Source organism: Rhinopithecus roxellana, chromosome 6 (genome assembly GCF_007565055.1).
Source record: "Rhinopithecus roxellana isolate Shanxi Qingling chromosome 6, ASM756505v1, whole genome shotgun sequence".
Classification (NCBI taxonomy): Eukaryota; Metazoa; Chordata; class Mammalia; order Primates; family Cercopithecidae; genus Rhinopithecus; species Rhinopithecus roxellana.
Genome location: NC_044554.1, coordinates 135,508,020 through 136,084,735, shown reverse-complemented (window position 1 = coordinate 136,084,735; position 576,716 = coordinate 135,508,020). Strand labels below are relative to the sequence as shown.

Genomic DNA, 576,716 nt, shown 5'->3' with positions numbered 1-576,716 from the left:
GGTATGCTGGCACCCAGGCTTAGGCCAAGAAACCAGGAGGGATTTCTGTCATTGTCTTCGGGAAAGTGAAGAATGCATTGTCCAGACTTGAGTCCACTTACCCCAGGGACTGTGTGGATGAGCCTCACCTGGCTGAAGGACCAGAAGAAGGTGAGGGGCCCAGGCCCAGCCTAGCCCAAGGCAGCTGGCCCATCTAATGCCTGCAAGTGCTCTACTGATATGGTTTGGCTGTGTGTCTCCATCCAAATCTCATCTTGAATTGTAATCCCTAGGTGTTGAGGGAGAGACCTGGTAGGAGGTGATTGGATGATGGGGGCAATTTCTCCCATGCTGCTCTCATGATCATGAGAGTTCTCACAAGATCTGATGGTTTTATAAGTATTTAGAAGTTCCTCCTTTGTTCAATCTTCTCCTTCCTGCTGCCATGTGAAGAAGGACATGTTTGCTTCCTCTTCCTCCATGATTGTAAGTTTCCTGAGGCCTCCTCAGTAAGTTTCCTGAGGCCTCCTCAGTTATATGGAACTGTGAGTCAATTCAACCTCTTTCCTTTATAAATTACACAGTTTCGGGCATTATCTTTAAACCAGTGTGAAAATGAACTAATACATCTACTGTAGCTGAAAACCTGTGAGCCTGAATATCCCAGGCCAGGCACCATGAAATTGATGGACAGGGCCAGGCAGGGCTGTTCTGCTGTAACCACTGGGCTGTATTTATCCCCCTGAAGAGTAGTCTCTTAGGAAGCACTTCTATCAACCTCACTTGAGTCTTTGGTTCTGGGGACAGTGACCAGCTATGGCTTATATTGACCATTCATGTTTTCTGTTCATACAGACTCAACAGTGCATGGAGATGCTCATTGCCCATGGTGGGCCTGCCCGTGTGGTGGCATTCTTACCCAAGCCCCTGTCTTCCCCCTCCCACAGGAGCTCCCATTGGCCTTCCTGCCTATTCTCTGCAGAATCAGAGCAATCTTTATTTTTAAAGTGATGAGTTCTCACTCTGTCACCCAGGCTAGAGTGCAGTGGTATGATCATGGCTCACTGAGCTTCAACTTCCTGGGCTCAAGTGATCCTCCCACCTCAGCCTCCCAAGTAGCTGAGATGGTAGGCATACATCACCACGCCTGGATAATTTTTAAAAATTATTTGTAGAGATGGAGCCTTGCCAGGCTGGTCTCAAACTCCCGGCCTCAAGCCATCCTCCCACCTTGGCCTTCCAAAGTGCTGGGATTACAGGTGTGAGCCACCTCACCCAGCCACTACCCTGTCCTTTGAGAACCAAAAGAAGAAACCAAATTTTTCTTAGCTCAACTAGGGCCATTTCCTCACTCCCTTCATCAGCAAGGAGCTGGTTATTGGGCTGTCCAGGCCTCTTAAGCAGCACAGAAATTAGATGAGGGCATTTTCCTGCTGCTCCACTCTGTGCAGAGTTGGATGATGTTTACTCTTTGCAGAGAGAGATACTCTGTAGGCACCTTAGGATGGAGGGGACCTGGTTCCAATGTCCTTTTGTTTTTTTATTTAGAAACAGGGTCTTGCTCTGTCATCCAGGGTGGCATAATCATTGCTCCTGAGTAGCTGGGACTACAGGTGCACGCCACCAAGCATGACACTTTTTTTTTTTTTTTTTGTAGAGACAGGGTCTTGAACTTCTGGCCTTAAGCAATCCTCCCACCTTGGCCTCCCAAAGTGCTGGGTTTACAGACAGAAGTCACAGTGCTGGGCTGCAGAGTGATCTTTTGAATGAGCAAAACAGATCACATCACTGTCTTGCTTAAAGTCCTCTCAGTGATAGATCATTCTATGTAGAATAAAATCTCAATGACTGTCGCATGGTCCAGCTGCTGCCTGCATCTCTGCCTTCCTTCTCTCTTGTCCCCACTGCCTAACCCCTGCCTCTCCAGCAGCCTAGGTCCTTCTTGCCTGAACATTTTTACATCTGATATTTCCTCTGAGGTGCTCCTGCCCCACCCCACAAATGTGGCTTTCCCATGGCATCCCAGCCTCAGCTCAATGTCCCTTCTGCACTCATTTGAAGTGACCCTCCGCAGACACACTCCAGACATTCCCTGCCATGCTGTTTTCCATCATAGCATTGATCACTATGGGGAATGATCATATCTGTTCACTTACTTCCAAGTTTTAGAGTTCTTCTCATAATCACATAGTAGCTCATATTTGACCAGCTCTTCTACAAATAATAACCATAAATTTTGGACAATATACAAAAGACAATGCTCAAGAGGCACTGGGAAGTGGCCCAAAGCAGGAAGAAACTGAAAGAGGGGTGAGAAAGGCACAGATTGATTTTTTGGATTTGATTTGATTTGATTTGATTTTAGACACAGTCTTGCTCTGTGGTCCAGGCTGGAGCACAGTGGCCTGATCTCAGCTCACTGCAGCCTCGACCTCCTGGGCTCAAGTGATCCTCCTGCCTCAGCCTCCTAAGCAGCTGGAACTACAGACACATGCCACCACGTCCAGCTAATTTTTGTATTTTTTGTAGAGATAAGGTATCACCATGTTGCCCAGACTGGTCTAAAACTCCAGGATTCAAGTAATCCACCCATGCTGGCTTCCCAAAGTGCTGAGATTACAGGTGTGAGCCGCCACGCCCGGCCCAAATTTTCAGTTTTTATTGCTTTCACCTGCAGACAGTCCCCAGTCAGCACTGCTGCTGGCATGAGGCCAGAAACCTGAAGTCTTACTATCAAAAAATCAGAAGAGACTTTTCAGGATGACACCAGCAGCTAGAAAGCTAGAAGGATGGCCAGGCATGGTGACTCATGCCTGTAATACCAGCACTTTGAGAGGCCAAGGCAGGCAGATTGCTTGAGTCCAGGAGTTCAAGACCAGCCTGGCCAACATGGCGAAATCCCATCTGTTTAAAAAAAAAAAAAGAAAAATGCTAGAGGGACCTATCAGAAAAGAAAGACTCACAGAAGGGGAACCCAAATTTTGAGAGTGGCTCTATCAAACCTCTGGTTGATCCCCGTAACTACACATACACACAAGACAGACTCCAAGAGGCCCAACTCAGCCTAAGAGAAGCAAATAGACATTCAGCTGCTGTCCAGCCAGGCTAACTTCCTATTAAAACAAAAACTGACAAATAAATCAATATTCTTCAGTTGTGCCCAACAGAACCCAGAGACTACTCAACAGATCATTCACAAAGTCCAGGGTAGAATGTAAAATTACTGGACATACCCATAAACTAGAAAATAGGCCGGGCGCGGTGGCTCAAGCCTGTAATCCCAGCACTTTGGGAGGCCGAGACAGGCGGATCATGAGGTCAGGGGATCAAGACCATCCTGGCTAACACGGTGAAACCCCGTCTCTACTAAAAAATACAAAAAACTAGCCAGGCGAGGTGGCGGGCGCCTGTAGTCCCAGCTACTCGGGAGGCTGAGGCAGGAGAATGGCGTAAACCCGGGAGGCGGAGCTTGCAGTGAGCTGAGATCCGGCCACTGCACTCCAGCCTGGGCCACAGAGCGAGACTCCATCTCAAAAGAAAAAAAAAAAAAGAAAGAAAAAGAAAATAGAATCCATCTTCAAGAGGAAAGTCAATCAATGGACACCAACCTCAAGTGGATTTGGATATTGACATTAGCTCGAGGTCCTAAAAGAAAATATTTGCTAAGTTTTCATTATTTGTGTTTCACCCCTAGACTATGAGTCCCGTCAGAGCAGGAACCTTATTGGTTTTGTTCCTTGCAATATCTCCAGCACCTAGAATAGCAAATGGCTTGTAGAAAATATCCCCCCAAAATGAATGTGGTGTAATGCGGGATTTTCCCCTCATTTTCTACCTTTTGGACTTGAGACCCCTCCTAGACTAATGGAATGCTGACAGAGAACAAAATCATCACCATTCTCTCTTTTCAACGGAGGTCATTCATGGTTTTATGGTCATGAATTACTAGTAGCTGTTGTAGACAAGTGGCTTTGATCTGAGATTAGTACCAAAAAGAAAGTATGTAGAATAGCTATTCTGAAACTCAATGTCATTAAAAAAAAAAAAAAATTCACATTCTTCATGATTTAACTCCCTTAGAATATTTCTATATATTACATAAATATATATAATTATTATATGAAATTATGTGTGTGTGTGTGTATACATATGAGATGGAGTCTCACTCCATCACCCAGGCTGGAGTGCAATGGCACGATCTCGGCTCACTTCAACCTCTGCCCCACCGGGTTCAAGTGATTCTCCTGCCTCTACCTCCCGAGTAGCTGGGATTACAGGCACCTGCCACCACGCCCAGTTAATTATTTGTCCTTTTAGTAGAGACGGGGTTTCACCTTGTTGGCCAGGCTGGTGTCAAACTCCTGATCTCAGGTGATCCGCCCACCTTGGTCTCCCAAAGTGCTGAGATTACAGGTGTGAGCCACCACCTGGCCTGTAATTACATATTTTAACAAATATATGTAATTATTACAGATTTATATATAATCAATATTTATAGATAATGTTATTTATACATAATCATATATTATAGATTATATATTTACATTAATATAAGTTTATAGATGGTATATATTTATCTATAATAATTACATTTGTACCTATAATTATACAATATTTTAACAGATATAATAATTTTATATATATAAATTCTAAGACCTAGGTATTTAATTTGTGGTCAATTTATAACAGAATACACCAGGAAATTATGATGTTTAAGGTTAAACATAAAATTTTACAGGGAGGTTGATTACTGAGGTGGCTTTTTAGGTCACCTGCTTTAAGTGTTTTCTGGATGAACGTTTTTCTGCCATGGTCAAAGTTTGGGATGTTGTTACACCCTTTGCCTGGACTTCACATGGGAACCTAAATATTCCCCTCAAGGGGCTTCTCAGCCTGCTCACACACAGGTGAATGTCAATATTTAACCGCCTGTAGGGCGCATGCACTGACCAATCAAAATGGAGGTGAGCTAAGGACCAACCAATCAGAAGCGACACCGGCTTTAATGAACCTGTTTGGCTGTAAATGCGCTCTGCACGGTGTCTTGTTCCGGAAGGTGTCCTGGTCACCTGTTCCCTGTTCCTAAGAGGATTTCAGTGCCACCTCCGGCTCTACCAACTGTTAAAGCATATGGGGTTGCACTCAACCAGCAGCCCAGGGCAACTGCCCTCCAAGTTTTTGTCAAGGAGAATTATCTCAAAATTCCTCGCCCAGTGCTCACAGTGTTGGGAAAATAACTACCCATGGGGTGAAGCCAGGCTTTTTTTTTTTTTTTTTTTTTTTTTTTTTGAGATGGAATCTCGGCTCACTGCAACCTCCACCTCCCAGATTCAAGCGATTCTCCCGCCTCAGTCTCTCGAGTAGCTGGGATTACAGGCCTGTGCCACCACACCCGGCTAATTTTTGTATTTTCAGTGAAGACGGAGTTTCACCATACTGGCCAGGCTGCTCTCGAACTCCTGACCTCAAATGATCTACCCGCCTCAGCCTCCCAAAGTGCTGGGATTACAGGCATAAGCCACTGAGCCGGAGCAACAATCTATTTTTCTTAAACACTAATAAAGCTATTATTAGTAGTGGGTGGCCCTTTTCTTCAGGTAAAATATTATGAGGAACTCCAACATGAAAATTACAAAAAACTGAGGGTTTGGGGGAAACAGAACCCTCCTGATCTCTGCACCCCCATCCTTTGCCATTCCCCCAGCACACACGCACACGTGAACACCCACATGCGCACATGCACACACAACTTAACACTGCAGCAGCCTCTGTCGCCACTCTGTGGAATCACTTGCCATAGAGAATGATTTGGAGGAAAGGCAGCCCACCATAGGTAATCTAAGCTCTAAATCAGATTAAGTCAGGTTCAGTGGCTCATGCCTATCCTATAACCCCAGCATTTTGGGAGGCCAAGGCTGGAAGATCGTTCGAGGCCAGGAGTTCGAGACCAGCCTGGGTAGCATAGTGAGAGAGACCTCATCTCTACAGAATATTTGAAAATTAACGAGTGTGGTCGTGCATGCCTGTAGTCCCAGCTACTTAGTAGGCTGAGGTCAGAGGATCTTTGGAGTCCAGGAGTTCAAGGCTGCAGGGAGCCATGATCATCCTATTACACTACTCCAGCCGGGGCATCTCCAAAAAAAAAAAAAAAAACTAAGTCAGACTATCAGAGAATGTTTTGGGACAGCTCTACCTCCCTAACCATCTCCCAATCTTGAGGAATATTACAAGAGGAGGCAGCCGTTCCTATTAAACTCCTTGTTATAATGAACTGTGAGACCGTTCAGGACACTATTATTACATTATACCATGTCTTCCCTTTGAGGATTGATATGGTTTGACTGTGTCCCCACCCAAATCTCATCTTGAATTGTAGCTCCCATAATCCTCATGCATCATGGGAGGGACCCAGTGGGAGGTAACTGAATCATGGGGGTGGGTTTTCCTGTGCTGTTCTGGTGATAATGAGTCTCATGAGACTTGATGGTTTTATAAAGGGCAGTTCCCCTGCCTACACTCTCTTGCCTGCCACTATGTAAGACGTGCCTTTGTTCCTCCTTCTTCTTCCACCATGGTTGTGAAGCCTTCCCAGCCAAGTGGAACCATGAGTCCATTAAACCTCTTTTTCTTTATAAATTGTCCAGCCTTGGGTACGTCTTTATTAGCAGCATGAGAACAGACTAATACAAGGACCCATGGACAATATTTCTGTCTGCCTCCAGGAACAGAAATAGTCGTGCCTCTCCTGAGCAGCTGGCTTGCTTTCATCACACAGATGCTGGGTCTGTAACAAGGGACTGTTTCCCTCTCTGTGGTGGCTGAAAGAAAGCTCAGGGCCACCCCAGACTTTTGCCTCCAGTAAATGCACAGGATCTGATGTCATGAATTTTGTGTCCTAACCTCATTCCTGGCTCCATCCTTGCCTTCCGGCCCGCTTTTCCCTTTCTCTTGTTTTCGTTGCCTATTTATTTTTTCATTTAATTATGTCCTGTAATTGGATACTCATCTTTGCAAATCGCCTTGCATCCTTTCTGGAACAAGGTGGAGAGTATTTAAATGGATCCTAAATGTTGGGTTTCTGCAGTGCACCAGGGCTCTCTGAAGTTGACTACTTTATGACATGCTTCAGCAAGCACCAGCTCTCACAGCAGCAATTTCACTGTCTTTTAAAACCAGGAAATCACTCTGCCTGGGCAAGGAGACGGTGCTGGTAAACTAACTAGATTTCGCTGCATTACATATTCATGTAATATTCACATCAAGGGGAGGCGGGAAAAGAAGAAGGCCATGGCTCTGTTTGAATCCAAACATTGGTTACTCTTTCTACACACCCCATGGACTATCTTTAGGCTCAAGGGCAAAAAAAAAGGGAAGATTCAGAGTGTTGGACAATCTCATTGGAGCTCAGGTGTCTTAAATTTCTGCTGGTATAATTCCATTTTCCTCTGAATCAGTGACTACAAGGGGGAAAGGAACCTACCCCTTGCAGCAGTCTTTGAGCTATTGATTGCCCTCCAGCAGCCCCCTGACCAGGTAGCAGCCTAAAGTATCCCAGGGACAGAAAAATAGATTAACTGCTCTCCAAACGAGAGAACACATCCACAAGACAGCAGGAATTCAACCAAGTGGTCTTCTCTGAACTGTTAGTACGCATCAGCTGTGCTATATAAACAGGAACAAAAAAGAAACTGGTTAGAAGAAATCTCTCCCACAGGGGACTAAAAAACCGAGACTTCTCCCATACTGGCCCTGAGTTTTTCAGTTCACCATGGATCCCACAGATTATGCCAAGGCTGGGAGCCGCCCCAGGATCAGGAAGCAATGCCCTGCTACCCCATCCTGGGTGCTTGAGGCTCCCAGAAAACCCCAAGAGAAATATCTGAGCACAGTGGCAGAGACTCGAGAAAACTCTCAGCTTTCTGCTTCCCTACTTCTTCTCAAGCAGAAGCGTCTCAGTCTTCAGGTGAATTTACAATGTAGCTGGGTCTCAGGATAGCAAGAAGGACCCAGGGCTAGTAAACCAATGCGGATGCTGCTATCAACTCAAAGGTAGGTCTTATGGGCTCTGATTCAAAATGTACATTGGAGGCGGGCCACAGTGGATCACGCCTGCAATCCCAGAGCTTTGGGAGGCCAGGGTCGCTTGAGGCCAGGAGCTCCAGACCAGCCTGGGCAACATAACAAGGCCCCATTTCTGCAAATAATAATAATAATAATTAGCCAGGCGTGGTGGTGGCACACACCTGTAGTCTCAGCTACTCGGGAAGCTGAGGCAGAGGATCACTTAAGCCCAGGAGTTCAAAGCTGCAGTGAGCTTTGATCATGCCACTGCCCTCCAGCCTGGGTGAAAAAGTGAGATCCTGTTCCTGAAAGAAAAAAAAAAAAAAAAAAACTGCATATTGGATTTGCACAAATCACTTCCTGCTTTCTAGTCCACTCTCTTCCAAGGAAGAGTGCTTAAAGTTAACAAATAGAAAAATAACATTTCAATTTTTTTAGGATAAAAATAATTGACAGGCCAGGTGCAGTGGCTCATCCCTGTAATTCCAGCACTTTGGGAGGCCGAGGCGAGTGGATCACCTGAGATCAGGAGTTTGAGACCAGCCTGATCAACGTGGTGAAATCCCGTCTCTACTAAAATACAAAAAAACAAAACAAAACAAAAAAAAATAGCTGGGCCTGCTGGCAGGCGCCTGTAACCCCAGCTACTCGGGAGGCTGAGGCAAGAGAATCACTTGAACCCAGGAGGCAGAGGTTGCAGTGAGCCGAGATCATGCCAATGCACTCCAGTCTGGTGACAGTGGGAGACTCCATCTAAATAATAATAATAATAATAATAATAATTTACAAAGAGTGGTAGAATTAGTTACTGGAAAGATCTTTGCAGGAGGAGAGGCAGCAAGGTGAGCTCTCTTAGCTATAAGACCATGGAGGGCTCCCTTCATCCTAAGGGCTAAGGACTAAAAGCATCTCTCTGTGTCTCTGAAAATGAGTAAACGTCATCTTCCAACTCCCCACAGAGCAGAACGGCAGGAAAAACTTCCTTGCTGCATTTCTGCACTTCATAGGAGGCCTGGACAGTCAATAACCAGTTACTTGCTGATGAAGCAATCTGGAAATGGCCCTAGTTGAGCTAAGGAAAATTTGGCTGCTTCTTTGGATTTTCAAAAGGCAGGGTAGGGGTCATACATGGTGGCTCACACCTGTAATCCCAGCACTTTGGGAGGCCCAGGTGGAAGGATTACTTGAGGCTGGGGGTGTGAGACCAGCCTGAGCAACATAGCAAGACCCTGTATCTACAAAAAAAAAAAAAAAAGTGTAAAAGAAAAAAGTAGCTGGATTTGGTGGCATGTGCCTGTAGTCCTAGCTATTCAGAAGGCTGAGGTGGGAGGATCACCTGAGCCTAGGAATTCGAGGCTGCAGTGAGCCGTGATTGCAGCATTGCACTTCAGCCTGGGCAACAGAGCCAGACCTAGTCTCTAAGGAAAAAAAAGAAGAAAAGAAAAGAAAGGAAAGGAAAAGAGAAAAGAAAAAAGAGAAGTAGGAAACAGGCCAGCAGAGAGAGTACACAAGAATGTGGTGGAAGCTTGTCTACAACAGCTTTCCTGGGCTCGAACATTCCGCCTAAAGACTAGAGAGGGTGAGTAACTGAGCCTTCTAAGTGTAAACACTGGAGAAACACAAGGCCGCATTCATCCACACCTCCCTCGGCCTGCCAGGGCCTCCTGGAAGTGGACAGATGGGTTTCCTTCCCCTGGGACCACAATTGCAGCCCTGGAAAGCCTCAGGCAGCACAGGAGAGAGGCAGCGGCCAACACGGAGAGGCCAGTAGTGCTCCGTGAATTTGTGAATGTGCTTTCCCATTTAGGGCTCTCTGGAGAATTCCAGGAACCAACCCTCAGCCTCCGTTTGACAGAGCCACTTTTCATCTTCCCTGGCTTCGGCACAAGTGAATGCACACAGGCGAAAATCAGTTAATAACTATGCGCATTTTCTAATAAATTTTAACAATTTAAGAGTGCAGTACAGCTTTATTATAGTTTTTATTTCACTACCACTAATTCAGCTCGTAATAACCTGCCAGAGACACAGAATTCACTTGACATACACTCTGAGTGCCAAGATAATGGAATAAGCTCAAGAGAAACCTTGAGTCTCACCCAACTGGGCGCTCCCTATTCCCTTGGGGAGTGGCAAAGGGGTGCTGGCCTCAGAGTGGCTGCAAGGGAAATGTGAGCTATGAGATGCCCCCCAGCCTGGGTCCAAATGGCCAGCTTCCCTGTGATTCCCTTTCCATGGAAGGCAGAAAGATGTAAAAGCACAGACTGTGCTGTATTTAATGACAGCCAGGTTCCTGGGATTAGTCGCAGGGCTCAGCCTGCTACACTGCTGACTGATAACGATTTGACTGTGTCCCCACCCAAGTCTCATCTTGAATTGTAGCTCCCATAATCCCCACATGTCGTGGGAGGGACCCCATGAAAGGTAGTTGAATCATGGAGGTGGTTTCCCCCATACTGTTCTCATGATAGTGACTAACTCTCACGAGGTCAGATGGTTTTTATAAGGGGGAATTTCCCTGCACAAATTCTCTCTTGTCTGCCGCCATGTAAGATATGCCTTGTGCCTTTCAGCTTCCATGATTGTGAGGCCTCCCCAGCCATGTGGAACTGTGAGTCCATTAAACGTCTTTTTCTTTATAAATTACACAGTCTCGGGTATGTCTTTGAGACATATACATACCTGTATATGTCTGTGAGAACAGACTAATACAACTGCATTCCTTAAGCCTCTTGGTGACTAGGAGGTGAAATGGTGTTGATCTTCTTGGGCCTGGCAGCTGGCCAACCACACCTCATTCAGGCCTGACCCAAGGGAAATGAGATCAGGTCAGAGAAGATGCTTGCTTCTAGGAACCCCTGTCTAGTTTTTCTCACTCCCTTCCTGCCTGCTCCGGGCACACCCCCTCTTAAATAATGTTCTGCAAGTGTGGGTCCAAACAAGCAGCCTCAGCGTCACCTGGGAAAGCTGTTGATGCTGCAAATTCTCACCTTCTTCGTGGCCGTACTGAATCAGAAATTCAGAAGGGGTGAGGCCCAAAAAAATCTGTCTTGACAAAACCTCTAGATGAGCCTGGGCGACATGCGAGGCCTCGTCTCTACAGAAAACAAAAAATTAGCCAAGCATGGTGGCACACGCCTGTAGTCCCAGCTGCTTGGGAGGCTAAGCAGGGAGGCTGGAGCTGCTTGAGCCAAGGAGGTCAAGTCTGCAGTGAGCTGTGACTGCATCAGTGCACTCCAGCCTGGTGATCGGATGAGACCCTGTCTCAAAAAAAAAAAAGAAACCCTCTAGATGATGATTTTGGTGCTTGCTGAAATTTTAGAAACACTCAAGTTTTAGAGATTCGGAGGGAGAGATTTGAAAATGCCTGGAAATAGGGAGTTCTGGAAATACAGTCATGTAGTCTGGCAATCTGGGGTTTAGCTCTGCTGTTCTCTCTACCTTGCCAGGAAATCATGGGCCTCAGTTTTTTCATTTGGAAAATAAGAAAACAGGCTGGACATTCACGAAGGCCCCTGGCAGTCCTGACATTCTGGGACTGATGGCTGAAATAAAGTTGACAGATTACAGACAGTGTCCCTTTCACTAGAGAGAAGACTGAGTGGGTCAATCCTAGGAGATCCTAAGGGGTTCGGTTGCTAAGGGCTGTTTTAGCTTCAAAACAAAGGAGAACAATGGCAAGGAGAAGGGTCCGTCACCAGGAAAAGTTAAAGAAGGTGAGAAACCCAGTTGTGGGGAGTGTGTGTGTGTGTGTGTGTGTGTGTGTGTGTATGTGTGTGTGTCTACAGCATGCAAATTTATCTAGGTTTTTGCTTGCTTTAACTATCTTTTCTCTCCATTTTATCTTTTGTCTTTTTTTCTTTCTTTTCTTTCTTTCCTTTTTTCTTTCCTTCCGCCCTCCCTCCCTCTCTGTCTTTCCTTCCTCCTTCCCACCCTTCCTTCCTTTCTTTCCTTCCTTCTTTCCTTCTTTCTTTCCTTCCTTTCTCCCTCCCTCTCTTCCTTCTTTCCTTCCTACCTTCCTTCCTTCCTTCCTCCCGCCCTCTCTTCCATTCTCCCTTCCTTCTTTCCTTCTTTTCTTCCTTCCTTCTTTCCTTCCTCCTTTCCTCCCTGCCTCCCTTCCTTCCTCTTCTCTCCCTCCCTCCCTCCGTTCCTTCCTTTTTTCCTTCCTTCCTTCCTTCTTTCCCCCTTCCCTTCTCTTCTCTTTCTTTCTTTTTGAGATAGAGTCTCACTCTGTTGTCCAGGTTGGAGTGCAGTGGTGCAATCATGGCTCATGGCAGCCTTGATGCCTAAGCTCCAATGATCCTCCCACCTCAGCCTCCCAAGCATCTGCTTCTATAGGCGTGCAACCACCACACCCAACTAATTTGTTTTTCTTTTTATTTTTTGTAGAGATGAGGTCTCGCTATAGTGCCAGGCTGTTCTAAACTCTTGACCTCAAGCAATCCTCCTACCTCAGCCTCCTGAGTAGCTGGTTCTCCAGGCATGCACCACTATCCCTGGCTAATTATTTTTATTTTTGTTTTTTGTAGAGATGGAGTCTCACTATGTTGTCCAGGCTGGCCTTGAACTCGTAGGCTCAAGCCATCCTCCCACCTCAGCCTCCCAGAGTGTTGAGATTACAGAAGTGAACCACGGCGCCCAGCCTTGCCTGTATTTCTTGACTACCTATTTCTCCAAAAACACGATTAAGTCTCTCTCATTCTATCGAGAAATAAACAAAATCCTTACTTATGTTTTGCAAGGTCTTCTACCTGCCATCTTTTCTCTCCTTCCCATGAGAATAGACCATCTTAAAATAGTAGCCGCCACGTAGAGACATCACAGCAAATTTCTTATTACTTCCTTGACCTCCTCCCTCAATCTGGCTTCTACCTCCATCACTCCAGGAACCTGGCTGGCTGCCTCCTACTTTCTAACTCCGAGGGACACTTCCGGGCCTTATGTTGCTTCATCTCACTGGCATTTAACACTCCATCCTCTCCAGATTCTACCTTCCGACTGCCCCTGGTGGGGCTTCAAGCGATGCCAAATAGCTGCCACTCTTCGCCTTAGTTTATAAGTTTATATTTTATGTTTCATTACACACACATAAATTTGCATGCTATCCAAAGTATGTTACGGAAACAGACAAGGTACAGGCCACCTAACTTTTCAGCATTCCTTAAATGGAAACTCAGAAGAAAATATAGTTGACCCTCGAACGCTGTGGGGGTTAGGGGTGCTGCTCCCCTTACCCCATGCAGTTGAAAATCCGCATACAACTCTTTCTTTTTTTCTGGAGACAGCGTATCACTCTGTTGCTAAGGCTGGAGCGCAGTGGCGCCATCATAGCTCACTGCAACCTCCTGGGCTCAAGTGATCCTCCTTCCTTAGCCTCCCAAGTAGCTGTAACTACAGGCACTTACCATCATAACTAGTTAATTTTTTAAATTATTTCTAGAAATCATTTAAATTATTTTACAAGCCCAGGCTGGTATCAAACTCCTGAGCTCACACAATCCTCCTACCTCAGCCTCCCAAAGTCTTGGGATTACAGGTGTGAGCTACTATGCCCAGTCATGTATGACTTTTGAATCTCCAAAATCTTGACTGCTAATAGCCTACTGTTGACCAGAAGGCTTACTGATAACGTAAACAGTTGATTAACACATATGTTGTGTGTTAGATATAATATATTCAGTATTCTTACAATAAAGTAAGCTAGAGAAGAGGAAATGTTATTAAAATATCACAAAGAAGAAAAAATATATTGACTATTCATTAAATGGAAGTGGATCATCATAAAGGTCTTTATCCTTGTCGTTTATTCTTTTTTTTTTTGAGATGGAGTCTCACTTTTTCGCCCAGGCTGGAGTGCAATGGCGCAATCTCGGCTCACTGCAACCTCCGCCTCCCGGGTTCAAGCAATTCTCTGCCTCAGCCTCCTGAGTAGCTGGGATTACAGGCGCCCAACACCATGCCTGGCTAATTTTTTTGTATTTGTAGTAGAGACGGGGTTTCACCATCTTGGCCAGGCTGGTCTTGAACTCCTGACCTCATGATCTACCCGCCTCGGCCTCCCAAAGTGCTGGGATTACATGTGTAAGCCACTGCGCCGGGCCTCTGCTTGTCTTTTTCACACTGAGGAGGCTTAGGAGGAGGAAGAAAAAGAGGGGTTGGTCTTGCTGTCTCAGGGGTGGTAGAGGCAGAAGGAGATCCGTGTATAAGTGGCCTCTTACAGTTCAAACCCAAATTGTTCAAGGATCAGCTGTATGATTTAGAATTAAATGCCAGAAAGTTTTGGTTTTCCTTAAGGAACCATATCATCTCACGGACAACAAAACTCAGAATGCAATTCCCAAAATGGTTTAAAACAGACAAATGGTTAATGTCAGTCCCTGGAGAGAACACCAACTGGAAATGATCACGGGGGTGGCGCTGGGGTGCAGACCATGTCCTGTTTCTTGGTCTGGGTCCTGATTAGGTAGTACCCAGAATACCCAAAACCCAAATATGTATTGACCCATACAATTATGATCTGAGAACACTGGTAAATTTTTTTAAGAAATTCCCATTTTCGGGCTGGGCACGGTGGCTCAAGCCTGTAATCCCAGCACTTGGGAGGCCAAGGCAGATGGATCACAAGGTCAGGAGTTCGAGACCAGCCTGGCCAATATGGTGAAACCCTATCTCTACTAAAAATATAAAAATTAGCCAGGAGTGGTGGCGGACGCCTGTAGACCCAACTACTCGGGAGGCTGAGACAGGAGAATTGCTTGAACCTGGGAGGCGGAGGTTGTAGTGAGCCGAGATCGGGCCACTGCACTCCAGCCTGGGAGATAGCAAGAATCCGTCTCAAAAAAAAAAAAAAAAAGAAATTCCCATTTTCTGTTTTCTGACCAGAAAGTTCTGATCAGATTAGCAGCAGCTCAATTATATTCTTATACAGTTTTATGACCAGTCAGGTGCAGGGGCTCATGCCTGTAATCTCAGTACTTTGGGAGGCCAAAGTGGGAGGATCACTCGAGGCCAGGAGTTTAAGACCAGCCTGGACAACACAGTGAGACTTTGTCTCTCAAAATTAAAATAAAGTAGAATCTGGCCAGGCACAGTGGCTCAAGCCTATAATCTCAGCACTTTGGAAGGCTGAGGCAGGTGGATCACTTGAGGCCAGGAGTTCAAGATCAGCCTGGTCAATATGAGGAAATCCCATCTCTACTAAAAATACAAAACTCAGCTGGGTGTGGTGGCTTATGCCTGTAATCCCAGCTACTCCAGAGGCTGAAACAGGAGAATTGCTTGAACCCGGGAGGCAGAGGTTGCAGTGAGCCGAGATCGCACCACTGCACTCCAGCCTCAGCAACAGAGCGAGATTCTGTCTCAAAAACAAACAATAATAATAAAAAAATAGAATCTTATGACCTTTATTTCTGCATTCTGTTTTTTGTCCTGATCTTGCTCCTCTGTTCTAAATCGTATTCTAGAATACAAATACAAAGTTTTTTGGTACAAAATGTTTTATGTTTAGTTTATGATCATATATTTTATATTTTATTATATATGTGTGTCAAAAATGCTATCCAAAATGCTTTATGGAGTAGACAAGGTGTAAATAAATATTCTTTCAAGTAGAGTAAAATCTGTCTTTTGTTTCCATATTCTTTACTCGTGGTATGCAGCAGTTGTTTGATTAATGCTTAAAGAAATAAAAGTTTGACCAGGTGCGGTGGCTCAAGCCTGTAATCCCAGCACTTTGGGAGGCCGAGACGGGCGGATCCCGAGGTCAGGAGACCGAGACCATCTTGGCTAACATGGTGAAACCCCGTCTCTACTAAAAAATACAAAAAACTAGCCGGGCGAGGTGGCGGGCGCCTGTAGTCCCAGCTACTCGGGAGGCTGAGGCAGGAGAATGGCATAAACCCGGGAGGCGGAGCTTGCGGTGAGCTGAGATCCGGCCACTGCACTCCAGCCTGGGCGACAGAGCAAGACTCCGCCTCAAAAAAAAAAGAAAGAAAAGTTTATCTGTGAAGAAAAAGAGAACAAGAGAGCAAAAGCTAAAGGAGTCAGTAGGAGCTAAGGGAAGATTTTTTCTAAGATGAGAAAGATCTGAGCAGACCTACACGGAGGTGGGAAGAAGCCAGGAGAAAGGAACAAGTTAAAAATTGGGAGAATGAGGGCCAGACATGGTGACTCATGCCTGTAATCCCAGCACTTTGAGTGGCTGAGACAGGAGGATCACCTGAGGGCAGGAGTTCGAGACCAGCCTGGCCAACAGGGTGAAACCCCATCTCTACTACAAATATAAAAATTAGTCGGGCACGGCAGCATACACCTGTAATCCCAGCTCCTTGGGAGGTTGAAGCAGGAGAATATCTTGAACCCGGGAGGTGGAGTTTGCAGTGGGCCAAGATTGCACCATTGCACTTCAGCCTGAGCAACAGAGTGAAACTCCATCTCAAAAAAACAAACAAAAAAAAAAAATTGGGAGAACGAGCTATGAGTCTTGGTCCCAGGAGAGACGAAGATGTAGAATGTACAAATGAGGAGAATCGTCTTGAACGAGAAAGAAGGAAGACACCTCCTTCTCAATCTCCGGGTTTGGTTTCTGGTCATCTTTTTAACCTGTAAATAGCCGTGATGCCTCAGAACTCATTTCTTCGTCTCTTCCATCTCCCGATGATCTCATCTGAGATGGCTTTAAATACCATCTGTACTCTGATTCCCAAGGCTGTCTCCAGCCCAAATCTCTCCCGTGAACCCAGGACTGCCCACTCAACATCTCCACCGGGAGCCTCAACAGACGTCTCCAATTTAACATGAGAAACACCCGACTCCTGCTCTCCTCCCAAACCTGCTCCACCCACAGCTGTCCCCGTCTCAGGCCAAGGAAGCTTGAGTCATCCTCGACTCATCTCACACAACTCTCCAACCCATCAACACATCCCATTGCCTCCATCCTGAAAAAAAAACAAGAAGTTCAGAATCCTAGCATTTGGCAGACCTCCACTGGTACCCCACTGGCCAGCCACCATCACCTCTCGCCTGGATTACATGTTCACCTCCTGGATGATCTTCCTGCTCCCGCCTTGCCCACCCACGATCTTTCCTCAACACAGCAGTGAGGAGGATCATTTAAAAATGTTTCTCCTCTGCTCAGAGCCCAGCGCTGGCTCCCACCTCACTCAAAGCAAAAGCCAAAGTTCTTACAACGCCTCCGGGAGTTTTCATTCTGCTGCCACCTTTATTTATTTAGGATTGCATTTTATTTAGGATTGCACTTTATGTAAGGTTGCAATTATTTAGGATTGCACTTTATGTAGGGTTGCAATTAATTAGGATTGCACTTTATGTAGGGTTGCACTTATTTAGAATTGTACTTTATTTAGGGTTGCACTTATTTAGGATTGCATTTTATTTAGGGTTGCACTTATTTAGGATTAAACTTTATTAAGGATTGCACTTACTTAGGATTGAGCATTATTAAAGGTTGCACACACACACACACATGCCTGTCTCGGGACCTTATCCTCCTCCTCAGCTGTATTTCTCTCCAAAGCGTGTGTCACCGTCTGATGTGCTCCGTACAATTTACCTTTCGTGGCTTATTTTTTTATTTTTATTTTTTTGTTGTTGTTGTATTCACTGCCTGCAAGTTCCGCAAGAGCAGGGGATTTCGTGTGCTGTGTTCACCGCCACATCCCCCGTGCATAGGACACAGCTTGGCAAAGGATCAATGCTCAGTGCATATTTGTTCAATTCAATTTCCCCAAGTAATTCCGCTGCTTAAAATCCTTCAGTGACTCCATCTCCTTCAAAATGAAGTCTCCGCCTTTCACGCACCCAGGGTCCTTTAGGATCTAACCCCTGTCTCCTCTCCAGCTTCTTCTTTTATCACATTGCCTCCCATAATGGTTAGACAGATTTGCTGCCACTCCCTCGACTGTTTCTTTCACCTCTGTTCTTTGCATGTGTAATTTCTTCAGCCTAGGATGATACTTCATAGCCACCTCTGTCGGGACTCAGTTTGGGAATCATCTACTCGAAAGAAGCTTTCCCAAGGCCAAGATCATCATCCTCCCACGATCCACTGGACTCGTGCCTCTTGTAGCCTATGACACACACTATTTACCCCCCATCCCTTTACTTGAGAATAGGGGGCAGCCAATCTCACGTGGGTTCTTCCAACCCCTAGCTAGAGAGACCCTCTGCGAATGTTAGGTGGTGTTGGTGGTATTCACTATGATGATGATGATGATCTTTGACCAATTTTTTTTGTTTTGAGACAGAGTTTCTCTCTTGTTGCCCAGGCTGGAGTACAGTGATGCGATCTCGGCTCACTACAACCTCCGGGAGGTGGAGGCTGCAGTGAGCAGAGATCATGCCATTGCACTCCAGCCTGGGTGACAGAGTGAGACTCCGTCTCAAAAACTAAATAATTAAATTTTTAAAAAATTGTTAAATCAGTGGCTCTCCCTGGTAGGTACTAAGTGTCTCCACACAAATCAACTTACTCTTTTTTAATGGATTGATATATTGATAGACTCGTTCTACACCCCAGAGTAGCAGTTGAAGCTCCTCTTTCCATTCACAGCAGTTCTCCCCTTTCAGAGTCTCTTCTCTTCTTCCAAGCATGAAAAAGAGGAAGTAGCACATGAAGAGGGAAGGCTGCTAGCAATCAGAATGGCTCCCGGGGCACTCCTGGAGTCTGCAGGCACCCGGTACAGCTTCCAGTGCAGGAGACAATTTTTTTTTTAGTACAGTTCAAGTTTCCCCACAAATGGATCTATCTTAATCCAAATTTATTACAGTTACAAGGCTCTTTGATCTAACTGGCTCAGCTGTATTTCTTAAGTAAACTGAGTGAGAATTGGTTTTGCTTAGTCATTAAAAACCACCTATGTTGAAGGTTACGTGTCCACAGACTGGCAGGTATTCATTCAATAAACTCAATAAACTTTTATGTTGTTTCCGCGCCATGCCAGTCCCTGTGCTAGCTTTTGGGAGGGATAGAGTGACAAGGAGGAGGCCATCCCTGCCCTCAGAAAAGGCACAGTCCAGAAATCACGGGGGTCACTGTAACTATTTAAACAGTCCAATGCTTTGTGTTAATGTTGATTTAATTCAAGGCAGATGCAATTGAAAGAAGAGATACTCCTTTGTACCAGCTACTTACACAGACTTTAGCTAAATGACTCCATTTAATCCTGACAATGCTACCATGTTACAGACAGAGAAACTGACGCGCAATGAGATTAACCAGCAGCCCAGGCTACCTGCTCTTGTGTGGTGAAGCTGAGACTCCAATGAAGGTCTGTCGGTCCCGAAAGGCCATGCCTTTCCCACCACCCTGTAAGCTAAGAGCCCCCCACGGCCATTAAAGAAATGTCAACAGACCACAGAACTACACAAAGTTGCCAGATCTAAGCAAACTCCCCTGGGACCTGTTTACAGCTTCTTGAAAGCCAGCAGCCATCAGTGAATTAAACACACACACACACACACACACACACACACACACAAACACCCCATTAAGTTGAAAAGAAAATTTGACGCAAAGGAACAGTCTACTTAATTAGTTATTATTAATAGGCCCCAGCTGATACAAAAACACAGTTAGTGACATCTATTTCAAGACTCTTTTGGCTTCCCTTAGAAAGTAAAAGAAGGGTGTTGACCTTTGGGCCCCCAGGCAACAGAGGAAGAGGTGCCTATAGCTGTGTGGATGAACCTTCTCCACTGAATAGTCTGTGACCTCAAGGAACTCACCTAGCTAACCATGGCCTCAGTCCGCTTCTATCCTCAGCTCCAGGAGAGAACCTGACCCTCACAGACCTGCTGACAGCATGACTTTTAAAAAGGACCTCAGCCGGGCGCGGTGGCTCACGCCTGTAATCCCAGCATTTTGGGAGGCTGAGACAGGCGGATCACAAGGTCAGGAGATCGAGACCATCCTGGCGAACACGGTGAAACCCCGTCTCTACTAAAAATACAAAAAAATTAGCCAGACGTGGTGGCGGGCACCTGTAGTCCCAGGCTACCTGGGGAGGCTGAGGCAGGAGAATGGCATGAACCCGGAGGTAGAGCTTGCCGTGAATTGAGATTATGCCACTGTACTCCAACCTGGGCGACAGAGAGACGCCGTCTCAAAAAAAAGAAAAACAAAAGGACCTCAAACCTCCAATACCACCCTCCCTGAAGCCTCCTCCCTTTAACCAGCGTGACCAAGGCCTCCATGCTGAGTTTCTGTTTGCAGGAAACATCTCTCTCAGGGTTACTTCTTCAGAATCTTTAAATCAACCACACAGATCCACCGATGGGCATGGGGATGAGAATTCTTTCCATCAAGAGCTTCACTCATAAGCTCTGAATGGTCTCTCCTAAACCAGAGAGTTTCTGCCAGAGCGGAGAGTTTGATGATTCTGATCTTACAAAATGCATTGCACCTCCAGTGTCTGGGAAGCAGACAGGCTGACTTCCGGGACATTCACCCAGAGAAAGTGCCCATCCTTGGCTGGGGGATTGCAAAGGGATTTAGCTGCAAACGCGGTAACTACCAGTTCATGGAAACGGTTCAGGACTCTGCAGGCAATCACTTTGGGGGAAAATCCCTACTCACGTGAGCTGTGTTTTGGCTCAGATCCCTCTCAAGACTTGAACGGGGATGTTAACCATTCAGCATGTTTTAAAGCCCCTGGAAAATTCAGTAAAAGCACTTTGCCTCCCAAGCTCCTCTCCCAGGTGGGGAATTGGAAGTCCTTAGAAGCACTGCTCCCAAGTCACACGAACCCATGCCCCTGGGACCCCCAGAGACGACTGTCACTCAGGCCAATGAAAATGCCTCCCTCCGCCCAAGTCTGACTTTCAGGGATGTCTGTGAAGTCGTGTCAAGCTGATGGAAAGGAAATCTTTCCTTTGGGTATGACTCGGGAAGAGCATTTCACCCAGAAAGCACCCCGTGAGGGTCAAAAACAAATCAATGAAAGATTTGCAGATAGATGTTCTCTGAGCCCATGTACGATTTACACAATGCAACGTACAAAGAAGATAAATCTACTCCTTCTCTCTGCCAGGCTAGAGCAGATTCCTGAATCAAAACAACTCTTTGCCACAGAACCTGAGACTCGGCTAGAAGTGAGTTTCCTCAAAAGGCACAAGGGACAGGGTCAGGAATTCCTGAAATCACACAGCAAGCATTTGAAAGGAGAGTAAAGAGGAGGGGAGAATGAGGGCAGGGCCGGGGAGGGGGGACAGGTGTCGGCAAGATGTTCCTCCGGGACGATTTACAGGGAGAAAGTTGTATGGAATGAGTTTTCCAATAACATAGGAGCGCAGCCACACAGCCATGTTCCAACCGAGTGGCAGGGCATGGATTTGATAGGCAAGTCAAGTCAGGGTTATGCCCTTTTCATTATCTCCAAGGGGAAGGGACCCGGCCAGGAGGAAATGGTTTTGCATGAGCCAGAGCTGAAAGAAGCGTGTCTCCCCACTCCTCCAAACCACTTTGACAGCTGGGTGAAGCCAGGGCCAAAACAAACACGCCAGGAGCCACCGCCACCTCCAGATCTCCCTACCCCTCCCCTTCCTCCGAAACCCATCAAAACTTGATTCTGTCTCAACTAAACACAAGCTGGGAAATTGGAGAGGAGGAAGAGGGGAAGAGGAAAAGCAGAAAGGGGAAAGCAGGCAGCATCCATGCAGTCAGTTATATCATTGATTTAGAGCTACACAAGCTTCAGAGTGTCATCGGCAAGGGTCATACCTCCTGCTGATCTCGGGGGAAACTCTCCAAGATCCATGGCTGGGAGTTAAGGAGAATCTCTAAGCCATCAGGAAGGAGCAGGGCACTGCAGCTCCTCAGAATGATGGACCGGGGCGAGCTTTAATTAACAGGGTCTGATGCCTCTTCTTTTTTGGTAACTGAGCAGATTTAAAGGGCTAGAGTCCCAATTTGAAGGGTGCCAGTGCTGCTGCCGTGGCTGCTGCCGTGTCTGCTCTGGCTGCTGCTCCGGCTGCTGGGAAAGCTTCCTGCAGCCCTCTCACTCCAGCAAGAAAACGGGGCTGAGAAGGTGGAAAAGTGCAGCCAGAACCACCAGAGTCTCTCGGGCTGCATGGTTTGAATCGGAACCACAGGGCTGTGGACCCAGGCACTGCCTACCCTAGGAAGAACCAAGGTCCTGCTCGCTGTCTTCCAGACTGAGGGAAAGAGCTGGGCTCCGTGGAGGCAAGGGGCATCAGTGACACCCTCTTCAGACAAAGGGCTGCACGGGACACTGCCTGGGGAAAGTGGGAAACCTGGTCTGTACTGTGTGCTCCCCTCCTGAGAGCACTGCCACTTATGTAAGCTGCATGCACACACGCCTGCCCATTATACATACATACCCACCCATGCATGCACACACACCTGCCCAGGTACACACACACCTGTCATGCACACACACATGCCTATTATACATACATACCTGCCCATGCATGCACACACCCCTGCCCATGCACAAACATGCCTGCCCATACATGTACACATACCTGCTCATGTACACACACATGCCTGCCCACTCATGCACACACCTGCCCATGTACACACATACACACACGCTTGCCCATGTACACACACACACGCTGCCTAGCTACACACATGCCTGCCCATGCACACACACATGCCTGCCCATGAACACACAAACATACACACACACTCCTAGGTACACACATGCCTGCTCATGCACACTCACATGCCTGCCATGCACACACACACACATGCCTGCCCATACCACACACACACACCTGCCCCGGTACACACGTCTGTCCATACACACATAGATGCCTGTTCATGCACACACACACACATCTGTCCATGCACACATACCTACTTGCCCACTTTCCAGACTTGTGCCTGCAGCCAGCTAGACACCCTGCCCCTAAGCCTGCATATTACAGGCAGATCACCAAGAGAAATAGTTGTGACACAGAGCATGGCCAGGAGAGGAACAGAGAAAGGTAGCCACAGGGATGAGGGGAAGAGCAAACCCGCGTTGGGAGTTCCCAGCATCTCCGGCTGCCTTTGATAGAGCACGAATCTGTGTCAAGGACAGTTCCTGTGTCAGGGATCGAAGTCCAGCCTCAGAGAGCCCCTTCCCATGCCGCCTCTTTTCGCTTGTCCCTGCTTGAGCAGCTACTGGTCCCTTTGTGAGCCTGTCTTGGCTAAGACCACGCCTCATCCTCACAATAGCTCATTGCACTTGGCATCCCATACTATGGAGTCGGTTTTTCGGTGATATTTCTTTAGTCAATATGGTGGCACTTGCATGATCTTTTTTTTTTTTTTTTGAGATGGAATCTCACTCTGTTGCCTGGGCTGCAGTGCTGTGGCGTGGTCTCGGCTCACTGCAACCTCCACCTCCCAAGTTCAAGCAGTTCTCCTGCCTCAGCCTCCCAAGGAGCTGGGACTACAGGTGCGTGCCACCACGCCCAGTTAATTTTTTGTATTTTTGGTAGAGACGGGGCTTCACCATGTTGGCCAGGCTGGTCTTGAACTCCTGACCTCATGATCTGCCCACCTTGGCCTCCGAAAGTGCTGGGATTACAGGCATGAGCCACCACGCCCAGCCGCATGATCTTTCTAATACCATTTCCCCCTCATAAGCACGCAAAATAAATCCAGCCAATTGGTGCTCAGAAGCCAGAGGTCTCCAGGGTACGTGCCTCGGAGTGAGTTTCAGGGGTGTCCAGGAGGGAGCTGGGCTGTGGTGTCAGAGTGAACCCCAGATCCCATCTCAGCTCTACTAAGAGCATGTATTTGACCCCCTTCCCCTTTTGAGCCTGGGTTTATAATTTAAAAATTAGACAGGGTTGAACTAAGCCAGTAATGCTCTTAACAGAAAGGGAAAGGAAGGAAAGGGATATATAGACTTTTAGAAAGCTCGTCAATTATCTCAGCCCCAAGGTTGACCAAATCTTCTTGGCAGATGGGGACGGCGCACTGCAGAGGACATGCCCTAAAAATCTTGAGAAAATCTGTGCAGGATCATCTGTAAGGACCTCAGTGTCAGCGAGGGATGCAGCAGGATGGCCACAATCTCCTAGATCCCAGTCATTCCTCTGAGAAATGGATCCTGCACTGGGCCAGCTCAGACTGGCAATGTCACAAAGAGTGGGCTTTCAGCAAAATCCCTGAGCCTCCCCAGCAAACCTCCCTCTGTGCCCACTTTATCCCTGCCTGGCTCACACCCTCAGATGCCCACAGCCCTCACCCCCACTAGCCGCAAAATCTTTGTCAGCAAAGAATCTGCTGTCAGGCCAGGAGTGGTGGCTCACACCTGTAATCCCAGCACTTTGGGAGGCCGAGGCCAGCGGATCATGAGGTCAGGAGATCGAGACCATCCTGGCTAACACAGTGAAACCCCGTATCTACTAAAAAAAAATACAAAAAATTAGCTGGGCGTGGTGGTGGGCACCTGTAGTCCCAGCTACTCAGGAGGCTGAGGCAGGAGAATGGCGTGAACCTCGGAGGTGGAGCTTCCAGTGAGCCGAGATCGCGCCACTGCACTCCAGCCTGGGTGACAGAGCAACACTCCGTCTCAAAAATCAATCAATCAATCAAAAGAATCTGCCGTCGGCAATTTAGGCTGGACACTGTGGCTCACAGCTGTAATCCCAACACTTTGGGAGGCTGAGGAGGGAGGATCACTTGGAGCCAGGAGTTTGAGGCCAGGTTGGGCAACGTAGCAAGATCCCATCTTTACAAAAAAGTTAAAAGCTAGCTGAACATGTTTGTGCAGGCCTGTAGTCTCAGCTACTTGGGAGGCTTAGGCAGGCTAATGACTTGATCCCAGGAGTTCAAGGTTACCATGAGCCATGATGGTGCCAGTGTACTCTAGCCTGGGCAACAGAGTAAGCTCTTGTCTTTAAAAATAAAAATAAAGAATCTGCCATCACTCATTCAGACATCAGTCACATGCAATTTCTTGTCCTCCATCTTCCGAGTAGGTTTGCATATTGCATCTTCTCTTCCCCTTAAAGAAAAGTGAGGGAAATGATGAGGTTGTAAGTGGGGGATGTACATCTGGCATAAACAGTGTCCACAGACTCACAATCCCAGAGCCCCCCAACCTCCAGCACCCAGTGGGGCATCTCCAAATAAAGTGGACTCAGGTCAACAGAGGATGGCACAGCACAGATGGCCAACAAGGACTACATGATGAGGAATTGTCTGGAAGGGGGTTCCAAACACTATTCCTACTATGTCCTCCTCAAATCTTTGGGTCTCTTTCTGCTTTTCCATTAACAAAACCAAGCCCCAGCAAGGCATGGTGGCTCACGCCTATAATCTCAGCACTTTGGGAGGCTGAGGTAAGCAGATCATTTGAGGCTAAGAGTTTGAGACCAGCCTGGGCAACATGGCAAAACTCCATCTCTACTAAAAATACAAAAATTAGCCAGACATGGTGGTGCATGCCTGTAATCCCAGCTACTTGGGAGGCTGAGGCAGAAATCACACCACTGCACTCCAGCCTGGGCTACAGAGTGAGACTCTGTTTCAAAATAAAAATGAAAATAAAAATAAAATATAGCTCAACAATTTCTTTTGAGATTGGATGATACTCACATGGGGCAGGAGCAGTGGCCTCAACTCTGCCGTTTCTCCAGTCTCTTAGAGTTCTCTCAATCATGTCCCCATGGTTGCCACCATGACAGCCTGGTGGAAGTTCTGTGCCCAAAGATGCTGCAGTTCACATATTCCCCCAGCTTTCCCCATAGTTCCTCAGAACAGAACTCAGACCACACAGAAGGAGGAGGAGGAGGAGAAGAAAGGAGAAGGAGAAGAAGAAAATAGAGAAGGAGAAGGAGGAGAAGGTGGAGGAGGAGGAGCAGGAGGAGGAGAAGAAGGAGGAGGAGGAGGAGGAGAGAAGAGAAGAAGAAGAAGAAGAAAGAGAAGAAAGAAGAAGAAGAAGAAGAAGAAGAAGAAGAAGAAGAAAGAAGAAGAAGAAGAAGAGGAGGAGGAGGACAAGAGGAGAGAAGAGGGAAAGGGGAAGGGGGAAGGGGGAAGAGAGAGAGAGAGAAAGAAAGAAAGAAAGAAAGAGAGAGAGAAAGGAAGGAAGGAAGGAGGAAGGAAGGAAGGAGAAGAAAGAGGAGGAGGAAGAAGGGAAAAAGAAGAAGAAAAGAAGAAAGAAGGAGGAGGAGGAGGAGTGGGGGAAGGGGGAGTAGGAGGAGGAGTTGGGGAAGGGGAGGAGGAGGAGGAGAAGAAGAAAAAACTGCAGCTGGTAACCTGCCCAAGACAAGAATTCAACTCTCCTGGGGCCCCTACAGTCCTGTGGGTTGGTAAGATGTCCACAGCATCCACCACCAGGGAGTACCCTCATGTCTACCCTGACCTCTCCACCGCCAAACAGGAGAAACCAAAACCCAGAGAGAAAGGCGGTCCCTCAGCTCCTGCCTACGGTTCACCATTGGCACTCCTTTGGCCCACAAGATGATCTGCCCTGTCCCCGGTGACTGACAAGTCATGGACAAATGAGAAACTCTACCTTGTTTATTTTTGGCACATCTTTGTGTTATGTATTTGTCATTTATTACACCAATTTAACCTATCAAGAAGAAAAAAATATTCCAAATCTAATTTTAGATGTGGTGAATTAAAAAAAAATGTCAGGGGCAACTAAGAAACTGTATTTTGGGGTGGGGCGCAGTGGCTCATGCCTGTAATCCCTCATCTCAGCACTTCGGGAGGCTGAGCTGGGAAGATCATTTGAGCCTAAGAGTTTAAGGCCAGCCTGGGCAACAAAGTGATACCCCCATCTCTATTTACAATACATTTTTTAAAGGAAAAGAAACTTCACTTTGGGAGAATTGAATGGAATGCCAGCACAGCAAAGGACTATGGATAATTTGCATATTACCATTCTGCTTGTTGTCTGGTTATGTTAGGTGTGTGAGGTAAATATTAATATGTTTTATGAATATTTTGGAACTTGGATGGGGGAGGTTATTAGAGAACTGGAGGGCTTTAATTCAGCTCTCAACCCACTCCTTGTGGGGTCTCTGCTCTGATCTGATTCCCATCTGCAGGAGTGGTACAGTTTGGATATTTGTCCCCTCCAAATCTCATGTTGAAATGTAACCCCCAGTGTTAGAGATGGGGCCTGGAGTAAGGTGTTTGGGTTATGAAGGTGGATCCCTCCTTAATGAGTGCAATAACGAGTGGATTCTCACTCTATTCGTTAACAAGAGATTTGATTGTTAAAAAAGAGCCTGGCACCTTCCTTCCTCCTCCTTCTCTCTCTCTTCCTCCCTTCACACCACTTGATGCCTGCTCCCCCTTCACGTTCTGCCATGAGTAGAAGCTTCCTGACACCTCACTAGAAGACGTTTGTGCCATGTTTCTTACACAGTCTGTGGAACTGTGAGCCAAATAAACCTCTTTTCTTTATAAATGACCCAGCCCCAGATACTCCTTTATAGCACTGCAAAACAGACCAATTCAAGGAGCTTAACTTTATTGAACCTCTAAGAGATAAGCTTATCAGAATAGAATCCAGGAAGCCTAATGTCTGTTTAAGGTGGGAGTGATTTTTGTGAAGCTTCAAAATTGGCCTGTATGCAAATCTGGTTTTGTGTTGATTACTTCCCATTGCCCCTTAGCTCCAGGATACCACAGAGACTCTGCAATAGGGGGGCCAGTTTCCCCAGACCACAATTACAAGTGCTCCTACCTGCTGGCTTCCTGTTAGATTCAGCCAAAGGAGGACTCACGAGATGGGAAGGCAAGGAGGAAGGAAAGCAGCAGAGAGTTTACTCAAGCCTCCAGCAAGCTTTGGTGCTGCTAATGCCACCCTCACTGCACCCTTCAGAGGTCCAGCCCTTCCTAAGCCAGGCAAACCACATCTTCCTTTTCTTTCCCCCAGCCCTAGTGGTAGTAGTAATGCAGGGCAAGTGAACCCCAGAATTGGGGCTTAGGCTGGGAAGTTTCTCAGCTTCACTCAGGAAAGAATTCAAGAGCAAGCTGATGGCAGAAGAAAACAGCTTTATTGAGGGGACAGTGGTATAGCTCCATGGCTGCTCCTGCAGAGCAGGGCTACCCCACAGACAGTGTGTGGAGAGTAGCAGCTCAGGGGCAATGCAGCAGTCATATTTATATACACTTTTAATTACATGCAAATTAAGGGGTAGGCTATTCAGAAGTTTCTAGAAAAAGGGTAGTAACTTCTGGGTCATTGCCCTGGAAAGGGGTGGTAACTTCTGGATGCTGCCATGGCAATGGTAAACGGTCAAGGTGCTGGTGGATATGTCTTATGGAAAAATGATTTAGGTGCCTCTTCCCTGTTTCAGTCAGTCTTCAATCTGGTCCACAGTCAAGTCCCACCTCCTATCTCATTAGCTACTCTTGCAATTACAAATCTCTGGGTTTTTTCAGCTTTCCAGTTCCTGTGCAACTAATCATCTGTATGAAATGCCATCTGTTTGAAACATCTCATGTGGATTTTGTTTTCCTGACCGGGTAAGAATTTTCCTTGGAGATCCCAGATCAGAGTGTTCTCATAGCCGTGGTGTAGCCCTAATCAGAACAGCTGGGCACAAACAATGCACGTTAGAGTATAAATGTCAACATGGAACCATGAAAGGAATTATAAGAGAGAGTGAAGTTTTAAGATCATTCCTTAAGTTGGAGCCCATTGGCACGTCCTTGTATTATATATTTGTCATTTATTAAACCACATTAGCATATCAAGAAGAAACAATATTCCAAGACTAATTTTAGATGTAGTGAATTCACAACCAAAAAAAAAATTCATGGACAACTAAGAAACTTTGCTTCGGGAGAATTAAATGGAATACCAGCACAGCTTATTACCTAACTGTGTTAGGTGTGTTAGTAAACGTCCGTACGTTTTACTAACATTTTTAGAACTTGGTTAGTGTAGGTTGTTAAGGAATTGGAAGGCCTTAATTCAGCTCTCAATTCATCGTCTGTGGGATCTCTGCTCTGAGAACCAGGCAAAGAATAGAGGAGCCCCAGGCAGTGCCTGGAGAAGCTGCCCTAGGCTAGGAGGCCTAAGAGATGACTCTGGTGTCTCCATTGTGAGGAGGGAGAGACCACCAGGGGTGATGAGACCTGGAGAGCAGGACTGATCAGACACCCACCAGACACAGAGAGAGAGGGCAGCTGAAAGAGGCCAGCTTCAGGTAATGAACGCCCTGTCCCAAGTGGGACAGTCCCACTGGGCTGTCTGCCAAAACACAGGAAGATCGACAAAATGACCGGCTGTGAATGGCAATGAACTTTCTGACCACAGACCACCAGACCTTGCCACTAATCCAGGTCCCAGTTCAGGTCAGGGATTCACAAGTTCTCCTCCTTATAGAAAGTGATTGGCAGAAAGGCAAAAGCCCAGAGAATGAAACAGAAGTATTCCTTCATTACAGGAAGGAGCAAAAATGTGGGGAGAGGAAGAAAAACGTCTTTGCAACACTTCAGATCATCGTCCTACCTCTCTGCACTCTTCCAGCACACCACATCAAATGTGATTTATTTGTGCTATCTTAGAAATCCGGTCCTCAGCTGTCTCCTCCTCTCCTTTCCCACTGCTGCTGGCTTCAGTTAAGCCCTATTGATCTCTTCTCTAGTCTCTCTCTCTTTTTTATTTTTTATTTTTTGAGATGGAGTTTCACTCTTATTGCCCAGGTTGGAGTGCAATGGCACAATATCGGCTCACCACACCCTCTACCTCCCGAGTTCAAGCGATTCTCCTGCCTCAGCCTCCGGAGTAGCTGGGATTACAGGCATGCGCCACCATGCCTGGCTAATTTTGTATTTTTGGTAGAGACGGCGTTTCTCCATGTTGGTCAGGCCAGTCTCAAACTCCCGACCTCAGGCGATTCACCCGCGTAGGCCTCCCAAAGTGCTGGGATTATAGGCGTGAGCCACCACCCGGCCTCTGCTCTCTTACAAGAAATATCTGGCTGGGCGTGATGGAGTGCACCTGTAGTCCCAGCCATTCTGAAGGCCAAGGCGGGAAGATCACTTGAGCCCAGGAGTTTGAAGCTGCAGTGAGCTATGATCTCACCACTGTGCTCCAGCCTGGGCAACAAGCAAGACCCTGTTTCTAAAAACAAAATATATATATGTATGTATGTGTGTGTGTGCATATATGTGTGTGTGTGTATATATGTATATATGTGTGTATATATAATACATAAACATATATTTTATATATATATATATATTTTTTTTTTCTCAATGAATCCCCTACCTCCATTCATTCACAAATCATACCCCACATCCTATGACTCAGTGACAAATGAGGGAGATAAAGCCCTCTTGGAGCTCTGGAGCTGGCAGGAAAGACAAACTTCAAACAATTGCAAAGGAGCATGAGTGTCTAAAGCAAGAAATGTACAGTACAGCCCCTGGTTCTCATCATGAGGACTGAGTTACTCCGGGGACGTGGAGGAGGCTCCTGAGATAGGTGTTGGTGACACTGGAACCTGGAAGACAATAGGTGTTGATGAGGTGATGGAGGAGAGAATGCTCCTGACCTACAGAATGGGCTCCAAGACTCCCAGGCTCCAAGCAAGGGGGAAAAGCCAACATCGATCAAGGGGAGAGACCAGTTAAGGTCAGGCAGGAGAACTAAGCAAGAGATAGTCATGAGGCTATGAACTTGACAGTGAGGGAGAGGGGAAGCCACTATAGGGTTAAGTCATCTTAACATGATGAGGTCATGCCTGTAATCCCAGCACTTTGGGAGGCCGAGGCGGGCAGATCATGAGGTCAAGAGATCGAGACCATCCTGGCCAACATGGTGAAACGCTGTCTCTACTAAAAATACAAAAATTATCTGGGCGTGGTGGCACGTGCCTGTAATCCCAGCTACTTGGGAGACTGAGGCAAGAGAGTCGCTTGAACTTGGGAGGCAGAGGTTGCAGTGAGCTGAGATCGCGCCACTGCACTCCAGTCTGGTGACAAAGCAACACTCAGTCTCAAAAAAAAAAGACATGTACCATTATAAAGGATCCTTCATGGCTGGGCTCGTTGACTTGCACCTATAATCCCAGCACTTTGGGGGGTCGAGGTGGGAGGATTACTTGAGGCCAGGAGTTCTAGACCAGCCTGGACAACATAGTAAGACCCTGTCTCTACAAAAATTAAAAAATAAATAAATAAATAAGCCAGGCATTGTGGTGCATGCCTGTCATCCCAGCTACTCAGAAGGCTGAGGCAAGAGGCTTGCTAGAGCCCAGAAGTTCAAGGCTGCAGTGAGCTATGATTGTATCACTGCACTCGAGCCTGTGAGACAGAATGAGACCCTATTTCTAAAATAATAATAAATATATAAAAGATCCCTCAGCCAGGCATGGTGGCTCATGCCTCCAGTCCCAGCACTTTGGAAGGTCGAGGCTGGCAGACTGCTTGAGCCCAAGAACTCAAGACCAGCCTGGGTAACATGACAAAACCCATCTCTACAATAAATTAGCCAGGAGTGGTGGCATGCACCTGTAGTCCCAGCTACTTGGGAGGTTGAGGCAGAAGGATCACCTGAGGCCAGGAAGTTGACATTGCAGTGAGTTGTGATTGTGCCACTGTACTCCAGCCTAGGAGAGTGGAGTGAGACCCTGTCTAAAAATTACTCAAGTAGGTAATAAGAGAAACTTGAACAAGGGTATACAATTGAAGCATAATCGGTTCAGCCTTTTTTTTTCTTTTTTTCTTTCTTTTTTTTTTTTTTTTTTTTGAGACAGAGTTTCCTTCTTGTTGCCCAGGCTAGAGTGCGGTGATGCAATCTCAGCTCACCGCAACCTCCGCTTCCTGGGTTCAAGCGATTCTCCTGTCTCAGCCTCCTGAGTAGCTGGGATTACAGGTGTGTGCCACCACGTCCAGCTAATTTTTTGTATTTTTAGTAGAGACATGGTTTCACCATATTGGCCAGGCTGGTCTCGAACTCCTGACCTCAGGTGATCCATGGCTTCATCTTTTTAACATGCAATACATTTGTTTCTCATAGTGTTTGGAATAAAAATCAAACTCCACAGTCTGCCTTAAACGCCCTTTCATAAGCTGCTGTCACCAAATGGCCATTCACCACTTTCATCTCCTTCCAGCTCCCATTGAAAGCACATGGTCTGCAGCTACATGAAACCATTCGCAACTCCCAGAAGAGGTCAGCTGTACACACCTTGGGGCCTTAGTGAGTGCTGTTCCTCCAGCCTGGAATGCCCTTCCTTGCTGCCCTAGTGAACACCTACATATCCATCAAGGCCCTACTCAGATGTCACATTCTCTGGGAGACCTTATCCCAAGGATCACCTTTCCCTCTTCCTCCTCCTTCTCCCAGGGAGAGAGGGGTACCTATTCCCCTGAAGCAGTCACCACACTGCATAGCCATTCATCCTCCCACAGGACTGTCCCCCACTCTTTAAAGGTGGTGTCCCTCCATAAGTGGCAAGTGGCCCTTACTACCTTCTTTTCTTTCTTTCTTTCTTTCTTTCTTTCTTTCTTTCTTTCTTTCTTTCTTTCTTTCTTTCTTTCTTTCTTTCTTTCTTTCTTTCTTTCTTTTTTTATTTGAGACAGGATCTCACTCTGTCCCCCAGGCTGCAGTGCAGTGGTGCAGTCATAGCTCACTGCAGCCTCGACCTCTCAGGCTCAAGTGATCCTCCCACCTCAGCCTCCTGAGTAGCTGAGACTACAGGTATGCACCACCACATCTGGATAATTTTTGTATTTTTGTAGAGATAGGGTTTTGTCATGTTGCCCGGGCTGGTCTCAAATTCCTGGGCTCAAGCAATCTTCCCCACCTTGGCCTCCCAAAATGCTGGGGTTACAGGCATGAGCCACTGCACCCAGCCACCTTCCTATTCTTAGTGCCTGGCCCAGAGTAGCCTCACAACAAATTCTTATTAAAATGAAAATTGGTTATATATATTTAATATATGCTATATTTTATTTAGTATATTATATAACACACAATATATTATATTTAATATATGATATAATATTCAATATATGATATATAATATATTTATATATAAGTATATGTTTGTTTTTTTTAGGTTTTTTTGTTTTTTGTTTTTTTGTTTTGTTTTGTTTTGAGATAGAGTCTTACTCAAATGACTGTTGCCCAGGCTGGAGTGCAGTGGCACAATCTCAGCTCACTGCAACCTCCGTTTCCTGGGTTCAAGCGATTCTCCTGCCTCAGCCTCCCGAGTAGCTGGAATTACAGGCACGTGCCACCACTCCTAGCCAAATTTTGTATTTTTAGTAGAGATGGGTTTTCACCATGTTGGCCAGGCTGGTCTCCAACTCCTGACCTCAGGTGATCTGCCTGCCTTGGCCTCCCAAAGTGCTGGGATTACAGGCATAAGCCGCTGTGCCTGGTCATATATTTCTATATCAACATGTGAAGTGAGCTTAACTCCCTGGTGTAAAATGCGTGATTTTTCAACTTCACACGTGTGAAATTCTAATAAAATGTCAACGACCTGTAGCCACTAAAGGCCTGTAATCCAGGGACAGTCTGTCCAATAAATAAATGGTTGTCTTATTTGTTAGAGTAATACACAAGTTACGATTTATTCATTTTTCTCATTTTCCTGACACTGCCAAAATTTTCTAGAGTTGTTTCACTGCATCTCTGCCTGCAGAAGCAAGCTAAGCTGGGCATGGTGGTGCAGGCCTTATAGTCCTAGGACTATATAGGTCAGGAGGCTGAGGCAGGAGGATCACTTGAGCCCATTGAGGCTGCAGTGAGCTATGATGGTGCCCCTGCATTCCAGCCTGGGCAATAGGGTGAAATGCTGTGTCAAAAAAAAAAGAAAAAAAAGGAAAAAAAAGGAGGGTAGACCAACCTAATGTGGAAATAAAATGCCTCAGATGCAACTAGCCCTCCACTCATGCTCAAGAGTTGCTACATCAAAGGAAATGTATATTTCCCAATTTAAAGAAATGACAACCCAACATGACACAACTTCCATGTGTATGGAATACAGGCGTGCAAGATACCAAGCCACCAGCTTCCGATAGCACCAAGGTCCAGTCTCCAACCTATAGCCTTCTCTCATTGTACGAGTTCATTTTGCATTGCTGTTAATATAAAGGCATACTTGGGGCTGGGTAATTTACAAAGAAAGGGAGTGTATTTGGTTCACGGTTCTGCAGGCTGTATAAGAAGCATGGAGCCAACATCTGCATCTGGGAAGGCCTCAGGAAGCTTCCATTCGTGGCGGAAGGAAAAGGGGAGCCGGCATCACATGGCAAGAGAGGGAGGCCCTTTAAACCAGACCCTTTAAACAACCATATCTCATATGAACTAACAGAGTGAAATCTCACTCATTACCATGGTGACGGCACCAAGCCATCCATAAGGGATCCACTCCCATGACCCACACACTTCCCACCAGGCCCCACCTCCAACACCGGCGATCACATTTTTCAGCATGAGATTTGGAGGGGACAAACATCCAAAGGATGTCCCTTATGAAGGTGGAAAGACATCCACTTCATTCTACAGGTAGTAAAATGGAGATGAAAATGAAGTCCTTGGCTGGGCATGGTGGCTCACACCTGTAATCCCAGCACTTTGGGAGGCTGAGGCGGGTGGATCACCTGAGGTCAGGAGTTTGAGACCAGTCTGGCCAACATGGCAAAACCCCGTCTCTACTAAAAATACAAAAATTGGCCAGGCGCGGTGACAGGCTCCTGTAGTCCCAGCTACTCAGGGGGCTGAGGCATAAGAATCGCTTGAACCCTGGAAGTGGAGGTTGCAGTGAGCCAAGATCACACGACTGCACTCCAGCCTGGGCAACAGAGTGAGACTCAGTCTCAAACAAAAGAAAATGAAGTCTTTATCACCCCATGAGATTTCTGCGAATGCATGGGATAAATTGTATGTATCTCGAGTGAAGTCTCCCCTTGAGCGCCAGGTCTAATTTCTATTGCTCAGTCCTTGTGTCCCATTCTCTGACCTATTGTGGTCAGCTCTGTGGCCACATTTACTCAGTGGACGTGGCTTTGGGAGGTGCCCCATAGAGGTTTTGCTTCCCCCATGGCAGGAGAGAGGGCTTTTCCTTCTTGAATCACCCTGAGTCTGGGTTCAGTTCCATGGCTCTGAAGTTCAAGGTTTCAAAGGATTTGCAAATAGCAGAAACAGCACGTTCCAACCATCCCTGATTCATTTCTCTCTCTCCAGCTTCCCCTCTCCTTCCTCCTTCCTTCTCTCCATCCCATTCCCTAGGCTGGAAGGTGGCACACCTATGCTGTAGAACGTCTCATGAGGGGGCATGACAGATTGGAAGCATGAACAGGACCCGTGAAGGATACAAAAGTCAAAAAGTAACACATCAGTGAGACTGTGGGGAAAAAGGAACAATTAGAAAAGGAAAAATTAACAATTAAATACTTTGCATTTGGTGGAAATGCAAAGTAGTTAAGCCCCTGTGGAAAACAGCATGGAGATTTCTCAAAGAACTAAAACAGAACTACCACCAAACCCAATCCCATTGCTGGCTGTCTACCCTGGAAAATAAATTGTTCTACTAAAAAGACACCTGTGTTTATACGTTCATCGCGCCACTATGCAGCATAGCAAAGACATGGAATCAACCCAGTTGCCCATGAGTGGTGAATTGGATAAAGAAAATGTGTTATATATACACCATGGAATACAACACAGCCATAAAAAAGAATGAAATCATGTCCTTTGCAGCCACATGGATGCAGCTGGAGGCCGTTATCCCAAGCAAATTAATGCAGAAACAGACAACCAAAAACCACATGTTCTCACTTGTAAGTGAGATCTAAACAGTGGGTACACGTGGACACAAAGATGGGCATAATGGACCCTGGGGACTAAAGAGGGGAGCAGTTTGCTGCTCTAGCAACAAACCTGCACATGTATCCCTGGATCTAAAATTAAAATTCATATGGGTTGGGCGTGGTGGCTCATGCCTGTAATCCCAGCACTTTGGGAGGCCAAGGTGGGTGGATCACCTGAAGCCAGGAGTTCAGCCTGGCCAGAATGGTGAAACCCATCTCTACTAAAAATACAAAAAATTATCCTGGCATGGTGGTGCGCACCTGTAGTCCCAGCTACTCGGGAGGCTGAGGCAGGAGAATCACTTGAACCTGGGAGGCGGAGGTTGTAGTGAGCTGAGATCATGCCACTGTACTCCAGCCTAGGTGACTGAGTAAAACTCCATCTCATAAAAACTAATAATAATAATAAATAAAAAACTTTTTTTCTTTCTTTCTTTCTTTCTTTTTCTTTCTTTCTTTCTTTCTTTTCTTTCTTTTTCTTTCTTTCTTTCTTTCTCTCTCTCTCTCTCTCTCTCTCTCTCTCTCTCTCTCTCTCTCTCTTCTTTCTTTCTTTCTTTCTTTCCCTCCTCTATCTCTCTCTCTCTCTCTTCTTTCTCTCAAGGTAGAGTTCCACTCTGTTGCCCAGGCTGGAGTACAGTGGCACGATCTCGGCTCACTGCAACCTCTGCCTCTCAGACTTAAGCAATTCTCCTGCCTCATCCTCCCAAGTAGCTAGGACTACAGGTGGCACAACCACGCCAGGATAATTTTTTGTATTTTTAGTAGAGATGGGTTTCACCATGTTGGCCAGGCTGGTCTCGAACTCCTGGCCTCAAGTGATCGGCCAAACTTGGCCTCCCGATGTGCTGGGATTACAGGCGTGAGCCACCGTGCCCGGCCTGTTTTTCATGTTTTTCATGTTTTAAAAACATCTCATTCATGAGATCTATTCCCAGAGCACAAAAACCTTGGGACTCAGAAGCCCCCTCTAAATCCAAACAGGGGTGTGGGCTGTGTAGACGCTGTGTAGACACTGCTCACCGTCTGACACAGCAGCGCAGGGAAGCCAAGAGGGATCCCCAGGTGAATTTCCCAGAGGTGATGAGCGGCTCACAAGCAGCTTGATGGATGGCCTTGCTCTAGCCACTTGACCTTGGGCCCTAGCACAGCTGGCTGCACCATCTCAGCCTCTCTGAGCAGAGCCAGGGTCCTCTGGAGACACATGTTGTAAGCAGCAACGTCATTTCCCTAAATCAGGCCACTGTCACTTGGCAAGGCCATTGACCAACACTTGAAGGCCCCACTTCCTCTCTTATCTCAAAGCCCAAGGAGATGCCAAACCCAACAATAGTGTCACTGACTTCTGAGAAAACAAATCAGTCAGACAAGCCTGTGGGTGCAAACACGAGCTGAGTCTTTTATGAGGTGAATTGAGGCCAGGTCCACAGCCTAGACATCCCAGGTACCCCAGCTTCATACACAGAAAAGCCCACTGTGAAGAGAGAGCTGTGATCAAGCTGGAAGGTTTGGAAAAATTTGAGTGTTGAGCAAAGTCAGGGTGTGAACAACCACCAGCCATCCCTGTAACCAGGCTCCTTCTGGTCAAGGGATGGGATCCTGCAGGGAGGCTTAAGCAGAGACCAGGGGTGGGGGCTGCACTCACGCCTGCCCCAATCCCCAATCTACAATGCCCCTTATGTAGTTCACACCAACTCAGCCACTTGTCGTAATCCACTCTGAGTTGGGACTCTATTTATTTTCCCCCGGTCATAGTCCTTGTTAACTTACATGCAACTTACATACAACTATGCATGCTCATCATAGAAAATTAGAAAACACGACGGGCAATCTTTTGAAACGCCACCATCCAGGGATTACTATTGTTAACATTTATTTCGATCAATTGCCAATAAGAGCCCAGCAAAAGCTTCATTTTACTCCCTGCTGCCTATTCCTTTACACAACCGTGATCATCACCGCCATTCTGGTGACTCTCTGAGCTCCGAGCCTCTCCCGCAGAGTCTAGGCTGGTGCACCCTGCCTGAAGAGCTAGCTGTGTGCTCAGCATCTCCTTGGAGGCTGAGATCAGTCCCCTTGTTTGCCTTTTCAGGCTTGAGAAGTCGCACATTTTTAGAAACTAAAGACCATTCAGAGCCAACTACAATTTATTCCAACCACTCAGTGATCTCCAAGAATCCAGCTTAAAGGGGAGTGAGGGAGGTCACTACAATGTTAAAGAGAACTAAAGGACAAAAAAAATGAAAGGGGCTGGGCGCGGTGGCTCACGCCTGTAATCCCAACACTTTGGGAGGCCAAGGTGGGCGGATCACCTGAGGTTGGGAGTTTGAGACCAGCCTGACCAACCTGGAGAAACCCCATCTCTAGGAAAAATACGAAAGTAGCCGGGCATGGTGGCGCATGCCTGTAATCCCAGATACTCGGGAGGCTGAGGCAGGAGAATCACTTGAACCCGGGAGATGAATCTTGTAGTGAGCCGAGATCACACCATTGCACTCTAGCCTGGGCAACAAGAGCGAAACTCTGCCTCAAATAAATAAATGGACCTGGGATTGCTGAATCTCAATTGACTGGGAATGGGACAGGTCTCATCTCTTACCAAGACCCTGCCTAGCTGTTAGTTGCAGCAAATTGTCCCTCAAACCTCCACTAGCCCAGAGTAGTTTGTGCAGAAAGAGTAAATCCTTATACGATCTGCTTCCACCCATCTGTTTTCTAATTTCCCATGATGACCACGCATAATTATATGTAAGTTGCATGTAAGTTAACAAGGACTATAACACAAGAGAGAGTTACCAGGACACTGAAAATGTGATGAGACCCAAAGTACAGAAAGACAGCAACATCAGAGCTCTAAGGCTCTTTGTGTAGCCATGAATAGGTACTCTTTATTGGGTACTTTATGACATTAGACGTAGGGACACAGCTAAAAGCCAGGGCAAAGCAGGACTAATATTATTTGCAAAATAATAAAAAGACCATTCTTATTTTGCATATTAGGTCATATTTCTTACCAAAGTTTTTCTGTAGCAGAGTAAACAATGATCACGTCACTGCACTCCAGCCTGAGTGACAGAGCAAGACCTTGTCTTTAAAAAATAATAAAGTTTTGCTGGGGACGGTGGCTCATCCCTGTAATCCCAGCACTTTGGGAGGCCGAGGTGAGTGGATCACCTGAGGTCGGGAGTTCGAGACCAGCTGGCCAACATGGTGAACCCCCGTCTCTACTAAAAATACAAAAATTAGCCAGGCATGGTGGTGGGCACCTGTACTCCTGGCTACTCGGGAGGCTGAGGCAGGAGAATCACTTGGACCCAGGAGGCAGAGGTTACAGTGAGCCAAGATGGTGCCATTGCACTCTAGCCCAGGTGACAAGAGTGAAACTCTGTCTCAAAAAAAATTAATAAATAAAAATTAAAAATTAAAAAATAATAAAGTGTTTCTGCAACATTCATAGTGGTGCTCCCTGAAGCTGTGCAACATGGCAGCTCTGAATATTTGAAGAAATAGCTTCCTTCATTAATGTGGAATTTAGAATACACTGTATCTGAGATACAGTATGGATCCTGAGATGTGTGTGTGTCTATGAACACACATTCATACTGAAGTACATTGGCCCCCACAAGATTAGGTAGTCACCTTCTACGTCAGCAGTCCCCAACCTTTTTGGCACCAGGGACCGGTTTCATGGAAGACAGTTTTTCCATGGATGGGGTGGAGGGAGGTTTCAGGATGATTCAGCACATTCCATTGATTGTATGCTTTGTTTCTATTATTATTACATTGTAATATATAATGAAATAATTATACAACTCACCACAATGTTGAATCATGGGAACCCTGAGCTTGTTTTCCTGCAGCTAGACGGTCCTATCTGGGGATCCTGGGAGACAGTGACAGATCATCAGGCATTAGATTCTCATAAGGAGCGGGCAACCTAGATCCCTCGCATGCACAGTTCACAGTAGGGTTCCCGCTCCTATGAGAATCTAATGCCGCTGCTGATCTGACAGGAAGTGGAGCTCAGGTGGGAATGCGAGTGTTGGGGAGTAGCTGTAAATACAGATGAAGCTTTGCTCACTCACTCGCTGCTCACCTCCTGCTATGTGTCCTGGTTCCTAACAGGCCATGGACCAGTACCAGTCCATGGTCTGACGGAGAAAACTCAAATTCAGCTCCTCAGGTAGATGTCAAAGATCTGGGACTTGGAGAGCAAAACTCCTTCCTGGGTTGTTCTGCTGGACTTTAAATGCCACAGCCTACCCCAGACTGTCCTATAGGAACTTTCACTGGTGCTATCCGGGTAGGGAATTCAGACTTTGGGAAGGTTTTGCTGAGGGAGGGACAAGGAGTTTGCAGGACAAGACTAGCCCCGAGGGTGGAGGATAGATTTTCCTTCCAAAGGGGTGGATATTGGCTTTTAGACAGCTGTGGAAGAAGGTAGTCTCCAGAGGAAGCTTGACCTTGAGTAATAGGGCAGCAATACACACAAAAAATGAGAGCAAGTCCATGGTGGGCCTCTGCAAGGCTTTAAACACTTTTTGTGATTTTGCCCTAGCACTTGGGTGACTGTCAGATGAAGCATATGGGGTTTTGGGGTTTTTTTGTGTTTTTAGTTTTTTTGAAATGGAGTCTCACTCTGTTGCCCAGGCTGGAGTGCAGTGGCACGATCTCAGCTCACTGCAACCTCCGCCTCCCAGATTCAAGCGATTCTCCTGCCTCAGCCTTCTGAGTGGCTGGCATTACAGGCATGCACCATCATGTCCGGATAACTTTTGTATTTTTAGTAGAGATGGGGTTGTGCCATGTTGGCCAGGCTGGTCTTGAACTCTTGACCTCAGGTGATCCACCCACTTGGCCTCCCAAAGTGCTAGGATTACAGGTGTGAGCCACCGTGCCCAGCCAAGCATATGGTTTTAAAGTGATCCGCTCTTGTGAGTGGAAAATTAACTCAAATTGTGTTTTTCCTCTGCTCTCACACCACAGCAACAATCAGCTTAGAAGACTCCCGTGACCAAATGGGTGGGGTTTGTTCCCCAGCAATAAGCCAGCAATCAGTCCTGCAACCTACGGCAGCTGACTGTCCTCTAGTTCAATTCCAACACTACCTGGGGATAGTATCAGATGCCGCAGGCTAAGGTCTCAGTTCCCAAGACTGCCCGGCTCATAGACACCAGTCACAAGTCCAGGCCTACGAAACTTCTGACCAACTGGCTTCAAGTTGGGGCGTCTGCAGTTCCCTCCTCAGGTGAGATTAATTTGCTGGAGTGGCTCACAGAGTGCAGGGAAATACTTTCTTACAGTTACCGGTTTATGATGAAGCATATTGCAAAGGATACAGACAAAGAGATGTGTAGGGTGAGGTTGCGGGGAAGGGGACGGAGCTTCCATGCCCTCCCTGGATACACCACCCTTCAGCAACCTCTCCATGTTCAGCTATCCGGAAGCCCTCTTAACCCTGTCCTCTTGGGGTTTTATGGAGGTTCCATTATGTAGCCATAACCGATTAAACCACTGGCCGCTAGTGATCAACTTGCTCTTCAGCCCCTCTCCCCTCTTTGGAGGTTGAGGGGTGGGGTTGAAAGTCCCAACCCTCTAATCCGTCCTCGATCTTGGAAGCTACCTAAAGGACATCAGTCAACTCATTAGTTTACAAAAAGACATTGCTTTAAGGCCAGGTTCGGTGGCTCACGCCTGTATTCCCAGCACTTTGGGAGGCTGAGGCTGGCAGATCACTTGAGGTCAGGAGTTCGAGACCAGCCTGGCCAACATAGCAAAGCCCCATCTCTACTAAAAATACAAAAATCAGCCCAGCGTGGTGGCACACGCCTGTAATCCCAGCTACTGGGGAGGCGGAGGCAGGAGAATTGCTTGAGCCCGGGAGGTGGAGGTTGCACTGAGCCAAGATTGCGCCACTGCACTCCAGCCTGGATGACAGAGTGAGACTTTGTCAAAGAAAGAAAAGAAAGAAAGAAAGAAAGAAAGAAAGAAAGAAAGAAAGAAGGAGAAGGAAGGAAGGAAGGAAGGAAGGAAGGAAGGAAGGAAGGAAGAAGAAGAAGGAATGAAGGAAGGGAAGGAAGAAGGAAGGAAAAGAAAGAAAGAAAGAAAGAAAGAAAGAAAGAAAGAAAGAAAGAAAGAAGAAAAAAAAAAGGCATCGCTTTGGAGTTTCTTAGGACTTTAGGAGTTGTATGCCAGGAAACAGGTCAAAGACCAAATATATGTTTCACTACATCATACCTTCACTGTGGTCCTTTTATTTAATTTAATTAATTTATTTATTTATTTGAGACAGAGTCTCGCTCTGTCACCCAGGCTGGAGTGCAATGGTGCAATTGTAGCTCACTGGAGCCTCAAACTCCTCGGCTGCTCAAGCTGTACCTCCTGCTTCAACCTCCTGAGTAGCTGGGACTACCGGTGTGCACCACCATCCCCAGCTTATTTCTCAATTTTTTTTGTAGAGCCAGCATATCACCATGTTGCCCAGGCTAGTGTCAAACTCCTGGGCTCCCACAATCTTCCCACCCCAACCTTCCAAACTGCTAGAATCACAGGCATGAGCCACCACAACCGGCTTATCCCTGTATCTTTAGTCAAGGCTAGTGTGTGGCGCCTGGTGGGAATGACTGATGAGGTCGAGCAGTAAGGAGAAAATCCCACAATATTGTCGAGGAGGTTGCAGTCCAAATGGGCTGGGGGGACGATGACCAGCAGTAAAAAGAGTGCAACTCACAGTAGGACTGGACAGCAGGGAGAAGCTTGCCCCACACATGTTCACCTGCCAGGTGGGAGAAGATGTGTTCCCCTTTTCCCCAGAATTCTAGAGAACAGTGTCTCTGGAAGAGGAGAGATTTACACATGGGTTACAACCCTGGGTTCAACCGTGATTGTGCTACTGCCTGCCCGAACTTGCTGGGAACATCCTTTCCTCTAGCCAGACCACACCGCCTCCACCAGAAAGTCGTCTTCTCCTCTCTCGACTGCCCAGATTCTACCATCCACGTAGTTCTGCTCAAGTCCCATGTCTTCCATCAATGAACATTACTCTAGCAACAATCGCATGTACTATTCAGCACCTGGTACATGCACTAGGTGAGGTGCATTTAATTCTCACCTCCATGCTGTGGGGTTAGGTACTATAATCTCCGTTTTTCAGGTGTGGAAACTGAGGCTCACAGAGCCAGAATTGTTTGCATATTTATTTATTTATTTATTTATTTATTTATTTATTTATTTACTGAGACAGGGTCTTGCTCTGTCGCCGAGGCTAGGGTGCAGTGGCATGATCTTGGCTTACTGCAACCTCCACCTCCAGGGTTCAAGTGATTCTCCTGCCTCATCCTCCCCAGTAGCTGGGATTGCAGGTGCCTGCCACCATGCCCAGCTAATTTTTGTATTTTCAGTACGTTTGTATTTTTAGTGAGGTTTCACCAGGTACTTTTAGTAGAGATGGGGTTTCACCAGGCTGGTCTCAAACTCCTGACCTCAAGTGATCCGCCCACCTTGGCCTCCCAAAGTGTTGGGATTATAAGTATCAGCCACTGCACCCTGCCTGGTTTGCATTTTGAAAATCTGCATTTTTCTGGGAGTTCAGGAAGCACCATCCACATAACACAGTGGTACTCCCCCCAACATTGGAGTTTTGCAATGTGGAGATCTGCCTACTTTATTTTATTTTATTTTTTTGAGTCAGTGTCTCACTGTGTCTCCCAGATTGGAGTGCAGCAATGCAATCACAGCCCACTGCAACTTCAAACTCCTGAGCTCAAGGAACCCTTCCACCTTAACTTCCCATGTGGCTGAGACCACAGGCAAGCACCACCACTGCTGGCAAATTTTTTAATCTTTTTTTTATAGATAGGGTCTTGCTCTGTTGCCCAGTCTGGTCTCAAACTCCTGGTCTCAAGCAATCCTCCCACCTCAGCTTCCCAAAGTGTGGAGATTACAAGCATGAGCCACCTTTCCTGGCCTGGCCCGGCTATTTAAAGGAATGGGTTTCTTAGAAGCAGGAGGATTACTGGAAGCCAGGAGTTCAAGATCAGCCTGAACAACAAAGTGAGAGAAGGAAGGAAGGAAGGAAGGAAGGAAGGAAGGAAGGAAGGAAGGAAGGAAGGAAGGAAGGAAGGAAGGAGGAGGAGGGAGGGAGGGAGGGAGGGAGGGAGGGAGGGAGGGAAGGAAGGAAGGAAGGAAGGAAGGAAGGAAGGAAGGAAGGAAGGAAGGAGGGAAGGAGGGAAGGAGGGAAGGAGGGAAGGAGGGAAGGAGAGAGGGAGGGAGGGAAAAAAGAGAGAGAAAGAAAAGAGAGAAAGAGAGAAAGAAAGAAAGAGGCAGAGAAAGAGAGAGAGAAAGAAGGAAAGAAAGAAAAGGAAGGAAGGAAGGAAGGAAGGAAGGAAGGAAGGAAGGAAGGAAGGAAGGAAGGAAGGAAGGAAGGAAGGAAGGAAGGAAGGGAAGGAAAGAAGAGACAGAGAGAGAAAGAAAGAGAGAAAGAGAGAGACATTTTAATTAACTGAGTATGGTGGCATGCACCTGTAGCCCCAGCTACTCAAGAGGCTGAGGCAGGAGGATTGCTTCAGCACAGGAGTTCAAGGCTGCAGTGAGCTATGGCGGTGCCACTGCACTCCAGCCTGGGTAACAAAGCAAAAACCCTGCCTCTTAAAAAGAAAAGGGGTTCTCCCTTCATGTGGAACTAGACCGCACTGTCTCTGAGTATCGATACTGACCTGACTTCAAAACCTGTGTTAATCTTTTCTTCGATGCCTCTGGATAATAAAAATTCGTATTCCAATGGTGCCCAAATGTCCATATTAGCCACCTGCATCCCAAGGGAACCCGCTGCTAGCTCCTCCCTTCATGCCAATCCCACACATTCCTCTTCTCCCTGTTCCGTGTGGTCAAGGTCTCACCAAGCCCTACAGTTAACCCTTTCTTAGAGTTGCTAAACCCACCTGAGATCATTCATTGAACCTGGAAGAGCAAAGCCCGTTGCAGACTCTAAAATTAACAGCTGCCCCAAGTAACAGTGACTGGAGCAACTCCAGCTTTGGGAAGTTAGTAAGGTTAGAGCAATATTCCCAACCATAGGAGGAACCAGCACTGAGAAGTTGGCTAATGGATATCACTTGAATCCTTCAGTTTTAGTCTTGGGGACAGATGCCATCCATAGCAAAGGTGTCAAAACCGGAAACCACCAGTGCCCTTTGTCCCGGAATGGGACCCGACCCAACCTAAGAATCTCCCAGAGAGAAATCAGAGGCAGTGCCACCTATGTCGACCCTCTTGGCACTCCAAGAACATCCATTTCCTCTTTATGTCTCCAACTGTACCCAGACCCAGCCTCGGGGTCCCAGAGGAACACCCTCTGGTATGCTCAGTCCAGCTCAAACTTCAGAGTCCAGGTCACCAAGCCCAAATGTCCTGGACACAGCAGAGGACGATATCTCAGCACAGGACCAGAGAGAGGCATCTCTGGTCTCTCCAGAACTTGAGAAAGAGGAAAGAATTCAGAGGTCAGGGTAGAGGTAGACACACTCCTGGATAACTAGTTGCTCTTCATGGCTCTGGGCAGACATCACCTCATCCGAGAAGTCTTCCTTCATGCCCAAGGTTAGCTCCCTGTGATCTCAAAGCATCATGCACCTCCCATACATATTTATCACTTCAGATTGTAAATTTCCAGTGCTCTGTCTGCTCCCAAATGCATGCTAGGTCGTGCGCTTTTGAGCTTCTGTGCTCTGTCTTCCTTGCCCCTATAGTAGGCTCTAGCAGTGACCTGCATCTGCCAATATCCTGGATACCCTCAACACCAAACTAGGGCTTTAAGACGTGACTTGTGTGTGTTTGTATCAGGGCTAACATCTTTCCACTCAAACCCACCCCTGTTTGCTGCAGCCAGGAGAAATGGGCAGTGGAAATTGACCACGGAGCTCTCCAAGGCCAGACCAATAGAAAAGAGTTTTATAATGTCACAGCCAAACTCGAGAAAGAGACAAGACACTCTTCCATCATAATAAAATCCCAACATTATGCTAGCAGGAAGACATGAATCGTATATATGGATCATTGAGGCCTGTGGGTAGGAGATTAACAATTGCAGTATAAAATGCCTGGTTTGTTGTTTAAAACAGTTTGGAATGATAAAGAGAAACAGAAAGGAAAATCAAGCTGCCACCCAGAGTGTGGAATCCCCACCCTTCTCTCCTCCGTCTTCCAGGCTCCAGGTCTCCCCTGACTCTGTGTGACAGTAAAATGAATGGGGACACCGATGCGGAAGAGGGTGTGGGATACCCCCACCACAAGATAATCTTGGACCTGGGAAAGGAGAAAAGCAAACCAGAGTAGAACAAAGATGAGAAACAGGATCCAAGGGGAAGATCTGGCCAGCCAAGAGAAAATATGCTTCTGCTGGTGGATACCCTAAAGCTCTGCAGAGAGAGGCCCATGCTTGGAAGGATGCAAGGGTTTGAGCTGTTTAGGTGGAGGTCACAATGTTCCATCTCCATTGCCCATTCCAGCTCCATTGCCCATTCCACCTCCATTACCCATTCCAGCTCCATTACCCATTCCACCTCCATTACCCATTCCAGCTCCATTACCCAGTCCACCTCCATTACCCATTCCACCTCCATTACCCACTCCACCTCCATTGCCCATTCCACCTCCATTACTCACTCCACCTCCATTGCCCATTCCACCTCCATTACCCATTCCAGCTCCATTGCCCATTCCAGCTCCATTACCCATTCCAGCTCCATTGCCCATTCCAGCTCCATTACCCATTCCACCTCCATTACCCATTCCACCTCCATTGCCCATTCCAGCCTCCATTACCCATTCCAGCTCCATTACCCGCTCCACCTCCATTGCCCATTCCACCTCCATTACCCATTCCACCTCCATTGCCCATTCCAGCTCCATTGCCCATTCCAGCTCCATTACCCATTCCACCTCCATTACCAATTCCAGCTCCATTGCCCATTCCAGCTCCATTGCCCATTCCACCTCCATTACCCATTCCAGCTCCATTGCCCATTCCAGCTCCATTGCCCATTCCACCTCCATTACCCATTCCAGCTCCGTTGCCCATTCCACCTCCATTACCCATTCCACCTCCATTGCCCATTCCAGCTCCATTGCCCATTCCACCTCCATTACCCATTCCACCTCCATTACCCATTCCACCTCCATTACCCATTCCAGCTCCATTGCCCATTCCACCTCCATTACCCATTCCACCTCCATTACCCATTCCACCTCCATTGCCCATTCCAGCTCCATTGCCCATTCCACCTCCATTACCCATTCCACCTCCATTACCCATTCCACCTCCATTACCCATTCCAGCTCCATTGCCCATTCCACCTCCATTACCCATTCCACCTCCATTACCCATTCCACCTCCATTACCCATTCCAGCTCCATTGCCCATTCCAGCTCCATTACCCATTCCAGCTCCATTACCCATTCCAGCTCCATTGCCCATTCCAGCTCCATTGCCCATTCCACCTCCATTACCCATTCCACCTCCATTACCCATTCCACCTCCATTGCCCATTCCAGCTCCATTGCCCATTCCAGCTCCATTGCCCATTCCACCTCCATTACCAATTCCAGCTCCATTGCCCATTCCAGCTCCATTGCCCATTCCACCTCCATTACCCATTCCACCTCCATTGCCCATTCCAGCTCCATTGCCCATTCCACCTCCATTACCCATTCCACCTCCATTACCCATTCCAGCTCCATTGCCCATTCCACCTCCATTACCCATTCCACCTCCATTACCCATTCCACCTCCATTACCCATTCCAGCTCCATTGCCCATTCCACCTCCATTACCCATTCCAGCTCCATTGCCCATTCCAGCTCCATTGCCCATTCCACCTCCATTACCCATTCCAGCTCCATTGCCCATTCCAGCTCCATTGCCCATTCCACCTCCATTACCCATTCCAGCTCCATTACCCATTCCAGCTCCATTACCCATTCCAGCTCCATTGCCCATTCCAGCTCCATTGCCCATTCCACCTCCATTACCCATTCCAGCTCCATTGCCCATTCCAGCTCCATTGCCCATTCCACCTCCATTACCCATTCCAGCTCCATTGCCCATTCCAGCTCCATTGCCCATTCCACCTCCATTACCCATTCCAGCTCCATTGCCCATTCCAGCTCCATTACCCATTCCAGCTCCATTACCCATTCCAGCTCCATTGCCCATTCCACCTCCATTACCCATTCCAGCTCCATTGCCCATTCCACCTCCATTACCCATTCCAGCTCCATTACCCATTCCAGCTCCATTGCCCATTCCAGCTCCATTGCCCATTCCAGCTCCATTACCCATTCCAGCTCCATTACCCATTCCACCTCCATTGCCCATTCCACCTCCATTACCCATTCCAGCTCTGTATAGTTTAGATTCTACAACAGGGACCTAAACAGGAGAACAGACCCAACAGAACTTCCTGGAGATGTGTATGGTGTGTGTGTGTGTGTGTGTGTGTGCGCGTGCACGTGTGGTGTGTGTGTGTGTTCACACAGGTGTGAATAGAAAATTACCTAGCAAAGAGAAGGAACTGGTCCTCCCTTCCCAGGTCACTAGCAGGCACCCAAGACAACTGTGGCAGTAAGTAGACCCCTGGAGAAAGACCCCCAGCTGCAGTCTAGCGTGACAGGGGAACCAAGAGATCATCAGGTATTTACAACACAGAGGAGTCGAAAATGCTTTGTAGGGTCACCAGGCGCAGCAGCTCACACCTATAATCCCAGCACTTTGGGAGGCTGAGGAGGGCTAATCACCTAAGTTCAGGAGTTCAAAACAGCCTGGCCAACATGGCGAAATGCCGTCTCTACTAAAAACACAAAAAGTAGCCAGCTGGTGGTGGGCACCTGTAATCCCAGCTACTCGGGAGGCTGAGGCAGGAGAATTGCTTGAATCCAGGAGGCGGAGGTTGCAGTGAGCTAAGTTCCCGCCACTGCACTCCAGCCTGGGCAACAGAGTGAGACTCGGGAAGGAAAAAAAGAGAGAAAGAGAGAAGGAAGGAAGGAAGGAAGGAAGGAAGGAAGGAAGGAAGGAAGGAAGGAAGGAAGGAAGGAAGGAAGGAAGGAAGGAAGGAAGGAAGGAAGGAAGGAAATGACATGTAGGAAGTGAATGATGTTTTGAGGGCAGAGGAAGGGCACTTAGGGCATAGGAGGGCTTCCTGGAGGAGGTGATGTCAGTGTTGAGCTCTGAGGATCAAAGAGAAGTTAATCAGAAGCCTGTTCCTGGACTAACACCCTCCATTACCCCCAGAGAACAGTGGCAGGCCCTGCTGCATGTCTAAGATACAAGGACACCAGCGCTGGGTCACGCATACCTCAGATGTGTCCAAGACAGCCTATGACCAATATGAGTCCCCAAAGCTCTCAGGCCCTCTCGTTTACCTGCGTTCCTGGGTAATTCCAAGCCCTTTCCCTGGAGCTGCCAAAGAGGTCCCCAGTCCTGCTGGTGGGGCTGAGAATGCGGTTTGCAGTGTCCACACGGCAGGGGGTCCCACGCCAGAGCAGCCCTGGCCCTGTCCTTGGAGCCCACTGAAGGCCTGCCAGACCCCATCTAGGCTGTCACTCAGGCTATACGAGGAAGAAGAGTATTGCGAGCTCCCTGGAGCTCGGCCAGGACTCCCGGTCCAGCCAGCCAGGTGGAGGAGGAGCCCGAGAGAGCCTTGTAAAACCTCCAAGATTGGATTAACTCCCAGGGAGCCGTGGAGGCAGCTGGCTGGTGGCAGTCTCTAGGTCTATGGCAGAGCCCCGCCCAGGCTGGTGGGGGTCCACCTCCCTCACTCTAGCCCTCTGGAATGCTCTGGTTAACTATGACTTGCTACTTCAATCAGAGCTGGCCGTCCATACGCCTGACCCAGCTCCCGCCCCAGCAACACACCCTAAGTAGAGTCCTCTACTATACAACTATTGTCTTGCTTGGATCTTTTTTAAAAATATATTTTTATGAAGCTAAAATTCACATGATGAAATTGACCATCTTAAAGTGAACAACTCAGTGCATTTAGTACATCCATCTCTACCTGGTTGCAAAACATTGCATCGCCACAAAACAAAACCCTCGACCCATAAGGCAGTTACTTCCCGTTCCCCTCTACCCCTAGCTCCAGCAACCACCAATTTGTATTATATCTCTATGGATTTATCTATATTCTGGATATCGCTATGGATTTACCTATATTCTGGATATTTCTTGTAAATTGAATCATATAGTATGTTTCTTTCACCTAGCATGTTTTCAAGGTCCATCCATGTTGTTGCATGTATCAGTACTTCATTCCTTTTTATGATCCCATAATAGTCCATTGCATGTAAATATCACAATTTGTTTATCCATTCTTCCATTGATGGACATTTGGGTTATGTCTACCTTTTAGCCATTGTGAATAGTACTGCTACGAATGTTTCTGTACATGTATTTATTTGAGTACTTGTTTTCAGTTCTCTGGGATGTATTCCTAAGAGGGGAATTGCTAGATCATATGGTAATTCTATGTTCAACTTTTTTTTTTTCTTTTTTGAGATGGGGTCTCACTCTGTCACACAGGCTGGAGTGCGGTGGTGTGATCTCAGCTCACTGCATCCTCCACCTCCTGGGCTCAAGCAATCCTCTCACATCAGCCTCCTGAGTAGGCGGGACTACAGGCATGTGCCAACACTCCCGGTTAACTTTTGTATTTTTTGTAGAGTTGGAGTTTTGCTATGTTGCCTGTGCTAGTCTCAAACTATCCCGAGCTCAAGTGATCCACCAGCCTCAGCCTCCCAAAGTGCTGGGATTACAGGCATGACCCACCCTGCCTGGCCTGTGTTCAACTTTTTGAAGCACAACCAAACTGTTTTCCACAGTGGTTGAACCATTTTCCACTTCCACCAGCAATGTACAATGGGTTCCAATTTCTCTACATTCTTGCCAACACTTAAAATTTTTTTTAAGAGCCATCATAGTGGCTATGAAGTCATATCTCATTGGGGTTTTCATTTGCATTTTGTTAGTGACTAATGACATTGAGCATCTGTTCATGTGCTTGTTGACAATTGTTATGTCTTCTTCGGGGAAATGCCAGTTCAAGTCCTTTGCCCATTTTTAAATTCAGTTGTCTTTTTGTTGTTGAGCTGTAAGAGCTTTTTTAAAATATATTCTGTATACTACACTCTTATCAGATGTATGATTTGCAATTTTTTTCCCATTTTGTGGTTACCTTTTCACTTCCTTGACAATGACCTTCAACGCCCAAAAGTTTTTAACTTTGATAAAGTTGAATGTTTCTATTTTTCTTGTGTTACATGTGCTTTTGGTGTCATATCTAAGGACCCACTGGTTCATGAAACCCTGGTCATTAATATTCACCCCTGTGTTTTCTTCTAAGGGTTTAATGAGGTTTAGCTCTTATGCTTAGGTCTTAAATCCATTTGGAGTTTTTCTGTTTGTTTATTTGTTTGTTTGTTTGTTTGTTTAACATAATACGGGGTAGGTATACAACTTCATTCTTTTTCATGTGAATATTCAGTTGTCCCAGCACCATTTGTTAAAAAGACTGTCCTTTCCCTATTTCATGGTCTTGGAACCCTTGTCAAAAATCAGTTGGCCATAGATGTATGGGTTTATTTTATTTTATTTTATTTTATTTTATTTTATTTTATTATTTTATTTTTGAGACAAGGTCTCACTCTGTTACCCAGGCTGGAGTGCAGTGGTGTGATCTCGGCTCACTGCACCTCCACCTCCTGAGTTCAAGCAATTTTCATGCCTCAGCCTCCCGAGTACCTGAGTACAGGCACACGCCACCATGCCCAGCTCATTGTTTTGTATTTGTAGTAGAGACAGAGTTTCACCATGTTGGCCAGGATGGTCTCGAACTCCTGATCTCAAATGATCCACCCATGTCAGCTTCACAAAGTGTTAATTATAGGCATGAGCCACCGCGCCCAGCCGGTTTATTTCTGAACTCTCAATTCTATCCCATTGATAAAACTATCCATCCTATGCCAATACCACACTGTTTCTTTTAGTATAGCTTTATAGTAAATTGTGAAATCATTTTTCTCACTCTTGCCTGAACCCAGTCAAGGATAGGTGACTCGAGTCAGTTCTCCTTTTCCTAACTGGATGCCACATAAGCAGCCTCCTAAATGTCAGCTGTCCCTCGAAATTGTGGCTTCACGTCTTGATTCTAAAGTCAACATAGAAGGGGAGATGGAGCAGTATAGAGCCTGCAGAGCCAGTGTAGAATTACTCCCTTCAGTTTCTCATAAAAGGAGGGGGCATAACACAGTGAAAAGAACATAGGCACGTGTGAGACACTAGACACGTGACTGAACCATTTTACATTCCCACCAGCCATGTACAATGCCCTGAACACGGCAGGCAATACTGAAGCCTACCAACTATATCATCTTGGGCAACTTATCCTCTCTGACCCCTCAGCTTTGTCATTTGCAAAACGGGTTATTGTAAGAATTACATATGTGCAATAATGTGCATAGAGCCCAGATGAAGTCAGGTGTTGTGGCTCATACCTGTAATCCCAGCTACTCAAGATGCTGAGGCAGGAAGATCACGTCAGTCCAGGAGTTCAAGACCAGCCTGGGCAAGATAGCAAGACCCCCGACTCTAAAAAAATTTTTAAAGCCTGGATGTATCCCAGGAATATACATCTGGCCAACAAATAGCATAAAATGGCATGGTGAGATGATCATGGAAATGTGTGATTATCTCAACTACTCCAAGATCAGAAATATAGCTCCCCTGGAAATGTGTGAAATAGGGATAGATTTCTTGTTTTTCATCAGTCACAGGCATATGCAGACCTAAGCCAGGCAGTTGAAGAGACAATTTGTCTTTTCCATGTCCTTACTTTCTTTGCAGTAAAATGAGTTCCTTGGTAAAATATAAAATTAAAATTAAACAATAAAATAAAATAATAAAATGTCATATGTTATGTCGGATACCATAAAGACCAACAAAGCTTTCTCTAAGTCCACAAATAGTGTTGTTGGCAGAACACGTGAGCAGGGGACGCAAACCCATATCAGGTATTAGCATATTTCAGTGACAGCCAGTCACTGTCTTCTCCCCGACAGAAGGGGAAAATTCTCCCGACATAGATTAGGTGGTCAGAGAAGCTAAGTGTTAACAAGTAAGACAGTTGTCCACCACGTAAGGCATTATAATGAGATCCTTTTTTTTTTATTTGGTTTTGTTTTGTTTTATTTATTTTTTTTAATTAATTAATTAATTTTTTTGAGGCAGAGTCTTGCTCTGTGGCCCAGGCTGGAGTGTAGTGGCATGATCTTGGCTCACTGCAGCCTTGAACTTCTGGGTCAAGCAATCCTCCCGCCTCAGCCTCCCAAGTAGCTAGAATTACAGGCAAGCACCACCACACTGGCTAATATTTTTATTATTTGCAGAGATGGGGTCTTGCTATCTTGCCCAGGCTAGTCTCAACATAATCAATCATCCAGCATTTCTATTAAAGGAACAGGCAAGTTGGAGCTTATAGGGTTTCCTAACTGGCCCCCAGAATTCCTTTTCATGAGGCATTTCTAGATGCTGAAGGATACCCCTAGTTTGAGACAGGTGTATTTCACTGGGATCTCCTTTGGGGAGAAGACACGTGAAGGGCCTGAAACCCATTGGTACTGCCTGGTGAATGGCCTGAACCAGGTGCTAAAGAGAGGCTACACAGCGTCAGTGGGTCCTCAGCCATGCACCTCCCCTGGGGGAACACACTCTCTCTGTCTCTGGGCACAGGCTGCTCTGTGCTGGTGCTGGAGGCAGGTTGTCTCTGTACCACCCTCATCTAAGTGGTGTCCACGGGGTTCTTGCCTCTGCGGGTCACTTGCTTCCAAACTGAAATATATGCAGGTCCATGGGACTGGGCCGAGCCCCGATCACATGCCTGCCTTCAGCTGGAAGGGTGATGGGGAGAGCTTATTCCTGAGCTTTATTTTGGGGAGGAGCTGGCCCATCAAATGGGAAATTCTCCCGACATAGGTTAGGTGATCAGAGGAGCTAAGTGTTAACAAGCAAGACAGTCGTCCACCACGTGGGACGTCACAATGGGGTCCTACTTTTTTTTTTTTTTTTTTTTTTGAGGCAGAGTCTTGCTCTGTGGCCCAGGTTGGGGTGTATTGGCATGATCTTGGCTCACTGCAGCCTTGAACTCCTGGGTCAAGCAATCCTCCTGCCTTAGGTCTCCCAAGTATCTGGAACTACAGGCAATCATCATGACACTGGCTAATATTTTTTTGTTTTGTAGAGATGGGATCTTGCTATGTTGCCCAGGCTGGTCTCAAACCCCTAGTCTCAAGAAATCCTCCTACCTCGGCCTCCCAAAGTGCTGGGATTATAGATGTGAGGCACTGTGCCCAGCCAGTGAGGTCCTATGAAGGCCTGGTAAACAGAATGCTGCTCCTCTGCTTCCAAATCCACCACAGTGAAGGCAGGAACATGGATATTCAAAAGGTAGAGTGCCAGTTTCTCAGCCATAGTCACCAGAACCTTCCCATCCGCAACATCCCCGTTCTTGAGCCTGGCATTTGCAAGGCAATATATCCTTGTTGAGCAAGTGGATGAAATCATGGTCAAAGGAGACAATGTAGACACACACCTTAGTCGCCCCCGGCACAATATCTGCCATGCCTGGGATCGAGCCCCATGACCCCAACACATTCCCAACACGTCCCAACACTTCTCATTCTCACCTGCCCCCACTCATTGGCCAGATCTGAAAGGTGGAGCTTTTGCTGTGTTTCCAGTTCTACAGTGAAAGGTATATCTCGAGGCCTGGCACAGTGACTCACACCTGTAATCCCAGCACTTTGAGAGGCCAAGGTGGGAGGATCTCCTGAGGTCAGGAGTTCGAGACCAGCCTGACCAACATGGCGAACCCCTGTCTCTACTACAAATACAAAATTAGTCGAGCGTGGTGGTGGATGCCTGTAGTCTCAGCTACCCGAAAGCCTGAGGCAGGAGAATTGCTTGAATCCGGGAGGCAGAGATTGCAGTGAGCCTAGATTGCACCACTATACTCCAGCCCGAGCAACAGAGGGAGAGACTCCACCAAAAAAGAAAAAAGAAAGGTGTGTCACTCAGCCCAAACACCTTGCTATCCCTCTCACGAGGGACAGAGCCTGCTCACTTTATCCCTTGGATATTGGCCAGGAGTTGGCTTAAGTTCTTCCTTCAACAGATTTACATCTAGAAATATAGGGCAAAGGGCGAGAGGCAGATATGCTTCTGCCGCTAGTCTAACCTTGAAATGACATGCTGCAGAGAAGCCCTCCTTCCTGCACCATCTACCGGGCCAGTGTCCACGCTGGCCCCAACCAAACTCCATGTGCCTGTGCTTAGCTGGGTCAGTTCCCCTGTTTTTGAGGCTGTGCAACCTGTTCTTTTGTTTTTTTTTAAAGAGACAGGGGTCTCACTATGTTGCCCAGGCTGGTCTCGAACTCCTGGATTCAAGTAATCCACCCACTTCAGCCTCCCAAAGTGCTGGGGTTATAAACAGGAGCCACCGTGCCCGGCCCAGCCTGTTCTTGCTACTCTTCACCCTCAACCAAAGCTGCCGAGGTCTCAGGGCGCCCATCTGAGCTGTGATACTCCCTTTAATCCTCATGACAATCTTCCATCTCATGTTCCCCTTATCCCCTCCCAGCTTTGCTTCCCAGGCCTGAGACTGAAATGAAAAAATCACTCCAGTCTTTCCAGTTCCATAACTCGCTCTTCAACAGAGATTTTTGGCTGATATCACCATCGAGGTATAATTTTCAGAAAGTTAATAGCATGGTTCTCATGTAAACATAAAATGAACACATGCCAAAGATTTATTTAACTTAGTAATTAAATAATTAAGAGAGTTGGGTAAAGCAGTTTCAAAAGTGAATAAGTAAAGCTGGTTCAAAAAACATTTGAGGGCTGGGCACGGTGGCTCACACCTGTAATCCCAGCACTTTGGGAGACCAAAGCAGGTGAATCACCTGAGGTCAGGAGTTCGAGACCAGCCTGGCCAACATGGTGAAACCCCATCTCTACTAAAAATACAAAAAATTAGCCAGGGATGGTGGCACACACCTGTAATCCCAGCTACTCGGGAGGCTAGGAGAATCACTTGAACCCAGAAGGCGGGGTTTGCAGTGTGCCGAGATCACACCACTGCCCTCCAGCCTGGGCAACAAAGCGAGACTCCATCTAAAAAAAAAAAAAAAAAAGTTAGTAAGTAAAGTTGATTCAAAAAGCATTTGAGGAACTGAGTATTTACAGGTTTTTGTTAAAACAAAGTTGTTAGGTTGGATACAAAACTAGTTAGTGTCCTTACAGGGCAAGAAGATCATAACATTTGGAAGTATCACTTCTATCAGACAGAAATCAATTGCATTTCCAGCAGGAAAACATCCATCAAGCTAACATGTAACTCCACAATGGCTAGGCTTGTAATCAATAGTGAATTAAACAAAGGTACACTCCTCTATATTTAAATAATCCAGGGGACCTTATTAAACAACACTCCAGTGCAGCATTGAAAGAAGACATTGTTCTTTCTCTGTCTTATTTCTTACTTTTTATTCACTCCTCGGACGGTAGTGAAACCAAGCTCTCAGGGAAATGTCACTGAGAGATGGACCTGCATGCAGTGTTTAAAATCCTGCAGGGAACAGGTGCAGAGGCTCACACCTGTCATCCCAGCACTTTGGGAGGCTGAGGTGGGAGGACTGCTTGAACCCAAGAGTCCAAGACCAGCCTGGGCAACATAGTCAAGCCCTGTCTCAACACGAAATACAAAAATTAACCAGGCATGATGGTAATCCCTGTGGTCCCAGCTACTCAGGAGGCTGAGACCAGAGGATCACTTGAGCTGGGAAGGTTGAGGATGCCGTGAGCCGTGACTGCACCACTGCACTCCAGTCTGGGTGACACAGCGAGACCCTGTCTCAAAACAACAACAACAACAAAAAAAAAACACCTGGCAGGGACCCTTCCTTGCTCCCTAAAACGATAAAATCCAACTCTTGGGCGGGACTTACAAAGCCCTGTATGAGTTGAGACCTTCTCCCTCCTGCCTCTTGTCACTTCCGCACATGTGCCCAGCACGTGGGTCTGTGTAGTCTAAACACACTGAAACACATTGGCCTCTTCCATCGTTGACTTTGCCCAGGCTTCATTATCCCCCTGAACCTGAAACACCCTCCCCACAATTGTTCTTCTGGATTACTTCTGTGCTTACTTCATGACACGTCCCAGGCAGTACTTTGTCTCCCCCAAGCCTGGGGAATCAAACCCTCCCAAGACAGTATCTAACATTAGCAATTATGGCACTCTTCCCAATGACTGGGTTCTTAACGTGCACCGGGCTTTGTCCTGAATCACGTATGGGTCTTATCCAATGAAAACCTTTCAGCAAAGACTGGACAAAGATAACGTTATCCCATTTTCCATATAAAGAAAGTGAAGTGACCGGGTGCTGTGGCTCAAGCCTGTAATCCTAGCACTTTGGGAGGCCAAGGCGGGCGGATCACAAGGTCAGGAGGTTGAGACCATCCTAGCTAACACGGTGAAACTCCGTCTGTACTCAAAATACAAAAAATTAGCCAGGAGTGGTGGCACACACATGTAGTCCCAGCTATTCAGGAGGCTGAGGCAGGAGAATCACTTGAACCTGGGAGGTTAAGGTTGCAATGAGCTGAGATCGTGTCACTGTACTCCAGCCTAGGCGACAGAGTGAGACTCTGTCTCAAAAAAAAGAAAAAGAAAAAAAGAAAGAAAGAGAGAAAGAGAGAAAGAGAGAAGGAAGGAAGGAAGGAAGGAAGGAAGGAAGGAAGGAAGGAAGGAAGGAAGGAAGGAGAGAGAAGAAAGAAAGAAAGAAGAAAGAAAGAAAGAAAGAAAGAAAGAAAGAAGAAAGAAGAAAGAAAGAAAGAAAGAAGAAAGAAAGAAAGAAGAAAGAAGAAAGAAAGAAAGAAAGAGAGAGAAAGAGAGAGAGAGAAAGAAAGAAAGTGACATTCAGAGAAATGCAGTTGCTTTCCAAAAATCACACAGCCAGAAAGTAGCCAAGGCAGAACTGCAACACAGATCTTTCTGATGCATACCTTTATTTGTTTCTCTACCCTAGAGTGATTTACTTTTCACACTGCTCTGTGCAGATTTTCATGAGCCCGCTGAGAAAATGAATTTCATAGCGTATGCCTTTTGCACAAATTGCACAAGATCATCTGAAAATTTAGACAAGCTCGGCTCCAACGGAGAAATATTAGGGATGTTGTAGAAGAGCATTGCCCAAACCTCATCTTTAATTATAGCTCCCATAATTGCCATGTGCCATGGGAGGAACCCGGGGGGAGGTAATTGAATCATAGGGGTGGGTCTTGTGCTGTTCTCGTGTTAGTGAATAAGTCTTACGAGATCTGGTGGTTTTATAAAAGGGAGTTCCTCTGCACACCCTCTCTCTCTCTCTCTCTTTTTTTTTTTTTTTTTTTTTTTTTTTGAGACTGAGTCTCACCCTGTCACCCAGGCTGGAGTGTAGTGGTGCAATCTCACCTCACTGCAACCTCTGCCTCCTGGGTTCAAATGATTCTCCTGCCTCAGCCTCCCAAGTAGCTGGGATTACAGGCATGCACCACCATACCCAGCGAATTTTTGTATTTTTAGTAGAGACGGGGATTCACCATTTTGGCCAAGCCGGTCTTGAACTCCTGACCTCGTGATCTGCCTGCCTCAGCCTCCCAAAGTGCTGGGATTACATGCCACCATGTAAGATGTGCCTTTGCTTCTCCTTTGCCTTCCTTTGCTTTCTGCCATGATTGTGAGGCCTCCCCAGCCATGCTAAACTGTGAGTCCATTAAACCTCTTTCCTTTATAAATTACCCAGTCTTGGGTTATGTCTTTATTAGCAGCATGAGAACAGACTAATACAAGCATTTAATGTGTAAATGGTTGATAACCCCTGGGAATTCTGGGGTGGCCTCCATTGGCAAAGCCTAGCCTACGAGCATAGTGCAGTGATGTGAGTCACTTCCTGACTGAGACCTCTCAGGTCCTCCAAAATAGTGGAATTCTACTGGACATGCCCACAGCATATCTCAGCCCAAGCCTGCTAGCATCCTGGGGCCTTTGCACAACCAACCCCCTCAGCCTTTAAATGCTATCAGCCTATACATTCAGGGGTGCTTTTTCAGCTTCTGTTCGAACTGTGCATTCATTCATGCATTCCACACAATGATACTGAACACCTACCATGTGCCAGGCACTGTACAAGGTGCTAGAGGGGGCAGAGGTTAGCAAATCAGACAGGAACAGAGTCCCCTGCTGGAGATTAGGCTCTACTGCAGGGAAAAAGCAACTGAGGAAACGCATGCATAAATGTGAAATCAGTGTTAGAGAAAGTTCTATAAAGAAAACGTGCATCGCGGTGGCTCACACCTGTAATCCCAGCACTTTGGAAGGCCAAGGCAGGTGGATCATTTGAGGTCAGGAGTTCCAGACCAGCCTGGCCCACATGGCGAAACACTGTGTCTACTAAAAGTACAAAAATTAGCTGGGTGTGGTGGTGCGCACCTGTAACTCCAGCTACTTGGCAGGTTGAGGCAGAAGAACTGCATGAACCCAGGTGGTGGAGGTTGCAGTGAGCTGAGATCGTGCCGCTTCACTCCAGCCTGGGTGATGGAGCAAGACTCTGTCTCAACAAGAAAGGGAAGGGAAGGGAAGAGAGGGGAAAGGGGAAAGGAAAGGAAAAAGGAAAGGAAAAAGGAAAGGAAAAAGGAAAGGAAAAGGAAAAAAGGAAAGGAAAAAGGAAAGGAAAAAGGAAAGGAAAAAGGAAAGGAAAGGAAAGGAAAAGGAAAGGAAAGGAAGGAAAGAAGAAAGGAAGGGAAAGAAAAGGAAAGGAAAAAGGAAAGGAAAGGAAAGGAAAGAAAGGAAAGGAAAGGAAAGGAAAAAGGAAAGGAAAGGAAAAGGGGGGAGATTGCATGTCCTGAGAACATGAAAGAGAAAGGAGCTACTGAGTTGAGATCTGATGAGTAGAATGGTATTAGGGGAGCAAAGAATGAGTTGAAGGTGAGGGACAGAGAGGAGGCATGTGAGGCCCCCAATACACAGGAGAGTTAAAGGAGATCTAACTGATATTGCTGGGGCTGCCACCTTCTCCTTACCCCTTTTTACATTTTTGTTGTTTTTTTGTTTTTGTTTTTGAGACTCTGTCACTCAGGCTGGAGTGCAGTGGCAGGATCATAGCTCACTACAGCCTCGAACTCCTGGGCTCAAGCAATTCTCCTACCTCAGGCTCATGAGTAGCTCGGGCTACAGAAGAGGAACATCACATTCAGCTAACTTTTTGTTGTTGTTGTTGTTGTAGAAACGGGGTCTTGCTTTGTCGCCCAGGCTGGTCTTGAACTCCTGGCTTCAAGCAATACTCCCACTTTGGCTTCCAAAGTGCTAAGTCTACAGGCACGTGCCACCATGCCTGGATAATTTTTTTCATTTTATTTTGCAGAGACGAGGTCTCACTATGTTCCCTAGGCTGGTCTCGAACTCCTAGCCTCAAGGGATCCTCCTGCCTCAGCCTCTCCTTCTCTTTTTATTGCCTTGCCTAGAGTCACCTTTGTGTCCATTGGTTTCTCCCAGGAATACTTGCCTTTATTCTCCAAAATCTCCTCTATCTAATCTCATTTGTTTCAGTTGCATTCATATCATGCTTTTCTGACATCCCTTACCCATTATTGACTAAGATCATTAAGACAGGAACCATGTGGTATTCATCTTCATATCTTTAGAGCCTAGCGCATTGCCTGGATCAGAATAAGTATGTAATAAATGAATGAATGAAAATGGATAATGATGCCAGGGCCATTGGCTCATGCCTGTAATTCCAATACTTTGGGAGGCTGAGTAGGGAGGATTACTTGAGGCTAGAAGTTCAGGACAAGTGGGCAACATAGCAAGACATATATATCTATATTTTGTTTGTTTGTTTGTTTGTTTTGTTTTGTTTGTTTGTTTTCTTCTTAATTAGATGGGTGTGGTGGCATGTTCCTGTTGTCCCAGCTACTCGGGAGGCTGAAGCAGGAGGACTCTGACCCCAGGAGGTCGAGGCTGCAGTAAGTTATGATTACACCACTGCAATCCAGCCTGGGTGACCAGGACATGCCACAAACATCCCAGTCTTCCTGGAATATTCATCCCAACGAGGCTACGAAGCCCAGAGAAAGCTCCTGAGATCTCAGGGCCTAGTGAGGGGTGTCAGTCTGTAAATGATTGCTTCCCTGGCTGCCTCCATGTCCTGACACCCTGATGTGCAGAAATGAACTGTGAGTGTATCATAAATAACCAGGTACCCAAAATAAAGTCAACATTTGAAAACAATGTGATTAAAATAATAAATTATAGGGCGCATATTATAGTTTTAATTTGCATGTCCCTAAAAACTAATGTATTGATTGTTTCTTCACAGGTTTATTTGCCAAGCATATGAACCACTTCTTCTTTTTTTGAGATGAAGTCTTGCTCTGTCGCCAAGGCCGGAGTGCATTGGCGAGATCTTGGCTCATTGCAACCTCCGCCTCCCAGGTTCAAGCGATTCTCCTGCCTCAGCCTCCCGAGTAGCTGGGACTTCGGGCGCCTGCAACCACACCCAGCTATTTTTTGTATTTTTAGTAGAGATGGGGTTTCACCGTATTAGCCAAGCTGGTCTCAATCTCCTGACCTCACGATTCGCCCACCCCAGCCTCCAAAAATGCTGGGATTACAGGCATGAGACACCTCGCCAGGCCCATGAACCGCTTCTTGGTTGAAGTGTGTGTACATATATTTTATCTATTTTAATGAGTTGTTTGTTTTTTTATTATCAGGTTTGGAAAATTCTTTATATATTCTGGATTCAAGACTTCTATAATATGATTTACGAGTTATTTCCCACAAATATATTTCTATGCCTTGTCTTTCCATTCCCTTAACAGTATCCTATAGACAGATGAATTTTTTTATTTTGATGAGCTCTAATTTGTCTATTTATAGTTTTTTTGTTTGTTTGTTTGTTTGTTTGTTTGTTTTTTATTTTTGAGACGCAGTCTGGCTCTGTAGCCCAGGCTGGAATGCAGTGGCGCCATCTCGGCTCACTGCAAGCTCCGCCTCCTGGGTTCACACATTCTCCTGCCTCAGCCTCCCAAGTAACTGGGACTACAGGTGCCCGCCACCACGCCTGGCTAATTTTTTGTATTTTTAGTAGAGACAGGGTTTCACTGTGTTAGCCACTGCGCCCAGCCTATTTGTAGTTTTTTTAATCACACTTTTTGTTTTTAAGAAATTTTGCTTAACATAAGGTCACAAAGGTTTTCTCTTACGTTTTCTTCTAGAAATGTTATAGTTTTAGGTTTTACATATGGATATTCAATTGTTATAGTACAATTTTTTTTTTTTTTTTTTTTTAGATGGAGTCTCACTCTGTCACCCAGGCTGGAGTGCAGTGGCGTGATCTTGGCTCACTGCAACCTCCATCTCCCAGTTCAAGTGATTCTCCTACCTCAGCCTCCCAAGTAGCTAGGACTACAGGCACACACCACCATGCCCAGTTAATTTTTTGTATTTTTGTAGAGACAGGGTTTCGTCATGTTGGCCAGGCTGGTCTGGAACTCCCGACCTCAGGTGATTCACCCACCTTGGCTTCCCAAAGTGCTGGAATAACAGGCATAAGCCACTGAGCTCAGCCTCCGGCACAATTTATTGAATAGACTAGCCTCTCTCCACTCAATTGATTATGTATCTTTGTTGAAAATTAATTGCCCATGTAAGTGTGGGTATATTTCTGAACTTTCTATTCCATTCCGTTGACACTTTTGTCTACTTTTATGCCAATAGTACCTTAGCTTAACTGCTGTAGCTTTATAGTAATTCTTGAAATCAGGTAGCATTAATTTTCCAATTTTATGTTTTTCCTTCCAGTATGGATGCCTTTCATTTCTTGCTCTTACTTTTTGGCACCGGCCGAGAATCTCCAGTGCAATATTAAATAGAATGGTGAGAGTGTTCCTTAAGGGGAAACAGATGTTCTTTATCAGACTGAGAACATTACCTTCTATTCCTAGTTTTCTGAGAGTACTTGTCAGGAATCGATGATGGATTTTGATAAATGTTTTACTGTGTCTATTGAGCGTGGATTACATTGACTGATTTTCAAATATTAAACTAACCCTTCATTCTTGGGATAAATGTTTTTAATGTTTCACCTTCTTTATATTTATATATTGTTAGATTTGATTTCCTGAAGATTTGTTTAGAATTTTTGCATCTATATCTATGCGGGATATTGGACTATTGCTTTTTTCTTCTTTTTCTTATCATGTCTTTGTCTTGTTTTGGTGTTAATGAGCAGGGAAATATTGTCTCCCTTTCCATTTTCTGGGAGAGTCTGTGTGGTATTGGTATTTTGTCTTCATTAATTCAGAATTCAGTAGAATTCAGAATTCATCATCTGAATCAGTAGAATTCAGAAAATTCTGGAATTTTCTTGCTGTGAATGTTTTAAACTACAAATTGAATTTCTTCACTAGACATAGGGCTTTTCAGATTATTGATTTCTTTTTAAGTGAACTTTGATAGCTTACGTCTTCCAAAGAATTTGCCTGTTTCACTTACATTGTCAAATTCATTGGCCAAAAAAAATTGTTCATCCTATTTTTTATAATTCACTTACTGTATATGGAATCTCTAATGACGTTACCTCTCTCATTCCTGATATTGGTAATGTGTATCCTGGTAAATCTGGCTAGATGTCTATCAGTTTTACTTATCTTTTTTTTTGTTGTTTTTTGGGAGTCTCACTCTGTTGCCCAGGCTGGAGTGCAGTGGCGTGATCTCGGCTCACTGCAACATCCGCTTCCCAGGTTCAAGCGATTCTTCTGCCTCAGCCTCCTGAGTAGCTGGAATTACAGGCGTGGGCCACCAGACACAGCCAATTTTTGTTTTTTTAGTAGAGATGGGTTTTGCCATGTTGTCCAGGCTGGTCTCAAACTCCTGACCACAAGTGATCTGCCCGCTTTGGCCTCCCAAAATGCTGGGATTACAGGCTGAAGCCACCACGCCAGGCCTAATTTTTGTATTTTTAGTAGAGACAGGGTTTCTTCATGTTGGTCAGGCTGGCCTGGAACTCCTGAACTCAAAGCAGAGGGCCTCCCAAGGTGCTGGGATTGCAAGTGTGAACCACCGTGCCCAGGTGACTTCACCAATCTTATTAAAGAACAAACTTTTGATTTTATTGATATTCTGTATTGTTTTTCTGTTTTCTATTTTGCTGATTTTTCATTCTGATCTTATTATTCCTATTTTTAAAAACTCATTTTGGGTTTATTTTGTTCCTCATTTTCTAGTGTCTCAGGGTGGAAGCTTAGGTAATTTAAGAACTTTCTTCTCTAATATACTTATTAGTGCTGTTAATGTTTCTCTAAATACTGCTTTCATGGCATGCACCACATTCTGATGTGTTGTATTTTGATTTTCATTCAAGTGCTTTCTAATTTCACTTTTGATTTCTTCTTTAACCCATGGATTTTTTAAAAGTGTGTTATTTGATTTCCACATATTTGGGAATTTTCAGGAAGCCTTTCTGTTATTGATTCAGAATTTAACTTGATGTCTAATTTAATTTCATTTTGGTCTTGGGACATTTTTTATTATTTGTATACTTTGACATTTGTGACTTGTATGTTCTATAAATATCATTTAGATCGACTTGGTTGATAGTGTTTTTCACATCTTTATTACCTTTATTGATTTTCTGTCTACTTGTTTTCTCAAATATTGACATAGAAGTATTAAAATATTCTATTATAATTGTGAATTTGTATATTTCTCCTTGCAGTTATATCAGTTTCTGCTTTCAGGTATTTTGAAGCTCTGTTATAAGGAACATAAACATTTAGAATTATTGATTAATCAACATCTTTATTATTGTGAAATCAACTTTTTTAATGTCTGGAAATATTCTTGATTCTGAAATCTACTTAGTCTGATATTAATAGAGTCATTCAACTTCATTTTCAGTAGTGTTAACATCATTTGCTTCTGACTTATTTAGATTTTTATATTTAAAGTGTGATTCTTATAGGCAATATGTAAAGGGTTCTTGCTTTTTTTATCCAAACTGAAATTCTTCGCCTTTTTATTGGAGTGTTTAGACCATTTCTGTTTAGTGTAGTTATGATATAATGAGGTCTAAGCCTATCATGATAGTATTTGTTTTCTATTTGTTCCATCTGTTCCTTGGTCACTTTTTCCTGTGTTTCTAGCTTCATTTGAATGAATTGAATTCTTTCTTTTATTCTATTTAATCCCCCTTTGTTGACTTTGTTTTGCTATTTTACTGGCTGATCGGGGTTTATAGAATATATCTTTATGACAGTCTACCTTCAAATGATATTATATCATTTGATATACAAGAACATTATGATAGTATTCTTCAATTTCTCCACTCCTAACCTTTGCACTATTGCTGTCAATACTTCACTTTTCCATATGTTATAAATCCAGTACTCCATTATTCATTTTTTTGCATAAAAAGTCAGTATCTTTTAAAGAGATTTAAATAATAAGAAAATATATATATATTTACTTATGTAGTTACCATTTCCAGTAGTCTTCATTCTTTTGTGTAAATCTGTATTTCCTTCTGGCCTCATTTTCTTTCTTCCTGAAAAAATTTCTTAAACACTTCATTTATTGCAGATATGCTTTTTGATTAATTCTTTCAATTTTCTGTCTCCAAAGAACTCTTTCTTTCACTTTCATTTTTGAAAGATATTCTTGCTGACATTGACTTCTAGTGAAAAGGATTTGTTTACTTGTTTAATATTTTAGAGATGTTCCATTGTCCTCTCACTTACTTTGTTCCTTACAAGAACGCCACTGTCATTCTTATCTTGTTTCTTTTATATTTAACATGTCTGCTTTTCCTCTGGCTGTTTTTAAGATTTTTTTTTCTTTATCACTGGTTTTGAGTAGTTTGATTATCATATGCTTTGGTGTCATTCTTATTTTCCCCTGATGTTTTTTGTGGGTTTTTTTGTTTGTTTGTTTTTGTTGTTTGTTGTTGCTTTTTGTTTCTTTTTTTTTTTTTTTTTTTTTTTTTTTTTTGAGACAAAGTCTTGCTCTGTCACCCAAGTTGGAGTGCAGTGGTGTGATCTCAGCTCACTGCAATCTCCGTCTCCCAGGTTCAAGTGATTCTCCTGTCTCAGCCTCCCAAGTAGCTGGGACTACAGGCACCCGCCACCATGCTCGGCTAATTTTTGTATTTTTAGTAGAGACGGAGTTTTGCCATGTTGTCCAGGCTGGTCTTGAACTCCTGACTTCAGGTGATCCGCCTGCCTTGGCCTCCCCAAGTGCTAGGATTACAGGCGTGAGCCACCACACCAGGCCCTCTCCTGATGCTTCTTGTGCCTTGGGTTTATTGAGATTCTTAGATCTGTGAATTTACAGTTTTCATCAAATTTCTAAATTTTCAGCCATTATTTTTTCAAACATTTTTCTGCAATCCCTTCTCTCCTTTGCAGACTCCAGTTACACATTTATTCAGTTACTTGAAGTTGTCTAAACAATTCACTGATACTCTGTTCCTTGTTTTCTCTCTTTTCTCTCGGTGGTTCATTTTGGATAATTATCTTCAAGTTCACTAATCTTTTATTCTGAAATGTTTAATTTGTTATTAACATTTTCCTGTCTATCGTCTCAGACATTGTGGGTTTCATTTCTGAAAGTCTGGTTTAAAATTTTTTTTTGAGACAGAGTCTCGCCCTGTTGCCCAGGCTGGCATGCAATGATGTAATCTTGGCTCACTGCAAATTTTTTATTACAGTCCCCATGTCTCTTCTTCACTTTTGAATATATGTAATACAATTGCAATACTTGTTTTAATGTCCTAGCTGTTCATTCTGACACCATCGTCAGTTCTGGGGTGGTTTTTACATTGATTTTCTTCTCATCATGAGTCATATTTTTCTGCATCTTTGCATGCCTGGTAATTTTAGGTTGGATGTGAGTTCACATTGTGAATTTTACCTTGTTGGATGCTGGCTATTTTTAAATTTTTATAAGTATTCTTGATTTTTTTTTTTTCTGGGACACAACTATTTAGAAATAGTTTATCCATTTGGGTCTTGATTTTAAGGTTTTTTTAGGTGAGGCAAGAGCTATGATTAATCTGGAGTTAATTATTCTCCTGTTGAGGAAAGACCTGTGAACTCTACCTTCTGTCCCATGAATTGTGAGGTTTTCTATTCTGGCTGGTGGGAACAAACACTATTCCCAATCCTGTGTGTATGTCAAGCATCATGACCGCTAATCCTTTCAGGTGGTTCTTTCTCCTGCCTTGAGTAGCTTCCTGACTTCCGCACACTAATCAATATCCAGCTGAATAGCTGAGGGTCGCCCTCTGGTAACTCAGGATTCCTCTGTGCAGCTTGCTTCTGTCTGGTGCTTAGTCCTTTGAATTCCAGCCACCTTCATCTCCCTGGAATGCCAGCTATCTCTTCTCAACTCAAGAAGGCTTCCTGGCTCTGCTTGGGTTTCCCATTCCCACAACACTGCCTGGATACTCTCAGGGGAGTAAGCCGAGCAACTGTAGGGCCTGCCTCATTTCTTTTTCATTTCATTTCATCTCTTAGGGATAATAGTTCCTTCTCCTCTGATATCCAGCATTTTGGAACTGTTTTTTATTGTTTTTTACATATTTTGTCTTTCTGTGTGTGTCCAAGCCTATCTGGGAAATCTGATCTCTGTTCTTTTACTTCGACCAAAAGTGAAAGCTCTACACTTTCTTGAATGGGAGGGAAATAGGTGGCCTTACACTTGTCTTGGCAGACAGACAAATAATGCACAACCTCTTTTTTTTTTTTTTTTTTTGGATGTACTATCAATAGTTGGAATTTTGGGCAACATAGTGAGGCCTCATCTCTCTAAAAAAATTTTTTTTAATTACCTAGGTATGGTAGTATGTTCCTGCAGTCCTAGCTTCTTGGGAGGTTGAAGAGGGAAGATGGGTTGAGCCCAGGAGATTAAGGCTGCCGTAGCTATGATTGCACCACTGTACCCCAGCCTGGGCAACAGAGCAAGACCCTAAGTATTAACTCAAGGACTAATACCATGCCGGGGATGGTGGCTCACACCTATAATCCCAACACTTTGGGAGGCCAAAGTAGGAGGATCACTTGAGCCCAAGTGTTTAAGATCAGCCTGGGCAACATAGCAAGACTCTGTCTCTACCAAAAAAAATTTTTAATCACATGATTTAGGAAGTTTTTGCATTTTAATTTAATCATGTTTTAAATCCAGTTATAAATTTCATTTTAAAGTAAGGAATTGAAGGAAGAAAGTTTAAGTGGTCTACATACACATTTGTGCATAAGCTAGATTGATCTGTGGCCATTCCGCTTAAGAGAAAGTTAACTGTGGCTGGGCATGGTGACTCACACCTGTAATCCCAGCACTTTGGGAGGCCTAGGCGGGTGGATCACCTGAGGTCAGGAGTTTGAAATCAGCCTGGCCAACATGGTGAAACTTCATCTCTATTAAAAATACAAAAATTAGGCCAGGCACGGTGGCTCAAGCCTGTAATCCCAGCACTTTGGGAGGCCGAGACTGGCGGATCACGAGGTCAGGAGATCGAGACCATCCTGGCTAACACGGTGAAACCCTGTCTCTACTAAAAAATACAAAAAACTAGCCGGGCGAGGTGGCAGGCGCCTGTAGTCCCAGGTACTCGGGAGGCCGAGGCAGGAGAATGGCGTAAACCCAGGAGGCGGAGCTTGCAGTGAGCTGAGATCCGGCCACTGCACTCCAGCCTGGGCGACAGAGCGAGACTCCATCTCAAAAAAAACAAAACAAAACAAAACAAAAATTAGCCGGACGTGGTGGCACGCACCTGTAATCCCAGCTACTCGGGAGGCTGAGGCAGGAGAATCACTTGAATCTGGGAGGTGGAGGCTGCAGCAAGTCGAGATCGCACCACTGCCCTCCAGCCAGTTTGCAACAAGAACTAAACTCTGTCTCAAGAAAAAAAAAAAGTTAACTGTTACTGGACTAAATGTGGATATATAGTCATGTGTTGCTTAACAATAAGCATATGTTCTTTTTTATTTTTATTTTTGGAGGCAGAGTCTCACTCTGTTGCCATTGTTAGGCTATTTCATCATTATATGAATATCACAGAACGTACTTACAGATACCTAGATGATGTAGCCTGCTACACACGTAGGCTAGATGATACAGCCTATTGCTCTAAGCTACAAACCTGCACAGCATATGACTGTACTGAATACTGCTGGCAAAGGTAAAACAATAAGTATTTATGTATCTAAACATATCTAAGCATAGAAAAGGTATAGTAAAAATACAATATTATACTCTTATGGGATCACCGTTGTATACGTAATTCATCATTGACAGAAAAGTCATTATGCAACATGTGACTTAATAAAATTCTCAATATAAGGGTTGTAGTAATAATATATATAAACCTGTAAATCGTCTATATTATACCCCTTTTTACAATACAATAACTTTTTTGTTTGTTTGATGGAGCCTTGTTCTGTCACCCAGGCTGGAGTACAGTGGCGCAATCTCGGCTCACTACAACTTCCATCTCCTGGGTTCAAGCGATTCTCCTGCCTCAGCCTCCCAAGTAGCTGGGATTACAGATGTGCACCACCATACCTGGCTAATTTTTTATATTTTTGGTAGAGACTGAGTTTCACCATGTTAGCCAGGCTGGTCTCGAACTCCTGACCTCAAGTGATCTGCCTGCCTTGGCCTCCCGAAGTGCTGGGATTATAGGAGTGAGCCACCACGCCCAGACACAATACAATAAGATTTAGTCATACTACCTCTTCACTTGTATGTAGGTCTAAAAAAAAAGTGTTTTTGAAAAATTTAAAGTTTTAAAATTTTCTATTAAAATCATTTATATTTTCTCCAATTTCTTCCTTCATTCATTCAACAAATATTCACTGATTACCTACTGTGTGATAGCTAGTAGATTTCCTTATAAAACGTCAAATTTAATTGTTTTCATCAGGTACTTTAGTCATAAAGTTACAGAATGCAACTGGAGCAACATTTATTTTACTTCCATACAAAATTTTAATGGACTCAGAATCTAGCCACATTCACGGGAGTATTCTCATTATGTATCATGTGTGTATCATGCTTTATAATCATCATCGATGTGGGTGTATCTCTCCTTCCTCTTCTTTCTTTCTGGAGATAGGGTCTTGTTCTGTTGCCCTGGCTGGAGTAGAGTGGTGTGATCACAGCTCACGGCAGCCTTGAACTCTTTGAGCTCAAGTGATCTCCTGCCTCAGTCTCCTGTCTCCTTCATCTTTGATATGGGTGAGGGATGAGCAAGGATCTATGGGTCTAGACAGTTGGGGAGAATGATGTGAAAATAGACAAGGTGAGTAGACCTCAGAAGAGGACCAAAATAGGGGGTTGTAAAAGTTTAACACATGTGAAAAAGACTGGGACAGGAAGCTGCTTGTGGGTGTTGAGACCGAGAAAGAAAACTCCCTAGCTGGGGAATGAGAAAATAGAGAGGTGACCGGGTGCAGTGGCTCATGCCTGTAATCCCATCACTTTGGGAGGCCGAGATGGGTGGGTCACCTGAGGTCAGGAGTTTGAGACCAGACTAGCCAACATGGTGAAACTCCGTCTCTACTGAAAAGACAAAATTAGCCAGGTGTGGTGGAGGTGCCTATGATCCCAGCTACTTGGGAGGTGAGGAGGAGAATCGCTTGAACCAGAGGCAGAGGTTGCCGTGCAGCAAGATCGCCCACTGCACTCCAGCCGGGCAACAAGATCAAGACTCTGTCTGAAAGAGAGAGAGAGAGAGAAAGAAAGAGAAGAGACAGAGAGAGAAGAGAAAAGAGAGGAAAGAAAGAAGAATGAGAGAAAAAGAAGAAAAAAAAAAGACAAAGAAAGAACAAAAGAGAGAGAAAGGAGGGGAAAGGAGAAAAGAAGAGAGAGAGAAGAGAAAGAAAAGAGAAAAGAAAGAAAAAGAGAGGGAGATAAGGAGAGAAAGAGAAAGAAAAGAAAAGGAAAGAAAGAGAAGAAAAAGAAAGAAAAGGAAAGAAAAAGGAAAGAAAAGAAAGAGAAGAAAGAAAACACGAGGAGCGAGGAGAAAGAAAGAAAGGAAGAAAGAAAGAAAAGAAAGAAGAAAGAAAGAAAGAAGAAAGAAAAGAAGGGAAAAAGAAGAAAAGACGAAAAAGAAAGAAAAGAAAGGAAGAAGAAGAAAAGAAGAAAGAGAGAGAAAAGAAAAGAAAGAAAAAAGAAGAAAAAGAAGGAACAGAAGGGGAAGGAAGGAAGGAAGAGAAGGAGGAAGGAAAGAAAGGAAAGAAGAAGGAAAGAAGGAAGGAAGGAAGAAGACAAGAAGGACGAAGATAGAGTAAAGAGAGTAAAGAAAGAAGGAGAGGGAAGAAAAAGGAAGGAAAAAGAAAGAACGAAGAGACATAAGAAAAGACGGAAGGAAGAACGACAAGAGAAAAGAAAAAGAACAAAAGAAGAGAGAAAACGAAAGAAGGATGGGACGGAAAGGAGAGGGAATGGCAAGAAAGGAAACAAAAAAAGGGAAAAAGAGGAAAAAAAAGGAGGATAAGCAGGAAGGAAGGAAAGAAAGGGAGGATAAAAAGAAGAACAAAGAGAGGAGAAAAGAGGACGGAAGGGGAGGAGGCAAAAAAGGGGGAAAAAGGATAGGATGGAAAGGAAGGAAGGAAGGGAAGGAAGGAATGAAGGAGAGGAAAGAAGGAAGGAAAGAAAGAAGGATAGAAGGAAGGAAGGAAAGAAGGAAGGAAGGAAGGAAGGAAGGAAGGAAGAAGGAAGGATAGAAAGAGGAAGGAAGGACGAAGCAGGAAGGAAGGAAGAAGGAATAGAAGGAAGAAGGAAGGAAGGAAGGAAAGAAGGAAGGAAAGGAAGGAAGGAAAGGAAGAAGGAAGGAAAGGAAGGAAGGAAAGAAGGAAGGAAGGAAAGAAGGAAGGAAGGAAGGAAGGAAGGAAGGAAGGAAGGAAGGAGGAAGAAAGAAGAAGAAAATAGAGAGGTGCCTCGAGAGCAGTTTTAACCTAAGCTCAAGGACAAATACCATACCCGGCATGGTGGCTCACACCTATGATCCCAACACTTTGGGAGGCCAAGGTGAATCACTTGAGCCCAGGTGTTAAAGACCAGCCTGGGAGGATAACGTGAGCCCAAGTGTTTAAGACCAGCCTGGACAACATAACAAGACCCTATCTCTACAAAAAAAAAAAATTTTTTTTTAATTAGCCAGGCATGGTAGCATGTGCCTGTAGTTTCAGCTACTTGGGAGGCTGAGGCAGGAGGATTGCTTGAGCCCAGGAAGTTGAGGCTGGAGTGAGCCATGATTGCACCACTGCACTCCAGCCTAGGCAATAGAGCAAGATCCTGTCTCAAAAGGATTTAAAAAAATAAGAATAATTTTTTAAAAGGACTAATACTTTGGGAATTGCTAGAGGTTTGGGAGCCTAAAGTTCACTCTCCCTTTCTTTCAAAATTCCAACTGATAAAAGAAACTACCATCAGAGTGAACAGGCAACCTACAGAATGGGAGAAAATTTTTGCAATCTACTCATCTGACAAAGGGCTAATATCCAGAACCTACAAGGAACTCAAACAAATTTACAAGAAAAAAACAAACAACCCCATCAAAAAGTGGGCAAGGGATATGAACAGACATTTCTCAAAAGAAGACATGCATACAGCCAACAGACACATGAAAAAATGCTCGTCATCACTGGTCATCAGAGAAATGCAAATCAAAACCACAATGAGATACCATCTCACACCAGTTAGAATGGCAATCATTAAAAAGTCAGGAAACGACAGGTGCTGGAGAGGATGTAGAGAAATAAGAACACTTTTACACTGTTGGTGGGACTGTAAACTAGTTCAACCATTATGGAAAACAGTATGATGATTCCTCAAGGATCTAGAACTAGAAGTACCATATGACCCAGCCATCCCATTATTGGGTATATACCCAAAGGATTATAAAGCATGCTGCTATAAAGACACATGCACACGTATGTTCACTGCGGCACTATTCACAATAGCAAAGACTTGGAATCAACCCAAATGTCCATCAGTGACAGACTGGATTAAGAAAATGTGGCACATATACACCATGGAATACTACTCAGCCATAAAAAAGGATGAGTTTGTGGCCTTTGTAGGGACATGGATGCAGCTGGAAACCATCATTCTCAGCAAACTATCGCAAGAACAGAAAACCAAACACTGCATGTTCTCACTCATAGGTGGGAACTGAACAATGAGATCACCTGGACTCGGGAAGGGGAACATCACACACCGGGGCCTCTTATGGGGAGGGAGGAGGGGGAAGGGGGGAGGGATTGCATTGGGAGTTATACCTGATGTAAAGGACGAGTTGATGGGTGCTGACGAGATGATGGGTGCAGCACACCAACATGGCACAAGTATACATATGTAACAAACCTCCACGTTATGCACATGTACCCTAGAACTTAAAGTATAATAATAAAAAAAGAAAGAAAAAAAATGAAAACAAAATTCCAGCTGATAAGAGAACACCCAGTGAGTGGCCAAATGGATACTAGAGAATCATTCTTACTAATGGGCCAGAGTACCTACTAACCCCAGAGAGTAGGGCTCTCTGCTAAACTATATCGGAACATGTGCCTTGGACCAGATACCTGATGTGTCTCCTGTTACCCTGCCAGCTTCAGGAAGAATCACAGGCCTGCCTCATGTACCCAGTCACTTTTTTTTTAGATATAGGATCTCACTCTGTTGCCCAGGCTGGGGTACTGTGGTACAATCATAACTCACAGCAACCTCTTTAATCTCCTGGGATCATCCCCCCTCTTCAGTCTCCCAAGAAGCTAGGACTATAGGTACATAACACCATGCCCAGGTAATCTTTTTATTTTTTGTAGAGATAGGGTCTCACTATGTTGCCCAGGCTTCCAGTTACTTCTTAAAAACCGATCCTTATTCTGACCCAGGTAAGCTTACTCATGGAAGCTGGAAACGTAGGAGAGCCTATGGACTCCTTATCGACCATGAGACAGTCAAGATAGATATGGTAGAATATTTTTTTTCTTCTAAACACAATCCCCAGTTATGCAATTCAAGGATTATTGGGCCTTGTGAGTCCATCAGCCAACCATGTAAACAAGTATTGAAACCATGGGAACAGAAGTGAAACTTTTCTCTCCAATACTCCTCCACCAGGCCACAGATTTAGAAGGCATCTCCTCTTTGGAAACATGCAGAACAAGGAAAAATCATTCTCCCTTGACCGAAAAGAATCACGATAGTTTTTCTGAATTCAATTCAACGTATACTTCCTGAGTACCTGTGATCTCAGCCCTCCTGGCACAGTCTTATCTGTAAATATCCTTAGCAGAAGTAAGAAAGCAGAATTGGAGCTTTTTTTTATCTTTTACTTACATTTTCTTGGTACGATTTTTCTGGTAGCTTAAGTCTGATGTCCTGTGAGTGTGAGGTATCAAGCCCAGGACAGTCTAATCTCGAGAAAGAGTGTCACTCTATTAAAATGACTGAATCCCATTGAGCTTGTTTACCAACTGGAACTGCAGAACTCAATGTTGCTTCTTGATTGTTTGCCTCAAGAGGAACCTCTTGAAAGAGCCTTTATTTGATGTTCCTAAAAGCTGGAAGCAGCAAAAAGAAAGGGGTGGGTATGAAGGTAGGCTATTGCACCCTCTAAAGCCAAGTCTTTGTATGAAGATAAGAAGGAAAGACACCATGGTGGAGGGGGTGGGTCCCGTGGTAGCCCCAACCTTCAGCCCCCTGTGACCAGGCAAGAGACAGTTGTTGCACTGTCTTCCTCATAGCAGAGTCTAGCTGCACTCAAAGCCTTCCTTATCACTCCCCAGTTCCAGGGACATGTACCCCAATGTCTTTCTCATACATTTCAGGTACCAGGAAGTCCACATATGGCTGGATCTTCATAGGAGGCCAAGTTTCCTGGCTCCTAGCCAGGGCTCTCTAGACAGCCTCGTGGAGACCATTCCAGACAAAGATTACTCTCTTTAGTGTCTTTGCTGTTTTAGGCAAAAGAATTGCAAGTAAAGCTTGAAGAGATTAAGGCTAAAGAAATAAGTGGAAAGAAATAGAGACCATGGCTTCTCCTTGACAAATAGAGGAAGACCTTCCACATCAATAGAGTTCAAAAGAGTCCTCCAGAAATGGTTCTCTATAGTGTGAATTTCTGTATCGGTCCAACCCCCAAGGGCTTAGGGATTCTGGCAAGTAGAAGACCTCTAGAAAATGCTTATACAAGGCCGGCGCGGTGGCTCAAGCCTGTAATCCCAGCACTTTGGGAGGCCGAGACGGGCGGATCACGAGGTCAGGAGATCGAGACCATCCTGGCTAACACGGTGAAACCCCGTCTCTACTAAAAATACAAAAAACTAGCCGGGCGAGGTGGCGGGCGCCTGTAGTCCCAGCTACTGGGGAGGCTGAGGCAGGAGAATGGTGTAAACCCAGGAGGCGGAGCTTGCAGTGAGCTGAGATCCGGCCACTGCACTCCAGCCTGGGGGACAGAGCAAGACTCTGTTTCAAAAAAAAAAAAAAAAAAAAAAAAAAAAAAAAAAAAAGAAAATGCTTATACAGTATGATCTCAATTATGCAATTATAAAACAAAACAAAATAAACAAACAAAAAAAAACTGCGTGGACAAAAAGACTGGCCGAAAATACTATAAAATGTTGAAAGAGGGTTACATAGAGCAGTGACTCTAGAGTCAGGCAGACACAGATTTTCATCTCAACTCTTCCATTTACCCACTGTGCTGCCGTGGCCATGTTGTCTAACTTCTCTGAACCTCAATTTCCTCCTTTACAGTAAGAATAATAGCACCTACCTCAAGTGTTTGATACGGTTTAGCTCTGTGTCCCTGTCAGGCCCCTGAGCCCAAGCCAAGCCATCACATCCCCTGTGACTTGCACATATATGCCCAGATGGCCTGAAGTAACTGAAGAATCACAAAAGAAGTGCAAATGCCCTGCCCCGCCTTAACTGATGACTTTCCACCACAAAAGAAGTGCAAATGCCCTGCCCCGCCTTAACTGATGACTTTCCACCACAAAAGAAGTGAAAATGGCCAGTCCTTGCCTTAAGCGATGACATTATCTTGTGAAATTCCTTTTCCTGGCTCATCCTGGCTCAAAAACCTCCCCCACTGAGCACCTTGTGACCCCAACTCCTGCCCGCCAGAGAACAACCCCCCTTGACCGTAATTTTCCTTTACCTACCCAAATCCTTTAAAATGGCCCCACCCTTATTTCCCTTCACTGACTCTCTTTTCGGACTCAGCCCGCCTGCACCCAGGTTATTAAAAAGCTTTATTGCTCACACAAAGCCTGTTTGGTGGTCTCTTCACACGGACGTGTATGACATTTTGGTGTCGTGACTCGGATCGGGGGACCTCCCTTGGGAGATCAGTCCCCTGTCCTCCTGTTCTTTGCTCCGTGAGAAAGATCCACCTATGACCTCTGGTCCTCAGACCAACCAGCCCAAGGAACATCTCATCAAATTTAAATCAGGTAAGCGGCCTCTTTTTACTCCCTTCTCCAACCTCTCTCACTATCCCACAACCTCTTTCTCCCTTCAATCTTGGTGCCACCTTTCAATCTCTCCCTTCTCTTAATTTCAATTCCTTTCTTTTCTGGTAGAGACAAAGGAGACACGTTTTATCCGTGGACCCAAAACGCCAGCGCCGGTCACAGGCTGGGGAAGGCAGCCTTCCCTTGGTGTTTAATCATTGCAGGGACGCCTCTCTGATTACTCATCCACGTTTCAGGGGTGTCTGACCACGCTGCAGGGACGCCTGCCTTGGTCCTTCACCCTAAGCAGCAAGTCCCGCTTTTCTGGGGGAGGGGCAAGCACCCCAACCCCTACCCTCCCTGTCTCTACCCCTTCTCTGCTTTTCTGGGGGAGGGGCAAGCACCCCGACCCCTTCTCTCTTTCTACCCCTTCTCTGCTTTTCTGGGGGATGGGCAAGTACCCCGACCTCTTATTTTTGCGCCCCAATCTCTTATTTTTGTGCCCCAATACCTTAGTTCCATGCCCCGACCCCTTTCCTGCTTTTCTGGAGGGCAAGAACCCCCAAACTTCTTCTCTCTGTATCTCTACTCTTTCTTTTCTCTGGGCTTGCCTCCTTCACTATGGGCAACTTTCCACCCTCCAATTCCTCCTTCTTCTCCCTTAGCCTGTGTTCTCAAGAACTTAAAACCTCTTCAACTCACACTGACCTAAAACCTAAATGCCTTATTTTCTTCTACAATGCCGCTTGACCCCAATACAAACTCGACAGTAGTTCCAAATAGCCAGAAAACCGCACTTTCGATTTTTCCATCCTACAAGATCTAAATAATTCTTGTCATAAAATGGGCAAATGGTCTGAGGTGCCTGACGTCCAGGCATTCTTTTACACATCGGTCCCTCCCTAGTCTCTGTTCCCAATGCAACTCGTCCCAAATCTTCCTTCTTTCCCTCCCGCCTGTCCCCAAGCGTCACTGAGTCTTTCTAATCTTCCTTTCTACAGATCCATCTGACCTCTCCCCTCCTCACCAGGCTAAGCTAGGGCCCAATTTTTCCTCAGTCTCTGTTCCCCCAACCCTATAATTCTTTATCACCTCCCCTGCTCACACCTGGTCTGGGTTACAGTTTCCTTCGGCGACTAGCCCTCCCCCACCTGTCCAGCAATTTCCTCTTTAAAAAATGGCTAGAGTTAAAGGCATACTCAAGGTTAACGTTCCTTTTTCTTTATCTGACCTCTCCCAAGTCAGTTAGCATTTAGGCTCTTTTTCATCAAATATGAAAAACCCAGCCCAGTCCATGGCCCATTTAGCAGCAACCCTGAGACGCTTTTCAGCCCTAGGCCCTGAAAGGTCAGAAGGCTGTCTTATTCTTAATATGCATTTTATTTTATTATCCAATCTGCTCCCAACATTAAATAAAGCTCCAAAAATTAAATTCCGGTCCTCAAACCCCACAACAGGACTTAATGAACCTCGCCTTTAAGGTGTACACTTATTTCTGAGTTGCAATTCCTTGCCTCTACTGTGAGAGAAACCCCAGCCACATCTCCGGCACACAACTCCAAACGCCTGAACCGCAGCTGCCAGGGGTTCCTCCAGAACCTCCTCCCCCAGGAGCTTGCTACAAGTGCCAGAAATTTGGCCACTGGGCCAAGGAATGCCCGCAGCCTGGGATTCCTCCTAAGCCATGTCCCATCTGTGCGGGACCCCACTGGAAATCGGACTGTCCAACTCACCCAGCAGCCACTCCCAGAGCCCCTGGAGCTCTGGCCCAGGGCTCTCTGACTCCTTTCCAGACCTTCTCGGCTTAGCAGCTGAAGATCGACGCTGCCACATCTCCTCGGAAGCCTCCTGGACCGTCACAGACACTTTGGGTAACTCTTAAGTGGAGGGTAAGTCCATCCCCTTCTTAATCAGTATGGAGGCTACACACTCCACATTACCTTCTTTTCAAGGGCCTGTTTCCCTTGCCTCCATAACTGTCATGGGTATTGACGGCCAGGCTTCTAAACCTCTTAAAACTCCCCACTCTGGTGCCAACTTGGACAACATTTTTTTATGCACTCTTTTTTAGTTATCCCCACCTGCCCAGCTCCCTTATTAGGTCAAGACATTTTAACTAAATTGTCTGTTTCCCTGACTATTCCTAGGCTACAGCCACACCTCATTGCTGCCTCTTCCCCCAGTTCAAAGCCTCCTTCACATCCTCCCCTCGTATCCCCCCACCTTAACCCACAAGTATAGGATACCTCTACTCCCTCCTTGGCGACCGATCATGCACCCCTTACCATCCCATTAAAACCTAATCACCCTTACCCCACTCAACACCAATATCCCATCCCGCAGCATGCTTTAAAAGGATTAAAGCCTGTAATCACTCGCCTGCTACAGCATGGCCTTTTAAAGCCTGCAAACGCCCCTTACAATTCCCCCATTTTACCTGTCCTAAAACCAGACAAGCCTTACAGGTGAGTTCAGGATCTGCACCTTATCAACCTAATTGTCTTGTCTATCCACCCCGTGGGGCCCAACCCATGTACTCTCCTATCCTCAATACCTCCCTCCACAACCCAGTATTCTGTTCTGGATCTTAAACATACTTTCTTCACTATTCCTTTACGCCCTTCATCCCAGCCTCTCTTCGCTTTCACTTGGACTGACCCTGACACCCATCAGGCTCAGCAAATTACCTAGGCTGTACTGCTGCAAGGCTTCACAGACAGCCCCCATTACTTCAGTCAAGCCCAAATTTCTTCCTCATCTGTTACCTATCTCTGCATAATTCTCATAAATACACACTTACTCTCCCTGCTGATCGTGTCCAGCTGATCTCCCAAACCCCAATCCCTTCTATAAAACAACTCCTTTCCTTCCTAGGCATGGTTAGTGCGGACAGAATTCTTACACAAGAGCCAGGACCATGTCCTGTAGCCTTTCTGTCCAAACAACTTGACCTTACTGTTTCAGCCTAGCCCTCATGTCTGCGTGCAGTGGCTGCCACTGCTTTAATACTGTTAGAGGCCCTAAAAATCACGAACTATGCTCAACTCTCTATAGTTCTCATAACTTCCAAAATCTATTTTCTTCCCCCAACCATCGCTCAAGACAACACTTATGCTGATAAAGTAACTAAAAAGCAACCATCAAAAGGCATCAGATCCCATCGCTCAGGACAATGCTTGTGCTGATAAGTTAGCTAAGAAAGCAGCTAGCGTTCCAACTTCTATCCTTCACGGCAGTTTTTCTCCTTCACATCGGTCGCTCCCTCCTACTCCCCCACTGAAACTTCCACCTATCAATCTCTTCCCACACAAGGCAAACAGTTCTTAGACCAAGGAAAATATCTCCTTCCAGCCTCACAGGCCCATTCTATTCTGTCGTCATTTCATAACCTCTTCCATGTAGGTTACAAGCCGCTAGCCCATCTCTTACAACCTCTCATTTCCTTTCCATCGTGGAAATCTGTCCTCAAAGAGATCACTTCTCAGTGCTCCATCTGCTATTCTACTACCCCTCAGGGATTGTGCAGGCCCCCTCCCTTTCCTACACATCAAGCTCGAGGATTTGCCCCTGCCCGGGACTGGCAAATTGACTTTACTCACATGCCCCGAGTCAGAAAACTAAAATTTCTCTTAGTCTGGGTAGATACTTTCACTGGATGGGTAGAGGCTTTTCCCACAGGGTCTGAGAAGGCCCACCGCGGTCATTTCTTCCCTTCTGTCAGATGTAATTCCTCGGTTTGGCCTTCCCACCTCTATACAGTCTGATAACAGACCAGCCTTTACTAGTCAAATCACCCAAGCAGTTTCTCAGTCTCTTGGTATTCAGTGAAACCTTTATATCCTTTACCAGCCTCAGTCTTCAGGAAAGGCAGAATAGACAAATGGTCTTTTAAAAACACACCTCACCAAGCTCAGTCACCAACTTAAAAAGGACTAGACAATACTCTTACCACTTTCCCTTCTCAGAATTCAGGCCTGTCCTCGGAATGTGACAGGTTCCAGCCCGTGTGAGCTCCTTGTTTTGTTTTTCTAAGACCACCAGAGCGGGTACAAAAGAACCAGCGACTAGGCAAGGGTAGGAGCAAAACTGCAAGTTTATTTTGGTCAGGACTCTCCTTTTTATTAGGTCCCATCTCATTCCAGACACCAGACCAACTTAGACTGCACCCCAAAAACTTTCATCCCTACTGTCTTCTGTCTAGTCATACTCCCATTCACCGTTCTCAGCTACTCATAAATTCCCTGCTCATGTTTACACTGCTGGTTTACACTGTTTCTCCAAGCCATCACAGCTAATATCTCCTGGTGCTATCCCAAACCGCCACTCTAAATTCCCTCTTAAAGTAAATAAATAATCTTTGCTGGCAAGGCTATGCTGAGCCTCCTTGGGCACTCTCTAATTAGATGTCCTAGGTCCTCCCAATTCTTAGTCCTTTAATACCTGTTTTCTCTCCTTTTCTTATTCAGACCTTGTGTCTTCCATTTAGTTTTTTTAATTCATACAAAACCGCATCCAGGCCATCACCAATCATTCAATACGACAAATGTTTCTTCTAACGACCCCACAATATCATCCCTTACCACAAGATCTCCCTTCAGCTTAATCTCTCCCACTCTAAGTTCCCACACCGCCCCTAATCCCGCTTGAAGCAGCCCTGAGAAACATCGCCCATTCTCTCTCCATACCACCCCCCAAAAATTTTCACTACCCCAACACTTCACACTATTTTGTTTTATTTTTCTTATTAATATAAGAAGGCAGGAATGTCAGGCCTCTGAGCCCAAGCCAAGCCATCGCATCCCCTGTGACTTACACGTATATGCCCAGAGGGCCTGAAGTAACTGAAGAATCACAAAAGAAGTGCAAATGCCCTGCCCCGCCTTAACTGATGACATTCCACCACAAAAGAAGTGCAAATGCCCTGCCTCTCCTTAACCCATGACATTCCACCACAAAAGAAGTGAAAATGGCCAGTCCTTGCCTTAAGCGATGACACTATGTTGTGAAATTCCTTTTCCTGACTCATCCTGGCTCAAAAAGCTCCCCCACTGAGCACCTTGTGACCCCCACTCCTGCCTGCCAGAGAACAACCCCCCTTTGACTGTAATTTTCCTTTACCTACCCAAATCCTATAAAACGGCCCCACCCTTGTCTCCCTTCGCTGACTCTCTTTTCGGACTCAGCCCGCCTGCACCCAGGTGATTAAAAAGCTTTATTGCTCACACAAGGCCTGTTTGGTGGTCTCTTCACACGGACGCGCATGACAGTCCCCACCGAAATCTCACGTTGAATTGTGATCTTCAGTGTTGGAGGAAGGGCCTGGTGGGAGGTGACTGGATCATGAGGGTGGATTTCCCCCTTGCTGTTCTCGCAATAGTGAGTGAGTTCTCACGAGATCTGGTTGTTTTAAAGTGTGTAGTACTTCACCTTTGCACTTTCTCTCCTGTCACCATGTGAAAACGTACTTGCTTCCCTTTCACCCTTCCACCATGATTGTAAGCTTCCTGCGGCCTCCCAGCCATGTTTCCTGTACAGCTTGTAAAACTGTAAGTCAATTAAAGCTCTTTTCTTCATAAATTACTCAGTCTCAGGTAGTTCTTTAGGCAGTGTGAGAATGGACTAATAGAGTGTTGTTGTGAAAATTGTATTATATAACATATGTAATGCCTAGTGCTTAAAACAATGCTCAAAAATTGGTGCTTGCCCAGGTGCAGTGGCTCATGTCTGTAATTCCAGCACTTTGGGAGACTGAGGCAGGAAGATCAGTTGAGGCCAGGCCTTCAAGACCAGCCTGGGCAACATAGCAAGACCTTGTTTCTGCAAAAAGTTTTAGAAAAATAGCCAGGTATGGTGGTGTGCCCCTCTAGTCCTAACTACTCAAGAAGCTGAGGCAGGAGAATCGCTTGAGCCCAGAGGCTGGGGATGTAGTGAGCTACGATTGCACCACAGCACCCCAGCCTGGGCAACATGGCAAGACCCTGTCTCAAAAAGAAAAAAAAAAAAAATGGCGTTCTGCAGCCTGACAAGAGTTCTTTTCTCTCAGGTTCATTCCATGAGGCGCTTCACAGGGGCCTTCAGGACTGCTGTGTGCAAATAAAGCCCATTTCTTCAGGACCAGCCTCTGCCCTGTAGAAATTAGCTGCAATGGGGAGGTAGTGGGGAAACGAAACTCCATGGAGTAGAGAGGAAGGCCACTGCTCACAGCTGCACTTTTATCCCCTCATTAAGGGACCAGAGGCCCTGAAAGAACACACCAACGGTCATCTTTTGCACGAGAAGCAAACACTGAGACACTGTTCCAAACAGCAAGGCAATTCAAGATGCCATAAGTTATGTCCTCTTGTTGCAAATATTACATAAAAGGTAGAATTTTCCCTTTAACTAAGATATGGGGCAAACTACGGAGGCCAAACGAGGGACTCTGGCTCTCAAAGGCAGCTTCTCCAGTGCCCTCATCATGCTCCTAATCTCATCTCTACCCCCGGGCTCAAAGGATTAGGCGCCTAGGCTGGACCACAGCTTTTCAAATTACGACTACTGCAAACAACAGGGGCAGCCGACAGGTAAGACACAAACAGAAATTGTCCCCTTGGCCTTCATTGGGTGAACTACATTTGTTCTCAAGAGTGTAGGCCAATAGCTCATGGAATTTAGAACTGAGAATGACCTCAAAGGTCTAAGCCTTGGTTTCCCATATAAGACTCAATCTATTAACATACCCAAGGTCAGATATTTAGTGGCGTGATCTTGGTCAATTCAACTAGCAAATCCAGGTGTAGAAGCCAAGCCTCCCAACTGCCAACCAAAGATGCTTCCTCTAAAGATGGATTTTGCTTTGTCCCACATTGCTGGGTTGATCGGTTCCACCCTTTGGGAGGTGCTTACTACAGGGGCTGTTGTGCGAGTTGGAGGAAGGCAGATCTTGGACGCAAGTTGAGTGAGAATTGGAAGCAAGGCCTTGCCACCTGTGTCATCCTGCGGCTGCTGTTTCTCACGGCCACAAGTGGTCACAGACCTCCAGCTAATGCCAGCAGGGCTGTGGGGGTACCATGCCAATCTCTGGGTCAGCCCTCATGGCTCTAATAGTTGGACCAGTGATTAGAATGAAACTACACACTCTTATCTGGACCTGGTCGTTATCTGTGAATGGGGACAACAGATGAGCCCCTGGCAGCTCCATGGCAACGATCAGAAAATCCACTGGCTGCCGAGCACCGGAACAGTAATGTTCCTACAGTGCATCCCTGCTGGCACATGCTATCCAGGACGGATGGACAATAGTATGTTCGATCCTCAGAAAATCGTCATCTCCATCACAGATGACTAACACAGTTGCAGAGACTAAATCACAAGGACAAAAATATAAATGTAAAACTGTAGCTGAACACGAGTATTCTTTTTTACAGCTTTGAGATAGAATTCACCCATTGAAAGTATGCAGTCCAGTGGTTTTTAGGATACTCACAAAATTTGGCACTATCACCACAACCTAATTTTAAAACATTTTCATCACCCCCAAAAGAAACTCCACACCCTTTAGCTGATATTCCCTAGTCTCCCGCCATCTCCCCAGGTCTCCCACCATCTCTAGGCAACCACTAATCTCTGTCTTTATAGATTATCTTATTCCAGACATTTCACAGAAATGGTATCATACAGTATGTGGTCTTTTATGACTGGCCTCTTTCATTTAGCATAATGTTTTCAAGGTTTGTCCATGTGATCAATTATTCTTTTTTTTATTGTTGTTCTTTTGAGACAAAGACTTACTCTGTCACCCAGGCTGGAGTGCAGTGGCACAATCTAGGCTCACTGCAGCCTCCACCTCCCAAGTTCAAGTGATTCTCCTGACTCAGCCTCCGGAGTAGCTGGGACTACAGACATGCACCACCACTCCCAGCTAATTTTTGTATTTTTAGTAGAGACGGGGCTTCCCCATGTTGGCCAGGCTAGTCTCGAACTTCCGACCTAAGGTGATCCACCCACCTGGGCCTCCCAAATTGCTGAGATTACAAGAATGAGCCACCACACCCGGCCGGATTAATTATTCTTATCATAATTCTTACAGCATATTTTCTAGATTTTTGAACTCCTTCTGAAATGTCCTCAAATATTTTGGTTACTATTGGAAATCAGAAGGAAAACAAATTCTATTTACCCAAGCTTTTAGTGTGCTAGTACAAGTGGCATTGTGTTATTGCTAAGATAAGGTCAATCAATTTATTTATCTGTATCAACAGCCACTAAATACTTGGCTTAAAAAAATACTTAGTTGTGCTTTGTGGATGTAGTTTTCTCATCATGTATAAGTCTAGGGCTTGTGGCAAGAAGCAATTATTCCCAAAATAACACACTTTGGAAGACTGATACAGGAGAATCGCTTGAGGCTGGGAGTTCCAGAATAGCCTGGGCAACATACAGAGACCCTGTCTCTACAGAAAAAAAAAAAAAGTAAAAATCGGCCGGGCGCGGTGGCTCAAGCCTGTAATCCCAGCACTTTGGGAGGCCGAGACGGGAGGATCACAAGGTCAGGAGATCGAGACCATCCTGGCTAACACTGTGAAACCCCGTCTCTACTAAAAAATACAAAAAACTAGCCGGGCGAGGTGGCGGGCGCCTGTAGTCCCAGCTACTCGGGAGGCTGAGGCAGGAGAATGGGGTAAACCCAGGAGGCGGAGCTTGCGGTGAGCTGAGATCCAGCCACTGCACTCCAGCCCGGGCGACAGAGCGAGACTCCGTCTCAAAATAAATAAATAAATAAATAAGCTGAGCATGGTGGTGCACGCCTGTAGGCTCAGCTACTCAGGAGGCTGAGGCAGGAGAATCGCTAAGCCCAGGGGTTCAAGGCTGTAGTGAGCCATGATTATGCCACTGAACTCCAGCCTGGGTAACAGAGGGAGACCTTGCCTCTAAAAATCAGAGCCCCGTGGAACTTTAAACAACTCCCTATTTCACCTGATGAATGTTCATGCATTCGGGGATGCACAACACTGCCCTCTGCTGGACAGTGTTCCAGGAAGACTAAAAAAGTCAGAAGAACGCAAAGTGGCACCAAAGGGCCAGAGGACCTGCTAGCAAGCTTACCTTTATTTGTTCACTAATCAAAGAACATTTAAAGGGCACCCACGCCGTGCCAGGCACTGTCCTGGTAGTAACCCAAAGACAAGCAGTGAGTCTTGTCCTCCAAGTGCTCCTTGGAGGAGACGTTCTTTTTGAGGCAAGCTGGGACACCTCCCCACCTGTGGGAATTCCCTGGACCTGAACATTGCCCAGAACACATGTCTCGGGTAGCACATCAAAGGCAACACAGGCCGGGTGCAGTGGTCCATGCCTCTAGTCCCAGCATCTTGGGAGGCCAAGGCTGATTGCTTGATGCCACTCTGGGCAATACAGTGAGACCCCATCTCTATTTAAAAAAAGATGGTTTTGGCCGGGCGCGGTGGCTCACGCTTGTAATCCCAGCACTTTGGGAGGCCGAGGCGGGCGGATCACAAGGTCAGGAGATCGAGACCACGGTGAAACCCCGTCTCTACTAAAAATACAAAAAATTAGCCGGGCGCTGTGGCGGGCACCTGTAGTCCCAGCTACTAGGGAGGCTGAGGCAGGAGAATGGTGTGAACCCAGGAGGCGGAGCTTGCAGTGAGCCGAGATCGCGCCACTGCACTCCAGCCTGGTGGACAGAGTGAGACTCCGTGTCAAAAAAAAAAAAAAAAAAAAAAAAAAAAAAAAGATGGTTTTAGTTACTCAGGTATAGCTGGGCACACCTATAGTCCCAGCTACTCAGGAGGCTGAGAAGGGAGGATCGCTGGAGCTGAGGAGTTTGAGGCTGCAGTGAGCTATGATTGTGCCACTGCACTGCAGCCTGGGGGACAGAGAAAGACCCTGTCTCAAAAATAGTAGTAATAATAAGATTGTTCCTCTCCATGTGGTCCTCCCCAAGGGCTGTGTGAGTGTACTTATGGCATGATGGCTGGCTTCCCCAAAATAACACCTGTAAGCTGCAATGCCTGTATGATCTGGTCTTGGAAATCACCCCCTATTAGTTCCACTGTATTCTGTGGGCCACACAGCCAGCTCAATTCAATGAGGGAGGGACCCACGCAAGAGCATGAATTCTAGGAGGCAAGAATCATTGGGGGCCATCTTGGAGTCTGACCACTGCATGATGATTCCATTTTTCTTCCATTTTCCATTTCCTTCTGAAGGTCAAAATCCAGATTCCTAACTGTTGTTTGAATCCGCCCTTTAAATTTCTGTCAGGTGTTCATCCAATCTCTGCCCAAATCCTCCCTGGGCAGGAGCCCAAGGTCCTCCAGCTCTGACTGGTCTGTCCTCAGATGACACTGACTCTTGGAGATCTCCTACGCAGACTGGGTCAGTTCCTCCCCATGTGAGTCCTTCACTTAGTTAAAAATAGCGACCACAGTCCTTCCATAAATGTTGATTGAGATCTACTCCGCACCCAACCCAGTGTGCTAGCTGCTAGGGACATTGCAGGGAACAAGACACAGTCTTTGTCCCAAGAGCTCATTTTGGTTTGGCATCCCTTGTTCCATTCAAGCAGGTCCATGCCACATCCCATGAGCAAAAGACCCCTAAGCCTGACCTCAAAGAAAACACCTCTCTGTTAATCAAGGCTCTTCTGGTAGCAAATAACAGAGAACAAAACTCAAACGGCCTCAAGAAAACAGAAGTGTGGACAAACGGTGGGCTGTAAAGTTGCTTGGAATCTGAGGCAAAAATTATTGCTTCTGAAATATAACTGAAAAGATGTGAAACTGATGCATAAAAAACCACAGAATGTTTAATATTGCTCTGCTATCTAGCATCCTTCCTGAACTTTTATTTTAATTAAAACTGCTTCTATAGATCATTTCAGATTTGTATATCATGGGCAAATAATTCCATTTCTGTTTATTCCATTCCAATTAGTTTTTGTTTGCATTATTTTTTTTGTTTTGTTCTGTTTTGTTTTTGATGGAGTCTTGCTCTGTTGCCCAGGCTAAGGTGCAGTGACACAATATTGGCTCACTGCAACCTGCACCTCCCAGGTTCAAGAGATTCACCTGCCTCAGTCTCCCAAGTAGCTGGGACTACAGGTATGCACCACCATGCCCAGCTAATTTTTTGTATTTTTATTAGAAACGGGGTTTCGCCATGTTGACCAGGCTGATCTCGAACCCCTGACCTCAGGTGATCCACCTGCCTAGGCCTCCCAAAGTGCTGGGATTACAGGCATGAGCCACTGCGCCCAGCCTCATTCCAATTCTTAAACCTTTTCCTTTTTGCTTATTTTTGCACTTGTTAAGACCTCGAGTATAATGGAGAATGGAAGTAATGATGGTGCACATCACTACTTTATTTTTAAATGCTTTTTACTTCTAGCTCTGATAATGGCAGGATAGTTTGTATCAGAAAAAAAAAACACCTGTTGATAACAACTGTAAACTATGTACAAAATATTAAAACAACCATATCATGTCCTTGGAGAGTAGCCAAAACCAGGCAGAAATTCCGGAACTATAAGCCTTGGAAAAAGAGAAGTACACGATGTGAGAGTCAAGTTTAACCAGCTTTTCTTCTGAAGTCACTCCTCAATTTGTTTGGGGCCTAGGGACTAGAATTCAATCAAAAAACAAACAGTTGGGTTGAGTGTGGTGGCTCATGCCTGTAATCCCAGCACTTTGGGACACTGAAGTGAAAGGACTGTTTAAGACCTGGGCAACAAAGCAAGACCCCATCTCTACAAAAAAATTTTAAAATTAGCCAGGTGTGGTGGTGTGCACCTGTAGTCCCAGCACTGGAGAGGCTGAGGTGGGAGGATTCCTTAAACCCAGGAAGTTGAGGCTGCAGTAAGCTGTGATCACACTACTGTATTTCAGCCTGGGCAACAGAGCAAGACTTATTAAGCTAAAGTTTTATTAGGGCTTATAGTCTTACTAGGCCAAAGAGTCATAGGTGAGAATTTGGAGCTGCCAGAGAACTGGAACTGAGAGACAAGGAATGTGGAAAATGAAGGAGCCACAAAATCCTTATATAAGTACGCTCTCAAATCCTTGGCTGAATTTTAACGTCTGTGCATGGAGGAAAGATTCCAATGAGCCCAGAGGAAAGGAATAGCTGAAAGGGAAAAAAAGCTGAGCAGAGATTTTAGCAGCTGCTCAGTGCTATTAATAGAATGACAGACTTGGCCAGGCATGGTGGCTCATGCCTGTAATCCTAGCACTTTGGGAGGCTGAGGCGGGTGGATCACCTGAGGTCAGGAGTTCAAGCCTAGACAACATGGCAAAACCTCGTCTCTACTAAAAATGTAAAAACTAGCCAGGTGTAGTGGCATGCACCTGTAATCCCACCTACTCGGGAGGCTGAGGTAGGAGAATCGCTTGAACCCAGGAGGCGGAGGTTGCAGTGAGCTGAGATCACACCACTGCACTCCAGCCTGGGTGACAGAGCAAGAACCCATCTCAAAAAAAGAAAAAAAAAAAAAAGGAATGACAAACTTTAGAGTTAAAATCTCACCAACTTAACGGGGATTAATAAATACTTCAAGATTTTTAATGACTCCTCAAAGGGCCATGCCCTGAAATTAGGAAGCACATGCTAAGGTTAAGAGCTACACCCCAGAAATGAGCAAAATCAAAATAGACCCATGAAACAAAGCTGTCAACTAAACCTGTGGGTGATCTGCCAGTGGGTATACTAGATCTGCTAGAAGAGAATTTAACACTCTTCAGAGGAAGATAACAGAATGCGGAGTCTCTACAATGTATCATCCACAAGGTTGTTACACAATTTAAAAATTACCAGACATGTGAAGAAATAACAAAATCTGATGACTAATAAATAGAGGGAAAAAAGCAGTTAATAAGTAGTATTCCCACAGCAACCCATGTGTTGGTATTAAGAGAAAGGACTTTAAGATCATTGATAACTATATGTTAAAGTTTTAAAGAAGAGAAATTGGATGTAATGGATAAAGAGGCAGAGAATCTCAGAAAAGATGTGGAAACTCAAAACGTACCAAGAAGAAATCTTAGAACTGAAAAAAACAATATGAGAAATTTTTAAATACCATTACACAAGATGTGTAGAAAATTGGATATGGAGGAAGGGGGAAGAAAAGTTATTGATTTAAAGACAGATAAATAGATAAATTATCCAAAATTAATCCAATGTATAAAAAAAGGTGAAAGCCTCAATATCAAGTAATACCAAATAGATCCATAATACTAAACCTCCTAATGTGTGTTTGCCATCTCAGGAGGAGGGAATAGAATTGAGAATTTTTGAAATTTCAAGAAATATTGGCCAAAATTTCTCCAAATTTGGTTATAAACATCAAATCCTATTTATAAGAGGTTTAACAGCCTCCAAAAAATTAATTAAAAAAAAAAAACTTATACCTAGCCACATCATGAATAAAAACCAAAAATAAATAGAAAATCTCAAAAGCAGTCAGGCAAAAAAGACACATTACATACAAGGAAACAATAATAACAATAACAGCTAACTTTGTACTCAATAAATGGAGCCTGGAAGACAAGGAAATTACATCTTTAAAGTATAAAAAGCAAAATCTGTCAACTTAGAAGTCTATGTCCAGTAAAACTATTCTTCAAAAATGAATGCAAAGAACACAAGACATTTTTAGATAAATTCAGTTGAGATCATTTTTTGCCAGCAGATCTTCATCACAAAAAGTGCTAAAAGAAATTTTTCAAGCTGGAGGGAAATAATATTATTTGGAAAAGGAATACTACAAATTATTAATTAATGATTGATTCATGAGTTTTGCTTTCATCACAAATGCAAAATATTATTGTGAACTCATTCCTCATTATGATAAATAAATAAAGCAATAATTTGCGTACTATTTTTTAATGTTTTAATATAAATGTTCTTATTAATTATTCATATACTTATTTTGCAAAATATCAATTTAAGATAAATTGACTCATACACAGACTCATATGCAAATAATTGTTCCTTGGAAAAAGGAACAATACTATTACAAAAAAGAATGCATAGTATTGGAGATGGTTAATATTTGGGCAAATATAAAAGAATAATTGTCTATAAGGAATAATTTTTTTTTTTTTTTGAGACAGAGTCTCACTCTGTCACCCAGACTGGAGTGCAATGGCTCAATCTCGGCTCACTGCAACCTCCACCTTCTGGGTTCAAATGATTCTCCTGCCTCAGCCTCCCTAGTAGCTGGATTACAGGAATCTGCCGCCACACCTAGCTAATTTTTGTAGAAAATTTTTGTATTTTTAGTAGAAACGAGGTTTCACCATGTTAGCCAGGCTGGTCTCAAACTCCTGACCTCAAGTGATCCACCCGCCTCGGCCTCCCAAAGTGCTGGAATTGCAGGCATGAGCGACCATACCTGGCCAGCTAAAAGAAATCTTTTAGGCTAAAGAGGAATAATATTATTTGGAAAAGGAACACTACAAATTATTAATTAATAATTGATTGATTCATGAGTTTTGTTTTCATCACAAATGCAAAATGTTATTGTGAACTAATTCCTCATTATGATAAATAAATAAGGCAATAATTTAGGTACTGTTCTTTTCAATGTTTTAGTATAAACATTCTATAAATTATTCATATCATTATTTTGCAAAAAATCAGTTTAAGATAAACTGACTCACATGCAGACTCATATGCAAATAATTGTTCCTTGGATAAAGGAACAATACTATTACAAAAAGGAATGAGTAGTATTGGAGATGGCTAATATTTGGGCAAATATAAAAGAATCTATAAAAAATTATTTTTTAAGAATTTGCCATTAATTACGATTTTTGCTGCATACTTCCAGCTAAAACTTTTCTTTCTTTCTTTCTTTTCTTTCTTTCTCTTTCTTTCTTTCTTTATCTTTTTTTTTTTTTTTTGAGATAGCATCTCACTCCGTTGCCCAGGCTGAAGTACAGTGGCACAATCTTGGCTCACTGCAACCTCTGCCTCCTAGGCTCAAGCAATTCTCCTGCCTCAGCCTCCCTAGTAGCTGGGATTACAGGCGTGCACCAACACGCTGGGCCAATTTTTGTATTTTTAGTAGAGAGGGGTTTCACCATGTTGGCCAGGCTTATCTTGAACTCCTGACTTCAGGCCATTCGCCTGCCCCAGCCTCCCAAAGTGCTGGGATTACAGCCATGAGCCACCATGCCCGGCCTCAGCTAAAACTTTCTACGTCTCTCTTTTGTGGGCCTCAAGAACTTCTGTTCTTTCCTTCTTTTCTTTTTTGAGACAGGGTCTCACTCTGTCACCCAGGCTGGAGTGCAGTGTCATGATCTCAGCTCACTACAACCTCTGCCTCCCAGGTTCAAGCAATTCTCCTGCCTCAACCTCCCGAGTAGGTGGGGCTGCAGGCATGCACCACCACACTGGGCTAATTTTTGTATTTTTAGTAGAGACAGGGTTTCACCATGTTGGCCAGGCTGGTCTCAAACTCCTGACCTCAAGTGATCTACCCGCCTCAACTTCCCAAAGTGCTGGGATTACAGACGTGAGCCACCGCGCCCGGCTTGCGCTTTCCTTCTTTATCATTCCCTCTCCACTGCTTATATAACCTGTCCAATTCCTGTGATTACTGATATTCATTTATTTTATTTAATAAGTAACATTTTGTTTCTTAAAACCTAAAAAAAGGCCTAAAACTAATATGAAAACACAGACTCATAATTCTGAGTGATGAGGCGTTGATGTTATTATCTTATTCTTTGTGCATTTCTATTTTTAATTTATTTTTGTTTACAATGTACAGTTACTTCCATTCCAGATTCACTGTGTATGAATCAATTTATCTTAAATTGATTTTTTGCAAAATAATTATATGAATAATGTATAAGAATGTTTATATAAAATCATTCAAAAGAACAATACCTAAATTGTTGAATTATTGATTTACCATAATAAGGAATTAGTTAATAATAAAATTTTGCATTTGTAATGAGAATAAAACTCATTCATTAATAAATTTTTCCAGGATTCTTCTCTTCTGTTGCCTGAAGACAATTCTGTCTTTCCTCTCTTCCCACATCTTCCAAGAAGAGCTTTAGTGATACAAAATCAGGAGAATGGGTAAAAAGACACCAGAATTGGCGATAAAATACTCAGATAAGTTGGGGTAACATGTGAATAATAATTTCAAAGATGAGTGGCTTCAGAGTAGCTAGACATGTAAGAAAACCACAGAGGAGTCTAGGTGTGGTGGTTCAAGCTTGTAATCCCAGCACTTTGAGAGGCCAAGATGGAAGGATCGCTTGAGACCAGGAGTTCAAAACCATCCTGGTCAACAGAGTGAGGCCATATCTCTATTTACAAAAAAAAAAGAGAGAGACGAAGAAGAAGAACAAGAAGAAAAAGAACAATATGAAGAAGAAAGGAAGAGGAAGAAGAAGAAAAAAAGAGGAAGGAGGAGGAGGAGGAGAAAATGAAGGAGGAGGAGGAAGAAGGAAGGAGGGAGGGAAGGAGGGAAGGAAGGAAGGGAGGAAGAGAGGAAGAGAGGAAGGGAGGAAGGGAGGGAGGGAGGAAGGGAGGGAGGAAGGGAGACAGGGAGGGAGGGAGAGAAGGAGGGAGGGAGAGAGGGAGAGAGGGAGGGAGGGAGGGAAGAAAACCACAAAGGAGAAGAAACAACATTCTAAGAACCATGGCTAGGAGTTATGAATTGAATGGATTATAATACTCTTGGCTGGGCGCAGTGATTCATGCCTGTAATCCCAGCGCTGTGGGAGGCCGAGGCGGGAGGATCACAAGGTCAGGAGTTAGAGACCAGCCTGACCAACATGGTGAAACCCCGTTTCTACTAAAAATATAAAAATTAGTTGGGCAAGGTGGTGGGCGCCTGTAGTCCCAGCTACTCCGGAGGCTGCGGCGGGAGAATTGCTTGAAATTGGGAGGTGGAGGTTGCAGTGAGCCGAGATCGCGCCACTGCACTCCAGCCTGGGCAACAGAGCGAGACTTCCTCTCAAAAATAATGGTAATAATATATACACACACACACACACATATATATTTATATATTCTTTAAGTGATCTAAGAACATTAGAATGACTTTTTAATTATTATTGTGTCTTTGCCAGTGCTAAGGGCCTCAAGATTTATTTGAGTTACATGTTCATAAGTGACTGAAATTTATTTTCCTGCTGCAGTATTAGAAGAAATCTTAAAACTTCAGGAAGGACGAGGTAAGAATATTACATTTTGCTGAATTGCTTGTGGGATGGGGAGGAATTATTTCATTTAAATACACTGACGGTAGAAAGGATTGGCTTTAAAATCTTGAGAATTTTTTAACTGAATTCTGAAAACGTAATTTCTTAAACATCTGGGCACTTCAACCTGTCTTTCAAACTGTGACATCTTCTCCACCTTCACTAAAATATATTTTATATATATATAAAATGTATATTATATATAAATATAATTCAGAAACCCTACCATGTCTCTATTAACTACCCTTACAGGCATTTGAAAATTTAAAATAGATTTCCCCATCTGCCATTCTCACAAAGTAATCACTTTCACCATATTTTAGCTTTGCAGGTACAAGTATTTACTTTCACATTGTAGAATTTTCTATTTATACTACTATTTCTTGATTTTTCAGTTTCAGGTATTAACTATTGACTTCCTAATATGGAAGATGAAGATTCGACTTTCTTATACCCCTTCCCTCATCCTCCCAATATAGTTATAATTTTTGGTTAAATCCATATTCAGTGCCTATGTAAATATTCATGGCTGAGTGGCACACTAGTAAAACAATTTCTCTCTTATGTGGCATTTTATTTTCCTTGGAGATCATAATTGTCTAATTTTTTTCCTTTGCTTGTTCTCTATTACTGTAAAAAAAAAAAAAACTGTAGGCTGGGTGTGGTGGCTCACATCTGTAATCCCAGCACTTTGGGAAGCCAAAGGAGGCAGATTGCTTGAGGTCAGGAGTTCGAGACCAGCCTCGCCAACGTGGCAAAACCCCGTCTCTACCAAAAATACAAAAATTAGCCAGGCATGGTGGCCTGCATCTATAATCCCAGTTATTCAGGAGGCTGAGGCAGGAGAATCGCTTGAACCTGGGAAGCGGTGGTTGCAGTGAGCCGAGATCGTGCCACTGCACTCCAGCCTAGGCGACAGAGTGAGACTCTGTCTCAAAAAAACAAAACAAATCAAAAAATGTATATAATTGTAAACCTCTGGCTATGAGTTGTTCTACGTGTCAAATGGGGACAGGGGCTGGGACACTGGCACTATTCAGGATGACCATTTTCACTTAATTCCCCTGTTTCCATTGCAGTGCCCTGACCCTCACCTGTGTCCAGTGTTCCTAAGTCAAACTCTGTGTAGGTTAAGCCCTTCAGAGAGGACTCCTTCAATGCTGTGCCATCAGGGGCAGTCACTGAGGTTGTGGGGCTCTCGGAGGGATTTGGGGATCCAATTGCTTCTCACAGGATTTCCACCAATCCTATTTTGCACTCAAGCTATCTCGCACTTTCAGAAATACCTGCAGCCTTCCGGGGTTCAGACATGCAGCTCAGCTTGCCTTTCGCTTTTCCCTTCTGCAAACTTGAGTTTCTCTTTTCTCCAATTTGCTATTCATCCCATGTCTATTTCCTTCTTATTTCCAGCTTCCCAAGTTTTGGTTTCTAGCCTAACTTTTCCTGAAAACTGAGGAAGCCAGTACCAGTAACCTTCTCTGAGTCTGTTTTCCTTATCTATTAGACGAAATAGCCATGTTCGCCTTTCCAGAACCTGGACTCGAATCCCAAAGCATCCTTGGTTTATATACATCCTTGCAGCCTCTGTTTGCTACAGAGATCTCCGAGGACGCTCTGGCCAGAGAGGAGGATGTGCAGGAAATGCTAATGCTTACCCTAGACTGTCAGTCAAAGCGAGAATGCCTCGGTTTTTTAACGGCTCCCAGGGAATTTCACAGAAACATAGTTTTTTCATCTTTTTTATGACTGCCCCTATTTTCAAGAGCTGTAGCAACAAATCACTCCGTAGAGGGGTGTGGGTTGCAGGAAGGGAGAGAGAGGAAAATAACCAAAAGAAAAGGGAACAAGACAAAACGGCTCTATCCCGACTTACATGCACATCCCCCTGTCCCGAAGTTGGGAGACTCACATCAGAGTGACCACAGTGGAGGCTCAGGCTAAGAATCCCGCTGCATGAAGGTTAAGATGACAAAGGCAAACGGATTGCTGTGCCCGGCTTCATAGGCAATAAATCCCATGTGTCTTTCATCCTTCCCACCCTCTCCCCGGTGAGTCTATTTCCATGATGAAATACCATTCCACAAGCCCAGCTGGCTGATGGATTATGAAACCTACAAGACCAGCTCCGGTGAGCCCTTTGAAGTGGATTGAAACACGGGCTTTGTAAAAATGGATGTCATCCCGGCTCCCTGTTTCAAGGTTGGCAGCATAATTTTCTTTCTTAAGTGTAGGTCTCTACTTGGTACTGCAGATGGCTTTACCTCAGTCTGAACATGAATTACCGGCTCCCTCCAGGGTAACTGACGGCTCTCTCATTTCCTCTGCCTCTTCCCACACGCACAGGGGTGAGGGGAGAGGCTGGCCCCATAGCCTGAAGTCATGGAAGGAAAGGGAGCACCAGGCTATTCACCCCAGGCCATCCCAACCTGGAAATTCAGGGAAAAGTCTCACAAAGCTTTTGAAAACAGAAAAGAATAATAAAGAGGTAGTAGTTGGGAGCTGAGAATGGGGATGAAGGCCAATGCCTTCCAGATCTGTGGTCTTCTGGGGCATTAGAAGTCAGTATTCTGGGCCAGGCGCAGTGGTTCACGCCTGTAATCCCGGCACTTTGGGAGGCCAAGGCGGGTGGATCACCTGAGGTCAAGAGTTTGAGACCAGCCTAACCAACATGGCAAAACCCTGTCTCTACTAAAAATACAAAATTAGCCGGGCGCAGTGGTGCATGCCTGTAATCACAGCTACTGGGGAGGCTGAAGCAGGAGAATCGCTTGAACCTGGGAGGTGGAGGTTGCAGTGAGCTGAGATTGCTCCATTGCACTCCAGCCTGGGCAACAAGAGTAAAACTCCATCTCAAAAAAAAAAAAAGTATTATGGCTGGGTGTGGTGGCTCACACCTGTAATTCCAGCACTTTGGGAGGCTGAGGCAAAAGGACTATTTGAGGTCAGGAGTTCAAGACCAGCCTGGATAACATACCAAGACCCCGTCTCTATTTTTTAAAAATGTTTTAATTAGTTGGTCGTGGTAGCTTGCATCTGTAGTCCCAGCTGCTCGGAAGGCTGAACCAGGAGGATGGCTTGAGCCTGAGAGTTGCAGGCTGCGGTGAGCTATGATCATGCTACTGCACTTCAACCTGGGCAACAGAGTGAGACCCTGTCTTACTAGTTACCAGTCTCTGCTGATGGCTGTGTAAGGCTCCTAGAGGCGTGGGGGTGGCCTCCCCTCAATCAGCCATTCTGGGGCTCCCTCCCTTCCCCGGGCTGCCCTCTAGAGGTCTCCCTGGGAGCCAGAGGTACCACAGGCAAAGCTAGAGAAACAGAAAGAGGCTGGCCTGAAGTTAACCTCAGTTCTGTCAAGCTCCCCCAGAATGAGTTCAACCTGTACCAAGCTAACAGTGTACTGACAGCCTCTGAGACACATCCTTTCCTTCTTCCCATAAACACATCCAGGATTCTTAGCACAAGACAGTGCCTCAGTACCACATTCCAAGAGATTCTGCCTTTCCCATGTGTCCACCAGGAAATGATTTAAAATTGCATTAAACTGGACAGACTTGGTGGCTTACGTCTGTAATCCCAGCAATTTGAGAGGCTCAGGCAGGAAGATTGCTTGAGTCCAGGAGTTCGAGACAGCATGGGAAGCATAGCAAGACACTGTCTCTACAAAAAAAATAAAAATAAAAGAATAAAACAAAAAAAAATGCATTAAACCATTGCTCAGAATCACCACAATTTTTGTTTGTTTGTTTAAAAAATCAAATTACAACTAATTGATGGGAGTGCAAAAAAAAAAGAGAAGACAAGCTTCATACTGTTAATCTAAGAAAAACTGCAAATATAGCCAGGCGCGGTGGCTCACGCCTGTAATCCCAGCACTTTGGGAGGCTGAGGCAGAAGGACTACTTGAGGTCAGGAGTTCAAGAACAACCTAGCCAACATGGCAAAACCCCGTCTCTACTAAAAATGCAAAACAAAATTAGCCAGTCTTTGTGGCTCACACCTGTAATCCCAGCTACTTGGGAGGCTGAGGCAGGAGACTTGCTTGAACCAGGGAGGCAGAGGTTGCAGTGAGCCGAGATCATGCCACTGAACTCCAGTCTGGGAGACAGAGTGAGATTCCATCTCAAAAAAAAAAAAAAAAAAAAAAAAAAAAAAAAAAAAAAAAAAAGCAAATATAGCCAATAGCCAGCTGCATGAACAGTGTATCCAGGTGCAGTTCTCCAAAACACAGCGTGTGCCAATGGCAATGGCAATCTCTCACTGATGGAGCTAAAGGCTAAACCTCAAAGTCATCAGGATTGAGGTGTGCCCTGGACACGTCTCACCTGTTTAATGGCATTGGATAAGTGGACAAAAAAATAAATACAGTATAGAAGAAATGAGAAGCATAATAATTGAAAGGACACAGGCCTCATGAATATGCATTGAACTTTATGCCTAATGACTGAGAACTGGTCTTCTCAAGCACCATGGGAAATTCACAGGAATTGATCATATTTTAGGTCACAAGGAAAATATCCATAAATGACAGTAAATTTCATGTGGCAAATAAGCATCTCAAAATTGCCAGGAACCCAGTACAAAACGAAAACTGTGAAGGGAACCTGGCTTGGGGCCTCATGCCTGTAATCTCATCACTTTGGAAGGCCGAAGCACGCAGATCGCTTGAGGCCAGGAGTTCAAGACCAGCCTGGGCAACACAAAAAGACCTCGTCTCTACAATAAAAAAAATTGCCACATGTGACGGCATGTGCCTGTAGTCCCAGCTACTCGAAAGGCTGAGGCAAGAGGATCCCTTGAGCACAGGAGTTTGAGGCTGGAGTGAGCTATGATTCTACTTGTAGCACTGCACTCCAACTTGGACAACAGAGGAAGACTGTCTCCCAACAAAAAACCCCTGAGAGACAACTAGTCCTATTAAATAATACTACAAAGCTTTGATAATTAAAATAGTGTGGTATTGGTACATGAACAGACAGGCAGGTCAGCGGAATAGAATAGAACATCCAGAAACAGATTCAAGTACATATGGGATTGTATTTTGTTTACTCTTTTTATTTTTTTTAAAGACTCTGTCACCTAGGCTGGAGTGCACTGGCATGATCTCAGCTCACCGCAACCTCCGTCTCCCGGGTTCAAATGAGAAGCTCATGCCTCAGCCTCCCAGTTAGCTGCATGCCACCACGCCTGGCTTATTTTTTTGTATTTTTAGTAGAGACAGGGTTTCGCCATGTTGACCAGGCTGGTCTCAAATTCCTGGCCTCAAGTGGTCTGCCCACCTCAGCCTCCAAGGTGCTAGGATTGCGGGCTTGAGCCACCACACCCAGCCAGGAATTTTAGTGTGTGATAAAGGTGACCTCTCAAATCACTGGGACAAAAATGAACTTTTAAAATTAATTGTGCTAGAACAAGTGGTTAGCTACTTTTAAAAAGATAGCATTAGATCCATACTTCACACCATTTACAAAAATAAATTTCCCATGGATCAGGGATTTAGTTTTAACCTGTCTAGCTCCATTTAAAAAGCTTGTGGATATTTTTTCATTGGGATTGCACTGAATTTACAAGTTTGTGAGTGCGTATACATATATATCCATGTTAAGAAACTGTTCAGGCTGGCCGGGCGCAGTGGCTCACGCCTGTAATCCCAGCACTTTGGGAGGCCGAGACGGGCGGATCACGAGGTCTGGAGATCAAGACCATCCTGGCTAACACGGTGAAATCCGTCTCTACTAAAAAAATACAAAAAATTAGCTGGATGCGGTGGCAGGCGCCTGTAGTCCCAGCTACACGGGAGGCTGAGGCAGGAGAATGGCGTGAACCCAGGAGGCGGAGCTTGCAGTGAGCCGAGGTTGTGCCACTGCACTCCAGCCTGGGCGACAGAGCAAGACTCTGTCTCAAAAAAAAAAAAAAAGGAAGTGTTCAGGCCAGGTACAGTGGCTCAAACCTATAATCCCAGCACTTTAGGAGGTCGAGGCAGGAGGATCCCTTGAGCCCAGGAGTTTGAGACCAACCTGGGCAACATAGTGAGACCCAGTCTCTATAAAAAACTTTTTAAAATTAGCTGGGCATGGTGGCACACACCTGTTGTCCCAGCTACTTGAAGGGCTGAGGTGGGAGGATCACTTGAGCCCAGGAGGTTGAGGCTGCACTGAGCCATAATTGTATTACTGCACTCTAGCCTGAGCAACAGAGCAAGACCCTGTCTCAAAAAAAAAAAAAAAAAAAAAAAAAAAGAAAGAAAGCATCCTTCAGCTTCTATTTTCTTGAGTGTATTGATTAGGAAAGCCTGTCAAATGTTGTTGAAATTCCAGCACCTATGAAGACAGTCATATGATATTTTCCCTTCTATTTCTCAATGTGAAGTATTTCGTGTGGATTTTAAATACCGAATTAGGATTCAGTTTTTGACTACAGATTCCTGGAATCTGTATTCAAATTTGCATTCCTGGAATAAATCATGCTTGGTCATGATGTATCATGTTCTTAATGTGGTATTGAATTCCATCAGCAAGTATTTTATGGAAAGTATTTAAACAAATATTCATAAGTGATACAGGTATATAATTTTCTTATTTGTACTGTCTTTAGCATGTTTTGGTGTCAATGTTATACTTGCTTCATAAGATTAATTAGAAAAGTGAAGGGTAAAAAAGACAAATGACAAATGTGTTACCTAAATGCATCTTTCTCTTTCTAGAATGCCTAATAGAAGGGTATTAACTTCCTGGATGGCCTCTTTAGATGTGAAATGCATCTCACGTTTTTAATTCTCTCATTCCTCCCTTTTCTTCGCAGACCGTTTTAGTTCTATGTTCTTATTACATCTCCTCTAGTTTCTCGGATGATATTAATTAGAATTATATAATTTCTCCTTGCACTCAATTATTTATTTCTTCTGGGTTTTCATGTTCTATTTATTCATTTTGATCCCTGTCTTTTACGCTACTGATTTTCTTCAAATATGTGGAGATTCTTAATAGTCATTAACATTTATAAGAAAGGATTGGGTTGCTTGAACGAGGAAGCTGATCTCACTTCTCCAGGCATTGGTTGCACCAATCTATAAGTAAAAAGAAGGCCTTGAGCAAAGAAGTGATATGGTTCCACTTACTTCCTAAAAAGTTCGCTGGGATTGCTCTGCAGAAAAGACCATTTCCAGGACAAAGATAAAAAATGAAAACCAGGTAGCGTTCTGACATACATGTTCTTTTCATGTTTTGTTTTGCTGTTTTGAGACGGACAGGTGCAGTGGCTCATGCCTGTAATCCCAGCACTTTAAGAGGCCGAGGCGGGAGGATCACGAGGTCAGGGGATCGAGACCATCCTGGCCAACATGGTGAAACCCGTCTCTACTAAAATACAAAAAAAAATTAGCTGGGTGTGGTGGCACGTGCCTGTAGTACCAACTACTCAGGAGGCTGAGGCAGGGGAATTGCCTGAACCCGGGAGATGGAGGTTGCAGTGACCTGAGATCGTGCCACCGCACTCCAGCCTGGCGACACCATCAGCTCTATCACCCAGCCTGGAGTGCAGTGGCACGATTTTGGCTCACTGCAACCTCTGCCTCCCAGATTCAAGCGATTCTCCTGCCTCAGCCTCCCGAATAGCTGGGATTACAGGCATTTGCCACCACACCTTGACGGTGGAGTTTCACCATGTTGGCCAGGCTGGTCTCGAACTCCTGACCTCAGGTAATCCTGCCCGCATCGGCCTCCCAAAGTGCTGCGATTACAGACGTGAACCACCGTGTCTGGCCTTATCCAGTCTATCATTCATGGTCATTTGTGTTGATTCCATGTCTTTGCTATTGTGAATACCCAGTAAGGGGATAGCTGGGTAATTTCACATTCTTGAAAAACCCTTTCCAAGTGTTTTGTGATCTGCTCTGCTCTGGACTGGTTTCCCTCCCACCCTGATGCACCGTTGTCAGTGTGGAACCTCCTGGAACCGTCTTCCACAGAGCCTCTTCTCCTCTGGGATCCTCTGTTTCCTGGGTCCCATAGCTTCCTGCTTCTTGATTTTCTCCCTTATTTTGTTGAAATGCATTCTCTGGTAGCCCTTAAAAGAGGGTGAATGAGCCTGTACTTTAAAAACGTTGTGGCCAGGTGCGGTGGCTCATGCCGGTAATCCCAGCACTTTGGGAGGCCGAGGTGGGAGGATCACGACGTCAGGAGATCGAGACCATCCTGGCCAACATGGTGAAACCCGTCTCTACTAAAATACAAAAAAAAAAAATTAGCTGGGCGTGGTGGCATGTGCCTGTAGTACCAGCTACTCAGGAGGCTGAGGCAGGGGAATTGCTTGAACCCGGGAGATGGAGGTTGCAGTGACCTGAGATCGTGCCACTGCACTCCAGCCTGGCGACAGAATGAGACTCCATCTCAAAAAGAAAAGAAAAGAAAAGAAAAGTTGCATGTCTGAAAATATATGTATTCTCTCTCACTTTAATTGGCTGCTTATGAAAAGCATGATCACCATTTTACAGTGTTGTGGAAGTTGTGACTCATGCAAAAAGGCTTGACACAGGCACGGTGGCTCACGCCTGTAATCCCAGCACTTTAGGAGGCCTGTGTGGAAGCTAAAATATTTGATCTCATAAAGTAAACAGTATAACAGGGGTTACTAGAGGCTAGAAAGGGTGGGAGGAAGGAGGGATGGTCAAAGGTTGGTTAATGCATATGAAAGTACAGCGAAATAGGAGGAATAAGTGTCCTACAGCCCTATGGGTGACTATAATTATATTATATTATATCATATTATATTTATTTATTTTATTTTATTTTATTTTATTTTATTTTATTTTATTTTTGAGACGGAGTCTGATTCTGTCACCCAGGCTGGAGTGCAGTGGTGCAATCTCGGCTCACTGCAGCCTTGACCTCCTGGGCTCAAGCGATCCTCCCGCCTCAGACTCCCAAGTAGCTGGGACCACAGGCACATGCCACCACACCCAGCTAATTGTTTGTATTTTTTTGTAGAGATGGGGTTGCCCAGGCTGGTCTCAAACTCCTGAGCTCAGGCAATCTGCCCACCTCAGCCTTCCAAAGTACTGGGATTACAGGCATGAGCCACATTGCCCAGCCAGGTGACTATAATTAAATTATTTATTGTATATTTTCCATAACACTATTTATTGTATATTTTCAAATAGCTTGAAGAGTGGATTTTGAATGCTCCCAACACCAAGAAACGATAACTCTTTGAGGCGACAGACATGCTAATTACCCTGATTTGAGCATTATACATTGTATGCACATATTGAAACGCCACCCAGTGCCCTGCAAATAAATGCAGTTATGTATCAATTTTTTTAATTTTGTTTAAAGTCCAAGTATGTCAAAATAAATCTTGCTACAAAATTCTGTTGGGAGTTATGGACTGAATTGTGTTCCCCCAAAATCCATATGTTGAAGCTCTAACTCCCAATGTGACATTATTTAGAGATAGAGCCTTTAAGGAGGTAATTAAGATTAAGTGAGGTTATATAAGAATGAAGCCTAATCTCACAGGGCTGGTGCCCTTATAAAAAGAGGAAGAGGGCTGGGCGCAGTGGCTCACACCTGTAATCCCAACACTTCGGGAGGCTGAGGCAGGCAGATCACAAGGTCAGGAGTTCAAGACCAGCCTGGCCAGCATGGTGAAACCCCGTCTCTACTAAAAATACAAAAAATTAGCTGAGCATAGTGGTGCATGCCTGTAGTCTCATCTACTCGGGAGGATGAGGCAGGAGAATTGCTTGAACCCAGCAGGCAGAGGTTGCAGCAAACCGAGATCACACCACTATACTATACTACAGCCTGAGCAACAGAGTGAGACTCCATCTCAAAAAAAGAATAAAAAAGAGGAAGAGGCCACGCATGGTGGCTCATGCCTGTAATCCCAGCACTTTGGGAGGCTGAGATGGGAGGATTGCTGGAGCCCAGAAGTTCCAGACCAGCCTGGGCAACATAGCAAGACCCCAACTCTACGAAAAAACAAATAGCTGGGCATGGTGGCACACCCCTGTGGTCACAGCTGCTCAGGAGGCTGAGGCGGGAGCATCACTTGAGCTCAGGAGTTGGAGGCTGCCGTGAGCTATGATCATGTCACTGCACTCCAGCCTGGGCAACAGGGCAAGATCCTGTCTCAAAAAAAAAAAAGGAGGAAGAGACACCAGATCTCTCTCTCTCTCTCTCTCTCTCTCTCTCCACTCACAGACAAAAGGCCATATGGAGACACAGTGAGAAAGTCACCTTTGCAAGTCAAGGAAAGAAGCCTGGGCAGAAACTAATCTAGTGGGCCTCTTGATCTTGGACTTCCAGCCTTCAGAACTTTGAGAAAACAAATGTCTATTGTTTAAGCCATCGAGTCTGTGGTATGTTATTATGGCAGCCCAAGCAAACTAATACAGGAAGAATTTTCACTTTTCAGTGGCCCCGTTCTATTTTCTCCCAGTAACCACTTTTACTATAGAAAAATCCACAGTCCGTTTTTTGTTTTTTTGTTTTTTTTTTTTTCCCTCTCTCTCTGAAAACCTCTAGGATCTTATTTTTACCTTCCCACATTACAAAATTTCACAGTGAAAGGGTGGCCTTCCCTACCCACCCATCTAAAATGGTCACTCCCTTCCTGCCATTTTTTAGCTCATTTTCCTGCTTAATTGTACTTTTTTGTTGTTGTTTTTGTCATTGTTGTTGTTTCTTGTTTTTGAAATAGAGTCTCACTCTGTGGCCCAGGCTGGAGTGCAGTGGCACGATCTCAACTCACTGCAACCTCCGCCTCCTGGGTTCAAGCGATTCTCCTGCCTCAGCCTCCTGAGTAGCTGGAATTAGAGGCACCCACCATCACGCCCAGTTAATTTTTGTATTTTTAGTAGAGATAGGGTTTCACCATATTGGCCAGGCTGGTCTCGAACTCCTGACCTCAAGTGATTTGCCCACTTCAGCCTCCGAAAGTGCTGGGATTAGAGGCGTGAGCCACCGCACCCGGCCTAATTTTATCTCGTTGAGTTTTGTCTCCTTGGCTAGTCTGAGTCTTCATGAGGGTGAGGACTTTGGTCGGCTTTTTGGCTGCTGTATTTCCGCAGCTGAACCAATGCCTGCTACAGAGCCAGGGCTCAGTGAACACCTGTAGCTAGAGGAATAGACGAAGGGTGATGGCGTGGGTCTATTTCCACTCGTATCTTCAGTTATGGAACATGTTCTAGAATTGTTTCTTTTATGATACACACCCTTATTTTTCTCTGTGTTTTATCTCTAGAACTTCCACTGTTTGCTTGTTTGCTTGTTTGTTTGTTTGGAGACTGAGTCTCACCCAGGCTGGAGTGCAGTGGCACAATCTTGGCTCACTGTGATCTCCATCTTCCAGGTTCAAGTGATTCTCCTGCCTCAGCCTCCCAAGTAGCTGGGACTACAGGCATGCGCCACCACACCCGGCTAATTTTTGTATTTTTAGTAGAGACGGGGTTTTACCATGACAGGCAGGTTGGTCTCGAACTCCCGACCTCAGATGATACACCCTCCCCGGCCTCCCAAAGTGCTGGGATTCAAGCAGGAGCCACCGCACCCGGCCCTAACTTCCATTGTTTGAATGCTGGCCCTCTTCAAGTCATTCTTGAATTTTCTTATCTTTTCTCTGTTATTTTCCATCTCTTTTTGCTGGACTTTATGGGAAATTTCTTCAATTTTGTCTTCCAAATATTCTATTGAGTTTTATATTTCTTCTATGAGGCTTTTAATTTATTTCTTCTATCACGCTTTCAATTTTCCAGGAGGTCCTTTCTGTTCTATGAGTGTGCTTGTTTTTATTTAAGAGCATCCTGTTTTGTTCTTTTTTATGAATGTATTATTCTCTCTTCTTTCTCTGAGATTATTAATGATTGTTTGTTTCAAAAAGTTGTATTTTCCCTGAGTTATCTCTGTTTCCTGCCAGGTGGGTTTTCTGTTTGTTCGCATCATAATTTTTCATGTTACAGCATTTTCTTACCCATCCGACTTCCCTTGATTTTCTAGTCATGTTTAGAAGTTAGGGGCTAAGAAGCCATCTGAAATCTATTAACCCGGCCTGGCGCAGTGGCTCACTGCTGTAATCCCAGCACTTTGGGAGGCTGAGGCAGGTGGATCACGAGGTCAGGAGTTCATAGACCAGCCTGGCCAAGATGATGAAACCCCATCTCTACTAAAAGTACAAAAATTAGCCAGGTGCCATGGTGGTGGGTGCCTATAATCCCAGCTACTCGGGAGGCTGAGGCAGGAGAATCACTTGAACCCGGGGGAAGGAGGTTGCGGTGAGCCGAGGTCGCACCACAGCACTTCAGCCTGGGCAAGAGAGTGAGACTCTGTCTCAAAAAAAAATAAAAAATAAAAAATCTATTAACCCAGGCCTTGAATGGAAGGTGGTCTGACTGGGTCATTTCACTGGAAATATCCTTTTGGAAACACCCTTAAGTCTTTTTCCTGGGCTGGTCGGGATCATTGGCAGAAGGTTGTCTGCAATAGTTTAGAAACAAAAGAAGACTGGGGTGGATCACTGCTCTTAGAACATAAATGTGAGGCCAGGCGCGGTGGCTCCTGCCTGTAATCCCAGCGCTTTGGGAAGCTGAGGCGGGCGGATCACCTGAGGTCAGGAGTTTGAGACCAGTCTAGCCAATATGGCGAAACCCCATCTCTACTAAAAATAAAAAAATTAGCTGGGCGAGGTGGTGGGCGCCTGTAATCCCAGCTACTTGGGAGGCTGAAGCAGAACTGCTTAAACCTGGGAGGTAGAGGTTGCAATGAACCAAGATCTCGCCACTGCACTCCAACCTGGGTGACAGAGTGAGACTCCATCTCAAAATAAATTAATTAATTAAAATTAAAAATAAAAGAACTTAAATGCTTGTTTTCTTTCTTTCTTTTCTTTTCTTTTTTTTTTTTTTTTTTTTTAGATAGAGTTTTGCTCTTTAGCTCAGCCTGGAGTGCAGTGGTGCCATCTCAGCTCACTGCAACCTCCACCTCCTGGGTTCAAGCGATTCTCCTGCCTCAGCATCCCGAGTAGCTGGAATTACAGGCACGCACCACACATGCCCAACTAATTTTTGTATTTTTAGTAGAGACAGGGTTTCTCCATGTTGGCCAGGCTGGTCTCGAACTCCTGACCTCGTGATTCACCCACCTCGGCCTCCCAAGGTGCTGGGATTACAGGTGTGAGCCACCACGCCCAGCCTGCTTGTTTTATTTCTATACAGCTCACCTGCCTTCAGATGGGCTAGTGTCCTCCACCCTCCACAACTTACACCCACTTTTCAGGTAATGCACCTCTAGCGTTCTGTGGGGTGGAGGAAGGAAGTTGTGAGATGTGCAGAGTGGGAGTCAGGAACTGAGTGTCTACTGACTTTATAATTTTTTTAATTGTCATTTTGACATAATTTTAAACTTCATATGGAAGTTGCTAAAGTACTGGATATTGACAAATTATAATTGCGATATGGTTTGGCAGTGCCCCCAGCCAAATCTCACCTTGAATTGCAGCTCCCATAATTCCCACATGTTGTGGGAGAAACCCAGTGGGAGATAATTTAATCATGGGGCAGTTTCCCCCATACAGTTCTCATGGTAGTAAGTCTCACAAGATCGCATGGTTTTATAAGGGGATTCCCCTTCCACTTGGCTCTCATTCTGTCTTATCTGCTGCCATGTAAGACATACATTTTGCCTTTCGCCATGATTGTGAGGCCTCCCCAGTCATGTGGAACTGTGAGTCCATTAAACCTCTTTTTCTTTATAAATTACCCAGGTTCTGGTATGTCTTTATCGGCAGCCTGAAAACGGACTAAGACAAATTGTTTATATTTATGGGGTACAAAATGAGACTGTGACAGTTGAATATCATATGGAATAATTAAATCAAGCTAATCAATATATCCATCACCTGAAATACTTATCATTTATTCCTCTTGTCTAAGACTTTGAAGCCTTTGACCATCCTCACCCTATTCTCCCCACTCCTATCTCTGGTAACCACCATTCTGTTCAATTGTTTTAGATTCCACATACAAGGGAGAACATACAGTATTTGTCTTTCTGTGCCTGGCTGATTTCATTTAGCATAATGTCCTCCAGTTTCATCCATGTTGTCACAAATAACAAGATCTCCTTCCTTTTCAAGGCTGAATGGTACTCCACCGTGAATATACATCACATTTCCTTTATTCATTCATCAGTTGATAGACACCTAGGTTGAGTCCATATTGTGGTGGCTGTGAATTGTGTAGCAATGAACATGGAGGTGCAGATATCTCTTCAACATATTGATTCCAATTCCTCTGGATATAGTCCCAGAAGTAGGATTGCTGGATCATACGGTAATTCTATTTTTAATTTTTTGAGAAACCTCTATACTGTTTTCCATAATGGTTACATTAATTTAAAGTCTCACCAACAATGTACTAGTGTTCCCTTTTCTCCACATCCTCACCAACACTTGTCAAATTTCATCTTTTGGTGTTTTTTTTTCTTTTTAAGATGGAGTTTTACTCTTGTCGCCCAAGCTGGAGTGCAATGGTGCAATCTTGGCTCACCGCAACCTCTGCCTTCTGGGTACAAGCGATTCTCCTGCCTCAGCCTCCTGAGTAGGTGGGATTACAGGTGTGTGCCAACACACCTGGCTAATTTTTTGTATTTTTTAGTATAAATGGGGTTTTGTCATGTTGGCCAGGCTGGTCTTAAACTCCCAACCTCAGGTGATCTGCCCATCTTGGCCTCCCAAAGTGCTAGGATTACAGGTGTGAGCCACCATGCCTGGCCAAATTTCATCTTTTATGTAATAGCCATTCTAATAAGTGTGAGGTGATACCTCATTGGGGTTTTAATGTGCATTTCCCTAGTGATTAGTGATGCTGAGCATTTTTTCATATCTTTTGGCCATTCACATGTCTTCTTTTGAGAAATGGCCTTTGCTCATTTTTTAAAGAAGTTATTTGTTTTCTTATGAGTTGTTTGAATTCTTTATATATTTTAGATAATAACCTCTTATCAAATATATGACTTGCAAATATGTTCTCCCATTTAGCAGGTTGTCTCTTTGCTCTGTCATTTCTTTTGCTGTGCAGAAGCCTTTTCATTTGTAAACTAAACTTTTTAGTTTGTAAGCTTTTTAGTTTATAATCCCATTTGTCTACTTTCGGTTTTGTAACCTGAACTTTTGAGGTCAAATCTAAAAACTCACTGCCCAGACCAATGTCATGGAGTTTTTCCCCTCTTGATGTGAAAGTTTAGATTATTGGTTTGAAATATTTCACCTTTTCTAGTATAACATTTCTTGCTATGAATTTCCTTCTACACTCTGCATGTATATTCACAAATGCTAATATATCATATTTTCATTATTCATTCAGTTCAAAATATTTTCCAATTTCTCTTTCCAATTTTCTTATTTGACCTGTGGATTATTTAGAAACATGTTAGTTTCCAGATATTTGGAATTTTCCATATATCTTTCTGTAATTTCTGATTTAATTCCAATTTAATCAGATGCTATACTTTTAATGACTTGCATCTTTTTTGAACGTATTGAATCTTCTGGCCCAGAATATGGTCTATCCTGAAAAGGACATGATTTTTCTGTTGTTAGATGGAATGCTAAATAAATATCAATTAAATCAAGTTGATTGATAATGTTGAGTTCTACATTCTTAACTGATTTTCTGTCTACTTGTTTTTTCAGTTAGGTTAGTGAAATATTTAACTATAATTGTGGTTATAGTCATTTCTGCTTGTGTTGCTGTTAGCATTTGCTTCATATATCTGGAAACTCTCTCTCTTTCTTTCTTTCCTTTTTTTTTTTTTTTTTTTTTTTTGAGATAGAGTCTCTCTCTGTTGCCCAGGCTGGAGTGCAGTGACACAATCTCTGCTCACTGCAATCTCCGCCTCCCAGGTTCAAGCAATTCTCCTGCCTCAACCTCCTGAGTAGCTGGGATTACATGTGCCATCATATCCAGCTAATTCTTGTATTTTTAGTACAGGCAGGGTTTCACAGGTTTGGCCAGGCTGGTCTTGAACTCCGGACCTCAAGCTATTCGCCCACCTCGGCCTCCCAAAGTGCTGAAATTACAGGTGTGAGCCACCACGCCCGGCCTAGAAGCTCTCTTTCTAGATGCATCAATATTTAAGATTGGTGTGTCCTCCTAAATAATTGAACTCTTTATCATTATGAAATGACCTTTTTCCTCTCTGGTAATATTTTTTGCTCTGAATCTAGTTTGTTTGATATAAACAGAGCTACCATGTTGGCCAGGCTGGTCTCAAACTCCTGACTTCAAGTGATCTGCCCACCTTGGCCTCCCAAAGTGCTGGGATTACAGGCATGAGCCACCATGCCTGGCCTATATGGACAAAACCTTCTAAGTATAAATAATGAAAGGAAGTAGAAGTAAAATATTAGAAGACAGATTTTTTTTTTGTTTTTAATAAAGTTCCTATTTTGGAATAATTTTAGATTTTCATAAAAGTTGCAGAGAGTTCCCCTATGCCCCTCACCCATTCCCCTCAATGTTATCATCTTACATTACCATGGTAACTTCGTCAAAACTGAGAAAAGTGAGAAATCAACATTAGTGTGTTACTATTAACTAAATTCCACACTTTATTCCAATTTCCCCAGATTTGTTGCTACTGCCCCTTTCTATTCAAGATCTAATGTATCCAACCCAAGACATATTGCATTTAGAAGAGTTATATTTCGACTGTATACAAATTATGTAATTACTTATTTGAAAATGCAAAAACAAAATAGGGGCTGGGCGCAGTGGCTCACGCCTGTAATCCCAGTACTTTGGGAGGCCGAGGCAGGCGGATCAACTGAGGTCAGGAGTTCGAGACCAGTCTGGCAAACATGGCAAAACCAAGTATCTACTAAAAATACAAAAATTAGCCGGGTGTGGTGGCGCATGCCTGTAACCCCAGCTAATTGGGAGGCTGAGACAGAAGAATCGCTTGAACCTGGGAGGCAGAGGTTACAGTGAGCCGAGATCGCACCACTGCACTCCAGCCTGGGCAACAGAGCAAGACTCTGTCACAAAAAAATAAATAAATAAAAATAAGAAACTAACAAACTGACAAAAAAAATTAATAATAATAATTCTAGGGAGTGTAAAGATCAACAGCCTAAATCAATTAGTTCTTAAAAATCAATATGTAAAATGCTAACCCACCCACAGAAAAATAGGCAAAGGACATGAATGGATAACTCAAAACATAAGAAATTGTATTAATGGACTAATGAACATAAAGAACTTTGGACCTTTACTAGTCATTAAAGATTTATTTAACCTATCACACCGGCAATGATTTTAAAAATAATACTAGTCAGATGTCATTAGACAGGTCCCCTCATACGCTGATGGGGAGAGTATGTTACACAACTGTTCTGAAAAGGCTTAAAAATGCAGCCTCTTGCACCCCTAATCCATGTCTAATGCATGTCAGATTTCTTGGCATGTTTTTGTTGTTGTTGTTGTTGTTGTTGTTTTCAAAACAGGGTCTCGCTCTGTTGCCCAGGCTGGAGTGCAGTGGTGCCATCTCAGCTCACTGCAACACCTGCCTTGCGGGTTCAAGCGATTCTCCTGCCTCAGCCTACTGAGTAGCTGGGATTATAGGTGCACACCACCCTACCCAGTTAATTTTTGTATTTTTAGTAGAGACAGGGTTTTACCATGTTGGCCAGGCTGGTCTTGAACTACTGACCTCAAGTGATCTGCCTGCTTCAGCCTCCCAAAGTGCTGGGATTACAGGCATGAGCCACTGTGCCTGGCCCTTGGCGTGTATTAAAATTCAGATTCCCAGGCTCCACCACCCAGAGATTCACCTTTGGTAGATGTGAGATGAGGCTCTGGAGTTTGGCCATATTCAGGAATTAATCAGAATGTTGAGCAAAAGTGGCTGAGCACATGGCCACCTATCATCCATGTGACACCCCAACTTTCTTGCCTGTTTCTACAGCCACTGGGGACATACCACTAGTGCCTCCATCTCCCTTATTGTTCTGCTTTCCCAGATTAAAAGAGAACACAGGAAGGAAAGAGAACATGAGAAGAAAAGAGAAAATGGGAAATTTACATTTAAAAGAGAAAAGTCAGAAATAATCTAGATATTCACCAACAGGCAGATGTTAGATATATTTTATATATATCTCATGCAGTCATCAAAAATAGGTTTTGAAAGAATGTCTGCTGGCATAAAAAATGTCATAATAAATTTAAGTGGAAAATATAGACTAAAAGTTATGATTCCAATCTTTTAACAGTTAAGAAGTATATGTTTGTGTAGGCATAGAAACTCTAAGCATAGTTATCTCAAGGTAATTGAATTTACTGCCGTTGTTGCGTTTTTCCGTATCGCCCAAACATTCTACAGAAATATGACTTTAAAAACACTGACTATTTCCTTTTAACAAGTTCTAATTTCTGCATAACTTCCATGTGGCTTTTGGGACTGGAAATATGTTTTTCTGGTTCAGTATCATGCTTTTGGTCCCGATGTTCCCGTCTTTGGGGAGCCTGCCTGCTGTGCAAATGATTAAGTACGTAGATTTTATTTTGAACCAAAAGGAAAATGTTTTTGAAAGTTCTTAGGAGATCAATCCAGAGGAACTGAACTAATTCTCCAAAGAAGAGACTTTAGGGACCATCTGTGTTCCGTGGGCTCTTTCTCTCTCTCTTTCTCCCATGTCTCAGTCTTGGAACTAAGCTCAAAGCCAAGCCTGGCAGAGTAACCAGTTGACTTGTTTGGTGGGGAAAAGAGTAAGAAGTGTCGCCGGGCGCGGTGGCTCACGCCTGTAATCCCAGCACTTTGGGAGGCCGAGGCAGGTGGATCACAAGGTCAGGAGATCGAGACCATGGTGAAACCCCGTCTCTACTAAAAATACAAAAAATTAGCCAGGCACGGTGGCGGGCGCCTATAGTCCCAGCTACTAGGGAGGCTGAGGCAGGAGAATGGCATGAACCCAGGAAGCAGAGCTTGCAGTGAGCCGAAATCGTGCCACTGTACTCCAGCCTGGTGGACAGAGTGAGACTCCGTCTCAAAAAAAAAAAAAAAAAAAAGAATAAGAAGTGTGAAGGACACCCAGGGAATGGCAGGGAGGAATTTTTCGGAGCAATGAACAAGAGGAAGCAGGAACATGACCTCAGCGGGCCATCTGAGGACAACGACTGTCCCAGGAATGCGGCTGGGCTGGACTCAATCTTTATGACAACCTGGAAAAGAGATTTTGCTGTATGTCACTTAAAGAGACATAAAGAGCCTTAAAGACACATAAAGAGCCTTTACAGGACAATGCAGGCAGTGACTGCAAAACCTACACTCCATATTTAAGGAAGCTTCTGTGTATATTTAGTAATAGCTGTTGGTTCTTTACATCAGTGTTTCTCAAGGTGGCCTCCTGCCGACCACTTTGAGAAATCAGCCAGGTGTAATGATGCGTGCCTGTAGTCCCAGCTACTCAGGAGACTGAAGCAGGAGAATCTCTTGAACCCAGGAGTTGGAGGTTGCAGTGAGCCAATCGTGCCACTGCACTCCAGCCTGGGGGAGAGAGAGACTCAGTCTTAAAAAAAAAAAAAAAAAAAAAAAGGAGGCCGGGCGTGGTGGCTCACGCCTATAATCCCAGCACGTTGGGAGGCCAAGGATCACGAGGTCAGGAGTTCGAGACCAGCCTAGCCAATAGGGTGAAACCCCATCTCTACTAAAAATACAAAAAATTTGCCAGGCATGGCAGCGGGTGCCTGAATCCTAGCTACGTGGGAGGCTGAGGCAGGAGAATCGCTTGAACCCGAGAGGCAGAGGTTACAGTGAGCTGAGATCGTGCCAGTGCGCTCCAGCCTGGGCAACAAGAATGAAACCCTGTGTCAAAAAAAAAAAAAAAAAAAAGGAAAAGAGAATCTTCTGGTGGGGCTTGTTCAAAATGCCAAACTCCAGAACCTCATCTCAGATCTACCAAAGGTGAATCTCCAGGTGGTGGAGCCTGGGAATCTGAATTTTAATACACACCAAGAAATCTGACATGCATTAGTCACCAAGAATCATTTCTCCATATTCTGCTATTATTCATCAATAGAGAAAAATAGGCAAAGCTAATCAGATATGTACAGAATTTTACTTTTTCATGCATCACTCAGTACAAATGTAGAGTCGCTACCATATGTCAGGCAATGAGTCTCGTTCTATTAGGTCACACGGTAGGAGAAAATTACATATCTGCTCATAGTTTGGAGCCATTAGCTTTGCTTGGAGAGGTTGTATTGGTGAAGATGTATTCAGCTGCAAGTTATGGAATATCCAACCAAAAGCAGCTTTAAATTACAGATATTTAATTGTCTATTAAATTAAAAAGTACAGCTGGAGAGAGTTCTGGATACAGTGAGCAGATCAACAGCAAGGCTCTAGCCTCTTCCTACCACCCTGCTTGCCATCCTCAGCAAGCTGCCAGAGAGGAGAAGATGTCACCTCCTTGGTCCTAGACATAGTATTTCTTTTAATTCAGCCTGAAGTCACACTGGCACTTTTTTCTTTTTTCTTTTTTGGCAGCCACATCAACTCCAACTCATTTGGAGTCAACTAGTACTCTTATTTTTTTTTCACATGTTGCCGCTGCTAAGCCACTTCCCACTGACGTGTATTTTGCACAGATTTTGCCTTATTTTGCTGTGTTGTTTTTGAGAACAATTTCCCTTGCATGGTAGCTTTGCAGAAAGGGAATCACTGTCCTGCAAAGGTGCACAAGCTACAATCCAGTACTTACGGCAATCCGTTCTGTTCAGCCACAGGCTTGGTTCTCAAGCACCCGATCATGCCACAAAGGAGGAAGTGCTTCTTCAGCTATGAGCTCTTACGCAGCAAATCCTGTAAATAATAATCCCAGCCTCCTGATTACACCAGGGCAAGGGCTGATTCCCATTCCCCCCAAACACACATCTCAAGCTGGTAGGATGGGGCTGAACCCAAGATTCTGTCATGTCACATGGTTATTTTACCTTCTGACTAATACAGTGCTTGTTGGGACCTAATGCTTTTCTTTTTTTTCTTTCCTTTTTTTTTTTTTTTTTTTTTTGAGACAGAGTCTCACTCTGTTCCCCAGGCTGGAGTGCAGTGACATGATCTCAGCTCACTGCAACCTCTGCCTGCCGGGTTCAAGCAATTCTCCTGCCTCAGCCTCCCAAGTAGCTGGGACTACAGGCGGCACCACCACACCAGGCTAATTTTTGTATTTTTAGTAGAGACAGGGTTTCGCTGTGTTGGCCGGGCTGGTCTCGAACTCCTGACCTCAGGTGATCCACGTGCCTCAGCCTCCCAGAGTGCTGGGATTACAGGCGTCAGCCACCACCCACAGCCCCTAATGTTTTTCTTATCATGCAGCTTCAAAGTCCCTCAGCTTGACGGTGTGGGGAGATGAAGGCAAACCAGCGTACAGGAAACGAGAGAGCTACACAGAGAGAACCCCAGAGAGCCTGATGTGGTTTGGCTGTGTCCCCACCCAAATCTCATCTTGAATTGTAGCTCCCATAATTCCCATGTTTGTGGGAGGGACCCCGTGGGAGGTAATTGAATCATGGGGGCGAGTCTTTCCCTGCGGTATTCTCGTGATAGTGAATAAGTCTCATGAGATCTGCTGGTTTTGTTCCCCTTTACAAGCTCTCTTGCCTGTCACCCCATAACACATGGCTTTGTTCCTCCTTCACCTTCTGCCATGATTGTGGAACTGCGAGTCAATTAAACCTCTTTCCTTTATAAATGACCCAACCTTGGGTATGTCTTTATCAGCAGCGTGAGAACAGACTAATACAGAACCAAAGAAAATTTCCCTGGAGAATTCACCAAATATTGATTAGTGCATCAGCGTGATGAAAAGTGCCTAAGGCCAGGGGAGAAAAGCTGTCTGAAAAAATTAGATTGAGCAGTGCCCAGCACTAACACAGGGCCTGGAAGGATGTCTGTTCCCACCAATCAGGATGGAAAAAATTCATAATGCTTGAGGCACTGGGTAGAGTATTAGGACCGGTCTTATCCTACACCACTCTGGCTCCACCTAAGAAATCTTTGTGTCTTTTTGGAAACAGAGTCTCACTCTGTCACCCAGGCTGAAGTGCAGTGGCACAATCTTGGACCACTGCAACCTCAGCCTCCCAGGTTCAAGCGATTCTCTTTCCTCAGCCTCCTGAGTAGCTGGGATTACAGACACCTGCCACCACACCTGGCTAATTTTTGGGTTTTTTTGTTTGTTTGTTTTTTGGTGGGTTTTTTTTTTTTGTTTTGTTTTGTTTTTATGTTTTGTTTTGCTTTGTTTGAGACAGAGTCTCACTCTGTTGCCAGGCTGAAGTGCAGCGGTGCGATCTCAGCTCACTGCAACCTCCTCCTCCCGGGTTCGAGCCATTCCCCTGCCTCAGCCTCCCGAGTAGCCGGGACTACAGGCGCACACCACCATGCTCAGCTAATTTTTGTATTTTCAGTAGAGACAGGGTTTCACCATGTTGGCCAGGATGGTCTCAATCTCTTGACTTCATGATCTGCCTGCCTCAGCCTCCCAAAGTGCTGGGATTACTGGCGTGGGCCACTGTGCCCAGCCCCACCTAACAAATCTTAAATGCAAGGATCAAAATGTTTCCAAGTTACTTAACTGTATTCCACAAGAAATGTCATGAATATAGGATTACAAAAAATTCGGCATTCTGGCCGGGCGCGGTGGCTCATGCCTGTAATCTCAGCACTTTGGGAGGCCAAGGTGGGCAGATCAGGAGGTCGGGAGATTAAGACCATCTTGGCTAACACGGTGAAACCCCGTCTCTACTAAAAATACAAAAAATTAGCCAGGCGTGGTGGTGGTCACCTGTAGTCCCAGCTACTCGGGAAGCCGAGGCCAGAGAATGGTGTGAACCCGGGAGACAGAGCTTACAGTGAGCCGAGATCGTGCCACTGCACTCCAGCCTGGGTGACAGAGTGAGACTCCGTCTCAAAAAAAAAAAAAAGAAAATCTGGCATTCAATAAGATAAAATGTACAATATCTTGCAGCCAATCAAAGAATAGAAACCTTGCAAAGAAGCAGGAAAGCAGAACCCATCGTGAGAAGAAAAGTCAATCAATTGAAAATGACCCCAAACTGACAAATATATTCAAATTAGCAGATGGGGACATTAAAATATTTATTATAATTATATTATTTGTTGTTGTTTTGTTGTTTCTGAGACAGAGTCTTGCTCTGTCTACCAGGCTGGAGTGCAGTGGCACGATCTCAGCTCACTGTAGCCTCCACCTCTCAGGTTCAAGCAATTCTCCCGGCTCAGCCTCCTAAGTAGCTGGGACTACAGGCGCCCCACCACACCCAGCTAATTTTTCTATTTTTAGTAGGGAAGGGGTTTTGTCATGTTGGCCAGGCTGGTCTCAAACTTCTGGTCCCAAGTGATCCACCTGCTTTGGCCTCCCAAAGTGCTGAGATTACAGGCAAGAACCACCATGCCTGACCTTTTTTCCTTTTTTTGAGACAGAGTCTCACTCTGTCACCCAGGCTAGAGGGCAGTGGCATGATCATGGCTCACTGCAACTTCCACCTCCCTGGGCTCAAGCAATCCTCCCACCTCAGCCCCACAAGTAGCTGAGACTACAGTGGAACTACAGGTACATGCCACCACGTCTGTTTTTTTTTTTTTTTTTTTTTTTTGTATTACTTTGTAGACACGGGGTCTCGCCCCATTACCCATGCTGGTTTTGAACTCCTGGTCTCAAGTGATCCCACCAGCCTCCCAAAGTGCTGGGATTACAGGCATGAGCCACCATGCCCAACCTATATTCTTTAAGTTCAAAATGATAAGTAGAGACCTGGGAGATATGTTTTTAAGACTCTAGAGATGAAAACTACAGTGTCTAAGATGAAAAATACAATGGATGAAATTAATGGCAGATTAAACATGGCAGAAGAAAAGAGCAGTACATACACTTGAAGATTTAGCAAGAGAAATTATCCAAATAAAACACACAGATTTAAAAAAAAAAAAAAAAAGAATTTTAAAAAGCTAAAAGAGGCCGGGTATGGTGGCTCACACCTGTAATCCCAGCACTTTGGGTGGCCGAGGCAGGTGGATCACCTGAGGTCAGGAGACTGAGACCAGCCTGGCCAACATGGAGAAACCCCGTCTCTACTAAAAATACAAAAATTATCCAGGCGTGTGGTGCACACCTGTAATCCCAGCTACCTGGGAGGCTGAGGCTGGAGAATCGCTTGAATCCAGGAGGCAGAGGTTGTAGTGAGCCGAGATCGCACCACTGCACTCCAGCCTGGGTGACAGAGCAAAACTCTGTCTCAAAAATACAAAAAACAAAAAAAACCTGAAAACAATGTATTGTGTTGTGAAGTTTATAGCATATGTAAAAGTAAAATATAGGGCAGCAGTAACATCAAAGTTGAGGGAGGAGAAATGAAAGTACACTATTGGAAGGTTTTTATCCTCCATGTAAAGTTGTATAATGTCACTTGATGTATTCAATAAACCCTGAAGCAACCACTAAAACTTTGTTAAAGTGTTAGAACTAATGAGTCAATGAAAGGGGCTAAAATAGGATTATTCAAAAATACTCATTAGGCCAAAAGAAGGCAGAAAAAATGGGGAAAAAAAAGGAACAAAGAGTGGATAAGACAAATAGACAACACATAGCAATAGGATAGATTTAAACTTGACTAAATTATCACATGAAATGTAAATTGCTCTAAGCCAGGTGTGGTGGTTCATGCCTGTAATTCCAGCATTTTGGGAGGCCAAGGCAGGCAGATCACTTGAGGTCAGGAGTCCAAGAGCAGCCTGGGAAACATGGTGAAACCCCGTCTCTACTAAAAATACAAACGTTAGCCGGGTGTGGTGGTGCATGCCTGTAATCCCAGCTACTCGGGAGGCTGAGGTGGGAGAGTAGCTTGAACCAGGAAGGCAGAGGTTGCAGTGAGCCAAGATTGCACCACTGCACTCCAACCTGGACCACAGAGCAAGACTACATCTCAAACAAACAAACAAAAAAAGTTAATTGCTCTAAATATCTCAACACGCAGAAGTAGATTGGTTAAAAAAAATCAAAACCTAGAAAAACAAATCAAGACTTAATGATATGCTGCTGTTAAACTATACTTATATATGAATAAATGAAGAGATACACATTTTTTAAATAAGCAATTTGAGGCCGGGCGCGGTGGCTCAAGCCTGTAATCCCAGCACTTTGGGAGGCCGAGATGGGCGGATCACAAGGTCAGGAGATTGAGACCATCCTGGCTAACACGGTGAAACCCCGTCTCTACTAAAAAATACAAAAAACTAGCCAGGCGAGGTGGCGGGCGCCTGTAGTCCTAGCTACTCGGGAGGCTGAGGCAGGAGAATAGCGTGAACCCGGGAGGCGGAGCTTGCAGTGAGCTGAGATCCGGCCACTGCACTCCAGCCTGGGCGATAGAGCGAGACTCCGTCTCAAACAAAAATAAATAAATAAAAAATAAATAAAATAAATAAATAAAAAAATGAGCAATTTGAAAATGTTGTATCATATAACAGTAGCAAAAAAATCTAAAATGGCTCTGTTAATATTGGCAAAGTAGATTTCAGAGCAAAGATTACCAATTAATATTGGCAAACTAAATTTCAGAGCGAAGATTACCAAGAAGGTCACATTATGATAAAAAGATCAATTCAGCAAGAGGACATAGCAAAAGTAATTGTGGTTTTTGCCTTTGAAAATAATAGCAAAACCTGCAACCTGCAATTATTTTTGCACCAACCTATAAGACTTTCAGGGCTATTAGGACGGAATGAATGTATCTTGTAAACCTGTTCCCTAATATGATATTGGGGCCTTTGGGAGACGATCACTTACTGACTCACCAGAGTAACTTCCAGTTCTGCAAGCTCCATTCATGGCAAGTGCCCTAGATGGGTGTACCATTTTTATCTTTTTTCCTTTCGTTCTTTTTTGAGACCAGGTCTCACTCTGTCACCCAAGCTGAGTACAGTGACATAATCCTGGCTCACTGCAGCCTCAACCTCCCAGGCTCAAGTGATCCTCCCGCCTCAGCCTCCTCAGTAGCTGGGACTACAGGTATGCACACACATGCCCAGCTAATTTTTTAATTTTTTGGTAAAGACAAGGTCTCACTGTGTTGCCTACACTGGTCTTAAACTCCTGAGTCTCCCAAAGTGCTGGGATTACAAGCGTGAGCCACCATGTCTGGCCCATTTTAATCTTTTATACCGTATTTTTACTGGACAGTTTCTGTTTTGTTTTTTTGTTTTTCTGTTCTGTTTTGTTTTTGTTTTTGTTTTGAGATGGAGTTTTGCTCTTGTTGCCCAGGCTGGAGTGCAGTGGCGCAATCTTGGCTCGCTGCAACCTCCGACTCCCCAGTCCAAGCAATTCTCCTGCCTCAGCCTCACGAGTAGCTGGTACTATAGGTGTGCGCCACCGTGCCTGCTTAGTTTTGTATTTTTAGTAGAGACGGGGTTTCACCATGCTGGTCAGGCTGCTCTCAAATTCCTGACCTCAAATGATCCACCCTCCTTGCCTCCCAAAATGCTGGGATTACGGGCATGAACCACTGTGCCCAGCCAACGTTTTCTATCTTTATATAGATTTAGATACACAAATACTTACCATTGTGTTACAACTGCCTCCAGTATTCAGTACAGTCACATGCTGTACAGGTTTGTAACCCAGGAGCGAGAGGCTGTACCATGCAGCCTGGGTGCGAAGTGTGCCATACATCCTATCTAGGTTTGTATAAGTGCACTCTATGATGTTTGCACAATGATGAAATCGCCTAATGACCCATTTCCCAGAAAATAATCCTGCTGTTAAGTGATGCATGACTCTATTCAATGTGCTGAATACCTGACTCCAAACCATTTCATAAAACTGGGATATAATCAACCCTCATCACACTGCCTTCCATTAGAAATCTGGGAAGTTCTTTTGGCAAAGATGTACCTGCCCCTCAACCAGGCCCAAGCACCTGCGGAGCCTACAACAGGAATTGCTACCCCGACCCCAGGCGAAAGTACAGCAGGACACTCTTTCCAAATTTATCATAGGAAATCAAGTAAACCACCATCCGATGCCCAACCCAGGCCTCTGTTCTACATGGAAGAGAGACAGGAATATTCACTCAGATTCATGAGAAAAGCATCCCGCACACCTCAGGATGGTCAAACCTCCATGATTGCTATGACTCTTGAATGACACCTCCTCCCGGGAAAACAGACAAGAGGAAATGGATTGAAATTGATCATAGGCCGGGCATGGTGGCTCACGCTTGTAATCCCAGTACTTTGGGAGGCCAAGGCGGGAGGATCACTTGAGGTCAGGAGTTCAAAACCACCCTGCCCAGCATTGGGAAATCTCATCTCTACTAAAATTACAAAAATTAGCTGGGCGTGATGGTGCATGCCTGTAATCCCAGCTACTCGGGAGGCTGAGGCAGGAGAACCAATTGAACCCAGAAGGCAGAGGTTGCAGTGAGCCCAGATGGCGCCATTGCACTCCAGCCTGGACGACAGAGTGAGACTATGTCTCCAAAAAAAAAAAAAAAAAGAAAGAAAGAAATAGAAAAGTTGATCATTAACAGGAACACAATTCTCTTGGTTTTCCTTTAGAAATAACTTGATGCCTTTCAATTAATTTATGGAGTCCATCTATTTATGACAAAATAGAGGAGGCTCTCTCTCAAGGGTGTGCTTTGGTTTCTGTGCGGAAAGGAGAGAGACCAAATCCCCGATTAATGTTTTCACATTTTGTTCTGTGGCAATGATGAGACGATGAGATTCAGAGGGCTGTCGGGACTCAAATCAGAAAAACATCAAATAATTCTAGGGCATGTTATTCCATCTAATTTCTATTTGTACCTGAATGGACATGGAACATTTTATCAGCCTTGGAGAATGGAACCATCAGAGGAAGTTTCCAGAATCAGAGAGAGAAGTGAGTGGCTGCTCAAGTCTAAGGGTGGCCGTGGAAGGGCACTCCTAGACTGGGGGCTTCTCCTCCAATGGTCCACAAGGACCTCATGACAGCTGGGGCAGCGAGCTGGCCAACCACCGGGGAGGCTGGCATAGGAATGCTGTACCAACAACTCTGTGCGTGGGCTTCTTGGGGGACCCCTAAGGCTCACGATCAAAGGACCCTCCCCTCGGCTCTGTCTAGCACGTCAGTTCAGTGAAAATCTGCCACGCAAGTTTGACTTGTTTGTGTTTTGAAGGTTTTTGTTTTTTGTTTCTTTTTGAGACAGAATCATGCTCTGTCACCCACACTGGAGTGCACCAGCATGATCATGGCTCACTGCAGCTTCAACCTCCCAAACAGAAATGATCCTCCCACTGCATCCTCCCAAGTAGTTTGTGATCCCAAGTAGCTTGGATCACAAACACGTGCCTGGCTTTTTTTTTCTCTCTCTTTTTTTTTTGGAGATGGGGTCTCACTGTGTTGCCCAGTCTGGTCTCAAATTCCTGGGCTCAAGTAATCCTCCCTCCTTGGCCTTCTACTGAGATTACAGATGTGAGCCACCACACCAGGCCGAGAATTCTGCCTTGCAGAAGAGTACTCCAGGCAGGTGCGATGGAAGTTCAGCCCTACCTGCTAGAATGGGACCTCCCCTGCCATTTTCTTTCCTTTTTTTTTTTTTTTTTTTTTCTGAGGCAGAGACTCGCTCTGCCGCCCAGGCTGGAGTGCAGGGGTGCGATCTTGGCTCACTGCAACCTCCACCTCCCAGGTTCAAGCAATTCCTCCTGCCTCAGCCTCCCAAGTAGCTGGGATTACAGGCACCTGCCACGACCACCAGCTAATTTTTGTATTCTTAGTAGAGACAGGGTTTCACCGAGTTTGCCAAGCTGGTCTCAAACTCTTGACCTCAGGTGATCTGCCCGCCTCAGCCTCCCAAAGTGCTGGGATTATAGGCGTGAGCCACCGTCCCCGGCCCTGGCACCCACTTTCTTTGGGGTTTGTTTTCCAACCCTCTCCTCCTGCTCCAGCTGCTGGTGACAGCCTGGCTGAAAATGCATGACCCTCAGTGCACAACCTCCAGGCCTCTGTCCTCTGAGGCTTCCGTCCTCAGTTGTGTGTGCCCTTTGCCTCGTGGGGCCTGCTTAGATGCTGGGGAGTGGCCCAGCTCCGGCATCGCCACACCTGCAGACTCCTGGGGTCCAGCCTTGGGTCTGCTTCTGGCTTCTCTCCCCAGCTGCATGCCCACGTCACAGAGCCCCTCCTGTGGTGCCTCAAGGCCAAGCTCACAAGAACAGGATGCGCGTGCAATGGCACAGGCGTAAGTTACCTCAACCATCAGAATCAGGTGCAAGTATGGAAAGTTATAGGCCATTGATTTCCACAGCCCAGGATTGAATGTTCCTTCTCATTTATTTATTTATTTATTTATTTATTTATTTATTTATTTATTTTTATGAGACGGAGTCTCGCTCTGTCGCCCAGACTGGAGTGCAGTGGCCGGATCTCAGCTCACTGCAAGCTCCGCCTCCCGGGTTCACACCATTCTCCTCCCTCAGTCTCCCGAGTAGCTGGGACTACAGGCGCCCGCCACCTCGCCCGGCTAGTTTTTTGTATTTTTTTAGTAGAGACGGGGTTTCACTGTGTTAGCCAGGATGGTCTCGATCTCCTGACCTCATGATCTGCCCGTCTCCGCCTCCCAAAGTGCTGGGATTACAGGCTTGAGCCACTGCGCCCAGCCTATTTATTTGTTTTTGAGAGGAAGTCTCACTCTGTTGCCCAGGCTGGAGTGCAGTGGCGCAATCTCAGCTCACAGCCACCTCCACCTCCCGGGTTCAAGTGATTCTCCTGCCTCAGCCTCCTGAGTAGCTGGGATTACAGGCACCCGCCACCATGCCCAGCTAATTTTTGTATTTTTAGTAGAGATGGCGTTTCACCATGTTGGCCAGGCTGCTCTCAAACTCCCGACCTCAGGTGATCCACCTGCCTCGGACTCCCAAAGTGCTGGGATTATAGACGAGAGCCACCACACCCAGCCTGAATCTTCTCTTTTAAAATATCCAGGTATATCTCTTTAGTGAAACAAAAGCCATAACCAAAACCAAGACTTCCATGTAGGAAGGGAAGAATGAGCGATGCCAGCCCCTGGCAGAGACATGGACTGTTTGCACTGGTTTCGATTCAACAACCTCAGAGCACACGCGATTCATCAGAATGCTGGGGGCTGGCCAGGTGCCGTGGCTGATGCCTGCAATCCCAACACTTTGGGAGGCCGAGGTGGGAGGATCATTTGAGGCCTGAGAGTTCAAGGCCAGCCTGGGTTAACAAAGTGAGACCCCGTGTCTACATAAAACATAAAATAAAACATAAATTAGCCAGGGGTAGTGGTGTGCACCTGTAGTCCCAGCCACCTGGAAGGCCGAGGCAGGAGGATTGCTTGAGCCCAGGAGTTGGAGGTTGCAGTTAACCATGATTGCACCACGGCACTCCAGCCTGGGTGACAGAGTGAGACCCTGTCTTTAAAAAATTTTTAAAAGCGGCCGGGTGCGGTGGCTCAAGCCTGTAATCCCAGCACTTTGGGAGGCCGAGATGGGCGGATCACGAGGTCAGGAGATCGAGACCATCCTGGCTAACACGGTGAAACCCCGTCTCTAGTAAAAAAATACAAAAATCTAGCCGGGCGAGGTGGCGGGCGCCTGTAGTCCCAGCTACTAGGAAGGCTGAGACGGAGAATGGCGTAAACCCGGGAGGCGGAGCTTGCAGTGAGCTGAGATCCGTCCACTGCACTTCAGCCTGGGCGACAGAGCCAGACTCTGTCTCAAACAAACAAAAAAAAAATTTTTTAAATAACTTTTGCTGGGTTGTGGTGTCTGTCATGTCTCCTCACATGCCATTGGCCACAGTAAGTCAAAAAGTCATCCCTTACACCAATGGGATGAGAAGAAATACACCACTGCCCTAGGGGAAGCAGCAGGGATGGCACAAGTTATTAGTCCAGAGAGGGGCAGTGAATATTTGGGAAAAATTGTCTACACTACTGAAGGCCAGGCACAGCGGCTCACGCCTGTAATCCCAGCCCTTTGGGAGGCTGAGGCAGGAGGCTCACCTGAGGTCAGGAGTTTGAGACCAGCCTGGCCAACATGGCAAAACCTCATCTCTACTAAAAATATAAAAATTAGCCAGGCGTGGTGGTGAGCGCCTGTAAACCCAGCTGCCCAGGAGGCTGAGGCAGGAGAATTGCTGGAACCTGGGAGGCAAAGGCTGCAATAAGCCAAGATCGCATCACTCCACTCCAGCTTGGGCAACACAGCGAGACTCCATCTCAAAAAAACAAATAAATAAATAGCCAGGTATGGTGGAGCACCCCTGTAATCCCAGCTACTCAGGAGACTGAGGCAAGAGAATCACTTGAATCCAGGAGGCAGAGGTTGCAGTGAGCTGAGATTGCACCACTGCACTCCAGCCTGGGTGACAGAGTGAGACCCCGTCTCAAAAAAATGAAATAAAATAAAAATAAGATACACTACTGCAGATCCCAGGGAGCCTTAGACGTTTGAAAGGGGGGCCCTGGTCTGCTGACATCACATCACAGACAAAAATATCACAGATACAAAAATATTTTGAATCTGCTGGAAGAAAGCTGTGATATAGATATTATGACTCATTCCTAAATGTTCTCGTGGCAGATTAGTATACCTTAAAAGGATAAATCAATCCTGCTGAAACTCAGAAAACCATTTAGGGCCTTTCAAAAGCAAAGAGGTGCCAAGGCATTTTGAAAGAGGCCATTAGTGAGAGATGTGGCAAGTTACCTCTGACTTATTAAAAAAGCAAATGATTTTATAAACGAGCCCATTACGAAGTATTCATGAGATATTAGAGCTCTGAGAACTGGCTGAATAGGAGGGAAAGGAGGATAATTAGGGCAGTTAGAAATCTGTTATTTTGGGAGTTTGCCAAAGGAAATAATTCCTACATTCGTTCTTGGGCAGATAGTTATGATGGCTTTGCAGAGGGCCTGAGTGCACAAATCTGGCACTGAAGAAAAAAAAAAAAGGTGGTGAGGACACCGTCCCTGACTCAGAGACTCACATCTGGGTCGAGGAGGGGAAGCAAATATTTACGCCAATAAACTGCAATACCACGTGCTATGATAATACTAGAAATATGGGTGGGGTGCAGTGGCTCATGCCTTTAATCCCAGCTCTTTGGGAGGCCAAGGTGGGAGGATCAGTTGAGGCCAGGAGTCCAGACCAGCCTGGGCAACATAGCAAGGCCCCTATCTCTACAAAAACCTAAAAAAATTAGCTGGGCATGATGGTGTTCACCTGCAGTCCCAGTTACTTGGGAGGCTGAGGTGGGAGGATCGCTCGAGCCCAGGAATTGGAGGCTGCAGTGAGCTGTGATCGCACCACTGCACTCCAACCTGGGTGACAGAGTGAGATCTTTTCTCCATTAAAAAAAAAAAAAAAAAGGCCAGGCGTGGTGACTCTTGCCTGTAATCCCAGCACTTTGGGAGGCCAAGACAGGTGGATCACGAGGTCAGGAGATCGAGACCATCCTGGCCAACATAGTGAAACCCTGTCTCTACTAAAAACACAAAAAAATTATCCGGGCACAGTGGTGCGTGCCTATAATCCCAGCTACTCGGGAGGCTGAGGCAGGAGAATCACTTGAACCCGGGAGGCGGAGGTTGTAGTGAACCGAGATCACCCCACTGCCCTCCAGCCTGAGCCACAGAGCGAGACTCTGTCTAAAGAAAAAAAAAACAAAGCGGGTCAGTCTGGCTGCAGGGAGGGTGTGGGAGGCTGTGGGAGGCCAAATATAATCCCCCCAAACACCTAGGTCCTAATCCTGGAATGCCGCCTTACATTGCTGCCTTACATTGCCAAAGGGGTTTTGCAGATGTGTGTACATCAGGGATCTTGAGATGGAGCGATCATCCTGGATTATCCGGCTGGGCCCAAAGTGTCCTTATGAGAGGGAGGCAGACAGAGATTCGATGACAGAAGAGGAAGAAGCTGACGTGACCGTGCACGCAGAGAGAGATTTGAGGACCGATCTGGCTGGTTGGCTGTGAGGACAGAGGACGGGGCCCAGTGTTAAGGAGCGCAGCTCTAGAAACCAGAAAGGCAAAGAAGTTGATTCTCCTCCAGAGCCTCCAGAAGCAGCATGGCCCTAAAATACCTTGGTTTGGGCCCCAGGAAACCACTTCCAACTTCTGACCTTCAGAAGGGTAAGAGGATAAATTTGTGGGGTTTTTGTGTGTGTGTGTTTGGGTTTTTTTTTTGTTTTTTTTTTTTTTGTTTTTGTTTTTTTGAGACAGTCTTACTCCGTCACCCAGGCTGGAGTGCAGTGGCGCGATCTCGGCTCACTGCAACCTCCGCCTCTCAGATTCAAGCGATTCTCCTGCCTCAGCCTCCCAAGTAGCTGGGATTACAGGCACGCACCACCACGCCCGGCTAATTTTTGTATTTTTAGTAGAGATGGGGTTTCACCATGTTGGCCAGGCTGGTCTCAAACTCCTGACCTCAGGTGATCCACCCACCTCAGCCTCCCAAAGTGCTGGAATTACAGGCATAAGACACGGAGCCTGGCCAAATGTTTGTTTTGTTTTGTGTTTGTTTGTTTTTGGTCTTTTGTTTGAGACGGAGTTTCGCTCGTCGCCCAGGCTTAGAGTGCAATGGCGAGATCTCGTATCACCGCAATCTCTGCCTCCCAGGTTCAAGCGATTCTCCTGCCTCAGCTTCCTGAGTAGCTGGGATTACAGGTGCCCATCACCATATCTAGCTAATTTTTGTATTTTTAGTAGAGATGGAGTTTCACTACGTTGGCCAGGCTGGCCTCCGACTCCTGGCCTCAGGCGATCTGCCCGCGTCAACCTCCCAAAGTGCTGGGATTATAGGCATGAGCCATCGCACCCAGCCAAAAACATGGATTTTTATCTACTTTGGATTGCATCCTTTTACATGTCTATTTTGGTGAATGTTTTAGCGTACACTAGTAAAAACTCGATGCATATGATGTGTAAATACACATATACGTCCTTGGGAATGCCTCCTAGAATTTGTTTGTTCTGTGATAGGGGTGCGTGATCAATAAACATGCAGAGGCAGGAAGAGCAGCAGCGAGGCCTGCCGAGACCCAGACAGAGGAGCTGAGGGCTTGACCTGAAGGCGTGGCGGCAGCTGTCACAGACAAGGTTACCCGATCAGATCTGCTGAGCGTGAGGAGCCCGTGGGCTTCTACACCAGCTGGATAAACAGGTTTGTGGTTCAGATGGGAAACTGGGGCTGGGAATATCCATTTGAGAGTGATCAGGGCTGGGTGCCGAGGCTCACACCAGTAATTCACAACACTTTGGGAGGCCGAGGAGGGCAGATCACTTGAGGTCAGGAATGACCACCCTGGCCAACATGGTGTAACCCCGTTTCTACTAAAATACAAATACTAAAATACAAACATGAGCCAGGTGTGGTGGTGCACACCTGTAATCCCAGCTACTCGGGAGGCTGAGGCCCGAGAATCACTCAAACCCAGGAGGTGGAGGCTGCAGTGAGCTGAGCTCACACCACTGCAGTCCAGCCTGGGTGACAGTGCAAGTCTTCCTCTCAAAAAAAAAAAAAAAGGGATAAACGCTACATCCATTATAAACACACCCTTTATTTTATTTGTAGGCATGTTTGTGTCTGTTTCTCCGTGTGTCTATATAGCATTTTCTTATTTTCCAGTAAAATTAAATGAAGACTTATTAGCTTTAGTAAAGAGAGCACAGATAAATGAGTGTGCAGAGCTGAGAGGCTGTTTTAATGAAAAAGGTTTTCGTCCTTCCCTTCGTCCCCCCTCTGCCCACTGCAGCCAGCACTGATTCTACCTCCCACGGTCATCTCTGTAATACGGTGAATGACATCAGTGCCCCTTCTTCCTGGAACAATAGGCTGTCTTGGAGGGGACGCAGGGAAGAGTGGGACAGGATGCAATGGCCAAAGAAATGGCCAGTTTGAGATTCTGAGTCATGAATTGTCATAATTAGAAGGCAGACAGAGTGTGTGACTGTTGCTGTATTTGCTGCCCGTTCTCTGTAAAAAGCTTCGGGAATTAAAATAATAAGCTTTTAAAAGAAGCACCACGCAGGGCTTTACTTAATGGCCTGCACACGCAGCATTCATCGCAGACAGACCCAGACAGACCCAGACAGACCAGTGGTCAGATTCAAATGTCAGCTCCGGCACTGGACCCCACCCCTCAACCAGGGCAAAGGAACAAGTAGGGAACCCTCATTATTCACTAGAACAGGCTAGAAAAGAGTCCCCGGGAATCTGCCTGCAAGGGTTAAGGAATTAGGGTGACCTATTGAAGAAGTACAGCTTTGCAATAACAAAGTAAATCACTTGGCCGGGCGCGGTGGCTCACACCTGGAATCCCAGCTCTTTGGGAGGCTGAGGCGGGCGGATCACTTGAGGTCAGGAGTTCGAGATCAGCCTGGCCAACACGGCAAAATCCCATCTCTACTAAAAATACAAAAATTAGCCTGGCGTGTTGGCGTGAGCCTGTAATCCCAGCTACTCAGGAGGCTAAGGTGGGAGGATCGCTTGAACCCAGGAGGCAGAGCAAGATCGCGCCACTGCAATCCAGCCTGGATGACAGAGCTAGATTCCATCTCAAAAAAAAAAAAAAAAAAAAAGGAGTCCCAGGGAATCTACAAAGTAAAAGTAAATTGCGTGGTCAATGCATTGGCTCATGCCTGTAATCCCAGTGCTTTGGGAGGCCAAGGTTAGAGGATCGACTGAGGCCAGGAGTTCAAGACCAGCCTGGGCAACACAGCAAGACCCCAGCTCTACCAAAAGAAAAAAAGTCAATTACTCAAGGGCAATTACAAAGTACTCAATCCTAACCATCCATCTGTGACAGCAGGGCCTGGCAAAGACAAGGCCTTGGCGGGAGGTGGGAAGCCTCAGGAAGGACAGAAACTGGCTGAGGGAAGGGAAATTTCCTATTCTGCAAATCAGACTTCTCCGTGACATCAGGAGGTCCCTGTGGGGTCAGCCACACTCAGCATTCTTCATCTGCAAGAGCCTGCCCTGGCTCAGCTTATCACAAGATCAGCATTTCATATTTGGATATCCTGAGAAAAGGAAGAAAAAGAAGGCAGGCTGGAGGGCGGGGGTGGGGGTAATGTCAAACCTTCCTGCCTCTCAGGCCCACATACAAATCCCCACTAAACAATCCAAGTCCTTTGGTGGGCCCTGAGGTTGATCTTGCCAACCCAGTTTTCTAAGGAGTCATGCTGGGTGACCCATCTCGGCCACCCAGGGGACTTCCCCCCAGGGCATTAAAAAGTGCAAGTGAGGCCGGGTGCAGTGGCTCATGCCTGTAATCCCAGCACTTTGGGAGGCCGAGGCGGGTGGATCACCTGAGGTCAGGAGTTCGAGACCAGCCTGGCCAATATAGTGAAACCCCATCTCTGCTAAAAATACAAAATTAGCCAGACGTGGTGGCGCATGCCCGTAATCCCAGCTACTCGGGAGGCTGTGGCAGGAGAATCGGCCGAACTCAGGAGGCGGAGGTTGCGGTGAGCCAAGATCGCACCATTGCACTCCAGCCTGGGCAACAAGAGCGAAACTCAAAACAAAACAAAAAAGAATCTCAAAGACAAAGAAAAAAAATTGCAAGTGAGCTCCACCTCTGAGCTGCCTCCCTGCCTTCCCACCAACTTTCCATACCTGTCACTTCTAGAATGTACCTTTGGAAGAAGAAAGAATAGAAGGGGCTGTCTTCTTGTTCTTCTCATTGGTCTAAAAACTCCTTGCCCACTGAAGCTGAGTCTCCCCCTCCTCCTGTCAACCGAAGCCTGATTCTGCTCAGACACCAGGTAGAGTTCCAAACAACTTCCAGGTGGAGGATTTCTTGAGCTCAGGAATTCAAGATCAGCCTGGGCGCCATAGTGAGACTCCATCTCTACAAAAAATAAAAACTGAGCCAGGCATGGCAGCACACACCCGTGGTCCCAGCTACTTGGGGGGCTGAAGTGGGAGGATCATTTGAGCTCAGGAAGTCAAGGCTGCAGTGAATGAGCTAGGATCACGCCACTGCACTCTAACTTGGGCAACAGAGTGAGATCCTGTCGGGGGATAGATAAATAAATAAATAAATAAATAAATAAATAAATAAATAAAAACAGAGCCTGCAGTGTTGCGGACTTCCTTCCTTCCTTCCGTCTTTCCTTCTTTCTCTCTCTTTCTTTTTCTTTCTTTCTTTCTCTCTCTCTCTCTCTCTCTGTCTCTCTCTCTCTCTCTCTCTCTTTCTTTCTTTCTAATGGAGTTTCACTCTTTTGCCCAGGCTGGAGTACAGTGGCACCATCTTGGCTCACTGCAACCTCTACCTTCCAGTTTCAAGCAATTCTCTTGTCTCAGCCTCCTGAGTAGCTGGGATTACAGGTGCCCACCACCACACCCAGCTAATTTTTGTATTTTTAGGAGAGACGGGGTTTCTCCATGTTGACCAGGCTGGTCTCGAACTCCTGACCTCATGATCTGCCCGCCTCAGCCTCCCAAAGCGCTGCGATTACAGGCATGACCCACCGCACCCGGCCTGTTGCTGACATTTCTAAACAGCAAAACAAATGCAGAACAACCACCTCAGACTGGTTACCATGTGAGAGGATTCAATGTCTTTTGCGCTTAAGCCACTGTTGACGTGGGGTTGTTACTTGTAGCCAAATGCAGATGCCAAGACCTTTGTGGTCTCCATCGGTGTCGACTCGTCAGTGAGGGATGCACTCACTGGGTCCCCAGCCTGACGGTTCCACCTGTGCCTCCTGGATCAACCCGATTCAAGAAGCAGGTGACAGCAGGTCTCAGCGTTGGAGAGCCCTGACATTTAGGTCCATGTACTGGGTTCACAGTAAGGCAGACATTGACACATCAGCGCTCAGGAGCAGAGAAAGATACATTCGATTTGGCCAAAGCAAGAGGGCAGGAGACCTGAACTCTCACATCCGACTGCCTTTGAACATAACTGGGGACTTTCATGAGTGAGGTGGACCTACGGGAGGTGACATCCCCAGCGATCAACACTGTCTGCACCCCTCGGTCAATCAAACTTCTGGATGCCATCAGGGAGGTCTGCATGACCTAAAGATCACTGTTCTTTTTTTTTTTTTTTTTTTTTTTGAGACAGAGTCTCGCTCTGTCGCCCAGGCTGGAGTGCAGTGGCCGGATCTCAGCTCACTGCAAGCTCCGCCTCCCGGGTTTACGCCATTCTCCTGCCTCAGCCTCCCAAGTAGCTGGGACTACAGGTGCCCGCCACCTCGCCCAGCTAGTTTTTTGTATTTTTTTAGTAGAGACGGGGTTTCGCCGTGTTAGCTAGGTTGGTCTCGATCTCCTGACCTCACGATCCACCCGTCTCGGCCTCCCAAAGTGCTGGGATTACAGGCTTGAGCCACCGCGCCCGGCCAAGATCACTGTTCTTTAAAAGAAAGACAAGTTCATTAATCACGCACGCAGCCCCTGGGGTCAGGATATAAAATTTTTCAAAGATTAGTGACTCCCCTCTACCGAAATGACTATGAAATGAACCATGTGTAAAGAAAGAAAAGGACAAAGAAAAAGGAAAATAAGTAAAACAACACCTTTTTTTTTTTTTTTTTTTTTTTGACATGGAGTTTTGCTCTTGTTGCCAGGCTAGAATGCAATGGTGTGATCTTGGCTCACTGCAACCTCCACCTCCTAGGTTCAAGCAATTCTCCTGCCTCAGCCTCCTGAGTAGCTGGGATTACAGGCACCCACCACCAGGCCCGGCTAATTTTTGTATTTTTAGTAGAGACGGGGTTTCACCATGTTGTTCAGGCTGGTCTCGAACTCCGGACCTCAGGTGATCAGCCTGCCTCAGCCTCCCAAAGTGCTGGGATTACCAGGTGTGAGCCACTGCGCCCAGCCACCTTATGATTTTTATAATACAGGCTCGGTTGCAACAGGACTCAGACTCTGGAATGGCGTTGGGAGGAACCAGACATCGTGGCAAGGCTGGCTGAGTCTGCAGGCAGGGATAGTACCCTAGGCCTTGGGGTTCCAAATAGAACATTAGTGAGAGGTTGCCAGGGTGCCCCGAAGACATCCTGGCCCGAAGTCTCGATTAGTTTCCTGAATCCCCATAGCAAGGTAGAAACATCGGCTGACCCAGGAAGTGGGGAGACTTAGGCCCTTTTCTATTTTTTTTTTTTCCTTTTGAGACAGAGTCTCGCTCTGTTGCCCAGGCTGGAGTGCAATGGCGCGATCTCGGCTCACTGTGACCTCTACCTCTCAGATTCAACTAATTCTCCTGCCTCAGCCTCCCGAGTAGCTGGGACTACAGGCGTACACCGCCATGCCTGGCTAATTTTTTGTAGAGACAGGGTTTCACTGTAACCAGGATAGTCTCGATCTCCTGACCTCGTGATCCGCCTGCCTTGGCCTCCCAAAGTGCTGGGATTACAGATGTCAGCCACCACTTCCGGCCGACTCAGGCCCTTTTCTATGGAGCTAGCCAGGGACCAATGGGACAGCCCCCAAGGCAGCCCCTAGCAGGTGTACAGGCAATAAGAATGTTGTGGAAACGGCAGCTGCCCCATGGATGGCATGGGGTCAGCCTCGGTATCTGAGGCACACACTGATGCATGTTGTGACTTGAAGTGTCTCAGGAGCCCACTCCACCCCTAAGAAGTGCCCCACATGGGTCAGTGCAGTGGCTCATGCCTGTAGTCCTAACACTCTGGGAGACTGAGGCAAGAGGATCACTGTAGGTCAGGAGATCAAGACCAGCCTGGACAGCATAGCAAGACTTCATTTCTATGAAAAATTTTTAAAATTAGCTTGGCATGGTAGCACACACGTGTAGTCTCAGCTACTCAGGAGGCCAAGGTGGGAGAATTGCTTGAGCTTTTCTCAAGTTTGAGGTCACAATAACTTAAAATCACACACACCACTGCACTCCAGTCTAGGAGACAGACCAAAACCCAGGGAGGGGAGGGAAGGGGGAAGGGGAAGGGAGGGAAGGGAAGGGGAGGGGAGGGAAGGGGAGGGAAGGGAAGGGGGAGGGGAGGGAAGGGAAGGGGAGGGGAGGGAAGGGAAGGGGAGGGGAGGGGAGGGGAGGGGAGGGAATGGGGAGGGAAGGGAAGGGAAGGGGAGGGAAGGGAAGGGAAGGGAAGGAGAGGGAAGGGAAGGGGGAGGGAAGGAGAGGGAAGGGAAGGGAAGGGAAAGGAAGGGAAGGAGGAGGGAAGGGAAGGGAAGGAGAGGGAAGGGAAGGGAAGGAGAGGGAAGGGAAGGGGGAGGGAAGGGGGAAAGAAGGAAGGAAGGAGGAGGGAAGGAAGGAAGGAAGGAAGGAAGGAAGGAAGGAAGGAAGGAAGGAAGGAAGGAAGGAAGGAAGGAAGGAAGGAAGCAGGGAGGGAGGGAGGGAGGGAGGAAGGAAGGAAAGAAGGAAAAAAAAAGGGGAGTCCCTAACCTGAAATTCCAGCACTAACAAATTATTTGATATTAGGCAGTGGTCTCTTTCTGTGTCCCCTTTAAACTCTAAGTCCCCACAAAGGAGCAGCACAATGAGCGTTCCTTTCCCTTGGAAGATCTGGGTGGAAAAGAAGTCACCAGAAAGCTAGAGGGAAAAGACAGGGCAAGGTCCCCAAACCTTTCTGGAAAGGACCACGTGGTCTCTGGCCCACTCTTCACTCTCTGCCATCACAGCATGAAAACAATCGCAGACCGTTCACAGATAAATGAATGTGGCAGGTTCTAATAAGTCTTTAGTTATAGACGCTGAAATCAATTTCATGTGATTTTTACATGTCAGGAAATATCATATTTCTAATTTTTTTCCAACCATGTAAACATGTAAAAGCAATCCTTAGCTCACAGTCTCAAGGAAATAGGTTGCAGGATGAATCTGAATCAGAGATGATAATTTACCAAATCCCTAGGATAGAAACACGCCTGTAATCCCAACACTTTGAAAGGCCGAGGTGGGAGGATCACTTGAGACCAGGAGTTTAAGACCAGCCATCGAGATCTCATCTGTAGAAAAAAAATTAACAATTAAAATTAGCTGGGCATGATGACCTGTGCCTGTGGTCCCAGCTACTTGGAAGGCTGAGGCAGGAGGACTGCTTGAGCCCAGGAGGTCAAAGCTTCAGTGAGCTATGATTGCGCCACTGCACTCCAGCCTGGCTAATGGAACAAGACACTGTCTCTATTAAAAAAAAAAAAAGAAGGGTCGGGCGCAGTGGCTCACACCTGTAATCCCAGCACTTTGGGAGGCCGAGGCGGGTGGATCACGAGGTCAGGAGATGGAGACCATCCTGGCTAACACTGTGAAACCCCGTCTCTACTAAAAATACAAAAAAATTAGTTGGGTGTGGTGGCAGGCGCCTGTACTCCCAGCTACTCAGGAGGCTGAGGCAGAAGAATGGCGTGAACCCGGGAGGCGGAGCTTGCAGTGAGCCGGAGATCGCACTCCAGCCTGGGCAACAGAGCGAGACTCCATCTCAAAAAAAAAAAAAAAAAAAGAAGAAGAAAGAGAGAGAGAGAGAGAGAGAGAGAAAGGAAGGAAGAAAGAAAAGGGAGGGAGGGAGGGAGGGAGGAAGAAAGGAAGGAGGGAGGGAGGGAGGGAAGGAAGGAAGGAAGGAAGGAAGGAAGGAAGGAAGGAAGGAAGGAAGGAAGGAAGGAAGGAAGGAAGGAAGGAAATGTGGAGTAGAATGATCATTTATCTAATACTAGGATAATTTTTTTTTTTTTTTTTTTTTTTTTTTTTTTTTTTTTTTTTTTTTTTGAGATGGAGTCTTGCTCTGTTGCCAGGCTGGAGTGCAGTGGCATGATCTTGGCTCACTGCAAGCTCCGCCTCCCGGGTTCAAGTGATTCCCCTGCCTCAGCCTCCCGAGTAGCTGGGACTACAGGCTCACGCCACCACGCCTGGCTAATTTTTTGTATTTTAGCAGAGATGAGGTTTCACCATGTTGGACAGGATGGTCTCGATCTCCTGACCTCATGATCCCCCCGCCTCGGCCTCCCAAAGTGCTGGGATTACAGGCATGAGTGATAATAGGATAATCTTATTATGGAGGCATAGACTCTTGGCTTCCTAAAGTTTCACTAAAAATCATTGACTTGAGGCAGTTTGATTAACAGGAGAAAAGACACACAGATTTACTTCATGTGTATACAGGAGAGCCTTCAAAAGGAAGACCCAACCTCCCAAAGAGTTACAGAAACTGAAATGCCATCCTCAGGCCACAGTAGAAAATGCAGACTCAGCCAGGCGTGGTGGCTCACACCTGTAATCCCAGCACTTTGGGAGGCCAAGGCAGGTGGATCACTGAGGTCCCGAGTTCAAGACCAGCCTGGCCAACATGGTGAAACCCCATCTCTACTAAAAATACAAAAATTAGCTGGGCGTGGTAATCTCCGTGGGTGCCTGTAATCCCAGCTACTCAGGAGGCTGAGGCAGGAGAATTGCTTGAACCCGAGAGGTGGAGGTTGCAGTGAGCCAAGATAGCACCATTGTATTCCAGCCTCGGCAACAGAGCAAGACTCCATCTCAAAAAAAAAAAAAAAAAAAAAATACACACACAAATTTTCCCCAAAAGACAGCTTTGCAAGGTCCCTACATCTCCCCCCACAACCTTTTTTAGAGATAGGGTCTTGCTGTGCTGCCCAGGCTGCAGTGCTGCGGCATGATCGTCACTCACTGCAGCCTTAAACTCCTGGGCTTGAGCGATCCTCCCACCTCAGCCTTCCAAGCAGCTGGGACCACAGGCACATGATACCACACCCAGCTAATTTTTGAATTTTCTTTTTTTTTTTTTTTGAGGTGGAGTCTCGCTTTGTTGCCCAGGCTGGAGTGCAGTGGTGCGATCTCAGCTCACTACAAGCTCCGCCTCCCTGGTTCACGCCTCCCTGGCCATTCTACTGCCTCAGCCTCCCTAGTAGCTGGGACTACAGGCGCCCGCCAACATGCCCAGCTAATTTTTCTTGTATTTTTAGTAGAGACAGGGTTTCACCATGTTAGCCAGGATGGTCTCAATCTCCTGACCTCATGATCCACCTGCCTCGGCCTCCCAAAGTGCTGGGATTACAGGCTTGAGCCACCGCGCCCGGCCTGAATTTTCTTTTTTAATAAAGATGGGATCTCACTTTTTGCCCAGGCTGGTGTTGAACTCCTGGCCTCAAATGATCCTCCCACCTTGGCCTCCCAAAGTGCTGGGATTACAAGTGACAGCCACTGCCCAGCCCAAGGCTACTTCTGTTTACTGGCCAAACAGCAACCATTTCAAAATATGCGAAAAATATATATTTTGGGGTAAAACATGTTCATTTCCTTCACTGTTAAAGGCTCTGAAAATCCCCAGCTGGGGTTGGCTGCCTGGGGAAGGAAACTCATGAATCCCACAGAGGTGGGAGAGGCGCTGACTGTGCCGGGCCTCGGTGCTCTGGCTCTGAGTCAGCTACTTAATGAGCTCCCTCGAGCTGACCCCGAGCACAGCAGGAAGGTGTGAACACTCCCTCCCAAGACAGTGAAAAGGTGGAGGGAGTTTTGTCACCTGCTGCAGTCTCCAGCTGCTCCCAGGGGTAATGGCCTAGGCGGTATTCACACCCCCACGTAGCTGTGGGCAGGAAACTCACAGCCAGGCTGCTGGGACCAGGCTTGAAGTGAAAGGAAGCCAGAGGGATGTCTTTGGAGAGATGAGAAGAGACACACTAAAGCAGAATTCGCAAGGAATTATTTTCTTCCTCCTTCCAGACTCAGCAGGATGGAGGGAAAGTCTCACTGCAGACAGGGACACAGTCAGATGACGTGGTAGCCAGGCACAGACAGCTTTTGCTGATGATGAGCTATTACATTAGTCAAGACTTTATTGTAGGTGATAAAACCCACTTCCAATAAACACAAGTGAAAGAGAAGGTGATTTGTGTTTCCCATAACTGGGGTGTACAGGGGCAAAGCTGTGCTCTGGAATGACTGAGACCTCACTGGATGTGGGCTCCATCTCCACATCAGCCTCCACACACAGTGTGGACAAAAACAGTCACATTGTAAAATATTTGAAGAGATTTATTCTGAACCAAATATGAGTGACCATGGCCCATGATACAGCCTCAGGAGATTCTGAGACAAGTGCTCAAGGTGTTAGGCAGCAGCTTGACTTTATACATGTTAGGGACACACAAGACATCAGTCAATACATGCAAAGTGTACATTGGTTCAACCTGGAAACGTGGGACAGCCTGAAGCAGGGGAAGCTAGGGAAGCAGGGGTGGGATTCGAGATCATAGGTGGATTCAAAGATTTTCTGATGGGCAATTGGTTGAAACTGTTAAGTTACTATCTAAAGACCAGGTATCAACAGACGGGAGATCTTTGATTTTTCCCAATACTGAACCCAGACAAGGAGTTGTAGAGACCAAGGATCTTACTATGTAGATGAAGCCTCCTAGTAGCAGGCCTCAGAGAGAACAGATTGTAAATGTTTCTTATCAGACATAAAAAGGTGCCAGAGGCCAAGTGCAGTGGCTCGTGTCTGTAATCCTAGCACTTTGGGAGGCCAAGGCAGGCAGATCACAAGGTCAAGAGATTGAGACCATCCTGGCCAACATGGTGAAAACTCATCTCTACTAAAAATACAAAAATGGGCTGGGCATGATGGCACATGCCTGTAGTCCCAGCTACTCGGGAGGCTGAGGCAGGAGAATGGCTTGAACCCGGGAGGTAGAGGTTGCAGTGAGCCAAGATTGTGCCACTGCACTCCAGCCTGGCAACAGAGAGAGAGACTCCATCTCAAAAAAAAAAAAAAAAAAAAAAAAAAAAGGTGCCAGACTCTTAGTGAATTCTCTCCTGGATCAGGGAAAAGACCCGGGAAGGGAAGAGGATTCTCTGCAGAATGTAGATTTCCCCACAAGAGACGGCTTCACAGGGCCGTTTCAAAATATGTCAAAGAAAAATGTTTTATGGTAAAATACTTCAATTTCTTTTGGGACCTGCTATCTGTCATGTGATGCTATACTAGAATCATGTTGGAATGTGATATCTTACTGCTCCAAAAAGTCTGTTTTGTCAGTCTTAAGATCTGTTTTAATGGTTAATGCAGGCCAGCTTTGTCGGAATTTCAAAGGGCTGAGAGTATAATGAGGTATGCCCACTTCTATCAAGACCTGAACTAGATTTTCATTTCATTACTTTGGAATGCGCTTTGCCAAGGGCTGGTGGGGGAGGGTGGTCCATCAGTCAGTTGGGGGGCTTAGAATTTTATTTTTGGTTTATACCAGGGATAAGGGAATAGGCAGTTCTGACCTTTCATCCTTACGTTGTGTGTTCAAAGAGGAAATAAAGCCCCTTTTTTCAGCGTGATTTGCAGAAATCCAGATAGGTCCTCCAGTTGGTGCAGCGTGGATCCTGCTCACATCCAGACCATCACCATATCCAGGGGACGGCTATAGCAGCTGACCCAAGTCACAGTGATGTGGCCAATCTCAGGGCCAGGACAGGGTAGGGAGGCTGAGTCCCCCAGCTTCAGGGAGTGAGTATATCCCACAAAAGGGGACGCCATTGTAGGCTGAACAAAACAAATGCCCCGCACAGCACCCCATCCCTCCCACTGCAGTTCTGAAGGACATGACTGCGCTTCAAATGAAGATTCCCCGAGTGGAATGAGCACAACATCTCCACTACTCTAAGAACGGCCAAAACAGGCAGTGAAGCTCAGCTTTCAGGAAGTGTTGCATTCATTCAGAGTGGGCATGCTGACGGAGATGGGAGAAAACTCAAAAGTGGGTGGCGGTTATTGTCAAAAACAAAAGGCATTTTTAAAACTCTGGATATGCTCTTTCTACCCCTAGGCCTTAAATGGCCTTTCCTGTCTTCTTCATCTGGGAATCTCCTATGCATCTGTTAAGACACTGCTCAAGGCCCAGTTCAGTGGCTCACACCTGTAATCCCAGCACTCTGGGAGGTCAAGGTGAGCAGATCACCTGAGGTCAGGAGTTCAAGACCAGCCTGGCCAACATGGCGGAGAATCACTTGAGCCTGGAATGCCAAGGCTGAAGTGAGACAAGATCACACCACTGCACTCCAGTGTGGGTGATAGAGCCAGACTCTGTCTCAAAAAAAAAAAAAAAAAAAAAAAGACATTGCCCAACTGTCACCTCCTCTGTGAAGCCTGCCTTGGTTCTCCAAGACAAAGTTGGTGTCTCATTGCTGCTCCAGATTCCAAGAGTAGTTTGCATTTACTTCACTGGTGTTTTTTGTTTGTTTGTTTGTTTGAGAGAGGGTCTCACTCTGTGAGTGAGGCTGGAGTGCAGTGGCACCATCTCAGCTCACTGCGACCTCCACCTCCTGGATTCAAGCAATCCTCATGCCTCAGTCTCCTGAGTAGCTGGGGTTACAGGCACACACCACCCACCCAGCTAATTTTTGTATTTTTAGTAGAGATGGAGTTTTACCATGTCGGCCAGGCTGGTCTCGATCTCCTGACCTCGTGATCCGCCCGTCTCGGCCTCCCAAAGTGCTGGGATTACAGGCTTGAGCCACCGCGCCCAGCCCAGGTGGATAACTTCTGATAAGGAGTTCAAGACCAGCCTGGCCAACGTGGTGAAACTTCGTCTGTACTAAAAAGACAAAAATTAGCCAGGCACAGTGGTGCGGTCTATAATCCCAGCTACTCAGGAGGTTGAGGTAGAAGAATTGCTTGAACCCAGGAGACGGAGATTGCAGTGAGCTGAGATCATGCCATTGCACTTGAGCCTGGGCAATAAAGTGAGCTATGATCATGTTTCAAAAAAAAATATATATATATATATGTAATATTAAAATTATGGGCCATGTGTTATGGCTCATACGTGTAATCCCAACGCTTTTGTAGGTTGAGGCAGGAAGATTGCTTGAGGCTAGGAGTTTGAGACCAGCCTGGGCAACACAAGACCCTGTCTCTACCAAAAAATATTTAATAATTTAAAAAATTAAAATTATGAAGGTATTGTCCTTGTTTTGTTTCCAACTATCAATTTATTTGAAGTTAAACACAAAGTGAATAATAATGTTCTGTGGCTTGAGCATAAACTCAAAGATCAGACCTCCTGGTTGGTCACCTGAGTACATGTCTAAGTCACCTATATTCAGTCTTTCCCCTCATGTTTTTGTTTTGTTTTGTTTTGTTTTTTGAGATGGGGTCTCACTCTGTTGCCCAGGTTGGAGTGCAGTGGCAGGATCTCAGCTCACTGCAACCTCCACCTCCCAGGTTCAAGCGATTCTCCTGTCTCAGCCTCCCGAGTAGCTGGGATTACAGGCACCTGCCACCACACCTAGCTAATTTTTGTATTTTTAGTACAGATGGGGTTTTGCCATGTTGGCCAGGCTGGTCTCGAACTCCTGAGCTCAAGCGATCCACCTGCCTCAGCTTCCCAAAGTGCTGGGATTACAGGCATGAGCCACATGACCTCCCCTCATGTTTGTGAGGCGTCACGCCCCTCCCCACCCTCGGACCCTGAAGATGGCACCATGAATAAGGATGCTGTACCACAAGGGTAATACTTCACTCAGTAATTTACTCAAAGGCTATGAATTATGTAAATATGCTGAAAAGCTATGTGTTGCATTGCCCTAGGTGAAAAAAAAAAAAAAAAAAATCAAGGCAAACATGTATTTTAACCATCAAGCCAATGCAATAATCCGAATGTTAATTGCAAATCACAACTCAAAAGTCTGAGTTCAGAAGCTGAGTAGGAGCTGGTCAGGTGGATGGAGGTAGGGATGGGTATTAGAGACTGAAACAGCGAGCGGTGGGGAAGAGCCAAATGTCCTCAAGCTGATAAACTGTTCCACAGGACTCAGGAGTGAAATATGTCAGAACAAGAGGTTGGAGCGTGTGAGGCCAGCCGACACACTGAGGAGTTTGCACTTGCCCATGGACTTGAAGGAGACATTGGAGGGTTTAGGTGGAAGAGACAAGGTCAAATACGCATTTTAAAAGCCAGGTGCAGTGGTGCACACCTTTAATACTAGCACTGTGGGAGGCCAAGGCAGGAGGACCACTTGAGGCAGGACTTCAAGACCAGCCTGGACAACAGAGAGAGATCCCATTTCTACAAAATTTTGGCTCACGCCTGTAATCCCAGCACTTTGGGTGGCCAAGGTGGGCAGATCACGATGTCAGGAGTTCAAGACCAACCTGACCAACATGGTGAAACCCCATTTCTACTAAAAATACAAAAATTAGCTGGGCACGGTGGTGCACACCTGTAATTCCAGCTACTCAGGAGGCTGAGGCAGGAGAATTGCTTGAACCTGGGAGGTGGAGCTTGCAATGAGCCAGTTGCCCCACTGCACTCCAGCCTGGGCGATACAGTGAGACTCTGTCTCAAAACAAACAAAAAAATTAGTTAAGCATGGTGGCATGTGCCTGTAGTCTATGTTACTCTGGAGGCTGAAGTGGGAGGATCGCTTGAGCTCAGGAGTTTGAGGCTACCATGAGCTATGATCACGCTTCTGAAATCCAGACTGGGTGGCAGACTCAGTTTCTAAAAAAAGAAAAACCAAAACCACACATTTGTGCATTCTAGAGCCATGACTCTGGAAGCTATCTGGTGGCCGGACAGAAAAGAGGGAGATGGTATTTGTGTTTAGTCAGAGTTATACTTTGTTTTGGGATTTTGTTGTTGTTGTTGTTGTTTGTTTTTTGAAACAGGATCTTGCTCTGTCACCCAGGCTGGAGTACAGTAACACAATCACAGCTCACTGTAGCCTCAAACTCCTGGGCTCAAGTGATCCTCCCACCTCCACCTCCTGAGTGTCTGGTACTACATGCATGTGCCACCATACCTTGCTAACTTTTTAACTTTTTGTAGAGACAGGGTTTTCCATGTTGCCCAGGCTGGTCTCAAACTCCTGGTCTCTAACAATCCTCCCGCCTTGGCCTCCCAAAGTGCTGGGACTACAGGCATGAGCCATTGCGCCTGGCTAAGTTATAGTTCTTACCAGTGTCTGCCATTTAAACCCTGAATCTAAAGGGTGTGGGTCATGCACAGTGCCCAACATATAGGAAGGAGGAAGGGCTCAGTAAATAGCCACTGTTATTATTTCTATGACTATGTGTCCACCACTACCTTCTGCAGAATGTTGACTAGATAAAACATATCAATGAGAGGAGTAACTCAGCTGATACTGCAACCTCCACCTCTTGGATTTAAGTGATTCTGCTGCCTCAGCCTCCTGAGTACCTGGGATTACAGGCAGCCGTCACGATGCCCAGTTTGTTTTTTGTATTTTTGTGGAGACAGGGTTTCACCACGTTGGCCAGGCTGGTCTCGAACGGCAAGTAATCCACCCACCTCAGCCTCCCAAAGTACTGGGATTACAGGCGTGAGCCACTGTGCCTGGCTGGCTGATACTGTTTCTGTCAGCAACACCTACCACCACCAACCCCAATGACATGCCACACACGCTTGCTAACAACCTGCTATGGCAGCCTTTCAACTGCGTCTTCATGTTCCATGTAGGCCCCCTGTCTTTCACCACTCCACATTCTACCTGATTCACTAGGGCCTCACTTTTCATACTGAACCCCAGCTCTCCTCACCCTAACACTGGGAGTCAGAAGCTGGCTGTGTTATAGAGGAGGTGCTGTCTTCTTGTCCCTTGGGTAGGGTCTAGGTCAGAGATAAGTCATAGGACCCCAAGTCCCTAGGAAGAAATGTTTCAGGGAATTACCATTTCCTGAATTACCATTCAATGTGTGGCAAACAAATGGTGACAGTGGACCATCCTGTGGCCCTGCAGACATCACAAATCGATCACTGCACTCTTTCCTGCTAAACCAGATGTGCCTGAATGTCCTCAACATAGTGCCCAGGCAATCATTATTAACAGGTCTAAGCGAGCACATGCTTTTTAGAGGCCTGTCTTAGTCTGTTTATGCTGCTGTCACAGGATACTTGAGACTGAGTGATTTATAATGAATAGAAATTTATTTTCTCGTTCTAGAGGCTGGGAAGCCCAAGATCAAGGTGCTGGCAACTTGCCAGGGCCTTCTTGCTGTGTTACCACATCCATGGCTGAAGGTAGAAGGGTCAAGAGAGGGTGAGAAGCTGGGTGCGATGGTTCATGTCTGTAATCCCAAAACTTTGGGAGGTCAAGGTGGGTGGACTACTTGGGCTCAGGAGTTCAAGACCAGCCTGGGCAATATGGTGAAACTCTGTCTCCACCAAAAATACAAAAAAAAAAAAAAAAAAATCAGCCAGGCATGGTGGCGTGCAACTGTAGTCCCAGCTACTCAGGAGGCTGAGGTGGGAGGATCACTTGAGCCTGGGAGGAGGAGGCTGCAGTGAGCCAAGACTGCACAAATGCACTCCAGCCTGGGTGACAGAGTGAGACCCCATCTCAAAAAAAAAAAAAAAATAGAGAAGGAGAGAGGGTGAGAGAGAGAAAGTAAAAAGGAGCTGAACTCGCCCTTTTATAACAAACCCACTGTAGTGATAACAACATCAATCCATTCACTCCACCTTCATGGCCGAATTGTCACAGGACAAACTCCAAAACTGGGGTTCATCTTGGAAGGCCACATGGATTTTTGGCTTTGTTCAGGAAGGAATTCAAGAGCGAGCCGATGGAGTGAAGTGAAAGCAAGTTTATTAAGAAAGTAAAGGAAGAAAAGGGTGGCTACTCCATAGGCAGAGCAGCCCTGAGGGCTTCGGGTTGCCCATTTTTACGGTTATTTCTTGATCATAGGCTGAACAAGGGGTGGATTATCCATGTTTTCCAGGAAAGAGGCAGGGAATTCCCAGAATGGAGAGTTCCTCTCACTTTCAGACCATATAGGATAACTTTTGGATGTTCCTATGGCATTTGTAAATTCTCATGGCGCTGGTGGGGGTTTCCTTTGGTATGCTAATATATTATAATTAGTGTATAAAGAGCAGCGAGGATGACCAGAAGTTGCTATCATCGCCATCTTGGTTTTGGTTGGCTTTTTTTTTTTTTTTCTCGAGACAAGATCTTGCTTGCTCTGTCACCCAGGCTGGAGTGTGGTGACGTAACTATAGATCACTACAGCCTAGACCACCTGGGCTCAAGCAATCCTCCTGCCTCGGCCTCCCAAGTAGCTGGGACTTCAGGCACATGCCACCACACCCGGTGAATTTTTTGAATTTTTAGTAGAGGTGAGGTTGCCCGGGCTGGTCTTGAACTTCTGAGCTCAAGCAGTCCTCCAAGTTTGGCCTCCCAAAGTGCTGGGATTACAGGCACGAGCCACCGTACCTGGTCTTGGCAAGCTTCTTTACTGCACCCTGTTTTATCAGCAGTCTTTGTGATCTGTGTCTTGTGAAACCAGTCCTGGTGAACTCCTATCTCATAATCACGTCTCATTAGGCCCACCTACCAATATTGTTGCATTGGGGATTAAGTTCCCGTCGCATGATCTTTGGGGGATACTTTTTTTTTTTTTCCAAGACGGAGTCTTGCTGTGACATCCAGGCTGGAGCGCAATGGCACAACCTCGAATCACTGCAAACTCTGCCTCCCATTTTCAAGTGATTCTCCTGCCTCAGCCTCCTGAATAGCTGGGACTACAGACATTCACCACCAAGCCCAGCTAATTTTTGTATTTTTAATAGAGACGGGGTTTCACCATGTTGGCCAGGCTGGTCTCGAACTCCTGAGCTCAGGTGATCTGCCTGCCTCGGCCTCCCACAGTGCTTGGATTCCAGGCATGAACTGCCGCGCCTGGCCTAGGGGATACTTTGAAACCATAGCAGGGCTCTTATCCCCTATGCTCATGTTTTCCTGCTCCACTGCTCTGGAGTGAGTTAGATTATGCTGACACTCCTGGGCCCTCCTCTCTATCCCCTGCTTAAGGGAGGAAGAGGTTTCATAGTGGTGAGACTGGCATTTCCGAATCCCCACCTGATACGGTTTGAATCTGTGTCCCCACCCACATCTCATGTTGAAATGTAATCCCTGATGCTGGAGGTGGGTCCTGGTGGGAGGTGATTGGATCACGGGGGTAGTTTCTCATGGTTTAGTACCATCCCCACTTGGTACTATATAGTAAGTTAGTTCTCACAAGATGTGATTGTTTAAAAGTGTGAGGCACCTCCCCTGTCTCTATTCCTCCTGCTCCTGCCATGTAAGACGTGCCTCTCCTTCCTCTTTGCCTTCTGCTACAATTATAAGTTTCCTGAGGCCTCCTCAGCCATGCTTCCTATACAGTCTGCAGAACCAGGAGTCAATTAAACCTCCTCCCTTTAAAAATTACCCAGTCTCAGGTATTTCTTTATAGCAACGTGAGAAGAGACTAATACACTACCTGAGCAAGGGTTAATGTGTTGGGAGACAGCCCAAGCCCTCTAACTTACTGAGTCACAGGCACAAAGGAACTGCAGGCTCCTCCCTGCAGGTGAGTAGAGGGACCCTCTCTCTTCCACCAGCACACACACAAATCTTGCAGGGAAAGGGAGGCCCCTAGTTGATTGAAAAAACTACTTAGACTTTTCAACAGTGCAAGCTATTTCATCCAACTTCTCCTAAGCCAATAATCAGAGTATAAATTTCTAGTAGTCCTTAGTAAGAGACAATTAATTAGCTACCCAATTAATTAGCTTCCTCAATAAGGGGGGAGGCAAAGACATTAACGGAGGCTTCAGTGTCTTTGATAAGTGTTTGCAAGTAGAGGAAGCCCAGAGAATTGCAGAACGTTTGCCTGCTGCGATTTTTTTTTTTTTTTAAACAAAAATGCACTGTCTTTGTTCCCCCAGAAATGGGCCATTTCCCTGGCAGTCAGATGCATCCCTGCCTGCCTTAAATGAAGGTCTGTGATCACTTCCTCTAACATCAAGGCCAGAGTTCCTGAAATCAATGAGAAATTCTAAACACACCAGGATGCCTTCCAAACAGGCAGGCTTTTTGTTCTCCAGAAAATGCAACGAATTTAAAACGTTGTACCAAACATCTTCAAAACCTAGTCATGAAAGTAACATGCTTTATTACATTAAATGAAATTAAATCAGTAGAGGAAAAATGCGCTAAGCAGGCTAATGGCCAACATGATTAGTCACTGCTAACTTGCATGAAATCAGTAGTAACCAAGAGGAGTTCATCAATTTATACGGGAATAAAAATTGAGAGAAGAACTCAGCATACTGGAAGAACAACGAAAAAGATTAAATAATCTTTTAGCTGAGAAAAATATGTTGCTTTGAATATTTTGAGTATATTTTAACTTCAACGATACACTGAATTCCAATTTCAGGATATTATTTAAGGAAAAGCTTAGAAGTGTATTCCACAAAGAATTAAGAAACACGTGTCCTCATAACTTTTATTATGTTCTTTTGATTAAAATAATACATATTCATTCCTATATGCTCCTTCATATGACAAATGATTTTTACATCATGAAGATGATGCTATTCTATGGTTTGTATTCTGTCTTTCAAACAGCATTATACTTCATAAACATCTTCTGTGACTAAAACTTCTCCAAACACTTTCACTGGCTCCTGGCGTTCCACTAAAAGTGTCATCAACGACCCCATCAAAGGATATTTGTCTGTCATCCTCCCAGAATTCACTTCTCATTGGCGTCTGGTCCTGTCAATTCATCTTTTTAATTATTTTTTATTTTTATTTTATTTATTTATTTTTTATTTTTTATTTTTTTGAGGTGGAGTCTCACTCTGTCGCCCGGACTGGAGTGCAGTGGCCGGATCTCAGCTCACTGCAAGCTCCGCCTCCCGGGTTTACGCCATTCTCCTGCCTCAGCCTCCCGAGTAGCTGGGACTACAGGTGCCCGCCACCTCGCCCGGCTAGTTTTTGTATTTTTAGTAGAGACGTGGTTTCACCGTGTTAGCCAGGATGGTCTCGACCTCCTGACCTCGTGATCCGCCCATCTTGGCCTCCCAAAGTGCTGGGATTACAGGCTTGAGCCACCGCGCCTGGCCTAATTTTTATTTTTTGAGATGGAGTCTCACTCTGTCACCCAAGCTGGAGTGCAGTGGTGTGATCTCACCTCACTGCAACCTCTGCCTCCCAGGCTCAAGCGATTCTCCTGCCTCAGTCTCCCAAGTAGCTGGGACTACAGGTGTGTGCCACCACCTCCAGCTAATTTTTTGTATTTTTAGCAGAGATAGGGTTTCACCATGTTAGCTAGGCCAGGCTCAAACTCCTGGCCTCAAGTGATCTGCCTGCCTCGGCCTCCTGAAGTGCTGGGATAACAGATATGAGCCACCGAGCCTGGCTGATTAGTCTTTTCTTGATCCACTCTTCCCAGTGGATTTCTATGACTCCACAGCCTGGTGTCTCTCCTAAAACTGCCTTTTCAAAAAAATTATAACAGTAAGAAAATTACGACAGTGAAAGATTGGATCTCACTAATCCCCATCTTGCCTTTAACATCCAAAGCGCCTTTAATCATATCTGGGCTTGGGCCAAGCAAACTTTGGGAGACATTTAATTTATAGTTTAAATGATTATATCCCTTCTCCAAAATTCAACCGCCTTCGTAAAACTAATGAGAGACCACTAGGCTAGGAGAATGAGAAGAGCCTGAATTCTGCTGAAATGTAGACATCAACGATTACCAGCCATTATTCCAGAGGTCACAAGATTTGCAACCCCCCAATAACTCCTGCAGATAACATCACTATTATAGAAACTAAGATTGGTCTTTTGAGATAAGGTTTCAGGTTTGTGCATTTCTGACAACCAATGGCTCCACTTGGACCTGCCAAACTCCCTCTGGCCCCATCCAGAAGTGGACTCAGCAGACAAGGACCATTTTTCACACCCCTAGGATTGCATCCCCAACCAATTAGCAGCACCCCTAGAAAACCAAACACCGCATGTTCTCACTCATGGGTGGGAACTGAATAATGAGATCACTTGGACTCGAGAAGGGGAACATCACACACTGGGGCCTATTATGGGGAGGGGGGGAGGGGGAGGGGGAGGGGGGAGGGATTGCATTGGGGAGTTATACATGATATAAATGATGAATTGATGGGTGCTGACGAGTTGATGGGTGCAGCACACCAACATGGCACAAGTATACATATGTAACAAACCTGCACGTTATGCACATGTACCTTAGAACTTGAACTATAATAAAAATAAAAAAATAAAAAAAAGATTTAATATTAAAATTAAAAAAAAAAAAATTAGCAGCACCCCTACCCTAGACCCCTGCCCACCAAATTATCATTACCTCTGAATTTTCAGGGAGACCACGTTGAGTAACAATAAAACTCCAGTCTCTCATTCAGCTGGCTGTATGTAAAGTAAGCTCTTTCTCTATTGCAATTACCCTGTCTTGGTAAGTCAGCTCTATCTGGACAGCCAGCAAAATGAATTCACTGCACACGGTTACACTCTCATCTCTACCCCCTGTAGACTCGCCTCCTCTGTTGGAGTTCATCAAGGCTGGGTCTCTCCTGTTATTTTATCCTCTCTCCTTAGGTGATCTCAGTACTCCTCCAGGCTTCGATTATAGCTTACAGGATTGTGATTCACACATTTCAGTTTCCACCCCAGGCCCCTCCAGACATGTCCATCTGCCTGCTATGTTGACTTTTCCCTTGGGAGTCTTGAGGCAGCTCCAAGCTTACTGAAAAGAAATGAACTCAAGCTCTCCCCCTAGCCTGGTCCTCTTCCAGGATGAGCCAGCCTGGAAGACGGCACTGTCATCCACCCTGTTCTCAGGCCTGCCACCCAGGAGTCATCCTTAGCCCCATCTAATTGTCGGAGGTATTTGAACCACAGCAACTCCATCTTGAGTAGGGGATGGGTAAAATGAGGCTGAGACCTGCTGGGCTGCATTCCCAGACAGCCAAGGCATTCTTAGCCACAGGATGAGACAGGAGGTCGGCACAAGATACAGGTCATAAAGACCTTGCTGATAAAACAGTTTGCAGTAAAGAAGCCGGCCAAAATCCACTAAAACCAAGAGGGCAACGAGGGTGACCTTTGGTCGTCTTCCCTGCTACACTCCCACCAGTGCCATGACAGTTTACAAATGCCATGGCAACATCAGGAAGTTACCCTATATGGTCTAAAAAGGGGGGGCATGAATAATCTACCCCTTGTTTAGCACATCATGAAGAAATAACCATAAAATGGGCACCCAGCAGCCCTCAGGGATGCTCTGTCTGTGGAGTGGCCGTTCTTTCGTTCTTTTACTCTCTTAATAAACTTGCTTTCACTTTATGCTATGGACTCACCCTTAATTCTTTCTTCTGCAAGATCCAAGAACCCTCTCTTGGGTTCTGGATCGGGACCCCTTTCCTGTAACATAACCCATTTGGTGCCAAATGCATGAAGTGTTATCTTCCAGGTCTCTCAAAGCCATCCACTGTTCTCCATGCAGGAGAGTGTCACCAGGGCTGGCACAGATGGTTGCAGCACTGCAGAAAGGCCACCACCCAAGCCATTACCTCTCACCTGTTCATGAAAATACCAACTCATCTCCTTCCCTTTTGGCCTCTCCAAGCCATTTTCCAACCCACAGCTAAAATGGTCTCATTAAAATGCAAATCTAATCATGTTGCTCCTTTGCATAATTGCTCTGAGGGCGCAAGGTCTGGCCTCCGTCTCCCTGAGTCATCACCCATTATGTGTCCCTGATGTCCCCGTGTGGCCTGGCTCTTTCCTTCATTTTCCACATCATCCTTCAGCTCCAGCCACTGTGGCCTTCCTGCAGCTGCCCAGGTGTGCCGTGCTCCAGTATTAGTCCATGTTCATGCTGCTGATAAAGACATACCCGAGACTGGGTCATTTATAAAGAAAAAGAAGTTTAATGGATTCACAGTTTCACGTGGCTGGGGAGGCCTCATAATCATAGTGGAAGGCAAAAGGTATGTCTTACATGGCAGCAGACAAGAGAGACAGTGAGAGCCAAGCAAAAGGGGAAACCCCTTTTAAAACCATTGGATCTCGTGAGACTTATTCACTACCATGAGGACAGTGTGGGAGAAACAGCCCCCATGATTCAATTGCCTCCCACCGGGTTCCTCCCTAAACTTGTGGGAATCACGGGAGAAGAGATTTGGGTGGGGACACAGCCAAACCATATCAGCTGGGTGTGGTGGCGGGCACCTGTAGTCCCAGGTACTTGGGAGGCTTAAGGCAGGAGAATTGCTTAAACCCGGGAGGCAGAGCTTGCAGTGAGCCGAGATCGCGCCATTGCACTCCAGCCTGGGCGACAGAGTGAGACTGTGACTCAAAAAAAAAAAAAAAAAAAATGGTTTGGTGAGCTAGGGATAAGGGTGGCCAGGCAATGGGTGCTTGCTGCCAATTGGTGGGGTGAGAGATGAAATCCTAGGGCGCTGAAGCTATCCTCTTGTGCTGGTCACTTCTGGGTGTGGCCACAGGAGCAGGAGGCAGGTCCACACAGAGCCAGGTGTCAAAGATATCTCAAAGGCCAATCTTAGGTTCTACAATAATGATGTTACCTGCAGGAGTAATTGGAGAAATTGCATATCTTATGACCTCCAGAACAATAGCTGGCAATTGTTTATATTTACAGATAGTAGAAATCAGGCTTCTCTGTCCTCCTTGCCTGATGGTCTCTCACTAGCTTTACGAAGGCAGTTGAGTTTGGGGAAGAGCTATTATCATTTAAACTATAAACTAAATGTCTCCCAAAGTTGGCCCAGTCTAATCCCAAGAATAATTAAGGCAGCTTGAAGGCTAAAGTCAAGCAGGGGGTCGGCTAGATCAGATCTCCCCTGCTGCCATAATTTTCTCACTGATATAATTTTTGCAAAGGTGGTTTCGATTTGATGAATAAAATATTCTTTTAATTTGCATTTCCTTGGGAAAAGTGAACATTTCATATTTTGTAGCCATCTGAATGTCCTCACTGGTAACATTTTATGTCCCATGTCCTTTGTTCGTTCAGCCAGTCAAGTCTTAACATTTTTAAAATTCAGCTATATGAGGTTTTTGAGGATTTGTCTATCACACTTCATACAAATTATTTCTCCCAGTCTTTGCCTTTTGAGTTTATGTGATGTTTGATATATCAGATGCTTAAACATATTCTACAGTCAAGGATTTTTTGACCTTTCCTTTATGAGTTCTTACATGATGGTTCTGAAAGTGTGGTCTCTGGGCTAGCAGCATTAGCAGCATCTAATGAAACCACCTTTGCAAAACTATGACTGAGACAGTGAAAGATCCAACTTAACCGACTCCATCTTGCTTCTCACCTCCAAGCTGTCCTTGTTCATTCCTGGGCATAGGCTGAACTAACTTTGGGAGAAACTTAGTTTATAGCTTAAACAAAGACGGTAATGGCCCTTTCCCAAAGGCAGAACTCTTCTTGCCTGGGGACTAGAATGCCTTTGTAGAACTAACATTAACCACAACATTAGATATTATGGTTTAGGAGCCATGCAGCTGGAGGCTACAAGATTCTGACCCTCCCTAAATTGCTCCTAAGGTCAGCGCTCCAGATATTTTGTAGACCCTGCATTTGATGGATCAGTTGGTCCCACCCAGATCAATAAACTGGCTCATCTGATCTTGTGGTCCCCACCCAGGAACTGAGAGCACAACAAGACAGCTCCGACTCCCTATGATTTCATCTCTGACCAGTCAGCATTCTTGGCTCACTGGCTTCTTCCCAACCCCACAAGTTGTCCTTAAAAACTCTGCTCCCCAAATGCTCTGGGAGACTGATTTAATAATAAAACTCCAGTCTCCCACACAGCCAGCTCTGTGTGACTTACTCTTTCTCTATTGCAATTCCCCTGTCTTGATTAATTGGCTCTGTCTAGGCAGTGGGCATGGTGAACTCCTTAGGTGGTTACACTAGGAGTCTTTTAGAAATGCAAATTCTACTCACTGAAGACCTATGATATCAGGATATCAGACACTCTGAGGCTGACCCCAGTCATCTGTATTAACAAGTGCTGCAGGAGATTCTGATGCCAAGGAAAGTTGTGGAAGCCACTAGTCAAGAAACAGCTTCCTTACGTAAGCCTTCTTCTGAGCATTTTGTTTCTCCTGATTTCGTTTTGGTATGTAATAGAACTAAATGATGCTTTTCTCCCAAACCCCCACTGATTTAGGGTGCTTCCTTTATCTTAAGTTTTATAAACATTCAGAGTTGCCTCTGTGCTTTCATTCTTTTTTAAAAGCTTGAGATAAAATTCACATACCATAAGATTCACGCATTTAAAGTATACAACATTTCGGGGAGCCGGGCATGGTGGCTCACGCCTGTGAATCCCAGCATTTTGGGAGGCTAAGGAGGGTGGAGCACTTGACGTCAGGAGTTCAAGACCAGCCTGGCCAACATGGTGAAACCCTGCCTCTACTAAAAATACAAAAATTAGCCAGGTGTGGTGGCACATGCCTATAGTCCCAGTTACTCAGGAGGCTGAGTCATGAGAATCATCTGAACTCGGGAGGCGGAGGTTGTAGTGAGCCAGATCGCGCCACTCCACTCCAGCTTCAGACAGAGCCATACGCCATCTCAAAAAAAAAAAAAGTGTACACAACAGTTTGGGGACTTTCAGTATATTCAGACTTGTGCCAACATCACAGTGCTCCCACATTCTAATTTTAGTCATTTGCATCTTTTCTTTTGTTCCTGGTGAGTCTAACTAGAGGGTTGCCAATTTTGTTGATCTTTTCAAAGAACGAACTTACTATAATTTCACAGATTTTTCTCTATTGTTTCCTTCTCTGTATTTATTTCCACTCTAATGTTTATTATTTTCTTCATTCTGTTTGCTTTGGGTTTCATTTGCTCTTCTTTCTCTAGTTTCTTAAGGTAGAATGTTAGGTTATTGATTTGAGATATATCTTCTTTTCAGTGTAAGCATTAACTAGAAATATCCCTCTAAGCACTGATTTAGTAGTATTCCATAAATTGTGGTGTTTTTATTTTCATCCATCTCAAAGTATTTCCTAATTTCCCTAGATGATCTGTTTTTTGACCCATTGATTATTTAGGATTTTTAAAAATGTTTACATATTTGTGAATTTCTTACATTTTTTTCTGTCATTGATTTCTAATTTCATCCCATTGGTTGCAGAACATAACCTGTATATTTTCAGTCCTTTTTAATTTACTGAAACTTATTTTATAGTCTAACATATAGTCTATCCTGGAATGTTCCATGTGCCCTTGAGAATAATGTATTGCTACATGGAGTGTTCTGTTGTGTCTATTAGGTGGAGTTAGTTTATAATGTTGACCAAATCTTCTATTTCTTGCTGGCCTTCTGACCAGTCCTCCTATCTATTATTGGAAGTGGGGTATGTAAGTCTGTATTATTGTGGCCTTTCTTGTATACATTCTATCAGATTTTGCTTTATATATTTTGGAGCTCTATTTTTACATGCATGTATGTTTATAATCATTATATCTTTCTAGTAAATTGGTCCTCTTATCATTTTAAAATGTCCTTTGTTTTTAGTAGCAATTTTATCTTAAAGTCTCTACATATTTTTTTCACGCCTGTAATCCCTGCACTTTGGGAGCCCAAGGCGGGTGGATAATGAGGTCAGGAGTTTGAGACCAGCCCGGCCAAGATGGTGAAACCTTGTCTCTACTAAAAATACAAAAATTGGCTGGGCGTGGTAGCGTGCATCTGTAATCCCAGCTACTTGGGAGGCTGAGGCAGGAGAACTGCTTGAACCTGGGAGGCGGCGGCTGCAGTGAACTGAGATCGTGCCACTGCACTCTAGCCTGGGTGACAGAATGAGACTCCATTTCAAAAAAAAAAAAAAAAAAAAGTCTCTACATATTTTTAATATTGCTATAGCCACTCCAGCTCTCTTTTGGTTACTGCTTTCATGGGATATCTTTTTCCCCTCCTTTAACTTTCCACCTATTTGCCTTTGAATCTGAAGTGTGTCTCTTATAGACAGCATATAGTTGGATTTTTAAACAATTTTATCATCTTTTTAAAATTTTAGATTCAGTGGGTACATGTGCAGGTTTGTTACAGGGGTATAGAGCATGATGCTCAGGTTTGAGGCATGATTAAACCCATCACCCAAGTAGTGAGCACAGTACTCAACAAGTTTGTTTTCAACCATTGCTCCCCTTCCTCCCTCCCCCATTTTGTAGTCTGCAAGGTCTATTGTCCCCATATTTATGTCCATGTGTACCAGTGAAAACAATGCAGTAATTGGTTTTCTGTCTCTGCATCAGCTCACTGAGTAATGGCCCCCAGCTTCATTCATGTTGCTGCAAAGGACATGATTCCATTCTGTTTTTATGGCTATGGGGTATTTCATGGTATATATGTACTACATTTGCTTTTTTTTCAGACGGAATCTTGCCCTGTTGCCCAGGTTGGAGTGCAGTGCTGCAATCTTGGTTCACTGCAAGCTCTGCCTCCCGAGTTCACGCCATTCTCCTGCCTCAGCCTTCCAAGTAGCTGGGACTACAGGCGTCCGCCACCACGCCCAGCTAATTTTTTGGACTTTTAGTAGAGACGGGGTTGCACCGTGTTAGCCAGGATGGTCTCGATCTCCTGACCTTGTGATCCACCCAACTCAGCCTCCCAAAGTGCTGGGATTACAGGCGTGAACCACCATGCCTGGCCTTTTTTATTTTTATTTTTTTTTGAGACGGATTTTTGCTCTTGTCGCCCAGGCTGGAGTGTAGTGGCATGATCTCAACCCACTGCAACCTCCCCCTCCCGGGTCCAAGCGATTTCCCGCCTCAGCCTCCTGAGTAGCTGGGATTACAGGCATCCACCATCATGCCTGGCAAATTTTTGTATATTTAGTAGAGACAGAGTTTCACCATGTTGGCCAGGTGGCCTTGAACTCCTGGCCTCAAGTGATCCACCTGCCTCAGCCTCCCAAAGTGCTGGGATTACAGACATGAGCCACCGTGCCTGGCCACCACATTTTCTTTATCCAACCCACTGTTAATGGGTATCTAGGTTAATTCCACGTGGTTTGTAATAGTGCCGCAATGAACACAGTTAATCCATTCTTTCATCTCTATCTTTTGATTGGGGTGTTTAATCCATCCACATGTACCTATAAGGTAGAATTAATGTCTGCAATTTTTACTATTTTTTTTTTTTGATGTCTTATGATTATGCTGTTCTATTCCTCCACTGCTGTCATCTTTTGTATTCAACAGATATTTTCCATTGTATCTTTTAAAATTGTTATTTCCTTTACCGTATATATTTTAAATGTATTCTCTTGGTGGTTAGCCTGGGAATTATAATCAGCATCTTAAAACAATCTCTTCTGGATTCATATCCACTTAATTTCAATAGTGGCAGTCAAGAGTCACTCCAATACACCTTTTATTCTCTCCTCACTCCCTTGTGCTATTATTATCATACAAATTACATCTCTATATATTATAAGCCCATCAACACAATTTATAATTATTGCTTTAGGCAGCTGTCCTTTAAAACAGAAAAGTTACAAATAAAATGGTTTATATTGTCTTTCATCCTACCTACATAGTTAGGCTTGCTTCTGCTCTTTATTTCTTCATCTGAATGCAAGCTAATGTCTGGTGTTCTGGCTGGGCACGGTGGCTCATGCCTGTAATCCCAGCACTTTGGGAAGCCGAGACAGGTGGATCACCTGAGGTCCGGAGTTTGAGACCAGCCTGGCCAACATGCTGAAACCCTGTCTCTACTAAAAATACAAAAACTAGCCAGGTGTGGTTGCACATGCCTGTAATCCCAGCTACTCGGGAGGCTGAGGCAGGAGAATTGCTTGAACCCAGTAGACGGCGGCTGCAGTGAGTCGAGATCAGACCACTGCACTCCAGCCTGGGTGACAGAGCGAGACTCTGTCTCAAAAAAAAAAACAACAGTCTGGTGTCCTTGGTGTCCTTTCATTAAAGCCTGAAAAAAATCCCTTTAGTACCCCTTTGGGGAAGGTCTGCTAATGACAAATTCTTTGTTTATCTGGCAATGTCTTCATTTCTCTATTAATTCTGAAAAAGGGTTTAACTAGATAGAAAATTTTTGGCTAACCATCTATTTCAGCCTATCTTCTGGCCTCCATGTTTCCTGCTGAGAAGCCAGCTGCTAATTTTACTGAAGTTCAGTGGTTTATTTTGATAGATCATTTTCAGTTTGTGGTGAAATTCCGGTTGATTGTCAGAATTCTAAAATTGGTTTATTTTAGTTGTATGGCGCATATTTTCATTGTTTTAGAGGGAGAGTTCACTGAGGTCCCCACTCTGCCATTTTGGAACCGATCTCGTTTCATTTTAATGATTTAGGCAGCACATTTTAACATCTTATAAACCAACTTTCACTTCATAGTTATTTTTTTCAAAAATTTCTTAACTATCGTCTGTTTGGCTAATTTTTCAGTGGAATGTTAGAATCATTTGCTTAAGCTCCAAGAAGAAATTCTGATAGAATTTGGGATGTTACTTTGCAAACAAATCACCTTTTTAGAACATTCAGGTTTCCCATTTGCTCCCTTTTTTTTTTTTTTTTTTTTTGAGACAGAGTCTTGCTCTGTCCCCTAGACTGGGGTGCAGTGGTGCGATCTCGATCTCCGCTCACTGCAAGCTCTGCCTCCCGGGTTCACGCCATTCTCCTGCCTCAGCCTCCCGAGTAGCTGGGACTACAGGCACCCGCCACCATGCCCGGCTAATTTTTTGTATTTTTAGTAGAGATGGGGTTTCACCGTGTTAATCAGGATGGTCTCGATCTCCTGACCTCGTGATCTGCCCGCCTCGGCCTCCCAAAGTGCTGGGATTACATGAGTGAGCCACCGCGCCTGGCCTCGCTCCCATTTTTATACTGTTCAGCAAACTTACTGAATGTTTTCACGTAGATTGCACTTATTTTCCTTAGACATTTCATATGTTCTGTTGTGACTGTGAACTGGGTTTAATGTGCTGTTACTATAAATATGAATCAATACATCAGTATTTCCTGGGATGAAAGAAAAACACTCATTTAGGTACCTAAAGTTAATGGAATCAGAGGCCGGGCACGGTGGCTCACGCCTGTAATCCCAGCACTTTGGGAGGCCGAGGCAGGCGGATCACAAGGTCAGGAGATCGAGACCATCCTGGCTAACATGGTGAAACCCTGTCTCTACTAAAAATACAAAAAATTAGCCAGGCGTGGTAGCGGACGCCTGTAGTCCCAGCTACTCGGGAGGCTGAGGCAGGAGAATCACTTCAACCTGGAGGCGGAGGTTGCAGTGAGCCGAGATTACACCACTGTACTCCAGCCTGGGCAACAGAGTGAAACCCCATCTCAAAAAAAATACCTGGTGACTTCAAGAAAGATAATACTTCTGTGCTACTTTGTCACTATCCCATCTCTTGACTTAATTTTATATATATATTTGGTATTTAGTCTCTGTCTCTGGTACCTGGCACAGAGCTTTTGAAAACAATTAGCATACACAAATAGCCTCTTCAATCTCCGGGTGAATTTAGGATGAACTATATATGACATGGTGCTGTAAATTCTTCTACTTGTGGACTATTTTGGTGACCATCTTTCTGTCTCTGCAGTCTCTTAAGCAGATTGACTATGATGTATGTCACATTCAAGTTTGGTTGTGTAATAAAACAGTTTGCTTTCTGTTCAAAAAAAAAAAAAAAAAAAGAAACCCTTGCAATCTCCTGACTGACAGGGATGCTGGGTGTACCTTTTATCCTCATATTTGCTTTTTGACCCAGCTCCTGCCATCGAGCTCTGAATCTCTTGGAATGTCCTGGGTTACAGGAGCATCTTTTGTTCTAATGAAGTGGGCTTGTTCTTGGCGGGCTCCTGGATGGAGGCTGGCCACCAGAAGGACCGACATGATTAGAAGATCGGAACTTTCAGTCCCACTCCCAATCTGCCGCGACGCCTACCTGATGAAGCTTCCGTAACAACCACTAACTATGGCACAAGGGAGCTTCCAGACCGGTAAATACGTCAACATGCTGGGAGGGTGGCACAACTCAACTCCCCAGGGACAGAAGCTTCTGTGCCCAGGATCTTCCCAGATCGCCCTCTGTATCTTTTCATCTGCCTGTTCATTTGTATCCTTTAACATATCCTAATAAGCTGGGCGCGGTGGCTCAAGCCTGTAATCCCAGCACTTTGGGAGGCTGAGGTAGGCGGATCACTTGAGGTCACAAGTTCAAGACCAGCCTGACCAACATGGTGAAATCCTGTCTGTACTAAAAATACAAAAATTAGCCAGGCGTGGTGGCTCATGCCTGTAATCCCAGCTACTTGGGAGGCTGAGGCACAGGAATCGCTTGAACCCAGGAGGCAGAGGTTGTAGTGAGCTGAGATTGTACCACTGCACTCCGGCGTGGGCAACGGAGCAAGACTGCCTTAAAAAAAAATCCTAATAAATCAGCAATAGTAAGTGAATTGTTTTCTTGGGTTGTGGGCTACTCCAGCAAATTACTGAACCTAAGAATGGGGTTCCTCTGACTTATAGAGGAAGAACCTCTGATTTATGCCCATGTCAGACAGAAGTTGTGGGTAACCTGGGGACCCCCCTACCTGCAACTGGTGTCTGAAGTGAGGGGCAGTCTTGTGGGACTGAACTTTTTTTTTTTTTTTTTTTTGAGATGGAGTCCTGCTCTGTCACCCAGGCTGGAGTGCAGTGGTGCAATCTCCGTTCACTGCAACCTCCGCCTCTCAAGTTCAAGCCATTCTCCTGCCTCAGCCTCCTGAGTAGCTGGGATTACAGGTGCACACCACTACATCCGGCTAATTTTGGTAATTTTAGTAGAGATGGGGTTTCACCATGTTGCTCAGGCTGGTCTCCAACTCCTGACCTCAGGTAATCCGCCTGCCTCGGCCTCCCAAAGTGCTGGGATTACAGGTGTGAGCCACTGTGCCCAGCCTTGGGACTGAGCTCTTAACTCATGGAGTCTTTGTTAATTCATTAGCATCAGAATTGAACTGAACAGCAGGATGCCTGGCTGGTGTCAGAGAATTGACTGGTGTAGGAAAAAGCCCCACAAATTTGGTGTCAGAAGTGAAGGACTGACTGGTGTGAGTATAGAGAGAAAAACGATTGGTTTTTCCTGTATTTACTGATCCATGTAACAATACAGAAAAGTATTTTGATTCTACCATTTAGAAATAAGTATGGTGGGCCTGGGCTCAGTGACTCACCGCTGTAATCCCAACACTCTGGGAGGTTGAGGTGGGCAGATCACAAGGTCAGGAGTTTGAGACTAGCCTGGCCAATATGGTGAAACCCCATCTCTACTAAAACTACAAAAATTAGCCAGGTGTGGTAGCAGGCGCCTGTAATCCCAGCTACTCAGGAGGCTGAGGCAGGAGAACCGCTTGAACCCAGGAAGCGGAGGTAGCAGTGAGCTGAGATCACATCATTGCACTCCGGCCTGGGTGACAGAGTGAGACTCCATCTCAAAAAAGAAAAAAAAAAGAGAGAGAGAGAGAAATAAGTATGGTGGCTGGGTGTGGTGGCTCATGCCCGTAATCCTAGCCACTATGGGAGGATGAGGCAGGAGGATCTCTCGAGCTTAGGAGTTCAAGACCAGCCTGGGCAACATGGTGAGATCCTGTGTCTACAAAAAACATTAAAAAATGTAGCTGAGGCCGGGCGCGGTGGCTCAAGTCTGTAATCCCAGCACTTTGGGAGGCCGAGATGGGCGGATCACGAGGTCAGGAGATCGAAACCATCCTGGCTAACACAGTGAAACCCCGTCTCTACTAAAAAATACAAAAAACTAGCTGGACGAGGTGGCGGGCGCCTGTAGTCCCAGCTACTCGGGAGGCTGAGGCAGGAGAATGGCGTGAACCCGGACGGCGGAGTTTGCAGTGAGCCGAGATCCGGCCACTGCACTCCAGCCTGGGTGACAGAGCGAGACTCCACCTCAAAAAAAAAAAAAAAAAAATGTAGCTGAGCTTGGTGTGCGCCTGCAGTCCCAGCTACCCAGGAGGCTAAGGTAGGAGGACTGCCTGGGCCCAGGAGATTGAGGCTGCAGTGAGCTGTGATTGTGCTACTGCACTCCAGCTTCAGCACAGAGCAAGACCCTGCTGCAAAAAAAAAAAAAAAAAAAAAAAAAAAAAAAAGGTGCCCAGTTTTCATCTGGTTAGATAGATTATATATCTATGAATTTTAATTCAGCATAGAGAATAGTTACAAAAGGTGGGTCTAACAGGGTTTAGAACTACAGGGCTGGCCGGGCGCGGTGGCTCATGCCTGTAATCCTAGCACTCTGGGAGGCTGAGACAGGAGGATCACCTGAGGTCAGGAGTTCAAGACCAGCCTGGCCAACATGGTGAAATCCCATCTCTACTAAAAATACAAAAATTAACCAGGTGTGGTGGTGCATGCCTATAATCACAGCGATTCGGGAGGCTCAGGTAGGAGAATCACTGGAACCCAGGCGGCAGAGGTGACAGCGAGCCAAGATTAAGCCACTGCACTCCAGCCTGGGTGACAGCGAGACTTGGTCTCAAAATAAATAAATAAATAAATAAATAAATAAATAAATAAATAAATAAAAGAACTAAAAGCGTATAATTGGATTGGTTTTCGAACAAAGGATAAATGCTTGCAGGGATGGAGACCCCGTTCTCCACGATGTGCTTATTACTCATTGCATGCTTGTATGAAAACATCTCATGTACCCCATAAATATATGCACCTACTATGTACCCACAAAAATTAGAATAAAAATTTAAAAAAAGAAAACTCATGCTGTAAGTCTTTACAAAAGATTATTTTACTAATTCGATTTTTTGCATAAAAGACTGTTAAAAGGCCTTGCTAACTTGAAAACAATTTTGAGTATTTATGATCCTTCCAACTTGAAAACGGCTGAACCTGAAAGAACAGATTGTGCAAAGCAGCGAGGGCCACAGGAGCGAAAGACGACGGAGACCCGCCATCTGGTCGTGATACGAGGCCCGGACAGTGACTTCCTAAACAAAAACAAATGATCCTCTTTAGTCCAAAGTGTGTTTGTGAGACTAATGACCCCCTGCCCTCACATGGCCACTCCTCTTACAGCAGACAGCTTCACTCCGCTGCAGCCCTGCGGTCTGCGGTAATTTACATGGGAATGAGTTGAGATCTAGCAGTTTCAGATCCGATGCAATTTTGTGAAGGGTTGGTAATAAGCCAAAACTCAAAACTATGCAGTATTTAAAAATAATTGAGAGTTGTGACAACTTCGATTCTTTTCAGGAGGCGTTGTCTTAAGATACAGGAAAGGGATCAAGCTCTTATCTTAGAAGGCGCAGACACGGTTAGCTCAGGGTAGTGCAATTCAATGCTAAGTGGCTGCTCCGTGAAATCCAAGGGCCCAGTAAGAGGAAGAAGCCCAGAGATTTCTACCTTGTCTGACACTCTCGGGACTGGCATTCTGGTAGGTCTTACAAGTTATAATACAAAACTATCAGTTAAATTCTAATAATGACTGTGTAGTTCCTCCCCCAAAATAATTTTCCTCTTAGAAGTAAAATCAGGAAAGGGGCTGAGTTCTGAAAAGAAACATCGGGGCTGTGGCCCAGGCCCCGAGTGTGGATGCTGTTCCCCGTGTCCCGGTGTTTACTGCCTTATCATCTCCTTTGTATGAAAGTATAATTTATGTAATTCGTCCTTGGAAGAATCACAGTGGTGTTCAAGAAACTTTTGAGGCCATCCAAGTTTTTGTCCTTCAGTACCTTGAAATCAGATAATCTCAACATCCAGAAATAGCCTTTGATTTGTTCTTTCTCTGATGTCTTGTGTCCTTGGGATCAAAGCCTCTTTCATTGGCACCAAATAATGCCCAGTGAGGAGTTCTGGCCATATAATCCTTTGCGCTGAACGTTTTTGATCCACCACTATCTTCATATTCCTGGATGAGCTCCTGGAAGCGGTTATAATCGATCCACGTCCACCATTCACCACCAATTTTAAACTGGAAAGAAAAAAATGTGTCAAGTCAAGTCAGAAGTAAAAACATCCCTAGGAAAAAAAAGAACGCTTTTAAAAATCATGAACAAGTCTGATCTTTTCTATCACATCAAAAACAACAAAAACAAACACAAAAAAACCTCTTTCATGGTCCAGACATGACTTCCTATCAAAGCAAGATGCGCTACAACCACAGGAGAGCTTCCTTTACCTTGGGCCTGCAGTCTTGCTGGGCCCTGAAGACAAGTCAAGTTTATCTCGAGCAGTCACGCTGACACAGGGTTAAATGTTTCGGTGTTACCACGTGGCTAATTCAAACTGGTTCTAATTCCTGCTGTTGCCCCTTATGATCGGTTACAAATTTTCAAGGCTGTGTTAACAGCACCTTGTGGAATCCTTTTTAGACTCAACTTGGCTTGAGTTATTAGTGAAGGTTTTATCAATAACTTCTAATTCAAAAATGCTAACTAAATGACTCAAACTAGCTTTTCTGGCCTAACGTGGATACGATATCTCATTAGTGGAAAGCCTGAAGAACTTCAGTTCAGTAAGAGGGGATAATCCAATTTGTACTCTTTTAAGAAAATTGCTTCTCAAAAGTCACGGTGAAATAATGACCTGGAATGAAGAAAACAAAGTTGAAGAGGCTCGTAAGGAATACTAATTGAACTGTGAAGGCTTTTAATTCAAAGCATTTGTTTGGCATTCATTTGTGTAAATGTATTAACTAATACGCTGACACCTGACTCAAAAACAGACAAGTACTTGTCATGCCACTGTCTTTTTAAAAACTCCGACTAACAGCCGGGCACGGTGGCTCACGCTTGTCATCCTAGCACTTTGAAAGGCCGAGGCGGGTGGATCACCTGAGGTCAGGAGTTCAAGACTAGCCTGGCCAACATGGTAAAATCCCATCTCTACTAAAGATACAAAACTTAGCCGGGCATCGTGGTGTGTGCCTATAATCCCAGCTACTTGGGAGGCTGAGGCAGGAGAATCGCTTGAACCCGGGAGGTGGAGGTTGCAGTGAGTCAAGACCATGCCACTGCACTCTAGCCTCAGTGACAAGAGTGAAACTTCGTCTCAAAAATAAAAATAAAAAAACTCCAACTAACTAAATGAACTAAGGAACAATTTCCTGTTCTAGCCACAAAAAAAGAAAAAAAAATTGAAAATATTAAAATTTAGAATATTAAAATATGCTGAATTTAAATGACATCTGATTTTTTACCCACTAGCTAAGAGCTTTCTAGGGGGAAAATGCTGAATACGTGGTAAAGTTTAATTACTCTAAGAATTAGAAGTTTTCTTGTAATAAGACCATTCTTGGAAATGATGCCTCAAGGGCTCTGTGAACTCTGCAACCCAAGATGTAAAATTTATATCTCACCATCATTTTCTCTCCCGAGACAGACTGTCCCTGAAGTGCTGTCTACTGTTGTGGAAGCAATCACTGTCATTCCCAGGCACTGAGCCTCAAAAATTGCAGAGTCAAAGGTGACCTTTTCCCTGGCCCCTCACACCTCCATCGATTCTCCCTGGGCAGCACTTCTGCTGCCAGTGGCGTGACTTGGTCACGCAGGCCCTTCCTCTGGGCCGCAGCCACCGTCTTCCAGCCGACTGACTTTCTGATTCCAGCTGTGGCTTCTCTCAACTTCCCACAGATGGCCTGAGACTGTGCCGACAGCAGAAATGATGCCCATGATCCTGAATGTAAAGTCTGAGTATCAAATCTCCATCTCTTCATGAGCTGTGGCCCTCTCAGGTGACACCCATGCTGTCCCCTCTAACTCACATGTCCTTCATCCTTTGCTCTGGGAAGTCTTCCTAAATCCTGTTCGTTCGGTTGCAGTGAGATAGTTTCCGTGTTAGACAGTTTCTGTCGGTTTTCCGGCCACAGGACCTCACTGTCCTGAATGTCCACAGACACTGTAATGGCCCCTGCAGTTTCCTCCTGCATTCCACCCCACCACGCCTGCTGGCTCTGTGAACATATGAACTTAACAACATACGCCGTCACCCAGGACATGCGAGGGCCCAGCCCTTCTTCCTCACCTCTTAACAAAGCTAGAAGAGCATAGAAAGAATCAAAATTCCACCCCTTCCACTGACATCTTGAGACATGATGGGATTTTGCTGCTATTGGCCCCGTAGAATGGAAGGGAATGCTTCACTGTGTATTCATGACAGAGGCAAGACACTCACCCTTGACCGAGCCTGGGGTGACTGACATGACATTAACATGTAATTCAACATATATGGCAGTCAAATGAGGCCAAAAATGATGATCCATCCATCAACATAGGCCAACTGGGCCAACTATGGACTTGGCCTAGTCACATACATTTCAAAAATAATTATAATACAACATAGCATGTATAGTGAGTGAGGTTATATACAAGGCACTTGGGGAATACAGGGACATGTGTGATAAATCACACAAGCTTGGCCCTGTAGAGGAGTCTTTTGGGGGATCCCAGTGTTGCTTGCTGAAAGAAAGAGATGACCATACTCTCTTCTTCCCTATTTGTGTCCCTTTGGTGTTTCAATTTCTAGGTCTGAAGTCTGACCCCTCTGGTTCATAATCCTGATGCTCCTTCACCCTCAAACTCTAACATGATCATTTGCCATGGGTGTTCTAAGAGAGAGTAAAGGATTAGTTTGCGCAATACAATAGACAATTTTTTTTTTAACCATACCTACAGTCAAAAATATACTTTATATCTCGATCTAGTACATGCAAATATACACACACAAGCTGGGAATACAACTTTCACAAAACTGCAGGCAATGCATTTCAAACTGCTGGCTGCAACTCACAAAACCAACCTCCTGACTTTCAAAATGCAGTTTGAAAACTTCTGCACTAAAAAATCTGGTTTCTTTTGACTCTAAAACTCTACTCTGGTTTAAAACGGAAGAAATCTCAGTTGCACAGGTAGGACAACTGTAAGCTAAAATCTAACAACTTACTGCCCTGATTCCCAAAGGCTAAAAAAACTAACTGGAAGACCAGGTAAATGCAGGACAAAGCAGGAGTATTAGCTCAGGCTGCTGTAACAAAATGCCATAGTGTGGGTGGCTGAAACAACAGAAAATTCTTTTCTCACAGTTCTGGAGGCTGGAATTCCAAGGTTCTGGCTAACTCAGTTTCTGGTGAGGGCTCTCTTCCTGTCTTTGCAGGCGGCTGCCTTCTTGCTCTGTCCCACATGGCCTTTCCTTGGTACATGTACATGGAAAGTGAGTGAGCAAGTGACTTGAGCCTTCTCATGTCTCTTCTTCTTCTTCCTTTTTTTTTTTTTTTTTTAAAGAAATAGGTTCTTACTCTAACACCTAGGCTGGAGCGCAGTGGTGCAACTATAGCACACTGCAGCCTCAATCGTGTGGGCTCAAGCCATCCTCCCACCTCAGCCTCCTGAGTAGCTGAGACTACAGGTACATGTCACCATGCCCAGCTAATTTTAAAATTTTCTGTAGAGAAAGGGTCTAACTATTTTGCCCAGGCTGCTCTTGAACTCCTGGCCTCAAGTGATCCTCCCACCTTGATTTCCCAAAATGCTAGGATTACAGGGGTGAGCCACGGCACCCAGCCATGATGTCTCTTCTTATAAAGACACTGATCCTATCAGATCAGGGCTTACCCTTATAACTTCATTTAATCCCAGTTGCTTCCTTTGAAACCCCATCTCCAAATACAGCCGCACTGGGAGATAGGACCTCAACCTATGAATCTGGGAGGGGAGGGGGGCACAAATATTCAGTCCTTAAGAGTAAGTTATTCTGAAATGAACGGAGCCACTAGACCCAAAAGACAAAACTGAACCACATGTGTCTCCTCTCAGGGGCAATCTGAGACGAATCATACTGAATAATCACAGCTCAGAAAAAAAGTGTTCCATGTAAAAGGCAGAAGCTGAAAAAGCAAAATTTGGTATGATTGACACACAAACAGTGCTGAGAGACAGCTGCATGAATAGAGGCATGAAACCTCAAACTGTAAAATCCAAGGTTAAGTATCCTGAGACACGAGGTCACCCTGCTAAAAGAATCTCTCAAATCCAACAGTAAGGGAAGAACGGAATCTATGCAGAATTACAAATAAACTCAAAAGGTCATAGATGATCTTAAAAACACACGAGCCCAATAAGGTACAGGCCTGACTTAATAAAGCCAGGCTGCTAAGGGTCTGTGGCCTTGCTGGCTAGATAAGGCACTGCAGGCTCGCACTCTCTGCGAGAACCAAACTGCTGTACAAAGGGCCTTGTTCTCCTTATGTTCTCATCTTTCACAAAGGGAGAATTTCACTAAGCAATAATAACAGCATAGGTTCTCTGTTAGTGTAAATGTTTAAAAAGATTCCATTAAAGATGGTAGATTAAATGCATGCATTTGCTATCACTTCCTCTTGAAATCCCACTAAAATGATAGTAAGAACATTTTAACAAGATATGTAATATAAAAATAAAGCTATTGGGAGAGGAGAAAACAGTATTGGACTTTTAGAAGCTAAAAAGATGATTGGTGAGCAAACTGGTTTAGCAGACCCAAGAGAGCTGAATCCTAAGCTAGCAAATAGAGAAATCCAAGATTCAGCCCAATTTATGCTTTAGAATTCCTCAAAGGCTCAGAAACTGGCTGCAACAGTCGCCCCAATAGGAAGCATGGATTGAGGAGGTACCAAATCCACTCCCCACCAAAAACCCAAAGGCAGGTTTATATTCGGTTTAAGACATGATTAGAATCTCAAGTTCCTGACCCCCTTGCACATATTCACAGCTGAGCACCTACCCACTCCATGCCCTGACAGATGCTCGGAGGTTTCTTCTCAGAAGACAATTCAGAAAGGATCTATGGTCTGTGGGACAGCAGGTATAGCTGAGGGCAGGGCTGCCATAATAAAACTATTCCCTTTCCTGTTTCTGGACCACCAGGGACCACTGCAAGCTGCAGAAAATGACAAGACCCTACTGACCAGCCCAAGAAGACAGATTGCAAGATACTGAGGTTGGGATTCCCTAAGGAAATGATCCGGTAGATCACTCCAAGATAGAGTCAAGCCCTATCTTAGGGTGCTCTTTATTTATTATTATTTTTATTTATTTATTTTTGAGATTGAGTCTCGGTCTGTTGCCCAGGCTGGAGTGCAATGGCGCAATCTCGGCTTCACTGCAACCTCCACCTCTCTGGTTCGAGCGATTCTCCTGCCTTAGCCTCCCGAGTAGCTGGGATTACAGGCATGCACCACCATGTCCGGCTAATTTTTGTATTTTTTGAAGAGATGGGGTTTCGCCATGTTGGCCAAGCTGGTCTTTAGTCTCCCACTCTCAAATACAAGCATATAACCAATGACCATCAGCCACCTCAGAAAAACTTCTAACATGATAGAGGGATAAAAAGAAAAAGAGGCCGAGCGCGGTGGCTCACGCCTGTTATCCCAGCACATTGGGAGGCCTAGGCGGGCAGATCACCTGAGGTCAGGAATTCGAGACCAGCCTGGCCAACACGATGAAACCCCGTCTCTACTAAAAATACAAAAATAAGCCAAGTGTGGTGGCAGGCGCCTGTAATCCCAGCTACTCGGGAGGCTGAGGCAGGAGAATCACCTGAACCCAGGAGGTGGAGGTTGCAGTGAGCCGAGATCTTGCGATTGCACTCTACCTTGGGTGACAGAGCAAGACTCTGTCTCAAAAACTAAATAAACAAACAAACAAAAAGAAAAACATAAACTGAGCCTACGCAGGGAGAAAATGACACAAACAAAAACTAACTAAACTGAAACAACTATTATTAATATCCTTAAAGAAATGAAAGAAAATACTGCATTCATTTTAAAACTATGCTATAAAAGGAACATTAAAATAATTTTTAAAAGACTTTAGATTATTAAAATAATTTTTAAAAGACTTTAGATTTTTAAAATATGGGAGCATAAATGAAGGACTCACAAGAAAGTTAAGAAACAAAATTAAGAACATTTTCTAGAGTGTAGAGCAAAAAAGACAGAAAGATAGAACATAGGAAAGAAAAGGTGTTCTAATTTAATTTTTATTTTTATTATGTTTTTTAAGATAGAGTCTCACTCTGTCACCCAGGCTGGAGTGTGATGGCGTGATCTCAGCTCACTGCAACCTCTGCATCCCAGGTACAAGAGATTCTCCTGCCTCAGCTTCCAGGGTAGCTGAGACTACAGGCATGTGCCACCACGCCTGGCTAATTTTTTGTATTTTTAGTGGAGACGGGGTTTCACCATGTTGGCCAGGGTGGTCTTGAACCCCCGACCTCAGGTGATTCACCTGCCTTGGCCTCCCAAAGTGCTGGGATTATAGGCGTGAGCCACTGCACCTGGTAGAAAAGATTTTTTTTTTTTTTAAATATTAAAGAACTAGTTCATAAGACCCAATTTAAAACTTTTCTTTTTAGTAGTTCTAGACAGAAAGGAGAAAAAAAAAACAGAAGAGAGGATATATTCATTGAAATAATTCTGGAAATGTTAAGAAGTGAAGGACATGAGTTTCCACATTAAAGGTGTCTACAATGGATAAAACCAGACACACTGTCTGAAGCACATTACAGTGAAATTTCAAAACAATGGAGACAAAGAGAAAAATCTAATGAGAAACACATGGTCATACACAGAGGATTAAGAATCTGAATGCCTTTTGAGTTCTCAATTACTGCAAGGAAAGCTGAAAGACAGTAGGTCCAACCTCAAAGGGGGAATAGTTTCCAGCCAAGAATTCTATATCCAAATCAAGTGTGTAGGGAGAATGAAAACACGTTTAGACATTTAAGGTCTGGAAAAGTTGTACTTTTTACATACCAGTTTCTTAGGAATCTCCTAGAAGTTGCACTTCCTGTAAATGAAGGAGTAACTTTAGGAAACATGGGATCCCAGAAACTTTTCACTCAAGACAGAGCTGGTGATCCCAGGAAAACAGCTGTGAACTAGGTGGTAGAAAGTGAACTGTCCAAGGTAGGTGGATAAGAAAGTGTCCCTGCAGAGACTTCTTCAAAAAGAGGAACCTGATAGCAAATCCAACAAATCTGAAAGTCTGAGAGGCAATATATTTGAGATGGCAGAGAGCTGTTAGCAAAAGAACACAGAAATCTAGATGAAGAAAATAATAAAAGTTAACCAAAGGTGGCGCTGGAAACAAATAGCAATTGCAGGAGATGGCATGGCTTGGCTGTGAACAGTGTTCACATGGTTATAATAAAGCAAAAACCAATCATCTAAATAAAAAACTGGTATGTGTATGACAGGAGGGTAGGAGAATGGGAAAGGATGTTCCAGGAGGACGTAGAAGCAAGCTCGAGCCTCATCTTCCATGGTACACAGTAAAGAGATAATAAGCGGCCAGGCATGGTGGCTCACACCTGTAATTGCAGCACTTTGGGAGGCTGAGGTGGGTGGATCATTTGAGGTCAGGAGTTCAAGAACAGCCTGGCCAACAAGGTGAAACACCGTCACTACTAAAAATATAAAAACTGGCCGGGTGTGGTGGTGGGCTCCTGTAGTCCCAGCTACTCAGGAGGCTGAAGCAGGAGAACTGGTTGAACCTAGGAGGCAGAGGTTGCAGTGAGCTGAGATCGCACCACTGTACTCCAGCCTGGGGGACAGAGCGAGACTCTGCCTCAAAAAAAAAAAAAAAAAAAAAAAAGATAATAAGCAAAATGGTGAATTGGGGGTGCAGGAGTGAGCAGCTATGTATGCTATTTAGAGATATGGAGATAAATACCAAATGAATCACCTAGAAAATCTGAAAGTGGTTGTTGCTTGAGAGGGGGAAATGGAGGTGTGTTTGTGTTTGAGGAGGGTACAAGGAACTGCTGTTTTTTGTTTTTGTTTTTAATAAACTTGGACTTTTAAACTGTCTACATAGAATTTTGACAAAACTAAAAATAAGGTTTAAAATAGTGGTGACTGTATCCATCCAAGAAAGGAAAAAGCACATCAACAACCTCAGCCAAAAAATGTAGGGCAGAGGAAAGGAGAGGACTAGCAGGCAAACAGTAGTGACGAATCCTTGTGAAGTGTCCTACTGGGTACTAGGTGCTATGTTTGGTTCTCTATCTTGTGTAATCCACATAACAAACATGTTGTAGTTACATTCCTATCTTTAGAATGAGAGCAAAAGTCCAAAAAAAGCTAAGTGATAGATGTGCTTAGGCCATATCCTCAGGAAGTAGAAGGGCCAAGATTCAAATTGGAGGGTGTTAAAGAGACATGGCCATTACATGATCCCATGCTACTGGTAGCCTTCAAACTGGAAAATGACAGAACTAATAGTCATGTCTTTCAAATATTTCTCAAGGAAACTGCAAAGAGAGGATTTTTGTTTTGTTTCGTTTTGTTTTGTTTTGTTTTAGAGACATGGTCTTCCTCTGTCGCCCAGACTGGAGTGCAGTGGTGCAACCATAGCTCACTACAGCCTCAACTTCTTGGGCTCAAGGATCCTCCCTCCTCAGTCTCTGGAACAGCTGGGACTACAGGTGCATGACACCATATCCAGCTAATTCGTTAATGTTTTGTAGAGAGACAGTCTTGTTATGCAGCCCAGGATGGTTTTGAACTCCAGGGCTCAAGCAATTCTCTTACTTCAGCCTCTTAAAGTGCTGGGAATACAGATGTGAGTCACCTCACCTGGCTGAGAGTTGGTTTTATTTTGTTTTACCCCTGGACTTATTTGTATGCAATATCTTTAAGTTAACTCCCTTTGTTTAACTTATCTAAAACTTACAGAAAACAGTGTATATTCCAAATTCTTTTTTTCTTTTTGGGGGGGTGAGGGGGACAGAGTCTCACTCTGTTGTCCAGGCTACAGTGCAGTGGCACAACCTCAGCTCACTGCAACCTCTTCCTCCCAGGTTCAAGAGATTCTCCTGTCTCAGCCTCTGGAGTAGCTGGGATTACAGGCACGCACCACTAAGCCCAGCTAATTTTTGCATTTTTAGTAGAGATGGGGTTTCGCCATGTTGGCTTGGCTGGTCTCGAACTCCTGACCTCAGGTGATCCGCCAACCTCGGCCTCCCAAAGTGCTAGGATTACAGGCATCAGCCACCATACCGAGCCTATATTCCAAATTCTTAAGGTACTTCAACTTCTCTTGCCATTCATTCTAAACAAAGAGCGCACTGAGAAGCGTACTGTCTGCTAATTATTTCTCTACTCAAGTACAGCACAAGAGAGGCCTTAGGCAAACAAGGGGGGCCAAAAGCTTTTTATGCAGACCTCTCATCAGTGTGCTCTGCCTTTGATCTGTTTGATTTTATTTACAAGCTTCCATCTCTTCTCAGAAAATAATAACTAAAAAAATAAAACTGCCACAGTGAAGGATATTCTCCTCCCATTACATGAATTAGTTCCTAACAGTTACAGGCAACAGGTTGCAGATGAAGAACCCATCAGTTTCCCTTGTAACTTCTCCATAGACTCATCTATATGGGAGATCCAGTCACCTCAAACTCAAAATGTCACAAACAAAAAATTTGTATCATTCGGCTGGCTCCCAGCCACTGTCTCAAACCAGGTTCTGCTGAAAGTTGTTCCAGCTTTTGTTATAAATACTGCAGAGTCACTGAAAAAGTTCTAATCATACAAAGGTCTCAGTTCTACACATTCAAGAGTTGAAATAAGAAGGAAATCCTATATCTGAGCTGAACAAAAGCACCCCACGAGCTATTTATTAGCATCAACATTGGAGGCAGTTTGTGTGACTATTCCTCCATGTAACACTATACCATTCTTTATTTAAAAGCAAATAGTCAGAACCTTTACGAAAAAGCCTTTACTAAGAAACTGCTTCATATGGTTTGGCTCTGTCCCCACCCAAATCTCATCTTGAATTGTAGTTCCCACCATTCCCATGTGTTGTAGGAGGGACCGGGTGGGAGGTAATTGAATCATGAGGGTGGGCCTTTCCTGTGCTATTCTCGAGACAGTGAATAAATCTCACAAGATCTGATGGTTTTATGAAGGGGAGTTTCCCTGCACAAGTTCTCTTCTCTTGTCTGCCGCCACGTGAGACGTGCCTTTCACCTTCCGCCATGAATGTGACGGCACCCCAGCCACGTGAACTGTGAGTCCATTCAACCTCTTTTTTCTTATAAATTACCCAGTCTGGGGTATGTCTTTATCAGCAGCGTGAGAACAGACTAATACACGGCTATAGGCAAGGCACAATTCTAGATGCTTTTTATACTTCACTTCATTTAGCCATCACAATCACTCCATAAAACAGAGCTACTCCCATACTGCAGTTAAGAATGAGAAATGGTGAAACAAGGATGGGAAAACACATACACCAGTGCAAAGTTCAGGGGCCCCCAAGACCACCTCCAGATTTAACGGTTAGCTAGTAGGACCCACAGAACTCTCTGAAAGCTGTTCATGTATGTTTTATTATAGCATAAGGACACACATTAATGCTAACCGAGGGAACAGGCACGTGGGACCGAGTCTAGGAGAATTCCATGCTTGGAACTTCCAGTTGTCCTACTGCAGAGGGGTTATAGACAGAGCTAACTTCTTCCAGCAGGGATGTGTGATGATATACATAGAGTGCTGCCAACCTTGGAAATGCACCTGAGTCTTGGTGTCCAAAGATTTTACTGTGGCTCAGTCACCTAGACACGGTTGATTGGCACATGTCTGACCTTAATTTCCAGCCCCTCCAGAGGATGAGCCAATAACTGCATGGCCCAAAGCCCCAACCATATGAAATCATTTGGTTGGCAGAGAATATCTGGTGTGGGGGCTGGGCATGGTGGCTCATGCCTGTAATCCCAGTACTTTGGGCAGCTGACGTGGGAAGATCACCTGAGGTCAGGAGTTTGAGACCAGCCTGGCCAACATGGTGAAACCCCGTCTCTACTACAAATACAAAAATTAGGTGGGTGTGGTGGTGCACACCTGTAATCCCAGCTACTTACGAGGCTGAGGCAGGAGAATCGCTTGAACCTGGGAGGCAGAGGTTGCTGTGAGCAGAGATCATGCCACTGCACTCCAGCATGGGCAACAGAGTGAGACGCCATCTCAAAAACAACAACAACAACAACAACAACAACAACAAAACAAAACACAAACAAACAAAAAAAAACAAAAAAAAAGGATCTGGTGTGGCCCAAGGCCTATAAATAAACAAAGGTACTCTTATCAGGCAGGACATTCCAAGGGCTTAGATATTACCTCCTAAAAGCTGTGGGCAAGGTCAGCCCTTTGTTTGGGTAAAATTCATCTATCTGCACAATCAGATTTCAAAGGCCATATATAATAGACAAAATGGAATAAAACAAAAATAAAAAAGAACACTAATGCAAAACGAATCATTCATATTATTTTCATTTCTACACTCAAGGGCTTTTATGTGATCTTAGTGTCAATTACTATTTTCTAGATGGGTCTTCCAAACATACAATCACACTTACAAGCCAAACAGCAGGGGAAGTACTGGTGAAAGGAAAGAAGAGCGGCTGCCGGACCTTCTCACAACTCAAAGTTAATGTTAACTGCATGGGAGCAGAGGAAGTCCAGGGGTAGTCTGAGGGAGAAGTGATTTTGGAATACTGAGGGGTGACTTTTAGACTACAAAAAAAGAGTGTTACTGTAACTGCCCAGTGGGTTCACCTTGCCCACTGCCTAGACAGAGCCAATTTATCAAGACAGGTTGCAATGGAGAAACAGTAATTCACAAAGAGCCAGCTATTCGGGAGGCTGGAGTTTTACGATTACTCAAATCGGTGTCCCTGAGCATTCAGGGAGCAGAGTTTTTAAGGACAACTTGGTGGGTGGGGGGAAGCCAGTGAGCCAGGAGTGCTGATTGGTCAGAGATGAAATCACAGGGAACTGATGATGTCCTCTTGAGCTGAGTCAGTTCCTGGGTGAGGGCCACAAGATCAGATGAGCCAGTTTATTGAGCAGGGTGGTGCTGGCTGATCCATCAGCAAGGTCTGCAAAATTTCTCAAGCGCTGATCTTAGGGGCAGTTTAGGGAGGGTCAGAATCTTGTAGCCTCCAGCTGCACGGCTCTTAAACACTAACTTCTAATCGTGTGGCTAATTTCTTAGTCTTACAGAGGCCATCTGGTCCCTAGGCAAGAAGGAGGTTTGTTTTAGGAAAGGGCTGTTATGTCTTTGTTTTAAATTATAAACTATAAATTATAAACTAAGTTCACAATTATAAACTATAAACTATAAATTGTAAACTAAGTTCCTCCCAAAGTTAGTTCAGTCTACGCCCAAGAACGAACAAGGACAGCTTGGAGGCTAGAAGCAAGATGGAGTTGGTTAGGTGAGATCTCTTTCATTGTCGCAGTCATAATTTTCAATGGTGGTTTCATTACAGTGGTATCTTTTGAACTTCCCAGATTTATTGAAATTTGTGCTTGCTGGTTGTAGCTACAACTGTATAGCTTCTTCTTTGGATAAGAAGAGGAAGAGATCACAAGGGCAGAGTTGAGATCGCCTGCAGTGATGGAATGCTGAGAGCTGTTGCCACCCTCTTCTGAGTTTACTGGTAATAAGTAGGATACACATGGTAACAGTTGCCTGTGGAACCGTTTTGAGAGACAAAACTATAACCATAAGATTACATTCTCGATATATCCAAGTGCAATTCTAAAAGTTTATCTGGAAACTCATTTTCTGAAGTTTCAAAATTAACCTCCAATTTTGTTGGAGTGGAACTAATCCTCTGAGCAGTGTTACCAAAATGCCAATTTCCTCTGATATTTCTCTAAAAGCAACTGCTGCTGGGAGCAATCAGGCCTCTGATGAGGGTGAGTTCCCCATGTACCACAGTCACTAGGTTTTGCTAAGACAACACTGCACAAAACCTAAATGGAGATACGCAAGTCCCTTCTTATTCCAAGATAGGAGGGTATGGGGGAGGTGATAGCTCTTCTTCCCCTGCCTTTACAGACTACAAGTTTTATATCTCCAAGAAGGAGGTCCCTGTGATCAGTGCCTAATTATCTACAGGGTCTGAATTATGGCCAGACTCTCAGAGCTAATGATCATGGAGATCAAGGAGACTGCTGTTGGCTATGCTGGGACAGGGACTCTGTCTCTTATTTCCAAAGGACATTTCACCTTCCCTACCTTGTCTGTACAATGTACTTGTTCAAAGTAGGCTTTGTATTTTGAAACACTTGGGAATTCTAGCTGTGTCCTATTTGCCCCTGGACAAGACTTGTACTTTTTTTTTTTTGAGACGGAGTCTTGCTCTGTCGCCCAGGCTGGAGTACAGTGGCGCAATTTTGGCTCACTGCAACCTCTGCCTCCTGGGTTCAAGTGATTCTCCTGCCTCAGCCTCCCAAGTAGCTAGGATTACAGGCACATGCCACCATGCCCACCTAATTTTTATATTTTTAGTAAAGATGGGGTTTTGCCATGTTGGCCAGGCTGGTCTTGAACCCCTGACCTGAGGTGATCCACCCGCCTCAGCCTCCCAAAGTGCTGGGATTACAGGCATGAGCCACTGCACCCGGCTAGACTTGTACTCTTTTAAGCCTCAGTTTCCTCCTCTGGAATATGAGAAAAATTAGTATGCATGATCCAACAGACTTTTGTAAGGATTAAATGAATTACGGCATGTGTAGTGCTTACTACAGTAACCTTAATAAATGTTACTGGTTGCTGAATTTATCAGCAGACTCCAAAACTAAGGAATGACACCAGACATTTTTTTCGTGGTGATGAAAGACACTAGAAGATAATGAAATAATTATGTAGGAAGGCAACAGAGGAATATCTTCAAAGTGCAAACAGGAAATACTTCGATTTAGAGTTTCTGCTCTGATGATCTATTATTCAAGAAAGTGCAATAAAGATGTTTTGGGGAGAAAAAAGGAGGCTAAGTTTACCACTGAGTTCAGTAAGAAGGAAACCGCACCAGCAGCAACAGCTGGGAGTGCCAGAAACAAAGGTGAACTGAGAAAGTGGTATTTACAAGGACACACCTAAACAAGTATCGGCTGGGCATGGTGGCTCATGCCTGTAATCTCAACATGTTGGGAGGCCAAGGTGGGTGGATCACTTGAGGTCAGGAGTTCAAGACCAGCCTGACCAACATAGTGAAACCCCATCTCTACTAAAAATACAAAATTAGCCAGGTGTGGTGGTGTATACCTGTAATCTTGGCTACTTGGAAGGCTGAGGCAGGAGAATTGCTTGAACCCAGGGGGCGGAAGTTGCAGTGAGCCAAGATCACACCACTGCACTCTAGCCTGGGCAACCAGAGTGAAACTCTGTCTCAAAAATAAATAAATAAACACACACACATGTATCAACTTGTTTAAAAGGAAACTTGTAGGAGGCCGGGCGCGGTGGCTCAAGCCTGTAATCCCAGCACTTTGGGAGGCCGAGACGGGCGGATCACAAGGTCAGGAGATCGAGACCATCCTGGCTAACCTGGTGAAACCCCGTCTCTACTAAAAAATACAAAAAACTAGCCGGGTGAGGTGGCAGGCGCCTGTAGTCCCAGCTACTCGGGAGGCTGAGGCAGGAGAATGGTGTAAACCTGGGAGGCGGAGCTTGCAGTGAGCTGAGATCTGCCCCTGCACTCCAGCCTGGGCGACAGAGTGAGACTCCGTCTCAAGAAAAAAAGGAAACTTGTAGGAAAAAGCACAGGAAAGTCCTTATGTTGTGCTGAAGGAGAATAGCAAAGTGAATTTACTTAAGAATTCAACTAAGTATAAATTTTAAAAATATCCAGGTAGAGGATTCTGGGAAGATGCTGGAGTAGAAAGCACTAGGAATACTTTACCCTACCCAGACAAAAATTACACTGGCAGAATTTGTCTGATGTAACTATTTTGGAACTCTGGAGTCTATCGAAGGCTTGTAACATTCAGGAGAAGGCTTGACAGTAAATTGCAGTTATTTTCAGTCAATCTCCGCTCTTAGCTCCAAAGCCACTACCAGTCCCCAGCGACTCAGCCCCACGGCAGGCAGCTGTGTACATGTTATGGGAGCAGCTTGCATGCAGCCTCTAAGAGCCAGGATAGGCAATAAGAACACTGTCTTCAAAATATTAAGGATCTGTGGTCTTGTCATGGAAGGGTGGAATAGAAGTAGCCAGTCATGGTGCCAAGCCCCTCCCCGTCTGGCTTAAGTGACTTCCTGGGGATTTCAAGGGCCAGTGCTTCCCCCATCCCTACTCTTTCACTTTTCTCTTTCCCCTCTTTGGGAGACATACACTAAAGACTAAGACATTAAAAAATAAACATATTTATAGGGAAATTATAGTCACCATGGATGCCCAGGGAAAGGTGCAGTCTTCAAAGAGACCTGAGAAGACCTTACTTAAGTTCATACCTCGGGCTGATCCTTGGCACAGAGGTAGCCTTTGATAATCAAACAAAACAAAACAAAACTCCAGAAAACACCGAGAGAGGCAAAGAATCTGATTCCCATGGTGGCCACATGATAAGATACAAATATCCAGTTTTCAGCAATAAAATCACAAGGCACACAACGAAACAGTAAAGTATGGCCCATTCAAAAGAAAATTACAAATCCAAAAGAAACTGACCCTGTAAAAGGGTAGATGGCAGATCCACTAGAAACAGACTGTAAAACAGCCATCTTAAAGATGCTCTAAAAACCACAGGAGTATGTGGGGAAAGTCAAGCAAAGGATATATAAACAAAATAGAAATATCAATAGGCGTCGAAAACCTAAAAAGAAACCGAAAAGAAATTCTGGAACTAAAAAGTATAAAAACTGAAATGAAAAAATTCATTAGAAGAATTCAAAGGCATATTTCTACAGGCAGAAGGATTAGTGAACTTGAAAACAGGACAATGGAAATGATCACGTCCGAATAACAGAGAAGAAAAAAAGAAGAAGAAAAGTGAACAGAGATTAAGGGACCGCGAACACTATCAAGTGAACTGACATCTGCACGTGGCAATCTCAGAAGGACAGAGACAGAAGACGACAGAGAGTATGCGTGAAGAAATAATGGTCAAAAATTTCCTTAAATTTAATGAAAAGCATAAATATAAACATTGAAGAAATTCAAGGAACTCCAAGGATAATGAACTAAAAAAGACACACACCAAGACACATTATAATCAAACTGTCAAAAGTCAAAGACAGAGAATCCTGAAAGCAGCAAGAGAGCACTGACTTGTCACACACACAGGGGATACTCAATAAGGTCATAGAAGATTTCTAATCAGTTATTTTGGAGTTCAGAAGGCTAATATGTTTAAAGTGCTAAATGAAAAAAAAAGTCAACCAGGAATCCTATGCTGGCAAAACATGCGGAAAGAAATAAAACATTTTCAAATAAACAAAAGCTGAGGGAGTTCATTACTCCACTAGACCTGCCCTATAAGAAATGCTAAATGGTGTCCTGCAGGTTGAAATGAAAGGACACTAGACAGTAATTTGAAGTTACATGAAGAAGTAAAGATGATAGTAAAGGTAAATATATGGGCAAATATAAAATTGATCGTTATAGCTTTGTTTTGTAACTCTATGTTTTTTCTTTTCTTTTCTTTTTATTTTTTTGAGATGGAGTCTCACTCTGTTGCCCAGACTGGAGTGTAGTGGTGCGATCTCAGCTCACTGCAACTTCCACCTCCCAGGTTCAAGCAATTCTCGTGTCTCAGCCTCCTGAGTAGCTGGGATTACAGGTGCCTGCCACAATGCCTAGACAATTTTTGTACTTTTAGTAGAGATGGGGTTTCGCCATTTAGCCAGGCTGGTCTCGAACTCCTGACCTCAGGTGATCTGCCCACCGTGGCCTCCCAAAGTGCTGGGATTAGATGTGAGCCACCACGCCCAGCCTCTATGTTTTGTTTTTTATGTTAACATGCTAACGTATTAAAAAAAAAAAAAAAAAAAAGGCAAGTATTAGTTTATGTTTTGGGGCACACAATATATCAAAAAGGTGTTATTTTGTGACATCAAAAACTGAAATGGGTGGGGACAGAGCTATAAAGGAACACAGCTTTTGTATGCTGTTGAAGTTAAGCTGGTATAAATTAAAATCAGAGTATTAAAGCTTTAGAATGTTAAATGCAATGTCCATTGTAAGCACAAGGAGAATAGCTACAGAGTCTACATGAAAGGAAATGAAAAGGTAATTTAAATGTTTCACTGCAAAGAATCAACTCAACACAAAAGAAGACAGTATTCAGAAAATGAGAGACAAAAAAGCTGTAAGGCATATGAGAAACAACAAAATGACAGAAATAAATCCCTCCATATCAGTCATTACTTTTGATGCATATTAATTAAACCCTCCCATCCAAAGACAGAGATTGGTAGAATAAACAAAAAGATATGATCCCACGCTATGCTATCTACAATAGACTTGCTTTGGACCCAAAGATACAAGTGGATTGAAAGGGAAAGGATGGAAAAAGGTATTCCATGCAAAGAGTAACCCAAAGACAGCAGGAATGGCTCTATAATATCAAAGAAAACAAGACTTTGAATCAAAAAGGTTATGAAACAAAGAAAAATATTACATATTGATAAAAGGTTCAACAGAGCAAGAACATATAACTATTATAAACATGTAAGCTCCTCATAACAGATAATCAACATATACAAAGCAGATATTGATATAATTGAAAGGATAAATGACAATTCTACAACAATACTTACAGACCTCAATACCTCATTCTCATTCATAGATACAACAACCAGAGAAAGATAAGCAAGAAAATAAAGCACTTGGCCGGGTGCGGTGGCTTACACCTGTAATCCCAGCACTTTGGGAGGCTGAGGCAGGTGGATCACTGAGGTCCCGAGTTCGAGACTAGCCTGACCAACATGACCAGCCTGACCAAACCCGTCTCTACTAAAAATACAAAATTAGCTCGGCATGGTGGCACATGCCTGTAATCCCAGCTACTTGGGAGACTGAGGCAGGAGAATCGCTTGAACCTGGGAGGTGGAGGTTGCGGTGAGCCGAGATCACGCCATTGCACTCCAGTCTGGGCAACAAGAGTGAAACTCTGTCAAAAAGGGAGGGAGGGAGGGAAGGGAGGGAAGGAGGGCACTTGAAGAGCACAATAAACCAACTAGATTTAACAGGCTCACAGAACACTGTATCTAACAACAGAATACACATCCTTCCCAAGTACACATGGGACATCTTCCAGGAAAGACCATAAGTTAGGCTACCAATTAGGCCTAGATTCAAAAACATAGATATCATACAAAGCATATTCTCCAAGAACAATGGGATGAGGTTAAAAATCAACAAATGAATGAAACTAAAAAAATTCACAAGTTTGTAGAGGTTAAGCAACACACCCCTAAATATTACCAATGGATCACAGAAGAAATCACAAGGAAAATTAAAAAATACAGACTAATGAAAATGAAACCACCACATATCAAAACGTATGGGACACAGTGAAAGCAATGCTAAGGTAAACGCTTATAGCTATAAACACTGAAGAAGACCTCAAATCAACAACCTAACTTCAAAACTTCAGGAACTAAAAACAGGACAAACTGAGCCAAAAGCTAGCAGAAGGAAATAATAGAGATTAGAGCAGAGATCAACAAAATAGAGAATAGGAAAAAAAAAAAAAAAAAAAAAAAAAAAAAAAAAAACCCCACAAAACCCAAAGCTGGTTCTTTTAAAAGATCAACAAAATTGACAAACCTTTAGCTGGACGAATTTTTAAAAAGAGATAAATAAGACTCGAATTACCAAAATCAGAAATGATTTTGCTACCAATTCTACATTAAAAAAAACTGTAAGACTGTACTATAAACAATGGTACGCCAACAAATGGATAATCTAGATGAAATAGACAAATTCCTAGAAACATGAAATCTACTAAGTTACAAAGAAATAGAAAATCTGATTAGACTCATAACTACTTACGGAGATTAAATCAGTAATTTAAGATCTCCCTACAAAGAACAGCCCTGGACCTGATGGATTCACTTGTGAATTCTACGAAACATTTAAAAGAGAACTAACACCAATGTTTCTCAAACTTTTCCAAAACACTTAAGAGGAGAGAATACTTTCAACTCATTCAGTGAGGTCAGCATTATCCTGATACCAAGCCAAACAAAGATTGTACTGGAAGAAAACTGCATATGAGTATCACTTTTGAATACTGACGCAAAAATCCTCCAAACACCAGCAAGCCAAATTCAGCAGCATATTAAAAGAATTTTACACCACGGACAGGTGGGATTTATCCCTGGAATGCAAGGATGGATCCATGTAATATACCACATTAACAGAATGAAGGGCAAAAACCACATGATCATCTCAATTAAAGCAGGAAAGGCATCTGACAAAACTCAACACCCTTTCGCGTTTTTCATGATAAAAACACTCAACAAAGAAGGAATAGCTGGAAACTACCTTAACATAATAAAAGCCACATATGAAAAAACCTACAGTGGATATCATAATAGTAAAACACTGAAAGCTTTTCCTCTAAAATAGAACAAGGCAAGGACGACCATCTTTACTACTTTCGTTCAAAATAATAATGGAAGTTCTCACCAGAACAATTAGGTAAGAAGAAGAAATACAAGGTATCCAAATTGGAGAGGAAAAAGTAAAATAATTTTTGTTTGTAAATGACATGATGTTATATGCAGAAAATTATAAAGATTCAACCAAAAAACTGTTTAAACTAATAAAGGAATTCAGCAAAGTAGCAGGATACAAAGTTAATATGCAAAAATCAGCTGCATTTCCACATACTAATAATGAACAATCTGAAAAGAAAACAAAAACAAAAACAGGTTCATATATAATAGCCACCATAGTGAGTGATGGCTCATGCCTGTAATCCCAACACTTTGGAAGGCTGAGGTGGGCAGATTGCTTTAGCTCGGGAGTTTGAGGCAAGTCTGGTCAACGTGGCAAAACCCTGTCTCTACAAAAAATTCAAAAATTAGCCAGGTGTGATGGCATGCACTTGTAGTCCCAGCTACTCAGGAGGCTGAGGTGGGAGGATCTCTTGAGTTTGAGAAGTGGAAGTAGCACCAAGCTGGGACCATGCCACTGCACTAGAGCCTGAGCAACAGATCGAGACTTCATCTCAAAAATTAAATAAATAAATAAAAATTAAAATTAAAAAAATACAATAGCATCAAAAATAATACAATACTTTAAATTTAACCAAAGAGATGAAAGACTTGTACAATGAAAAGTATAAAATATTGCTGAAAGAAAGTAAAGAACACATAAATAAATAGAAATACATCCCATGTTCATGGATTGAAAGATTTTATATTAAGATGTCAACACTGGCCGGGCATGGTAGCTCACACCTGTAATCCCAGCATTTTGGGAGGCCAAAGCGGGGAGATCACCTAAGGTCAGGAGTTTGAGACCAGATGGCCAACATGGTGAAATCCCATCTCTACTAAAAATACAAAAATTAGCCAGGCATGGTGGGCGGCACCTGTAATCCCAGCTACCTGGGAGGCTGAGGCAGGAGAATCACTTGAACCCAGGAGGTGGAGGTTGCAGTGAGCCAAGATTGCATCATTGCACTACAGCCTGGGCAACAAAAGGAAAAATCTCTGTCTCAAAAAACAAAATAAAACAGATGTCAACACTATGCAAAGTTATCTATATATTCAATACAATATCTATCAAAATAACAAAAACTTTTTTTTGTAGAAATAGAAATCTATCTTAAAATTCATATGGATTCTCATGGGACCCTTAACGGCCAAAACAATCTTGAAAAAGAACACAAAACTGGAGGACTCACACTCCCTGATTTCAAAACTTACAACAAAGCTATAATAATCAAAACAGTGTGATACCAGCATAAAGATAGACATGTAGAACAATGGAATAGAGAGCCCAGAAATAAACCCTAACAAATACAGTCAAATTATCTTTGACAAGGGTGCCAAGACCATTCAATGGGGAACAGACAGTGTCCATAACAAATGGTGTTGGAAAAACACTACATGCAAAGCAATGAAGCTGGACCCTTATCTAATACCATATGCAAAAATTAACTTAAAATGGATCAAAGACCTAAACATAAGACTTAAAACTATAAGACTCTTAGAAGGAAACGTATGGCAAAAGCTTCATGACACTGAATATAGCAATGATTTCTTGGGTATGGAGAACAGGCAAGAAAAGAAAGATTAGACAAATTGGACTTTATGAAAAATTTTAAAAGGTGTGCATCAAAAGGCAGTATCAACAGAGTAAAAAGGCAACTCAGAAAATGGGGAAAAATTTGCAAATGATGTATCTGGTAAGGGATAATACCCAAAATATATAAAGAATGCCTAAAACTCAACAACAACAACAACAACAAAAACCCAATTCTTTTCCAAAGAAGATATAGAAATGGACAAGAAGCATAGAAAAAAAGTGCTCAGCATCGCTTATTAGGCAAATGTAAGTCAAAACTACAATAAGAACACAAAGTAATGATAAAATTATCCACACCAAGCCACATAACCAGTCTCAAAAAATACTCCAGATAAATATAAAGCAGACCACGATATATGAATAAAATGCAATAAAATTCAAATCAAAATAATGAAAAATATTCATATGACAGATAAAAAACACTTCTAAATAATTCATGGATTCGATAAGAAATCATGATGGAAACTGTAACAAACTTAGATCTCAATGACAAGAAAACTGCTATAGGGCAAAATTTGTGGGCTGCAGCTAAAGTAGTACTTAAAAGGAAAGTTATGGCCCCAAATGCCCATGTTAGCTTAGAAAAAAAGATGTAGAGTAAAATATTATGAGCAAAGTAATCAATTCAAGATAGAAAAATAACAGAGTCATTTCAAAGAAAGTAGGAAGGAAAGACAAAAACAAAAAGCATTCTAGTGAAATAGCAAACAAGAGATACAAGCAAAAATTCCAAATGCTGGTTCTTTGTAAACACACTGAAATAGCCACACCTCATCTGTGGCAGTACCACCCTGAACGCATCTGATCTGGGCTGAACCAGACACACCTCTAGGCAAGACAACTGAGAAAAGATGAGATGAGACCAATAGTGACAATGATAGGATTACAGATTTGGTTGAAATTTTTTGTCATAGAGAAAATCGTAAGTAATTTTTGCCAGAATTTTGAGAACTTAGATGAAATGCACAATATTCTAGAAAAATACACATTACAAAAAAATGATGCAAGGAGAAAAACTTGCATCATGTTATAACCATTAGAGAAAAAAAAAATTACCTATAGAAGGCAGCAGCCCTAGATGGCTTCAAAGAACAAGCAGCTTCAGGGAAAAGAAACAAAACACTCCCTATCTCCTATTATGAAGTAAAGATTACTTTAAGTCCAAGGTAGACAAGGACAGTACAGAAAGGAAAAGGTACATATTAATATCACTTACAAGGACAGATTCAAACGTGACGGTTAATACTGAGTGTCAACTTTGGATTGAAGGACACAGAGTATTAATCCTGGGTGTGCCTGTGTGGGTGATGCCAAAAGAGATTAACATTTGAGTCAGTGGGCTAGGGAAGGCAGACCCACCCTTAATGTGGTGGGCACAATTTAATCAGTTTCCAGTGAATATAAAGCAGGCAGAAAAACATGAAAAGGAGAGACGGGCCTAGCCTCCCGGCCTACATCTCTCTCCCGTGTGGGATGCTTCCTGCCCTCGAACACTGGACTCCAAGTTCTTCAGGTTTGGGACTCAAACTGGCTCTCCTTGCTCCTCAGCTTGCAGACAGCTTATTGTGGGACCTTGTGATCGTGTAAGTTAATATTTAATAAACTCCCCTATTAGTTCTGTCCCTCTAAGAGAACCCTAACTAATACACATACCAACTAAAATATTACACAACAAAACCCAAAATACGTAGGAAAAGTTGTACAGAAAAGGAAGAGATGGCCAGGTGCGGTGGCTCATGCCTGTAATCCCAGCACTTTGGGAGGCTGAGGCGGGTGGATCAGGAGGTCAGGAGTTTGAGCAGCCTGACCAACATGGTGAAACCCCGTCTCTACTAAGAATACAAAAATCAGCCGGACGTTGTGGTGTGCGCCTGTAATCCCAGCTACTCGGGAGGCTGAGGCAGGAGAACTGCTTGAATCTGGGAGGTGGATGTTGCAGTGAGCCGAGATTGTGCCACTGCACTCCAGCTTGGGTGATAGAGCGAGGCTCTGTCTCAAAAAAAAAAAAAGAAAAAAAAAAAACGAAAACAGAGAGGTGACAAGAAGAGCAGAGGTGTCTTAAGGCCAGAGCTCTCAATGCGGCTGAAAAGCAGGTTTATGTAGAACTTTTAAAAAGTAAATGAACTGGAAGAAACATGAAGAAAAATTCATTTTGTCCAGTAATGGCTTTAGTAAGTTTAACAGCCTGAGGAGTTATTACAGGTAAGAGTGGGCTACTTAACTGGATCAAAGGGCTGTTAAGAGTTAAACTAGGTTAATTTTATCTTGAGAATTTGGCACTTGTGACTGATTCAAGTGGGGGTTGGTGCTTGAGCTAATCTGGGGCTATAGCAGGTGATCTGAAAAATTAAAATGCAAAAGAAGCCCAGAGAGGAAAGAGGAAGGGATAAAGAGGTGGAGGAAGACAGACACACAGGTGGAGGTGAGAAGTGGCCTGATAGCTTCCTGGTTCCTTGTTCTAGATGGGTTCATTGGTGAATCCTACCAAACACTGAAGAAAGGAGTAACACCCATTCTCTGCAATATCTTCCTGAAAATAGAAATAGAGGAAACACTTCCTAACCCATTCTATGAGACTGGCGTTACCCTGATACCAAAATGAGACAAAGATACTACAAGAAAGGAAAACCACAGAACGATAACTGTCATAAACACAGATGCAAAATCAATAAAATGTTAGCAAATCAAATCCAACAATGTATCCAAAGAATTATATGCCATGACCAAGTGGGACTTATTCCAGGTATGGAAGGCTGGTTCAACATTCAAAAATCAATTAATGTAATCCATCATATCAATAGGCTAAAGAAAAAAAAATCACATGATCTTATCAATAGTTGCAGAAAATCAATTTGACAAAATTGTAACTGATTTATGATTAAAAACCCTCAGCAAACTAGAAACAGAAGGGAACTTTCCCAACCTAATAAACAATATATACCGAAAAGCCTTCCGTTAACATCATACTTAATGGTGAGAAACTAGATATTCCACATTAAGATCTTAATAAGACAAGGATGTCCCCTCTCACCATTCCTATTCAAGATTATACTGGAAGTCCTAGCTAATACAATAGACAAGAAAAGGAAATAAAAGGTATACAGATTAGGAAGGAAGAAATAAAACTCTCTGTATACAGGTGACGTGATTATACATGTAGAAGATCCCAAAGAATCAATGAAAAACAAAGCCCTCTAGGAACTAACAAGTGATTATGGCAAGGTTGTAAGATACAAGTTAATATATATAAAATTAACTGCTTTCTTATATACAAGGAACAACTTACTATACAGCTACAGAAATCAAGACTGCATGGTATTGGGGAAAGAACAGACACATAGATCAAGGCAACGGAATAGAAAGGCCAGAAATAGATTCACACACACATTCAACTCATCTTTGACAAAGGAGCAAAGGTAATTTAATGAAGAAATGATAGCCTATTCAACAAATGGTACTTTAACAATTGGATGTCCACAGCAAGAAAGATAAATCTAGATACAGATGTCTTTCAAAATGGATCGTAGACTTAACCATAAAACATAAAACTTCTAGAAAATAGCATGGGGGGAAATCTAGGTGACCTTGAATGTGGTAATGAATTTTCAGATACACCACCAAAAGTGGGATCCATGACAAAAAATTAGTCAGCTGGACTTTATTAAAATTGAAAACGTTTGCTCTGAGAAGGGCATAATTAAGAGAATGAAGAGTCAAACCATAGACTAAGAGAAAATACTTTCAAAATACATATCTGCTAAACAATTTGCATCCAAAATATATAAAGAACTCTTGAACTCAGCCATAAGTAAATAACCAACTACCAGCCTAGACAACAAAATGAAACCCTGTCTCAACTAAAAATAAGCCAGGCACAGTGGCATGAACCTGTAGTCCCAGCTACTTAAGAGACTGAGGTGGGAGGATCCCCTGAGCCCAGGAATTCGAGACTGCAGTGAGCCATGACTGTGTCATGGCACTCCAGCCTGGGTGACAGAGTGAGACCTTGTTTCTTAAAAAAGAAAAAAGGGCCGGGCATGGTGGCTCACGCTGTAATCCCAGCACTTTGGGAGGCTGAGGCAGGCAGATCACCTGAGGTCAGGAGTTCGAGAACAGCCAGGCTAACATGGTGAAAAGCTGTTTCTACTAAAAATACAAAAAATTAGCCGGGTGTGGTGGCGGGCACCTGTAATCCCAGCTACTTGGGAGGCTGAGGCAGGAGAATCATTTGAACCCAGGGACAGAGGTTGCAGTGAGCTGAGATCACGCCATTGCACTCCAGCTTGGGCAACAAGAGTGAAACTCTGTCTCAAAAAATAAAATTAAATTAAATTTTAAAAAACCCAATCCAATTAAAAAATGGGCACAAGATCTGAGCAGACATATCATAATACAAGATACACAGATGGCAAATAAGCATATGAAAAGATGCTCATCATTATTTGTCATCAGGAAATTTCAAATTAAAGCAATAGCGATATACCACTACAAATATATTAGAATAGCTAAACCTCCAAAAAAAAAAAAAAAAAAAAAAAAACCTGATATCCACCAAATTCTGGCAAAGATGGACAGCAACAGGAACAGCCATTCATCAATGGTGGGAATGCAAAATGGCACAGCTACTTTGGAAGACACTTTTTTTAACAACACTTAACATAATCCTACCATATGATCTAGCAATTGCACTTAGATATTTACCCAACTAATTTGAAAACATATTCACACAAAAACCTATGCATTAATGTTTATAGCCGCTTTGTTCATAATTGCCCCAAACCGGAAGCAACCAAGATGTCCTTCAACAGGTGAACGAATAATGGTACACCCACGCAATGGAGTTTTCTCGCCAAAAAAAAAAAAGCTATTAAGCCAGGAAAAGGCATGAAAGAATTGCTTAAAAAAAAAAAAAGAAGTCAGTTTGATAAAACTACATAGTATTAATATATAATTCCCATTCTATGACCGTTGGAAAAGACACAACTGTAAGTACAGAACAATAATCAGTGGCTGCCAGGAGTTCCAAGTTTGGCAGGAGGGATCAAAAGAGGAAATGCGGGGGCGTTTTTTAGGGCAGAAAATTATTCTAAGTGATACTGTCATGGTAAATGTATGACATTATGCACTTGTCAAAATCTATAGAATTCTACAGCTGAAATACTGAATCTTAATGTATGCAAAATTTTTAAAATACAGAAGTTAGGAGATCCCAGGAAGGAGTGAAGACTGTGATAAGAGAATGGAATTCTATTACAAATGTATGAAATAATCTCACTGAAGGGCATAGAGGGGGAAAGACGCTGACCTAAGTCATTTTGGAAATGGGTGGAGTCTGCAAGACTAGAGGCAAAAGGAACTGCACATAGCGCTGTGCTCCAGGGTTAATAACTCCAATGCCGCTATATACACTGCAGTCGAATAGTGAAGTAAATGGATGGCTGGGGGTGGGAGCCAGGTCTCTCACTGTTGGGCTGGGAATTTACAGATGAGCAAGGGGAGGAGGCTAGAATGATCCAAGGGGAGATGGATTAGAGACATCAGTGTGTTCACTTGAATACAGGTATAGACAGAAATACAGTAATGTGGATACACACATGTATTTCTCTGCTCTGTCAGCTGAGAGGGCCTAAAAAGACAGCCCAACAATGAGCAGACCCTCCCCAGAGCTTGACTTCTAATACCATTCTCCAATAAACCATGGCTGAGGCAGGAAATACAGATGCTCCTCAACTTACAATGGGGTTATGTCCTGATAAACCCATAATAAGTCAAAAACACGTGACTGACTGAGAGCTGCGGCTCACTGCTGGCGCCCAGCATGGCAGCGTAAGTGCAGTTTCCACTGAATTTGTATTGCTTTCATGTTATCATAAAGTCAAAAGACTGTAAGTTGAACCACTGTAAGTTGGGACCATCTGTGTGTGAGATAATCCTGGAGAATCTTGTAGTGCCAGAAAGTAAAAAACTGCTCAACAAACACACACACACACACACACATGCATGTACGTTGATGGGGGTATGGCAAAGTAACACAGGAGCCAACTGAAACAGATCCAAATGGCCAAAGCTGGGGCAATTTGATCAACAAAAGAAATAAAGTAGTATTGGATTATAACCCCAGGTAAAAAATAAATATTCACGCATTCACACTGATATAGACAGACAGACAGACAGGCAGGCAGACACAGACAGATAGATGATGGATGGATGGATAGATGATACAAGGTGGATGGATGGATGGATGGATAGATGGATGAATAGACAGAGAGAGATTAGCTGGATAGATAGATGGATGGATGAATGGTATGGATGGATGGATGGACGGACAGATGGTAGGCAAACGATGATAGATGATTGATGGATGGACAGACAGACGATGGATGGATGGATGGATGGATGGATGGACATATACGCAGATGATGGATGGATGGACGGTAGACGAACAGATTATAGATGATTAACGGATGGACAGACAGATGATGGATGGGTGGATGGACGGACAGATAGATGAAGGATGGATGGATGGACGAATGGATGGATAGACAGATAACGGATGGATGGATGCACAGATGGATGGATAGACAGAGATGGTGATATAGATATATGACTGAACACGTTAATAAATGAGGGAGAAGGGACAAACCTTCGGTATGGAAGAATTCCAAATAACTTACATAGATACTCTGCCCTCAAGGACGGGAAGCCTAACACTGTGCCCCTGGATACAGACCACACACGGTGACTTCCTCCCAAAGAGCACAGTATGAAAAGCAGGAGTGGAGGGAGTAATTTGACAGTGGAGAAACCTGACAAATACTGCCTCAGTTGGTGGATCGAGGTCAGCATTGTTAGTCATAAGCCATGCTGACAGTAGCTGCGTGCCTTTGATATGTGATGAAAATGGCACTTCACCTCGGTGATCTTCCTCCTAAAAATTCATAACCCAAGTCTTATGAGAAAAACATCAGACAAATTTCAATAATAGGGCATTCCACAAAATCCGTCGAGTACTCCTCAAAGCTATCAAGGTCATCAAAAATAAGGAAAGTCTGAGAACTGCCATGGCCAAGAGGAGCCTAAAGAGAATTGACAACTAAATATAATGGGATCCTAGAACAGAAAAAGGACATTAGGTAAAACCTAAGGAAATCTAAATAAACTGTGGACTTCAGTTAACAATCATAAATCAACATTGGCTCACTAATTGTAACACACCAACGTAAGATGCTAATAGGGCGAATCTAGGGCATATGGGAACTCTCTATAATACAGTCTCAATTTTTCTGTCAATCAAAAACTTCTATAAAACATAAAGTCTATTGAAAATAATAATAATAACTGGCCGGGTGCAGTGCTTATGCCTGTGATCCCAGCAATTTGAGAGGCCAAGGCAGGTGCATCACTTCAGGTCAGGTGTTCAAGACCAGACTAGCCAACATGGTGAAACCCCGTCTCTACTAAAAATACAAAATTAGCCGGGCGTGGTGGCGTGCACTTGTAATCCCAGCTACTCAGGCGGCTGAGGCAGGAGAATCACTTGAACCCGGGAGATGGAGGTTGCAGCGAGCTGAGATCATGCCACTGCACTCCAACCTGCGTGACAGAGTGAGACTCTGTCTCAAAAAATAATTTTTAAAAAATTTACAAAAAGAATGAAGCTTTGAAACACTGCTATGTGGATTCCGCAAGTCATATATATCACTTATCACTTGGCTTCCACTGGCTATGACCCACTATACTAGGATATTGCCAATATGTGGAGGGAATTTCAATGTTTCTGCACTAACATTATCAAAGCTTATTGGATTCTCATGGTCTAATTAATTTCTAGACTGATAGGACCAAGGTTACATTTAAGCTGGCTAGGCTGAAAGCCCAGAAACAACTGAGTGCACCACTTTGTCCCAGCCACCCCCTCCAAAGCACAGAGGCCCACCCTCCCCTGTAGGCAACTGTGGTCATCTCCTTGTCCCTCTAACTCAACCCTGAAACTAAAACGTGCAGGCTCATTTACCTGAATGTGAGTGGGATCTGTCTTTCCACTGCTCAAAGCCAAGGTCATTGAGCTTTCTGCACCTATTATGTTGGTGCAAAAAGTAATTGCGGTCTTTGCCAATGAAAGTCATACTTACTATCCTAGCCACTAAGTAGCCTGCCTCTTATCAAATGCAGAAGCTCCGCTATCTAGACTCTGAACATCATATCTACATGACACAACTCAGAAGGATATTAAAATAAATCATCCATTTTCAAAAATATTTCACTACAATGAAGCAATGATTTGCATGTGGCATAGAATATGACAATGACAATATCACTGCACTGCAAACGATCACAAAGTATTACAGGTATGAATAGGGTAATAGAGATAATAAGACACTCTCCAGAGGCTATATCATGTTGTAAAAATCTTAAAAATTTAATGCAGGATCTTTAAAGGTCATGTAAATGTAAATACCCAACTGATGTCTGGGATCCCTCTAGAATGTTGTGGGTTTTTTAAAAGAATCACTTTACATTTTGGATTATATGGTATCATGAATCAGATGGAATGTTGTTGTATTTTATATTATTTAGAAAAGGTCTGGCTTTGTTGCCCAGGCTGGGGGCACAATCTCTGCTTACTGCAACCTCCACCTCCCAGGCTCAAGCGATCCTCCTGCCTCAGCCTCCCACGTAGTTGGGACTACGGGCACAGGCCACATCTGGCTAATTTTTGTTGAGATGGGGTTTCATTACATTGCCCAGGCTAGTCTCAAACTCTTGGCCTCAAGCGATCCTCCCACCTCCACCTCCCAAAGTGCTGGGATTACAGATGTGAGCCACCACACCAGCCAGAGGGTATTTTAAATGTGTGAAGTGGGTTGGGTGCGGTGGCTTACACCTATAATCCCAGCACTTTGTGAGGCCGAGGCAGGTGGATCATTTGAGGTCATGAGTTCAAGACCAGCCTGCCCAACATGGTAAAACCCCATCTCTACTAAAAATACAAAAAATAGCTGGGCGTGGTGGCGGGCACCTGTAGTCCTAGTTACTCGGGAGGCTGAGGCAGGAGAATCACTTGAACCTGGGAAGCAGAGGTTGCAGTGAGCTGAGATTATGCTATTGCACTCCAGCATGGGAGACAGAACAAGACTCCATCTCAAAAAAAAAAAAGCAAACAAAATTTGTTAAGTGTATAAAGAAATGTCACAACTGGGGAATTTTCAATGTTCTGCTTTGTAACAATATTCTTATTTCTGCTAGCCAACTTCACTATAATCAAAAAAGTATAGTACAGTAGATAGGGATGACTTTCACCAAGCATGGATGGCATCAGTTTCCTGCTGCAGAAAAAGGAAGGTATAGTGAATGAGAAAAGGTCGCTGGATTTAACAATTAGCAGGTCACTTATGACATATAAAATAGCAAACTCAGCCCAGTAAATATTTACTGAATAAATGAAGGAGTGAACGAATGATAAGGAGGAAGGTTGGTCGTTACCAAAACTAGCAAAGAAGATGGAACAAAGTTTCTGATTCCAGAAGGGAAGACAATAAGAAAGGAAAGCAGCTAAAGGAAAGGGGGCTATTGATCCACTAAGCACACCGAGAATCTGGTATGTACCAGGTACTCTAGAAAGTACTGGGAATGACAGTCCTGGTGTTCTAGTAACTCACAGCTTCCTAGAGGAGGCATCCTTGTTATATGTGCATATAGATCTGACAGAAGTAGTCTCAAAGGAAGAGAAGTTTGCTTTACAATTTTTGAAGAGCGGAACTACACAAGGTGAACTGGGGTGGGTAGGGAAAGGAGGGCATTTCTGGCCAAAGAAATACCTTGAGCAAATGCACAGAAGAAAGAAGGAATATGGCAGCACCGTTTAAGAGCCCAGAGAGGGGGCATGAAATGAAATGAAAAAGGACCCGATTGTGAAGGCCATTACAAATCCAATAAAATGATTAGGTGTTTCTCTTGCATGTTATGTGAGATGTCACATGTTCCAAAATGTAGAGAAACAATAAGCTTGGAATGAGCAGCATAAACAAGGAGGATGTTGAATAGCTGATATCTGCTCTTGGTTATGTATGGATTGTATGATGATTTTAGTGCATTCTTCTGGTCTTTAGGGTTTGTTTTGCTCCTTTTCTGCTTCTTTCCTTTGTCTTTTAGTTACATCTCTGCTTCATTTTATTTATTTATTTATTTATTTATTTATTTATTTATTCATTCATTTTTTGAGACAGAGTCTCACTCTGTCGCCCAGTGGCACGATCTTGGCTCACTGCAACCTCCGCCTCCCAGGTTCAAGCGATTCTTCTGCCTCAGCCTCCTGAGTAGTTGGGATTACAGGTGCCAGTCACCACATCCAGCTAAGTTTTTTATTTTTAGTGAAGCCAGGGTTTCACCATGTTGGCCAGGCTGGTCTCGAACTCCTGACCTTAGGTGATCCGCCTGCCTCGGCCTCCCAAAGTGCTGGGATTATAGGCGTTAGCCACCGTGCCTGGCTACATCTCTGCTTTTAAACACTAGTATCCGTAGAGTAAATTGCTAGCCTACTTATTAAATGGGATCTGATGAGATCTGATTAGGATTAGGAAAAGATGTTTTCATGTAAGTGTCAGGAAATTCTTTCGAGTAACACTGCAACAGCAGCCATACAACCTGAACTGGATGACACCTTTCCATCAAATAAAGAAAATGAGTTCACCTGGAAATAATCTATCAATATCAAAGAGTCCCATCTGGATTGGCATTACTGTCCACTAGCGAGATGCGAACCCCAACTCTACAGTGGTATAATGTCTGGTTCTGGACAAGATGGAGTAGACGTACCTCTCCCTATTCCGCCTGCTAAGTACAGCTAAATATAAAGAATATTATATATAAGGCAAGCAAAAAGATTCTCAAAGGTAGAGATAAGAAGGCACACTAGCTAGGGGCCTTGGGATCTGAGGAACAACATAGTGGTGAGTTTCTTGAGTTTTATTTTTGGCTCAGATATCCTGGACTGGGCTGCAAGCCAGAAACACCAATGGCTGTGGACAATTATTGGATTAAAAAAAAACCAAAGAGTTCCAAGTAAAGGCTGCTCTCTTAGGACAGCAGGAACAGGGCAGCCTAGTAAGACAGAAGACTTTTAGACAATAACTACCCTAGGCCATGAGAAAAACTGGCCTCATTCCCATCCAGTCAGCAAATGCTGAGTGAGGAACTCAGACTCCCACCTTCACCTGGCTGTAACGAGGTACCCCTCTTGACTCCTGGTACTAGGGAGGTATCAGAGAAGGTGAGTGGGAAATCCTGTCCTCCTCCTCTAATGTCATACAGACTACACAGGGAGCCTGGACTTTCACTCTACCTAGCAGTAACAAGGCACCTCTCCCCGACACATTCGAGTGGTGTCAGAAGAAGCTTAGCGGAGAACCAGGACTTCTACCACCAGCCAGCAGCAACAAGGTCCCCCCACCTCCATCCTATAACGTCAGTGGAGTCTGAGGGGGGAACAGTCACAAGATGGCTCTCCCTTCCTCATCAGAAGGGTATCACAGGAGGCTGACAGGAGCCAGAACTTCTGCCCTCACTTGGAAGTAACAAGGCACCCTTCCTACAGTAGGTCAATAGAAGCTGAGAGGGGAACTGGACTTTCACCTCTCCCTGAAGTAAGGAGGTAACACCCTCTCACGCCACCCCCATACTGCAGTGTCAAAGGAGGCCGGCTAAGGCAGAAGATTTATTAATAAAAAAGATCCAGAGTCTCCTAATATAACACCAAAAATGTCTGGCAAACAACTGAAAATCACTTATCATACCAAGAAACAGGAAAATCTCAATTTGAATGAGAAAAGACAATCAAAACATGCCAACATGGTATGTGTTGGAATTATCTGATTAAGATTTTAAAGTAGCCATCATAAATGTGCTTCAACGAGCAATTAAAGACAGACACAAGAAATAGAAAGTTGGCTGGGTGTGGTGGCTCATGCCTGTAATCCCAGGGGGGTCGAGGCGGGTGGATCACTGGAAGCCAGGAGTTCAAGACCAGTCTGGCCAACATGGTGAAACCCCATCTCTAATAAAAATAAAAAAATTAGCTGGGCATGGTGGTATGGCCTGTAATCCCAGCTACCCAGGAGGCTGAGGCAGGAAAATCACTTGAACTCGGGAGGCAGAGGTTGCAGTGAGCCGAGATTGTGCCATTGGATTCCAGCCTGGATGATAGAGTGAGATTCTGTTTCTCAAAAAAACAAAAAAAGAAGAAGAAATAAAACAAAAGAGAAAAGAAGAGAAGAGAGACGAGAGACGGAAGGAAGGAAGGAGAAATAGTTAAATAGAAATAGGAAAATAATCAAATGGAAATTTTAGAACTGAAAAATATAATAACTAAAATAATAAATGGTTCAACAGAATAGAAGAGTAAAAAGACAGAATGAATCAATCTAAAGTTAGAACAAGAGTCTAAAAAACAGAGAGACTAAAAGAGAAACAAAGCCTCAGATACCTGTGGGACCATAACAAAAAAAATCTAACATTTGTGTCATTAGAGATGTAAAAAGAGAAGAGAAATAAGATAAGGCTGAAAAAAGTATCTAGAGAACAACTAGAAACTTCCCCAATTTGTAAAGGGCATATACCTGCAGATTCAGGAAGCTGAGCATGCCTCCAAAACAACAGACCCAAAGAAATCCAGGCCAAGGCAACCTGTAATCAAACTTCTGAAAACTAAAGACCTGAATATTTTTAAAAATCTTGAAAACAGGGAGAGAGAAACATCTTACCTAAAGGAGAAAAACAACTAAATGACAAAGGATTTTTCATCAGATACCAGAGAAGCCAGAAGGAAAGAAAAGAACTGTCAATCCAGAATACTTTACCTACCAAAAATATCCTTCAGGAACGGAGAGGAAACCAAGACAGTGGCAGATGAAGGAAAACTAAGAGGACTGGTTGCTATCACACTGGCTCTAAGAGAATTGCTAAAGGAAGTTCTTCAAACAGATGGGGAAGATTCCAAAGGAAACTTGGACCATCTGGAAGAAAGAAAGAACAACAGAAGGAGTAAGAACATGAGTAAATACAATAAACTCTTCTTCTCTTGAGTTTTCTAAGTTATCTTTGATAGTTGAAGCAAAAATTGTAACAGGATGCCATGTGATTTTCACTGTAGGTGCAGGAAACATCTAAGATATTCTAAGTAAGGGAGGGAAAAGAGATTTAAGAAAGGTAAAGTTTCCACATTTCACTCAAACTGCTAACATGTTGACACTAGTAGACTGTGATATATTATATATGCATAATGTAATATGTAAATCAACCACTAAAAAGTCTATACGAAGAGACGCACTCAACAACAGTGCAGAGAAATAAAAATGGAATTCTAAAATAGATTGGCAGAGTAGACTAAAAAAGTATGACAACTGTATGTTGCCTATAAGAAACTCACTTCAAATATAATGATACAGGCAGGTTGAAAGGCAAAGGACAGAAAAACATATGCCATGCAAACATTGATCAAAAGAAAGCCGAAGTGGCTTTATTATTGTCAGATAGAGTAAACTTCTGTTTATATATCCTTCTTCCAATGAGAAAATTACAGAGATGGAGAGGAGATTAGTGGTCGCCAGAGGCTAGGGATAGTTGGTATTGGACTACAAAGGAAGTGTGAGAAAGATCTTTGTGGTGATAGAACAGTTTTCTATCTGGGTCATGGTGATGGCTACATAAATCTACACATAAAACAGCATAGAACTAAACACACACATGTGAGTGCATTTAAAATTGGTGAAATCTGAATAAGGTCTATTGGTTGTATTAATGTCTATTTCCTGATTTTGATAACATACTATGATCATGTAAGATGTTATCACTGGGAAAAACTACGTGAAGGGTACCTGAGACCTTTCTGTACCATTTTGCAGCTTCCTATGAATCTATAATTGTTTTAAAGTAAAGAGTTGGTATTCAGTTTTCTTTTGTGGCTCTCTTGGTATAACAATAGGAGAGTAGTCCTTCATTCAACATGAATGCAGCAGCTTGCACTCTTTCAGAAGTCCCGGGATTATTAGTAGAAATTGAGGCCGGGCACAGTGGCTCATGTCTGTAATCCCAGCACTTTGGGAGGCCGAGGTGGGAGGGTGCTTGAGCTCAGGAGTTTGACAGCAGCCTGGCCAATACGGTGGGAACCCACCTCAATAAAAAAATTTAAAAATTATCTGGGCATGGTGGCTCACGCCTATAGTCCCAGCTACTCCTCGAGAGGCTGAAGTAGGAGGACTGCTTGAGCCTGGGAGGTTGAGGTTGCAATGAGCCAGGTTCACGCCACTGCACTCCAGCCTGGGTGACAGAGTGAGATGAGACCCCATCTCCAAAATAAAAAAATAAATCGAGCAATCTTCTGAGAAAGCAGAGAATGATAAACAGGTATTTGATGATTCGGACCTCTCTGGTTTCAGATCACCTGACTCAGCTCAGGAGCTTAAAGAAAGGGCCAATGGACCAGGCCTGAGAAGTGACTATTTCCTAAGAAGTGGTACCATTTTTTCATCTTTCACTAGACACTGGTATAAGAATAGAGAGGCCATGGCTGAAAAATGACAAGATCTGCATACTCTGGTATCAGAAAAAGGAAAAGAAGCGCCAGAAAACACATAATTGCAAGGAATCTAAATGAGCCTTGTTTTACTTTTTGGATGGGTTTCTGTATTATTTCCTCATGGCCATGGTTCCCAAGCAGTGGGAGCACAGTACTCACTGGGACACTGCAAGGCATCTTGAATTTTAAAGAGGAACGCAGTGACACTGGACATCTGTTGGGCATTCCATCAACTACCAGCTTGAGAGAGTTCCTAGTTTCAACATTAGGCTATGTCACATTTCTTTCGATGATGTCATAACAAATAGAACTGCTAGGTATTTCTTTTGACCCACAGGTCTTGTGAAAAAGCTATTGAGGCACTAGAGAACTATGAACGTGCAAGTTGGAAACCTCCATGTTAGGGTATCCGTGGTGTTTAAGTAATTAATTTCAAAGCATTTTGGATAGTCACCTGGACCATCTGTCTCACTCTGGGCATTCTAAGGACAACTTCTCATAATCTGGACTCCATAATGTGATATCTATATCTTTGCTGGAATTTCTTCCTGACATCGCAGAGCCAACCCATTCACTCTCCATCTACATGAAAAATAAATATGCAAGTAACATCATCTCCATGGAAGACACCATCACAATCACCTGTTTCCCAGGTTAGAGGCCAGGGAGTCATGCCTGAACCTGCACACTCATCAATGGTCCTCATTTAATACTTTGCCAGGTCTACCACTCACCATTCTCACTCATCACAGCCTTTGTCTCAGACCCCCATTTCACCCTCAGATTGCTGGACCTGAGGGTGAAACAGTTGCTGAACCTGAGGGTTATAACAGGTTTGTTGTTGTTGTTGTTTTAGATATGGAGGAGGGTCTCACTATGTTGTCCAGGCTGAGCTAGAACTCCTGGACTCAAGTGAGTCTCCTGCCTCAGCCTCCTGAGTAGCCGAGACTACAGGCACATGACACCACAGCTGGCTATCACAACAGGGTTTTAACTGGTTTCTCTGTCTTACAGCTTTTCAATCCATCCCCTGTAATGCTGCCAGACAATTTTTTCTGAAACATAAATCTTGATTGTGGCACTTCCCTACCTAAAGCTCTCCAGTGCCTCCCCATGCCCTTTAGGGAAAATGACATTTAGGATGCCATTCAATGCTATCTGTGATCTTAACCCTGCCTAATAATCTCCTTCCCCTGCAACCCTTCTCTTGACCTTCAGCCATCCCAAACTACTTGTGGTTCTCAATGTGCCATGTCTCCGTGCTTCTCCTTGGACCTCTGCTTGTACTGTTTCGGCTTAAATGTTTTTCCTACCTCGCCATCATTTAAGATCCAGTTAAATGGTGTCTCCTTTGTGAAGCCTCTCCTGATGGGACCAAGTAGTCCTCAGAATGCACCCATTAGCTCCCTTCCATTCTTCCATCATAGCTCTGATTACATTTCTCAGCACTTTTTTTTTTTTTAAAGATATTTGTCTTTTTCTGTTAGACCATTCTTGAAGGCAGGAACTGATATGGTTTGACTGTGTCCCCACCCAAATCTCACCTTGAATGGTAGTTCCTGTAATTCCCACGTGTTGTGGGAAGGAGCTGGTGGGAGATCACTGAATCATGCGGTGGTTTCCCCCACACTATTCTTGTGGTAGTGAATAAGTCTCATGAGATCTGATGGTTTTATAAGGAGTTTCCTCTTTCGCTTGGTGCTCTTTTCTCTCTTGTCTGCCAACACCTAAGAGATGTGCCTTCCACCATGACTGTGAGGCCTCCCCAGCCATGTGGAACTGTGAGTCCATTAAATCTCTTTTCCTTTATAAATTACCCAGTCTCGGGTACGTCTTTACCAGCAGCGTGAAAACGGACAAATATAGGGACCACTGTTTACTCATCCTTGTAATCTTAGAGTACCCAGTCCTCTGTATTCTCAGAACACCCATGTGCCTGACACACATGGGTATTCAACAAACATTATAGAGAATAATGAGGGTCTATTCTCAGATTCTCTCCTCTGTCCTGGTGCCATGTCTGGTTGTGCACTGATCACACTGATTTTCAGTCGTTTTCCCCACTAAACCACGAGCTCCTTGTGGGTAGGGGAAGACCCATAAAAGCAGCAGTAACAACTATTTATTAACTGCCTATTTCACTTCAGGTTCCCTTCTAAGTTCTTTCTTTCTACTTTTTCCTTCCTTCTTTCCTTCCATCCTCCCTCCTGCTCTTCTCTTCTTCTCTTTCTCTCTCTCTCTCTTTCTTTCTTGATGGAGTCTCACTCTGTCGCCCAGGCTGGAATCCTTCCAGCTACTTTAAATATGTTACTTTTAATCTTGATAATGGCCTTGAAAGCAATACTATTAGTATCAATTTCGAATAAGGATATGAGGGATCTAATTAGAGAGAACAGAGAGACAGAGAGAGAGGAACAGGGAGTCTAGGAGAGTGGTTTAAAATCAGTACAGTTCCAGTAACCCACTGGAACAAAAAATAGAATTCCTGAGTCCATACTGATAAATAAATATATAAATGGGAGGTAAGGGAGGGCTTTTGTTTATAGTAGAATGCTGAAGGTAAATGTGGAAGGAGTGGTACAGTTACAAAAATCAATATTTTACAATCAATAAAACATTTTATCAGGCAGGAACCATCAATAAGTGCTAAATCTATGGGGAAATTTTGGTAAGAAGCGAGATACTGCATTGTCTTATGGTACCTTTTCATAGATAGCTTATTAGGTGCAAAGGAGAGAAACAGAAGAACTGGGTAAAAGTAGTTGGCTGAACAAAATCATCACCACTAATGAGAGAGACATGGACACTAGGTACCAAGTGTGACACTCTGAAAAGGACACATCGCCAACGCAGTATTCCATCTGAGGATGTACAACCTCAATCTAGCCACAAGGAAAAATCAGGCAAATATAAAACAAAAAACATTTCTTTTCCTTTTTTATTGAGATGGTCTCGCTGTGTTGCCCAGACTCAACTGCAATGGCATAATCACGGCTCACTGCAGCCTTGACCTCCTGGGCTCAGATGATCCTTCCACCTTAGCCCCCTAAGTAGCTGGGACTACAGGTTCGTGCCATCACGCCTAGGAAATTTTTCTATTTTTAAATAGTGATAGGGTCTCACTATGTTGCCCAGAGTGGTCTTGAACTCCTGGGGTCAAGGGATCCACCTGTCTCAGCCTCTCAAAGTTCTAGGATTACAGGTGTAAGCTACTGCACCTCACCAAGAAATATTTCTATTAAAAGAAAGGGAAGGGGGGAAACTGTATTCTTTTAAAATAGCAACATCATAAAAGACAAAGGAAGACTGTGGAAATGTTCCAAATTGAAGGTGACTACAGAGACATGAGAAGAAAATGTAGTATCTGCCTAGATTAGGGGTTGGGTAACTGTGGCTGGTAGGCCCAATCTGGCCACATTTAGCTCACAAACCTGTTTTAAGGACAGTCTTTGCATTTTTAAGAGATTGTAAAATGAGTAAACAAGCAAAGAATATCTGACAGAGACTATATGTGCCTTGCAAACCTCAAATATTTACTTTATATAAAAATTAAAATATTTACTTTATATCTTTTTTTTTTTTTTTTTTTTGAGATGGAGTCTCACCCTGTCACCCAGGCTGGAGTACACTCGCCCAGGCTCGACTCACTGCAACCTCCACCTCCCGGGTTCAAGCGATTCTCCTGTCTTAGCTTCCTGAGTAGCTGAGATTACAGGCCCCTGCCACCACACCCAGCTAATTTTAGTATTTTTATTAGAGATGGGGTTTCGCTATGTTGGCCAGGCTGGTCTCGAACTCCTGACCTCAAGTGATCTGCCCGCCTCAGCCTTCCTCCCAAAGTGCTGGGATTACAGGCATTAGCCACCGCACCCGGCCCATATTTTCTTTATAAACAAAGTTTGTGGACTCCTGCAGAGTAGATCCTGAACTGGAGGGGGAAATGCTATAAAGGACATTACAAGTTGAACTGACAAAATGTGAATATGGATGGTAGATTAAAGTCATGTATCAGTTTACAGTTTTGAAGTTGATAACTGTATTGTGGTTATAAGAGACAATATTCCTAGTCTTAAGAAATTCACACTGAAACATTTAGGGGAAAGGACCATGACCAATGCAACATTTCCTCAAATGGCTCAGAAAAGACAGATATGTGCATGTGTATGCTGGGGGGCGGGGAGCCGGGGGCGGGGGTGCGGAAGGGAGGGAGAGGAGAGAGAATAAGAGCACAAGAGAGCGAGCAAGAGAACAAGCAAATGGCAGAAAAATGGTAACAGGTGATTTGGCAAATCTGTGTCCTTTGTTCTATTTTTATCATTGTATTTTTTTGTAAATTTGAAATAATTTCCAAGTTTAAAACAAAAGACAAAGAAAGAAGGAAGGAAAGAAGGGAATACAGGCTCTGGAGTCAGATGTCAGGGCTTAAATCCCATTTCTCCTCCTTACTGGCTGTTTCATCTTGGGCAAGTTACTGAACCCCTTGATGTGTCAATTTCTCATCCATAAGACAGAGGTCAGGCTGGGCGTGGTGGCCCATGCCTGTAATCCCAGCACTTTGGGAGACTGAGACAGGCGTACCACTTGAGGTCAGGAGTTCAAGACCAGCCTGGCTAACATGGTGAAACACCATTTCTACTGAAAATACAAAAATTAGCTGGGTGTGGTGGCTCACGCATGTAGTCCCAGCTACTCAGGAGGCTAAGGCAGGAGAAACGCTTGAAGTGGGGAGGCAGAGGTTCCAGTGAGCTGAGGTTGCATCACTGCACTCCAGCCTGTGCAACAGAGCAAGATTCCATCTTAAAAAAAAAAAAAAAAAAAAAAAAGACAGAGGTCTCGATAGTACCTACCTTACAGGGATGCTGTGAGGATTTAAAAATACACTTGACAGTGTCTGTCACATATTAAGCATTTGCCAAATTAGGTGGTTTTATAAAAATAAAAATAACTGAAGCAGCAATAACTGAATCATGCTATGAGCTAGGTGCTGTGTTAAGTGTTTCATAGCAATGGCCTTGGCTAGCAATATGCCCATTTTCCAGATGAAAAGCTAAAAAGAGACAAGGGCCAAGATTAAAGCCCTCTAATCAATCTGACTCCACATATAATCTCTTCTCATTCATCACACTACAGAAAGATGAAAGAACTTGCACAAAGTCACCTAGTTAACAAGTGGTGGTGTAAGATTTGTGCCAAGTCTACTTTACAATTAACCCTGTGGCTTTCCATTCTTCATGTCTGAACACTGAATCCCTTGCTGCACAGCCTGGTGTCCAGAACTCAGCAGGCACTCAATAAACACTCGAAGAACTGAATTGGCTTGAATGAGACAGTTTGCTATCTATTTCCTCTATCCTCATGGAAAGAGAGAAGAAATCTTACAGACTGAAGTAAAGTATTAGACTAAAATTAAATTGTCCAGTTTTAAATGTTCCTTTGAATACTGCCAATGGTTTCAAAAGCTGCCCTGTAGTGTACAAAAGATCAATGGACTAGAGGGAGAGAAGGCTGTGATTCCAGTTTGACAGAGCCATTTAAGCCAGTCTCTTCACCGTTCAGACCTCAGTTTCCATAAGGAAAAAGTGAGAGGGTTAAATCACATATTTCAAACACCTCAGGAGAGATCTGATCCTAGGCTTGACTTCATTTCTAGAAATAATCTTCTAAATGCAACATACAGAACGCAATCACAGGTAACAAGGCACGGGAGAAGACAAGGCAACATGAATGAGAACCTGCAGAAATGACAGACAACAGACACACGGCCACAGAAACTTTAGACATTGGAATTATCAGATGCAAACCATAAAACAACTCACTTCCAGTACTCAAGAAGATAAAACCCAAGCTCGAAAACTTCAGCAGGGAAATAGAAATTATACAAAATAGCATTTTTGAAATAAACCAAGCAGAAATTACACAATTAAAAAACATGAAATCTAAAATTAAGAAATTAATGGCTGAATTTAATAGCATAGGAGACACAGCTGAAGCAAAACTTAGTGAACTGGAATATGAATCAATAGAAACTACCCAAAATGAAATATGGAGAGATGGAGAGACAAAAGCAAAAAAATACAAATGAGAAGGCAAGAGATACAAAAAAAAAATAGTGATGTCTAACATATGTTTAATTGGAGTCCCAGAGGAGAAAATATAATGAGAAAGAATATGTATTTAAAGAAATAAAGACTAAGAAATTTTCCAGAACTTCTCCAGAAAATTAACAAATTATTTCAGTGGCCCACCTCTATCAAGAACTGGATTTTTCCTTTGCTAGGAGTTATTTACTTAAGAAAGATACTAGATTCATGTACTTATTCTATCTAACAAAAGGACTAAAGGGGAAAAATGGAAATAGTGTTATAAACTAAAATCCCAAACAAAATTCTCCAGATGCCAAGATTCAAGCAATCTAAAATTTGATAGATACCTCAATATTGCTTCTGACAGCTAGAAACTCATATGGGGACTATTTACTATTTTAGCTTTTCCCTGTCATTCCAGGAAAGGACTAGAGGTTATTACAAGGACATTTTGCTTTGTTTTGTTAGCATGCACCTTCTAAAAACTGCAAACCAGAAAGTACTTCAAGACGTCGAGAGGAGGGCTAAACAAGAAGCAATTTCACACAGAAAAGAGTTTATGAGCCCAGCAGACAGAATTTAGTGCTTTCTTATTTTTGTTTTAGGAAAGGTAGTAAACAAGCAAATAATACCTATAACAATGTAAGAGGAAAATAAAGAGAGAAGAGAAGGAAAGAACAGCAGGGTCGGGGGACAGAAGAATCCATGTTTGAGTTATTCTTACCTTTTTGTGTGCTATCAGGAGGCAATTAGAGTGTTCGTGTTCACATGCAATTTCATAGTCAGGGATCAGATCCACCAACTCGCGGACAAACTGCACCACTTCCTCATGCCAGGGCACATGGGCCATGGTAAGACTGCTTGCTGAACTTTCTCCACAGTAGGTAACACCCTGTGGAAACAGTACAACCATCAGAGATGACTACAGACCTACCTGCATGTCATAGAAGAAGACTTTCAGAGCCAGAAAGCCTTCTTGAAGTCATCCAATGCAATCCAGTCCGCATTTTACAGTGAAGGAAGTGAACATAGAGATGATAAAATCTGCTTAGGAGACCATACAAGTAGCTACTGACAAAGACAGCAGGCTGATGCCCTCGCTACTCTATGACATTGCTGGGGCTTAAGTACCTGTCCTTCCTACCGTTGTCACAATCTATGCTGTCTGGTCACAATAATGTATTTGAATCAACAGCATGTCTTTTGATTCAGATTCATCTGTGCACTATAACTGAGGAATTCTGAAGGGGTTATCACCCCTTAGGATAATAATGGGGACATAGTGGACACTCATAAAAATTCACTGACCAAGTAATTGATTCACTGGGAAAATAAGCAGAGCTTCCATTTTCTAGTATAATTGAGATTGAAACTGGCAAACTTTTTCCTTAAAGTGCCAGGTAAGGATCCCTTTAAAATAATAATAATAATTATGATGATGATGATGATGATGATGATGATGATGATGATGATTTTGAGACAGAGTCTTGCTCTGTTGCCCAGGCTGGAGTGCAGTGGCGCGATCTCGGTTCACTACAACCTCCACCTCCTGGGTTCAAGAGAGTCTCGTGCCTCAGCCTTCCGAGTAGCTGGGATTACAGGCGCCTGCCACCACGCCTGGCTAATTTTTGTACTTTTAGTAGAGATGGGGTTTTGCCATGTTGACCAGGCTGGTCTTGAATTCCTGGCCCCAAGCAATCTACCTGCCCCAGCCTCCCGAAAGTGCTGGGATCACAGGTGTGAGCCACTACACCTGGCCTAAAATTATTCTTTAAGGAATTCATTTTGTAATGCACTTTGAATGTGGTTGTATAGACAATCATGCCAAAAGGGAAATATATTTGTGCATGCACCTATATACTTTTACACACAACTACATATACACATGTATTTCACCAACATAGAAATTCTTCTTAAGTACAACTGCAGAAAGATAAACTGTCTTAACTCTTTTGGACTCTCTAACAGCCCAGGCATACAAGAGCCCAAAATTTCATAACTAAGTTCTCTATTTGGTAAGTTACATAATGGTAAATGATTAATTTTCTAATAATAAAAGAGTTATCTTATTTCTTGAGATAAATCTTAACTCTGTGGGCTCTTCAAATATTCACAAATCAAACTTTTCTCAACAACTTGTTTGAATATCCCAGAAACGATTCTGCTAAGTGGGGAATAACTGGGGGGGACTGGGAGAAAGGCATGTGCACCCTTCTTATACATTCTGTCTCTCTCACACACACACAAACAGAAACACACACCAATACGTATAAAGACAGGACTCACACACACATACCACAGACAATTTGGAGAATGCAGAATGACACTGAATTTTTTTTATTTTCTATTTTATTTTATTTTGGAGACAAAAGTCTCATTCTTGTTGCCCAGGCTGGAGTGCAGTGGTGTGATCTTGGCTCACTGCAGCCTCCACCTCCTCAGTTGAAGCGATTCTCCTGACTTAGCCTCCCAAGTAGCTGGGAATACAGGCACGTGCCACCATGCCCAGCTAATTTTTGTATTTTTAGTAGAGAGAGGGTTTCGCCATGTTGGCCAGGGCTGGTCTTGAACTCCTGACCTCAAGTCATCTGCCCATCTCGGCCTCCCATGCGCTGGGATTATAGGCGTGAGCCACCACGCCTGGTCGACACTGAATTTTTAAAAACCAACAAATGAGCAGAGTGACCCAGACCCTGATGGCAGAGCTGGGACCTGGATGAAGATTCACATGAGCTTTGCCAAACACTCGACTCAAGACAGCTGTTCAGAAAGATTACTGGTGCACTAAACTGAGATGGCCTTTGCGGAATATAAACGACAGCCACCCCACTTAATTACAATAAACAAGAGAATCTTCTCAGCTTGCCCAGTGATTTAGAGGATTCATTAAACAGAATTGGAGCTGAAACCGTGCCCTTCTTTAGCTCTTTGTTAAAGAAACCAACGACTAACAGAAATTCTTGTGTTTGCAGGACGGCAGTATAAGAAAATAAACAACTTGCTAAAATGCTGAAACTCCCTCTGCTTATAAGATTTAGAAAAAACTGGCTGAAATTGGTTGGAACCAACATGGCCAATGGAGTCTGAGTAGAAACAGCTTGCTGATGTCACAGCCCAAATTTCCAACACATTTCATACTAACTCCGCCTGAATTTGCATATGTAATCCATGAGGAAGCATGATGAAATAGACAACTGCACCTGTCCGAGGACTTTTCAGATCTCCCCTTTCCTTCCAGTAAACACTTACTAATCCGAGAATCCATCCCCTGATAAAATCACTGCCTTAAAGCCTGCACAGGAAGACAAATTTGAGCTGGACTTAGTGTCTCTTTATTAGTCGACTTGCAATAACAAAGCTTTTTTTCCCCCCCTCAAAAACCCTATGTCAATTAGTATTGGCTTCCAGAGCATCAGGCAGTGAGCCCCTTTTGCTCAGTAACAGAACTTAAGGTGAAGAAAAAAGGCAAATAATGACATGGTTCAAGCAATCATTATGAAAGCATGGCTGAAACACTGCTAGCCTTACCCAAGTGCATAAAACACATGAAAATGATTTATTGATAAGCCAAATTAGTCATAAAAGTGTACTCTACCTCAATTTAAATACTGCTTATATGTGGATTACACAAACAACCATGTATGCAGTAGCTACTTCAAAGGACTTCCTTTTTAATATTTAAAAAGTTAGTTCACTGAATCACAGAGTTGTTAGATAAGATCTTGTCTTCATGAGAACAGCTTTTGAAAGTATTTTAATATTTTATTACACAGCAAAAACAGCCATGAAACACGGAGGGGAGATTTAGTTTGGGAATGGAATGAGAGAATGCCTGCTGTGGTTCATTATCATGACTCCACCATTTCTTACAACTCTATGATGCTTTATGGTATTTTCACATAAAATTTCTCATTTTAGCCAGATAAAACCCTTTGAGGAGGCTAGGCACGGTGGCTCATGCCTGTAATCCCAGCTCTTTGGGAGGTTGAGGCGGGCAGATCACTTGAGGTCAGGAATTCGAGACCAGCCTTGCCAGCATGGTGAAACTCCGTCTCTATTAAAAATACAAAAATTGCTGGGCGCGGTGGCTCAAGCCTGTAATCCCAGCACTTTGGGAGGCTGAGACGGGCGGATCACGAGGTCAGGAGATCGAGACCATCCTGGCTAACACGGTGAAACCCCGTCTCTACTAAAAAATACAAAAAACTAGCCAGGCGAGGTGGCGGGCGCCTGTAGTCCCAGCTACTCGGGAGGCTGAGGCAGGAGAATGGCGTAAACCCGGGAGGCGGAGCTTGCAGTGAGCTGAGATCCGGCCACTGCACTCCAGCCTGGGCGACAGAGCGAGACTCCGTCTCAAAAAAAAAAAAAATACAAAAATTGGCTGGGCGTGGTGGTGCCCGCCTGTAATCCCAGCTACTTGGGAGGCTGAGGCAGGACAATCGCTCGAACCTGGGAGGCAGAGATCGCAGTGAGCTGAGATCGCACCTCTGCACTCCAGCCTGGGCAACAGAGCGAGACTCTGTCGCAAAACAAAACAAAACAAAACAAAAACCAAACAACGACAACAACAAAACCCTCTGAGGGAAGCAGTCCTGGGTAACTTTCTGAGTCAACCACAGAGCCAGAGCCTGCACCGTGACAGAAATGCTCTGGGCAGAAAATGGTCTTGGTGACTTAGACTGGGGGTCACCTCAGGGACCCCACGCTCTCAGGCGCACAGTGGCTCTGTCTGGTGTTCTCTCTGCTGCGACTGCCCCACTTCATCCTACCCTCTAGTCTACTGATGGCTTGCCCTGACTTTATTCCTGAGCACAGAATTATCTAAAAAACTTTCCCTTCATATCACAGCTGTCTGCCACCTTCTCACCTACTCTCACCCTCACCCCCAACTCCATTTATCAGAAGCAGCAACTTCTTCGCCCAAAACTCTGAATAAAGAACAGTCTGAAGAAAACAGATGGGTACAATGTGGTGATGGAAAAGCCAAATCACTCACGCCAGAATCTGCAGGCTGAAGAGTGTCAAGCAGACCCCAAGAATGTTCGTGAAGAACAGGATCATTTATGCATCTTTGGAGTTTGCAGTGAAAAGCATAACCCACACTTTTACAACCTGGTGGCTTTCGGACCCACCCCACTGCCCTAGGAGATGGGGGCTGCTATACTGTGGATATCTGAGCCTTCAAACCTCATGCTGAAATGTGATCCCCAGTGTTAGGGGTGGAGCCCAATGGGAGGTGTTTGGGTCACAAGGGCAGTGTCCATCTGTCTGTCTCTCTGTCTGTCCATCTATCTCTTTCTCTGCCTTCTGCCATGATTGAAAGCGGCCTGTGGCCCTCACCACAAGCAGCTGCTGGCACCAGGCTTCTTGTAGAGCCTGCAGAACCATGAGCCAAATAAACCTCCTTTCTTTAGAAATTACACAGCCTCAGGTATTCCTTTATAGCGATGCAAACAGACTAAGACGGGGCCATAAAGTCTTCCTCACTGGCTGCTTGGAGAGTTTGCCTTGGGATTCATGGTCTGTGGGAAGAGCAGTATTGTGCTGGTTTGACTATTTGATATCCTAATTAAACCAACTGGGTGTCAAAAGACTCCTGATACTGTTTTTGTTCCCTATAGTTTGATGAGAAAAGAAATAATGACTTTATGATTTTTTTTCCCCACAATATACCCCAAATACTTCATTCCTTTATCCTAAAAATGCTTCAGTAACTCCCCTTTAAACCATCCCAAGCTTCTCACCACGGCACGACGCCTTCCTCACCTGCCTCCGTAGCTTGCGCTAACAATGGACCATCAGCCATTCAAGCCCCTGTCTTTTGGCCATATGCACAAGTAACTCTAGAGCTGGACTGCCCACTCAGCATCCTGTCTGCACCTGGCTAAAACGACCCATCAATTTCTTTACCCTCCATTCAGGAACCTCTACGCTATCTGACACTTATCACATCCTGTGCAGTTATCTGTTACCAGGTAACTGGTACAACGAAGCGTCAAAACTCTGAGCCCTTCGAGGGCAGGGACTGTGTCTTGTTCCTCTTGGTACCCCAAATCAATCTATGCTAAATGAATGAAAAATCGAGTCAGACATTCTCCTATGACATTAAACTCCACAACTCTTTTCTAATCTAATACAAAATTTCATTCACATTACTCAGGAGTTTTCTACTCCGTAACAGTTATGAGCCAGCTGATACACGCTAGTTAGGGACTGCTACCTACAAGAAAAAGTGACTGTATTCCTCATCTTTGTGGGAGAGAGTGAGGCTATGCTAAGACAATCATTTTGCAGGGTGCATTCTGTAAGGATTGAGCATTCCACACAGCTAGGGGACTAACAGTAAGTAGTTTTAAACCATTTGACAACAAATAATTACAGAGCACTTCCTAGTCTCAAGGTGTAATGCTAGGCAGAGAACACACAGACAGTATTTCATTTACAAATGGATTGTATTACAAAAGTTTTCAGCAAGACAGATGGTTGTAACAGGAAACCTTTTCACAAGCAAGCAAGTAAATAATGACAAGGAAGATTCTCAGGCTAGCAAATAAAGGCTTCTTTAGGCCTAATGAAGCTAAGATACATGCTAATTTACAAGGAATATAACAGAAAAATATTTTACAAGAGTGGTAAAGAAAGAAAAAAGGAAATCGATATGATAAAGAAATAGCCTCTATTGATTTCGTTTAAATAAATGTCCTTAATGGAAAGCGATCTAAAAACTTAACTGAATCTGGGCATACATTACCCCATTGAATTCTTAAAACAAACTTATTAAAGAGACATTCTTATTCTAATTTTAATATTGACAGAATTTAGGCTCAAAGAGGATGAATAACCTGTCCTAGGCTACAATGGCACATTTTAGGTAGGTATCAAAACTGGGCACTGCCTCTCGCCCCACGAGACTCCAGTAAGTGTAGACTATGGGAGACCCCAGATCTGACATGCACACACGCACACGCACAAACACAAAACACACATGCACACAAACACCACACACATGCACATACACACAACACACACGCACATGCACACACCACACACATGCACAAGCGCAACACACACACATATGCACACAACACACACAACACATGCACAAACATGCACACACACAAAACACACACACACACCACACACATATACACACCACACACACACACGCGCGCATCAGGGAGGAAAGATGCCAAGGGCATGCCTGGCCATGACACCACTCCTGCATTTACAATCGCCCTTCCTGACCCAAGGGTGTTCATGCTACCATTTCTATGACCAAAGTTAAGATGATTTTTCCTTTGACTCACAAATGAGAAACTGCACACAGGGTAGATAGAAAAAGGAAGGCAGAGTTTCCTAAATCCAATTAGGTTAGTGCTACAAGCAAAATGAGAAAAAGAAGTTGAATAGGGAGACATACACATGTCAGAAACCTTCCTCAAACTGGATTTAGGAATTTGTCAACAGTTCAGCACAGTACTCTGAATGCACACACGTACACATATGTGTGTGTTTCCATTTTAAAGTCAAAGAACTTAATAACAAAAAGGTAAGCAACTCAACTGAAATACAAAGGGTATGAACAGCATTGTGTCTGCGTCTGCAGGGAGCTCGAGGCATATCATGAATCCAGGGCCAATTTGTATTATTGATTTTACATCTTGGGAGCATTTATATGACCTTGAGGTACCATAATATTAAATTTGAATTCCAAGGCTGTTTGAGGGTAAGGCCCTGGAGAGAATTTTCCTTTTTACCAAGAGCATGGGTATGGAACAAACCTTCCAAGTGTTACCGTGTCTGTGGGTAAGTTTTTTCCCTAATTCATCCTTTCACTGAAGGTGAAAGTGCCTAGTCTTCTGTCCTTTAAACCCAAGTCCTGTCTACTGGGACCATGGAGTACTTCCAGAATGGTTTCTTTTCTTCTAGCTCCAAGAGTGTCTCCCTTACGGCCATGACAGATATGTGCCTTCCCAAACGTATGGTTTTCATAACAGATTCACTTCTAAGTGCTTATCTAGAGAGGTTTGAGGTTATAGCCTACCATATTGTTAGTTCTTATCAAATGTTTTATGGAGAGGCCTTATTATTATTGTTATTCATCTATTTATTTATTTTGAGACAGAATCTTGCTCTTTTGACCAGGAGGGAGTACAGTGGCACGATCTCAGCTCACTGCAGCGTCTGCCTCCTGAGTTCAAGTGATTGTCATGCCTCAACCTCCCGAATAGCTGGGATTATAGGCACCCGCCACCATGCCCAGCTAATTTTTGTATTTTTAGTACAGACAGGGTTTCACCATGTGGCCAGGCTGATCTCGAACTTCTGACCTCAAGTGATCCACCTGACTTGGCCTCCCAAAGTGCTGGGATTACAGGCATGAGCCACTAGGCCCAGCTAATAATTTTTAAAACTCCTCTATTTTAGAAATGTTTAACTTTAATTAATAAGACAACAACAAGAAAAACATGTCTTTGCAGACATTCTGTAGTTTAATCCTATTGAAGAGGAAAAGTACGCCTTCTCCATTTACTTATTTCATTTGTCTTTTGAATTACAAACCAATGCATGCTCATTGCAATAATCCACACAATATATAATTACAAAATGTAAAATGAATAAACCTTCCCCCTTCTCTCAAATAGATAACTGTTAACAATCTGACATATATCCTTCCATACTTTTCTTACATAAATACATCTGAATATACAACATTGAAAATGCAATCGAGGATTTAAAAGAAAAAAAGAAAATGGAATTGCATAATAAATATTATTCTAGAATTTGTTTTGCCTCTTAGTAGCAGTATGCTATATTCTGTAAACATCCCTTTGGCTACTACAGCATCAAAAGAAGACATCTCATTAACTTGCTAGACGAATGACAGGTAAGTTAACAAAGCATGAGACTAACCCTCTAGTGACCAGGCATTTGACATTCATTGCAGGACCTTTCTCCCCGGGATCTTCTATGAAAGATCTGACATGACTGAATGTGCCTCCCTCTGATGTAACATGAACTGTTATTCATTACATTATATAGTATCATCAAAAAATTAATTTTAAGCCAGGCACGGTGGCTCACGCTTGTAATCCCAGCACTCTGGGAGACTAAGGCAGGCGGATCATCTGAGCTCAGGAGTTCAAGACCAGCCTGGGCAACACGGCAAGATCCTGTCTCTACAAAAAGTACAAAAATTGGCCAAGCATGGTGGTGTACACCTGTAATCCCAGCTACTTGGGTGGTGGAGGCATGAGAATTGCTTGAACGTCGGAGGCGGAGGTTGCAGTGGACCGAGAATGTGCCACTGTGCTCCAGACTGGGAGACAGTGAGACCTTGTCTCAAACAAAAAAAAATTAATTTTGGTTATACATTTCTCCAAGAGTTTTCAATTATAAAATCTCTCAGAGTAGGTCATTTTACTTTTATAGGTTTTTGCCTATTTTCAATAAAACATTCATTTCCCAAATAGCACATTCATATACAATTTTTCATCTCCAGCACTTTAACAAGGCTTATCACATGCAGAGAACTCAAAAATATTGTTGAATGCAAGGACAAAATAATAAAATGGAAATTTTGAAAGAAAACTTTGTTGTTAATAGCATCTTAGCTAGGTTGGGTGCAGTGGCTCATGTCTGTAATCCCAGCACTTTGGGAGGCTAACGTAGGAGGACTGCTTGAGGCCAGGAGTTCAAGACCAGCCTGGGCAACACAGTGAGACCCCATTTCTATAAATACAAAAATGTTTTAAATTAGCCAGGCGTGGTGGTGTGCATCTGTCATCCAGCTACTTGGGAGGCTGAGGTGGGAGGATCACTTGAGCCCAGGAGCTGTAGGTTGCTGTGAGCCATGATTGCACCACTGCACTCCAGCCTGGGCAACTGAGCAAGACTGTCTCAGAAAAACGAAACAAAACACATCTCAGCTATAGACAGAAGGCTTTATCTATTTCCTAATGATGTTCATAGTTTGGTGAACCAAGTAATATCCGCCAGAGAATTATACTGTTTAAAGAAAGCTGTCTTTCTTTAAAAAATAATTCTTTAAAATTATACTGTTTAAAGAAAGTTGTCTTTCTTTAAACAGCTGATTTTTTTTCAGATTTAAAATACCTGTTCTTTACAGAAAAACGTGACTGCAAAAGGAAGAAAGGAGAGGGGAGAGGCAGGGCAGGAGGGAAGAAAGGAAGGAAATGAAAAAAGGGGAGATCCAGCCAAGCTGCCTTATTATAATAGAGGTTTTACTGCAACATAATTTGAGGCAACATTCTTTAATAGCTAAATCGTAAATTGAAACACCACTAATCTCTGATGTTGGCAAGGTTTGCTTAAGCTGACACATATTTTCAGGGGCAGTTTGTATCTTTGCATCATTAGAGCTCTTGCCAAGAGTAGCCTTTTGAAATTAAGAGCAATTTCAAGAGTGTCTTCAGCCTGACCAGAGATAAAATGTTACATACTCAGACAGGAGTATTTCCTCTGTTCCCACCTCCCCACCCCTCTAGAGCAACACCAAAAGCTAAACTCACCAGAAGACAGCTGTAAAACCTCTGATATGGGGGGCAGAGCAAGATGGCCGAATAGGAACAGCTCCAGTCTCCAACTCCCAGCGCGAGCGACACAGGAGACCGGTGATTTCTGCATTTTCAACTGAGGTACTGGGGTCATCTCACTAGGGAGTGCCGGACAATCGGTGCTGGTCAGCTGCTGCAGCCCGACCAGCGAGAGCTGAAGCAGGGTGAGGCACACCAGGAGAATATATCCCACACCTGGCCGGGAGGGTCCCACGCCCAAGGAGCCTCCCTCATTGCTAACACAGCAGTCTGCGATCTAACCGCAAGGCAGCAGCGAGGCTGGGGGAGGGGCGCCCGCCATTGCTGAGGCTTAAGTAGGTAAACAAAGCCGCTGGGAAGCTCAAACGGGGTGGAGCTCACAGCAGCTCAAGGAAACCTGCCTGTCTCTGTAGACTCCACCTCTGGGGACAGGGCACAGCTAAAAAACAACAACAAAAAAGCAGCAGAACCTCTGCAGACCCAAACAACTCTGTCTGACAGCTATGAAGACAGCAGTGGATCTCCCAACATGGAGGCTGAGAGCTGAGAAGGGACAGACGGCCTGCTCAAGTGGGTCCCTGACCCCTGAGTAGCCTAACTGGGAGACATCCCCCACTAGGGGCAGTCTGACACCTCACACCTCACAGGGTGGAGTACACCCCTGAGAGGAAGCTTCCAAAGTAAGAATCAGACAGGTACACTCGCTGTTCAGCAATATTCTATCTTCTGCAACTTCTGCTGCTGATACCCAGGCAAAAAGGGTCTGGAGTGGACCTCAAGCAATCTCCAACAGACCTACAGCCGAGGGTCCTGACTGTTAGAAGGAAACCTATCAAACAGGAAGGACACCTATACCAAAACCCCATCAGTATGTCACTATCATCAAGGACCAGAGGCAGATAAAACCACAAAGATGGGGAAAAAGCAGGGCAGAAAAGCTGGAAATTCAAAAAATAAGAGCGCATCTCCCCCTGCAAAGGAGCGCAGCCCATCGCCAGCAACGGATCAAAGCTGGTCAGAGAATGACTTTGACGAGATGAGAGAAGAAGGCTTCAGTCCATCAAACTTCTCAGAACTAAAGGAGGAATTACATACCCAGCGCAAAGAAACTAAAAATCTTGAAAAAAGAGTGGAAGAATTGACAGCTAGACTAATTAATGCAGAGAAGGTCATAAACGAAATGACAGAGATGAAAACCATGACACGAGAAATACGTGACAAATCCACAAGCTTCAGTAACCGACTCGATCAACTGGAAGAAAGAGTATCAGCGATTGAGGATCAAATGAATGAAATGAAGCGAGAAGAGAAACCAAAAGAAAAAAGAAGAAAAAGAAATGAACAAAGCCTGCAAGAAGTATGGGATTATGTAAAAAGACCAAATCTACGTCTGATTGGGTTGCCTGAAAGCGAGGGGGAAAATGGAACCAAGTTGGAAAACACTCTTCAGGATATCATCCAGGAGAACTTCCCCAACCTAGTAGGGCAGGCCAACATTCAAATTCAGGAAATACAGAGAACGCCACAAAGATGCTCCTCCAGAAGAGCAACTCCAAGACACATAATTGCCAGATTCACCAAAGTTGAAATGAAGGAAAAAATCTTAAGGGCAGCCAGAGAGAAAGGTCGGGTTACCCACAAAGGGAAGCCCATCAGACTAACAGCAGATCTCTCGGCAGAAACTCTACAAGCCAGAAGAGAGTGGGGGCCAATATTCAACATTCTTAAAGAAAAGAATTTTAAACCCAGAATTTCATATCCAGCCAAACTAAGTTTCATCAGTGAAGGAGAAATAAAATCCTATACAGATAAGCAAATGCTTAGAGATTTTGTCACTACCAGGCCTGCCTTACAAGAGACCCTGAAGGAAGCCCTAAACATGGAAAGGAACAACCGGTACCAGCCATTGCAAAAACATACCAAAATGTAAAGACCATCGAGGCTAGGAAGAAACTGCATCAAATAACGAGCAAAATAACCAGTTAATATCATAATGGCAGGATCAAGTTCACACATAACAATATTAACCTTAAATGTAAATGGACTAAATGCTCCAATTAAAAGACACAGACTGGCAAACTGGATAAAGAGTCAAGACCCATCAGTCTGCTGTATTCAGGAGACCCATCTCACAGGCAGAAACATACATAGGCTCAAAATAAAGGGATGGAGGAAGATCTACCAAGCAAATGGAGAACAAAAAAAAGCAGGGGTTGCAATCTTAGTCTCTGATAAAACAGACTTTAAACCATCAAAGATCAAAAGAGACAAAGAAGGCCATTACATAATGGTAAAGGGATCAATTCAACAGGAAGAGCTAACTATCCTAAATATATATGCACCCAATACAGGAGCAACCAGATTCATAAAGCAAGTCCTTAGAGACTTACAAAGAGACTTAGACTCCCATACAATAATAATGGGAGACTTCAACACTCCACTGTCAACATTAGACAGATCAACGAGACAGAAAGTTAACAAGGATATCCAGGAATTGAACTCATCTCTGCACCAAGCGGACCTCATAGACATCTATAGAACTCTCCACCCCAAATCAACAGAATATACATTCTTCTCAGCACCACATCGCACATATTCCAAAATTGACCACATAATTGGAAGTAAAGCCCTCCTCAGCAAATGTAAAAGAACAGAAATTATAACAAACTGTCTCTCAGACCACAGTGCAATCAAACTAGAACTCAGGACCAAGAAACTCAATCAAAACCGCTCAACTACATGGAAACTGAACAACCTGCTCCTGAATGACTACTGGGTACATAACGAAATGAAAGCAGAAATAAAGATGTTCTTTGAAACCAATGAGAACAAAGATACAACATACCAGAATCTCTGGGACACATTTAAAGCAATGTGTAGAGGGAAATTTATAGCACTAAATGCCCACAAGAGAAAGCAGGAAAGATCTAAAATTGACACTCTAACATCACAATTAAAAGAACTAGAGAGCTAGCAGAAGGCAAGAAATAACTAAGATCAGAGCAGAACTGAAGGAGATAGAGACACAAAAAACCCTTCAAAAAAATCAATGAATCCAGGAGTTGGTTTTTTGAAAAGATCAACAAAATTGACAGACCACTAGCAAGACTAATAAAGAAGAAAAGAGAGAGGAATCAAATAGACGCAATAAAAAATGATAAAGGGGATATCACCACCGACCCCACAGAAACACAAACTACCATCAGAGAATACTATAAACACCTCTATGCAAATCAACTAGAAAATCTAGAAGAAATGGATAATTTCCTGGACACTTACACTCTCCCAAGACTAAACCAGGAAGAAGTTGAATCCCTGAATAGACCAATAGCAGGCTCTGAAATTGAGGCAATAATTAATAGCCTACCAACCAAAAAAAGTCCAGGACCAGATGGATTCACAGCTGAATTCTACCAGAGGTACAAGGAGGAGCTGGTACCATTCCTGCTGAAACTATTCCAATCAATTGAAAAAAAGGGAATCCTCCCTAACTCATTTTATGAGGCCAACATCATCCTGATACCAAAGCATGGCAGAGACACAACAAAAAAAGAGAATTTTAGACCAATATCCCTGATGAACATCGATGCAAAAATCCTCAATATAATACTGGCAAACCAGATTCAGCAGCACATCAAAAAGCTTATCCACCATGATCAAGTGGGCTTCATCCCTGGGATGCAAGGCTGGTTCAACATTTGCAAATCAATAAACGTAATCCAGCATATAAACAGAACCAAAGACAAGAACCACATGATTATCTCAATAGATGCAGAAAAGGCTTTTGACAAAATTCAACAGCCCTTCATGCTAAAAACGCTCAATAAATTCGGTATTGATGGAACGTACCTCAAAATAATAAGAGCTATTTATGACAAACCCACAGCTAATATCATACTGAATGGGCAAAAACTGGAAAAATTCCCTTTGAAAACTGGCACAAGACAGGGATGCCATCTCTCACCACTCCTATTCAACAAGTGTTGGAAGTTCTGGCTAGGGCAATCAGGCAAGAGAAAGAAATCAAGGGTATTCAGTTAGGAAAAGAAGAAGTCAAATTGTCCCTGTTTGCAGATGACATGATTGTATATTTAGAAAACCCCATCGTCTCAGCCCAAAATCTCCTTAAGCTGATAAGCAACTTCAGCAAAGTCTCAGGATACAAAATTAATGTGCAAAAATCACAAGCATTCTTATACACCAGTAACAGACAAACAGAGAGCCAAATCAGGAATGAACTTCCATTCACAATTGCTTCAAAGAGAATAAAATACCTAGGAATCCAACTTACAAGGGATGTAAAGGACCTCTTCAAGGAGAACTACAAACCACTGCTCAGTGAAATCAAAGAAGACACAAACAAATGGAAGAACATACCATGCTCATGGATAGGAAGAATCAATATCGTGAAAATGGCCATACTGCCCAAGGTTATTTATAGATTCAATGCCATCCCCATCAAGCTACCAATGAGTTTCTTCACAGAATTGGAAAAAACTGCTTTAAAGTTCATATGGAACCAAAAAAGAGCCCGCATTGCCAAGACAATCCTAAGTCAAAAGGACAAAACTGGAGGCGTCACGCTACCTGACTTCAACTTATACTACAAGGCTACAGTCACCAAAACAGCATGGTACTGGTACCAAAACAGAGATATAGACCAATGGAACAGAACAGAGTCCTCAGAAATAATACCACACATCTACAGCCATCTGATCTTTGACAAACCTGAGAGAAACAAGAAATGGGGAAAGGATTCCCTATTTAATAAATGGTGCTGGGAAAATTGGCTAGCCATAAGTAGAAAGCTGAAACGGGATCCTTTCCTTACTCCTTATACGAAGATTAATTCAAGATGGATTAGAGACTTAAATGTTAGACCTAATACCATAAAAACCCTAGAAGAAAATCTAGGCAGTACCATTCAGGACATAGGCATGGGCAAGGACTTCATGTCTAAAACATCAAAAGCAACGGCAGCAAAAGCCAAAATCGACAAATGGGATCTAATTAAACTAAAGAGCTTCTGCACAGCAAAAGAAACTACCATCAGAGCGAACAGGCAACCTACAGAATGGGAGAAAATTTTTGCAATCTACTCATCTGACAAAGGGCTAATATCCAGAATCTACAAAGAACTCAAACAAATATACAAGAAAAAAACAAACAACCCCATCGAAAAGTGGGCAAAGGATATGAACAGACATTTCTCAAAAGAAGACATTCATACAGCCAACAGACACATGAAAAAATGCTCATCATCACTCACCATCAGAGAAATGCAAATCAAAACCACAATGAGATACCATCTCACACCAGTTAGAATGGCAATCATTAAAAAGTCAGGAAACAACAGTTGTTGGAGAGGATGTGCAGAAATAGGAACACTTTTACACTGTTGGTGGGATTGTAAACTAGTTCAACCATTATGGAAAACAGTATGGCAATTCCTCAAGGATCTAGAACTAGATGTACCATATGACCCAGCCATCCCACTACTGGGTATATACCCAAAGGATTATAAATTATTCTTCTACAAAGACACATGCACACGTATGTTTATTGTGGCACTATTCACAATAGCAAAGACCTGGAATCAACCCAAATGTCCATCTGTGACAGACTGGATTAAGAAAATGTGGCACATATACACCATGGAATATTATGCAGCCATAAAAAAGGATGAGTTTGCGTCCTTTGTGGGGACATGGATGCAGCTGGAAACCATCATTCTTAGCAAACTATCACAAGAACAGAAAACCAAACACCGCATGTTCTCACTCATAGGTGGGAACTGAACAATGAGATCACTTGGACTCGGGAAGGGGAACATCACACACTGGGGCCTATCATGGGGAGGGGGAAGGGAGAAGGGATTGCATTGGGAGTTATACATGATATAAATGATGAATTGATGGGTGCTGACGAGTTGATGGGTACAGCACACCAACATGGCACAAGTATACATATGTAACAAACCTGCACGTTATGCACATGTACCCTAGAACTTAAAGTATAATAAAAATAAATAAATAAATAAATAAATAAATAAATAAATAAATAAAACCTCTGATATGACACAGAGAGCGTTCAGTTTCAAAGCCATAAAAGGAAATGAGCAGAGCTGGCTTTCCCAGACAGGGTACATTTTCTCATCACTTCTCTTGTCTTGTGGACTCTTAGTTGTCCAAAAAAGCCATTACTTCCAATCATTATTTCTAGTCCTATCTTATCCCTGAAATTTTGAGCTTATAAAACCTAAGATCTATTTAAACTTTTACTCGGATATTTAACAGATACCTCAAATTTAACGTGGCCAACAGGGAGCTCAAAATTGCTCCTCAAATATGTCCCCTTTTCCCTCCTGGTTTCCTGTATCTCAGCAAACAGTTTCACCATCCACGCAATGGCTTAAGCCAAAAACCCAGGTGCTATTCTTGATTCTTTTTTGTTTCAGCTCATACCTATAATCTAGCAAAAAGTTTCATTTGTTCTGCTTCCAAAACGAATCCTAAATGCACCCACTGCTCTCCAGCCCTAGTCCCACTGACCTTTCCAAACCATCTCTTGCTTGGACTAACCATTAAGTTCGTGACTGTTCTGCCTACTCTACTGCCCTCTATAACCAAGCCATGCTGCAACGGTGGGGTGATCTTTTAAAATCACAAATCAGATTGCATCTCTCCCCAGCTTCACACCCTTTCCCAGTGCACCTATATTTAAAAAGCTTACCATCAAACTTAGTTTAAAAGCCAATCCCCTAACTTTGCTTGAAAGGCCTCCTAAAAGCTGCCCCGGCCCACTGCTCTGATTCATCCTGTGCCACTGCCAACCTTAGCTGCTCTACTAGGATAGCACAGGACCTCCGAGGACTACCACCACCTGCCCGGAATGCCCTTACCCCAGGCTTCTGCTGACCACTTACATATCAGTTTTTAAAATGCCATCTCAGGCCCAGTGCGGTAGCTCTAATCCCTGTAATCTCAGCACTAATCCCTGTAATCTCAGCACTTCGGGAGGTTGAGGTGGGTGGATAACTCAAGGTCAGGAATTCGAGACCAGCCTGGCCAACATGGTGAAACCCCGTCTCTACTAAAAATAGAAAACTTAGCCAGGTGTGGTAGTGGGCAGCTGTAGCACCACCTACTTGGGAGGCTGAGGGAGGAGAATCGCTTGAACCCAGGAGGCGGAGGTTGCAGTGAGCCAAGATTGTGCCACTGCACTCCAGCCTGGGTGACAGAGCAAGACTCCATCTCAAAAAACAATAAAATAAAATAAAATAAAATAAAATAAAATAAAATAAAATAAAATAAAATAAGTCATCTCAGAAAAGCTTCTCTAGAACAGTCAACCACCATATCTAGTAAAATAATATATGCATTTACCCTTTGACCCAGGATTACACTCATAGGAATCTACCCCAAAGAAACACTTACAAAAATACGAGAGGCAAGCAGACATTATATGACTCCTGATTGGAGTATACAAGACCACCAGTGAAATATTCCTGAAATATAAAACAAACCCACACACATGTACTCCTGAATGTAATCAATCTTCTCTTGATCTAACTATAGGCATCGATCCACAGGAAATACAGGAAGCACAGGAACATGCAATCAACAGAATCTAAAATATAAACATAGGGCATCAGCCAAGATGCATGATCCATTTTCTATAGCAAAGTGATTTCTAAGAGGATTAAAAAACCCATGGAAGAGGAAATTAAATATTTTAGTCGAAAATTTTTGGGTATGAGCCCAGCACTCTGAATAACTGTTTCAAAAGAATACACATCAGCCGGGCACAGTGGCTCACACCTATAATCCCAGCACTTTGAGAGGCCGAGGCAGGAGGGTCGCTTGAGGCCAGGAGTTTGAGACCAGACTGGGCAAAACAGTGAGACCTTCTCTTTACAAAAAAATAAAAAAAGAGCCAGGCACAGTGGTGTGCACCTCCAGTCCCAGCTACTCAGGAGGCTGAGGCAGGAGGATTGCTGGAGCCCAAGAGTTGGAGGCGCAGTGAGCTAGGATCACAGCACTGTACTCCAGTCTGGGTGACAGAGCAAGTCCCTGTCTCAAAATAACATAACATAACATAACATAACATAACATAACATAACATAACATAACACAACACAACACAACACATAACACAACACAACACATAACATAGCATAACTAAAATAAAATAAATAAAATAAAATAAAGTAAATAAAATAAGAGCAGGTATCTTTTAGGAATATATGCTGAAATAATTGTGGGTAAATGATTTAATTTTGGTAGTTTGCTTTAAAATAATCTGGGCTAAGAGCAGAGAAAATGGGTTTAGGTATAATTGAAACAACTCTGGATCCTGAGTTGATCATTTTTGAAGGTGAGTGATGGGTGGATGGGGGTTCATTAGACCAATCTCTCTACTTCCGTATATGTCTGAAATAAAAGTTTATGTAAAAGCCAACCAATTACTCACTACCACACTATTTTATTTCTCAGCATATTCATGTCACTACATGGTTTTTAATGACTCATTTTGTGTCGACTGTCCATCCTCCCACTAAAGCACTAGCTTTATAAGAGCAAGAGCTTGGTCTTCTTGACGGCTATTATCCCTAAGGCCTAGAACAATGCCAGGTTCTTGATGAATATAGACCATGAAATGAATACACCAATAAAATTCCTGGGACCTCTAGAGTTTTACAAGGTGTTAACTCCATCATGGCCAACAAAGCACCACGATTCTTTGTCACTCCACCACGGCCACCAGAGCGAGCAGGGGCTTACCTTCACTTCAATGAAGTCAGGATTCCCCAGAAACACGAGCTGCGCGTAGGCCTGGAGCTCGTCCACGTTCCATGCTTTCACAAGCGTCAGTCTGTAGACAGTTCGTTGTTGCTAAAACAAAGGAAAAGCCAACTTCGTTGTTATCTTGGCGGACATCATCTTTTAACCTAGAGGGTTTCTCAAGCTTCTTCAACCCAGGGAACCCAGGACGGGCAAAACTCATCATGAACTTTTGTAAACTGAAGCTGTATTTTGAGGAAAGATGAAACAAAAATAAACACTATGATTCTAACATGCCTTATGGAAGGCACAACTGATACTGACATATATATTCTCTCCCCCATAGCATTTAAGGCTATGCCAGGCACCCAAAGGTTTTTTGACACAGACACACTGAACTATATTTAGTAAGGAATGGTAAACCTGACCAAACAGTGTTGGGCTACAAAAAATTAATTCAAATATCCTCTAGGCCTTCAGGTAATAATCACCCAAGTTGTTAGTGACAAGAATTGTTAGTAAGTCCTGTCTTCTTTCCTACTCCCTCATTATTTAATGATCTCTTGGCATTTCTTACTGGCAGAAAAGGCACATGGATGGATTGTCAATGTTGCCATTTGTGTGCCATATAACCACAAGAGGGACTGGCTTTCTTTCTTTTCTTCTTTATTTTTTTAGAGACAGGGTCTCACTCTGTGCTCCAGGCTGGAGTACAGTGGTGCAATCTTAAGTCACCACAGCCTCAATCCCCTGGACTCAAGTGATCCTCCTGCCTCAGCTTCCCAAGTAGCTGGGACTACAGGCACACGTCATCATGCCTAGCTAAGCTTGAAAAATTTCTCAGAGATGGGGTTGTGCTATGTTATTCAGGCTGGTCTCGAACTCTTGGCCTTAAGTGGCGCTCACGCCTGAGGCTTCCAAAGGGCTGGGATTATAGGCGCACACCATTGTGCCAAGCTAGATTTCTGAAAATGTAATTAGACAACAGGCATTAAAGCCTTTAAAAAGCTTACACCCTGACTTTGTAGCTCCCTTTTAGAACCCAAAACAAATGATTAAAAATTCAAAGACATTAAAAAATCTCAGGACAATATTATTAATAATGGCTTAAGGCTGGGCATGGTGGCTCATGCCTGTAATCCCAGCACTTTGGGAGGTAAGGAGTTTGAAACCAGCCTGGCCAACATGGTGAAACCCCATCTCTACTAAAAATACAAAAATGAGCCAAACGTGGCAACGCACACCTGTAATCCCAGCTACTTGGGAGGCTGAGGCAGGAGAATCATTTGAGCCTGGGAGGTGGAGGCTGCAGTGAGCTGAGATCACGGCCACTGTACTGAGACACAGCAAGACTCTGTCTCAAAATAAATAAATAAATAAACAAATAAAAATAATAATAAGAATGGCTTAAAATGTAAAGTGAGACCTACCCCTTGGGTAGGTGCAGAACCTGTGACTTGCCTATAACCAACAGACTATGGCAAAGGTGATGGGATGTATGTGGTTCTATGTACATGATTACATGCATCTGTAGCAAATGCCCAGGTAATATCCAGGCTACCAACCCTCAAACCACACCTTAAGTAGCAATGCTCAAAATACTCAAGGAAAAAAAAAAAAAAAAAAGCAAAATGAAAGGGATGCACAAAATGATACCAATTTTGTTACTTTAGTCTATGTTTGAAAACTTCAAACATTTATAAAAAAAAGAAGAAACACTTGAAATCTTCATTGAAGAAAACTAAGAGATTGTTAATAAGGAATATTAGGCAGCCACACCAGAAATTCATGTTTTCCAAGCATATTTACTCATATATACTCAAAAGTTCCTTCTAAAATGCAGTATATCACGCAAGGAAAGACAGAAATCTTCCAGATTCCCTCTACATGCTTATAATTCTTCCAATGCCAAAAGCTAACAAAAATAGTAGAAAACTGCAGACCAATCTCACTCATACTTATATATGTAAAAATATTAGAGAAATTTTAGCAAGTAAAATTCAGCATTCTGTTAAAAATTCTGGGAATGCAAAAACAATTCAGTATTAGGCTATACAGTAATACAATTCATTATACTAGTAGTTCAACACAGAAAAACCACACAATCATCTTCATAGATACCCAAAGGTATTTGATATAGTTTAAAAGCCATCCCTGCTTTTAAAACAAAACAGAATGAGCAAATCAAATGCCATTTGGTAAATTCAGTAATTAAAAAAACACGTCCTTGGCCGGGCGCGGTGGCTCAAGCCTGTAATCCCAGCACTTTGGGAGGCCAAGACGGGCGGATCACGAGGTCAGGAGATCGAGACCATCCTGGCTAACACGGTGAAACCCCGTCTCTACTAAAAAAATACAAAAAACTAGCCGGGCGTGGTGGCGGACGCCTGTAGTCCCAGCTACTAGGGAGGCTGAGGCAGGAGAATGGCGTAAACCCGGGAGGCGGAGCTTGCAGTGAGCTGAGATCCGGCCACTGCACTCCAGCCTGGGTGACAGAGCGAGACTCCGTCTCAAAAAAAAAAAAAAAAAAAAAAAAAAAACACGTCCTTAACATCAAAAAAAAAAAAATCCACAACATTCTCCAGTCAATAGTCAACACTATTCTTAGTGGCTAAATAAATAGAGGGGCTGGGAGTGGTGGCCACGCCTGTAATCCCAGCACTTTGAGAGGCCAAGGTGGGTGGCTCACTTGAGGTCAGGAGTTCAAGGCCAGACTGGCCAACATGGTGAAACCCCATCTCTACTAAAAAATACAAAAATTAACTGGGCATGGTGGCAGGCACCCATAATCCCAGCTGCTTGGGAGGCTGAGGCAAGAGAATTGCTTGAACCCAGGAGATGGAGATTGCAATGAGCCAAGATTGTGCCACTACACTCTAGCCTGGGCAACACAGTGAGACTCTGTCTCAAATAAACAAATAAATAAATGCATTTCTATTTAGCTGGACAAACAGAAGAATTTCTAGTCTTTCTTAAAAAACACCTTTCTACAAGTTATGATCAAAGCAACAAGGCCAGGATAAGAATTACCGGAGGATATACAAAAAATAATTAACTGTAAATAATATAACTGGCTTCTTGGAAACCTAAGAGAATCAACTAAAACTGAGACTAGGCCAGTTACCAAATAAAAATATAAAAACCAACAGCTTTCCAAGCATACAGTAGTGAGTTAAATATGGACACTGGGGCCAGAATGAATCCCAACCCATGTACTAGATATCGCTACCTCTCTGTTCTTAGTTTCTGCCTGAATGTAGCATTTAGCATGTGGAACCAAGCTTGGCAGCAGTGTATCATACCAAGTATTAGCTATTATATGCCAGCAATCAGCAATTACAAAATTCAAGAGAAAGCATATTCTACTTATAATTATAAAATGCATCTATAAAATGGCTACTGATTCAGCTGGGTGCAGTGGCTCATGCCTGTAATCCCAGCACATTGGAAAGCCAAGATTGGAGGATTACTTGAGGCCAGGAATTCGAGACCAGCCTGGGCAACATAAAGAGACCCCATCACTACAAAAAAATACAATAGCCGGGGATAGCTGAAGCAGGAGGATTGCTTGAGCTTGGGAGGCAGAGGTTGCAGTGAGCCATGATCGCACCAACACACTCCAGCCTGGGTGACAGAGCAAGACTGTGTCTCCAAAAAAAAAAAAAAAAAAAAAAAAAAAAAAAATATATATATATATATATATATAAAAATGATTAAATTATGAAATAGCATGCAGGACAGTGAATAAAATAAACTTTTCTAAGAGACCTAAACAAAAACTCATCTACATGGAGAGCCATGATAGATTTATAAATATAATGTAATTCCAATGAGAGTTTACAATTCATCTGAACAAATAAACTGGCAACGGTAACCATAAAAATAATAGCAGGAGTTTGTAATTACTCAGCCCTTACTATGTGCCAGCTGTTGTTATAAAGTACTTTGTAGCTTGGCAAAGATTCCAATATTTGTCTAATCTTTACAACAAATCTCACAAAATAGATTGGATTATTATCCTCACTTTACAGATACGAAGGTGAGGCTGACAGCTGTTAAGTAAATTGCCTGAAGTTACACAGCTGGAGAGCAGCAAAGCTGGGGTGTGAACCCAAGCAGTAGTGAGGTGGGAGACTGGCAGGACTTGTTTTCTGGTTACAACCCTGCTGACCAAAACAGGTCCAGACAGGATGAAGTGAAGAAACCAGCAGGAACCAGCAGATGGCCACTAGGGTGATCCCAAGATAGCCTTCTTGTCCATTAGCATAAGACAAGGAGCTATACCTTTCAATAAAAGATTCCCATCTAATGCCACGGGCTTGCCCTTTAATTCTTTCCTGGATGAAGCCAAAAACCCTCCCATGCTAAGCCCCAGTTTTGGGGCTCACCTGTCATTGCAACAGTAGGAACCAGAACAGGCTCTCACTTTGCTAAATCTTTTAAAACTGAAATGAAACACACAAAGAGAAATGTACACAAAACACAAATGTATAACTCCAGGGATTATCACAAAATGCTCATCACCCAGACACCATTCTGCTCCTCCCAGTCACTATCCACTCCCTGTACCTGACTGATACCTAATATTCTGACTTTAATATGATAGTCTAGTTTTTGCCTGTGTTCGGAATTTATGTCAGTGGAATCATACATTATGTTGTGTCTGGCATCTATCACTCCACACTATAAACACATGAAAAAAAATTCACCCATGTTGCTGCATGTTTAGGTTTGCTCATTTTCATTATCTAGTATTGGGTTGCATGAATACACAACAAGGTATTCAATCATTCCCTAGACATTTGGATTATTTCCAGGTTTTAGCTATTGTAAAACAATGCAGCTATCTCTTTGAACGCCAGAGTTTAGTTTTGCCTGTTTAAGGAAATTATATAAAATGCTACTGTGACATATATTCTTTTGTGTCTGGCTTCTTTCACTGAATTCGATGTTTGCGAGATTCATTCATGCTGTTCTATGTCACTGGAGCTCCAGTGGCCCAGTAGAGTGCGTGGTACTTATGTGTAACCATAGATACATCTTTATGGCCACATTGTATGAATATACTACTAGTGAACAATTTTAACCCCCTACTTTGGGTTTCTTAAAAAATACTGCTGCCCTGAGCACTACAGTACTCATCTCTCTCTCCCCCACCTCCCTTTTTTTTTTTTTTTTTTTTTCCTGGGTTGAGATAGGGTCTCGCTCCATCACTCAGGCTGGAGTGCAGTGGCATAAGCACAGCTCACTGCAGCCTCAACCTTCCAGGCTCAAGGGATCCTCTTGCCTCAGCCTCCTGAGTAGCTGAGACTACAGGCACATGTTGCTGCCCCTAGCTTTTTTTTTTTTTTTTTTTTTTTTGTAGAGATAGGCTCTTACTTTGTTGCCCAGGCTGTTCTCAAACTCTTGGGCTCAAGCAATCCTCCCAAAGTGCTAGGATTACAGGCATGAGCCACCGTGCCTGGCTGTACCTGTCTCTTGATGCACAAGAACACACATTTTCTAGGATCTACCTAAATATGGAAATGCTGGGTCATGGGATATGAATACATTCAACCTTAGCAGATATTAGCAATCTGATTGCCAAAGTCTTTTTGCCACACTTTCATTCATATCGTACCAGAGTTTTGGTTGGTTATCTTCAACAACACTTAAGAGTTGCTAGTTTTCACCACTTTTGCATTGTTTTGCCTTGCATCGCCTGTGATGTAAGCAAGCTGAGTTCATATGTTTTCTGGCCATCTGTATCTCTGTTTTTGTGAAGTACTGGTTCAAATGTCTTGAATATTTCTCTACTGGAATATCTGTCTTTTTTCCAACTGATTTTCAATAAATTATTTGCATTTTCTGGAAAGAAAAGCTCTGTTACAAATGTATTAGAAATAATTTCATCCACTTTACGGCTTTCTTTTTTTCACAATGTCTTCTGATCAATAAGAATTCCTAACTGTCATACATTTCCACTTTCTTTTCTTATTAGCGTTTCTTTCATATTAGGGTTTCTTGTGTCTCTTTAAAGGATCATTCCATGCTATCAAGAGCATGAAGAAAAGCTCTTACATTTTTTTCTAGAAGTTGTATCATATTGCCACTCACATTTGTGTCAAAAATCCACTACAACTGACTTTTGCGTGTGGTGTTGCGAGGTTAAACTTATTTAACATATGGATAGTCCACTGCAATAAATATGATAGAATCATTGTCTATGCATGTGAGGGTCTGCTTCTGGTTTTTTCCATTCTGTTCCGCTGATCTGTTTCTCATTGTCTCGATATCTCACTTTTAATTACTGTTGCTTTATACTAAGACTTGATATCCAATAGAGATAGTTCTCAACCAGGAGCGATTCTGCACCGCAGGAGACAATTAGCAACACCTTGAGAAAATTTTTTGGTTTTCACAAATGGGGGCTGCTACTGACATCTAGTGGGTAAAGGCCAGGGCTGCTGCTGAATATCCTACAATGCATGGGACGGTCTTCCCAACCCTTTTCCTAAAAAGAACTATCCAGTCTAAAATGTCAATGGTGCCAACACTGAAAAACCCTACAGTGGGGCATGTTCTCTTATGTCATCCTTCTGAAAGAGTATCTTGGCTCTTCTTGGCCCTTTGCATATCCATGTACATTTTAGAATCAGCTTATTAATTTCCACAAACATATACAACCCTTTATGATTCTGCCTGATATGGCATTGAATCTATAAGCCAGTGTTGTTCAATAGGAATATAAGTTCACAGGTGAAATTATTTTTTTAATATATTTTAACTTAACATATCCCCAAAATTATCAACTCAAGAAGCAATCACTATTTAAATATTGGGATACCTGACATTCTTTTTACCAGACTAAGCCTTTGAATTCCATCGCTTCTCGGCCTTTTGGCTAAGATCAAGTGTAGTCTTTGAATTCCAATGCACAGCACGGCTCAATTCAGGGTAGCCACGTTTCAAGTACTCAATGGCCACATGTAGCTAGTGTCTACCATAACTAAATATAACCGACGTATGGAGAAATGATACTTTTACAACCCTGAGTCTGCCAAAATAATTACCTTTATTTAGGTCCTTTAAAATTTCTCTCAATAGTATTTTGTAGTTTTCAATATAAAGGTCAAAAACTTCTTTCCATAGATTTATTCCTACGTAATATACTTGTGATGCTTTGTTATGGTAGTATCTTTTCTATTTTTCCTCTTTTAACTAATATTTAACTGATATTTTAATAACTGGTATACAGAAATATAACTGATTTTTGTAAGCTGACTGTGTATATAGCAGTCTTGTAAAATACATTTATTAAAGTGAATAATTACAAATTTTGGAAGGGATTGTATATGCACATATTTATTTACTAAAAACGACATCTTCCTTTCCAATCCTCTTTTTCCCCTTTTTCTTGTCTTTTAGCACTAGCCAGGACTTTGATTCCATGTTAAATGGAAGTGGTGATAAAGACAGTGGGTATGCGTGTCTTATTCCGCACAGTAAGGTTTTAAACATTTGCTCATGAAGTATGACTTTTATGGGTAAACATCTTTATCAGATTATGAAGTTTCCTTCTAATCTTCATTTGCTCTAAGATTTTAACCATAAATAGATATTGATTTCTGTCAAATTCTTTTTATGCATCTATTAAGCTTATCCTACCATATTTCTTTTTATTATGACATTATAAATAGGTTGATTTTTATATATTAAACAAAACTTGCATTCTTAGAATAAAGCCAATTTTTCATGGTTTTATAGACTGCTGTCTTTAGTTTGTTGATCTTTTCTTTAAAATAGTTGCTTCTATGCTTCTGAGTAAAAATCACTTTTGTCTTATTCTTCTTAGAATTTAGTATAAAGATTATTCTGAACTGGCTAGATGCGGTGGCTTATGCCTGTAATCCCAGCACTTTGGGAGGCTGAGGCAGGCGGATCACCTGAGGTTGGGAGTTCGAGACCAGCCTGACCAACATGGAGAAATCCTGTCTCTACTAAAAATACAAAATTAGCCAGGCATGGTGGTGCACGCCTATAGTCCCAGCTACTTGGGAGGCTGAGGCACGAGAATCACTTGAGCCTGGGAAGCGGAGGTCATGGTGGGCCGAGATCACACCATTGCACTCCAGCCTGGGCAACAAGAGTGAAATTCATCTCAAAAAAAAAAAAAAAGGTTATTCTGAACTAATAAAATGAGATGGAGAGAGCTACTATTCCTCTCTGGAATAGCTATGTAGGGTTGGTGTTAGTTCTCCTGATGACTGGTATCATCAAGAACTGATATAATTCAATGGTGAAACCATCTGGGCCTGGAGTTTCCTTTGGATGAGGTTTTATAAAAAAGCAATTTACTTAACAAGTATAAATCCAAGTAGATCATTTCATCTAGTATTAATTTTCGTAAGTTTCATTTTCTAGGAATTTGTATGTTTCATCTAAATTCCCAAATTAATTGGCATAAAGTAATTCAAAATATCCTCCTATCTTTTTAATGTCTATAGGATCTATAGTGATGTTTCATTTTCATTTCTAACATTACTTATTTGTATCATCTCTCATTTTATTAATTAAACTTGCCAGGTAATCATCAGTTGTGTAAGATTTTTTGAATAACCAACTTTTGCTTTTTTATAATCCTATTTTATGAATGTTTTTTATTTCCTTAACTTCTGCTCTTTTTATTTCCTTCCTAGTACTTACTCTATGTTTAATTTACTGCTCTTTTCTTTTTTTAAAAAAACATTGTTGGTACCAATTAACTTAATATATGCATTTATCTTACTGATTTTTAACCTATTTCCTATACTAAATAGGCATTTTGTCTTCTTCAAAACATTTTTTTCTCCTTCACTCTGGAAAAATATTTTCATCGGGAACAGACTTCTAGATTGGCAGGTCTTGGCAAATTTCAGCCCTTTGAAGCTCCATGGTTTGTGCTTTCATTTCTGTTGTGCAATCAAGTACTGGCCTATTGTTGCTCTTTTGAAAGTAATCTCTCTTTATCTCTGCCTGCTTTTAAAAATTTCATAAAATGTTTTTATTTATCCTGTTTGGGTTTCTTATGTTTTCCTGTATTGCCCCAAATTTCTATAATAAATGAGTAAAAATTTTGTAATGGGGGAAAAAACGACATGCAGAAATGTTAATCTGATAAGCAGCATAATGGTAAGTTCAGAATATCCCAAGAACAGAGGGGAAGGGGGTCCTAATGTGACAAATGTCCCAAAGAGTCTAACTATAGACATCTTGCTTATCAAACAAAAGACAGGACCAGCACTACGCAATAGAGCTTCTCACAATTCTCCACTACAATACTCCTAGAAAACCCATTTGCCATTTGTACGTAAGCAAACAGAATGGGTTGTTTGTCTGCAACCCATCTGTAGGTAAGGCTGATTCAACATCTGAAAATCAGTTAATGTAATCCATCACATCAACAAGATTAGGAAGGAAAAATCACATGATTATATCAATAGATGCCAAAAAGCGTAAAACAACATTCACCACCCATTCATAATAAAAACTCTCAGCAAACTAGAAAGAGAGGAAAATTTTCTCAACTTAATAAGGTTATCTACAAAAAACCTACAGCTAACATCATACTTAATGGCAAGAACCTGGAAGCTTTCCCACCAATATCAGGAACAAAGCAAGGATGTCTTCTCTCACCACTGCTTTCCAACATGATACTAGAAGTCTTAATCAATGCAGTAAGACAAGACGGGAATACAAGGAAAACATATTTGGAAGAAAGAAATAAAACTGTCTATGTTTAGAGATAACATGATTATTTATGTAGAAAATCCACTAATCAATCTTAACAACCAGATGTTGTGTGCCACCTGACTGATGCATTAGGAAACAGTACAGCAACAATTATTAAGTATTCTTGCCAAAAACTGAATATATCATCAATCGAGCCTTTAAGTTGTAACTACCATTTTACAGGAATTACAAAGAAACACAGACTATATTAAAAGATACCAAAAGGACTCAATCAGCCAAATTCGGGATGTTGCAAATTCTAATGACAAATAACCCACCTTCTTCCACAAATAAGTGGCACACAAGAAAGGGAAACAGGATTGGAGCAATCACATTACAAGAAGTATAAACAAAGTACAATGTGAGAATCTTGTTTGGATATTACTCTGCGAAAAAAAGTTATAAAAACACATTCTTTTGGAAACTATCAGAGAAAATGAGCCACAATTGAATTTTCAGGAAATGCATTAAGATGCATTGTTAATTGTATTAGGAGTGATAATATTTTGTTTTTAATCTTTTTTACATTTTTTGTTCTTTGAGACAGGGTTTCACTCTGTCACTCAGGCTGGAGTGCACTGGTGCATCATCATCCCCAGTTAATTTTTTTTTACTTTGTGTAGAGATAGGGTCTCATTATGTTGCCCAGGCTGGTCTTGAACTCCTGGACTCAAGTGATTCTCCTACCTTGAACTCCCAAAGTGCTGGGATTATAGGTGTGAGCCACCACATCCAGCTTGTTGGTTTTTAAAAAATCCTTCAGCTGGAAGAAGAGACATAGGAAAGATTGAAGAGAAAATTTGTGGTTAAATCATGAATAATGACTGTAAGAAACAAGAATGGTAAGGTTTTAGCTGGGCACAGTGGCTCATGCCTATAACCCCAGCACTCTGGGAGGCCGAGGTGAGCGGATCACCTGAGATCAAGAGTTTAAGACCAGTCTGGCCAACATGGTGAAACCCAGTTTCTACTAAAAATACAAAAAAATTAGCCAGGCATGGTAGTGCGCACCTGTAATCCCAGCTACTTGGGAGGCTAAGGGAGGAGAATCACTTAAACTCAGGAGGCGAAGCTTGCAGTGAGCTAAGATTGGGCTGCTCCACTCAAGCCTGGGCAACACAGTGAGACTCCATCTCAAAAAAAAAAAAAAAAAAAAAAAAAAGAATGGTAAAGTCTTGAGGGGTTCAAAAATATGTAAAAGTAAAATGTACAACAAAAATAGCTTAAATGTTGGGAGGGAGTTAATGGAGTTAAGTAATCTAAGTATTATTACATATAAAATGATACAAATGCTAATTCACATTGACTTTAATAAGTCAAGGATGTCTGCTTCAATCACTAGAGCAACAACTAAAAGAATAATAGAAAAATAAATATTAAAAACCAACAGAATGGAAAACTTATAATAAAATTCCTTAGTTAAAAACAAAAGAAAGCAAAAAAAAAATGGAGAAAAAGCTAAAAAGAGAGAAAAATAATGCAAATAGATGCTAAATTTAAATTTAAATATGTCAATTATTATATTTCATGCAAACCGATAAACACTCAAAAAGATAAAGATTTTCCAAACGTTTAAAAAAAAAACCCAATTACATGTTATTAAAAAGTCCTTCAGATGGAAGCAGAGACATACAAAAGAATAGAGAGAAAACTTTTGGGTAAATCATGAATACTGACTGCATGAAACAAAAATGGTAATGTCTTGTGGAGATACAACTTAAATATAAAGATACAAAAAAGGTTGAAAATAAAAACAAAAAGAAAAAAGTTGTACTATGCAAACACTGACCATAAAAAATACTAGTGTTGCTTTACTACTATTAGACAAACAGACTTTAAGATGAGAAGGTGAGACGAGAAGGGCATTATAAAAGGGCCAATCCACCAAAAATATGTTAACAATTCTTAACTAGTATAACAATGTACTAGTACCTAACAATATAGCATCAATATGAAGTAACAATTGACATAACTAAAACAAGAAATGAACATAGCCGTAGTCACAATGGCACATCTGTAAACATCTCTCTCAGTAACCAATAATATAAGACAAAAGAACTTTCTCAGTAACTAACAATTGAAGACAAAGGAGTAACAGCACAGGACACATGAACGACATGATTAACTTAACTCTCCTCCAGGACCTAGCAAAAGAAGAGTAAATTAAACCAACAGTTAGGGTTAGGAAAGAAAAACAAAGGCTAGAAGAGAGGTGAAAGAAATAGAGAACAGAAAAACTACTGGAGAGAACAAAGAAACCACAGGTATGTTCTATGAAAAGATCAACTAAACGGACCTTTAGCTGGACTAAGAAAAAGAAGACAGAGATAACTAAAATCAGAAATGAAAGTGGAGATAAATACTACTAACCTCACACAAATAAAAGGAATTACGAGAAAATACTATGAACAACTATATACCAAAAAAAGTAGACAACCTAAATTAAATGGACAAATTCTTAGAAATATGTAAATTACCAAAAATGACTCAAGGAGAAATGGACAATCAGAACAGACCTACAAGTCAAGAGATTGAACAATCAAAAAAACTCCCAACAAATAAAAGCTTAAGAGCAGATGGTTTCACTGCCATACATTTCAAGAAGAATATTCTCAAATTCTTCCAAAAAAAATAGAAGAGGAAACACTTCACACCTCCTTCTCGGAGGCCAGCATTATCTTCATAACAAACCAGAAAAAGACATCACCAGAAAAGAAAACTATAATCCAATCCCTTATGATGTAGAAATTCTCAGCAGAATACTACCAAACCAAACCCAACATCATATTAAAATATTTTACATTATTACCAAGTGGGATTTATTCCAGGAATGAAAAAAAGTCACATACTACACAAATCCTAGATATATCCATAGAAACAGAAAACAGATTGGTGGTTATAAGGGACTTTAACCGTTTATGGAGGTATGGGGAGTAACTGCTTAATGGGTATAGGATTTTATGTTGGAGTAATAAAAATGTTTAGGAACTAGATAAAGGTGATAATCACACAAGACTGTAAATGTATGAAATGCCACTTAATTGTTCATGTTAAAACAGTTCATTTTATGTTACTTGAATGCTACCTCAATAAAAATTTTTACATCTCTGTTAAAATTCCAGCTGCCTGTTTTGCAGGCTTTAAAAGCTGATTCCCCAAATGCATATGGAAATGCATAGGAACCCAGAAAGCCAAAATAATTTCAAAAAGAAGAAAGTTAGAAGATTCAAACACTGTGATTTCAAAACGTACTCAAAGCTATGTTAATCAAGATTGTGTGGTACCACCATAAGGATAAAAGTGCAGATCAATGGAACAGAACTGGACAGTCCACAAATAAAACCCATACACTTAGGCCAGTTGATTTCGACAAGGGTACAAAGACAATTCAATGGGGAAAAAATAGTCTTTTCAACACATGGTACTGAGACAACTAGTTATTCACAGGCAAATGAACATCTCACATTGTCCACAAAAATTAACTCAAAACTGCCCAAAGAGCTAAAACAATAAAACTCTCGGAAGAAAACCTAAGGCAAATCTTTGTCACCTTGCATTAGGCAATTAAATATGACACCAAAAACATAAGCAACAGAAGGAGGTAAAAAAGATACACTGGACTTTTTCCTAGTTAAAACTTTTTGTGCTTCAAGTTGGCAGCTCCTGAAAAAGTTAAAGATAGAATTACTATATGACCCAGCAATTTTACTCATAAGTGTATACCTGAGAGAACTGAAACATACATTCACACTAAAACCTGTATGTGAATATTCCCAACAGTATTACTCGTAACAGCCAAAAGCTGGAAACAATGCCAACATCCATCAGCTGAAGAACGGATAAAGAAAATGTAGTATATATCCATCCAAGAGAATAGTATTCAGCAAAAAAGATGAAGTTCTAGGCTGGGCACAATGGCTCACGTCTGTAATCCCAGCACTTTGGGAGGCCGAGGCAGGTGGACCACAAGGTCAGGAGTTCGAGACCAGCCTGGCCAATATGATGAAACTCCATCTCTAATAAAAATACAAAAATTAGCTGGGTGTGGTGGAGGGTGCCTATAGTCCCAGCTACTCAGGAGGCAGGAGAATCACTTGAACCCGGGAGACAGAAGTTGCAGTGAGCCGAGATCACGCCACTGCACTCCAGACTGCTGGGGAACAGAGCGAGACTCCGTCTCAAAAAAAAAAAAAAAGATGAAGTTCTGATTCATGCTATAACATGCACTAACTTGGAAAACATTATACTAACTGTAAGAAGCAAGACACTATTGGAAGTTCTGAAATTAGATAATCCACATGGTCACACTGTTTTGTAAATAAACTAAAAGTCACTGAACTATATACTTTAAAAAGTAATTTTTACGCTATGTAAATTATTTCTTAATTTTAAAATGGAAAGGATGAATATCTATAATTTAATATGTGTAAGATGTTAAAAAGTAAACAATAATATAAGAAAAAAGGAAATAAAAGAACAGAAATTAATAGAAGAAATGCCATAAAATAAGGATGGCAAGTATTCCAAAAATTACTTACAGAAAAATTTAACAAGAGTGACAAATTAATGGAAAGAATAAGAAATAGGCCAGCCACAGTGTTCACACCTGTAATCCCAGCAGTTTGGGAGGCCGAGTTGGGCAGATCACCTAAGGTCAGGAGTTTGAGACCAGCCTGACCAACATTGTGAAACCTTGTCTTTACTAAAAATACAAAAATTAACCAGGCATGGTGTTGCACGCCTGTAGTCTCAGCTACTCGGGAGGCTGAGGCAAGAGAACCACTTGAACCTGGGAGGCCAAGGTGGCAGTGAGCCAAAATCGCAACATTGCACTCCAGCCTGAGCAACAGAGCCAGACTCCATCTTAAAAGAAAAAAAGAAAAAAAAAATAAGAAATAAAAATATGTATACTATTACTAGGAATGAAGAGGGGGACAACAGTACAGGTCCTACAGAAAGTACAGAGATGACAGAATATTATGGGCATTTACACAAAGTCATTTTGAAATTTTAAATGAAATGTACGAAGTCCTAAAGAAAATACAACTTAATAAAATTGATAAACAGAAAATCAAAATGGTCCTATAATTATTTATGGTGTTTGATCTGAAATATTAAACTCTTCCAGAGAAAAGAAAAAGAGGGCCTATTCCTCTTACTCATTTTATGAAGTCACCATAATACTGATATTAAAACTTAAAATCATTAGAAGAAAGAAAATGACAGTTCGCATCTCTCATGAACAGAAATGGAAACATCTTTTAAATAATAATATACAAAAGAATCCCATGATACATAAAAAAGATAATGCATAGTGACCAAGATGAGTTTATTGTGTGAATAGAATTTGGTTTGTTTTTGAAAATCAGTGCAATTCACCATATTAGCAGAATAAAGGAAATCGTATAATCTCAATAGATGCAAAAAAAGATATGATGAAAACCCAATAGCCATTGATAATAGTCACATAAAGCTAGCAATAAGAGGAAATCTCTTCAGTATGGTGGAGTATTTACAAAAAAAAAAAAAAAAAAAAACAGTAGGCAGGGGGCTGGGGCTCACACCTATAATCCCAACACTTTAGGAGGCTGAGGTGCATAGATCACGAGGTCAGGAGTTTGAGACCAGCCTGGCCAAGATGGTGAAACCCATCTCTACTAAAAACACAAAAATGAGCTAGGCATGGTGGTGAGCACCTGTAATCCCAGCTACTCGGGAGGCTGAGGCAGGAGAATCGCTTGAACCCAGGAGGCAGAGGTTGCAGTGAACTGAGATCGTGCTACTGCACTCAAGCCTGGGCGACAGAGTGAGACTCCATCTCAATCAATCAATAAATATAAATAAATTAAAAAAAAAAAAAAAAACAGGCCGGGCGCGGTGGCTCAAGCCTGTAATCCCAGCACTTTGGGAGGCCGAGACGGGCGGATCACAAGGTCAGGAGATCGAGACCATCCTGGCTAACACGGTGAAACCCCGTCTCTACTAAAAAATACAAAAAACTAGCCGGGCGAGGTGGCGGGCGCCTGTAGTCCCAGCTACTCGGGAGGCTGAGGCAGGAGAATGGCGTGAACCCGGGAGGCGGAGCTTGCAGTGAGCTGAGATCCGGCCACTGCACTCCAGCCCCGGCGACAGAGTGAGACTCCGTCTCAAAAAAAAAAAAAAAAAAAAAAAAAAAAAAAAAAAAAAAAACAGACCCAAACATGTAAGGATACTTAATTTATGACAAAACTGACACCATAGAACAGGGCAGGGAAGGATTGTTTTTTTAAAAAATAAATAGCATTGAGTCAAATGGATACCTATTGCAGGGGGAAAAAAAGTCCCCACTTTAATGACTTTAAAAAAATTATAGACTTTAAAATGCAAAAGTAAGGAAAAACAACACAATGTCTAGGAAATTACATAAGAAACTCTCTTCATGACTTTCTTAAACAGGATAAAATGCACGCACCAGATAAGGACACCTGATAAACGGACTACATTGAAATTGGCTACTTCTTATCAAAAGTCATGAGGCAATGGAGAGAGAAGACATAGAGCAAAAAGGGACATTTACTCCTATCTAGAAGACATTTAAAAATCCTATAAATCAATAAGAAAAAGACAATGCAAAAGAAACATTGACCAAAGCCTTGAATGTTCTTACATGGCCTTGAGATTGTCTGGCCCTATCCACTAATGATGACTGAATGCAGCACACCCAATGAGGCAGCACTTCCACTCCCAGATACATAGTGAACATCAGTTACTCCACGTGTGTATCAAAAACCATGTACAGAAAGGTTATTAGTGCAATTATTCACCACAGCCCTAAACAGGATGCAATGTGAATATCCTTCAATAGGGGAAGGAATAAATCGTGGCATACTCATATATTGACATAAAGCAATGAAAATGGATGAATTACAGCTGTACACATCATGGAGGAATCTAACAAACAGACCTAAAGAAAAAACACATATATCCACAAAAGAATTTAAACTGTGAGGATTCCACAACGTTCAAAACCAGGCAAAGCTACCTTATGGTGTCAGCAATCAAAATAGCAATTATTTTTAGAGAGCGGAGGGGCTAATGGCCAGGAGAGAACTCTGAAGGTGCTATTAACATTCTATTTCTTGAGCTATTTGCTGGCTGTGTTCATTTTGTAGTAATTCATCCAGCAGTTCACGTAAGATCTGTGCCCTTTTCTGTGTGTATGTTATACTTTAATTAAAAAGCCTATATAAAAATTATATACAGACTACAGGCGTGTGCCACTGCACCATGTATATATATTGTATATAATATATTATATATTATATTTATTATATTATATATAATATACATATTATATTATAATATATACATATATAACATAAATATATATATTTATTAAAAATAAATCATATATTATATATAAGGTATTGGGAGGAGGCATTCAAATTTTTTAGTCTTTTTGTTTGTTTTTTGTTGAGAGACAGGGTTACGATCTGTCACACAGGCTGGAGTGCAGTGGCACAATCACAGCTCACTGTACCTGGAAGTCAAACTCCTGGGATCCTCAAAAGATTCTACCTCAGCCTCCTGAGGAGCTGGGATTACAGGTGCACACCACCATGTCCAGCTTATTTTTTTATTTTTAATTGTTTTGAAGAGATGGGGTGTCACTATATTGCCAAGCTGCTCTCAAACTCCTGGCCTCAAGCGATCTGCCCACCTTGGCCTCCCAAAGTGTTGGGATTACAGGCATAAGCCACTGTGCCTGGCCTAAAAAGTCTTTATTTTATTTTATTTTATTTTTGAGACAGGGTCTCACTCTGTCACCCAGGCTGGAGTGCAGTGGCACGATCTTGGCTCACTGCAGCCTTCACCTCCCTGGCTCAAGTGATCCTCCTGCCTCAGCCCCCCAACTAGCTGGGACTACAGGTGTGTGCCACCACACCTGGTTAATTTTTATAATTTTTTTTGTAGAAATGAGGTTTTGCTATGTTGCCCAGGCTGGTCTCAAATACCTGAGCTAAAGTGATCTGCCTGCATCGGCCTCCCAGAGTGCTGGGATTACAGGTATGAGCCACCACACCTGGCCCTAAAAAGTCTTTATATGTTGTATACAGAAGTATTCATGGATAAAATGATATTATGTCTGTTATTAGATTTTAAATATTCCAATGCCTTCCCTACCACCCAAACTGGGAAGACAGACAAAGCCAGAACTTCAGAATGCTAATGGTTGTCAAAGCTAAGATGATGGTTACAAGGAATTGGTTATATTATTCTCTCTCCTCTTGAGTACTATAAAAATCCACAATAAAAAGTTTAAAAATATACAGTCATGAGTTAGAGTTCTGTTGCTTCTAATTAGGCAGCTTTCAGAGCTACATAGACTGGATGAGGTTATTATAACCCAGGACTACAGCTCTTAATTTCAATGATTTATCTTGACAGTTGCAATTCAAGACATACTCTAGTTGAGGCTCTGTCAAAACAAGATAAAATGGTCTCCTAAAATATGGTACTGACTTACTAGTAATCAAAGAAATGCAGTTGAAGCAGCAATGAGGTACTATTTGGGCTTATCAAACTGGCAAAGATTTTTTTTTTAAACAGCAATATTCAATGCTGCCTAGAGTTTCGCACGACAGGCATATTTGTTCATTGATGGTGGGAGTGTAATTCAGTACCAACGTTTAGAAAAGTAACATGGCAAGATGATTAAAGAATCTGAAAAATATTCAAATCTGTTGCCCTAGTAATTGCATTTCTAAAAATGTAGCTTATGGACATGACAAAAATTATGAAGGAAGACTGATGAGTAAGCATGCTTATTCTAGCTTTATAATAATGAGACATTACAAACTCCAGATGACGACAACAGGTTCAATCCCTAGGAATGGCTAGATGATTTATGATATCACCCTTTAGCTCACACTATTTCAGAACAATGGTCACGAACCCCAACATATGTGAGGAACATCCTCCTAACAATAGCAGGATTCAATCTAGATGTGACTCTCAGAAAGAGAGGGAAACTTTCTTTTTGTACCTCGTTCCCATTAAGAATACCTGTTTTAGAGGAGTATTTGTTAACAAGCAGTAACTTTTTTTTTTCTTTTTTTGAGACAGTTTTGCTCTGTTGCCCAGGCTGGAATGCCATGGTGTCATCACAGCTCACTGCAGCCTCGACTTCCCAGGCTAAGTCATCCTCTCACCTCAGCCTCCCGAGTAGCTGGAACTACAGGCACATGCGATCACATCCAGCTAATTTTTTTGTGTATTTTTAAAATAGCGATGTTTCGCTATGTTGCCCAGCCTGGTCTCGAACTCCTCACCTCAAGCGAACCACCCGCCTCAGCCTCCCAAAGTGCTGGGATTACAGGTGTGAGCCACCGCTCCTGGCTTTAAGGGGTAATTTTTATGTTACAATGATGAATTTTTTAAAAGCTGAAAACAAAATTATACATGCAATACAGCATTAATAATATATCTACACCAAAAAAAATAAGGCTTAGAAGGAAATACAACAAAAGTTTTGAGATCAGAAAACATGTATACACACACACTTTTTAATAGTATTGATTCTTAAGATGAGATTGGTTGGGTTTAACAATCTCTTGATATGCCTGATCTCCGCTATCCATTATAGTAGATACTTAAAACTCTCCTGCTCGACCAGGCATGGTGGCTTACACCTATAATCCCAGCACTTTGGGGGACCGAGGTGGGCGGATCAACTGAGGTCAGGAGTTCGAGACCAGCCTGGCCAACATGGTGAAACCTCATCTCTACTAAAAATACAAAAATTAGCTGGGCATGGTGGCACATGCCTATAATCCCAGCTACTCGGGAGGCTGAGGTATGAGAATCACTTGAATCCAGGAGGCGGAGGTTGCAGAGAGCTGAGATCGCACCACTGCACTCCGGCCTGAGCGACACAGTGAGACTCTGTCTCAGGAAAAACAAAACAAAACAGAACAAATTCTCCTGCTTAAAGATCAGAAATTTGGTAGAGAGTAGAAAAGACTTGCCTTGAGTTCAGTAGAACCTAAGAAGACAGTGACATCAACTGAAATGTAGGACACTGTGGCCAGAGTTTGAAGAGTCATGTACTCTACAGGTTACTTACAACAGGAAACAGAAAAACAGAGCTTGACATCCACCCAGCAACTTGGTTAGGAAGATATCACCTGTGAGAAGGAGTAAGCAGAGGGTGAAACCACAAGAAGATACGAGCGCAAGAAAGCAGAGAAGTGCAAGATGCACAAAGAAGAGGCTCAGAGCACTGGCAGCAGAATGTGAAAAAGAGGGAGTGTAAGCAAAGTAACCATGTAACGGCAGAAATAAAATTCCCACAAGAGGCTACAAACATTTAAAAAGAAGTAGTATTTACACTTTGGGAAAATCAAATGAGTAGTATGGAGCAGTGTTTCTTCATCCTTTGGAGGTTGGGAGAAATTAGAAGGGGGTGCTTATTGACATTTTGAACAGGACAGTCCATAGTATGAAAATGACCTGTGCCCTGAGAACCAGAACACGGAAATTTACAACATGGGAACTGTATGGAAAAGGACAAAGAAATGAGAATACTCAAAGAAAGAATGACTAGTAAGGAACACAAAATGAAAAGAGCTGAAGACAAAATAGCTGAAAGAGAATAAATAAGTGGTAAGGTTTCTATAGAAAGAAAGATGCAACTATAAAATCCTAAGGGCTACTCTATATACTTTACATCTGGGAGAAGAGCTTTCTGAAAAAATCTAAAACCACCCCCACAAGATGAACAAGAGAGGTGCCTTATCTACAGAAGAGTAAACAGAAGTCAGAAAAACAATGTCATAAAAATCAATCAGCAGAAGATCATGTTATTGCCTAAACCAGGATGTCATCGCAGACTTCCATGACTTCAAGCAACCTACTGACTTGGATGTCCGAGGATACTGACAAAAGTAAAATCTCTAGCAATGTTCCTGCACACAAAGTCTATCCATCACTCCTGCAGCAAATACAAATAGATAGAAACAACTGGACCCCATGTGTGCAGAAGACAGGGTATGAGAAGGATATTTAAGACAGCCAAATTATGCTTCACAAAACGACTGAGACAAAGTAAATTTTAAAGGAATATAGAGCAGCCCCAAACTATACATCTCTAAAATCAAAGCCCTAGAGCAGGTCTATTTCTCCAGAAATATTACTTGTACCAATCTACAAGTTCCCAAAGTCCCAAATATTATAGTAAATACTCCCTTCCTGGGGAATTAATCATTCAAATGTAAAAACTCTACAGTCCAGTCCAGGGATGTTCAGAATGGTCTTTTTTTTTTTGGAGACAGAGTCTTGCTCTGTTGCCCAGGCTGGAGTGCAGTGGCGCAATCTCAGCTCACTGTGAGCTCTGCCTGCCGTGTTCACGCCATCCTCCTGCCTCAGCCTCCTAAATAGCTGGGACTACAGGCGCCCACCACCATGCCCGGCTAATTTTTTTTTTTTTTGTACTAATAAAGACGGGGTTTCACTGTGTTAGCCAGGATGGTCTCAATCTCCTGACCTCCTGATCCGCCCATCTCGGCCTCCCAAAGTGCTGGGATTATAGGCGTGAGCCACCGCACCTGGCCCAGAATGTTTTTAACCCATCAGTTAACCTCCCTGTGCTGAAGTTTGGTCTTGCAAAACAACAAAAACAAAAACCAGACTCATTAGAAGGTGACTTAGTCCGTGAAGTAAGCCTATGAAGTTTCCTCCCTGGAAAGCTTATTAGTGACAAGATGTGCCTGGAGGTACAGCATTCTACTTTATGTCTGACACATAAGAAAGTGAATCTGGAATGACAGGAAGGTGAGCCCAGAAAGAAGAGTAGACCACACTTATTATACAAAAATAATGCCTTCCATCCAAAATCCTTCTTTATCTAATGTGCATTATTTATTAAATAACATATATACATAATGGATATATGGTCAAATAAGAGCTACAAATTCATCTCCTGAGCCATCCCCACTGCAACATAGATAAAAAATGAAAATCAAATAAAGCTAGTTAAAACATACAATGTAACAACCTCCTGGCCAGGAATTGGACCTAGCTGCCTGTTAGAGCACATATGCACGCAAAAATAACACCTACTCAAGATAAGCCTGCAAACCAGAATTCCAAAAGATACATGGTAATCTAACATTTCAGAAAGAGAGCCAACCTAATCTACAATTAGAACATAAGCTTTAGTGAAAGAAAATTAAAGTGACAGGACAGGCAACTTTAAAATAAACAGAAGACATGGCTTCATAAGATGGCAACTTTTCCAAATTAACCTACAAATTCAATGCATTCTAATCAATATCCCAAAGTTGTACGTGTGTGAAAACAAAAACTGATTCTAAAATAAATATGAAAATGTAATTAAAGGCTAAGAACAGGCAACACCATTTTGGAAAAAAAACAATTTTGAAGAACATAACATGTCTTTTATAGTAGAAAACAAGGCTTACTATACAGCTATGCTAACTTAGTGAGGTCATGTGACAAGAGAGAAAAACTAACCAATATAACACAGTAGAAAGCTCAGAAATAGATCCATGCACATATGGAAACTTAGTTATGAGAGGCAACCATTACAAATCATGGAGGTAGAAAATGAATTATCCAACAAACGATGCTGGTTCAATCATTTATCCATTTGGGGAAGGTGAAATATCCCTGTGTCTTATCACACCTTAAAAAAGAAATAGAGAGGCCGGATGCAGTGGTTCACACCTATAATCCCAACACTTTGGGAGGGCAAGGTGGGCGGACCACTTGAGGTCAGTAGTTCGAAACCAGCCCAGCCAACATGGTGAAACCCCATCTCTACTAAAAATACAAAAATTAGCTGGGCACGGTGGCGAGCACCTGTAATCCCAGCTACTCAGGAGGCTGAGGCAGGAGAATTGCTTGAACCCAGGAGGCAGAGGCGGCAGTGAGCCAAAATCATGTCACTGAACTCCAGCCTGGGCAACAGAGTGACACTCCAGCTCAAAAAAATTAAAAAATTAAAAAATATATAGATAAATGTGTGTATATATATGTATATGTATATGTCCTTAAGTCCTTAATAAAACATGTTTGCAAGTCATAAAAAATCACAAATATCTCAAAAAACTGGCAAAGAACCAAAACAGATACTTCAAAAAAAAATAGAAATGGTTAATAAAAATAACATAAATTATTTCAATATCACAAATAATTAAACACATATTAAAATAATAGACACATGTAATAAAAATATTCAGAGTTGTAATGTTCATAATAGACACAAATTAGAAACAATTTTAATTAATTATTTAAGAGATAGGGTCTTGCTCTGTGGCTCAGGCTGGAGTGCAGTGGTGCAATCACAGTTCACTGCAGCCTCAGCCTCCTGGGCTCAAGAGATTCTCCCATCTCAGCCTCCCCATAAGACTACAGGCACTAGCTACCACCTCTGGCTCAACTTAAAAATTTTTGTGACATTGTTACAATGGAATTCTTCAAAGCGATGAAAAAAATTAACTATTACTACATACAACCTGGCTAAATGACAGACAATGCTACTAAAGAAGCTACACAAAATAAAAGAGTATATTGAATGATTCAGAATAGTGGCTACCTTTGAAAGTGGGGGATGACAGGGAATGAACAGGAAAAATGCTTTTAGGGTGCTAGTTACCCAGTCAATTGACCTTATAGAAAGTCATCAAGCTGTATACTTTTTATATACCTTAGTGATACAGTATACCATAAAACATTAACATCAAAAATCAGACATATATATGTCACTGTTTATAAAGCTGATAATGATGAAATATTAACATCTGGAATTGTACTTCATCATGTAAGAATGTGCAAAAATGACAAGACCATGAGATATAATCTTACTAAAGGGCAAATTTGGAAATATCTCTTAAACCTTTTTAACTGTAGCTTCCTATCCCTGGAATTTCCCTTCCGGAATTTAATGATCAGCAATATGTGCAAAGGTGTATATAAATTTTTGCAGTGCTATTTAATAGTAGATGGGTTAAGAAAATCATGACAAAACCAATTAATAAATAACTATGCAGCAATTTAAACTTGAGGTAATATAATACTTAGACAAAGGATCATGATATATTACTAAGTGAAAAAAATCAGTAACTGAAGCCTTCATTTTAGGAAAGTAGAAAAAGAAGAGCAATTTAAGCTAAAGCAAGCAGAGGAAAAGAAATGATAAAAGTCATAGCAGAAATCAATAAAATCAGTAGGAGGAAACCAAAAGAGAATAATCAACAAAACAAAAATTTGGTTCTGGAAAAAATTAAATTAAATTAACAAAGTTCTAGCCAGACTAACCAAGAAAAATGGAGAGAAGACACAAACTACCAATGTCAAAAATGAAAAGAGGGATCATGACTACTGATCTCATGGACAATTAAATAAGGGGAATACTGCAGACACCACACCTGCAAATTTGATAACATACATGAAATGAACAGATTCCTTGAAGACAAATTACCAAAACACACACAAGAAAAAAATCTGAATAGGCCTATCTATATTAAAGAAAATGAATCGAGAATTAATAACCTTCCACAACAGCAAACACCAGGCCCAGATGGGTACATAGATGAATTCTACCAAACATTTAGGAAAGAAATGATACCAATACACCACAATCTCTTCCAGGAAATAAAAGCAGAGTGAACACTTCCCATTTCATTCTATGAGGTTAGGATTGCCCTAATACCAAAACCAGATAAAGGCATTTCTTCAAAAGGGAAATTAGAGAACAGTATCTCTCATGAACACAGACAGAAAAATCCTCAACAAAGTATTAGCAATTGAATCTAATAGTGTATAAAAATAATAATATACCTGCTGACCAGCTGGGATTTATTCCAGGTATGCAAGGCTGGTTCAACATTCAAAATTCACTCAATATCACCCATTGCCAGGTTAGTACAGAAAAATCATATGATCATATCAATTGACAATGAAAAGCATTTGACAAAAGCCAACATCTATTCATGATAAAATTCTCGGCAGGCCAGGTGCAGTGGCTCACGCCTGTAATTCCAGCACTCTGGGAGGCCAAGATGGGTGGATCACAAGGTCAGGAGTTTGAGACCAGCCTGACCAACATAACTGAACCCCATCTGTATTAAAAATACAAAAATTAGCCGGGCATGGTGGCACGCACCTGTAATCCCAGCTACTCAGGAGGCTGAGGCAGGAGAATCACTTGAACTCAGGAGGTGGAGGCTGCAGTGAGCCAAGAGCGTGCCACTGCACTCCAGCCTGGGTGACAGAGCGAGACTCCATCACAAATAAATAAATAAATAAAAAATAAAAGAAAATTCTCAGCAAACAAGGAAGTAAGGGTAACTTCCCCAACATAATAAAGAATATCTACAGAAAACCTACAGCTAATAGCAAACTTAATAGTGGGAAACTGCATACTTTCCCCCTAAAACATAACAGTCTTTACTAATCAAAATCACACAACTTTATAACACAAAGAATGAGCCTTAATGTATACAAATTTTATTACAGCTCTCTGGTCTTCCATCCCAAAACACATAAGCACAATTTAATCATAAGAAAAGTATCAGAAAAATCCTAATCAAGGGACATTCTACAAAATACCAGTCCTGCTCAAAACTGTCAAGGTATCAAAGACAAGGGAAGTCTGAGAAACTGTCCAGCCTAGAGAAGCCTAAGGAAATCAGTCCATTAAATATAAGGTGCTATGCTGAATGGGATCCTGCAATATAAAAGGGGCATCCCTTCGGCCAAACCTAAAGAAATCTAAATAAAAGTATGAATCTTATGTATTAATATTGGTCACAGGCTGGGTACAGTGGCTCATGCCTGTAATCCCAGTACTTTGGGAGATCGAGGGGGTGGATAACCTGCAGACAGGAGTTCAAGACCAGCCTGGCCAATACGGTGGAACCCTGTCTCTACTGAAATCAAACATTGCCAGGCGTGGTGGTTGATACCTGCAATCCCAGCTACCCGGGAGGCTGAGGCAGGAGAATTGCTTGAACCCAAAGGGCAGAGGTTGCAGTGGGCCGAGATGGTGCCATTGCACTCCAGCCTGGGCGACAAAGCGAGATTCCATCTCAAAACATAAACAACAAAAAATACTGGTTCATAAATTGTAACAAATGTACCATAGTAATGTAACATGTTAATAATAACAGAAACGGTGTGTGCTGGGAAAGGGGGTGTGCAAGGGAATTCTGTACTATCTTTGTAATTTTTCTGTAAATCTAAAACTGTCCCAGGAGATGTCATCAAGATGGTTGACTAGAGGCGCTTGGTACTCACCTCCTCCACAAAGAAGGACCAGAATAGCAAGTAGATAACCACACCTCGAAAAGAGCATCTAAGAGACAATATGGGATTTTTGGCAGGGAAGTGACTGGGAACATCTAAGGCACAGAAGGAGAGGGAAAAGGTAAGTAAGAGATCCCCACTGACCCACATCCCCACCACCGACAACTGCAACCCTACCCCTAGAAGAGTCCCTCAGCCCTCGTAAGTCCTAAGCCTGGTACAGGAGGCTTTCTGGAATCCACATGACTAACCGTTCCAGAGAGAGAATTCACACTGGGTCCCACTCACACCAGGAACCTCAAGCAACTACATCACAGCACCGTACTGAGCTCAACCCCCACCAGACTGCATCCTGCCCTGGAGCCCAATAGCCCCTGCACCTCGACATCCCTGGAGCCCTGCTGGCATCCCCCATGTTCTTCCAGAAGGCTGTAGCAGCACAATGCCAGTCGGACCCAGTGATGTGGCCAGGTCTCCAGCACTCTAGTCCACCCCATGTCCTACACCTTGGGAAACAGATGGCTAACACACAAGGATGACTACTCCCAGGACAAAAAGAGCCAAAACATGTGCTCTCCAAAGCCTGGGAGCTACCTGCCTAGGGCCACAGTCAGCAGTAGCAACCCCTCCCTGCCAGTGGCAGGGCTGCCAAAGTACCTGCACACACCTTCAGGTGCCCTGAAAACGTGGTTTCTCCGGGCATGAAGACATGTCTGCCTGTCCGCACACACTGTCCAGGAGCCTGGGGATCAGCCCACTCCACCTGTCACCACCCACTGTCACCACCTGCATGTCCCAGCAGCCTGAGGATTGGCCCACTGCCACTACTGATACAGCCAGCGCCATGGCACACTGTCTGGGGCCTAAGAATCCACACACCCAGCCCACAAATGCCACCACTACTGCACGAGCATGCCACCTGGAGGTCCAAAGACTGGCCTGACCACGACCCCACGGCCACCACTGGCATCTGTGTCCGCCACCCAGGGCCATGCTGCCACCACCACTGACTGGTGCCTTACAACTGATCAGGCTGGTATCCCCTTCCCAGCAAAGCCTTACCACAGCCTCCATTAACAACCACAGCCTAAGCCACCGAGAGGAACTCTCAGACACCACTGACATTGATTACAATAAAAAAAGTCATTAAAAGACTCCACTGCTGGGCGGGCACGGTGGCTCACGCCTGTAATCCCAGCACTTTGGGAGGCCAAGGCAGGTGGATCACGAGGTCAGGAGATCGAGACTATCCTGGCTAACACGGTGAAACCCCATCTCTACTAAAAACACAAAAAATTAGCCGAGCGTGGTGGAGCATGCCTGTAGTCCCAGCTACTCGGGAGGCTGAGGCAGGAGAAGGGTGTGAACCCACGAGGTGGAGCTTGCAGTGAGCCCGATCGCGCCACTGCACTCCAGCCTGGGCGACAGAGCGAGACACCGTCTCAAAAAAAAAAAAAAGACTCCACTGCTGCGCCCACCCAGAACCACTACCCAACCAACACTATAAATATATCGACAGGAAAAAGTCTTTCCGTATGAAAGCTAATCCATAAAATTGGAAGAAATGACCATTAAACCAGGTGTAAGATATCATGAGAACCATGAGGAAGCGAAAAAGCATGCTACCTCTTGTGGTAGTCCATTTGCACTACTATAAAAGAATACTCAGCCGGGCGCAGTGGCTCACACCTGTAATCCCAGCACTTTGGGAAGCTGAGGTGGGTGGATTGCTTGAGGTCAGGCATTCAAGACCAGCCTGGCCAATATGGTAAAAACCCATCTCTACTAAAAATACAAAAATTAGCCAGGCATGGTGGCACACAACTGCAATCCCAGCTACTCAGGAGGCTGAGGCATGGGAATCGCTTGAACCTGGGAGGCGGAGGCTGCAGTGAGCTGAGATCAAGATTGTGCCACTGCACTCCAGCCTGGGTGACAGAGCAACTCTGTCTCAAAAGAAAAAAGAATACCTAAAGATGGGTAATTTAAAAGGAAAGGGGCTTAATTAGTTCACAGTTCTGCAGGGTGTACAGGAAGCATGGTACTGCCACCTGCTTCTGGTGAGGCCTCAGAAAGCATACATTCATGGTGAAAGGTGAAGGGGGAGCAGGGGCACCACATGGTGAGAGTGGGAGCAAGAGCGAAGGAGGAGAAAGGTGCCACACACTTTTACACAACCAGGTCTTGCAAGAATTCACTATTAAAAGGACAGCACCAACTCATTCCTGAGGGATCCGTCTCCATGACCTAAACACCTTCTACTAGGCCCCACCTCCAACATTGGGGACAACATTTTAAAATGAGATTCGGAGGGGACAAATATCCAAACTATATCTCCTCCAAAGGAAAATCATAATTCTCCAGTAAAAGATCTCAAAGAAAAGGAAATTTATGAAATACCTGAAAAGAATACAATATAATGATTTTGGGGAAACTCAGTGGACTACAACACTGATAAACAATACAGAGAAACAGATATCCAAAAATAGAACCAAATCAGAAATCTTGGAACAGAAGAATTCAATGAATAGGCCGGGTGCGGTGGCTCAAGCCTGTAATCCCAGCACTTTGGGAGGCCGAGATGGGCGGATCACGAGGTCAGGAGATCAAGACCATCCTGGCTAACACTGTGAAACCCCGTCTCTACTAAAAAATACAAAAAACTAGCTGGGCGAGGTGGCGGGCGCCTGTAGTCCCAGCTACTTGGGAGGCTGAGGCAGGAGAATGGCGTGAACCCGGGAACCCGGGAGGCGGAGCTTGCAGTGAGCTGAGATCCGGCCACTGCACTCCAGCCTGGGCGACAGAGTGAGACTCCGTCTCAAAAAAAAAAAAAAAAAAAAAAAAAAAGAAGAATTCAATGAATAAAATAAAAAATAAAATCAAGAGCTTCAACAAGAGATTAGAGTGGAAGAAAGAACTTCTGAACTTGAAGACAAGTCTTTTGAAACAACTCAGATTTAAAAAAAAAGAGTTTAAAAGGATGTAGAAAGCCTATGTGACATACGGGACACCATAAAGCCAACATATATTTGAATTTCAGGAGTTCCGGAAAAACAGTAAATGGGCAAAGACATAAAAAACCGAGGTGGCGGGCGCCTGTAGTCCCAGCTACTCGGGAGGCTGAGGCAAGAGAATGGCATAAACCCGGGAGGCGGAGCTTGCAGTGAGCTGAGATCCGGCCACTGCACTCCAGCCTGGGTGACAGAGCGAGACTCCGTCTCAATAAAAAAAAAAAAAAAAAAAAAAAAAAAAAAAAAAAAAAACCTATTTAATAAAATAATAGTTGAAAATTTCTCCAAGTCTTAAGAGAGAGATATAGATAACCAGCTATAGCAGGTTCAAAGATCCCCATATATATTCAATCCAAAAAGGTCTTCTCTACGGCACACTATAGTCAAGCTGTCAAAAGTGAAAGAGAATTCTAAAAACAGCAAGATCATGCCACTGCACTCCAGCCTGGAAGACAGAGGGAGACTCTGTCTCAAAGAAAATGAAATAAATAAATAAATAAACATAAAAATAAAAATACTGGTGAATATGTGTAAGAGGCAAGGTGAGTTCAAAATATGGAAACAGAACCAAGGTGTGCAAACAGGGTGGCAGGATGAGGGAGGACACAATGATATGCTCAAGCAAGATTGTCAAAAGAGGAGGGGAAGACGCCAGCAAAGAAGAAAAAAAAATAAGAGCAAAATCTTCTAAAACCCCAAAGGAAAGAGTTTCAAGAGGACACTGATTCTGAGCAAGGTGAAATAACACTGCATTCAGGAGGATGAACTAGGAAGCCGTCACAGATATGGCAATTTACGAGTAAAGTCTTAGCCGAGCAGTTTCCGAGTATCCTAATGGTGAGAATAATCCAGGGGTCAGCTAACTTTTTCTATAAATAACATATCAACAGTAAATATTTTAGGCTTTGAGAACCAAACGGTCTCTGTGGCAGCTACCCCACTCTGCCAGTGTGGCAGGAAAGCACCACAGACAATATGTAAACCAGAACAATGGCAACCAGGCGTGGCAGCTCATGCCTACAATCCCAGCACTTTATGAGGCCAAGGTGAGAAGACAACCTGAGCTAGGAGTTCGAGACCTGCCTGCACAACATAGTGAGACCTCATCTCTACTAAAATTAAATTTTAAAAATTAGCCAGGTGTGATGGTGCATGCCTGTGGTCCCAGCTACTGAGGAGGCTGAGGTGGGAGGATCGCTTGAGCCCAGGAGGTCGAGGCTGCAGCGAGCTGTGATTGGGCCATTGCACTCTAGCCTGGTCAAAAGAGCATGGCTGTGTTCCAATAAAACTTTATTTACAAAAACAAGTCACACCAGATTTGGGCCCTGAGCTGCAGTTTCCCAACCCCTCACCAGTCTCTACCATTTCTGTTGAGAAATAACTACCTTCAGATTCTGCCATCAGACACAGTAATTCTTGTTTGAACACCAGTTTCCTGTTTGCAAAATCCTGCTACTTCTTGTAAATGTATTCCTCTATGTATTTTCCTTAACTGTAAAGATTTAAATGAAAATACATAAGAATTCTGATTGCCGGGCGTGGTGGCTCAAGCCTGTAATCCCAGCACTTTGGGAGGCTGAGATGGGCGGATCATGAGGTCAGGAGATCAAGACCATCTTGGCTAACACGGTGAAACCCCGTCTCTACTAAAAAATACAAAAAACTAGCCGGGCAAGGTGGCAGACGCCTGTAGTCCCAGCTACTCGGGAGGCTGAGGCAGCAGAATGGCGTAAACCCGGAAGGCGGAGCTTGCAGTGAGCTGAGATCCGGCCACTGCACTCCAGCCTGGGCGACAGAGCGAGACTCTGTTTAAAAAAAAAAAGAATTCTGAATCACTCCTAATGGAGACATTAGGAAAAAGAAAGACCTATGCATTGGTAAGAAAGAAAGGGATACAAAATAAAAGGTAGAGCAGTAGAAGGTTCTGGATTACAGTCACAAGTAAGAATTAAAAGACAAAACAAACCCAGACCTTAAACATGCACTTTAGAATTAGGTTCTAATGGGTGAGCCAGGAGCAGTGGCTCATGCCTGTAATCCCAGCACTTTGGGAGGCTGAGGTGGGTGGATCACCCGAGGTCAGGAGTTCGAGACCAGCCTGGCCAACATGAAACCCCCATCTCTACTAAAAATACAAAAAATTAGCCAGGCGCGGTGGCACGTGCCTGTAATCCCAGTTACTCAGGAGGCTGAGGCAGGAGAATTGCTTGAACCTGGGAGGCAGAGGTTGCAGCGAGCCAAGATCTTGCCACTGCACTCCAGCCTGAGCATCAGAGTAAGACTCTGTCTCAAAAAAAAAAAAAAAAAAAAGAAGAAGAATCTACTGGGAGGAAAAGAATCAGCTGAATTAGAGCAGCTCTGCTGAATTCTAGGGAGGTCTGGTGTAAAGTTACCATGGGTGCACTATAGGTATCTAATGTGTTAGAAAGTAAGTTTGAAATAGGATACATTAAATAGATTAAATAAAATTTACCCACAGGTTTTTAATTTCAAGCATGAAATTCTCTGGGTTTCTTGAGCCCAATGGACCCTGAAAGTCAACAACTCAGTCACGGGTCAGACAGTGGAGGGAAAAAAGGCAAGGCCTTTATTTACTATGCACAAACACAGGACAAAACAAATTTACAGAACAAAACAAATCTATAATTATCACGTGGTTACTGTAGGAGAATCTGAAATTTTAGTTGCAAGAAAGAAACAGAAAAGTAGAAATTCACTGAATAGTACCCATTACTAATTAAAGATGTATAAAATATATAAAGATGTATAAAATGTTACTAAATTCAACATTACTTCCTCGGTCCTTTTACTAAATGAACATAATATTTAGAAGGGTTTTCACCAATTTGCTACAATTCCCAACTTTGATCTAAATTTTGCTTTAAGGAGCTTAATTCTTCAAACTTGACTTCCCCTATCACACAGATGTTGTAGGATATAATCTTTGTGTTTGATAATGAAATGACTATATTCAAAATACATCTCCACTGAGATGGGCAGGTGGTAGTTTTTTTGTTTTGTGCTTTGTTTTGTTTTCCTGATCTGAGAATGACACCAAAGGTGATAGGTTTGTGTTTGTTTGTGGACTCTACTTCTCTACTTCCCTATTTCCCTTTCAGAGATTATGAGGAAGTTCTAGAAAACTAGGCAGTCTCTAGCTTTCCTCTAATTACTGTTCTCAGTCCTACCACACCCAGAAAATGGCAACCAGGAGTCCAAAAAGAATTACTGCCTTTACCCTAGGAGGAATGCTCATGTCATAATGGGTTATAAATAGACAAATGGACCTACAACCTGGGAATTCTCCAGTGTTTTTCGGGGTTTACCAGATATTTTCAAAGAACATAAAGGCAAAAGATGGTAATTTGCTTTCATGAGCCAGGAAAAGAAAAGAAGGGAAATGTGCTTTATGGTGATATAAATCTTTAAACAGTTAGCTTGGACCAGGTGGGGTCTCCCCACATCTTGTGATGTGGTTCACGTGTTAGGAGGAGAAGTGAATGATGATATATTCCTTCAGGTTTTTAATATAGATAGATAGATATTTTTTTCCTTTTTTGACAAGCTCCAAAGCTAGAAAAATATCACATCAGAAAGATTCTAAAACTGGTAGAGAAAAAGCTAACAAACTCTAAGAGCTGCTCAAATTTTATTTACATGATTTTTAACATTTCTAACAGACAAAACACATTTCCCCCCCCCCCCAGTATGTGGCTGGATGAAGGGAAGATGCAAATGGCCGAATATAAATGGTATTTATTTCAATCCAGTATCTCAGACTATGAATGAACTAATGGCATTTTTTTTTTATTCCTATGAAGTTGGCAAATGAGTTTTTGCCATGTATATGAGTTTCTTATGGATCCACATCAGAAGAGCAAGCCATTTTCACTGCCATAAATCAAATAGAACCCATATAGTTTCTATTATCTTCATTTCCCAAATGCACTAATAAAGGTTTTCAAATGTCAACTTGACAAAGTGCTTCCTTCTTTCTAGTTTCAATGAGCAAAAGAAATTAGCTTCTGATCATTCTTTTTAATTTCCCTTTCCTGTAAATTCTTTTTTCCATAAATCAAACACAATGATTCTCATAAAAAGGTTCAACTCTAATCTCCAAAATGGCAATAGCTAGGCTAAAAATTTTTAAACAAGCTGTGAGACGAGTGGCACTGAATGATTCTATTTTAGAGGAAATTAAGGAGGATGAAATCTAGTTGGTCGGGGGAGGGAAATGCCACTGGTCTCTTAGTTAAGGGGAGGGGGGCGAGGGGGAAGGGGCGCAATGACTTCTTTGCTATCTGTTTATGGCAATGGGTCACAATCATTTTAAATCCCAAACTATTTTTGATAAATGTGAAAATGTTCCTTCAATGCCATTTGAAATTTCAAAGTAAGTATCATTAAAAACAAATTGAAAGCAATGGTTATTTTTTTAAATGTCAGTTCAAACACCTGGGTGCTCTTGGAGTGCCCCCTCCCCCATTTCTCTGCCAGGTGAAAATCCATGATCTATGTGACCCAGAACAAAGAAAAATCACTTTCAAGTAAACCTTGTTAAGTGACCTTAGTTCCAACTCAGAGTCTCGGACTCACGTTAATTTTTTTTTTTGTAATCTTATGACAATCTGTTGAACAAGTACAAACCATTTACACATATATCACAATAATTCAAGAATCCTGAGAAACGGGTGAAACCATTATTCTAGAAATTAGAAATAAAACACATCTCTACTGAGATATATAAAGATCAACTCTATTACATCCTCTTCTCTACCTACGTGTCCATGTTCAAGTCTCCCCACTCCCCACAGACCAATAACCCTCCCCTCAATGCCCTTCCACAAACCCCAAAGCCTTCTGTGACCGTTCCTCCCAAGATGACCATCTGTTCTCTTTCTTGCCAAACATTGTGACAATCTGCCGTCCATCTCCACCAAACCATTGAGATTACTTTGGTAACAGGAATCAATAATCTCCAATTTGTCAAATACTTGGGTTTCCTTTTTTTTCCAAATTAATTTATTTTTCCTTTTATCTTGATTCTTTCCTTCTTCCTAATTTCCATAGGCTTATTTTGCTATTTCTTAGATTTAATGCTTAGCTTACTGGGCTAACTAGTCGATGACTAGTTAGTTGCCCACCAATCCCTATTCGCCCCTTTGTCCTTATAAGCAGAGTACCTTTCAGACATAAAAAAGAACAAGATCATGTCCTTTGCAGGCACATGGATGGAGCTGGAGGCCATTATCCTCAGCAAACTAACACAGGGACGAAAAACCAAATACCACATGCTCTCACTTATAAGTGGGAGCTAAATGATGAGAACACATGGACACACAGAGGGGAACCACACACACTTGGGCCTATCACAGAGTGGAGAGTGGGAGGAAGGAGAGGATCAGGAAAAAAACAAATGGTTACCAGGCTTAATACCTGGATGGTTAAATAATCTATACAACAAACTCCCATGACACAAGTTTATCTATGAAACCAATGTGCACGTATACCTTTGAACTTACAAGTTTAAAAAAAAAAAATGCAGAGCATGCTTGAGCTGTTTGGTCACAGCAATATATGATCTGTAGGGGATTGGTTCCAGGAACCTCACGGATACCAAAATCCATGGATGCTCCAGTTTCTTATATAAAATGATGCCATATTCGCATTTAACCTATGCATATTCTCCAATATACTTTAAGTAATCTCTAGATTACTTACAATAGCTAATACAATGTAAATGCTAGGTAGTCTTTACATTGTATTTTTTTATTGTTGTATTGTTATTTTTTCTGAATATTTTCAATGTGTGGTTGGTTGAATCTGCAAGGACACAACCTGTGGATACAGAGGGCCGACTCTGCTCTGCTAAAAGAACCTATTTCCCAGTCTTCCTCTAGCAAGTGGTGGCTAAGACACCTAGTTCTGGCTAACAAGATGTAAGTGGAAGAGTTATGCAAATCATTTTAAAAGAAAGAAGATGTGCCCTTCTTGTACCCATCTTTGTACTGTCTACTCAAAATGAAGGCTGGAATGCCAACATGATGGCTGGAGCTCTAGCACCCCATTATGAACCAGGAAGTAAACTGCAGAATGAAAGTCATCTGTTGTATGTCAAAGAAGACAGGAATCGGAGTCTCTGAAGCCACTGTATCAGCCTCTGGTTCACCTACATTAAGGCTTCTGTGACATTAGAAGAGAAGATATCTCTAACTTGATTAACCCACTCACTATTTGGGGATGTTATATGCAGCTGATCTGAATCCCAAGTGATACAACTCACGTTTGTGAATACTGTTATATAATATTCTTATTTTCACTATCTTACAAGTATCTATAATTATAGTTTTGATTCCTTTTCACTTAATGAAAATTAAAAGTGACTCTTCTGAATTACCAAGTGGTTGGGCTTTGTTTACACTTTTGTTGGTCTTGCTCCATTGTGTTCAGTGGCAGTAGCCTATGTTATATTTTTGTTTTTTTTTGTCTCTCCTATCAGAAAATAGGGGCCTTATCTGCCTATTCGCTTGTCCTCAGAAGTTAGAAGAATCTTTACCAGATATTAAGCACTCAATAAATATCTTTTGAGTGAATGAATACAGTTTGGACAGTTTGGATCTTTTTAACATTTGTTTATGGTATAGTATATTAAATGTTACGCAAACATAAGAAGGCATCATAAAAATGAAAACACAAGGGAAAATGGGTAAGTGCTGGAGGAAGGCAATCTATCATTATGAAGAAATAGAGCAAGATTCTATCACAGGATGGGAAACTACGTATGTTACAAAGGAGATAAAGTTATGCACATAGTATGATTATAACTATGAACCCCAAACTTAAACTAATATCTAAATAAGTACCATAAAATAATAAAAAAGAACAAAGGCCAGGCGTGGTGGTTCATGCCTATAATCCCAGTACTTTGGGAGGTAGAGGTGGGCAGATCACTTGAGCCCAGGAGTTCAAGACCAGCCTGGGCAACATGGCAAAACTCTTAACTCTAAAAAAAAATAAATAAATAAAATAAAAATTTAGCTGAGCATGGTGGCACGCACCTGTAGTCCCAGCTCTTTGGGAGGCTGAGGTGGGAAGATTGCTTAAGCCCAGGAGGCAGAGGTAGCAGTGAGCTGTGATTGTGCAACTGTACTCCAGCCTGGGCAACAGAGCAAAATCCTGTCTCAAGAAAACCCCAAACAAACAACATTAAAATGATCAGCTAAATACTATAAATTTGAAAAATGCTACTTGAAATACAGTGGGCAGCAGGAAGGCATTCAGAAAAAAATGACCATAGGAAATATATACCCAATACATTTAAAGAACCACCATATCACTGGCTGATCTAAGATGACAAAACAATAGTAACACAGGCATCTCCTAGTTGAGAGCACCAACCTGTTCCTAAAATCTATTATACATAAAAATGCTAAATTAAGCATATTTCACAATAGTTTAATTGGGAAAAATTAAAATGTATTACACATCAACTCAAAATCTCCAGTTTTTAAAAATGAAACTAAAACAGGGCAAAATGCCCATATATACAATAACCATTGTATGGGTCTGTAAAATACATAAAAGACTGCTGACAACTGAAAACAAAAACACAAGACTCACATCAACTGCTCGGGATGTGAAAGTGGCCTCTCTCAGTGCCAGTGCCAGGACTAGCAAGAAGCAAATTAGTAGGCCTTTCAAATCACCCACATCTGACTCTCATCATCGACTGACTGTATTTGGAGCTGGCATTCTGGATTTTTCCTACATATGGTTTCATTTAAAATGCTGTATTAGTTTTTGGAAATAAATATAAATGTTGCCTTTGTAAATATCAATTAAAAACGTTGTATTGAAAGACTGCTGTGCTGTAGGAAGTTTGGATACTAAAAACAAAGAGGAGGCCAGGCGCAGTGGCTCACGCCTGCAATCTCAGCACTTTGGGAGGCCAACCTGGGCAGATTGCCTCAGCTCAGAGTTCGAGACAAGGCTGGGCAAAATGGTGAAACCCCGTCTCTGTAAAACATACAAAAATAGCCAGGCGTGGTGACACACACCTGTAGTCCCAGCTACCTGGAAGGCTGAGGCAGGAGGATCACTTGAGCCGGAAGGTGGAGGCTGCAGTGAGCTGAGATCATGCCACTGCACTCCAGCCTGGGTGACGGACTCCAGCTCAAAAAAACAAAACCAAACAAAGAGATGTTGTACTGGAAAACCAGCAACCTACAAAGAGGTGACCCACAGGGTATGCCTGTATTTGGAGGAGATGTCTGTTCTTATGCTCTTCAGACAATCTGATGATATATGAACCAAGTCAAAGGGTAGAGAAAATTCTATTCCCTTATGGCTAGCCAGATCTTTAAAACCATTTTTCTTATTTTTTAGGTAGTGTGTGTCACGACTATTCAAGCCATAATTTACTCAAGGCTGACCTTAATACACAGCTGGCATCACATAAAAGATACTTTCTCAAATGAAAAAAGTCTTTAAGTCACCCTCCCATGACACACACTACTCATGCATTTGGTCGTCTAGGCCTCTGAGTCCTAGAAATGTCTACTGAATTAATGATCCACTGCTACATTAATGACCTATATAAAATTTCATCAAACTTTCAAAGCTAAAATACAAATTGTTTTTCTGTAATGTTATCATAGATTCTGTTTGTTTTCAGTGGAAACTGGAAAACATGAGAAAATGTCATCCATGACTCAATACTTAGACACTATTATAAATGTTTTTGTTCAACTGTTTTTTTTTTTGAGACAGAGTCTCGTTCTGTGGCCCGGGCTGGAGTGCAGTGGCCGGATCTCAGCTCACTGCAAGCTCCGCCTCCCGGGTTCATGCCATTCTCCTGGCTCAGCCTCCCGAGTAGCTGGGACTACAGGCGCCTGCCACCTCGCCCGGCTAGTTTTTTGTATTTTTTTTTTAGTAGAGACGGGGTTTCACCATGTTAGCCAGGATGGTCTCGATCTCCTGACCTCATGATCTGCCCATCTCGGCCTCCCAAAGTGCTGGGATTACAGGCTTGAGCCACCGCGCCCGGCCTGTTCAACTGTTTTTAAGTCAAAAAATTAGCTAATTAGCATATACATCAAAAAATGCTTTCTCAGCTTCTGTCAAATGATTATTTGAATGTTTTTAGAATCACAGAATTATTTTAACAGCCTTTTAAAAGCTCTCTCGGTGTGCTAGGCACTATTAGCTTGTGGACGGTTAGATCGTTAAGACCACTTCTCATTTTTGGAGTAGTGTAGATTTGTTTTTTAACATGAAGGCTGAGAAACTCCTTCTCAACACCCCAGCTGATCCATGGTCATTCCACTCCCCACCAGACCCCACGCTCTTGGATTCTGGTGGAACTGAACTGCTCCACAGGCCACGCGTGCTTTCCCAAATTGCCAAGCTCTGCCTCCTTCCGCAAATGGTAAGGCTCTTTAGTAATCAGTGGTGGCTCTTAAGGAACACAGAGCAGAGCGACTAGGGGTCAGAGTGGAGGGAAAGCTTGCTTCTAACTCCCTATCAGTCCGTGACATTTTAAGTTTATACCAGATGAATAAAGTATGCATTAAATAACACTGGGTTTTAAGTCTCAGTTCCGCTATCACTTCTTGCAGAATGCCTTTTCTGATGTCAGCATCTCTCCTCATGATCCGTGTAGCCCAGCACTTGTCACCAAGTCCTGAAAGTGTCTATTTGTCTTCCACACAAACAATTCTTCTATGGCAAAGACCACATCTTAGTTGTAACTATATCCCCCTGCCTAGCACAGAACTTGAAATATACTACGCTCAAAGCAAGAGTTGGAAATGATTATAGTATAAACAAAGTCTCCAAAATATTGACAGTCATTTATACACAAAAATTATTCGAAGACGCAAACAACTGCTATTTAATTCGAAACTTTTTTTTTTTTTTTTTTTTTTTTTTTTTTTGAGATGGAGTTTTGTTCTTGTTGCTCCAGGCTGGAGTGCAATGGCGCTATCTCGGCTCACTCCAACTTCCGCCTCCCCGGTTCAAGAGATTCTCCTGCCCCAGACTCCCAAGTAGCTAAGATTACAGATGCCTGCCACCACGTCCGGCTAATTTTTTGTGTTTTTAGTAGAGATGGGGTTTCACCATGTTGGCCAGGCTGGTCTTGAACTCCTGACCTCAGGTGATCCACCCACCTCAGCCTCCCAAAATGTTGGGATTACAGGCGTGAGCCACTGCCCGTGGCCTAATTCTGAACTTATTTTATTAATAATACCACTGGCTGGTCAGGCGCAGTGGCTCACGCCTATAATCCCAGCACTTTGGGAGGCCAAGGTGGGCAGATCACTTGAGGCCAAGAGTTCAAGACTAGCCTGGCCAACATGACGAAACCCTGCCTCTTAAAAAAAAAAATCAGCCAGGTATGGTGGCATGGTGGCTTGTGCCTGTAGTCTCAGCAACTTGGGAAGCCAAGGCAGGAGAATTTCTTGAACCCGGGAGGCAGAGGCTGCAGTGAGCTGAGATCATGCCACTGTACTCCAGCCTGGGTGACACAGCAAGGCTCTGTCTTGAAAATAATAGTAATAATAAATAAATAAAATAAAATAATAATAATAGCACTGGCTGGAAGTGGTGGCTCACATCTATAATCGCAGTGCCTTGGGAGGACAAGGTGGGAAAAGCACTTGAGGCCAGGAGCTGGAGACCAGCCTACGCAACACAGTGAGACCCCATTTCTACAAAAAAAAATAAATAAACAAAGATTAGCTGGGCATGGTGGCACATGCCTGTAGTCTCAGCAACTCGGGCAGCTGACGTGGGAGGACTGCTTGAGCCCAGGGGTTCAAGGCTGCTACGAACCATGATTGTGCCACTGCACTCCAGCCTGGGAGACAGAACGAATCCCTCTCTCTAAATAATAATAGCACTGACATTATTGAGCCCATGTACCAAGCAATGTATTCAGAGTTTTCATGTGTTCTCTTTTTTTTTTTTTAAGACTGAGTTTCACTCGTCGCCCAGGCTGGAGTGCAATGGCACAATCTTGGTTCACTGCAACCTCCACCTCCTGGGTTCAAGTGATTCTCCTGCCTCAGCCTCCCAAGTAGCTGGGATTACAGGCGCCTACCACCATGCCCAGCTAATTTTGTATTTTCAGTAGAGAGGGGGTTTCCCCATGTTGGTCAGGCTGGTCTCGAGCCCCTGAACTCAAGTGATACACCCGCCTTGGCCTCCCAAAGTGCTGTGATTAGAGGTGTGAGCTACCACGCCTGGCCTCATGTGTTACCATTTAATTCCAATTAGGAAGTATTCTTAACCCCACTTTACAGTGAGGAAGCAAAGACTTCACAAAGGTTCAGTGGTTTGGCCAAGGTTGCATAACTATTACAGTATGGTGCCCTGGGAGTCAAACACTCTGCTCGCTTTCTGAGGAGTAGAAAGACCCCCATGGGCTTCCAGTGAAATATTTTGACTAGACAAACACGAACTCTAAAAATGTCTGAACACTTCCAAAAGGTGGGGGAATAAATGGAACATGAAAGTAAACACTCAGTGCTTTTCAGTAGCCACTGTACCAAATGGTGCTCAAACAACATATTCAAGTTGAGCAATTACTAGTATAAGACTTGGAAAATTATTTTGCGTGTTGGTTAGAATATTTAGGGAAAAAAATTTACATGATGTACTTTTATCTTTATGATGGCCTCTTACGTTTGCATAAAGCTTAATATTCCAGTCTGTAAATAAATGTTAAAAAGAACTAAACTGCACAAACTGTATTGATTTATTGAGTGTTTAATATCTGGCAAAGATTCTTCTAGTTTCTGCAGACCAGTGACTAAGGGCGACAAGGGCCCTGTTCTCTACTCAGAGAGACAGAAAATAAATGAATAAACACTTATAGCTATTTTTCCCCAGAAAAATAACCTACAAAATAGAAAATACTAGCTTTCTAGGTTATTATTCCTTAGAAAAATGATCTTCTTAGGGTTAGCTTCTGACAGCTGTCCTTTTTAAAAATAAGTAACACTCAGAAAAGGTACAAGAAGAATACAGCCAAAGGTCTCCCTCCACCCCGAGACACTTGGGTCAAAACCGATTCAATGTGTGGTTGAACCATAACTTATTTAACTGGCTCCTGACTGATGGATAGTTTGCTTCTAATCTTCTGCTATTAAAAATAATATCACAATGAATAATCTTGTATATATTTTTCTTCACATGAATGTATGTCTCAGGGTAAATTACTAGATATGAACTGTTCACTCAAAGTGCATATTTTTTAATAGGTACCATAAAAGTGACCTTCAAAGATGAGGCTGAAGCAATTTATAGTCTCACCAGATGTGTATGAGAGTACTTACTTCCTCACTAATATTTTTATCTATATTTAAGAGCTGTGTGGATTTCATTAAAGGATTTGTTTCTTTTCCTTATTTTTCTATTTTCTTATTTTCTATTGGCTTATAGGTCTTTATTTAATGATTGGCAGTAGTATTTTCAGTATGTTTAGGACATTTTAGTACCAACTTTATTCACTTTATTAACTTTAATTTCTTTTAAAAATTGTATTTAAAAAGTCTTTTTTTGGCTTGGCATGGTGGCTCACATCTGTAATCCCAGCACTTTGGGAGGCCAAGGCAGGCAGATCATGAGGTCAGGAGATCGAGACCATCCTGGCTAACACAGTGAAACCCTGTCTCTACTAAAAATACAAAAAACAAAAAACAAACAAACAAACAAAAAAAACAAAACTGGCTGGGCGTGGTGGCATGTGCCTATAGTCCCAGCTACTCGGGAGGCTGAGGCAGAAGAATGGTGTTGACCCGGGACACAGAGCTTGCAGTGAGCCAAGACTGCACCACTGCACTCCAGCCTGGGTGGCAGAGCGAGACTCCATCTCAAAAAAAAATAAAAAAATAAAATAAATTTTTTAAAAAGCCCCCCCCCCCTTTTTTTAGAACTATTCCAATTTCAAAACACACCATTATGTAGGTGAGAAAAATTCAAGGGCAGAATAGCAGGCTAGATAAGTATTTTATAAAGTCTAAAGGCAAAGAACAAGGTGATACGGTTTGGCTGGGTCCCCACCCAAATCTCATCTTGAATTCCCACATGTTGTGGGCAGCAGGGAACCTGGTGGGAGGTAACTGAATCATGGGGCAAGTGTTTCCCATGCTGTTCTAGTGATAGTAAGTCTCACGAGAGCTGATGGTTTGAAAAAGTGGGGTTCCCCTGCACAAGTTCTCTCATTTTTTTGCCTGCCACCATCCATGTAAGAAGTGACTTGCTCCTCCTTGCCTTCCACCATTATTGTGAGGCTTCTCCAGCCATGTGGAACTGTAAGTCCAATTAAACCTCTTTGTTTTCTGAATTGCTCCGTCTCGGGTGTGTCTTCATCAGCAGCATGAAAATGGACTAATACCCAAGGGATTCTGTTCCTCTTACATTAACAGAGCATGAAGCAAAATGATGATTCACAAAAAAGATAATTTTAAGAGGGAAATGAAACCACTTTTTAAAATATGGTGATCATTACAGTTTGAGGACCTGAATTTATTTGGACAGACACACACACACACACACACACACACACACACACATAAAAACCTGTATACACAGGTATGTAATATGCAGTTAGCCTTCTGTATTTCTGGGTTCCTTCAGCATATGCAGATTCAACCAACTGCAAATAGAAAGGACAGTATTCGAGGGATGTGGGAACCTCGAACAGAGAGGGCCAACTTTTCATATCTCTGGGTTCTGCAGGGTGAACTGCAGGACAGTAACTGCTATAGATTCTGGTATCCACGGGGGTCCTGGAACAAATCCCCTGCAGATACTGAGAGACAACACTATATATGTACATATATACACATACGTGTGCATGCATATGTATGTGTGCATACACATGCGTGTACATTTTGTTTCAAGGATTACAAATACTTGCTCTATTTTAGAAACTCAAAATTTAAAAAGATCCACAAATAGGCTGGGCGTGATGGCTCACGCCTGTAATCGCAGCACTTTGGGAGACCAAGGCGGGTGGATCTCTTGAAGTCAGGAGTTGGAGACCAGTCTGGCCAACATAGTGAAACCCCATCTCTACTAAAAATACGAAAATTAGCCAGGTGTGGCGGTGAGCACCTGTAGTCCCAGTTACTTGGAGGCTGAGGCAGGAGAATTGCTTGAACCCAGGAGGTGGAGGCTGCAGTGAGCCAAGATCAGCCATTGCATTCCAGCCTGGGCGACACAGCAAGACTCCGTCTAAATAAAATAAAAAGATACACAAATAACTACAGGTTTTGAAGTAAGGTATTAGAAAAGTTTACTACATATATTTGTATCAAAACTCTTTTCAGATCAGTATAATGAACATGGAAGAGACAGTTTCACTCCCATGTTTATTGCAGCACTAGTCACAAAGGCCAAGATTTGGAAGCAACCTAAGTATCCAATGGCAGATGAGTGGATAAAGAAAATGTGGTATTTACATACAATGGAGTACTATTTACCCATAAAAAAGAATGAGGTCCTGTCATCTGCAATATGGATGGAACTGGAGGTCATTATGCTAAGTGATAACCCAGGCACAGAAAGGCAAACATCGCGTGTTCTCACTTAATTGCGGGATCGAAAAATCAAAATAATTGAACTCATGGAGACAGACAGTAGAAGGATGGTTACCAGAGGCTGGGAAGGGTAGTGGGGGTGTTGAGAAGAAGGTGGGATGGTTAATGAGTATAAAAAAATAGAAAAAATAAATAACACCTAGTATTTGATAGCACAACAGGTTGACTATATAGTCAAACATAATTTAATTGTACATTTAAAAGTTACTAAAGGAGTATAATTGGATTGTTTGTAACACAAAGGATAAATGCTTGAGGGGATAGATACCACATTTTCTATGACGATGTAATGATTACATATTATATGCCTGTATCAAAGCAGCTCAGGTACCTTATAAATATATACACCTACTGTGTGTCCACAAAACTTAAATTTAAAAACAAAACTCTTTTAGAACCTTCTTCCTGTATAGAGTTATTATTTTTCTTTTTTAAAAAAAAGGTAATTTCTGGTCTTGAGAATAAACATTCAAAGCAGAGAAACCAGGAGGGCTACCGGTTCAATACCCCCATTCTCTGTTGGGCATCATACAGATGGCTTGCTAGGACACTGCCTAGGTTTCATAGGGGATGGAACCCCTTGCTCCTCTCTGTGAAGTGTGGACTGTAGGCAAAGCAAGCCCTTAGCCTCAAGGAAGTAGCTGACCAGCCCATTCTCAGAGAGTCACTTCAAGCATTAACAAGAACACAAAAGGCCTAGTCCAGATCAGCAGCAACCTCCCAGGTTTCTTAGTCCAAAAGTCTTTTTCAGTACCCTGGGATCAAGAGGAAGAGGTGCATGGTGTGAGACTGTGGGCCTCTCTCTGCTACTAAGACAAGGTTGTTTTCGGCAGTGCCTGTGATGGCTTCTTAGAGACACACTCACTAAGCACCACAGAGATGAGGAAACCAGGCCCTTCGGACAGGATGTCTGATGCAGGGTGTCTTCATAGATTCCTCCTATAGATTCCACCTCAAAGTTTTTTTTTTAATTAGGTCTTAATCCACGTCTCCATACACACCAATCTTTCCACATAGCAAAGCTGTAATGCTCAGCCACGCAGACCAAGTCACCCAACCACGCCTCCCTGAGGCCTTGTTTAAACTGGCCACATAGTGTTGAATCATTTAACTCCAACTAAGGTTGATTCCTGTGCTTAAAAGCATTCCACCCAATGGAATTGTTTCCTGTTAGGTAGGCTATCAAACGTAATCTTTTAAAAGCACAGTTTCAAATTCTCCTTTTCCCTCTCTCTCTCTCTTTTTTTTTAAAGAGATGGGGTCTTGCCATGTTGCCCAGGCTAGTCTCAAACTCCTGGGCTCAAGAGTTCTTCGACCTCCCAAAGTGCTGGGATTACAAGTGTGAGCCACCATGCCTGGCTTAAAATTTTCTATATTTGTCTTTAGAAAGGGATTTCTAGCCTTAGAATAAAAAGAGCACCAAAAAATAAGGGATGACTTGCAAGTAAGTGGGAATTACAAGGACCTGCTTAGAATAATTTTTAGTTCTAGCATCTTTCTTTCTAGAAAGTGCTACAGGAAGGAGTTTGCTTGAAACAACCGATTCCCAACCAAAAATCCTGTAGGAAAGTAACAAAACAAAGGCCAGGTATGGTGGCTCACGCCTGTAATCCCAGCACTTTGGGAGGCCAGGGTGGGTGGATCACCTGAGGACAGGAGTTTTGAGACCAGCCTGGCCAACATGGTGAAACCCCGTCTCTACTAAAAATACAAAAATTAGCCAGGTGTGGTGGCTCATGCCTATAATCCCAGCTACTCAAGAGCCTGAGGCAGGAGAATTGCTTGAACCCAGGAAGCAAGAGGTTGCAGTGAGATTGTGCCACTGCACTCCACCCTGGGTGACAGAGCGAAATTCTGTCTCAAAAAAAGAAAACAGGAAAACTTGTTATTTTTTCCAATCACTAAGTCAACTGGAAAAGGACAACTACACATTATTAGTTTTGACAGTCAATGGTTTTAGGATTTTTATGTTGTCCTCACTAATACAGTGATATCAGTATATATACTCACACACACACACATGCACACACTCTCTAAACATATGGTATGTGGATCTATGCTTCATCAAATTACAAACACTACTCCACAGTCATCATAGTTCATCAGCTAGCACTTTAAATGTCACATTATTAATTACGATGATTAAATATAAAACAATTTTCTTCTCATGTGAAAAAAAGCCAATTTATAATAGAAGAGATTATTCAGATCAGATGAAATCTTCCTCTAGTACTAACAATATCTTGGCAATAGATCATTACAGAATTACATAATTGTAATAGTTTCATATATTAACCCATGAAAATCTTAACATCACACTACATAACATGGAAAGGTACTGTGTTGTTCTGGTTCAAAGAATAAATAAGAAAAGGAAAAATGATAACTTTAGGTAGCAGGACTAACTTCTATGTTCTGGAAACAGTTATGGTTAACAAACTGAAGCACTTTGAGGCTAAACAGAGGTTCAAATACCAGTTTGATTTTAGTGGCTGGTATTCAGGTTCCCAGACACGATCACCTTCACCTTGGGCTATGTAAAATAAACAAGTGCTAAAAGATAATAAAGTATACCATGAAGCCAAACAGCTCTGTGACCTTCAATTTCCTCATCTGTAAAGTAAGGTGAACAGTATCTATACCTCATATAAAAGGTATGAAGACAAAGTGATACATACTCAGGACTAGCAGTACCAGAATTTAGTAAGATGGTAAGTAACATTTCACAGATGTTAGCTATTAAAGCTATGATTATTAAATAAAAGAACTTATGATAAGAATGTTCTCTGCAGGACCAAATGTCTGCTGTACACTATATTTAGTTCAATAATGAAACACAACCAAGTCTCAACAGCAAACCCTGAGTGGTATAGTGACTGGCTTCCTGGGTTAGACATCAGGAACTGGTGAGGCTACCATACCTAGGCAGGGTGGATTTGCTGGCCAAGTACTGGAAGAGCAGCAGCCCTGGGAGTGGGCACATCCTTTATTTACAGAGAAACCCAGTTAGTTGGATGCTTCAGCATAAACCATAAAGGCTTAAAAAAAAAAACAACTTTTGGCTGCACATGGTGGCTCACGCCTATAATCTCAGCACTTTGGGAGGCCGAGTCAGTGGGCTGCTTGAGGCCAGGAGTTCAAGACCAGACTGGCCAACATGGGGAAACCCCTTCTCTACTAAAATACAAAAAAATAGACTGTGTGGTGGCATGTGCCTGTAATCTCAGATACTTGGGAAGTTGAGGTGGGAGGATCATTTGAACCCAGCAGGCGGAGGTTGCATTGAACTGAGATCATGCCACTGTACTCCAGCCTGGGTGAGAGAGCGAGACACTGTCTTAAAAAAGAAAAAAGAAAAAAAAAAACTGTTTTAACATATTTAAAAAGAAACTTGGTTGGGGTGATGAAAATGTTCTGGAATTAGGTAGTGATTTCACAAGCTTGTGAATATACTAAAAATCATACTTTAGAAGGGTGAACTTTCTCTCTCTCCCTCTGTATGTACATATGCATGTATTCATTCATTCATTCATTCATTTGAAACAGGGTATCACTCTGTCGCCTAGGCTGGAGGGCAGTGACACAGTCATAGCTCACTGCAGCCTCGGCCTCTTGAGCTCAACGGATCCTCCCACCTCCGCCTCCTAAGTAGCTAGGACTACAAGAATGCATTAGCACACCTGGTTGATTTTTTATTTTTAGGTAGAGAAAAGGTTTTGCTATGTTGCTGAGGCTGGTCTCAAACTCCTAGGTTGGAGCAGTCATCCCACCTTGGCCTCCCAAAGTGCTGGGATTACAGGCTTGAGCCACCACACACCCTGAACTTTATGATATGTAAATTATACCTCAATTATTTCAGAAAAAAAAAACATGGGCATGGAACATTTGTCTCCTGATTTCCAGGATTCTGAGTTTTTATACAGTTGAGGGAGGTTGGGAGTGCTTGGCAGTATGAAGAATGGCTACCTGTATCTTTGACAGATTCCTCTTCCTGGCCTAGCAGAAACCTTTTCTGCTTTTCCCTGGGTTCTCTGACAAGGTGAAGACACGTGCCCTGCTAAGGTTCACAGATTTGTTTGGATATATGGTATCCTTTTATTTATCTTTTTATTTTCTTTTTCTTTTTTGAGATGGAGTCTCACTTTGTAACCCAGGCTGGAGTGCAATAGTGTAGTGTGATCTTGGCTCACTGCAACCTCTGTCTCCCCAGTTCAAGCGATTCTCCTGCCTCAGCCTCCTGAGTAGCTGGGATTACAGGTGTCTGCTACCATGCCTGGCTAATTTTTGTACTTTTAGTAGAGACAGGGTTTCACCATGTTGGCCAGGCTAGTCTCAAACTCCTGACCTCAAGTGATCCACCCACCTCGGCCTTCAAAAGTGCTGGGATTACAGGCTTGAGCCACTGTGCCCAGCCCCTTTTACTTATCTTTTAGTACTTGTTTATTCCACCTAGCCCAAGGTGAAGATAATCATTTCTGGGAACGAATACTAGGGTGCATGAATTATTACATTAATTCTATTTTTATTAAAAGCATACTACAGGCAAAGCACTATCCAGGGCACTGGTGATACTGCAGGGAATGAGAAAATGTTCTGCTTTCACAGCTGAAAGAAAAAAAACCAACAACCATGCAAGTCTGGTGCTGATGCTGCTATGGAAAAAAACAAGCAGGGAAGAGGGATGGGCAGTGCTGCTGAGGAGGGATATTATTTTCCATAGGATGAGCAGGGGCAACTCTCTGATAAGACAATATTCAAGTGGAGTCCTGAAGGAAATGAGAAAACAAACCATATCAACATAGAGAAGCCATTACAGGCAGAAAGAATGAATTCTAAGAGTTTAGACAAAGACAAACAGTCAATGGAGAAATGGGCAAGGTATGGAAAGGCTATTAAAGACATGGCCAAAACACTACAAAACGCTCACGCACTCCAGGGAGGAATATAAAATAAAACCTCAAATCAGACTGACAAAACCTAAAACCCTGACAATGGCCAGGCACAGTGGCTCACACCTGTAATTCCAGCACTTTTTTCTTTTTTTTTTTGAGATGGAGACTCGCTTAGCCACCAAGTAGCTGGGACAACAGGCACGCACCACCACGCCCAGCTAATTTTTGTATTTTTAGTAGAGACAGGGTTTCACCATATTGGTCAGGATGGTCTCGATCTCTTGACTTCATGATCCAACTGCCTCGTCCTCCCAAAGTGCTGGGATTATAGGTGTGAGCCACCGCGCCCGGCCAATCCCAGCACTTTTGAAAGCCAAGGTGGGAGGATCACTTGAGGCCAGGAGTTTAAGATCAGCTGGGCAACATAGTGAGACTCCATCTGTATAAGTTAAAAAATCAAAAAAATTAGCCAGGCATGGTGGTGCACACCTGTAGTCCCAGCTGCTTGGGGGACTGAGGTGGGAAGATTGCTTGAGCCCAGGAGGTTGAGACTGCAATGAGCCATGATGGCACCACTGCACTCCAGTCTGCCAACAGAGCAAGATCCTGTCTCAAAAAATAAATAAAATAGAATCAACAACTAACAAGACCAAGTATTCGTGAGGATAGAAAATAGAAATTTAATGCAGTAGTCTCCTAAGTATAATCATGTAGGACAGGGTATGGCAACAAAAATCTAATCAAGTTCAAGTTTAAGATGTATATATTTTATGATCCAGCAACTTCCAACCACAGGTTAGTTCCAAAAGAAATTATTGCACATGTGCATAAAGAGACACTTTCAACAATGTTCACTGCAGAGTTAGAAACTGTGAAACAATCCAAATGCCCATCTGTAGGAGGATGAATTTCCCTACATGAGGGAATATTTGCAGGATAGAATGCTACATAGCAGTTACAAAGTCTCAAAGGCTAAATATAACAATATGAATACCTCACACGCATAATTTCAAACAAAAGAAAAACAGGTTGCAGGGAGGAAGAAATGAGGGAGGCTAGTATTTAATGGATAGGAAGTTTCATAGTTTGGGGGGAAGAATGGGGAGATGAAACAGTTCTGGAGATGCATGGTGGTAATAGTTGCACATAATATGAATGTACATGATACCACTGAAGTGTATATCTTAAAATGGTAAAAAGGTAATTTTTTATTTAAAAAAATGGTCAAAAATTAAATCAGGTTGCATAAGGATACATATAGGGTTACGTTATCATATAAAGTTTAAAAATATGGAAAACACTATGCTCTATTACTTATGGAGTTATACATAAGAGTGAGGTATAAATATGGGATGACAGGCTAGGAGCAGTGGCTCACATCTGTAATCCCAGCACTTTGGGAGGTCAAAGGAGGAGGATCACTTGACGCCAGGAGTTCAAGACCAACCTGGGCAACACAGTGAGACCACATCTTCACAAAATGCAAAAATCAGCCGGGCGCAATGATGCACACCTACTGTCTCTAGCTACTTGGGAGGCTGAGGTGGGAGGACTGCTCAAGTCCAGGAGTTCAAGGCTCGGTGAGCCATGGTCATACCACGGCACTCCAGCCTGGGCAACAGAGCAAGACCCTATGTGATAGTTAACATTGAGTGCCAACTTGACTGTAATAAAGGATGCAAAGTATTGTTCCTGGGTGTGTCTGTGAGGGTGTTGCCAAAGGAGATTAACATTTGAGTCAGTGGACTGGGAAAGGCAGACCCACCCTCAATCTGGGTGGGCACCCTCTAATTAGCTGCCAGTGCAGCCAGAATAAAAGCAGGCAGAAGAACGTGGAAAAACTAGACTAGCTGAGCCTTCTTGCCTTCATCTTTCTCCCGTGCTGGATGCTTCCTGCCCTCGAACATCAAATTCCAAGTTCTTCAGCTTTTGGACTGTTGGACTTATACCAGTGGTTTGCCAGGGGTTCTCAGGCCTTTTGGCCACAGACTGAAGGCTGCATTGTCAGCTTCCCTGCTTCTGAGGTTTTGGGACTTGGACTGGCTTCCTGGCACATCAGCTTGCAGACGGCCTATTGTGGGACCTCACCTTGTGACAGTGCGAGTCAATTCTCCTAATAAACTCCCCTTCATATATACATCTATCCTATTCGTTCTGTCCCTCTAGAGAACCCTCGCTAATACAATATGGAATGATAAACACCAATTACAGGATACTGATTCCCTCTGGAAGAAAAGGAAGGAAAAGAAGTATGATAGAAATGAGGTCCACAAAGCCCACAAATGAATTTGTAATATTTATTTCTTAAGCTAGACTACAGTTCTAGCGGTACTCACTATCTTATTCACTGTGTCTTTTCATATGTATAAAATATTTAATCATATACACAAAAATGATAATAGAGGGCATCATTTTGTAAAATTCAAACAAAATTACTTCCTATAATGTTTCTAGGTGTTTTTGTCTAGACCCTATAAGGTAGGCACTGTTATTTACCCCATTTCACAGGTGAGAAAAGTGAGTCTCTTGCCCAAAATGACACACACAATAGGTGGCAGAGCCAGTATCCAAACCTTGGTAGCCTTCTTTCAGGGACCCAAGCTTTCAATTACCAAACCAAGCAGGTTGTTGGGAAATAACAGAATACACACCAAGAGGAGAGCGGATAAATGCAATTTGCTCATTGACCAAATACTTATGTGGCAATCACGTGTCAGTCACCGTGTTAAGGGCTTTGAATACTACGGTGAACAAAAAGGCATAACACACATTGTGTCTTCCCTAGGGGACCTTTCAGTTCACAGGAAGGACAATTACATAAGCAGTCACACCACCCCTGCTGTCCTGGGTGGTAAAAGAAAGCACAAGTACCCTTCACCCAGAAGTGCCAAATGCTGACTGTGGGAGGGGAGGGAAGGAGTTAGGAAAGGCTGCCAAAGATAAGACTTGTGAGGCTATTTGTTAAAAATCCATACAAAAAAAATATTATCCAGACAGTAAGAACAGTGTTGGAGAGTTATATCTACTTCTTTTTTTTTTTTTTTTTTTTTTTGAGACAGAGTCTCACTCTGTCACCCAGGCTGGAGTGCAGCGGCACGATCCCTGCTCACTGCAAGCTCCGCCTCCCAGGTTCACGCCATTCTCCTGCCTCAGCCTCCCGAGTGGCTGGGACTACAGGCGCCCCCCACCGAGCCCAGCTAATTTTTTTGTATTTTTAGTAGAAACGGGGTTTCACTGTGTTAGCCAGGATGGTCTCGATCTCCTGACCTCGTGATCCGCCCACCTTGGTCTCCCAAAGTGCTGGGATTACAGATGTAAGCCAACGCACCCGGCTGTTTGTTTTTGGAGATGGAGTCTCTCTCTGTTTCCTAAGCTGAACTGCAGTGACGCAATCTCGGCTCACTGCAACCTACACCTCCCGGGTTCAGGTGATTCTCCTGCCTCAGCCTCCTGAGTAGCTGGGATTACAGGCACCTGCCACCACACCCGGCTGATTTTTGTATTTGTAGTAGAGATGAGGTTTCGCTGTGTTGGCCAGGCTGGTCTCGAACCCCTGACCTTAGGTGATCCACCTGTCTCAGCCTCCCAAAGTGCTGGGATTAGAGGCATGAGTCACCACGCACGGCCTATAATTACTTCTATAAAGAAATATGACAGTCTGTTAAGAAAAAAAAAAAAGTAGAAATCAACACACAGAGTATCTTCTGGGAATGGAACAACACATATATCAAGTTTCAATACATAGTAATGATAGCTTATCAAATCTGTACTTTAAAGATGGTTCATTCAATAAATGGTACTTGGGAACTACATAAAAATGAATGCTAAGTTATATCCCAACTGGATTAAAGAGTTGAGATTTAAACAGCTGGGCTAGGACAGAACCAGAAAATATACATAAATATTTGTATATCCTAAGGGTCTAAGCATGACACTAAAAGCAGAATTCACAAAGACAAAAATTACGAGGTCTTAAAGAAAAAAGCTGTGAGACTTATACTATCAGATGTTAAAACTTAAAATTAACCCCCATGAGCCTTCCAGTTTCCAATGCAGCAAGAAAGTTGCTTGGAAGTCATCACTGTGTCTTAACAACTAAAAAGCTGAACAAATTGAAAAATCAACAACTGTTCTTAGATCCATCAGAGAAGTGAGGTCACATGGCAAACCTGCTGTCCCCATAATTGGAGGGAAAAACCGGCACGCACAGAGAATCACAACTTACAGGAGCAGAAACCTCCACAGAGACCAGCACCAACAGGGAAACTGAACTGTAATTGACAAAGTGCTGGAGGCTCAGTGTGGACAAGCCTGACACAAAAGTCCCAGACAGACCCAGTCATTAGGGGCCCTATGCTTTTGTGAGTTTTACCTACTGGAGCTCTGCCAGATTCTCACAGTGAATATACGGGGGAAATCCCTTGTGCTTCCAGTAAGGGGAGGGAAACAGGAACCATTTGACATGTGCCAGAGCATTCTGTTGACAACAAAGTCGGCTCTCAGGAGAAACGATTTAACCAGAACCTAACTTGCTTGGTTTTGTCAGAGTCTAACTAACCAAGTGGAAGAGAAACACCCAACTCCAGCCAGCACTGGCCTTCCATGTAAGAAAAGGGAAATAGCCAGCTGCAGTACACTCTAGCCAACCTGTCCTGCCTAGGGGGAAAAAAACTGAGAAGTATTTGTGAAGTTCACTGACCAGGGGTACAGCCTCACTAAAAGACTGAGACCTAGGCTGGGCATGGTGGCTCACATCTGTAATCCCAGCACTTTGGGAGGCCGAGGCAGTGGATCATTTGAGGTTAGGAGTTCAAGACTAGCCTGGCCAACATGGTGAAACCCCGTCTCTACTAAAAATACAAAAATTAGTGGAGCATGGTGGCGGGTGCCTGAAATCCCAGCTACTTGGGAGGCTGAGGCAGGAGAATTGCTTGAACCTGGGAGGCAGAAGTTGCAGTGAGCCAAGATCGTGCCACTGCACTCCAGCCTGAGTAACAGAGCAAGATTCCGTCTCAAAAACAAAACAAAACAAACAAAAAACACTGAGACCTAATCATAAGACTATAGAATGCTTCCCCTCCCCATATACCATACCATTACGTTATTAAAGGTCTAGTGAGAACAGTTCCTTTTACCTAGGATATCATGTTCAGCTAACAAGAAAAAGTTACAAGGCATACTAAAAGGCAAAAAGCAAAGCTTAAAGAGACAGCACAAGCATCCAAACCAGGCTCTGACACGGCAGGGATGCTAGGATAACCAGACCAGATGCAAAGAGCTCCAGTGGATAAAGTACACAGCACACAAGAACAGATGGACAATGTAAACAGAGATGGAAATCCTAAGAAAGAACCAAACTAAAATACTGGAGCTCTAAAGAATGGCCTTGAGACTGGACATGGCTGAGGCAGGAATCTCCAAGTTTAAGGATTCTCAACAGAAACCTCTAAAACCAAAAAGCAAAATGAAAAAAGACTGAAATAAACCAGAATGGAATATCCAGGAGCTGTGGGATAACTACAAAGGGTGTAATATATGTGTAACAGGAATACCAGAAGGAAAAGAAAAAGAGAAAAGAACAAAAGTAATATTTGAAAGAATAATGACTCAGGATTTCCCCATGTTAATGTCAGGCCCCAAACCACAGTCAGGAGGCTCCCAGAACACGAAGTAGGATAAATGCCAGAAAAACTATAGATAAGCATCTAAGTTTCAAACCATAGAAAATCAAATATTTAACAAATTCCAGAAAGAAGACAGAGGGAAAAAAGCCTTACATATAGAAAAGGAAAGAATGATTTCACCTTCTACCCAGAAACCATGCGAGCAAGGAGACAGCAGGGTGAAATATTTAAAGTACTGAAAGAAAAAATCACCACCTAGAATGTGCACACTATGAAACTGTCCTTCAGAACGGAAGGAGAAACACTTTTTCAGACAACCAGAAACTGGGGGAATTTGTTGCCAGTAGATCTTCCTTGAAAGAAATGGTTTTTTTTTTGGTTGTTTTTTTTTTTGTGAGACGCAGTCTCACTGTCTCCCAGGCTGGAGTGCAGTGGCGCGATCTCAGCTCACTGCAAGGTCCCCTGCCGGGTTCACACCATTCTGCTGCCTCAGCCTCCCGAGTAGCTGGGACTACAGGCACCCGCCACCACGCCCGGCTAACTTTTTGTATTTTTAGTAGAGACGGGGTTTCATCATGTTAGCCGATATGGTCTCAATCTCCTGACCTCGTGATCTGCACGCTTTGGCCTCCCAAAGTGCTGGGATTACAGGCGTGAGCCACTGCACCCAGCCGAAAGAAATGTTGAAAAAAGTTCGTCAGAGAAAAGGAAAATGATATAGGTCAGAAACTCAAATCTAAGAAGAGAAAGGAAGAACATTAGAGAAGGAGTAAAATAAAAACGTTTATTTTTCTTATTCTTAATTCAACTAACAGATAGCAATTTGGCCAAAATAATAAAATAGCAACAATATATTGATTATGCATGCTTATGTATAAGTAAAATGAATGATGGCAATGATGTAAGGACAGGAGGGAAGAATCAGGATTATTTTGTTATTACAAGGAGGCCGGGCATGGTGGGTCAATCCTATAATCCCAGCACGTTGGGAGGCCAAGGCGGGTGGATCACTTGAGGTCACGAGTTCAAGACCAGCCTGGCCAACATGGTGAAACCCCGTCTCTACTAAAAATTTAAAAAATTAGCCAGGTGTAATGGCAGGCGCCTGTAATCCCTGCTACTTGGGAGGCTGACATAAGTGAATTGCTTGAACCCGGGAGGCAGAGGTTGCAGTGAGCTGAGATCGGGCCACTGAACTCCAGCCTGGGTGACAGAGTAAGACTTGGTCTCGAAGAAGAAGAAGAAAAAAAAGATTACTTTGTTATTATAAGGTACTTGCCCTACTCAGGAAGCAACATAGTGTTCTTTGAAAATGGACTTCAATTACTGGTAGACCTATATTACAAACGCTAGGGAAAACACTAAAAAAGTAACAAGTGAAGTATGATTAATATGCTAAGAAAGGAGAGAAAATGGAATCATATTTAACATACTCAAAACCACAAAAGAAAAAGTGTGGAATACAAAAATAGAAACAGAGAACAAGACCAACAAATAGAAAAGATTAACAAATATAGTAGATGTTGATATCAAATTCCCTGAAATGTATGTGATATTGTTGTGAGAACAGACAAATAAACCAAAGGAACAGAACAGAGCCCAGAAAAAGACTCACACAAATATAGTCAACTGATCTTTCGCAAAAGAGAAAAAAGTAATACAATGGGGAAAAGATAATTTTTTTCAACAAACAGTGCTGAAACTGGAAATTCACACGCAAAAAAAAAAAAAAAAAAAAGGAATCTAGACAAACACCTTATACCTCTCACAAAAATTAACTCTAAGTGTATTACAAAACTAAATGTGAAAGGCAAAACTTTAAGAGTTCTAGAAGATAACACAGGAGAAAGTCTAAATGACCTTGGATTTGATAATAACTCTTTAGATAGCAAACTAAAGGTGTGACCCGTGAGAGAAAACATTGGTAAGTATTAAACATTTCTGTTATTCAAAAGACACTGCCAAGACATGAAAAGACAAGCTACAGACTGACAGAAAATATTTGCAAAAGACATATTTGATAAAGGACTCCAAAATATACAAAGAACTCTTAAATCTCAACAATAAGAAAATGAACAACCCAATTAAAAACGGGCCAAAGACCATAATAGACATCTCATCAAAGACATACGAATGGCAAATAAGTGTATGAAAAAATGTTCCACATCACCTGTCATCAGGGAAATGCAAAACAAAACAACAATGACAGAAACTCTCATCCATTGCTGGTGGGAATACAAAATGGTACAGCCACTTTGGAAGACAGTTTGGCAGTTTCTTAAAAAACTAAGCAATACTCTTATGAAACTACCCAGCAACTACACTCTTTGGTATTTACTCCAAGGAGTTGAAAATTTACATCCAAACACAAACTTGCACACTGATGTTTATAGCAGCTATGTTCAAAATTGCCAAAACTTGCAAGCACCCAAGATGTCCTTCAGTAGGTGAATAAACTGTGGTGCAGCCAGACAATGGAATATTGTTCAGCTCTAAAAAGAGATGAGTTATCCATGTGAAAACACATGGAAGGAAACTTAAATGCATATTGCTAAGTGAAAGAAGCAAATCTGAAAAGGCTACAAATGGTATGATTCCAACTATATGACATTCTGGAAAAGGCAAAACTATGCAGACAGTAAAAAGATCCATGGTTGCCAGGGATGGGGGAGGGAGAGATAAACAGAGTACAGGAGATCATTAGGACAGTGAAATTACCCCATATGACACTGTAATGGTGGATACATGTCACTATACATTTGTCCACACCCACAGAATGTACAACCACAACAACGAACCCTAATGTAAAATACAGACTATGGCTGATAATGATGGATCCGTGTACGTTCATCAGTTTTAATAAATGTGCCACTCTTGTGGGTGATATTGATAAGGAGGTATGTATGTATGCATGGAATAGGGGGGATATGGAAAATCTCTGGACCTTCTGCTCAATTTTGTTTTGAGTCTAAAACCGCTCTAAAATATAAAGTCCATTAAAAAAAAAAAATCCAGATCCTCTACCTTATGCAATACCCTCAAATTAATTTCAGATGATTCACAGACCAAATTGAAAAATAATAATAACAACACTTCTGAAAGAGGAAAACATAAGAAACTATCTTCATGACCTTGGGGTGGGCAAAGATTTCACAAATAGGACAGGAAAAGCACTAAACATATACTTTTTTAAAAGTGATAAACTAGACTTTGTTAAAATGAAGAGCTCTGTTTATCAAGCAATATTAAGAGTTTAAACTGGCAAAGACAGGCCAGGCGCAGTGTTTCACACCTGTAATCCCAGCACTTTGGGAGGCTAAGGCGGGTGGATCACTTGAAGTCAGGAGTTAGAGACCAGCCTGACCAAACTGGTAAAACCCCATCTCTACTAAAAATACAGAATTAGCTGGGCATGGTGGTGTACACCTATAATCCCAGTTACTTGGGAGCTGAGGCAGGAGAATCGCTTGAACCCAGGAGGTGGAGGGTGCAGTGAGCAAAGATCACGCCATTGCACTCCAGCCTGGGCAACAAGAGCGAAACTCCACCTCAAAAAAATAACATAAAATAAAATAAAATAAATAAACTGGTAAAGACAGACTGGGAGAAGATATATGCAGTACCTGTATCTGGACTTGTATTCAGAACCACTATTACTTGCAAAATCATGGAGGAATCTCAGAACACAATGTTGAGTGTTATTATACTATTATAATTGAGTTATTATAATATTATAATGTTGAAAAATCAGACACAAAGGCATAAACAATCATTTCATTTATATAAAGTTCAAAAACAGGCAAAACAAAAATAAATTTAAAAGTTCAATAATAGGCAAAATTAATCTATTATGATAAAAGTTGGTATAGTTGTTCATAATATATAAACTATATAAAAACATAGTTGAAGGCCAGGCACAGTGGCTCATGCCTGTAATCCCAGTATTTTGGGAGGCCAAGGTAGGAGGATCAGTATTTTGGGAGGCCAAGGTAGGAGGATCACTTGAAACCAGGAATTCACGACCAGCCTAGGCAACAAACAAGACCTCATCTCTCAAAAAAAAATTTTAGCCAGGTGTGCTGGAGCACATCTGTATCCCAATTACTAGAGAGGCTGAGGCAGGAGGATTGCTTGAGCCCAGGAGTTCAAGACCAGCCTGGACAACAAAAGGAGACTACCATCTCTATAAAAATAATAATAATTAGTAACATATATATAGTTGCAAAAATATGTACAACATGATTTCAATTTTATAAGTGAAATATAGACACATATATATGAACATGCATAAAAACCACAAAAGATGTAATGCAATATAGTAACTGTTTACCTTTGAATTCTGGTAAAGTATGAGTCATTTTCTTCAATATTTATTTTCTAAATGTAAAGTTTTTAGTAGATACGCTATGCAATTCTGTAAGCTGATGAAAGGAAATGCTTCTGACTTCTTTATTATTAGTAGGTCAGTATTCACTACACTCAGATCGATTATTCACCCTCCCCATTTCCATCCTTCCCATTCGTCCCTCTATACAATGGCTTCGACACAAAACACTGCACCATACTTTCTTTTTGACATAGTAATTAAAGACCAACTGGTAAAGCTATTTTCCTTTTTGTCGTACCTTTATTTCGTAATCTTTCTGGAAACTCACTGTTTCCTTGAGTTGCAAGGAATTGAACCAATATCTTTATCAAATTCTTCCCAGACTCACTCTCTATGTGCTCTTTATGTTGAAAGCTTCAACACTTTTGTTCCCACAGGCTCCCTCTTTGCCTTCTTTAGGCACTTCCTGGGTCATCCCACCTGCTTCCTTGCCTTTAACTACAATCTGTTGCCAAAGAGATGACTTTCAGATCTACACCCGGTATTCCTTCCCCAGTGTTCTCCTGAGTCTCCAAACCCATAGAAACTATTATCCATTAGACGTTACCTGATGCCTCAACACGAACCTAAGATGCAATACACTTACATTTCCCTAAAACAATATTAGGTAAAAGTCAGGTCTGGGGGGGAACCAGTTTACTAAGGAGTTATCCCAGCTTGCAGACACTGGCTTTAGACAACACGTTTGCGCAAATCAAGCATAGCAGTCTTGTCTAATTTCAGAAATGGCTGAAAGCAGAGTAACATTTTAGCTAAGCAGAGCAGGGTAAAATGGCATTAAATCCAAGTTGAATGGAATCAGCCCTGGGGGATCTATGCCTGTGGATAGGGGTCCCATGTTTTACATGAAAGTTAAAGCCTTCAAAAAAGTGGTAACAAACAGATATCCAGATTAGCCAGATGGGTTAAGGCTCAAGAATAGACTTTGGTACTGATGATGAGAGGTGGAAATAAACAAAATAGGTCAATAAGAAAGGAAACTTGTCAGAACCATAGAAGGCAGACAAGCTCATCCTAAAGGCAAGGAAAGAAGAAGATATATTTCATTGACTACAAGAAACTCTAGGATAAAGGCCATGCCATGATTTAATGTACCATTATTTTATGCTTCCCCTTTGTGAAAGTCTCAGTGCCACCAATTAAATATAACTTGTCATCTCTGGCAGCATTCAATTTTAAAAATGTTCAAAAGTGACAAAATGTGCATGCTGTAACTCGGGAGTAGCTGAGACTTTGTCCTCAGTGTGCTAAGGACAGAAAATCTGACTGTCAGGCCTCTAGGATGGGAAAAAGGATGCCGGGACATCACACACTCCTCCTGCTCCCTACTACTGGCCAAGAAGCAGGAAACTGAGCAGGATGAATGACTACACTGTCTTTAATATGACAATCACAGAGAAGTGTTAATGACAAGGAAAAATACTTATGACATGATGTTAAACAAAAACAAAAGTAACATATAAGATGGAATTATTTGCAAGAAAGCATGCCCTCCCCCAGAGGATTAAGTAGAAGTACTTCAAATGTTAATTACTGTGTTAAGGTCCTGGAATTATAGGTAATTTCTTTCCTTGCTTCTTTATATTTCTCTTTACTTCCCCCAAATTTCCACAAGCAGCACATAATATTTTTATAACCTGATATAAGGTCAAATGTGAAATGTTTGTTTTTTAATTTGCAAATTGTGGGCCACATACATAAATTGGTTTATTTAAATATTAGATAGAGGGCTATCTCATTAATGTACAATAAGCCCTTCATACCAATGGAACAACCATTATTCAAATTATGATATCAGGTCAGAGTATCCTAACATCATCTGTAGAGAGAGAGCCAATGGTCACTGTAACACAAGAAATTATGTTGGTCATTTTTCTTTTTAAATATGAGGTTTCAAGAATGTCAATGCTATTACTTAAACAGAGAAAAGAATTAAACAGTTCAACTTACTACTGGATCTTGACCCTGACATAATCATAGTCCAGCAGAGACACATCTGGTCACATTGCTGATAAAAGTTTACTGCTAAAAGCTGGCGCAGTGTTTTCTTGTATAAGATATATTTCTCTTTTTAAAAAAAAAAAAAAAAAAAGACTGACAAGTAGCTATCACGGACGGAAATTGAAGCTAACACATTTTTTACTCTGGTACCTTGATGGAATTGGTTTTTAGCCCACATACTCAAGTACCAATATATTTCTCTCCTCATATTGAAAAGGAACAAAAAGGATAAAGATCTAGAAATGTAAACATTATACTTGCCAAGAGTTAAAAACAAAATATGCTACCTTCTACTTTGAGTAGTACTACATCAGAAATGGGCTGAAAATCTTGGGACAAATCAAAATTTTTTGTTTATAAAGTTTAAGAAATTCTTTTCAAATGACTTTCCTTGCTCAGGCATAGTAAAAGCCTAATCAAATAACAGAAGACAACAGTATGGATGTTCTAATTAAAATATCTGATATAACACTTTTATTTATAGTAATCTGATATCATTTGAGTTTTTATTTTTTATTGTAATATATTTATTTTGAGACAGAGTCTCACTCTTGTTGCCCAGGCTGGAGTACAATGGTGCGATCTTGGCTCACCACAATTCTCCACTTCCTGGGTTGAAGCAATTCTCCTGCCTCAGCCTCCCGAGTAGCTGGGATTACAGGTACCTGCCACCATGCCTGGCTGTTTTTTGTATTTTTAGTAGAGATGGGGTTTCACCATGTTGGCCCGGCTGGTCTTGAACTCCTGACCTCAAGTGATCTGCCCACCTCAGCCTCCCAAAGTGCTGGGATTACAGGCGTGAGCCACCGTGCTCAGCCAGCATTTGAGTTTTTATATGTTTGACCCTAGCTGATACATATAACTACAAAATAAATGTTTTAAGTGCCAAAATCTTTCTTAATAGCATCTACTATGTCTTATAAGATCAGCCATTCAGAAGGAAATAATAGCTAGAGTCAATTAAAAGAAAGATTTTTAAGAGCAGCATCCTGCCACGATCTTCTCTTACAAGGCAACAAAAACAATGCAAGAACAAGAAACAACAACTCTAATTGCTACAAAATGCTCAGAACGCAATTGCCCTAATGTGTGGGCAGTTTAAATTGCCCAAGGAAACATTCCAACAAGAATTACATAGAGACAATAATGACTTCTATTTAAGATGCTCCTGGGTTGAAATTATTTTCTAACTTTAAATTACTGCATTACTATCATGAGCCAACCCAGAGTAATTACAAGTGAATTCGCTACCCAAAGGCTAGTAACTTCAAGGTAAGAATTCAGTTTGTGGAACATTTTGACCAAAGAAAGGAAGTAAACTATTAAGCTATTGTATCAATGTTTCCTTGTCATCTTCCACACTCTAAGAACACAGCCTAGATAACAATCTCAGATGGGCCTGACTTAGCCAGCTCCTGCTGTTTACTCCCATTTAAATCCATTCTAATTTTTATGCTATGTAAATCCAAGACAGCTTAGAAACCAAAGTAAGGCCTTTTTGCATATCTTAAATAACATCAGTATTAATAACCAAAAAGGGCATGGATTTAACTTCTCAAGCATAAAACAGCAAAAGAAACCCACAAAGATTTAATCAGCTGGACAACTGGTAAGATACATATGGTACTTTACAAATCTCTGTTGGGTTTCCACCCATTCATTCTTTTAAGAAACAAGCTGGGCACAGTGGCTCACACCTGTAATCCCTGCACTTTGGGAGGCTGAGGCAGGCGGATCACTTGAGGTCAGGAGTTTGAGACCAGCCTGGCCAACATGGTGAAACCCCATCTCTGCTAAAAATACAAAAATTAGCCGGGCATGGTGGTACGCAGCTGTAATCCTAGCTACTGGGGAGGCTGAGGCACGAGAATTGCTTGAACCCGGGAGGCAGAGGTTGCAGTGAACCGAGATCGTGCCACTGCACTCCATGCTGGGCAACAGAATGAGACTCTGTCTCAAAAAAAAAAAAAAAAAAAAAAAAGAGAAGAAAGAAAAAAAGAAACATTTATCAGGCCTGGAGCAGTGGTTCATGCCTATAATCCCGACACTTCCAAGGCAGGAAGACTGCCTGATGCCAGGAGTTTGAAAGTCTCTACCAAAAAAAAAAAAAAAATCAAAAAATTAACTAGGCATGGCAGTATGTGCCTGTGGTCCCAGATACTTGGGAGGCTGAGGCAGGAGGATCATTTGGTCCCAGAAGTTGGAGGCTGCAGTGAGCTATGATGGTGCCACTGTGTTCCAGCTTTGGTGACCCAGTCTCCAAGAAAAAAAATGGAAGCATTTATCAAATACCTTAAAGTGTACTATGCTAGACATTGTGCAGAATTCAGACATAAATAAGGGATCCAGCTCAGGAGAGAGCAGCTAAGACAAAACAGAAGAAAAACAGTGTTTTTTAATAGATATAAAACTTAGGAAGGGAAAAGGGGGCAGCTAATTATAATCAGAAAAGACTCTGCATTAGAGGTAATAACAAAACTGGGTCTAGGAGGTGCACAGAATTTCTACAAGTCAAAGAAGGGAAAGAAAGAACATTCCTTCCAAAATCTGGGGAGACAGTAATCGAAGACTCAGAACGGAGAACGTGGTGGGCACATGTGCAGAAATGGCAAGGTAAGCAGGGAAGCATGGCCCTCCTGGGGAATATGGTGAAAAATGAGTCAGGAAATGTACATCAAGGCCAGACAGTGATGGGTTAGGAATGTCGAAGTAAGCGCTGGGCACAGGAGAGAAAGGCAAGGTTCTGGGACAGTGACTCCCATATCTGGCTGTATACCAAATGGCACCTGGGATGTCTAACAAGCAGATTCTCAGAGGCCATGAGGACCAGTCCTTTTTTTTAAGGTCCTAGGGTGATTATCATTATCAGTCAGATGTCAAGAGTGCACAAAGAATGCTTAGAAAAGTAACAGAATGAAAGCGAGGGAAGGAAGGAAGGAAGGAGGGAGGGAGGGAGGGAGGGAGGGAGGGAGGGAGGGAGGAAGGAAGGAAGGAAGGAAGGAAGGAAGGAAGGAAGGAAGGAAGGAAGGAAGGAAGGGCAGAACCGGAAGGTTACTTTAGGTGAAAAAGAAAAGGAAGGTAAGTATGCCATATGAAAACGCACAAGAAAGGCCAAATGTTTGCAGAAAATGACATTCAATGTGAACATTCTGAGGCTATTGATGGCTTAGGAAATTTGGTCCTAGAAATTCAGGAAAATTAACTTCATATTTAATTTAAACATATACTATTTGCAGAAACCTTTTTTTTTTTTTTTTTTAGATGGGGGTCTCACTGTCGCCCACGCTGGAGTGCAGTGGCACAATCTCGGCTCACTACAACCTCTGCCTCCCAGGCTCAAGCGATTCTCCCACCTTAGTCTCCTGAGTAGCTGGCACCACAGGTAATTTTTGTATTTTGTTTTTTGGTAGAGACGGGGTTTTGCCATGTTGCCCAGGCTGGTCTTGAACTCCTGACCTCAAGCGATCTGCGCACCTTGGCCTTCCAAAGTGCTAGGATTACAGGTGTGGGCTACCACACCTGGCCTGCAGACGCCTCTTTTAGGGTGGCTATGTACCGTCGGCCCTCCGTATCTGGGTTCCATTTCCACACATTCAACCAAACCATGGATGAAAAATATTTGGGAAAAGTAAAACAATTAAAAATCACACAAATATTTAAAATGCAGCATAACAACTACTTACATGGAGTTTACATTATACTACATATTATAAGTAATCTAGAGATGATTTAAAATATACAGGATGAGTGTAGGTTATGTGCAAATACTATGCCATTTTATTTTTATTGTTTTTTTTTTTTTTTTTTTTTTTTGAGACAGAGTCTCACTCTGTCACCCAGGCTGCAGTGCAGCAACATGATCTTGGCTTACTGTAGCCTCCACCTCCCAGGTTCAGGCAATTCTCCTGCCTCAGCATCCCAAATAGCTGGGATAACAGGTGCATGCCATCACAACTGGCTAATTTTTTGGTATTTCTAGTAGAGACGTGGCCTGACCATGTTGGCCAGGCTGGTCTTGAACTCCTGACCTCAAGCGATCTGCCTGCCTCGCCCTCCCAAAGTCATAGGTTTGCAGGCGTGAACCACCATGCTCGGCCTATGCCATTTTATATAAACTTGAGCATCTGTAGAGTTTGGTATCCATGAGGAGTCCTACAACCAATCTTCCATAGACTCTGGGTTGGGTATCTATGGGGAATTGGTTCCAAGACCAATTGTTATTAATTAACTTTGGGAGTATATATACCTCTCTCCTTAAATGAATGAAAAACAAATGATACATACAAAGCAATAGTGCTACAAACTTAAGAGGAACTCAACAATTATTTATCAAATAGTAAATGTTCAAAATTCCTTGAAGAAGGAAGTCTTTAAAAAGTTGAAAGTTATATTTCATCATTTTTTTATTTTAAAGAGAAAAGAGGAAAAAGTACCTCTGTTCTTTTCTTCCATCTTTCCTTCTTTCTTTCAACTTCAGTACACACCTGAGGGTTGTTTATTTGTTTTTAAGATGTCATAATTCTTACCTTGGCTGCCAAGGCTTTTAAACTGTCAAGGAATCTCTGCCAGAAATCCTTGAAGAGCGGGCGGTCGATTTTCTTCAGGCTCTCTTTGGTACTGGCATCCACACTGACATACAGCTGAGTAACTGGCTTGAGGTTCCTTAGTAATTAAAAAAAAAAGAAAGAAAGAAAAATGATTCCTCTATCAGGCTTTCCATGATATAAAACTTGCCATCTGTAATAGACGTGGGGATTAAACACTTCACTGGGTCTAGAGACTTCTACTTCCCCCAAAAGACTGAACTAATCATTTTAATCATGTGACAAAATCGGATGGCCTCTGGTTATTTTTTAAATGACTGGAAACCATCCCAAATACATTGAAAATATTGAATTACTTACAACTGGTCCTTCTTCAAATACTGAGTTTGAATGGAAAATAAACAAAATGTGATCTAACTTCAGGTCTGACAGCATCAGCCCAGCACAATTAGAGGGGCTCTCTGATCTAACTTCCCCACCCACACACTCTGCCAGCCACATGGGGTCCGTGCTGCTGGGCCACCTCCCTCCGTCAATTCACTGAGGAAGTCTTCTAAGGAACAAGAAACAATCCCAAAAGCTCAGGCCTTATTTGAAGGACACAGAGTCACACTTATGCTTCTGTAAGTGGGAATGGGCTTCATGTCAAGACTTGGGTGGGCAAACAATGACCTATTTGGGGAACTTTAAGTAGTGCAGACCTAGGACAGTAGCAACCTCATACTTACACAGGAGCACAGCCCAGAAGAAGAGAAGAAAAAAATTCATTCTTATTTTCTTTGCCTTTACAATCAGTTTCCATGAATACCACTCATTCTCCACTTCTCTCAAATTCACTGCCTCATTTCATAATTTCTTTCCTACCTACTAGATTTCTAGCAGGTCCTTCTTCTAGAAGGTCTTTTTCCCCTGGCCCAATCCCCAGACAGGGTCTCATTCTCATCCAGGCTGGAGCACAGTGGCACAATCACAGCTCACCGCAGTCTCAACCTCCCAGGCTCAAGTGACCCTCTTATCTCAGTGTCTCAAGTAGCTGGGACCACACGCATGTGCCACCACACCTGGCTAATTTTTTAAATTTTTTTTGTAGAGACAGGGGTCCCACTAGGTTACCCAGGGTAGTCTGGAACTCCTGGGCTCTAGCGATGCACCCACCTCAGCCTCCCAAAGTGTTAGAATTAGAGGTGTGAGCCACTGCACCCGACCCTACTAGATTTCTTTCAAGTTATACATTAAACCTAGACTATATTTTTTTTTCTTTTTTTTTTTTTTTTTTTTGAGATGGAATCTCGCTCTGTCATCCAGGCTAGAGTACAGTGGTGCAGTCTCAGCTCACTGCAACCTCTGTCTCCCGAGTTCAAGTGATTATCCTGCCTCAGCCTCCTAAATAGCTGGGATTACAGGTGCACATCCGGCTAATTTTTGTATTTTTAGTAGAGACGGGGTTTCACTATGTTGGCCAGGCTGGTCTTCAACTCTTGACCTCAGGTAATCCACCCACCTTGGCCTCCCAAAGTGCTGGGATTACAGGCGTGAGCTACTGTGCCCGGCCTAGACTGTACTTTTTCTAAAGCCTCTCCCCTTCTCTCTTCAAATGGGTCTCATAATTCATTCTCTTCAGTAAATTTAGAACTAGAAGAAGGAAATTCCCCCTTAATAATCTTCTGATCAAATTCTCCCAATATTCTTTTTCTATAAGGGTTCCACAATTTATTCCACATTTTTACCTAGAAGTTTTATGAATTTTTTGTTTCAAAGTCCATGCATTTTTAAAAAATGAAAATATCATTCACATGCCATACAATTCACCACTTTAAAATGGTTTATGTGCTTTATATACGTATCAGTAGCAGCCTTATCAATCTTTGAGTGTAAGACCTTGAAGAGCAAGAATCCTATTTTTCTTTTTATCCAGCCACACAGGCAGACATTAAAGCTACTTTTTAGGAGATATTGTTGATTTCAGCAGACAGAATTTTTACGGGAATATAGGCCAAACAGATGCTTACAATGATGTGGCTTAGTGACATACAGAAAAATCACAAGTGTCTAGACTTCTATTCGCTTCTGTTAAAAGCGGAGAGGCTCTGACCAAATGTAGGACAGAGGTGATTAAGATACTGGCAGGCTCTCATTGCTTTAATGCATCTGCAATAGCGACATACTAAGGGAATCCTTCAAAGTTCAGGTAATGTGTCACTACTGAGCAAAGCATATTAATTACTGAAAATGTAAAACAAAAGCATCAGTAATAACAGCATTCTGTCTCATCCCCCCTTTGCTGAGTGCCTCTTTAATAAAAGACAAGCTATGCTTCCTTAACTGGACTTATATTAAAAAAAAAAAAAAAAAAAAAAAAGGACTGTCTTAATGGCTACTACTGGCTATCATCACCTGATACTAACAGGACTTTGTCAAAAGCTTCCTGATGCAAAATGAGAACTGCCCTGACCTTTTCACTATGCTTCCATAACTACTTAAGCTTATAAACAGTACATTCCAAAGGCCATACTCCTTTTACAAACCTCTATCATTTACAAAATAGGAAGCCCTGGACACTGACACTACCAATAAGGAATTCTAGTCAGTACTAGATGTCTGAGATGCTACACTCAGGGAAGTCTCCAGATCTCTTGTCAAGGAGCAGAGGAAGAATGGAGAAGAGGAAAAGATCCCCAGGAATTATAGAGCTCATTTCTAAGGGGCTCAAAATTAGCAAAGAGGCCTTTGGAGATACATATTTTCTGAGCTTTAGGGATCTTGTTTCTGCCTAGTACTGGTCTCTATTCACCTAGAAGAGATAATGAGGCTCCCAGTAGGGTCACTTATCTGTCTCTATTCTATACAGAGATAACAAATGTTCCCAAAAAGCAAAAGAGTCTTACATCATCAAAATCATCATAATAATAATTCCTGCATCTGAGAATCTCACGGCACTGCTGGGAGTAATTAAAAAGGATATCCTCTGCTCTCCCAAAAAGAGACAATATCGAAGATAGACAACCTTAAGCCCAGTCCTCTGTAAAAATGCTCAAGGATTCGTGATGTGAGTATTATAAGGACCCTTTATCTTAATATTAAATCTCTGAGTGAAGAATTATCACATATAAAACTGTGTTGACGAACATAAAAATCTCCCTCCCATGTTGCCTTTCTGTAGAGATTATCAGGCCTCATTCTACCTTCCAAGGCTCAGAAGGTAGAATGAGGCCTGACAATATCTGCAGGAAAAAAAAAAAAAAAAAGGAGAGAGATTATGTTTGTAAGAAATCCAGGTAAACAGTGACTCTGAAGCTCCTCCTTGGGATAAAAAAACAACCCGAGTGACCCAAACATGCAATGATATTAAAACCTAAATCTCTAAGACAATCTGGGGCTGTCAGATCAAGCCAAATAGCTCAGGAGGAAGACAGGAGGAGGGTGAAGGAGAAGGAGAGAATGATTTAGCACTCACCAAGCTGGCACACTCTGCCATGTGCTTTATCCTTCTTGATCAGTTCACTGAATCCGCACAATAAAACGACCACGTAGTCACTACTTATGCCCATTTTAGAGACAATGAAGCTGAGGTTCAAGATGTTAAGTAATGTGTGCAAAAATCTATAAAGAATAAGCGTCAAGCCAGGCACGGTGGCTCATGCCTGTAATCCCAACACTTTGGGAGGCTGAGGCAGGAGGATCACCTGAGGTCAGGAGTTTGAGACCAGCCGGGCCAACATGGTAAAACCCCATCTCTACTAAAAAATACAAAAATTAGCCGGGCATGGTGGCGGGCGCCTGTAATCCCAGCTACTCAGGAGGCTGAGGCACAAGAATCACTTAAACCTAGGAGGCAGAGGTTGCAGTGAGCCGAGATCACGCCACTATACTCCAGCCTGGGCAACAGAGCAAGACTCCATCTCAAAAAAAAAAAAAAAGAAAGAAAGAAAGAAAAGAAAAACAGTAAGCATTAAGGAGATTCAAGTTCAAAGATGACTCCAGAGCCTTTCTCCTAACCCTGCCCATTATGGCAAAATCCACAGTGTGGTTCAGTGTTCAAGTCACAGCGGTTACATGTAACAAGCAGTATTCCGTAAATGAAAAGTCCAAGAGAATACGGATGATCTGTGAAACGCAGATTCTGACTGCAAAGTCCTAAGAGAAGCCAAAACAACAAGTCCTCGGGAAGAAATTCTGAACTTAATTCCTTTCAGGGGCCTATGCACTTCACTCAACATTTGTCTATGAACTGGACACTGAGGCCAAGAGGCTCAGCCCTCAATATTTACATTCTGGAGGGAACAGAAGATGGATGCAAGTCCCACCACGCAGCGCCATGACTAAGGTGGGGAAAATGCAGTGGGAATAAATGGAGGAGTGAGTTGATTTTGCTTGGCAAAATCATACAAAAGATGTAACAAGGTCAAAGTCAAAGCTGATCTCTGAAGGACACAGAGTTCATCAGGAAGAGAATGAGATCATTTCTAGGGATGTCCAAAGAAGAAATGCAAAGGCCTGCAGCTGTGAGTTGCCGCAGGATAAAGGAATCACAAACTATCCCCCGTGGCTCTAACATGGTAAATGGAATTGGGGGATGCCTGCAGCCACGTCTCATGTCCTGCCAGGGTTAGGTTTGCTTTACTGAAGTTTTAGGTAGCCAGTGACACAATCAGATCAGTGCTGATGAAAGTCACGTGGCTCCAGTGTGATGGATGGATTAAAAAGCCAGCACAGCGCACCGTTCTGCATCTGGCTTCTCCGGTGCCTCCCACTTATCACCAATCCAACAACTTCTTAACCACAATTTAAAACTCCGAAAAGCTCTAATAACCAAAAGGTTGCTTTTCTAAGTTTGGAGACAAACTTAGTTTGAAGTAAAATCTGACTTACAAGGCTGTTTGTATTCTTCATTTTTCTTTTCTTTTCTTTTCTTTTTTTAAAGACAGTCTTGCTCTGTCACCCAGGCTGGAGTGCAGAGGCACCATCTCGGCTCACCGCAATCTCCACCTCCTGGGTTCAAGCGATTCTCCTACCTCAGCCTCCCCAGTAGCTGGTTTTACAGGCACAGACCACCACACCTGCCTATTTTTTGTATTTTTAGTGGAGACGGGGTTGCGCCATGTTGGCCAGGCTGGTCTTAACCTCCTGGCCTCAGGTGATCTGCCTGCGTCGGCCTCCCAAAGTGCTGGGATTACAGGCATGAGCCATGGTGCCTGGCCTAATTTTTCCATTTCTGTGACTAAGCATACTTTATTGTAGAACTAATTACATGTGTGTGGCGCTAGGGTGCTGGAGATGTTCCATAAAATACAGTGGATATACTGTATTGTCTTTCTAAAATTCTGAAACACTTTTGGGCACAAGGGATAAAAGACTGTGAACCTGTAGAAATCATTCTATATCAATACATAGTTTTTGCACTTTTTTTTTTTTTGAGACAGAGTCTCACTCTGTCACCCAGAATGGAGTGCAATGGCACAATCTCGGCCCACTGCAACCTCTGCCTCTCAGGTTCAAGTGATTCTCCTGCCTTAGCCTCCAGAGTAGCTGGGAATATAGGCACCCACCACCACACCCAGCTAATTTTTTGTATTTTTAGCAGAGACAGCATTTCGCCATGTTAGCCAGGCTGGTCTTGAACTGACTTTAGGTTATCCGCCTGCCTTGGCCTCCCAAATCCCACGCTGGGATTACAGGCGTGAGCCACCACGCCCAGATTTTTCTTTGATTTTCTAACAACTACAGATAAAGAATGCACTTTGTGATTTCTCTTTGATATTCTGGTTATTTAACAGTGTGTTGTTTAATTTCCACATATTTGCGAATTTCCCAAATTCTAGTTTGGGAAGTCCTTGGTCATTATTTGTCCAAATATTCTTTCTTCTCACTTCTCTCTCTCCTGTCCTTGTGGAATTCCCTTTATAAATATGTTGGCATGCCTGAAAGCGCCCCATGGGTCTCTGAGAGACTTTAGTGATAGTCTATCTGATGAGTCATCATTTTCATACTTTTGTTTCTTTGAAAATGCTTTTCTGGCCAGGCGTGGTGGGTCACGCCTGTAATCCCACCACTTTGGGAGGCCGAGGGGGGCGGATCACTTGAGGTCAGGAGTTCAAGACCATCCTGGCCAACATGGTGAAACCCCATCTCTTCTAAAAATACAAAAATTAGCCAGGCATGGTGCCCCATGCCTGTAATACCAGCTACTCAGGAGGCTGAGACAGGAGAATTGCTTGAACCCAGGAAGCGGAGGTTGCAGTGAGCCAAGATTGCACCATTGCTCTCTAGCCTGGGTAACAGAGCAAGACTCCACCTCGAAAAAAAAAAAGAAAAAGAAAAAGAAAATGCTTTCCTGTAGTTCTTTGAACACATTTAAAATAGCCAATGTCAAATCTTTTTCTAATAAGTTCAACATCTAGGCTTCCTTGTAGATGGATTCTATTCTCTGTTTTCTTTCATGAGTATAGGCCACATTCTTGTTTCTTTGTATATCTTGTGGGTTTCTTTAAAGTAAACACTAGACATTTTCTTTTTATTTATTTTTTGAGACAAGGTCTCACTCTGTCCCCCAGGCTGGAGTGCAGTGGCACGATCATGGCTCACTGCAATCTTGAACTCCTGAACTCAAGCAACCCTCCTGACTCAGCATCCTCAGTAGCTGGGACTACAAGCATGCACCAAAACATTTGGCTAATGTTTTAACTTTTGGTAGAGACAGGGTCTCACTATGTTGCCCAGGCCAGCCTCAAACTCCTGGCTTCAAACAATCCTCCTGTCCCAGCCTCTCGAAGTGCTGGGATGATAGACATGAGCCACCGCACCTGGTCATTATTTTAAATAACATTAGTGGCAACTCTGGAAATCAGATACGTCTCAAGCCAGGTTTGTTTGGTTTGGTTGGTTACCCTGGTTTTGGGCATATTGTTTTGTTTGTTTCTTGGTTTTCTCTTTTGCTGTTTGTTGTTGCTGAAATAATTTGGCAAATTCAATATTCATTGCTGTGTTTGGCCACTGAAGTCTCTGTTTGGTTAGCTTAGTGGTCAGCTTATGAATGGACAGAAATATCCTTAAATGCTTCCAACTGGTAAGCCTCCTTGCCTTTGTCGAGGGGCTCTGTGATTTTGCCTTTATCACCCAGGCAGGCAGTTTGCAACTCTGCCTTGGTTTTCGCTGCCTGCTTACTCAGAAGAACCAAGGGCACAGGGCCTTCTCAATTCTTCTCTGGCATGCCCACAGCCCTGATCATGTGAGTGGTGTTGGAGATTCCCAGGAATATGATGGAGCTTTTCAAAGTCCCCTATGACATCTATGAGATGCCCAGCTTTTCCTTTTACATTTATTGGTGAGCTTCTTGTTTGCCCTAGCTGTTAATGCCACTTGAGGCAACTTTGTGAAGCTAAACAATCGTCCGTAATAGTTTAGGAGAAACATCCAGACAACGGCTTTTTGCACCAAACTTGAGTCACTTCAAATAAAGACAACCCCTGTGAGAGAAAGTTTCCAAGTTTGCCATACAAGTCATATATAATGACAATTTCCTAGGAATGACACTTTGAAGGAGTTCGCACTCTGTTTTGCCCCCTCCTACTGCGGCCAGGCTGCTGGTTTTTACTGTGGTTGTGAGCTACTTTTTTGTTTTCTTTTGAAACGGAGTCTTGCTCTGTCCCCTAGGCTGCAGTGCAATGGTGCGATCTCGGCTCACTGCAACTTCTGCCTCCTGAGTTCAAGCAATTCTCCTGCCTCAGCCTCCCGAGTAGCTGGGCTTACAGGTACCTGCCACCACACCCGGCTAAATTTTTGTATTTCAGTTGAAACAGCGTTTCACTATGTAGGTTAAGCTGGTCTTGAACTCTTGACCTCAAATGATCCGTCTGCCTCAGCCTTCCAAAGTGCTGGGATTACAGGCCTGAGCCACTGCACCTGGCCAAGCTACTGGTTTTCAAGGCTAGGGAAAGTGAGAATGGAATAGAACAAGTTAACATCACAGAGCTCATTTTTCTTACTGAGATGCAGCCATTTTTTCGTGAATATATGCTCCTTACATTGTTGCATGCCTTTGGTTAATTTCCACAGGTAAGAAAAAGTCACTTGTGACCATTTTTGCCAGTATTCTCATTGTTTTCATGGAGAAACAGGATTTTTAAGGTCTGTGCTTTGCTATTTCTGCTGACATCCGACCCACATATTTTGTTTTCTTATCTATCATCGTTCATCAATATATTTTCTATTTCCACTGTACCTTCTTTTTGACCCACAAGTAAATAAGAAGTATGTTGCTTAAATTCCAGAATATTCTAATTATCTCTTGGTATTGGTTTCTAGTTTAATTCCATTGTGTTCAGATATCACGCTCTATACAATTTCAACCCTGTTTTGAAATGTCTATAATGTTCAGCAAACGGCCATTTGGTAATTTTTCTGTGAACAAGTTCTGTGCTCTTGAAAAGGATCTGTATTCAGGCCAGACGTGGTGGCTCATGCCTGTAATTCCAGCACTTTGGGAGGCCAAGGCGGGCATATCAGCTGAGGTTAGGAGTTCGAGACCAGCCTGGCCAACATGGTGAAACCCCGTTTCCCTCAAAAAATAAAAAAATTAGCTGGTGTGGTGGCATGTGACAGTAGTCCCAGCTACTGGGGATCATGAGGTGGGAGACTCACTTGAACTCGAGAGGCAGAGGCTGCAGTGAGCTGAGATCGCACCACTGCACTCCAGGCTGGGTGACAGGGTGAGACTCTGTTTAAAAAAAAAAGAAAAAAAAAAAAAGGAAAAAATCTGTAGTTCCAAAGTTTCTGGTTGGAATGTTCTATTTCTGTGTTATAGCTTAAATTTGTTAATTCCATTGTTCAAATCTTCAATACTCCTACTAATTTTGATTTATCAGTTTGAGAGAAATCAGTTAAAAATCTATTATTTCTCCCCTTTGTAGTCTGTCAATGTTGAGACTATATTATTCAGTGTTAAAAATTTTGAGTTGTTATATGATTTTATGTTTCTGGTGGGTTTAACGTTTTATTATTAAGAAATGTCCATCTTGTCCAGGTGCAGTAGCTCATTCCTGTGATCCCAGCACTCTGGGAGGCCAAGGTAGGCAGGTCACTTGAAGTCAGGCATTTGAGACCAGCCTGGCCAACATGGTGAAACCATCTGTACTAAAAATACAAAAATTAGCTGGGCATGGTGGTGCATGCCTGTAATCCCGGATACTTGGGAGGCTGAGGCACGAGAATTGCTTGAACCTGGGAAGTGGAGGTTGCAGTGAGCCAAGATCGCACTACTGCACTCAGCATGGGAGACAGAACGAGACTCCATCTTAAAAAAAAAAAAAAAAAAAGTCCATCTTGGCCAGGCATGGTGGCTCCCACCTGTAATCCCAGCACTTTGGGAGGCCAGGGTGGGAGGATCACTTAAGCGCAGGAGTTCAAGACCAGCCTAGCCAATATAATGAGACCTTGTCTCTGAAGAAAAAAAAAAAAAAGTCAATCTTATCTCAAGTAATGAATGGGTTTTGCCTTAAAGTATATTTTGACCAACATTACTTAGCCTGCCTTTCCAGAAGAAACTTCTGTGTTTCATGTCTTATCTCACATACTCGCAATGCCACCATAAGGTAGTCATTATTATTATCGTTTTACAAATGAGGAAAGCGGGCACTGAAAAGTTATCCTCCAATGTCAGAAAGACACTAGGAGATCCAGTCAAGATTCAAACCTAGATCTTTTCCAGACCAGAGCCAAAGCTTTTTGCCACCTCTCTGCACTTTCTCTCTCTCTTTAGCCCATGCAGATAGGCATGTTTCAGAAAAGTATTCCACGAATTCAAAGACAGGAGAGAAAATTAGATTTTAAACTTCATATGTTTAGTGCAAACAAGATAGGCTGGGGGGCGGGGAACTTCTATTGAAAGAATCAGGCAGTATTTACTTCTATTGAAAGAAACTTCTATTGAAAGACTCAGGCAGTATTTACTTCTATTGAAAGAAACTTCTATTGAAAGAATCAGGCAGTATTCAATCTTCATTTCATTGTAGCTGTTTTCTGGAACCATTTTGAGCTAACACATACAAGAAAACTGCATGTTTATTAAACTTCACTCATCTCTTCAAACATATACTATGCACCAATATGCAAAGAGACATCCAGTTTATGAAGGTTCTCTAAAAGATGTGATGAATGCCTCAGCAAAAACTAAAGAAAACAAAACACAAAGCAAACAAAATAACAGAAACACAGAAGCAGCAGAGAAAAGAGAATAAAGTTCCTACAGTTTCAAGAAAAAGGTGTCCGAAAGTAAACGTACACAGGGACGAAATTTGGAAGCAGGAGGTGAGTCTGAGAAGTTAATCATGTCATAGTTAAATGCTGAACACAGCTCTGTCTTCTTATGATAAACCTGCCAGCAGCTATAAAGCTTTAGATTTACAGTACTCACCAAAAAAGAGCTATGAGATTCTAAATGTAAATTTTAAAATAATATGAAATAGATGATTATGATACAAAACAATTAACGTGGACTAAATATGAAGCGAAGAGTTCGTGAGTCTACAAATGACTACAGATTTGACTCTGAACTCTGGCACACTCATGAAGTGGGAGACGCTGTTACAGGATTCAAATGTCCACAAGGTAAGAAGAAACCAGTTCTCTGAGGTTCCTCAGAGGGAAGAAGCTGTTCAGTGTTGGGAAACATCCTCCTCAACAACTTCCTTGCCTTACAACATGATGCCATACAGAGATCTGCTTTTACCAAGGTGTCACCAGCATCACCACGTGGAGCGATGTATAAGAAATGACTCCATAGAGGAGTCTTCTATTGCAGCAGTAACATCAGCTATGATGAACCTCTCTGACTGCAAAGCTGAATGCACAGATGGTACAGTGCTCTGGAACAAAGTTCTAAACTCACATGTCTACAGGGACCAAGGAAATAATGTGAGTCGAGCAAGTCACTTGTAAGAGGGAAAAAAATTCTTTTGTGTATCAAAATGCAGATTGCATATGAAACACACATGAATATTCTCTCCTTACTCAAAAGTGCTTTGTGTACCAAAATGCAGACTGCATATGAAATACACAAGAATAGTCTCTCCAACCAGGTGCGGTGGCTCAAGCCTCTAATCCCAGCACTTTGGGAGGCCAAGGTGGGCAGATCACCTGAGGTCGGGTGTTTGAGACCAGCCTGACCAACATGGAGAAACCCCGTCTCTACAAAAATACAAAATTAGCCAGGCTTGGTGGCAAATGCCTGTAATCCCAGTTACTCAGGAGGCTGAGGCAGGAGAACCACTTGAACCTGGGAAGTGGAGGATGTGGTAAGCCGAGATTGCACCATTGTACTCCAGCCTGGGCAACAAGAGCAAAACTGTCTCCAAAAAAAAAAAAAAAAAAAAAGAATATTCTCTCCTCACTTAAAAGTTCTTTATGCATGAAAATGCAGATTGCATATGAAACACACAAGAATATTCTCTCCTTAAAGTGATATGCTTTCTTCCACTTTTCTGGGACTATGTGGTCTCTCAGTCTACCTTTCACTATTTCACTTTTTTAGAAATGGTGACAGGAATTTCTCTGCTGTAAGAAAATCAACCGTGCAATTCCTCTGACAAGTGGCAGATGACACTCAGCCTTAGGGCTGAAGAAACAGCAAGACGGGAAGAGTATGGGAAACTGAAAACCACGGGGCTTCCTGGAAAAGATAACTACTCCTTGGCTCTTGACAACTTTTGCCAGATCATCTTTTCAAAGTCAAAAGTCCAGATTTTATGTAAAACCTCTTGATTTTTCAATGTTGGCTCCAAAAAAAAAAAAAAAAAAAAAAAAAAAAGTGGTAAATAGGTGTAGGAAAAGCAAAACCTACTTCTTGTGAACTGAGGGTTTGAGACCTCTGGGCTTAAGGAGAAAATTGATTGTATATCATCTGGGCTATTCACATAATTATAATCATCAACTGAGTTCCTGAAGAATACTGAGCCCCAGTAAGTTCAAGGTTATACTCCTTGACAAGTGTGGTCTGTTGTGCTGTATGTAGACTGCAAATATGGCCATCGACTCCTCCTGTCCCAGTACCCAAGTGCCCCTGCCCTGTAGATCTGAGTGCCTTCTCATTGACTTGAAGCTCTGCCGTGTGACTTGCTTTGGTCCATGGGAAGTGAGCAAATGTGATACAAGCAAAGGCTTGAAAGATGCTCGTGCATTGGAGTTTGCCCCACTCGCTGCTCTTTGAAACCCGGCCACGCTGTGATAAAGTGTGGCACAGCTGCTGGGGGATGAGAGGCCACGTGAATAGTGGCCCCCGGGTCCCAGGCCAGTCTATCATCAATCAGCCAGCCCTGGCAGATCCACCCAGTGAACAACACTGAGACCAGCAAAAGACTTCCAGGTTGATCTGCAGAGTCATGAGCTAAATAAATGACTGTTAGTTAGTTTAAGGTGAGTGATTGCAGCAAAAGAGAACTGACACATGTTAAAATATATCAGTACTTTCCTATCAAGAAATGGCTTTTTTCTTGTCTAATCACCACCAGGCCTATTAACATGAAGCGTGTTACACATTCTTGTCACTTTTATTAACCTTTGACAAACAAAGCATAAAGCTACTCAGAGAGCAAAAGCTTTCTCATTTGCCTAACCTTGTTTGCTTCTATACAGCAACCACAACCAATATCTGGCTCTCCGAAAACTCCTGGAGGACCACTCACTGTGAAAACTACTCTCAGGGGCAGAACTGTTAGTAAAGAGTCTGATATAATTAGGCTCTGTCTGTCCCCACTCAAATCTCATGTTGAATTCGTAACCCTCAATATTGGAGGAGGGGCCTGGTGGGAGGTGGTTGGGTGATGGGACTTCCCACTTGCTGTTCTTGTGATAATGAGTGCGTTCTCACGAGATCTGGTTGTTTAAAAGTGTGTAACACTTCCCTTCCCCCTTCATTCTCTTCCTCCTGCTGTGTGAAGATGTGCCTGCTTTCCCCTTTGCCTTCCTCCATGATTGTAAGTTTCCTGAGGCCTCCCCTGCCATGCTTCCGGTACAACCCGCAGAACTGTGAGTCAATTAAACCTCTTTTCTTCACAAATTACCCAGTCTCAGTTAGTTCCTTATAGCAACGCCAGAACAGACTAATACACAGTCACATGCTTTGGAGCTGGAAGGAAGACTGAAACCCTTTTAGGGAAAGGTTTAGTACCCTGAAAAAGCCACTACCCTGAATACAATACAGAAAATTGACAAAGTCTAGATTCCCCTCAAAAGATACCAGAGTACAGGTGGTATTGCAGTTACTTAGCAAAAAAAAAAAAATTCTAATTAAAAAAATAAAAAATAAATAGGCCACCAAACCACCCAGAGAACAGTATTACTTCCTAGTGTGTGTGTAAGGTCAAAAGTCCCTCCCAGGTTTAATATAAACCTATCGACTGTCAAGCTGCCCTTCTTGTTTCTCTCCTCTTTCTTTAATTCTTACAGTGTGCTCAAAGATGAAATGGCTGCAAGAGGCTCAGCAAATAGCTGAACTGTATGAGCTGACTTGCTGTATAGAATCAGCATTATCGACATTAAAGGAAACTTCCAAAATACATGGCCTCTGTGTTCTATTAGTTAATCTACAGCCTTATTTTTCTGCAAGAAACTAAGACACCAGAGACAACTGGTATTCTGATTCCTCCTATTCACAGAAATAAGTAAGATTATCTCCTCTTAGAAAACTTTTTCTTTCTGTTTTCTCTTGGGATATGGGGGTTGGCAGGGAGCATCCTTAGTTTAATTCAGAGAGGCCTCAAGTCCTGAAAGTATTACTTTAAAAGTAAAGGCTGTCTGAAGACTATCTTGTTTCACTACTCTACAGTCCAGAGTGTTTGAAACTTGTGGTTTTATGACACATCATAGTATCTAGCATGGCAATTCTCATCATTCTGTTTTTGAAGTTTTTTCTAGATAATTCAAATCTTTCATTGGGAAAATGTGGGGGTAGGAGGGTCGTCTTATACTTAGGACCTCCTAACATTTGGACATACATTATTCCCCAGCCAGGAGGACTGCTCTGTTTCAGAAAAAGGTAAGCTGAAAGATTATGTCCTCAACCCATGTATACCTGACTCGCATTATCAGAAATTCTTCTCATATCCTAGCAGTAATCTGTAGACCTCAGACTTGCTTTTGTTCTTCTCTTTTGAGATGGGTATTTCAATGGATAACAAAGACATGCCCACTTTTTGAGATCTGAATCTAGAATGGCTACTTTCTGCATATTCCCTCTTATGTCAGGGAAGGACATACCCTAAAAGATGCAACACAGTTTGCATGCCTATTCCCTGAAGCACAGCACCCTTCGTAACAGGAGCTTCAAGGATGGTTTAAAAATCCAAAAGTGTAGGCCGGGCGCGGTGGCTCAAGCCTGTAATCCCAGCACTTTGGGAGGCCAAGGCGGGCGGATCACGAGATCAGGAGATCGAGACCATCCTGGCTAACCCGGTGAAACCCCGTCTCTACTAAAAAATACAAAAAAATAGCCGGGCGAGGTGGCGGGCGCCTGTAGTCCCAGCTACTCGGGAGGCTGAGGCAGGAGAATGGCGTGAACCCAGGAGGCGGAGCTTGCAGTGAGCTGAGATCCGGCCACTGCAGTCCAGTGTGGGCAACAGAGCAAGGCTCCGTCTCAAAAAAAAAAAAGGCCGGGCGCGGTGGCTCAAGCCTGTAATCCCAGCACTTTGGGAGGCCGAGACGGGCGGATCACGAGGTCAGGAGATCAAGACCATCCTGGCTAACACGGTGAAACCCCGTCTCTACTAAAAAATACAAAAAACTAGCCGGGTGAGGTGGCGGGCGCCTGTGGTCCCAGCTACTGGGAGGCTGAGGCAGGAGAATGGCGTGAACCCGGGAGGCGGAGCTTGCAGTGAGCTGAGAACCGGCCACTGCACTCCAGCCCGGGCCACAGAGCGAGACTCCGTCTCAAAAAAAAAAAAAAAAAAAAAAAAAAAAAAAAAAAAAAAAAAAAAAAAATCCAAAAGCGTGACTGGGCACAGTGGCTCACACCTGTAATTCCAGCACTTTGGGAGGCTGAGGCGGGCAGATCACGAGGTCAGGAGATTGAGACCATCCTGGCTAACACAGTGAAACCCCCGTCTCTACTAAAAATACAAAAAATTAGCTGGGCATGGTAGCGGGTGCCTGTAGTCCCAGCTAGTCGGGAGGCTGAGGCAAGAGAATCACTTGAACCCTGGAGGCGGAGCTTGCAGTGAGCCGAGATCGCGCCACCGCACCCTAACCTGGGCAACACAACGAGACTCCATCTCAAAAAAAAAAAAAAAAATCCAAAAGCGTAACCTCTATTTCCTAAGCATTCCTTCTTTCTTGATGATTCCTGATAGAGTAAAGCCATCCACTTTTTAAACTCTCATTTTCAGGATCGGAGAAGTTTGCTACTCTTCCTATTACCCCAATCCTGCCACCTCACTTATTCCTTTTTGTCTCCCTCCTCATTTACCAGTCAGGTTTAGTAAATGACGAAATATTTCTTTGGAATCATATGCCATCCTATCTCTTTTGCTTGTTGAAGATGGCAATCGAGGCTAGTATGAACATCTTGTGGCATTCCATGATCACTCTGCAGGCCTGAGAAGACTCACCAGCAAGAGAGGGAAAGAGAGACTCAATAACATCTACCAAATGTGCCCAGCATTTTGCTGGATGTTTTCGGGTAAATAGCTTATATCATACTCTATAATTTTCCTCAATCCATGATGGCATTCACAGACAATTCCATTCATGATCAAACAATGAATTTTCTCTGGTTATCATTTTGCAAAAAAGTACTACATCCTACAACTAACAGATTCCATTATTTTGGGGGGATGTATGCCTTTAATTTAAGACAGACTCCCTTTTTTCATGCATATACCCCAAACATCACTCTATCCCAATGTCCCCCGCATGAACCATGTGAAAATTCAGGGATTTAAAACCCAACTAAAGTTTAAAAACAGAAACAGCAACCCTATGTAAAATAGACACATTGACTTTTTAAAAACTTTTTAACTTCACCTTTTTATACAACTTCAAAAAGTAATAGCTTAGCTATCTTTATGATAACACACTGATTTTCATATTATTGCCTGGTAGCTAATAATTTTAATCAACTCTTCGATTTCCTATGACATTACATTTCAGGCTGGGTTTGGTGGTTCACACCTGTAATCCCAGCACTTTGGGAGGCTGAGGTGGGTGTATCACTTGAGGTCAGGAGTTTGAGACCAGCCTGACCAACATGGTGAAACCCCGTCTCTTAGCTGGTGTGGTGGCATGCGCGGGTAGTCCCAGCTACTGGGAAGACTGAGGCAGGAAAATCGCTTGAACCTGGGAGTCGGAGGTTGCAGTGAGCCAAGATTGTGCCTCTGCACTCCAGCCTGGGCGACAAAGCTAGACTTTGTCTCAAAAATAAATAAATAAATATTCCAAGCTGACTGTGTGTGTGAGTGTATGTGATCAATCTTTCTAGAAATAACCACGGTCTTCATTTTTTGCAAATATTTTCACCTTTTCTTCACATCTTTGACAGAGCAGGAGCACCGTCATGTCAGACAAACCCTCCCACTTTAAGTTCCAGCTCCCTTTCTAGCTTCAGGCATTTCAAGGAAATCACTTCCAACTACAAGCAGCCAGAAACAGCAGACAGTAAAACAGATAAGATCCCTGGGGCACAGAGGGAGGTGGTGGGAACGTCTCTTGGGTAACTGCCAAACTTCACCCTCATACACTGGGCCCCAGTAAAACAGTGGGCCTTAATAAGCACGTTCCTTTCCCTTCAGGTGCAGTAAGATAGGGAAGCTAAAAGCTGACTCGAGGGTATGCCTGCAACTGCAGAAAGAGGTATGGGAACAGACACACACCTCTCCCTCCCAGATAAGCACAACAAAGAGACACAGGAGCAGTCCAGGCCTCTGATAAACTCTCCCACCTTGAATCCTTAAAAACTCTTAGTCTGTAACAGAGTGTGGCTTCTGACCTAGCTCAGTGAGAAGTCCCTCCTAGGTTCAAGATAAACCTGTTAACTGTTAAGCCGCCCTTCGTGTTTCTCTCCTCTTTAATTCTTACAACCTTACTTTATTGGCCAGTGTTTAGGAAACAAACTTGAATTCAAAAAGATCTTTCTTTTTTCCTATTTCCCCAATATTTCACTACCCATGTACTGAGCACCTATAGTGTGCCAGGCAAAAAATGGTACCAAGATAAATAAGCAGAGGTCTTGACACCTCAAGGAGCTTGCAGTCTAATGGGGGAAAACACCAATAAATAACAGACGAGTAAAATTTAATACTTTTGGTGCTACAGCGTGTGCCTAGTCCCAGTATGCCACAAAAACAGGTCATTTCCCCAGAGGCCCCAGGAGATGCCTTTGATCATCCCTAATAGGAGAGCCCTCCCTTAAGTCATCCAACCCAACCTCATCATCCTACCACCTAAACCTGACCCTTCCTTACAAGAGCCCTCTGCTGTTGTGGGGCCCCATAATCCTAGCAATCAACACAGTTGGAACCTTCAGTGTAATTACCTAGTCCTCTTCTCCGCTAGCCTCTCAGAGCCATACAAGCAGTTTGCCAATCGTACCTAGCAATCCTTCAACAGCATCTTTTTTTTTTTTTTTCTTTTTTTTGAGTCAGAGTTTCGCTCTTGTTGCCCAGGCTGGAGTGCAATGGTGCAGTCTCGGCTCACTGAAACCTTTGCCTCCCAGGTTCAAGCAATTCTCCTGCCTCAGCCTCCCAAGTAGCTGGGATTACAGGTATGCGCCATCATGCCCAGCTAATTTTGTATTTTTTGGTAGAGATGGGGTTTCTCCATGTTGGTCAGGCTGGTCTTGAACTCTCAACCTCAGGTGATCCACCTGCCTCAGTCTCCCAAAGTGGGATTATAGGCATGAGTCACCACGCCCAGCTTAACAGCATCTTTTTTAAGACTCCCTCATTCCCACTGACTTGCTTCCACCCTTATAACTCTGACCTAAGCAAACATCATAATCTCCTATCTAGGTTCCTGCTGCTTCTTGTCTCCCCCATTGTATACCATGCCAGCAGACTGCTCTGCAAGAAGCAAGATCTTTCGAAAGGACCGCATTTGAAGTCCCAGACCATCTAATCCCAACCTTTCCAACTTGACTTCCACCTGCCACTCTCACACACTCTGTGGTCTAAATAAACTACACTTACATAATGGTTATCACAAATACCACAACTCCACATCTTTCTCAGGAAGTTCCTTTTTAACAACAATATAGTTTCCTACCTTCTCAAGAACTATTCCCAGACATAAAGATAAAAATTAGGCCAGGCGCAGTGGCTCACACCTCTAATCCCAGCACTCTGAGAGACTGAGGCAGGAGGATCACTTGAGGTCAGGAGTTCGAGAACAGTTTGGCCAACATGGTGAAAGCCCATCACTATTTAAAAAATAAATAAATAAAAAATAAAAAATTAGCTGGGCATGGTGCCAGACGCCTGTAGACCCAGCTACTCAGGAGGCTGAGACAGGAGAATCACTTGAACCTGGGAGGCGGAGGTGGCAGTGAGCCATGATCGTGCCACTGCACTCCAGCCTGGGAGACAGAGTGAGACTCCGACCCAAAAAAAAAAAATAAAATGACAGCTTCTCTGGAAAGTTTACCTCCCATTTGGAAAAAAAAAAAATTCATTCTCTTTTGAATTCCCCTAGCGATGTATCTGTGCCTCTACTCTTTTTACTAATGTTTGTCCCTAATAGAACACATTTTTGAAAAGCAGGACCATCTTCACCTTCCAAAGCCCGACATTTATATGTAGTAAGTAATCAATAAATCCTATTTGATTGCATTAATGCCTATTAGTTTTACTTTGCAGTGAAACAGATTCACGCAGCATCTCTCCATAGGCTGGAGAACTCACCTGATTTCCGCAGGAAATTGTGCATTTGTGACCAGGAAGCTGGAGATTTTACACTGGTGGAGTAGCTTCAAAAACCTGTTGATCTCTGGGTACATTATTGGTTCTCCCACGAGGGACAATGCACAGTGCTTTACCGTCATTCCTTCTTCAAAGCGCTCTGCTTTGACGCCTGGTACTCCTGCAGAATACAGTGAGAAGGACCCAGCTACATAGGGCACAGATAGAGGATGTCACTTACATTTTTCTTAATGATGCTTTGATTTTATAGAGCAAATTCATTTTTGATACCAAAGAATACAAAACAAAGGCCAAAGGACAGGGTGGGACTAGAATTACTAAATCAGAAAAATCAGTCAGTAACCTCATTCTTAGTTTTGGTACCAGTTAAACTACATCAACACAAGCAGGCAAAACTAGCTTTGTTAGCTAATTATTTGGGATGCAGAATAAGTCCCTCTGCATAATTTGCTTAGCTTTGTATTCTTTCATGTTGATCTAAGAAAATGAACTCAGTATATCTGCATAAGAATAAGCCTCTTCTAGACCAATCATTCCTCAAGCTGGGAAAGTAAATGTAGTTGGTCCAAAACTGTATAGGAGAGAAAAAGAAGAGACCTAATCGTTCTCATCTTTGGCTTCATACTAGAATATTTCATATTTCCTACTGGAATCACCTGAGGAGCTTCAAAAAATACTGCCACAGGCCAGGCGCGGTGGCTCACACTTGTAATCCCAGCACTTTGGGAGGCCAAGGCAGGAGAATTGCTTGAGCCCAGGAGTTCAAAACTAGCCTGGGCAATATAGTGAGACCTTGTCTCTACTAAAAAATTTTTTTAAAAAAGTAGCTGGGCGTGGTGGCACACACCTTTGGTCCCAACTACTTGTGAGGCTGAGGTGGGAGGATCCCTTGAATCTGGGAGGTTGAGGCTGCAGTGAACCACAATGGTGCCACTACACTCCAGCCTGGATGACAGAGCGAGGCCCTGTCTCAAAAAACAAAAATAGGCAGGGCGCGGTGGCTCACACCTGTAATGCCAACACTTTGGGAGGCCAAGGTAGGTGGATCACTTGAAGTCAGGAGTTCGAGACCAGCCTGGCAACATGGTGAAACCCCGTCACTACTAAAAATGCAAAAATTAGCTGGGCGTGGTGGCGGGCGCCTGTAATCCCAGCCATTCGAGAGGCTGAGACAGGAGAATCGCTTGAACCCAGGAGGCAGAGGCTGCAGTGAGAGGAGATGGTACCACTGCACTCCAGCCTGGGCAACAAAGTGTGACTCGTCTCAAAAAAAAAAAAAAAATACTGCCACCTAGGTCCACCTCCAAAGAGTCTGTTTCATCAGAGTGGGTACAAGCCCAGGCAATGAGTTTTGTTAAAGCTTCTCAGATGATTGTTACGTATAGCCAAGGCTAAAAGCCGCTGCATGAAACCAGAGGGCCCCAAACCTGTCTGCACGTTGGAACTCACCTTGGAATCTTAAAATTCCCACAATCCAGGCTACAGCTCAGATCAACTGAACGCCAGTCTCTGGCAGAGGGGTGTAGGCAATTCACAGTTTCCGAAGCCCCCCACGTTATTCCAATGTGCAGACAAGTTAGGTAGCCACTGGCATACACCACTCATTCTAGTTGGACACTGGATTTACTGAATCCTAGTTGGACACTGGAATTACCCAGAAAACGTTTAAGAATCCCAATGTCCAGGCGGTATCCCAAACACATTAAATCACAGTCTCCGGGGAGGGGCCTCGGGCATCAGGATTTCTAAAGGGCTCTCCGTGTGATTCCAGCATGCAGCTTGTTTTGACAGGCACTACTCTTGACTCAATGTAGAAGGCATTAAGAGATACACTGTCCTAAAAGTCCTTCTGTCTAACAGAGAACGTGAAAGACTTGTGTAAATAGGCAAAAATACATATCCTAAGAACACATGAACACATAGGGGGGAATGACACACACTGGGGCCTATCAGAGGATGGAGGGTGGGAGGAGGGAGAGGATCAGGAAAAATAACTAATGGGTACTAGGCTTAATACCTGGGTGATGAAATAATCTGTACAACAAACCCCCATGACACAAGTTTACCTACGTAACAAACCTGCACTTGTACCCCTGAACTTAAGAGTTGAAAAAAACGAAGAAAAAATATATATCTCCTTGACTCCTGATAGTTCTAAATCAATTATTTCTAGGTTCCTTTTGAAGAATATATTCTCTCTGCAGGATAGAGATTCTTCATGGAGCTTGGGCCTGGGGGAGAAGCGTGTTCATGTGTCTTCTCTGACTCTTATTGGCCATCTTTGAAACATAACTTCCTTAACTGCAAACAGTAAGTACCCTGAAGAATTTTTGTTGGGATTAAATGAGATAATGCACGTAAAGGCCTTAGCAGAGTGTCTGGCACACAAGAAACATTCATTAAGGATTTGCTATTACCACCTTTATCCTGGTTTATGAAACTGATTCGATCCTAGTCACTGTCACCTTAACAACAATAACACAAAGAACGTGGGCAAAATAAAGTTAAATTTCACTGCTCAGTTGTGCCTTAGTTTTCTGAAAGTGATTTTATTTTACCATTCCGCCAGACCCTGATTGACTTCAGTAGTGATAGCACCACCTGTGAGGGGCTGGCAAAGAGATTCAGAGCCAGTGAATGAGACATAGGGGCTGTTGTTGTTACTGTTGTTGAGATGGAGTCTCACACTGTTGCCCAGGCAGGAGTGTGATGGCTCAATCACGGCTCACTGCAACCTCTGCCTCCCAGGTTCAAGCGATTCTCCTGCCTCAGCATCCCCAGTAGCTGGGATTACAGGTGGACACGGCCACGCCTGGCTAATTTTTTTTTTTTTTCTTTTTTAGTAGAGATGAGGTTTCACTATGTTGGCCAGACTGGTCTCAAACTCTTGACCTCATGATCCGCCCACCTCAGTCTCCCAAAGTGCTGGGATTACAGGCGGGAGCCACCGCGCCCGGCCAAGACATAGGGTTTATTGAAGGGATTCACAAACAGGGCAGTCCAACGGCAGTGGGCTGGGCAGGAGAACCACAATTGCTTGTAAAAAGCATGCAGTTTGGCTGGGCATGGCAGCTCATGCCTGTAATCCCAGCACTTTGGGAGGCCGAGGCGGGTGGATCACTTGAGGTCAGGAGTTCAAGACCAGCTTGGCCAACATGGCAAAACCCCATCTCTACTAAAAATACAAAAATTAGCCAGGCATGATGATGCATGCCTGTAGTCCCAGCTACTCAGGACACTGAGGCAGAAGAATCGCTTGAACCCGGGAGGCAGAGGTTGCAGTGAGCCGAGATTGCGCCACTACACTCTAGCCTGGGCGACAGAGCAAGACCCTGTCTGGAAAAAAAAAGTACCCCCTGGCCCCACTAGCAATCCCCACCAGGCACCACTTTAACCCAAAACAAAGGGCTTTGATCCCCTGTACGACCTGCATTCCACAGGAAGGGCTAGGGGTTCAGATGTTCCTCATAGATAGAGAATCAGGTTCTCTCATTCTGTTGCCCAAATAAAACCTTCACAGAAAAAAAAACAAAGAGAATGAATCCCCAGGTTGGCCACTCCTGGATCTCCTAGTTCAGAGCTCAGAACACACATTCTTCTAAGAACATACAGTCATTCTCCAGGTATGTTTAAGTTAAGGTATTGGTGTCAGGTGTGCTTGACACAGACACACACACACACACACACTCTCTCTTTCTCCCACACCTAAGAAATAAGAAAGTGTAAGTAACGTGAAAAACACACTCAACATCACTAATAATCATTTGCAGAGAAATGCAAAATTAAAATTACAATGGGATATCATCTTATACTAGTCAGAATGGCTATTACTAAAAAGTAAAACAACAACAGATATTGGCATGGATGCAGAGAAAAGGGAACACTTACACACTGTTGGTGGGGATGTAAATTAGTTCAACCTCTTTGGAGAGATTTCTCAAAGAACTAAAAACAGAACTACCATTCAACCTGGCAATCCCATTACCAGGTATCTACCCAAAGGAAAAGCAATCATAATATTAAAAAAAACCTGTACCCACTCGTATGTTCATCACAGCACTATTCACAAAGTCATGAAACCAACCTAAGAGTCCATCAATGGTTGACTGGATAAAGAAAATACGGTACATATACACCATGGAATACTATACAGCCACAAAAACGAACAAAATCATGTCCTTTACAGGAACATGGATGAAGCTGGAGGCCATCATCCTAGGTGAACTAAACAACAGAACATCAAATATCACACGTTGTCACTTTTAAGTGGGAGCTAACCAATGGGTACACATGGACCTAAAAATGGAAATAATAGACACTAGAGACTCCAAAAGAGGATGGGACGGGGTAAGAGTTGAAAAATTGCCCAGCAGGTACAATGTTCACTATTTGAGTAATGGGTATGCGAGAAGCCCAATTCCCATGGTACACAATACACCGATGTAAAAAACATGCACATGTACCCCAATACAAAATAATAAATAAAACAGAAAGTGCAAGTAAATACCCAAGAGATCAAAGCAACAGACTACAGACCAAAATGAAAACAATCTAAGCATGACAGGTGATGCCTTCTTTTATGACTATCTAACTGCAACTGTAAGAATGTATTTCAGGTCAGTATTTTTGGATGGATGAATAATTTTGTAGGTTATTGAAATCTAAGATCTTAACTCAAGTAAAACAAAGTTTTTAAATAAAATTTGATCCTTAAGCTCATTCCATGTTGCCAAGACAACTCAGCATTAATAATGCATAACATTTGCTTTTGGAAAAAGCATATCATTAACTATAATCCCCCCTCCATGAGCAGATGAGTAGAAAGGCAGGTTGAACCTGAACTCCAAAACCAACCTAAAACTCAGAAAGTGAAAGGAGCATCGGTTAGGCCCTGGCCCCTGGGATTCAGATGCACTGGGTTCACACTCGAGCTCCACCGCTAAGCTAGTTTTATATCCTTGGTCAAACCTCTCTCACCCTCTCCAAGCCCATTCCCTAATCTTTAAAATGGAGATTTTACAGACACACATACAGCTGTTATAACAATTAAATGAAATAAGCTACATGAAATACTTAATGGGGTGCCAGGCCCAGCACATAATCATTCAAACCGTGCTAGCTGCAAATGTTTTCATTTTGTGAACTGAAAAATAAATTCAATTATTATTATTTTTCTTTGGACAGGGTCTCCCTCTGTCGCCCAGGCTGGAGTGCAGTGATGTTATCAAGCTGACTGCAGCCTCAATCTCCTGGGTTCAGGTGATCTTCCCACCTCTGCCTCCTCAGTTGCTGGGACCACAGGCATGTGCCACCACACTCGCTTCTTCTTTTTTTTTTAATTTTTGGTAAAGATGAAGTTTTGGGCCAGGCACCAGGCTCACGCCTGTAATCCCAGCACTTTGGGAGGCTGAGGTGGGCGGATCATGAGGTCAGCGGTTCAAGACCAGCCTGACCAACATGGTGAAACTCCGTCTCTACTAAAAATATAAAAAAATTAGCCGGGCGTGGTGGTAGGTGCCTGTAATCCCAGCTACTCGGGTGGCTGGGCCAGGAGAATCACTTGAACCCAGGAGGCGGAGGTTGCAGTGAGCCAAGATCTCACCATTGTACTCCAGCCGCCGGATTCCGTCTCAAAAAAAAAAAAAAAAAAAGGGGGGGGTGATAAAAGAAAAGAAAGAGCAGGGTAATGAAGATGTGGGGTGCCAAGAAGAAAAAGAGGCAGGCTGCCCTGTCAATCAGGCTGCTCAGTATAAGTCTTGCTGAAAAGGCGAGTGTAGTTGGAGGAGGTGAGGGAGTGGGCCAAGAGGGCAAAGAGGGAAGAGAGCATTATAGTCAGAGGAAAGACGCCAAGGTGGGAGCCTGCCTGATTATGTCTAGGGAACCTGAGTCACATGGGTAGCCAATGCAGGATTTTGAGAAGAGAGTGGCATAAACTAATTTTTGTTTTAAGTAGATCACATCAGGTTCTTCACTGAGAACAGAGGGGTAAGGAGTGAGGATAATCTGCCAACAGACTGTAATATAATACAAAAAGGAAATGGTGGCTTGGACCAAGGTGGTGACGGTAAAGGTGGCACGATAGTGGAGGTGGCAAAGTCGATCAGCTGACTCTACTTTGAAGGTATTGTCAAGAGGGATTTTCAAATGGATTGGATGTAGGGTATGAGAGAGTGAGAGGGCTCAATGATTTCTAGAAAATGTTTGGCCCGAGCAACACAGCTGCCATCAACTCAGACAAAGCAAGCCTTGGGGATAATAGAACAGGGAGGAGGGCCATGGACTACGACACTCACAGTTCTGGGGAGAGGAAGAGGGATCAACTAAGGGTACTACCACAGAGCAGCCAAGAAGGACAGGAGGAAACCTAGAAGCAGAGACACCAATGCCATCCTTTTCAGAAAACTACAAATAAAAATATCATAATCATATTCCCCCATTTAGACAATCACAAAAACAAACAAAATACAAGACAAAAAAATTATTGATGATAAACTTTTTAAAATAATGGATTCTTAGATGTTCAAGTTATCCTGATTCTCTCACAAGTAAGGGATGGAGAAGCATACGTAAAACCTTGGTTCTCTCCTTCATAAGAGCATGTTTCTATTTCTTGCTCTCTGCCAGAGGCTGTTATACTGGTCCTCCCAAAAACAAGGCCTCAAGGACTCCATTTCATGTCTTCTTGCGCTGTCTTCAAGGAAATATGACAGAAATTGAAACAGCCTCTAAATTCTTTTTTTTTTTAATTATACTTTAAGTTCTAGGGTACATGTGTACAACGTGCAGGTTTGTTACATAAGTATACATGTGCCATGTTGGTGTGCTGCACCCATTAACTTGTCATTTACATTAGGTATATCTCTTAATGCTGTCCCTCCCCCCTACCCCCACCCCACGACAGGCCCTGGTGTGTGATGTTCCCCACCCTGTGTCCAAGTGTTGTCATTGTTCAATTCCCACCTATGACTGAGAACATGAGGTGTTTGGTTTTCTGTTCTTGTGATAGTTTGCTCAGAATGACGGTTTCCAGCTTCATCCATGTCCCTACAAAGGACATGAATTCATCCTTTTTTTATGGCTGCATAGTATTCTGTGGTGTATATGTGCCACATTTTCTTAATCCAGTCTATCATTGATGGACATTTGGGTTGATTCCAAGTCTTTGCTATTGTGAATAGTGCCACAATAAACATACGTGTGCATGTGTCTTTATAGCAGCATGATTTATAATCCTTTGGGTATATACCCAGTAATGGGATGGCTGGATCAAATGGTATTTCTAGTTCTAGATCTTTGAGGAATTGCCACACTGTCTTCCACAATGGTTGAACTAGTTTACACTCTCACCAACAGTGTAAAAGTGTTCCTATTTCTCCACATCCTCTCCAGCACCTGTTGTTTACTGACTTTTTAATGATCGTCATTCTAACTGGTGTGAGATGGTATCACATTGTGGTTTTGATTTGCATTTCTCTGATAACAGCCGCTAAATTTCTAATGGAAAGGGTTCCTGGAGAAGAAAGAAACAGTCCACATGAGACACAGGACATTTCAACAGCAAATCTATAGTGCTGTTTCCCATTATCTCACACTCATACGCACAGCACACGCATGCACATGCACACACACACGATCTGTTCTCCTCATGGTGCCCAAATCTTAACCCTTTCACAACTAAACTCTGCTTTGTTATTCTAGTTCTTTGGTTTTTTTGGTTAAGCAAGTTTTCTGACATTTTTCTTTTTCTAAACAGCTTCCTGATCTTGGATAATCACAATTACAATCAGCAGATTAACTAACAAGTGTACTTCATCTCATTGAAAGATGACAAAGCCAGAACTTAAGATTCTAAAATTTTCATCCTAATGTCATAGCGATAAACCAAATAACACACAAATAAACACAATGTAATGCTCAGTATTTTCCTATTTCTTAAGTTTGGGCCGATCAGAAATAAAACATTCTCTTCTTTCTTCTCATAACAATGCAGTTCCTGGCCAAAAATCTTCCCAATGACCCATCCTGACTAAAAGTCATAAATAATACCTGTTTGATATAGATACTCCACTTGAGGTTTTTCATAAATAATTTTCAGAAAACAATTAACAGGTGTTGTTCCCTTCCCCACCTCCACATTTTCTTTATGATGTGTATGTTAGCATACCTAGTTTGTGAAAACCATCTGTTGGAGATCTGTCATTTCTTGCAGTACTTCGCTTCTAGCTTAAAGTATAGATAAAAACACCTAGCAATAAATGATGTCTTTTTCACCTTTGCAGCTTTAGTACCGAGGACATTCCTGACAAAGATGGTGTAATCACTTGGTGTTTGCTGAATGGGTGGAAAACTGCGCTAAAGAAACCTCTGTCCCATTTTCTGGGAACTATTTCTCCCTGCCATGGTAGTACTTAGAAGGGGGCAGGCAGCATTTTTGAATAGACACTGAGTAGCACTGAAATTCTGACCCACTTTTAATCAATATAAAGTTAATTTTGTATGTATATAAAAGGAAAGCTAATAACGGTCAGGAAAAGAGAGATATTTTTATAACTCAGTGAAATAACTGAAAAGACAATGACTACCCTCAGAATTAAGAACACAAAAGGGAAGCATCGAAAACATCAGGAATGATCTTCCAAAACTGCTCAGGACTGGCCACTTAGCTCCAGTTGGGGAACTCAGACAACAAGCAACAGTCCCCACAGCCAGTTCCACCTTACACACAATTGAACCAGACCCAGGACAAACAGCAGGTGTTCTTTGTCATAGGGTGGAAACTCACACTAGAAAGCAAAGGCCTCTCCAAGCCAGAGTGAGGGAAATAATTAATGAGCTAAGAGTGGACCTCCAAAAAGAGGCCAAAGTAGAGATACCGGGAATATCATGAACTACGAAGGAAATGCCTTCAAGCCTTTGAAAATAGCCTATAATTGCCAATTTATACAAGAATTCTGTTCTTAAGCATTTCTGTTTAAGCCTGAAATTTGTATTCCCACAGATACAGTATTATTAAAATGAAAATTAAGGCCGGGTGCAGTGGTTCACACCTATAATCCCAGCACTTTGGGAGGCTGAGGCTGAAGAATTGCTTGAGCCCAGGAGTTCGAGATCAGACTGGGCAACATAGTAAGACCCCCATATCTACAAAAATGTTTTTAAAAATATTAGCTGAGTTTGGTAGTATGTGCCTGTAATTCCAGCTATTTGAGAGGCTGAGACGGGAGGATTGCTTGAGCCCAGGAGGTCAAGCTGCAGTGAGCTATGATCATGCCATTGCATTCCAGCCTGGGCAACAGAACAAGACTCCCCTTCACAGTCTTTTTCAGTTGAAATTACTTGCTGCCAAGAGAACCGAAAATACAATCAATATTCTGAAGTACTAAATTTCTATAATGCTGTCAAAGTTATCATTTTAAAAGAAATCACATACCATTTTTTTCTTTGAAGTGTTACAGACTACCACTAGTTTTCCAGAAGGGCTCTGGATTCGTACAAATTATACACTTTACCCTTTACTAATTAGGGTTTTTTTTCTTTGCTATTATCATAATTTTACAGCAAGATTTACTACGACTATTATAGCATTAAGACAGATTTTCAAAAACAATGGCTTGTTTAACCTAACTTGGAACACAGAAAAAAGCATTAAACAAAACCAGGGCCCAAAAATTGCAAATTAAGTGATCTCTCATTCGTTGTGAAAATGTAAAACAAATGAGAGCCAGGCACGGTGGCTCATGCCTATAATCCCAGCACTTTGGGAGGGCCAGGCAGAAGGATTACTTGAGCCCAGGAGTTCAACACCAGCCTGGGCAATATTAGGTAGAACCATCTTTATTAAAAATTTTAAAATTAGCTGAAGCATGGTAGCATGCACCTGTAGTTCCAGCTACTTGAGGTGGGAGGACCACTTGAGCCCAAGAGGCAGAGGTTGCAGGGAGCCAAGATCGTGCCACTGCACTCCAGCTTGGGCAACAGAGTGAGATCCTGTCTCCAAGTAAATAAATAAAGTAAAATAAAATAAAAATAAAACAAATGAGGCTCCCTTATGCCTATGTGCTGACCTGTCTACACCCTCCGCACCTTCAAACATGCACCTGTTTTCTGCTAGCTTCAAGAAAAACTGCTTTGCTAACCTGAAGAGCATCAGTGCACAAAAATCAACCAGTTCCACTCTGAAAACCTTTCCAGCAAATTTGTTGCTGATTAAATACACCAATGTTTTGCTGACATGGTAACATGTTATCAAGTCAATCCATTCAGATATGAAAAAAAAAATCCTTTGTAGGAATTACCAGGGTAAAATAGATACTGTATAAATACCATTTGTAAGAGTGAAATTGGTGGCAGTTGTTGAATTTCTGGGGATCATTCCTTCTGTCTTATGCATTCTAATGCCTACTCAGGATTCACACATCCATAGACATGCTCTATTCTTTCTCTCTGCTATCCTGCATCCTATCATCCCTCAAAAGAATCTAAATTTTTTTTTTTTTTTTTGAGAAAGAGTCTCGCTCTGTTGCCCAGGCTGGAGTGCAATGGCGCGATCTTGGCTCACTGCAAGCTCTGCCTCCTGGGTTCGTGCCATTCTCCTGCCTCAGCCTCCAGAGTAGCTGGGACTACGGGCGCCTGCCACCACACCCGGCTAATTTTTTTGTATTTTTAGTAGAGATGGGGTTTCACCACGTTAGCCAGGATGGTCTCAATCTCCTGATCTCGGGATCTGCCCGCCTCAGCCTCCCAAAGTCCTGGGATTACAGGCGTGAGCCACCGAGCCCAGCCGAGAATCTAAATTTTAAAGCTCTTTTGTTTTCCTTGCATCATAAGAACCCATAGACAAACCATTTGAGATGCCTGCTGATTAACGTAAGTCTAAGGTCACTACTGGACACCCCTCTCTGCACAGGACAAGCCCCTCAATAGCCCCGGCAGACAATGAAAAATACGTGCTCACAGAACTCACCTAACACATTTTATTAACATCAACAAAGTCTACCTTACGGTTTATTCATTACATATTTCCATTTAAAGTGCATTTGCAAAAACGCTCCTGTCAGAAAAATTACTATCAAAACTCAGATCGTCATTCTGTATGACGGACATCTCAGTACACAGAAACGAAGGTGTCTACTCCTCAGGGCAGGGCTGATTCCTCCTCACACAAACTGCCCAAGACACAGTTCATTCAGGGAGACTCCAGGATGTCCAGGAAACACACATCCTCAGTCATCGTCCCATTAGCTCCTTAAGCACTAACTCAAAAATCAACTTCATATAAAAATAAAAGTACTGGCATTTCCTGCTTCTGATATTACTATCTGTGATGGTTAATTTTATGTGTCAACCTGTCTGGGTCACAGCGTCCAGATATTTGTTCAGCCATTATTCCGGATGTTTCTGTGGAGGTGTTTGTTGGAAGAGATTAACATTTAAAGTGCTAGGCTTTCAGTAAAGTAGATTGCCCGTCATAATGTGGATGGACCTCATCCAATCACTTGAAGGCTTTAATATAAAAAGATTGACCTGCTCCAAGCAAGAAGGAATTCTGCCAGGAGAATGCCTTTGAACTTGAACTCCCACTCTTCTCTGAGTCTCCAACCTGCCAGTCAACCCATGAGATGTTGAACTCACCAAGCCTGCACAAATTTGTGAGCCAACTCCTAAAAATGAACAAATGAATCTCAATCTGTCTCTGTTCCTGTCTCTCTCTCCCTTCACACACGCACACACATACACATACACATACACATACACATACACATACACATACACATACACACACACCCATTGGTTCTGTTTTGCTGGAGAACCCTAACACACTCTCCAAAGCAAAATAAGACTTTGCCTTGAAATTTATTAAAAAGACATATAGCTTACTTGAAGATCGACAACCAATTATTAACTAAACCAACAACGAGTTAGGAAAAGCCAGTCAAATTCCAGATGTGGGGCTTACTAGTTCTTTACCAATAGTTTCATTTAATTTTCCAAAACACTGGTAACAGACACTGCTTTATCCAATATGAGAATGTAATTTGTACCCCTACATCCCGCCATCAAAAAATGCTTGAAACTAAAAATCAAGATGAGAAATTAAAATAATCATTAGCATCTTTATAAATGTACAAAAAAAAAATCAGTCCACACACAAATATACACAAATATGTACAGGTCAACTTTCCCTAGAAAATTCATAAAGCATAAAATTACTGACTTTTTTTTTTTTTTTTTTTTTGAGACAGAGTCTGGCTTTGTCACTCAGGCTGCAGTCCAGTGATGTGTGAACTCAGCTCACTGCAACCTCTGCCTCCTGGGTTCAAGCGAGTCTCCTGCCTCAGCCTCTCAAGTAGCTGGGATTCAAAGGCACACACCATCATGCCTGGCTAATTTTTGTGTTTTTAGTAGAGATGAGGTTTTACCATGTTGGCCAGGCTGGTCTCAAACTCCTGACTTCAGGTGATCCACCTACCTCAGCCTCTCAAAGTCCTGGGATTACAGGCATGAGGCACTGCATCTGGCCTACTGACTAATCATCTTTTACAAATTACTACTGATCTTGAACCATTATTTACATGACTCTTCTCCATTTCTCATAAGAATGAGAAATAAGTATGAGCCCATTTTTCATACTGCTATAAAGAACTGCCCAAGATGGGGTAATTTATAAAGGAAAGAGGTTTAATTGACTCACAGTTCAGAATGGCTGGGGAGGTCTCAGGAAATTTACAATCACAGCAGAAGGCAAAGGGGAAGCAAGGCACCTTCTTCCCAAGGCAGCAGAAAAGAGAAGTGCAGCGCAAAGGGGGAAGAGCCCTTCATAAAACCATCAGATCTCGTGAGAACTCACTATCGTGAGAACACCATGGGGGAAATGGCCCTCATGTTTCAATTACCTCCACCTGGTCTCTCTCAACACAGAGGGATTATGGGGATTATGGACATTAGAATTCAAGATGAGATTTGGGTGAGGGGGACAAAGTCTAACCACATCAAGAGGTAAGGAGTATTATAATATTATGAATGAACAGACCAAATTTCCTTACATGAAAGAATCACCTGATCTTCAGAATGCTAATTACGGAGGTTTCTAAAGACTCCCATGTGTGCTATTAATATCATAAGAGCACCTATATTAAAATAGCCTTGGCTGGGACTATTTTTTAATGGTTGCATATGATAGGAAAGAATACAGGAGAGAAGGAATCACCAGTGGTAGGTAAAGACCAGAGCATACAGATTCAACAGGGAACCTAACAAATTCCAATTCATCACCTACAGCTGTAGATTTATGAAACCATCACATGTACAGTAGTGGTTCTCAAAGTGTGGTCCCCAGTTCAACAACATCAATGCCAACCAGAAACCTGTTAGAAATGCACATTCTCGGCCGGGCGCGGTGGCTCAAGCCTGTAATCCCAGCACTTTGGGAGGCCGAGACGGGCGGATCACGAGGTCAGGAGATCGAGACCATCCTGGCTAACCCAGTGAAACCCCGTCTCTACTAAAAAATACAAAAAACTAGCCGGGCGAGGTGGCGGGCGCCTGTAGTCCCAGCTACTCGGGAGGCTGAGGCAGGAGAATGGCGTAAACCCGGGAGGCGGAGCTTGCAGTGAGCTGAGATCCGGCCACTGCACTCCAGCCTGGGCGACAGAGCGAGACTCCGTCTCAAACAAAAAAAAAAAAAAAAAGAAATGCACATTCTCGGGTGGCTCACATCTGTAATCCCAGCACTCTGGGAGGCCAAAGTGGGCGGATGGCTTAAGTCCAGGAGTTCAAGACCAGCCTGAGCAACATGGCTAGACCCTATTTTTACAAAAAATTAGCCAGGCGTGGTGGCCTGCACCTGTAGCCCCAGCTATTCAGGAGGCGAGGCTGAGGTGGGAGGATCATCTGAGCCCGGGAAGTGAAGGTTGCAATGAGCCAAGATGGCACCACCACACTCCAGCCTGGACGACAGAGCGAGATCCTGTCCAAAAAATAAAAGAAAGAAAGAAAAAAAGCATACTCTTGGGCTTACTGACCCAATCTCTGGGAAAGGAAACCAACAATCTGTGTTTTAACAAGCTCTCCAGATGATTCTGATGCATGATAAAGTTTGAGAACCAGTGATCTCCAGTGAAGTCCAGTATTTGTTAATATGAGACAGAATTAAATTAGGAAATTCAAAAAACAGAGTGGTTGAATTTTTACCACATCACTATGGATTATATGGAAGAAATTGTTATTTATATTATCCCTCCTTTCTTTAATAAGGCATTCATTCAAAAATGTTTTCCCATCACTAACTAACATTATTGAAGATTTTCCACTAACCTAAAATTTCCAATCCATTCAAAAGGCTGCTCAGCTCAGCAAGACAGAACAATAGCAAAAGATTTCTAGGAAGGTTGATGGTACATTCCCAGGGAAAGCTTTCAAGCTGAATGCAGCATATTATAAGTTGCTAAACTTTATCTATGTATTTATTTACATATTTTTGAGATGGAGTCTTGCTGTTGTCACCCAGGTTGGAGTGCAGTGGGCTCACTGCAACATCTGCCTCCCGGGTTCAAGCAATTCTCCTGCCTCAGCCTCCCAAGTAGTTGGGATTGCAGGCACCCGCCATCATGCCCAGCTAATTTTTGTATTTTTAATAGAGATGGGGTTTCACCATGTTAGCCAGGCTGGTCTCGAACTCTTGACCTCAGGTGATCCGCCCACACGCCTTGGCCTCCCAAAGTGCTGGGATTACAGGCGTGAGCCATCACACCTGGCCAAGTTGCTACACTTTAAATTTTTAGTTCTTCCATCACATGGGATGTAAAAGCTAAAAAGGCAAAATATATGTATTTCCACAAAGTTTTCACTTCCTTATAGGAAAATTTGCCAGTGGGGACAAAATCCTACCAAACAGGCAATTCTTCTGCCAATCTGACTCAGACTATTAACAGGCATGCGTACTCCTCTGTAGAGGGAAGAAAAAAATACCTTTAAACTGCTTAATCATGTTCTGATGGTTTTCGACGGCTTCCTTCAAGATCATTTCAGGCTGGTCCATCTTCCACCGCCATTCAGTGCCCACGGGGTTGGTGTGGTGCCTAGGAACAAGATGCAAAGTTCTAAAGGACCCTTCTGTAATAAGATCTGGGCTAGTCATTTACAATGAAGTCATCCTATTTTTTAAAATTACAAAATCAGGACTGGTTTCCTCCTAAGAGTTCAACTGTGTACAGTAGTATTTTCCAATTTATTTTAAATCATGACACCTAACAGAGAGGGATGAATAGAGAAATCATTCAACTCTTCCCGGAGATGTTGGGCACCTAATTGACTCAACTCCGGTTATAGATTGACAGAACGCTCTCTGCTGTTTTAACCATGTTAACTATGGACATACGCAAACAAGGCAAACTGTCACCACCATGTTACTGTCACCTACGTCAACACTTCATAAAGTGAGTGAGGACAGCTGGAATGCTTGCTTGGAAATCACACTGACAGGGCTTGAGAATGAGTTTCTCTTGATGCAGGCCTGGGGAAAGGACAAGAACCTCCACCTGGGATCCAAGCAGCTAGAACGTGATGCCATTTTGAGACCAAAACCACTGCTAGAGTGTATCCTGCCCTGGGAACCAAAGCCCCTGTATCTCCATATTTTTGACGTCCCACCATCATCACTCCACAGCCATACAAAAGATGACAATGCCACAACCCAAGCTATACCTAGCGGTACAATCATACCCAAGCACCTGAGCCCACACAGAACCCTGTAATCCAAAAAAAAACAGGCAGGCCGGGCGCGGTGGCTCAAGCCTGTAATCCCAGCACTTTGGGAGGCCGAGACGGGCGGATCACGAGGTCAGGAGATCGAGACCATCCTGGCTAACACAGTGAAACCCCGTCTCTACTAAAAAATACAAAAAACTAGCCGGATGAGGTGGCGGGCGCCTGTAGTCCCAGCTACTCGGGAGGCTGAGGCAGGAGAATGGCATAAACCCGGGAGGCGGAGCTTGCAGTGAGCTGGGAACCGGCCACTGCACTCCAGCCTGGGCAACAGAGCGAGACTCCGTCTCAAAAAAAAAAAAAAACAGGCAGTAAAGCCCAGCAAGGAGACCACCACCAAGACAGACACAATGGCAGAGCCCAAGCACCAGCTCCTCAGTGTCCACCACTGCCAACCATCTCACCCTCCCGACAGGCAGAACCACTGTGGGCCTCACAGGCCCCTCAGGACCCAAGGACCATCCTGCCCAGAAACCAGCACCACTGAAGACACTACCCCCATAAGCAGCAGAGCTGCCAGAAATAGCACAAGCTCCCCTAGGGTCTAAGGACCAGCAAGACCAGCAATACTGCCCCTAGCAAAGCCATGCCACTGCCTCCACAAACACGCACAGTCCAGGCCAGTGAGGCACAGGCACCAATTATGGCCAAAGAAATCACATGGAGACTACACTACTGTTCCCGTCTAGAAGACAAGTCAAAGCACCCCACTCAACCAACACTATAAAATACTTCTCCAGGAGTCTTTCCCTGTGAAAACTACTCCATAAAAGTGGAAGAGGTGACTGTTATACCCCATATGCAGATATCAAGTAGGAAAAAACAAAAACATGAAATAGCAAGAAAACATGACACTTGATAATTCTCCAGTAACAGACCTGAAAGAAAGGAAAATCTAGGCCTGTAATATAATTTAAAATAATGATCTTAAAGAAACTCAGAGAGATACAAGAGAATACACATACACAATTCAATGAAATCAAGAAAGGAATTCATGATCTAAATGAGAAATTCAACAGATATAGATATCACACAAAAAAAGAGCCAAACAGAAACCTTGAAGCTGAAGAATTCGATGAATGAAATAAATACAACTGAGAGCTTCAACAACATACAAGACCAAGGAGAACAAAGAATGTCTGAACTTGAAGACAGGACTTTTGAAATGACCCAGTCAGAACAAAAAACAAAAAAAGAAAAAGAAGGAAGTAGAAGAAATAAAGAAGAAAAGGAGAAAGAAGAAAGAAGGAGGAGGAGAAGAGGAGGAGAAAAAGAAGAAAAGAAGAAGGGAGAAGGAAGAAAGGAGAGAGGAGAGAGGAGGAGGAGGAGCACCAGGAGGCGTAGGAAAAAAAGCCTACAGGAATGATGGGACACCATTACATGAACAAATGTTTGCATTTAGGAATTCCAGATGGAGAACAGGTGGGAAAAGACATGAAAAAGTAAATAGGTTTTAATGAAATAGCAGCTGAATACTGTTTGGACAAACGGAGGCAAGATGGCGCAGTTCCGGGTTCTTCACCGTCAACTTTCCCGCGCCCGGGAAAGACACGGGTCGACTGCACAGGCGCAACCCGACCTCCGACGGAGAAAAGCCGGAACCCGCCTAGCCATGCCTACCAACCCGCCCCTGACCCGCCTATGTCCCGCCCACTGCCCGCCCACTCCCGGGCCCAGGACATAAAAGCCGCTCCCGGCGGGCGTGCGGTGCGAACTTCCTTGGCCCCTCTTCGTACGCGGGACCCAGGAACCTCGTCCGAGAACGCCGGAGCGAACTTCCTCGGCCCCTCCTCGTACGCGGGACCCAGGAACCTCGTCCGAGAACGCCGAGCGAACTTCCTCGGGCCCTCCTCCTACGCGGGACCCAGGAACCTGGCCTGAGAACGCCGGAGCGACTTTGTCAGCCTCCACCGCCGGAGACCTCCCTCACATTGGTTTGTAAATAAAGTTTTTTTTGCCTTGCCTACTTGCCTTTTCTCTGGCATTTGCTCTGGGGGTCGCATTAAAGCAAATCAAAAACATCCCACATTTGGGGAGAGATATGGACATTCAGATCAAGCAAGCTAAAAATTCCTCAAATGGATTGAATGCCAAAAAAAAAAAAAGCCTCCTTGAGACACATTACAGTCAAACTGTCAAAAGACAACGACAAAGAGAATTCTAAAAACAGCAATTGAAAAGCATCATGTCACATGTAAGGAAACCTCCATAAGAATAACAGCAGATTTCTCAGCAGAAACCTCACAAGCCAGGGGAGAATGGAATGATATCTTCTAAGGGCTGGGAAAAAAAAGACCACCAAGCAAAGCTATCCTCTGGAAATGAAGGAGAAATAAAGCCTGTCCCAGACAAGTGAAAACTGAAGAAATTCATCACCACTAGACTGGCCTTACAAGAAAAGCTTAGGGAATCCTATATCAGGAAGTGAAAGTGATAATTACCGTCATGAAAACACACAACAGTATAAACTCACTGGTAGGGCGAATATACAAATGAGAAAAATAAACAAGGATTCAAATGTTACCACTATGGAAGACCACCAAACTGCAAAAATAGTAAGAGAGTAAAAAAGCAAAAACAACATACAAAACAACATGAGTAAGGCATCATCTACATGAATAACCTTGAATGTAAATGGATTAAAGTCCCCTGTTAAAAGATATAAACTGGCTGAATGAATTAAAAAAAAAAAAACACCCAACTATTTGTTGCCTATAAGAAACTCACTTCACTTGTAAACATATACACAGACTGAAAGTGAATGGGATGGAAAAATATATACCACACCAACCAAAAGCAGCCAGGTGCGGTGTCTCACGCCTATAATCCCAGCACTTTGGGAGGCCAAGGTGGGCGGATCACGAGGTCAGATGTTCGAGACCAGCCTTGCCAACATGGTGAAACCCCATCTCTACTAAAAATACAAAAATTAGCCGGTGTGGTGGTGGGTGCCTGTAATCCCAGCTACTCTGGAGGCTGAGGCAGGAGAATCGCTTGAGAACCTGGGAGGCGGCAGTTGCAGTGAGCCAAGATCACTCCACTGCACTCCAGCCTTGGCAACAGCGCAGGTCTCCATCTCAAAAAAAAAAAAAAAACAGCAAGAGTAGCTATCCTTATATAAGATAAAATAGACTTTAAGTCAGAAACTGTAAAATGAGACCAAGAAAAAGATCATTGTATAATGATAAAGGAATCACTGCAGCACTGAGATATAAAGCAAACATTATGAGATCTAATGGAAGATAGACTCTACTACCATAATAGTTGGGGGCATCAACATCATACTCTCGGCATTGGACAGATCACCTAGACAGAAAATCAATAAAGAAACACCAGATTTAAACCATAGGCCAAACTGTCCTAACAGACACTGACAAAATATTTCATACTACAGCTGCAGAATACACAATCTTCTTATCCATACATAAAATATTATCCAGGGTAGACCATATTTTAGGCCACAAAACTAGTCTCAAAAAATGTTAAAAAATCAAAATCCTATCAAATATCTTTTTGGACAATGGAATAAAACAAGAAATCAGTCATAAAAGGAACTTTGGAACCTATACAAAGTAATGGAAACCAAATAGCACACTCTTGAACAGCCAGTGAGTCAACGAAGAAAGCAAGAAGAAAATTTAAAAATGTATTCAAACAAATGAAAGCAGAAGCAAACATCAAAACTTAAGGGACAGAGCAAAAGCAGTACCAAGAGGGAAGTTTATAGTAATAAACAACTACATCAAAAATGTAGAATGATTTCAAATATCAATCTAACAGTGCACTTCAGGGAACTAGAAAAGCAAAAACAACACAAACCAAACCCAAAATTACTAGAACAGAAAAAAATAATAATCAGAGCAAAAATAAATGAAATTGAGACTAAAATAACACAAAACTCAACAAAACAGAAAGTCTGTTTAAAAGATAAACATCGACAAACCATTAGACTAACCGAGAAAAAAAGAGAAGATCCAAATAAATACAATCAGAAACAAAAAAAGAGACATTACTACTGATAGGAATACAAAGAATCGTTAAAGACTATGATAACCAACTGTACACAAACAAATTGGAAAACCTAGAGGAAATGTAGAAATTCCTGTACACACACAACCTACCAAGAAGAAACCAGGAAGAAAGAGAAAACCTGAACTGATCATTAACAAGAATACATCAATAATAAAGTCTTCCAACAAAGAAAAGTACATGGCCAGATGGCTTCCCTGATAAATTCCACCAAACACACACACACACACACACACACATACATACAACATACACACACACACACACCCCTAACACTAATATTTTTCAAAACTATTTCAAAAAATTAAGGGGGAAGAAATCCTTAGAAACTCATTATTACATGAGGCCAGTATGACTCTGAAAACAAAACAAGACAAAAACACAACAAAAAAGAAAACAGCATGCCATTATCCCTGATAAAGGTATAAAAATCCTCGGCCAGGTGAGGTGGCTCACGCCTGTAATCCCAGAATTTTGGGAGGCCGAGGTGGGCGGATCACGAGGTCAGGAGATCGAGACCATCCTGGATAACACAGTGAAACCCTGCCTCTACTAAAAATACAAAAAATTAGCCATGTGCGGTGGTGGGCACCTGTAGTCCCAGCTACTTGGGAGGCTGAGGCAGGAGAATGGCATGAACCCTGGAGGTGGAGCTTGCAGTGAGCTGAGATGCGCCACTGCACTCCAGCCTGGGCAACAGAGCGAGACTCCGTCTCCAAAAAAAAAAAAAAAAAAAAATCCTCAACAAAAATATTAGCAGGCCGGGCGCGGTGGCTCAAGCCTGTAATCCCAGCACTTTGGGAGGCCGAGGCGGGTGGATCACGAGGTCAGGAGATCGAGACCCTCCTGGCTAATACGGTGAAACCCCGTCTCTACTAAAAATACAAAAAACTAGCCGGGTGAGGTGGCGGGCGCCTGTAGTCCCAGCTACTCGGGAGGCTGAGGCGGGAGAATGGCGGGAACCCAGGAGGCGAAGCTTGCAGTGAGCCGAGATCACGCCACTGCACTCCAGCCTGGGCGACAGAGCGAGACTCCTCCTCCTCAAAAAAAAAAAAAAAAAAAAAATATTAGCAAACAGAATCCAACAGCACATTAAAAGGATGATACACCACAATCAAGTAGGATTGTCCCCAAAGATACAAGCATTGTATGCACAAATCAATAAATGTGATATATCACCTCAACAAAATCGACAAAAACCATATGATCATCTCAATGGATGCAAAAAAACAAAAGCCTTTGATAAAATTCAGCATCCCTTCATAATAAAAATTCTCAACAAATTAGGTATAGATGGAATGTACTTCAACACAATAAAGGCCATAGACAACAAACCCATAACTAACATTATACTGAAGAGGAAAAAAGTAGAAAGCTTTTCCACTAAGGACTGGCAGAAGACAAAGATACCCAGTGTCACTACTCTTATTCAACATAGCACTGGAAGTCTTACCCAGAGCAATAAGGCAAGAAAAGGAAATAATGGACATCCAAATTGGAAAAAAGGAAGTTAAATTGTCCTGGTTTGCAGAAGACACTGTCTATATAAGACTGTGTCTTGTAAAGACAAAACCTAGGTTTTCTTTTCTTATAAAGAAAACCCTAGAAACTACACCAAAAAACTCTTAGAACTGATGAATGTAGTAAAGTTGCAAGATACAAAACCAACACAAAAATCAGTAGCGTTTCCCTAAACCAATAATACACTATCTGAAAGGCAAATCAAGAAAGCAATTCCACTTAGAATAGCCACACACAAAAAAATACTTAGAATTGAATCTGGCCAAGAAGGCAAAAGATCTCTGCAATGAAAATTGCATATCAGGTCGGGTGTGATGGCTCACGCCTGTAATCCCAGCACTTTGGGAGGCCAAGGCGGGTGCGGGTGGATCATGAGGTCAGGAGATCGAGACCAACCTGGCTTATATGGTGAAACCCCGTTTCTACTAAAAAAATACAAAAAATTAGCCAGGCATGCTGGCAGGTGCTTGTAATCCCAGCTACTCAGGAGGCTGAGGCAGAGGAATTACTTGAACCCATGAGGCAGGGGTTGCAGTGAGCCGAGATCGTGCCACTGCACTCCAGCCTGGGTAACAGAGACTCCATCTCAAAAAAAAAAAAAAAAAGAAAGAAAAGAAAATTGCATATCACTGAGGAAAGAAATTGAAGAGAGCACACACAAAAAAATGGAAAGACATCCCATGTCCATGGGTTGGAAGAATAAATATAAAATATATTTTATATTTATATATTAATAAATATAAAGTTATACCACCCAAAGCAATTTACAGATTCGATGCAATCCCTATCAAAACACCAAAAGACATTTTTCACAGAAATAGAAAACAATTCTAAAAATCACATGGAACCACTAAAATCCCCAAATAGCCAAAGAAATCCTATGCAGAATGAACACAGCTCAAGGCATCACAGTACATGACTTCAAAATATACTATAGCCGGGCGCGGTGGCTCACGCCTGTAACCCCAGCACTTTGGGAGGCCGAGGTGGGCGGATCACAAAGTCAGGAGTTCAAGACCAGCCTGGTCAACATAGTGAAACCGAATCTCTACTAAAAATACAAAAAATTAGCCAGGAGTGGTGGCAGGCACCTGTAATCCCAGCTACTCAGGAGGCTGAGGCAGGAAAATCACTTGAACCAGGCAGGTGGAGGTTGCAGTGAGCTGAGATCACACCACTGCACTCTAGCCCAGGCAACAGTGCAAGACTCCATCTCAAAAAACAAACAAACAAAAAACTATAAACCTATTGTAACCAAAGCAGCATGGTATTGATATAAGAACAGACACATAGACTCACAGAACAAAATAGAGAATCCAGAAATAAATACAAATATTTACAGGAAATAAACTTTCGACAAAGGCGCCAAGGTCATACAATGGGGAAAGACAATATACAAAAATCAACTCAAAACAGATTACCTATATAAACCTGAAACTGTGAAATTACATACTGTGAAAACAGAGGAAACACTTTAGGACATTGGTCTGGACAATGATTTTACAAATAAAACTTCAAAATTACAGGCAACAAAAGTAAAAACAAATAGACAAACAGGATGATATCAAACTAAAAAGCTGCTGCCCTGCAAAGGAAACAATCAACAGGGTGAAGAGAGAACCTGCAGAAGGACAGAAAGTATTTCCAAACCATTCATCGAACAAGGGATTAATACCCAGAATTTACAAAACATTCCAACACCCAACAGCAAAAAAAAAAAAAAAAAAAAAAAAAAACCCACAAATAATCTGATTTTTAAAAGGGCAAATGATGTAAATAGACATTTCTCAGAAGAACGTATACAGGTGGCCAACAGATACATTTTTAAATGCTCACCATCTAATCATCAGAGAAATGCAAATCAAAAACACAATGAGATTCCATCTCACCCAAGTCAGAATGACTATTATCGAATAATAACAAATGCTGACAAGGATGTGGAGAAAGGGAACTCTTATACACTGTTGTTGGCAACGTGAACTACTACAGTCGTTATGGAAAGCGATATGGAGATTCCTCAAAAAACTAAAACTAGAACTTCCATATGATCCAGCAACCCCACTACTGAATATATATCCAAAGGAAAGGAAATCAGTATGTTGAACAGATATATGCACTCTCATGCTTATTGCAGCACTATTCACAATCACCAAGATATGGAACCAACCTAAGTGTCCATAAGCAGATAAATGGATAAAGGAAATGTAATATACATTCACAATGGGGTACTATTTAGCCCTATAAAAAAGAATGAAGCTGGGCATAGTGGCTCATGCCTGTAATCCCAGTACTTTGGGAGGCTGAGGCCAGTGGATCACTTGAGGTCAGGGGTTTGAGGCCAGCCTGGTCAACTTGGTGAAACCCCGTCTCTACTGAAAACATAAAAAATTAGCCATGTGTGGTAGCACAAGCCTGTAATCCCAGTTATTCAGGAGGCTGAGGCAGGAGAATCACTTGAACCTGGGAGATAGAGGTTGCAGTGGGCCAAAACTGTGTCACTGCACTCCAGCCTAGGCAACAGTGAAACTCTGCCCAAAAAAAAAAAAAAAAAGCCAAGCGCAGTGGCTCAAGCCTGTCATACCAGCACTTTGAAAGGCCAAGTGAGGTGGATCACCTGAGGTCAGGAGTTCAAGATCAGCCTGACCAACCAGGCAAAACCCCATCTCTACTAAAAATACAAAAATTATCCAGGTGTGGTGGTGTGTGCCTGTGATCCCAGCTACTTGGGAGGCTGAGGCACAAGAATCGCTCGAACCTGGGAGGCAGAGATTGCAGTGAGCTGAGATCATGCCACTGCACTCCAGCATGGGCAAAAGAGTGAGACTCTATCTTAAAAAAAAAAAATAACATACCATATAATTCTCCTATTTAAGGTTTATAAATCATTGACTTTTAGTATATTCAGAGTTGTGCGTTGTTAGAAACGCTTGTTCCCCAGTGCTGCAAAAAAATAGCAACTGAACATAAATTTAATCTTCTCAGCAAGGCCATCTTTTTACTTTCTGCAGAAAGGGTACACTTGCCAGCAGTTTTGCCACGAGAGTACACCAAACAAAGGAGACAGGGTCATTTATAACCTGACACGTCCATCCTACTGCTCTTACCAGTTTCCACTGGCTGGAACGGGACCTCAGATTCTGTGTTTGTCCCGATTGGCTAGAAACTTAGAACTTTTCAAAAGAGGCAAAGGCAGAGGAGAACAAAAGTAGGCGCAAGTAACTTGTGGAATGCTCAGAAAGGTAAAAACACCTCCAAATAAGGAAGAGGAATAGGCTATGACCTAATGCTTGCTTGGACCAGTATAAGCATGCCAGGGCAAATATTTAGGCTAAATTGTGGGAGCTAAGAACACAAAGTACACGGATTTATCACAGTTAGCAGATCTTTAAGCATGTTAGCACAGGTCTCTGAATAAATTTTGCTTCTAAGAGAAGTTACTATTTATTCTTAGACGGGAGGAAAAGTCTCTTTGAAGAGGAGCCTCTACTTCACTTTTTACATGCATCCATCACCAAAATCAATTTTAAACATTTTGTCATTCCCAAAAAGAAACCCTATCCCCTTGGGTATCACTCCTCAATCCCCATATTCCCTTCGGCTCTAGGCAACCACTAATCTACTTTCTGTCTCTACAGATTTGTCTATTCCAGGCAATGCACAGAAATGCAGTCTTACTATAGATGCAGTCTATTGTGATTGGCTTCTTTCTCTTAGTGTATGTTCAACATTAATCCATGCTGTAGCAAGTACCAGGACTTAATTTCTTTTTATTGCCAGATGACATTCCGTGGAATGGATACACCACATGTTGTTTCTCTGTTCATCAGTTAATGGACATCTGGAGCATTTCTACTTTTTGGATATTATGCATATCTTTTCATGTGTTTACTGGTCATCTGTACATCTTCTTTGGACAACTGTCTATCAAGACTTTTTGGGTTATTTCTTCAAGACAGATATAACTCTTTCCTCCACCCTGCCCCCACTTCACAAGTAACCCATGAGCAAGGAAAACAGACAAAACTCTTCATTCAAAATTTCAAAGAATAAAACTTTCAAATAAAATTTTAAAAACAGAAATAATAGATACACAACGGTGAATGTGTGATATCTATACATAGATAAAAATACCCAATATGTCCTTCTGAAAATTGGTGGAATAGTATTTTATCTATCCGTAATAGTCTACTTCACATATACTCAAAATGAAGTAAAAATTTCATTTTGAAAAAATCACATCTGCGTACATCATGTTGTAGTTCAAAAACATGGTCATCGGCCAGGCCTGGTAGCTCATGCCTGTAATCCCAGCTATTAAAAATACAAAAATCAGCCAGCGTGGTGGCACATGTCTGTAGTTCCAGCTACTTGGAAGGCTGAGGCAGGATAATCGCTTGAACCCAGGAGACAGAGGTTGCAGTGAGCCAAAATCATGCCACTGCGCTCCAGCCTGGGTGACAGAGCGAGACTGCATCTCAAAAGAATAAAAAAAACCCCACTGTCATATACAGAATCTCACTCAAGTAATTAAGCCTTACAGCAACCCTGTAAGGAAGGTACTGTTGCTTTATTTTACAGTTGAGAAACTGAGGCTCAGAAGTTATTTTAAGAATCTGCTAAAAGAAAAGGACAATAATAAAAGCATTTACGCAACATTTAAATCAATTTTTAAGGAGCCTTTTCTGACATTCTTGTTATATATTTCATTGAAACAGATAGCAAATTCTAATTTTTTTTTTTTTTTTTTTTTTTTTTGAGACGGAGTCTCGCTCTGTCGCCCAGGCTGGAGTGCAGTGGCCGGATCTCAGCTCACTGCAAGCTCCGCCTCCCGGGTTTACGCCATTCTCCTGCCTCAGCCTCCCGAGTAGCTGGGACTACAGGCGCCCGCCACCTCGCCCGGCTAGTTTTTTGTATTTTTTTTTTTAGTAGAGACGGGGTTTCACCGTGTTAGCCAGGATGGTCTCGATCTCCTGACCTCGTGATCCGCCCATCTCGGCCTCCCAAAGTGCTGGGATTACAGGCTTGAGCCACCGCGCCCGGCCGCAAATTCTAATTTTAAAATCTCGTATATTAGTCCTTCTTTACCAGAAGCCATGGTAAATGAAATATCTCCATTTACTTAGATCTTTCTAAAAATCTCATTAAGGAATGTGTTAATCATACTGTTTGCTTTCCAAAACTCTGGGTAAATGTACTGCTCAAGAAACTGAAAGACTGCATTGTTGGCTATGAACAGGAAATTAAGATTGAGGAGCACTACCCATTAGATCCTGTTATTTCTTTTGAATTTTGACCTAGGAAAAACCAACTATTTATGCCAACAATCTTAAGAGATTAGGTTTTATAGCTCGTGTAAACTGTGAAACAAGAAAAACTAGGACACAAAATACTTGATTATTTGTCCTATAACCTAAGTATAATGTGATCCCAATACTTCAGTCCACATAATCATATGGCTAACCTACCCTATAATATTTCAAACTCTGTAGACACATACTGTATTCCTAAAAAGTGGTGTTTTCGTCACATTTTATTTCTTTTCTTTTTTCTTTTTCTTTTTTTTTTTTTTTTTTGAGATGGAGTCTCGCACTGTTGCCCAAGCTGGAATGCAGTGATGCGATCTCTGCTCACTGCAACCTCTGCCTCCTGGGTTCAAGCAATTCTCCTGCCTCAGCCACCCAAGTGGCTGGGATAACAGGCACCTGCCACCACACCTGGCTAATTTTTTGTATTTTTTTTAGTAGAGTCAGGGTTTCCCTCTGTTGGCCAGGCTGGTCTTCAACTCCTGACCTCGTGATCCACCTGCCTCGGCCTCCCAAAGTGCCGGGATTACAGAAATGAGCCACTTTGCCCGGCCTGGTCACATTCTATTTCAGCGCTGCCATGTTCCAGCAATACTATTCACTGAAATAGTAACTGCAGACCATGGCACACAGGTTATTTCAACCTCAGCACAATTGGCATTTTGGACTAGATAATCCTTTGTTGTGGAGTGCTGTCCTATGCATTAGAGAATGTTTAGCAACATCCCTGGCCTCTACCCACCAGATACCAGTAGCACTCTCCTTAGTTCTAACAATAAAAAATATCTTAAGACATTGTCAAATGTTCCAAGTCTCTGTATGGGACAAGAAATAGCAATTTTGCCCCCAGTTGAGAACCACTGATTTAACAGAATGACCTAAGAGATACCTTTAGTGTTTCGGTTTTTGTTTGTTTGTTTTTACCACATCCCTAGATAACTAAAAGAGGAAATACATGTAGAAGAACCAGCTGGTATGGTAGCCCACACCTATAATCTCAGCACTTTGGGAGGCTAAGAGGGGAGGATTGCTTGAGGCCAAGAGTTCGAGACCAGCTTGAGAAACATAGCGAGACACTGTCTCTACCAAAAATAATAATAATAAATTGGATAGGCATTGTGGCACAAGCCTGTAGCTGGAGCTGCTCAAGTGGTTGAGGCAGGAGGCTCGCGTGAGCCCATGGGTTCAACGTTCCAGTGAGCTATGATTGCACCACTGTAGTCCAGCCTGGGTGACAGGGCTTAATATGGGATAATGGAATTGTGGCTATATTATTAACAGAACTTATTATTTACATTTTACATGATCTGTCAATTGAAGTATGTACAGATAAAACAATATGATGGCTAGGATTTGTATCAAAATAGGTAAATGAAATATGATTATCCATATGATGATAAATGTTCACAGAGGTTCAATATACTATTCTCTCTCTGCTTATGTTTAAAAAAACTCTATAATAAGAATTTTTTTTTAAGTGGGTAGAGAGGGGTCAGGCGTGGTGGCTCACTCCTGTAATCTCAGCACTTTGGGAGGCCAACGCGGGAAGATCACGAGGTCAGGAGTTCAAGACCAGCCTGGCCAACATGGTGAAACCCTGTCTCTAGTAAAAGATACAAAATATCAGCCGGGTGTGGTGGTGCGCACCTGTAATCCCAGCTACTCAGGAGGCTGCGGCAGGAGAATGACGTGAACCCAGGAGGCAGAGGTTGTGGTGAGCCAAGATTGTGTCATTGTACTCTAGGCTGGGCAACAGAGTGAGACTCCGTCTCAAAAAAAAAGGGGGGGGGTGCAGGGGTAGAGGGGCTAACACAGGTCTCAGTAGGTACATGAACAACTTGCTGTTAAGTCAAAAAATTATCGTTGAGGCAAACAATACACAACTGAATGTATGGGAAGAAAAGCTAGGCACCAAAGCTAATGTGGTGAATTGGAATACTGAAAAGCACCTGCATGCGCCTGGGATTTAGAAAGGCACGCTGGACAGGATACACGCTAAGAAGCAGCCTAGGAAGACTCTAAACTTTCACCTCTGCCTGATCTTTAGGCTCAGCACAAGCAGGAAGCAAAGGCTGAGGCAGAGTTGTAAATGGCCTGGCCAAACATTAAGAGTGTTCCAGGCCAGGTATGGTGGCTCAAGTCTGTAATCCCATCACTTTGGGAGGCCAAGGCTAGTGGATCACTTGAGGCTAGGAGTTCGAGACCATTCTGGCTAACACAGTGAAACCCCATCTCTACTAAAAATACAAAAAATTAGCCGGGCATGGTGGCAGGTGTCTGTAGTCCCAGCTACTTGGGAGGCTGAGGCAGGAGAATGGCGTGAACCCGGAAGGCGGAGCTTGCAGTGAGCCGAGATCGTGCCACTGCACTCCAGTATGGGCAACAGAACAAGACTCCGTCTCAAAAAAAAAAAAATTAGCCAGATGTGGTGGCGCACACCTGTAATCCTAGCTACTCAGGAGGCTGAGGCATGAGAATTGCTTGAACCCAGGAGGTGGAGGTTGCAGTGGGCTGAGATTCCACCATTGCACTACAGCCTGGGTGACAGGGCAAGACCCTGTCTCAAAAGGGAAAAAAAAAAAAGAGAGAGAGAAAGAATATTCCAAGACAGAGTCAATCTGCAAAGACTCAGAGAAACTTTTTTTCTTTTTTTTCCATTTTTTTCTTTGGCTCCATGAGCTCAAGGAAATATCTGTCAAATCATTAACTGACCCCTGAGCCTAAGACACAAACTTCAGAGATAATGTAAAACAAAGAATAAAGTCTTTAAAAATATAGTTTAGAAAACTCACTAAACAAACAAAACCCAGAGCAAGCAATAAAAAACAAACCCTGAAGAGTGAGAAAAATCTGACCTTCAGAGTTAACACATTCTAATAATCAAAATATGCAGTTTTCAACAAAACATTTCTTTCCATACAAACCATACAAAAAACAAGTGTGACCCATTCCCAGCAGCTATTAGCAAAAACTCTCCCTGAGTAAGCATAAACATCAGACCAACTCAAAAAAGACTTTAAACCAACTATCTTAAACATGCTCAAAGAGCCAATGGAAACCATGGACAAAGAGATGAAGGAAACCAAGAAAACAATGTCTAAACAAATCCAGAATATCAATGAAGAGATACAAATGATAAGAAGAAACCAAACAGAAGATGTGAAGGAATAATAACTGAAATGAAGACTTCCCTAGAGGGTTCAACAGAAGATTTGAACACGCAAAAGAAAAAATTCAGTAAAGTGGAAGACAAATCAATTGCAATTATCTTGTCTAAGGAGAAAAAAAAAGTGTGAAGAAAATTGAACAGAGCCTTAGGACACCATCAAATTGAAAAGAGCTGGAGGACACCATCAAGCATACCAACATAGGCATAATAAAAGTTCCAGAAGGAGAGAAAAAGGAACAGAAAGAACATGTGAAGAAATACTTATTGAAAAATTCCCAAATTTGGTAAAAGACATGAATTTACAGAACTAAGAAACTCAACAAACTCTAAGTAGTACAAACACAAAGAGATCCATACCAAGGTATGGTATAATCAGACTGTTGGAAGAATAAGACAAAGAAAGAAACTTGAAAGAAGCAAGAGAGAAGGCACTCATCCCATATCCTTACTAAAATTAACAGCCAATTTCTCAGCAGAATCCATGGAGGCCAGAAGGCAGTGGAAGAGCATATTTAAAATGTTACAAGAAAAAAACTATCAGTCTAGATTTCTATATCTAGCAAAACAATTCTTCAAAACTGAAGGAGACATTAAGACACTGACAATAAAGGCTGAGGGAGTGCACTGCTAACAGACCTGCCTTACCATAAATGCTAAAGGGAGTCCTTCAGACAGAAATGAAAGGATACCAAACAGACTCATATCATACAAATATACAAAGAACAACACAAAGACAAAATACATAGGTAAATACAAAAGTCACCATTGTTGTATTTTTGGATTTTTATTTGTGTTTGGTTTTCGTTTGTTTGTTTTGAGACAGGGTCTTGCTCTGCCACCCAGGCTGGAGTGCAGTGGCACAGTTAAGGCTCACTGCAACCTCCAGCTCCCAGACTTATGATCACCCCCACCTCATCCTTCTGGAGTAGCTGGGACCTCATACATGCACCACCATGCCCGGCTAATTTTTGCATGTTTTGTAGAGATGAGGTTTCGTCATGTTACCCAGACTGGTCTTGAACCCCTGGGCTCAAGTGCTCCACCCACCTTGGCATCCCAAGGTGCTAGGATTACAGGCATAAGCCACTGCACCGGCCAGTATTTTTGGATTGTAACTCCTCTAGTTTTTCTCTCGATGGTGTAAAAGACAAATGTATAAAACAGCAATTATAGGCCGGGCGTGGTGGCTCATGCCTGTAATCCCAGCACTTTGGGAGGACAAGGCGGGTGGATCACGAGGTCAGGAGATCGAGACCATCCTGGCTAACACGGTGAAACCCTGTCTCTACTAAAAATACAAAAAATTAGCCGGGCGTGGTGGCGGGCGCCTGCAGTCCCAGCTACTCGGGAGGCTGAGGCAGGAGAATGGCGTGAACCCAGGAGATGGAGCTTGCGGTGAGCCGAGATCGCGCCACTGCACTCCAGCCTGGGCGACAGAGCGAGACTCCCTCTCAAAAGAAAAAAAAAAAAAAACCAGCAATTATAAATCTATGTTAAGGGGCATATAGTAGATAAAGTTGCAATTTGTGACAATGACATACAGGAGGTGGGATGGAGCTGTCTATGAGCAAAGTTTTTGACCACTATTGAGTCAAATAATATCAACTCAAAATAGTGTCACCAATTCAAAATAGTCAATCCCATTAATCACTGATTTCATACATGTAACATTGTCTACTTGCTAAAATTTATTTGTAACCCCCAAATAATCATAACAAAATAACCCCCAAATCAAATTATTATAAGCGTTTATAATAATCAAAATAATATTTTTAAGAATAACTTTGGAAAAAAGAGAAGTATAACTCTTGTGTCAACATGGAGATAAATTAAGAGATGACACTGACTAGAAAGTATTAAATCATTTTGGTTCCTAAAGGGAGAAATAATGAGAATCTGAAACATAATCAATAGAATTAAATAAGCAAATGGATATAGTGAGTTTGAGAAAAAGAGAAGAAATGTCCAGCCTGGGCCATTAGATAGCTAATAGTGCCATTACCCAAAACAGAACAAGTTAACACAAGCCTAATAAATTCCATGATAAATATATTAAGCTTGAAATGACTGTGGATGATCCAAGTGAAGGTATGCAACAGGAAATTGGAAATGGAGAATGAAAACTCAGAAAAGAGACTGAGACTGGAGATAAAGTATTTAAAGGTGTCAAACTACAGGTAAATGAAGCCATGGAAATGGTTTATGTCTCCTACCATCATCACACAGAGTCATAAAAGACGGCTGAAGGACAGAAGCAGAAAGAAGAGCTAACAGAGGAAACTGAAAAGAAACTAACAAGGGTGGGTGGGGTACTAGAAGAGACTGGTGTCTCTGAATCCAACAGAAGGAGAGGCCCTTCCCCTTCTTTCCTAGCATGCTTCACTGGAGTTCAACTAAGATAAGAATTAAGTAGCTTCTATTAGATCTGATAGTAAGGAAATCATTAGTGACCACAACAAAATGAACTGCTATGGAGACATGAGTTGGCATAGAGAACTAGGAGTTGAAGAGTAAGCAGTTTTAAGTGAAGCAAAGAAATGCGTTAGTAGGCTAGGTGCGGTGGCTCATGCTTGTAATCGCAGCGTTTTGGGAGGCCGAGGCAGGCGGATCACCTGAGGTCAGGAGTTCAAGACCAGCCTGGCCAACATGGTGAAACTCCATCTCTACTAAAAATACAAAAATTAGCTGGGCATAGTGGTGTGCACCTGTAGTCCCAGCTACTTGGCAGGCTGAGGCAGGAGAATCACTTGAACCCGGGAGGCAGAGGTTGCAGTGAGCTGAGATAATGCCATTGCACTCCACCCTGGGCAACGAGCTAAACTTCATCTCAAAAAAAAAAAAAAAAAAAAGAAAATAAAAAGAAATGAGTTAGTAGCAAGCACCACCACCCCCCAAAAAAGAGAGACAGAATTGTGCAATTTAGCCATTTTCTTTCACTTACACTATTCCCAATTGCTGTAAAAGACTCAACTCTGCATACAATGGGCTGTAACCAGCTGAAACACAACATTCACTGCTTGTATTTCCAGCAAGATAAACTGAAAAGCCTCCAATAACAAGACACCCAAGCTGACACCTTAGCATAAAACTAGTCATAGATAGAAAAAAAAGAAAACAACGTAGGAGAGCAAGATAAACAGAAAGCACAAAAGGACTAGAATAAAAATAAACTTTTATCAATAATGTATCACTGTTTATCGATAATCACTATAAATAAGACAAACTAAACTCACCAGTTAAAAAAGACAAATTGTACGAATGGATGTTTACAAATCCAGCAATTCCTCAGTGTTTGTCCAAGAGAAATAAAAATATTTGTCTACAAAATTTTTAGACACTAACATTCACACTTAAAAAGAAGATTAATCACCAAGACAGCAGAGCTCTTAGGTGAGTCTGAGTGTGAGCTGGGCAGATTGATTACCACAGCTCATTACATATTCGATCACCATGACCATTCATTTTTACTTACCGCCAACAGAAGACACATTTATTAGCACATGCCAAGCTCGGAGTGGTTTCCATGCAGCGATGGCTCTCAATTCCATAGAAGGTGTGTTTGTAACAACCTCCTCTCCCTCGGAGCATTGACTATGACAAGTAAACAAATCACAACTTGAATAAAATCGTCAACGCACAGAAACAAACCACCAAGGCATCATTTTTAAGAGAAACCATGTGTTTCGTAACCATAAACACTCCTACTGGTATCTGCATGATGCAGGAAATTAGCATTGGAGCATTTTAGTGTTTTGGCAGTGCCTTGGGTTTTTACTAAAGTCCAATGAAATAAACTTATGATTCATTAACTCTGAAAACTCTTTAGGGAGAATCACTAATGCTTTCATTTTCAAATCCATCAGACTCCTTCAAATAATATTAGTACAATAATATATAATGCTAAGAAACAGATAAAACAGACTCCTAAAAAATGGGGGCTGTCTGCATATGCAAGCGTATCCCTGCTCTGAATAAAGAAGGACGGGTAAGGGAGAACAATCCTGGAGTATTGTTCTTTTGTTTGTTTTGTTTTGAGACAGGGTCTTGCTCTGTTCCTCAGGCTGGAGTGCAGTGATGCAATCATAGCTCCCTGCAACCTCCAACTCCTGGGTTCAAGCAATCCTCCCGCCCCAGACTCTCAAGTAGCTGGGACTATGGGTGTGAGCCACCATGCCCGGTTATTTTTTAATTTTTTGTAGAGATGAGGTCTCACTATGTTGCCCAGGCTGGTCTTGAACTCCTGGTCTCAAGCGATCCTCCCACCTCAGCCTCTCCAAATGCTAAGATTACAGTTGTGAGCAAGCCACTGTGCCCAGCCCTGGAGTATACATATTTGAGACATTGTGGGGGCAAGCAGCAGGTATGTAAGAAATAGATTATTATTCCCATTTCCAAAAAGATCACCATTTGATGCAAGGGATAAAAACATATATCACATGAGTCATATAAGTTGGTACATGTAGTAAGAAGGTAATCTAAAGAAATACCTAGATCAACTAGGGTTGGAATCAAGATAATATCAAGCTTTAAAAGATAAAATCAGATCTGTCCAGAGCTCTGTGTAAGACCAGCTTGATTTCAGTATAAGTGAAAGCAGTGAAGCCTGGGAGGAGGTTATGTGAGAGAGGTAATGATGACTTTCTCCTAAGATCAGTGGAACCGGTAGGGTACTGAAGAAGTGAAATCAATGTCATTCCCCACTGAGGGGCAAACCAGAGGAAGTCATTCCAAAATAACTGATTTTGAGGCCAAGTGACTGAAATAACATGGAATTAACAATACCAGCAACGAACAAGGAGAAGGAAAGTGGAGACATGAATAAGTAGCCTTTACACATGTATGGTGTGTGTGTGTGTGTGTGTGTGTGTGTCAGTGTACTACCTTTTTTTTGTTTGTTTGTTTTGAGACAAAGTCTCACTCTGTTGCCTAGGCTGGAGTGCAGTAGTGTGATCTGGACTCACTGCACCCCCCACCTCCCAATTCAAGTGGTTCTCCTGCCTCAGCCTCCTGAGTAGCTGGGATTACAGGCATGCGGCACCATGCCCAGTTAATACTGATATTTTTCGTAGATGCAGGGTTTTACCATATTGGTCAGGCAGGTCTTGAACTCCTGATCTCAAGTGATCCGCCCGCCTCAACCTCCCAAAGTACTGTTATTAATATAAGCCTGTCCACAATGAAAGAACATTACATAAAATTCTAGTAGCTTAATTACTGTCAGTTGCCCATGAACACTTTTAACTACTTTTTGTTCTGACTTAAAAAAAAAAAAAAAAAAAGAAAGTTTCCCTGTCCATCTCAGTACTGCATTTGAAAAAAAAGGAGTGAAGGGAAAATACTGTTCAAGATACCTGTGCCTACACACCTCTTACAAGTTCCTAATAAAATGTACAAGACAGCAAACAAAACATTCAAATCTTGCAAATAGCACTGAAAACCCAGTGTCCAACAAATGCCAGAGTCACAGATAATTTCCACAAAATCTCATGCCACTAGAGAAACAAAGCTGAATAACTGTACATTTCAATCACTTAATTAAGAAGTTAATACACTTTGTTCTGAACTACCCTGTGCTGCCCTCTCCCATTCAGATTGAAGTCCTAACCCTCAATGCAATGCAAAGGCATGTGGATATAGGCTCTTTAATGAGGTATTTAAAGTTAAGTGAGGTCATGTGAGTAGGACCCAAATCTGACAGAACTACCATCCTTATAAGAACAGGAAGAGAGACCAGAGATCTCTCTACCCGTGCACAGGGGACAGATCATGTAAGGACTAGAGCCCATAAGATGGAAGAGCAACCAAGGTAGCTTCACCAAAGGATCAGTGAGAGCTTCCCAGAGGTGTGCCGTCCAAATCCAATACTGAAGGACTAAAAGGATTTTTCAAAAGGACTCTGTAAGACACAGGCATAGAAGCACGTGAGAAGAGGATGGAATGTTTTTCGTTTTAAAAAATGATTTCTCCAAATGTTTAAGTCTGTGATCTATTTTGAATTAATTTTTATATAAGGTGTGAGGTTTAAGACACTGTTTTTTGGAATTTGTTGGGGGAGCAGTATTTGGGTCTTTTATTCTTTTCTGCTGGTGTTGGCCTATGGATATCTAATTGCTCCAGCAGCATTTGTTGAAAATTTCACCATGGAACTTGATATGGTTTGGCTGTGTCCCCAACCAAATCTCAACTTGAACTGTATCTCCCAGAATTCTCACATGTTGTGGGAGAGACCCGGGGAGGAAACTGAATCACAGGGGCCAGTCTTTCCTGTACTATTCTTGTGGTAGTGAATTAAGTCTCACAAGATCCGATGGGTGCCTTGTACATGGAGACAGGGTTTCACCATGTTGGCCAGGCTGGTCTTGAACTCCTGACCTCAGGTGATCCACCTGCCTCAGCCTCCTAAAGTGCTAGGACTACACGAGTGAGCCACGACACTCGGCACAGATTGGGTAAATTCTATTGTTCTGTCCTGTTCACCAATCATTCTACTGATCTGTTAAGGTCACTGATTCTATCTTGTCATCTCCACTTGACTACTGGGCCCATCAATCACAGTATTTCTCTTACTATACTTCTCAGCTTTAGAATTCCCTCTTGGTTCTTTTATAACTTCTATTTCTTTGCTGAGATTTCTTTTTCATTTGTTTCAAGACAATCTGTAACTGATGGCTGAAGCATTTTTATGACAGCTACTTTAAAATCCTTGTCAGTTAATTCCATCATTTGATTTATCTGGTGTTGCTGTCAGCTGATTATCCTTATTCAAGGTATGATTTTCTTGTTTCTTGTTATGGCAAGAGATGTTTTCGTTGTATCTGAGACATTCTGTCTATTATGTTGGAAATTCTAGACCCTGGTTCATTCATTCTTTTATTTTAGTACATTATTTCAATTTAGCATGCAGGTCCTGGCCTACTTCTGTGTGCTATGGTTCCAACTGGGCAGTTTAATTTTCAGAGCCTTTGCAGTATAATTTTTCTTAGATTCCCACTGGTCCCTGCTGGAGCTGTCTGAGGGAGAGGGAGGGACTCCTCCAGACTGTCCCACTGGGAGTCTCTCAGTGGAGAAGGAGAAAGGCCAGCCGACTTCCAAGGTCAGGCTGCTTTTGTGGCAGCTTGTCTGACCTATGCCCTCTGGCAGCCCCAGTATCTCTGGGTAGAGAGGGAAGTCTCAGACCCACAAGGACAAAGAGGGTCCCCCAGCTGGGCCACTTGTGGCAGTGGGGTCCCTCTTGCTGGTGCCACCCAGCCAACATCGTATCTCTTGGTGGGGGAAGAGAGTCTCAGGCCCAGCAGGGATCGACAGCATTTCACAGGCCAGGCCACTTGAGGGGGCTGCGGGCTGGGGAGAAGGATCATTAAATCTCTAATTAACATACAGTGACAGAAAGGAAATCAGTGGTTTCCAGGAAGTAAAGAGAAATTTGGATTATAAAGAAGAACAAGGACATTTTTGTATTTTGGAAATACAAACCATTTTGTATTAAGGAAATATTATCTTAACTATGGTGATAGCTTCACGGGCATATACATGTATAAAACTTTATCTGGCAGGCCGGGTGCGGTGGCTCAAGCCTGTAATCCCAGCACTTTGGGAGGCCGAGATGGGCGGATCATGAGGTCAGAAGATCAAGACCATCCTGGCTAACATGGTGAAACCCCGTCTCTACTAAAAACTACAAAAAACTAGCCGGGCGTGGTGGCGGGCGCCTGTAGTCCCAGCTACCCAGGAGGCTGAGGCGGGAGAATGGCGTGAACCCGGGAGGCGGAGCTTGCAGTGAGCTGAGATCCGGCCACAGCACTCCAGCCTGGGTGACAGAGCGAGACTCCATCTCAAAAAAAAAAAAAAAAACTTTATCTGGCAGAGCAGGGTGGCTCATGCCTGTAATCCCAACACTTTGGGAGCCCGAGGCAGGTGGATTACTTGAGGTGAAGAGTTCGAGACCACTCTGGCCAACATGGTGAAACCCTGTCTCTAATAAAAACACAAAAATTAGCTGGGCATGGGGGCAGGAGCATGTAATCTGTAATCCCAGCTACTTGGGAGACTGAGGCAGGAGAATCTCTTGAACCTAGGAGACAAAGGTAGCAGTGAGCCAAGATTGCACCACTGCACTCCAACCTGGGCGACAAAATGAGACTCCATCTCAAAAAAAAAAAAAAAAAAAAAAAAACTCATCAACTTGTACACTTTAAATATGTAGTTTCTCATATGTCAATTATACAGCAATAAAACTGAAAACATTTTAAAATTTAAAAATAAGACACAGGAGTCTGCTGAAAAATTTCCCACCAGCCAAAGTGTGAAAATTTGATGATCAAAACAGAAAATAACTATAATGGATGGAGTTGATGAAAATGCATCATTACATTCAAAAACAAGGGAAAAAGTCACCATTTGAAGTGGCAAGTAAAACAACTCCTACTTTGAAAATTGGTAGTTTAAGAGAAAACAAATCAGGTATTTACATGCCATATCAATAGGAAATGTATTTCAGAGTAACTAAATATTCTTGGTTGATTAAAAAAAAAGAAAGAAAAGCTCTCCTTTACAGAATAATGCCAGCTAGTAAATGCAGAATAAATGACACAATTAAAAAATGCTTTTACAAACTCTAATTAGATATTATTTCAGGGAAGTATTAGTATTATCAACTTGTGCAATTTTTTTTTAAGACAAATATTCGCTTAATTGTTGACAGAAAACTAGGTGTTATCTTAACGCCAAAATAATGTTCTAAAGACATAGAAGAAAGCATAAGTGAACAAAGGAAGCAGTAGAGTATCATTACCATGTTTCAACTGTCAATATTAGCATCACAAATAGTGGGCTGACCAGCAAAAAGACTATGACTCGCTGAAGGCTCAGATGATCATTAGCAATTTTTTTTTTTTTTTTTTTTGAGACAGAGTCTTGCTCTGTCGCCCAGCCTGGAGTGCAGTGGCGCAATCTTGGCTCAATGCAACCTCTGCCGCCCGGGTTCAAGTGATTCTCCTGCCTCAGCCTCCCGAGCAGCTGGGATGACAGGTGTGTGCCATCACGCCTGGCTAATTTTTGTATTTTTAGTAGAGACGAGGTTTCAGCATCTTGGCCAAGATTGTCTTGAACTCCTGACCTCATGATCCACCCGACTCAGCCTCCCAAAGTGCTGGGATTACAGGCGTGAGCCACTGCGCCCAGCCCAATCATTAGCAATTTTAGAAATAAAGTACATTTTAATTAGTTATGATTTTTTTTTTTTTTTTTTTTTGAGACGAGTCTCGCTCTGTCGCCCGGGCTGGAGTGCAGTGGCTGGATCTCAGCTCACTGCAAGCTCCGCCTCCCGGGTTTACGCCATTCTCCTGCCTCAGCCTCCGCAGTAGCTGGGACTACAGGCGCCCGCCACCTCACCCGGCTAGATTTTTGTATTTTTTTAGTAGAGACAGGGTTTCACCATGTTAGCCAGGATGGTCTCGATCTCCTGACCTTGTGATCCACCCATCTCAGCCTCCCAAAGTGCTGGGATTACAGGCTTGAGCCACCGCGCCCGGCCTAGTTATGATTTTTTAAAATTACATTTTGTTTTAGCTATGATGCTATTGCATACTTAACAGACTACGGTATAGTGTAAACATGACTTTTATAAGCAATGGGAAACCAAAACATTTGTGTGGCCTCGCTTTACTGTGATGTCTGCTTCATTGCAGTGGTCTGGAATGAAACCTGAAATATCTCCAAGGTAAGCCTGTCATTTGTTGGCATGCTAGCCCTACCTCAATAAGGGTTATTTCCCTCTCTTAATCACATATAAACAAGTCTGTCTTGAAAGTCTTGTAAAAAAATAATAATAATAATAATAACCGCTAGTCCCTTTACTTCTGTTGTTTGTTTTGGTTTTGGTTTTGGTTTTGGTTTTGGTTTTGGTTTTGGTTTTGAGACAGAGTCTGGCTCTGTTGCCCAGGCTGGAGTACAGTGGCGCAATCTCGGCTCACTGCAACCTCCGCCTCCCAGGTTCAAGCGATTCTTCTGCCTCAGCCTCCTGAGTGGCTGGGACTACAGGTGGCCATCACCATGCCCAGCTAATTTTTGTATTTTTAATAGAGAGAAGGTTTTACCATATTGGCCAGGCGGATCTCGAACTCCTGACTTCCGGATCTACTCACCTTGGCCTCCCAAAGTGCTGGGATTACAGGCGTGAGCCACTGCACCAGGCCTGTTTTTTTGTTTTTTTATTTTTGTTTGAGACAGTCTTGCTCTGTCGCCCAGGCTGAAGTACAATGACACAATTTTCAGCTCACTGCAACCTCCACCTCCCAGGTTCAAGCAATTTTCGTGCCTCAGCCCCCCAAGTAGCCGGGACTATAGGCACATGCCACCATGTCTGGCTGATTTTTATATTTTTTGAAGAGATGGGGTTTCATCATGTTGGCCAGGCTGGTCTCCAACTCCTGACCTCAGGCAATCCACTTGCCTCGGACTCCCCAAGTGCTGGAACTTCAGGTGTGAGCCACTGCAGTCAGCCATTTTACCTCTGTTAAAGCTAAACTTATTTATTATAAGAAGGTGCAAGTAGCTAACTGCTTCCTGGCACCGTCTAATGTAGTAGTGCCAGACTATGTTTGTACAGAAATATATAATATTTAATATAAAGGACTTCCCTTTTTCTCTCATTATCTTATAGTTTGGGCAAAACACATACTATATTATCCATAAATTTACTTTAACAATATTATAGAGTATGGTATAAACAAAAGGCACTGAGTCTGATATTACTGAAAATCACTGGATTGGAAAGAAGAAACTTGGGATATGAGAAGTATTAAAAATAAATAAAATAAAATAAAATGACAGGGTTTAGCATATTGTTATCAAGAGTAGATGGAATAACAGAAGTGTCATCTGGCTGGGCACAGTGGCTCACACCTGTAATCTCAGCACTTAGAGAGGTCAAGGCAGGTGGATCACTTGAGTGCAGGAGTTCAAGACCAGCCTGGGCAACATAAGGAGACCCTGTCTCTACAGAAAAATTTTAAAACTAGCCAAGCATCATGGTGCGCACCTATAGTCCCAGCTACTCAGGAGGCTGAGTTGGGAGGATCACTTGACCCAGGGAAGTAAAGGCTGCAATGACCCCTGACTGCATCACTGCACTCTAGCCTGGCCGGGCGTGGTGGTTCATGCCTGTAATCCCAGCACTTTGGGAGGCGAAGGTGGGCAGATCATGAGACTCCAGGAGTTCAAGACCAGCCTGGGAGACATGGTGAAACCCCATCTCCATAAAAAATACCAATGTTAGCCAGGCGTGGTGGTGCATACCTATAATCACAGCTACTCCAGATGGATCACTTAAGCCGGGGAAGCTGAGGCTGCAGTGAGCCGAGATCGTGCCACTGCACTCCAGCCTGGGCGACAGAAGGAGCCTGTCTCAAATTTAAAAAGAAGGGAAGTGTCGTCTATCAGAATATTCCTGCCCCTTAGGATAAAGCCAGAGGAAAAGGAGTGAAAAACAGGAAGAAGAGTTTCTCAAATATCCACAAATAATAGCAACAGGCCTGTGGAGCAGATTATACTAAAAAGATTCAACAGAGAAATCTGGAGAATGGAGCCGGGCGCGGTGGCTCAAGCCTGTAATCCCAGCACTTTGGGAGGCCGAGACGGGTGGATCACGAGGTCAGGAGATCGAGACCATCCTGGCTAACACGGTGAAACCCCGTCTCTACTAAAAAATACAAAAAAAACTAGCCGGGCGAGGTGGCGGGCGCCTGTAGTCCCAGCTACTCGGGAGGCTGAGGCAGGAGAATGGCGTAAACCCGGGAGGCGGAGCTTGCAGTGAGCCGAGATCCGGCCACTGCACTCCAGCCTGGGCGACAGAGCGAGACTCCGTCTCAAAAAAAAAAAAAAAAAAGAAATCTGGAGAATGTTATTCTGACAACAGCAGCGGCTAAGAATCAGGTTCTTTATTAGGAAGGACCACCAAGGTAAATGAAGTATCAAGCAAGATCAGGTGTGCATTGTGAAAACGGGCAGGAGCAGTCCCGGAGAAAAATGAAGACAAAGGGATGTTTCCTGCAAAGCCCAAGTGGGCACAATGGAAAAGGCCAGCACAGGGAGAGGCGGGGCTCACGTTGGAAGGGGCATGTAGAAATGGAGAGTGAAACATAGTCAGCAGAAGGGATCGTAGGCATGAACCCAGGATAGAAATGTTTAAGAACGGTAACAAAGAATGTAAAAAGTCAAGCATGGTTGGAGAAGAAAAGTTGGTTTAATTAGAACTACCAGTTTGTTATTATTTTATTTATTTATTTATTTATTTATGTATGTATTTATTTATTTATTTATTTATTTATTTATTTATTTGAGAAGGAGCCTGACTCTGTCGCCCAGGCTGGAGTGCAGTGGCACAATCTCAGCTCACTGCAACCTTCGCCTCCTGGGTTCAAGTGATTCTCCTGCCTCAGCCTCCCAAGTAGCTGGGATTACAGGCATGCGCCACCAACGCCCAGTTATTTTTTTTTTTAAGTAGTGACAGGATTTCACCATGTTGGTCAGGCTGGTCTCAAACTCCTGACCTCAGGTGATCCGCCTGCCTCGGCCTCTCAAAGTGTTGGGATTACAGGCATGAGCCACGACACCCAGCCTAGTACTGTCAGATTTGAGCTAACCAATAACAGTAAAGAGATTGAGTTTTGTATGGGGAATCTTTCTAGGGCAGAACAGGCTGAGAAAAGGTCTGGCAGACAGTACTGGAGGTGCTACATCACCAGGAACTAAGTTACTGGTGGCCTGTGGTCACTCAGCTCCTGGAGATACAGTACAAACAGTGGCAAGAGATGCAAATCAGGTACCCGATAAAGAGCCCTTATCCAGAATACATAAAGAACTTTTACAATCCAACAATAGACACATAATCCAATGTAAAAATGGGCCAAGGATTTGAAGAGATATTTCTCTAAGGAAGATATACAAACATCCAAATCGCAAATGAAAAGATGCTCAACATCACTGGTCGTTAGGAAGATGCACCTCTAAGAGATACCACCTGACACGCCCTAGGATGGCAATAATCAAAAAAATGAACAATAACAAATGCTGGCAAGGCTGAGGAGAAATCGGAACCCTCATACACACAGGTAGGAAATGAATGAAAACATCTCCATGCGAAAATGTGTACATATAATAATGTCGGCCAGGCACGGTGGGTCATGCCTATAATCCCAGCACTCTGGGAGCCTGAGGCGGGCGGATCACCTGAGGTCAGAGTTCGAGACCAGCCTTATCGACATGGTGAAACCCTGTCTCTACTAAAAATACAAAAATTAGGCGTGGTGGCTGGTGCCTGTCATCCCAGCTACTGAGGAGGCTGAGGCAGGAGAATCACTTGAACCTGGGAGGTGGAGGTTGCAGTGAGCCGAGATCGCACCACTGCACTCCAGCCTGGGTGACAGAGCGAGACTCCGTCTAGGGAAAAAAAAAAAAAAAAAAAGAAATGCAAAGAATTAAGAAGAGTGGAAGTGATCTTGGCTATTAAAAAAAACAGAATGGAGAACTTATACTACATAATTTCAGACTGACTACAAAAGCAAGACAATGTGGTACTGGCACAGGAAAGACAAATATATCAGTGGCACAGAATTTGGAGAGACCAGAAATAGGCCTGCCCATATGATGGACTGACTGTCTACAATGGCCTAGAAAGTAATTCAATGGAGAAAGGAAAGTACGAAGTTATCAGAACCAACATGGAATTACTTATGTTAAGAAAGCCCTGACAAACAGAGCTGGGGAAGGTCATGAAGAAAGGGCTCTCATGCTTGTATGCCTGATAGCAAAAAAGATTCTACAAAAGCCACAACCTTGAACAAAGGCCATCACAACCTTACACAGAAATACGTCTGTTAAGGACATCAGCCCGGCAACTGCCTGCCCAACCTTCGACAGCATCACTCTTGTTATTGATCTTTGTAGCCAAGAATAATGACTTCAAAACAATTCTGTAACACTCCTCATTTTTTCCTTTAAAGCTGGGTGTAGGCCGGGAGTGGTGGCTCATGCCAGCACTTTGGGCGGCCGAGGTGAGCGGATCAGCTGAGGTCAGGAGTTCGAGACCAGCCTGGCCAACATGGCGAAACCCCATCTCTACTAAAAATACAACAAAATTCACCAGTCGTGGTGGCGTGTGCCTGTAATCCCATCTACTAGGAAGGCTGAAGCAGGAGAATCCCTTAAACTCGGGAGGTGGAGGTTGCAGTGAGCCGAAATTGTGCCACTGCACTCCAGCCTGGGTGATAGAGCAAGACTCTCTAACAAAAACAAAACAAACAAACAAAAAAAAAAAGTGGGGTACAGTGGGTACAATAGTTCCAGCTATTTGAGGGGCCAAGGCAGGAGGATCACTTTAACTCAGGAGTTCAAGTGCAGCCGGGAGAAAGTAACAAGACCTGTCTCTTAAAAAAAAAAAAAAAAAAAAAACAACCACTGTCTTCCTGAAAATGGACCTAATTTATTACGTTCCCACTGCTATGTTCTATTCCCAAATAAACATTTTTTTTCTCTTAGAAAAAAGGCCTCTCTCTGTTTGTTATCTGGTTCACATAATTGGTGTCAGAAACAGGACCTGAAAAAGCACTGTAAGAACTGGTGATTCTTGGCACCACTGTAGCACTCACTTGACCCCTTGAGCTCGCCACCACCATGATTCTCCTTTCCTGGTATGTCTTCTCTCAGTCTGAGTCTCCTTCCTTTTAGTAGAGGCCTTTTCACTTTATTTGGAACGTGGTTTGGATAAGGCCACCTTAATAATGAATCACACATCCCTCTTGGGACGATTGACAGACTTTTTACCTTTTCTGGAAAGTATTTTCTAGTATAAAGAAAAGCGTCTTTCTGGATTAAGTACTCTTGGTTTCTACAAAATTGACATTCTTTCTGGGAGGCATGACTTCTCTGGTTTGTGTACCTCATTTAATATCTCATTTGATATGCATGCCTAGGTTAAAATGTTTTTGAACACTCTTATCTTGGATTCTTTTCATTTGATTTGACTCTTTTCCCAGGCTTGTTTCTGAAAACTTTCTGAGACCAAAATAAATGTTCTAGATAGTGGGCACAGAATGGCTAATTAAAAGCCACTAGGCGGCGAGGTGCGGTGGCTCATGCCTATAATCCCAGCACCATGCGAGGCCAAGGCAGGCAGATCACTTGAGCTCAGGAGTTCAAGACCAGCCTAAGCAACATGGCAAAACCTCGTATCTACCAAAAAATACAAACAATTAGGCAGGCGTGGTGGCACGTGCACCTGTAGTCCCAACTACTCGGGAGGCTCAGGTGGGAAGATCGCTTGAGCCCAGGAGGTGGAGGCTGCAGTGAGGTGAGATTGTACCACTGTAATTCATCCTGGGTGACAGAGTGAGACTCCATCTCAAAATTTAAAAAATGCTACTAGGGTGGTTGCCACCATCTAAAACACTAGTCTGAATTCCTCATGGGATTTATAGAATTTTATTTGCTCTTGAGAGATTAATAAGAAATGGAATAAGATTCTCAAACATTTAGGCATGCTAGGTTTTCTGGGACTATAGAAGACTATATATTATGGCCCATTCTTCTGCACATTTTTCAACTGATGGGCACATTACAAGGAAAATTCAGAGCACTAAGGGTCATTATTTAAAAAGACCTGCAACTATAGAGTTAACATGTTGAGTCTTCTAACTCACTATCTCTCTGTTTTTCTGCCTACTTTAAATCTGCTGACTTTTCTACTGGTGTTGAGATGAAACACACTGCTTATGGCATTCCAGCCAAGATATTTTTAAAAAGAGAGAGAGAGAAGTCTTTTAAAGGGCTTTCAAATTAATGACTTTATGAATTACAACAGCTCCATGGTAACCAACAACTTTGACACCTTTTAGAAATATAAATTTAGGTTTGCCTAACTAGCAACTGTGTATGGTGATGAAACACTTAATTGAAAAATCAATCTCGGCCGGGCGCGGTGGCTCAAGCCTGTAATCCCAGCACTTTGGGAGGCCGAGACGGGCGGATCACAAGGTCAGGAGATCGAGACCATCCTGGCTAATACGGTGAAACCCCGTCTCTACTAAAGAATACAAAAAACTAGCCGGGCGACGAGGCGGGCGCCTGTAGTCCCAGCTACTTGGGAGGCGGAGGCAGGAGAATGGCGTGAACCTGGGAGGCGGAGCTTGCAGTGAGCTGAGATCCGGCCACCGCACTCCAGCCTGGGCGACAGAGCCAGACTCCGTCTCAAAAAAAAAGAAAAAAAAAAAAAAGAAAAGAAAAATCAATCTCTAAAAGAAAAAGAACTAGATAAATGTTTATAATGCTAGCCACTCAAGTCAAACAGGTCAAAATCTTGAGCTTAGAGCAATAATAAAAGGTATGTCTGTCAGCATATACACACACACAAAAATCTTGCTTTTTCTGGCACACAGAGGCAAAAAGAAAAAGCCAAAACAAAAAACAAACCAAAAAAACCTGCTAAAGTTCTTCCCTGCCTACATTTGCTAATTAAGCAAACCAGACAGGCAAACAAAAGATAGATCTGTTACTAATTCAAGGCTACCTGGAGATTTTATTTTACTTATACAATTCAACCAGTCCTAGCTATTATGTAAACATTGAAATTTTAACCCTAAACTCATCTGAAACTACAAAAAAGTGGCAGGGGTTGGGGGATGGTTTCAAAGATACTTTAAAAATCAAAAGTGCCATGAAAACTGCTGTACCCAAAATTTTGGCCCATGGCCTTCATTATTAGATTAGCTATTGAAGCAAATAAAGTTTAGACATATGAACAGGTTCCAGTTTTGCCAGAAATATAATCTGGATCCGACTGTCTTATAAACCAGTGAGTTTGTATTACAATCTCATGATGAAAATTCAAAAATGAAAAGTATAAGATCTTTATTTGTGTGCATATTTATGTGTTTTTATGTATGTGCATGTATTGTATGTTGTGTCTACATTGTATAACTTGGCATAGTTAGTTGGCAAGAAGTCCCTCAAAGAGAAAGGAGTGCTCACATAAAATATATAGTAATTAACCCAAATGCCTTTCAGTTCACATGACTTATGTAAATCTTTAATCAATAAGTTGGTTTTAAAGTTACTGGTAAGATAAAAATTAAAATATCTTAAAATTTGTCAGCATGCATCTTTGCCTAGGTTTACTGCTCAGACAGTTTATATTTGTCTCTATTAGACATTTTAAGACATCACGGTTTCACAACAAGGTTATAAAACTATAAACCCAGCCTACAACAGAATGATCTTCGTTTGTGTAATGTTTTGATAAATAAGACTAATTTATCACTGTTGGTTGAAAAAAAAAACAGGTTTATATCCTGAGTTATTGGACACCTGATATTCACAAGCTATAAAAATTAACAGGGAAATAACTTGAAATGACAATTAGCTTTGTCTAATATGTCAATTCTCATGAGTAATCTAGGTAAATTGTTAATAAATAAATTACATCAATGTAAATGGGATAAATGCTTCCAAATGAATTTTTCAAGTAATTTGAAATCTTAAAGTTATGTTCAATCAAATAATAAATACTAATTAAATGTCTGGGTCATTTCCAACTAAGATTTTTAAAATTATGTTACAGGGAAAGAAACTTCTAAAAATTATAAAATGGTTCTCATCTATAAAACAGTTATAAGTGAAAAACAATTCAAGATCTTGCTTTCTAGGTTTTCACTAAAAGTAAAAGTTAAGAACAGTTAAAAATTCTAATGAATATGTATAATTCTATATATAAAATGTGCCTAAAACATATAAGGTATTTTTTAATAAGAAGAAAGTATAAGATGGGCATAAAAATCTGTTCCTTATTGAGAAAAGAATGATTTCGAGTCAGACACAGTAGCTCATACGAGGGAGACTGAGGCAGAAGGATCACTTGAGGCCAGGAGTTTGAGGCTGCAGCAAGCACTCTAGTCTGGCTGACAGAGTGAGACCTTGTCTCGAAAAAAAAAAAAAAAAAATTAACATTTTTTTATTTAAAAATTTTTTAAAGAATAATTTTATCTAACTTAGAGGTTATTTAAGGTTATTTCAAAATATGGATATGGAAAGAAATAGAATACTGAAAGAGAGAGAGAGATGTGAAAAAAGTTATGGATATGAAGATATATTTTTTAAGGAAGGTTACAAAGAAAAGAATAACTTTGTATGAGAAAGAATCTCATGTGATAAGTTTTTGTTCTAAACTAAAATGACTGCTTATTTAAGATAAGGAAGTGTAGGACAAAGCAGAAAGTCCAAGCACATCAACAATGATCCAAAAAAAGTCACAATCAGGTTCATGAAAAGACAATTTATAAAAGGAATTTTGCATGTGATTAAGTTGGCTATAATTAAAAGAGATTGTTTATGTTTAGTCTTTCTAAAAACTGATCTATGATGCTAAAAATACAAAAATTTTAACCCGTCTCTACTAAAAAAATACAAAAAAAAAACTAGCCGGGCGAGGTGGCGGGCGCTTGTAGTCCCAGCTACTAGGGAGGCTGAGGCAGGAGAATGGCATGAACCCGGGAGGCGGAGCTTGCAGTGAGCCGAGATCGCGCCACTGTACTCCAGCCTGGGCGACAGAGCGAGACTCCGTCTCAAAAAAAAAAAAAAAAAAAAAAAAAAAAAAAAAAAACTAGCCGGGCGAGGTGGCGGGCGCCTGTAGTCCCAGCTACTCGGGAGGCTGAGGCAGGAGAATGGCGTAAACCCGGGAGGCGGAGCTTGCAGTGAGCTGAGATCTGGCCACTGCACTCCAGCCTGGGGGACACAGCAAGACTCCGTCTCAAAAAAAAAAAAAAAAAAAAAAAAAAATTTTAAAATTTGGTTACCTATGTTAAAACAACATGGTTTACCTAAAGTATTTGTTTTTAATAACATTGCAAGAGGTTTTGATTTTTAATTCTGAAATCTGTTTAACACTCATCTCCTAAACTATTTCTATTTCTTCCTGAGATCTAATTAATTTTCCTACTCTCAGGTTGGAGATGTAATGTTTTTCATTTCACTTCTTCAGGAAAAGTTCTTTCTTTTTGAAATTTCTCAAATTTATATCAGAAGTTCAACCTTTGCTGTACCTCACTGCAAATGATTGGCAGGTCATACATCACTGCTTTCTGTTCTTTCTTCTCTTAAAAAAGTATACCTTTTTGCTTGGCTGGGGTGATAACTCTCTCCTTCAACCTTTTTGTCAACTCCTGTTAACTTTTTTTTTCCTAGTTCTAACTCTGCTGTTATGGCCTGACACTAACATGTTTATTTTAAAAGCCTAGAAAGCAATGTTTTCCTTCAGTATTATTTGATTCTGTACTCTTGGCTTTTCTTGATATGTCTGAATTATTCCCTGTAATGAGGAAACTTCCCATGCTGTTACTAAGAGCCATGCATTCCCCTACTCAAGGTACTAGGGTGTTTTTTGGTTTTTGTTTTTCTTTTTAGACAGCGTCTCACTCTTGTCACCCAGGCTAGAGTGCAGTGGCGTGATCCCGGCTCACTGTAACCTCTGCCTCCCTGGTTCAAGCAATTCTCCTGCCTCAGCCTCCTGAGTAGCTGGGACTACAGGCACACACCACCATGCCTGGCTAATTTTTTATTTTTAGTAGAGATAGCATTTCACCATGTCGGCCAGGCTGGTCTTGAACTCTTGACCTCATGTGATCCAACTGCCTCAGCCTCCCAAAGTGCTGAGATTACAGGCGTGAGCCACCACACCCAGTCATAAGGTATTAGTTTTCTTTTACATTCCTCTATAATATACACTCATGACCCTCAATATGCTCTTTCTATTTCTGATTAAATTCAAGTACACTTTTAATCAGGTTTGACTTCCAAGTTACCTAAATGGGTTTCCCACAAAGACAGGCAATCACAATACAAAAGGTTTTTCTTTGCATTTTTGGTAACTGGCCTTTTTAAAAAAAAAAAAAAAAAGGTTTTATGCTTTATCAAGATAATCTCCTATGCTGTCTTTATTAGATTTTCAATTACTTGGGAAAACTGAGCTTTACAGGGTTAAGGTTTTTCTGTTTTCTTTTTTCTTTTTTTTTTTTTTTTTTTTGAGATGGAGTCTTGCTCTTGTTGCCGAGGCTAGAGTGCAGTGACGCAGTCTTGGCTCACTGCAACCTCTGCCTCCTGGGTTCAAGCGATTCTCCTGCCTCAGCCTCCTGAGTAACTGGGATTACAGGCACCCACCACCACACCCAGCTAACTTTTTGTATTTTTAGTAGAGATGGGGGTTTCACCATGTTGGCCAGGCTGGTCTCAAACTCCTGACCTTGTGATCCACCTGCCTCGGCCTCCCAACATGCTGAGATTACAGGTGTGAGCCCACTGCAGGCCAGGTTAAGGTTTTTCTATCCATGTAAATTTCCATATTGCTTTTGAAGTCTTTTAATTATCACTCTGATTAAATGAGTAACTACTATTTATGAGTGACCTGTGATTCTGTTTTGATCAAGTGTTTTGAACCTTTTGGCACCTCTGGCAGGTCTCCACAGAATCAAAATCCAAAATTCTTTCTGACCTAAAATTAACTTTATGATTGTCCAGTTACGGCCCTGAAAAGCTTCAAAGAATGTATGTCACATCTTATAGAGATATTAAATGATTTGTCTTTTTTGAAACATTATACGGAATGCATGGACAAATAAGTAATATTAGCTCTTCTTTTAGTTATTTTTGTGGGTATGTTATTGATATAAATATTCTAAAAAGTATATAAATTCATTAAAACATAATATGTTATCAGTCATAATTGATTCTTTTTTAAAGTTGTATTTGTATGGATATGTTATTAATGTGAATATTCTAAAGATTATATGAAATGTATAGAAGAAGTCTGATGGCCCTATGATCCAGGTTGTTATCTTAAAACACTGCATGTAAGAAATAACTAAATTCCTTATCAATTGAGAAATTTCATCGGATCTTAACCATGGCTTTCCTAAGTTGTTGTTGTCAACCACTGTTACTGTTCTGAATTATTCTCTGAAAACATCTGCAATCAGCTACATTCCAAAACTGCTTTTTATGGAAATGACTTTAACAAGTACTCTTTTTTTTTTTTTTTTTTTGAGACAGAATCTCACTCCATTGCCCAGGCTGGAGGGCAGTGGCGCAATCTTGGCTCACTGCAACCTCACCTCCCGGGTTCAAGCGATTCTTCTGCCTCAGCCTCCCAAGTAGCTGGGACTACAGGAACACGCCACCACACCCAGCTAGTTTTTGTATTTTTAGTAGAGACGGGGTTTCACCAAATTGGCCAGGCTAGTCTCAAACTCCTAACCTCATGATCCGCCCGCCTCGGTCCCCCAAAGTGCTGGGATTACAGGGGTAAGCCACCGCACCCGGTCCAACAAGTATTCTTGAACACATTTCTGATAACTTTAAGATCAATGGACTAAATGACAACTTCCAGAACTCTAATATATTAAAAAAATTGATTGGTGCATAAAACTGTCAATGGCCAACCTCATAGTACAATGGTACTGCATCTGACTCCATAAAATTGCTAATCAAGATCAAGCAAAATAAAATTTAATGACTTCAAATTAAGTAATTAATGACGATAATGTGTTTGTGACTTTTCATTTTTGGTTCTTTACTTAAATATTTTGTCTAACAGATTTAAGACATTTTTCTTGCATAAGCTATCTATAATATATATAATATATATTATAGATATATGTAACATATATCTATTATATATATATTTTTATATATAATAGATTATATATATCTATATCTATATAGATATAGATATATATAGTATTTGGTAAAGTATACTTTTGTGAACAAAGATGGAACCATTTGCTTTTCCTCCCTATTGGATTCCTCCCAAAATTCACAAACCATTTGTATTCTTATTTTTATTTATACAAATTCAATAAAAATCTGCTCTCAAGCAGGATACAACTGGAAATATAAACACTGGTTATATACCAGTAAGGCTTTGACTGAAATGTCTTATTTGAAAATGTGCATTGAATGCCTGGCTTCCAGAGTTCCCAGACTTGCAATGAGTCAGTAAAAATTGTCACTTCCTGGAAGGCCCAAGATCCTTAAGATTGTATGTAAGATGCCCTGGTTTGGCTTCCTAGCTCAGTAGGTTTTTAAATCTGAGATTCCTGTGTGATCAATGTGGGAAGAAAAAGTTATGTCTCTATAGAAAAACTATAATATACCTATTCTTATTATAGATTGTAGCCCTGTGCATTGTTTTAAAGTTCTTGTTATCTACGTGTAGACTAGACTAGATCCTGAATTCTTCTAATTTCCTCCAATACTTGGTCACAATTCTCCAGCTGGCTTATAAAGCTTTATTAGCTGAAACTAGATAATTTTTTTTGAGATGGAGTCTCACTCTGTCGACCTGGATGGAGTGCAGTGGTGCAATCATGATTCACTGTGCCTCTACCTCCCGGGTTCAAGTGATTCTCCTGCCTCAGCCTCCTGAGTAGCTGGGACTACAGGCACACACCACCACACCCATCTAACTTTTGTATTTTTAGTAGAGACAGGGTTTCACAATGTTGGCCAGGCTGGTCTTGAACTCCTGACCTCAACTCCTGACTTGAAGCCTTGGCCTCCCAAAGTGCTGGGATTTCAGATGTGACCAACTGGCGCCCGGCTGAAACTAGATAAATTTTTTTTTTTTTTTTTTTGAGACAGAGTCTCGCTCTGCCGCCCAGGCTGGAGTGCAGTGACCGGATCTCAGCTCACTACAAGCTCCGCCTCCCGGGTTCACGCCATTCTCCTGCCTCAGCCTCCCGAGTAGCTGGGACTACAGGCGCCCGCCACCTCACCCGGCTAGTTTTTTGTATATTTTAGTAGAGACGGGGTTTCACCGTGTTAGCCAGGATGGTCTTGATCTCCTGACCTCGTGATCCGCCCGTCTCGGCCTCCCAAAGTGCTGGGCTTGAGCCACCGCGCCCGGCCGAAACTAGATAAATTTTAAGAAACACTTATGAACCACAAAAAAATGTTCACCCAACTGCCCAATGTCATGACCAAAGATATTAAAACTACAAACCAGAAGAAAAAGTTGCTATTTTCACAGTGTAAATAGCTTTCTCCAGGAGGTTGGAATAAGACTTCATATCATAATAAGACTTTTACCCCTCTTAATGCTACTCTGCTCACTTGGCAGACTAATAGTGTAATTGAAATTTTATAATCAATAGCCTCTGCTGGTAACTTAACAAAACCTAACTTAAAGAAATATTTTGTATCAATTCATTAAACAAGAAAATGTCTGTGCAATTTCTCATATTACAAGCTGTACCTGGATAAATTCCTCTGTGAAAGCTGAAACCCATATACATAAAACAATACAGGCCATAAGGTTACAGCAGGTCTCACCTAATTCCTATGGTGATTTGACTTATTCAATTGGTTTTCTTTAAGCCTAGATTCACAACTCAAAGCCATTATGCAAACTGACATTGTCATATTACTATTAAGTTTACCTTTTATTTTCCCTTTTTAAACTTTGAATCTGGGCCAGGCACGGTGGCTCACGCCTATAATCCCACCTTTGGGAGGCCGAAGCGGGTGGATTACTTGAGGTCAGGAGTCGAGACCAGCCTGGCCAAGATGGCAAAATCCTGTCTCTACTGAAAATACAAAAATCAGTTGGGAGTGGTGGCGGTTGCCTGTAATCCCAGCCACTCCAGAGGCTGAGGCAAGAGAATCACTTGAACACGGGAGGCAGAGGTTGCCGTGAGCCAAGATCACACCACGGTACTCCAGCCTGGGAGACAGAGTGAGATTCAGTCTCAAAAAAAAAGAAAAAAAAACTTAACTACAGGGCCGGGAGCGGTGGCTCACACCTGTAATCCCAGAACTTTGGGAGGCCAAGGCAGGTGGATCACTTGAGATCAGGAGTTTGAGACCAGCCTGGCCAACATGGTGAAACCCTGTCTCTACTAAAAATACAAAAATTACCCAGGCGTGGTGGTGCATGCCTGTAATCCCAGCTACTCAGGAGGCTGAAGCAGGAGAACTGCTTGAACCCAGGAGGCAGAGGTCGCAGGGAGCCAAGATCACACCACTGCACTCCAGCCCGGGTGACAAAGCAAGACTTTGTCTCAAAAGAATAAACAAATAAAAATAACTACAGGATGAATGATCAGTCATGCTTTCTGAGAAAGATCTTGATCAAAAGGAAGAAATGTAAAAGTTGTCAAAATCAAAATGGAGTCACCAATGTTAAGAAAAACAGAGGCAGGGAAGACCATGAGGAGAGTTATCTTGTATGCCTGGTAATGAAAAAGATTCTACAAAAACCACAACTTTGCTCAAAGGCTACCACAACCTTACACAGAAAAATGCTTATCTGCCAACGTCATCTGCCCAGCAACTGCCAGCCTACCCTCGGACTGCTGTCACCCTTGTTATTGATCTTTGCAGCCAAGGATAATTATTTCAAAACAATTACATAATCCTCCTCATTTTTTCCTTTAAAAATCTTCGTCTTTGGCCAGGCGCGGTGGCTCACACCTGTAATCCCAGCACTTTGGGAGACTAAGGCGGGTGGTCAGGAGATCGAGACCATCCTGGCTAACAAGGTGAAACCCAGTTTCTACTAAAAATACAAAAAAAAGTTAGCCAGGCGCCTGTAGTCCCAGCTACTTGGGAGGCTGAGGCAGGAGAATGGTGTGAACCTGGGAGGTGGAGCCTGCAGTGAGCTAAGATCACACCACTGCACTCCAGCCTGGTGACAGAGTGAGACCCCGTCTAAAAAACTAAAAAATAAAAAAAAACGGTGTCTTCATTAACTTATAATAACTCATAAAAAATTAAAAATTAAACTTTGTCTTCCTGTACCTCCCCAAAAACACAGTTTACTGTGGCTTGCATATTCCCATTGCAATGCTCTATTCCAAAATAACCATCATTTTCTTCTAGAGAGCCCCTCTCTGTTTGCTATTTAGGTTGACAAGTCTTCAACAAATGGTGCCAAAACAACTGGATATCCATATTGGCTGAGGTGGAACAAATCTTGACCTTTACCTCACACCATTCATAAAAATTAATTCAAGACGAATCACAGGCCCAAACATAAAAGTGAAAACTATACACAGGGCCAGGCGAGGTTGCTCATGCCTATAATCCCAGCACTTTCAGAGGCCAAGGCAAGCAGATCACTTAAGTCCAAGAGTTCAAAACTAGCATGGGCAACATGATGAAACCCTGTCTCTACAAAAAATACAAAAAAATTTTTTGCTGGGCATGGTAGCACACCACTTGGGAGGCTGAGGTGGGAGGATGGCTTCAGTCCAGGAGGTGGGAGGCTGCAGCAAACCAAGATTGCACTACTACACTGTAGCCTGGATGACAGAGCAAGATCCTACTTCAAAAAAATAAACAATTAAAAAAAAATTGGCTTCTTCTACACAGGTTGCTTAGGAGGAATCCGCCTAAGCAAATCTGTCTGCCCCCTCAGTCATTGAGCCCCTAATGAGCTCTTGCCACCACTCTAGGAATACAGACATTGAAGTTTGGGGACAATATATTTATCTAACTTCTGAATCAAAATTAAATACCTGCTATGGCAGTGAAAAAAGAAACTGAATTTATCATTTTCACCTAAAGAAAAACAACAGACAAAAATCAAACCTGTATGCCGGGCACGGTGGCTCACACCTGTAATCCCAGCATTTTGGGAGGCCAAGGCAGGAGGATCACGAGGTCAGGAGATCAAGATCATCCTGGCTAACACGGTGAAACTCCGTCTCTACTAAAAATACAAAACATTAGCCACGTGTGGTGGTGGACACCTGTAGTCCCAGCTACTCGGGAGACTGAGGCAGGAAAATGGTGTGAACCCATGAGGCGGAGCTTGCAGTGAGCCGAGATCGCACCACTGCACTCCAGCCTGGGCTACAGAGCGAGACTCCATCTCAAACAAAAAAAAAAGAAAAGAAAACAAAAAAAAAAAATCAAACGTGTGGTGCAGGACAGGATCCTGTGCCCTATATGATTTCTCTGATTCTTGTGGGTTTTTATACCATTAACACTTTTAATACTTCCTTACTTTACTATTTTTCTTCTCTACTTATTATTTTCTTACACATTTATAAGAGAAAGAACGTATTAAAAGAAGCCTACTCTCGTAATTTATGGGATGATGCAAGGAACACGGAGGCAACTCTGTGGGATGGGCATACAGCAGTTTGGCATGGTAAGCAAGGATGCTTTCATCTCTGTGTTGCCGTTCACATGTACTGCATTGGAACTGTGTTACCATGCCATTTCATTGACTGAGAAGATACTGAAAAATATAACAGAAGTGATATTTACTATTCCCTGTTATCTGTTTGCATGCATCGTGCATATGTATGTGTCTTCCTTAAAATGAGTTTCCCACAGAGATTAGTTTCCATTAAACAAAGAGCCATGCAGCACTGAAGACTGTAAGTTGACATGTGAAAATGTATATTTAACACATCTAAAAGAGTAAGAGACTAATTTATTAAAACTATAGAAAACTGCTTTAAAAAAATTAAAACTACATACAAAGCTTCTAGAAGAAAATCTAGAATATCTTTGTGACCTTATGGTTGGCAAAAATTTCTTAAAATACAAAAAACCCTAACCATAAAAGAAAAAAATATGATGTAGTGAACTGTATCCAAATTAAAATTTTCAAAAGATACCTTTATGGAAATAGAAAAGCCACGGTCTAGAGAAATATTCATAGTGCACATTTGACAAAAGATTCACATCCACAACATATAAAGAACTTTTAGAAATCAATAATATAGAGTCAAATAACCCAGTTTGAACAAAGATGTGAACAGACATTTCACAAGTATAAACAGCCAATACGCACAACACAAGATGTTCCTGGTTGGGCATGGTGGCTCATACCTGTAATCCCAGCACTTTGGGAGGCTGAGGCAGGTGGATCACTTGAGGTCAGGAGTTTGAGACCAGCCTGGCCAACATAGTGAAACCCCGTCTCTACTAAAAATACAAAAATACAAAAATTAGCTGGGCGTATTGGCACACCCTTGTAATCCCAGCTATTCAGGAGGCTGAGACATGAGAATCACTTGAACCCGGAAGGTACAGTGATCCAAGATCGCACCACTGCACTCCAGCCTGGGTGACAGAGCAAGACTCTATCTCAAAAAAAAAAAAAAAAAAAAAAAAACAAAGTTCCTAATTATCAACCATCGCCAGCAAAATGTAAATTAAAACCACAATGAGGGCCGGGTGTGGTGGCTCACCCCTGTAATCCCAGCACTTTGGGAGGCCAAGGTTGGCGGATCATGAGGTCAGGAGATCGAGACTATCCTGGCTAACATGGTGAAACCCCGTCTCTAATAAAAATACAAAAATTAGCTGGGCCGGTACTCGGGAGGCTGAGGCAGGAGAATCACCTGAACCCTGGAGATGGAGGGTACAGTGAGCCAAGATTGCACCACTGTACTCCAGGCTGGCGACAGAGCGAGACTCCATCTCAAAAAAAAAAAAGCAAAAAAAAAAAAAAAACCCACAATGAGGTACCATTTCACAACCATGAAAATGCCTAAAATTAAAAGACAATACCACAGGATGGTGAGAATGTGTAACAAATGGAACTTTAATAAATTGCTGAGCAAATATAAAGTAGTACAACCACACTGACAACAGTTTGGGAGTTTCTTCTAAAGTTAAACATATACCTACTTTGTGACTTAACAACTGCATTTCTAGGCATTTACCCAAGGAAAACTGAAATTCACATTCACCAAGTCTTGTGAAGAATGCTCATAGTACTTTTTTTCATAATAGCCAAAAACTAAAAACAGACCAAATGTCTACGGATTTTTAAAAACTGGTATATTCATATAATGGCATACTACTGAGCAATAAAAGTGAATGAACTACTGATACATGTTACATGATACGACACGGATGCATCTCAAAAATATGTTGAGTTTAAGAAGCCAGTTGCAAAAGACTCCACATTACATGATTCCACTCTTAGGAAATTTTTTCTTTTTTTTTTTGAGACGGAGTCTCACTCTTATCACCCAGGCTGGAGTGCAGTGGCGTGATCTGGGCTCACTGCAACCCCCACCTCCCAGGTTCAAGCGATTCTCCTGCCTCAGCCTCCCGAAAGCTGGGATTACAGACGGCCACCACCACATCTAATTTTGGTATTTTTAGTAGAAACACGGTTTCACCATTTTGGTCAGGCTGCTGTCGAACTCCTGACCTCAAATGATACGTCCACCTGGTTTCCCAAAGTGCTGGGATTATAGGCGTGAGCCACTGCACCTGGTCACTCTTATGAAATTCTAAAAAGGCAAAACTAAATAACAATAATAGCAATTAGAACAATAATTCCCTAGGGAAAGGGAGTTATTGACTAGAAATGGGCACAATAAATTCATTGGGGTGGGGATAACAGCTTATATCTTTTTTTTTTTTTTTGAGATGGAGTCTCGCTCTATCACCCAGGATGGGGTGCACTGGCCGGATCTCAGCTCACTGCAAGCTCCGCCTCCTGGGTTTACTGCCATTCTCCTGCCTCAGCCTCCCAAGTAGCTGGGACTACAGGCGCCTGCCACCTCACCCGGCTAGTTTTTTGTACTTTTTAGTAGAGACGGGGTTTCACCATGTTAGCCAGGATGGTCTCGATCTCCTGACCTCGTGATCCACCCATCTCGGCCTCCCAAAGTGCTGGGATTACAGGCTTGAGCCACCGCGCCCAGCAACAGCTTATATCTTAATTGGAGTTGGTGAATATAGGTTCTACCATCTATCAAAATTTGCTGAACTCATTTTAAAGAATCATTTAAAAATCTGTGCATATTAAATGTAAATTATACCTCTAAATAGTAAATTTATTGACAGTGTATAAAAATAGCTATTTAAAAGTTGCATATAATAGACATACTTAATAAAAACAAAAAAAATACCTTTGTCCACCTGCAAAGCTTCACCCCAGAGTGGCTCCCAATCAACTGATAACCTGAGTGGAAAAGCAGGGAACACAAAGTTGGACTGATCCAAAGTGTCATAACAAAAAGTGACATTAAAATTTAGCAATTTTTTTTTTTTTTTTTTTGCTAAATTATTGCAGTCAACCAACCCATGGCAGAAAACATGAAAGATTTAATTCAGCAAGATGAGAAAACAATTTAAAATGTATATGTATCTAATAACATAGACTTAAAATACATAAGGAAATTATCTTTTTTTTTTTAAAGACAGTCCCGCTCTGTCGCCCAGGCTGGAGTGCAGTGTTGCAATCTCAACTCACCACAACCTCTGCCTCCTGGGTTTAATCAATTCTCATGCCTCAGCCTCCTGCATAATTGGGACTACAGTCGTGCTTCACCCTGCCAGGCTAATTTGTTTGTATTTTCAGTAGAAATGGGGTTTCACCATGTTGGCAAGGCTAGTCTCAAACTCCTGTCCTCAAGTGATCCATCTATTTCCACCTCCCAAACTGCTGGAATTACAGGCATGAGCCACCGCACCCAATCAAGAAACAATAAATTAATCCAAAAATTATATGAGGAGATTTTAATCTCTCCGTATCTAACAGATCTCATAGGTAAAAACTCAGTAAAGCTCTAAAAGATGTAAGCAACACAACACATAAACTGGACCAAAAATACACAGAGCCCTGCACTCACCAACTACAGAATTTACATTCTTTTCATGGACCAGTGAAACATTTATAAAAATGAACGGCATGCTGGGCCATAAAACAAAAGTAATAATATATTTCAAATGAATGAATGGGGAGCTATCATCGGTAACCTTTGAAAGAAGATGAAGAACCAGGTGTCAATGGGAGATTAAAACAAAGTAATGTTGACCCAAAGAGAGAAAAATCAAATTCTAGGAACTACATCTGAAATGTGAATTCTCAGTAGCCGTACAACCTATCATTTCACATTTTTGAGCTACATAGGGCGTGAAAAGCATGGAAAAAGCCAGGCCAAAGTAATCTCATTTCCTTTTTAAACAAACTAGTAGTACAAACAAGTAGTACATTCTGATTTCAGAAAGCATTCAATACCGTTTCTCATGAGGCTTCAGGTAATAAGCCACAATTATCATGAGTCGCTCACACAAAAAGACTCTTGCAGGCAAATAAGGCAAATGGAGAAACACAGTCTGGATGATAGCGTAAGTGGATCAGTGGCTGGTTAAACATCCATATTCACACTGTGATGATTATTGGAGCAATGTCAATTTGGATTACAAGTCTCCAGTGGCAACATTTACAGGGCTTTGTCTTTTATCCTCGTCTACATTTATGTAAACACCTTGCATATAAATAAACAAAGGACTGCTTATGTACTCGAAGGCGGAACTGAGTCCAATTGAATAACTAATCTCTGATACCAAATATGCATTTAAAACATCCCCAGAAGAAATTCTAGTTCTTCTCTTGGAATTCCATATGATATTGTTAATACTATCATAGAAATCATCCTCTACTACATTAACTCTTTATACTTTTCTCTCCCAAGATACACAGGTTTCTATAAATTTTGCATTTAGGTAAAGAAAAAAACTGTACATTATAGGATAGAGAGATCTATAGTTGACCACAGTACAAATATAAGCCAACAGTGTATAACTGCTGAAAATCATTGTGTGGAATTCTGCCTCTAGCCAAGATGGAGTAACAGAGAGGATTTACAATCCTACCTGAAATACCAAAAAATGGACAAAATATATGAAACAACAGATTTCAGAACATGAGACATCAGGCAACAAAAGACGGTGATCCCATAGAGATAGGAAACAATTAAGGTGAGCCCTCCCATTACCTCGGCTTACTGTCTAGAAACCTTCCAGGCCATGTAGCAAAGAGAGACTACCCAAGCGAAGCCCAGTGGACTCTTGACATTGGAAAATGGAACAGATGACAAAGGTGACTACAGTTTGCAGGATTGAAAGCTAGAGAGATGAAACCTACAAAGAGACTCCAAAAGTCTACAGGGGATTTCTCTCAAGTATTTGCCCAAGTACTGTTTAGCACATTCACAAGAGAAACACTACTCAAGGATGGGAAACAACCATTTTTGGAAGACTAGACATTTAGAGAAGAAGCAATTACAGAACTTGAAGACACAGTGATAGAAACTATCCCAAATGGGATGGGTGTGGTGACTCACGCCTGTAATCCCAGCACTTTGGGAGGCCGAGGCAGGTGGATCATCTGAGGTCAGGAGTTCAAGAACAGCCTGACTAATATGGTGAAACCCTGTCTCTACTAAAAATCCAAAAATTAGCCAGGCATGGTGGCATATGCCTGTAATCCCAGCTACTAGGGAGAGGCTGAAGCAGGAGAATCGCTTGAACTCTGGAGGAGGAGGATGCGGTGAGACGAGATCATACCACTGCATTCCAGACTGGGCAACAAGAGCGAAACTCCGTCTCAAAAAAAAAAAAGAAACTATCCCAAATGAAAAGAGGGAGAGAGGAAGGGAAGGACTGGGGGTAATGCCTGATGCTTACAGCAGGCTGAGAATTGTACCTGTTTCTGCCAGTCAGACTATAAATCTAAAGATGCACAAGGCATTAGGTAGACTACATAGAAGCGTCTTGCCTTAATAGTGAGGAATAATTAGCCCTATACTGAGCTGGCTCTTGTCTTATCATCTAAGAAGCTATAAAAGTAAGATATAAAGCTCAAATTATTTCCAAGTAACTTAACCTCGTCCCAGGAAAAAAAAAAAAAACTGTTTATAAGAGTGTTTATATAAAAATATCCAAGCCAGGTGCGGTGGCTCAGGCCTGTAATCCCAACACTTTGGGAGGCCAAGGCGGGCAGATCAGGAGGTCAGAAGATCAAGACCATCCTGGCTAACAAGGTAAAATCCCATCTCTACTAAAAATACAAAAAATTAGCCAGGCATGGTGGTGGGCACTCAGTTACTCAGGAGGCTGAGGCAGGAGAATCACTTGAGGCAGGAGAAGCGCTTGAATCCGGGAGGCAGAGGTTGCAGTGAGCCAAGATCGTGCCACTGTACTCCGGTCTGGGCAACACAGCAAGACTCCGTCTCAAAATACATAAATAAATAATAAAAATAAAAATATCCAGTACCTAATAAGGTAAAATTAGGTCTGACATTCAATCAAAGATATAAAGCATGCAAACAGATAGGAAAACATGACCAATGAGGAAAAAAAATCCATCAACCAAAGCTGATCCAGAAATGACAAAGACATTAGCGGATTAGGACAATAAAACAGTTATAACTGTATTCTACAGGCTCAAAAAGGTAATAGATGTGGAAAATATAAAAAGTCCCAAACTGAACTTCTAGAAATGAAAACTACAATGTCTAAGTTGAAAAATATATTAAATAGGATTAATGGAAGATGAGACATTACAGAAGAAAAGATTACTGAACTTGAAAACATAGCAATAGAAACTATCCAAAATGAAAAGTGAGACAGCAGAAAGAATTTTTTAAAAATGAATAGAACATGAATGAGTTTTAGGTCAAATTCAAGCAGGCTATTACACATATAATTGTAGTCTTCTAGGAAGCAAGTGGGTGAAGGGGGGAATATTTGAAGAAATAATGGCCAAAATTTGTCCGAATTTCATGAAGACCATAAATCCACAAAACCAAGACACTCAACAAAACCCAAATAAAAGAAACATGAAGAAAACTACACTGAGGCACATTATAATGAAAATGCTCAAAATCAGCATTAAGAGAAAATCTTCCAAGTAGCAGGGAGTTGGGAGAAGGAGGATCCTATTTAAAGGACCAAACAAAAGGATGATTGATTGCTGAACTCTAATCAGAAGCAATGTGAGCAAGAGGACAGTGGAGTAACATCCGTAAAGTACTGAAAGAAAAAACTGCTGTCAACCTACAATTCTATATTCAGCAAAAAATTACTGAACTTGAAGATACAGTGATAGAAAATGAAGGCAAAGTAAAGCCATTTGCAGATATATGAAAGCTGAAAGAACTCATCACCAACAAATCTGCACTATAAGAGATGTTTAAAAAGTCGTTGGAGTTGCCACAGGTAAATTTAAATGAGAGAAAAGAAAAAAAACAAGTAGTCCTTCAGGCAGATGGAAAAGGATACTAGACGGAACACAGACCTACATGAATAGAACATGGTAACTACATGAGTACTGAAAATGGTAACTATATAAGTAAATATATGAGATTCTAAGATTGTAAGTATATAAATCTTTAGTATATAATAGATGCTTTGATTGAATTAAATATAAAAATAGATATTTTTGTTGAAGAAAAAATAATAATAAAGTGTAGGCTTTAGAGGATACGTAAAACACTCAGTGTGCTGGTTTACACCTGTAGTCTCAGCTGTGCAGGGGCTGAGGCAGGAGGATTCCTTGAGCCCAGGAGTTCAAGGATATAGTGAGCAATGATCATACCACTGCACTCCTAGCCTAGGCAAAAGAGCAAGACCCTACTTAACCAAAAAAACAAAAGTAAAAGTAAAATGTGTAATAAAAATTACATACAGGTTAAGAAAGAAATAATGGAAGTACAGTATTGTAAGGTTCTTCTACATATTAAGTGAGATAACATCACTCAAAGATATACTATGAAATGATAAAGTAAAGTGTAGGCCAGGTGCAGCGGTTCACACCTGTAATCCCAGCACTTTGGGAGGCTGAGGCAGCAGATCACTTGAGGCCAGGAGTTCAAGACCAGCATGGCCAACATGGCGAAAAAATGAGCTGGGCATGGTAGCATATGTCTCTAGTTCCAGCTGCTCAGGAAGCTGAGGCAGGAGAATCACTTGAACCTAGGAGGCAGAGGTTGCAGTGAGCCAAGATCTCATGCCACTTCACCCCAGACTGGGTGAAAGAGACTCTGTCTCCAAAAAAAAAAAAAAAGGAGGTATACTGTAAAACCTTGAGCAACTATTAGCAAAAATGTTATTGCTAGTAAGCAAACAAAAATATAAAATAGAGTCATTTTTAAAAATTGAATTAATTTGAAAGAACACAGAAAAACAGGAAAAGGGAAATCAAAAAGCAGATGAAATAGAAAATAGCAAGAAAAATTTAAATCTATAACGAAATCACATTAATATAATCTACCCTAATTAAAATATAGACATAGATATTAAAATACAAATATATATATATATATATTTCTCTAGTGCACCAGACTGACGGTTCCTTGAAGAAGATACAGTTTCCTGTGTTTCTCTGCATTGCCAGACTGTCACATAAAAGGTCTCTCATAAATACAGAGGGGAAGTGGGGAGGGGGAAGGAGGAAAGGAGGCAGGTCTACTGATTCCCATTTTACTACTCTTCCTTCCACAGGAAACTAGTATTATTACTCATTCATGCAACTATAACCTCCTTAATAAGGTAAGACCACAAAAATCCAGATATGACACCTCTACATAAAACACTTCTAATTAACCCAATCTCTTATCATATGAGCTTTTCTATGCATTTTTTTTTTTTTTTTTTTTTTGAGACGGAGTCTCGCTCTGTCGCCCGGGCTGGAGTGAAGTGGCCGGATCTCAGCTCATTGCAAGCTCCGCCTCCCGGGTTCACACCATTCTCCTGCCTCAGCCTCCCGAGTAGCTAGGACTACAGGCGCCCGCCACCTCGCCCAGCTAGTTTTTTTTGTGTGTTTTTTAGTAGAGACGGGGTTTCACCATGTTAGCCAGGATAGTCTCGATCTCCTGACCTCGTGATCCGCCCGTCTCAGCCTCCCAAAGTGCTGGGATTACAGGCTTGAGCCACCGCGCCTGGCCTCTATGCATTTTTAATAGCTTTCCCAATGACAGCACTTTTGATCTGTGAACTTGACCCGCACTAATAGTAATATCCCAATAAACCAAGCAAAAAGGTAACTCAACAGAAGCGATCCGCAGAAATAAGAAGGTGAATCTTTAGACTGCTATATCTGCCACTATGAACAGCTGCTGAGCTAACTAGAGAGAGACTTCATTCTAGGTATTACATTAGAATGCCTAAGACTATATAGTCATATAACAACAATTCCTGAAGATTTTCACCTTGTTTAGTAAGGGCTTCTCGGAGAGCAGCAGTTATCATAGCTCTTCTTTCACCATCTTCATTCCTCCCCATGTTCCTGAACAAACCAGACTTCTCTTCCTGCTGTTCCTTTTCTCTCTGCATTAAAATAAAAAAGAATGAAATCCAGAATTGGCAATGTGCAATGTAAATAACAGCACAATCATGAACACCTAGCATCAAAAAAAAGGTCCATTATGAGGCCGGGCACGGTGGCTCACGCCTGTAATCCCAGCATTTTGGGAGGCCAAAGCAGGTGAATCAGCTGAGGTCAGGAGATTGAGACCAGCCCGGTCAACATGGCGAAACCCCATCTCTACTAAAAATACAAAAATTAGCTGGGGATGGTGGCTCACACCTGTAATCCCAGCTACTCAGGAGGCTGAGGCAGGAGAATCACTTGAACCCAGAAGGTGAAAGTTGCAGTGAGCCGAGATCACACCACCACACTCCAGCCTGAGCAACAGAGAAAGACTCCATCTCAAAAAATAAATTATTATAATTTTTAAATTTTCTTTTAAAAAAGGGCTGTGATGAACCATGGCCCACAAAATCCGTCCTCTCCAAAGTGAACACACTCACAATGAGACAACAATCTAAAGACATGCCAGGATGCTCTTTTTTAAAGTAACTATATACTCAAACATACACACCCAAAAACCGTAAATCTACAATTCACTTATCTAAGTGTCAAACATTTTCAACAATCTGAGTACAGATAGCTGCCTAACTTCAGCAAGTTGCTTATTTTCTCTGAATTTCAATTTCCTCACCTGAAAAGGGAAAAAAATAACAATAGCAATAGAGAAGAAATATGTTGAAGGTTAAATGAAATAAAATCACAGCACAACCCCTGATGTATAATAGGTATTCAATAAATTATAGCTGCTGCTGATATTACATCTCTAAACCCCCAAAACAAGTGAAAAAAGTACTCGAAGCCACCCTGAGAGCCATCAGCTCAGAGACCAAGTCACCCCACTACCACCAACAGCCTTCCCAATGGCTCCTTCTCCTTTATTTTATTTTTTGAAACGGAGTCTCGCTTTGTCACCCAGGCCAGAGTGCAGGGGCACGATCTTGGCTCACTGCAAGGGTTCAAGCAATTCTCATGCCTCAGCCTCCCGAGTAGCTGGGACTACAGGCGCGCACCACCACGCCTGGCTAATTTTTTTGTATTTTTAGTAGAGACAGGGTTTCACCATGTTGGTCAGGCTGGTCTAAATCTCCTGGCCAATGTCCACTTCTAGATGATCCTATGCAGGATATTTTTCTTCAGTGATAGAAAAAGAAACACTTATGAAATCCGAAGGATAATATAAAACTGATTGTGTTTCATGTTGACTTTGACCACCAGGAAATTTCATCAGCACACCTTTGATTACTGTTACAAAACCTTGCACTATGCTGGTCTTCTATTCATTGTAATTGGCTTGATATGACAAGATGACCCTCATTCCCTCTTTCAATTGATTTCTTCCTCTCTTTTTAAACGTTTATTTGTGTATATTTTTAAATATATCGCCCTATCTTTTTGGGAATGGCAGAGTGCTAAGTAATAATTTCAGAGATGACACACAAGATCTGTGTTAGACTTTAGGGGAGATACTCATCAAATCTTACGGACAGCTGCAGAAATTCACAATAACTCATTTTGGCAGTGGTCCTACCACCGAGCCCCAGACCACCTCTGGTGCCTATTTTAAATGTCCAGCCATCCAGCCCCCAGGTGAATAAGTGAAAAGACTCACCGTAACACCCTTTCTACTTTAACATGAGAATATCTCACAGATGAGATCTCAGATCTGCTTCAAACTAAAACAGAAGGGGGTATACAAAGGGTACTTGGGGGAGGATGGCCCGTAAGTTGCTGGTTGATGAGGCCAGGCAATAGGTAATAAGAATTCACTGTATCACTCCGTGTACTTCTGAGAACATTCAATGTTCCCCATACATAGAACGTAAAACAAGATTAAAATTTTTAACACTTGGCCGGGCACATTGGTTCACGCCTGTAATCCCAGCACTATGGGAGGCTGAGGCAGGGGGATCACCTGAGGTCAGGAGTTCAAGACCAGCCTGGCCAACATGGTGAAACCCCATCCCTACTAAAAATACAAAAATAGCCAGGCATGGTGGCGGGCACCTATAATCCCAGCTACCAGGGAGGCTGACACAGGAGAATCGCTTGAACCCGGGAGGCGGAGGTTTCAATGAGCCAAGATTGCACCACTGCACTCCAGTCTGGGCGACAGAGAGAGACTCTGCCTCAAAAAAAAAAAAAAAAAAAAAAAAAAAAATTAACACTCACAGAAAGTAAATGAAATTTGGAGTCAATATCTCTACATTATCTGTTACTTCAGGGACATGCTCTGAAATAGGAAATCAGTGAAAAAAGTACTTTAGAGAATCAAATGTACCAAATGAGAAAAAAAAAAAAAAGCCACATTAAGTCCTATCTGTCCTAAAAGTCAGCATTCCAAATTACTAAATATAATCAAAATGCAAGGCAAATGAACATTTTTGCTTCCAGTAATAGAGTTCTTAATTACATACTACCGGATGGAGCTGAAAAAATTCATAAACAAACATCAATCATTTGTTCTTATAATAAATGTAATTAGTTTAATGCTAGGCCTTTTATACAAATAAAAAGGCTCCAGTTATTATTTTGTTAAGATAGTTTAAAATAGAAGGAATCCTTTGCCTTTTGTTTTCCGAGATGAGGCTTCCCTACGTTGCCCAGGCTGGTCTCAAACTCCTGGGCTCAAGTGATCCTCCCGCCTCAGCTACCCAAGTAGTTTGTTTTTTTAATCTAAAAGCAAAGGTGTGAGCTTGATAAAGAAGTCTTGTGATGAAGCAAAACGAACAAATCTCAACCTTGAAAGCATTTAAATTCTCTGAAGCAATTCTATAGCAAGTCTCTATAATTCCTCCACAAATCATGCAAAAAATTGATAAGAGATGGCAGTATTTGCCCTCAAAAGCCTCTGTCACCACAAAACATCACCAGCTTATTTGCTTAACCCAAAGGCCAGATAAATCCAAAACTGGACCCAGGCCCATGACACTGGCCTCTGACCACTGTGCCCAAAGCACCAGACACCCTCTTGGGGTTTTAAACAGAGACTTCTGGCCCCTACAAAATGAACAGACTCCAAAGGACGGCCATGGAATACTGTCCCTGTCCCTTCACTAGAGAAAGTATCTACTATAAAATGTGAGTGTTGCAACCCCAGAGTCAGTCATAAGAGCTATGATTAAACGTCTTGAGCCCTCAGGACAAACAAAATTCATCATTCCTTCCCTCTAAGGCAGCTCAATCCTATCTTCCATATGCAGTAGTAACTTCGTTTCTGAAAAGAAATGTAATGGTTTATAACACTCCGCAAGGGAGTTTAATGCACCATTCAAATTATAACTCTAATCTGCTAGGTGCAGAGACTGTTTACTCTCTGCCCAGAATATAACAATATAACAACCATGTAAGACCCATATAGTTTTGTGTATTTATTCATTTATAGTTCTTACGTGGCCTAAACAGAAATAAGTAAGATCCCAGAATCAGCCAACCTTGATTTCTTCCTCTCCTGTACCATCCCATTTAAAGATGAGTGGCCAAATTCTGTAACCACATAACCAGCCCAATCTGGTTCAATTATGTGTAGTAAACTTGTAAGCTGTATTTCAGCTGCCATGAACCCCCAGGTTGTAAGTTAGGTAACTCGAGCACAGATGAACCCAGTGTGCCCAATGTGTGACACCAGAGGCAATCAGAACTAAAAAGTCAACCACAGGCAGAACCAAAGGGCTCAGATCAGGGAAAAGAGAGAATTAAGAAGCAAGCCTCGGCATTACCTCAGGGCATGTGCCAATCAGATCATGTCTTGGCATCACCTCACGGCATGCTCCAATCAAATCACACCTCCTGGCATCACTTTGTTGCAAGATCCAATCAGATCACACTTCACTAATTATACTGCCTCATGGTAATCCCTCTGCCTATAAAACCTGCCCCAGCCTCTAGCTCAGGGAGACAGATTTGAGTGTTTCTTCCTATCTCCTTGCCAGTTGACTCCCAATAAAGACTTTCTTTTTTCCAAACCAGTGCCATGGTATTGGTTTCTATTTACATCCAGCAGTGAGCCCATTGCCCAGTAAAACAGTTCTAGGGTTTCATTTCCTAACATAACTGTTCTCTCCACCTACAATGCCACCGTTCTTGTCCACGGCCTTGATTTCTCCTAAGGGACGACAGCAAAAGCCAAATTAAATGGTCTCCCTGTTTCCAACCTCCACTTCCATTCCTCCCATCTCCCATACCCATCACACTTGCTTTGAAACAAAACTCATGTCCTAGCCAAGCTGCAGTGGCCTGACATGCAAACAGGAAAAGCAATTACGAGCCAACTTCCTAAGCACTTATGAAAATGGCAATGAAGGCCGGGCGCGGTGGCTCAAGCCTGTAATCCCAGCACTTTGGGAGGCCGAGACGGGCGGATCATGAGGTCAGGAATCGAGACCATCCTGGCTAACACGGTGAAACCCCGTCTCTACTAAAAAAATACAAAAACTAGCCGGGCGAGGTGGCGGGCGCCTGTAGTCCCAGCTACTCGGGAGGCTGAGACAGGAGAATGGCGTGAACTCGGGAGGCGGAGCTTGCAGTGAGCTGAGATCTGGCCACTGCACTCCAGCCTGGGCGACAGAGCGAGACTCTGTCTCAAAAAAAAAAAAAAAAAAGAAAATGGCAATGAATACACAAAACGTTCTTTATAAACCGACAGGACTACATGAATCTTATAGAATAATAGGAATAAAGCAGTGGTACTAATGTTTTTTGTTTGTTTGTTTTAAATATCATACAATACTGGTTGGGTGCAGTGGCTCATGCATGTAAACCCAGGACTTTGGGAGACCAAGGCAGGAAGATTTGGTTAAGCCAAGGAGTTGGAAACCAGCCTGGGCGACAGAGTGAGATCCCAGCTCTACAAAAAAAACAATTTTTTTTTTTTTTTTTTTTTTTTTTGGAGACAGTGTCTCACTCTGTCGCCCAGGCTGGAGTGCAACGGCGTGATCTCAGCTCACCACAAGCTCCGTCAGCTGGGTTCACATCATTCTCCTGCCTCAGCCTCCCGAGTAGTTGAGACTACAGGTGCCCGCCACCACACCCAGTTAATTTTTTTTGTATTTTTTTTTAGTAGAGACGGGGTTTCACCGTGTTAGCCAGGATGGTCTCGATCTCCTGACCTCGTGATTCACCCGCCTCGGCCTCCCAAAGAGCTGGGATTACAGGCGTGAGCCACTGCGGCTGGCAAATTTTTTTTAATTAGCCAGGTGTGGTGGCACGTGCCTGTCATCTGAGCTACCTGGGAGGCTGAGGTGGCAGAATCACTTGAGCCCAGGAGTTCAAGGCTGCGGTGAGCTATGATCATAGCACTGCACTCCAGCCTGGGTTACAAAGCAAGACCCAGTCTCTAAAAGTAAAAAAATAAAAAAATAAAAAATCATACAATACGATAAAACAAGGCAAAAAACTGATTTGCTAAAGACTTTAAAACGCTATATAGTTGGAAACTGACAAACAGGAGTTATACAAGAAACAAGCTTTTTTACTAAAACATACATTTCTCCCAGGAGAGAGTCTTTCTGATTGATCCTTTTTTTTACCATCATGTGATTCCTTTTCTTATCAATTCCTATAGAAAAGGTTGGCTAGGCTGGGAGTGGTGGCTCACATTTGCAATCCTAGCACTTTGGGAGGCGGAGGTGGGTGGATCACCTGAGGTCAGGAGTTTGAGATCAGCCTGGCCAACATGGTGAAACCCCATCTCTACTAAAAATACAAAAATTAGCTGGGTGTGGTGGCAAAGGCCTGTAATTTCAGCTACTGGGGAGGCTGAGGCATGAGAATCACTTGAACCCGGGAGGCAGAGGTTGCAACGAGCCGAGATGGTACCACTGTACTCCAGCCTGGGCAACAGACTCTGTCTCAAATAAAAGATTGGCTATAGAATGCCCAAATTCTCTAGAGGTCATTTTTCTAGACAGTCAACCTGGCTAGGCCTGGAGCCATGCCCGCACAAGGTGGGCATTCAGAAAATGTTGGTTGAATAAATGAAGAAATGCCTCCAAACTATCAGACAGCTATTTCTAGACCTGGAAATTTAGACCACACTTCTTTCAGTAACTAATTCTAAACCTGGTAACTTTCAATATTAAAAACTCAGGTTGGACGTGGTGGCTCATGCCTGTAATCCCAGCACTTTGGGAGGCTAAGGCGGGCAGATCACTTGGGACTCAGGAGTTCAAGACCAGCCTGTCCAACATGATGAAACCCCACCTCAACTAAAAATTAAAAAATCAGCCAGGTGTGGTGACATGCGCTTGTGGTCCCAGCTACTCGGAAGGCTGAGGCAGAAGAATCACTTGAATCTGGGAGGCGGAGGTTGCAGTGAGCTGAGATCACACCTGGGCAACAAAGCAAGACACCATCTCAAAAGAGAAAAAGAAAAAAAAAAAAAACTCTTCTTTATGTTTAATTATACATGAAGTAGAGTTTTAATATTAATCTAAACTAATAAAATTAATCACTGAAAAGGAGTCACAGTAAAAAAATAATAATAATTAATATTTAATAACTTTTGCTGTAATTTAACCCCACATTTAGAATCCTATTTCTTTAATAAATGAATCTCCAACATATCACTCACTGGTCATGGTTCAGTTTTAAAATGATCAATTTTCACCATTACTCAAAGATTTTGTATATACTGCATTCTAAAAATGCCTTTTGAACTTGTGGAAAAGCAGTGTGCCCAAGCGTGTCAAGAGCTTTACTCTGACACAGTAATTCTATTTTGGATAACCTACCTTAACAAGATAACGTGGGGACTCACTGTTAAGTGCTCCTAGCTACAGAGACCATGGTGAGTCAAGACAGCTTAAGGGCAGCATATTGGGCTTGAAAGGATATCACCTCCTGTTTCTAGGTGAAGTAAACACTCCAAAGCCTTAAAAATAATCTGAAACTAGCTTCCTGTTATTCCACTGCAATACCAATATAACTTTATAATCAGAACTGGACATACTGAGATCCTTCTGCAATTTAAATAGCTGGTAAATTGAAATGTTTCTCCAGTGAGTAACTGTCAGGCATTTGCCATTTATTTCCAAAATTAATGATGCTGATGTTAGTGTTTGTCTGCTTAGCCAGAACATTGCTGTGGGGAGTATTTAGCAACATTTATTTACTGCAGGAAAAAAAAAAAAAAAAAAAGTAGCAATAGGCTTTACAAATCACAACATAAGAGAAACAGAAAATAAATAATATAAAAATTACCAGGCTCCTCCTGACTCGTGGTTCTCTAAACACTACAACTTCTCTTCTGAGAACCACCCTTCCCTGGGGAGACAGCCAAGAGGAGTGACATAGACAGATGGAGTCCAGGCTTGAACCCGTCAATTTACCAGCCACCTGACGATGGACAAATGGCTTAACCTAAGCCTCAGTTGCTTATCTGTGAAATGCTAAATTGCAGATAATAATAGTATGATTATCTCAAGGTCACTGTGAGGATTGAGTGAAATAATCTAGTCTGTATTTTGATTTCTCCTTTTTTCCTTTATTTTTTGAGACAGGGTTGTCTCAGGCTATTGCCTAGACTAGAGTACAGAGGCACAATCTCGGCTCACTGAAACCTCCTTCTCTCAGGTTCAAGCGATTCTCCTGCCTCAGCCTCCCGAGTAGCTGGGATTACAGGCGTGTGCCACCACGTCCAGCTAACTTTTGTATTTTTAGTAGAAATGAGGTTTCGCCATGTTTGCCAGGCTGATCTTGAACTCCAGACCTCAGGTGATCCACCAGCCTCAGCCTCCCAAAGTGCTGGGATTACAGGCATAAACCACTGCACCCAGCCTCCTAGTATTTTAAACCTACACTGGAACTCTCCTCTCTCCCCACACCCCCTAACCCATTCTCCTATTCAATCAAATCACATTGCCTCCCACTGCCTTCAGGAGAAAGCTCAGCCCTCCACTGCAGGACTTGAGAAGCCTCTAGGATCCTACCCCGTCTTCCTTCTCTATGTCACAGCTCCACACATCCCTACCCCTACTCAACTCCAGGCACACCAAACTGTTTAGGGTTTCCCAAACATGCCACCCCTAACACCCCATTCCCCTGACATCTCCATCTGTCTCCCTAACATTCCAGTGTTTCAAAGTTTAGTGCTCTAGTTCTTAGAAACTACTCTCATCCTTCAAATTATCTTCAGTCCTAGAAGTCTTAGATATTACTACAAAGGGAAGGAAGCAGAATACCATGGTGGTGTTTTGGTAGGACCAAATCTATCCTATTTGAAGACATATTCTTATATAAGTTAATATTATATTCTAATTATTAACTATTATAGTTAATATATTCTAATTATATTGGAATAATAGTTAATATATTCTAATTTTAATTATATATATTATACTAATAACATATAATTATATTAGAATAATTAGTTAATATTATATTCTAATTCTAATTATATATAATATTATATGCTAATATATAATTATATTAGAATAATTAGTTAATATATTCTAATTCTAATTATATAATTATTATATAATTCTAATATGATTATATACTTGCTATATAATTAATTCTAATATGATTGTATAATGGTTATACAATTAATTCTAATATAATTATATAATTGTTATATAATTAATTCTAATATAATTATGTAATTGTTATACAATTCTAATATAATTATATAATTGTTATACAATTAATTCTAAAATGATTATATATTAATTCTAGTAGAATTAGAATATAATTAGAATTAGAATATAATATTATTATATAAAAAAAATTAACTACTATACAAGAAAATACAATGTGGCTGGATTAACTGTTTTAATCTACATAAGAACTTTACAAGGCAGATACTATTATCTCCCACATTACAAATGAGAAAATGGAAGCACAGAGGGGTAAAATAATTTGTCCACATACACAAACTGAGATATATGACTCCATGAAAGTTAGTATTACTCAAAAACCAGTCTTACAATGACAGTGCTTCAGCCCAACTCTTAAGCACTGGCACATATTACTTCCCCCAACAGTAACAACTAAGGCAATTTCATGCGGTGTGTCATGGATGATCATGTGGAAAGCACTCGGAGAATATGTGTGAACCAGCCCCAAAGAAAATGCCAGAAAAAGCCAGGCTCAGTGGCTCACACCTGTAATCCCAGCACTTTGGGAGGCTGAGGCAGGTGGATCACCTGAGGTCAGGAGTTCAAGACCAGCCTGGCCAACATGGCGAGGCGCTGTCTCTACTAAAAATACAAAAATTAGCCAGGCGTGGTGGCAGGCGCTTATAATCCCAGTTACTCATGAGGCTGAGGCAAGAGAATTGCATGAACCTGGGAGGCGGGGTTGCCGTGAGATGATATTTTGCCACTGCACTCCAGCCTGGGCGACACAGCGAGACTCTCAAAAAAAAAAAAAGAAAGAAAGAAAAGAAAAGAAAAAAGAAAATGCCAGAAAAAGAAAAGAAAAAGAAAAGCCAAGCAGTAAAACCTCCACTGCCAAGTTTAGTATCCCATATCCCATATAAATCGAAAACAAGATCTATTTGAACACTCTGCTGTAACCTAACAATCATGAAAAACGAAAACTGACAGCTTATTTTCGTGTCATACTAAAGTTGGAAAAAAAATAGGTACTTTTCCCAAAGATCTGATGATTTTATAAGAGATTTTTATGAGAAAGTTGAAATATCATAAACCAGCTGCTTAAAGCTCATAAAGCCCAAATTCATTACATTTCAAAAAATAATGTACATGGATGTCCAAAACCTTCATTAATGTTTTCTCCAGTGCCCTCTAATGGCCATAAGATGAAAAAGCAAAGAAAAATACATACCCATAAATTACCCCAAACTCTTCACCCACTATAAACAAAGTTTTTAATTTTTTTTTTTTTTTTTTTTTTTGAGATAGGATCTCGCTCTATCACCCAGGCTGGAGTGCAGTGGCATGATCTTGGCTCACTACAACCTCCACCTCCCAGGCTCAAGCGATCCTCCCACCTCAGCCTCCCAGTAGTTGGAATTACAGGCATGCACCATCACACACAGCTAATTCTTGTATTTTTTGTAAAGACGGGGTTTCGTCATGTTGCCCAGGCTGGTCTCAAACTCCAGAGCTCAAGCGATCCACCTACCTAGGCTTCCCAAAGTGCTGGGATTACAGGCATGAGCCACTGCGCCCAGCTAAACAAAGCTTTTAAATAAAGCTTAACCTGGCAGAAAATACAAAAATCTCTAAATTAGCTATCTCATGCATCATTTTAAGACAATTTCACCGATGAAAATTACTCAGATTTTTAATTAAGAGTCATAACATTACACATTCACTTTGACCCAGGATATCAATATGGGGAATGTGTAAATGTAGGAAAATATTCATACATCTTTCAAAAGTATGAAAGGTCTCAGACCAGTGTTAATTATAAGAGCAGAAAACTTGAAAGCACATCAAATGACCAACTCTAAGAAAATGTATAAGCAAATTTAAAACGTCTAAGCAAGGCCAGGCCCGGTGGCTCATGCCTGTCATCCTAGCACTTTGGGAGGCCGAGGCGGTGGATCACTTGAGGTCAGGAGTTCAAAATCACCCTGGCCAACATGGTGAAAACCCCATCTCTACAAAAAATACAAAAATTAGACAGGCATGGTGGCATATGCCTGTAATCCCAGCTACTCGGGAGGCTGGGATGGGAGAAATGCTTGAACCCAGGAGGTGGAGGTTGCAGTGAGCCGAGATCACACCACTGCACTCCAGCCTGGGCAACGCAGCGAGACTCCATTTCAAAAAAAAAAAAAATTGGCCAGGCGCGGTGGCTCACGCCTGTCATCCCAGCATTTTGGGAGGCCAAGGCAGGTGGATCACGAGGTCAAGGGATCGACACCATCCTGGCTAATACGGTGAAATCCCATCTCCACTAAAAAATACCAAAAAATTAGCCAGGTGTGGTGGCGGGCGCCTGTAATCCCAGCTACTCGGGAGACTGAGGCAGGAGAATGGCGTGAACCCCGGACGTGGAGCTTGCAGTGAGCTGAGATTGCACCACTGCACTCCAGCCTGGGTGACAGAGCAAGACTCCATCTCAAAACAAACAAACAAACAAACAAACAAAATTATACTGACCAGAGGACAATGGGAGCCTCGAACTTAAGAACAATAGAACCAGTCGGGCACAGTGGCTCACACCTGTAATCCCAGCACTTTGGGAGGCCGAGGAGGGCAGATCACAAGATCAGGAGATCAAGACCATCCTGGCTAACACGGTGAAACCCCATCTCTACTAAAAACACAAAAACTTAGGGGGTGTGTGGTGGCATGTACCTGTAGTCCCAGCTGCTTGGGAGGCTGAGGCAAGAGAATAGCTCAAATCTGGAAGGTGGAGGTTGCAGTGAGCAAGATAGCGCCACTGCACTCCAGTCTGGGCGACAGAGTGAAACTTCGTCTCAAAAAAAAAAGGCAAGATTCCATCTCAAAAAAAAAAAAAAAAAGAAAGAAAGAAATGTTTCACAGGAAAAGAAAAAAGGCAAATGAACAATAAACACAAAATGCACCCAATCTCACTCACAATTTTAAAAATGCAAATTAACACAAAGCTACTATTTTTCAGATTGGCAAGATCTGAAAGACTGATAACACCTCGGATGTACAAAAACAGGTACTCTCAATTCTCTTCTACAATGGAAGCAGAAGGGAAACTTTTTGCAACTTTTACAAGGCAATTTGGAAATATTAAAACTACAAATTCCCTTTGATGCCAGAATTTCAATTTTAGGAATTTACTCTTCAGATAAGTTTATATCAGTCACAAAAAAAACATAAGCAAGAGTATCCATTACAAAAATGAGAAAACACCTCAATGTTAATGAACAAGAGCCAAATAAATTGTGGGGCATCATAACAAACTACCTTAAAATGAACCTTACATTGAATTCATCTAATATGACTGACAGGACCAGAAAACTGTCATGTTAAAGGGAAAGAAAAGCAGTCTGCAGACCAGGAGTACAAAATGATCCCATTCGTGTAGCCAAAAAACAAAATTATAACAAAACATAAATGTGTTTATAAAAGGCAATAAAATACCTGGAAGAATATTGTCAAACTGAAAACTGTGGTTACTATGAAAAGCGGATCCAGGAAAAACAGGAACAGAGGACTGCTGTCTGTGAAATTTTTAAACACATGTAAACAGGGTTTTAAATTAAAGGAGGCCAGGCGCGGTGGCTCATGACTGTAATCCCAGCACTTTGGGAGGCCAAGGCAGGTGGATCACTTGAGGCCAGGAGTTTGACATCAGCCTGGCCAACATGGCAAAACCCCATCTGTACTAAAAAAAATACAAAAAATAGCCAGGTGTGGTGGCATACATCTGTAATTCCAGCTACTCGGGAGGTTGAGGCAGGAGAATCACTTGAACCCAGAAGGAGAAGGTTGCAGTGAGCTGAGATCACATCACTGCACTCCGGCCTGGGCAACAGAGCAAGATTCTATCTCAAAAAAAAAAAAAAAACAAAAAATAAAAAGTAATTAATTAATTAAATGAGACTACAAAGAGAAGATCAGATCAAGTTAAAATTTCTCAAAGAAATATCTGAGAAACAGTTTTACAACATTAAAAATGGCTCCCACGGCCGGGTGCAGTGGCTCACACCTGTAATCCCAGCATTTTGGGAGGCCAAGGCAGGCAGATCATGAGGTCAGGAGTTCTTCAAGACCAGCCTGGCCAAGACGGTGAAACCCTGTCTCTACTAAAAATACAAAAATTAGCTGGGCATGGTGGCAGGTGCCTGTAATCCCAGCTTATCAGGAGGCTGAGGCAGGGAACTGCTTGAACCCCGGAGGCGGAGGTTGCCCTGAGCCAAGATCATGCTACTACACTCTAGCCTTGGTGACAGAGCAAGGCTCTATCTCAAAAAAAAAAAAAAAAAAGGCTCCCCCAGATCACGGAGATGAAAGAGTAGAAAGAATGGAGGTAATGAGACAGGGTATTTGAAGATTTCTCTGGAGAATGTTGGTAAGGTACTTTAATTTCTCTCCACTCCCTCAAAAGGAGAGAGGCTGCAGGGAGCTGTCAGCCTCTTATCTCTAGCCCCACAAGAAAAGTGCCAATCCCAGCCTCTCAAAGAAGTTGCTCTGTATCCCCCGCCCTCAGAGGATTACAGATTGAGGTATGGCCGCCGCCCAGGAAATTTAGAAGCAAACAGATCAGCTACTTGCATTAGCAAGTGAGCACTACTGCTGGGTAGGAATTGGCCTGTCCCCTCCAAATAAAGAATTCAGGAGTGTTCCCCTGACAGCAGGATGGGAGTGAGGGAAATCTCAGATCCTGACCCATTGGTCAAGTAGAGCAGAGAGCAGGTGACAGACTTCAAAAGAGAAGCCAGAGAGACAGGGCACAGAGGAGGGACTAAGCAGCCATCAGTATACTTCTTGGCCAGGCATGGTGGCTCACACCTGGAATGCCAACACTTTGGGAGGCTCAGGCAGGCGGATCACCTGAGGTCAGGAGTTCAAGGCCAGCCTGGCCAACATGGTGAAACTCCGTCTCTACTAAAAATACAAAAATTAGCCAGGCGTGGTGGTACGCACCTGTAATAGCAGCTACTCAAGAGGCTTACACAGGAGAATCACTTGAACCTGGGAGGCAGAGGTTGCAGTGAGCTGAGATTGTGCCACTGCACCCCAGCCTGGATGAGACAGCAAGATTCTACCTCAAAAAAAAAAAAAACAAAGGTATACTTCTCTACTGCCGGGAAATGGGCTCAAAAAAGAAGGAAAAAGAAAAAGAAGTACACCTCTCAGCTTCTCAGAGTACATTTTGCTCAGGGCAAGGGACTTGCCAGGGATATGGTCATAGAAGGTATCTCCTAAGAAGCCATGAAAATATTCCCTGGAAAGAGAGTCAACTCAAAACACATGACTAGGAGACAGAGCACAAAGACATCTATGATAGCAGTAATCAAGTAAGAACTTTCCCACTTTTCTTTTTTTTTGAGACAGGGTCTTACTCCCGTCATCCAGACTGGAGGGCAGCGACACGATCTCAGCTCACTACAACCTCTGTCTCCCAGGCTCAAGTGATTCTCCTGCCTCAGCCTCCCGAGTAGCTGGGATTACAGGCGCCATCACACCTGGCTAATTTTTGCTGTTGTATTTTTGGTAGAGACAGGGTTTCGCCATGTTGCCCATGCTGGTCTCAAACTCCTGAGCTCAAGTGATCCATCCGTCTCAGCCTCCCAAAGTGCTGGGATTACATGCGTGATTCAGCACGCCCGGATTACTTCTCTTTATCTGTCCTGCCTCCCTGCAGCTGCTCCCAAACCCTATGGAGATCCAAAACAGCAGCTAACAAATAGGCTGGGTGACAGAGTGAGACCCTGTCTCCAAAAATAAAAAATAAAAATAAAACCAAAAAATCCACTGCAAATTTCCCAAAATGTCCAAACAATGGTCTTCTCTCTTTGATCCAAGACTAAAATTTACAAAATGCATTTGGGGTTTTTTTTTCATTGTCTCTTTTTTTTCTGAGACAGAGTCTCGCTCTGTCACCCAGGCTGGAGTGCAGTGGCGCAATCTCGGCTCACTGCAAGCTCCGCCTCCTGGGTTCATGCCATTCTCCTGCCTCAGTCTCCAGAGTAACTGGGACTACAGGCACCTGCCACCACGCCCAGCTAATTTTTTCAATTTTTAATAGAGATGGGGTTTCACGGTGTTAGCCAGGATGGTCTTAATCTCCTGACCTCGTGATCCACCTGCCTCGGCCTCCCAAACTGCTGGGATGACAGGCGTGAGCCACCGCGCCCGGCTCCATTGTCTCTTTTAATCCTAGAATGGTGATCGCCTCACCATGTTTTTTTGTTGTTATTGTTTATGACATTGACATTTACAGAATCTAAAAGGCTTGTGGCAAATACTGGATTTGTCTGATTGTTTCCCCATAATAAGATTCAAGCCAAACATTTTTTGACACGAAACTACATAGATGATGATGTGTGTGTGTCTTGCTATATACATCATATCAGGAGGAACATGGGTCCAATTTTATCAGAAATGATAATGCTAAATTTGGTTGCTTAGTATAGGTGGGAATCCCCTGATCTCTCCATTTGTAATCAGAGGGATTAGTTTCTAATCCCTCTGAAATTAGAAACTAATATGTGGGGGGTTTTCCCCACTCATTCCTCATTTCTAGTTGGTTTAGTTTGTGGGATGACATTTTGAGACACTGAATATCTATTCCCCAAAGACATTTCACACAATCCTTGCTTAAATCAATTTGTTTTGTTTTGTTTTGTTTTTGAGAAGGAATCTTGCTCTGTTGCCCAGGCTGGAGTGCAATGGTGCAATCTCAGCTCACTGCAACCTCCGCCTTCCAGGTTGGAGTGACTCTCCTGCCTCAGCCTCCCCAGTAGCTGGGACTACAGGTGTGTGCCACCACGCCAGGCTAATTTTTGTATTTTTAGTAGAGACGGGGGTTTCACTATGTTGGCCAGGCTGGTCTCGAACTCCTGACCACAGGTGATCTGCCCACCTCAGCCTCCCAAAGTACTGGGATTACAGGCGTGAGCCACCGTACCCGGCTGAATCCTTACTTAAATCAGTTATTACACTAGGAATTGCAAACAGCTGATTTTCTAATTCTCTCATGCCTTACATGGTTAGTATCTAGAAGCCTTCTCCTACACAACATGCCTCCTGTTTGAGCCGCACACAGACGGATTTTTTTTTTTTTTTTTTTTTTTGAGATGGAGTCTCACCCTGTCGCCTAGGCTGGAGTGCAATGGCACAATCTAGCTCCGCCTCCCGGGTTCAAGTGATTCTCCTATCTCAGCCTCCCGAGTAGCTGGGATTACAGGTATACGCCACCATGCCCAGCTAATTTTTGTATTTTTAGTAGAGACCGGGTTTCACCATGTTGGCCAGGCTGGTCTCGAACTCCTGACATCAGGTGATCCGCCTGCCTCAGCCTCCCAAAGTGCTGGGATTACAGGGATGAGCCACCACACCTGGCCACATATATCTGGTCTTTGACCTGGTTCTTGATACATAGCTTCAGAAAACCTTGGCATTTCCTAAGTAATAGATTCAGGATGAAGGCTGATCACCAGAAAGAAATCACATGATTAGAGGATTAGAATTTAGGGCCAGCCTGACCTTTGAGGAAAAGAAGTTCACTGGAGATCGAGCTTAATCAACTACCAAATGATTTAACCAATCGTGCTTGCATGATGGGACACCAACAAAAACCCTGGACACTGAAGCTCAGTGGGGCTTCCTGGTTGAGGAACAGACTGATGTGCCTGGATTCCCAGAGGAGGGGACACAGAAGCTCCGTGTCTCTTCCTCATGCCCACTCCCTGGACCTTGCCCGAGAGTATGTCTTCCATTTGACCGTTTCTGATCTGTGGCCTTTATAATAAAACTGCAACCTAAATCAGCCTGGGCAACATGGTGAGACCTTGTCCCTACAAAAAAATTAAAAATGTTCTTGGCATGTTGGTGCATGTCTGTAGTCCTAGCTACTCAGGAGGCCAAGATGGGAGGATCCCTTGAGCCCAGGATTTCAAGGTTGCAGTGAGCCATGATCACACCACTGTACTTCAGCCTGGATGAAGGAGTGAGACCCTGTCTCAAAAACATCAAAAAAACAAAAACAAAACCAGCAATCTTAAGTATAGAGCTTTCGGGAAGTTCTGTGAGTCATTCCGGCAGAAAAGTAGGTAGCTGTGAGACTTCCAGCTGGTATCTGAAGTCAGGGTAGTCTTCTAGAGGACTGTGCCCTAAACCTGTGCAGTCAGACACTAACTCTGGGTAAGACATATCAGAATTGAACTGAATTACAAGGTACCCATTTGGTGCCAGAGAATCGATGTCAGAACATGCTAAGTCCTTTCAGTGAACATAGCTAGAAAATACTATTTATATATATACACACACACACACACATATATATGCATATTTAAACTAAGTTTGCAAATGTAAGTGCACATTTTTAAAAATCTTAAGTCCATATCAGCCTCCAAATCAAATCCAACACTACTTGGAAATCACAGTAATGCATATCAATCCACCATAGTGTTATTCAGAGCCACACAACAACATTCTATTGTGTGGATATACCATGCTTTTTTCAACCAGTATTGGACACAGTTGTTTGCTATGTATGCTGCAATGCATAAGCCTGTGGAAATACTGTTTTGCATTAATGAAGCTGTATCTTGAAGGCAAATTCATACAACTGGGCCTGCTGGATAATGGATAAATGCCTATGTGACTTTGGTAAAAACTGCCAAAAGCCCTTCCATACAGGCTAGACCATCCTGGACTCCCACCTGCAAGGTATGAGTGCCTATTTACTCACAGCCTCGCCTAACTATGTCATCCAGCTTTTCAGTTTTGGTTATTACATTCTGAAAGGTGAGAAATGTTTATCAGTGTAGTTTTCATTTGTATTTCTCTTATTACAAGTAAAGTTAAGCATCTTTTCATGTTTAAATCTCTTTGTAGAGTCATTTCTGAGAAATTCTTATTCATGTGTTTTGCCAACCTTTTCTACTATATTTTTGGTCGGCTGGAATTATAGGCATGCGCCACCACACCCAGTTAATTTTGTATTTTCAGTAAAGACAGGTTTTCATCATGTTGGTCAGGCTGGTCTCGAACTCCTAACCTCAAGTGATCCACCTGCCTCAGCTTCTCAAAGTATTGGGATTACAGGTGTGAGCCACAGCAACTGGCCAGGTCTCCCTTTTTTTTTGAGATGGAGTCTCACTCTGTTGCCCAGGCTTGAGTGCAGTGGCATGATCTCAGCTCACTGCAACCTCTGCCGCCAGGGTTCAAGAGATTCTCATGCCTCAGCCTCCCAAGTAGCTGGGACTACAGGCACGCACCACTATGTCCGGCTAATTTTTTTTGTATTTTTTAGTAGAGATGGGGTTTCACCATGTTGGTCAGGCTGGTCTCGAGCTCCTGACCTCAAGTGATCCACCCGCGTCAGCCTCCCAAAGTGCTGGGATTACAAGCATGAGCCACCACACCCGACCAGGTCTGCCTTTTTTTTTTTTTGAGACAGATTCTTGCTCTGTCACCCAGGCCACAGTGCAGTGGCGCCATCTCTGCTCTCTACAAGCTCCACCTCCAGAATTCACACCAATCTCTTGCCTCAGCCTCCCGAGTAGCTGGGACTACAGGCACCCGCCACTGTGCCCAGCAATTTTTTTGTATTTTTAGTAGAGATGGTGTTTCACTGTATTAGCCAGGATGGTCTCAATCTCCTGACGTCATAATGTGCCTGCCTCGTCCACCCAAAGTGCTGGGATTACAGGCGTAAGCCACTGTGCCTGCAGGTCTGCCTGTTTTAAAAAGTTCATTGTATAGTAAAAAGATAAACACCTTGTCTGAGATATATGGGGCAAATAGTTCCTCCTGTTTTGCCTTTTGATTTTCCTTATGGCCAGGTAAAACACTTTAAAGTCATTCATAAATTTAATGTTTTTTATTGCTTCTAGATTTTGAATCATAAAAAAGTTTTCTCCAGGTTAGACAATAATCCATCTGATTCTACTATTTATATAATTTTTTCAACATTTAGCTCGCTCCTCCATTTGGAAATGATTCTGATGTATATACAAGCTAACAGATGTTTCACATCTTTTTTTTTTTTTGAAAGATCTCACAATGTCACGCAGGCCGGGGTGCAGTGACATGATCACAGCACACTGCAGCCTCAAACTCCCAGGTTCAAGCAATCCTCCCACCTCAGCCTCCCAAGTAGCTGGGACTACAGGCACATGCCACCACATCCAGCTAATTTTTTTTTTTTTTTTTGTAGAGATGGGGTTTCACTATGTTGCCGAGCCTGGTCCCAAACTCTTGGCCTCAAGAAATCCTCCCATCACCTCAGCCTCCCAAAGTGCTGGGATTACAGGGTGAGCCACCGCACTCAGCCAACATAATTTATTTTTAGAGTCCCTTTTAAACTCCAGGTCTTCAGAGTCCACCTTTAAGATATATGAAATTCCTACATATTCTTAGAATTTTATTCTGTTACAAGGGTCTCTGTCTCATCATGAGCCAGTACTACAGTTTTAATCAGAGATACCTTGTGGTATGTTTCAATATGTGGGAGGGTTAGTCCTTCTCATCACTACTTTCACCAGGGTTTTCGTAATTATTATTCCATGTTTATTTTTTCCACATGAATAGACCAATATAGATCTAGAAGGCTGGAGGACCTACTGGAAATTCTACTGGGATTCCATCAAACTTATATATTAAGAGAACTGACATCTTTACCATTCTGAGTCACTCTACCTAAAATAAGGAATGTCTTTCCATTTGCTCGAGTCCCCTTTGATATCATTCAGGAATGTTTTAAAGTTTTCCAACATAGGTTTAAGACATTTCTTTTTAAATTAATCTGTAGGTTGGCCAGGTGTGGTAACTCACGCATGTAATCCCAGCGCTGTGGGAGGCCAAGGTGGGCAGATTACCTGAGGTCAAGAGTTCGAGATCAGCCTGGCCAACATGGTAAAATCCCGTCTCTACTAAAAATACAAAAATTAGCTGGGCGTGGTGGTGTGCGCCTGTAGTCCCGGCTACTCGGGAGGCTGAGGCAGAAGAATCACGTGAACCCAGGAGGCAGAGGTTGCAGTAAGCCGAGATCACACCACTGCACTCCAGCCTGGGTGACAGAATGAGACTCCATCTCAAAAAATAAAAAATAAATAAATTGGTAGGTAATTATTTATCCTTTATGTAGCTAGTCTAAATGAGGTCTTCTCTTTTACTATAGCTTCTAACTGGTTATTGTTTGGAAATATAAAGTCTATTGACTTTCTACATTATGATATCCTGCTAACCTTACTGAGTTCATTTGAATTTGTGTAGGTTTTAGCTTTGATTTTCTTGGATTTTCTAGTAGCTTTCTTTCGTTTTTTTAAAGCTTATGGACTACATATAATTTTAATTTAGGGGATTCTCATTTTCCAAACTTCACAGTTAAATTGAGGCTGTTATTTTTATAGTATAGCATATACAATATTATTTCAATTTTTTTTTTTTTTTTGAGACGGAGTCTCGCTCTCGCCCGGGCTGGAGTGCAGTGGCCAGATCTCAGCTCACTGCAAGCTCTGCCTCCTGGGTTTACGCCATTCTCCTGCCTCAGCCTCCGGAGTAGCTGGGACTACAGGCGCCCGCCACCTCGCCCGGCTAGTTTTTTGTATTTTTCAGTAGAGACGGGGTTTCACCGTGTTAGCCAGGATGGTCTCGATCTCCTGACCTCATGATCCGCCCGTCTCGGCCTCCCAAAGTGCTGGGATTACAGGCTTGAGCCACCGCACCCGGCTATTATTTCAATTTTAGATCACTGGAATCTGCATGTAATCCTATTGCATCGTACATTCTCACATTCATCTAGTCACTGAAACAGTCACATCCCAGACTGATATTTCCTGGATTCCTAGGGGCCCCACTTACGCTGATCTCCACACCCACAGACCAGGCTGCCATCCTTAAGCCCCAACACCATTTAGTCTATACAGCAGAGAAGCAAATTAACACTGGAGCTTCACTTGGAATCTCAACCATAATAAATCCTATCATGTTGTTCATCTTCAAATAGCCCTGAATAAAATCTCTGACCATCTACACCAAGCTTGTCCAAACCACAGCCCACTGGCCCAACACAAATTTATAAACTTTTTAAAAACATTTTAAGATTTTTTTTTTGCCATTTTTTTTTAAGCTCATCAGCTATCATTAGTGTATTTTATGTGTTGCCCAAGACAATTTTTCTACCAATGTGGCCCAGGAAAGCCAAAAGATTGGACGCCCCTGATCTACACTGTCCTCAGTCCTTGTTCTCAAATCTCCTGCTTATCCTCTGATGAGCTGACTTTCACAGGGCTGAGAGGGGAGATGTTCACCATGCTCATGAAAAATGGCAAAAAAAAATTATAAAACCCTCAAGACAGAAGCTAGAGAAATGAAACTCTTCTTGTGAGCTCAGATGGACTACACAGCAATAAATACTACATGTTAACCAACTGTGGGAGCCAAGTGCAACATTTCCCAAAGTAATGGTACCTTTTCTTTCTTCACATGATCCATAATTTTGCCCAAATCTTCAACATCAACAATGGAATTGAGGCTCTGACGGTCCTCACCACCAAACTCTTCTTCACTGGAGCTCTCAAAGGGTTCTTCCTCCTGAAAGAGAAATGCTTCAGAAACACAGTGTTCAAAGGGGCAAAGACAAAGTTCTCTTACACCCCTCCCACACTGAGAATTCACTACGTCTCTAAATTCTTGCTTTTTTTTTTTTGAGACAGGGTCTCACTCTGTCACCCAGGCTGGAGTGCAGTGGCGTGATCTCGGCTTACTGCAACCTCCGCCTCTTGGGTGCAAGTGATTCTCCTGCCTCAGCCTCCCAAGTAGCTAGGATCACAGGTGCATACCACCACACCCGGCTAATTTTTGTATTTTTAGTAGAGACAGGGTTTCACCATGTTGGCCAGGCTGGTCTCAAACCCCGGACCTCAGGTAATCCACCCACCTCAGCCTCCCGAAGTGCTAAGATTACAGGCATGAGACACAGTGCCCGGCTGTCTATAAATTCTTTTTTTTTTTTTTTTTTGAGACGGAGTCTCGCTCTGTCGCCCAGGCTGGAGTGCAGTGACTGGATCTCAGCTCACTGCAATTTCTGCCTCCCAGGTTTACGCCATTCTCCTGCCTCAGCCTCCCAAGTAGCTTGGGACTACAGGGGCCCGCCACCTCGCCTGGCTAGTTTTTTGTATTTTTAGTAGAGACGGGGTTTCGCCGTGTTAGCCAGGATGGTCTCGATCTCCTGACCTCGTGATCCGCCTGTCTCGGCCTCCCAAAGTACTGGGATTACAGGCTTGAGCCACCGCGTCCAGCCTATAAATTCTTAATTTAAAAATAAAATCTAGGCTGGGTATAGTGGCTCATACCCACAATCCCAGCACTTTGTGAGGCTAAGAAGGGAGGTCTGCTTGAGGTCAGGAGTTTGAAACCAGCCTGGGCAACACAGCAAGACCACATTGCTACAAAAAATGTACACAATTAGCCAGATGTGGTAGCACATGCCTATAGTCCCAACTACTTAGGAGACTGATGCAGAAGCGTCACTTGAAGCCAGGAGTTCAAGACCAGCCTGGGCAACATAGTGAAACCCTCATCTCTACAAAACAACAACAACAACAATGAAGAAATAAATCTTAAGTCTTTAGCATCAGACTCATAACTGTGAAAGGGCATGATGGAGTGAGAACAACTAACACTTCACCTGCCCTCCCACGTCACAGTGACATGAGCTGGGCTCAGGGGAACGAGACACATGCCAAGCAGAAGTAGAGGAAATGTGACATCACTGGGAAGACACATTTGCGGAGTATCTACTACGTCCCCAGCACAATGTTTATATACCCATTCATTTCATCCTCAACTATTTATGATGTAGATAGGTTCAACATCATCTCATAGATGAGGAAATTAAAGCTAGAGAAGTTAAGAAATCACGGCTAATACGTGGCAGCCTTCATCCCTTTCTCCAATGGAGGATAAGGCAGAATCAAACAATAGAGAGATTTTGTTTGTTTTGTTGCTGTTGTTGTTTTGAGTCTCGCTCTGTCACCCAGGCTGGAGTGCAGTGGCATGATCTTGGCTCACTGCAACCTCTACCTCCTGGGTTCAAGCAATTGTCATGCCTCGGCCTCCAGAGTAGCTAGGACTACAGGCATGCACCATCACACCCGGCTAATTTTTATATTTTTAGTAGAGATGGGATTTCACCATGTTGGCCAGGCTGGTCTCAGACTCCTGACCTCAGGTGATCCGCCTGCCTCAGCCTCCCAAATTGCTGGGGTTACAAATGTGAGCCACCGTGCCCAGCTGATAAAGAGATTTTTAAGAGGTGAAGTAGTTGTTTGTTTTCAACAGCAGGTATTTTCTGAGTAACTCAAGGGTCACTTTAAAATTAAAAGAAACAGGCCAGGCACAGGGACTCACGCCTATAATCCCAGCACTTTGGGAGGCCAAGGCAGACGGATCACCTGAGGTTAAGAGTTCAAGACCTGCTGACCAACATGGTGAAACCCTGTCTCTACTAAAAATACAAAAATTAGCCAGGGTGTGGTGGCATGCACGTGTAGTCCCAGCTACTCCAGAGGCTGAGACAGGAGAATTGCTTTAATCCAGGAGGTGGAGGTTGCAGTGAGCCAAGATCGCAACACTGCACTCCAGCCTTGGCAACAGAGCAAAACTCCGTCTCAAAAAAAAGAAAAAAATTAAATTAAATTAAAAGAAACAAAATGTCAATAACCTTCATATGCTGGCCAATATGCCCCACAGCATAGCAGAGAGATATCATAATCAGATGCTGCTGATCAAGTGTTCAACACAAAATAAAACAGACCCCCTTAGACAAGGTCACTCCTTATCCTGCGCCAGATGATAGGATAACCATGGACGATCTTACCCTCTCCTACTTCAAACCAAGCCTGAGACTACAGAAGTGGCACTGTGGCTGGCTCCCTGGTATCTCTTTTGCTTTGTCAATAAATAAGTAGTCTTCTCTGCCTTGCTTCCAGATGACAAAATAAATTGTTCCCAGAAATAAGGGTATGGATGTGTTCTTTAATTTAGCCCAGCTTCAACAGAAAATCTCTGCCAGTTAACTCCACCCTGATATCCCAGCCTCATGACCAAGCTACCAAGGAGAGTCAAGTATACCACCTGAAACATACTTTCTAACAATTAGTCCATTTTTAGATCTTCTAGTCCAGTGTTTCCCAACCAGTTTGTCTAAATATATAAGAATACCTTCAGTATTAGGATCTCCTGATGTACTCATTTTCCTAGAATTGCAATAAGTTCCGTATTGCCCATGTGTGCTGTGCTCCTACCTCATCATTTCCAATACATTTCAGAATCTTAGACACAGAAGAGACATCACGAATCATCTGGTCCAATCTCCCCATGTTATCCTGGACAAGAAGTCAGTGTAACTTTTGCTGTAAAACACCAAATTGTAAGTATTTCTGACCTTGTGGGACATACAATCCTGTCTTAACTACGCAAATCTGCCCCCCTCTAACACTAAAGCAGCTATGACAATACATAAAAGAGCATGGCTATGCTCCCAAAACCCGTATTTTAAAAAATTAAAAAACGAGCTGGGTGCACTGGCTCACACTTGTAATCCCAACACTTTGGGAGGCCAAGGCAGGAGGATCCCTTGAGCTCAGGAGTTTGAGACCAGCCTGGGCAACACAGTGGGACCCCATCTCTACAAAAAATTTAAAAACTTGGTTGGGCATGGTGGTGCACGCCTGTAGGCCCAGCTACTCAGGAGGCTGAGATAGGAGGATCGCTTGAGCCCAGGAATTAAGAGGCTACAGTGAGCTGTGCACTAACTACTGCACTCCAGACTGAGGGACAGACTGGCCCCTGTCTCAAAAAACAACAGGCAATAGGCTGCATCTGGCCAGTGAGCCTGTTTGCTGATCCCTGTCCTAGACTCTCCTTGATAACTTCTCCTTAGACTCAAGTTTCTGATGGAAAGACTCATGTCGAGAATTTACTTTTTCCAAAAGGAACCTATTTCATCTTCACATAAAATCAAATCAAAACTGCTATTAACTTGGCTCTGTGACCTTGGGAAACTTCAAAAGTTCTCTTGAACACTGAATATACTCATGGTAGCCAGTAGCGCTAGAAAATTAATGCAACACATTCCCCTGGTCCCCACAAAGATTGCAATCCAGTAGGAGACATACAGATGCTACATTTAAAGGGGCAATGCTTGAATGAGAGGGTTTAGGAATACGAAAAAAGCCATGTAGCGGGCTCCAAATCCATGGGGAGCTGCCTGAATGAGACGATACCTGAGTCATATGTGAAGGGTAAGTAAACAGGCCTGGCCAGGGAAAGACATGTGGGAATGCTGTTGGAAGGGGATGGGCAAAGTCACTGAGGCAAGCACCACGAGGCATTCAGCTACTGTCCGCCACTCAGAAAGTACCAGCAGATGTAGAATAAAGCATACGACATGAGGAGAAAATGTAGCAGAGAAAGATGTGGGCCAGACTGCAAAGGATCTTGCCTGCCCTGGAAAGAGAGAATGAGGAGCGTCTAGCATGGTCTGAACAGAGAAATAACACAAACCTGCATTTCAATAGCTCACTCAACTGGAAGACAGAAGGTAATTTAAGGGAAACAAGACTACAGACAAGGATAAATCTGAACAACATACGACAATCCCCTCGGGAAGAAAAGATGTTGGCCTGAACTAAAGAGTAACAGGTGAGCAGAAGGCTGGATATTCAAACTTATTTGGCAAAAAAAAATTTTTTTTTTTTGGAGACTGGAGTCTCACTCTGTCACCCACGCTGGAGTGCAGGGGCACGATTTCGGCTCACCACAACCTCCGCCTCCCAGGTTCAAGCAATTCTCCTGCTTCAGCCTCCCGAGTAGCTGGGATTACAGGTGCCCGCCACCATGCCCAGCTGATTTTTGTATTTTTAATAGAGATAGGGTTTCACCATGTTGGTAAGGCTGGTCTCGAATTCCCGACCTTGTGATCCACCCGCCTCGGACTCCCAAAGTGCTGGGATTACAGGCATGAGCCATCATGCCCGGCCTTGACAAATATTTTTAGCACCAAGGAGACCACATGGCTAGAGGTTGGAGAGGAAGACAGAGAATAGTAGGATGACAATGGAGAACTTCAAGAGTCAGATTAGGTGCTAAGGTCACACTAACGAATGAAGTTTTTATGAAAGCAGCAATGAAAAATCACTTTTAAACAGGAGGGTAACGTGGTCTGATTTGTACTTTTAAGATTACTTGGCCAGGCGCCATGGCTCACGCCTGCAATCCCAGCATCTTTGGGAGGCCGAGGCGGGCGGATCGCAAGGTCAGGAGATTGAGACCATCCTGGCTAACACGGTGAAACCTGGTCTCTACTAAAAATACAAAAAATTAGCCGGGCGTAGTGGCAGGCACCTGTAGTCTCAGCTGCTCGGGAGGCTGAGGCAGGAGAATGGTGTGAACCCAGGAGGCGGAGCCTGCAGTGAGCCAAGATCGCACCACTGTACTCCAGCCTGGGCGACAAAGCGAGACTCTGCCTCAAAAAAAAAAAAAAAAAAAAAAAGATTACTCTGAGGCCGGGTGTGGCAGGTCACGAATGTAATCACTTTGGAAAGCCAAGGCAGGTAGATTGCTTAAGCCCAAGAGTTTTGAGATCAGCCTGGACAACATAGTGAAACCCTGTCTCTACAAAATATACAAAAATTAGCCGGGCACAGTCGTGTGCACTTGTAGTCCCAGCTACTCAGGAGGCTGACGCGGGAGGATGGCTTGAGCCCAGGAGGTTGCTGCAGTGAGCCAAGAGTGTGCCACTATACTCCAGCCTGGGAAAGACCCTGTTCCCCACCCCGCGCCCCCAAAAAAGTCTACTCTGAATGATAGATGGAGAAGAGATAGGAAGACAAAATATGTGGCTGCTACAGTAGTCTGGTCAAGCAATATGGCTTGAACTTGCACATTAGCAGTAGAGATGGAGGGAACTGGATGGATATGAAATATTTTAAGCCAGAGGTTTGCAAACTATAGCCAAATCCAGGCAGCCTCGGGCCAGATCTCAACATGACAATTCATTTACATGTCTCCTGTGGCCGTTTTCTTGACACAATGGCAGACTTTGGACAGTTTCAACAAAAACCATAGTGGCCCACAACACTGAAAATATTTACTAACCGGCCCTTCATAGAAAGTTTGCGGACCTCTGTTTTGGACAAAGAAGGAACCAGACTTACTGAGGAACTCAATACAGGAATGAGGCAAAGGAAAGAAGCAAGCACAGCTCTTAGGTTTCTTTTTAAGCCAGAGATGGTGGGAGTGTTTCCTGAGATGGGAAACACGTCCGTGGAACAGAACAGAAGGGTGGAGATAAAGAGCTCCATTTTGGATTTGTGAAGCATCAGATACACAAGAATAAATTTTTAAAAGGCATACATGAGAAGAGAATTCAGGGTTGACCCTGGATCTGGAAGTACAAATGTGGGAATAACTGGCACATGGACAATGTTTGAAGTTGTGAAACTGGATGAGATCACCCAGGAAGAGAGTGTCAACGCATAATCCAGCACCAAACCTGAATCACTCCAACATGCAGAGGCTGAATAAAGAAAAGGAAAAGACCCCAAATAAAAAAGGAGAAACTCTATGACAATGACGTCATGAAAGTCAGGAGGATAGATTCAAAGGAGGAATCAGCTATGACAAATGCTGCTGAGAAGTCAAGTAAATAAAGACAGAAATATCCATGAGACGTGTAGATCTAAAAGGTGAGACACAAAACATTTTTTTTTCTTTTTGAGATGCGGTTTTTGCTCTTATTACCCAGGCTATACTGCAGTACCACGATCTCGGCTCACTGCAACCTGCACCTCCCAGGTTCAAGCAATTCTCCTGCCTCAGCCTCCCGAGTAGCTGGGATTACAGGCGCCTGCCATCACACCCAGCTAAATTTTTTTTATATTTTCAGTAGAGACAGGGTTTCACCATGTTAGCCAGGCTGGTCTTGAACTCCTGATCTCAGGTGATCTGCCCGCCTCGGCCTCCCAAAGTGCTGGGATTACAGATGTGAGCCACTATACCCGGCCCCTTTTTTAAATTAAAGACAGTGTCTCACTATGTTGCCCAGGCTGGTCTCTAATTCCTGGCCTCAAGTAATCCTCCCACCTTGGCCTTGGAAAGCACTGGGATTGGGATTACAGGGGTGAGCCACTGCACCTAGCCAAAATATAGTTTAAAGGGTTTATTTGAGCTAAAACGAGGGCAGTTGCCTCAGGCACACTTTGCAGTTGAAGGGTCTGCTCCAGTAGCTTTTGTTACAACCACGTTTTTTGTTTTTTGTTTTTTTGAGACAGAGTCTCGCTCTGTTGCCCAGGCTGTAGTGCAGTGGCCGGATCTCGGCTCACTGCAAGCTCCGACTCCCGGGTTCACGCCATTCTCCTGCCTCAGCCTCCCGAGCAGCTGGGACTACAGGTGCCCTGCCACTTCGCCTGGCTAGTTTTTTTTGTTGTTGTATTTTTAATAGAGACGGGGTTTCACTGTGTTAGCCAGGATGGTCTCGATCTCCTGACCTCGTGATCCACCCGTCTCGGCCTTCCAAAGTGCTGGGATTACAGGCGTGAGCCACCGCACCAGGCCAACAAGCAGGTTTTTAAAAGCAAAGGGAACAAGGAGTGGTCAATACCAAGTTATTGGACAGAAATTCTCATTGCTTTACAGAGATAACATTGATTAGTGATTAGCTATGCACTGTTGAACTGATAGGATATGAGGTACGGTGTGAAATGCATATAGCATTTTATGTCTACCTGGAGGCAGTCAGTCTAAAGCCCACAGAGCAGATGGCTTCAAGAGACAATTATTTAGCTCAACAGGAAGTGATATGACAGATGTTTCATTCCAATTTCATTTCAGTCCAAGCTATGACTGAATTAAAATTGGAATGAAACATCAATTTCAATTCAGATTACGGGTCCCATAACTTAAAGAGCTTGCAGCCGGTGTGGAGGCTCATAATCCCAACACTTTGGGAGGCCAAGGTGCGAGGATCACTGGAGGCCAGGAGTTCAAGATCAGCCTGGGCAAAATAGTGAGATTCTGTCTCTCCAAAAACAAAAATTAAAAGTAGACAGGATGGTGGCGCAGGACTGTAAGTCCCTGCTACTCAGGAGGCTGAGGCAGGAGAATCACTCGAGCTCAGGAGTTCAAAGCTGTAGTGAGCTATGATCACTCCATGACACTCTGGCCTGGGCAACAAAGCAAGACCTGTATAAAATAACATAATAAAATAAAAAGCTTTCATCTCTTAAATAAAATCTAATTTTCCTTTTGTAAATCCCCTCAGGCTTGATGACATGAAGTCCCCTGGGTGTAGAAAAGAGCAGTTCAGGGGGAGAGAAGGCCAAACTGGAGTAGCTGAGAGTTGACAAGAGACTTCTGTTCCCAGCCATATGACAGACAGCACACTTTCAACAATTCTCCTGCAGAAAACAACAAAAACTAAATAAGGTAATTTTTTTTTTGGGGGGGGGGACAGAGTCTCACTCTATCGCCCAGGCTGGAGTACAGTGGTGCAATCTCGGCTCACTGCAACCTCCACCTCCCCAGTTTAAGGATTCTCCTGCGCATGCCACCACGCCCAGCTAATTTTGTACTTTTAGTGGAGAGAGGGTTTTACTATTTGGCCAGGTTGGTCTCGAACTCCTGACCTCAAGTGATCTGCCCACCTCGGCCTCCCAAAGTGCTGGGATTACAGGCGTGAGCCACCGCGCCCAGCCAAGGTAATAATTTTTAAAGCACAATTTTAAGTGCCTTACTGAGTTGGCAAAAATGTAAGGATTCCAGAGAGGGCAAATATAACCTGGGAGCTAAGCAAGAGACAGAGCTAAGAGGTATCTACTAAACTCTGGAGACGCCGCTCTATTTTTTCAGTTTTTGAGGTATTTTTTGTTTTTGTTTTTTTCTTTAAACAGAGTCTCACTCTGTCACTCAGGCTGAGGTGCAGTGGCACCATCTCGACTCACTGCAACCTTCACCTCCCAGGTTCAAGTGATTCTCCTGCCTCAGTCTCCTGAGTAGCTGGGATTACAGGTGTGAGCCACCACGCCTGGCTAATTTTTTTGTATTTTAGTAGAAAAAGGGTTTCACCACATTGGCCAGGCTGGTCTCAGACTCCTGACCTCAGGTGATCTGCCCGCCTTGGCCTCCCAAAGTGCTGGGATTACAGCCGTCAGCCACCGCACCCAACCTGTTTTTTGTTTTTTAAGTTTGTTTAAACACATATAATTCTGGGGTGTCTTTATAAATTTATGGGAACAATCTAGTAGAGAAAAGAAATGAATGATATAGGAGAAGAGAAGCAATCAATGAAGGAACCCAGTCCTTGATTCCGCAGCATGGACAGATGTAGTCTGGGACAGGAACCAGATAGTTGGTCTTCTGAGCCAGGAGAGGTAGTGAAGATCTGGAAATGGGCTGGGGAGACACTGAGAGAGCTCCCCTCTGAAGGCTTCAGATGGGAGCTGATGGAAGGGGTGGGGAGGAAATGAGTACGGAGCAGTCATCTTGGAGAGTAAGAAGGGGAATTTGCAAGGGAAGTTGTGAGACTGTAGGGCACTTCTGAGCCTACACTTGAGCCTGTGGTCATGAATCTGTAGTCAAATAATCAGCAGCAGAGATGGGGAAGGCTGATGTGAAGGGGATGGTTTCAGGCTGGGTTGGGGTTTGGCCAATCGGGTTAGAAGAGTGAGTGAGAGGTTAAGGCTTGCCACGGTGGCTCACGACTGTAATCTCAGTTCTTTGGGAGGCCAAGGTAGGCGGATCACCTGAGATCAGGAGTTTGAGACCAGTCTGGCCAACATAGCAAAACCCCGTCTCTACTAAAAATACAAAAATTAGCTGGGCATGGTGGCGCACACCTGTAATCCCAGTTACTCGGGAGGCTGAAGCAGGAGAATCCTTGAACCCAGGAGGCAGAGGTTGCAGTGAGCTGAGATTGCACCACTTTACTCCAGCCTGGGAGACAAAGTAAGACTCCATCTCAAACAAAACGAAAAAAAAATTGAAGAGGTTTATAACAGAGCGAGGATAAAACTCAAAATGGGGTTTAAGGAGGGAAATGAAGTAAGCAGTTTCTACTACTCAATAAAAATGTATAGGTTCAGATGGGATTCTTTTTTTTTTTTTTTTTTGAGATGGAGTCTTGCTCTGTCACCCAGTGCAGTGGTGTGATCTCGGCTCACTGCAAACTCCGTCTCTCAGGTTCAAGCGATTCTCCTGCCTCAGCCTCCCGAGTAGCTGGGATTACAGGTGCCCACCACCCACCCAGCTAATTTTTGTATTTTTAGTAGAGACAGGGTTTCACCATGTTGGCCAGGCTGGTCTTGACTTCCTGACCTCATGATCTACCCGCCTCATCCTCCCAAAGTGCTGGGATTACAGGCATGAGCCACCACACCTGGCCGGATCAAAAGAATTTTAAAGGCCAGGCACAGTTGCTCATGCCTATGATTCCAGTATTTTGGGAGGCCGGGCCAGGTGGATGGCTTGAGCCCAAGTATTCAAAAAACCAGCCTGGGCAACATGGTGAAACCCTATCTCTGCAAAAAAAAATAGACAAATTAGCTAGGCATGGTGGCACATGCCTATAATCCCAGCTATTTGGGAGGCTAAAGTGGGAGGATCACCACTGCCTGGGGAGGTCGAGGCTGCAGTGAGCCATGATCACTCTGTTGTACTCCAGACTAGGGGTGACACAGTGAGACCCTGTCTCAAAAAAAAAAAAGGAATGTTGTTAAAGTAGAGGCCACAGAATGAGGTCATAGTAAGCATGAGAGGAACTTGGATTTCAGATGTGCCAATGTAAGGGAGAGACCAGGGTCAGTGGAAAAATGGTTGCTGGAGGTGTGAAGGCCAGGAAACTGCAGGCCAGGGTGTTAAACAGATCATCCACAACGATGCCACAGCCTCAAAGAATAATGGTAGGAACAGGGGTGGAGAGAGAAACAATGAGTCAGAATGTAGAGTTGCTGCTGAATTACGCAACTGACCACGTGGCCTAAAGATAACAACTGTGAAGACGACAGGAGTGTTACAGCCTGAAGACAGGAGCTTCAAAGGAATTGGGGTATTTAAAGAAGGAAGCAAGAGAAACGCTCAGAATGTGAGGGAAAAAGAGCGGAATCTGGGATGACTTGCAGCCTTCAGTTTGAGTAACTAATGGAGTCATTGAAGTCAGGAGGTATGTGTGATCTGGGGATAATGAGACGTGAGCTCAGGCTGGGATAAATTTAACTTCTCTGTGGCTCCGTTTTGCAACTTGCAAAATGTGGTAAAAATCTACTTGACTCTAACAATGCAAGGATTAAAAAAGAGATTTTGGTCGTGTTTTTTTTTTTTTTTTTTTTTTTGACACTGAGTCTCACTCTGTCGCCCAGGCTGGAGTGTAGTCGCATGATCTCAGATCACTGCAACCTCCACCTCCCGGGTTCAAGTGATTCTTGTGCCTCAGCCTCCAAGTAGCTGGGATTACAGGTGCCCATCACCACGCCCAGCTAATTTTTGTCTCTTTAGTAGTGATAGGGTTTCGCCATGTTGGCCAGAATGGTCTCAAACTCCCGACTTCAAGTGATCCACCCACCTTGGCCTCCCAAAAGTGCTGGGATTACAAGTGTGAGCCACTGTGCCCAGCCTAAAGAAGAGACTCTGGAAAGCATCTAGCACGACATGGCTTAATTCCTAAGGCCTCACTCTCTCTCTGGAACACCACCACATGAGTTTCACACCCTCCACCTTTTTTTGTTATTGTTCCTTTGTTTTTGAGGTAGGGTCTCACTCTGTTGCCCAGGCTGGAGGGCAGTGGCATGATCACAGCTCACTGCAGCCTCCAATTCCTGGGCTCAGGCGATCCTCCCAACTCCACCTCCTACGTAGCTGAGACAACAGGCGTGCACCACCATACCTTGCTAAACGTAAAATTATTGTGGTAAAGACAGGGTCTTGCTATGTTGCCCAGGCTGGTCCTGAACTCCTGGACTCAAGCAATACTCCCACCTTGGCCTCCCGAAGTGCGGGGATTACAGGTGCGAGCCACTGCACCCAGCAGATCTTCCTTCTAACCAGAAGCCAACGAGGTAGTTTATTGAGGAAGAGGTCAAGCTTGAGATCTCCAAGCAGAGGGGGAAAGCATCAAGAGATGGACACACAGGCAGTATACCTCAGTGTCTCTGTGATGCAATTCATCCTGCTCGTGAGATCCTTCCTCCCTCTCCTCTGAGCCATGTTGGTGAGATTCACATTTGCCTTTCTTGCAGTGGCCGCCACAGTACTTCTTTCTCTCCCCTTTCTGAAGTGCCTGCAGCTGGGAGATGAACTTGGTCTTCCACGCTCTGAAGTCCGCCTCAATGCTGCCATGCTTGCTTTTAACCACGTCGCAGTCGCCCTCCCCTCGACTCATCACACGATGTGCACCAAGCATCCAGAGCCACTTGTCAACATTTTTGCCAACCTGCAAGGAAAAGATAGATAGGCTAAAAGCACCGTTCTCTAAATCAGGGTTTTCCAGACTGCTCTGCAAAAGCCCAAAGTCCTTCTGGGGCCCCTGGTCACGGGCTGCTGCTGAGGAAGAGGAAATTGCTTGGCACAATGACCTTCAAGCCTTCAAGTTCCAGCCTTGACCCAGAAGAGCTGCATTTTACGTATTCTACTTTTCTGCATTCGATTTTTTGTTAATCAAAAGGACAAACAAATCCCCCTTATCAAATGAAGGGTTAATGACTAAAACAAAAATTTGAAACCTACCATTCTATATCATATTAAGAACAGGAGGTAACAAAATAAATGAGTTCCAAAAATGTAACAAAGCCTATGGGGCCTAAGCCGATTCAGTTATAAAATGAAAATGTAATCAATTTGGCAAGATTTGTGATTTCCTAAACTCAATAATTTATTTCACTGTGATATGAAGCAATTAAGCTGAGGAACAGAGGTTATCAGAAGCACAGTTAAGAGCTCAAAAACTTAATCAGCTTCCTGAGTGGCAAGGCATTAAACAAAATATTTACATATCTAGGCCAGGTGCAGTGTCTCACGCCTGTAATCCCAGCACTTTGGGAGGCTGAGGCAGGCAGACTGCTTGAGGCCTTGAGGCCAGGAGTTCAAGACCAGCCTGGCCAACATGGTGAGACCCCCGTCTCTACTAAAAATACAAAAATTAGTGGGGCGTGGTGGCACACGCATGTAATTCAGGCTACTTGGAAGGCCGAGGCATGAGAATTTCTTGAACCCAGGAGGCAGAGATTGCAATGAGCCGAGACTGTGCCATTGCACTCCAGCTCGGGCAAGAGAAGTGACTCTGCCTCAACAAAAAAAAATTTACATATCTGAATTTGCCCATTCATAATCTAATTTCTTTGAAAATATGGGGAGAGGCCAGATGCAGTGGCTCACGCCTATAATTCCAGCACTTCGGGAGACTGGGGCGAGAAGCATGCTCAAGCCCGAGTTCAACACCAGTCTGGGCACCAAAGGAAAACCCGGCCTCTACAAAAAATACGAAAACTAGCTGGATGTGGTGGGCGCCTATGGTCCCAGCTACTCAGTAGGCTAAGGTGGGAGGATCACCTGAGCCCAGGGAGGTCGAGGCTGCAGCAAGCTAATGATCATGCCACTGAACTCCAACCTAGGCAGCACAGTGAGATCCTGTCTCAAAAAACACATAATCAAAAATGTTTTTAATGAAAATATGGGGCAAAATCTACATTGTGACACAATAGAATGAAAACAGCTTTTATTTTATTTTATTTTATTTTTTTTTTGAGACGGAGTTTCACTCATTACCCAGGCTGGAGTGCAATGGTACAACGTCAGCTCACTGCAACCTCCACCTCCCGGGTTCAAGTGATTCTCCTGCCTCAGCCTCCCAAGTAGCTGGGATTACAGGTATGCGCCACCATGCCCGGCTAATTTTGTATTTTTAGTAGAGACGGGGGTCTCTCCATGTTGGTCAGGCCGGGGTCGAACTCTCGACCTTAGGTGATCCGCCTGCCTCTGCCTCCCAAAGTGCTGGGATTACAGGTGTGAGCCACTGCGCCTGGCCGAAAACAGCTTTTAAAGAAAACTTCCCACCTCCACCGTCACTCACACTCCACCAGAGACAGACAGCCAGGCAGGGCCCATCCCTAGGAAGAGGTACACAATGCAAATGACCAAGAAACTGAGAGGCTCCATCGTTTCATTTTTTTCAAGTGTAGAGAACAGGATGCAAAAGGAGCCAATTTAATTTCATTTAGAAAAATAGCCCAGGAAAACTACCCCAAAAATTTAATGTTTTATTACATAAAGGGCAATGAATGTTTTTTCCTCCACTTCCCTTGAAAAATTCATGATTGTTTTAAACTGAGTTCAGGCTGGACATGCTCACGCCTGTAATCCCAGCAATTTGGGAGGCCAAGTTGGGTAGGACTGCTTGAGGCGGGAGTTTGAACCAAGCCTGGGCAACACGGTGAGACCCTAATCTCTACAAAAAATTAAAACATTAGCAAGGGGTGGTGGTACATGCTTATAGTTCCAGCTACTAGGGAAGCTGACTTGGGAGGATCCCTTGAGCCTAGGACTTCAAGATTCAGAGAATTCTGATCAGGTCACTGCATTCCAGCCTAGGTGACAAAGCAAGACCCTGTCTTAAAAAAAATAAAAATAGCCGGGCGTGGTGGCTCACGCCTGTAATCCCAGCACTTTAGGAGGCCGAAGTGGGCGGATCACGAGGTCAGGAGATCAAGACCATCCTGGCTAACACAGTGAAACCCCGTCTCTACCAAAAATACAAAAAAAAATTAGCCGAGCGTGGTGGTGGGCACCTGTAGTCCCAGCTACTCGGGAGGCTGAGAATGAGAATCACTTGAACCCAGGAGGCAGAGGTTGCCATGAACCAAGACCACACCACTGCACTCCAGCTGGGGGATAGAGCGAGACTCTGTCTCAAAAAAAAAAAAAAAAAAAAATACAATAATAGAAGAGGCTGGGTGCAGTGGCTCACGCCTGCCTGGCCAACATGGTGAAACCCCGTCTCTATTAAAAATACAAAAACAAGACAAGCGTGATGGCACATGACTGTAATCCCAGCTACTCAGGAGGCTGAGGCAAGAGAATCGCTTGAACTCGGGAGGTGGAAGTCGCAGTGAGCTGAGATGGCGTCACTGCACTCCAGCCTGGGCGACAGAGCAAAACTCTGTCTCAATCAATCAATAAATAAAATAACAGAAGAAACGTATTTATTTATAGCTACCAAAGTCTGTGGATTATTTCACATATGTGTGTGTGTACGTGTGTGTGAGGGTGTGTGTATCTACAGGGAGAATTTATTTCTATAACTCAATATAGACCTACCTTGTTGAAATGGCTGGAATAGGCAGAATTTCCCAGGCCAAACACCGCATATCTCATACCCTTCAGGTAACTTTTGCCAAATCGAAAATCACTGGACGCTTCCTCTAACCATTTGCAGAACCACTCTGCACTTTCGGTTGGTCGGCCATCAGTATATGTCGCAACCAGGAACACACAGACATTTTTACTAGTCACCTAACCAAGAAAGTAATTGTTTCAGTAGAATATTCGAGGCATAAATTATCTCAATGAAGAAAAATCCTTTGAAAAACTGCATACTCATCTCTAAGAACAAACGGCTTGCTGCCGTTTTGGTTTTTTTTTTTTTGAGACAGAGTCTCGCTTTGTCACACAGGCTAGAGTGCAGTGGCGTGATCTCAGCTCACTGCAACCTCCATCTCCCGAGTTTAAGCAATTCTCATGCCTCAGCCTCCCAAGTAGCTGGGACTACAGGCATGCACCACCACGGCTAATTTTTCTATTTTCAATAGAGATGAGGTTTCACCATGTTGCCCAGGCTGCCCTATATGCCTGAGCTCAAGCGATCCACCAGCCCTGACCTCTCAACTTGCTAGGATTATAGGCGAGAGCCACCATGCCTGGCCTCTATTTTTTTAAAGGAAGTTTTAGTGGAACACAGCCACGCTCATTCATTTACATATTATCTGTGGTTGTTTTGTGCCGCAGTGGCAAAACTGAGTAGCCGCCCAGCCCACAAAGGTGAAGATACTTACTACCTGGCCCTTTACGTGAAAGTTTGTCAACCCCAGCTCCATGTGCTTCTTGTTTTTTTTTTTTTTTTAGATGGAGATTTGCTTTTGTCACCCAGGTTGGAGGGCAATGGCACAATCTCGGCTCACTGCGACCTCCGCCTCCCAGGTTCAAGCAATTCTCCTGCCTCAGCCTCCCGAGTAGCTGGGATTACAGGCACCCACCACCATGCCCAACTAATTTTTGTATTTTTAGTAGAGATGTGATTTCACCATGTTAGCCAGGCTGGTCTCGAACTCTTGACCTCAGGTGATCTGCCCACCTCGGTCTCCCAAAGTGCTGGGATTACAGGCGTGAGCCACCACGCCCAGCCTCTAACTGCTTCTCTGACTCCACCTGCATCAGCGTCACCAGGAGCACTTAGGTTTAAGCTCCACAGTGCAGCTAGGCTAAGTCCTGAGATTCTGCATTTCTAACAAGTTCACAGGAGATGCTGATGCTGCTGGCTCAGGGGTCACACTTTGAGAACCACTGCTGTAGGGTGAAATCCCCTAACTGTGCATGACTGGAGAAAGGGGAAAAATATTTTTCAGATGAAGAAATTAAACCCTCATAGATATTAAGTAATAGGCCCGGGCACAGTAGCTGATGCCTGTAATCCCAGCACTACGGGAGGCCGAGGCAAATAAATCACCTGATATCAGGAGTTTGAGACCAGCCTGGCCAACATGGTGAAACCCCAATTTACTAAAAATACAAAAATTAGCCAGGAGTGGTGGTGGGCACCTGTAATCCCAGCTACTCAGGAGGTTGAGGCAGGAGAATCACTTGAACCCTGGAGATGGAGGTTGCAGTGAGCCAAGATCACACCATTGCACTCTAGCCTGGGCAACAAGAGCGAAACTCCATTAAAAACAAAAAGATATTAACTAATGCATTGAGGTCACACAGCTAATAAGAGACTTCTCTGATTCCAAAACCCATACTCTTTCTGCTCTTGACCTTTTGGTTGGATTGCCCGTGGTCTACAAGCATAACACACTGCCATCAATAACAACCCTTCCTTGATTAAGAGATTCAAAACAGGGGGGAGGGCTGGGCATATCTATAATCCTAGTACTTTGGGAGACTGAGGCCAGGAGTTTGAGACCTGCCTGGGCAACATAGTGAGACCATATCTCTATAAAAAATCTTTTAAAATTAGCTGGACATGGCAGCACATGCCTGTAGTCTCAGCTACTTTAGGAGGCTGAGGAAGGAGGATCACTTGAGCCTGGGAGGTTGAAATTGCACCACTGCACTCCAGAGCCTAGGTGAGAGAGAGCCCGTCTCAATAAAATTAAAAAAAAATAAAAATAGTAGGGGCCAGGCACAGTGGCTCACACCTGTAATCCCAGCACTTCAGGAGGCCAAGGCGTGTGGATCACTTGAGGCCAGGAGTTTGAGACCAGCCTGGCCAACATGGTGAAACCTTGTCTCCAGCAAAAAATAAAAATAAAAAAATAAATAAATAAAATTAGCTGGGCATGGTGGCACATGCCTGTAAATCCCAGCTACTTGAGAGGCTGACGCAGGAGAATCACTTGAACCTGGAGATGGACATTGCACTGAACTGAGGTTGCACCACTGCACTCCAGCCTGGGCGACATAGTGAGACTCCATCTCAAAAAAAAAAAAAAGAAAATTGTGGGAAGGAGTGAACTTCCAACCACCCAAGCTTTCTCACCTCTAGCCCTGCCCCAGGAGAATTTAACAAACCTGAAGGACAAGCCCCACACCAGGTGAGAATCAGTGAACCTCACCCCACATTCAACGCTCTGATTCACACTGGAATTCAACTAACTGAAATCCCTTAGCATGAAAATTAAATTTACTCTGAAGATTCCAGTTACCTAATTAAATTTATTCTGAAGACTGCAGGTCAGTTAAATTTGAGAGTTCTGATTGAAGAAAAAATAAGACAATTACCAACCTCTTCTATCAGATGATCATCCGGATCATATTCTTTTAGATTAATAATTGCCACAGGCAGATCCAGGGACGTAACTGCTTCAGCAAGAACTGTTGCAAATCCCTAATAGGACCAAAAAAAATCAAAAAAAGTCTTCAATGAGCCAAATACAGCCCTCATTTACCCCTGTTGGCAGTCCTCATGAAAAATGTCTTCAGTGACTGACATGTATCTTCATGAACACAAATTCTATCCTCACCCTTACTATTTTCTTGGGCACTATTACAGAGATCATTCGTGTTGTTCTCATCCGATCAAGGTTTACGTAGGACTGAATCTAATCTGGCTTTGGATGATCAATCTGCCTTGCCCTACTAGATTAAACTTATCAGCCAGGCAAGATGGCTTATGCCTGTAATCCCAGCACTTTGGGAGGCTGAGGTGGGAGGATCACTTGAGGCCAAGCCTGGGCAGCAAAGTGAGACCTCATCTCTGTAAAAAAATTTAAAAATTAGCCAGGTGTGATGGCACATACCTGTAGCCCCAGCTACTCAAGAGGCTGAGACGGGAAGATCCCCTGAGCCCAGAGGTTAGAGGATACAGTGAGCTATGATCACACCAATGCACTCTAGCCTGGGCCACTGACTGAGATCCTGTCTCATAAAGAAAATAATATATTAAAAAAGAATAAACACAGAGAAGTGCAAAAAGAAATAGTGAAGAATGGGCTGGACACAATGGCTCACACCCGTAATCCCAGTACATTGGGAGGCCAAGGCAGGCAGACCACTTGAGGTCAGGAATTCAAGACTAGCCTGAACATGGTAAAACCAGTCTCTACTAAAAATACAAAATTAGCCAGGCATGGTGGCACACACCTGCAATCTCAGCTACTCAGGAGGCTGAGGCAGGAGAATCACTTGAATCCAGGAGGCGGAGGCTACAGTGAGCCAAGATTGTACCATTGCACTCCAGCCTGGGCAACAAAACTCCATCTCCAAAAAAAATAAATAAATAAAATAAAAGAAATAGTGAAGAGTGAAAAGAATGGGAAACATGAAAAGAAGCTGGTTGACAGGAAAAAGCCCTAGGGAAGAGCTCACAGGGCTGCCAGAACCCCAGAGAAGCTCTGTGCTGCAAACAGCCACCTCAACAAAAGATGGCATGAATGTCTTTTGTATGCTAATGAGATGACTTATTGGGGTGAGGCCTCAGATAGCTTCAGGATGGAGGCTGGTTGCCAGAGAAACTGACGAGAGGTTAAACTCAGCACCTCCTACCCGGCCCCAACGGGGAACACTAGGGAGAGAAGAGGAACTGGAGATTGAGCTTAATCACCAAGGCCAATAATTTAATCAATCGTGCCCATGTAATGGAGCCTCCAAGAAAAACCCCTGAACAATGGGGATTGTGTTGGTGAACATACCATCCAGGGAGAAGACTCGGCCAGAGACGGCCTGGAAGCCCTGCTCAACCCCCACCTCCATAGCCGGCCCTGTGCAGCTCTTCCATTCGGCCGTTCCTGAGTTGCATCCTTTATAATAAACCAGTAAACATAAGTCAAGCAACTTCCTGAGGTCTGTGAGTCATCCTACAGAACCTGAGGAGGCAGTGGTGCGGAACCCTAAATTTAAAGCCGGGACCTGTGACTGGTGTCTGAAGTGGTGGCAGTCTTGTGGGCTAATGGTAACTCCCAATAGTAAGCATGAGAACTGGTATAGAAAAAGGACAGGTTGGCCGGGCGCAGTCACATGCCTGTAATCCCAGCACTTTGGGAAGCTGAGGTGGACAGATCACTTGAGACCAGCCTGACCAACACGGTGAAACCCCGTCTCTACTAAAAATACAAAAATTAGCTGGGCATGGTGGTGGGCACCTGTAATTCCAGCTACTCGGGAGGCTGAGGGAGGAGAATTGCTTGAACCCAGGAGGTGGAGGTTGTGGTGAGCCGAGATCATGCCACTGCACACCAGCCTGGACAACAGAGCGAAACTCTATCTCAAAAAAAAAAAAAGAAAAAAGAAAAAGAAAAAAGGTATTTGGGGGTCAGAAAACACTACTGCAGCAGGCCTCGAGAACTGATACGGTTTGGATATTCATCCCCTCCAAATATCATGAACATGTAATCTCCAGTGTTGGAGGTGAGCTCAAACAGGAGGTGTCTGGGTCATGGGGGTGGGTCCCTCATGAGTGGCTTTGTGACCAGTGGAGGGTCTTGACCAGGAGTTGTCCAGGTTCTTCGCATGTTGAACAAATAATTGAAAAAAATGCACAAGTAAAGCAACAAAAGAACAAAGCAACAAAAACACAGATTTATTGATAGGAAGGTACACTCTACAGAGAGAAAGCAGGCTTAAGCAAGTGGCTCAGGAGCTCCAGTTGTAATGTTCCTTGGGTTTTTATTAAGCTAGAAGAATTTGGTAATACCCCCAGGTACCCTTTGGAGGCTTCCAATTGGTTACACCCTATGTAAATGAAGAATTGGCTCGTGGCCAATCAGAGGTTGAAGTAGAGGTGTGGCCCATGGCCAATCAGAGGCTGAAGTGGAGTTACACCCTATGCAAATAAAGAATTGGTCCACAGCCAATCAGAGGCTAAAACTTTCCTTTCAGTTTAATTCAAGGAAGTCAGCCACAGGTTGGCCTTAGGCTCTCCCTCTCCAGACTCTACTCTCATACCTCAGCTTGCTGCCCTCCCCTTGGTGTGTTGAGTTCTTGCCCTATTAGTTCATAGCTGGCTGTTAAAAAAAAAAAAAAGCCTCACATCTCTCCCTACTCTTTTGCTCCCTCTCTCACCATGTGGTACCTGTTCCTCCATGGGTGGAAACTTCCTGAAGCTTTATCAGAAGCCAAGTGGATGTTGGCACCATGCTTGTACAGCCTGCAGAACCATGAACCAAATAAACCTCTTTTCTTTATAAATTACAGTATTAGTCCATTCTTGTATTGCTATAAAAAAAATACCTGGCTGGGCATGGCGGCTCATGTCTGTAATCCTAGCACTTTGGGAGGCCGAGGCCGGCAGATCACTTGAAGTCAGGAGTTCAAGACCAGCCTGGGCAACATGGTGGAACCCATCTCTACCAAAAATACAAAAAATTAGCTGGGCATGGTGGCAGGTACCTGTGGTCCAGCTACTTGGGAGGCTGAGGTGGAAGGACTGCTTGAGCCTGGGAGGCAGAGGTTGCAGTGAGCCGAGATCACACCACTGTACTCCAGCCTGGGCAACTGAACGAGACTCCATCACAAAAAAAAAAAAAAAAGAAAAGAAAAGAAAAAAGAAATACCTGAGACTGGGAAATTTATTTAAAAAAAAAAAAAAAAAAGAGGTTTAGGGCCAGGCGCAGCGTCTCACGCCTATAATCCCAGCACTTTGGGAGGCCAAGGTGTGTGGATCACGAGGTCAGGAGATCGAGACCATCCTGGCTAACCCGGTGAAATCCCGTCTCTACTAAAAACACAAAAAATTAGCCGGGCGTGGTGGCGGGTGCCTGTGATCCCAGCTACTCAGGAGGCTGAGGCAGGAGAATACCATGAACCCGGGAGGCGGAGCTTGCAGTGAGCTGAGATGGCACCACTGCACTCCAGCCTGGGTGACAGAGCGAGACTCCGTCTCAAAAAAAAAAAAAAAGAAGAGGTTTAATTGGCTCACAGTTCTGCAGACTGTACAGGAAGTGTAACGGCATCTGCTTCTAAGGAAGCCTCAGGGAGACTCCAATCTTTGTGGAAGGCAAAGGGGGAGCAGGCACATGACATGGCAGGAGCAAGAAAGAGAAGGAGGAGGTGCCACACGCTTTTAAACAGCCAGATCTCATGAGAACTCACTCACTGTCGCGAGGACGGTACACGGCAGATGGTGCTAAACCACTCATGCGAAATCCGCCCCCAAGATCCAAGCACCTGCCACCAGGCCCCACCTCCAACACTGGGAAGTACAATTCGACGTAAGATCTGGTGGGGACACAGACCCAAACCATATCAATTACCCAGTGCAGGTATTCCTTTAGGGCAATGCAAAACAGACTAACACAAGGATAAGGTGAGATTTGAGCCAAAGCTGAAGGAACTGGGAGAACTATGAGGTTATCCCAGGCGGCAGGAACAGTGAAGCGCAAAGGCCCGAAGGAGGTTACTAAGACTGAAGAAAAGGGGACCAAGGAGATGGGGTAAGAGAGGTAACAAAGAGCCACAAGCGTAGGATCTCTGGGCCACTGTGAGGGCTTTGGCATTGACTCTTGAACGAAGGGGTCAGTGCGGGGTTTTAAGCAGAGGGATGATGTGATTTCACCCAAGTTTTCAGTCACTGAGGTTGCTGAGTTGAGAGTATACTGGAGTCAGAAGAGGGCCGAATGGTACTGAATCAGAAAGACTCTCTTAGTCCATTTTGCTATAAAGGAGTACCTGAGACTGGGTAATCTATGTTTTTTTTCTTTTATTTTTTTTTTTGAGACAAGGTCTCACTCTGTCGCCCAGGCTGGAGTGCAGTGGCACAGTCACGGCTCACTGCAGTCTTGACCTCCTGGGCTCAAGCAATCCTCCCACCTCAGCCACCCAAGTAGCTAGGACTACAGGCACACGCCACCATGCCCGGCTAATTTTTGAATTTTTTGTAGAGATAGAGTTTTGCCATGTTGCACAGGTTGGTCTCAAACTCCTGGGCTCAAGTGATCCACCTGCCTTGGCCTCCCAAGGTGCTGGGATTATAGGTGTGAGGCACTGTGCCTAGCCCAATCTGTTTTAAAAAGGTTTATTTAATGCAGAGAATCCCAGTGAGATACTACATAAGATGATCATTGCCAAGACACATAATCATCAGATTCTCCAAGGTCAAAATGAAAGAAAAAATGTGAAAGGCAGCTAGAGAGAAGAGCCAGGTCAATTACATAGGGAATCCCATCAGGGTAACAGTGAACCTTTCAGCAGAAACCCTACAATCCAGAAGAGATGGGGGCCTATATTCAGCGTTCTTAAAGAAATTTCAGGCAGGGCATGGTGGCTCACATCTGTAATCCCAGCACTTTGGGGGGCCAATACGGGTGAATCACCTGAGGTCAGGAGTTAGAGATCAGCCTGACCAACGTGATGAAACCCCGTCTTTTCTAAAACTGCAAAAATTTAGCCAGATGTGGTGGCGCGCACCTGTAGCCTCAGCTACTCGGGAGGCTGAGGCAGGAGAATCACTTGAACCCGGGAGGCAAAGGTTGCAGTGAGCTGAGATCGCACCACTGTACTCCAGCATGGGTGACAGAGAAACACTCTGTCTCAAAAAAGAAAACAAGAAATTTCAACCAAGAATATCATATCCAGCCAAATTAAGCTTCATGAGCAAAGGAGAAACAAGACCCTTTTAGGCAAACAAATGCTACGGGAATTTATTATAACCAGACCTGCATCACAGGAGTCCTTAAGGAAGTGCTAAATATGTAAAGGAAAAACTGTTATGGGCCACCATAAAAAGGTTTATTTGTTTCAGAATTCTGATATCTGAAAAAGTTCAAGATTGGACATCTACAGGAGGGCTCCAGGCGGCTTCTACTCCTGGCAGAGTAGAAGTGAAAGGGAGCTGGCGAGCACAAAGATCACATAGCAAGAGAGGAAACAAGAGTGAAGGAGAGGTTCCAGGCTCTTCTTATCAACAAGCTCTCTTGGGAACTAAGCAAGCAAGAACATGGCTGGGCGCGGTGGCTCAAGCCTGTAATCCCAGCACTTTGGGAGGCCAAGATGGGCGGATCACAAGGTCAGGAGATCGACCATCCTGGCAAACATGGTGAAACCCTGTCTCTGCTGAAAAAATACAAAAAACTAGCCAGGCAAGGTGGCGGGCGCCTGTAGTCCCAGCTACTCGGGAAGCTGAGGCAGGAGAATGGCGTAAACCCGGAAGGCGGAGGTTGCAGTGAGCTGAGATCCGGCCCCTGCACTCCAGCCCGGGCGACGGAGCGAGACTCCATCTCAAAAAAGAAAAAAAAAAAAAGAAAGCAAGAACTCACTCACCCTCTCCCCCAGGGATTCATCTATTCAGGACGGATCTGCCCCCAGGACCCAAACACCTCCCATTTTAGGCCCCTCCCATTTTTAGGCCCATCACCAACACTAGGGATCAAATTTCAACATGAGTTTTGGGGGAACAAACAACAAATTATAGCAGAAATCAATGGTGAGATGACTGTCCTAATCCAGACAAAATATCATGGCAGTGTCAAAGCTGTCACAATCAACAACATGGAGTTACTTAGGTTAAAAAATCCCTCATAATAAGAGCTAGGGAAGACAAAGAATTCGCAAACTCAGATTGCCTTTTTTTTTTTTTTTTGAGTTTTTGAGACAAGGTTTCACTCTGTCCCCCAGACAGGAGTGCAGTGGCACAATCTTGGCTCACTGCAACCTTCTCCGCCTCCCGGGTTCAAGTGATTCTCCTGCCTTAGCCTCGAAAGCAGGAGAAAGAGCAGCAGCAAAAAAACTTAGCAAATATATCCGGAAGAGAAAAAGAAATTCAAGTAGCAACATTCTTAAATTTGGACAAGATACTACAAAAACTGAACAAAAAGCAAAAAAGTATTTTTGCAATTAAAAATATAATAGCTGAAATAAAACATTTAAAAGAAGGTTTAGAATGCAAATCCAAGCCCGGGGTCGGTGGCTCACGCCTATAATCCCAGCCCTTTGGGAGGCGGGCAGATCAGGTCAGGAGATCGAGATCATCCTGGCTAACACGGCGAAACCCCATCTCCGCTAAAAATACAAAAAATTAGTTGGGCATGGTGGCAGGTGCCTGTAGTCCCAACTACTCTGCAGGCTGAGGCAGGAGAATGGCGTGAACCCGGGAGGCGGAGGTTGCAGCGAGCCGAGATCGTTCCCCTGCACTCCAGCCTGAGTGACAGAGCAAGACTCCGTATCAAAAAAAAAAAAAAAGAATGGAAATCCAAGAACCTAGGATAAAAAAAACAAAGTTACGGCCAGGCACAGTGGCTAATGCCTATAATCACAGCACTTTCAGAGGCTGAGGTAGGTAAACGAACTGAGGTCAGGAGTTCGGGACCAGCCTGGCTAACATGATGAAACCCCCACTCTACTAAAAACACAAACAATGAGCCAGGAGTGGTGGCAGGTGCCTGTAATCCCAGCTACCTGGGAGGCTGAGGCAGGAGAATCACTTGAACCCAGGAGGCGGAGGTTGTAGTGAACTGAGATGGCGCCACTGCACTCCAGCCTGGGCAACAAGTGAGAAACTCTGTCTCAAAAAAAAAAGAACAAAGAATAAAAGGTTTGGCCGGGCACGGTGGCTCACACCTGTAATCCCAGCACTTTGGGAGGCCAAGGCGGGTGGACTAGGAGGTCAGGAGATTGAAACCATCCTGGCTAACACGGTGAAACCCTGTACCACTAAAAATACAAAAAATGAGCTGGGCGTCGTGGCAGGTGCCTGTAGTCCCAGCTACTCGGGAGGCTGAGGCAGGAGAATGGCGTGAACCCGGGAGGCGGAGCTTGCAGGAAGCCGAGATCACGCCACTGCACTCCAGCCTGGCAACAGAGCGAGACTCTATCTCAAAAAAAAAAAAAAAAAAATCAATAAAAAATAAATACACAAAATAAAAATACATTCAGATGGCGCAGCTTTAAGATGGAAGATGGCTATCTACCCCAAAATCAACTATGATATGGACGGCAACATCAAGCCACTGAAACTTGAGGGCTATTTGTATAAACTAATTAATATAAGGAGTCAATAACTTTTGTGTAATGTTGATTAGTCTAGAAACACAGCATAAGCCTCAGAGGAACTAAAAATAGAAATAGTTAAAAGGTTTCTGGAAAGTACGTTTCATTATGAACTTTCTGTACACCTGGATTTGTTACCATCTCCAAGTATTCATTTGATCTTTTTGATCTTTTTTTAAAAAAGGTAAAAACATGCATAAAGAAGCTCTGAATAAGGTTTTTTATGAGTAACATAAAAAGGACTCTGCTTTGGCTGCTCAGACACCTTTTTGCTTTTTTTCACATTTCCCACCTCCATTGCTTAAGGTTTAACTTAACAAGTGACCTTCGACTGTAAAATGAAGCAAAGTAGTGAAAACCTAAGTACTATTCTGCACAACTTCCACAAGAGGGCAGCAGAACCCTCTGAAGTAGTCTACAAAAATAACAGAATTTGATTTTTCCTTTAATTTATTTTCATGCTAGCCTTCCTTAAAATCTTTTCCTAGAAAGCACTAACTAGCTGTGACTTGGCTAGGCTTGGTGGCTCATGCCTATAATCTCAGCACTTTAAGGGCCAAGGTGGGTGAATATCTTGAAGCCAGGAATTCAAGACCAGCCTGAACAAGATTGCAAGATCTTGTCTCTACAAAATAAATAAATAAATTTTTTGGCTGGGAGCAGTGCCTCACGCCTGTAATCTCAGCACTTTAGGAGGCTGAGACGGGTAGATCACCTGAGGTCAGGAGTTCGAAAGCAGCCTGGCCAATATGGTGAAACCTTGTCTCTACTAAAAATACAAAAATTAACCAGGTGTGATGGCAGGCACCTGTAATCCCAGCTACTCAGGAGACTGAGGCAGAAGAATTGTTTGAACCCAGGAAGTAGAGGCTGTAGTGAGCCGAGATCACACCACTGCACTCCAAGCTGGAGGACAGAGTGAGACACCATCTCAAAAATAAAATAAAATAAAATGTTTTTTAAATAGCTGTGACATTGTAACACAGAAACAGGTAGCATCTAGATATAATTAGAGAATGGGAGCCGGGCGCGGTGGCTCAAGCCTGTAATCCCAGCACTTTGGGAGGCCAAGACGGGCGGATCACGAGGTCAGGAGATCGAGACCATCCTGGTGAACACGGTGAAACCCTGTCTCTACTAAAAAATACAAAAGAAAAACTAGCCGGGTGAGGTGGCGGGCGCCTGTAGTCCCAGCTACTCGGGAGGCTGAGGCAGGAGAATGGCGTGAACCTGGGAGGTGGAGCTTGCAGTGAGCTGAGATCCAGCCACTGCACTCCAGCCTGGGCGACAGAGCAAGACTCCGTCTCAAAAAAAAAAAAAAAGAGAGAATGGGGCCAGGCACGGTGCCTCATGACTGTAATCCCAACACTTTGGGAGGCCAAGGTGGGCAGACTACTTGAGGCCAAGAGTTTAAGACCAGCCTGGGAAACATGGCAAAACCCCATCTTTACAAAAAATACAAAAATTAGCTGGGTATGGTGGCATGCACCTATAGTCCCAGATACTCAGGAAGCTGAGGTGGGAGGATGCCTTGAGCCCAAGAGGCAGAGGTTGCAGTGAGCCAAGATGGCACAACTGCACTCCAGCCTGGGCAACAGAGCGAGACCCTGTCTCCAAAAAAAAAAAAAAAAAAGCAAAAAGGAGAAATCAAAGTACGTACCAGATAACCTCACTCAATCCTCATAGTGACCCTGAGATAACCATACTATTATCATCTGTAATTTACCATTTCACAGATAAGCAACTGAAGCTTAGATGGCAACACAGCCAGATCCTGTTTCCCCCCCAAAAAAGAGAGAGACTGGGAAGCATCTTTCAACTAGATATCAGCTATATCTACTTTAATGTCTACCTTTAACACTTTTAGCACTATTCGAAATCAAAACAAGTTTCATTACATAGATGTGTGATGTGAGGCCAGGTGCAGTGGCTCACGTCTATAATCCCAGCACTTTGGGAGGCCAAGGCAGGTGGATCAACTGAGCCCAGGAGTTTGAGACCAGCCTAACCAACATGGTGAAACCCCCATCTCTACTAAAAATACAAAAATTAGCCAGGCGTAGTAGCGGGCACCTATAATCCCAGCTACTCAGGAGGCTGAGGCAGGAAAATCGCTTGAGGTGGAGGTGGAGGTTGCAATGAGCCGAGATCGTGCCACTGCACTCCAGCCTGGGGGACAGAGATAGACTCTGTCTCAAAAAATAAACAAATAAATAAACATAGATGTGCGATGTGAAAGTCAGGACCATATTGGAACTATTGGTGCCATCCTTTTTTCCCTATTCCCTACTTCCATACCCATGGGCATCAATAATGGACTCACAACTTTCTCTATCCTGCTGAAGCAGAAGCAAGCTTCAGAACAAAGACCCTCAAGACAGTGACCACCAGACACCACCAATCAGCTCTAACTGGGCATAGGAGATGAAACCCACCTACCATTGCAGAAAGGAAAAACATTTGAGGGGAAAAGGTTGGGAGAAAGAATAAAGAGGGTTAGATGACCAATTCAGTTCACTGCTAAAGGACAGTTCACTGCTAAAGTGACTTTCTTAAAATGTCAGGAAACCAAAGGAAAAGCATCATATAAAGTTTTTACCTTTGCTGTACCAGTCTGAGAACCATAAAAAATCTTCACTCCAGACACAAAGATGTCTTTCTCTTGAAGGGAGACATAACCATTCGTCATCAAATTCTGAGGTGCTTTTGGAACAGATTTTTCCTGTAAGTTCCTGTCCTGAAAGACAAATAATTACACAAAATCCATCAAGTCTAAATCATTTCCCAACTTCAGCAGGGATGAAAATTAGCACAGATACTGACACACTTTATTTTTCTCTTAATCTGACACACTAAAATTTTCTCTTAATCTTTCTGGTTGTAGCCCCCTTGGTATAATAAGGTCCTTTAATAGGCAGGACCCACATTTTTAAGGCTCATGATTTCCATTCCCTCCAAGAAAAAACTTTACATACTCTTATCCTATAAAGATTTTAGTAGAATAGTAGTAGGAACTTATTTTCTGATCCTTAATGAATGGAAAGGCAAGAGACAACTAGTGACCCTTAAAGGTATAAAACCAATGTTTTTCATATAAAACGTTCATTTTTCATTACAAAAAGTCTTCCTGTATCTTAAAAATGAGACACAGAAAAAGTAAATAACTTAATCCAAGATAACCTAGTCTCCAAACACTTAGAGAAGAAATTTATTTTAGGCATTTCATTAAAATGTCTAAAGACCAAACCACAAAAGTAATTAAAGATTCCTTTTAGTGTTTAAATCCTCTATAAAATCTGATGCCTAAATACTCTATTAAAAAAAAAAATAACTCCACTTACCTGTGTCTTGCTGACAATCTGGAGACAAATCCAAAGGCTAATGCTAACAGCAAAGCCCAGATAAATGTAAAACCTGTTTATCCATAATGATATTAAAGGTGAGGAGAGGTCCCATGTATCCACAGAAAGATCTAAATTTAAAATGACACACACAGGTAATTTCATTTAAAGGTATATATACAAAGATATCCATTCCAATTTTAAGAAGAAAATAGGCGGGGCGCGGTGGCTCAAGCCTGTAATCCCAGCACTTTGGGAGGCCAAGACAGGCGGATCACGACGTCAGGAGATCGAGACCATCCTGGCGAACACGGTGAAACCCCGTCTCTACTAAAAAATACAAAAAAACTAGCTGGGCGAGGTGGTGGGCGCCTGTAGTCCCAGCTACTAGGGAGGCTGAGGCAGGAGAATGGCGTGAACCCGGGAGGCGGAGCTTGCAGTGAGGTGAGATCCAGCCACTGCACTCCAGCCTGGGCGACAGAGCGAGACTCCGTCTCAAAAAAAAAAAAAAAAGAAAAGAAAATAAAACCAACCTGACATTCAACAAGTCAGCTAAGAAATCTAATTCAAAAATCAACTGTTGGCCGGGCGCGGTGGCTCATGCCTGTAATCCTAGCACTTTGGGTGGCTGAGGCGGGCAGATCACCTAAGGTCAGGAGTTCCAGACCAGCCTGGCCAAGGCGAAACCCCAGCCTCTACTAAAAATACAAAAATTAGCCGGGTGTGGTGGCGCGCGCCTGTAATCCCAGCTACTCGGGAGGCTGAGGCAGGAGAATTGCTTGAACTCGTGAGGCAGAGGTTGCAGTGAGCCGAGATCGCGCCACCGCACTCCAGCCTGGGCGACAGACCAAGGCTCCATCTCGGGGGGAAAAAAAAATCAACTGTAATAAAAATAACACACTATGTAGTAACGTAATAAAATTATCATATTGTTAATACTAACTCAAAGAAAAAATATAAAATTGTATCTCCACTTCGAAATGAGCATTTAGAAGCAAGAGTAGGGAACATAAAGTAAAAATACTTCATGTGAAATTGAGTTAATTTTTTTTTGTTGTGCCTGCTCCATAAAAAAAGCTTAAGTAGTAAGAGTACTCTTTTTACTAATCGTACTTTCAAAGGCTCACGGTTAAACTTGTAAACAAGATTCTCAAGTAACTGACCTTACGCCTCACTTTTTTTTTTTTTTTTTTTTTTGAGTGAGATATGCAGGGACCTGGCCTCAAACGTTCAATCTGGGAGCAATTTCAAAAGTCGAAGCCTGAAATTTAGGCTTTACAGGTGCAAAAGTCCTAATACACGTGGGTAAAGTGGGAGGAGTACTTTTCTGTTTTCATTGAGGGTTGGAAACGTAGTTTTCTTCTAAACTACCCCCTAGCCTCAAAAGGCAAAAGCCAGGTCAAAAGCAGGGATCAGTCCTCCTTGCTCTCAGCGGCGGCTATCTGGTGCTGTCAAGTGCAACAGTCTCCGAAGGAAGGGCACCGAGGACGCCACTCTGCCCGGAGAGGGTCTCAGTAAAACGTTTACCTCTCCTGCCGCCCCAGGGTCCTTGCCCGCCGGGTGCCCTTACCCATCCTCCTCAGAGCCGACAGGAGACTAGGATCTCGGACCTGGATAACCCGATGGTTCGCATTGGTACCGCGAGACGCACCGAGCTACCTCGCAGCGTTAGCGGCGTACCGGGTGCCTGAGGAGCTGGGGGCAGCCATGACACTGGCGGGCCGGTCCTGATTGGCTCAGAGGGCGAAGAGGTGGGCCCACAGCAAAGCCCAGAGCTCTGGGAAAGGAAGCCAGTGCCCGGTGCGCTCTCGGACTTGCTCCGATTGGCTCAGAGGGGAAAGAGGACGTATCCAGAAATAAGCACCACCCAGAGTTCCGGGCAATGGTGCAGGAGCGCTTCCGCCTCCGTTTGGATTGGCTCAGACTGGGAAAAGGTGGGTCCAGAGAGAAATGATTGGCATGGGAAAATAAAGAGGGGAAAGGAGTGGGAAGCGGGGGAAATGCTGTGTGGACCTGTTTGGATTTCGGTTGGAATAAACCGACTGTAGAAAGGCATTATTTTTGGGAAACCCCAGGATGGACTCGCTATTAGATGATATTAAGGAATTGTAGTTAATCTCGTCGCATGTATCTGTTAAGGGCTATAGGCTGAAGTATTTAATGCTGAAACCATATGATGGTTTAAAGTACCCCCAGCCGGCCGGGCGCAGTGACTCAAAGCTGTAATCCCAGCACTCTGGGAGGCTGAAGCGGGAGTATCGCTTGAGCCCAGGAGTTCGAGACCAGCCTGAGCAACATAAGTGAGACCTCGTCTGTACAAATTTTTTTTTAATTATTTATTTAATTAAATCAGCTTGGCGTGGCCGCTCACACCTGTAGTCTCAGCTACTTGGGAAGCTAACGCTGGAAGATCGCTTGAGCCCAGGAGGTCGAAGCTGCAGTGGGGCCATAACCCTGCCACTGCACTCCAGCCTGGGTGACAGAGTGAGAGTGGCTTTTAAAAAAAAAAAAGTGTAAATAAAAAAGCAACAAAAAAATGAAAAAAGAAGAATAAAACAAGAATGCAATATGTTAATAATTTGTTGAAGCGGGGTGATGGGTCCATGGAAGGTTCATTTCACATTTTTGTCTACATTTTATGTTAAAATATTTCTATTATAAAAGGGTGAGTAAATAAAAATATTTATTATAAAATAATTGTATTATAAAAAATATTTTTATTATAAAGTGGGTCTGGCCCTTGAATTCCGCGGAACCAGGTGGTGCCAACGCTGTGTTTCAACCCGGCCGCTAAACATCTGCGAGCATCCTGTCAGAGCTCTCAGCTCATTCGCGAAAGTAAATTACGTCAAAGAAAAGCACCTCCCTTTTTGGGCGTGGAAAGATGGCGTAAAAAGCCACAATGCGCAGGCGTCGTCGCTCACTTTTCGCCTCCCGGCTTCAGCCCCGCCTGACGTCTGCGCAATAAGGCTGCCGGGCGCACTGTGGCGGCCGCCTGAAGCTGGTGAGTGGCGGCGCTGCGCACTTGCGGTTGGGTCAGTGCCGCGCGCCGCTGGTGGTCTTCAGGCTGGTCGGTGCGGGTCTGCCCCGGTTCGCCGGCTCCTAGGTCTTTGAACAGCCGCGATGTCGATCTTCACCCCCACCAACCAGATCCGCCTAACCAATGTGGCCGTGGTACGGATGAAGCGCGCCGGGAAGCGCTTCGAAATCGCCTGCTACAAAAACAAGGTGGTCGGCTGGCGGAGCGGCGTGTGAGTAGCCCCCTCCCTCGGGCCTGGGCTTGGGCCGTCACCTCCGAGGCGGCCTGTCTCTGCCCAAGTCTAGTGAATGGGCCAAGCTGAGGTCTTGGCCGGGGAGGAAATGGAACATTCCTGCTGTCAGCATGAGACGTCGCAGTACGAGCTTGGCTTCTAAGCCACGGGTTCCTTCTTTATTTGGTTGGTTCGGATTGGGTTGTTGGTTTGGGGTTTTGTTTTGTTGGTGTCATAATAGCTGCAGCTAAGAAATCTCATAATTGTGGTCCTTTTCCCAGAATAATGATAGCTGAGAACCTAGTCTTCCGAATACTGTCATAGTTGTGGATACATCTGGTGTCACAGATCTCAGTAGCCCTAGCAGTTTGAAGTGCGTAGTGTCTTCACTGCTGCCATCTAGGGTTTGGCATTCCGTGGCAGCAGCTGTCCGCACCCCACCCTTAATGTTTCTTACGTCCTCCCGTGACATTTTTCTCCAGTGAGCAAATGGTCAGGCAAATACGGTTCTGAGTTTTGAAAATGTTCCCTCAGGCCGATGCGGGCAGATCACTTGAGGCCAGGAGTTCGAGGCCAGCCTGGCCAACATGAAACCCCGTCTCTACTAAAAATACAAAATTAGCCGGTCTGGTGGCGCATGGCTGTAATCCCAGCTACTCGGGAGGCTGAGGCAGGAGAATCACTTGAACCCGGAGGCGGAGGTTGCAGTGAGCCGAGATCGCGCCATTGCACTCCAGCCTGGGTGAAAACAGCGAAATTCCGTCTCGGGGTGGGGATGGGCGAAGAAAAAGAAAACGTGCTCTGGACACTAAAGGTCATCAGGGGGATTTGTTGTGTGTTGCTGTTCATGTTGTTGCCATCTCGTATTTAAATGTAAATGCATGTCCAAGTTTGAAGTATATTCACATAGGACTTTCTCTCCTGCCCTCACAAGGGAAAAAGACCTTGACGAAGTTCTGCAGACCCATTCAGTGTTTGTAAATGTTTCTAAAGGTCAGGTTGCCAAGAAGGAAGATCTCATCAGTGCTTTTGGAACAGATGACCAAACTGAAATCTGTAAGCAGGTGGGTAACAGCTGCAGCATAGTTAACCCTAATAGCCGTTTATAACGTACTTGTAGGTATGTTAAGCATTGAAGGCCGTTTTTGGAGGAAAGACTAACACAGCAATAATGGGAGCTGCACAGCGTCGCTTCTAATGACAAAGGACTTGGTGGTTTTGTTTGTTCATTTGTTTTTTGGGTTTTTTTTTGCCACAACCTCCTGAAATCAAATTTTGTACTAAATTACTTCATTTTTCTATAAATTACCTCATTTATAGAATGTGGTATACCTGAAAACTGAATTTGTTTTCAAGTATTTCATCTTTCAGACCTTTTTTTTTTTGGAGACAAGAGTTTTGCTCTGTTGCCCAGGCTGGAGTGCAATGCACTCCACTGCACTCAGCTCACTGCAACCTCTGCCTCCTGGGTTCAAGCGATTCTCTTGCCTCAGCCTCCCGGGTAGCTGGGATTACAGGTGCCCACCACCATGCCCGGCTAATTTTTGGATTTTTAATAGAGATGGGGTTTCACCATGTTGACCAGTTTGGTCTCAAACTCCTGACCTCAGGTGATACGCCCGCCTTAGCCACCCAAAGTGCTGGGATCTCACTGCGCCCAGCCAAAAGATTCTTGCATCTTTTGGGCAAAGCCCAAACCATTACTTACATATTAATAGCTGGAGAGGATGAAATTTAATTTTCTCCCCAGCTACTCATTTTTTGTGGCTAGTTAACAAATAGTGTGTGATAGAGAAAGATAGTGATTTCTTAAATGTGTTGGCATTTTTTTAGATTTTGACTAAAGGAGAAGTTCAAGTATCAGATAAAGAAAGACACACACAACTGGAGCAGATGTTTAGGGACATTGCAACTATTGTGGCAGACAAATGTGTGAATCCTGAAACAAAGAGACCATACACCGTGATCCTTATTGAGAGAGCCATGAAGGACATCCACTATTCAGTGAAAACCAACAAGAGTACAAAACAGCAGGTGAGTGCTTTCTCATGTCATCAAAATACAGCCTTGGAAATCAGTTTTCTCTGAAGAAATCATTAAAATAATGGGTCTGGGGCCAGGCATGATGGTTCACGCCCGTAATCCTAGCACTTTGGGAGCCAAGATGGGAGGATTGCTTGAGGTCTGGAAACAGCCTGGGAAACATAGGGACGCATGCCCCATCTCTTTTTTCTTTTTTTGAGAGAGAGAGAGAGAGAGAGTCGCACTCTGTTGCCCAGGCTAGAGTGCAGTGGCACGATCTTGGCTCACTACAATCTCTGCCTCCTGGGTTCAAGCAAGTCTCCTGCCTTAGCCTCCCGAGTAGCTGGGATTATAGGCATGCGCCACCACACCTGGGTAATTTTGTATTTTTAGTAAAGACGAGGTTTCACCATGTTGGCCATACTGGTCTTGAATTCCTGACCTCAGGTGATCTGTCCACCTCGGCCTCCCAAAGTGCTGGGATTACAGGCGTCAGCTACCATACCCCTACCTGTAATTTTTTTAATATAAAAAATTAAATTTAAAAAATGGGTCTGCATGGAAGCAAGTGGGTAGAAGGTTTGAGGAAGAGATGGAGGAAAAGGACGGGGTTGTAAAGATAGGTAATTTTTTTTTTTCAAGTAAACACAAATATGTATGTAGGACTTTCTTCCTCCTATCCAAATCAAACTTTTAAAGACAAAACTTGAGTTTTTAAAGGGTCATTTTTAACACCTCTTTTTGAATTTTTAATTTATATATAATTCACATACCATAAATTTCACACTCGTAAAGTGTGTACATGTTAAGTGGTATATTAACAAAGTTTGGGGACCTTCCCTGCTACCTGGTTTGAGAACATTTTCATCACCACGAAAGGAAAGTCAGTATCCATTAGTAGCCATCCCCCATTTCCCCCCACAGGCCCCTCCCAACCACTAATCTCCTCTCCTTATGGGCTTGTCAATTCTGGACATTTCATGTAAATGGAATCATACGATATATGGCCTTTTCATGGTTCATACATGTTGTAACCTGGATCAGCATGTCATTTCTTTTTTATGCTGGAATAATAGCCCACTGTATGGAAAAAAACATTTTGTTCATTCATTTTTCAGTTGATAGATACTGGGTTGCTTTCAATTTTGAGCTATGATGAAGAATGCTGCTATGAAATTTGTTTCATGTTTTTGTGTAGACATACGTTTTAATTTCTGTATACCTGGGGACTACCAAACGTTTTTCCAAAACAGCCGCACCATGTTACATTACCGCCATCAGCGTTTACAAGTCCCAGTGTCTCCACATCCTCAGTAATGCTTGTCATTGTCTACCTGTTTGATGATAGCCATCCTGGTGGTATCTTGTTTTGGTTTTGATTTGCATTTCCTTAATAATGATTTGAGCGTATTTCCACATGCTTATTGATGCTTCATCTGTCTGCTTTTGGGAAATCTCTGTTCAGGTTCTTTGCCTTTTGTTTTTTTTTTTTTTTTTTTTGGAGATGGAGTCTCACTCTGTCACCCTGGCTAGAGTGCAGTGGCACGATCTTGGCTTATTGCAGACTCTGCCTCCTGGGTTCAAGCGACTCTTCTGCCTCAGCCTCTTGTGTAGCTGGGATTACAGGCATGGCGTGCGCTACCACACCTGGCTAATTTTTTTTTTTTTTTTTTTGTATTTTTAGTAGAGACAGGGTTTTACCATGTTGGCCAGGCTGGTCTCGAATTCCTGACCTCATGATGCACCCGCCTCGGCCTCCCAAAGTGCTGGGATTACAGGCATGAACCACTGCACTCAGCCTTCACCCTCTTGAAAGTTTTTTGAAACACAAAACCTTCTCCTCTTGATAAATCCAATTTTTCTATTTTTTTTTAATGGTCACTTATGTTCTTAATATTATACCTAAGAAACCATTACCTAATCCAACTACATGGAAACTACTTTGTTTTTGAAAGCCTTATTAAATAATGTAGTAGAAGAGATTACATTCTCGATTTTGTCTTGGTAGGCTTTGGAAGTGATAAAGCAGTTAAAAGAGAAAATGAAGATAGAACGTGCTCACATGAGGCTTCGCTTCATCCTTCCAGTGAATGAAGGCAAGAAGCTGAAAGAAAAGCTCAAGCCACTGATCAAGGTCATAGAAAGTGAAGATTATGGCCAACAGTTAGAAATCGTAAGAGTCAAGTATTTTCTTTGCTTCACGTTACCTAAATAGCGTATTCTCTAGTAATAAATTTGTAGCAAACATTTAGACGTTGTAAACAGTCAGATATTTTCATAAGACTAAAGGTTGGTCAACATTGTTTACTACAAAACATTTTATTTTTTTCCCAGCGTTTATTTTTCTCATACATTATGCGTAGTGTTTTAGATACATTATTTTAGCAAATTTAGCAACCATTTAAAATAAGCCACTTGAAAATCGCTATTTTTAGTGGAAGGTTAATAACTCCAATTACCTTAAAAATTTTGCAACAATTAGTACAAAGCACACTATGGAAATTTATGTTAAGTTTTCAGAGATAGCTCAATTGCGTGCTTTACTCTGGTGCTGATCATAATCCTAAAAGACATAATCCCAAATGCCACAATCCCAATGTTGAAATAACAAAAAAATCAAAATCCCTAACGTCCAAAGCCTGAACTTCTAAAATCTTGAAAATTATGGTTCCAAAAGATTGAATCCTGGCTGGGCGTGGTGGCTCATGCCTGTAATCTCAGCACTTTGGGAGGCTGAGGCAGGTGGATCACCTGAGGTCAGGAGTTTGAGACCAGCCTGACCAACATGGAGAAACCCTGTCTCTACTAAAAATACAGAATAATCAGGCGTGGTGGCACATGCCTGTAATCCCAGCCACTTGGGAGGCTGAGGCAGGAGAATCGCTTGAACCTGGGAGACAGAGGTTGCAGTGAGCCAAGATTGCGCCATTGCTCTCCAGCCTGGGCAACAAGAGCGAAACTCCATCTCAAAAAAAAAAAAAAAGATTGAATCCTGAATGATGAAATTCTGAAAGCTGAATTCTGGCAAAAGGATTAGCACTCTTTTCAGTTGTATGCAGGATAGTCGCATCTGCTTAATTGCATCATGTTAGGCAAAGCTAGGACCTTGTTATTGTCTTCATTTGGAAATTAACAATGGTTTAAGTAGATGTCTCTCAGTGCCAGGTTGATGAGGGGTGGAATTGTGGATATAATTTTAGGTGTCAACCTGGCTGGAAAGGAATCCCTAGAAGCCTGATAAAGCATTATTTGGGGTGTGTCTGTGAGGGTGTTTCCAGAGGATATTAGTGTGTGAACCTGATGACACTAAACACAGAACATTTTAAAGAAGCAGCGAAACCATTAGGTCCTTATGACCTCACCCCTTAGCTTCAAACACAGTGTAAATTCAGCTGTCTATAAATTCATGTTTTCAGGGCTTTTGCAGCTTTTCTATTTATTTATTTATTTATTTTTATTTTATTTTATTTTATTTTTTTGAGACAGTTTCACTCTTGTTGCCCAGGCTGGAGTGCAGTGGCGTGATCTCAGCTCACTGCAACCTCCTGCCTCCCGTGTTCAAGCGATTCTCCTGCCTCAGCCTCCTGAGCAGCTGGGATTACAGGCATGTGCCACCACGCCCAGCTAATTTTGTATTTTTAGTAGAGATGGGGTCTCTCCATGTTGGTCAGGCTGGTCTCGAACTCCCGACCTCAGGTGATCCGCCCACCTTGGCCTCCCAAAGTGCTGGGATTACAGGCGTGAGCCACCTCGCCCAGTCTGCAGCTTCTTTTTGAAAGTAAATTGAGTATGTGAGTATCCACTGTAGATGTGAATTAACCCATCTGACACTACTTGAAGTTCTAAAATCTTTGCAAAACTGTACGCATGGGCTGGGTGCAGTGGCTTATGCCTGTAATCCCAGCACTTTGGGAAGCCAAGGCGAGCATATAACCTGAGGCCAGGAGTTCAAGACCAGCCTGGCCAACATGGTGAAACCCCATCTCTACTAAAAATACAAAAAATTAGCCAGGTATGGTGGCAGGCACCTGTAATGCCAGCTTCTTGGGAGGCTGAGGCAGGAGAATCACTTGAACCCGGGAGGCAGAGGCTGCAGTGAGCTGAGATCACACCACTGCACTCCAGCCTGGGGGACAAGAGCAAAACTCTATCTCAAAAAAATGAATAAATAAATAAACGTGGCCGGGCGCGGTGGCTCAAGCCTGTAATCCCAGCGCTTTGGGAGGCCGAGACGGGCGGATCACGAGGTCAGAAGATCGAGACCATCCTGGCTAACATGGTGAAACCCCGTCTCTACTAAAAAATACAAAAAACTAGCCGGGTGAGGTGGCGGGCGCCTGTAGTCCCAGCTACTCGGGAGGCTGAGGCAGGAGAATGGCGTAAACCCGGGAGGCGGAGCTTGCAGTGAGCTGAGATCCGGCCACTGCACTCCAGCCCGGGCGACAGAGCGAGACTCCGTCTCAAAAAAAAAAAAAAAAAAAAAAAAAAAATAAACGTATACATGGTCTCTAAATAAGTCTTCACATTGCTTTTTCTCCTTCATACGTGGAGGTGACTTTATTGAGCTATAAAATATAATGCTAAATTTTAGTATCAGAATGAGAGTTTTCTAGTTTGTCCCTTCCATTTACAGCTGAAGAATCAGAATAAGTGTTTAAACATAGGGATTAATGCCTTGTCACAGGGGCCTACATGGCCACTTGAGGACAGGCTGAATTGGAACCGAGTGTGCTGCCGTACCCATTGTCTTACGTATTGCACCATAGAACTGTGGCATTGTTAGAGATCTCTGGAAAGCATTGTGTTTGCCTTAAAGGAAGTTAAAGCTGAGTTTCTTCTGTGTATTGCTCATCCTCATGTTTTAAACTGCTACGTTAAATGTTTCAGGTATGTCTGATTGACCCGGGCTGCTTCCGAGAAATTGATGAGCTAATAAAAAAGGAAACCAAAGGCAAAGGTTCTTTAGAAGTACTCAATTTGAAAGATGTGGAAGAAGGAGATGAGAAATTTGAATGACACCCATCAGTCTCTTCACCTCTAAAAACACTAAAGGGTTTTTGTTTCCGACAGCACTGTTTCATGTCTGTGATCTGTCAAATACTTGCTCAAACTATTTGACATTTTGTATCTTTGTGTTAAGAGTGGACACGGCAAGGCGTTCCTACATAAGTATAATAATGTGGGAATGATTAGGTTTTAATTATAAACTGGAGTCTAAATCTAAAGCAAAATTGAAACTCCAAGATGCAAAGTCAAGAGTGGCATTTTGCTACTCTGTTTCATGCTTTGACAACTTTCCAAAATGAAAGTTATTTGAGGCAACTCTTGTGGGTGAAAAGTTATTTGTACGGTAGAGTAAGATTATTAGGGACATGTCTATATGACAAAAGGGGGAGTCTTTCCTAAAAAAGAAAACATATGATGCTTCATTTCTACTTAATGGAACTTACGTTATGAGGGTCATTATGCTTGGATGATGTTCCTGATTAGCTGAGACAGATAGAGGAAAACTGTGCCGGACTTCAATAATTTTCATTGAACATGCTGCCATAACTTAGATTATTCTTGGTTAAAAAATAAAAGTCACTTATTTCTAATTCTTAAAATTTATAATATATATTAATATAGCTAAAATTGTGTGTAATCAATAAAACCACTCTTATTTTTATTAAACTATGGCTTTTGTTTCTAGACAAATTCCTAACTCTTTTCTCTGTCTGTGTCTGTGGTAGGGTTAGGGAGTTATTAAGAGAACTCAATAAGTCAATATGAAGAGTGCTTAGAACAGGGCCTGTTCTTGTAAATACCTGAAAAATTTTTGCTAACACTTGGGATGTAACTGAAGAATTATTGTAGTATTTAAACACGTAAATGGACAAGGTGCAAGCTTTTAAAAATCTACTTCAAGGCCAGGGGAGGTGACTCACACCTGTAATCCCAGTACTTTGGGAGGCTGAGGCAGGAGGATCACCTGAGGTCAGGAGTTCAAGACCAGCCTGGCCAACATGGTGAAACCCCATCTCTACTAAAAATACAAAAATTAGCCAGGCATGGTGGTGCACACCTGTAGTCCCAGCTACTCGGGAGGCTGAAGTAAGAGAATCGCTTGAACCCAGGAGACAGAGGTTGCAGTGAGCTGAGAACATGCCACTGCACTCCAGCCTGGGTGAGAGTGAAACTCGGTCTCCAAAAAAAAAAAAAAAAATCTATTTCAAAAGAGATACATTCTAGAAGATAAATTCACTCAAACATACAGATGTATTTCTGGACAGCAGTTTTAATTTTAACTGAAAACAGACTTCTCGACTTGAAAAGGTACTGATTGGTTTATAAGCACACAGAACTCCCTGCTAATACAAACTCTCAGAAATGTCCCTTTAGTTTAAAATAATTATAATTGAGATTATAAAGTCAAAACTTTTTATTACAGTATTAACAAAATATATTCTTGTTTGATAACATGAGAATGAGCCCTTTTTCTGTTAATGCTAAAGCTGGGCTGCTGTTTTGATACAGGTATTGTTCAATATATCAATAGCTCTATCTTAGTAGGAAAATAAAAACATTTATTATAACATTTCCTTAAGATTTTCTGGGGCCAGACGCAGTGGCTCACGCCGGTAATCCCAGCACTTTGGGAGGCCAACGCGGACCAATCACTTGAGCTCAGGAGTTCGAGACCAGCCTGGGCAACAGGGTAAAAGCCTGTCTCTACCAAAAATACAAAAAATCAGGCGTGGTGTGCACCTGGTCCTAGCTACTTGAGAGGCTGAGGTGGGAGGATCACTTGAGCCCAGGAGGCAGAGGTTGCAGTGAGCTAAAATCACCCCATGGCACTACAGCCTGGGCAACAGAGCCAGACCCCATCTCAAAGATTTTCTGATTCTGAATATTCATTTTTTTCTAAAAAGCTGTAACTTCAAGAAATGTCAAATGTAGATCACATCTGAGTCATCATTTAAACTTATTTTTTAAATTTTATACTAATTTCATTATCAAAGAACTTAACATTTTTGGTTCATGATCGTCTTCCCAGTACCACAGCCATTATGGATTATTTTAAGGATTGATTTATTTGACTTTTTCAGTGCAAGCTAATGGTGTGTGCATTTGGTCACAAAGACATTTCAGACTTAGGCCTCTTCTTTTAGCACAGTTCTTTTCCGTGAAGCTTGCCTTGTACCGCATACACAATTACTTGCTCCAGTTGCTGGAACCCAGTACTCTACTTAAATTCCCTCATAGGTCTGGATTTATTCAACCTTGTATTAGAGCTGCTTATCTGCCTTCATGCTAGACTGTGAACTCCTTAAGGGCAAGGGACTTAGCAATGTGTGTGTATCCCACCAGGCTTTGGACCTAGTAGATGTGGAGTAAATGTCTGAAATAAACGTATGTGGGACAGGCACAGTGGCTCACGCCTGTAATCCCAGCACTTTGGGAAGCCCAGGTGGGCAGATCACCTGAGGTCAGGAGTTCAAGACCAGCCTGGCCAAAATGGCGAAACCCAGTCTCTATTAAAAATACAAAAATTAGCTGGTTGTGGTGGCTCACACCTGTAATCCCAGGACTTTGGGAGGCTGAGGCAGGCAGATCACGAGGTCAAGAGATCGAAACCATCCTGGCCAATATGCTGAAACCCCCATCTCTAGTAAATACAAAAATTAGCTGGGCACAGTGACACATGCCTGTAGTCCCAGCTACTTGGGAGGCTGAGGGGCAGGAGAATCCCTTGAACCCAGGAGGCGGAGATTGCAGTGAGCCAGGATCATGCCACTGCACACCAGCCTGGCAGTTGAGCAAGACTCCGTCTAAAATAAATCAATAAATAAATAAATTTTAAAAAGCCATGCACGGTGGCACGTGCCTGTAATCAGGAGGCTGAGGCAGGAGGATCTCATGAACCCAGGAGGCAGAGGTTGCAGTGAGCTGAGACCCAGCCACTGCACTCCAGCCTGGGCAACAGAGTAAGACTCCATCTCTAAATAAATAAATAGCCACGTGTGGTGGCTCACGCCTGTAATCCCAACACTTTGGGAGGCTGAGGTGGGCAGATCACAAGGTCAGGAGTTTGAGACCAGCCTGATTAACATAGTGAAACCCCGTCTCTCCTAAAAATACAAGAATTAGCTGGGTGTGGTGGCACATGCTTGTAATCCCAGCTACACAGGAGGCTGAGGCAGGATAATCACTTGAACCCGGGAGGTGCAGATTGCAGTGAGCCAAGATTGCACCACTGCACTCCAGCCTAGGCGACAGAGACTTCATCTCAAAAAAATAAATACATAAATAAATAAATAGATTTAAAAATAAATAGGCCAGGCATGGTGGCTCACGCCTGTAATCCCAACACTTTGGGAAGACAAGGCGGGTGGATCACAAGGTCAGGAGTTCGAGACCAGTCCGACCACCATGGTGAAACCCCATCTCTACTAAAAATACAAAAATTAGCTGGGCGTGGTGGCACGTGCCTGTAATCCCAGCTACTCAGGAGGCCGAGGCAGGATAATCACTTGAATCTGGAAGGCAGAGGTTGCAGTGAACCGAGATCGTGCCACTGCACTCCAGCCTAGGCGACAGAGTGAGACTCTGTCTCAAAAAAAAAAAAAAAAAGTAAATAAAATAAATAAACATGCTATCTCAATGAGGGCGCAAGTCATCAGAAGGAGGATGAGTGATGAAGAATTTGTTCAGTGACCTTTGTTCAAAACCATCATGAAAGCTGGGATAGAGTTTTTGTCAGGTCAGCCAGAGCTTTCCACTTTTCATACTGTAAACAACCACACACATGAGTTTAACCTGCAGGCTACCCTCAAGCCCATGTCGTGAGATGCCCAATGATTCGGGTGGTAATTAGGTTCCTCATTACCAGTTTTGTTTATGATAACCCTTACATTACTGGCATTCGAGGTATTGACCATTTGAAAATGCTTTTCTCCTGTTGAACAAGGGAACTGGTTGTGGACACATAGTTTGCCACTAACGAGTTTAAAGAGCTAAGATGATGAAGGCCATTAACTTTTATGCTGATTTTCATCTCTGCATGTATTTACCCAAGACGATACCTTCAACATTAATATTCCAGGCCGGGTACTGTGACTCACACCTTTAATTCCAGCACTTTTGGAGGCTGAGGTGGGTGGATCACCTGAGGTCAGGAGTTCAAGACCAGCCTGGCCAACATGGTGAAACCCCGTCTCTACTAAAAATACAAAACTTAGCTGGGCGTGGTGGTGGGTGTCTGTAATCCCAGCTACTAGGGAGGTGGAGGCAGGAGAATTGCTTGAGCCCAGGAGGCGAAGGTTGCAGTGAGCCAAGATCACGCCACTGCATTACAGCCTGGGTGACAGAGTGACACTCCATCTCAAAAAAATAAAAAAATAGGACGGGCGCGGTGGCTCAAGCCTGTAATTCCAGCACTTTGGGAGGCAGAGGTAGGCGGATCACCTGAGGTCAGGAGTTCGAGACCAGCCTGGCCAACGTGGTGAAACCCCATCTCTACTGATAATACAAAAATTAGGCTGGGCACAGTGGCTCACTCCTATAATTCCATCATTCTGGGATGCCAAGGCTGGTGGATCGCTTGAGGTGATCCACTAAAATACAAAAAATTAGCTGGATGTGGTGGCGGGCACCTGTAATCCCAGGTACTCGGGAGGCTGAGGCAGGATAATGACGAATCCGGGAGGTGGAGGTTGCAGTGAGCCAAGATTACGCCATTGCACTCCAGCCTGGGCAACAAGAAGGAAACTAGCGAAATCTGTCTCCAAAAAACAAAAATAATAATATAAACATTAGCTGGGCATGGTGGTGGGCACTGTAATCCCAGCTACTCAGGAGGATGAGGCAGGAGAATTGCTTCAGCCTGAAAGTCAGAGGTTGCAGTGAGTCGAGATCGCACCACTGCACTCCAACCTGGGTGACAAGTGAGACTGTCTCCAAATAAATAAATAAATAAAGTTTTCAAAAGCATATGCAAATACTAATGTAATAAGCTTTTTGGAAAATGTAAAGTGAAATTGCATTTTTATTCTCATTTCAGCTTCCCTTTCAAAGATCTCTTCTGCCGTGCCCTTTAGAAATTGTGAGAGGCTTCCCTGGGTCTTGGAAGTTGAGATCTTGAACTTTTTCCCTAGCGTGACCAGTGCTGTTGCCAAAATGCCAGGGGTTTGGTGTAGGTCCTGCTGTTTGCTGCACAGAAAGCCAATCAGTAGTGCCAGGGTTTAAAAGCTTTAATTGGGTGCTCCAGCCAAGGAGATGGGAGAGCAGTTTCAAATTCGTCTCCCTGACCAACTAAAATTAGGGGTTTATATAGGAAGGAAGAAATGTAACTACATGCAGGAAAACAGGAATTAGGGAGGGGTAAGGAAGAGGAGTTGGTCAACAGGCAGCAGTGGTCCCTTAGGCCATTATGACGGAGGAGGGGTCTGGCATCTCATTGTCCAAATGCAGTTATCTGGTAAGTTTCAGTTCCTTGATACCATCTGGGAGCCTTGATGGTTGATTTCCTGAGAAAGGAACTCAGATAAGACAAATGTCACTTTCTCAAATTTCAAGACTGGAAAGATCAATTTGTTTTTGCTTTTGTTTTGTTTTGTTTTGTTTTGAGACAGGGTCTCACTATGTTGCCCAGGCTGAAGTGCAGTGGCTATTCACAGGCGCAATGCCACTACTCATCAGCACAGGAGTTTTGACCTGCTCAGTCTCCAACCTGAAATGGTCCCTCACTCCCAGGAAGTTGATGCTAAACTTAGTGCAGACACCTGATTGGCAGAGCACACTACAGCCCAGACCTCCTGGGCTCAAGTGATCCTCTCGCCTCAGCCTCCCAAGTAGCTGGGAATACAGGCACACTCCACCACACCAGGCTAGAAGGGTCAATTTCTATGTGTATTCAAAAGAAACCACACACATCTGCTCTGTGAAACAATTGAGTCAGTTTCAGTACCTCAGCAGGTGACACAGACTCTGTTGTAAGAACAGAAAGCCCAGGAAAGAATTGTAGATTACTTGTTTCAATACCTGTCTTATACCTATCTCAGGCACTAGGAGGCATTTGCCTTTAACAGCTATTTAGGAGAGTTTGTAAGGAAGTGATGAGGAGATTTAAAAGGAAAGGCAGAAGAGATGGAGAGTGGATGGAAAGCACCCAATAAAGAGAGGCTGGCTAGGCGCGGTGGCTTATGCCTATAATCCCAGCACTTTGGGAGGCTGAGGCAGGCGGATCACCCAAGATCAGGAGTTCAAGGCCAGCCTGGCCAAAATGGTGAAATACCTTCTCTACTAAAAATACAAAAAATTAGCTGAGAGTGGTGGTGGGTACCTGTAATTCCAGCTACTCGGGAGGCTGAGGCAGGAGAATCACATGAACCTGGGAGGCACAGGTTGCAGTGAGCCGAGATCGCACCACTGCACTCCAGTCTGAGCGACAGAGTGAGACTCTGTCGAGAAAGAGAGAGAGAGAGTGAAAGAGAGATAGAGAGAGAGAATAGGAGTGTTTTGAGCAGAGCAGTTACTTCTTACTGCGGTTCCTTTTCCCCAGAACAGTCAAAATGTGCTGGCCCTTACTTTTCTTCATGTCCCTCTCCTCCTAGGCTGGGTGGGATCCAGCAGCCCAAGGACTTGGTGCTACTAAAATAACTGCCCCATTTTTTTTTGTTCTTGAGTTTCATGGCATGGATCGCAGATTTCAGCTTTTTTTTTTTTTTTTTTTTTGAGACAGAGTCTCGCTCTGTTGCCCAGGCTGGAGTGCAGTGGCCAGATCTCAGCTCACTGCAAGCTCCGCCTCCCGGGTTTACCCCATTCTCCTGCCTCAGCCTCCCGAGTAGCTGGGACTACAGGCGCCCGCTACCTCGCCCGGCTAGTTTTTTGTATATTTTAGTAGAGAGGGGGTTTCACCGTGTTTGCCAGGATGGTCTCGATCTCCTGACCTCGTGATCCACCCGTCTCGGCCTCCCAAAGTGCTGGGATTACAGGCTTGAGCCACCGCGCCTGGCCAGCTTTGAATCTTTGAATGTTTTGAATGTTTCCGCTTTCAAATGTTTTGCTTTTCTCCAAATAGTCTAGGCTATAGTGAATCATAGAAGGGCAAATGAGCAAGCCATCATCCCCAAACATTTCTAAATCAATCCTTTTTCCATCATGACTCAGTACATGTGTACATCTATAACGGAGTGCAGCGGTGCAATCATAGCTCTCTGCAGCCTAGAACTCTTAGGTTCAATCACTCCTCCTGCCTCAGCCTCCAGAGTTGCTGGAACTACAGGCTTGTGCCACCACCCCGGCTATTTTAATTTTTTGTAGGGACAAGATCTTGCTATGTTGCCCAAACTTAATCTTCTATTTTGTTTGTTTGTTTGTTTGAGACACAGTCTCACTCTGTTGCCCAGGCTGGAATGCAGTGAGGCAATCTCTCCTCACTGCAAGCTCCGCCTCCCAGGTTCAAGCAATTCTCCTGCCTCAGCCTCCAGAGTAGCTGGGACTACAGGGGCCGCCACCATGCCTGACTAATATTTTTGTATTTTTAGTAGAGACGGGGTTTCACTGTGTTAGCCAGGACGGTCTCGATCTCCTGACCTCATGATCCGCCCGCCTCGGCCTCCCAAAGTGCTGGGATTACAAGCATGAGCCACCACACCTAGCCACGCTCGGCTAATTTTTTTTTGTATTTTTAGTAGAGACCGGGTTTCACCATGTTGGCCATGCTGGTCTGAAATCCATGAACCCAAGTGATCCACTCGCCTCAGCCTCCCAAAGTGCTAGGATTACAGGAGTGAGCTATGGCGCACGGCTTTAATCTACAATTTTTTTTTTTTTTTGTAGTAATAATTAGATGCTTAATTCTCTTTTTTTTTTTTTTTTTTTTTTGAGACGGAGTCTCGTTCTGTCGCCCAGGCTGGAGTGCAGTGGCCGGATCTCAGCTCACTGCAAGCTCCGCCTTCCGGGTTTACGCCATTCTCCTGCCTCAGCCTCCTGAGTAGCTGGGACTACAGACGCCCGCCACCTCGCCCGGCTAGTTTTTTGTATTTTTTAGTAGAGACGAGGTTTCACCATGTTAGCCAGGATGGTCTCGATCTCCTGACCTCGTGATCCGCCCATCTCGGCCTCCCAAAGTGCTGGGATTACAGGCTTGAGCCACCGCGCCCGGCCTAGATGCTTAATTCTCTAAGTAAAAATTAAGTCTGGCTGGGTGCAGTGGCTCACGCCTGTAATCCCAGCACTTTGGGAGGCCGAGGCGGGTGGATCATGAGGTCAGGAGATCGAGACCATCCTGGCTAACACGGTGAAACCCTTTCTCTACTAAAAATAGAAAAAATTAGCCGGGCGTGGTGGCAGGGCCTGTAGTCCCAGCTACTGGGGAGGCTGAGGCAGGAGAATGGCCTGAACCCAGGAGGCGGAGCTTGCAGTGAGCTGAGATCGGGCCACTGCACTCCAGCCTCCAATTCCAAGGTTTGCAAAGCATACTAAGTATACCCAAACATCTTCAGAGAAACTATTCTGAGCAATTTCTTTACCATATTTTGCCCAAACACAGTAATGAATATAGCTGAATATTCCCTGCATGTTTTGCTAATTTCCTACTTTACATCAGTATACAGAACATGGCAACTGTGTGTCTCAAGTGGTTTTCAGACATCATCTTATTTACCCTAACTGTCTGCAAAGTAGACCTGGTATTGGCCGGGCGCGGTGGCTCAAGCCTGTAATCCCAGCACTTTGGGAGGCCGAGACAGGTGGATCACGAGGTCAGGAGATCGAGACCATCCTGGCTAACATGGTGAAACCCTGTCTCTACTAAAAAAAAAAATACAAAAAACTAGCCGGGCGAGGTGGTGGCGCCTGTAGTCCCAGCTACTCGGGAGGCTGAGGCAGGAGAATGGCGTGAACCTGGGAGGCGGAGCTTGCAGTGAGCTGAGATCTGGCCACTGCACTCCAGCCTGGGTGACAGAGCGAGACTCCGTCTCAAAAAAAAAAAAAAAAAAAAAAAAGTAGACCTGGTATTATGCATCTTTCACAGATGGAGAATTTGAAGTTAAATAAGGGCCCAGGTGCACAATTACATTTCAGGGCCCAGAATTTAGATACAAATGTTGGCCTTAAGACAGTGCTGCTTTATTTTCAGAACACTAATTCAGTAAATAAAACAGCAGACATGGGCTTATGATTCATTCACCTTATTTGTAAAAAGAAGAACTTAATAACCTCAGCTTCTTTGTCAAGTGGTTTAGTAAGTCACCAAGAGAAAAGGAAAGTGCTGAGCGCGGTGGCTCATGCTTGTAATCCCAACACTTGGGAGGCTGAGGCAGGCATATTACTTGAGGTCAGGAGTTCAAGACCAGCCTGGCCAACATGGTGAAACACCGTCTCTACTAAAAATACAAACATTAGCCAGGTGTGGTGGCTGCGCCTGTAATCCCAGCTACTCCGGAGGCTGAGGCAGGAGAATCACTTGAACCTGAGAGGTGGATATTGCAGTGAGCCAAGATTGTGCCACTGCACTCCAGCCTCAGTAACAGAACAAGACTCGGTCTCAATTTTAAAAATTAATTAAAAAAAAAAAGGAAAGGAAGCAGGGAAAAAATTAAATGAGACTGTAAAAGTTACTAAAAAATAGCCCAAACATTTTAACAAAAGAAGCTTTGAGGCCAGGCGTGATGGCTCAGGCCTGTAATCCCAGCCCTTTGGGAGGTCAAGGCGGGCAGATCACCTGAGGTTGGGAATTTGAGACCAGCCTGACCAACATGGAGAAACCCTGTCTCTACTAAAAATAGAAAATTAACTGGGCATGGTGGCGCATGCCTGTAATTCCAGCTACTCGGGAGGCTAAGCCAGGAGAATTGCTTCAACCCGAGAGGCGGAGGTTGTGGTGAGCTGAGATCACACCATTGCACTCCAGCCTGGGCCACAAGAGCGAAACTCCATCTCAAAAAAAAAAAAAAAAAAAAAAAAAGCTTTGAAAGCAGGGGAGGGAGAGAAATATTTCACTACCATTTATTGCAGAGAAGCTCTCCACCAGGCTGCCACATGTGGTTGCACAGACTGAGCACTGCACAACTTCCACGGCTGCCACACACCATCTAATCCTGCAGTGCAGTGGCCCAGCTATATCAAGACAGCTTTTTATGGCAGGATCAGGCATTTTCTGTATTGAAATCATTTTTTTTTTTTTTTTTTTTTTTTTTTGAGACAGAGTCTCACTCAGTCACCCAGGCTGGAGTGCAGTGGTGCGATCTTGGCTCACTGCAAGCTCTGCCTCCTGGGTTCACACCAGTCTCCTGCCTCAGCCTCCGGAGTAGCTGGGACTACAGGCACCCGCCACTATGCCCAGCTAATTTTTTTGTATTTTTAGTAGAGACGGGATTTCACCATTTTAGCCAAAATAGTCTCGATCTCCTGACCTCGTGACCCGCCATCTCGACCTCCCAAAGTGCTGTGATTACAGGCATGAGCCACTGTGCCCGGTTATCGAAACCATTTTTTTAATAAAATGGGGTCTTGCAATGTTGCCCAGGTTATTCTCAACCTCCTGGGCTCAAGTGATCCTCCTGACTCGGCCTCCCAAAGTCTTGGGATTACAGGCGTGAGCCACCATACCCAACCGATTGAAACATTTTTTTTTTTTTAATTAAGCATTAAAGTACTTTGCATTAGAAAGAAAGAAGAGCGGTCGGGCGCAGTGGCTCAAGCCTGTAATCCCAGCATTTTGGGAGGCCGAGGCGGGCGGATCACGAGGTCAGGAAATCGAGACCATCCTGGCTAACACAGTGAAACCCCGTCTCTACTAAAAATACAAAAAAATTAGCCAGGCGTAGTGGCGAGCGCCTATTGTCCCAGCTACTTGGGAGGCTGAGGCAGGAGAATGGCGTGAACCCAGGAGGTGGAGCTTGCAGTGAGCTGAGATGGTGCCACTGCACTCCAGCCTAGGCAGCAGAGCGAGACTCCGAGAAAGAAAGGAAAGGAAGGAAAGAGCAAAAGAAAGAGCGAAAGAGTGAAAGGAAGGAAGGAAGGGGGGGGGAAGGAGGGAGGGAGGAAGGAAGGAAGGAAGGAAGGAAGGAAGGAAGGAAGGAAGGAAGGAAGGAAGGAAGGAAGGAAGGAAGGAAGGAAAAGAAAAGAAAGAGCTAAAATAAATCTTATTTATAAAGGCAAACATAGGGCCAGGTGTAGTGGCTCACGCCTGTAATCACAGCACTTTGGGAGGCCAAGGTGGGTGGATCACCTGAGGTCAGGAGTTCGAGACCAGCATGGCTAACATGGTGAAACCCCGTTTCTACTAAAAACACAAAAATTAGCTTGGCGTGGTGGAACATGCATGTAATCCCAGCTACTCAGGAGGCTGAGGCAGGAGAATCGCTTGAACCCGGGAGGCGGAGGCTGCAGTGAGCCAGGATCGCGCCACTGCACTCCAGACTGAGTGACAAAGAGAGACTCCGTCTCAAAAATAAATAAATACATAAATAATAAAGGCAAACAGAACTTTTTATTACAATTATTCCCCCCACCCACCTTAATTCTAAAATAGCATGTTTTGGACAAAGACTCCAATCTAAGTAATTAAATCGACATGAAGAAATATAGAAAAATTGGACTCTCTGCATTAGGAAGTTTATACAATAAGCATGTGTTGATCGCCTGCTAGGTGTGAGGCATTGCGTTAGAGGATGTATTCGTGACTTTGGCTTCTTCTAGTTCAGTGGTTCTCAAAGTGGGGATACACCATTAGGATCACTTGCCTCAGCCTCCCAAAGTGCTGGGATTACAGGCGTGAGCCACCGCGCCTGTAGCTGCACTAGACCGACCTGGTTCAACTTTTATGTAACAAAGTTGTTAGTTTATCAGTTGCCTGGGACCCCCAGATTATGTAACCTGAGCATGCCCTGACGAACCAAGCCTGCAACCACAGGTGGAACCTAAGTGCTAGGATGGGGGCATGGGGACTGAATTAAAAAGCAGACACAGCCCACCAGGATCCAGGATCCAATCAGATTGAGCCCTGGCATCACCCCCATTGCAGCGTCCAGTCAGATCACACCTCCTGGCATCACCTGACTACGAGATCCAATCATATCATGAATCATTACCCTAGGCTTATAAAAGCCAACCCAGCCCCATCCTCCAAGTGGCACTATTTTGGGAGCTGTCCCCAGAGTTTTTCTTGCAAGTAATAATAAAATCCTCTAGATAAATTCTCCTTCGTTGTGGTCATTGGGCCATCATCCACCAAGTGACTGAATTCATCCATTGCATAGGTAACAAGAACTTGTTAAAAATGCAAAATCTTGGCCGGGCGCGGTGGCTGACGCCTGTAATCCCAACACTTTGGGAGGCCGAGGCAGGAGGATAACCTGAGGTCAAGAGTTCGAGTCCAGCCTGGCTAACATGGCGGAACACCATCTCTACTATAAATACAAAAATTAGCCAGGCGTGGTGGCACACGCCAGTAATCACAGCTACTCATGAGGCTGAGGCAGGAGAATTCCTTGAACCCGGGAGGCTGGGGTTGCAGTGAGCCGAGATCGTGCCATTGCACTCCAGCCTGGGTGACAGAGCGGGACTCTGACTCAACAACAACAACAACAACAAAAAAGCAAAATCTTAAATAAACTCTCCAAGTGACTCTGATGCACGCTAAAATTCCAGATTCACTATTCTAGTTTGTAGATCACAGGTAAGAACAGACATTTAGACAGTTCAGAGCTGGGGGTGTAGGGAGGAACACAACAGAAACGCCGAGAGATAAACACACATAAGACTCAGCCCAGCAAGATCTGCCACAGATTTTCTCAAACCCTGGTGGTCCTTTTGGTGAGCTGAGGTGTTTCAGAGGGCTATGGCCATAGATGTGATGGCCCTCTTGAGAGGCTGACAGAGACTTAAAAAAAGTATCAGACAGATTTGTTTTACAGCATTATGGAAGTGGGAATAGCCCAGAGGTGTTTGTTCGTTTGTTTTTGAGACAGAGTTTCACTCTTGTTGCCCATGCTGGAGTGCAGCGGTGCCATCTTGGCTCACCACAACCTCTGACTCCTGGGTTCGAATGATTCTCCTGTCTCAGCCTCCTGAGTAGCTGAGATTACAAGCCCGCGCCACCACGCCTGGCTAATTTTGTATTTTCAGTAGAGACAGGGTTTCTCAATTTGGTCAGACTGGTCTCAAACTCCTGACCTCAGGTGATCCGCCCACCTCAGCCTCCCAAAGTGCTGGGATTATAGGCGTGAGTCACTGTGCCTGGCCTGCTTAGTGTTTTGTTTTTTTTTGGTTTTTTTTTCTGAGACAGAGTCTTGCCCTGTTGGCCAGGCTGGAGTAGTCTCGCTCTGTCACCCAGGCTGGAGTGCAGTGGTGTGATCTATGCTCACTGCAACCTCTGCCTCCCAGGTTCAAGTGATTCTCCCGCCTCAGCCTCCTGAGTAGCTGGGATTACAGGCGCCTGCCACCACACCCGGCTGATTTTTGTGTTTTTAGTAGAGACGGTGTTTCACCATGTTGCGCAGGCTGATCTCAAACTCCTGACCTAAAGTGATGTGCCCACCTCAGCCTTCCAAACTGCTGGGATTGCAGGTGTGAGCCACCGTGGCCGACCAGTCCAGAGTCTATTTGAAACAGATTTGGAAAGACAGGAATTTAAATCTTACTACTTGTGTAAAGTTGGTATGCAGCAGGCACATTTTAGGGTGTCTGCCCAGCCCACGATTCTTCCATTCCTTCTCTAGAACCTCTGTCTCTCAACACAAGGGGGAAGAGAGAGAGAGAGAGAGAGAGAGAGAGAGACTCTTATGCAACCACACAAAACGAATAACCTTTGCTAAGAAGATATGATTGTCTCTCTAAGAAGTTTAGAATTTTGTCTTTGTCTTTGCAAAAGATTCAGCTCAAGTTCGTTTAACTCATACCAGAAAGCCTTTGCTAAGACATGTGAGCAATTTATCTAATCTCACTAAACTTCAATGTATTTGTGGAAGGAGGCTGCTTATAGATACTTCATCCACTGGTGAAGAGCTAAGTGAGATAACGTGCATACATACTTAGGGCAATGTCCAGCACCATTAAAGTTACCATTTCAAGTCACAGGAGTGAGTTCTCTATTGCCCTGGGCTGTGGTAATCAACTGTGTGTTCCGGGTCAAAAGGCCTGGGGTGGCTCCCTGGAACATGGCCCAGTCTCCACTCGAGTCTGCTAACCTGAAGGCTGGGAAAACACAGATTACTTGCTCTGACTGAAAAGTTTGGCAAGAAAATGGTAACCAGATTGCCTTTCAGTGATTGCAATATTTGAAGATGGCTGGGTCCACTGGCTCACATCTATAATGCAAACACTTTGAGAGGCCAAGGCAGGAAGATCACTTGAGTCCGGGAGTTCAAGACCAGCCTGGGTAATAGAGTGAGACCGTGTCTCTTAGATAAATAAATAAATAAATAAATAAATAAATAAATAAATAAATAATCTGCAAGCGGGGCGCGGTGACTCACACCTGTAATCTTAGCACTTTGGGAGGCTGAGGCAGGCAGATCACGAGGTCAGGAGATCAAGACCATCCTGGCTAATACAGTGAAAACCCATCTCTACTAAAAATACAAAAAATTAGCTGGGTGTGGTGGCAGGCACCTGTAGTCCTGGTTACTTGGGAGGCTGAAGCAGGAGAATGGCGTGAACCTGGGAGGTGGAGCTTGCAGTGAGCCAAGATCATGCCACTGCACTCCAGACTAGATGACAGAGTGAGACTCCATCTCAAAAAAAAATAAAAAAGAAAAGAAAAAATCTGAATATAATGTGAAAACTTCTTTCCTAAGATTATTCTCCCTGGGTCTTTTAATTTTTTTTTTTTTTTTTTTTTTTTTTTTTTTTTTTTGGGAGACAGAGTCTCATTCTATCACCGGGGCTGGAGTGCAGTGGTGCAATCTCAGCTCACTGCCACCCATGCCCAGTGGTTTTAGGGGTATTTTTGTGTTGAGATGCTGATATGGTTTGCATTTGTGTCTCCGCCCAAATCTAACGTTGAATTGTAATCCCCAGTGTTGGAGAAGGGGCCTGGTGGTAGGTGATTAGATCATGGGGGCAGATTTCCCTCTTGCTGTTCCCATGATGGTGACTGAGTTCTCACGAGATCTCGTTAAAAGTGGGTGGCACCAGCCGGGCACAGTGGCTCACACCTGTAATCCCAGCACTTTGGGAGGCTAAAGCAGGTGGATCATCTGAGGTCAGGAGTTCAAGACCAGCCTGACCAACATGGTGAAACCCCGTCTCTACTAAAAATACAAAAATGGTCGGGTGTGGTGGCTCACGCCTGTAATCCCAGCACTTTGGGAGGCCGAGGCAAGTGGATCACGAGGTCAGGAGATCAAGACCATCCTGGCTAACATGGAGAAACTCTGTCTCTACTAAAAATACAAAAAAAAAAAAAAAAATTGCTGGGCGTGGTGGTGCATGCCTATAATCCCAGCTACTTGGGAGGCTGAGGCAGGAGAATCACTTGAACCTGGGAAGTGGAGGTTACAGTGGGCCGAGATCTTGCCACTGCACTCCAGCCTGGGCAATAGAGTGAGACTCCATCTCAAAACAAAACCAAAAAATGTATGTGGCACCTCTCCCTTCACTCTCTTCCTCCTGCTCCGGCCATGTAGACGTGCCTCCTTCCTCTTCGCCTTCCGCCATGATTGTAAGTTTCCTGAGGCCTCCCCAGCCATGTTTCCTGTGGAACCGTGAACCAATTTAGCTTCTTTTCTTTATAATTTACTCAGTCTCAGGTAGCTCTTTATAGCAATGCAAGAATGGACTGATACAGATGCCATGTTTGTACCCATGCCATTGTGCCAGCCCAAGACTGCCACAGGGGTGGCCAGTCCCAAACACCCTCCACAGCTGGCTCCAGCCAGGTTCCTGCAGCTTTGGGCTGGCCTTACAGGACCAGAACTCAATACATAACTAGCTGACTGCTCCCTGCAACCTCTGGCAGGGCTGGACAGCCACGACCTCACTCCCCCGCCCTAACTCCAAGGTACTGGTATTACCAATGGGGGCTCGAAACTGCAGCTGGGTGAGCTCCAAGCCCTCTGCATCCTTCAGCAGGAAAGTCATAAGAAGTGGAAAATGCAACATTTGGGCATGAAAGCAGAAGTGCCTGTTCTCACCTAGGTCCATGGGGATGCAGCCCTAGCAGGGACTCGCGTTTCTCTACCCAGCACCTGCCCTCCTCCAGTATCACAGGACTGAGGTAGGAAGGGCCTGAATAGGACAGGGGCAGGGCTTGTAAACACAGCTCTGTTCCTGCCTCTGTCAAACTGTTTTGCAGTTTTCACTTGCAAAAACTGTCCCACGCACACACCTGATTCCCTACATGGACTGAGTGTGAGGTAGGCAGGCTAACTCTAACCACCCTTCCCCCAATTACAGAAAACAATGACCATCTACAGGCTTCACATATCTTAATTCATTTAATCTTCACAAGAACACTAGGTAGTAAGTGCTATTATTATCCCTATTTTTACAGATGATGAAATGGAGGCAAACAGAGTACAAATGAAATTTGCAGCTGGGCATGGTGGCTCACTCCCGTAGTCCCAGCACTTTGGGAGGCCGAGGTGGTTGGATCACGTGAGGTCAAGAGACCGGCCTGGCCAATATGGTGAAACCCCGTCTCTACTAAAAGTACAAAAATTAGCCGGGCATGGTGGCAGGCGCCTGTAATCCTAGCCTCTTGGGAGGCTGAGGCAGGAGAATGCTTGAACCTGGAAGGCGGAGATTGTAGTGAGCTAAGACCATGCCATTGTACTCCAGCCTGGGCAACGAGCGAAACTCTGTCTCAAAAAAAAAGAAAAAAAAAGAAGAAGAAGAAAAGAAATTTGTGGTGGGGGGTTGTGGCTCACGCCTGTAATTCCACCATTTAGAGAGGTGGAGGTGGGAGGATCATTTGAACACAGGAGTTCGAGCCCAGCCTGGGTAACACAGTGAGGCCCCCAAATCTATTTTTTTAAAAAAGAAATGTGTCCAAAACTACCCAAAGAAGCGTCAGTGCCAGATTTTGAACCAAGGCAAGCCAGCTCCTAATCCTAAACCCAACCTGCTAAGCACAGGTTATCCTGCCTCCCAGTAAGCCACTCCCTGTCCATGACTCAGACATTAGTAAACCAGGAACTGGCTACCAAGGAGAAAAGCACCATCATTTGCTCTAAATAAGGTATGCATGTTTCAGGTTTATAGAACTGGGGCTTAAGATACACAAAGATGGGGTGGGCACAGTGGCTCACGCCTGTAATCCCAGCACTTTGGGAGGCTGAGGCAGGAGGATCACTTGAGCCCAGGACTTCAAGGCCAGCATGGGTGACATCATGAGACCCTATTTCTAAAAAAATAAAAAAAAAAAAGCCAGGTGTGGTGACACTCACCTGTAGTCCCAGTTACTTGGGAGGCTGAGGCAGGAGAATCACTTGAACCCGGGAGGCGGAGGTTGCAGTGAGCTGAGATCACGCCACTGCACTCCAGCCTGGGTGACAGAGTGAGGCTCTGTCTCAAAAAAAGAAAAGATACACGAAGATGGCCCAGGCATAGTGGCTCACACAATCCCAGTGGTCTGGGAGGCCAAGGCAGGAAGATTGCTTGGAACCAGGAGTCCAAGACCAACCTGGCTAACATAGCAAGACCCCATCTCTAAAATAAAAATTATAAAATCAAATAAATGGGACACATGAAAATGGGCTGGGTGGAGTGGCTCACAGCTATAATCCCTGTGTTTTGGGAGGCTAAGGCGAGAGGATCACTTGAGGCTAGGAGTTTGAGGCTGCAGTGGGCTATGATCACACCACTACACTCCAGCCTGGGTGACAGAGCAAGTCCCTGTCCCTAAAAAAAAGAAAAAGAAAAAAGAAAAAGAAAAATTACCCGAAGATGTACTCTGGAAGGTCCCAGCTAAGAAACACATACGCGTTCACATGCGCACACACACACACTCACACAGGCACATAAATACTTCATCCATTTGTTGCTGACACTCAGATCCTGGCCAGACCCACCTCCAGGATTTTCTTTGCCTGGCTTGCTTTGCTTAGACTTTTGACATCTCTCATTTTTCCAGAATCCAACCCAGGCCAAGATCTCTAATGTCGCTGTCACTAAAAGTTGCATATCCCACATCCTGTAGCTATCACACACTTCTGGCCAACCTCTTGGTTTCCCACTGTGTATTTTTGGCTTATTCTTTCCAATTCACGCCACTCGTGAATCATCCAACACAGGTCGCACATCTCATCCAATCCACGGCACGGCTGTGTTGTGCCACCAACTTTGTGGGTGGCATTTCTTATACCCCAGAGTATAGGCTGTCATTATGTATCTAAGTGTGACAGAAATGTACATGACAGTGGTTACAATCAGTTACTCCCTCTTCTAGTTCCCATGGCATTCTGTGATTTGCGTGTGTGTATGTGTATGTGTGTGTGTGGGGGGGTGTGTGCGTGGGGATGTGTATGTGTGGGTGTGTGTGTGGGGTGTGTGTGTATGTGTGGGGTGTGTGTGTGTGTGTATGTGTATGTGTGTGTGTGGGTGTGTGTGTGGGGGGGTTGTGTATGTGTGGGGGTGTGTGTGTGTATGTGTATGTGTGTGTGGGAGTGTGTGTGTGGGTGTGTGTGTGGGTGTGTGTGTGTGTGCGTGTGGTGGGGGGCAGGGATGCATGCAGTAAACAAGATGGAAATAAGAGAAGTATACCATTTGTCTCCCAGCATCAATGGCTGCCTGGGTGGAACCTGGGCTTCCTTTTTTTTTTTTTTTTTTTTTTTTTTGAGGCAGGGTCTTGCTCTGTGGCCCAGGCTGGAGTGCAGTGGCATGATCTCAGCTCACTGCAACCTCTGCCTACTGGACTCAAGCGATTCTCCTGCCTCAGCTTCCCAAGTAGCTGGGATTACAGGCATGTGCCATCACACCCGGCTAATTTTTGCATTTTTTGTAAATATGGGGTTTTCCCATGTTGGCCAGGCTGGTCTCGAACTCCTGGCCTCAAGTGATCCTCCTGCCTTGGCCTCCCAAAGTGCTAGGATTATAGGCGGAAGCCACCACGCCTGACCCTGGGCTTCTTGAGTGTCAAATGGACATCTTTGGGGCAGGTCCATCCTCTGGATTCATTCCCTCTTCCTCCAGGAGGGCTAGGAAGAGACCAGTCCCTCCTCAGCCGCCATCAGCATCTTGAGGTGCAGGGCAGTCAGGTCAATCCTGAGGAAGAGGCACAGCCCTCAGGCTGGTGGACCTGGCCCACGGGGGCAGGGAATGATAGCTGCCCTAAGTGCCCAGGGTGGGTCGAAAGTCAAAGCCTGAGGCAATGAGGAACCGCTCTGTCTTGGGCAGGATGCTAGAACGGTGGTGGGTGATGCCACCCCCTTGAGGTCACTTTGGAAATTTGGGAGTTTTCTGATCATCACAATAATATAATAGCAACCTGTGGCCAGGCGCAGTGTCTCACGCCTGTAATCCCAACACTTTGGGAGGCTGAGGGAGGTGGATTGCTTGAGCCCAGAAGTTCAGGACCAGCCTAGGCAACATAGCAACACACACACACACACACACACACACAAAGAAAACAAACTAGCTGGGCGTGGTTGTTCACGCCTGTGGTCCCAGCTACTCGGGAGGCTGGGGCAGGAGGATCACTTTAGCTGGGGAGATTGAGGCTGCAGTGAGCTATGATCATGCCACTGTACTCCAGCCTGGGCAACAGAGTGAGGCTCTATCTAAAAAATAATATTAATAATAGCAACCCACTCCTGGGTTACAGACACAGACTCTGCAAAGATCCATCTCAAGTTCCATGGGACTCCAGTGTCTTATTCGACATTCACACAGATGAAAAATGTTCATCCTCATTTGAGCCCTGAACCGAACTCTATTTTGCAGAAAGGATTTTTTGCACAGTCTTAACATACGTTGCATTTTCCAGCAATAAAACTAAATTGAAGCAAAGTGTACTTTGGGGCCGGGCGCAGAGGCTCACGCCTGTAATCCCAGCACTTTGGGAGGCTAAGGCAGGTGGATCACCTGAGGTCAGGAGTTCAAGACCATCCTGGCCAACATGATGAAACCCCGACTCTACTAAAAATACAAAAAAAATATATAGCCATGCGTGGTGGCAGGTGCTGTAATCCCAGCTACTCGGGAAGCTGAGGTGGAAGAATTGCCTGAACCGGGGAGACAGAGGTTTTAGTGAGCTGAGATTGTGCCACTGCACGCCAGCTTGGGAGACAAGAATGACCTCTGCCTCCTGGACTCAAGCAGTTCTCCTGCCTCAGCCTCCCGAGTAGCTGGGATTACAGGCATGCCCCACCACACCTGGCTATTTTTTGTATTTTTGGTAGAGACAGATTTTCACCATGTTGGCCAGGCTGGTCTCAAAAACCCGACCTCAGATGATCCACCAAACTCGGCCTCCCAAAGTGTTGGGTTTACAGGCATGAGCCACCGCACCCGGTCTTTTTTTCTTTTTGGGACAGGGTCTTGCTCTGTCACCCAGCCTTGGGTGCAGTGGGTTGATCATAGCTCAGTGGTCTCCAATGCCCAGGCTGCACAGCAGGAGGCGAGCAGCAGGTGAGGGAAGCTGCACCTGTATTTACAGCCACTCCCTATGGATCGCATTCCCACCTGAGCTCCACCCCGTCAGATCACTGGCAGCATTAGGTTCTCATAAGAGCACCTATTGTGAACTGCACATTGGAGGGATCTAGGTTGTGTGGTCCTTATGGGAATCTAATGCCTGATGATCTAGGTGGAACAGTTTCATCCCAAAACCATCCCCTACTACCCCTGATCCATGGAAAAAGTGTCTTCCACAAAACCAGTCCCTGGTGCCAAAAAGATAGCTCACTGTAGCCTCAAACTGCTGGACTCAAGCGATCCTCCCACTTCAGCCTCCAAGTAGCTGGGACTACAGGTGTATGCCACCACACTGGTTAATTTTTGTATTTTTTGTGGAGATAGGGTCTTGCTATGTTGCTCAAGCTGGGATGATATCTTTTGATTTTTTTTTTTTTTTTTGAGACAGAGTCTTGCTCTGTCGCCAGGCTGGAGTGCAGTGGCGTGATCTCGGCTCACTGCAATCTTCACCTCCCGGGCTCAAGTGATTCTCCTGCCTCAGCCTCCAGAGTAGCTGGGACTACAGGCGTGCACCATCACCCAGCTAATTTTTGTATTTTTAGTAGAGATGGGGTTTCACCATGTTGGCCAGGATGGTCTCAATCTCTTGACCTCGCAATCCACCTGCCTCAGCCTCTGAAAGTGCTGGGATTACAGGCATGAGCCACCACACCTGGCCCAAATTTTTTTTTTTTTTTTTTTTTTTTTTTTGAGATGGAGTCTCGCTCTGTCGCCCAGGCTAGAGTGCAGTGGCCGGATCTCAGCTCACTGCAAGCTCTGCCTCCTGGGCTCACGCCATTCTCCTGCCTCAGGCTCCTGAGTAGCTGGGACTACAGGCCCCACCACCCACTCCGGCTAGTTTTTTGTATTTTTAGTAGAGACGGGGTTTCACCGTGTTAGCCAGGATGGTCTCGATCTCCTGACCTCGTGATCCGCCCGTCTTGGCCTCCCAAAGTGCTGGGATTACAGGCTTGAGCCACCGTGCCCGGCCGGCCCAAATTTTTTTTAACTTTCAAGGTCAAAGGTACAGGTTTTTTAGAGACCCTGCCTCTAAAAAAAATTACAATAAAAAACTTAGCTATACATGGTGGTGCCTGGATGTAATCTCAGCTACTCGGAAGGCTGAGGCAGGAAGACTGCTTGAGGCTGGGAGGTCGAGGCTGCAGTGAGCTATGATCGTGCCGCTGGAGTGAGCTATGATCGTGCCACTGCACTCCAGCCTGGGCAACAGAATGAAACGCTATCTCTAAAAATAAGTAAATAAACATTCACTGTGTGCCACCCACTGTGTTAACGTGCTGAATCCCCACCACATTAAAGACAGTCCCACCATCCTTGTTTTACAGATGAGGGAACTGAGGCACAAGAGGCTCAGCCACGGCCAAACGCAGTGGCTCACGCCTGCAATCCCAGCACTTTGGGAGGCCGAGGCAGGTGGATCACCTGAGGTCAGGAGTTCGAGACCAGCTTGGCCATCACAGTGAAATCCTGTCTCTACTGAAAATATAAAAATTAGCCGGGCATGTGGCGGGCGCCTGTAATCTCAGCTACTTGGTGGGAGGCTGAGGCAGGAGAACTGCTGGAACCCGGGAGGAGGTCGCGGTGAGCCAAGATAGTGCCACTGCACTCCAGCCTAGGCAACAGAGCAAGACTAAACATCTCAAAAACAAAACAAAAGGCTCGGCCGGGCGCGGTGGCTCAAGCCTGTAATCCCAGCACTTTGGGAGGCCGAGACGGGTGGATCACGAGGTCAGGAGATCGAGACCATCCTGGCTAATACGGTGAAACCCCCGTCTCTACTAAAAAAAAAAAAAATACAAAAAACTAGCCGGGCGAGGTGGCGGGCGCCTGTAGTCCCAGCTACTCGGGAGGCTGAGGCAGGAGAATGGCGTAAACCCGGGAGGCGGAGCTTGCAGTGAGCTGAGATCTGGCCACTGCACTCCAGCCTGGGCGACAGAGCGAGACTCCATCTCAAACAAACAAACAAACAAACAAAAGGCTCAGCCACTTGGCAACAGTTACAGGCATGTAGGAGTCAGGGTCTAAGCTCACACCCACCATGCTGTGCTTCAGCTCTGGGAGTGCCCTTCTTGCACCGTCTCTGGAGGAGTGTCTCCCTGTGTGGCCTCTTGCTGACCACCCCTGGGGTCCCTCTGGCAGCAGCCTGGAGGAATCCTGTCCTCAGATGGGAGACACGTCCCTATAGGACTTCTAGTTTCCACTTAGTAATGAGCCAGGGCACGTGAGCATGGCTTCTGTGCACCAGGAGCACAGCCTGCCGCCTCCACATGGAGTCCCTGGGTCTAGAACTCCCCATGTTCGTCTACAAATGGCGCCTCTTTCAAGATGTCTTTTTTTTTTTTTTTTTTTCAGGCAAGGTCTGCTCTGTCACCCAGGCAGAGTACAGAGTACAGTGGTGCGATCTTGGCTCACCGCAACCTCCGCCTCCCGGGTTCAAGTGATTCCCCTGCCTCAGCCTCCGAAGTAGCTGGGATTACAGGCATGAGCCATCATGCCGAGCTAATTGTTGTATTTTTAGTAGAGACGGGGTTTCGCCATGTTGATCAGGCAGGTCTCGAACTCCTGACCTCAGGTGATCCTCCCGCCTCGGCCTCCCAAAATGCTGGGATGATAGGCGTGAACCACCATGCCCAGCCCCAAGACACCTTCTGTGAGCACCTCAGCTGAAGTGTCATGTCCATCCTCTCTATCCTGCTCCTCTCCATCACCCCACAATCGGCCATCAGATGTTGTATTTGTTTCCTTACGACTAGAAGCTAAGTGCCAAGAGGGCAAGCACTGTCTGGGAACTGTTGTATACCCAGCTCTTAGAACAGCAACCAGCAATAAGAGGATCCCGGGAAATGTTTGTTATTGAATAAGCAAAAAAGTTCAGAGGCACCAGATGTGGTGGTGAACACCTGTAATCCCAGCACTTTGGGGAGGCCGAGGTAGGAGAATCGCTTGAGCACAGGAGTTCAAGACCAGCCTGGGAAATATAGCAAGACCCTGTCTCTACAAAAAATATAAAAAATTATCCAGGTATGGTGATGTGCACCTGTGATCCCAGCTACTCGGGAGGCAGAGGCGGGAGGATTGCTTAAACCCAGCGGTTCAAGGTTACAGTGAGCCATGAATGAACCACTGCATTCCAGCCACCTGGGTGACACAGTGAGGCCCTGTCTCAAAAAAGGAAAGAAGAGGAGGGAGAGAGAGAGAGAGAGACAGAGAGAGAGAGAGAGAGAAAGGAAAGAAAGAAAAGAAAAAAGAATTTGGAGAAAAGAGGCTGAATGTCAACAGCAAAACTCAACCCCTGCTTCTTTCCCCTTGGATGTAGCGTGATTTACTGCCAAGTCTTCTAGCAAAATTTTTTTTTTTTTTTTTGAGACAGGGTCTCACCCTGTCACCCAGGAGGCTCGAGTACCGGAGTGTGATCATAATTCAGTGCAGCCTTGACTTCCCAGGTTCAAGTGGTCCTCCCACTTCAGCCTCCCAAGTAGCTGGGACTATAGTCACGTGCCACCACCATGCCTGGCTAATTTTTGTATTTTTCGCAGAGCCAGGGTTGCCCACGGTGGTCTCAAACTCCTTAGCTCAAGCGATCCTCCCGCCTTGGCCTCCCCAAGTGCTGGGACTCCAGGTGTGAGCACCATGGCCAGCCTCTTCTTGCAATTTTTCAAACCACCCTAGTTCCCCCATCATCAACAACTAGCGTGATATGTGAAGTGTGCGTGGTCTTCATAGGTGGAAAGAATGTGGCCTCTCAAATGGGTAGAGATACACTCATTTTACTTTTTTGAGACAAAGTCTTGCTCTGTTTCCCAGGCTGGGGTGCAGTGGCGCGATCTCAGCTCACTGCAACCTCTGCCTCCTGGGTTCAAGTGATTCTCCTGCCTCAGCCTCCCGAGTAGCTGGGACTACAGGCGCCTGCCACCATGCCCAGCTAATTTTTATATTTTCATCAGTAGAGATGGGGTTTCACTATGTTGGCCAATCTGGTCTCGAACTCCAGGCAAGGATATGTTTCTTTGAGACAGCAACTAAGTTCACAATAACCTTGAGTAGACTCTGGAGTGCTACAATCTGTGCGTTCATTCCACTTTTGGGAGAATCCTTGCACGTCTGAGTCTGAAGGAACTGGAAGCACAGGGGGCCCACCGGGAAAATGAAATGGTTTTAAAGCAAAACCACTGATCTGACTTGAGAACCTGGCACATATCAGGTTTTACCAGGCTAAGACAGCAGAGAGACGTGAGCTCTTCTTCTCCAAGGCATATTCTGTACTGAGATGGGAGGTGAATCACCACACACACATTGAATACATGAGTCCAAGGAGAGAGCACAGGCAATAACACCGTGCTCCAAGCAGTTTGCCTGTTACAGGCAGGAGGCAGGGAGAGGTGGAGGTGGAAGGAACAAAGAGCTCATTGAGTATCACCTTCCTCAACCAGGAGAATGACCTCGCGACCCCAGCACTTGCTGGGGAGGGAGGGGGAGGGGCATGGAGCCTCTGGCAGCTGGAAAGGGGAAGGATTTGCATTAGTGAACACTAATCTCCTTTTAGCTATGGAAACTGTGGAGGATGCACAGTCTTGCCAAAGGAGGTCTAGAGCAGGCCGGAGCTCTACAACAGACCACAGAGTGGGCGGGGCACCTGTGGTTGGGCATACAGGCTTAGTGCACACTGAGGGCTTATGTCACCAGGGTGTCCTGGAACTCCTATGTCTATTCAATGCTCCCTGCTGGTCTGTATTTATTATTTACTTCCTTGGGGCAGGATTAGGGTCAGGCCTGCAAGCACTTGTTGGTCTAGCAAGCTACAGGAGGTTTTGTACCCTCAGGGGGAAGACGCATGTGCTTGGTGAGGCTGCCTTCATCGGAACAATGACCACCCCTCATCCAAATGACAGGTGACATTTCAAAGGAGCAGCTTGCAAAAAACCCTCAGCTGCTGACCACACGTTCTTCCCTTAGAAAACACCCATCCGGGCTGGGCGCGGTGGCTCACGCCTGTAATCCCAGCACTTTGGGAGGCCGAGGCGGGCGGATCACAAGGTCAGGAGATCGAGCCCATCCTGGTTAACATGGTGAAACCCCGTCTCTACTAAAAATACAAAAAATTAGCCGGGCATGGTGGCGGGCACCTGTAGTCCTAGCTACTCGGGAGGCTGAGGGAGAAGAATGGCATGACCCGGGAGGTGGAGCTTGCAGTGAGCCGAGATTGCTCCACTGTACTCCAGCCTGGGCGACAGAGCAGACTCCGTCTCAAAAAACAAAAACAAAAACAAAAACAAAAACAAAAACAAAACAAAACACCATCCAGTTGGAGGAAGAAGACGCAGAGCAAATAAATTCAGATGTTTTATTCTGTAAAGCACATATGCACATACTTCAAACACGGAAAATTAATCTGGAAGTGAATGCCGTAACAGATCAGCTACTGACCATCATGCAGCAAGAGGTGAAATGGACCCGCTGGCCCTCAGGACCCCACAGTGCCTGCAGGAGGGGTGAAAACCCGGGAAGCTGAAGCCCTACACGTTGCCGAGGAAAACGCAACAGACACGGCAGGTGCCTCATGACAAGAAACACTTACAAATAGAATCAAAACTGATTCAAGTCATACAGTGAAAGGACAAAAGGAAAAAGGAAAGAGATCAATATGATCTGAAACAATCATTTTAAGAGTAAGTTGCTGACCTTCTGCTGGCCCTCCAGTCCGAGATGCCTGAGGGTGAGCTAGTGCTCCTGCATGGGGCCGCCCTGAACAGCAAGAGCACCCTGTCTGTCGCACACTTCAAATCCTGAGGTCCACCAGCAAACTCCGGCTGAGCATTGAGCCTGGGAAGTGCTCAGATGGTGACAGGTCCCCTGAGCTTCCTGAGACTCGCTGGATTCTCTTCAGGTCCTAGGCCTCTTCACCCAGGCCCCCAGGCCTCCTCTCTCCCTGCAGCCTTCCTTTATAAAACTGATTGACTCTGTGTTTCTGTAAGATCTTTGAGAAGTACTTGCTTAGGTGAATGCTGGGATTTTAAAGTGTGTGTCCTGGGCTCAGGACAAGCCATCTGTCCAGGCATTTTTGGCACTTCCTTTCCTCACATCTAACGGTGTCGCCCCTCCCCTGGCTACAGATTCCAGCCACACTGTCATTAAAACAAGGGTAACTAATATTAGCAATGAGCTGGACTGAACGAACCAGTGAAATTGGCTTTTTCACTGTCTTTCTCCTTTGATACCACTCTGCCAGCTATAAATCTATCCCTATAACTCTGCTTCATTGGGATTTTATTAATTCAATAGCAGCTTAATCTAAAATCTGATGGTCCTAATGATAACAGCGTTTCTAGAGCCAAACCACAGGGCTCTTTCTCAATCTTGTGTCCTAAGGGTCTCAAAGTCTCTAAGGAGAAAACTAAATTAATAAGCGAGCCATGCATCGTGTAAGCAACTCGTATCATACAAAGAAACTGGATAGACAAGTATGATTACTGCGCTTGAAACATACGAAAAGGAAAAACAGGAATACTAACATATCAAGTTACTATGGTGATTATTTTAACAATCTTCAATAAAAGCCCGCAACTGTTTTCCATTCAAAAATGCCTGGGATAAAATGTTCTAAGCCAATGTATTTCAGAATGCAGGAACTAATCCTAATTTAAAACAGACTACAAACCTAGAGTGAAGGAAAGGAAGTACTCATGGTCATGTCCAAGGTTTTCAGTACCCTTCTGTTATAACATGGCCTGGGAGAACACAGAAGTTATTAGTGACAATGAGCTATTAAGGCAAAAAGTTATTAAGAAAAACAGTAAGAATACAACATGAAAGGACTGAAAAAGAGAACGTACAATTTTGCTTAAATGAATAAGGATTAGAAGGAAAAAGAGACAGAAGAACTAGACAATCAAACAAAACGTTATAAGAGGGCCAAGTGTGGTAGCTGACACCCGGAATCCCAGGATTTGGGGAGGCCAAGGTGAGAGGATCATTTGAAGCTAGGAGTTCCAGACCAGCCTGGGCAACAGAGGGAGACCCCGTCTCTACAAAAAAATTTAAAAACTAGCCAGGCGTGGTGGCACACGCCTGTAGTCCCAGCTACTCAGGAGGCTAAAGTGGGAGGATTGCTTGAGCCCAGGAGCTGGAGGCTGCACTGAGCTATGCTCCAGCCTGAGGGACAGAGCAAGACCCTGTCTCAAAAAAAAAAAAAAAAGAAAAAAGAAAAGAAAAAAGTTACAAGAAAAATGCTTTTGGTATTTTTCTGATAAATGGCAAATTAGAATTGCATTCCTTCAAACTTCACAGGCACTGTTTTCATAATCTTCCTGATGTATTAGTTGCCATTTTCCTTCTGAAGATATGTTAGTCACATAAAAAGCAAAAAAAAGGCCGGGCGCGGTGGCTCAAGCCTGTAATCCCAGCACTTTGGGAGGCCGAGACGGGCGGATCACGAGGTCAGGAGATCGAGACCATCCTGGCTAACACGGTGAAACCCCGTCTCTACTAAAAAATACAAAAAACTAGCCGGGCGAGGTGGCGGCGCCTGTAGTCCCAGCTACTCGGGAGGCTGAGGCAGGAGAATGGCGTGAACCCGGGAGGCGGAGCTTGCAGTGAGCTGAGATCCGGCCACAGCACTCCAGCCTGGGTGACAGAGCGAGACTCCGTCTCAAAAAAAAAAAAAAAAAAAAAAAAAAAAAAAAAAAAAAAAAAAAAAAAAAAAAAAAAAAAAAAAGCAAAAAAAAGGAGAAATCCACCCACTCTTGAAAGAAAGAAAGAAAGAAAGAAAGAAAGAAAGAAAGAAAGAAAGAAAGAAAGAAAGAAAGAAATCCTTTCCTATTAGACCAAATCATTATTCTTTCTTTCCATACTGTCATCTGCATTCCAGAAAGCAGAACAGCAAATGGTCACTAACTCTAGAGCCACTTACATTTTGAAGCCCTTTTGAGTGAAGAGGCTGCTTTAACTTTGACAACAGAAGGGAGGGACAAGAGCGGCCGAGAAGACAGTAGAACCTTCTGTGCCAACTCCAACGAGACCAGGTTCCTGGTCATCCATGTGGAAAATGAAACTTAGATTTTTATCATGTACGTGACTTAAATGTTTAACATTTTACTCAGGATAAAAGCACAAGTCTGTCCTAACTAGAGTAGTATTAAAATGAGACTATTTTATTTTTTCTTTATAAAGGAAAAAAACAAAAAAACAAAAAACAAACAAAAAAAACTTAGGTATGTTTCCTGCAAGCAAAATGGAGAAAAAGGTATTATTGTTGTTACTACGATTAAGCCACAGACACATAAAATCCACAAAATGGATTGGTGGCTTTGGAAATGCAATACTGTATCAAAGGTGCAGACTGTTTCAAACGTTCTCTACATACTGGGCCGAAACAAGAACCAAACCAAACTTCAGCCCCACCAGTGACGCAACGCGCCCGTGACCTTAGTGAAAACATCGTCATGACCAGCTCCAACGCAGCTAGATCCAGGAAATCCTTCTCTAGAGACATGTGGAAACATCCCATCAGGTAGGTCCTCAAGTCCAAGGTGGGACTGAAGGGCTCTGGCTGCACCCAGGGCAAAGCACGTGCATTATTGGACCAATTTCTGAATAGATTTTTATAAATATGTACAAATCAGTTACAGGCACTTGAAATGTCTTTGGCTGGAATAACCCAACATCGCAAGATAATGTATTCACAGAGCGTCCAGGCCCAGGCTGGGTTCAGCAGGCAAGGATTATGGTTCTCTCAGTCTCTCTCAGAAAACAAGGAGCTGTGGAATTAGGCTTCAGCCAAAGCCACCTGGAAGACACCAAGCCAGGGAAATCAGTCAAAAAGGGAAGCCCAGGTTAACTCAGCCTCTACCCAAAGACCAGGACGCCACACTGATTGCACATATCAACCAGGCAGTGAAGTTACTAAATCCCTAAGAAGAAAATCTCACCTAGGAAGAAATTACTAGAAATCTCAAAGTCTCCTGCAAGATGCAGCCCATCTGGAACCACTGTGCGGAGACAGAATTAACTGGTTTTTGTTTTTTTGAGACACAGTCTTGCTCTGTTGTCCAGGCTGGAGTGCAGTGGTACACTCATAGGTTACTACAGTTTCCAACTCCTAGGCTCAAGCAACCCTCCTACCTCAACCTCCCCAGTAGCTTGGAATACAGGCATGCACCATTACATGTGGCTAATTTTTTAACTTTTAGTAGAGATGGGATCTCACCATGTTGCCCAAGCTGGTCTTGAACTCCCAGGCTCAAGTGATCCTCCTGCCTCAGTCTCCCAAAAGTCCTGGGATTACAGGTGCACCCAGCTGAGGTAACTATCTTTAAACCTTGATAAGCATTCTGTTAGAAGACTTCTTATGCTGATGGAACTACAGAGGAGGCAGCTACACAGGGTCAGTAGTGCTCCAGTGGAGACTTGAGAACAACTGCCAAGTCACTCCCTATAATGGTGATGGAGGTTTGGGTATATGATTAAAAATCCAACACCATAATTTAGGTTGAGGGTAAAGACTTCTAATGAAGACAGAAACTACAGTTGGCCTTCTGTAATTGTGGGTTTCATATCCACAGATTCAACCAAAAATACACAAAAGAGGGCTGGGCATGGTGGCTCACACCTGTAATCACCTGTAATCTTTGAGAGGTCAAGGTGGGTGGATCACTTGAGCTCAGGAATTCAAGACCAGTCTGGGCAACGTGGCGAAACTCCATCTTTTCAAAAAATACAAAAATTAAGCAGGTGTGGTGATGCATGCCTGTGGTCCCAGCTACTCAGGAGGCTGAGGATCACCTGAGCCTGGGAGTTCAAGGCTGCAGTGAGCTATGATTGTGTTATGAGCTATGATCGCACCACACCACTCCAGCCTGGGTGACAAAGCGAGACCCTGCCTCAAAAAAAATAAATAAATAAATAAAAACAGCAAAAATACTCAAAAGAAAAAAACCAATACATATGAATACAACAATAAAAATAATACAAGTTTTTAAAATACACTGTAATAACTATTTACATAGTATTTACATTGTATTAGGTATTATAAGTAACAAAGAAGCTGGGCACAGTGGCTCACGCCTGTGATCCCAGCACTGTGGGATGCCAAGGCAGGTGGATCACTTGACATCAGCAGTTCGAGACTACCTAGGCCAACATGGTGAAACCTTGTCTCTACTAAAAATACAAAAATTAGCTGAGTGTGGTGGCGTATGCCTGTAATCCCAGCTACTCTCAAGGCTGAGGCAGGAGAATCACTTGAGCCCAGGAGGCAGAGGTTGCAGTAAACCGAGATCATGCCACTGCACTCCAGCCTTGGTGACAGAGCAAAACTGTCTCAAAAAAAAAAAAGTAATCTAGAGATTAAAGTTACAGAGGATGAGCCGGGCCCAGTGGCTCACACCTATAATTCTAGCACTTTGGGAGGCCAAGGCGGGTGGATCACTTGAGGTCAGGAATTTGAGACCAACCTGGCCAACATGGTGAGACCCTGTCTCTACTAAAAATGCAAAAAATTAGTGGGGCGTGGTGGCATGCGACTGTAATCCCAGCTACTCAGGAGGCTGGGGTAGGAGAACTGCTTGAGCCCGGGAGGCGGAGGCTGCAGTGAGCCGAGATAGTGCCATTGCACTCCAGCCTGGGCGACAGAGCGAGACTCCATCTTCAAAAAAAAAAAAAAAAGTTACAGAGAATGTGCAGAGGTCATATGCAAATATTGTACCATTTTACAGAAGGGATTTGGACATTCATGAATTTTGGTATCCACCAGGGTCCTGGAACCAATCCTCCTCGGATATTGAGGGATAACTGTCATTTCTTTGGATGAAAGGTGCCACCCACAATAAATGGAGTAAGGATAACTGGGACTTTCTGTATACAGAGACCTCTGGCAAAATGCTGGCCTGGACCCCATCCACAGCTCACCTTCTCGGGACAAAATTCAGGATTGCTCTGACGCAATTTGCTGGGTCTGCCCTTGATAACAGCATAGCAAAACATCGTTATCACCATCACAAAGAGGAAGTAACTGGTGTGCATGAGATGCAAATTTATTAATGAACGGTCATCCTAAATAAAGAAGAGAAAAAAATCAGAAACATCTGCTCTGAGTGACTGAAAGGTTTTAATGCTGGGTTTTGAGAGACAGGACTGACAACCTCCAGACTTGCCACAACTTTTCTTCTTAAGCTGCAACAGGAGGTTTCTCATTTTGTCTCCTAAGTGACCAAAGCTGGATCTCATTAAGTGAAGACATGGTGCTCCCGAGCCTCTGTTGGAGAGCACCCACACTTTCCTAGCCCTAGGGCTGTCCTCTGACCTGTCTTCTGCACCCCCACACTGCCTGAACCCTGCCCCTCCAGCAGGCTTCTCCCCTGCAAAGGCTGCAGACACTCTGTCTTTAAGCCCCACTCCTTTCTGGACACATCCTTGTCATGGGACTGCCCTCAGGTTGCATGGCTGACAGCTGAGGCTGCATTCCTCACTACTGGCTATGCCACCACCAGGAAGGCCTCGGCCCCTCACCTCTCCCCAGGGTCGCCTCCCTCCTCCTGCTTTTCTCTACGTCCCTGGATGAAAATGCTGAGTTCATCCTTGATTCACTGCCCTTTGACCTCCTACATGCAGTCAATCCCCAGGCCCTGCAAGTTACTAGAGGGACCCCAGACATGCTTCCATTCCTTTACCCTCTAGTATCTCCAGGCCTCAGGTCAGCCCTGGACTCCCCGCAGGTCACTTACAACATAGCGGGGCAGCTCAGTCTTCTCAACACATTGCCTTACCAACCCCCAAGCCCCAAACACAGGCAGGGAGTGCCCTTGGTCAGGCATGAAGGGCCTCAGCCCACCATCCAGCCTGACCTCCACAGCTGGCTCCTACAGGATCCTGGCCTACAAATGAGCCCCTGAAAAGGGCAAAGGCTGGGCGCAATGGCTCATGCCTATAATCCCAGCACTTTGGGAGGCTGAGGTGGGAGGATCACCTGAGGTCAGGAGTTCAACACCAACCTGGCCAACATGGCAAAACCCCATCTGTACTAAAAATACAAAAATTAGCCAGGCGTGGTGGCAGATGCCTGTAATCCCAGCTACTTTGGAGGCTGAGGCAGGAGAATTGCTTCAACCCAGGAGGCAGAGGTTGCAGTGAACTGAGATTGTGCCACTGCACTCCAGCCTGGACGACAGAGTGTGACTCCATCTCAAATAAATAAATAAATAAATAAATAAATAAATAAATAAAAAGAAAAAAAGAAAAGGACAAAGGGCCAGGCCAAAAGAAGAGAGATCCAGCTAATACACACTGCCAGAAAGGAACACATTTACAAAATATCAAAGCAATGTTAAAAAGTGGGCTCGGGCCGGGTGCGGCGGCTCATACCTGTCATCCCAGCAATTTCGGAGGTCAAGGCAGGAGGATCGCTTGAGGCCAGGGGTTCAAGACCAGCCTGGGCAATATAGTAAGACCCCATCTCTACAAGAAGTTTAAAAATTATCCCAGCATGGGACATGCATCTGTAGTCCCAGCCACTCACGAAGCTTCAGACCAAGAGTCGGAAGCTGCAGTGAGCCATGATTGTGCCACTAGAGCCCAATCTGGGTGACACAGCAAGATCCTGTCTCTAAAAAAATAAGTGGGCTCAAGTCTAAGTAGGAAGCTGAGCTAGCACACAGCTGCTAGACGAGATAGATAAGTATTTTCTTCTCCTTGTCTCTTGGTTTAGTTAAATCCTATTCAGGCCTCACTCTAGTCGAAGATTCATCTCCATCTACTACTTACTTCTACCTTTCAGAACTCTAAGCAGTACCATTTTTTGTTCACATGGACACTAGATAGTCTTCTATGAATGTCTGTGAACATCCTCTAAGACAATATTCATATAAGGATCCCTTGTAACCCCCCCAGGGATTAGGCAGTTGCTCAAGAAATAACTGCTGCTGAATAACAGAGAAAATGAACAGAAGAACCAGATTTTTCTTAACCAATGGGTGGCATGTTTTTCCAAGCATCCACCACTCCGCCTAGTGTCCCAACTTACCTGGAAATCTAAAGTGGCAGAGGAGACGCTTACTCAGGGAAGTCAGCAGGGCCTATACCAATGGTTGCAGCACATGCACACACACGTGCATATGCACGCACGCACGCGCGTACACACATACACACGATTTTTCTCACTTACATCTGGAACAATCACTGTAAGCTTGGGATTTAAAGCATGATAGACTTTTCCAATGGCCCCCTTATAACACCAGAAAGGATTGTAATCTTGCGCGTATTTTGTGTTGGCATCTCTGGCAGTTGTGAAGATCTTGTACCAGAGCGTGGCGTTGCTGTATGTGTCAGGAACACAGTGCGGTGGCTGTCTGCAGGGGAAGAGGAGGAGGAAAGACACGTGCTCAGTGGCCTGAGTCATTCACTTGTGTCACCCCCACAGCAGCTGGGAAAACACCAAACACGGCAACACACGTGGAAAGGAAAAATGTAACTTACATGTTCATGCTTCTTTGACATAAATATCATTATATTTTAGTTTGAGGGTCTTTTTAAAAAAATAAAAATATAACAGAAAAATAAATAGGTGCCTGACATTTAGGAGTTTGGGTGTTGGATTTCTGCCTTCAGAATTCAACCTACAGTCCTCTCACATGCGATGCAAAGGACATAAACTCCTTGTAAGCCTATCTTCTCAAATTAGCTAAACTCTTAGTGTATTAGTCCATTCTCACACTGCTAATAAAGACATATCCGGGACTGGGTAATTTATAAAGGCAAGAGGCTTAATTGACTCACAGTTCAGCATGGTTGGGGAAGCCTCAGGAAACTTACAATCACGGCAGAAGGGGAAGCAAACACATCCTTCTTCACATGGTGGCAGCAAAGAAAAGTGCCGAGTAAAAGGTGGAAAATCCCTTATAAAACCATGTCTCATGGGAACTCACTTACTATCATGAGAACAGCAGCATGGGGGTAACCACCTCCATGATTCAATTACCTCCCACTGGGTCCCTCCCATGACACAAGGGGATTATGGGAACTACAATTCAAAACAAGATTTGGGTGGGGAGACAGCCAAACCATATCATCTTTTCTTTTTTTTGAGACAGAGTCTCGCTCTGTTGCCCAGGCTGGTGTGACCTTGGCTCACTGAAATCTCCACCTCCCAAGTTGAACTGATTCTCCTGCCTCAGCCTCTCAAGTAGTTGGGATTACAGGCGTGAGCCATTGCACCCAGCCCAAAGCATATCACTTAGTTACAACTGGAAACTTTACCTACAAAATTCTCTATCAGTTACTGTAACACAAAGTAATGTTTAACTTAATCTGATCTTGTCCTACAAACTTCCAAATGTCTAAAATAGACAAATCCCAGGATAATTCTTATTTAAAAAGAATTCACCACAGAATTCTTTTAAATAGGCTATATCTTATGTATTTCACCTATTTATTTATAGATAATTATCTCCTTTACAGACAGGAGAGACCAAAAAAAAACAAAAAAACAACAACAAAAAAACACCTAAGAGGCCAAACAGTAACACTGAATGCCGCTCAAAAACACTGAAGGAAAAGCTTCAAAAACCTTAATTGTTTAATGGAAAATAAAGTTCAATTTATATTTGATTTTAAAACTAACTTTCAAATTCGTAGGTAAAATTAAAATTAGTAATTATTTAATGGGAAATGATTTAAAATGTTACATTTTAAAATTAGTAACTTTAACGGAAAATAAGTTTTGATTTATACTTGATTTAAAACTAAAATTGGCCGGGCGCGGTGGCTCAAGCCTGTAATCCCAGCACTTTGGGAGGCCGAGACGGGCGGATCACGAGGTCAGGAGATCGAGACCATCCTGACTAACACGGTGAAACCCTGTCTCTACTAAAAATACAAATACTAGCTGGGCGAGGTGGCAGGCGCCTGTAGTCCCAGCTACTCGGGAGGCTGAGGCAGGAGAATGGCGGGAACCCGGGAGGCGGAGCTTGCAGTGAGCCGAGATTGCGCCACTGCACTCCAGTCTGGGCAACAGAGCGAGACTGCCTCAAAAAAAAAAAAAAAAAAAAACTAAAATCAAGATAAACTAAAATCAACGATTTTAAACTATCTTTCTGGATAATGGAGATGAACAAAACTTTATCTTTGTTTTATTTTATTTATTTACTTTTTTGAGACAGAGTCTTGCTGTCACCCAGGCTGCAGTGCAGTGGCACGATCTCGGCTCACTGCAACCTCTGCCTCCCAGGTTCAAGCGATTCTCCTGCCTTAGCCTCCGAGTGGCTGGGATTACAGACATGTGCCACCAGGCCTGGTTAAGTTTTGTATTTTTAGTAGAGATAGGGTTTCACCATGTTGGCCAGGCTGGTCTTGAACTGTTGACCTCAGGTGATCTGCCTACCTTGGCCTCCCAAAGTGCTCAGATTATAGGCATGAGACGCCACACCTGGTTGAAAACCTTTATCTTTAGAGAGTCTCCTTTCTCTTTTCTTTTTTTTAAACAGAGACAGGGTCTCCCTATATGTTGTCCAGGCTGGTCTTCAACTCCGGGGCTCAAGGGATCCTCCCACCTCAGCCTCCCACAGTGCTGGGATCACAGGCCTCAGCCACTGCACCCGGCCACAGTGAGCCTCTTTTCTGTAACTTGCTGCTTCTACTCCTGCAGGAAAAGACAGACTATGAATGTCCAGCAATATCCAGGTGCTTTTACTGCCTCGAGGGGACACTAACTTTTGATTTTATTCGTGGAAGTTCTATTTTTAGAATTCCAAATTAAAGAATCCTTTAGACAAATTAAATAATCCTTTAGATAGGTCTGAGTAGAGGTAATTCTATAAAGAAATGTGAAGCAAGCCATCCTGAGAATTTAAGGCCGAAGCAGCCCAGCTGTACTCAGGCAAGTGGGGCTTGTTACGCGTGTTCACCGGGCGCCGGGTACACTTACACAGTGACGGGGAACACCCCGGGACTGGCCGTGAGGGTCATGCAGGCTGTGAACACCACCTGCTCACAGTGACCGTGGAGGGCGCAGTCGTCTGAGCTCCATGCTGTAGGCAGGGTGAAGGTGATGTTTATCTCCTCGTGGGCTTCCCTGCCTATGAAAGAGAAATTGTTTTTTTATAAAGAACCACGTATTTGTTATTCTCCGGCATACAAATAAACCCTGAAATCAAACCCACACAGGAATCATCTATCAGCCCAGGAACCTACCTTTGTGGGATCTGAGGAACAAGAGCAGTCCTGACCCTGACCATGAGGCCTGCTCAACTCAGAGCCACGAAGCAGCGAAGGAAGTGGCCGCTTTCTAGTCATGGCCTGGAGATGCCAAACCAGACCTTGGGCAGATCAGAGGTGAAAAACTTGGGCTGGGTGAATTATCCTCACCATTTCTGCACACCCGTCTAGCCATTTTCAAACATTTTTTACACATATTATTTCACTTAAGATTTACTCTTCTCCCATGAACATGACCAAGAAATGCAATTGTCCCCCTTTTACATATGAACAAACAGAGGTCAGAGGGTTTCAGAGTTAAGAAAGGCAAGTGATGAAGCTTAAATTAAAACCAACGTATTGCCAGGCACAGTGGTTCACATCTATAGTCCCAGCACTTTGACTTTAGAAGGCTGAGGCAGGAGGATTACTTGAGGCCGGGAATTCACGACCAGCCTGAACGTGATAGCAAGACTGTCTCTACAAAAAACTTTAAAAAATCGGCCAGGTATACTGGTGCACACCTGTGGTCCCAGGTACTAGGGGAGGATTGCTTGAGCCCAGGAGTTTGAGGCTGCAGTGAGCTATGATCACACTACTGTACTCTAGCTGGCGACAGATCAAGACTGTCTCAAAAAGTACATTTTAAAAATTAAAATGAAAGAATAGCCAGGCATGGTGGCTCATGCCTGTAATCCCAGCACTTTGGGAGGCTGAGGTGGGCGGATCATTTGAAGTCAGAAGTTCAAGACCAGCCTGGCAAACATGGTAAAATCCTGTCTCCACTAAAAATATAAAATTAGCTGGGCATGGTGGCGTGAGCCTGTAATCCCAGCTACTCGGGAGTCTGAAGCAGAACAGTCGCCTGAACCCAGGAGACAGAGGTTGCAGTGAGCCAAGACTGTGCCACTGGACTCCAACCTGGGTGACAGAGTGAGACTCCATCTGAAAATAACAATAATTTTTAAAAAGTAAAAAAAAAAACCCAAAGATGTCCTTATGCCATGCCATAAGAAACAGGTCCACTTGCTACATGGGAAACCCAGAAGTCACCCATACCTTGATTATTATGGGAACATTCTCACCTCTAACCGCCAATAGGAGGCTGGTGGGCACTTAAATTCCTTCAAGGACTTTTTATTTGTTTCTTGTTTGTTTTTGTTTTTTTTTGAGACAGGGTCTCACTCTATTGACCAGGCTGGAGTGCAGTGGTACAATCTTAGCTCACTGTAGCCTCGACCTCCCAGGTTCAAGCAATCCTCCCACCTCAGCCTCACAAGTAGCTGGGACTAGAGGTGCACGCCACGACACCTGGCTAATTTTTTATATTCTTCATAAAGACAGGTTGTTTGCTATGTGCCCAGGTTGGTCTTCAACACCTGAGCTCATTCAATCCTCCTGCCTCAGGCTCTCAATGTGCTGGGATTACAGGCATGACCCACTGCACCCAGCCTAAGAACTTTTTTAAAAGCCTTTTGGTAACCAAAGAACAAAAGGTTATTCTTCCAAGGCCCAGGTGTCCCATATGAAGCCTTTCCCAATTATTCCAGCTTCCACTGCCTTCTAGCCCTTCTCTTGCGTCACTTACAGTCTGTCATGGGTTTAGTACTGGTCACAGGGCAGTGCTCCACGTTTTATAAGCATGTATTTTTCATATCCCTTATCAAGCACTTACATAGCATTTCCTTTGTGGCAGGAACTATTATAAGTGCTTGATAAACATTAACTCACGTTTATCTTTGTCTCTTCCATAACCCCAAAATTCAAAAAGAAGAGACCACATCTTAGGTTTTTTTTTTTTTTTTTTGAGGTGAAGTCTCGCCTTGTTGCCTAGACTGGAGTGCAGTGGTGTGATCTTGGCTCACTGAAGCCTCCACATCCAGGGTTCAAGTGATTCTCCCACCTCAGTCTCCAGAGTAGCTGGGATCACAGGCGCCCGCCACCATGTCCAGCTAATTTTTTTTGTATTTAGTAGAGATAGGGTTTCCCCATGTTGGCCAGACAAGTCTTGAACTCCTGACCTCAAGTGATCCACCCACCTCGGCCTCCCAAAGTGCTGGGATTACAGGCGTGAGCCACTGTGCCCGGGCCCATCTTAGGCATTTTCTTTTCTTTTATTTTTTTGAGATGGAGTCTCGCTCTGTCGCGCAGGCTGGAGTACAGTGCAGTGGTGTGATCTCAGCTCACTGCAACCTCCACCTCTCGGGTTCAAACAATTCTCCTGCCTTAGCCTCCTGAGTAGCTGGGACTACAAGTGCAGTGCACCACCATGCCCGCATGCCCGGCTTTTTTTTTTTTTGGAGACAGAGTCTCTCTCTGTCGCCCAGGCTGGAGTGCAGTGGTGTGATTCTTAGCTCACTGCAACCTCTGCCTCCCGGGTTCAAGCTATTCTCCTGCCTCAGCCTCCCAAGTAGCTGGGACTACAGGTGCCCGCCACCATGCCTGCCTAATTTTTGTATTTTTAGTAGAGATGGGGTTTTGCCATATTGGCCGGGCTGGTCTCGAACTCCTGACCTTGTGATCTGCCCACCTTGGCCTCCCAAAGTGCTGGTATTACAGGTGTGAGCCACTGCGCCTGGCCAATTTTTTGTATTTTAGTAGTAATGGGGTTTCACCACGTTGCCGAGGCTGGTCTCAAACTCCTGAGCTGAGGCAATCCACCCACCTTGGCCTCCCAAAGTGTTGGGATTACATGCACGAGCCACTGCGCCCAGTCATCTTAGTCATTTTCTAGTTCTTCCCAGCGGCTTAGCACAGTGTTGGACTAACAATGGCCATTCAAAAATCTATAAACTAATAGCAATAGAAGATGTGTAGTAAATAATGAAAACTCCAACAGGGTAAGCCTAAATAAAAATTACATGTTTGTAAATATTAGACAGGCCTTATAGTTTTTTCAGTTTCTTGTTCCCACAGGCTTTTGAGAAACTACTTCAAGCCAGGTACTTTACCATGTAATGATGGTGTAGAAATGGTTCATGTAGTTCAAACTCAACAAAAAAAGACACACGTGCAAGACTACAATTTAGTACAATATAGTCAGTAAAAACACACACGGTGCATCCTCTTTTTGTAACAGTGGTTGCTTGAGAAGCCTGAATGGAGAGTGGCTACTGCATACCTGAAAGTCCAATCTGATGCCCTAAGATGGTTGAGTACAGATGGGTGACGTTGCGGGAATACCCTCCGAAGGGTTTCAGTGGGTCCAGGGTTAGGGTGATTGTGACTGAGATATTCACAGGGCCCGAGTCCTCCAGGGCCTGGGGGGACTGGGTGGAAGCTCGGGCCTGCCCGCTGGTCATTGTGCTTTCCGGAGTGGTGGTGTCGTTTGTGAGATGCTTTAACGTTTCATTCTCTGATACACACAAGTCCAAATCATTGAACCGTAGCAGAAAAGTATTCCAATCCTTTGGGGAAATGAAAGAAAAAGAAATGAGTGTGAACAGCGCCTGCCTCCCGCTGCGGGAACACAGATAAGACCCCGGTGTGGCACCGCAGCACATCAGCAAACTACAATTCAGAGCTGGTCATTTAAGATCATGACAACACGGCCACCACCCTCCTCACAGGCAGCACAATGTGGCTTTCCTAATCACTTTTATATTCATAACCTAAAATATGAACTCTTCACTGGCACAAGATACTCAATAAACTGTGAAATCAAATCAATTTATTCAAGAAAATCTTCTTTTAAAAAAATCCAGCATATTACACATAGAGAAAATGATCTAGCCTCAGAACCAAACTGGAAAAGAAAGCTTGAATAAAAGCATTAATGCAAACTCATTTTGCAATTACAACTCTTTTTTTTTTTTTTTTTAAATAAAGTCGCCTTAAAATAATGTCCCAAAAGATCAGTTCCATATATCTTGCTCTCTTTCTCCAGAACACAAAACAGCAGTGAATACTAATACTCATTAGGGACATTGCCCCCCTTCTTATGGACTTTTGATGACACCTTAGAGCAGCAACAATTTCAAAAAGGAAGGGGTCAGGTGCAGTGGCTTGCACCTGTAATCCCAGCACTTTGGGAGGCCAAGGCGGGTGGATCATTTGAGGTCAGGAGTTCAAGACCAGCCTGAGCAACATGGTGAAACCACGTTTCTACTAAAAATACAATAATCAGCCAGGTGTGGTGGTATGTGCCTGTAGTCCCACCTACTTGGGAGGCTGCAGGAGAATCGCTTGAACCTGGGAGGCGGAGGTTGCAGTGAGAGGAGATCGTGCCACTGCACTCCAGCCTGGGCAACAGAGCGAGACTCTGTCTCAAAAATAAAAAAAAATTAAAAAATGCCACTTGAGGCCAGGTATAGCTCATGCCTGTAATCCCAGCACTTTGGGAGGTCAAGCAGGGTGGATCACTTGAGGCCAGGAGTTCGAGACCAGCATAGGCAACATGGTGAAATCATGTCTCTACTAAAATAAAAATATCAGCTGGGCATGGTGGCGCATTCCTGTAATCCCAGCTACTTGGAAGGCTGAGGCACGAAAATCATTTGAAGTGGGGCAGAGGCTACAGTAAGCCAAGATCGCGCCACTGAACTCCAGCCTCAGCCTGGGTGTCAGAGTGACACTCCATCTCAAAAAAACAAAAAAAAGTCATCTGAGCAACCCTTAACCAGCCCAGTAAGTCTACCCTTACAGCATCAGTTTAACTGTATGTGACATTTAGTAAGACTGCAACTGGATCTATTAAATTACATTTCCCTAGCACCTACAAACTCAACTGACCATTCTAGTACATTAGGGCTGAAAATGAACATTCTAGTTTCAGTCCTTCATAGTCCTAGACATGAAGAAACTGAGGCCCAGGGCAAATTAGGGACTCTCCAATTCTAATTCAAGGTAGAATCGGCATTAAGTTCTGATTCACAGCCCCAAATGTTTCCCATACACCACTGCCTTTCCTACAACTTAAGATCCTCATTTGAAAATAAAAATCACGAAACTAATCATAACCAAAGTTCTGCAGCATCTCAACAACGCGTTGCTACAGAGCTGGAGTCCACGTTGAACAGCCAGCTAAAGCCAATGCCAGGCCTAATTTGGATTATTAAGGGCTAATTATCCAGGCTTCATTGTAACCATTGGCCTTGCCCAAGTGCTCAACATGGACTCAAGATGTGCAGGAAAGAAATGGCAGGAGGCTGCAAAGCTTTAGTTTTGAGTAGAATATTCATTTTCAGCCCTGATGTGGGGGCAGCCTGTTTTCACAACCTTTTAAGATTGAGGCAGGGTCAGCAAAGAGGGAGAATTAAGCCAGCCAGTATGTCTCTTAGTAAGGAACTCTTTGAAAGGGTTACAAGGTAGAAATAGCTAAAACTCGTTACTTGAACTGTGCTAGAAAGAGTTCACATGTGTAGGCGGTTCCTTTTGCCAAGATCACTTAAGATCTAGAATGCCCTAGAGCACAAGAGAAAGCTATGATCTCAATTACATGGAACAGAACTCTCCTCTCCATTGCAAGGCACACTCAATGTGGCAACCACGCACTCCCAGCCCCACCCCCACCCCCACCTCCACCCAACAACAAACCCAAGAAGGAAAAAGAGTAAGAGAAGGCACCCAAGGAATCTATTAAAAGACAGGAATTAGGCTGGGTGTGGTGGCTCACGCCGGTAATCTCAGCACTTGGGAAGGCTGAGATTGGTGGATCACCTGAGGTCAGGAGTTCAAGACCAGCCTAGCCAACACGGCAAAACCCCATCTCTACTAAAAAGACAATTAGCCAGACATGGTGGTGGGCACCCGTAATCCCAGCTACTCAGGAGGCTGAGGCAGGAAAATCACTTGACCCCGGGAGGTGGGGGTTGCAGTGAGCTGAGATGCCACTGCACTCCAGACTGCGTAACAGAACGAGACTCCATCTCAAAAAACAAAAATATTTGGTAATTAGATCCTGTTTTTGAATTTCTTTAAGATCCCTTATCTCATGGAAAAAACGATTAGTACAGCTGATAAAACTCCATGATGATATGTGGTTTTTAAATACCAAATGTTCAGTTTTCTAAAACAGCAATGAACCCATTTGAGATGGAATATTGAGGTGAGTTCTCCAGCTTTTTGACACAGATCATTTTACAAATGTACTCTCCAAAATGCATCTGTTTCACTGCTGAAATAGTCTACCTGAAACTGGTAGCATATTTAAATTGAACAATACCTATCTAGGTATTTCCTAACAAAGCTGAGTCCTGGGGAGATGGAAAACAGAAAATTCTGAATAAATACTGACCTTTCTCACTAGGAGAGAAAGGCCAAAACCCAAGAAAGCTATATGACAAGCCACAGAGTGTTGCCCCACTCCATAAGGGCCAGCCAGCCCAGGAGAAGTCAGAACATACTGTACCTCTGCCATTTCTGGTGATTTAATCTCCTTGATTTTAAAGAAGTAGCCCAGGGTCAGAAAAGCTATGGCCATGGCGCTCACGCTGATCATGAAGACCACCAGGGGAGGCCGACTGCTGATGTACACCTTCAGGTTCTCCAGGGGGTTGATGCTGAACATTATTCTGATCAGCTCCACCTGAAAGAAATTAATCAGAAGGCTTAAGGACTGACTTGCCAACAGGAAAGCTATGATTCTTTTGTTTTCTTTTGAGGTCTTGAGGGGGTGAGCTCGGCGGGATGGGCACTCATTACTGAATTTGAGATATGTCTCATCATAACTTCTTTCAAAAGACTAGAAGGAAAAAACGCTAAATGTTAACTGCCATTACCTCAAAGTGGCAGGATCCTGAATACATATTCTCTTTCAGTTTGAATCTTCTAAATATTGTGTGTGTGTGTGTGTGTGTGTGTGTGTGTGTGTGTGTGTGTGTGTTTTAAAAAACAGGGTCTCTCGCTCTGTCACCCAGGCTGGAGTGCAGTGGTGCGATCATAGCTCACTGCAGCCTTGAACTCCTAGGCTCGAGCTATCCTCCCACCTCAGCCTCCTGAGTAGCTAGGACTGAAGGTGTGTATCACTATGTCCGACTAATTTTTCCTTTTTTTTTTTTTTTGAGACAGAGTCTCACTCTGTCACCCAGGCTGGAGCAATGGTGTAGTCTTGGCTCGCTGCAATCTCTACCTCCTGGGTTCAAGCGATTCTCCCACCTCAGCCTCCCAAGTAGCTGGGACTACAGGTGTGTGCCGCCACACCCAGCTAATTTTTGTATTTTTAGTAGAGACGGGATTTCACCATATTGGCCAGGCTACTCTCGAACTCCTGACCTCATAATCTGCCCGCTTTGGCCCCCAAAAGTGCTGGGATTACAGGCGTGAGCCACCATACCCAGCTAATTTATCACTTTTTAAGAGATGGGGTCTCACGGACGGGCGCGGTGGCTCACCCTGTAATCCCAGCACTTTGGGAGGCCAAGGTGGGCGGATCACGAGGTCAGGAGATTGAGACCATCCTGGCTAACATGGTGAAACCCCATCTCTACTAAAAATACAAAAAATTAGCCGGGCATGGTGGCAGGCGCCTGTAGTCCCAGCTACTAGGGAGGCTAAGGGAGGAGAATGGCGTGAAACCGGAAGGCAGAGTTTGCAGTGAGTCGAGGTCATGCCACTGCACTCCAGCCTGGGCCACAGAGGAAGACTCCGCCTCAAAAAAAAAAAAAAAAAGAGATGCGGTCTCGCTATGTTGCCCAGGCTGGTCTTGAACTCCTGGCCTCAAGCAATCCTCCTGCCTCAGCCTCCCAAAGTTCTGGGATTACAAGTGTGAGTCACCATACCCAGCCTCGATCTTCTAAATATTCTATAATAAATACTGTTACTTCCGTATCACCTAAGAAAAGGTTTAGGTGGGTCAGTAATATGACACAAATACACAACAACATGTACAGAAAGAAACTAAGGATGCTCTCATTTCCTGCCACTGAAAAGCTGAATTCTATTTATTCAACATTCTGTCCTGTTCATTGCCATATCGCTCATAGCCATCCCAGCCCTGCTTAAAAGCTCCCAAGGCTTCCACCAGACCTAGAAGAAGTCGGTGATAGCTCCCTGCCATGGCCCACAGGGTTTTCAGGACTCAGAAGCCCTGCCAATCTCCCTGACTGCATCGCCATCCACTTCCCCTTCTCCCTCCTGGGCTTTGGCCACGCTGGACTTGCTATTCTTCAGGATCGTCTTGTCAATTTCTGCAAGGAAATCGGCTGGGACACTGACAGGGATTGCACTGAATCTGTGATGGGTTTGGTGAGTACTGCTCTCTTAACAATGTTGTCTGCTAGTCCGAGAGCCTCGGATGCCTTTCCGTCTATTTGGCTTCTTTATTTCAACAATGTTTTCTGTTTTCACAGTGTTAAGTTTGCACTTCTTTTATTAAGTTTATTCCTAAGTATTTAATGCTTCTTGCCATTTTTGACCATGATCTAGCTGAAGACTTTTGCATCTGCCTGGATGCTTTTCCCAAACATTTTCACATTTGCTCTTCTTAAAACGCATGTCTATGGCTGGGCGCAGGGGTTCACACTTGCAATCCCAGCACTTTGGGAGGCTGAGGCGAGTGGATTACTTGAGGTCAGGAGTTCAAGACCAGCCTGGCCAACACAGCAAAATCCCACCTCTATTAAAAATTCAAAAATTAGCCAGATGTAGTGGTGCACACCTGTAATCCCAGCTACTCGGGAGGCTAAGGCAGGAGAATTGCTTGAACCTGGGAGGCAGAGGTTGCAGTGAGCCAAGATCACACCACTGCACTCCAGCCTGAGCGACAGAGTGAGACTCTGTCTCAATTAATAAAAAAAAAAAAAATGCAAGTCTCTGTTTAACAGTCAGCTCCTCAGACCACGCCTTCCCTGGTCACCCTCAGCCCCTGCTTTATTTCCTTCATATTGTTTAGCATCAACCAAGAGCACAATTATTTTCCTACTTGTTTACTGTCTGTCATCCCTCATTTATGAGCCCAATGAGAGCAGACATTTTGCCTGTCTTGTTCACGGCTACAGCCCTGGCCCCTGACTCCTAGAACAGTAGCTGGCACACGATGAGCACTTATAAATATGAGCAGACTGCAACAACATGAGCAAGAAGCAATTTTTTAAAAAGTCTGTATCAGCGTTTACATTTTAGAGACAAAGGGATGCATCAACAGCCCCTAAAAATCAACAGTAACACATTTTCCATGCCATTGTCACTCAGCATTCTGTTTTCCTGACATCTCTGTTGATCTAGTTCACTGAATTTCACTCATGTATATATGTAAAAATTGTTCTGTGGTTGAGTTATCCCAGTCTGAGGGGCCCAGCTGGGTTCCTGTTACTGTTTCATCCACAAAGGGCATTGCAGCAGGTACAAGAGTGGCTGTAGCACAACAAGGTCACAGGGTAGGGCCTGTCTTCAACCTGATATTGTCAGACCACTCTCCAAGGAGATCAACCAGTTTACACTTCCCCAGCAATGAAGGAGCCTGCTCCATTCCATGAGATTTGTGCTGACACTTGATTTCCTAAGGCATATTAATTTGGTCCAAAAAGACAGATGTGAAATGATATCTCTATTATTTTAAATTGTATCTTTGTGAAACAGAGCATCTTTCCATTTTTTAACCAGCCATTTAGGCCCATTCTTAAGTGAACTGCCTGAATCCTCTGGTAATTTACTAATAGGGTGTTAGTCTATTTCTTATTGATGTTTAGAAATTCCTTTTGTGTTTTGGGTACTAAGCCTTTAACAGTTTTATATGTTACATATAATTAATCCAAGTCTGGGTTTTCTTTAATATGGTTTATGGTATCTTTTGACATATGAAAGGTTCTTCAGAAGCCGGGCACAGTGGCTCATGCCTGTAATCCCAGCACTTTGGGAGGCTGAGGCAGGCGGATCACGAGGTCAGGAGTTCAAGACCAGCCTGGCCAATATGGTGAAACCCCGTCTCTACTAAAAATACAAAAAGTAGCTGGGCATGGTGGCGTGTGCCTGTAGTCCCAGCTACTCAGGAGGCTGAGGCAGGAGAATCACTTGAAGCCAGAAGGCGGAGTTTGCAGCGAGCTGAGATCACACCACTGCACTTTAGCCTCGGTGACAGAGCAACACTCTGTCTCCAAAAAAAAAAAAAAAAAGAAAGAAAGAAAAAGAAAAAGAAAAACAAAGGTTCTTGATATTTTTAATGGTATTATTAATAAATAATTCACATACCATACAATTCACCCATTTAAAATATACAATTCAATGATTTTTGGTATATTCACTGAATTGAACAACAATCTCCACAATCAATTTTCAAATGTTTTCATTGCCCTATAAAGAAAGTCCAACATAGATACATAAAAAATAAAAAGAAATTAAAACATACCACCAGAGAAAAATCACCTTCACTAAAATGAAGACAGGAAGGAAGGAAAGAAAGAAGAAAAGATCACAAAACAGCCAAAAACAAATAACAAAATGGCAGGAGTAAATCCTTACTTATCAGTAACAACACTGAATATAAATGGACTAAACTCTCCAGTCAAAAGACACAGTGGCTGAATAAATAAAAAAGCCAGACCCAACGATGTGTTGCCTACAAGAAACACACCTCACCTATAAAGACACACATCAAATGAAAATAAAGAAATAGCTGGGCATGGTGGCTCACACCTGTAATCTCAGCATTTTGGGAGGCTGAGGTGGGTGGATCACCTGAGGTCAGGCATTCCAGACCAGCCTCACCAACATGGAGAAACCCCGACTCTACTAAAAATACAAAAAAATTAGCCAGGTGTGGTGGCGCATGCCTGTCTGTAATCCCAGTTACTTGGGAGGCTGAGGCAGGAGGATCACTTGAACGTGGGAGGCAGAGGTTTTGGTGAGCCGAGGTCATGCCATTGCACTCCAGCCTGGGCAACAAGAGCAAAACTCTGTCTCAAAAAAAGAAAATAAAGAAATAGAAAAAGATATTCCATGCAAATGGAAACCAAAAAAGAGCAGAGCAGAAGCAGCTATACTTAATCAGACTAAACAGATTTCAAGACAAGAACTATAAAAAGAGACAAAGAAGGTCAAAGGGTCTTATTCAGCAAGATGATGTAACAATTATAAATATATATGTACCCAACACTGGAGCACCGAGATACATAAAGCAAATATTAGAACTAAAGGGAAAAACAGACCCCAATACAATCATAGCTGGAGACTTCAACACTCTACTTTCAGCATTGGACACATCATCCAGACAGAAAACCAACAAAGAAATGATTTAATCTGCACTATAGACCAAATGGACCTAACAGATCACATGAATCACTCCCAAAAACACACCATATGTTAGGCCACAGAACAAGTCTTAAAACATTCAAAAAATATGAAATTATATCAAGTATCTTCTCTGACCACAATGGAATAAAACTAGAAATCAATTACAAGATAAATTCTGGAAACTATACAAACACATGGAAATTAAATACTATGCTCCCGGATGGCCAGTAGGTCAATGAAGAAATTAAGAAGGAAATTCGAAAGTATCTTGAAACAAATGAAAATGAAAACACAAAATACCAAAACCTATGTGATCCAGTGAAAGCAGTATTAAGAGGAAAGTTTATAGCTATAAGCACCTACAAAAAAAAAGTAGAAAAACATCAAACAAGCAACCTAACAACACATCTTAAGGAATTAGAAAAGCAAGAGCAAACCAAACACAAAATTAGTAGAAAAATAATAAAGCTCACAGCAGAAATAAACGAATTTGAAACAAAAAAATACAAAAGATCAATGAAACAAAGAGTTGGTGTTTTGAACCAGATGAACTCAGAAAAAAGAGAGACAAGATTCAAATAAATAGTATCAGATATGAAAAAGGAGACACTAAACCAACATTACAGGAATTCAAAGGATCATTCCAGGCTACTACGAGCAACTTCATACCGCCTAGAAAACCTAGAAGAAATGGATGAATTCCTATACACACAACCTACCAAGACCTGATGGCTTCACTGCTGAATTCTACCAAACGCTACAAGAAGTACTAATACCAATCCTACGCAAACTATCTCAAAAAGCAGAAGAAAAGGGAGTAAGTACTTCCAAACTCATTATAGGAGGCCAGTATCACCCTGATATCAAAACCAAAGATATATCAAAAAAAGGGGAAAACTACAGGCAGATATCCCTGATGAAGATTGTTGTAAATCTCCAAAATATACTGGCAAACCAAATTCAACAAAACATTAAAAAGATCATTCGTCATGACCAAGTGGGATTTATCCCTTGGAAGCAAGGATGGTTCAACATATGCAAATAAATCAAAGAGATACATCATATCAGCAGAATAAAGGACAAAAACCACATGATGAATTCAACTGATGCTGAAAAAGCATTTGATAAAATTAAACATCTCTTCACAATACTAAACCCTCAAAAAACTGGGCTTAGAAGGAACATACCTCACACAATAAAAGCCATATACAACAGGACCACAACTAGTATCATACTGAATGGGGAAAAACTGAAAATGTTTCCTCTAAGATCTGGAACACGAAAAGGATGCCCACTTTCACCACTGTAATTCAACAGAGTACCAGAAGTCCTAGCTAGAGCAATCAGACAAGAAATAAAGGGCATCCAAACTGGAAAGGAAGGAGGTAAATTATCCTTGTTTGCAGACGGTATGATCTTATATTTGGAAAAACCTAAATACTCCATCAAAAAACTAGAACTGATAGACCAATTTTCAGTAAAGCTGCAGAATACAAAACTAACCTATAAAAATCAGTAGCATTTCTATGTGCCAATAGAGAGCAATCCAAAAAAGAAATCAAGAGGTCAGCCATGATGGCTCATGCCTGTAATCCCAGTACTTTGGAAGGCTGAGGCAGGTGGATCGTTTGAGGCCAGGAGTTTGAGAACAGCCTGGCCAACATGGTGAAATCCCATCTCTACAAAAAAATAAAAATAAAAATTAGCTGGGCATGATGGTGTGCATCTATAATCCCAGTTACTCGTGAGGCTGAGGCATGAGAATCCCTTGAATCTGGGAAGTGGAGGTTGCGGTGAGCCAACATCGTGCCACTGTACTCCAGCCTGGACAACAGAGTAAGACTCCATTTCAAAAAAAAGTATAAAAAGTACTTACATAGTACTTGTATTACATTAAGTACTGTAAGTAATCTAGAGATGATTTAAAGTAAATGGGGGCCAGACGTGGTGGCTCACGCCTGTAATCCCAACACTTTGGGAGGCCAAGGTGGGTGGATTACCTGAGGTCAGGAGTTCGAGGCTAGCCTGGCCAACATGGTGAAACCTCATCTCTACTAAAAACACAAACGTCAGCCAGGTGTGGTGGCATGCACCTGTAATCCCAGCTACTTGGGAGGCTGAGGCAGGAGAGCTGCTGGAACCCGGGAGGCGGAGGTTGCAGTGAGTTGAGATCACGCCACTGCACTCCAGCCTGGGTGACAGAGCAAGACTCCATCTCAAAAATAATAATAACAATAATAATATAGAAACAAGACTAGTTAGGTTTAGATTAATAGGATTCATAAATGAAAATGTCAACAGTAAATCAGAGTTCAATTTATTGAGCTAGAACAAAAACTTAATTTTTTTTGTTTTGTTTTTTTGGACACAAGAGTCTCACTCTGTTGCCCAGGCTAGAGTGCAGGGGCACAATCTCAGCTCACTGCAACCTCCGCCTCCTGGGTTCAAGTGATTCTCCTGCCTCAGCCTCCTGAGTAGCTGAGATTACAGGCGCATGCCACCACGCCTGGCTAATTTATTTATTTTTTTTAGTAGAGACAGGGTTTCACCATGTTGACCAGACTGGTCTTGAACTCCTGTCCTCAAGAGATATGCCCGCCTTGGCCTCCCAAAGAGTTGGGATTGCAGGTGTGAACCACTACACCTGGCCCAAAACCTTAACGTCATATAAAAATGAATAGGAACCATTTACCTCTTGGAACTACAATTATGAAACATTCAGAAAAACAGTAGAAAAATCTGAATCAGAATTCACTTCAAGGAAAACTAATAGTCATTAAAAGCACATTACACCAGAATTTAAACAGTTATATCAACACAAATACCCAAAAAACGGCAAATATTGTCAACATAAGCCAATTTAATTTAGGGAAACTTCCAGCACAAGCAATTATAGTGACAATTACAGTCACTAAAAAAGCAAATGAATGAGTCAGGCACAGTGGCCCATGCCTGTAATCCCAACACTTTGGAAGGCCAAAGTGGGTGCATCACCTGAGGTCAGGAGTTCGAGACCAGCCTGACCAACATGGTGAAACCCCGTTTCTACTAAAAATACAAAAATTAGCTGGGCATGGTGGTGTGCGCCTCTAATCCCAGCTACTCAGGAGTCTGAGACAGCAGAATCACTTGAACCCAGGAGGCAGAGGTTGCAGTGAGCTGACTTTGTGCCACTGCACTCCAGCCTGGGCAACAAGAGCAAAACTCCACCTCAAAATAATAATAATAATAATAATAATAATAATAATAATAATAATAGAAGAATGTTTGAATTAAACTATTAAGATTCCAAACATTTTACAAACATAAAATTCCTTTCTACCATTCACAAGTGTTTTCAAATAGGAAATCAATGAAGACTAAATAAATGTATTCCTTCTGCAAAGAGTTACAAGAAAGTTTCTGTGAGCGTCACAGTGGCAAATGTTAGTTTTAATTAATGAATAAATTAAGTTCTGTTTAGGAAAAAAAACAGAGATAAAAGAAAGCACACTATCTGACCCCTCCCCCTAAATTCATTCCAACTCCAATTAGGGCGTCCTGGTATTGACCAAGATAAAGAAAGAAATGACCACCACTGGGAAGCTGCCTCACTGAAAAGCCCAGGGATTTAGGGTACACAGAACACAGCCAAAAGGCAATTTCACAAGCACGTGAGAACATGTGATGAAAATCTATCAGCACAGTACCTTAGATCTCTGAGACTAACTCAATGAAGACACTAAACATCAGATGGCACTTTAAGCAAGCAAAATGCAATACCAAGACTATCCCACAGGTATCTCTAGCAATCCACAAGTTACAAGGAACACAAGTTCCTTAAAAAGGGGCGCGGAAAGGGCTGTGTTATAAACTTTCTGGAGACCAACTTAACCATACATATCAACAGTGTTAAAATCTGGCATATTTTATCTCCAACATTCTACTTCTAAGAATTAAAACTAAGGAAACACCCATTGCTCCAAAGATTTAACTACTCAGTTATTTTTGGAGTGTTTGCAATTGTTAAAAAATGGAAAACTACATATCCAACAATAGCAGGGCACAACTGAATAAAGTAGGATTTCTCCCCAGTATTGTACCTATCAAAAACACAAGATCTGGGCGTGGTGGCACACGTCCATAGTCCCAGCTACGTGGGGGGCTGAGGCAGGAGGATGGCTTGAATCTGGGAGTCTGAGGCTGCAATGAGCTATGATTACGCCACTGCACTCTAGCCTGAGCAACAGAGTGAGATCCTATCCCCCCAACCACCAAAACAAAGCGGGGGCTAGGCACAGTGGCTCACGCCTATAATCGCAGCACTTTGGGAGGTTGAGGCAAGCAGATCACCTGAGGTCAGGAGTTTGAGACCAGCCAGGGCAACTTCGTGAAACCTTGTCTTTACTAAAAACACAAAAAATTAGCCGGGTGTGATGGCACGTGGTTGTAGTCCCAGCTACTCAGGAGGCTGAGCCACGAATTGCTTGAACCTGGGAGTGAACCTTGCAGTGAGCTGAGATCGTGCCACTACACTCCAGCCTGGGTGACAGAGTAAGACTCTGTCTCAAAACAAACAAACAAACACCCACAGGATCTAAAATATCACATACAGCTGCCATAAAAAAGAAAAAAATTGGCCAGGCGCGGTGGCTCATGCCTGTAATGCTAGGACTTTGGGAGGCCGAGGCGGGTGGATTGCCTGAGCTCAGGAGTTCAAGACCAGTCTGGGCAACACAGTGAATTCCTGTCTCTACTAAAACTACAAAAAATGACCTGGGAGTGGTGGCATGCACCTGTAATCCCAGCTATAGGGAGGCTGAGACAGGAGAACTGCTTGAACCCAGAAGGCGGAGGTTGCAGTGAGTCATGATTGCGTCACTGCACTCCAGCCTGGGTGTCAGAGCAAGACCCCATCTCAAAAACAAAAAGTTCTCAGGGAAAACTGTGTTCTGCACAATCCTCCATCTGGCGAGATGAGGAGATAAGAACAGGGATGGAGAAACTGAGGCAACAGGTAAGCAACAGATGGTGCTTTACATAAGCAAAAGGCAATACCAAGGTTACCCTAACATCGCAGTCAACACACAGTTTGCAAAAGAACACAGTTCCTTACAGGTAGCCAGGAGAAGGCTGTGTTAAAAACTTTCAAAATACTACTGGTTCAGGTGAAAGGGACAGAGGTGGAGGAGGAGATGCTGACTTTTTATTACATGAGTTAACAAAAACACAGTTAATTGGGTCGGTGCAAAAGGAACTGCGGTTTTCGCCAATATGTAATGGCAAAAACCACAACTACTTTTGTACCAACGTAATATAAGGGGAGGAAAGGAGCTAGTGAAGGAGGAAGGCTGGCCGGGCGCGGTGGCTCACACCTGCAATCCCAGCACTTTGGGAGGCCGAGGCGGGCGGTCACGAGGTCAGGAGATCGAGACCATCCTGGCTAACACGGTGAAACCCCATCTCTATTAAAAATACAAAAAATTAGCTGGGCGTGGTGGCGGGCGCCTGTAGTCCCAGCTACTTGGGAGGCTGAGGCAGGAGAATGGCGTGAACCCAGGAGGTGGAGCTTGCAGTGAGCCAAGATAGCACCACTGCACTCCAGCCTGGGTGACAGAGCGAGACTCCGTCTCAAAAAATAAAAAAAAAGTAAAATAAAAAGGAGGAAGGCCTCCTGGTTGGGCACAATAACTCACACTTGTAATCCCAGCACTGTGGGAGGCTGAGGTGGAAGGATTATTTGAGGCCAGGAGTTCGAGACCAGCCTGGCCAACACAACAAGACCTTGTCTCTACAAAAAATAATTTTTTAATAAATTAGCTAGGCATGGTGGCGTACACCAATGGCCCAGCTACTTGGGAGTCTGAGGTGGGAGGACTGCCTCAGCCCAGGAGGTCAAAGCTATAGTGAGCTATGATCATGCCACTGCACTCCAACCTGGCTAACACAGTGATTAAAAAAAAAAAAATGTAATTTTGCAACTTAATAACATTTTATCAGAAAAAAAGTAAGTTAATATTCATTATGCCACAGACACAGGAAACCTTTCAGTCTCTCCCTCTCCAAAGCCCGCGTATGTATGCCACATGGCTACTTGTCCAAGTTTTAAACTAGCTTTATTATAGTTTCAAAAACGTTCTTTTTTTTTTTTTTTTTTGAGATGTCTCGCGTTGTCACCCAGGCTGGCATGCAGCAGTGTGATCTCTGCTCAACCTCTGCCTCCCGGGTTCAAGTGATTCTTCTACCTCAGCCTCCCAAATAGCTGAGACTACAGGTGCATGTCACCACGTCTGACTAATTCTGATATTTTTAGTAGAGACGGGGTTTCACCATGTTGGCCAGGCTGGTCTCAAACTCCTGACTTCAAGTGATCTACCCGCCTCAGCCTCCCAAAGTGCTAGGATTCTAAGCGCAAGCCACCACACCAGGCCCACCATTCATCTTAAATGAGATTTTCTACCTTAGGTTAAATGGGAAGTTTCTGAAAGGTGAGGAAGAGAGATGGGCAAGCCCACTCTCTATGCTGACCAAAGGAAATACACTGGACTTGTGCTAAGAGAGAATGACAGAAACTCACCTTCACGTAGCAGAAAGTAGCATTTCTCAAATATCCTGTGATGTCTGAGACCCTCGAAGAGCTTTAAGGCTGGGGTTACAAACCCTGAGCCTAGTAAGCAACAGTTAGCGACACGATGCCAGATTATCCAACACTTAGAGCTAAAGACACTTATTGGTATCAAAGACACCCTGTGCAAGTCCAGCACCCAATTGCCCTGAGCACTGTGCAGAAACCACCTTCCTGCCCCACCGCAAAGCAGTGCAGGCAGAATGAACCTTCAGAGAGACAAGTGAGAAGCAATGAAGACACAGGAGAACTTCAAGGTCTCCAGTAATCTCTGGGCTGCCAAGTCCAAAGCCGGAGCTACAGTCCCTAACTCATGTTGCTGCAGCATCTGACACAGAAGTGGGGTGGATCCTCTCCCAGCTTCCACTCCTGGTTTTCCTAACATTCATCTGGCCACCCCTTCCTTTTCAGGCTCCTTCAAAAGCTGGTGTTCCCAAGTTCCAGCTGGGGCCTCTGCTCAAGGGGGACACACTCATTCATGCCTTAACCCCATTTTATGTATCTACTCACCTCAAGATCCAAACACTCACCAACCAGAGCTCTCTCCTTAGATGACCCAAAGGCCAACGAGGCCAAAACTTATCCCAAGGCAACAAATTGGCTCCTCCCCATAAGGAAAAACACGGTGATTTACCTAGTAATCCCTGCCAGCCATTCTTTCTTTTTGAGATAGGGTCCTGCCATTCTTTTTTTTTTTTTTTTTTTTTTTTTGAGACAGGGTCTGGCTCTGGTGCCCAGGCCGGAGTGCAGTGGTATGAGCATGGCAGCCACCTTGACTTCCCAGGCACAAGCGATCCTCCCACCTCGGCCTCCCAAGTAGCTCGGACTACAAGCACATGCTACCACTCTCGGCTAATTTTTGTATTTTTTGTAGAGAGAGGATTTTGCCACAGTGCCCAGGCTGGTCTCAAACTCCTGGGCTCAAGCGATCCTCCTGCATCAGCCTCCCAAATGCTGGGATTACAGACGTGAGCCACTGCGCCCAGCTCCTGCCAGTCATCCTTGATACTCTGGCTCTCCTACAACCAGTTACCAAGTCCTATCATTTCCACATTTTAAGTGTCTTCTCAAAGGCAGCGCTCACTCCATCCCCACTGACACTGCCTCCCTCAGCCAAGTTAAACTGTAGTCTGAGCTGGGTGCTCGCAGCTGTAATTCCAGCACTTTGGGAGGCCAAGGCAGGTGGATCACCTGAGGACAGGAGTTAGAGAGCATCCTGGCCAACATGGTGAAACCCCGTCTCTACTAAAAGTACAAAAATTTAGCTGGGCGTGGTGGTGTACGCCTATGATCCCAGCTACTCAGGAGGCTGAGACAGGAGAATCGCTTGAACCCGGGAGGCGGAGGTTGCAGTGAGCCAAGATTGAGCCACTGAACTCCAGCCTGGGCACCAGAGCGAGACTCTGTTTCAAAAAATAAATAAATACATAAATAAAAATTTGTCTCTCATTTCCATGATATTGTTTCTGCATTCCTCCTACCTTGGACAGTGCCTGACACCGGGAAGGTGCTTAACAATAATAACGTCTACCATCATTGCCTACTTTTTGAGAGAGGCACCACTCTAAGAGTTTTGCACCTATTATGTATGATCCCTAAAACATCTCTGATCCCTAAAACATTTTACATATGGGGAAATTAAGGCATATAGAAGTCAGCTAATGTGTCCATGATCACACGGGAAGTGAACCTGGATTCAAATCCAGTTGGCCTTCAGAGCCCATGCATTAACCATTAAGTTCTACTTCGGTCCAATAAATGATACAGGTTTGCAAAAAGAAGTCAATCTGGCAGGGCACAATGGCTCACGCCTGTAATTCTAGCACTCTGGGAGGCTGAGGCCAGCCGATCACTTGAGCCCAGGAGTTCAAGACCAGCCTGGGAAACACAAGAAGATCCCGGGTCTACAAAGAATACAACATTTGGCCAGGCGTGGTGGCTCAAGCCTGTAATCCCAGCACTTTGGGAGGCCGAGACGGGTGGATCACAAGTCAGGAGATCGAGACCATCCTGGCTAATACGGTGAAACCCCGTTTCTACTAAAAAATACAAAAAACTAGCCGGGCGAGGTGGCGGGTGCCTGTAGTCCCAGCTACTTGGGAGGCTGAGGCAGGAGAATGGCGTAAACCCGGGAGGCGGAGCTTGCAGTGAGCTGAGATCCGGCCACTGCACTCCAGCCTGGGCGACAGAGTGAGACTCCATCTCAAAAAAAAAAAAAGAATACAAAATTTAGCTGGGTGGGGTGGTGCACACCTGTAGTCCCAGCTACTTGGGAGGCTGATGTGGAGGGATCACCTGAACCCAGAAGTTTGAGGCTGCAGTGAACTGTGACGGCACCACTGCACTCTAGCCTGGGAGACAGAGTTAAACCCTATCTCAAAAAAAGAAAATAAAAAGGAAAAAAAAATTTCTTTTTGAAGAGTCAATCCCATCAAATGAGATAAAGGCAGAAAAGCATCCATATAATTTTGCAATCAAGACATCAATAGTGATGTAAGCAAAACCCCTTTCACTAGGGTGATAGAGGTAAAAACCAGGTAACAAGGATGAAGGAGTGAGAAGAGAGCATTCCTAACAGCTACCACTTAGAACATGCCATCCCCAAGCACGTGTACAGTGCTTCACATAACATATTTTTTAATCTTTGCAACACTGCTAGGTAGATACTACTATTCCCACTTTACAGATGAGAAAACTGAAGCAAATGAGCTTCAGTAATTTGTACTAGGTCACACTGCAAATAAATGGCAGAAATGGATTCTGACTTAATTCATCTGACCCCAAAAGCCATGCCATCAATCACAATGCCAAGGTTGATAAGACAGTTTCAAGTCAAATACCAAAGTAAGGGAAAAAAACCCCAATCTCACATACCATAGATATACTAAGTGTATTTTAGTCATTGACTTTAACAAAGGCACAATTAAGAGATCAACATTTTTGAAGTTTAAAATGTTTAACTCTTTTTTTTTTTGAAGACTGAGTTTCAATCTCATCACCCAGGCTAGAGTGCAATGGCGCAATCTCAGCTTACTGCAACCTCTGCTTCCTGGGTTCCAGTGATTCTCCTGCTTCAACCTCCTGAGTAGCTGGGATTACAGGCACCTGCCACCACGCCCAGCTAATTTTTTATTTTTAGAAACAGGGTTTCACCATGTTGGCCAGGCTGGTCTTGAACTCCTGACCTCAGATGATCTGCCTGCCTCGGCTTCCCAAAGTGCTGGGATTACAGGCGTGAGCTACCGTGCTCGGCCTAGTTTCCATTTCTTCAGCAGGGTAACTCCCATCTCAGCACTCATTCATCAGTTAAAAGTATGAAGCAAAGACTAGCACAGTCTTCTACCAATAGTGTCTCGTTTCTTAATGTGATACAGTTCAGAGTACAGAACAGACTTTCACAATAACTCACGTTTAAAAGGAACCAAAGAGAGATGCTCGCGATGGTTCACGCCTGTAATCCCAACACTTTGCGAGGCCAAGGTCGGAGGATAGCTTGAGCACAGGAGTTCGAGACCAGCCTGGACAACACAGTGAGACCCCGTCCCTTAAAAAAAAACCCAAATTAAAAAAAAATTAGCTGGGCATGGTTTCACCTATAGTCCCAGCTAATTGGGAGGGCAAGGCAGGATGATCAGTTGAGTCCAAGAGTTCAAGGCTACTGTGAGCCATGGTCACACCACTGCACTCCAGCCTCAGTAACAGGGAGAGACCCTGTTTCAAAAAAAAAAAAAAGATCAAATGAAAAATTACAAGCGAAAGCATAGTTTTAGTTGCTAAACATGTAGTTTAGGCAACATCAGTAGTCTCATAAAGACAAAAGGAAAAGAACGTAGGCTGATATAATTACATGTCTGGAACCAGACTTACTTCCAAAACTCAAACTTCCCATGTATTTCTCCTGACTTACAGTTAATGAATGCATCGTTCCATTTTCAAAATCATGATATAAAACCATGGTAACATTCGACATTTCCCCTGCTTCTTAAAAAAATTCACTACAGTCTCAAGATGGAAAATAATTTACTTTCTTCTTTAGTTTTTTAAATAATTGCCAACCATCTTAAACACCAAAATTAAAAGTACTCCCATATTAAAATTTAATAATCTGGGGCTTAATTGATTTTTAAGAAAACAAGTCATGAGGGATGCCAAGATCAAATAAAAGCTAAAGGTTCAATATGAAACCTTACTGTAACGAAACTCAGTGTGTAAGACTGGGACACATTTGAAAAACAGCACTTGTAACCAAACAGCACAAAAGTCCAAATGGCAGTGCTTCGAAGGCTATGTCAGGTACTCCCCAGGATCACACTGAGGTATGTAATCGTACTCAGAAAACACACTGCAGACCTCTTGTCAAATGTATTTGATATGTACATGAGAAAGGTAACTTAAGGATTTCCACGTCCAAAATCAATCTAAATGAAAAGTGAGTATGCTAAAACCTCTATCTTTCCTCCTTTCCAATTTTTCTTTTTAAAGAAAAGCCAAGGTTCTTTGTCCACTTTTCCTTCTTTTCTTTTTTTTTTGTTTCAGATGGAGTCTTGCTCTGTTGCCCAGACTGGAGTGCAGTGGTACAATCCTGGCTCACCACAACCTCCGCATCCCAGGTTCAAGTGATTCTCCTGCTTCAGCCTCCTGAGTAACTGGGATTACAAGCATGCGCCACCATGCCCAGCTAATTTTTGTACTCTTAGTAGAGACGGGGTTGCACCATGTTGGCCAGGTTAGTCTCGAACTCTTGACCTCAAGCAATCCACTGGCCTTGGCCTCCCCAAGTGCTAGAATTACAGGCGTGAGCCACCATGCCTGGCTGCCCATTTTTCAACTGGATTTTTTGTTTTCTTGCTACTGAGTTGTTTGAGCTTTGTATACATTTTGGATATTAACCCCTTTTCAGGTGTATAGTTTGCAAGTATCTTCTCCAAATCCCTAGGAATTAAAAAATGGGCAAAGGACATGAACAGATGTTTCTCAAAAGACTGACAAATGGCCAACAGATATAGCTGGCCAACATATTCACAATCACTAGAGAAATGCAAATTAAAACCACAATGATATATCATCTCACACCTGTCAAAATGACTGTTATCAAAGAAAGACAAATGCTTGTGAGAATGTGGAGCTAAAGGAGCCGTTATGCACTGTGGGAATGTAAATTAGTACAGCCATGATGGAAAACAGTACAGAAATTCCTTTAAAAACTAAAAGTAGGCTGGGCATGGTGACTCATGTCTGTAATCCTATCACTTTGGGAGGCTGAGGCAGGTGGATCACGAGGTCAGGAGTTCAAGACCAGCCTGACCAACATGGTGAAACCCTGTCTCTACTAAAAATACAAAAAATTAGCCAGGTGTAGTGGTGTGCACCTGTAATTCAGCTACTCGGGAGGCTGAGGCAGGAGATCACTTGAACCTGTGCGACAGAGCGAGACTGTCTCCAAAAAAAAAAAAAAAAAAAAAGAAAGAAAAAACTAGAAATAGAATAACTTTATGATCCAACGATCCCACTACTGAATATAACACCCCCAAATTGAAATCAGGTTGTCAAAGAGATGTCTGTACCCCCATGTTCACTGCAGCACTATTTGCAACAACATGGACAGAAGCAACGAACATTATACTAAGAGAAATAAGCCAGGCACAGAAGCACAACACAGGATTCCACTTTTATATGGAATCTAAAAGACAATGGAACTCACTGCAGCAGAGAGCAGAACTATGGTTACAGAAGCGGGGGTTGGGGAACAAGGAGATGATGGTCAAAGGGTACAAAGTCCATTAGAGAAAAAGGAACATATTTTTTCTGAGTTATACTGCACAGTGTGGTAAACATAGTTAATACAGTTATTTTGGGGTGGCTCACACCTTTAATCCCAGCACTCTAGGAGGCCGAGACAGGAGGATCACTTGAGCCCAGGAGTGCGAGACCAGCCTGAGCAACAAAGTGAGACCCTGCCTCTACAAAAAATCAAAAAATTAGCCAGGTGTGGTGGTGCACATCTGTGCTCCCAGCCACTCAGGAGACTGAGGCAGGAGTATCTCTTGAGCCCAGGAGGAGGAGGGTGCAGTGAGCCATGATCACCCATAGCACTCCAGCCAGGACAACAGAGCAAGACTCTGTCCCGTAATAATTATTTTTTTAATTAAAAAATAAGGCTGGAGCCGGTGGCTCATGCCTGTAATCCCAGCACTTTGAGAAGCCGAGGCAGGTGGATCACGAGGTCAGGAGTTCAAGACCAGCCTGACAACATGGCGAAACCCAGTCTCTACTAAAATACAAAAAAATTAGCCGGGTGTGGTGGTATGTGCCTGTAGTCCCAGCTACTCGGGAGGCTGAGGCAGGAGAATCGTTTGAACCTGGAGGCAAAAGTTGCAGTGAGCCGAGATCAAGCCACTGCACTCCAGCTTGGACAATAGGGCGAGACTCCATCTCAAAAAAATAAATAAATAAAAATAAGGCCAGGTGTGGTGGCTCATGCCTGTAATCCCAGCACTTTGGGAGGCCGAGGCAGGTGGATCACCTGAGGTCGGGAGTTTGAGAGCAGCCTGACCAACATGGTGAAACCCTGTCTCTACTAAAAATACAAAAATTAGCCAGGCGTATTGGCGGGTGCCTGTAATCCCAACTATTCAAGAGGCTGAGGCAAGAGAATCGCTTGAACCCGGAAGGTGGAGGCTGCAGTGAGCTGAGATCACGCCACTGCATTCCAGCCTGGATGACAGAGCAAGACTCCGTCTCAAAAAATAATAAAAATAAAATAAAATAAAATAAAGTCTAAGGCTGAGGCCAGTGAGGTCCTGAGATTAGTCATAAAATCCAGAGCAATTACATGGCATCCTGTTTGAATGGCTTCAAAGGTTCTTCAGGACTGGGCAAGAGAAACACACCATCTCTGTGACGTGGACCAGACGTCATTAAAAACCCTCTGGAGAGGACTGAAGGGCTTGCCATTTATCCTTTGGCTATAGCCAGAGCAGAGACCAGACTAGAGTTGTGCTCCTACAAACTAAACACAGGCACTGAAACAATTCACAGACGTCAAATTTAATTTCCTGATTGTCAATACCAGATAGGAATGACAATCAGCATCTTTTTCATTGTCCTTAATAAGTTAAGCATTGTTTTATGCCACCGGCCTCTTACAGAACAAGACAAACCCATCATATGAAAACAGTTATTTAGAAACCAAAGGCCAGGCCTGGCGGCTCACACCTGTAATCCCAGCACTTTGGGACGCTGAGGCGGGTGGATGACTTGAGGTCAAGAGTTTGAGACCAGCCTAGCCAACATGGTGAAACCCTGTCTCCATTAAAAATACAAAAATTAGCTGGGTGTGGCAGCATGCACCTGTAGTCCCAGCTACTTAGGAGGCTGAGGAATCGCTTGAACCCAGAAGGTGGAGGTTGCCTCACTGCACTCCAGCCTGGGCAACACAGCAAGACTCCATCTCAAAAAAAAAAACAAAAACAAACAAAACAAACAAACAAAAACCCAGAAATCTACCAGAAGCCGGACTGGATAGCTTATGCTTATCTTTCTTAGAAAAGCATTTAACCCTTAACTAGCTGCCTCTGCCAATATTTCTAGGCACTGACTGCCCACCTACCCAGCCTGGGTGCTTGTCCACCAACTGGCCCTAGTTTTTTCATTTCCCAGCTAATTCTGAATGGCCCAAATCCTCCCGATCTTTCTAGGTCCACCTCAAAAGTTACTTCATGAGTTTCGGGCCAAGCGAGGTGGCTCACGCCTATAATCCCAGCACTTTGGGAGGCCAAGGCAGTCGAATCACCTGAGGTCAAGAGTTCAAGACCAGCCTGGCCAACACAGTGAAACCTTGTCTCTACCAAAAATACAAAAAATTAGCTGGGCGTGGTGGCGGGCATCTATAATCCCAGCTACTCAGGTGGCTGAGGCAGAAGAATCACTTGAATCTGAGGGGCAGAGGTTGCAGTGAGCTAACTTTACGTCACTGAACTTCAGCCTGGGCAACAGAGGAAGACTCGACCTCAAGAAAAAAAAAAGTTTCTGATCCTAACCATAACAAAATCCCTAACACTTGGTATACCACTATAGCAATTCAGTCCTGCCACATTTTCTAGCCCATTACTTCCTCTAAGTACATTCCTTGCAGGCAGAAACTATTAATATATTTGCACTTAGGCTGGGTGCAGTGGTTCAAGCCTGTAATCCCAGTACTTTGGGAGGCAGAGGTGGATGGATCACCTGAGGTCAGGAGTTCAACACTAGCCTTTAGTAGAGACATGGTGAAACCCTGTCTCTACTAAAAATACAAAAACTAGCTGGGCATGGTGGCAGGCGCCTGTAATCCCAGCTACTAGGGAGGCTGAGGCAGGAGAATTGCTTGGACCTGGGAGGCGGAGGTTGCAGTGAGCAGAGATTGCACCACTGCACTCCAGCCTGGGCGACAAAAGCAAGACTCTGTCTCAATATATATATACATATTTGCACTTAGCTCCACCTTTCCTCCTTGCAACAGATGCATCTAGAGCCTAAACGGAGAAGGTGCCTGTCAACCAGCGTTTGGTGATTCCAGTCCACCTGATTCAGGCCACAGGAATTCTCCCAGAATCTTCACTACAAGTTGAAACTCCGCATCCTTACTCTTAGAGAGTAAATGCTCTTGGAGTCAATGTACACGTAAGTATAACTTAGGTGCGCGACAAGTCTACTTCCTGTCAGAACCCCTAGATGAAAAGAGGAAGTAGGTGGACCCCCTTATAGGTCAAGCGCTGATGGAACATTCATCTACAAATGAGATCCACATGCTCAGACCCTAAGCTGACCCAAGGTGACGGTGCTATGGAGACAAACCACTTTATCACATATTCACCAGCCTCGGAGTTTTTCTTCCCACTCTCTCCCATAGCGGCTCACCTTTGAGGCAAGAAAGGAGCAGTTCAGGGGGAAGCCACAATCCTCACAAAGCAGGCTTCAAAGAAGCTCACCATTCATCAGCCAGTGAGGGCTAGTCCTCTGCTAGTTGAGAACCAAACTCAGACATTAGATTCTTCCACAAAGGCCTCCTCACCAGCTGTCCAATGGGTACGGCGTTCAGACGACTCAAAACAGCACCACAGGCCTGGTTTTATTACTGATGGTCCCCATCACGGGAACTGAAACTACATGCCTCTAGATTACCTTGCGATCACTCCTCATTTTATTAAAAATATGAATAAAGAATCCACCCCATTCTGGATATTTACCGATCTTGACATAGGGAACACCACTATGCCATTTAACTTTGTGCACATACGTGAGTCTCTCCCTCCCACCTTTCTGAGATGTGTTTCACTGGCAAACGGAGAAGAAATACAAACACTCCCCAAAGTCGAAAAATAGCAAAAGACCAACATGTTTCCCGTGCCAAATTCGAATTATCCAGGCCTCGGCTCCCGACGTGGGAAGTCCCGCCATCTCCAAGGCCGGCAGGGAACCGTGGCTCGGGGGACGTAGCTGGGCCAACCCCAGTGTGGGGGTACCGGGCCGAGGTCGGCCGATGCTGGGCGACCCCCGCCAGCAGCTGCGTCGGGGGACGCATTCCGAGAAGCGGGGAAAGAAGCTGGCGGAGAAGCCGCTCCCGACCAGTACGACCCCCGCTCCCAGCCCGGCGGGCAGCCCCGACTGGGCCCGACCCCAGCCCGCCCTCCAGCCCCGGCTCACCCTGCCCGGCGGGCAGCTGCGCGCCCCGGGCCCAGCCGGGCCAGCTGCTCGGCGGACGCCCGCGGCCGCGCTGGGCTCACTCGTGGCGGCGCGTGGCGAGCCCGGGGCCGCTCGGCACCATCTTCTCCGCCGCGCCGGGGACAGCGTCCGGCTCCGCGGGGCCGACGCGAGGACCAGACGCCAACCGGGCTCCCGCCACCGCCTCAGCTCGGGCTCCGACAGCTGCGGTTTCCGGGTGAAAAAAAAAAAACATACACGCCACCTCCAACGCCGCCGTGACCTCCGACCCCGGGCGTCCGACGGCGGCGCGGCCGGGACAAGCTTCGTCAGAAGCAGGCGGCGGAGACCAAGCTTCTAGAATGGGTCGTGTGCATGCGGACGTGCGTGGAGTGCGTGATGGACGTTTATGGGTCTGTGTGCGGGTCTGGTGTGCGCGTGCGTGTGTACGTAGTGCGTATATGTAGTGTGCATCGTGTACAACGGTGTGTGCGGTGCATGTGCGTCTGTGTGCGTGTGTGTGGTGTGTGATGGGTGTGAGTGTGGGTGTGTGCATGCGTAGATGTGTAGGGAGTGCTCACACGTTAGTGTGTGCATGCTCATGTGTGTGCTGTGCGTGTGTCTGTTGATGTGCTTGTATATTAATCACTGCTGATAAACATATAATTTTGGACCAGGAGCGGTGGCTCACGCCTGTAATCCCAGCACTTTGGGAGGCCAAGGCAGGAGGATCGCTTGAGTCCTGGAGTTCCGGACCAGCCTGGGTAACATAGGGAGACTCTGTCTCTATTTATAAATAAAATAAAATGAAAATGAAAATTTTAAAACTATAATTTTGTGCAATCACTTTGCAAAATAATTTGGTATTACGCAGTACACTTAAAGATATACACATCCTCTCTTGAGAATGTATTACCCTGGGGAAACAGTTGCACCTATGCACAAGTAGACAAAATAATGCTCATAGCAGCAGTATGGCTCACTAAAAATTGGATACAAAAAGCAGATGTCCATACAGTTAAATGTAAAAATCAACTTTGACATATTCATGGTTTGGTTTGTTTTTGTAGAGACAGGGTCTCCCTATGTTACTCAAGCTGGTCTCAAACTACTCTGCCCAAGTGATCCTCCTGCCTCGGCCTCCCAAAGTTCTGGGATTACAGGTGTGAGCCGCCATGCCTGGCCCATCTTCATGTTTAATTAGATACAAAAGACCAGTGAAAATTATTTAATACAACTCACACAATTATGGTAGTCAATTTCAGAATATATTGGCAGGGAACAAATCACAAAATGGTACACTGCTACATGTTTCCATTATATAAAATTAAAAACAGGCAAGTTAATCAACATATTGTTTAGAGATGCATACATAATTGGTTGAACTGACATGAAGCATGAGAAAAAGATGCATAAACTTCATGTTAAGTGTTAGGGGAATGGGATGGGGGAGGAGCACAGGGCACTTTAAAGGTAAACAAAGTTTTGTTGTTGTTACTTTTGAGACAAGGTCTTGCTCTGTCACCCAAGCTGGAGTGCAGTAGCGTGATCATGGCTCAGTCCAGCCTTGGCCTCCCAAGCTGAACTGATCCTCCTGTCTCAGCCTCCTGAGTAGCTGGGACCACAGATGTGCACCACCGTGCCCAACTAATTTTTGTGTTTTTCATAGAAATGGGGTTTCTCCCAAATTGCCCAGGCTGGTCTCAAACTCCTGGGCACAAGTGATCTGCTCACTCCCACCTCCCAAAGTGCTGGGATTACAGGCATGAGCCACCACACCCAGCCATCTTTAACAAAAGTTTATCAGGTAAAGCCTGTAATGATCAACACAATGGCTCAGTTCCTTCACTGAATACCCTCTTATTTCCATGATTCTTGCCCTCTTTTGTTATCTTGCACCATTTGAATTATCTTCCTTGTTGTAATGGGTGTCACATTATCTGCAAGTGCAGGCAGTATTGAATTCCGTACATAACGATGGAACCAAACTGCCTAAGAAGATGTCCCTTACCAGGCTATGACTGAATGTAATTAAAGGAGCCCCACCACCAATGGCACCGTTATATGGCTTAGTGATTGAGACCGTAGGAGAATGTTAAAAAGCAACCTCAGATCTTTTATCCTAGCTGCCTTGTATGGGATTTCAAAAAATTTTTTGTTTTTGTTTTGAGATGGAGTCTCGCTCTGTCACCCAGGCTGGAGTGCAGTGGCGCGATCTCGGCTCACTGCAACCTCTGCCTCCCGGGTTCAAGGGATTCTCCTGCCTCAGCCTCCCGAGTAGCTGGGATTACAGGCGCATGCCACCACATGCCCGCTAATTTTTGTATTTTTAGTACAGAAGGTGTTTTGCCACATTGGTCAGGCTGGTCATGAACTCTTGGCCTCAAGTGATCCACCCACCTTGGCCTCCCAAACTGTTGGGATTACAGGTGTGAGCCCAAGTCCAGTAAAAAAAAAATAAAAAAATAAAAAAAGCTTTTTTAATACAGACAAGGTCTCACTGTGTTGCCCAGGCTGGTTTTGAGCTTCTGGCCTCAAGCAATCCTCCTTACTCAGTTTCCCAAAGTGCTGGGATTATAGGTGTGAGCTACCGTGTCCAGCTGGATTGTAAAATTCTTTTTTTTAAGAAAAAGATTACATGGTGCAGCCACTTTTAAACAACAATCTGGCAATTTCTCAAAAAGTTAAACATAGAGTTACCATTTGAAGCCAGGCATGGTGGCTTGCACCTGTAATCCCAACACTTTGGGAGGCTGAGGCAGGAGGATCGCTTGAGCCCAGGAGTTCAAGACCAGCCCGGCCAACATGATAAAATCCTGTCTCTACTAAAAAATAAAAATACAAAAATTAGCTGGGCATGGTGGTGGGCACCTGTAATCTTAGGTACTTGGGAAGCTGAGGCAGGAGAATCACTTGAACCTGGGAGGCAGAGGTTGCAGTGAGCTGAGACTGTGCCACTGCACACCAGCCTGGGCAACAGAGTGAGACTCCGTCTCAAAAAAAAAAAAACCAGCCTGGAAAACATAGCAAACCCCATCTCCAATAAACAAACAAACAAACAAGTTCTAAGAGATACAGCTTTATTTAAAAAAAAAAAAAAAAGTTACTGGCCACGTGTGGTGGCTCATGCCTGTAATCCCAGCATTTTGGGAGCCCAAGGTGGGTGGATCACTTGAGGTCACGAGTTTGAGGTCAGGAGTTTGAGACCAGCCTTGCCAACATAGTGAAACCCCGTCTCTACTAAAAATAAAAAAAATTAGCCGATGTGGTGGTGGGTGCCTGTAATCCCAGCAACTTGGGAGGCTGAGATGGGAGAGTGGCTTGAGCCCAGGAAGCAGAGGTTGCAGTGAGCCAAGATCACACCACTTTCAGCCTGGGTGACAGAGCCAGACCTTGTCGCAAAAAAAAAAAAAAAAAAGGTTACCACTTGACCTCACAATTCCACCCCTGGAGAGCCAAGAGAATTGCAAACAAAAATTCCAAACAAAAAGTTGTACGGGAGTGTTCATAGCAGCATCATAATACCCAAAAAGTGGAAACAACTCAAATGTTCAACTGATTAATGGATAAACAAAATGTGGCAAATTCACACAGCAGAATGGTATTCAGCCATGAAAAGGAATGAAGAGATAATGCATACTACAGCATAGATGAATGTTGAACATATTATGCCAAGTGAAAGAAGACAGTCACAAAAGGCCCTGTATTGGATGACTGCATGTCTATGAATGTCCAGAATAGACACATCTATGGAACAGAAAGATTAGTGGTTGGGTTGCCTAGGGTGGGTGAGAGGCAATTGGGAAGTGGTGAAAATATTCAAAAATAGGCCGGGCGCCATGGCTCACGCCTATAATCCCACCACTTTGTGATTACACTTGAGGTCAGGAGTTTGACACCAGCTTGGCCAACATGGTAAAACTCCATCTGTATTAAAAATACAAAAATTAGCCGGGCATGGTGGTGCATGCCTGTAATCCCAGTTACTCGAGAGGCTGAGGCATGAGAATCGCTTGAACCCGGGAGCCAGAGGTTGCAGTAAGCCAAGTTCATGCCATTGCACTCCAGCCTCAGCGACAGAGCAAGACTCTGTTTCAAGAAAAAAAAAAATTGTGATGATGGTTGCCCAATTCTGTGATTAAACTAAAAACCACTGAAGTGTACACTTTTAATTGAGTTAATTTTATGTAGGTTAATTAGATCTAAACAAAACTTTTTTTTTAAGGTTAAGGCTTTACAAAAGAAACAAAACCAAAACAAAAAAAGGGATAAAAATATGGGCTCTAATCGTGGAAATCTTTAGACAGTTAATTTTTTAATGGCATGAAAAAGAAGGAAATTGACAAAGAGCCAACAAAATCTTGAGATAATTTTCTAGGAATCTGGGGTTCCCACCGTGATGTCTCCTCAAACTCCTTAGCATATACAGTTCCGAGGCTTTGAGAAATTTCAGAAAATTCTTCCGATGAACCTACAGCACTGAATGCCAAAATACCCACATTTGTTTGTTTGTTCATTTTGAGACAGGGTCTTGTTCTCTTGCCCAGGCTGGAGTGCAGTGGCACAATCATAGCTCAGTGAAGCCTCAACCTCTCAGGTTCAAGCAATCCTCCTGTCTCAGCCTCCCAAGTAGCTAGAACTACAGATGCGTACCACCACTTCCAGCTAATGTCTTTATTTTATGCTTTGTAGAAACAGTCTCCATTGCCCAGGCTGGTCTCAAACTCCCAGGCTTAAGCAATCCTCCCACCTCAGCCTCCCAAAATGCTGGGATTACAGGTGTGAGCCATCACATCAGGCCCCCACTTTTAATATTAAGTCAGTAGTCCCTTGTCCCATACTTGCAAATTTTTCTTTAACATTGAGATGGTTTTGGCCGGGCGAGGTGGCTCAAGCCTGTAATCCCAGCACTTTGGGAGGCCGAGACGGGCGGATCACAAGGTCAGGAGATCGAGACCATCCTGGCTAACACAGTGAAACCCCGTCTCTACTAAAAATACAAAAACTAGCCGGGCGAGGTGGCGGGCGCCTGTAGTCCCAGCTACTCGGGAGGCTGAGGCGGGAGAATGGCGCAAACCCGGGAGGCGGAGCTTGCAGTGAGCTGAGATCCGGCCACTGCACTCCAGCCTGGGCGACAGAGCGAGACTCTGCCTCAAAAAAAAAAAAAAAAAACATTGAGATGGTTTCAAAATTAAAAAATAAAGCAGAGCATGGTGGCTCATGCCTGTAATCTCAGCACTGAAGGAAGCTGAGGCCAGAGGATCACTTGAGGTCAAGAGTTCAAGACCAGTCTGGCCAACATGGTGAAACCCTGTCTCTACTACAAATTAAAAAATGAGCCAGACATGGTGGCAGGTGCCTGTAATCCCAGCTACTCGGGAGGTTAAGGCAGGAGAATCGCTTGAACCCGGGAGGGGGAGGTTGCAGTGAGCCGAGATCGGGCCACTGCACTCCAGCATCAATGATAGAGTGAAACTCCATCTAAAATAATAATAATAATAATAATAATAAATTAAGTGACATTCCTTATCAAAAAAAAGAATCAAGGTGGTAATAGAGAAAGATCGACAAGAAGGACAGAATCTCTTGAGCCAGCTCCCAGTGGGGTTCCTGAGACCTTTCATAAACGTGTGTGGGAAATGGTCAAGATTGAGAAGGAACTCTTTCAAGTTTACCGTGACAGGAACACAGTGGAGAGTATTGCCTAGGCTTACTAATGAGCTCCTTAAGGGCAGCAGAATTGATTCAGGGCCATATGGGGATGCCACTGTGAAAGGGATCAAAGGTAAAGTCTGGTTCAAAGTTGGAATGTGTGATTTTAAAAAATGTATAATGTGGCCGGGCGCGGTGGCTCAAGCCTGTAATCCCAGCACTTTGGGAGGCCGAGACGGGTGGATCGCGAGGTCAGATCGAGACCAACCTAGCTAACACGCGAAACCCCGTCTCTACTAAAAAATACAAAAAAAAAAACTAGCCGGGCGAGTTGGCGGGCGCCTGTAGTCCCAGCTACTTGGGAGGCTGAGGCAGGAGAATGGCGTAAACCCGGGAGGCGGAGCTTGCAGTGAGCTGAGATCCGGCCACTGCACTCCAGCCTGGGTGACAGAGCGAGACTCCGTCTCAAAAAAAAAAAAAAAAAAAAAATGTATAATGTATATTGTGACAGTGTCTCCCTTACCTGAATGCTAATAAGGGTATGGATAATAACGTCTGAATGGAAATTTCTTTCCCTGCTGAGTAAAATGAAATAAGAAATGACATGTACATCTTTCCCCAGTTGGACATGCAAAAATGAGAGCCTTTACCATTACCCAAGCCAATTCACAAAGTACGTCTGAAGCCGTATCAGAGACCTGGGCCAGGCACAGTGGTTCACGCCTGTCATCCCAGTGCTTTGGGAGGCCGAGGCGGGAGGGTCACTTGAGGCCAGGAGTTCAAGATCAGCCTGGGTAACATGGCAAAACCCCATCTCTACAAAAAATACAAAATTAGCTAGGTGTGGTGGCGGGCGCCTATAATCCCAGCTACTTGAAGAGCTGAAATGAGGCTGGGCGCGGTGGCTCACACCTGTAATCCCAGCACTTTGGGAGGCCGAGGCAGGCAGATCACAAGGTCAGAAGTCCGAGACCAGCCTGACCAACATGGTGAAACCCCGTCTCTACTAAAATACAAAACTTAGCCAGGTGTGGTGGTGCACGCCTGTAATCCCAGCTACTCAGGAGGTTGAGGCAGCAGAATTGCTTGAACCTGGGAGATGGAGGTTGCAGTGAGCCGAGATTGTGCCACTGCACTCCAGCCGGGATGACAGAGGGAGACTCTGTCTCAAAAACAAAAAGAACTCAACGGGAGGACTGCTTGAGCCCAGGAAGGTCGAGACTGCAGTGAACCGTGACTGCACCACTGCACTCCAGCCTGAGTGACAGAGCAGGACCCTGTCTCTTAAAAAAAAAAAAGAAAAAGAAAAGATACCTGAAGAGCAACAAGAAATTATTTTCCTAATTAAGGAAATTTTTTTTGGCAATTTTATAACTTTATATGATGTATTTGACAATCAGTGATTAGTTCTCATCCACATTGTCTATAGATTTTTCAAAGTAGTAGCAGGTACATAGGTAGCCAAAGTATAGAGCTTATTTGGTGAATCTTCAGCCTCATTCCGTTTTCTGGACAACCGCACACAGATACGGTATGGGATATTCCTTTGGCCCAGACAGCTTTGTTCAGCCTGGTATCAATGTGCACATCTGGAGTTCCCATCTCCTTCATGGCATATTTCAGAATTTCTTTGAGCGCCCGAGGAGCACGCTTCTTGAAGCCCACTTCATGGATGTGCTTGTGAGTGTTGATGGTGTATTCTTGGGTCACCACCTCAATGATGGAAGAATGGCCCTTTTTCTTCTCGCCACCCTTCTTTGCGGAAGCCATTCTGCCGGGTCTCGTTAACGAAATTTTTTTTTTTTTTGAGACGGAGTCTCACTCTGTCGCCCAGGCTGGAGTGCAGTGGCGCGATCTCCACTCACTACAAGCTCCGCCTCCCTGGTTCACGCCATTCTCCTGCCTCAGCCTCCCAAGCAGCTGGGACTACAGGCGCCCGCCACCACGCGTGGCTAATTTTTGTATTTTTAGTACAGATGGGGTTTCACCGTGTTAGCCAGGATGGTCTCGATCTCTTGACCTTGTGATCCGCCCGTCTCGGCCTCCCAAAGTGCTGGGATTACAGGCGTGAGCCACTGCGCCTGGCCTCAACGAAATATTAATGCAAGTATATTACGAATAGAATGTATATACAAATAGTATGCACAAACTCACTGTATGACACCCTGGTGTGGCCAGTGGGAGAGGCTGACAGATCATAGAGACTCAAGGTAGACTACAGGGGAGTCAACCAAACAGCATCCCCAAGTAGCCTCAGAAGCCCTATACAACTTACACAGCAAACTGAAAGTGACTGGTATTTCACAGCTGATCTGGCTAGTCAATTTTGCTCCATGTCAGTTGCTAGAGAGCCAATAATAATTTGCATTTATGTGCGATAGTCTACAATATACATGTACTGTATCTCTTGAAAGATATTTGAACTCTCGCATACTGTCACGAGCTGATAAGGTAAGACGTAGAGCTAATATAACTGGACGTTATTTTAGTATGCTATATTGATGATATGATTATCTGGGAGATTATGGGTTAAGATAAAAGCAATCATATTTATTTATTTATTTATTTAGAGATGGAGTCTCACTATGTTGCCCAGGCTGGTGTCAAACTCCTGGGCTCAAGCGATCTTCACACCTCAGCCTCCCAAAGTGCTGGGATTATAGGCGTGAGTCACCTCACTCAACCTAAAACAAACTTATTAAGCTCATAGTCAAATTAGGGATGGTTAATGAATTGCAAAAATCCAAGACCCACACAGACTGCAATTCGTGAGGAATTACATGGCTTTCAATGACCTATGACCTACCACATCCAGACAACTTGGAATACATTGTCACTCCCCACTCCTCAGAGTAAACAAGAAGCTAAATGCCTAGTGGGCCTATGTGGCTTTTGGAGACTCATATTCCTTACTCGGCCTCAGTATATAAAATCATCCAGAAAAGGGATCATCTTTGATTGGCTGGAACAATAACACACCTTCTTAGGTCTGCAGAAAACTGTAGCCAAAAGTATTCTATTAGAATGTGATCCCACCACTAAAATAACATGAGAAGTGTTGGCCGCCCACACTCATGGCAGCTGATTCTCTAGCAAAAGCCTATAGCTGCCTGCTGGGCACAATGATTCATGCCTGTAATCCCAACAATTTGGGAGGCTGAGATGAGAGGATTGTTTGAGGCTAGGAGTTTGAGACAAGCTTGGGCAACAGAGCCAGACCCCAATCTTTAAGAAAATAAGAAAATTAAGGAAATAAAAAAACTTAGCCAGGCATGGTGGCACATGTCTGTGGTCCTAGCTACTCAGGAGGCTGAGGCAGGAGGATCCCACTTGAGGCAACCAGGAGGTGGGAAATAAATAAACATTGGCCAGTTGCACTGGCTCACGCCTGTAATCCCAGCACTTTGGGAGGCTGCGGCTGGCAGATAACTTGAGGTCAGGAGTTCGAAACCAGCCTGGCCAACATGGTGAAACCCTGTCTCTACTAAAAATACAAAAACTTAGCCAGGTACGGTGGCATGAACCTGTAATCTCAGCTACTTGAGAGGCTGAGGCAAGAGAATCGCTTGAACTCAGGAGATGACGGTTGCAGTGAGCCGAGATCATGCCACTGCACTCCAACCTGGCTGACAGATTAGGTCTCAAATAAATGGATAAACAAACAAACATTGGCCAGGTGTTGTGGCTCATGCCTGTAATCTCAGCATTTTGGGAGGCTAAGGCGGGAAGATCACTTGAGGTCACGAGTTTGAGACCAGCCTGGCCAACATGGTAGAACCCCATCTCTAACAAAATACAGAAGTTAGGTGGGCATGGTGGCGCACATCTGTAATCCCAGCTACTCAGAAGACCGAGGCATGAGAATTGCTTGAACCCAGGAAGCAGAGGCTGCAGTGAGCCAAGATCATACCACTGCACTCCAGCTGAGGCCACAGAGTGAGTTTACTCTGTCTCAAAAAAAAAAAGTAAAAATATTTTTAAAAATTAAATATACTCAGGAACGAGTAGCCTCTCCTCCTAGGACTTACTCTAGAGATGTCCAGGGACCTGCTTGCTACTATTGCCATATGTACCCCTCTATTCAACCAATTGCCAGAGGATTCCATGCAACTGGTTGGCCCACAGATGACAGTTCCAGAATCATAGGCCATAGATCAACACGGAGAGCTGCTACCTGAGTCCAGGAGATTGGCAAACACAAGCTGACCCAGGGGCTATATTCAGCGCAGTAATTGATGAACTGGACACAGATAAAGGACGCATTGGTTGGCTGTAGACTGACTTTTGTCAATGGACTTGCAATGTGGCTTAAATGGGTTCTAACATTACTGGAGAATACAGTGTATCCCCGTGTGGACTACTGCTCTTGGGAAACCTCCAAGGGAATTTAAAAGGTAAGCGAGACCAGGTGCAGTGACTCATGCCTATAGTCCCAGCATTTGGAGAGGCCAAGGTGGGAGGATTGCTTGAGGCCAGGAGTTGGAGACAAGCCTGGGCAACATAGCAGGACCCCATCTCTACAAAATAAAAAAAAAAAAATTAGCTAGGTACAATGGCACACGCCTGTGGTCCCAGCTACTTGGGGAGCTGAGGGAGGAGAATCGCTTGAGTCCAGGAGGTTGAGGCTGCAGTGAGCTATGATTGCACCACTGCACTCCAGCCTGGGAAACAGAACAAAACCCTGTCTCTGAAAATATATATAAAATAAATGAAATAAAAGGCAAATCAAAGCAGGGCATGTCAACGCTCACCAAAATAAGTCTCATGCCAGGGTCTGAAGGTGGCCAGAATTAACAAGCGAATACCTAGTTGGAGTGCAGTGGAGCGATCTTGGCTCACTGCAACCTCCGCCTCTTGGGTTCAAGTGATTCTCCTGGTTCAGCCTCCTGAATAGTTGGGACTGCAGGTGTGCACCACCACATCCCTCTAATTTTTGTATTTTAGTAGAGACAAGGTTTCATCATGTTGGCCAGGCTGGTCTCAAACTCCTTACCTCAAGTGACCCACACCTGCCTCGGCCTCCCAAAGTACTGGGATTACAGGCATAAGCCACTGCACCTGGCCCCTTAGTTCATTTTATTTATTTATTTATTTATTTATTTATTTATTTATTTATTTATTTATTTTTGAGACAGGGTCTTGCTCTGTTGCCCAAGCTGGAGTACAGTAGAACCATCATAGCTCACTGCAGCTTCGGCTCCTCCCATCTCAGGCTCTCAAGTAGCTGGGACCACAGGAATGTGCCACCACACCCAGCTAATTTTTGGGGTTTTTTTTGGTAAAAAGAGGTCTCGTTATGTTGCCCAGGCTGGTCTCAAACTCTTTGCCTCAAGCAATTCTACTGCCTTTCAGCTTCCCAAAGTACTGAGATTACAGGCTTGAGCCACTACACCTGCCCTACTTCAATCTCATAAAGTAGCAGTGTGGGTCCATAATAAAATGAGTGGACCTGGGGCACTCATGCCATGAAGTGAGGGACTGAGCACTATGTAGTACTTTCCCTGCAGAAGTTCAAATGGTTACTAAACATTGCTCTGTTTACCAACAGAAAAGATTATGTTTGCAGTTAGCTCTGAGAGTATTTCCTGGGGAGGAAGTCCAGCCCACAGCTGGCAAGTAGATGATATTGGCCCTTTACCCATTTTTCCAAGAAAAATTAAATGGATATTGACAGGTCTGCATGCATACTCTGAGTGTGGCTTTGTTTTTATTTTTTATTTTTATTTTTTTTTTAGTTTTTACAGGCAGGGTGTCACCTGTTGCCCAGGCTGGAGTACAGAGGTGCAATCACAGCTTACTGCAGCCTCAACTTGAGAGGCTCAGGTGATCCTCCCACTTCAGCCTCCTGAGTAGCTGGCACTACAGGTGCATGCCACCAAGTCTGGCTAAGTTTTTAAATTTTTTTGTAGAAATGGGATCTCACTATGTTGCCCAGGCTGGTCTCAAATTCCTGGGCTCAAGTGATCTTCCTGCCTCAGCTTCCCAAAGTGCTGGGATTACAGGCATGAGTGATCATACCTGGTCTGTTTGGCTTTGAACAGCCATATTGGTTTGTTTGGCACTCTCAGTGACATTTTCTCAGATCAAGACACTCACTCCACAGCCCATGCCGAACAATAACGAGCAAAGAACCAGCACATTCAATGGATTTATCACATTCTTTATCACTCGTGAAGTCTCAGGTTAACAGAAAATTAAAATGGGCAAATAAAACACTGTCATGTCTGTAATCTCAGCACTTTGGGAGGCCAAGGTCAGGAGATCGAGACCATCCTGGCCAACATGGTGAAACCCCGTCTCTACTAAAAATACGAAAATTAGCTGGGCATGGTGGTGCGCGCTTGTAATCCCAGCTACTTGGGAGGCAGAGGCAGGAGAATCGCTTGAACCAGGCTGTGGCAGGCAGATCGCTTAAGGCCAGGAGTTCCACATGAGCCTGAGCAATCTAGTGAGACCCCATATCTATAAATAATTTAAAAATGAGCCAAAAGTCGTTCATAGTGGTTAAGTAGCTGTAGTCCCAGCTACTCAGGAGGCTGAAGTGGGAGGATCATTTGAACCCAGGATTGAAGGCTAGAGTGAGCTAGGATTGTGTCACTGCACTCCAGCCTGGGCAACAGAGGGAAACCTTGTCTCGAAAATAAAAAAACAAATGAGGAGACGTGACAAAGGAGTGACACTCAGCCTACAACCACCCGGCATTTTGTTTAGAGAGGGACTAAGTGTAGGACTCTTTGGACAAATTATTATGCTTTTGTGGTGGGAACTGGGGAAGGGAGGAGGGGTGTGATGGTTAATAGTGTCAACTTGATTGAAGGATGCAAAGTATTGTTCTTGGGTGTGTCTGTGAGGGTGCTGCCAAAGGAGATTAACATTTGAGTCAGTGGACTGGGAGAGGCAGACCCACTCTCAATCCAGCTGGGCACCATCTAATCAGCTGCCAGCGAGGCCAGAACAACAAGCAGGCAGAAGAACATGAAGAGATTAGACTGGCTTAGCCTCCAAGCCTACATCTTTCTCCTGTGCTGGATGGTTCCTGCCTTCAAACATCAGACTCTTTTGGAACTCAAACTGGCTTTCTTGCTCCTCAGCTTGCAGATGGCATATGATGGGACCTTGAGATTGTGTGAGTTAATACTCCTTAATAAACTCATACATACATACACACACACACACACACACACACACACACACACACACACACACATATATTCTGTTAATTCTTTCACTTTAGAGGACCCTAATACAGATTTTGGTACCAGAAGTGGGGTCCAGAACAGGAGAAGGCTTTGCAACGGGTCCAGGCTGCTGTGCAAGCTGCTCTGACACTTAGGCCATATGACCCAGCGGATCCAATGGTGCTTGAGGTGTCAGTGGCAGATAGGGATGGTGTTATAGTCCTCTAGGATTTTAAAGGAACACCCTGCCATCTTCTGCAGATAACCACTCTCCTTTTGAGAGAGAGCTTTTCGCCTGTTACTGGGCTTTGGTGGAAACTGAACATTTGACTATGGGTCATCAAGTCACCATGCGATCTTAACTATCTGTCATGAACTGGGTGTTTTCTGACCCACCTAGCCATAAAGTGGGTCGTGCACAGCAGCATTCCATTATCAAATGGAAGTGGTATATATGTGATCGGGCTCCAGCACGTCCTGAAGGCATAAGTAAGTTACATGAGGAAGTGGCTCAAATGCTCATGGTCTCCACTCCTGCCACCCTGCCTTCTCTTCCCCAGCCTGCACCAATGGCCTCATGGGGAGTTCCCTATGATCAGTGGACAGAGGAAGAGAAGACTAGGGGCTGGTTCACAGGTGGTTCTGCATGATATGCAGGCACCACCCAAAAGTGGACAGCTGCAGCACTACAGCCCCTTTCTGGAACACCCCTTATGGACAGCAGTGAAGAAAAACCTTTCCAGTCGGCAGAACTCCAAGCAGTGCACCTGGCTGTGCACTTTGCATGGAAGGAGAAATGGCCAGGTGTGTGATTATTTACTGATTCATGGGCTGTAGCCAATCATTTGGCTCGATGGCCAGGGACTTGGAAGAAGCATGATTGGACAACTGGTGACAAAGAAATTTGGGTAAGTATGTGGATGGACCTCGCTGAGTGGTCAAAAACTGTGAAGATACTTACTGTGAAGATATCTGTATCTCATGTGAGTGCTCACCAAAGGGTGACCTCAGCAGAGGAGGATTTTAATAATCAAGTGGATAGGGTGACTCATTCTGTAGACACCACTCAGCCTCTTTCCCCAGCCACCTCTGCCACTGCCCAATGGGCCCATAAACGAAGTGGCCATGGTGGCAGGGATGGACTTTCTCAGCAACATGGACTTTCACTCACCAAGGCAGACCAGGCTACAGCCACTGCTGAGTGCCCAATTTGCCAGCAGCAGTGCCCAACCCTAAGCCCTTGATATGGCATCATTCCTTGGGTGATCACCCATCTACTTGGTGGCAGGTTGATTATACTGGACCTCTTCCATCATAGAAAGGGCAGAGGTTTGTCCTCCCTGGAATAAACACTCCAGATTTGAGTTTGTCTATTCTACAGACAATGCTTCTGCTAAGACTACCATCTGTGGATTCACGAAATGCCTTATCCACCGTCATGGTATTCCACACAGCACTGCCTCTGACCAAGGCACTCACTTTACGGCTAAAGAAGTGCGACTGTGGGCTTATGCTCTTGGAATTCACTGATCCTACCATGCTCCCCATCATCCTGAAGCAGTTGGATAGAAAGGTGGAATGGCCTTTTGAAGTTACAATTACAATGCCAACTAGGTGATAATACTCTGCAGGGCTGGGGCAAAATTCTCCAGAAGGCCATGTCTGCTCGGAATCAGCATCCAATACATGGTACTGTGTATCCCATAGCCAGGATTCACGGGTCCAGGAATCAAAGGGTGGAAGTGGAAGTGGCATCACTCACCATCACCCCTAGTGATCCACTAGAAAATTTTGGCTTCCTGTTCCCACAACATTACATTCTGCTGGCTTAGAGGTCTTAGTTCCAGAGGGAAGAATGCTGCCACCACTTTGGAGTCCTGCCACCTTTAAGTCAACAGGCTAAGAAGGGAGTTACAACCTTCTGAGATGATTCACCTGGACTATCAAGATGAAATCAGTCTACTACTCCACAATGGAGGTAAGGAAGAGAATGTGTGGAACACAGGAGATCCTTTAGGGTGTCTCTTAGTATTACCATGCCCTATGATTAAGGTCAATGGGAAACTGTAACAGCCCAACCCAGGCAGGACTACAAATGGCCCAGACCCTTCAGGAATGAAGGCTTGGGTCACTCCAGGAAAAAACCTGCTGAGATGCTTGCTGAAGGCAAAAAGAATACAGAATGGGTAGTAGAAGAAGGTAGTCATCAATAACAGCTATGACCATGTGACCAGTTGCAGAAACAAGTACTGTAATTGTCATGAGTATTTCCTCCTTCTTTTGTTAAAAACATGTTTGTGCACATATACGATTGTACTAAGAATATATCTTCATTTTATTTCCTTTCTCCTTTATCGTATGAATAAAATTTATTGACTTCATATAAGCATTTAAGTGTTAGCTTTATATAATAGCATTTGAGTTGAGGATTGGTGCGTTTCCAGTTGTATGAAGGATACTTGTATTATGGTAGGCATAATTATGACATCATTATTGTCTTTATTTGAAGATTATGTATAATCTCAGAAGATGTGTATGGGTTAAAGTTGACAAGGGGTGAACTTGTGATGGTTGATATTGTCAACGTGATTGAAGGATGCAAAGTATTGTTCCTGGGTGTGTGTGTGAGGCTGTTGCCAGAGATTAACCTTTGAGTCAGGGGACTGGAAAAGGCAGACCCACCCTTAAACTAGGTGGGCACAATCTAATCAGCTGCCAGTGTGGCAAAAATAAAAATGAGGCAGAGGAACATAAAGAGGTCAGACTGGCTTAGCCTCCAAGCCTACATCTTTCTCCCACGCTGGATGCTTCCTGCCCTAGAACATCAGACTCCAAGTTCTTCAGCTTTGGGACTCAGAATGGCTTCCTTGCTCCTCAGCTTGCAGACAGCCTATTGTGGAACCTTGTGATCCTGTGAGTTAATACTCCTTAAGAAACTCCCTTGTATATATACATCCATCCTAATAGTTCTGCTTCTTTAGAGAACTGTTACTAATACAAGGAGTGACAATAGAGGAAATTACACGTTAGACTTTTATACCGTACCTCAATTTTCATTACTTTTTGCAGAAAAAAGATTTCACATAAAAATCACATAATAATAATTTATTCCAATTTATTAAGGCAGGAGCTGGGCCTAAAGAGGGCGCTGAGAGGCTGGAGATGGGCTTGGGAGAGGTCAACTGAAGGAAAATTGGGGCCTAAGGAGACTGCCAGGAGGCAAGAGCTGGGCAAAAACAGGTTGTTGTGAGGCAGGAGTTGGGTCTTTATAAAAGGGCCAATGTAAGGCAGAAGCAGGGCCTGCAGAGTCCATTAGCAGGCAGGACCAGGGCATGGGGAGGCCGCCATGAGGCAGGAGTTGGTTCTTGAAAGGAGGCAAGAGCTGGGCCTGTAGTGGTTGCTAAAAGGCAGGAACTTGGTCTGGAAGGACGTGGTAAGGCAAGAGCTGGGCCAAAAGAGGCCACTGGGAAGCAGGAGCTGGGCCTCAGGGGGCCACCGTAAAACAGGAGCTGGGACTTGGAAGCAAAAGCTGGCCCTTGGAAGGCAGACGTGAAGCAAAAGCTGGGCCTGGTGAGGTCGACTTGAGAAAGTCTGGGGCCTGGAGAGATCCCTGGGAGGCAGGAGCTAAACCTGTAGAGGCTGCTGGAAGGCAGGAGCTGGGCCTGGTGAGGTCAACATGAAGAAGTTCTAGGCCTGGAAAGACCACTGGGAGAAAGGAGCTGGGGGTAAAGAGGCTGTTGTAAGGCTTAAGCTAGGCCTGCAGAGGCTGCCAGGAGGCAAGAGCTGGGCCTGGAGATGCCAAATTGAGGAAGTTTTAGGCCTGCAGAAGCTGTAAAGAGAAAAGAGCTAAGCCTGGAGAGACTGGTGAAAGGCAGGAGGTAGGGCTAAAGAGGCCATTGGCAGGCAAAAGCTGGGCCTCTGAAGGCTGCAAGGAGGCAGGAGCTGGGCCTGGTAAGGTTGACTTAAGGACGTTTTGGTCCTGGAGAGGCCAATGGGAGGAAGGAACTGGGCCTAAAGAGGCCATTGAAAGGATGAAGCCAGGCCTATAGAGGCCACCAGAAGGCAGGAGCTGGGCCTGAGAAGGACAAATTAAGAAACTTTTAGGCCTGTAAGGGCCCCGAAGAGGCAGGAGCTAGGCATGCATGGAGAGGCAGCTGTGAGGCAGAAGCTGGGCCACTAGAGGTTGCCAAGAGGCAGGAGCACGGCTTGAAGAGGTCCCAGTAAGGATGAGCTGAGTCTAAAGAGGTCACTGTTAGGCAGAAGCTGAGATCCTAGAGGACACTCAGAGGCACAAGCTGGGCCTGGAGAGCTTGACTGGAAAAAACTATGGGCTTAAAAAGGGCACCAAGGAAGAAGCTGGGCCTGGAGTGGCCAGAGGAAGACAGAAGGTGGGACATGGTAGGCTGCCGTTAAATAGGAGCTGAGTATTGGAAGGCGGCCGTGAGGCAAAAGCAGAGCCATTTTAAAGGCCTACCAGACACAAGAGCTAGGCCTGGTGAGACTGACATAAGAAAGTTCTTGGTCTGGAGAGACAACTGAAAGGCAAGAGCAGGGCCTAAATAGCACATTGGAAAAATGGAGTTGGGCCTCTAGAAACTGATAAAAAGCATGAACAGGGCTTAGAGATGCTGTAAAGAGGAAGGCACAAAAATGGCCTGGGAAGGCCAATGTGAGGCAAGAGCTGGGCCCGGGGGGGTCCACTGGGAGAGGCAGAGGCCATACCTCCAGGGGCCCACAACAGGCAGGAGCTGGGCGTGGCGAGGCCGACTTCAGGACGCTTTGGGCCTGCACAGGCCATTGGCGGGAGGCAGGAGCTGGGCCTGGAGGGGCTGACTTGAGAAAGCCTTGGGCCGGGAGACGCCATAATGGGCGGGAGCTGGGCCTGGAGAGGCCAGTGTGAGGCAGGATACAAGCTTGTTGAGGCTGCCAGGAGGCCGGCAGGAACGTGGCCGGGGAAGGCCGCCGTGAGGCAAGAGTTGGGGCTGGGAAGGCTGCTGTGAGGCAAGAGCTGGGCCTGGAGGAGGTTTCGGGCCTACGAAGGCTGCCAGGAGCTGGGCAGGAGCCGGGTCAAAAGAGGCTGTTTGGAGACAGGGACTGGGCCTGCGAGGGAGAGTTGGGCCTGGAGAGGAGGCCGAGAGGCAGCCACTGGGCCGCGGGAGGCCAACTTGGGCCTGCAGAGGCCGCCACAGGGGAAAAGCTGGGCGTAAAGAGACCGTTGCGAGGGACAAGCTGGGCCTTAAGAGGCCATCGGGACGCAGGAGCCGAGCCTGCGGAGGCTGCTGAAGGGCAGAAGCCTGGCCTGCGGAAGGCCACGGTGAGGCACAAGTTGAGCCTAAAGAGGCCATCAGGAGGCAAGAGCTGGGCCTGTCAAGGCTGCTGCCAGGCAGGCAGAAACGTGGCCAGGGGAGGCCGACACGAGGCAAGAGCTTGGCCTGGAGAGGCTGTTGTCAAGCCAGGCCACTGGGGAGCTGAAGATGGGGACTGGAAGGCCTGACTTAGAGGAGCCTGGGGCCTACAAAGGTTGCCAGGAGCTGGGCCGAATATGGTTGTTGTGAGGCAGGAGGTGGGCCGGCAGACGCAGCCAGGAGGGAGAGCTGGGCCCGGAGAGGGTGGCTGAAAACAGTTCTGGGCCTGGACAGGATGCCGAGAGGCAAGAGCTGGGCCCGTAGAGGCTGCCAAGAGGCAGGAGCTTGGCCTGAGGTGGTCACACTGAGACAAGAGCTGAGCCTGGGGGACATCCACTGGGAAGAGGCAGAGGCCATGCCTCCAGGGGCCAACGACAGGCAGGAGCTGGGCCTGATGAGGCCAACTTCAGGACACTTTGGGCCTGCACAGGCCATCGGTGGGAGGCAGGAGCTGGGCCTGCAGGGGCTGACTTGAGAAAGTCTTGGGCTGGGAGACGCCATCGGGGTGGGTGCGAGCTGGGCCTGGAGAAGTCACCGTGAGGCATGAGCTGGGCCTAGAGAGGCCAGTGTAAGGCAGGAGCCGGGCTTGTTGAGGTTGCTGGGAGGCCGGCAGGAACGTGGCCAGGGAAGGCCGCTGTGAGGCAAGATCTGGGCCTGGGAAGGCCACTGCAAGGCAAGAGCTGGGCCTGGAGATTGGGACCGGAGAAGGTTTCGGGCCTACCAAGGCTACCAGGAGCTGGACAGGAGCCGAGTCAAAAGAGGCTGTTTGGAGACAGAGGCTGGGCCTGTAGGCACAGCCGCGAGAGAGAGCTGGGCCTCTAGAGGAGGCTGGGAGGCAGCCACTGGGCCGCAGGAGGCTGACTTGGGCCTGGGGAGGCCGCCACAGGGGAAAAGTTGGGCCTAAAGAGACCGTTGTGAGGGACGAGCTGGGCCTTAAGAGGCCATCGGAATGCAGGAGCCGGGCCTGCGGAGGCCGCCAAAGGGCAGGAGCCTGGCTTGCAGAAGCCCGCGGTGAGTCATGAGATGAACCTAAGGAGGCCATTGGGAGGCAGGAGCCGGGCCTGTGGAGGCTGCTGAAGGGCAGGAGCCTGGCCTGTGCAAGGCCGCAGTGAGGCACGAGATGAGCCGAAAGAGGCCATCGGGAGGCAGGAGCTGGGCTTGTCGAGGCTGCCACCAGGCAGGGGGAAACATGGCCTGGGGAGGCCGACGCGAGGCAAGAGCTAGGCATGGAGAGGCTGTTGTCAGGCAGGAGCTGGGCCTCTCCAGGCCACCAGGGAGCCAAAGGTGGGGCCTGGAAGGCCTGACTTAGAGGCGCCTGGGGCCTACAAAGACTGCCAGGAGCTGGGCAGGAGCTGGGCTGAGCATGGTTGTTGTGAGGCAGGAGCTGGGCCAGCAAACGCCGCCGGGAGGGAGAGCTGGGCTGGGAGAGGCTGGCTGGAAACCGTTCTGGGCCTGGAGAGGATGCCGACAGGCAAGAGCTGGGCCCGTGGAGGCTGCCAAAAGGCAGTTGCTTGGCCTGAGGTGGCCACGCTGAGGCAAGAGCTGGGGCTGGTGGGTCCACTGGGAGGAGTCAAAGGCCGTGCCTCCAGGGGCCAACGACAGGCAAGAGCTGGGCCTTGTGGGGCTGGTTTGAGAAAGCCTTGGGCCGGGAGACGCCATCGGGGTGGGCAGAAGCTGGGCCTGGAGAGGCCAGTGTGAGGCAGACGCCGGGCTTGTTGAGGTTACCAGGAGGCCGGCAGGAACGTGGCCAGGGAAGGCCGCCATGAGGCAAGAGCTGGGCCTGGGGGTGGTCCACTGGGAGGAGGCAGAGGCCGTGGCTCCAGGGGCCTACTACGACAGGCAGGAGCTGCGCCTGGCGAGGCCGACTTCAGGACACTTTGGGCCTGCGCAGGCCATTGGCGGGAGGCGTTGGGCCAGGAGACGCCATCAGGGTGGGCGGGAGCTGGGCCTGAGAGGCCACCGTGAGGCATGAGCTGGGCCTAGAGAGGCCAGTGTGAGGCAGGAGAAGGGCTTGTTGAGGCTGCTGGGAGGCCAGCAGGAACGTGGTGGCCAAAGAAGGCCACCGTGATGCAAGAGCTGTGCCTGGGAAGGCTGCTGCGAGGCAAGCGCTGGGCCTGGAGATCTGCACCAGAGGACGTTTCGGGCCTACGAAGGCTGCCAGGAGCTGGGCAGGAGCCGAGTCAAAAGAGGCTGAAGACAGAAGCTGGGCCTGTAGGCGCAGCCACAAGAGAGAGCTGGGCCTGGAGAGGAGGCCGGGAGGCAGCCACTGGGCCGCGGGAGGCCGATTTGGGCCTGGAGAGGCCGCCACAGGGGAAAAGCTGGGCCTAAAGAGACCATTGCGAGGGACAAGCTGGGCCTAAAGAGGCCATCGGGACGCAGGACCCGGGCTTGCAGAGGCCCCTGAAGAGCAGGAGCCTGGCCTGCAGGAGGCCACGGTGAGGCATGAGATGAGCCTAAAGAGGCCATCGGGAGGCAGGAGCTGGGTGTGTCGAGGCTGCCACCAGGCAGGCAGAAACATGGCCAGGGGAGGCCGACACGAAGCAAGAGCTTGGCCTGGAGAGGCCGTTGTCAGGCAGGAGCTGGGCCTCTCCAGGCCGCTGGGGAGCCGAAGGTGAGGCCTGGAAGGCCTGACTTAGAGGAACCTGGGGCCTACAAAGACTGCCAGAAGCTGGGAAGTAGCTGGGCTGAACGTGGTTATTGTGAGGCAGGAGCTGGGCCGGCAGAACGCAGCCAGGAGGGAGAGCTGGGCTCGGAGAGGCCGGCTGAAAACAGTTCTGGGCCTGGAGGGGATGCCAAGAGACAAGAGCTGGGCCCGTGGAGGCTGCCAAGAGGCAGGAGCTTGGCCTGAGGTAGCCACGCTGAGGCAAGAGCTGGGCCTGCGGGGTCCACTGGGAGAGGCAGAGGCCGTGCCTCCAGGGGCCGACGACAGGCAGGAGCTGGGCCTGGCGATGCCAACTTCAGGATGCTTTGGGCCTGCACAGGCCATCGGCGGGAGGCAGGAGCTGGGCCTGGAGGGGCCGACTTGAGAAAGCCTTGGTCCAGGAGACGCTGTTGGGGTGGGCAGGAGTTGGGCCTGGAGAGGCCACTGTGAGGTAGGAGCCAGGCCTAGAGAGGCCAGTGTGAGGCAGGAGCTGGGCTTGTTGAGGCTGCCGGGAACCCAGCAAGAACTTGGCTGGGGAAGGTGGCCATGAGGCAAGAGCTGGGCCTGGGAAGGCCGCTGCGAAGCAAGAGCTAGGCCTGGAGATCTGGACAGGAGGAGGTTTCGGGCCTACCAAGGCTGCCAGGAGCTGGGCAGGAGTCGAGTCAAAAGAGGCTGTTTGGAGGCAGGGGCTGGGCCTGCAGGCACAACCACGAGAGAGAGCTGGGCCTGGAAAGGAGGCCGGGAGGCTGTAGCTGGGCTGCGGGAGGCCGACTGGACCTGAAGAGGTCACCAAAAGGGAAAAGCTGGGCCTAAAGAGGCCATTGTGAGAAATGAGCTGGGTCTAAAGAGGCCATCAGGACGCAGAGCTGGGTCTCTGCTGCAGAGGTTGGCGAAAGGCAGGAGCCTGGCTTGGTGAGGTCGTGGTGAGGCATGAGATGAGCCTAAAGAGGTCACTGAAAGGTCGGATCTGGACCTGTCAGGACATGGCGCTCAAGTGGTTATGTGAGCCATGGGGAGGGGCTGTAAACACAAATGAAGTTTCCCCTCACTTGTCCGCTGCTCCTCTCCAGCTCTGTGGCCCTGTGGTGGAGACCCCTGCTCAGGTGCATTCGAAAGGATCCGTCCCATGCCATTCTTTAGAGTCATCTTACTGCCGCAGTGGTGAAGCATAACATCTGTTAGCTTGCATGGAACATGCCTCGGCTGGCATTTCATCACAATCAAAAGTAAGTGGTAGCTTGAGTCACTGTGAGGTTAATTCCTGGAAATCACCAGCATCCCATGTCCCATTGGCAAGAAGCTTAGCACTGCTCCTTGGATAACCAAACCTATGCTCAAATCCCATCTGTGTGGGTCTATTTCCTGGTACCCTTCCTAGCATCAATTGTGTATTTCTAGGAGCCCAATCAGAAAATATAAACCACTCAAAAGTTTAAACTGAATGGGTACGGTGGCTCACACCTGTAATCCCAGCACTTTGGGAGGCCAAGGCGAGTGGATCGCTTTGAGCTCAGGAGTTGAGACCAGCCTGGGAAACATGGTGAAACCCTGTCTCTACAAAAAGCACAAAAATTAGCCAGGCGTGGTGGCACATACCTGTAATCCCAGTTACTTGGGAGGCTGAGGACGGAGAATTGCTTGAGCCTTGGAAGTGGAAGTCGCAGTGAGCAGAGATTGTGCCTCTGCACTCCAGCCTCGGTGACAGACTGAGACCCAGTACCAAAAAAAAAAAAAAAAGTAAATTTAAAATAAAAAGTATTAATTATAACACAGGATCAGCATAATGAGCGACACACTAGCACAAACTACAGACAACTCTGGAGAATACAAAACTAGCAGAGGCCAGGCATGGTGGCTCATGCCTGTAATCCCAGCAATTTGGGAAGCCTAGGTAGGAGGACTGCTTGAGGCCAGGAGTTGGAGACCAGGCTGGGTAACTTAGTGAGACCCTGTGTCTACAAAAAAAAAAAAAAAAAAAAAAATTAGCCAGGTGTGGTGGTGGTGCACACCTATAGTTCCAGCTACCTGGGAGTCTAGGGTGGGAGGATCCCTTGAACCTGGGAAGTCTAGGTGGCAGTGAACCAAAATCATGCCACTACACACTAGCCTGGGTGACAGAGTGAGAACCTGTCTTACGGGAGGGGAGTGGAGGGGAAGTGAAGGGAAGGGAGGGGAGGGGAGGGGAGGGGAGAATGCTAATCCCGCTATGAGACTCTCCTCTTGTCCTGCCCTCTCTGGAACCTCACTTGTCAGTTCTTCCTCCCACCTCCCTGTACCTTTAACCTATCCCCTGCTTTTAGCTCCTTCCCACCAGCATTTAGATTACTCAAATTTCTCCTATTTTAAAAAACTCTCCCTAAACTCAGTGTGTCCCCTGCTTTAGGTCTCCAGCACACCCACTGAGCCATCTGCTCCCCCTGGTGCCTTCTCCATACAGCAGCCTGAGCCATGTCTCTAATACATGAATCTCATCACGTTACTCCCCTGTGTACATCACTCTTTGGGATTAAGTCCAAACTCCTTAACAGCCCCTGCTCTGGCCTGCCTTGCAAGGCAGCCTCACTGCTTACCCCTCTCCATTTTACCTGCCATGGAGTCCAGCTGAGCCTCATCTGCCCCCTGAATGCCCACTCTCACTCCTCTGGGAGCCTCTGAAGTGGGTGATGCCCTCTGCTTAGAATATGCTTCCCCTTAAACCTCTACTCTCTTCCTGGCTAGCTTTGGCTCCTCTGTCACTTGTCTGCTTTAGCACCACCTCCTCCTGGAAGCCTTCCTTGACTCCCCTGATTCTCAGGAGCACGGGAAGCGAGGTGCTCCTCCCATAAATGAATGGAGATGAGGGAGTGTGTGTTATTCATGTTCAATTCACCAGTGCTTAGTTCAGTACCTGGCACAAAATAGTCACTGTGGTGGCCAAAGTAATGACCCACCCCCCATCAACTGCTCATGTCCTATGTTACACTGCCCAATTACATAGGAATGGGAAATTAAGAGTGCAGATGAAATTAATGTTGCTAATCAGCCGACCTTAAAACAAGATTATCCAGCAGTATCTGGATGAGCCCATGTAATTACAAGGGTTCTTTAAATGTGGAAGAGGGAGGCAGAAGGTTAAGAACCAGAGACGGTGGGCACAATGGCTCATGCCTGTATTACCAATACTTTGGGAGGCCAAGGCAGGAAAATCCCTTGAGTGCAGGAGTTCAAGGCCAGCCTTGGCAACATAGCGAGGCCCCATCTCTACAAAAAAAAAAAAAATTAAAATTCACCGAGTGTCATGGTGCTAACCTGTAGTCCCAGCTACTGGGAAGGATGAGGTGGGAGGAGGCTCCCACTTGAGCCTGGGAGTTTGAGGCTACAATGAGCCATGATTGGACCACTGAACTCCATCCTGGGTGACAGAGCCAGGTCCTGCTTCTAAAGAAAAAAACAAAAGGACATTGGAATCAGGGTCCCTTCCATCCTAAGATGCCTACAAGGCATCTCTCTCTGCAAACGAGTAAACATCATCCTCCAACTCCTCACAGAGTGGAGCAGCAGGAAAACTCCCTCACCTCATTTCTGTGCTGCTTGGGAGGCCTGGACAGCTCAATAACCAGCTCCTTGCTGATGAACCAATCGGGAAATGGCTCGAGTTGAGCTAAGGAGAATTTGGTTCCTTCTTTTGGTTCTCAATAGGCAGGGTAGGGCCAGGCATGGTAACTCATACCTGTAATCCTTGCACTTCGGGAGTCCAATGTGAGTGGACTGCTTGGGGCCAGGAGCTCAAAACCAGCCTGGGCAACACAGCAGGACCCAGGTGGCACACACCTGTGGTCCCTACTACTTGGTAGGATGAGGTGGGAGGACTGATCACTTGATCCCAGGAGTTTCAGTCTGCATTGAGCCATGATCATACCAGGCACTCCAGCCTGGCTGACAGAGCCAGACCATGTCTCAAAACGTAAAGGAGACTATAGGCAGGCAACAACACATCTGGTTAATTTTTAAATATTCTGTAGAGATTAGGTCTTGCTAGGTTGGTCTAAAACTCCTGGCATCAGGCCGGACATAGTGGCTCATGCCTCTAATCCCAGCACTTTGGACAGCTGAGGCGGGGGGATCACCTGAAGTCAGAAGTTTGAGACCAGGCTGACCAACAAAGCAAAACTCTGTCTCTACTAAAAATACAAAAATTAGTCGGGCAGTAGTGGCGTGTACCTGTAATCCCAGCTACTCAAGAGGCTGAGGCAGGAGAATCGCTTGAACCTAGGAGGTGAAGGCTGCAGTCTGCTGAGATTGCACCACTGCACTCCACCCTGGGCAACACAGTGAGATTCTGTTTCAAAAACAAATGAACAAAACCTCCTGGCATCAAGAGATCTTCCTGTCTCAGCATCCAAATGCCCTGGGATTATATTTTTTGTTTACTATAATTGAAAACACTTGCTCTTATACTACTTTAAGGTACAAAGCAAAAAAAAAACAGATAATAACAAATGTTGGTGAAGACCAGGAACAGTGGCTCAGCCTGTAATTCCAGAAGTTTGGGAGGCTGAGGTGGGCAGATCACTTGAGGCCAGGAGTAAGAGACTAGCCTGGGCAACATGGTAAAACCCCATCACTGCAAAAAAATATAAAAATTAGCCAGGCATGATGGCATGTACCTATAATTCCCAGCTACTCAGGAGGTTGAGATGCAAGGATCATTTGTGCCTGGGAGGTCAAGGCTTCAGTGAACTGTGATGGCGTCACTGTGCTGCAGCCTGAGAGACAGAGCAAGCCCCTGTGTGGAAAAAAAAAATAATGTCACTAAAGATGTGGAGGAATTGGAACCCACATACATTACTGGTGGGAACATAAAATCGTGTAACCACTTTGTTTGGGTATTTTTCTTGTCTATTTTAATTGGATTTTTTTTTTTTTTTTTTTTTTTAAATCAAGACAGGGTCTCACTGTCTTGCCAAGGCTGGTCTTGAACTTGTGGACTCAAGCCATAGTCTCAACTGAGCCTCCTGAGTAGTGGGGATTATAGGTGTGAGCCATTGCACCCAACTGGTGTAGTCACTTTAGAAAACAGTCTGGCAGTTTCTCAAAAGGCTAAATGTAAAATATAATGTAACAGTTTCACTCCTAGGCATATATCCCAGAGAAATCAAAATACATATCCACACAAAAACTTGTACAGCAATCTTCACAGCAGCATAATGGCCAATACGTGGAAACAACCCAAATGTCCACCAACTGATAAATGGATCATCAAAATGCAGTGTGTCTCCACCATGGAATATTATTCAGCCATAGAAAAAATGAAATACTGATTCACCCTATGACATAAAGGAACTTTGAAAACATTGTGCTAAGAGGGAAAAAAGCCACAAAAGAACACCTATTGTACAATTCTATTTGTCCAGATCAGGTAAACCTATAGTGACAGAAAATGAATCCATGGTTGCCTAAGGCTGGGGGCAAAGGCAGGTTGGGGGAGTAGGAGGTAATGGCTAAGGGGTGCAGATTTCTCTATAGAGTAATGAACGGTTCTAAACGTGACTGTGGTGATCAATGCACAGCTCTGTGAATATTCTAAAACATTCTGAATTACAGATTTTGATAAATAAATTGAATGGTATGTGAATCATATTTTAATAAAGTTATTATTTAAAAACATAATAATAAGGGGCTGGGCACAGGTGGTCATGCCTGCCTGTAATCCCAGCACTTTGGAAGGCTGAGGCAGGAGGATCACTCGAGGTCAGGAATTTGAGACCAGCCTGAGCAACCTACCAAGATCCCATCTCCACGAAAAAAAAAAAAAAAAAAACCATAAAAAATTAGCTGGGCGTGGCGGCACACGTCTGTAGTCTCAGCTACTTGGGAGACTGAGGTGGGAGGATTGCTTGAGCCCAGGAATTTGCGGCTGTAGTGAACCATGATCATGTCACTGTACTGCAGCCTGGGACACAGAGCAAGACCTTGTCTCTAAAAAGGAAAGAAAAGAAATGCAAGTTTTTGTCACTTTGTGAGTATAGCCAAGTTTGAGGAGAAGTAGACAAGAATAAAAGAGGACTGAATAATGAGAGTTTAAGTGGCTGGTTAGGCTCAGTTGCTAGCAAAGTGGCTTCTGAAAAATTCATTAGTAAAGCTATAGCTCTAGGGACAGTCATGCAGTCAAACAATGAATGCTAAATTCATTACAAATGCCCATGGTCTTTCTTTACATGCCTTCTAGTGAAAAATTCCTAAGTGCCTGAATAGCAAATCTGCAATGATAGTAGCTGTTTATTAAACACTACAAAAAAGAATGACAAAGTGATTCATGATAAAGAAGCTCTAATTTTGCATTTGTTCAAGTACTGATTAGGTTTAACCAATATGAAACCAATCTTGGATAAAGTGCAAACAACATAATTTCATTTTCTCATTCACAATTTCATTTTCTCACTATCAAAACTGATTAGGTAGTCTAATGTCAATTCTGATCTTATTAAAAACTCATCAGATAAAAAATTATGGAATGATGAAACCATTAAGATGTTACAACCTGTTCCAAGGAGAATTCCAAAACCCACACATATCTGAGACCATCAAGTATGAGGAAATATATTTGATTACTATAATTAAAATAAACTGATTATATAGCCAACAATAATTGGGCAGGGGTATCCTCATCCACAGCCACACAAACCCAATCAACGTGGCTATGCAGTTGCAAGGCCTCCATAGCCTAGAAGGGACTGGTCTGACTTGAAATTTCATTTTATTTGTATTTGTATTTTGAGACAGGGTCCCACTCTGTCACCCAGGCTGCAGTGCAGTGGTAAAATCATAGCTCACTGCAGCCTTGTTTAACTGAACTCAAGAGATCATCCTGCCTCAGCTTACCTCTACCTGGGAATAAAAGCAAGTGCCACCATGCTAGGCTATTTTTTTTTTTTAATTTTTCTAAAGAGAGAAGTCTTGCTATGTTGCCCAAGCTGGCTTCAAACTCCTAGCCTCAAGAGATCTGCCCACCTCAGCCTCCTGAGTAACTGGGGCGACAGGTACACAGCACCATGCTCAGCTGTATTTATTTTACTTTATTCAATTTCTTTATTTTTGTAGAGAGGAGGTCTTGCTATGTTGCCCAGGCTGCTCTCAAACTCCTGGGCCTTAAAACACACACTCCCATCTCTGCCTCTCAAACTGTTGGAACTATAGGTGTGAGCCACTGCACCTGGTCTGACTTGAGATTTCTTTCATCTAGCATCCTTTACTTGGTAGGATTGGGAAAGGAAGCAGTGTTTTTAAAAATTACTTAATAATTCAATTAGAATCAAGCTCAACCTTGACTCCTGCCTTATCTCACAGCCCACATCCAGTCTCTCAGGAAATCCTATTGGCTGACTTCAACATCTATCCAGGTTCTGACCATCTCTCACCACAGCCATGACCCTGGTCAGGACCACTACCATCTCCTACCTGGATGCTGCCACAGTTTGGCCCCCATGCTTCTACCCAAATCTTCCCACAGTCTTTCTCAACTCAGCAGCCAGGGGTTGCTTTTAAATCAGGAGACAGATCATGTCGCTTCTCTACTCAGAACGCTCCTGCAGCTCCCATTTCAGTCAGAGTAAAAGTCCAAGCCTCAGCAATAGCCTCCCACGGCTTACACAATCTATACTGATCACTGCCCAGCAACTCTGGCCTCCTCCCTTACTTCTCTCCCTCTCTCTCTCTGCTGCACTGGCCTCCTTCCAGAGCCTCGGACTCACCAGGGAGTTTCCTAATGCCTTTATCCTGTTGATTCAGCCTACAGTGCTCTTCCCTCAGCACCTTGGCCAGCTCCATCATCTGCTTCAAGCTTTTGCTCAATTTTCACTTACGAGGTCAACCCTCATCACTCTATTTTTCCTTCCTTCCTCCCTCCCTCCCTCCCTCCTTCCCTTCTTCCTTCCCTCCCTCTTTTTTTCTTTCTCTCTTTTCTCTTTCTTTCTTTCTTGAAAGAGGGTCTTGTTCTATTGCCCAGGCTGGAGTATAGTGGCTCAATCACAGCTCACAGTAACCTCAACCTCCCAGACTTAAAACAATCCTCCCACCTCAGCCTCCCTAGGAGCTGAGACTACAAGTGCATGCCACAACATCTGGCTACTGTTTTTTTTTTTTTTTTCAATAAGAAGTCTCACTACGTTGCCCAGGCTTGTCTTAAATTCCTGGGCTCAAGCGATGCTCCCATCTCAGCCTCCCAAAGTGCTGAGATTACAGGTGTGAGCAACTGCCCCTGGCTCATGTTCATTTCTTCTTGCTGCTGCAACAAACTACCCTACATTTAGTGCCTTAAAACACCACAAATCTACCCTATTATAGTTCTGGGAACCAGAAGCCCAAACTAGGCCTATTAAGGCTAAAGTCAAGGTGTAAGAGGGGCTGCATTGCTTCTGGAGGCTCTAGAGAGAATGTGCTCCCTTGCCTTTTCCAGCTTCTAGAAGCCACCCCATTCCTTGACTCACCTTGAAGATGGCCCCGACTCCATCTTGAAGGCCAGAACTGCAACATCTTCAAATCTCCCTCTCTGACCTCTTCTTCCATCATCACATCTTCTTCTCTATTTCTGAGAACTAACGAAATATTATGCTTGATGTTACTGTGATCACCACACCTATTCCAAACTATTTGACAAGGACAGTGATGCATGATAACATCAAAAGATTAGAAACTGTAATGAGATCTCTTGGGCAAAATGCCATACAAGCAAATTACTGTCTCTCCAAAGCATTTCCCCCACACTTAATTCACCATTCCCTGAACAAAATGTGCCATCTTCATTGTGCAGGTCTTTACAGTGCTGGTTTCCCTGCCTGAGCAGCTCACTCCATCCCATCCCTCCACCTCCCCCTTCCCTCCCCACTCTCATACAAGTCTTGCTCATCTTTCAGGACCCGGCTTCAATGTCACCTTAACTGGAAGCTTCTCTCACCCTCCAGAAGTGCTTTCCATGCATTTGATGCATGCACTCTTATTTGATCATTTTTTAGTTATAGTCCAAGTCTTTTTGTACCTGAATAGAATGTTGCTCAGTCAGTCGCTTCCTGGACTCTGAAGTCTTTCATGGTAGATTCAGCTGGAAGTGACAAAAAGACCTTCTTTAAAAAAAAAAAAAAAAAAAAAGGAGGAATGAAACAGAAAGACATTAGTACTTAAAAGTTTTAAATGGTATGTAAAAAGAAAACAAAATTCAAGGGCTTCTAGGAAAAACGTAGGCGGGATGGTGTTAGTGGGAAATATGATAAAGGATTAATTTTTTTTTTTTTTTTTTTTTTTTTTTGAGACGGAGTCTCGCTCTGTCGCCCAGGCTGGAGTGCAGTGGCTGGGTCTCAGCTCACTGCAAGCTCCGCCTCCCAGGTTTACACCATTCTCCTGCCTCAGCCTCCTGAGTAGCTGGGACAACAGGCACCCGCCACCTCGCCTAGCTAGTTTTTTGTATTTTTTTTAGTAGAGACGGGGTTTCACCATGTTAGCCAGGATGGTCTCGATCTTCTGACCTCATGATTCGCCTGTCTTGGCCTCCCAAAGTGCTGGGATTACAGGCTTGAGCCACCGCGCCCCACCAAGGGTTAATTTTTATCTTATTTTATTTTATTCTTTGAAAAAGGGTTTTGCTGGATTGCGTGGGCTGGACTGCAGTGGTATAATCACAGCTCACTGCAGCCTCTACCTCCAGGACTAGAGCAATCTTCCCACCTAATTTTTATTTTATTTAAGAAACACAGTCTTACTCTGTTACCAAAGCTGGAGTGAAGTGGTGTGATCATAGCTGACTGCAGCCTCAACCTCCTAGGCTCAAGTGATCCTCCAGTCTCAGCCTCCCATGTAGCTGGGACTACAGGGGTGCACTGCAATGTCCAGCTCATTTTTAAAAAAATTTTAATAGAAACAAAGTGTCACTATGTTGACCAGGCTGGTGATGATCTCCTAACCTCAAGCTGTTCTGCCACCTCAGCTGTCCAAAGTGTTGGGGTTACAGGTATGAGCTGCCACACCTGGCTGAAGGGGTTAATTTTTAATTATATAAAGAGCTCAAAGCAAATATTAGAAGGAGCCTCAATGCCTACAGTGGCTGACTGGTAAATTGTGATACATCTATATAATAAAATATGCAACCATGAAAAGGACTAAGATAGATCAATAGGTATTGGCATAGATGTCCACGAAATATGAAAATGTGAAGTGATGTCCAATTAGCCTGTATGTATCTTGAAGAATATGGCCCATTTTTGCAACAGCAATTATTTCCTGAGATAAAATTGTGGGTCTAAAGAGTGAAGGAACATTTTCACTTCTTTATTTAAAAGTATTTACTATTTTAAAAAATAATCAAACTAGTAAAAGACATATTAACTCTATAAATAAAGGGAAAAGACACAGACAGCCCAAGCATGGTGGCTCATGCTTAAAATACCAGCACTTTGGGAGGGGGCGGTGGAAGGATCGCTTGAAGCCAGGAATTCCACAACAGCCTGGGAAACATAGGAAGAACTCGTCTCTACTAAAAATCAAAAAAATTAGCCAGGTATGGGTGCACGTGCCTATAGTCTCAGCAACTGAGGTGGAAGGATCACCTGAGCCCAGGAGGTCAAGGCTGCAGTGAGTCAAGACTGTGCCACTACACTCGAGTCTTGGCGATAGGTTGAGACTTGGTCTCAAAAATAAAAAAAGGACAATGAAGAAATAAAGCTGATAAGCTAACATAGGAAAGATATTAAAATATGACAAATAAAAATAAAGTAATATTAGGTCTTTTATTTACTAAAAATAGTCAAACAAAAAAATAACTTGTTAAATTATAATACCCTGTGCTGGCAAAGGTGCAATGAAATGTGCATTTTCTTTTTTTTTGAGATGGAATCTCACTCTATCTCCAGGCTGGAGTGCAGTGGCGCGATCTCGGCTCACTGCAACTTCCACCTCCTGGGTTCAAGCGATGCTCCTGCCTCAGCCTCCCAAGTACCTGGGACTACAGGCGCAGGCCACCACACTCAGCCAATTTTTGTATTTTTAGTAGAGACGAGGTTTCACCATGTTGACCAGGATGGTCTTGATCTCTTTACCTCGTGATCCACCCACCTCAGCCTACCAAAGTGCTGGGATTACAGGCATGAGCCACTGCGCCTGGCCTGAAATGGACAATTTTTTTTTATACTATTAGTGGTGTTTAAATTGTATATAAGCCTTCCAGAATAAAGCTTGGCAGACAATGATAATATAGACAATGACTCCCTATACTGCTTCCTCTAACTCCTGGCCTCAAGCAATCCTCCCCCCACCTCAGCCTCCCAAAGTGTTGAAATTATAGGCAGACAGCCGCCATGCCTGAAAGCTCGACAATTTACATTAAGTGTAATAAGAATGCTCATGCCCTTCACAGTAATTTCACTTCTGGAAATATCATCTTTGGATATAATTCAACATAAACAAAAGTTCATATGTACCCAGTGAAAATCTGGGAGTAATTTTTTTCTCTTTTTTAAAAAAATATGGAATGCTTCAAAAATTTGCATGTCTTTCTTGCACAGAGGCCATGCCAATCTGTCTATTGTTCCAACTTTAGTATATGTGCTACCAAAGCAAGCATGAGTAATTTAAGATAGAGTGGTTACGTGGAATAAGGAAGAGTTATGGGGAACTTAAAAATCTGTTGTATTTACAGGCACCTAGTAACAGCTCAGTAAATATTAGCTGCTACTTTTATTATTTTTATGGTAATTCCACTCAATTAAAAACTCTTATTAAAAATTACCATTGTCATAGAACATAATGTATCCTACAGTATAATTGTAAAAACAGATATAATTTGTCCCTTGGTATATGGGGGGATTAGTTCCAGCTCCCCCATTTCTGTGTACACCATAATCCACCCATACTCAAGTTTTCCAAGTCAGTCCTGTGGAATCTACATACAGGAAAAATGGGAAATTAGTGAGGTGTGGTGACAAGCACCTGTAGTGCCAGCTACTTGTGAAGCTGAGACAGGAGGATTGCTTGAGCCCAGGAAGTTGTGGCTGCAGAGAGCCTTAACTACACCACTGCACTCCAGTCTGGGCAACAGAGTGAGATAGAAGGTTGATTTTTTAATAGAATTTTTCTGTTCACTTGAAGATTTGGCCAGGACTGTGCCACATGAAAATTCTTCATAAAATAATTATCTCATCCAATTAATGCTGGAATTGGGAACAGAAAATGTTTTGGTGACTATTTATTCCTTCACTTGCTGTTATATAAAATATTGCCAGTGGGCATTTAACAACCAAAAGTGTCATCTCTGAGCTACTCACAGTGAAAGGTGATGTCTGGGGCCCAGGTGTATTGAGGTCCCCATGTCTGGGCTATGGGTGCTGAGTGGGACTTACTTGTCCATCCGTTTTCTATATTCCAGCACTGGGAAACTTGGGTTTATCCATCTTGATAAAAGGTCACTTAAATTCCACTTGGCAAGAACCACAAATGGAAGAAAGGCCATGAAACCACAGGCTTGCCCTTGTTCTCAAGGGAATCTTCAGCTTAGGTGGTTCTGTAAAAGAGGAATCACATTGTTGAAAACTCACCGCAGGTCAGGTGAGGTGGCTCATACCTATAACCCCAGCCCATCGGGAGACTAAGGCAGGAGGATCCCGTGAGGCAACACAGTGAAACCGCATCTCTACGAAAAATTAGAAAATGAGCTGGTGTGGTGGCAACATTCCTATAGTCCCAGCTACTTTGGAGGTTGAAGTGGGAGGATGGAAGTAGAAGCTGCAGAAGTGGAAGCTGCAGTCAGCTCTCTCTCTCTCTCTCCCTCTCTCGTCCCAGTCTGTCCAGCCTTGACTAGTGAAAAGTCTTCTGGTTACACAGAGGTATGCTCTTTTTTAGGACAGGGAGGGATCAGCAAGCTTGTTCATAGCCTTTCCTCATCCTCTGCTTAGTTTTCCAAGAACATTTATGTGGAAAGGGAGTCCCTAGGGAAAAGACCTAAATCATCAGGTTACCTAAATCATCAGGTTACCAAAGGAGAAATATGCCTCCTTTGTCAATTAATAAATGGAATGCCTGCCTTAAAAACCAGGGAGTTCTGCTAGGATGATTGATTCACTCCCTATGACCCTGACCTATGCAGGGAATGTAAAAACCTGGAGTTTGGGGACCTATAATATTGAAGGCCACATTGCAGATATGGAGACCTTGCCAAAATACAGCCTTTCCACAAGGCACTACCAAACACCAGCTGGATGTCTCCATGGGGCACCACTGTATCTCTGGCTCTTGTGTCCCCCGGAGATGCTCTATTCTAGCCTTCTCTTACATTCTGTATCCCGCACAGTTCCTGGCATAAGGACTCACAACATAGCAGGCTGCTGAGTTAATGATGACCTACTGCAGATCCAATTTGAGATTCCAGCAGGGTGCTTTGTGTTTGAGAAATCAAAGGGGAGAGAATGGACTCAGCCTGGCACTGGCCAGCTTAGCAGTGTGAAGATATAAACTGCTCAAACTGACTACAGTGCCTCTGATTTTCTGAGTCTGCCCTTGCTCCTAGGGCTCTTTGGATGAAATTAATTTCTCCTCGTTGAAGAAATGGCTTGCTAGACTATAAAAAATTTAAAGAAGAAAAAATATTAAAATAAAATTTTCTCCTAAAGAGCACTCAAAAGCACACTCCTACTAATGCTGGATCTATTTCTCTCTCTCGCCTTTTTTTTTTTTTTTTTTTCTGAGATACGGTCTCACTCTGTCACTCAGACTGGAGTGCAGTGGCAAGATCACCGCTTACTGCAGTTTTGAACTCCTGGGCTCGAGCTATCCTCCCACTTCACTCTCCCGAGTAGCTGGGATTACAGGTACATGCCACCATGCCTGGCTAATTTTTAAATTATTTTAGAGAGGGGTTCTCACTATGTGGCCCAGACTGGACTTGAACTCCTGGGTCAAACCAATCCTTCCGCCTTGGCCTTCCAAAGTGCTGGGATTATAGGCTTTAGTCACTGCGCCCAGTCTATTTACCTTTCTATAACTCATATATTAAATCTTCCTCCTTAAATCACCTCCTACCCACCCATCTACAGGAATAGCAAACACAGATCTCAGCGGGTCAGGCAACCTACATGAAGGAAGGAGGCTGGAGTTAACGTGGGAGACTGGGGGAAACTGTAGCAAACTGCAAGGTACTCACTTCAACAGTTCTTCAACACTGTGATGGTCAAACCAAACACAGAAACAGGAAGTCCAGTTCAGTCACCAGCAGGCAACATGGGATATTTCATCTACATGCTACAGGGCAAACTGCTTAGGATGAATGACCTGGTCTCCACCAACCTGCTCTTCAAGTCCAGCCACTCCTGCCCAAGTCCCCACACTCTACTGACAGGACCCACATTCACAGTACTCTCCTGACACTCTGCTTGTTCATTCATTCTTTTTTATTTTCCCCAACAAATATTTCTTTTTTCTTTTTCTCTTTTCTTTTCTTTCTTTTTTTGTTTTTTTTTACTTTTTTTGAGACAGAGTCACACAGGCTGAGGTACAGTGAGGTGATTATGGCTCACCGCAGCTTCCATCACCTGGGCTCAAGTGATCCTCCCACCTCAGCCTCCCAAGTAGTTGAGATTACAGCCATGTAACACCACACCTAGCTAAGTTTATTAATTTTTCTTTTTTTTTTTTTTCCAGACAGAGTCTTGCTCTGTCGCCCAGGCTAGATGGAGTGCAGCGGCATGATCTCGGCTCACTGCAACCTCTGCCTCCTGGGTTTAAATGATTCCCTTTCCTCAGCCTCCCGAGTAGCTGGGATTACAGGTGTGTGTCACCATGCCTGACTAATTCTTATATTTTCAGTAGAGACGGGGTTTCACCATGTTCGCCAGGCTGGTCTTGAACTCCTGACCTCAGGTGATCTGCATACCTCAGCCTACCAAAGTGCTGGGATTACACACGTGAGCCACCACGCCCAGCCAGTTTATTATTTTTTTCTAGAGACAGGGTCTCACTATGTTTCCCAGGCTGGCCTTGAATTCCTAGGCACAAGCAATCCTCTGGCCCACACCTCCCAAAGTGCTGGGATTACAGGCTTAAGCTAACACATCAGGCCCTAATAAATACTTCTTGAGCTCCTACTACATACCAGGCACTATAATAGGTGCCCAAGAAACAGCAGTGAACAAGGTATAAGAGTTTCTGCCCTTGGCCAGGAGCAGTGGCTCATGCCTGTAATCCCAGCACTTTGGAAGGCCGAAGCAGGTGAATCACTTGAGGTCAGCAGTTCGTGACCAGCCTTACTAACACGGTGAAACCCCGTCTCTGTACTAAAAGTACAGAAATTAGCAGGCCATGGTTGTGCATGCCTGCAATCCCAGTTACTCAGGAGGCTGAGCCAGGAGAATCGCTTGAACCTGGGAGGCGGAGGTTGCAGTGAGCTGAGGTCGCGGCACTGCACTCCAGCCTGGGCAACAAGAGTGAAACTCCTGTCTCAGAAAAAATAAAAAAAAAGAAAAGAAAAAGAGTTTCTGCCCTCACAGAGCTTATAGAGTAGCAGGAAATTGATAGAGTTTGAATGTTTGTCTCCTCCAAATCTCATACTGAAATTAAATCCCTAATGTTGGAGGTAGTGCCTGGTGGGAGTCTGTGGGTCATGGGGGCAGATCCCTCATGAATGGCTTGGTGCCCTCCCCATGGTAATGAGTGAGTTCTCCCTCTACTAGTTCATGTGACAGCCGATTGTTTAAAGAGACTGGCAACTCCTCCCCTCTCCCTTGCTCCTTCTTCTCAACAAGTGACATGCCGGCTCCTCCTTCACCTTCCGCCATGAGAGGAAGCCTCCTGAGGTCCTCACCAGTGGATGCTGGTACTATGCTTTTTTTTTTCTGAGACAGGGTCTCACTCTGACACTCAGGCTAGAGAGCAGTGGTGTAATTATGGCTCACTGCAACCCTGACCTCCTGGGCTAAAGAGATCTTTTTACCTTCGACTCCCAAGTAGCTGAAACCACAGGCATGCATCAGTGCACTATCATGCCTGGCTATTTTTTTTTTTTTTTTTTTTCATTTTTACTAAAGACAAGATCTCACCATGTTTCCCAGGCTGGTTTCAAACTTCTGGGCTCAAGCAATTCTCCTGTCTCAGTATCCCAAAGTGCCGGGATTACAGGTGTGGGCCACTGTGCCCGGCCTGGCACCATGCTACTTGTATAGTCTGCAGGACTGTGAGCCAAATAAATCTTTTTTCTTTATAAACTACCCAGCCTGAGGTATTTCCTTATAGCAATGCAAAATGGACTAATCTAGGAATCATAAGCCAACACTTACCAGACTGTGATGAGCACAATGACAGAAGTTCAGAGTGGGACTGCAATGCTCCCAAGAGGCTTCTTGTTGCATCACAAAGAGTGGGGTGAGACATCTCAGCTGAGGCTAAAGATGAGCAACGATGAGAGTGAAAGAGTGATGATGGGGGTAGGGAGAGGGTTTCCTGAAGGACCAGTAAAGTCCCCCAAGGAAACTGACATTCTGTGTGGCTAGAGGGTAGGCATATGGGGAGGGTGGTGCACGATAAAACTGGGAAGGTGAGCAGAGACCAGCTCTTACCAGGTCCTGTGGCCATATTAGTTTGGACTCTGTCTTAAAGGCAATGGGCAGTCACCAGCAGGTTTTAATCAAGGACTATTTTGACCCAAATTTGCCTTTTAGGAGAATTCCTCTGGCTTCTGTGAACAGGATGAAGTGAGCAAGCCTAGAAGTCAGGAAGACAACTGGAGGCCTTCACAATAAACCAGTGTAAAAGAGAACAGGGCCAGGCACAGTGGCTCCTGCCTGTAATCTCAAAACTTGGGAAGTCCAAGGTGGGCAGATGGCTTGAGCCCAGGAGTTTGAGACCAGCCTGAGCAATGTGGTGAAAACACATTTCTACAAAAAACACAAAAATTAGCTAGGCATGATGGCTTATACCTGTGGTCCCAGCTACCCTGGAGGCTGAGACGGGAGGATAGCTCGAGCCCAGGAGGTTGAGACTGCAGTGAGCCGAGATCACCCCACTGTGCTCCAACCTGGGCAACACAGGGAGACTGCCTCAAACAAAAAACAAACAAACAAACAAAAAAACCCATTCTTCACTTATTAGTGCCCTAACATTTTCTTGAGAACCTTGGTGACACAGTGCATTCAACTGATTCAACTGTCATTGTAATTCAGCAACCCACACATTTAAGTCTGTGTTTGATTTCCAATAATATCAGCCCTGTGGATACAAGAAATAAGGATTTGTATTTGGTCTATCATGGAAGCTCTCTGGATCTTAGACCGTGACTTATGCTGAAAGGTAAAGACTTGAGCTTTTTGTTTTTCTGTAAGTGCTCAAGTGCAGCAGCCCTCAGTTTTTGAGGGACGAGGGACCAGTTTTGTGGAAGACAGTTTCTCCACAGACTGGGGGCAGCGAAGGTCAGTTTTGGGATATATCAAGCACATTACATTTATTGTGCACTTTATTTCTATTATTATTACATTGTAGCATATAATGAAATAATTATATAACTCACCATAATGTAGAATCAGTGGGAGTCCTGAGCTTGTTTTCCTGCAACTAGATGGTCCCATCTGGGGGTGATGGGAGATAGTGATAGATTATCAGGCATTAGATTATCATAAGGACAGAGCAAGGTAGATCCCTCGCATGCACAGTTCACAACAGGGCTTGTGTTCACATGATAATCTAATGTTGCCGCTGATCTGACAGGAGACAGAGATCAGGTGGTAATGTGGGGAGCGGCTGTAAATACAGATGAAGCTGCACTCGCCCACCCACTGCTCACCTCCTGCTGTGTGGCCCAATACAGGCCTGTGATTAGGCCAGGGATTAGGGGCCCCTGCTCAAGTGCATCCAAAAGGACCCTTCCCACACCAGTCTTCACAGCGGTCATGTGCAGCAGCCACTTAGCTCCCAAGGCGTGTGCTTCAGCTGGCATTTCATCACAATCAATAGTAGGTGGTAGCCTGAGTCATTGTGAGGTCACTTCCTGGAAATCACCAGCATCCCATTTCCCATTGGCAAGGAGCTCAGCACTGTCCCTTGGGTAACCAAACCTATGCCCAAATGCCATCTGTGTGGGTCTGTCTCCTGGGACCCTTCCTAGCATCAATTCTATATTTGTCAGAGTCCAAATAGGAGACATAAACCACTCAAAAGTATAAAGTGTTAATTTAAAATAAAAAAATATTAATTATAACAGGGCAACAGCATAGAGATTGGCTACCAAAAAAAGAACTCTAAGAATATAGGACTAGCAGAGGCCAGGCATGGTGACACATGTTTTACATAGTGTCATTGTTCACCTTGTTCAAATCTTTATAGGTCGAGGCTCAGGTCTCTTTGGTCGCGCAGTGTGTCTTTTTACCAAAAGGAACACCTCATACACTCTACCAGGAGCTCCCTCAGGAAAGGAGGGCACCTTGTGTAGGGGACAGATCTCTGATCCTCTGATCTTTTCCAAAAGGAGAAAAGTAAAGGTTTGAATGTATTTTTAACTCTTGGCACTTCTGAACAGAAATAATCTGGTATGAAGTTGCTAAAAGATGCCTACAAGTATTCATAGGAGAAACATCTAATTCATAACCAAGAGTTTATGTTATAAAATAAGCTTTCCTTTAACAGGATCAATGAATGAAGAGTTTAAATACTTGTTCTAGTCCCCATTTAGTCATCTGGTATCCTCTCTGTGAGGTATACTCTCAGTCATCTGGTATCCTCTCTCTGAGTATGCCAGATGATTAAATGGAAATTACTGCACCACTAAACACCAGTACTGCAAACTCTTATTTAAAAAATTGGGCCGGGCGCGGTGTCTCAAGCCTGTAATCCCAGCACTTTGGGAGGCCGAGACGGGCGGATCACAAGGTCAGGCGATCGAGACCATCCTGGCGAACACGGTGAAACCCCATCTCTACTAAAAAATACAAAAAAACTAGCCGGGGGAGGTGGCGGGCGCCTGTAGTCCCAGCTACTCGGGAGGCTGAGGCAGGAGAATGGTGTGAACCCGGGAGGCGGAGCTTGCAGTGAGCTGAGATCCGGCCAGTGCACTCCAGCCTGGGCAACAGAGCGAGACTCCATCTCAAAAAAAAAAAAATACAAAAAACTAGCTGGGCGAGGTGGTAGGTGCCTGTAGTCCCAGCTACTCAGGAGGCTGAGGCAGGAGAATGGTGTAAACCCGGGAGGCAGAGCTTGCAGTGAGCTGAGATCCGGCCACTGCACTCCAGCCTGGGCAACAGAGCGAGACTCCGTCACAAAAAAAAAAAAAAAGAAACTTAAATTAGATCATTTAATTCAGGGGTCAGTAAACTTTTTCTACACAAACCAGATAGTAAATATTTTAGGCTTCTGGGCCATATGTGCTCTGTTGAAACTACTCAACTCTGCTCTTGTAACATTAAAACAGCCATGGACAATATATAAATCCATGGGTGACACTGTGTTCCAATATGGTTTAATCATAAAAATAGGCACCAGGCCAGATTTGACCCATGGGCTGCAGTTTGCCGACCCCTGATTTAATTGCAGTGCTTCCTACTCCATTGGAATTAATCCAGAATCCTTTCCATGGCCTAGAAGGTGCTCCATCCTCATCTGAGTATTACTTGCTCCTTCAGGCTCCACTATGCTCCAGCCACCCTGACCATCTTTGTGGTGCTTAAACACTGTGCCAAGTCTGTTCACATGTCAGGTCCCTGCAGTTGACATTCTACCCATCAGGACCACTCTTGCCCAGATCTTCTTTGAGCTGCCTCAGTTCCAATGTCACCTCCTCAGAGAGGTCTTCACTGCCCACCCCAATAGGTCAGTGCCCATCCTAATGCCCAAACTTTCTAACTCCCAAAGCTCCATTTATTTTCTTCAAATTACTTATCACCATCTGAAAACATATCATTTGTGGCATGTATATAGTCTGCTTTCCCACCAGCACACCACCACGAGAACGGAAGCTCCCCAAGAACAGAGACTGTCTTACTCATTCTCCCCTAAGTTCCCAGCACCTAGATCTGTGCCTGGCACCTGGCAGGGGCTCAAAAAATATCTGTTCTCTAAACTGTTATTGCCTCTAGTCTCACTCCCTCCAACTCACTGGTATCCTCACTACCACTAGTGATCTTTCAAAAACACAAATGGGGCCAAACATGGTGTCTCATGCCTGTAATCGCAGCATCTTGGGAGACTGAAGTGAGAGGATCCCGTGAACCCAGGAGGGTCAGGCTGCAGTGAGCCATGATCATGCCACTGCATTCCAGCCTGGGATACAGAGGGAGACCCTGTCTCAAAAAAAAAAAAAAAAAAAAAAATTAGCACTGTATGGTGGTGCACACCTGTAGTCGCTACTACTTGAGTGGCTAAGACAAGAGGATCACTGGGCCCAGGAGTCTGAGGTTACAGTGAGCTATGATTGTGCCACTGCATTCAAGCCTGGGCAACAGAACAAGACTGTCTCAAAAAAAAAAAAAAAGAAAGAAAAAGTGGGCTGGTAACAGGGACTCATGCCTGTAATCCCAGAGTTTAGTACCTCTTCTTAGCCTTTTAATTTCTGAAAAGCAGGAGGGCAGAAAAGATCAATCAAATTAAACACAACAGCAGGGAGGCCACAATGAGGAGTACTCCAGGGGTCTTTTAGCAAACTTCCTAAAACATGTCTCAGCTGTGTGGAAATAAGATTTTATAGTTGCAGTGGTGTGGCCCGTAATCCTAGCATTTCGGGAGCAGAAGCGGGGCAGATCACTTTGAACAAAGGGAAACATAGAGGAAACCCCCGTTCCCTCCCCCACCCCCCAGTCCCACCCCGGTCTCTACCAAAAACACAAAACTTAGCCAGTCCTGGTGGCAGGCGCCTGTAGTCCCAGCTACTCAGGAGGATAAAGCAGGAGAATTGCTTGAACCCAGGAGGCAGATGTTGCAGTGGGCTGAGACCGCACCACTACCAGCCTGGATAACAGAACAAGACTCTGTCTCAAAAAAGAAAAAAAACAAACAAAAACAAAACACAAGGTTAAAAGGGACCTCAAACCTTACAGATACAAGTTTAACAGGTACCCCAAAGCTAAAAATCCCAACCTTTTTTCTCCCAATTATTGAAACACCAGGAGGGTATAATAGTTTTGCAGCCTAGCTGTAGCAGGCTGATGCCTACAAGATGCCCATATCCTAATTCCGGGAACCGGTGAACATGACCTTACACAGCAAAAGGGGCTTTGCAAGTATAATGAAGTTAAGGGTCTTTGGCCAGCTTGTCCCCGCAGGGTTTATGTACTCACCTGGATCCTTATAAGAGCAGAGCAGGTGATGGAGAGCGGAGGGAGGTGTAGTGATGAAAGCAGGAAACTTGCGTCATTCCAGAAAGGCAGCACAAGCTGAGAGCCTCCACGGCCAGGAAACGGATTCTCCCACAGAGCCTGGGAAGGCAGCAACCCTGCTCCCAACTTGACTCCCTAGGACTGACTTTAGAATTCTGGCCTTCAGAACTGTAAGGGAATACCTCGTAAGGGAATACCTCTGTGCTGTTTTAAGCCACTAAGTGTGTGGTAATTTGTTGCTGCAGCAACAGAGAACTAGTATTGTAGTGAAGCCTCAAAACCCACCTAAAGGGGCCGGGCACAGTGGCTCACGCCTGTAATCCCAGCACTTTGGGAGGCTGAGGTGGGCGGATCACTTGAGGTCAGGAATTCCAGACCAGCCTGGCCAACATGGTGAAACCCCGTCTCTACAAAAAATACAAAAATTAGCCAGGTGTGGTGGTGCATGCCTGTAATCTCAGCCACTCAGGTGGCTGAGACATGGGAATTGCTTGAACCCGGGTGGTGGAGGCGAAGGTTGCAGTGAGCCGAGATTGCGCCACTGCACTCCAGCCCGGGTGACAGAGTGAGACACTGTCTCAAAAAAAAAAAAAACCCCACCTGAAGGTTTCCAGTTCTGCCAGCAGTCCCCTGTGCAACACCCAGAGGCAGACATTCCTTTGCTGTGGGCCACGGACAGGCAGAAGGCAGTGCCTCCTCATGGCAGAGGCCTACCCAGGAGAAACCCAAGGGAAGGCACTGCCAGGCCAGCCCCCCTGCCAAGGCCATTTTCTTTTCCTTTTTTGTTTTGTTTTTTTTTTTGAGACACAGTTTCACTCTGTCTCCCAGATTGGAGTGCAGTGGCACGATCTCGGCTCACTTCAACCTCTACCTCCCCAGTTCAAACGGTTCTCCTGCATCAGCCTCCCGAGTAGCTGGGATTACAGGAGCGTAGCATACCTAGCTAATTTTTGTATTTTAGTAGAGATACAGTTTTGTCATGTTGCCCAGGCTGGACTCGAACTCCTGGCCTCAAGTGATCCACCTGTCTCAGCCTCCCAAAGTGCTGGGATTACACCCAGCACTCATCAAGGTCTTTGATGGCAGGTTTTTCTAGGTGATCAGTCCTTGTCTGGTCTAGCTGTGTCCCACTCTCCCTCTCACCAAGTTGGAACCCCTAGCCAGTTACCAGAGGAGGAGAGTGTGTACCCCAATCCCAGCTTGGTATTAAGGAAGGAGACCACTACTACTCCTGCTGCCCTCCTCCCCACGCCTTGCCTAGTTCACAAGACAGGAGGAAAGAGAGAAAGAAACAAAAGTAAGATAAACAGCCAGACAACCTTGGCACCCCCACCCGGCCCTGGGAGTTAAAAAAAAATAGTAATAATAACATCAACCCCCGATCTAAACTATTTGTGTTATCTGTAAATTCCAGATACTGTATGAAAAAAGCATTGTAAAACTTTCTGTTCTGTTAGCTGATGCATGTAGGCCCCAGTCACATTTCCCACGCTTGCTCAATTTATCACGACCCTTTCATGTGGACCCCTTAAAGTTGTAAGCCTTTAAAAAGGCCAAGAATTTCTTTATCAGGGAGCTCGGCTCTTAAGACACGAGTCTGCCAACGCTCCCGACCTAATAAAAAACCTCTTCCTTCTTTAATCCCGTGTCTGAGGAGTTTCGTCTGCGGCTAGACCTCCTACAGTATGGTTCAGATCTGCATTTAACTCATGAAGCCTGGTTGCTCCCCATACCCTGGAGGAAAAAAGGAACTCACTGCAGTTATGATACAGGACGGGCCTGTCCCCAGAACCCTGTGAGAGGGAAGCCCAATGTCCCACCAGGTTGGCAGGGCTGGGGGAGAGTTATGGTAGCCCCAAGACTAAAAAGAGGCAGCAGAGGGAGCAGGACAGCGCTCCCATGGAACTCATGCCGCTGCCTGAGTGGGATGAGGGAGGAGTGCACCCAGTGACGTGAGGGGGCAGAGAGCCGCCGTCCCAGCGAGGCTTTTCCCCTTCCTCCCTGCCATGTTACTCTGATCCCCTCCAGGTGAGCCTGCCCACTTTGGGCCCAGGGTTGCCGCTGGGGCCTGTACCCAAATGCAGTCCCCCATGGCCATGGCACCATGAGTGGGGCAGAGCAGGGAGGAGTCCTGGACAGAGGAGACGCAGGGACAGGTAGGAATGGGCCTCAAACTCCAGGAAGGGGCCCTTCTCACGGGTCCTGCTTATTGGCCTCTCCTCCCTTACCCCTGGGCTGATCACCCTGGGAAGAACTGAGCCAAGTTTTCTCACCCTCAGGTCCGAGAGGTTCAATTACCGGGCCCTTAGGGAGGTGCGAGCCCCTGAAACGATGGAAGGTGCCCGGCCTAATCTTTATATTATTAGTAGAGATGGGGTTTCACCATGTTGGCCAGGCCGGTCTCGAGTTCCCGACTTCAAGTGATCCGCCTGCTTCGGGCACCCAAAATGTTGGAATTACAGGCGTGAGCCAACGCGCCCAGCGAGCCCTATTTATTTAAGCCTATACATTTTGCACTTGTTAAAGTATTTGAACATTCAATTATCATGTTTTCTTTCAGCAGTCCCTCCCGGTTGCACACTTGGATAGTGTTTTCATTTTTTTAGACAAGGTTAACCTCAGTCTGGCAGGATGCAGTGCTGTGATGGGCTCATAGCTCATTGCAGCCTTGAACCTTGGGGTTCAAGTATCTGGGAAGCTGAGGTGGGGCTTCACAGATGGGGTCGCGCCATGTTAACCAGGCTTCTCTTTAACTCCTGGCCTGAAGGGTTCCTTCCGCCTCCGCAGCGCCCGGACATAGTTTTCTAGTTTTGACCCACAGAAACACTGTGCTGGGTCAGAGTTTGTCAACTAACCTTCTCCAGCCAGCAACACTCAGAACATGGTGGAGAAGTCGCGGTTACCAGGCTCCACCCTGAGAAGAAATCACCCAGCTCCAAACACTGTAGCGTCACCGTGACGTCGCCGAAGGCTTCGCGGTATTATGTCGCCAAAGGCCCGCGCCTGTGACGTCAGCGGGGTCACGCGCCTGTGACGTCCCGAAGGCGCGCTCCTGTGACGTCACAGAGGCCCGACCCTCACGTGGAGCCAATCGAAACTCGAGGCGTGGCCGCTGGGTTTTTCAGGAGCGCGCATGCGCAGACGCGTGGCCACAGACGGCCGGTGAATGTCCGCAGGCTGCCGGTTAGTATCCGCAGGCTCCCACCCGGCCCCCGCCACCGATAAGCTACAAGGAGGAACTTTACCACTGGCTGTACTACTACTACTTGCGCGACTTCTCAGCCTGCGGCATAGGGCGCAGCAAGGGCCTGACGCTGAAAGAGCAGAGCAGGCGCTGCGCACCAAGCGGCTGTCGCCTGGCGGGCACAAGGTCGGGCAGAAGCTCCTCAGTGGCCACCGCAAGCCCGCTAGCTCCGGCTGCAGCCCTTGCTGCACACTCGCCTCACCTGAGCCTGGGTGCTTCGCTCCCCAACACCTCCCCCAGCCAGGTCCCGGGGACCCCGGCTGCGTCCCCGCCGCCGCTCATCCTGGGCAGGGTCGGCCCCCTCTGAGGCTGCCCCGCATTAGGGAGCTGCACCCCCGGCTTGACCTCTGATGGCCGTTGCAACAACATCACACGTTGGAACTTTGTAGGGGGATACAAGGGGCTAGGAAACGAAGAAAACATCTTTTTAAAAATATAAGCGATCGGGCCGGGCGCAGTGGCTCATGCCTGTAATCTCAGCACTTTGGGAGGCCAAGGCGGTGGATCTTAGGGTCAGGAATTCAAGACCATCCTGGCCAGCATAGTGAAACCCCGTCTCTACTAAAAATACAAAAATTAGCCGGGCGTGTTGGCGGCCACCTGTAATACCAGCTACTCGGGAGACTGAGGCAGAGGCGGAGCCAGAGAATTGCTTGAACCCAGGAGGCGGAGGCTGCAGTGAGCCGAGATCGCGCCACTGCACTCCAGCCTGGGCTTAGGCTGAAGAAAGTAATTGGGCCGGCCGGGTGCCTCACGCCCTTAATCCCAGCACTTTGGGAGGCCGAGGTGGGCGAATCCCTTGAGCTCAGGAGTTCCAGACTAGCTTGGGCAACTTGGTGAAATTCTGTCTCTACAAAAATACAACAAATTAGCTAGGCATGGTGGCGCGCGCTTGTAGTCCCGCTACTTGCGGGCTGAGGCTGGAGGATTGCTTGAGCCCAGGAGGTGGAGGCTGCAGTGAGCGTGATCTCGCCACTGCACTCCAGCCTGGTCGACAGAGTGGGACACTGTCAAAAAAAGAAAAAGAAAGTAACTGATCTGTGTTTTTGTCTGATTTCCTACAGGATACCGAAGGACCTGTTCAAAGTATTTTCTGTAACTCCAACTGTAACTTGGTTCTAGGAAGAGAGAATCCATATTTGGTCAACAGACCTTTTCGCCCTCACTTAAGTTTACTGCTTCGATATCTTTTCCTTACTAATTGATTGTTAATTAAGTAGTGTCCAAGTGAGTTAGCCTTTTTAGGGTTTATTAATTAATTAAAAGACAGCAGCAAGAGTGACAGTTTAACTTCCAGGTTTTTTTTTTTTCAGTTACTATGGTAACTCTTTTCAAGTCCACAAATGATTTTGTTCTTTACTGTAAAGAAGAGGTTAGAAATGTAAGTGGGGAGAGAACACAGTTAGGAATACGTGTAAGATTTCTACCTAAATGTCAGCTGGGCGTGGTAGCTTAGGCCTGTAATCCCAGCACTTTGGGAGACCAAGGTGGTCGATCACCTGAAGTCAGGAGTTCGAGACCAGCCTGGCAAACATGGCAAAACCCCATCTCTACTAAAAATACAAAAATTAAATGGGAGTGGTGGTGGGCGCCTTTAGTCCCAGCTACTTGGGTAGCTGAGACAGGAGAATTGCTTGAACCTGGGAGGCCGAGGTTGCAGTGAACCGACATCATGCCTCTGCACTACATCCTGGGCGACAGAGCAAGATTCCATCTAAAAAAAAAAAAAAGAAAGAAAGATTTCTACCTAAATGTCACAGACTGCTCTGAAGGTTAATATTTGGTATTCTGATGTATATTGCACAGTGTGTCAACCTCAAATAATCAAAAGGGTCAGAATCTAAAGGGAGTTTATTCATGCAGAGAGTTTAAGGAGGGTCACCTGGGAAGCACAGATACCCAAGAGTGGAAGACAGTATTCCAAGGCTTAGAAGTTTGGGATCACTTGCATAGACAAAATTTAGGGAAGCTTAGCAGAATTTCAGCATCTCTCCGTGTAAGGCTTAATACATACTTAAAACAGTCTGATTGGTCCAGGTGGTCTTTCTTTCACTCTGTCACCCAGGCGGGAGTGCAGTGGTGCAGTCGCCACTCATTACAGCCTCAGCCTCCCTGGCTCAAGCGATCCTCCCACCTCGGCATCCCTAGTAGCTGGGACTACAGGCATGCACCAATACACCTGACTAATTTTTGTATTTTCTGTAGAGACAGGGTGTCACCACGTTGCCCAGGCCAGTCTGAAATTCCTGGGCTTAAGTGGTCGGCTCACCTCGGCCTCCCAAAGTACTGGGATTGAATGCATGAACAGCTGCACCCAGACGAGGTGGTCTTTTTTTAGGGAAAGGTGTATTTAACCTTCTACACTGAAGATGTAAGTCATGGGGTCTTTTGTGCCATCTGGTGTGAGTTTGGTACAGAACAATAAAGGAGGCAGTTAATCTGTAACAAAGATGAGTGATTGGAAGGAGAGGAGGACTAGTCTCTGGTCTCTCATAGTCATTTACCGGCTGAAAATAATAAGGAAGGAATAAATTATAATTTAAGAAGCAGAAGTTACAAACATGCTATGTGACTCTGTCAGGGTGTAACTTCCCTCTTGGCATAGTAAATCTTATGGGGGGGTCCTGAAACTTTTTTTTTATTTTTTAGTTACTAGGATCTCTGCACTGTTGATCCCACAACAATTCTTCGAGGTAGATGCTGCTATCCACTTTTTTGTTGTTTGTTTTTGAGACACAGTCTTGCTCTGTCGTCCACACTGGAGTGCAGTGGCGTGATCTCGGCTCACTGCAACCTCTGCCTCCTGGTTTCAAGCAATTCTCCAACCTCAGCCCCGCCAGTAGCTGGGATTGCAGGTGCCCACTACCACACCCAGCTAATTTTTGTGTTTTCAATAGAGACCAGGTTTCACCTTGTTCACCAGGCTGGTCTCGAACTCCTGACCTCAGATGATCCACCCGCCTCAGCCTCCCAAAGTGCTGGGACTACAAGCATAAGCCACCACACCCTGTCCGGGAGGGAGAGGTTACAGTGAGCCAAGATCACACTACCACACTCCAGCCTGGGTGACAGAGTGAGACTCTGTCTCAAAAATAAATAAATGAATAAATAAATAAAATACTTAGGATCTCCATTTCTGTGGGTCAGGAATTCAGGAGTAGGAGAGCTGGGTTATTTGGGCTCAGAGTGTCTCATAACATTGCAGTCAAGTTGTCCACTGAGACTGCAGTCACCTAAAGCCTGTTTCCAAGATGGCTCGCTCATGTGACTGCTGACCAGAGGCCTCAGTTCCTGTCACATGAGCCTCTCTACAGGCTGCTTAGGTGTCATGGTGTGACAGCTGGCTTTCCCAAGTGAGTAATCAAAGAGTGACGAAGGAGGAAGCCACAGAACCTTTTATGATGTAGTTTGCAAAGTTGCAAGCCATCACTTGGGCTTTTTCCTGTCTGTCAGCAGGGAATCATGTAACCCAGCCCACACTCAAGGGGATAGGAACTGGGCTCCGCCTTTTGAAGAGAGTATCAGAGAATTTGTGGATGTATTTTAAATGACCATACTATGTTTAATTATTGCAAGTACGGTCACTGCAGAAAAATGGAAAATAGGGACAAGCAAAAAAACAAATCACTTGTGATTCCATGACTCAATGGATAGCATTACTAGTTGGGTGTATATAATTCCAATATTCAAAATATATATTTTCTCAAAATATAAACACCTTGTATATACTGTGGTGTAATCTGCTGTTTCACTTAATGTATGTATTATAAAAAATACCTGTCATGTCAAATATTCTTTCCTTTTTTTTTTTTTTGTTGAGATGGAGTTTCATTCTTGTCACCCAGGCTAGAGTGCAATGGTGCAATCTCCGCTCACTGCAACCTCTGCCTCATGGGTTCAAGTGATTCTCCTGCCTCAGCCTCCCAAGTAACTGGGATTACAAGCATAAGCCACCACGTCGAGCTAATTTTTTTGTATTTTTAGTAGAGACAGGGTTTCACCATGTTGGCTAGGCTAGTCTCAGACTCTTGACCTCAAGTGATCACCCACCTCGGCCTCCCAAAGTGCTGGGATTACAGGCATGAGCCACCGCACTTAGCCCCTCATAACATTTTTTAATGGCTGCATACATTTCATCATATGTATGTATCATAACTGATTTAATGAATTCTGTTATAGGACACTTAGTTTGTTTACAGGGTTTCCCTGTTTTACACATTTTGTTAAATGAACATGCCTACAGCACATTTATTTGTGCAATCATGACTATTTCTTAAATCCCTAGAAGTGAAATTTTTGCAACACAGTTTGCATAATTTTAAAACTTCAAATGCCTGTTACCTAATTTGAGCAGAATTTTTACTGCAATAATCAAGAGTCCATTTGGCCAAATGTCTTATCTATGACAACATGTGCAAAAGTTCAAATACTGATAACTATAAGTGAATTTGTTGAGAGTGACCTAAATCACTCTCGATTTCGAACTGGAATGAGAAGTTGCTGGAAAAAATTTTACTAAAGAGTGAACTGGCTGGGCGCAGGGGCTCACGCCTGTAATCCTAGCACTTTGGGAGGCCAAGGTGAGCAGATTGCCTGAGCTCGGGAGTTTGAGACCGTCCTGGACAACACAGTGAAATCCCATCTGTGCTAAAAATACAAAATTAGCCAGGCGTCGTGGTGGGCACCTTTAATCCCAGCTACTCAGGAGGCTGAGGCAGGAGAATCACTTGAGCCCAGGAAGCGGAGGTTGCAGTGAGCCGAGATCACACCACTACACTCCAGCCTGGGCGACAGAGTGAGACTCTGTCTCAAAAAGATAAAATAGGGAAATCTGAGTGTGTTAGCACCAGCACCAACACACTACCAAACAGTTTTCCAAAGTGGGGGCCCCAGTGTAAACTCCCATTAGAGCTGTATGGATTCCTCTTACAGCACATCCTCTAAATCTTCGGCATTGTTAGTGTTTTCAGCTTTAGGATTTTTGGTGACTCTGTAGAGGGATCTCATGGTGGGTATTTTGTTTTTCATTTTTGTTTTTGGGTTTTGGGGTCTTTTTTTTTTAACAAAATATGTTCCAATTTAAAACAGTTCATTTCAGGAGAAAGATATGAAAAGTCAACTTCCATTGGTGTCTGGATTAAGGGTCAGGGCCAGTGGCCACGGGAGGTGACACTGAGCCGCTCCTCAGCCCCTCCTCCCATCCCCCAATGCACATGACACATGCATTTCAAACGGTAAAAGCTTTGAAAACAGCATTGTATAGAATATTCTTTTTAAAATAAGGTTGAAATTGTCTGAAATCAGGACAGTGTAATATACAAGTATCAGTGGGTCCCATCTGCCAGGCCAGCCGCAGGATCTGCTGCCACCACTGGGGGACATTGGCAAGGGAATGCCCCTCGAGGGGAGCCAGGGGACCAGGACGTGGGTCTTGCGGTGGCCAGGGGCTGCTGCTGCCTGGGCGTGACATGGTCAGAGAAGGTGGTCGGCACTCACGAGAAAGCATTGGCAGGTGAGATTCACCAAGGTGAAAACGCACACCCCACACGTGGTCCCACACATGACACGGGTGGGAGTCGGCTGCCCCTTCCCTGACCTGTGTCACTGGCATGAGAACCACTGCCTGGGACTCTACTGGGGCAGGCACCCCTACCCCAGGCCTGTAACACCAACCTCTGCTTTTTTGAGGGATCGGGGGATCAGGCACTCGGACCCAGAGGACCCAGGCCAAGACGGTTTGGTGGCCTCAGCCTGGCTCTGGGATGCTTGGCACAGCCCCCTCCCCTGGAAGGGCTAATACTTAGCGCCCCAGTCTGCACGCTGGGCAATTCCACCCTTGTGCCAGGTTCAGGTCCCCTTGTGCGATCTGGGCCCTCGGAGATGCTACAAGTCCAGGCCCCCTAGAGGGGTCCGCTGCTGGCAGTGGATACACTGGCCCTGCCAGGGGTGGCACCATCTGCTCCCCCAGGGCCCGGCCAGGCCCCAGCACTCACCATGGGGGCTTCTGGCGCCAACCCTCTTAAGTAGACACTTGGCACAAAAAAAGTACGCTTTTTGTTTTGTCTCCGGGAGAGACAAAAGCGGAAAAGTGGCGAGGGGAGCGGGGGCGCTGCCCGGTTTCCTGATCACCAGAAATGTACCTGCCCCCTCCACTGGACTCCGCCTCTTCTCCCGCCAGAAGCCAGCAGACAGCCCTGCGCAGAAGGAGGCCAGGGCAGGCCTGACAGTGGCAGGTGGGAACTGCTGGTCGGGGTGGTCTTACTTGGGGGCTGTTTCTTTTATAATCTGCCAAGGCCAGAAGCAGCCGTCCAGGGTGCAGGCGAGGGCAGCACAGGCGATTCATCCCTGGGACAGCTGTGCAAAGTCCGGACCCACAGAGCGCCATAGTGTTCAGTCAGCAGCAGACGAAAGAGCCACCTCCCCAAAAACAGTCCTCTGGTTCCCCACCTTCCGAGTCTCTGGGGGAGAACCAGTCTGGGTGCCTCAGTGTGTGGGGAAAAGAGAGGTCAGCTTGTTACTGTGTTTATATAGAAAGAAGTAAATTTAAGAGACTCCATTTGGCTCTGTATTTGAGATGCTGTTAATCTGTGACTCTACCCCCAATCCTGTCCTTGCTAGAGACATCGCTGTGATAATTAAGGTTGAAAAGATTTTGGGCTGTAAGGAATGTGCTTTGTTAGGCAAATGCTTAAAGCCTGCTTGTGGTTGAAGGTCAGTACCATTCTCTTAAATCTCAGTAAAAGAAAAACATCTGTCTCCTGCCTGTCCCTGGATAAATGGAACATCTCCGTGTATCTGTATGTCTTACTGCTGATTTACTCCCTTATCTTTTGAGCAATAAATACTGAGGGAACTCAGGGGCTGGTGCCGGTGTGGGTCCTCTGTAAGCACAGCACCGGTCCCCTAGGCCCCACTTTTCTTTCTCTATACTTTGTCTCTGTGTATTATTCTTTTTCTCAAGTCTCTCGTTCCACCTAACGAGAAGCACCCACAGGTGTGGAGGGGCAGGCCACCCCTTCATCAGTGCCTACAAGGGCCCCGGGAGGCGGTCCCCCGGGCTGTGGCTCAGTGCGCAGCCGTGGCCTGGCGGGCTCCCCCTCAGACCGTGGCTGTGGCCAGTCAGGCCTGGAAGCTGCCAGGGCCGGCGCCTGCCTCCACCTTCCACGAGGCCCTGGCCAAAGTGCACGTGCTGGCTTCCCGCTCCTCGGGGGCGGACACAAGTGCTTGGGACAAGGCCACGCATGGAGATGCCGGCCACGTCCCTCTCTCTACATCTCGGGTACACACCTGGGAATATTCTGTAAAAGTCCCCACTCCACCCTCACTGTTTCCAAATTGGGGACAACACAAAGCAGAACAAAACGAAAAGAAATGCCCCCATCCAAGTGGCCTTTGGGTGTTACCGGGGACATCCCTCCAGCCACCAAGCCCACATGGGCTCCAGTGGGGTGCACTCCAGCTGGAGCAGGGTGGCCGTGTAGCCCTCTGGAGCCCCTGGGCAGCCCCAAGCAGCCAATGTCGCCCCTGGAGGCACAGCCCGGAGGAGCCCTGAGCCCCCATGACTCCAGCCCAGGGACCCTTCCCAGCCTCTGCAGAGGGATGGGGTACCTGGCCGTAATAGAGGACCCTGGGCATTTCTTCAACCTGTGAGGTCAGGCGGTTCTTTGTACAAAAAAAAAAAAGTTTAGGCACTTCCCAGGGTGGGCGACTGAGGGAGTCCCCCAACCCCTCTTCAGGAGACCAGTGGGCAAAACACAGCATTGAGTCGTGAAGAGGCCAGGCGCACTGGGCGTCAATAACTTAAAAAAGGGGGAAAATGTCAGTCCCCGAGTCTCCACGCCTTTCGTGCTGAAGAAGAAAAGAAGCGGGAAAGAGAAAGAAAAAGCACGTGGGGTTGGAAGGACAGCTGAGGGAGGCTGCTGGAGTGGGGACCCCCATGCTGGCTGGCAAGGGGCTCCGTGAGGCCCGGAGTCGTTGGGGACACGGGGCATTCGTGTGTTTTATGTTTCATTGGGTTTTTTTCCTTTTTTTTTTTTTTTTTTTTTTAAGAAAAAAGCAAGTGATAAGTCAAGGCCTGAAAAAGGCTGCCTTTGCCCCTTGACAAAAGGTGAGAAGGCGCGCGAAGTGTTCGGAGAGATATACATCCCCTGATAACTGTGAAATAAAAACCATTTGTCAAAAATATTAAAAAACAAACAACAAGAAAAAACAACTCCTCCGCAGGCAGAGGCCCCGGCCCGGGCTCAGCAGCGCCACCCGGCGGCAGCCGCGGGCTCCGTGTGAAGGAAGGTTTGTCCGGGCCAGTGTCTGCGTCCGGTCTCCCTGGGCCTGGGAGCTTTCAGACTGGGTTGTGCTCATTGAGATTGAGCTGCAGGGTGGTGCCCTTCACGGCCGGAACACGAAGCGGATGTTCTTCGTGTAGATGATCTTGTCGCCCTCGGGGTTCATGTCCACGAACATCTTCAGGATGAACTCCCACGCCGCCTGGGCGTCCCGCTGGGGCCCGTCGAACTCGGGGACGGAGCCCACCAGGTGCGGGTACAGGATACTGTCCTCCAGCAGGTCCTTCTTGTTGAGGAAGAGGATGACGGAGTTCTGGAACCAGGGATAGTTGACGCTGGTCCAGAACAGCGCTTTGCTCTCCTCCATCGGGTTCGCCTTGTCCGACTCCACCAGGACTTGGTCGTATTCACTGAGGGCGACGAGAAACAGGATGGACGTCAGGTTCCCAAAGCAGTGGATCCGCTTCCTGGAGCCGACCGCTGTCCCCCCACATCCACCATCCTGAAGATGATGCTCTCCAGGTCGAAAGATGCGGGTGGTGGGCACGCGGCCCCGCAGCGCGTCCTGCGGGGTGGGCAGGTGGCCCGAGGTGGCCATGTGGGCAGCGTCTGTCAGGTGGTACTTGGCCGGGTCCGAGAGCTGCCACTGGCGCCTGCGGTCGCAGCACTCCTGGATGCCGGGGTCGTCCCACAGGGTCCTGATGGACGCTGACGTACCAGTGCTCGAAGGTGGTCGCCTTCTCCACGTCCATCTCTCGGATCAGGAGCCACTGGCCTTGTTCTGCTCCTCCTTGTGGAGGATCTTCAGCGTCTCCTTGGCCCGGATCGTGGCCTGGATGGCGGTGAAGATGTTGTGGTAGACGAGCTTGGCAAAGCCGCGCTTGGCCTCCTCCGAGTAGCCGGGGCCCTGGACGATGCGCGTCTGGTTGATGAAGATGCTCTTCCCGCTCTCGCCCCTGCGGAGCAGCAGCAGCTTGAGCTGGCGCCGGGCGTGGCGCTTGTCTCCTGCAGCTGCTTCTGGATCTCGGCGTTGATCCGCTCCTTCACCTCATCGCTCAGGCAACACGCCATCACGGACTCCAGAGTCATCGTCCCGGCCCGGCCGCCGCCCACCGGCCCCCGCCCGCCCTGCCCCGCCTCGGCCGTTGCCTGCGAGCCGCCGGGTCCCCGCTGGGGCAGCGCCAACCGCGGACTCCCGCGCTGCCGCTTAGCCTGCACTACCGCCGCAGCCACCGCCAACCGCAGCCTCTGCAACCGAGCGACAGCGCCCGAGTTGGGTTTTTTTTTTTGAGACGGAGTCTCACTCACTCTGTTGCCCAGGCTGGAGTGCAGTGGCGCGATCTCGGCTCACTTGTACCTCTGCCTTCTGGGTTCCAGCGATTCTCTTGCCTCAGCCTCCCAAGTAACTGGGATTACAGACGCCCGCCACCACACCTGGCTAATTTTTTTGTGTGTTTAGGAGAGACAGCGTTTCATCGTATTAGCCAGGATGGTCTCGATCTCCTGACCTCGTGATCCACCCGCCTTGGCCTCCCAAAGTGCTGGGGTTACAGGCACCTGGCCTAATTTTAGCATTTTTATTAGAAACTGTGTTTCACCACGTTGGCCAGGCTGGTCTCGAAGTCCTGACTTCAAGTGATCTGCCAGCCTCAGCCTCCCAAAATGCTGTGATTACAGGCATGAGCCACCATGCCCTGCTAAAAGTTGCAATTTTTTCCCCCCGGGAGATGGAGTCTCACTCTGTCTTCTAGGCTGGAGTGCAGTGGTGTGATCTCGACTCACTGCAACCTCTCCCTCCCAGGCTCAAGCTATTCTTCTGTCTCAGTCTCTGGAGTAGCTGGGATTACAGGCACATGCCACCATGCCAGGCTAATTTTTTTCTATTTTTAGTAGAGATGGGGTTTCACCATGTTGGCCAGGCTGGTCTTGAACTCTTGACCTCAGGTGATCTACCCGCCTCAGCCTCCCAAAGTGCTAGGATTACAGATATGAGCTACCACACCCAACCCTTTTTCTATTTTTTTAAGAGAGGGAGTCTCACTATGTTGCCCAGGCTGGATTCAAACTCTCAGGCTCAAGCCATCCTCCTGTGTCAGCCCCCTCAGGAGCTGCGATGACATGCACATGCCACTGTGCTTGGCAGCTTTTCATGTTTTTCCATTTCCACTGGATTGTAAATAACTGAAGGCAAGGTCCAGAACCTGTGTGTGCTTGCAGGCCCGCCAGCACTACAGATATGTAGCCTGAGCTGGACATAGATTTAGGGAATAGAACTTTATTTTCATTTTATTTTTTGTAGAGGTAGGATCTCACTATGTTGCCCAGGCTGGTCTCAAACTCCTGGGCTTCCAGCAATCCTTCTTCCTCAGCCTCCTGAAGTGCTGGGATTACAGGTGTGAGCCACTGTGCCTGGCCTTAGGGCACAGAATTAATGCAGTGTGAAAGGAAGTGCATCTAGCCCAGCCCCCCATTGATGGATTCATCTACATTCACACAGACAAGGTAGGGAGTTCAGGATGAGTTGCTATTACTTACAAAGTGATAACGTTTCCGCTTGAAATCATGGTCCTGTGCATTCATTCACCCCTCTAACTTTTCAAATCAGGAGACAGTGACTAGAGGCCCTGCCCACCATCCCCACAGCAAATGTCATGAGAATTTCAGGTCCATCCTGACAACCATCCCCTCTCAGTGCCTGGGTGAGTTTCCTCGCTATTTAAGAATGCTTATCAGTCTTCTGACTTCCACCCCAAATCCAAGAAGTAGATTTCTTTCAGCTTCATTGACTTTTTATTAAGGGAGCAAGCAATTTTCTCTGGCAGTGAAAGCATTCTGCAGATGTGCAGTTCTGTAGAGGAAACGTAAACCAGACACCTACCCTGCAGACAACTCACTTTTTTTTTTTTTTTTTTTTTTTTGAGATGGAGTCTCGCTCTGTCACCCAGACTGCAGTGCAGTGGTGTGATCTCGGCTCACTGCAACCTCCACCTCTCGGATTTCAGTGATTCTCCTGCCTCGGCCTCCCGAGTAGCTGGGATGACAGGCACATGCCACCATGCCTGCCTAATTTTTTTGCATTTTTAGTAGAGATGGGGTTTCACCGTGTTAGCCAGGATAGTCTCAATCTCCTGACCTTGTGATCCACCTGCCTCAGCCTCCCAAAGTTCTAGAATTATAGGCGTGAGCCACCGCATCAGGCTTAACTCATTATTCTAGTAAAGATGGACAAGTCTCAGAACCTGTCAAGAGGGGGTGATTCTACCCCTATAGCAAATTTAGAGAACATTAAAAAGGAAAATTAAAAGCACCTCTATCCCTCAAACCAATGGTAACTACTGCTAAGATTTTGCTGTCTTTTTTTCCCATTTTCTCTTTTCTTTCCTTCCTCCCTCCCTCCCTCCCTCGCTACCTTCCTATTTCTTTCCTTTTCTCTCCTTCCTACCTTCTTTGCTTCCTTTCTTTCATTTTTCTTTCTTTTTCCTTCCTTTCTTCTTTTTCTTTCTTCCCTTCCTTCCTCTCTCCCTCCCTATCTTCCTTCCTTCCTTCCTTCCTTCCTTCCTTCCTTCCTCTTTCTCTCTTTTCTTTCCTTCCTTCCTTTCCTTCCTTCTTTCTTCCTTTCTTCCTTTTTCTTCTTTTCATTGTTCCTTTCTTTCTTTCCCCCATCCTTCCTTCCCACCTGCCTGCCTTCTGTTTGCTTTGCATCAGGTTTTGAAACACATTTGGAACCATGCTTAACATTATGCTAGGACAGTTTTCTACATAGTTATACTTCAAATTTTTTGAAAATAAATAACACAAATGGGTGTACCATAATTTAAACATTCACCTGTACAATGTAAACAATGAAATTTTTTATTCCTATAGTCAATATTTGTATGTGCATTTTTTATATGTTTTTTGATTATTATCTTAGGATAGATGTCTAGAAATGGAGTTAGTGTGCCAAAAAGTAAAATTTTTTTTCTTTTTCTTTTCTTTTTCTTTTTTTTTTTTTTTTGAGGCAGAGTCACTCTGTCACTCAGACTGGATTGCAGTGCTGTGACCACAGCTCACTGTAGCTTCAACCTTCTGGGCTGTGCAAGCAATCCTCCATCCTCAGCCTCCTGAGTAGCTAGAACTACAGGCGTGTACCACCAAGCCCAAATGATAATTTTTAAAATTTTTTGTAGAGATGAGGTCTCACTATATTGCCCAGGCTGGTCTTAAACTCCTGAACTCAAGTGGTCCTCCTGCCTCAGACTCCCAAAGTGCTGGGATTACAGGTATGAGCCACCACCACTCCCAGCCTAAAAAGATTTTTAAGGCTCACCTCTGGAAATGTTACAATTTTTGCTTATCAGGGAGGTACATTTTTCTGTACGATCTACCTTGGGAGGCGGAGTTTGCAGTTGAGATCGCGCCACTGCACTCCAGCCAGGTCAACAGAGTGAAACTCTATCTCAGAAACAAACAAACAAACAAACAAACAAAAATAGGCAACAAGGAAGGATGCTTAGGATGTAACACTAAGCAAAAGAAAAAAATTTGATTGTGCTTTGCTTACAACTGTGTTTCAAATGTAATCACTGGGGAAAAACAAGGGTATAGCAAAACAGTAGCAGTGCTAGGCAAACTGATTTGCGTTTTTTATTTTCTAAATCAGTTATGATGCACTTCTAATACTTTGGTAATGAAGAAAAAAAAATATGCTTTGTCCAGCACAAACTGGGCATGACTAGACTTGACAGCAGTCTGTGGTGTAGCTATCCAGAGAGTTTGGTTGACGCCAAGCTTAGGCTGAGATGACAGCATGGCGTGGCGGCTAAGGAATTGACATGGCACCCAGCTGGGTTTTGCAGTGGCATTAGAAAACCCCGTGGAAGCCTCCATGCAGCACTCACAGCCAGAGGCTGGGTGGCACTGCAGGGGCTGGGGACCTTGGATGAGCACAGCATCATTGCTGTTTGTTTCACAGAGCAGAACACAGGCTCAGTCAGACTCAGCCACCTCCCCACACAGGTCACACAGCCTTGGGCTGGAACACGTTTCCCATGCAGGGCTCCTTCCCAGGCACCCCAGTCAAACTCGACGAATTAAGAAAATTATGGCTGGGCGTGGTAGCTCACGCCTATAACCCCAGCACTTTGGGAGGCCAAGACAGGTGGATTACTTGACGTCAGGAGTTCGAGACCAGCCTGGCCAACATGGTGAAACCCTGTCTCCACTAAAAATATAAAATTAGCCGGGCATCGTGGCATGCACCTCTAATCCCTGCTATTTGGGAGGCTGAGGCAGGAGAATCACTTGAACCCAGGAGGCGGAGGTTACAGTGAGCCAAGATCGCACCACTGTACTCCAGCCTGGGTGACAAGAGCGAAACTCCGTCTAGAAAAAAGAAAAAGAAAATTCTGATGGTGGTGCATGCCTGTAATCCCAGCTACTAGGGAGGCTGAGGCAGAAGAATCACTTGAACCCAGGAGGCGCAGGTAGCAGTGAGCTGAGACTGCACCACTGCACTCCAGCCTGGGTGACAGAGCAAGACTCTGTCTCAAAAAGAACAAAACAACAACAAAAAAAAGAAAATTCTGAGATGTCCAGGACCACCATGGATTAGAGGATTTTGCATGTGTGTGCTTTTTTCTGTTTACACATGTATGATATGAAACAGTTAAATGATACAGAACTGTGTAATACATTGAGCAGGTACAGTGGCTCATGTCTGTAATCCTAGCACTTTGGGAGGCCAACGTTGGAGGATCACTGGAGCCCAGGAGTTCGAGACCAGCTTGGGCAACATGGTGAAACCCTTTCTCTGCAAAAAATTTTTAAAAGTAGCCAGCCGTTGGGCCGGGCGCAGTGGCTCAAGCCTATAATCCCAGCACTTTGGGAGGCCGAGACGGGCGGATCACGAGGTCAGGAGATCAAGACCATCCGGGCTAACACGGTGAAACCCCGTCTCTACTAAAAATACAAAAAACTAGCTGGGCGATGTGGCGGGCGTCTGTAGTCCCAGCTACTCGGGAGGCTGAGGCAGGAGAATGGCGTAAACCCGGGAGGCGGAGCTTGCAGTGAGCTGAGATCCGGCCACTGTACTCCAGCCGGGGTGACAGAGCAAGACTCCGTCTCAAAAAAAAAAAAAAAAAAAAGGCTGGGCGCGGTGGCTCAAGCCTGTAATCCCAGCACTTTGGGAGGCCGAGGCGGGCGGATCACAAGGTCAGGAGATCGAGACCATCCCGGCTAACACGGTGAAACCCCGTCTCTACTAAAAAATACAAAAAACTAGCCGGGCGAGGTGGCGGGCGCCTGTAGTCCCAGCTACTCGGGAGGCTGAGGCAGGAGAATGGGGTGAACCCAGGAGGCGGAGCTTGCAGTGAGCTGAGATCTGGCCAGTGCACTCCAGCTTGGGTGACAGAGCGAGACTCCATCTCAAAAAAAAAAAAAAAAAAAAAAAAAAAAAGGTAGCCAGCCGTGGTGACGCACGCCTCTAGTTCCAGCTACTGAGGAGACTGAGGCAGGTGGATCACTTGATCCCAGGAGTTTACAACCAGCCTGGGCAGCATAGCAAGACCCCATCTCTACAAAAAAAAAAAAAAAACAATTAACTGGATGTGGTGGTACATACCTGTAGTCCCAACTATTCGGGAGGCTAAGGTGGGAGATTTGCTTGAGCCCAAGAGGTTGAGGCTGCAGTGGGCTGTGATTGCACCACTGCACTCCAGCCTGGGCAACACAGCAAGACCCTGTCTCTTAAAACAAAGCAAAACAAAGCAAAAAATATGTAACACATGAAGGAAAAAGCTCTGGTCACATCCTCCTCAGGCAACCACTAGTATTCCTAGTATCTACCCTTTTGTATGTTTTTTTTTCTATGTGCTAACTCATGTGATGACAATTTTAAACAAATTGTCCCGTGTTCTCACCTGGACTTTTTATTTTTTTAGACGGAACCTCCCAGGTTCAGGTGATTCTCCTGTCTCAGCCTCCCGAGTAGCTGGGATTATAGGTGCCTACCACCAGGCCCGGCCAATTTTTGTGTTTTTAGTAGACACGGTGTTTCCCGATGTTGGCCAGGCTAGTCTCGATCTCCTGGCCTCCCACTTCGGCCTCCTAAAGTGCTGGGATGACAAGCATGAGCCACCATGCCTGGCCAAAGACTTTGTCTTGTTCCCACGTGTCCTCGGTGTCTAAAACAGACTAGCTTGGGAGGTGCATGCAAAATGTTCTCAGCCTGCTTCTGTGTGAAGGCCAGGGTGGGCACCTGTATGGAATCCGGGTCCCTGAGCCCATTGGAGTGGGTGCCATGCTTCAGAGTTGGAGCCCCCTGACCTGCCATTCCCCAGCTATCTGGTCTGACGTCAGCAGTGTATGGCTTAGGAGATGATGAACGTGGCTTCCAGGCATCCTCTGTTCTCTTTTAGACAAAGGTCCAAGTGAGGACTCTTAGCCCGAGGAGTGGCCCGTGGAGGGTTACCCCCACCCCATCTCTTCTCCCCTGCCCTTCACCTCCCCTTGGCCTCGGGATCTCTTCCTTCTCTCCATCCCATCTCTCTCCAGCACCCTGGTTTGGGGATGGGAGTCCTGTGGGCTGCCTGAGGTGGGAGGAGATTTAAAGACCTGTCTTCTAGAAGGTCTTTAGGAGGTACCTGGTCAGAGCTGCGAGTGGTTCTCACTGCTAAGGGAAATTACAAAGCTTTGTTTTTATTACACACCCTGCTGCCTTCTGCAAAGGTTTTAAGACTGGGAACTGAGCCTCCTCTATCTGAACAAGTAGAATAGAGGCTTGAAAGCACAAAATTGGCTGTGTCCAGCAGACACGCCCATTCTCAGGAACATGAGAATTCCCACCCTGCTGAGAATGGAAGTAGGACAGAGAGAGAGGGAGGCCACGGTGAGGGTGGGTCTGTTTCACCTCTGGAATGGAATGAGTGAGTGTCAAAGGAGAGAACTGTCACGTCCCCAAACCCAGCCTGGCAGGAGGAACCAGGAAGTCTTAACACAGTTCCACTGCCACCTGGTGGCGGCGTGCTCAATTCGCAGGCTTAGTGTGTACCCACTAGTTCTCAGTCACATACTATACTCACATACTCAGTCACATACCTAGACAGACCCATGGTCACTGCTAGTCCACAGAACCTTCCAAATCTTCATTTAGGCCGGACGGTGCCCTAGATTTGATTTCACAAACAAGATTGTGAGCCCAGGAATTGTGGATCTATCTGTGTGACATTTCTGAGGAAATAAGTTGCCCACCGCCACCGCCCCAGCTTTCCCCCATTCCAAGATCCCACCACAGGGCCAATCCTGGTACCAGCAGAGCAGGAACATCAGCCAAGAAGCTGCCACTAAAGAGCCTCAACAGACTGTCTTTTGCCTTCCAGACAGCCACAGTGACGTGATCCAGCCCCTGTGGAAGCAGGCGGAGCTGCTCGTCAACACACATTACAGTGAGCAACAAGTGGGACGGGGTCTGGGGGCATCCCGGCCCCCTCCAGCTGCCCTGTTTGCAGAAGGACTTTGGACCCATCCCCTTGCCCGCTCCCATCCGAGCTGCTCTCTGGGCAGGGACAAGGGAGGGAGAGAAGGGAGGAGCTGGGACCCTCCTTAAAAAGAAAAGAATAAGATAAGATAACCTCTGTGGTGTGCCGGGCATGAGGCTAGGTGCTTCCCCATGTTTTTTTGTTCTGTTTTGTTTTTTTGTTTTGAGACAGAGTCTCACTCTGTCATCCAGGCTGTAGTGCAGTGGCACAATGTCAGCTCACTGAAACCTCTGCCTCCCAGGTTCAAGCGATTCTCCTGCCTCACTCTCCCGAGTAGCTGGGATTATAGGTGCCCGCCACCACGCCCGGCTAATTTTTGTATTTTTGATAGAGACAGGACTTCACCATGTTGGCCAGGCTGGTCTTGAATGCCTGACCTCAAGCAATCCGCCCGCCTCTGCCTCCCAAAGTGCAGGGATGATAGGCATGAGCCACCGTGCCCAGCCCCCAATGTTGTTGTATCCCATCTCACAAAATCCCCATGTCTTAAGACCCACTTTACAGATGAAGAGAACTGAGGCCTGGTAAAGAGGTGTGGCTCATCCAAGGCCCCACACTACTCAGTGGCAGAGATCAGGCTCATTCCAAGGCGTGGTGTTGGGCCACACCAGCGTGTGGGGTTGCTTATGGTGGCAGGAGGGACACTCGAGGGGCCTTACTGGAAGGGTGAGGTCAAGTGGACTTAGGGGGAGGCAATGCCGAATCTCAGCAGCCATTTGTGGTGACTTCTGTGCTGCCTGGGCATGAGGGCATGGACCCAGCGTGGGCCTTGGGGTAACCATGGGTTGAGTTCTTATCCCCTGGCTCTGCTGTTCAGTGGCTCTGTGACCTCAGACAAGTCACGTCCCCTGTGAGCTTCAGGGTCCTTTCCTGCAAGCTGGGGGGCCACTCTTTCTACCTCCCAGGAAGGCTGGCAGGCCTTCAAAAGGGTTCTGGCAGCTTTGCCCCCTCCATAGGCACAGGACACAGGGGTTGAGGCTCCTGGCCCCATGGCACCGGGTGGCCTTACAGCAGCCATTCTCTGCAGCCAAGGCCATTGGCATCTCAGAGCCCGTCAAGGTGCCATACTCCAAGTTTCTGATGCACCCGGAGGAGCTGTTGGTGGTGGAGCTGCGTGAAGGCATCTCCCTCCGCAGGTCCAACTGCTTCAGGATCGCTAAGTTCCAGAAGGTTCTGAAGGCCAGCAACAGCATCCAGTTTGTCATCAAGAGGTAAGGCCCGACCAGGTCCACAGGAGACAGCGCCAGGCCTGCTCAGCACCCAGGGGCAGGAGCAGCACCAAACTGCCATCAAGTGATTCTTGTGCCTCACCCACACGAATAGCTGGGACCACAGGTGTGTCACCATGCCCAGCTAATTATTTATTTATTTATTTATTTATTTATTTATTTATTTATTTATTTATTTAATTTTTTTAGAGAGAGGGTCTGGCCACATTGCCCAGACTGTTCTCAAACTCCTGGACTCAAGCCATCTCCTGCCTGGTCCTCCCAAAGTGATTACAGGCGTGAGCCACCATGCCTAGCCACTATTTCTTTTCTTTTTTTTTTTCTTTAGACAGAGTCTCACCTCTGTCTCCCAGGGTGGAGTGCAGTGGTGCGATCTTGGCTCACTGCAACCACAGCCTCCTGGGTTCAAATGATTCTCGACTCAGCCTCTCGAGTAGCTGAGACTACAGGTGCCAGCCACCACGCCTGGCTAATTTTTGTATTTTTAGCAGAGATGGGGGTTTCACCATGTTGGCCAGGCTGGTCTTGAACTACTGACCTCAAGTGATCCAGCCACCTCAGCCTCCCAAAGTGCTGGGATTACAGGCATGAGCCACCACACTAGGCCTCTTTTCTTTTTGCCTTTTTTTTTTTTTTTTTTTTTTTGACAGCAAGGTGTTAGATGGGGTTTGGCTGCTGTTGGCAGACATGAGGCTCCCCAGGCCTGCCAGACCCAAAGCCACCGAGCTGACCCCTTTCGCAGTCTCAGGAGAGCAGTGTTCAGTTTGTCCAGATGCAGAATGGGAATGTCCCATCAGCTCACGGGTTCTCCAGGCCGGCATGTTGGTGTCCTGGGCCAGGGGCTGGGGGCAATGTCCCATCGTCCTAGGATGGGAAAGTCTGGCAGTGGCTTCTCCAGGCTCTTTCTGTTTCCTTGAGCTTGTTGTGTTTTTGCCAGTGAGGGCCCGGGGCAGCATCCGTGGATACACCCTGTGTGCCCAGCCAGGATAAAAAGTCCCTTTGGAAAGGTGGCGGCAGTTATTGAGTAAAAACGTGGTTGGGGGATTTCAGGAACAGTGGCTCGTGCCTATAATCCCAGCACTTTGGGAAGCTGAGGTGGGAGGATTGCTTGAGTCCAGGAGTTCAAGACCAGCCTGGGCAACATAGCAAGACTGTGTCACTACAAATTTTGTTGTTTTTAAGCTCCGATGTGGCAGCACATGCCTGTAGTCTCAGCTACTCAGGAGGCTGAAGCAGAAGGATCACTTGAGGCCAAGAGTTCAAGACTAGCATGGGCAACATAATGAGACCCCATCTCTAAAAAAAATTTAAATCAGCTGGGCATGGTGGTGCGCACCTGTTACACCTGTAATCGCAGCTACTCAGGAGGCTGAGGTGGGAGGATCACTTAAGCCCAGGAGGGGTTTGAAAGCTCCAGTGAGCTATGATTGCACCATTGCACTCCAGCCTGGGTAGCAGAGCAAGACCCCTCCTCAAAAAAATGAAACAACAAAACAGGGAATGGGAGGATCATATTTCCATTCTGTGTTAATTCTGTGTTACTGCAATAGCATACATTTAGGCTTGGTTTACGGCTGGGCACGATGCCTCACGCCTGTAATCCCAGAACTTCGGGAGGCCAAGGCGGGCACTTGAGGTCAGGAGCTCAAGACCAGCCTGGCCAACATGGTGAGAGCCCATCTCTACTAAAAATATACAAATTAGCCAGGCGTGGTGGCTCACACCTGCAATCCCAGCTGTAATCTCCCTGTCGTCAGGAGACTGAGGCACAAGAATCACTAGAACCCAGGAGGCGGAGGTTGCATTGAGCTGAGATCACACCACTACACTCCAGCCTGAGCAACAGAGTAAGACCCTGTCTCAAAAAAAAAAAAAAAAAAGAAAAAAAGAAAAATTACGCTTGGTTTGCTTGAAAGTGGCAAGAAAGAAGAGACTCTTAAGGGTTTGTTCCTCCAGGGGAATAGATGGTTCTCAAACTGGGAGACTCACAGTGTCATGTTAGCATACAGTGGCGAGGACACCCGCTGGGACAGGGAGCTCTTCTGCAGGGCCTGCTCTCTGCCAGGAGGGAGGCTGCTGCTCCAGGACACACACAGAGCAGATAGCGAAAAGCTATGCAACAGGGCTGGAGAGCAAGAGTTGTGATTTGTGCAATAGAATCAAAGGCTTCAGCAGGCCAGGATGAAATGCAGCCACATACCTGGTGTGTCTGGGCATATTAAAAGGAAGATTGAGCTGAGCATGGTGGCTCATGCCTGTAATCCCAGCACTTTGGGAGGCTAAGGTGGGCAGATAATTTGAGATCAGGACTACTAAAAATACAAAAATTAAGGCCAGGTGTGGTGGCTCACACCTGTAATCCCAGCACTTTGAAAGGCCAAGGTAGATGGATCACCTGAGGTCAGGAGTTCGAAACCAGCCTGACCAATATGGAGAAACCCCATCTCTACTAAAAACTACAAAATTAGGCCAGGCGTGGTGGCTCACGCCTGCAATCCCAGCACTTTGGGAGGCTGAGGTGGGCAGATCACAAGGTCAAGAGACTGGGACCATCCTGGCTAATGGTGAAACCCCGCCTCTGTTAAAAATACAAAAAAGTAGCCAGGTGTGGTGGTAGGCACCTGTAGTCCCAGCTATTTGGGAGGCTGAGGCAGGAGAATGGCGAGAACCTGGGAGGTGGGGCTTGCAGTGAGCCAAGATTGTGCCACTGCACTCCAGCCTGGGCAATAGAGTGAGACTCCGTCTCAAAAACAAAAACAAAAACAAAAACAAAAAATAAAATTAGCCGGGTGTGGTGGTGGGTGCCTGTAATCCCAGCTACTCGAGAGGCTGAGGCAGAAGAATTGCTTGAACCCAGGAGGCAGAAGTTGCAGTGAGCCGAGATTGTGCCACTGCACTCCAGCCTGGGCAACAAGAGCAAAACTCCATCTCAAAAAAAAAAAAAAAAAAAAAAAAAAAATTAGCCAGGCATAGTGGCATGGACCTGTAATCCCAGCTACTCAAGAGGCGAAGACAGAAGAATCGCTTGAACTCGAGAAGCGGAGGTTACAGTGAGCTGAGATCGCACTCCCGCATTTCAGCCTGGGGGACAGAGTGACACTCTTGTCTCAAAAAATAATAAATAAATAAATAAAAAGGGAAGATTGCATTTCAGGCGGTTTAAGGATAAACTCGTGACAGACATATAGCCCATCAGATGTATGAAAATATAGGGAAATAAAGATTCACAAGAGAATATGTGTAATTATAGCACAGTAATTGGCTCTACTGTATACATGTATAGTACTGTACTGGTTAAAGGAGAGTTTCCCTCAACAAATTCCCAGCATGAGCAGTGTGGTGAAACCCCATCTCTAGGGAAAAAAAAAAAAAAAAATTAGCTAGGCTTGGTGGCATGCACCTGTAGTCCCAGCTACTCAGGAGGCTGAGGTGGAAGGATCACTTGAGCCAGGAGGTTGAGGCTGCAGTGAGCCATGATCGCACCACTGCACTCCAGTCTGGGTGACAGAGTAAGACCCTGTCTCAAAAAAAAAAAAAAAAAAAAAAAAAAAGAGTAATTACATTCTGGCCGGGCATGATGGCTCACGCCTGTATTCCCAACACCTTGGGAGGCCCAGACAGGAGGATCGCTTGAGCCCAGGAGTTTGAGACCAGCTTGGGCACTGTATCGAGACCCCATCTCCACAAAAAAATTAAAAAATTCTCACACCTGTAATCCCAGCACTTTGGGAGGACAAAACGGGAGGGTCGCTTGAGGCCAGGAGCCTGACCAAGACCAGCCTGGTCAACATAGTGACCCCCGTCTCTATTTGATTTTTAAAATTAAAAAAATTAGCCAGGTGCAGTGGTATATGCCTGTAGTCCCAGATACTTGGGAGGCTGAGGCGGAAGGCGGAAGAATCGCTTAAGCACAGAAGGTCCAGGCTGCTATGTGAAGGTCCAGTGAGCTCTGATGGCATCACTGCACTCCGGCCTGGTGACAGAGCAAGACCTCATCCCTTTAAAAATACAAAGAGAGGCCGGGCGTGCTGGCTCACACCTGTAATCCCAGCACTTTGGGAGGCCAAGGCCGATGGATCACTTGAGGTCGAGAGTTCGAAACCAGCCTGGCCAACATGGTGAAACCCCATCTCTACTAAAAATACCAAAAATTAGCTGGGGGTGGTGGTGCTCACCTGCAGTCCCAGCTCCTCGGGAGGCTGAGGCTCAACAATCACTTGAATCTGGGAGGTGGAGCTCGCAGTGAGCTGAGATCACATTACTGCACTTCAGCCTGGGCGACAAAGCAAGACTCGTTCTCAAAATAAATAAATATATATATAAATAAATAAAATGCAAAGAGACAAACAAACTAAAAAACCATCCTGGGCGCCTGCCGGGTCCCAGGCTTGCAGCCCAGTGGTAAATGCCACCAAGTCCTGCTCTGGAGTTGCTGATGTCACCCAGACAAAATCACAGTATCATGTCAGGTAGAGATAACTGCTGTGACAGGATATAACTCAGAGTGAGGGGGAGAGAGGGAAAGGAGGAACCTGGATAAGGAGGTGACACTGGAGCAGTGACCCAGTGAAGGGAGAGGGCCAGCCAGGTGCATAAAGAGTATGGGAGCAGGCCAGGCACAGTGGCTCACACCTGTAATCCCAGCACGTTGGGAAGCCGAGGCAGGCAGATCATGAGGTCAGGAGTTTGAGACCAGCCTGACCAACATGGTGAAACCCCGTCTCTACTAAAAATACAAAAATTAGCCTGGCGTGGTTATGTGTGCCTGTAATCCCATCTACTCAGGAGGCTGAGGCGGGAGAATCGCTTGAACCCAGGAGGTGGAGGTTGCAGTGAGCCGAGATCATGCCATTGCACTCCAGCCTGGGTGACAGAGGGAGACTCTGTCTCAAAAAAAAAAAAAAAAAAAAAAAAAAAAGACTGTGGGGACAAAGAAAAAGTCAGGCAAAGTCCCTAAGGAAAGAACATGCTTGTGTGTTTGAAGGCTCGCAAGGTGCCCTTGTAGCTGGTGCAGGCTGAGTGAGGGAAGGATGGTGAAATTGAGGCCAAAGAGGTAGCAAGGGACCAGGCACAGTGGTCCACACCTCTAATCCTATTACTTTGGGAGGCTGAGGTGGGAGGATTGCTTGAGCTCAGGAGTTAGAGACCAGCCTAGGCAACATAGTGAGACCTTATCTCTATAAAAAAGAAAAGCAGGTCAGGAGTAGTGGCTTAGGCCTGTAATTCCAGCACTTTGGGAGTTCGAGGAAGGTGGGTTACCTGAGGTCCGAAGTCCGAGACCAGCCTGGCCAACATGGTGCAACCCCGTCTCTAAAAATACAAAAATTAGCCAGGCATGGGGGGTGAGGGGGGCCTGTAATCTGTAATCCCAGCTACTCGGTAGACTGAGGCAGGAGAATTGCTTGAACCTGAGAGACAGAGGTTGCAGAGAGCTGAGATTGTGCCACTGCACTCCAGCCTGGGTGACAAGAGCAAAAAAAAACTTTGTCTCATAAATAAATAGATAAAAGAAAAATAAAAAGGTGGGCAGGGGCCAGATCACATGGGTTTGGGGCCAGCTTAAAGAGTTTGAATGTTATTTTATTTTTTAAAAATTCTTAGAGACAGGCTGTCATTCTGGTTTTTGTTTTGGTTTTTGCTTTCAACGCCCACTCCCTCAAACCATAAACCAGGGGCACCCGGGCAGCTTGAGGTTAGGTGCCAATTCAACAGCAAGTCCTCATGAGTGACATTTTCTGTGGTTCTGTGCAGAGACACCTTGTGCTCATGAGCATTGGTTTTTTGTTTTTGTGGTTTTTTTCTAGTTTTTGAGGGTTTTTTTCTAGTTTTTGAGACAGAGTCTCACTCACTCTGTTGCCCAGGCTGGAGTACAGTGGCGTGATCTCGGCTCACTGCAACATCCGCCTCCTGAGTTCAAGCGATTCCCCTGCCTCAGCCTCCTGAGTAGCTGGGACTACAGGTGCATGTCACTACGCCTGGCTAAATTTTGTATTTTTAGTAGAGACAGGGTTTCACCACGTTGGCCAGGCTGGCCTCAAGTGATCTGTCCACCTTGGCCTCCCAAAGTGCTGGGATTAGAGGCATGAACCACCATGCCGGGCCTTTTGTGGATTTTTTTGAGACAGAGTATCACTCTGTCATCCAGGCTGGAGTACAGTGGTGCCATCTCGGCTCACTGCAGCCTCCACCTTCCAGGTTTAAGAAACTCTCCTGCCTCAGCGTCCCGAGTAGCTGGGATTACAGGTGTGAGCCACCATGCCTGGCCATGAGCATTTGTTTTAAGAGACAGGTCTTTCTGTAGCCCAGGCTGGAGTGTCATAGTCATAATTCACTGCAGCCTTAAACTCCTGGGCTCAAGCAACCCTGCCTCAGCCTCCTGAGTAGCTGGGACGGCAGGCAGGAGCACACCACCAAACCTGGCTAAGTTTTACATTTTTTGTAGAGAAGGAGTCTCACTATGTTGCCCAAGCTGGTCTCAAACTCCTGGGCTCAAAGCGATCCCCTTGCTTCAGCCTCCTCACTTGGCAACGATGCCATCTTGGGTCCCAGGAACTGCCTCCTCACTTGGCTTCTCTCCCCCTGCCCTGCCCCCAGAGAGGGATTCCGGGGACCCTCTGGTGGACGAGAACCTGAAGAGACAGGGCTTTCAAGGTAAGGTTGAGCTCAGGGGGAGGTCTGTTGTCCCAGCACCGTGACCTTGACCTGGTTTGGGTTTGGAGGGCCAGGCTGGAAGTGGGGAGGAGCTGGCCCCCAACCTCAGAGCCTAAGGAACCAGCAAGCCAGGTTGGCAGCCCAGGCCCGGCTGTACCCTGCCAGCTCTGTGTTAGAGACTCCAGGGGAGAGGGGGTGCCTACAGGTGGATGGTGGGGGGAACTGGGTGGTGGGAGGGTACAGGGCCCAGGAGCCTGTCTGCTCCCCCCCTACCCCCACTAAGGTAGCTGACACTCCCACTCCTTATTCAGCAATCAGCTGTGGTCTTAGTGCTTTGAAATCAGAATAGGAGCCAGGCACGGCACCTCACGCCTGTAATCTCAGCACTTGGAGAGGTCAAGGAGGGAGGATGGCTTGAGGCCAAGAGTTCAAGACCAGCCTGGGCAACATAGAACCCGTCTCTATGTCTATATTTTTAAATTATTATACTTTAAGTGTAATAATTAGGGTACATGTGCACAACATGCAGGTTCTAGGGTACATGTGCACAACGTGCAGGTTTGTTACATGTTCCATGTTGGTGTGGTGCACCCATTAACTCGTCATTTACATTAGGTGTATCTCCTAATGCTACCCCTCCCCCTCTATGTCTATTTTTAAGAAAAGAAATCGGAGGCCGAGTGCAGTGGCTCACGCCTGTAATCCCAGCACTTTGGGAGGCCGAGACAGATGGATCACTTGAGGCCAGGAGTTCAAGACCAGTCTGGCCAACATGGCAAAACCCAGTGTCTACCAAAAAAATACAAGAATTAGTTGGGCGAGGTGGCACGCACCTGTGATCCCGGCTACTCGGGAGGCTGAGGCAGGTGAATTGCTTGAACCTGTGAGGCAGAGGTTGCATTGAGCTGAGATCGTGCCACTGCACTCCAGCCTGGGCGACAGAGCAAGACCCTGTCTCAAAAAAAAAAAAAAACAGAGAGAGATGGTGGTCTGGGATCCTCTGGCACATGCTAGCACTTGTCTTTTTTGTTTGTTTGTTGAGAAGGAGTTTTATTCTTGTTGTCCATGCTGGAATACAATGGCACGATCTCGGCCTACTGCAACCTCCACCTCCTGGGTTCAAGCGATTCTCCTGCCTCAGCCTCCTGAGTACCTAGGACTACAGGCTCCCACCACCACACCTGGCTAATTTTTGTACTTTTAGTAAAGACAGGGTTTTGTCATGTTGGCCAGGCTGGTCTGGAACTCCTGACCTCAGGTGATCCGCCCGCCTCAGCCTCCCAAAGTGCTAGGGTTACAGGTGTGAGGTACTGCGCCTGGCCTTTTTTTATTGTTTGTTTTTTGTGTTTTTTTTTGGCAGAGTCTCACTCTGTCTCCCAGACTGGAGTGCAGTGGCACGATCTCGACTCATTGCAACCTCTGCCTCCTGGGTTCAAGTGATTCTCCTGCCTTAGCCTCCTGAGTAGCTGGGATTACAGGCGCCCAACACCCTGCCTGGCTAATTTTTGTATTTTCAGTAGAGATGAGGTTCAGCTATGTTGGTTAGGCTGGTCATGAACTCTTGACCTCAGGTGATCCGCCTACCTTGGCCTCCCAAGGTGGTGGGATTACAGGTGGGAGCCACTGCCCTCAAATGGTGAGTGATTTTTTTATTGTATCTTGAAAGTTTGGGGTGTTATATTAGGAGGCTCTCAATCTGATTTAAATATTCTTTAGCCAACATCACACTGGTGGGAAAAGGGAGTTGCAACCTCATTACCACGGGTGGAGGTAGAAATCCAGGCTCCCCTCTCAGCCCCGACCAATACCACAGAGAGGGTGGAGAGGACAGGAACAAACACTTTCATTCTCACCAGGCAGGGCTGGAAGTTCAGTCTCCACCCAACCTCTACTGACACCGTGGAGAAAGGGAAGCACCCTACATTTCCAAGAGCGGGAAAGGAGGAATTTCAGGTTCCCCATTCAACATTTTTTAACACACAGAGGAACCTGGGGGAAAAAACTAAGTATAAATTTCTTTTTTTTTTTTTTTTTTGAGGCGGAGTCTTGCTCTGTCGCCCAGGCTGGAGTGCAGTGGCCGGATCTCAGCTCACTGCAAGCTCCGCCTCCCGGGTTCCCGCCATTCTCCTGCCTCAGCCTCCCAAGTAGCTGGGACTACAGGCGTCCGCCACCTCACCCGGCTAGGTTTTTTTTTTTTTTGTATTTTTAGTAGAGACGGGGTTTCACTGTGTTCGCCAGGATGGTCTCGATCTCCTGACCTTGTGATCCGCCCGTCTCGGCCTCCCAAAGTGCTGGGATTACAGGCTTGAGCCACCGCGCCCGGCCCTAAATTTCTTTTTTTGGCGGGGCGGGGCATGGAGGCTCATGCCTGTAATCCCAGCACATCAGGAAGCCAAGGTGGGAGGACTGCTTGAGCCCAAGAGTTTAAGACCAGCCTGGACCGCCAGGCGTGGTGGCTCACACCTTGTAATCCCAGCACTTCAGGAGGCCAAGGCAGGTGGATCACGAGTTCAGGAGATCAAGACCATCCTGGCTAACATGGTGAAACCCCATCTCTACTAAAAATACAAAAAATTAACTGGGCGTGGTGACACACACCTGTACTCCCAGCTACTTGGGAGGCTGAGGCAGGAAAATCACTTGAACCCAGGAGGCGAAGGTTGCAGTGAGCTGAGATTGCACCACTGCACTATAGCCTGGGTGACAGAGCGAGACTCCATCTCAAAAAAAACAACAAACAAACAAAAAAACCCAGCCAGGACAACATAGTGAGAGTCTGTCTCTATAAAAAATTTAAAAATTAGCTGGGTGCAGTGGCGCACATGTGTAGTCTCAGCTACTCAGGTGGCTGAGATGGGAGGCTAGCTTGCGCCCAGGCGGTCCAGGCTGCAGCGAGTTATGTTTGCACCACTGCACTCCACAGCCTGGGTGACAGAGCCAGACCCTATTCCCTCCCCACAAAAAACAAAAACAAAAACAAAAAAATTTCACGATGGCAGCTATCAAAGCCCTAAAGTTCAAGCACAGGACCCTATGTAGCCACACCTTTGTGGTTCTCACTCAATTTTCTGTTTTTCATATTGATCCTGAAAGCTCTTGTTCTCCGTAGATGATTTATATGTTTCTATTGCAAATTGATTTTTTCTCCATAATGTTTGCTAAGTGGTTAGTAATGGTATATAGGAAAGTCATTTTGTACAGTTAGCTTTTATGGCTATTTTAGAATTTCATCGGCCGGGCGCGGTGGCTCAAGCCTGTAATCCCAGCACTTTGGGAGGCCGAGACGGGCGGATCACGAGGTCAGGAGATCGAGACCATCCTGGCTAAGACGGTGAAACCCCGTCTCTACTAAAAATACAAAAACTAGCCGGGCGAGGTGGCGGGCGCCTGTAGTCCCAGCTACTCGGGAGGCTGAGGCAGGAGAATGGCGTGAACCCGGGAGGCGGAGCTTGCAGTGAGCTGAGATCTGGCCACTGCACTCCAGTCCCGGCGACAGAGCGAGACTCCGTCACAAAAAAAAAAAAAAAAAAAAAAAGAATTTCATCTCTCACTAACATAGAGATGAAATTCTATAGTTTCAATATAAATTCTCTTGGGTTTTCTTTTTTTTTTTTATTTTTTCAAGACAAGATCTCAGGCTGGCATGCAGTGGTGAGATCACAGCTCACTGCCACCTCAAATTCCTGGGCTTAGGTGATCTTCCCACCTTAGCCTCCGCAATAGCTGGGACTACAGGTACACACCACCACGCCCAGCTAGTATTTTTTGTAGAGAGGGGGGTCTCTGCAAAATGTTGCTGACGTTGCTCTCGAACTACTGGCCTCAAGCAGTCCTCCTGCCTTGCCTCCAAAAGCGATTACAGGCGTGAGCCACCACACCCAGCCTTCTCTTGAGTTTTCTACATAAAATAACCATCTACAAATAATAGCTATCATTTTTTCTAAGTTTGAACAACAACCCCGTGAAGCAGTAATATTATTAACCCCATTTCACAGCTGACGGATCTCAAACAAGAGATTTGTTTAGGGCCAATGAGCTAATAACTAGCAGAATAAAATTCAAAACCAAATCCAAGTCTTCCAGCTCCAGAGTTCATGTCCTCACCACCAGACAGTAATAGCTCTATAATGATTATGTTAACTCCTTTTTTCTCTACTTTTATGTCTGTTTGAAGACTGAGTACCTTGGTAGAACTGCCAGAACAAGGTTGATTGTGGTGACAGCAAATATTCTTGTCTTCTTAATTTTAACTGGCAAATGTCTCTCATGTTTCATTTTTAGGTATAGCTTAACCAGAAAACCTCTGTAGCATGAGAATATTAATAATAATGTATATTTTCCTAAGAAAGAACCAAATCAATTTTTGGAAGAGGGATGGATTATGAAACTTTATTGATAAAGACTTCTGTTCCAAAGGTGTATTCCATTCACATTTACCCTACATAAAATACCAACACCTTCTTGTTGCAAAAACAGAAACTCTGGCCATTGTATTGATGCTGCCTTAAGAAAAATAGAAACCTCTATATAAGGCAAGAGTCCATACCAGAAGAATTTAACCAATATGAGATACTTCCAAAAAAAATCAATTCAATGACCTACTTTATGGTATGTAAGAGACCCAAAAAAGTCAGCTTTTGAGGGAAGTTGATATGCAGTTTATTGAACAAACAGAGTGTACAGTAACTAAAAGAACTGTGTATTTCCAGGGGGAATTAAGACCACATATCTGGATTCGCACCTAAAAGCACATAGAAAATTAAACCAAAGAAAGGGAAGTTTTTTACTGAAATCACTTGGGCCCAGGTTATTCTATATGAAGATTCTCACTGGCATTTGATAGTAACTCATCACCTTCTGTGCGAGCCTGGGAACCAGCTGAGTGAACTGCTTCCTGTCTTCAGTGCGTGATGACACAGATGTGTCAAGCTTGATAGACCTTACATGTAAATTTTTTTTTTGAGACGGATGAGACGGAGTCTCACTCTGTCGCCCAGGCTGGAGTGCAGTGGCGCTATCTCAGCTCACTGCAAGCTCCGCCTCCCGGGTTTATATCATTCTCCTGCCTCAGCCTCCCGAGTAGCTGGGACTACAGGCGCCCGCCACCTCACCCGGCTGGTTTTTTGTATTTTTAGTAGAGATGGGATTTCACTGTGTTAGCCAGGATGGTCTTGGCCTCCCAAAGTGCTGGGATTACAGGCTTGAGCCACCGCGCCCAGCTCTTACATGTAAATTTAATAAGAAGTTTTATACCCACCCCGGTGTTATTCCAAAATTACTGCTCTGCAATTTTGGGCTCCATCCTTAGGAAGATACTGGAAAAGCAACGGAACCTTTCTCCGCTGCCTGTGTGAAGTGACGCTGTTCCAGAACAGTGCCCTGGGACCTCATGCACTATTTCACAAGTATAGCTGCATAATCTAAGGAAGTCACTGAATGGAAGAAGAATCATCAATGGTATATTTAGGTTATGGAAGGTTCCTCTGAGATAAGAAAAGGTTCTACAATGCAGGTAGCTGTTGAGCCTCCTAAATATTTTACTCATTTAGTTAACATCATACTGTGCATTGAGTGCAAGATTCTTTGGTTACACCATATTAACCACCAGGAGGATAACTCCTGGTTTGTAAAAGAGATCAGTGGTTCTTAATGGAGGGTGATATGGCCCCAGGAGGCATCTGACTATGTCTGGAGAGAACTGTTCACAGCTCTGGGGGGTGCTACTGGCGTCTAGTGGGTATGGATGGCAGGAATGTTGCTGAACATTCTACCAGGCACGGGGTGGCCCCACGGCAAACACCTCTCAGGCCACCAATGTGAACAGTCCCGAGGCTGAAATGTGCTGAAAGAGGTTCAGAAAATGTGTCTGGACTGTTGGAGAGTCAAACGTACATTATGGAGGCTGCAAGGCGCCCCCTGCATCTCACACCTGAGGGACCCCATCAACTCTCACCATGGGAGGCCAGTTCATTCCTGCCTTCCATTCCAGGCCCAGTGCCTGCTCCTTCTCACTGAAGAACCCAACAGAGATTTGCTGAATGAATGAGGGAAAAATAAGCTAGAAGCATGGTTTAAAGTCTTCCATTGACTACATTAAACAGCAATTTTATGTGGCCTAAAATTTATTCTGAACCTTAGTGGTGTCATAGTCTCTGACTATATAGAACCTCAAAGTTAGGGCTAACACGTTCTTAAAGATGGAGTGCACATCTTAAGGGGAATTTGTCTAAACACTTCTCGAGTCATTTCAGTAGGACAAACCAAATAAAATGGTGCTAAAGGCAAACATTCAATATACTTCATTTTAAACTAAAAAATTAACATATAAAATGCCATGCACAGCAGACACCATTCTTTTTTTTTTACATATTTACAATTTTACATATTTACTTATCAATATAATTTCTATCTTTACAATTATAAAATTATTTCGAACTGTGGACATACACTTTGTAGCATTCATTTGTTTTATCCTTTAAAAGGCAATTATTTACCAAACCACAGTGAATCCCAGAGGAAGCACATAGGAAAATCATGGAGGGAAAAAAGATTTGAGACAAAATTTGCACACAAGCCTTAAATGAATCTGTATCAGTAAGTCAAATAAATAGTATTTTATTATTAACTAAGCTTCCCCTGCTAGGAAAAACAGAACAAAACAATTCCCATATACTGTACCTTTAAAAATGCTCTGACATTTATAAGCAATTTAGTTACATTCTAGATCCCAATCAGTTGAGTGTAGTAAGGGCTACCTACAATTTAGGCTCAAATAAATACTCTCCATGTAAACTGTGATCATCCTGCATAAACCTGAGGTTGCAGTGGTGGAGGAAGTTTATCATTTTCAATGTTTTCAGAGTCAATAGCTGCTAACGGTTGATTCGGAGGCTTAATTTCCAGCGGGTATTTCTCAACAATGTCTTGAACTTCTCTTGTAATTCCATCTGTCCAATCTATGAGGTCTTTTTCCAGTTTCTTGGCTTCATTCATGATCCTTTCTTGTCGTTCATTCAACTGAGACAGGAGATCCAAGTTCTTATACATTTGCTTGACGCCTAAGCAAGCATCAGGAGACCAACTCTCAGCTTCTTGCTTCCTGGGAGAGGTCTGGCCAGACATGTAGCGATCAAAATCCTCCTGACTTAAATTCAAAGACTGGGCATCTAACTTCTCAATGAAAGCCACGGCACAGCACTACAGGAAGAGGACATTAATACAGTCATATTAGGAAAGCTATGCATACTCAAATCCATTTGTAAAAGTCTTTTGATCACAGAGAATTTAAAATAGAAGCAAAAGTAAACAAAACAAACTCATGAACTTCCGTGTAATTCAGCCTCAAAAATTACCTACTCCTATCCCTGGTCATGCTTCCTGTACACTCCCAGGAGCTCTGGGGCCAATGTCTGGGTACAGCCTCCCCATGTGCACCATGAAGCCATTCTGTCTGAGTCTTCCCAGACCTGCTATCCCCACCCAGGATACAGTCCCCGAGTGGGTGTGGTTCCTCAAGACACTGGTGTGGCATACGGACCTCTGATCCTCAAATAAATATTTTAACACCAAGTGGTTAAAAGAACAGCTCCAGGCCGAGCCCGGTGGCTCAAGCCTGTAATCCCAACACTTTGGGAGGCTGGGACGGGTGGATCATGAGGTCAGGAGTTTGAGACCAGCCTGGCCAATATGGTGAAACCCCATCTTTACTAAAAATACAAAAATTAGCTGGGTACAGTTATGGTGCCTGTCATCCCAGCTACCTGGGAGGCTAAGGCAGGAGAATCGCTTGAACCTGGGAGGCGGAGGTTGCAGTGAGCCGAAATCATGCCACTGCACTCCAGACTGGATGACAGAGCAAGACTCTGTCTCAGGAGAAAAAAATAAACAGCTCTGAAGCGACAGAACCTGAGTTGACTGTCACCTCTTTCACTTAACAACAACAGTGAGTGACCCTGGGAAAGTTACTTAAGCTCTCTGAGGTTTCTGTACCTGTAAATGAGGGAAAATACCATCCAGATTTATTGTGAGAATTAACAACATAACACACATCATGGGCTTCCAAGAGGCTGCAGTGAGCAATGAATACACGGTAGCAATTACTAGTACAGAAATGCCACTGCAAATGCCCAATTCAACAGACATCTGAGCCGGGTGTGTTGGCTCATGCTTATAATCCCAGCACTTTGGGAGGCCTGAGACCTGGAGTTCGAGACCAGCCTGGGAAACAGTTGGGGTGGAAACCTCATTTCTAGAAAAAAGGAATAAAGAAAAAGAAAAACGTGATTCATCCGAGGAGAATGGAAGCGCATGCCCATCTGGCTCATGGTGTGTGTGGAGCTGCTGTGGCCCCTGTGACTGGAGAGAGGAGGTAATTCTAACTCCTCACTTCGGTGAATGGAGACATGGCATGGCCACTAACAGAAATAAAAAATACTGGAAGAGAAACAAACATCTGAAGGGGACGTAGCTCTGAACAAATTATATTTGAGGTGCGATACAAGTGTGAAGTCAAGACAGGTGACACAGAGCTGTGGGTCATCACTGCACAGGTGAGTGACAGCTCTTTGACAGAGGAGATGGTGCAGGAAGAGATGCAGAGACGATGGAGTCCCAGGGAATGACACAATTCAAGGTGGAAGTAGAAGACACAGACTTTACAAAGAGACAAGGAAGTAGTGGGATTGTGGAAGCCAAGGAACAACACAAGTGGCAGAACAAAGGACTCATGGAGAGTGCTATGAGAAGCGAAGGAAGATGAAGGCTGCGAGTGCCCGCGGGGTTTGTCAGCTGGAAACTTTTTACTTTTGCCAGAGCAGTTTCATTGGAGCAGTGGGTGCAGGAGACAGACTCTGAGTCAGGTTAGAAGAGGATGAAGAGGGAAGGCACAAATGTACTTAAGGCTGCAGGCCAAGGGCCCTAGAAGCTGCTGAGTATGTGTGAGCCAGCCACCTCTATTGTCAGTGACTGTGGCTACGCTTGAATGTGTCCTGGTCCTCCTTCACTTCTCTCACTACCCGCCATGTCCACACTTCTCAGGGACTTCCAGGTTGTCTGACCCACTCTGGATAAAGAGCTGAATCCAAAAGCCTCTTCCCTCGCAGGCAAGTGTATGTTTCATTTATATTAAGAAATATGAGGCCAGGTGCGGTGGCTCATGCCTGTAATCCCAGCACTTTGGGAGACGGAGGTGGGTGGACTGCTTGAGGCCAGGAGTTCGAGACCAGCCTGGCTAACAAGGTGAAACCCCGTCTTTACTAAAAATACAAACATTAGCCGGGCATGGTGACACACATCTGTAATCCCAGCTACTTGGGAGGCTGGGGCATGAGAATCGCTTGAACCCAGGAGAAGGGGGTTGCAGTGAGCTGAGATCACACCACTGCATTCCAGCCTGGGTTGACACAGTGAGATTCCATCTCAAAAAATAAAAATTAGAAAAAAAAAGATATATGAGTACTTCTAATCTCATTCTATATGGGCCACTTAAACTTTTTTAATACTACGGATTAAACCACCATGTGCCTGGGAGGATGGAAAACTGTGTGAATAAAGGTGAAAGCATCTGATCAAGAGCATTCCCAAGTCCCTCCACCTGCAAATCACACTCCCGAGATGCTGGTGACTAGAGTAACACGTAGCTGAACACAATGGTGGAGGGTGATGAGTGATGGGGCAAGGTCCAGGTTTGAAGGAACCTGAGGCTTATACAATTTTTGGAATCTACTTACAGGAAAAGGAAAAAAACTGACAAATACAAAAGTAGGTATAAATGTGAATATATACTTAGAATCTAGAAATAAATCATGACATATTTTTAGAGTCTCAGGGATTCAAGTATCTGTTTTGAGACATTTTTTGGCAATTTATCGGAAATGCCCCCT

General features: G+C 44.2%; 4 protein-coding genes and 3 pseudogenes across 11 annotated transcripts in view; 1 reads left to right on the top strand and 6 right to left on the bottom strand.

Annotated features, from left to right (window-relative positions):
• Nucleotides 1–161,255: 161,255 nt before the first annotated feature.
• Nucleotides 161,256–423,954, bottom strand: LOC104657346 (S-adenosyl-L-methionine-dependent tRNA 4-demethylwyosine synthase TYW1). 5 transcript variants are annotated; one of them, XM_030932480.1, is made up of 18 exons: nucleotides 423,777–423,924; nucleotides 422,207–422,337; nucleotides 421,465–421,602; nucleotides 412,577–412,684; nucleotides 411,172–411,273; nucleotides 408,489–408,683; nucleotides 405,319–405,609; nucleotides 393,594–393,716; nucleotides 372,401–372,518; nucleotides 366,314–366,366; nucleotides 340,861–340,979; nucleotides 322,572–322,681; nucleotides 307,587–307,764; nucleotides 288,691–288,826; nucleotides 223,586–223,696; nucleotides 204,971–205,138; nucleotides 162,231–162,469; nucleotides 161,256–161,486 (listed from the first exon to the last, which is right to left on the bottom strand). In XM_030932480.1, exons 1-17 carry the CDS (start codon nucleotides 423,778–423,780, stop codon nucleotides 162,248–162,250), a joined length of 2,307 nt encoding a protein of 768 aa, XP_030788340.1. In that variant the 5' UTR covers nucleotides 423,781–423,924; the 3' UTR covers nucleotides 161,256–161,486; nucleotides 162,231–162,247. The 5 variants fall into 5 exon arrangements, with proteins under 5 accessions (XP_030788340.1, XP_030788339.1, XP_030788342.1 ...); XM_030932479.1 differs by having other exon boundaries at nucleotides 161,267–162,469; XM_010357125.2 differs by lacking the exon at nucleotides 412,577–412,684 and having other exon boundaries at nucleotides 161,270–162,469; nucleotides 423,777–423,954.
• Nucleotides 423,955–425,075: 1,121 nt separating this feature from the next.
• Nucleotides 425,076–433,176, top strand: SBDS (SBDS ribosome maturation factor). Its single transcript, XM_010357122.2, has 5 exons — nucleotides 425,076–425,457; nucleotides 426,392–426,521; nucleotides 427,291–427,491; nucleotides 429,488–429,652; nucleotides 432,367–433,176. The coding sequence occupies exons 1-5, from the start codon at nucleotides 425,330–425,332 to the stop codon at nucleotides 432,493–432,495; spliced, it is 753 nt and encodes a 250-aa protein (XP_010355424.1). The 5' UTR covers nucleotides 425,076–425,329; the 3' UTR covers nucleotides 432,496–433,176.
• A 28,052-nt stretch (nucleotides 433,177–461,228) lies between these two features.
• Nucleotides 461,229–497,022, bottom strand: TMEM248 (transmembrane protein 248). Of its 2 annotated transcripts, none has more exons than XM_030932671.1 (7): nucleotides 496,736–497,022; nucleotides 475,631–475,807; nucleotides 472,403–472,688; nucleotides 469,013–469,163; nucleotides 466,256–466,439; nucleotides 464,005–464,148; nucleotides 461,229–461,884 (listed from the first exon to the last, which is right to left on the bottom strand). In XM_030932671.1, the coding sequence occupies exons 2-7, from the start codon at nucleotides 475,787–475,789 to the stop codon at nucleotides 461,864–461,866; spliced, it is 945 nt and encodes a 314-aa protein (XP_030788531.1). In that variant the 5' UTR covers nucleotides 475,790–475,807; nucleotides 496,736–497,022; the 3' UTR covers nucleotides 461,229–461,863. The 2 variants fall into 2 exon arrangements, with proteins under 2 accessions (XP_030788531.1, XP_030788532.1); XM_030932672.1 differs by lacking the exon at nucleotides 496,736–497,022 and adding an exon at nucleotides 490,461–490,591.
• Nucleotides 497,023–503,807: 6,785 nt separating this feature from the next.
• On the bottom strand, nucleotides 503,808–504,154 carry LOC104677698 (annotated as a pseudogene).
• Nucleotides 504,155–529,091: 24,937 nt separating this feature from the next.
• Nucleotides 529,092–529,191, bottom strand: LOC115898430 (annotated as a pseudogene).
• A 21,304-nt stretch (nucleotides 529,192–550,495) lies between these two features.
• LOC104659165 lies at nucleotides 550,496–551,528 on the bottom strand (annotated as a pseudogene).
• Nucleotides 551,529–572,272: 20,744 nt separating this feature from the next.
• The window catches only part of RABGEF1 (RAB guanine nucleotide exchange factor 1), a 47,646-nt gene continuing 43,202 nt past the window's right edge, over nucleotides 572,273–576,716 (bottom strand). For all 3 annotated transcript variants that reach the window (XM_030932882.1, XM_030932883.1, XM_030932884.1), the window contains one exon: nucleotides 572,273–574,032. In XM_030932882.1, coding sequence (XP_030788742.1) covers nucleotides 573,634–574,032 — 399 coding nt within the window. In that variant the 3' untranslated portion in view covers nucleotides 572,273–573,633. The remainder of the gene's footprint in view (nucleotides 574,033–576,716) is intronic.

Bases quoted from the DNA above. Each gene is read 5' to 3' on its own strand.
- LOC104657346 (XM_030932480.1), bottom strand. The intron at 393,717-405,318 runs GTATACTGCCTG...TTTCTCTTTCAG, and splicing joins TGCATCACAGAGACACTGAG to GAGGAAGAACCCTTTGAGAG. The intron at 205,139-223,585 runs GTAAGCCCCTGC...CTGTTTCCACAG, and splicing joins CTGACTTCATTGAAGTGAAG to GGTGTTACCTACTGTGGAGA.
- SBDS (XM_010357122.2), top strand. From the start codon at position 425,330: ATGTCGATCTTCACCCCCACCAACCAGATCCGCCTAACCAATGTGGCC. The intron at 426,522-427,290 runs GTGGGTAACAGC...GCATTTTTTTAG, and splicing joins AAACTGAAATCTGTAAGCAG to ATTTTGACTAAAGGAGAAGT. The intron at 427,492-429,487 runs GTGAGTGCTTTC...TTGTCTTGGTAG, and splicing joins ACAAGAGTACAAAACAGCAG to GCTTTGGAAGTGATAAAGCA.
- TMEM248 (XM_030932671.1), bottom strand. From the start codon at position 475,789: ATGTTCAGCATCAACCCCCTGGAGAACCTGAAGGTGTACATCAGCAGT. The intron at 472,689-475,630 runs GTACAGTATGTT...ATTTCCCCAAAG, and splicing joins AATCACCAGAAATGGCAGAG to GATTGGAATACTTTTCTGCT. The intron at 469,164-472,402 runs GTATGCAGTAGC...TCTCTTTCATAG, and splicing joins GCATCAGATTGGACTTTCAG to GCAGGGAAGCCCACGAGGAG.